At 45.3% G+C, this 475,884-nt stretch overlaps 1 protein-coding gene across 4 annotated transcripts; it reads right to left on the reverse strand.

Moving 5' to 3' along the window:
• Nucleotides 1-34,699: 34,699 nt before the first annotated feature.
• On the reverse strand, nt 34,700-463,458 carry LOC139242811 (TBC1 domain family member 1-like). 4 transcript variants are annotated; one of them, XM_070870508.1, is made up of 19 exons: nt 463,112-463,458; nt 290,567-291,094; nt 277,736-277,825; nt 274,375-274,479; nt 263,490-263,622; nt 261,817-261,908; nt 253,961-254,071; nt 253,505-253,636; nt 244,737-244,826; nt 235,926-236,188; nt 216,810-216,955; nt 154,693-154,878; nt 140,554-140,715; nt 103,268-103,426; nt 44,193-44,437; nt 43,222-43,381; nt 42,740-42,909; nt 39,173-39,349; nt 34,700-38,346 (listed from the first exon to the last, which is right to left on the reverse strand). In XM_070870508.1, exons 1-19 carry the CDS (start codon nt 463,409-463,411, stop codon nt 38,137-38,139), a joined length of 3,459 nt encoding a protein of 1,152 aa, XP_070726609.1. In that variant the 5' UTR covers nt 463,412-463,458; the 3' UTR covers nt 34,700-38,136. The 4 variants fall into 4 exon arrangements, with proteins under 4 accessions (XP_070726609.1, XP_070726612.1, XP_070726618.1 ...); XM_070870511.1 differs by lacking the exon at nt 463,112-463,458 and adding an exon at nt 337,606-337,702; XM_070870517.1 differs by lacking the exon at nt 463,112-463,458 and adding an exon at nt 315,599-315,742.
• Nucleotides 463,459-475,884: the final 12,426 nt, after the last annotated feature.

The following is a 475,884-nucleotide window of genomic DNA, read 5'->3' on the forward strand; positions in this document are numbered from 1 at the left end:
TAGACCGGTTAGCCTGACGTTGGTACTGCGGAAATTATTGGAATCAATTATTAAAGATGTAATAGCAGCGCATTTGGAAAGCAATGACAGGATCGGTCCAAGTCAGCATGGATTTATGAAAGGGAAATCATGCTTGACAAATCTTCTAGAATTTTTTGAGGATTTAACTAGTAGAGTGGACAAGGAAGCACCCGTGAATGTGGTGTATTTGGACTTTCAAAAGGCTTTTGACAAGGTCCCACACAAGAATTAGTGTGCAAAATTAAAGTACATGGTATTGGGAGTAATGTATTGACGGGGATAAAGACCTATTTGGCAGACAGGAAGCAAAGAGTAGGAATAAGCGGGGTCCTTTTCAGAATGGCAGGCAGTGACTAGTGGGGTATCACAAGGTTCAGTGCTGGGACCCCAGCAATTTACAATATACATTAATGATTTAGAAGGAATTGAATGTAATATCTCCAAGTTTGCAGATGACACGAAGCTGGGTGGCAGTGTGAGCTGTGAGGAGGATGCTAAGAGGCTGCAGGTTGACTTGGATAGGTTAGGTGAGTGGGCAAATGCAGTATAATGTGGATAAATGTGAGGTTATCCACTTTGGTGGCAAAAACAGGAAGGCAGAATATTATCTGAATGGTGACAGATTAGGAAAAGGGGAGATGCAACGAGACCTGGGTGTCATGGTACATCAGTCATTGAAAGTTGGCATGCAGGTACAGCAGGCGGTGAAGAAGGCAAATGGCATGTTGGCCTTCCTAGCGAAAGGATTTGAGTAAAGGAGCAGGGCGGTCTTACTACAGTAGTACAGCGCTTTGGTGAGGCCACACCTTGAATATTGTGTACAGATTTGGTCTCCTAATCTGAGGAAGGACATTCTTGCTATTGAGGGAATGCACCGAAGGTTCACCTGACTGATTCCCGGGATGACAGGACTGACATATGAAGAAAGACTGGATCGACTCGGCTTATATTCAATGTAATTTAGAAGAATGAGAGGGGATCTCATAGAAACATATAAAATTCGGACGGGATTGGACAGGTTAGATGCAGGAAGAATGTTCCTGATGTTGGGGATGTCTAGAACCAGGGGTCACAGTCTAAGGATAAGGTGTAAGCCATTTTGGACCGAGTTGAGGAGAAACTTCTTCACTCAGGGAATTGTGAACCTGTGAAATTCTCTACCACAGAAAGTTGTTGGGGGCAGTTCGTTAGATATATTCAAAAGGGAGTTAGATGTGGCCCTTACGGCTAAAGGAATCAAGGGGTATGGAGAGAAAGCAGGAATGGGGTACTGAAGTTGCATGATCAGTCATGATCATATTGAATGGTGGTGCAGGCTCGAATGGCCAAATGGCCTACTCCTGCACCTATTTTCTATGTTTCTATGTTTCTATGAAGCTTCTTTGGGCACTGGAGCCAGGTGGTGTGGCGACCCTGCTGGCAGTGACGGCCTCATGACATAGTCCCACATCCTTCTTTCTGGAGGGTCTCCTGGCTCCTGTGGGTAGAGGACCTCTTTTGCAATGTTGACCCCCTGCACAAAGCTGGAGTGCTGTGCGCTCTGGGTGCCCCTTCCCTGGATTGCTGAGCCATTTGTGTTTGTACTGAAGCACTTTTTCCATTTTTGTTAGGTGTGGAAGGCAATTCCGCTTTAAGAACTTAAGAATACCATTTAGGAATTATGTTTAATGTTAATTGTTTTTTCAGCAGTGAGTTGTCTATTTTTAAATGATATTTATTCTTTTCATTTTAGAAGGCAGCTCCCCTTTAAGGGACCACACTGCCTTCTAAAATGGCAGCCTTGCTTTAAGAGAAAGCTGTTCCTCCTGGCAATGACACTCTGGCTGAGATTACTGCCATGAAAACTGGTTTAGCATTGCACTAATATTAGAGAGAAAGAGAGAGAGAATGAGAATGAGAATGAGAATCCGGGGACCGTACTGGCAAGCCCTTCGGGTGGGGTTGGAGGTAAGTTGCTGCTATGTGTTTTTCAATTATTTTAATGTGCTGGGAGCTGGCTGTATGCTTCAGCTCGCATTGTATCCCTGGTTACCATGGCAGCCCGATCTTTTTGGCCCAGATCAAGGCTCCACCCCCAAAACTAAAGATCAGGTTCAGCCACGCCAAAATGAAGAAATCCAATGGGATAACTTAGAATCTTTTTGTTTTGGCATACTTAGGCCCCCAAAAATTGGGCGTAACTCTTCAAGTATGCCAAAAAAATGCTTTGGGGAAAATTGAGCCCAAAATGAGTTCTTTGTATTGTGTTCCTAACACAGATGAGACTGCACACAAGGAGGTTAAAGTAACAGTGACCTCAGTCTTTATTAAGACACTCCAGAGTGAGGAACAGGCCTTAGGGGCTGGCTTATATACAGTGCTCCCAAGGGATGCTGGGATCCCTTGGGACTTCAGGGGATGCGCTCCCTGGTGCCGGAATATGGGAGTGCATGCTTTACAGATACACAACATTTTGCATCTGTCTTTACCAAGGAAAAAGATGCTGCCAAAGTCACAGTGAAAGATGAGGTAGTTGAGATACTGGATCAGATAAAAATTGATAAAGTGGTGTTACTAGAAAGATTGGTGGTACTTAAAGTAGATAAGTCACAAGGACAGGATGGAATGCATCCTAGGATGCTGAGGGAAGTAAAGGTGGAAATCACGGAGGTACTGGCCATAATCTTCCAATCCTCCTTTGATATGGGGCTGGTGTCAGAGGACTGGAGAATTGCCAATGTTACACCCTTTTTCAAAAAAGGGTGTAAAAATAAACCCAGCAACTACAGGCCAGTCAGTTTAATCTTGGTAGTGGTGAAGCTTTTAGAAATGATAATCAGGGACAAAATTAACAGTCACTTAATTCCATACAATTATATAAAGAGGGCACAATCAAAGAAAGTAAGTGCCCAGTTTTATGTGAACATAAGAAAGACAGGAGAAGATGGGTCTGATCCAGCAACCCCTATAGTGCAGACATACCCCAGCCATGAAATTGTACACCAATAACCCATCCGATTTTTTCATCCATTTAAATGAATGGTCAGAAAATTGATTGAGCTCTGTTATTGGTGTCCTTAAGATGCTGATACATGCAGTGAGACACTGGAGGATTGACACTCAAGGGCATCCTCCCAAGAGAAAGGCCATCCAAGGTGCATGATAGGAAATAATAGACAGAGTGATTTGCTCCTTGTGACTGCAAATATGAAGACAGAAGACCAGAGGAAATATGTCAGGTGATGCTATTCCACTGTCTGAAGAGTTGTTTACTTGGCAAGCCTGAAAAAAAAAGTCATTGAAATTTTTGTCTGGCACGGCAGCTCCTTCATGCCTGTTTTTTTCTTTCAGTACAACGTAGTTTTATTTGGAGCTGGTGTACTTGGTCTCTGCCTTTGTCCCTTCCGACATGGACAGCTCCCCGGGCAGCAGCAGGTGCAGGGCGGTCTGGATCTCCCAGGAGCTGATGGTGTGGCGCTTGTTGTAATTGGCCAGGCGGGAAGCCTCACCCGTGATGCGTTCGAAAATATCGTTCACAAACGAGTTCATGATGGCCATGGCCTTGGAGGAGATGCTGGTCGGGGTGAACCTTCTTTATCAATTTGTAGATGTAAATGGAGTAACTCTTCTTCCTCAATTTTCTGCACTTTTTGCCGCCCTTCGGTGGTGTTTTCTTGATTGTTTTCTTGGCGCCTTTCTTGGCAATATCTGTTTACTTTTCCTCACCCATTGTCTGGTTCAGTCCAGCGCAGAAGCCTTTGCAGACAATGAGAGATGAGATTGGTCTTGGATGGTAGTGAAAAACAGCTGATAGTGAATCGGCAGCTCGTTTTTACAGCCTGCCTAATTTTCTTTTACCATTCAAGTCAATGGAAAGACTAATTTTACCTAATAACTTCTGTGTACAACCACAATGCAAAATTGCATACACTAACATTTCAACAACCTGAGTTATGAAGCAAACAAACATGACCTGATTAGATTCTGGTTATAAAAAACCCTCATTAACCAGAAACAGGTCACCTCCCTTTGAAACTAGCAGCTAACTATAGAAAGTATTTGAGTATTTGTTTCACTTCACTCCACACAAAGACGAAACAACCCTTTCATCAAGAGCTTCATTTTACACTCAATATTTATTCGCCTATCTAAAAGTCATTGAAAAAAGATTTTATGGTTTGAAATAAGATGAAGCTTTGCTGTGCTCCAGTCCTACAACCCTCTCCGAGATCTTTGCACTCCTCCAATTCGGGCCTCTTGTGCATCCCCGATTTTTAGCATTCCATCATTGGCAACTATGTCTTTAGTAGCCTATGCCCTAAGCTCACCCTCATTAAACCTCTCCACCTCTCTTTCCTCCTTTAAGACGCTCCTTAAAACATATCTTTTTGACCAAGCTTTTGGTCATCTGTCCTACAATCACCTTGTATGGCTTGGTGACAAATTCTGTCTGATAACACTCTTGTGAAGTGCCTTGACATTTTGCTATGTTCAAATGCAAGTTGTTGCTGTTGTTTTTTTATAAAATTCGTTCATGGGATGTGGACGTCCCTGGCAAGGCCGACCATTATTGCCCATCCTTAATTGCCCTTGAAAAGGTGGTGGTAGTGAGCTGCCTTCTTGAACCGCAGCAGTCCATGTGGTGAAGGTACTTCCACAGTGCTGTTAGGGGTCCGTAGCTGGTGCCGAGGTCGATGCCGGGTGGTCCAACCAGTTTTATTCTTATTATTGTTTTTCGTAGCGGTATTTTACAACTGAGGCCATTTCAGGAGGCAGTTAAGAGTCAACCACGTTGCTGTGGGTCTGGAGTTACATATAGACCAGACCAGGTAAGGATGGCAGATTTCCTTCCCGAAAGGACATTAGTGAATCCAATGGGTTTTTATGACAATCTGCTCGTTTCATGGTCAGCATTACTGATACTAGCTTTTAATTTCAGATTTATTTAATTAACTGAATTAAAATTCCACAGCTGCAGTGGTGGGATTTGGACTCACGTCTCTGAATCAATAGCACAGGCCTCTGGATTACTTGTCCAGTTCCATAAACACAGTTTGTTGGATCACACCCTCATTTACTTGGGGCACGTGTACTTAATGAAGCTTTCCGCTCTGTGCCAGTAAGAAATGTGGGAAATGGCAATGTGCACATTCAGGCAATAATTTGGGAACTTTACAAATAAATTATTTTTCAGTTTCTTCTCACATGATCATCATTGGGAGAACAGTTCCCACCATGCAGAATCTCCAGGTTTAGTTTTGTAATATATAAAGATATGACAAACAACACCCATGGAATCAGCACAAATTCTTGGCAAATCTAGATTTGCATAGACATCTCCATCAAGGAAGAATTAATTTTCTTTTATGTGACTTACCTGAAGCGCAATGCTAATCCTAAATACACAGTTTGTTGGCATAGCAATTTCTATGCAATAACATTATACAAAACAAGAAATTGTTGCTGACGAATACTATAAGAATTTGACTGCATGTTTATGAACACAGCAAGAAAGGAGTTCCATAATGTCAAAGCAGCTTTTAAATGCACCCCTCACCTAATGCTGATAGAATAGATAAGGGAGAACCAGTGGATGTAGTGTATTTGGATTTTCAGAAAGCCATTGATAAAGTCCCACATAAGAGGTGAGTGTGCAAAATTAAAGCACATAGGATTGGGGGTAATGTATTGGCATGGATTGAAAATTGGTTAATTGAGAGGAAACAGAGATAGAAATAAACGGGTCTTTTTTGGGGTGGCGGGCAGTGACTAGTGGGGTACCACAGGGATCAGTGCTTGGACCCCAGCTATTCACAATATATATAAATAATTTGGATGAGGGAACCAAATGTAATATTTCCAAGTTTGCTGATGACACAAAACTAGGTGGGATTGTGAGTTGTGAGGAGGATGCAAAGACGCTGCAAGACAATTTAGATAGGTTGAGTGAGTGGGCAAACACATGGCAGATGTAGTATTACGTGGATAAATGTGAAGTTATCCACTTTAGTAGGAAAAACGTCAGGACAAAGTATTATTTAAATGGTGATGGCTTGGGAAATGTCGATGTACAGAGGGACCTGGGTGTCCTTGTACACCAGTCATTGAAAGCAAACATGCAGGTGCAGCAAGCAGTTAGAAAGGCAAATGGTATGTTGGCCTTCATTGCAAGAGGATTTGAGTACAGGAGCAAGGATGTCTTACTACAGTTATACAAGGCCTTGGTGAGACCGCACCTGGAGTATTGTGTGCAGTTTTGGTCTCCTTACCTAAGAAAGGATGTACTCGCCATAGAGGAAGTGCAACGAAAGTTCACCAGACTGATTCCTGGGATGGCAGGACTGTTGAATGAGGAGAGATTGCGTCGAGAGATTGTATTCACTACAGTTTAGAAGAATGAGAGGGGATCTCATTGAAACATATAAAATTCTGACTGGGTTGGATAGACTGGATGTGGGGAGGATGTTTCTCCTGGCTGGGAAGTCTAGAACAAGGGGTCACAGTCTCAGGATACAGGGTTGGAAATTTAGGACCAAGATGAGGAGAAACTTTTTCACTCAGAAGGTGGTGAACCTGTGGAATTCTCTACCACAGAAGGCTGTGGAGGCCAATTCACTGAATATATTTAAGAGGGAGATAGATAGATTTCTAGAAACAAAAGGCATCAAGGGGTATGGGGAAAAAGTGGGAATACAGTGTTGAGCTAGAGGATCAGCCACGATCATATTGAATGGCAGTGCAGACACGAAGGGCCGAATGGCCTACTACTGCTCCTATTTTCTATGTTTCTATGTTTCACCATCAGGGGCAGACCACTTAGCCATTACAACCCTGCATTCCCTAAACCCTTTTGCCTTGCTTTTTCATTCTCTACCTTCAGAAGTCTCCTTACAATCTATTGCTTTGACCTACCTCTAACTCTTCTCTTGATTACTGTGCAGAGTCCAATTGATCTCTCTCTTGTGAAGTACCTTAGGATGTTATTGCTGTGCTAGAAGCATTATACGATTGCTCCATTTGCAGTCCGGGGGCATATCGGAACACTAGACATAAAGGATAGCATTACACAACTTGCCTGATTTATTGTCCATTTAAGTTAATGGATGGAAAATCAGATGGGCTGCATAACGGGCACAAAATCTTCCCTAGTAGGGCTGGATGTTGAGTTTTATGGATTTCGGAGCGTTAATCGTGGCAGGCCATTAAAGTTAGCACCTGTAAATACTTTCGGCACTATGTGAAGTTTTTAATGCATATGGTTCCTCTCAAGAGTCTATGGGGTGGCTTTCACAAAGATGATTTACTTCTGCACCCTTTGGCTTCTAATGATCAGGGGAAAAGTAAGTTGGAGGAGCATTGGCATTAAGGCAGGCGTTGCATGATGGGCTTTGTGCACCCGAGCCGAAACTTGTGTCATTAAAGGAGGCGGGCATTTTGCACGTGTGCAAATTGGTTTTTTTTCCTCGTTGCAAATGCTAATGCAGGGCATGGCAGCTTCCTGCGCGCATGTGCATATAAATCGCTCCACTTCAGCCACTTCAACAGAAATGGAGGAGCAGGAGGGAAGGCAGCGTGAAAAGCGCTTCACTTGTGAGGCGAGTGAGGCATCAGTGAGCGCGGTGGAGAGGAGGTGGTCCTCACTCCATCTTGCTGGGGAAGCCACCTGTTTTTAAAAGAATAAGGAGGGAAATTGCTCAGGAGGTGTCTGCTTCAGACATGGTGGCCAGAACTGGCACACAGTGTTGTAAAAAGTTTAACGACCTTACCAGAGTTGTCAGGGTGAGTACCATTTGTATTTATGTATGTCTCCATGACATCTAACATGAATCTCACACACTATGTGAAGTTTTTAAAGCATATTGTCCCTCTCAAGAGTCTGTGGAGTGGCATTCACAATGGAGGACAAAGATGAAGGCTTACTTCTGCACCCTTTGGCTTCAATCATTTACATCCTTCCTCATAACATACTCTCCCTGCTACTATGCCTTTCAGAAAGATCACCTACAGCTTCCATGTTACATCACTCTAACCCCCTAACAATTCCTCAAGAAGCACATGCAACATCCAAACAGATTACATGGAAGCTACTAGAACATTCACACAGTTTCACCTATTGTACAATGGTCAGCATATATGCCACAACAGCAGAGAATCCCTTTCTGAACCCTTCCTATTATTTTCTTTGCAGTCTAAGCACTCCCACAACAGGAGAGAGCAGCTGCGAATGGGTGGAGGGCCGTCCAATTATTGCCACTAAATGATGTCGAGGAATGGGTGTCGGCCCTTATTGGTGTACCAGCTCGGACAGTTGCCAGGGGCGATGCTGAGCCCTCTTCGGGTACTGAGGGTAGGTAAATGGATAGAGACATTGAAGAGACTGCACTGAGACATAATGAAGTGGCGACGGGCCTTCAAATGAACATGTGGAATGCCACCTTCCTTATGTCATCCTGCCCCCTCCCCTGTTGCTAACCACGCATCTGTTAGTTTCTACTTGCAGATGACCAACCATAAGCGCAGCATCCTTCAAAGGAGCCTTCTATATCTGGCCATGGTGGAGATGATGAGGGAGGGGAAGAGAGTCTTCTGCCGAAGCCACAGAGCCTGTCTGGACTCACTACATCTGGGGACGAGGCAGATTTCCCGGGGTTTGAGGAGTTGGACGCTCCTGGCCCCAGTCACGTACAGCAACGCAGTGCGAGAGGGGAATATCGGAGGCCAGCTCTCTGGAGGGGGAGTCGGCAAAGTTGGTCTGGCCAACGACAGACGGATGTGGAACTGGACTTGGTGGAAGTATCCAGGGAAACCATAGGAATGCACCATGAGCTTATGGATACATTGGGACGGATCCCAGCGAGCATCGACAAGCTCACTGTGACTGTTGCGGAGACAGCATCACAGATTGTCAGCGTGACTCGTGAGTCCAGTGAGGCCATCATTGCCCACACAAAGAGGCTGGTGGCCCCGGGCAGCGAAAGTGGCATTCCAGAGAATGTGGCGCATGCCCTTGATCACATCGCAGACTCGGGCACATCGCAGGCACAAGCTCTGCTTCAGCTTGATCAAGTGATGCAGTCGATGTCTGCTGCCATGGGGCCAAAATTTGTCCCTCTGGTTTTTCCGCGTACTTCCGAGCCCCCCGCCAATTTTCTACCTCAAAAGCTGCACCAAAAAAACTCCCTGCGATCATGGCCGATTCTCAGGCCATCTGTGGAGCTGACATGGCATACAATGAAGAGAGGGGGAGGCGGAGCTAGGCCCCGGCACTGAAAACAGAGCCGGAATCTCTGCACATGCGCACTAGAGTCTGCGCCGCATGTGCAGTAGCTCCTGGCAGGCTGTTTCGGTAAACGTGCGCTGCAGGCTGTGTGGGAGGGGCCAAAGCCGGCTGTCCCTAGCCCTGGCCGAATGGGCTCTCTTCTTGGGTGAGCATCAAATGTTCCCATTTGTTATTTCTATAAGAGTTTGACATCGGGCGATGAGTCCACAGATACGACACCTATTAGAATATTGTGACAAAAACCCTGATAACCTCTTCTTTCTCTTTATATGGTGTAAGCATCAAAATGGAGAATTCCAAATCCATGGGAGTAAAATAAACCATGGGACTGGGTGATACAGTGGATTGGCACATTGTCCTTTCATCTCTGGGACCCGAGTCAGAATCCAAATTATAGCATGAAAATTTTCCCTCTCTGCCAGCTGTCAGGAACTCTATGTGAAATGAGTTTTGCCAGCACCAATCTAGTTCCCAGTGCGGAAAATGTTACTGTTATTGGTGATTTTATGCAGTTGTGGCTAAGGTAGAGTATGAGGGAAGAATATTACTTTGGTCTTGATGCTTTAGGTGTAGGGTTCCTTCTATTTTTTTATTTGTTATTTATTGATTGCTTATTACTTTAGTCTTGGTGCTTTAGGGGCAGGGTTCCTTCTATTTTATTTGTTAATTAATTGCTTATTACTTTTGTGCTTTGTTTGGGGCTTGGTGGTGCATTAAATGCATCGATTCCTTAACTGTAAGTAAGGTCTTTCTGTGCAGATAAAAGTGGACACATACGCTGCCCTAAGTTAGTTTAGTACAACTTTTTTTCTGGCCAAATTGGCATAAATGATGTAAGTGGCTGGGACCGCCCCTTTTTGAAAAAAAAACTGACCTAACAAAAAATCTAACTAACTCACTTACACTGGCACAAATTAAATGGCCATATTTGCAATTAAAAAGATACACCAGAAAAATCAAGTTGCACCAAAAAGAAACGGTGCAACTCCGGGAGAAATTTGGGCCCATACTCCCTGCGTTCCCCACTGTACAACAGGGAAGGGACAGTGCCCAGCCTCATCGGGGCGTCAGTGGCTCCCAGGAAATGGAAGGTGCTGTCCTTCCTCAGGATGACAGCAATCCAGCTCCCACCACTGACTCGCCAACCATGCACCATATACGGTTAACACCCCAGCCCCCAGTGATGGCTCCCACCGATGATGAGGTGCAGCAGACCATAGCCAGGTCTTCCAGGCCAAGAGCTGGTCCAGGGCATCCTCAGATGCCGTCTGCATTGTCTGGCCCCCCTAACACAGCAGCCCTCCAGCAGCCTTACTGTAGGCACTGAGGCCTTATTGAGGAGCAGCAGGCTTGGGAAGGAGTTGAAGAGAAGGGGGCGGAAAAGTGTGGATAAGGACCATTAATGCCTGGCACAAGTTGGTGCTCATCGCTCTATGTAGCATTGTCAAAATTGTTCAAAGTTGTGTGATATGTTGAATATTTTGTTCACTGCACGAAGCAATTTTGTCTTTCTTTACTCTTACCTTAGACATTGTATAATTTGGGGTTTTTTTTTTGGGGGGGGGAGCATTGTTAATAATTCATGTGTATAAAAATGCTTGTTTGACTTTGCCATTGGTTTCTTGTGTCACATTGCAGAAATAAGTGTTGATGAGCCGGCATAGTGGCATACAGCAGCGAGTCGTCGCTGCAACCCCATTCAAACAAACCGGTCAATGATGAGCTGCTGACATAAGGCTCTTGCTGCAGCCACATCGCCACGCTGCCTCCCCTGTGGTTGTGGTCCAACTGCTATGACTTTCTCATCAGGCTTGTCTTCATCCTCCTGCTCCTCCTGAGGTGGTCCTGCAATCCCCACTGGCAATAGCTGGCCCCTTATGATGGCTAAGTTGTGCAGTACACAACACACCACAATGAATTTGGAGACCTGTTGAGGGGAGTATTGAAGGCTGCCTCCAGAGTGGTCCAGGCATTGGAAGTGCTGCTTGAGCACACCAATTATCTGTTCGATGATGTTGCGGGTGGCTGCATGGCTGTCATTGTAGTGCTGCTCAGCTTCTGTCTGAGGGTTCCTGAGTGCGGGGTGTCATGAGCCAGGTGGCGAGGCCGTAACCTTTGTCCCCGATCAGCCAGCTCTGCCCTTGTCTTTGTCACTGAGACACTGCTCTCACGCAAGATGAAAGCATCATGTGTGCTCCCTGGAGAGCGGGCAGTGAGGGTGCACTGTGTGTGGTCACAGACCAGCTGTACGTTTAGGGAGTGGAATCCCTTTCGATGTCTGAAGACCTCTACATTGTGTGATGGTGCTCGCAAGGCAACATGTGTACAGTCAATGGTACCTTGAACCTTGGGGAAGCCTACAAATTGTCCAATCACTAGAGCCCTCTCATTCTGGCTGTACCTGCTCATTGGTGTTGTGTCCTTACACACTACAGCAAATCAACACGAGGCACATACTGGAGACAAGGTCACTCTGTGACCTGCACCTTTATTCACAGGACCAAGAAGTAATGACCCTGCATGGGACCTCCCTTTATATACCTGGATGACCAGGTGAGGAGTGTCTCCCACAAGTTCACCCCCTGTGGTCAAGGTGTGCATTTCTCCGGTGTATATAGTGTACAGTGTTGTTACATAAAGGTTACAGTTATGTGAGGGTTACAAACATGACATCACCTCCCCCCAACGTCTTTGGGTCAAAGATTGAGTCTGTCAGGCGGTCGACACTCTCTCATGGAGCGCCGCAGTTGGGGCTCTGGTTGTTGAGCCTTGGCATGCGTCTTTGTCACCTGTGGTGATTCTGGCTCATCCGAGCTGACCGCAGGGACTGTGCTTGCTGCTGACGGTTCTTATTGCTCGTTCTCTGGCAGTGATGTGGGCAGCATCTCATGCTGTTCCTCAGGTTCCTCAGTGTCCATGCTGAACCTTTTTTTTGACTTGGTCCAGATGCTTGCAGCATATCTGCCCATTGCTGAGTCTGTCCGCTATGACCCTATTCCCCTCTTTACTGATTACAGTACCCTCAAGCCATTTGGGCCCCACAGCGTGATTAAGAACAAATGCAGGGTCATCAATTTCTATACATCTCCCCTTTGAGTTACGGTCATGGCACTCATTTTGGGACTGGCGCTTGCCCTCAACAATGTCTGACAGGACAGGATGAATGAGGGACAGCCGAGTTTTAAGTGTACGTTTCATGAGCAATTCCGCTGGCAGGACTCTCGTAAGCGACTGCGGTTGGGACCTGTAGGCCAGCAGGAGATGGGAGGGTCCTTGAATCCGGAGCATGCCTTGCTTTATGATTTGGACCGCACGTTCCGCCTGGCCATTGGAAGCCGGCTTGAACGGCGCAGACCTGACATGTTTGATGCCATTACCCGACATGAACTTCCTGAATTCATATCTAGTGAAGCACGGGCTGTTGTCGCTAACTAAGATGTCCGGCAAGCCGTGGGTCGCAAAGACCGCACGCAGACTCTCCACTGTGGTGGATGTCGTGCACGAATTCAATATGATGCACTCGATCCATTTCGAGTATGCATCAACAACAATGAGGAACATTTTTCCCATGAACGGGCCCACGTAGTCTACATGAATACGTGACCATGGCTTGGTGGGCCAGGGCCACGGGCTGAGTGGGGCCTGCCTCGGGGCATTGCCCAGCTGGGCACACGTCGTGCACCTGCGAACACAGTGTTTCAGGTCTGCATCAATTCATGGCCACCATACATGTGACCGGGCAATGGCCTTCATTAACACAATGCCTGGGTGCTTGCTGTGGAGTTCCCTGATGAATGATTCCCTTCCCTTCTGGGGCATGACTACCCGGCTGCCCCATAGTAGGCAGTTGGCTTGGATGGAGAGTTCATCCATCCATCTGTGGAACGGTCTGACCTGGTCAGGGCATGCTCCGTGTGCGGGTGCCCAATTCCCAGTCAGGACACATTTCTTAATCAGAGATAGGAAAGGATCTCTGTTTATCCATGTTTTGATCTGGTGGGCTGTGATCGGGGAGCCTCCGCTGTCAAAGGCATCGACAGCCATGACCATCTCCGCGCTTTGCTCTGCTGCCCCCTCAGTGGTGGCCAGTGGAAGCCTGCGGAGCGCGTCAGCGCAATTTTTGGTGCCTGGCCGGTGCCGTATGGTGTAGTCATACGCAGCCAGCATGAGAGCCCATCGCTGTATGCGAGCTGACGCATTGGCATTGACCGCTTTGCTGTCGGACAACAGGGATGTTAATGGCTTGTGGTCCATTTCTAACTTGAACCTTTTGCCAAAAAGGTACTGGTGCATCTATTTCACCCCGTAGACACATGCGAGTGCTTCCTTTTCAACCATCCCATACCGCCTTTCTGCTTGGGAGAGCGACCTGGAGGCATAAGCCACAGGTTGGAGTCGGCCCTCATCATTACTCTGCTGCAACATGCACCCAACCCATAGGATGATGCATCGCATGTCAAAACCAATTTCTTACAGGGGTCGTACAGGGTCAATAACTTATTAGAACAAAGCAGGTTCCGCGCCCGATTGAAAGCCCGTTCCTGACAGTCCCCCCAATCGCAACCCTTACACAGGAGCACGTGTAGCGGCTCCCGCAATGTACTTAAGTTCTGAAGAAAGTTCCCGAAATAGTTCAATAGTCCCAGAAATGAACGCAATTCCGATGTGTTGCCGGGCCTGGGCGCGCAACGGATCGCCTCAGTTTTGGATTCGGTAGGCCGGATCCCATCTGCGGCAACCCTCCTGCCCAAAACTTGACCTCTGGGGCCAAAATCACACACTTGGATTTCTTTAGTCGCAGGCCTACCCAGTCCAGTCAACGTAGCACCTCCTCCAGGTTGTGGAGGTGTTCCTTGGTGTCTCGACCCATGATAAGGATGTCGTCCTGAAATACGATTGTTTCAGGGATGGATTTGAGCAACCTTTCCATGTTCCTCTGAAAGATAGCGGCTGCTGAACGAATACCAAACGGACACCTGTTGTAGACAAACAGCCGCTTGTGCGTGGTGATGGTGGTCAGTAGCTTGGATTCTTTGGCCAGTTCCTGGGTCATGTAGGCCGAAGTGAGATCCAACTTGGTGAACAGCTTGCCGCCTGCCAGTGTGTAAAAAAGATCCTCCGCTCTCGGAAGCGGGTATTGGTCCTGAAGGGATACTCGGGTTGATGGTGGCCTTGTAGTCGCCACAGATACTGACCGAGCCATCCGTTTTTAGAACAGGGACGATGGGGCTTGCCCAGTCGCTGAATTCAACGGGCAAAATTATGCCCTCTCTTAACAACCTGTCCAACTCACTCTCAATTTTCTCCCGCATCACATACGGCACAGCTCTGGCTTTGTGGTGCACTGGTGTGGCGTCCGGGGTGATGCGGATCACTACTTTGATGCCTTTGAAAGTCCCGACGCCAGGTTGAAATAATGACTCGAACTTTTGTAGGACCTGTGAGCATGAACTTCGTTCCACAGAAGAAATGGCGTGCACATCCCCCCATGTCCAGTTCAACTCGGCTAGCCAGCTCCTCCCCAAAAGCGCGGGACCATTTCCCGGGACAATCCAGAGTGGCAGCCGGTTCTGAGATCCATTATGTGTGACCACCAACATTGCACTGCCTAGCACTGGGACGATCTCTTTGGTATACGTCTGTAATTGCGTGTCAATGCTTTCAAGTTTGGGTCTGCTAGCTCTGAGAGGCCACAGACTCTCGAATTGTTGGACACTCATGAGTGACTGGCTGGCTTCTGTGTCCAGCTCCATGCGTACTGGGATGCCGTTTAACAGTACTCTCATCATCATAGGGTGGCGTTCTTGTGTATGAGTTGTGGATGTTTGCCACCTGAACCCGCTGAACTTCAGCATCCATTGCTGTGTCTCAGGCATACCCCTGCCTTGCAGACCCCTCATGTGGTTCATCCACTTCGTAAACCAGCCTCGCTTCGGGCTTCCTGCACATCCTGGCTAAATGTCCACTCAAATTACAATTTCTGCAGATGAATTGTTGAAACCGGCAGGTCTTCGCAGCATGTTTGCCCCCGCACCTCCAGCATGAGCTGAGATTGTTGTGAACAAAAGAGCTGTTACCAGGTATTCCTCTCGGATTGTCTCTTTGATTACTCTTGAGCACTCTGTTTGTGGGTTTTAAACCCATGGGCAGTTATCCAAAAATGCCTGCATCTTAATTTATAGTAAGATTTTAAATGTTGTATAAATTGTCTTATATTTTGTATTTATTTTTCATTTTTCAAGAAGGTTTGTCCCTTGTGATGGTGTAAATGTCCATTCAACCTGCCATTGTCTCTGTTGAGGACCCACCCTAGAGTCTGTTACTGCCTGGTTGGTGTCGAATTGCCCTTGCCTGCCTGGTTCTGAGTCGAGTTTACCATGTTAACTCCCTGTGCGTGTATATAATCTTGGTTTTCTCCTCACCGGCCATGAAGGTTTGAGCCATCAATGCCGCTGCTTCCAAGGTCAAGTCCTTGATCTCAATTAGCTTCCTAAAAATCCCAGCATGACCAATGCCCTCAATGAAGAAATCCCATAACATCTCCCCCCTGCAGGCGTCTGTGAACTTACAGAGGCTGGCCAAGCGCCAAAGGTCCGCAACGAAGTCCGGTATGCTCTGCCCTTCCTGACATCAGTGCGTATAGAATCGGTGTCGGGCCATGTGTATACTACTCGCCGGTTTGAGGTGCTCACCGATCAGTTTGCTGAGTTCCTCGAAGGTCTTGTCCACCGGCTTCTCGGGTGCGAGCAGGGCTTTCATCAGCGCGTATGTCTTAGGTCCACAGCTGGTCAGTTGGTGCGCCCTCCACTTGTCAGCCGCTGCCGCTCCCAGCCAGTCCTTCATGACAAAGCTCTGCTGGAGCCTCTCAACGAAATCGTCCCAGTCCTCACCAACACAGTACCGTTCCTCTGTGCTACCGGTGGCCATTCTCTAAAGTTGTTGATTCCTGTTTCTCGTCGCCAAATGTTGTGTCCTTACACACTACAGCAAATCAACACGAGGCACATACTGGAGACAAGGTCACTCTGTGACCTGTACCTTTATTCACAGGACCAAGAAGTGATGACCCTGCGTGGGACCTCCCTTTATATACCTGGATGACCAGGTGAGGAGTGTCTCCCACAAGTTCACCCCCTGTGGTCAGGGTATGCATTTCTCCAGTGTATACAGTGTACAGTGTTGTTACATAAAGGTTACAGTTATGTGAGGGTTACAAACATGACAATTGGGAACTTATGAAGTCCATTCTGCGTGCGTACAGTGTCCTTGTTACCTGGCAAATGCAGCAATGTGCAGCGCGCTGAGACATGCTGCATATGTCCCCTGCTGCTGCCTGGAAGGAGCCAGAGGCATAGAAGGCCATCGCCACTGTCACCTTCATATCGACGGGCAGCACCTGTTGGTGCTGGTAGGCTGTAGGTCTGCCTGTAGGAGCTGGCATATCTCTGTAAGCACTTCTTTTCTGAAGTGCAGCCTTCTAATGCACTGCGCCTCTGAGATGTGGAGGTATGAGCGATGTTCCCTGTAAACCCATGGGGGGTAAGGCCTCCTCCCCACATATCTGTGACCTCTTCGAATCCGTGGGCCAACATGGCCAAGAACCCTTCTTCCAGATTGACGCCGCCTGCCAATAGCAACCAGCATGACACGCTGGCGAACTAGTATTGCCCCCATTGAAATCTCTCACTGACCTTGTAAACAAAGTGTCATGGTACATAAGAACATAAGAAACAGGAGCAGGAGTGGGCCATTTGGCATTTTAAGTCTGCTCTGCCATTCAACAAGATCATGGCTGATCTTCGACATCAACTCCACCTTCTTGCATTATCCCCATATCTCCTAATTCCCTTAGTTCCCCCAAAAATTACCCACCTCTGACTTGAATATACTCAATGACTGAGCATCCACAGCTCTCTGGGGTGGAGTATTCCAAAGATTCCCAAACTTCTGAGTGAAGAAATTTTTCCTTATCTCAATCCTAATTCCAACCCCTTATTCTGAGACGGTGACCCCAAGTTCTAGATTCCCCAGCCAAAGGAAACATTTTCATAGCATTAACCCTGTCAAGCCCCTTAAGAATTTTATATGTTTCAATTAGATCACCTCTTATTATTTTAAATAATAAAGGAATATAGTCCTAGTCTACTCAATCTCTCCTCATAGGGCAATCCCCTCAGCCCAGGAACCGGGCTAGTGAACCTTCATTGCACTCCCACTAAGTCTTTCCTTAGGTAACGAGACCACAACTGGTGTTGCTTCAGCAATGCCCTGTATAATTGTAGAAAGACTTCTTTCCACTTTGGGGGCTGAAATTGCCCCCCGCCGGAAATGCAGTGCACTTACCCTGTTGGAATTGTTTTCACCACCGCAGTGGATGTGGTGGCCTCTTATGCGAAATTCCGCTCTTTGTCTTTTTTTTCCGAGCGGCCCAGAAGTCAGTCATAATGGGGGCACAAGTGTGGCAGAAAGCGGAAGTCTGGAGGGGCGGAAGTGGGAGGCGGGCAGAGTGTATGCCACTGTCAGTCATCTGCGTAGAGCTGATGACATCATCACGCTGGCGTGTCACCACCACTCTCCCCTTCACTGGGAGCTCTGTGATTCTTTTATTGGGCCACCAGGGAGGGTTTTGGCTGAGCCAGCTGCCTGGCAGCCAAGAGGGGGTGCCAGGCTACCTGTTGGCTGCCCGGCCGAACCCAGGGGGCATAATTGTCAGGCCGAACTGGCCATCGGCCAACAAAAAAAAGTAAAGATGGCAGCTGTGGCAGTGCGCCCTCCCCTTGAATGGTGGCCACACTGCCATTTTGAACACACTGTAAGCACAGTGCACCGAAAGAAAAAGTTGTTGGTAGTACCGAGCGGCGGCAACAACATTTTCTTGGTGAAATTTTGCGTTTGGGGGGGGGTGGTGGAACATCGGCGGTGCGCACTCTGATGACGCACTTAGGACAGATCGGTGGGGCGGGGGTCACTGCCGGGATACCACAAGAGGCCAATTTTCAAAATGGCAGCCATTCCATGAAGAATCGGTGGCCATTCCATTCCGTAGGGAAGGGGCAATTTCGGCCCCTTAAACTCTAATCCCTTTGTAACAACCATTTGCTTTCCTAATTGCTTGCCGTTTTAGGCGCGAAAAACGGGCGCCCAGCTCGGAGGGGCGCCCGTTTTTTATCGTGTGGAAACTTGGGCCCATTGCTTCTATCTACCTTGTCCCATCTTTTCATAATCTTAAACATTTCGATCATATTTCCCCATAATTCATTCATTCATTTATTCATAGGCAGTCCCTTGGAATCGAGGAAGACTTGCTTCCACTCTTAAAAATGAGTCCTTAGGTGACTGAACAGTCCAATATGAGAGCCACAGTCCCTGTCACAGGTGGGACAGATAGTCGTTGAGGGAAGGGGTGGGTGGGACTGGTTTGCCACATGCTCTTTCTGCTGCCTGCGCTTGGTATCTGCATGCTCTCGGCGATGAGACTCGAGCTGCTCGGCGCCCTCCCCGATGCATTTCCTCCACTTAGGGCGGTCTTTGACCAGGGACTCCCAGGTGTCAATGGGGATGTTGCACTTTTTCAGGGAGGCTTTCAGGGTGTTCCTGTAATGTTTCCACTCCCCCCCTACCCCATAAACTGCATTGTTTTAACTACAAACCAACCTCATTTTTAAAATTTTTCTTCAGATTTTTATTTCCTCATACCTGGCAGCATCCTAGTGAAACTGCGTTGTACCCTCTCAAAAAAAACAATATTCTTCCTATAGTGTGGAGCGCAGTACTGCAAACACTACTCTAACTGAGGTCTTAAGGTTTTATATAGGCTCACCATTACCTCTTGACTTTATATTTTATACCTCGAGATAAAAATCAGAATTCCATTAGTTTATTTTTTACAGTCTCATCAACTTGAGGTGTGCCATTAACATTCTGTTAACCTGTACCCCAAGTCCTTCTACTCTTCCACAGCAGCAAGCCTACCTCCATTCAGAGTTTCATCAAAATGCACATCACACACTTACTAAAGCTCTCATCTGGTCCTTCTTGAATTTCCTAGAAGCCCTGTGCTGTTCATGGTAAGTGTTATGCTTCAGCCTCTTCATAGAATACCCTCCTCAACCAGTCACGTGGCACATGCAGCAATTTATTAGTAGTATGGAAGAGATATGTTATATTGGAGTCAAGTACAACAGATTAATCCTCACTAACTTGACTTTATCCCTTCCTTCCACATAGTGCCGCAGTGCTGCATAGTGATGGTATAGTCCTTGTGTCAGTTTGGTACCTCAACTAATTTGGAAATGTTTTGCCGAATGAGAGAAGTTACAAAGTCAATCTCCGTGTATGATTTACTTTAAAGAAAAAAAACTTTGAAATGAGGAATATGCCCACAATCTCATTTTTGACTGTCTTATAATTTCTCATCCTATTGATTTTCTTCTATTCTGACAAGGACAATGGGAGATGACACCACAATTTATTTTGAACGTGGTTTCCATGAGGTTGAGGAGCAGGCATTGGAGCAATGTGCATGGCGGTCAGTAATGATTGGTTATAAACAATGCAGAATCTAAAATCTATCGAAGAAGAAAATCAACATTATGGTATGAAAATTCACAAATGTGTAGTATCGTTAAGAAAGTTTTTCTCAGAGTTTATTATAGAACTACTGCTAATGTCAGTAGAAGTACACTGAGTTTGGTTGCACGGCATATCCTTATATAAAAGCTTTTGCTTTGTATAATCATACCCCTTTGTCATTTAATCACTCCTGCCATTTAATTTCTCCTGCCTTCCATCCCATCACAGACCTTCCCTTTTGTTCTTTCCTCCTCTCCCCACTTTCACTGCACTTGCTTAAAATCTGTTACATCTCTAAACTTTTTCCACTTCTGATGTATGGTCATCGACCTGAAACATCAACTCTGTTTCTCTCTCCACAGATGCTGCCTGACCTGCTGAGTATTTCTAGCATTTTCTGTTTTTATAGACTTATATTATGCTGAATGAGAGTCCCATAGTTTTGGCCTGATTTCTTTCCAAAACTGCAGATTTTTAAGACTTTTTTTCAACGTATGACTAGTTAGATAACCTCAGTATGCAGAATGTAACAAGTGAAGAATGGCTTCATGTTGGGATTACTTGCACTTTAACCAAATTATTGCGTCACATAATGGCGGCCCCTTCGGTTAAGGTAAAAACTTGTGGATTCTCACATTTAAAAAAAAATACTGAGCCCATTTTAAGTCTAGCCTAAAACCTAAAAACACCAACTATCAATAAACACCTGAGGAAGTTGGAACTGAGCTGTGTTTAAAAATATTTAAAAATGTGACTTTTTTTGGTTCAAACTCAACTATTCCCGGTTTTTAAAAAAATGGTTGTGCAGAAATAAACATTCCACTGTACACATCTAACGCAATGTTGCATGCCCCAACATCATGCCACCTATGACTCAAGAAACAATGAATTAATTGGAGTGGAAAAACAGTGTGCAATTATTCAATGAATCCCAGGTGATTTTAGGAGATCAAAAGGGAAAACGGAAAGCTTTTCTTGCATGTATAATGGATCCGACACCGAGGGATCTAGTTTAGGGAAGGAGACGGAACTTCAATCAAGCAACTGATCGCTACTGGGACACACGGGAAAGCACAGATTTCACATCTGTGTGACTGTCTTAAAAAGCAACCACTCATCATTTTAAGGGAATCCCCAAGAAGCCACTAGATCTGTTCTTAATGATTTAAACTAGTAGAATGCAGTTAAAAAAGGCTTTGCAAAATTACAGAGGAAATCCCCCATTTTGGGGAAGTTCCCCAAAAGTCTGCTTCTATCAATGTTTTTTTTTTCAAATAGATAAAAGCAGCTGCAAAAGTTGATCAGCTTTCCACACCTTGGAGGTGTTGGGGGTCAATTTGGTCCACACCAGTAACACGAAAGGAATAGGATATGTTGATAGGGTGAGATGAAGTAAGCTGGGAGGAGGAGCATATGGAACATAAACACCGGCATAGACCGGTTGGGCTGAATGGCCTGTTTCTGTGCTGTAAAATTATATTAATTCTCTGAAATGGGCGAATCAGCAGCTCGTTTTACACTGTGCCCCCTTTTCTCTTTCATTAAATTCAATAGCTGCTGATTTGCTGAGCTTGTTTTGCTCTCTACTGGTGTAGACCAATTTCACCCCCATTCATTTTATTGTTCAGTGGCAGTAAAGTGGACTCTCCAAAAACAAAATTCAAAAGCACCAAATAGAGATTTTACCCTAAATGTTCCTCTCCAATGGGATTGCTGTCACAAGTGTAGCAGGATAGGACTCAAGCCTGCAGGACATTGAACCCCCCACCCCCGCCCCATCCAACTGACACCACACTGACCCCAGGGAAATCTCCACAATCAACTTGTTTTAAATCTCCTAGCTGGGCTCCCTGCTGTATTACCATCTCTGATTGGAGGCTCACTATTAGGGTACAGCTGGGTACGTGGGAGGAGATAAGGTGGGGGAGGAGGTAGTCGAGGTGGGAAATGCCATGTTGCAATAGAATGCAGCATCTTAAAGGGCCAGACATCAGTAATGATTTTGAGAAGGAAAATGAAAATTGTTATGTAACATCTCAAGCCTCCTGTAGGATATTGGACCCCCAGGATTTTGAAGGTATCAATGGAAGTAGTGCTGATCCAAATTAGGTTTGGAATGGAGATTAGAAGACTGCCCAAATGAAGTGTCCTGGCACTGTGGAAAGAGGTAAGTGCCACCTCTATGACTGCGCACATACAACAACTCAGTGCTGTAATACATTTAATGACCTTAGCAGATCAGGCAGGGTAAGAGGAGCTAGCCACACATTACAACAATGTACTGTATTAAACATCCGTCATTTACCATTGATATCCAGGAGGTACTACAAGGCCCTCAATAGCTCCAGCCTTTATCTACAAGTGCCCCTCCACTTCCAGCCACACATATATGAATCCTACTAAATATCTCATAGGTGTATGAAACAAGGAATTATATACTATCATCTGCCCTTATGGTCTGCCTGCCAGTGCCGACATCTGGGTTAGACTGCATCTCATGACAACCAGAGGGCATTCTCACTCCTCTTCTTAAAGGAAGATACAGCCCAGAACATGATAGATTGGCCACAGGTGGTGCACCCACAAGCTCCGTGCTCTCACCTTTATGAAGAGTAATCATTAGAGTTCCCTCAGGAGGCAGACAGAAAGGGGACGGTGACAGGGAAGTTGCAGGTGCCAGCTATGCGTTCATTATGACATTCTGCTTTTCTTCTTTCTTATGCTATTGGACCACACATAAAAGTAAGAAAACGAAATAACAAATCCCCCGTCTCACTCATTTTACAGGGAAGGCACATATACAATCTGCTTCTCAGCAACCAATTCAAACCTATTTTTTCCCAATAGCAACAAGAAGCAAAGTAGGAAGATTATGAAGCAAGTATATCTGCTTCCAGCCCTGCTTGCACACACGGTCAATCACCCTTGCCCTGTCATAGCAGCAGCCTGGAAGGACATTGGAGAATGAGCCCATGGAGAATGCACTTGGCTGATGCACAGAGCATGAGTGAGCAGAAGCAGCTGTGGATGGAAAGTGAGGAAGAAGGCACTGAAAGATAAGAAAGGCGAGGAGACACAGCCCTTAGCTGAAGTGTCTCAGGATAGAAACATAGAAAATAGGTGCAGGAGTAGGCCATTCGGCCCTTTGAGCCTGCACCGCCATTCAATGAGTTCATGGCTGAACATGTAACTTCAGTACCCCATTCCTGCTTTCTCGCCATACCCCTTGATCCCCGAGTAGTAAGGACTACATCTAACTCCTTTTTGAATATATTTAGTGAATTGGCCTCAACAACTTTCTGTGGCAGAGAATTCCACAGGTTCACCACTCTCTGGGTGAAGGAGTTTCTCCTCATCTCGGTCCTAAATGGCTTACCCCTTATCCTTAGACTGTGACCCCTGGTTCTGGACATCCCCAACATTGGGAACATTCTTCCTGCATCTAACCTGTCTAAACCCGTCAGAATTTTAAAAGTTTCGATGAGATCCCCTCTCATTCTTCTGAACTCCAGTGAATACAAGTCCAGGTGATCCAGTCTTTCTTGAAATTTCAGTCCCGCCATCCCGGGAATCAGTCTGGTGAACCTTCGCTGCACTCCCTCAATAGCAAAAATGTCCTTCCTCAAGTTAGGAGACAAAAACTCCAGGTGTGGCCTCACCAAGGCCCTGTATAACTGTAGTAACACCTCCCTGCCCCTGTACTCAAATCCCCTCGCTATGAAGGCCAACATGCCATTTGCTTTCTTAACCACCTGCTGTACCTGCATGCCAACCTTCAATGACTGATGTACCATGACACCCAGGTCTCGTTGCACCTCCCCTTTTCCTAATCTGTCACCATTCAGATAATAGTCTGCCTCTCTGTTTTTACCACCAAAGTGGATAACCTCACATTTATCCACATTATACTTCATCTGTCATGCATTTGCTCACTCACCTAACCTATCCAAGTCACTCTGCAGCCTCATAGCATACTCCTCGCAGCTCACACTGCCACCCAACTTAGTGTCATCTGCAAATTTGGAGATACTACATTTAATCCCCCCGTCTAAATCATTAATGTACAATGTAAACAGCTAGGGCCACACAGCACAGAACTTTGTGGTACCCCACTAGTCACTACCTGCCATTCTGAAAAGTACCCATTTACTCCTACTCTTTGCTTCCTGTCTGCCAACCAGTTTTCAATCCACATCAGCACACTACCCCCAATCCCATGTGCTTTAACTTTGCACATTAATCTCTTGTGTGGGACCTTGTTGAAAGCCTTCTGTAAGTCCAAATATACCATATCAACTGGTTCTCCCTTGTCCACTCTACTGGAAACATTCTCAAAAAATTCCAGAAGATTTGTCAAGCATGATTTCCCTTTCACAAATCCATGCTGACTTGGACCTATCATGTCACATCTTTCCAAATGCACTGCTATGACATCCTTAATAATTGATTCCATCATTTTACCCACTACCGATGTCAGGTTGACCGGTCTATAATTCCGTTTTCTCTCTCCCTCCTTTTTTAAAAAGTGGGGTTACATTGGCTACCCTCCACTCCATAAGAACTGATCCAGAGTCTATGGAATGTTGGAAAATGACTGTCAATGCATCCGCTATTTCCAAGGCCACCTTCTTAAGTACTCTGGGATGCAGACCATCAGGCCTGGGGTTTTATCGGCCTTCAATCCCATCAATTTCCCCAACACAATTTCCCGACTAATAAGGATTTCCCTCAGTTCCTCCCTCCCACCAGACCCTCTGACCCCTTTTATATCCGGAAGGTTGTTTGTGTCCTCCTTAGTGAATACCGAACCAAAGTACTTGTTCAATTGGTCTACCATTTCTTTGTTCCCCGTTATGACTTCCCCTGATTCTGACTGCAGGGGACCTATATTTGTCTTTACTAACCTTTTTCTCTTTACATATCTATAGAAGCTTTTGCAGTCCGTCTTAATGTTCCCTGCAAGCTTCCTCGCGTACTCTATTTTCCCTGCCCTAATCAAACCCTTTGTCCTCTTCTGCTGAGTTCTAAATTTCTCCCAGTCCCCGGGTTCGCTGCTATTTCTGGCCAATTTGTATGCCACTTCCTTGGCTTTAATACTATCCCTGATTTCCCTTGATAGCCACGGTTGAGCCACCTTCCCTTTTTTATTTTTACGCCAGACAGGGATGTACAATTGTTGTAGTTCATCCATGCGGTCTCCAAATGTCTGCCATTACCCATCCACTGTCAACCCCTTAAGTATCATTCGCCAATTTATCCGAGCCAATTCACGCCTCATACCTTCAAAGTTACCCTTCTTTAAGTTCTGGACCATGGTCTCTGAATTAACTGTTTCATTCTCCATCCTAATGTAGAATTCCACCATATTATGGTCACTCTTCCCCAAGGGGCCTCGCACAACGAGATTGCTAATTAATCGTCTCTCATTACACAACACCCAGTCTAAGATGGCCTCCCCCCTAGTTGGTTCCTCGACATATTGGTCTAGAAAACCATCCCTTATGCACTCCAGGAAATCTTCCTCCACCGTATTGCTTCCAGTTTGGTTAGCCCAATCTATATGTATAATAAAGTCACCCATGATAACTGCTGCACCTTTATTGCATGCACCCCTAATTTCCTGTTTGATGCCCTCCCCAACATGTTTGGAGATCTGTACACAACTCCCACTAACGTTTTTTGCCCTTTGGTGTTCTGCAGCTCTATCCATATAGATTCCACATCATCCAAGCTAATGTCCTTCCTAACTATTGCATTAATCTCCTCTTTAACCAGCAATACTACCCCACCTCCTTTTCCTTTTATCCTATCCTTCCTGAATGTTGAATAGCCTTGGATGTTGAGTTCCCAGCCCTGATCATCCTGGAGCCACGTCTCTGTAATCCCAATCACATCATATCTGTTAACATCTATTTGCACAGTTAATTCATCCACCTTATTATGGATACTCGTTGCATTAAGACACAAAGCCTTCAGGCTTGCTTTTTTAAACACCCTTTGTCCTTTTAGAATTATGATGTAGTGTGGCCCTTTTTGTTTCTTGCCTTTGTTTACTCGGCCTTCCACTATTGCTTTTTACCTTTCTACCATCTGTTTCTGACTCATATTACTTCACCCTGTCTCGCTGCATAGGTTCCCATCCCCCTGCCATATTAGTTTAAACACTCCCGAACTGCATTAGCAAATGTTACCCCCAGGACATCAGTTCCAGTCCTGCCCAAGTGCAGACCATCCCTTTTGTACAGGTCCCACTTCTCCCAGAACTGGTTTCAATGTCCCAGGAATTTGAATCCCTCCCTCTTGCATCACTGCTCAAGTCACAAATTTATTCTAACTATCCTCCTCCCTCTACTCTGATTAGCACGTGGCATTGGATGCAAATCTTATGGATCCTACTTTAAAAGAAAGATGCTTACCGTGCAGCAAACTTATCTGCAGGCACTGGAAATAGTCCATCAGAATGTGTTGCAGATAACAGTTGGAGGAGTCCATTACCAGCATCTGTGGCAGCTCCAGGCCAATTTACAGCAACTGCCCGAAGGACTGTTGTACTTCCACCAGGCTTGCTGTCTGCTCACCCATATGACATCCAAGCATCACATCTTCTTCTTTCACAAACCCCCCTCAAGAAAATTCCCAGGATTTGCCCATACTGCACAGGTACCTACCAGAATTATTTAAATAGCTTAATCCTGCTATGACCCTGGACGTTCTGGTAGCATCAGGAGTATGATTCATTGTGATTGCAGTTTTCTAGCACCAGAGCTAAGATATTCCTAAATTTTAAGGGAACTTTTAAAACAAAACACGTAGCCAAGTAAGCTGTTGTGGAATGCAAATTGTGCATTTGATGGGAGCCCGGAAATGTAACTAAAAGTAAATAAATTAGGTGGAATAACTTTGGATGTGAGAAAAAGTTGAACTTTCACAGGTTCTAACAGATGACATGGAAGACGTTCAATTATTGCTCATTATGGCCTCTATTTATTCTATGAAAAATAGAATTCAGTTAAACAGTCCATTAACCTTCAAAGCAGCTCTTTCAATAACTGTTCGATGAAATTAAAAGATATGGCAATAGATAAGCAGTGGCTAGCATTTAAATAAATATTTCATAATTCTCAACAGCCTGAGGATTGGGAACGTTTCAGAAACTACCAAAGGATGACCAAAAAATTGATGAAAAGATGAAAAAATAGACAGAGAAAACTAGAAAGAAATATATAAAACAGATTGCAAGAGCTTCTACAAGTATGTAAAAGGGAAGAGTTGCAAAAGTAAACATTGATCCCTTAGAGACTGAGGCATGAGAAATTATTATGGGGAGTGTAATGTAACCAAGTTTGCTGATGATACAAAGATGGGTGGGAAAGCAAATTGTGACGAGGACATAAATAATCTGGAAAGGGATATAGACAGGCTAAGTGAGTGGACAAAAAATTAGCAGATGGAATATAATGTGGGAAATGTGAGGTTATCCACTTTGGCAGAAATAATAGAAAAGCAAATTATAATTTAAATGGAGAAAAATTGCAAAGTGCTCCAGTACAGAGGGACCTGAGGGTCCTTATGCATGAAACACAAAAATTAATGTGCAGGTACAGCAAAGAAGGCAAATGGAATGTTGGCCTTTATTGCAAGGGGGATGGAGTATAAAAGCAGAGAAGTCCTGCTACAACTGTATAGGGTATTGGCGAGGTCACACCTTGAGTACTGCACACAATTTTGGTCTCCGGATTTAAGGAAGGATATACTTGCATTGGAGGCTGTTCAGAGAACGTTCACGAGGTTGATTCTGGAGATGAGGTGGTTGACTTGTGAAGATAGGTTGGGCCTATACACATTGGAGTTCAGAAGAATGAGAAGTGATCTTACTGAAAAATATAAGATAATGAGGGTGCTCGACAAGGTGGATGCAGAGAGGATATTTCCACTCATAGGGGAAACTAAAACTAGGGGACATAGTCTCAGAATAAGGGTCTGCCCATTTAAAACTGAGATGAGGAGAAATTTCTTGAGGGTTGTAAATCTATGGAATTCTCTGCCCCAGAGAGCTGTGGAGGCTGGGTCATTGAATATATTTAAGGCGGAGATAGACAGATTTTTGAGCAATAGTGGAGTAAAGGGTTATGGAGAGCGGGCAGGGAAGTGGAGCTGAGTCCATGATCAGATCAGCCATAATCTTACTGAATGGTAGAGCAGGCTCGAGGGGCAAAATGGCCTACTCCTGCTCCTATTTCTTATGTTCTTATGAATAAGGAAATGGCAGAAATGCTAATATTTTGCATCTGTCTTCGCAGTAGAAGATGCAAAAAACATACCTAAAATGGTGGGGAACCAAGGGTCGACTGAGGGCGAGCAACTTAATATAATTAATATAAAGAGAAAAAGTACTGGAGCAACTAATGGGACTAAAAACTGACAAATCCCCTAGATCTGACAGACTGCATCCTCAGGTTCTAAAAGAGGTGGCTGCAGAGGTAGTTGATGCATTGGTTTTGATCTTTCAAATTCCCTTGATTCTGGAACAGTCCCAGTGGATTGGAAGGTAGCAAATGTAACACCGCTATTGAAGAAAGGAGGGAGAGAGAAAATAGGGAACTACAGACCAGTTAGCCTGACATCAGTTGTCAGAAAAATGCTGGAATCCATTGTTAAGGAAGTGGTATTAAGGCACATAGATAATTATAACATGGTTAGGCAGAGTCAACATGGTTTTATGAAAGGGAAATCATGTTTGATAAATTTATTCGAGCTTTTTGAGGATGTAACTAGCAGGGTAGATAAAGGGGAACCAGTGGATGCAGTGTATTTGGACTTACAAAAGGCATTCGATAAGGTGCCACATAAAAGGTTATTACACATGATAAAGGCTCATGGGATAGAAACATAGAAAATAGGTGCAGGAGTAGGCCATTCGGCCCTTCGAGCCTGCACCACCATTCAATATGATCATGGCTGATCATTTTTGCAACTTTAGTACCCCATTCCTGCTTTCTCTTCATACCCCTTGATCCCTTTAGTCGAAAGGGCCACATCTAACTCCCTTTTGAATATATCTAACGAACTGGCCTCACCAACTTTCTGTGGTAGAGAATTACACAGGTTCACAATTCTCTGAGTGAAGAAGTTTCTCCTCATCTCGGTGCTAAAGGACTTACCCCTTACCCTTAGACTGTGACCCCTGATTCTGGACGTCTCCAACATCGAGAACATTCTTCCTGCATCTAACCTGTCCAATCCCGTCAGAATTTTATATGTTTCTATGAGATCCCTTCTCATTCTTCTAAATTCCAGTGAATATAAGCCGAGTCGATCCAGTCTTTCTTCATATGTCAGTCCTACCATCTCGGGAATCAGTCTGGTGAATCTTCGCTGCACTCCCTCAATAGCAAGAATGTCCTTCCTCGGTTTAGGAGACCAAAACTGTACACAATATTCAAGGTGTGGCCTCACCAAGGCTCTGTACAACTGCAGTAAGTGCTCCCTGCTCCTATACTCAAATCCTCAAGCTATGAAGGCCAACATGCCATTTGCCTTCTTCACCGCCTGCTGTACCTGCATGCCAACTTTCAATGACTGATGTATCATGACACCCAGGTCTCGTTGCACCTCCCCTTTTCCTAATCTGTCACCATTCAGCCTTCCTGTTTTTGCCACCAAAGTGGACAAGCTCACATTTATCTACATTATACTGCATCTGCCATGCATTTACCCACTCACCTAACCTGTCCAAGTCAACCTGCAGCCGTTTAGCATCCTCCTCACAGCTCACACCACCACCCAGCTTAGGGTCATCTGCAAACTTGGAGATATTACATTCAATTCCTTTGTCTAAATCATTAATGTATATTGTAAATAGCTGGGGTCCCAGCACTGAACCTTGTGATACCGCACTAGTCACTGCCTGCCATTCTGAAAAGGAGGCGTTTATTCCTACTCTTTGCTTCCTGTCTGCCAACCAGTTCTCTATCCACGTCAATACATTACCCCCAATACCATTTGCACACTAACCACATGAGGGACCTTGTCAAAAGCCTTTTGAAAGTCCAAATACACCACATCCACTGGTTCTCCCTTGTCCACTCTACCAGTTACATCCTCAAAGAATTCTAGAAGATTTGTCAAGCATGATTTCCCTTTCATAAATCCATGCTGACTTGGACCAATCCTGTCACTGCTTTCCAAATGCGCTGCTATTACATCTTTAATAATTGATTCCAACATTTTCCCCACTACCAATGTCAGGCTAACCGGTCTATAATTCCTTGTTTTCTCTCTCCCTCCTTTTTGAAAAAGTGGGGTTACATTAGCTACCCTCCAATCCATAGGGACTGATCCAGAGTCGATAGAATGTTGGAAAATGACCACCAATGCATCCACTATTTCTAGGGCCACTTCCTTAAGTGCTCTGGGATGCAGACTATCAGGCTCTGGGGATTTATCGGTCTTCAGTCCCATCAATTTCCCTAAAACAATTTCCTGACTAATAAGGATTTCCTTCAGTTCCTCTTTCTCCCTTGACACTCGGTCCCCTAGTATTTCTGGAAGGTTATTTGTGTCTTCCTTAGTGAAGACAGAACCAAAGTAGTTGTTCGATTGGTCTGCCATTTCTTTGTTCTCCATTTTAAATTCACCTGATTCTGACTGCAAGAGATCTACATTTGTCTTCACTAATCTTTTCTCTTCACATATCTATAGAAGCTTATGCAGTCAGTTTTTATGTTCCCAGCAAGCTTACTCTCATACTCTATTTCCCCCCTCCTAATTAAACCCTTTGTCCTCCTCTGCTGAATTCTAAATTTCTCCCAGTCTCAGATTTGCTGCTTATTCTGGCCAATTTATATGCCTCTTCCTTGGATTTAACATTATCCCTAATTTCCCTTGTTAGCCACAGTTGAGCCACCTTCCCCCTTTTATTTTTACACCAGACAGGGATGTATAGTTGTTAAAGTTCATCCATGTGATCTTTAAATGTCTGCCATTGCCTATCCACCATCAACCCTTTAAGTATCATTCGCCAGTCTATCCTAGCCAATTCACGTCTCATACCATCGAAGTTACCTTTCTTAAAGTTCAGGACCCTAGTCTCTGAATTAACTGTGTCACTCTCCATCTTAATGAAGAATTCGGCCATTTTACGGTCACTCTTGCCCAAGGGGCCTCGCACAACAAGATTGCTAATTAATCGTCTCTCGTTACACAACATCCAGTCTAGGATGGCCAGCTCTCTAATTGGTTCCTCGACATATTGGTCTTGAAAACCATCCCTTATACACTCCAGAAAATCCTCCTCTACCGGATTGCTTTCAGTTTGGTTAGCCCAATCTATATGCAGATTAAAATCACCCATGATAACTGCTGTACCTTTATCGCACGCATCCTTAATTTCCTGTTTGATGCCATCCCCAACCTCACTATTACTGTTTGGTGCTCTGTACACAACTCCCACTAGCGTTTTCTGCTCTTTGGTGTTCCACAGCTCTACCCATACAGATTCCACATCATCCAAGCTAATGTCCTTCCTTACTATTGCGTTAATCTCCTCTTTAACCAGCAACGCTACCCCACCTCCTTTTCCTTTCTGCCTATCCTTCCTGAATATTGAATACCCCTGGATGTTGAGTTCCCAGCCTTGGTCACCCTGGAGCCATGTCTCCATAACCCCAATTACATCATATCCATTAACAGCTATTTGCGCAGTTAATTCATCCATCTTATTATGAATGCTCCTCGCATTGAGACACAGAGCCTTCAGGCTTGTTTTTTTTTTAAACACTCTTTGTGCTTTTAGAATTATGTAATGTGGCCCTTTTTGATTTTTGCCTTTGATTTCTCTGCCCTCCAGTTTTCCTTATCTGCTTTCTACCTTTTGCTTCTACCCCTATTTTACTTCCCTCTGTCTCCCTGCAATGATTCCCATCCCCCTGCCATATTAGTTTAAACCCTCCCCAACAGCACTAGCAACACTCCCCCAAGGACATTGGTTCCGGTCCTGCCCAGGTGCAGACCATCCGGTTTGTACTGGTCTCACCTCCCCAGAACTGATTCCAATGTCCCAGGAATTTGAATCCCTCCCTCTTGCACCATTCCTCAAGCCACGTATTCATCTCAACTATCCTATTTCTACTCTGACTAGCACGTGGCACTGGTAACAATCCTGAGATTATTACCTTTGATTACTATTTTTTAATTTAACTCCCAGTTCCCTAAATTCAGCTTGTAGAACCTCATCCCGTTTTTTTTTTACCTATATCGTTGGTACCTATATGCACCACGACAACTGGCTGTTCACCCTCCTGCTCCAGAATGCCCTGCAGCCACTCCGAGACATCCTTGACTCTTGCTCCAGGGAGGCAACATACCATCCTGGAGTCTCGTTTGCAGCTGCAGAAACATCTATCTATTCCCCTTACAATAGAATCCCCTACCACTATAGCTCTCCCACTCTTTTTCCTGCCCTCCTGTGCAGCAGAGCCACCCATGGTGCCACAAACTTGGCTGCTGCTGCCTTTCCCTGATGAGTCATCTCCCCCAACAGTACCCAAAACGGTGTATCTGTTTTGGAGGGAGATGATCGCAGGGAACCCCTGCACTACCTTCCTTCCACTGCTCTTGTGTTGGTCACCCATTCCCTATCTGCCTGTGTAACCTTTACCTGCGGTGTGACCAACTCATTAAACGATTGAGGGTAATGTATTAGCATGGATAGAGGATTGGTTAATGGACAGAAAACAGAGTAGAAATAAACGGGTCTTTCAGGTTTTAGTGGGGTACTGCAAGGATCAGTGCTGAGGCCTCAGCTATTTACAATCTATATTAATGACCTAGATGACCAAGTGCAATGTATCCAAGTTTGCTGATAATACAAAGCTAATTGGGACTGTAAGCTGTGAGAACACAAAGCATCTGCAAAGCGCCATAGATAGACAGTGAGTGGGCAATAAGGTGGCAGACGGAATGTAATGTAGGGAAATGCGAGGTTATTTATTTTGGTAGGAAGAATAGAAAAACGGAATATTTTTTAAATGGTGAGGAAACTTTTAAATGTTGGTCTTCAGAGAGATTTGGGTGTCTTTGTGCAAGAAACACAGAAAGCTAGCATGCAGGTACAGCAAGCAATAAGGAAGGCAAATGACATGTTGTCTTTTATTACAAGAGGGTTGGAGTATAAGAGTAATGAAATCTTGCTACAATTGTACAGGGCCTTGATGAGACCACACCTGGAGTACTGTGCACAGTTTTGGTCTCCTTATCTAAGGAAGGTATACTTGCCGTGGAGATGGTACAACGGAGGTTCACTCGATTGATTCCTGGGATGAGAGGGCTGTCTTATGATAAGAGATTATGTAGAATGGGCCTATACTCTCTGGAGTTTAGATGAATGAGAGGTGATCTCATTGAAACATACAAGATTCTGAAGAGGATTAACATGGTAGATGCTGACAGGTTGTTTCCCCTGGCTGAAGTGTCTAGAACTAGCGGGCACAGTCTCAGGATAAGGGGTAAGCCATTTAAGACAAAGATGAGAGGAATTTCTTCACTCAGAGGGATGTGAATCTTTGGAATTCTCTACCTAGAGGGCTGTGGATGCTGGGATCTGAATATATTCAATGCTGAGATAGATAAGATTTTTGGGGTCTAGGGGAATCGAGGGATATAAAGATTGGGCGGGAAAGTGGAGTTGAGGCTGATGATTAGCCATTATCTTATTGAACGGTGGAGCAGGCTTGAAGGGCCATAGGGCCGAGTCCTGCTCCTATTTCTTATATTCTTAAATAGTATGAATTGCCTATTTAGCAAGTAAGGAATTTAATTGAATACAACTTGTATTTATATAGCACCTTTAACATAATAAAACGTCCCAAAGCACATCACAGGAGTGTTGTAAGACAAAAAATAAATATGAAACCGAGCCAGATAAGAAGAAATTACGGCAGATGACCAAAAGCTTGGTCAAAGAAGTAAGTTTTAAGGAGTGTCTTGAAGGAGGAACGAGAGGTAGAAAGGCGGAGAGGTACAGGGAGGGAGTTCCAAAGCTTAGGGCCAAGACAGCTGAAGACACGGCCACCAATAGTTGAGCAATTATAATCAGGGATGCTCAAGTGGGCAGAATTGGAGGAGTGCAGATATCTCGAGGAGTTGTGAGGTTGAAGGAGATTACAGAGACAGGGAGGGAAATAGTGTGATTGCCAGTGATATAACTCAAACAACAAGGTTTTAAGATGATTATTACTAAAATCTAAAAAGATAGACATGAATGATCAAAGCTTTATTAAAAACCAATGCACCGAAAATCTGTGGGCCTTCTGACAGGAAGAATGGCTGCAAATTAGGCGAGGATCTATTTGTGGCTGAAATTTCTTTAAGCCTCCATCCACCCCAGATGCAGGAAGAGGCACAACCCCCTTACAAAAAAGGACCACGGGGAGCTGCTATAGCTTCTTCCTGATGTGGAAGGGATCTTCCGACACCTACCCAACTCAGCAACATCCACTGGATTTTTCAAGATCTTTCCAATGGCGGGTAGCCTAGATGAACCCCAGTAGCATAGGTGCCATCCATTGGGCAGCAAATGAGTGACCCCCCTCCTTCTCCTTGGAGCCCAGAAAGTCTGCTGGGATCAGCGGCAGAGGATCCCAGTGGATACATCCCAGTACTTGTGCTGGGATGTGCCCCACCATGTATTTTCAGAACTCAAATGATTATGGGGATCAGGCAGGATTGTGGAGTTGAGGTCGAAGATCAGGGAGCAGGAAGTTCGAGGGCCATATGGCCTACTCCTGCTCCTATTTCCTATATTTTATGACCCAAGATTTACCAATGAAATGAAAAAAACACAAAAAATTAACAGTGATTAAAATCAGTTTATTGATTAAAATTTCACACTTAACAGGAACTGTGTTCCATTATGGTTGTGCACATGCCCTTTGGTGCATTCTTTACTTTCCCTTCCTGCCCTACCCCATTGAATTTCTGAAGTTAAGCACAGAGATGCCTTTGCCACAAATTGCAGACATAATGTAACAATAATTACTACTAAAAATCAGCAGCAATATTCCATTTTTAAACACTCCGTACATACCAAAGTATTTGTTTATAAAAAGGAGCAAGTGTTGGCAAACGTGAGACAGGAGTGTAAACATTCCAAAATAATTGTCAAACTCTGCACTGCTAAATCTGAAACAGTGTAGAAATGAAGATCTATTCTCAACACTGAACTACACTAAAGTTAAACATGGCACTACAGACCCAGCAGTGGGAGAGATGCACATTCCAACCATTTTTTATTTCACAGTTGCATCGTTCGACACTGAACGTCAAAATTGTTATCAACCGATCCAAATCAGACCCAAATCCAATTTCATTCAGACAGAGGCCAGTGGGCGTCTTCATTTTAAACCTCACACTACTGTTTGTGATTTAATTGTTGTTAGTCACGAAACTGTAATAGCTCCTGACTAGTTTATGCAAATAGCTAGTGAAAAAGAAACCGGACCAAGCCACAACATGAACTCCTGTGATCCATCAACAAAGAAACCTAGTTAATGGATAACAAAAAATTCACAACTTCGCGGAAATCATTTTATTGTGCATCATTTCTTGGCACCATATAGTTTGGTTCACTCTTATTATGTAATACTACAACTGAGGTACCAGAATTATATGAAGAAGGCACATGAACATGTAAAGCACAATTAAATTACACTGGTGTTCAAATACATTGCGATCATAAAATTGGAATGCTGTCCAAAATCTACACTGCCCCTTGCTTTTAGGGAGCGGGTTGAGACGATGATAGTAATAATGCATCATACTTATCTCTGGGTTATCTCTCCAATTGGTTACATAGCCCCTCCTCAGCTACATTCTCAATGGAAAAATAAATTATGCAGCTGAGTTCTGTACCAGTTTAATTGATACAATTTAAAAACAATTCTCTTTTATTGGCTGGATTGCAAACTATTCTCCTTTTACCTGGTCTATAACCAGTTCAAAAAGAGTCTTGAAATGATCAATAGACAACAAAAAGTGACTTGTCATTTTAGCCTTTAATTTTGGAGCTCTTTAGTAAGGGATGAAAACATAATACAAGTTAAGACAAATAGGCATGGATCCATTTCAGTGTATTTAAACTGGTACAAACCAGTTTTGTTTAATGTGAGTATGTATCCCTCTCAAGGGCTGCTTATCCAAGTATTTTGTCATGTGTCTCCAAAAATACAAGTAACTTGGCTTAAATAGAAAGTAAGGGTTAAAGTATTGAAATGATGGTTTTCAATTCATAAAAGATATCAGCTGATGGTTACATCATTAATTAATCAGATTCCCGAGTCCATTGAACAAACCTTTAGCTAGTGTATTTTCGCTCTTTTCACATTCACTTGGGTTGTCCAAGGTCCATGCTCTGTGTTTACTCAATTGCCAAGCACCGTTAAACTACATCAGTATGCTTATGAACTTCACTATTAACTGAAATGCCTGAGTTAATGGCACATCAATTAAAAAAAAACATCACTTTTGCTTCATTGGTCTGAGTACTAGATTGTCACATGACTGTAAATACAAATGCAAGTTGTTGTAAGCACAGCAAAAGTAAACCAACTATAGTTTCCATGAAATTGTGGTTAACATTTTCCCCTATTTATCAAGCCACTTTCTATTCACATGAAGGTGATATATTGTCACTGGTAAAACATAGATAATAAGCCACTTTCCATAATACCACACAAGTGTACAGGTATTGTAAAAATACCACTTAATTTGAATTGCAATTTTACTTTTCCATATTCTTATTTTTGTATTAAAATTTGTAACGTCCTTTGCAGGTGCTTTGAAGTTTTTTGAAGTCGATATTAATATTGGTCATTGAATGATTTTAAATTATTAGAAATACAAAAATCAGCTAAACAGATGTATCTCACTTTTATTCAATCCCTTGGTCTCTTCACTGGTAAGCTAGAAATGTGTATTTCAATAATTTGCCTATAATACTGTTTTACCCAGAACCATATAGAGATATATATTTGGCTTTGTGGGGTGCTTCAGATGTGTGTGGGAAGAGCATAAATGCCAACAGCTTTTTTGTTTGAATGATGTCTTTTGGTCTTTTGTGTTCATGCTATACCATGTCAATTTGGGAATGACGTAAGTGAGACATGAAAAACCAACGTGATCAAAACAATTCTTTTTGGCTAGATCCTTTAAAATGATAAAAAACAGGATTTAATATTTGTCTGTGTGACACACATATTTAAAGTAAAGCCAGCATCTGTAACATGATGGGAGATATAGATGCCAGCTGTCACTGCATACATGCACATCTACATTTATATCCCAGACTCATGGGGGAAGCAGAGCTGTACAATAAAGAAAATGAACAATTTGAAGTGATCATTAAACACTAATACTGATGTAGAACTGCTGGACACACTATTATACTGGCTGTATAAGGGCCCCAGAAACAAGTTCATTTAAGTACCCTATTAGCAACAATTCGAAGACCCTGTCTCTCCCTCTTCTGAGCTGCTTTAATTTTTTTCGCAATGTAGCATTTGTATAATAGGGGAAATCAGATCTCTCCTAGCTTCTTACTTTCCTTTTGGCGTCAGGTCTACAGTAAATGAGCCAGAACAGGTTAGGACAATGGATTTTGTTATTTGTCTAAATGGTTATCAGCTTAACTTAAGCATATCGGATATAAACCAAAGTATAGAAATGCTTTCTTAAGAAAGGCAATAATGAAATACTAATTGCCTATAGAAACAACACTGCTTGTAGGAAGTGAATGAAAAAAAACAGAATGGCAAAAGGAACTTTAGAGTAGTTTCCTTATCGCATACCACCCGAAATTTTGAAATGGAGTGACCACCTAGGAAATAACCCTCCAGTTATAAAGGTTTAAATGTTAAGATGACACTGCAAGTATGTGGTTCACTCTAAACTGTGTCTGTATACAAGATATTATGGAGGACACTTCAAACACTATCCAAATCTAGTGGTTAAGAATTGGCCAATATAAACACCAGGGCTTAACCATTAGATATAAATAAATCCACACAATTTTCAGAGAAAGGAATCTCCTGTTGGTCTGCCTTTGACAGTAGGTGATGATCCAGTGATCCATACTATAACTACATTGCTGGACAAAGTGCTACTATTGTGCCTTTGAATAGACCCAGATAAAGATATTTTGCTTGGTGGTGTAATGGAACAAGAGAATCCTACTGGTTGAATTAATTTAAATGTCTTTTCTCTTTTTTTCTCCCTTTATATAAAGTGCATCAGATTTTCAAATCCTTTTCTTGTGCTTCAGAAAGTGTTCTGTCATCAGCATGCTCAGTGCTGGGAACCTGCTTTTGAAATTCTTCTACTGTAGTCAGGAGTGTTGCTCTTTCCAGCTCAAGCGTACGAATGGCTTGCTTTAACTTCCCTTCATTGGACAGCAAGGTGTTAACAGTTGCTTCCAGGCTCTCAATTTTTGTATGAGCGACCTTTATAAAGAAAATAAAGACTTGCGTTTATATATTACCTTTCAGGACTTCAAGACGTCCAAAAGTGCTTTACAGCCAAAGAATTACTTTTGAAGTATAGTCACCACTATAATCTAGGAAAACGTGACAACTCATTTACGCACGGCAAGGTCCCACAAACAACAAGATAAATGACCAGATAATCTACGAGTGATGTTAATTGAAAGATAAATGTTGATCAGGTAACCAGGAAAACCCTGCTCTTCTTTAAAATGTTGTTGTGCGATATCTTACGGGCACTGGAGAGGGAAGATGGGGCCTCAGTTTAAAATATCACGTGCTCAAGTCTCTGGCACGGGGCTTGAATATAGAAACAGGAGTAGGCATTCAGCCCCTTGAGCCTGTCGCCAATCAATCAGAACATCGCTATCTATACCTGAACTCTCTTTATTTGCCTTTGTTCCATATCCCACGATACCCTTACCCAACAAAAACCTTTTGATCGCAGTCTTGAAAGTTTCCACAGCCTTTTGATTCCTAGGATCAATCAGCATTCCCAGAGAAGGTAAGAAGTTAATCTTCTGCCAATTGCTCCTCAGCCATCCATCAGAATGTATACAATAGCAACCAGGTGCCATCTCTCAAACTATCCCTGCAGATAACTGCATCACCAGCTTGTATCTTTTCCAAATAGCACAGTTGAAACTGGGAATTCACATGTACAGGAAAATAGGCAATAAATGTATTCCTTACTAGTGCAGTCCTAAAGTGTGACTTCAATATACCACTGGACTGCCACAAGTTGACAATATTAGAATTGCATGTTTATAAAGAATTTGGTTCATACCTCAAGTTCCTCCAGTAGATCACTGTTTTGCTTACGTAAGCTATTGTTGTTTCTTTCCAATTTTTCTAATCGTTCATTTTCACTCATGGGGGGAGAAGAATCTATCAGCTCATCCTGAAGAACATGGTACTCAACCTCATAGGCCTGCAGTTGTTTGGAGAGGTCCATCTCGAACACCTGGACACATCACAAGTGGTTATTTCTAATACAGCAGATAAGATTTCTTTCCAAATGTTTTTTTATTGACCTACCTGATTAGCTATTTCATTTCTTTTGTACCTTTCACTTCTTCCTTACACAAACATATAGCTGAAATATTCATTTATTGCCCAGTTAATATTCAAAATGGCTCTTATACAAAAAAGGTTCTGGATATTTTAAGTGAGAAAAATACAAACAATCCAAAGCTAAAATAGAAAATTCTAAATAAGTACTTTTGTGTTCATTTTTAAGAAGTTTATGAAGAAATCTACAAAATGTTAAAAAAGGAAACACAGTTTGAAATGGAGTTGCCTCCTATATCTAGCAGTGTTTTGCACAAGAACTGATCTGAAGGTTGCCATCATACTAAATGCCACACCTTAATGTTCAAAAGTAAAAGCAGGCCAACCAGTACCTGCAGATCTATCAATCTACTGTCTGTGGTTCAGATGTTTTTCTTGTTTCTGCGTAAATATGTTTGTTGTATTTATTTTGGCTGAGTTTTCAACCCTGTCTAACTAGCGAACCCACATGGTTAATATTTGTTTTTTTACATTGAATGTGGGACATATTTTCCGGCATGGACATAATAGGGCTGAAATTGCTCACCGCTGGTAAAGCAGTGCGCACGTACCGTGTTTCGACTGTTTTTACCGGTGTGGTTAATTGTTCCCTAGCGGACCGGAAGTCGGTCATAATGGGGGCGGATGTGCGGCAGTGAGCGGAAGTTTGCACACTAGAGGGGCGGAAGTTGGGGGCGGGCGGAGTGTCCATTGCTGATGATGTCATCACGGTGTCGCGTCACCACGTCTCTCCCCTTCACTTAAAGGGGAGATTCTTGAAGTTCGATCCACTGGGCCACCAGGGAGGGTTTCGGCCGCACTAGCGGCCTGGCACCCAGAAGGGGGTGCCACGCTGTCTGTTGGCGGCCCGGCCAAACCTGAGGGCATAATTGTCGGCTAGACCTGGCAGTCAGTCGACAAAAAAAATGATGGCGGCGGTAGCAGAAGGTCCTCCCCTTTAATAGCAACCAAAGTACCCCAAGCACAGTGCACTTGCAGAAAAAGCTGCCTGTGGTACCGAGCGGCGGCGGCAAGATATTTCGGTTGAATTTCATCATGGGGGGGGCGCGGGGGAGGAGCAGAACAGCGGCGGTGCTATGATGACGTACTTAGGACGGATTGGCAGCAGCGGAGCGGTAGTAGGTCACCACCGGAGCGGAATTTTCAAAATGACGATCATTCCACCATAAAATGGCGGCCATTGCACTCCGCAGCGTGGCCGCCGATAACAGGCCTTAAGGAAATGGGCAATTTCCTTCTGTAATGTAAACTTCTGCAGTTCTGTAGATGTGGAAGAACAGGATGAGGTGACTTTACCTCTTCCCCTCAGGCAAAGCAGTCAACCACCACTTACTGCTTCTACACAGCAGCAAGGCTAAATTCAGGAACACGACAGATCACAGAGCTAACTCAGTTCTTTGCAGTCTATTGCTGCACTAACTAAAAGCAAAAATGATTCAATATCAACAAAATGCCTCCATCAGGAATATAGCATTGTTTCAAGAGGGCATTTCAATAGCTAGGGACTATTCAACTGAATTTACTTCCTTATTCTGAAAGTCTCCTGCTTTGTTTCTCTCCCAAACTGATACTGAATAAATGAAGATTGAGCTGCAATGTTTCTGCAGATTGCCTTAGGTTTACAGTTACATACCATCCTGACTTGGAAATATATCGCCATTCCTTCATCTTCGCTCGGTCAAAATCCTGGAACTACCTCCCTAACAGCACTGTGGGAGTACCTTCACCACAAGGACTGCAGCAGTTCAAAGCAGCGGCTCACCACCATCTTCTCAAGGGCAATTATGGATGGGCAATGAATGCTGGCCTTGCCAACAACTGACACATCCCAGAACGAATAAAAAAAAAGCATTGGTTCATACCACACAACCCGAGGAGAACTGAGGAGCAGCAGGCTCCCGAGGCGTCCTGCAACTAATTGCTGACCCGGCTCTCCAGTGGAAGTTGGGAACCTGCTTCCAGCATGTGAATGGTCCTGGGATCAGAAATTTGGCCATCTGTGTAGTGGACCACCAGAGATGCCACCCAGTCAGATAGCTGAGGCAGAATACTCTTGTCATCAGCAAAGTGAGCGGCAGATAGAGTCAGACAAAGAAAGAGATTGATTTAAGTGAGCATTTTATTCTTACGGCATCCACTACCCCTGCCAATAGTAGCTGGCCATGCTGATACTGGGTGGCCAACAACTCTGGTTGGGTGTATCATTGGAGGTTTCATCACATGACCTTCTGCCTCTAATGAACTCACTCCCTGCCCCACACTTCCACCACCGACAAGATCATCACCGCAAGGCAATGCCTTCTCACTTTAATTGGAAAGTGAACAGACGCTTCATTACCTGATTGACTGACAGTAAGAATCATCCAAATGGTCTTTCTCTCCGCCCCAATATAAACTACTCTGTGATTTTTCTCCCGGGTTGATGACACCAATGTTCTGGAGATTGCTTTTTAATTCTTGGAGACTCGGGGACAATCCTGAAGGGTTGGTAGCCCTACGCCAACACCAACTGGACTCTATGGGGTAGAAATTCACCCCCGCCAGAAACCTGGCGCACCTACCCTTTTTTAAGTGTTTTTACTGTCGCATCAGAGGAGGTGGACTCTTAATTTATTTTCAGCTCTTTGGCAATTTTTTGTGGGCTGGACCGGAAGTCGGTCATAATGGGCCCCACCGGGGCCATAATTGTCCGACCAATCGGGAAGTCAGCCGGCAAAAAAAGAAATGGTGGCCGCGGCAGTATGCCCTCTCCTTGAAGGACCGCCGTGCTGCCGTGGATCACACACAGAATACAAAGTGCACCGACAGAAAAAGCTATCAGGGGCCCCGTGCCGTGGATTTTTTCAACTAAGTTTCACGGGGGGGTTCCATGGTGGTGCGGGAAATTGGTGGTGTGTGCTTTGGACGGTCGGCAGCAGCAGGGTGGAAGTGGGGACCGCCAGAAAAATCCCCAAGGTGAATTTCGATCGTGGTGGCCATTGGACCGGAAGTCGGCGGCCGCTCGAATTCGCCGTCTGGCCGCCGCTTTCTGGTGGTAAGTGGCCTTTTTGGGAAGCTGAATTTCAGCTCCTATATTTTTAGCCCACCAGCATGACATCCTGTGAGCTTACAACTTACACAGAATTGAACTCAGCCATCTTATCAAGAAATTACTGCTGTTGACTCCTACTGGTACTCTTAATTGTACACTGCATAATCTCTCTGGGTAAAGAGAAAGAAAAACAAAATGAACAATAAAACAATAAATTCTTTCAGATTATCCAAGTAATTAAGTTATATATACCTGATTAATTGTTTTTTCCATCTGCACTAGTCCAAGGTTCGGTAGAGTGCACTTTATAAACTCAATTATTGATTCCAGACTCTCGTGCTGCAGAATTAGTGGCTTGTGGCTTCCCAGCAGACTTAGAGCTACCTTAAAGATGACCTCTGACCCTTGAAGGAAGATCATATCTACAAAACAAACATGAAAAGGTGTTCAACAAAGCAATTAAAATAGCAATTGCTGTATTATTTTATGAAATTCTACTTAAGTGAAAATAAAGAACTAAAATAGGTGTTACAAATCTATTAATCCAATGTAATGATGATGAACAAGTGTCTGCATGAAATCACTGGACTCCATTTATTGCTCAATACCTTCACACCAGCACCACTGGGCAGAATTTAATTAGTGTTGCGATCTTTTTCTTGTTTAAAATCACTTAATTCCAGAAACAACCATGTGTTTTGCCTTTTAATACAATAAGCTGCAATAACATTTACCAAAAACTCTGGCCACAAAACCCAAAGGAAACTGAGAGGCAAACACGGTGAGAAACCACGGGGCAGCATAAAGGCTGGGGCTAATTTCATTCTCCTCAAAATGGCAGTAGAGATCTCGGTGATAGTCATGGAGGAGTCGTGAAAGCTGGTACATCTGTATCTGTAAATCCAGAAGGAGGGCACTTTAATGAATGATTATACACAGTAACAAGAACACTATGTAGCTTCTGTAACTATCTATAACAGGTACAGCAAAGGTGAAGGCCCTGCAATTCTACAATAGTTCCACTGGTCTCCTGCCATAATTCTGACGGGAGATCGGCAGTGCTCCCAGGGAAATTCTGTAAATAAGCCTTTTCCGCAGTTTCTCAGGTTCCACCAGGCTCTCCCTGGGGTTCTGGCAGGAGACTGCTAGACCCGTGGAATTTCAGAGCCAAACTCTGTCAGATACCAAGTACAAACTTTGGATGAACAGGCCTGAATCTTCTCCCCCACCCCACCAATTTAATTAAGGATGAATGATCACCATTAGCCCCACCCTCCCTCTGCCCACAAACATACACTCACATAATTAGAAACATTTTGCACTGTTTACCCTCAAGATTCATGAATGTGCTGTTGCCACCCAGCTACGTGCCCATATCTCCTGTAACTCTCTGTTTGGATCTCCCTAATCCATTTCCTGCCCTTCTGATAGCACTGAAACAGCACTTATCAAAGTTACAAATGACATGCTCTGTGACTGTGGTGCATTATATTTCTTCATCCTCCATGACCTTTTCCAATTGTGTGAACTTGAAGATCTAACTAAATGTTAGAATGTAAAATGGTCAACTTTAACCAATTTATTAAAATTAAGAAAAAAAACAGCCATACAGTCAACTATGGCAGAGAGCAACTTTTAGTCTCCCAACAATTAAAATATTAATTTAGATCAGGATGCAAGAATTATTACAATATAAATTTTGTACCTGTAGAATAATCATGTCTGGTCGATATTGCCTCCTCAAGCCCATATCATACATGAGAAACTTCAGCATATGAAAAGCATCTTCTTCACTCATGTGCAGCAGCAAGATTCCTGCTACAAAGCTAAGGCCTTGGCAATAGCCCACCTCCTGATCCAGCAGAGAGTAGGCTTTCAAGAGATTATATAGAGAGAGTTGCCCAGGACCCAATTGAGTAGTAAAATAGGGATGTGTTGGAAATGTGCGACCTGCAAAACACGAGTTTTATATGTCAAAGAAAGGAATGATTTAAACCCCCAAATACCTTGCATTTACTACATTGAGCAACTATATACCTTGTTAAAAAAAACTGAAGAATAATTTTTATTTAACATGGAGTATCTGAAAAAAATCGCCAGCGAAATGGATTAAACAACAGCATGATTTACACAAATATTTCATTGCTGTTTAGCTGCATTAAGTATTAGGTTAATGGAATAATTATTCATTTGGTTAATGGAATAATTATTCATTTGGTTGATTAATTGGTGCTAAACATTTGGCATGTACAGCAAACCACAATAACTTGTGTATATATATATATATATATATAGCGCCTTTAACATAGTAAAACATCCCAAGGAGCTTCACAGGAATGTTATCAAACATAATTTGACACCGAGTCACATAAAGAGATATTAGGGCAGACGAGAGGTACATTTTCAGGAGCGTCTTAAAGGAGAAAAGAGAAGTAGAGAGGCAGAGAGGTTTAGGGCAGGAATTCCAGAGTTTAGGGCCAGGGCAAAAGAAGGCACTGCTTCAATGTAGGTCAGCAAGTGCAGGGGTGATGGGTGAGGATTTGATGAGGATTAAGACACAGGCAGCTGAGTTTTGGATGACCTCAAGTTTACGGTGGGTAGAATGTGGGAGGCCAGCCAGGAGTGTGTTGGAATAGTCAAGTCCAGAGGTAACAAAGGCAAGGATGAAAGTTTCAGCAGCAGATGAGCTGAGGCAGGGACGGAGACGGGTGATATTACAGAGGTGGAAATAGGATGTCAAAGGCGCGGATGTGTGATCGGAAGCTCATCTTGGGGTCAAATGTGACACTAAGATTGTGAACAGTCTGGTTCAGCCTCAGACAGTTGTCAGGGAGAGGGATGGAGTCAGTGACTAGGGAACAGAGTTTGTGGCAGGAGAAGAAAACAATTGCTTTGGTCTTCCCAATATTTAGTTAGAGGAAATTTCTGCTCATCCAATGCATGGCAATTTAGAGACTGTGGAGAGGTCGAGGGAGGTGGTGGTGAGGTAGAGCTGGGTCATGTGACAAGTGACGCTGTGTTTTCCGATGATGTCGCCGAGAGGCAGCATGCAGATGAGGAACAGGAGGTGGGTCTCATGGACAAGGTGAACTTGGAGATGCCATGAGGGGAGATAAGAGAGAAACCAGAGAAAGATGTGAGTGAATGAAAGGAAGTTGACAGAGGCAGCTGATCAGATAGATGACCTAGAAGAGGGGACAGAGTGTAGTGTAACAAAATTTGCAGATGACACAAAGATTAGTGGGAAAGTGGGTTGTGTAGAGGACACAGAGAGGCTGCAAAGAGATTTAGATAGGTTAAGCGAATGGGCTAAGGTTTGGCAGATGGAATACAATGTTGGAAAATGTGAGGTCATCCACCTTGGAAAAAAACACAGTAAAAGGGAATATTATTTGAATGGAGAGAAATTACAACATGCTGCGGTGCAGAGAGACCTGGGGGTCCTTGTGCATGAATCCCAAAAAGTTAGTTTGCAGGTGCAGCAGGTAATCAGGAAGGCGAATGGAATGTTGGCCTTCATTGCGAGAGGGATGGAGTACAAAAGCAGGGAGGTCCTGCTGCAACTGTACAGGGTATTGGTGAGGCCGCACCTGGAGTACTGCGTGCAGTTTTGGTCACCTTACTTAAGGAAGCCTTGGAGGGGGTACAGAGACAATTCACTCGGCTGATTCCGGAGATGAGGGGGCTACCTTATGATGATAGATTGAATAGACTGGGTCTTTACTCGTTGGAGTTCAGAAGGATGAGGGGTGATCTTATAGAAACATTTAAAATAATGAAAGGGATAGACAAGATGGAGGCAGAGAGGTTGTTTCCACTGGTCGGGGAGACTAGAACTAGGGGGCACAGCCTCAAAATACGGGGGAGTCAATTTAAAACAGAGTTGAGAAGGAATTTCTTCTCCCAGAGGGTTGTGAATCTCTGCCCAAGGAAGCAGTTGAGGCTAGCTCATTGAATGTATTCAAATCACAGATATAGATTTTTAACCAATAAGGGAATTATGGGTTATGGGGAGCGGGTGGGTAAGTGGAGCTGAGTTCACGGCCAGATCAGCCATGATCTTGTTGAATGGTGGAGCAGGCTCAAGGGGCTAGATGGCCTACTCCTGTTCCTAATTCTTATGTTCTTACGATAGATTTCTTTGTCAATAAGATTGAGACTATGAGCTCCTCACACTTCGTGTTGGAGGTGAGCATGGAGGAGGCATGATAGAGGGAGTTTAAGAGGGTTTGCAGTAGAGAAAAGCAGGGGTTATCTTTGCATTCCAGAATGATCCTGGAATAGTGAGCAGTTTTGGCAGACAAGAGCAGGACCCGAAAGTATTCTGTGATCCAGTCACATCTGGCGGTGAATGGCTAAACCAGTAGTCTGCCATATCCATTCAATTCTCTGTTCCTTGTACTTGAGCGGAGATGAAGGCCGTACCACCATTTGGTAAAAATTCTCATTCTTCTTTCCATTTAAAATTTGAGGTTGACCTCCTCATAACGTTAGGAAGGCTTCTTTAACAATTGTAGGCCCTCAGTATAGTAAATAGTTACTAGGAAAGAAAGGAACTTTTGCCCATTCAAAGCACATTGACAATTGGTACTCCTACCATTGAAAATTTATTACAGCACTGCCCAAAATAAGTCGCCTTACTTTCATGTACTTGAACAGAACAGGCCTAGGATTTTTATTGCTCTTGTGTTTTGCTGTTGGATCAACTGGCTCCTTCTCGAGGCCTTTTTTCATGTGCCGAGGCAATTTAGCGAGTCAGTGCACTCCGATTGTAACGTGATTACGCTGACATAAGTTGCCAAGTCAACAGACTGCACATTTCTGGAGCTACTGTTATTGGTATTCCAAGGATCATTTCGGCAGATGTGTTACTAGATTGGCGGCGGATATAGAAGAACTACTGGAGAAATGAAATGTTTAACAGTTTGGGGCCGATTTTCAGCAGCCCATCCCTGCTGCCGCTGACATTCCTCCTGCAGATCCGCCCAGTGCCACTTCGGAGGTGGCCTGGAGCGGGCGGGAGGGGAGAGCCGCCGGGAACCGCCCGCTGACGTCAGCGGACGGTCGGGTGGCGCAACTGAGCTCCCGCCCGCCGAGCTCCCAGATTCCTGTGGGCGGGAGTCGACGGCAGAACGGGAGTGGACCGCTGACTAGAGGCTGGTCTGTCCCCGACAGTAAGTCTGAAGAACCTGAAAAAAAGGTAAGTGAACATTTGAAAACATTTTTTCAACAGCGACTTACCTGCATGGAGTCCCCTGAAGGTCTTCTGATAGTTTTTGCATTTTTTTATTTGTGATTTTTATTTTCAGGTCTTTGACCCTCTGTGGGCCCAACTCCATCCCCGGCGGCACTTGGGCGGCAAGTGCCTCTGCCGCCGAGAATGCGACTTCCCGCCCGTTGTCGCCTAGATTGGCAGCGTACGTCTTCTATTTGTCGCCCGCCGACCTTCGAGGGACCTTCTTCATGAATATCCCGCCCAAAGTACTGCCCGTTACCTCGGCGGCCATCGGCGGCACTTTGGGCGGGCGGAGGCTTTGCTGAAAATCGGTCCCTTTATGTGTTTCCCCCTTTCTCAACTCCATACAGCAGAAAATAAATTTTGCATCATCAGCAACCACCTATCATAATGTTGATGAATTGTGATTATCAGTATGATATATGGTTGCCAAATTGGTCTTTAATAGGCAGAGAGTCTGGAACCAAGCTGCTGTGTAAAAGCACAGGTAACACACTGGTAGGTCAATTTGTTGTTGCTCTGCACCCAAGCTACAAGCTTTAAGATTATTACATGAGCTACTACAGCTCATACTGTAAACAAGGTTTCATTCTGGATTTACGCCTCTTTTCTTTGATGAAGGTGGTAACACAAGAGAATATGTTAATACAAAGATAATTATACACCCAAAAAGGTTAAACACAAAACTCTTGGCACTCCAGGTGAGAGACAAAGAGGGAGGTGTAGGAAGAAGGAAGCTTTGTTCATAATGAATTAACTATATTCAAAAGTAATTTAACATCCTTCATTTGTTCAGTCTCAAAATACAAATCAACTATATAGTAGAAGTAGGTAACAGACTCTAATTTAGGGTTACCTTCAACAGAAAGAAAGAAGATTTTTCAGCTCCATTGGAGAAGATCAAGATGCAGTGATTCAGCTATTGCACTGCAAGAGGACTGCAGTGTGTGAACACTAAGGGGCCGACTTTGATCAAAGCCTCCACTCGCCCAAGTGCCGGCGAGGTACCGGACGGTACTTTGGGTGGGATATTCATCGGCGAGGTCCCGCGAAAGTCGGCGGGAGGCAAATGGACGACGTACGCCGCCAATCTGGGCGGCAGCTGGCAGGAGGTTTCATTCTTGGCGGCAGAGGCGCTTGCCGCCCAAGTGCCACCGAGGATGGAGTCAGGCCCACGGAGGGTCGAAGACCTGAAAAAATAAAAAAACTATCGGAAGACCTTCAGGGGACCCTATCCAGGTAAGTCGTTGTGGAATTAAAAAAAAAATGTTCACTAACCTTTTTTTCAGGTTCTTCATACTTACCGTCAGGAACAGACCAGCCTCCTTGCAGCGGCCCACCCCCATTCTGCCGCCGACTCCCGCACTCATCAATATAGGAGCTCGGCGGGCGGGAGCTCAGTTGCACCACTCAGCTGTCCGTTGATGTCAATGGCCGGTTCCTGGCGGCTCTCCCCTCCCACCTACTCCAGGCCACCTCGAAAGTGGCACTGGGCAGATCTGCAAGAGCAATGTCAGCGGCAGTCGGCGGCAGCGGGTGGTGAGTTGATGAATTTCGGCCCCTAAATGTGCATAATCTGAAAGAAGTTGCTGAATGTAGTTTGTAATCATCAGCAAAGGAGTGGATAGTGTTAGATGGTGAGGGTAGAAGGTCATTAGTATGAAGGAGGAACAATGTAGAATAGAGGCCCAGATCCCAGAGAATACAAGTTAATGGAAAAACACAAAAAATGAGCCATCATCTACAGCACAGATATAGTAATTGGACAGGAAATCAAATGGCTATAACATAACTTTTGGTGCAAGACTATTAACCTATCTTCAACTTTTCAAGGACCTGGAATACATCACCATTACCTGAACTATGCGACGACTTCTCCTGTCACTGCCTTTACAAGTCTCTCTAATCTGGTTTCCAACCAACCCACCCACAGTACTCTGGTCAAAGTCACCAACTTCCTATGTGACGGTGATAGCGGCTTCTCATTCTTCTGCAACATCGCTGCTACCTTTAACACAGTTAACCACTCACATTTCCTTTACTGCCTCTCCTACCAGGTGCATCTTTATGGTACTTTGCTTTCCTGGGGCTTCATTCCTACCTGTCCAAATACAGCCACTACATTGTCCCAAATAGTTTTAAATCATATGCTCAGTGAGCTGCAAGGTTTCTCTTCCAGTACGAGATGCACAGAATCATCTCCTGACCCCCTCAAAACCCATTCACCATCTATAAAGGCACAAGTCAGGAAGGAGTATGATGAAATGCTCACCACTTGTTTGGGTGAATGCAGCTCAAGAAGCTCAATATCATCCGGTACAGAGCAGTTTGCTCAATTGGCACACTTGTCACCAGACTCGATATCCACCCTGTCCATCACCTGCACATGGTGGCTGCAGTATATACGATCTACAGGATGCCCTGCAGCAACTTGCCAAGGTTATTTCACCAGCACTCCCTCCTCTGTGGCCTCTACCACAGAGAAGGTCAAGAGCAGTAATAATGTGGGAATACAGTCACATCCAAGTCACACACCATCCTGACTTGAACATATGTTGCCTTTCTTTCATCGTCACTGGGACAATATCCCAGAATCCCTACCTAACAGCATTGCGGGAATATCATCACCACAAAGATGGCATCATTTCAGGGAGAAGGCCCATCACCACCTTCTCAAGGTAAATAGGGATGGGCAATAAATGTGCTCTTGTCAACATCACCCACATCCAGAGAACAGATATTAAAAATATATTCCTGTAATTTGGAAAAGTATGCATCATAGTATATTATGTCTGGATTGTAACTAGTAGAGTGGACAAGGGAGAACCAGTGGATGTGGTGTATTTGGACTTTCAAAAAGGCTTTTGACAAGGTCCCACACAAGAGATTGGTGTGCAAAATTAAAGCACATGGTATTGGGGGTAATGTACTGACGTGGATAAAGAACTGGTTGGCAGACAGGAAGCAGAGAGTCAGGATAAACGGGTCCTTTTCAGAATGGCAGGCAGTGACTAGTGGGGTGCCACAGGGCTCAGTGCTGGGACCCCAGCTATTTACAATATATATTAATGATTTAGATGAAGGAATTGAGTGTAATATCTCCAAGTTTGCAGATGACACTAAACTGGGTGGTGGTGTGACTGTGAGAAGGACGTTAAGAGGCTGCAGGTTGACTTGGACAGGTTAGGTGAGTGGGCAAATGCATGGCAGATGCAGTATAATGTGGATAAATGTGAGGTTATCCATTTTGGTGGCAAAAACAGGAAGGCAGAATATTATCTGAATGGTGAAAGATTAGGAAAAGGGGAGGTGCAACGAGACCTGGGTGTCATGGTATATCAGTCATTGAAAGTTGGTATGCGGGTACAGCAGATGGTGAAGGCGGCAAATGGTATGTTGGCCTTCATAGCTAGCGGATTTGAGTATAGGAGCAGGGAAGTCTTACTGCAGTTGTACAGGGCCTTGGTGAAGCCTCACCTGGAATATTGTGTTCAGTTTTGGTCTCCTAATCTGAGGAAGGACGTTCTTGCTATTGAGAGAGTGCAGCGAAGGTTCACCAGACTGATTCCCAGGATGGTTGGACTGACATATCAGGAGAGACTGGATCAACTGGGCCTATATTCACTGGAGTTTAGAAGAATGAGAGGGGATCTTATAGAAACCTGTAAAATTCTGACGGGACTGGAGAGGTTAAATGCAGGAAGAATGTTCCCGATGTTGGGGGAGAACCAGCGGTCACAGTCTAAGGATAAAGGGTAGGTCTTTTAGGACTGAGATGAGGAGAAACTTCTTCACTCAGAGAGTTGTTAACCTGTGGAATTCTCTACCGCAGACAGCTGTTGATGCCAGTTCGTTAGATATATTCAAGAGGGAGTTAGATATGGCCCTTATGGCTAAAGGGATCAAGGGATATAGAGAGAAAGCAGGAAAGGGGTACTGAGGTGAGTGATCAGCCATGATCTTATTGAATGGTGGTGCAGGCTCGAAGGGCCGAATGGCCTACTCCTGCACCTATTTTCTATGTTTCTTTGTTCCTATCATCTGTATGCTGGCCCGAGGAGCCTGAGTCACTCACCAGGGACGGCACATTACCACCACCACCAATCTGAGGGAGCTCAGGTCGGTGCTCTGGTGCCACACCAGAAGATCCCCCGTGGCCCACGGTTGACCCAGCTGCGAAAGCAACATTCTCGGGGGGCACCCAGCTAAGACTGCATGTGAGCAGCCAGAGTCTGAAAGCCACCAGATATGACAGCACTTAGATGCTCCTTCGACTCTTGCAGAGCCACAGCCATCCTCTCCAAGGCAGCACCCTTGCGCCTGTGCTGCAATGGCAGCTGCCACATCACCCTAATGATGAATTTCCTGTGGGAATAACGCCCCAATTAAGACCGCAGACTTTCATGTTTGAAGGGCTAATAAGACTGGAACACTTTTTTGGTAAAAAAGCTGAATTTGGATCCAATGGCTGCCGCAAACTTTGCGGCGCTAATCGGGGAAAAAAGGCCTCAACACCACCAGCTTTCTGGCTGCACTGAATTTTGGCCCCCTCATTCCTTAACCAGTATATGAAGTAACTCATTGCAATATAATGCATTTATCGTCAAGTTTGCAACCACTCAGTTCAAATGCATTTCATCAGCAGCTTTAAAATGAAAATAGCATCAAACTGTGGGCGCTAATTTGGAATATACCATAAACTCGACAAGTCTTTCACTCTAAAGACGTCCTTAGAAGTCAAGTAATTGTATGTGTTATTAACGAGTAATATGCATGAATATGATAGTTATATAGATAGAGATAGAGAGAGAGAGAGAGAGAGAGAGAAGAGAGAGAGAGAAAAGAGAGAGAGAGAGAGAGAGGGAGAATACATTGAACCAGCGTGGAGCAGAGGTCCAGTAGCTCAATAAAAGAGAAAGTGTTATAACTGAAACTTGACAAGGGTGGGAGCATACACACAATAGTTTGTTATTTATACTTGTGTGAACTCCACCTTAACCACAAAATACGAAGTGCAAAGAGGGTCATGAGAAACGATTTACCCAGGAGCTCTTTTAGAGCAGCAACCTAATGTGATATAAACCCAGATTTTTCAGTTCAATATTTTTCTCTCCTCTCCAAAAAGCTGTGCAGAGTATGCTGTGGTCAGACCCTGTATGCTTACTTAAACATTGGCTTACAGCTTTGGGATAATTTTGAGGGGACTCACCGGTGACTTCAGGGATAAAATGTCATTAAAAATAAAATGCAGCTATCAAATTTAAAATGTTAATTATATATTTTATACATATGTATCAAACTAGTGCTATCACCAATCTAACTGTCGCAGATGTGCATGACAGCACTGGTATAAGTGATCATCGCACAGCTGTTGTAGAGACCAATCCCATCTTCACAATGAGGACACCATCTACTGTGTCGTGTGGCACTACCACTATGCTAAGTGGGATAGATGGAACAGATCTAGCAGCTCAAAACTAGGCATCCATGAGGCATTGTGGGCCAACAGCAACAGCAGAATTGTATTCCACCACAACCTGTAACCATATGGCCCAGTATATCCCTCACTCTTCCATTATCGTCAAGCCAGATGACCAAACCTGGCTCAAAGAGGGGTGTAGAAGAGCATGCCAGGAGCAGCACCAGGTGAAAATTAGATGCCAACTCAATACAGGCAACTCTCGATTATCCGGGTCCCTGGGGGATTGGGCTACGCCGGGTAAACGATTTCTCGTTAGAGCGATTGACATTATAAAGTTAAAACCCGATGCCTTCCCAGGCCGTAAGGACTCCGAACGCACCGGCCCGATGCCTTCCCAGGCTGAAATTTTAAATCCCGTTACAATGGTTTCCCGTTGGATCCGTGTGCGGATAATTGAGAGTTGCCTGTACTACAATATGTTAAACAGCAAGAGCAGCAGAGCCCAGCATGTAAGTGCAAAAACAAGGCTGAAGGGTTTGCAACCACCTTCAACCAGAAACAACCAAGTGGATGATCCATCTCGGCCCTTGAAAAGAAAAATAGATTAAAGGAATAAAGGAACGGATACCAAACCATGGTGACAGAGTTAGGAGGGGTGATTGAAAGCTTATTGGAAAAGATGAGTTTTCAGAATGTCTTTATCAGGTGGAGAGAGAAAAGAGGCGGAGAGGTTACAGGATGGAGATCTGGACAGTAGAACTGAGATGACTTTAGTCCAATAGTAGAACAAAGGGAGGGGTGCACACTAAAGGCTAGAGTTGGTGGATCAAAAGGTGCAAAGGCAATGTAAGGCTGGAGGAGGTTACACAGATAGAGTGGGACAAGGCCATGGAAGGTTTTCAAGAAAAGGATTTTAAATTTATTGAGTTGGAAGACAAAGATTCAAGGTAGGTCAGCAATGGTGGAGCTGATGGATGAGCGAATAAGTATATAGACAGCTGAATTTTATAGAGGGAGAATGGAAGGCTGGCAAAGATGACATTGGAGACGTCAAACATAGAGGTGATAAAAGCATGGATATTGTGGAGGTGAAAGCAAGCCATCTTGGTGATGGAGTTTGAAGCTTAGCTTTAGGTTGAACAAGAGAATAATATTTCAAACAATCTGGTTTAGTCTGTGCAGATGGCCAAGGAGAGAGACAGGGTCAGGGATAATAGAATGGAGTTTATGGCTGGTTTGAAAATATGGATTTTGTTTGTGCATTTCATTTGGAGGAAATTTTGCTTCATATTAGACTAGCCATCTGACAGCAGACAGGGTTGAGGGAAATGGTGTAGAGGTGAAATTGAATGTCATCAAGTTACATGTGGAAACTGACCACGTTCCTGCAGATGGTGTCACCGAGGGGCAGCATGTATGAGGAGGAGGAGGTTTAGAGAACGATAAATCCTTAAGGATTGAAAAGGTTACAATGCAGGGTGTGATGAGAAGCAATTGCTGCAGATGCACTGGCTACATTCAGATAGGTAGGAATGGAATCACATGATACCAGTCCCATGTTGCCGGATAGAAGAGAGTCAAAGCAGAATAGCTTGAGTGGTTGGGAGACTGGTCGACCATTCTGAATGTTGCAGAGAGGTCAAGGGGGACAAGGATGGATATCACATTGCAATCATAGAGGATATCAATCATGACTTTGGGCATAGTGGTTCCAGTGCTGAACAAGGCAGAAGTCAAACTGAAAAATTCAAATAGAAGCCTGGAATTTCTGTGGGAGTTCAGTGGAACCACCAGAGAAATGGCTTAAAAGGCTAAAAGTGGATGTTTATACTATTTCTCCGGGGGTTCTGCCAATCATCCAAAGTTATGGTGGGAAATTGAGACAACCCTCAATGGAAATTCAGAGCTAGGGTGTTTTTGGAGAGATGGACACAGAGCTAGGAGATGACAAAATGTATGAAAACTTTGGAATTAGAGTATTTGTTTGACTAACACTAGAACAAGAACATGACTGCTCAGCTTAAACAACACAGAACAAAATACTTGATATTCAATATATAGGTCACTTTATTAGATTTTGACGCAGAAATTTAAATTGCCCAAGATCTCCAAATCTTTGCACGCCCAGTCGGCTAAGTTGTTACGGTGATAAAACCACAGGCTCCAGTCTAAAAGCAGCCTGAGGTCAACGTTACACCCTCTATTGCCTAACAACGAGAATGATAAACAAATACATGTTAGGGACGATCCACAACACCGTACTAAAAAATGAACAGTGTAAAGAGACTCTTGCTTCTCCCTCAGAGAAGTATGCAATTCAACTGATAAACTTTATTTGCTGATGGAGAACATTCCTCCCCTCCCCACCCCCATTAAGCATTACTGCGCTTTGTTCTCTGAAGCCAAACTGTTACCATTCCAAGGAAAATCCTAAGCTCCTTTTCTCCCACCACCACCAACCACCTCCTTAAACCCACTTCCTCCTTTCTCCATTCCCTCTATTTGCATCGCAAACATCAAACGCGACGAGCTCATGGATTTTGTTGTCACCTTGAGAGACCATCTATTCAGCTGCCTCTGTCACTTGCCACTTCTTCTCACTAAACATTTCCCAAACAATCCCCATTCTAGCTCTGAACCCCTTTTCTTCAGTTTCTACCCCATCTACCCTGCCTCCTTGCCTCCTCCAAGCTCATCTCATCCACAAGGTGCATCTCCAGCTCCCTCAAGCCCATCCTGACCACCTGACTTCCCTTCCTGGCCCACATGCTATAGTAAATGGCTCCCTCTCCTCGAAGACTGACCCCTCCTCTTCAAAACCACTGCCATTACACCCCGTTCTCAAAAAAAAACATCCTTGACCGTTCTGTCTTTGCTAACTACTGATCCATCTCCAAATCACGATTCCTTTCCATGGTCCTTGAATGTAGTCTCCTGGATCCATGTATTTTCAATCTTTACAAACAGGTTTCCACCCCTCCAAACAGCCATTGCCAAAGGCATGGAAGGGATTCTTTGTGGCTGGGACCATGATTTATTACCCCTCCTCGTTCTCTCTGCAGCCTTTAATATGTTCAACCATAGCATTCTCTTCCAATACCTCTCCTCTCTTATCTAGCTCATGGGACTGCCCTTACTTGTTTTCATTGTTATCTATCTGATTGTAGCTAAGACCAATAGTTTATTTTCCAGCCCACCATCATCATCTCTGGAGTCCCCCAAGCATCCATTCTCAACATCCTCTTCCTCATCTACATACTGCTCCTTGGTGACATCATCTACAGCAAGAAGTCCGTTTTCACATCTAAGCTGATGCCAGCAAGCTCTACCTCTCCACCACCTCTCGTCAACCCCTCAAATGCATCCGTCCTATCAGAATGTTTGTACGACATCCATTCTTGGATGTGCAATGCCTTAATGTCTTCCAATTAAACACTCAGATTCATAGCCTCATTTTATTTCTTCATCTGAACCCTTCAACTTCCTCTGGCAGTGTAATGTCCATGGCCCTTTCCCTCTCTGGCCATAGACTTGCCATTAGCGCCTTCAAGGCCAATCACCCCAATACCCCCTGCAACACCCCTCCCGATTGCCTCTGCACCAGTTCCACCTCCCCCTCCCAGTCCCCTTTGCAACCCTGCCCCCCAATCGCCTGTAGTGACCATCAGTACGGGTTCCTGGCTGCTGCCTCCTGATGCCAAATTCCCACTCTCACCTGCCAGCCAGGTAGTGCATCGGGCCAGGTTCAGGCGGCACTCTGAATCATTTATGTGAATGAGGCCCGCATGTCCCTGGACTGTCTTGGAGGTTTGGGGCTCGCACGCACCATCCCCGCTCCACTTTTAAAATCAGGGCCTATGATTGTAATGCCCTCCTGCTCCAACTCATCTAAAACTCTATCCTGCATCCCGCCTTGCTTGCCCTTCACCCCTGACCTTGCTGATCTATGCTGGCTCCCATTTCCCCTACAACTCTTGGCCTTGTGTTTAAATCCCTTCATGACCTTGCCCCTTCCCATCTCTGAATCCACCTTTATCTTGCAACCTCCCAAACACTCCTTTCCTCTGACTCAAGACTCTTGTGCTTAACTGCGCCCTTCATCCCACAATTGGCTGCCATGCCTTCAGACAACTAAACCCTACACCCTGAAATTCTCTCTCCAAAGCCATCTGTCTCCCCATCTTCCTTGCATCCTTCAAGAACTGCTTTAAAACCCATCTTCTTCACCAAGCTTTTAATCACCCCTCCAAATATCTCCTTCTTGGATGCAGTGTCCCATTTTTCCTGATGTCTCTTAAGTACCTTGGGCAAAGTATCACTGTTTCTCCATCGTATGTGGATGGTATGAACAGCAGAGGGTACCTAGTAACCCTGCAAAATTGAACCAGTCAATGCAAATTCCTCCCCCACCAAAGACAGCTTATTTATCACCACTTTCTACTTTCTTTTGCCAAGGCAATTTATCAACCCAGGTACTTTAAGAACATAAGAAATAGGAGCAGGAGTAGGCCATACGGCCCCTCGAGCCCACTCCGCCATTTAATAAGATCATGGCTGATCTGATCATGGACTCAGTTCCACTTCCCTGCCCGCTCCCCATAACCCCTTATCGTTTAAGAAACTGTCTATTTCTGTCCTAAATTTATTCAATGTCCCAGCTTCCACAACTCTCTGAGGCAGCGAATTCCACAGATTAACAACCCTCAGAGAAGAGATTTCTCCTCATCTCTGTTTTAAATGGGCGGCTCCTTATTCTAAGATCATGCCCCCTAGTTCTAGTCTCCTCCATCAGTGGAAACATCCTCTCTGCATCCGCCTTGTCAAGCACCCTTATAATCTTATACGTTTCGATAAGATCATCTCTCATTCTTCTGAATTCCAATGAGTAGAGGCCCAACCTACTCAACCTTTCCTCATAAGTCAACCCCCTCATCCCCGGAATCAACCGAGTGAACTTTCTCTGAACTGCCTCCAAAGCAAGTATATCCTTTCGTAAATATGGAAACCAAACTGCATGCAGTATTCTAGGTGTGACCTCACCAATACCTTATATAGCTGTAGTAAGACTTCCCTGCTTTTATACTCCATCCCCTTTGCAATAAAGGCCAAGATACCACTGGCCTTCCTGATCACTTGCTGTACCTGCATACTATCCTTTTGTGTTTCATGCACAAGTACCCCAAGGTCCCGCTGTACTGCAGCACTTTGCAATCATTCTCCATTTAAATAATAACTTGCTCTTTGATATTTTTCTGCCAAAGTGCATGAGCTCACACTTTCCAACATTATAATCCATCTGCCAAATTTTTGCCCACTCATGTCGATGTCCTTTTGCAGATTTTTTGTGTCCTCCTCACACATTGCTTTTCCTCCCATCTTTGTATCATCAGCAAGCTTGGCTACATTACACTCAGTCCCTTCTTCCAAGTCGTTTATATAGATTGTAAATAGTTGGGGTCCCAGCACTGATCCCTGTGGCACCCCACTAGTTACTGGTTGCCAAACAGAGAATGAACCATTTATCCCGACTCTCTGTTTTCTGTTAGTTAGCCAATCCTCTATCCATGCCCACAGCCCCATGAACTTTTCTTTTGTGCAGTAACCTTTTATGTGGCACCTTGTCAAATGCCTTCTGTAAGTCCAAATACACCACATCCACTGGTTCCCCTTGATCCACCCTGTTCATTACATCCTCAAAGAACTCCAGCAAATTTGTCAAACATGATTTCCCCTTCATAAATCCGTGCTGACTCTGCCTGACTGAATTTTGTTTTTCCAAATGTCCTACCACTGTTTCTTTAATAATGGACGCCAACATTTTCCCAACCACAGATGTTAGGCTAACTGGTCTATAGTTTCCTGCTTTTTGTCTGCCTCCTTTTTTAAATAAGGGCGTTACATTTGCAGTTTTCCAATCTGCTGGGACCTCCCCAGGATCCAGGGAATTTTGGTAAATTACAACCAATGCATCCACTATCCCTGCCGCTACTTCTCTTAAGACCCTAGAATGGAAGCCATCAGGTCCAGGGGATTTATCTGCCTTTAGTCCCATTATCTTACTGAGTACCACCTCCTTAGTGATTGTGATTGTGTTAAGTTCCTCCCCCACCCCTATAGCCCCTTGACTATCCACTGTTGGAATATTGTTTGTGTCCTCTACCGTAAAGACTGATACAAAATATTTGTTCAGAGTTTCTGCCATCTCCATGTTCCCCATTCCTAATTCCCCGGTCTCATCCTCTAAGGGGCCAACATTTACTTTAGCCACCCTTTTCCTTTTAATATACCTATAGAAACTCTTGCTATCTGTTTTTATATTTTGTGCTAGTTTACTTTCATAGTCTATCTTCCCTTTCTTAATCATTCTTTTTAGTCATTCTTTGCTGGCTTTTAAAAGCTTCCCAGTCTTCTGTCCTCCCACTAGTTTTGGACACTTTGTATGCCTTTGTTTTTAAATTGTATACCGTCCTTTATTTCTTTAGTTAGCCATGGATGGCTATCTTTTCTCTTACACCCTTTCCTCCTCACTGGAATATATTTTTCTTGAGAGTTGTGAAATATCTCCTTAAATGTACACCACTGTTCATCAACCATCCGACACTTTAATATATTTTCCCAGTCCACTTTACCCAACTCTGCCAAACTTCTTGATCATCATTCATCCTGATACATGTGGTTCCCAAAGTATCACCCCCACCGTGCCCCCCGCCCCCGGCCCACCCCCGCACCTCTCGCAATTCTAGTTTAAATGAAGTCAAATTACAGTTTTTATATTTTATGCCTCAGGTTATATATAGATCACCCCTCGTGAATAAATGACTTCCATCCACAAAATATCCCTCGTTATCGAAAAAGTCAATTCACTCCTATAAAAATTACTTAAATTAGTTAGCCCGCTTATTATTTCCATAGCCTCAGAAATCTTTGAAGTGTAATCAGACAAAACTTGACATCGATCCAAAGAAGGAGGTTTTACAAGGGATGACCTATAGCTTGGTCAAAGAGATGGGTTTTAAGGAAGGTCCTAAAGGCTAATAAGGCTATTTAAAGGCAGAGAGGTTTAGGAGAGAATCCCGGAGTTTAGGGCCTAGACGAGTGAAGGCACAGTCACCAATGGTGGGGCAAAAGAAGGGAGGGTGCACAAGAGGTCACAATTGGAAGAATGCAGAGATTTCAAAGGGGTTTTGCAGGGCTGGAGGGGTTTACAGAAACAGGGATGGACGAGGCCACGGAGGGGTTTGAACACAAGGATGAGAATTTTAAATGCGAGCTATTAGGGGATCATAGAAACATAGAAAATAGGTGCGGGAGCAGGCCATTCGGCCCTTCGAGCCTGCACCACCATTCAGTAAGATCATGGCTTATCATTCACCTCAGTACCCCTTTCCTACTTTCTCTCCATACCCCTTGATCCCTTTAGCCGCAAGGGCCATATCTAACTCCCTCTTGAAAATATCCAATGAGCTGGCATCAACAACTCTCAGCGGTAGAGAATTCCACAGGTTAACAACTCTGAGTGAAGAAGTTTCTCCTCATCTCAGTCCTAAATGGCTTACCCCTAATCCTTAGACTTTGTCCCCGGGTTCTGGACTTCGCCAACATCGGGAACATTCTTCCTGCATCTAACCTGTCCAGTCCTGTCAGAATTTTATAGGTTTCGATGAGATCCCCTCTCATCCTTCTAAACTTCAGTGAATACAGGCCCAGTCAATCCAGTCTCTCCTCATATGTCAGTCCTGCTATCCCGGGATCAGTCTGGTGAATCAATTAGAGGGCTGGTCATCCTAGACCGGGTGTTGTGTAATGAGAAAGGACTAATTAGCAATCTTGTTGTGCGAGACCCCTTGGGGAAGAGTGACCATAATATGGTAGAATTCTTTATTAAGGTGGAGAGTGACACAGTTAATTCAGAGACTAGGGTCCTGAACGTAGGGAAAGGTAACTTCGATGGAATGAGATGTGAATTGGCTGGAAAAGACTGGCGAGTGATACTTAAAGGGTTGACGGTGGATAGGCAATGGCAAACATTTAAAGATCACATGGATGAACTTCAAAATTGTACATCCCTGTCTGGAGTGAAAATAAAACGGGGAAGGTGGCTCAACCGTGGCTAACAAGGGAAATTAAGGATAGTGTTAAATCCAAGGAAGAGACATATAAATTGGCCAGAAAAAGCAGCAAACCTGAGGACTGGGAGAATTTTGTAATACAGCAGAGGGGGACAAAGGGTTTAATTAAGAGGGGAAAAATAGAATACGAGAGGAAGCTTGCTGGGAACATAAAAACTGACTGCAAAAGCTTCTATAGATATGTGAAGAGAAAAAGATGAGTGAAAACAAACATAGGTCCCTTGTAGTCAGATTCAGGTGAATTTATAATGGGGAACAAAGAAATGGCGGACCAGTTAAACAAATATTTTGGTTCTGTTTTCACGAAGGATGTCGCAAATAACCTTACCGAAATATTAGGGGACCGAGGATCTAGTGAGAAGGAGGAACTGAGGGAATCCTTATAAAGTGGGAAATTGTGTTAGGGAAATTGATGGGATTGAAGGCCGACAAAACCCCGGGGCCTGATATTCTGCATCCCACAGTATTAAAGGAAGTGGCCATAGAAATAGTGGATGCATTGGTGATTATTTTCCAACAGTCTATCGACTCTGGATCAGTTCCCATGGACTGGAGTGTAGCTAATGTAACACCACTTTTTAAAAAAGGAGGGAGAGAGAAAACGGGTAATTATAGACCGGTCAGCCTGACATCACTAGTGGGGAAAATGTTGGAATCAATTATTAAAGATGAAATAGCAGTGCATTTGGAAAGCAGTGACAGGATCGGTCCAAATCAGCATGGATTTATGAAAGGGAAATCATGCTTGACAAATCTTCTGGAATTTTTTGAGGATGTAACTAGTAGAGTGGACAAGAGAGAACCAGTGGATGTGGTGTATTTGGACTTTCAAAAGGCTTCTGACAAGGTCCCACACAAGAGATTGTTGTGCAAAATCAAAGCACATGGTACTGGGGGTGATGTACTGATGTGGATAGAGAACTGGTTCACAGACAGGAAGCAGAGAGTTGGGATAAACAGGTCCTTTTCAGAATGGCAGGCAGTGACGAGTGGAGTGCCCCAGCTCTTTACAGTATACATTAATGATTAAGATGAAGGAATTGAATGTAATATCTCCAAGTTTGCAGATGACACTAAACTGGGTGGTGGTGTGAGCTGTGAGGAGGACGCTAAAAGGCTGCAGGGTGACTTGGACAGATGAGGTGAGTGGGCAAATGCATGGCAGATGCAGTATAATGTTGATAAATGTGAGGTAATCCACTTTGGGGGCAAAAATACGAAGGCAGATTAGGAAAGGGGGAGGTGCAACGAGACCTGGGTGTCATGGTACATCAGTCATTGAAAGTTGGCATGCGGGTACAGCAGGCGGTGAAGGCGGCAAATGGTATGTTGGCCTTCATAGCGAGGGGATTTGAGTATCGGAGCAGGGAGGTCTTACTGCAGTTGTACAGGGCCTTAGTGAGGCCTCACCAGGAATATTGTGTTCAGTTTTGGTCTCCTAATCTGAGGAAGGACGTTCTTGCTATTGAGGGAGTGCAGCAAAGGTTCACCAGACTGATTTCCAAGATGGCGGGACTGATACATGAGGAGAGACTGGATCAACTCGGCCTTTATACAGTGGAGTTTAGAAGGATAAGAGAGGATCTCATTGAAACTTACAAGAATCTGACGGGACTGGACAGGTTAGATGCTGGTAGAATGTTCCCGATGATGGGGAAGTCCAGAACCAGGGGACACAGTCTTAGGATAAGGGGTAGGCCATTTAGGACTGAGATGAGGAGAAACTTCTTTACTCAGAGAGTTGTTAACCTGTGGAATTCCCGACCGCAGAGAGTTGTTGATGCCAGTTCATTGGATATATTCAAGAGAGAGTTAGATATGGCCCTTATGGCTAAGAGATCAAGGGGTATGGAGAGAAAGCAGGAAAGGAGTACTAAGGAAATGATCAGCCATCATCTTATTGAATGATGGTGCAGGCTCGAAGGACCGAATGGCCTACTCCTGCACCTATTTTCTATGTTTCGCTGCACTCCCTCAATAGCAAGAACGTCCTTCCTCAGATTGGACGACGAAAACTGAACACAATATTCCAGGTGAGGCCTCACCAAGGCCTTGTACAACTGCAGTAAGACCTCCTGCTCCCATACTCAAATCCCCTCGCTAAGCAGGCCAACATACCATTTGCCTTCTTCACTGCCTGCTGTAGCTGCATGCCAACTTTCAATGACTGATGTACCATGACTCGCAAGTCTCATTGGACCTCCCCTTTTCCTAATCTGCCGCCATTCAGATAATATTTTGCCTTCATGTTTTTGCCACCAAAGTTGATCACCTCAAATTTATCTACATCATACTGCATCTGCCATGCATTTGCCCACTCACCTAACCTGTCCAAGTCACCCTGCAGCCTCTTACCATCCTCCTCACAGCTCACACCGCCACCCAGCTTAGTGTCATCTGCAAACTTGGGATATTACACTCAATTCCTTCATCTAAATCATTGATGTATCTTGTAAATAGCTGGGGTCCCAGCACTGAGCCCTGCGGCACCCCACTAGTCACTGCCTGCCATTCCCTAAAGGACCCATTTATCCCGACTCTCTGTTTCCTGTCTGCCAACCAGTTCTTAGCCACGTCAAAACATTACCCCCAATACCACGTGCTTTAATTTTGCGCATCTCTTGTGTGGAACCTTAGCAAAAGCCTTTTGAAAGTCCAAATACACCACATCCACTGGTTCTCCCTTGTCCACTCTACTAGTTATATCCTCAAAAAATTCTAGAAGATTTGTCAAGCATGATTTCCCTTTCATAAATCTATGCTGACTTGGACCGATCTTGTCACTGCTTTCCAAATGCGCTGCTATTTCATCTTTAATAATTGATTCCAACATTTTCCCCACTATTGATGTCAGGTTAACCGGTCTATAATTACCCGTTTTCTCTCTCCCTCCTTTTTTTAAAAGTTGTGTTACATTAGCTACCCTCCAGTCCATAGGAACTGATCGAGAGTCGATAGACTGTTGGAAAATGATCACCAATGCATCCACGATTTCTCGGGCTACTTCCTTAAGTACTCTGGGATGTAGACTATCAGGCCCCGGGGATTTGTCAGCCTTCAATCCCATCAATTTCCCGAACACAATTTCCCACCTAATAAGGATTTCCTTCAGTTCCTCCTTCTCTCTAGACCCTCGGTCCCCTAATATTTCCGGAAAGTTAATTGTGTCTTCCTTCGTGAAGACAGAACCAAAGTATTTGTTCAATTGGTCTGCCATTTCTTTGTTCCCCATTATAAATTCACCTGAATCGGACTGCAAGAGATCTTGTCTTCACTAATCTTTTTCTCTTCACATATCTGTAGAAGCTTTTGCAGTCAGTTTTTATGTTCCCAGCAAGCTTCCTCTCATACTCCATTTTCCCCCTCCTAATTAAACCCTTTGCCCTCCTCTGCTGAATTCTAAATTTCTCCCAGTCCTCAGGTTTGCTGCTTTTTCTGGCCAATTTATATGCCTCTTCCTTGGATTTAACACTATCCTTAATTTCCCTTGTTAGCCACGGTTGAGCCACCTTCCCAGTTTTATTTTTACTCCAGACAGGGATGTGCAATTGTTGAAGTTCATCCATGTGATCTTTAAATGTCTGCCATTGCCTTTCCACCGTCAATCCTTCAAGTATCATTCGCCAGTCTATTCTAGCCAATTCACATCTCATACCATCGAAGTTACCTTTCCTCAAGTTCAGGACCCTAGTCTCTGAATTACCTGTGTCACTCTCCATCTTAATAAAGAATTTTACCATATTATGGTCGCTCTTCCCCAAGGGGCGTCGCACAAGATTGCTAATTAGTCCTTTCTCATTTCACTTCACCCAGTCTAGGATGGCCAGCCCTCTTGTTGGTTCCTCGACATATTTGTCTCGAAAACCATCCCTAATACACTCCAGGAAATCCTCCTCCACCGTATTGCTACCAGTTTGGTTAGCCCAATCTATATGTAGATTAAAGTCGGGCATAATAACTGCTGTACCTTTATTGCACGCATCCCTAATTTCTTCTTTGATGCTCTCCCCAACCTCACTACCATTGTTTGCTGGTCTGTACACAAGTCCCACTAGCGTTTTCTGCCCTTTGGTATTCCGCAGCTCCATCCATACAGATTCCACATCATCCAAGCTAATTTCCTTCCTTACTATTGCGTTAATTTCCTCTTTAACCAGCAACGCTACCCCACCTCCTTTTCCTTTCTGTCTATCCTTCCTGAATGTTCAATACCCCTGGATGTTGAGTTCCCAGCCTTGGTCACCCTGGAGCCATGTCTCCGTGATGCCAATTATATCATATTCGTTAACTGCTGCCTGCACAGTTGATTTGTCCACCTTATTAAGAATACTCCTCGCATTGAGGCACAGAACCTTCAGGCTTGTCTTTTTAACACACTTTGCCCCTTTAGAATTTTGCTGTAATGTGGCCCTTTTTGATTTTTGCCTTGGGTTTCTCTACCTTCCACGTTTACTTTTTTTTTCTAAATTTTGCTTCTGCCCCATTCTACTTCCCTCTGTCTCCCTGCGTAGGTTCCCTTCCCCCTGCCATATTAGTTTAACCCCTCCACAACAGCACGAGCAAACACTCCCCCCAGGACATTGGTTCCGGTCCTGCCCAGGTGCAGACCGTCCGGTTTGTACTGGTTCCACATCCCCCAGAACCGGTTCCAATATCCCAGGAATTTGAATCCCTCCCTTCTGCACCACTCCTCAAGCCACATATTCATCTTAACTATCTTGCGATTCCTACTCTGACTAGCATGTGGTACTGGTAGCAATCCTGAGATTACTACCTTTGAGGTCCTACTTTATAATATAACTCCTAGCTCGTTAAATTCAGTTTGTCGGACCTCATCCAGTTTTTTTACCTATATCGTTGGTACCTGTATGCACGACGACAACTGGTTGTTCACCCTCCCCATCCAAAATGTCCTGCAGCCGCTCAGAGACATCCTTGACCCTTGTACCAGGGAGGCAACATACCATCCTGGAGTCTCGCTTGCGGCCGCAGAAAATCCCCTGGTGACAATAGAATCCCCTACCACTAAAACTCTCCCACTCTTTCATGCCCTCCTCTGCAGCAGAGCCACGCACGGTGCCATGAACCTGGCTGCTGCTGCCCTTCCCTGGTGAGTCATCCCCCCCAACAGCAGCCAAGGCAGTGTATCTGTTTTGGAGGGGGGTGGCCACAAGGGACCCCTTCACTACCTTCCTTCCACTGCTCTTCCTGTTGGTCACCCATTCCTTATGTGCCAGTGTATCCTTTACCTGCGCTGTGACCAACTCACTAAACGTGCTATTCACAACATCCTCAGCATCGTGGATGCTCTAGAGTGAATCCACCCGCAGCTCCAGTGCCGCAATGTGGTCTGTCAGGAGCTGCAGCAGGATACACTTCATGAATCAATGTAGATCAGCAAAAACAGGGGAAATGAGAGAGTGGGACTTGGTGTGGGATAGGATTTTGGATTATTTGAAATTTATGGAGGGTGGAGGATGGGAGGCTGGACAAGAGTGTATTGATATAGTTGAATCTGGAGGTGATAAAGGCATGGATGAAGGTTTTAGCTTCAGATGAGCTGAGGCAGGGGTAGAGGCGTGCGTTGCCTGCGAAGGTTACTGCACAAGATCAAAGTTCATGGGGTTGGGGACAATATATTAGCATGGATAGACAATTGGCTAACTAACAGAGAAGAGAGAGTCGGGATAAATGGTTCATTCTCTGGTTGGCAACCAGTAACTAGTGGGTTGCCGCAGGGATCAGTGCTGAGACCCCAACTATTTACAATCTACATTAACGACTTGGAAGAAGGAACTGAGTGTAATGTAGCCAAGTTTGCTGATGATACAAAGATGGAAGGAAAAGCAATGTGTGAGAAGGACACAAAAAATCTGCAAAAGGACATATACAGGCTAAGTGAGTGGGCAAAAATTTGGCAGATGGAGTATAATGTTGGAAAGTGTGAGGTCATACACTTTGGCAGAAAAAATCAAAAAGCAAGTTATTATTTAAATGGAGAATGATTGCAAAGTGCTGCAGTACAGCTGGACCTGGGGGTACTTGTGCATGAAACACGAAAGGAGAGTATGCAGGTATAGCAAGTGATCAGGACGGCCAATGGTATCTTGGTCTTTATTACAATGGGGATGGAGTATAAAAGCAGGGAAGTCTTGCTACTGCCAGACAAGGTATTGGTGAGGCCACATCTGGAATACTGCATGCCATTTTGGTTTCCATATTTACGAAAGGATATACTTGCTTTGGAGGCAGTTCAGAGAAGGTTCACAAGGTTGATTCCGGGGATGAAGGGTTGACTTTTGAGGAAATATTGAATTGGTTGGGCCTCTACTCATTGGAATTCAGACGAATGAGAGGTGATCTTATCGAAACATATAAGATTATGAGTGGGCTTGACAAGGTGGATGCAGAGAGGATGTTTCCACTGATGGGGGAGACTGGAACTAGAGGGCATGATCTTCGAATAAGGGGCCACCCATTTAAAACAGAGAGGAGGAGAAATTTCTTCTCTGAGGGTTGTTAATCTGTGGAATTCGCTGCCTCAGAAAGCTGTGGAAGCTGGGACATTGAGTAAGTTTAAGACAGAAATAGACAGTTTCTGAAACGATAAGGGAATAAGGGGTTATGGGGAATGGGTGGGGAAGTGGAGCGGAGTCTATGATCTTATTAAATAGCGGAGCAGGCTCGTGGTGCCGTATGGCCTACTCCAGTTCCTATTTCTTATGTTCTTATGCGAAGGAGGTGGAAGTTGGCAGTCTTTGTGATGGAGAGGATATGCTCAATTGTCAGATAAAATTGTTTTGGTGGTGTTGGTTGAGGGATAAATATATGATTAAGTCTGCCAAAACAACTTTCAGGAAAATATAAGAATGTTGTTGTTCACTCCCTTTAATACAATTAAAAGAATATATTGTCCATAATTACTCTCTCACCCTGACCGCTCCCCTGTACGGCCTTCATCGTCGCTCCCTTAAGTGCAAGGGACGCAGACTTGAACGGATATGGCAGCCAACTGGTTTAGCCAATCACGGCTAGATCGGGCTGAACCACATAAAGCATCATCGGGCCCTGCTCTTGGCTGCCAAAATTGCTCACTGTTCCAGGATCATTCTGGAATGCAGAGATAAACCTCGGCTTCTATTCCCGATTGCTGACTGTCTTCTTAATACCCTCTCCCCTGTCTTCTCCACCCTCACCTCCAACAAGTGCGAGAAGCTCATGAAGTTCATTGTCTCTAAGATTGAGACCATCCTTTCAGCTGCCTCTGCCACTTCCCTTCCTTCCCTTTGCCCACCGGGTCAAACGTCCTTTAAAGTTCTCCAATGCCCTAGCCCTGAACACGCATTTTGCTTCAGGTTCTCTTCGATCTCCCCTCAGCCGTGCTCATTGTTCCCGGAATTCCATGTTTGAGTCCTCCAATTTGCTTTTCACCCCTGCCACAGTAATGAAACGACTCTCATCAGTCACAAATGACATCCTTTGTGACTGTGACAAAAGTAAACTATCCCTCCTTCTCGACTTGTCTACCGCCTTTGACACGGTTGACCACTCCATCCTTCTCCAATGCTTCTCCACCATCGTCCAGCTGGGTACTTTTATTCTTATCTATCTAATCATGGCCAGAGAATCAGCTGCAATAGCATCCCCTTCCGCTGCCGCATGGTTACCACTGGTGTCCTCCAAGCATCGACCCTTGCCCCTCCCCCTTCTTTTTCTCATCTACATGCTGCTCCTCCGTGATATCATCTGTAAACACAGCGTTAGTTTCCGCATGTACGCTGACGACACCCAGCTCAAACTCACCACCACTACTCTTGACCCCTCCGCTGTCTCTAAATTGCTGTCTGACATTCAGTAGGAGATGAGCAGAAATTTCCTCCAACTTAATATTGGGAAGATTGAAGCCATTGTTTTTGTCCCCGCCACAAATTTCGTTCCCTAGCCATGAACTCCATTCCTCTCCCTAGCATGTGTCTGAGGCTAAACCAGACTGTTTGCAGCTTTGGTGTCATATTTGACCCTGAAATGAGCTTCTGACCACATATCCACGCCATAGCTAAGACCGCTTATTTCCACTTCTGTAACATCACCCATCACCACCCTCCCATCTCAGCTCATCTGCTGTTGAAACCTTCATCCATGCCCTTGTTACCTCTAGACTTGACTACTCCAAAGCACTCATGGCTGGCCTCCCATGTTCTAACCTACGTTCTAACCTCGGCTGCCCGTGTCCTAACTCGCACCAAGTCCCATTCACCCATCACCACTGTGCTCGCTGACCTACATTGGCTCCTGGTTAAGCAATGCCTCGATTTTAAAATTTTCATCCTGGTTTTCAAATCCCTCCATGTCCTCGCCCCTCTCTATTCTGTAATCTCCTCCAGCCCCACAGCGCACCCCCCCCCCGCCCCTGCCCCCCAGATATCTGCGCTCCTCTAATTCTGTCTTCTTGACCATCCCTGATTTTAATTGCTCAATCATCGGCGGCTGTGCCTTCAGCTGCCCCGGCCCAAAGCACTGGAATTCCCTCCTTAAACCTCTCCGCCTCGCCACCTTGGTTTCCTCCTTAAAACCTGCCTCTTTGACCAAGTTTTTGGTCATCTGCCATAATTTCTCCTTATGTAGCCCGTCTCAAATTTTGTTTTATAACACTTCTGTGAAGCACTTTGGGATATTTTTCTATGTTATGGGTGCGATATAAATACAAGTTGTTGCTGTTGTATTACACTCAGTCACTTACACTGTTTTTTTAGTGAACTTAAAACTAATGAAGACCAGTGTAGTTAGCCCTGCTATGAAGTTATGCTATGGTTGCCCTGGGTATAAACAATGGTTTCCCATACAATGACAGAATACACATCAGAATTGTTGCTTCTGCTGTTGACTGGGCTGTGAATTTTGAATTCAGTTGCATAACTTGGTAAACCTTACGCAATCGGTCATGTACAGAACTTAATCCAGTAATTGGGAACAGGCCATTTCAACAACAACAACAACTTGCAATTACATAGCGCCTTGAATGCAATAAAACGTTCCGAGGGGCCTCACAGCGATTTATGGTAGGAGTACCAATATGCTAACGAGTACAAGAATAGAAGGATAGAGAGGATGAACGCGTGGCTGGAGAGTTGTTGTAGGAGGGAGGGCTTTAAATTCTTGAGGCATTGGGATCGCTTCTGGGGGAGGTGGGACCTGTACAAACGGGACATGTATCACCTCAACAGTGCCGGGACCAATATCCTCGTGGGGAGTTTTGCTAGTGTTGTTGGGGAGAGTTTAAATTAGCTTGGCAGGAGGATGGGAACCTGAGAACAAAATCAATAGGGAGGGAAGTAAAGCAGAAATTGGCTAGCAAGAATTTAGAAAGTGAATTTTTAAGACAGAGGAAACAAGGGTTAGTAAATAATAATCAAGGTCATCTTCCTGTTCTAAATGGTATATACTTTAATGCAAGGAGTATAGTGAATAAGGTGGATGAGCTAAGAGCACAGGTAGATACTTGGGAGTACGATATTATAGCCATTACAGAGACATGGCTGAAAGAGGGGCAAGTTTGGCAGCTCAATATTCCTGATTACAGGATTTTTAGACAAGTCAGAGAGGGGGGTAAAAAGGCCGGGGGAGTCGCAGTATTGATTAAAGAAACTATTACAGCAGTGAGGAGGGATGATATGTTAGAGGGATCATCAAATGAGGCCATATGGGTCGAATTGAAAAATAAAAAAGGAGCGATCACACTGCTGGGCGTGTATTATAGACCCCCAAACAGTGGGAGGGAGGTAGAGGAGCAAATATGTCGGCAAATTGCTGTGAAGTCCAAAAACCATAGGGTAGTAATAGTAGGGGATTTTAACTATCCTAATATTGGGCTCAATTTTCCCCAGTGATTTGCACCGTTTTTTTGGAGCAGGCTGCTCTTTTCGGCCTAAGTTGAAAAATCACAGTTTCCCCAATCAATTTGCACCAATGTAACTCAGCTAGTTACGATTTTTTTTCAATCAAAGGGGGCGTAACCGGCCACCTACCCCAATTCTGGGCATTTAGGGAAGTTTGGCCAGCTGAGAGTTACTCCAGCATACGTGGCGGCGTCTTCAGAAAGACCTTCCAGAGAGTTAACGAAATCGGCGCAGCAGATGCCCGAACACACTGAAAGAATTGGAAAAACACATAGCAGCAACTAGCTCCAACCCCGCCCGGAGACATACGAGAGAGAGAGAGAGAGAGAGATATCGGATGGGGTTGGAGGTAAGTTGCTGCTATGTGTTTTTCAATTATTTTAATGTGTTGGGAGCTGGCTGTATGCTTCACTTTGCAGCCTCAGCTCGCATTGTGTCCCTGGTTACCATGGCAGTCTGATCTTTTTGGTGCAGATCAAGGCTCCACCCCCAAAACTAAAGGTCAGGTTACATAAGAATATAAGAAATAGAAACAGGAGTAGCCATACGGCCCCTCGAGCCTGCTCTGCCATTCAATAAGATCATGGCTGATCTGATCACAGACTCAGCTTCACTTCCCTGCCCGCTCCCCATAACCCTTTATCCCCTTATCTTTTAAGAAACTGTCTATTTCTGTGTTAAATGTATTCAATGTCCCAACTTCCACAGCTCTGAAGCAGCGGATTCCAAAGATTTTCAATCCTGAGAGAAGAAATTTCTCTTCATCTCTGTTTTAAATGGGCGACCCCTTATTCTAAGATCATGCCCTCTAGTTCTAGTCTCATCAGTGGAAACATCCTCTCTGCATCCACCTTGTCAAGCCCCTCATAATCTTACACGTTTCGATAAGATCACCTCTCATTCTTCTGAATTCCAATGAGTAGAAGCCCAACCTACTCAACCTTTCCTCATCTCCAGAATCAACCTAGTGAACCTTCTCTGAACTGCCTCCAAAGCAAGTATAACCTTTCATAAGTATGGAAACCAAAACTGCACGCAGTATCCCAGGTGTGGCCTCACCAATACCCTGTATAACTGTAGCAAGACTTCCCTGCTTTTGTACTCCATCCCCTTTGCAAAAGGCCAAGATACCATTGGCATTCCTGATCACTTGCTGTACCTGCATACTATCCTTTTGTGTTTCATGCACAAGTACCCCCAGGACCCGCTGCACTGCAGCACTTTGCAATCTTTCTCCATTTAAATAATAACTTGCTCTTTGATTTTTTCTGCCAAAGTGCACGACCTCACACTTTCCAACATTATACTCCGTCTGCCAAATTTTTGCCCACTCACTTAGCCTGTCTATGTCCTTTTGCACATTTACGCCACGCTAAAATGAAGAAATCCAACGGGGAAACTTAGAATATTTTTTTTTGGCGTACTTAGACCCCCCAAAAAATCGGGTGCAACTCTTCAAGTACGCCAAAAAAATGCTTTGGGGAAAATTGAGCCCACTGATAGGGACAATTATAGTGGAAGGGTATAGAGGGTGCGGAATTCTTAAAAGGCATTCAAGAGAACTTTTTAGTTAGTATGTAACAAGCCCAACATGAGAGGGGGCGGTTTTGAATTTAGTTTGGGGGAATGAAGCTGGGCAGGTTGAAGGGGTATTTGTGGGAAAGCACTTGGGTGCCAGTGACCATAATTCAGTCAGATTCAGATTATTTATGGATAAGGACAAGGATAGACCTGGAATAAAAGTCCAAAATTGAGGAAAAAAGCTAACTTTGCTAAGCTGCTGTTGCGTATGCAATAACTCAATAGGCTTAGTACCGTGAGCTCAATCAGGTGCGACCTGACTCTACTTTATTAGCTCTCAAAGTGAGGATTAAACATGGGGGCTTTCTTTATATACCAGGGCTGCATGTGTGTGTCTGTGGCACAATGACCTCCGATGGTCGCTCCCCCTGGTGGCAGGTAAACCCAGGCATACATACATTACATCATTCCTCCCCCAAGATCTTGGTATCAGTCCTATTTACAAATTAAGACGGTCCAGGGCTGTCCGCTCCCTAGTTGATCGTCTCAGTTTAATTCCAGATCTGGGTGAGCTCTCCGAGTCATTCATGACTTGAGAATGGGTAACCGACCTAATGGGAGTGGCAGTGTCCATGTCGGGGATTAAAGGTCCAGATTCATTGACAACAGCAGGGTCTTCTGATGGCTGATTATGAACCAGTCGATGGTGTTTTCTTCAAGCTGTTTCTGTTCATCTGTGTGCCGCAATTTTTTCTGATCAATGTGTTCCTGCATGTTTGCCCATTAGTGAGCCTGACAATAAGCACCAGTTACTCTCCTTGACTCTAACAGTGCCAGTGACCCACTTGGGGCCTTGACCATAATTTAGCACATACACAGGATCATTAATAGAGATGTTGCATGACACGGCAGTACGATCATGATACCACTGCTGATGTTGACGTCTGTTTTCGATGTGATCGTTAAGATCAGGGTGGACAAGCAAGAGTCTGGTCTTGAGACCTCTCTTCATCAACAGTTCAGCAGGGGGGACCCCGGTAAACGTGTGGAGCCTCATCCTGTAAGCAAGTAGTATGCATGACAAGCGAGTCTGCAAAGAACCATTTCAGGCTCTGCTTGATGGTTTGGACTGTGCGCTCCGCTTGACCATTGGACACAGGTTTGAATGGTGCTCACTTTACGTGCTTGATATTATTGAATCTCAAACTCTTGAAACTCCAATCTCGTGAAGCACGATCCGTTGTTGTTCACAACGATGTCGGGCAGACCATGAGTGGTGAACATGGCACGAAGGCTCTCAATGGTGGCTGTGGATGTGCTGGATGACATGATTACACATTCTATCCATTTGGAATACGCATCCACCACCACCTAAAACATTTTGCCCAGGAAAGGACCCGCATAGTCGATGTGGATCCTCGACCATAATTTGGATGGCCATGACCACAGACTTAGCGGAGATTCCACTGGTGCATTGCTTAATTGCATGCAAGTGTTGCATTGATGCACACGACTCCAAATCAGAGTCAATGCCAGGCCACCAAACGCGAGACCTGGCAATGGCCTTCATCATCGCAATACTGGAATGGATACTGTATAAATCCCATACAAATCTCTCCCTGCCTTTCTTGGGCATAACAACACGATTACCCCATAGCAAACCATCAGAGTGAATGTACAGTTTGTCTTTGCGACGATGGTAAGGTTTGATCTCATCACACACTCCCCGGGAATGGCTGACCAATCACCACTAAGAACACAACATTTTACAACCAATAAGATCGGATCCTGGCTGGTCCAGGTCCTAACTTGTTGAGCAGTGACAGGCGACCCTTCACTCTCCAAGGCATCCATGACCAACAGTAGGTCTGCGGGCTGTGGCGTTTCCACCTCCAGTGCGGGCAACGGTAAACGGCTCAATGCATCGGCACAATTCTCGGTGCCAGGTCTGTGGCGAATGACATAATCATAAGCAGATAATGTCAACTCCCACTTCTGGATGCGGGACTATGCGTTGGTATTGTTACCTCTATGCTCTGAAAACAAAGATATGAGCGGCTTGTGATCGGTTTCAAGCTCGAAACGAAGCCCAAACATATACTGGGGTATCTTTTTAACCCCATATATGCAGGCTAAAGCTTCCTTCTCTGTATGCAACAGGTTGTAGTTTGCCCGACTCATTGGATTGTTGGAGCATGCAACCAACCCCATGTGATGAACCGCTACAGGCCAATACTAAACGCTTGCACGGGTCATAATGTACCAGCAATTTGTTGGAAAAAGCAGGTTTCTAGCCTTCTCGAAGGACCTGTCTTGAGATACACTCCAAACCCAGTTGTCTCCTTTTCTGAGCAGCATGTGCAGTGGCTCTAATAATGTGCTCAATTTAGGCAAGAAATTACCAAAGTAGTTGAGAAGGAACAAACGCAGTTCCGTCACATTCTGGGGTCTGAGTGTATTTTTGATGGCCTCTGTTTGAGTCCGTAGGCCTGATGCCGTCTGCAGCAATCTTCCTTCCCAGGATTTCAACTTCGAGTGCCATAAAGTCGCACTTTGAACGTTTCAGCCTGAGCCCCACTTTGCCAGACGACATAGAACTTCTTCCAGGTTGTGCAGGTGTTCGGCAGTGTCACGACCCGTGACCAGAATGTTGTCTTGGAACACCACGGTTCGAGGGACGGACTTCAGTAAACTCTCCATGTTTCTCTGAAATATGGCTGCAGCCGAGCGAATTCCGAAAGGACACCTGTTGTAAATGAACAGGCCTTTATGCGTATTGATGCATGTAAGTTTCTTCGATGATTTGACAAGCTCCTGTGTCACATAGGCTGACGTCAGATCCAATTTGGTGAATGACTTTCCCCCGGCTAGCACTGAAAACAGGTCATTAGTCTTTGGTAACGGGTACTGATCCTGTTTCGAAACTCAGTTGATCGTAACCTTGTAGTCTCCACAAAGCCTGACAGTGCCATCACTCTTCAGCACAGGAACAATGGGACAAGCCCATTCGTTAAATTCGACCGGTGAAATGACCCCTTCCCATTCGTGTCTGTCCAGTTCAATTTCGATCTTCTCCCTCATCATGTACGGGACCGCCCGGGCTTTGTGATGGATGGATCTTGCATCCGAGTCCACGTGGATCTGCATCTTGGCTCCTGTGAAGTTGCCAATGCCCGATTCAAACAGTGAGGGAAATTTGCTCAGCACTTGAGCACATGAAGCATCATCCACCGATGACAAAGCTTTAATATCGTTCCAGTTCCACTTTATTTTTTCGAGCCAACTCCTGCCGAACAGCGTGGACCATTGCCTGGAACGATCCACAGCGATAGATCATGAGCCGCCCCATCGTACGACACCTTGACTGCTGCACTGCTAATCACTGGTATGAGTTCTTTGGTGTAGGTACGCAATTTTGCATTTACTGGACTCAGCTTGGGTTTCATGGCCTTGGTGTCCCACAGCTTTTCGAATGTCCTCTGGCTCATAATTGACTGACTCGCACCAGTGTCTAATTCCATAGATACCGGCTTGCCATTCAATTTTACTTCAATCATTATCAGTTGGCTCTTTGTCAGGAATGAATGTACACTATACACTTCCTCCTCGGGTTGCAATTTCGGATCGGCTCCAGATCGGTCATCATCATCCACGTGGTGTGTCGCAGCACGCTTGCTGAGCTGCGGACACATCCGCTGAAGGTGCCCATTTTCGCAAAGCCTCTACAAATACTGTCTGAAACAGCACTGATGAGGCCGATGATTGCCCCCACAATGCCAATAGGGTGAAATCGTGCCCAATGGCGGACTTTGAGCAGCTACAGGTTTCGCAAACACAGTCGGATAGGCCCTGCCAGGTGCATCTCTGCCAACCGATGACACAATCTGGTGCACTGTACTTGCCGTGGAGTTCCGACTCTGCGAGGATATCTGCTTTGTACTATCGACCGTGGTCAGGCAAGCCTGGTCGATCGTGATGGCCCTGCTCAGATCCAGCGTCTCCGCAGCCAGCAGCTTCCGCAGGATCACCTCGTGGTTTATGCCTATTACAAAGACATCGCGCAGCATGTCTTCCAACCTGGTTCCAAACTTACACGGCCCAGCGAGACATCTCAGGTTGGCAACAAATTCCGCCACGTCCTGGCCCTCAGAACGAACATGCTTGTAAAAGTGATATCTCGAGATAATGATGCCTTCTTTAGGTTTGAGATGGTCCCAAATCAGAGCACACAATTCCTCATAGGTCTTTTCTGTTGGACGTGCAGGTGAGAGCAGATTCTTTATGAGGCCATAGATTTTTGGACCACAAACCGTGAGGAAAAGCGCCCTGCGCCGAACTGCATCAGGGTCTTTAGCAATCTTGTTGGCCACGAAGTACTGGTCGAGGTGATCTATAAAATCTTCCCAGTCTTCTCCCTCCACGAATCGCTCCAGGATTCCAATGCCGCTCATTTTTTTTGTGTGTGTGAGAAAGTTCGTATTGTGCTTCATCGCCAAATGTTGCGTATGCAATAACTCTTAGTACCGTGACCTGACTCTACTTTATTAGCTCTCAAAGTGAGGATTAAACATGGGGGCTTTCTTTATAGACAAGGGCTGCACATGTGTGCCTGTGGCCCAATGACCTCCGACGGTCGCTCCCCCTGGTGGCAGGTAAACCCAGGCATACATACATTACAGTTGAGGAGTGATTTGGCCACAGTGGAAACAGCTACTTGTGGGTAAATCAGCGTTGGAATAGTGGGAGGCTTTCAAGGAGGAGATCCGGAAGGCTCAGGCCAAACTTGTGCCCCTAAAGAAAAAGGGTGGAAATAACAATTCTAGAGCCCCCTAGATGTCTAGGGACTTACAGGGTAGAATAAAGCAAAAAAGGGAAACTTATGTCATATATCGACGGCTAAATACTATAGAATCTTTGGGGGACTATAGCAAGTTAAGAGTTAAAATTAAAATGGATATTAGGAATGCTTAGAGCACAAAAAATTCTTGGCTAGCAAAATTAAGGAAAACCCAAAGATTTTCTATAAATATATTAACAGCAAAAGGGTAACTAAAGAATTAGAGACCATGCGGGTAATCTTTGTGTGGAGGCGGAAGATGCTGGTATGATTCTTAATGAATACTTTGCGTCTGTATTCACAAAGGAAAGGGGCAATGCAGATACTGCTATCGAGGAGGAGTGTGAAATTCTGGATGAAATAAACATAGAGAGAGAGGAGGTATTAAGGGGTTTAGCAGCTTTGAAAGTAGATAAGTCCCCAGGCCCGGATGAAATGCATCCCAGGCTGTTGAGTGAAGTAAAAGAGGAATTAGCAGAGGCCTTGACCATCATTTTCCAGTCCTCTTTGGATTTGGGCATGGTGCCAGAGGACTGGAGGACTGCTGCTGTGATACCCTTGTTTACAAGGGAGAAAGGGATTGGCCGAGTAATTACAGGCCTGTCAACCAAACCAGTGGTAGGAAAATTATTGAAAAAAATCCTGAGGGACAGGATAAATCTACATTTGGAAAGGCAAAAATTAGGGACAGTCAGCACGGATTTATTAAGGGAAGATCGTGTTTGACTAACCGGATTGAATTTTGAGAGGAGGTAACCAAAAGGGTCGATGAGGGTAGTGCGTACGATGTAGTATATATGGAGTTTAGCAAAGCTTTTGATAAGGTCCCACATGGTAGACTGGTCAGTAAGGTTAAAGCCCATGGGATCTAGGGCAAAGTGGCAAGTTGGATCCAAAATTGGCTTAGAGGTAGGAAGCAAAGAGTAATGGTTGATGGATGTTTTTGTGACTGGAAGGATATTTCCAGTGGGGTTCCGCAGGGCTCAGTACTGGGTCCCTTGCTTTTTGTGGTATATATCAATGATTTAGATTTGAATATAGGGAGTATGATTAAGAAGTTTGCAGATGACACTAAAATTGGCTGTGTGGTTGATAATGAAGAGGAATGTCATGGACTGCAGGAGGATATCAATCTACTGGCCAGGTGGGCAGAGTAGTGGCAAATGGAATTTAATTTGGAGAAGTGTGAGGTAGTGCACTTTGGGAGGGCTAATAAGGAAAGGGTATATACATTAAGTGGTAGGCCACTTAATAGTGTAGATGAACAAAGGGACCTTGGAGTGCTTGTCCACAGATCCCTGAGATTGCAGGCCAGGTGGTTAAGAAGGCATACGGAACGCTTGCCTTTATTGGCCGAGCCATAGAATACAAGAGCAGGGAGGTTATGCTTAAATTGTATAATACTTTGGTTAGGCCACAGCTGGAGTACTGTGTGCAGTTCTGGTCGCCGTATTACAGGAAGGACACTATTGCACTAGAGAGGGTGTGAAGGAGATTTACTAGGAAGCTGCCTGGAATGGAGAATCTTAGCTATGAGGACAGATTGGATAGGCTGGGTTTGTTCTCAATGGAACAGAGGAGGTTGAGAGGAGACCTCATTGAGGTGTACAAAATTTTGAGGGGCCTAGATATAATGGAAAGCAAGGGCCTATTTCCATTGGTGGAGAGGTCAATTACGAGGGGGCATAGTTTTAAGGTGGTTGGTGGAAAGTTCAGAGGGGATTTGAGGGAGTCTTCTTCACGCAGAGGATTGCGAGGGTCTGGAACTTACTGCCTGGAAGGGTGGTGGATGCAGAAACCCTCACCACATTTAAAAGGTGCTTGGATGGGCACTTGAAGTGCCGTAACTTGCAGGGTTACGGACCTAGAGCTGGTAATTGGGATTCGACTGGATAACCTCTTGTTGGCTGGCACAGATACGATGGTAAGTACGGCAGGGAATTGAATACGGCCAGGGTGATCCCTGGACTAGTTTCGATTGCCCGGATGGGTCGGAGAGGAATTTTCCAAGATTTTTTTCACCCCAATTGGCCTGGGATTTTATCTGTTTTTTGCCTCTCCCAGGAGATCACATGGTTCCAGTTGGGTTAAAGTGTAGAATGTTTCAGTATCAGGGGTGTCGCAGTTGTGTGAGGCGGACTGGTTGGGCTGGGTGCTCACCTTTCCGCCATTGTTCATTAGTTTATATGTAACCTTCAGGGTTGCTGACCGAGGGCCGTGTGGCTCTTTGTCGGCCGGCGCGGACACAATGGGCCAAAATGGCTTTCTTCTGTGCTGTAAATTTCTATGTTTCTACCTGCTAGTTAGGTGTGTTTTGAAAAGTAGTCATGAAACAGTCACCTATGAATCTCAATCAAGCCTGACAGTTTGGCTCAAATTCGAGGTCAGGGAACTCCAGCTGTACACTCCTCCCTTTCCCTGCCCACAATATGACCCCGTTTCTATGGCAGCATGCTGTGCAGGGAAAAGCACAAATCAGCATGCAATCATATTTGACACTATCTCAGCACTGAGGGGCAAGAAGTCTAATAGAGGGTGCATTTTCCTAATTCTATTCAAATTGAACTTTAAAATAAAAACAAGTATTGACCAAGTTCACAGACAGTGCCCAACTGGTACCAAAATGCAGCAGCCTCAGCCACTACAAGAACAGCATCCAGGTCTGTCACTGAGAGTGCAGAAAGCTGGGCCAATTCTTCAAACTTCACAATCACTTTGGCTGGTGAGAGTAGAAACGGGTAACAGCATTTCTCCATAAGAGGATGTATTAAAAGAAATGATGAATTATTAGCCCTGAATTCGCGATCAGAGTACGCAGTCATAACGCCTTTGAAATTGACCGCAAGTTCATGGGCTAGACTTTCCACTTTTGTGCAGATTGCCCAAAAATGGACATTATTTCCAGCGTTGGCGGTAAATATGAGTTTTGAGATCGCCTGATTATCGCCCATTTACAAAACGGCAACTTTGCATTTTATAAGATGGGCATTACCGCAAGCGATCTGAAATGGGCGTTAGCGTTAAATCTTTTGATCTTCTGCCGTAAAGTGTCGGCGTCCATAGCAATGGCATGGAAACGGTCGTTTCGCACATTTCAGGTCAGGGGTCATCAATACATACGCAGAAGAGGAGAACGTGAGAGAGAGGGAGCAGAGAGGAACTGAAAGCATGTGTGGGTATGGAGTGTGCTTGTTTGGCGGTTGTGGGAGGTAGGAGGAAGATTTACCAGAAGCAAAAATACAGCTGATCACAAAGAAGTAGTGAGGTTGGGGATAGCATCAAACAAAAAATTAGGGATGTGTGCAATAAAGGTACAACAGTTACCATGGGTGACTTTAATCTACATAGAGATTGGGCTAACCAAACTGGTAGCAATACAGTGGAGGAGGATTTCCTGAAGTGTATTAGGGATGGTTTTCTAGACCACTATGTCGAGGAGCCAACTAGAGGGCTGGCCATCCTAGACTGGGTGAAGTGTAATGAGAAAGGACTAAATAGCAATCTTGTTGTGCAAGGCCCCTTGGTGAAGAGTGACCATAATATGGTAGAATTCCTTATTAAGATGGAGAGTGACACAGTTAATTCAGAGACTAGGGTTCTGAACTTAAGGAAAGGTAACTTCAATGGTATGAGACGTGAATTGGCTAGAATAGACTGGCAAATTATACTTAAAGGGTTGACAGTGGCTAGGCAATGGCAAGCATTTAAAGATCACATGGATGAACTTCAACAATTGTACATCCCTGTCTGGAGTAAAAATAAAATGGGAAAGGTGGCTCAACTATGGCTAACAAGGGAAATTATGGATAGTGTTAAATCCAAGAAAGAGGCATATAAATTGGCCAGAAAGAGCAGCAAACCTGAGGACTGGGAGAAATTTAGAATTCAGCAGAGGAAGACAGGGGGAAATAGGAGTATGAGAGGAAGCTTGCTGGGAACATAAAAACTGACTGCAAAAGCTTCTATAGATATGTGAAGAGAAAAAGATTAGTGAAGACAATCGTAGGTCCCTTGCAGTCAGAATCAGGTGAATTTATAATTTGGAACAAAGAAACGGCAGACCAGTTGAACAAATACTTAGGTTCTGTCTTCACGAAGGGAGACACAAATAACCTTCCGGAAATACTAGGAGACCGAGGGTCAAGCGAGAAGGAGGAACTGAAGGAAATCCTTATTAGTTAGGAAATTGTGTTCGGGAAATTGATGGGATTGAAGGCCGATAAATCCCCAGGGCCTGATAGTATGCATCCCAGAGTACTTAAGGATGTGGCCCTAGAAATAGTGGGTGCATTGGTGATCATTTTCCAACATTCTATAGACTCTGGATTAGTTCCTATGGACTGGAGGGTAGCTAATGTAACACCACTTTTTTAAAAAACGAGGGAGTGAGAAGATGGGGAATTATAGACCGGTTAGCCTGACATCGGTAGTGGGGAAAATGTTGGAATCAATTATTAAAGATGAAATACCAGCGCATTTGCAAAGCAGTGACAGGATCGGCCCAAGTCAGCATGGATTTATGAAAGGGAAATCATGCTTGACAAATCTTCTAGAATTTTTTGAGGATGTAACTAGTAGAGTGGACAAGGGAGAACCAGTGGATGTGGTGTATTTGGACTTTCAAAAGGCTTTTGCCAAGGTCCCACACAAGAGATTGGTGTGCAAAATTAAAGCACATGGTATTGGGGGTAATGTATTGACGTGGATAGAGGACTGGTTGGCAGACAGGAAGCAGAGAGTCGGGATAAACGGGTCCTTTTCAGAATGGCTAGTGGGGTGCCACAGGGCTCAGTGTTGGGACCCCAGCTATTTACAATATAAATCAATGATTTAGATGAAGGAATTGAGTGTAATATCTCCAAGTTTGCAGATGACACTAAGCTGGGTGGTGGTGTGAGCTGTGAGCTAAGAGGCTGCAGGATGACTTGGACAGGCTAGGTGAGTGGGCAAATGCATGGCAGATACAGTATAATGTGGATAAATGTGACGAAAACATGAAGGCAGAATATTATCTAAATAGCGACAGATTAGGAAAAGGGGAGGTGCAACGAGACCTGGGTGTCATGGTACATCAGTCATTTAAAGTTGGCAGGCGGGTGCAGCAGGCGGTGAAGGCAGGAAATGGTATGTTGGCCTTCATAGCGAGGGGATTGGAGTATAGGAGCAGGGAGGTCTTACTGCAGTTGTACAGGGCCTTGCTGAGACATCACCTGGAATATTGTGTTCAGTTTTGGTCTCCTAATCTGAGGAAGGACGTTCTTGCTATTGAGGGAGTGCAGCGAAGGTTCACCAGACTGATTCCCAGGATGGTAGGACTGACATATGAGGAGAGACTGGATCAACTGGGCCTGTACTCACTGGAATTTAGAAGAATGAGAGGAGATCTCATAGAAACATATAAAATTCTGACAGGACTGGACAGGTTAGATGCAGGAAGAATGTTTCCTATTTTGGGGAGTCCAGAACCAGTGGTCACAGTCTAAGGATAAGGGGTAAGCCATTTAGGATAGAGATAAGGAGAAACTTCTTCACTCAGAGAGTTGTTAACCTGTGGAATTCTCTACCGCAGAGAGTTGTTGATGCCAGTTCAAAACAAAAAGGGCCACTGAAGAAAAGGGGCTGCAGGAGGGGTCAAAACTAAAAATCATGGTTTAAAAACTAGGATTAAAACACTCTACCTAAATGCACGCAGCATTCGAAATAAAGTAAATGAGTTGACGGCACAAATCATTACAAATGGGTATGATTTGGTGGCCATTACAGAAACGTGGTTGCAGGGTGGCCAAGACTGGGAATTAAACATACAGGGGTATCTGACAATTCGGAAAGATAGACAAGAAGGGAAAGGAGGTGGGGTAGCTCTGTTAATAAAGGATGAAATCAGGGCAGTTGTGAGAGACGATATTGGCTCTAATGAACAAAATGTTGAATCATTGTGGGTGGAGATTAGAGATAGTAAGGGGAAAAGGTCACTGGTGGGCGTAGTTTATAGGCCCCCAAATAATAACTTCACGGTGGGGCGGGCAATAATCAAGGGAATAATGGAGGCATGTGAAAAAGGAACGGCAGTAGTCATGGGGGATTTTAACCTACATATCGATTGGTCAACTCAAATCGCACGGGGTAGCCTGGAGGAGGAATTCATAGAATGCATACGGGATTGTTTCTTAGAACAGTATGTAACAGAACCTACAAGGGAGCAAGCTATCTTAGATCTGGTCCTGTGTAATGAGACAGGAAAAATAAACGATCTCCTAGTAAAAGATCCTCTCGGAATGAGTGATCACAGTATGGTTGAATTTGTAACACAGATTGAGGGTGAGGAAGTTGTGTCAGAAACGAGCGTACTATGCTTAAACAACGGGGACTACAGTGGGATGAGGGCAGAATTGGCTAAAGTAGACTAGAAACACAGACTAAACGGTGGCGCAATTGAGGAACAGTGGAGGACTTTTAAGGAACTCTTTCATATTGCGCAACAAAAATATATTCCAGTGAAAAAGAAGGGCGGTAAGAGAAGGGATAACCAGCCGTGGATAACCAAGGAAATAAAGGAGAGTATCAAATCAAAGACCAATGCCTATAAGGTGGCCAAGGTTAGTGGGAAACTAGAGAATTGGGAAAATTTTAATCAACAGCAAAGAATGACTAAAAAAGCAATAAACAAAGGAAAGATAGATTACAAAGGTAAACTTGCGCAAAACGTAAAAACAGATAGTAAAAGCTTTTACAGATATATAAAACGGAAAAGAGTGACTAAAGTAAATGTTGGTCCCTTAGAAGATGAGAAGGGGGATTTAATAATGGGAAATGTGGAAATGGCTGAGACCTTAAACAATTATTTTGCTTTGGTCTTCACAGTGGAAGACACAAAAACCATGCCAAAAATTGCTGGTCACAGGAATGTGGAAAGGGAGGACCTTGAGACAATCACTATCACAAGGGGGGTAGTGCTGGACAGGCTAATGGGACTCAAGGTAGACAAGTGCCCTGGTCCTGATGAAATGCATCCCAGGGTATTAAAAGAGATGGCGGAAGTTATAGCAGATGCATTCGTTATAATCTACCAAAATTCTCTGGACTCTGGGGAGGTACCAGCGGATTGGAAAGCAGCTAATGTAACGCCTCTGTTTAAAAAAAGGGGGCAGACAAAAGGCAGGTAACTATAGGTCGGTTAGTTTAACATCTGTAGTGGGGAAAATGCTTGAAACTATCATTAAGGAAGAAATAGCGGGACATCTAGATAGGAATAGTGCAATCAAGCAGACGCAACATGGATTCATGAAGGGGAAATCATGTTTAACTAATTTACTGGAATTCTTTGAGGATATAACGAGCATGGTGGATAGAGGTGTACCGATCTCTGTGGTGTATTTAGATTTCCAAAAGGCATTCGATAAGATGCCACACAAAAGGTTACTGCAGAAGATAGGGGTAGGCGGAGTCAGAGGAAATGTATTAGCATGGATAGAGAATTGGCTGGCGAACAGAAAGCAGAGAGTCGGGATAAAAGGGTCCTTTTCGGGTTGGAAATTGGTGGTTAGTGGTGTGCCACAGGGATCGGTGCTGGGACCACAACTGTTTACAATATACATAGATGACCTGGAAGAGGGGACAGAGTGTAGTGAAACAAAATTTGCAGAGGACACGAAGATTAGTGGGAAAGCGGGTTGTGCAGAGGACTCAGAGAGGCTGCAAAGAGATTTGGATCGGTTAAGCGAATGGGCTAAGGTTTGGCAGATGGAATACAATGTCGGAAAGTGTGAGGTCATCCACCTTGGGAAAAAAAAACAGTAAAAGGGAATATTATTTGAATGGGGAGAAATTACAACATGCTGAGGTGCAGAGGGACCTGGGGGTCCTTATGCATGAATCCCAAAAAGTTAGTTTGCAGGTGCAGCAGGTAATCAGGAAGGCGAATGGAATGTTGGCCTTCATTGTGAGAGGGATGGAGTACAAAAGCAGGGAGGTCCTGCTGCAACTGTATTGGGTATTGGGGTAAGGCCACACCTGCGTGCAGTTTTGGTCACCTTACTTAAGGAAGGATATACTGGCTTTGGAGGGGGTACAGAGACGATTCACTAGGCTGATGCCGGAGATGAGGGGGTTACCTTATGATGATAGATTGAGTAGACTGGGTCTTTACTCGTTGGAGTTCAGAAGAATGAGGGGTGATCTTATAGAAACATTTAAAATCATGAAAGGGATAGACAAGATGGAGGCAGAGAGGTTGTTTCCACTGGTAGGGGAGACTAGAACCAGGGTGCACAGCCTCAAAATACGGGGGAGCCAATTTAAAACCGAGTTGAGAAGGAATTTCTTCTCCCAGAGGGTTGTAGATCTGTGGAATTCTCTAACAAAGGAAGCAGTTGAGGCTAGCTCATTGAATGTATTCAAGTCACAGATCGATTTTTAACCAATAAGGGAATTAAGGGTTACAGGGAGAGGGCGGGTAAGTGGAGCTGAGTCCACGGCCAGATCAGCCATGATCTTATTAAATGGCGGAGCAGGCTCGAGGGCTAGATGGCCTACTCCTGTTCCTAATTCTTAAGTTCTTATGTTCCGTTCATTAGATACATTCAAGAGGGAGTTAGATATGGCCCTTATGGCTTAAGGGATCAAGAGGTATGGAGAGAAAGCAGGAAAGGGGTACCAATATTTTATTGAATGGTGGTGCAGGCCCGAAGGGCCGAATGGCCTACTCCTGCACCTATTTTCTATGTTTCTATGAATGTTGTTCCCACCGAGTTTTTGTCGGAAAAAAAATATTTAAAATAGAAGGGATGGAGGGGGCAACGCAGCACACTGTGGTGACTGAGGACGCTGGCGAACGCAATGAGGTGGGCTAGGAACAATTGGGAGGACGCAAACCAGCGAGGAGATTCTCTGACGATGCAAATGCCTCCCTCCTGCAGGAGGTGGAGTCATGCTGGGGTCAATTGATCCAGTGTGGGCGTGGGAAGCCCACCCCAAAGGTCTACCAGAAGATATAGGCCACACTACATCATAATTCTAAAAGGACAAAGAGTGTTAAAAAAAACAAGCCTGAAGGCTTTGTGTCTTAATGCAAGCAGTATCCATAATAAGGTGGATGAATTAACTGTGCAAATAGATGTTAACGGATATGATGTGATTGGGATTACGGAGATGTGGCTCCAGGATGATCAGGGCTGGGAACTCAACATTTATGGGTATTCAACATTCAGGAAGGATAGAATAAAAGGAAAAGGAGGTGGGGTAGCATTGCTGGTAAAAGAGGAGATTAATGCAATAGTTAGGAAAGACATTAGCTTGGATGATGTGGAATCTATATGGGGAGAGCTGCAGAACACTAAAGGGCAAAAAACGTTAGTGGGAGTTGTGTACAGACCTCCAAACAGTAGTAGTAATGTTGGGGAGGGCATCAAACAGGAAATTAGGGGTGCATGCAATAAAGGTGCAGCAGTTATAATGGGTGACTTTAATATGCACATAGATTGGGCTAACCAAACTGGAAGCAATACGGTGGAGGAGGATTTCCTGGAGTGCATAAGGGATGGTTTTCTAGACCAATATGTCGAGGAACCAATTCGGGGGGAGGCCATCTTAGACTGGGTGTTGTGTAATGAGAGAGGATTAATTAGCAATCTCGTTGTGCGAGGCCCCTTGGGGAAGAGTGACAATAATATGGTGGAATTCTACATTAGGATGGAGAATGAAACAGTTAATTCAGAGACCATGGTCCAGAACTTAAAGAAGGGTAACTTTGAAGGTATGAGGCGTGAATTGGCTAGGATAGATTAGCGAATGGTACTTAAGGGGTTGACAGTGGATGGGCAATGGCAGACATTTAGAGACCGCATGGATGAACTACAACAATTGTACATCCCTGTCTGGCGTAAAAATAAAAAAGGGAAGGTGGCTCAACCGTGGCTATCAAGGGAAATCAGGGATAGTATTAAAGCCAAGGAAGTGGCATACAAATTGGCCAGAAATAGCAATTAACCTAGGGACTAGGAGAAATTTAGAACTCAGCAGAGGAGGACAAAGAGTTTGATTCGGGCAGGGAAAATAGAGTATGAGAGGAAGCTTGCAGGGAACATTAAGACGGACTGCAAATGTTTCTATAGATATGTAAAGAGAAAAAGGTTAGTAAAGACAAACGTAGGTCCCCTGCAGTCAGAATCAGGGGAAGTTATAATGGGGAACAAAGAAATGGCAGACCAATTGAACAAGTACTTTGGTTCGGTATTCATTAAGGAGGACACAAACAACCTTCCGGATATAAAAGGGGTCAGAGGGTCTAGTAAAAAGGAGAAACTGAGGGAAATCCTTATTAGTCGGGAAATTGTGTTGGGGAAATTGATGGTATTGAAGGCCGATAAATCTCCAGGGCCTGGTGGACTGCATCCCAGAGTACTTAAGGAGGTGGCCTTGGAAATAGCGGATACATTGACAGTCATTTTCCAACATTCCATAGACTCTGGATCAGTTCCTATTGAGTGGAGGGTAGCCAATGTAACCCCACTTTTTAAAAAAGGAGGGAGCGAAAACAGGGAATTATAGACCGGTTAGCCTGACATCAGTAGTGGGTAAAATGATGGAATCAATTATTAAGGATGTCATAGCAGCGCATTTGGAAAGAGGTGACATGATAGGTCCAAGTCAGCAGGGATTTGTGAAAGGGGAATCATGCTCGACAAATCTTCTGGAATTTTTTGAGGATGTTTCCAGTAGAGTGGACAAGGGAGAACCAGTTGATGTGGTATATTTGGACTTTCAGAAGGCTTTCGACAAGGTCCCATACAAGAGATTAATGTGCAAAGTTAAAGCACATGGGATTGGGGGTAGTGTGCTGATGTGGATTGAGAACTAGTTGGCAGACAGGAAGCAAAGAGTTGGAGTAAATGGGTACTTTTCAGAATGGCAGGTAGTGGGGTACCGCAAAGTTCTGTGCTGGGGCCCCAGCTGTTTACATTGTACATTAATGATTTAGACGAGGGGATTAAATGTAGTATCTCCAAATTTGCGGATGACACTAAGTTGGGTGGCAGTGTGAGCTGCGAGGAGGATGCTATGAGGCTGCAGAGTGACTTGGATAGGTTAGATGAGTGGGCAAATGCATGGCAGATGAAGTATAATGTGGATAAATGTGAGGTTATCCACTTTGGTGGCAAAAACAGAGATACAGACTATTATCTGAATGGTGACAGATTAGGAAAAGGGGAGGTGCAACGAGACCTGGGTGTCATGGTACATCAGTCATTGAAGGTTGGCATGCAGGTACAGCAGGCGGTTAAGAAAGCAAATGGCATGTTGGCCTTCATAGCGAGGGGATTTGAGTACAGAGGCAGGGAGGTGTTGCTACAGTTGTACAGGGCCTTGGTGAAGCCACACCTGGAGTATTGTGTACAATTTTGGTCTCCTAACTTGAGGAAGGACATTCTTGCTATTGAGGGAGTGCAGCGAAGGTTCACCAGACTGATTCCAGGGATGGCGGGACTGACATATCAAGAAAGACTGGATCAACTGGGCTTGTATTCACTGGAGTTCAGAAGAATGAGAGGGGATCTCATAGAAACGTTTAAAATTCTGACGGGTTTAGACAGGTTAGATGCAGGAAGAATGTTCCCAATGTTGGGGAAGTCCAGAACCAGGGGTCACAGTCTAAGGATAAGGGGTAAGCCATTTAGGACCGAGATGAGGAGAAACTTCTTCACCCAGAGAGTGGTGAACCTGTGGAATTCTCTACCACAGAAAGTTGTTGAGGCCAATTCACTAAATATATTCAAAAAGGAGTTAGATGTAGTCCTTACTACTAGGGGGATCAAGCGGTATGGCGAGAAAGCAGGAATGGGGTAGTGAGGTTGCATGTTCAGCCATGAACTCATTGAATGGCGGTGCAGGCTTGAAGGGCCGAATGGCCTACTCCTGCACCTATTTTCTATGTTTCTATAGCCGAGCGACCAGAGGTGTGAGACGGCAACCAGTGCTGCAAGCGCTGGAACAACCTTGTCGGATTCGCCAGAGTAAGTATTACATTTATTTGTATATATATGTACTTATATATTTATATAATTTGAATTGTAAGTGTAATGATTGATTAAAATCAGATGTGATGTCTTGCACTTAGACCGGGAATGTTTTACTGAAAGCCTGTGTTTACAGTGTACGTCTTTAGGTAAAGAATGATAATTATCAGAATAATCAGGATTACATCTGTCGGTTATGTGTTGTACCAGTCTCTGTGACAGTTCCTAGCAATGATCTCACGGAATGATCTCATGCCATGTTGTGCTGGTGTTACCTTTTACAGAAGAAGCTTTCGAAAAATAGGGCCAAGCAGAGGCGAACGGGTGGTGGGCCACCAGTCATCAGTGACCTCACCGACATCTAGGAGCGGGTGCTGGCACTAATGAGGAGCCACCCCCGGTTGGCCACGCATGCAGCTGCAGATCCTAATGTGATGCCAAGTGAGTAAAGTATACACCATTGCGTGATGTGGTCAATAGATGCCATACCCACTCATATCTGACCAATAATATATGATAGATGATTGATAAAAGTGTTATATAAATAATGATGGCCTCATGAGAATCATTGCAATGCACAATGTGTTGATGGTCATGAAATGTGATGTCTGTGATGATTTTGATAGCGGTAGTGCTTTTGTCGTGCATATACTGTGTGCAGCGTTGGAATCACCTTGTGACCCTAGCACCCCCTTCTCCTCCAATAACCTCATTTACGTTTTGTAGCTCAGCCAGCAGCGTGGTCCCATGCAACACCACCAAGCCCAGAAACATAGAAACATAGAAAATAGGTGCAGGAGTCGGCCATTCAGCCCTTCTAACCTGCACCGCCATTCAATGAGTTCATGGCTGAACATGCAACTTCAGTACCCCATTCCTGCTTTCTCGCCACACCCCTTGATCCCCATAGTAATAAGGACTTCATCTAACTCCCTTTTGAATATATTTAGTGAATTGGCCTCAACTACTTTCTGTGGTAGAGAATTCCACAGGTTCACCACTCTCTGGGTGAAGAAGTTTCTCCTCATCTCGGTCCAAAATGGCTTACCCCTTATCCTTAGACTGTGACCCCTGGTTCTGGACTTCCCCAACATTGGGAATATTCTTCCTGCATCTAACCTGTCTAAACCAGTCAGAATTTTAAACGTTTCTATGAGATCCCCTCTCATTCTTCTGAACTTAAGTGAATACAAGCCCAGTCGATCCAGTCTTTCTTGATAGGTCAGTCCCACCATCCCGGGAATCAGTCTGGTGAATCTTTGCTGCACTCCCTCAATAGCAAGAATGTCCTTCCTCAAGTTAGGAGACCAAAACTGTACACAATACTCCAGGTGTGGCCTCACCAAGGCCCTGTACAACTGTAGCAACACCTCCCTGCCCCTGTACTCAAATCCCCTCGCTATGAAGGCCAACATGCCATTTGCTTTCTTAACCGCCTGCTGTACCTGCATGCCAACCTTCAATGACAAGGTAGGGTGCAGGGCCGGACTCACTGGGCGATCTTGCATCTGCTGTTGAGGAGCCCCGATTCTCGCTCATGGAGCTACAGGGTGCCTTCTCCATGGATGAGAGTGCGGACTTCGAGGAGCCTGCATTGCCAAGCTCCATAATGCAGTTGACGCCCATAACATCTTGTGCTCCTGCGGCCATTCCCTCCTCCACCGTGGAGGTACCGGGCCCAAGCAACTTGCCGCAGGGCCCTCGAGGTGTCTCCAGGATGGCGCTGACCACGTGGAGGTTGCTTTGACGCAGCAGGTCTACTCCAAGAGTGGCAGATCTGAGCGGCGACATGGTACACTTGTCCAGGAGGAGTGTCGACATTGGTCAGCAGATCCTACAGACAATGGGGGGCATAATCCCACCAGCTGGCCAGCATATCCACCACCATGAGCAAGTACGTTCCGTGGATGGCGGATCCCTGGAGGTGATAGCCAGGCCTCCCAGAGGCCTCCCAGTGGTCCCGGAACGCGGCACTGGACCCCAAGGTGCCACACCCCCATTGCCAATGACACGAGAGCCAGGACGAAGATCTTGCTTCTGGCTCGGAGCACATTCCCACCTCAGGATCCATTCTCTCCTGTATCCGACCAACCAGTGGCTCTGCCGTCATCCCCCCCAATGAAGCAGTGCCTGAGGAGCTCCTCGGCCAGGCGGCTTGGATTCAGGAGGGGAAGTGGAAGGGGTAGAGGTCGGGAGGAGAAGTGGGGGCGGGGGGAGGAAAAGGAAAGTGAGGTGCATGGCTGCAGGTGTTGTATTGGTCACAGTATTTTTATGTTGTTGCTGCTATTTGTTGGGAGGTTTGGGGGAAGGGGGAAGAGGGGAGTACCTTGGTTTCTGCATTTATGTTCTATGTTTATGAAGTAGTGTTGAAAATGTTAAACATGTAATGAATTATATAAATGTTATAAATTTGTTGTGGGGTGGGGTGGAGTGGCGTGTTTTTTATAGTTATAATTATGATTTTATACAAATGTTCTCATTAAATGTTTTTTACTTAACATAACCTTGTTGCGCATTGTCTCAGATAGCTACACCGTTACACACTGGTGATTCCTTAACATGAAAGGAGATAATTCAACGTCACTTGAATGAACTTTAACTGTCACCATTCATGTATGAGCTGCAGACACAACAGTGTAGCAGTTTTGTAAATACGACTAACGTTATTTCATGCAAAGCGTTCATTTATGAGCTGCTGACGTAAGAGTCTTGTAGCCACCACGGGCCCTTTCCTGTGGTCTAGAGGGGGTGGGGGCATGGTTTCATCGTCAACCTGATTGTCTGGCCCGAGGTCAGCGTCCACCTCATCCTCCTCTTCCTCTCTCTCCGAGGTGGACCGGCAGTCCCTTCTGGCAATTCTTATCCCCTCCTGATCGTCAAGTTGTGCAGCATGCAGCACACCACCACAAATTGAGCTAGGTGCTCAGGGTGGTATTGTAACTCACCTCCTGAGTGGTCCAGGCATCTAAAGCGCTGCTTAAGCACTCCAATGGTATTCTCGACGATATGACGTGTGGCTCTTGTTGTATCGCTTATTGGCTTCTGTGAGAGTGTTACGCAGGGAGGTCATCAGCCAAATGTGAGGCCATATCCTTTGTCACCAAGCATCCACCATTGACCTTGTGGCTGACTGGTAAACATGTCAGATACAGCGCTCTCACACAGGATGTGAGCATCATGGATGCTGCCCAGAAATGTTGCATTTACTGCCATAATAATTTGCTGGTGGTCGACAACGAGTTGCACATTCAAGGAGTGGAATCCCTTTCGGTTCCGAAAAACCTCTGCATCCTGAAAAGGTGCCCGCATTGCGATGTGCATACAGTGTATTGCTCCCTGCACCTTGGGGAAGTTTGCAATTCTGGAGAATCCTAGAGCCATCCCTGGTCTTAGGGAAGCTGATAAAGTCCATCCTGCGTGCGTAAAGGGCTTCAGTGACCTGTCGAATGCAGCAATGTATGGCGTGCTGAGATGTAGCGCAAATGTTGCCAGCTGAGACGTGAAAGGAACCCGACGTGTAGAAGGCAAGTGCCGCAGTGACATTGACCTCAACGGACAGTGCGGTCCTGATGGTGCTGGCAGGCTGCACATCTCCCCTGAAGAGCTGGCATATCTCACTGATGACCTCTTTCTGGAAGCGCAGTGTCCTAAGGAACGTGTTAGCGGACAAGTTCAGGTGAGACCGCTTCTCCCTGTAAGTGCGTGGGGTGTACGTTCTCGTCCTCTTCAGCAGTCTGCCACCTCTTTGATTGGGCACATAATGCTCTTGAATATACCTTCTGCCATCTCTAGTCTGCAGCATGTGCGTGGTCATCAAGACAGGCTGAGAAAATACAGGCCCCATTATAATCACAATCAGTATTATACCTATTGTTCACAAACAATAAATGCACCTACTAAAACACCTAAAATAAATTCAAATCGTCCACAGTATGATAAGATGTTTGTTCAGATGTTCAAATCACCTTAAAGGATCTCCAGAGTACATCAAAACTCCCCAGTAGTTGAAACAGCTTTTTATATGAAACGACCTCCAATTCACAAAATGGCATCCATACCGCTGGGTTTAGTTCAGGTGAGGGGAACTTTTTCTCAGCGTTTTTTTCAGCGAGCGATATTTTCGCCGATATGTGGGCAAGGTGCCGAAAGTAACACTCGCCGATATTATGGGCGTTAGTTTCGCCCATTCTGAACTTTACGCCAAAAAAAAGTGGGCGGGCGTATTATTATTTCTCGGCGTTAAGTACATGCTGAAAGTAACGCTGGGCAATAAGTGAGCGATACATAGGCGTTAGTTTCCATTTGGCTGCTAAATGAGCGATATCTGGGCGTTATACCACATCTCAGCATTAAAATGGACGTTAAGTGGGCAGTATCGATGCAAAAAAAAGTGGAAAGTCTAGCCCCATGTGCTAAATCCTGAATGTGATCTGTCAATTTCTGACTGTGCATCGGCTTTGCTGCATGTTTCACCTACCCACTTAAATCAACGTGCTGGTGTAAAGTTGGGCTAATTGCCCACCTACTGTGCATTAATTACCCTGAAAATGTTTAAGTCTGGTGAAAACAGGTGCAGGAGCCAGTTGCACAGCGTAAGGGAATGGGGAGGCGGGGGGGGGGGGGGGAATGAGAAAATGTATATTATTTTATGCTACAACCCATAACAACGAGGCACTGGTTTGTTTCTGAGTGGATACAAACTTTGAAAAAAACTTTCATTTGTTTGAGTTTGAAAACAGGGCCTTTTTGTGTCACCGTCTTTACTGCCCAAAGGCCATTTGGTTTAATTCCCAACTTTCTATTTAGATAGGATTTAATTGACATTCATGATACCCTCATGGTATCAGACATTTAAACTCTCGATTTTACATTTTTTAAATTAATCAAAGTTAGTTAGTCTAATAGAGGAGAAACAAATTCAAAAAGAAAGAAAGACTTGGATTTATATAGCGCCTCTCATGACCACTGGATGTCTCAAAACGCTTTACAGCCAATGAAGTACTTTTGGAGCGTAGTCACTGTTGTAATGTGGGAAACACGGCAGCCAAATTGCGCACAAACAAGCTCCCACAAACAGCAATGTGATAATGACCAGATAAGTGATGTTGATTGAGGGATAAATATTGGCCAAGACATTGGGGTTATTCCCCTGCTCCTCTTCGAAATAGTGCAATGGGATCTTTTATGTCCACTTGAGTGCAGACGGAGCCTCGGTTTAACGTCTCATCTGAAAGATGGCACTTCCGACAGTGCAGCACTCCCTCAGCACTGCACTGGAGTGGCAGCTTTGATTTTCTGTGCTACAAGTTCCTGGAGTGGGACTTGAACCCACAAACTTCTGACTCAGAAGTCGAGAGTGTTACCCACTGAGCCACAGCTGATACTGTAATAGGACTATAAGGCTATAATTATAGGTTTGTGTATTATAATCTTGGTTGGTGTATTAAATAATATTGCAATGATCACAATATATTAATAAAATAGCATTTCTGGCTGCTAATTTATTATTTAAAATGAGTTGTGGGCATTCTTATCTGTTTTCTGATTGGCTAATAGTCAGGAAGTGAAAGGATCGCTGCCCCACATGATCCCAGGTTAGCATATGCACAATGGTGCACTCCTGGGATCCTTGAGGCACTATGCTCTGCACAATTCTGTAAGGTTTGAAAGCAACTTTTCAAAGGGGGGTTCGCACAAGGCAGTTGCGGATTTTGTTCAGATGTTGGTGGCATACTCCTTAGCTACACCGTCGACTGCAAATTCAGGGCTAATAACTGTTAGATTGACTTGCGTTTATATTTAACAGTAGGCAAATTGCCGGGGAATTAAACACTTTCCAACTTGGTAACCCAGCATCAACATTAAACACATCCAGGCTAAGGAAAGTATAGAAAATTACTGAGTAAAGCTTCCTCTATTTGACCAAACATGGGGGAGGGGGTAGAGTTAGGGGCAACTTTGCCTGTGTGTGTAGCAAGATCATAAACTCTGGCCCAGAAAATCCATGGAGGGGATGCATCCCACCATTAGTACCTGCCAAAGTGCATAGAATCGGGCGAAGGATGATGAGTTCTGACCTTTGGCAGTTTGGGTGAGGATCTGGAGCACCCCTCCTCCGTAAAGCAAAAGTTGTTCCCAGCAGGCCTTGGTGCGGGTTGGGAGGTTAGCACTTGTAATTTCCACAGCCTTATCTTCAGGGTCCAAGCTTCAACTCCAACCGCCTTGTTGGAACCCATATCTGCCCCCATTGGTGAGATATGTCTTGTGATCCATGCTGACCCTACATCAAGTCCTGACTGATGGCTGTTTGCGGGAAATCCCAACTTGGGAATTTCCTCCCCCCCCGCCATATGGACAGGCAGTAGTCATGCAGAAACTTTGGCTCACGGCTGGGACCTGACATTTTGGCGGAGATTACGGCCTTTTGGATGGAATCCCGCCACTGCGCGTTGGGAGTCCATCGGAACCCAGTGCACTTTTTTCAGACTCTTAGCAGGAGAAATTGGCCTGGTTTGCCTCTCCTGTTAGTGCTTGCAGGGGGCGGTAAGGGGTTATCGACCAGGCGCAATGCCCGTGAACTTCCCTGGCAGTTTTGCACTGGCGCTACCACTTACCGCCTCGCTCTCTTGTACCCCAGAGATCGTGATGTCATCCGGTGCTCAGCATCGCGTTACCACTCCGGATGCAATATTCGCTTCCGTCCCCTGCAACATCGCTGGGTGTCAACAATGGCAGCTGCAGGAGGTGTTGTCACCTCGGCTGGCCTCTTGGGGAGCGTTAATTAAAGGCAGTGGTGTTCAGGTAGGACAAAACTTAGTTGTGTCACCAGTCTGGTGTATTGTGCTTTTTTTGGACGCTGCACTCTCAGAGTGCTTGGGGCTGCTATGGACATAGCGCAGGTCCTGTGGTCCAACACAGACAGCAGGAAAACTTAATCACCCCAGCATTAGCCCTTCCCTTTAAGTGAGGGCAGGAGCCTCTACAGATGGCAGCGTTACACGGCACATTGTGCAACCCTCTGCCGTTACCGCCTCTCTCACTCCCTTTTGCGCTCCACTTCCCTCTTGGAACACTAAAGCAGAACTTCCTGTCAGCTGCAAATGTTTTTTGTCCGCCGATATTTTTCCGCTCCCACAAAACGGGGCGATATGCAATTTCTAGCCCCCGTCCTTATCATTTTGATACAAATTGCAAACACTTGGTGACTGTTCCTTAATCCCAAAATCACAATTTCATCTTCTCCCTATTAGACTGGCAAATCTACAAACCCTCGTTACAGATAAAAGGAGCTTCTGAAAATGCTGACGATCAAAGCACATCAAAGCTGAAGAGAAAAAAAACAGGTTAAATTTTGGGTGGGCCCTTCATCAGAGTGTGTCAAGATAAGAGAAGCCCCATGGTGAACCCACCCTTTATTTTTTCCTTCCTGTGGGGCAGCACTTGGCCTCCAATCTATGCTTCCTCATGACAGCTACAACGGAGTCTAGTATCTCACCATGGAGTGAACCCTGAGCATGAACCACATCGTACTTTTATGTGGCACAGTGCTGAAGCAATTTATTCACTGCACACCACACCAGTCATGGTATTAGTAACATTTACATTTGTATGTTTTTAAATATTAAATAGGAAAATCAACAGACTAATGAATATCACTATAGACAACTTCACTTGCATGAAACTAATATTTATCAATGCCATGGGCGATTGATTGATACAAATTTGCTTCAATGTTTATATATTCCCTTTTTTGCTACAATTTTGATCTTTCTTCCACACTGTGGACACTGGCTTTAATAACTGACAGCATGTAGGTTTGCATCAGGAGCTTTATTTAGCAATTTTACTGCAGCAAACTTTCAGCAGGTGAACCCGATGATACCGTGACAACACGATGCCAAGAGCTTAACGATTAAAACTTTTGGGTATTCTCCTCAGGTTGATAGAACAGATAATAAAATCTGAAACAAGATTTGCCAGCAAAACAAGTGTAAAACAAGCAGCTAATTATATCAACACATGAAAAAAGAATGTTCAGATTTCGATAGAAGCAACGCAATGAGTTATACAACGTGCACTTCAGAGGCTGAGCGACCCCCTGATATCTTTCTTAAAACTTTGGTAGTACTGCCTTAGGCATCACGTCGACACTGGCTCTGTCCCTGCATGCCCCCACTAATTGTTGGAGAAAGATAGATTATTTGAGCCAAAACATGAAATGTAATGCAAATATATTTGTGCTGGAATTCAAACATTAGAGAATCTTTCTCCATATTGTGATTTCATTTCAAATAACATGAGGTTTCAACTTGGTTTCAATTTCCGTTTCCTTAGGCTGCAACAGTGTAAAACATCTTCATCTTCTATTAAATTCAAGTTTTCCAACTTTATCACCATGCTTACAGTGAAGATTGAAAGCTTGTAATACTTTAGTATATATACCCAAATATCTGTCATACATTGAGTGGAATTAAATTTCGTCAGCACACAGTTTGCTACGCGTTTTCTACTACTATTATTATTATAATTGCTCTGTTTCAGGCTCTTGTGACTAACATGAGAAAATGTACTCTTGTTTCTAATGGCTCTCTTAAAGGGAGACTTAGGCCTCTGGGGAACAGAACGCTGTAAAAACTCTACCAGCAAGCTACATAAGAAATAGGAACAGGAGTAGGCCATACGGCCCCTCGAGCCTGCTCCGCCATTCAATAAGAACATGGCTGATCTAATCATGGACTCAGCTCCACTTCCTCGCCCGATTGCCTTAACCCCTTAGCATTTAAGAAACTGTCTATTTCTGTCTTAAATTTATTCAATGCTTCCACAGCTCTCTGAGTCGGCGAATTCCACAGATTTACATAGAAACATAGAAAAATAGGTGCAGGAGTAGGCCATTCGGCCCTTCGAACCTGCAGCACCATTCAATAAGATCATGGCTGATCATTCCTTCAGTACCCCTTTCCTGCTTTCTCTCCATACCCCTTGATCCCTTTAGCTGTAAGGGCCATATCCAACTCCCTCTTGAATATATCCAGTGAACTGGCATCAACAACTCTCTGCGGCAGGGAATTCCCCAGGTTAACAACTCTGAGTGAGGAAGTTTCTCCTCATCTCAGTCCTAAATGGCCTACCCCTTATCCTAAGACTATTTCCCCTGGTTCTGGACTTCCCCAACATCGGGAACATTCTTCCCGCATCTAACCTGTCCAGTCCCGTCAGGATCTTATATGTTTCTATGAGATCCCCTCTCATCCTTCTAAACTCCAGTGAATAAAGGCCCAGTTGATCCAGTCTCTCCTCATATGACAGCCCAGCCATCCCTGGAATCAGTCTGGTGAACCTTCGCTGCACTCCCTCAATAGCAAGAACATCCTTCCTCAAAACTGAGCACAATATTCCAGGTGAGGCCTCACCAAGGCCCTGTACAACTCCAGTAAGACCTCCCTGCTTCTATATTCAAATCCCCTAGCTATGAAGGCCAACATACCATTTGCCTTCTTCACTGCCTGCTGTACCTGCGCGCCCACTTTCAGTGACTGATGAACCACGACACCCAGGTCTCGTTGCACCTCCCCTTTTCCTAGTCTGCCGCCATTCAGATAATATTCTGCCTTTGTGTTTTTGCCCCAAAAATGGAAAACCTCACATTTATCCACATTATACTGCATCTGCCATGCATTTGCCCACTCACCTAACCTGCCCAAGTCATCCTGCAGCCTCTTAGCGTCCTCCTCACAGCTCACACCACCACCCAGTTTAGTGTCACCTGCAAACTTGGAGATATTACACTCTATTCCTTCATCCAAATCGTTAATGTATATTGTAAAGAGCTGGGGTCCCAGCACTGAGCCCTGCGGCACTCCACTAGTCATTGCCTGCCATTCTGAAAAGGACCCGTTTATCCCGACTCTCTGCTTCCTGTCTGCGAACCAGTTCTCTATCCACGTCAGTACATCACCCCCAATACCATGTGCTTTGATTTTGCACACCAATCTCTTGTGTGGGACCTTGTCAGAAGCCTTTTGAAAGTCCAAATACACCACATCCACTGGGTCTCCCTTGTCCACTCTACTCATTACATCCTCAAAAAATTCCAGAAGATTTGTCAAGCATGATTTCCTTTTCATAAATCCATGCTGATTTGGACCGATCCTGTCACTGCTTTCCAAATGCACTGCTATTTCATCTTTAATAATTGATTCCAACATTTTCCCCACTACTGATGTCAAGCTAACTGGTCTATAATTACCCGTTTTCTCTCTCCCTCCTTTTTTAAAAAGTGGTGTTACATTAGCTACCTTTCAGTCCATGGGAATTGATCCAGAGTCGATAGACTGTTGGAAAATGATCACCAATGCAGCCACTATTTCTAGGGCCACTTCCTTGAGCACTCTGGGATACAGACTATCAGGCCCCAGGGATTTATTGGCCTTCAATCCCATCAATTTCCCTAACACAATTTCCCGCCTAATAAGGATATCCTTCAGTTCCTCCTTCTCACTATACTAACTGTCCCTTAGTACTTTCGGAAGGTTATTTGTATCTTCCTTCGTGAAGACAGAACCGAAGTATTGGTTCAATTGATCTGTCATTTCTTTGTTCCCCATTATAATTTCACCTGAATCTGACTGCAAGGGACCTACATTTGTCTTTACTAATCTTTTTCTCTTCACATATTTATAGAAGCTTTTGCTGTCAGTTTTTATATTCCCTGCAAGCTTCCTCTCGTACTCTATTTTCTCCCTCTTAATTAAACCCTCAGTCCTCCTCTGTTGAATTCTAAATTTCTCCCAGTCCTCAGGTTTGTTGCTTTTTCTAGCCAATTTATATGCCTCTTCCTTGGCTTTAACACTATCCTTAATTTCCTTTGTTAGCCATGGTTGAGCCACCTTCCCAGTTTTATTTTTATTCCAGACAGGGATGTACATTTGCTGAAGTTCATCCATGTGATCTTTAAATGTTTGCTATTGCTTATCCACCGTCAACCCTTTTAGTATCGTTTGGCAGTCTATTCTAGCCAATTCACGCCTCATACCGTCGAAGTTACCTTTCCTTTCCACCCTCAGAAGAAATTTCTCCTCATCTTGGTTTTAAATGGGCGACCCCATATTCTAAGATCATGTCCTCTAGTTCTAGTCTCCCCCATCAGTGGAAACATCATCTCTGCATCCACCTGGTCAAGCCCCCTTATAATCTTATACGTTTCGATAAGATCACCTCTCATTCTTCTGAATTCCAATGAGTAGAGGCCCAATCTACTCAACCTTTCCTCATAAGTCAACCCCCTCATCTCTGCAATCAACCTAGTGAACCTTCTCTGAACTGCCTCCAAAGCAAGTATATCCTTTCGTAAATATGGAAACCAAAACTCTCGCAGTATTCCAGGTGTGGCCTCACCAATACCTTATACAGCTGTAGCAAGACTTCCCCGCTTTTATACTCCATTCCCTTTGCAATAAAGGCCAAGATACCTTTCTGATCACTTGCTGTACCTGCATACTATCCTTTTGCGTTTCATGCACAATTATGCCCAGGTCCCGCTGTACTGCAGCACTTTGCAATCTTTCTCCATTTAAATAATAATTTGCTCTTTGATTTTTTTTCTGCCAAAGTGCATGACCTCACACTTTCCAACATTATACTCCATCTGCCAAATTTTTGCCACTCACTTAGCCTATCTATGTCCTTTTGCAGATTTTGTGTGTCCTCCTCACACATTGCTTTTCCTCCCATCTTTGTATCATCATCAAACTTGGCTATGTTACACTCAGTCCCTTCTTCCAAGTCGTTTATATAGATTGTAAATAGTTGGGGTCCCAACACTGATTCCTGCGGCACCCAACTAGTTACTGGTTGCCAACCAGAGAATGAACCATTTATCCTGACTCTCTGTTCTCTGTTATTTAGCCAATCCTCTATTCATGCTAATATATTACCCCCAACCCCATGAACTTTTATCTTGTGCAGTAACCTTTTATGTGGCACCTTGTCAAATGTCTTCTGGAAGTCCAAATACACCACATCCACTGGTTCCCCTTGATCCACCCTTTTCGTTACATCCGCAAAGAACTCCAGCAAATTTGTCAAACATGACTTCCCCTTCATAAATCCATGCTGACTCTGCCTTTTGCTGAATTTTGCTTTTCCAAATGTCCTGCTACTGCTTCTTTAATAAGCGGCTTGTGCAATGTGTGCTGACTCTCTGCATGTCTTCAAGATGGACTCCAACATTTTCCCAACCACAGATGTTAGGCTAACTGGTCTATAGTTTCTTGCTTTTTGTCTGCCTCCTTTTTTTAAATAGGGGCGTTACATTTGCAGTTTTCCAATCTGCTGGTACCTTCCCAGAATCCAGGGAATTTTGGTAAATTACAACCAATGCATCCACTATCCCCACTGCTATTTCTCTTAAGACCCTAGAATGCAAGCCATCAGGTCCAGGGGATTTATCTGCCTTTAGTCCCGTTATCTTACTGAGTACACCTCCTTAGCGATTGTGATTGTGTTAAGTTCCTCCCCCCCTATAGCCCCTTGACTATCCACTGTCGGAATACTGTTAATGTCCTCTACTATAAAGACTGATGCAAAATATTTGTTCAGAGTTTCTGCCATCTCCATGTTGCCCATTACTAATTCCCCGGTCTCGTCCTCTAAGGGACCAATATTTACTTTTCCTTTTTATATACCTATAAAAACTCTTGCTATCTGTTTTTATATGTTGTGCTAGTTTACTTTCATAGTCTATCTTTCCTTTCTTGATCATTTTGTTAGTCGTTCTTTGGCAGTAGCTTAGTGCTATAGGGCAAACAATAGAAGGAGGCTCATCGGTTATGTGCTCGTTCTTTGCTATACCAAAACGAATCCTATTGTCTTGCTCTCTCCTCATAATTAAAGTCAATCACGAACAATAAATGCCAATAAAACATGGGCAACTCTGGTCTTCCACCCCATGGAGGTCCACATACCAAAAACACCCACCTGTCCCACCCTGTATATAATGTTAGCTATGAAAACCCCAGGATATTTTCCATGTTCCCCTTTACTGAGTATGCAAACATATGAAAATGACAGGCAGGAAAAGACCAGCTGGTCCATAAAGCCTGTTCCACAATTATGATGCCGACATAACTATACACTTTCTAACCCTCCGCAACCATGTAATCGACCGGGAAAGAAAAACACCCAGGGTCAATAAGGGAAAATAAACTGAAAAAAATCCTGTCTGACCTCCTAAGGCGATCAAAAACAGTATCGATCATATCGACCATGTGTATGTTACCTGTTATTCCACTTAGCTTCTATATATTGCGATCTCTGAACCAACCAAGAATCGGTCTAACTCCATCTTGAAGACATGCAGAGAGTCAGCACACATTGCACAAGCCGCTAAAACATTCTCGAGGCTCACTACTCTCTGGGAAAAGAACTGCCTCACATATAGCCTATTTTTACTTATGCGTCGTTTAAATGCATGACCGCTGGTCCATCTCAATCTGTCAAATTGAAATAATCTATCAACAGGCATTTATTCTAGCCCTTTTATTATCTTAATATACCCCTATCAGGTTGCTTCTAAGTCTACGCTATTCTAAAGTAAACAGACTCAGCTCTTTAAGTCCATCTGAATAACGAGAAGCAATTAGAAGCAAGAGTGAAGGTTACTTGGTACTGATTCTACCTGGCTGATTTCAGTCACTGCCTGTAGTAATGAATGAAGAGGACACTTACCAAGGTCAATGAGTATTGCGTGCTGTTGAGACGTTAACTGCTTTAACAGCTCTTCGTATGGAGTGTCCTTTGGCTGTTGTCTTACAGGTAACCGATACCTTAGCTGGTGCTGTTCTGCTAAAAGTTTCCATATTTCGCCACGATGCTGCCGAGGAACACCTGTGTATAGATGTTTAAAAGTTTCTTTATAAAAATGTTAAATCAGCCAACTACTCTTTAATTCTTTAATCAGGATTCAGGTACATGCTGAGAATATTAAATCAGTAATAAATCACTGATTTAATAAAACGTGCTGAATTTTGAAGTCTCTTCAGTGTTGGAACAATCGTCCATGCAACAGCCTTCAGTGGGGCTCAGTTTGGAGAATGCATGTTGGAGCATCAGTCAAAGTATTGTTTTTTTAAGGGATTATAAATTTATGCAGATTGCAATTTGTAAACCATTCCACAAATTAGAAGGATTTACAGTAGAGGATGCATTTTAATTGTGAGCAAACTTTATGCTTTCTTACCTGTTGGTTCATATTTCTGACTGAATTCATTAAACTTGGACATTAAGAATTATATCACGTTTGAGCTCTGCCTATCCAGTATTTTTTTTTATACTTAGTAAAACATCCCAAGGCACTTCACAGGAGCGTAATTAGACAAAAATTGACACTGAGCCAAGACGACGATATTCGGATAGGTGACCAAATGCACCTTAAAGGAGTGGAGGGACGTGGAGTGGATGAGAGGTTTAGCCAAGAAATTCCAGTATTTTGGGTGTAAATGGCTGAAGGCACGAGTTGTAAATCATGAAATATTACTGAACCAAGTGTGTCATCATAGAAGAGCAATTTCCCTCAATTTAAACTTCAGCTTGGTAATAAAGGATATTAGAAAATGGTAACACGGGGAGGGGGAGGGGGTAATTCCCAAAGTTCTTCACCATCACAGATGACAGCATCCAATTTGGCTCACTCTGCATTACATTAAGTGGCTAGGTTCACCAGGCACAGGAAAGACTTATGCTCTGACAACATTTTGGGTCTAGTGCTAGAGATTTGCACACTGGATTTGCCACTCCCTTAGCCGATCTGCATAGTTTGTAGTGTATCTATTAAATGGGCATCTACAGGACAATGTGGAAAATTGCCAAATAAATCCGCAGTATTTTGCTTTTGTATCACTGTAATTACTGTTTTGCACATGTCATAAGCTTATGTTTAAAGGTCATTTTTGAGTTATCAGTGTTTCTGGGGCTGTCAGCATTTGTGAAGCTGTTGGCCAGCCTATTACTGTACTAGGTTGGCATGTTTGTTAACCAACCAAAATAATACTATATATTAGTCAATTTAACTTTTTTCTATACAATTTCAAAATTTACATTCGTTATCCATTACATGTTTGACACACCACACTCATCTTGATTCGATATGATAATGCTGCCAACTGCATGAAAGCTGCATTGGGAATTGGAAGCACTGAAAGGCCAATATTAAAGCAGCTCGAGAGAAACTGTACAGTGGGAAAGTCATATTTCCCTACCTTAACACTTGCTCCAACTTCCCTAGTTCAGCAAGAGATGATTAATTCTACATTCAAATTCTTACACAAGAGAGTGAGCAATAACTTTAGATGTGATGATATAACTACAACAACTTGGATTTTTATCGCGCCTTTAATGTAGTAAAACATCCCACAGTGTTTCACAGGAGTATTATGACAACAATTTGGCACCGAGTCACATAAGGAGGAATTAGGGCAGGTGACCAAAAGGGAGAATGTCTAGGCCAGAGTTTTTAAACATAACAGTGCAGAGTTTTAGAAGGATCAATAGGCAATGCTTCAAAACAGAACTTGATAACTTCAGTTGTTTTGAGAAGTGCTTATGGTAATCGCACCTTTGCAGGATACATATTGTAAATTACGTTGTACACTAAACAGTCAAAGGGGAAAATAAAAACAAGGAGGCAACACAGCTAGTACGCGAGATGCCCCAGCAGCAGTATAAAACTGGCAAGTGGCCAACTCATTACTTGGGAATGAAAAAAAAATGCAAGACAAGGATCACTTGTGAAATGTTTTTGCAAAAACACAATTTAAAATAGTAGATTTGCATCTCTAACAAAACTGAAATGTAATCAAGTTTAAAGCTGAATTCCAAAGTCACAACATATTCATAAATGCAATTAACTTAAACTTGCAGTTCCCAACAAAAGAGGCAACTTTTTAAAACCAAAGTCAGAAACATTAAAAACAGAAAATGCTGGAAATACTCAGCAGGTCGGGCAGCATCTGTGGAGAGAGAAACAGAGTTAACGTTTCAGATCGATGACCCTTCATCAGAACGGGAAAAAGTTAGAGAAGCAACAGGTTTTTAAGCAAATGTAGGGGCAGGGAAAGGGGGGAGGGGAGGAAAGAATAAAAGGGAAGGTCTGTGATAGGGTGGAAGGCAGAAGATATTAAGAATCAAAAGGGGATGATGGTGCAAGGCCAAAGGAGATGGTAATGGGACAATTTAAGAAACAAAAGATGTGTCTAGATAAGGTGTAAACGGAGATGGCAAAATAATCAACAGCTGCCGTGAGAAAGAGAAAAAAAGGCAGAAAAAAACTAAGGGCAGAGGTTATGGTTTGAAATTGTTGAACTCCATGTGGCATTTGGGGCGGATAATTCGAATTAAATGACAAATCACCGCCAGTACAGATGGGGCGGGGAATAGAGGGAAATTGGGTACTTTTGACTGCAAAAATGAACAGGGCGGTGTTGGGGGCAGCAGAAAGTCGGGAGCGGGGCTGATCAGTTCTGGTTGTCATATTATAAACAGGATATAAAGGCACTAGAGAGGGCACAGAAAAGATTTACAAGGTTGATACCAGAAATGCCAGGGTATTCATATCAGAAAAAGATGAACAGGCTGGGTCCCTTTTCTCAGGCTTTAAAATGATGAAAGGTTTGATAGAGTGGATACAGAGAGATTGTTTCCACTTGTGGGGAAGAGCATAACTAGAGGCCATCAATATAAAATAGTCACCAAGAAATCCAATAGAGAATTCAGAAAAAAATTCTTTACCCCAAGAGTGGTGAGAATGTGAAACTCAGTACCACAGGGAGTGGTTGAAGCGAATAGTATAGATGCATTTAAGGGGAGGCTAGACAAGCATATAAGGGAGAAGGGAATAGAGGGTTATGCTGATAGATTTGGATGAGGAAAGACGGGAGGCGACTCAAATGCAACATAAATGTCGGCATGGACTGGTTGGGCTGAATGGCCTGTTTCTGTGCTGTATATCCTATGTAATCTACTCAGCGGAAATTCTGCTTTGCTCCTATCCCCAACACACAGTATCCTCACTGAAAGTTTGCATGGTTTTTAGCCAGCACTTTGGTTCCACAAGCTATGCATTTTGCTCTTGTGCTGACATAGAAACATAGAAAGTAGGTGCAGGAGTAGACCATTCGGCCCTTCGAGCCTGCACTGCCATTCAATGAGTTCATAGCTGAACATGCAACTTCAGTACCCCATTCCTGCTTTCTCGCCACACCCCTTGATCCCCCTAGTAGTAAGGACTACATCTAACTCCTTTTTGAATATATTTAATGAATTGGCCTCAACAACTTTCTGTGGTAGAGAATTCCACAGGTTCACCACTCTCTGGGTGAAGAAGTTTCTCCTCGTCCTTATCCTTAGACTGTGACCCCTGATTCTGGACTTCCCCAACATTGGGAACATTCTTCCTGCATCTAACCTGTCTAAACATGTTGGACCTTTAAGCGTGATCTGAATTTTCTACCCAAACAAATGCTGAAATGTAGGTATTTGTTGAACTAAAAGTCTGAAACATTGCCTCCATGGTGGCACTGAAGGAGTTAAATTAATCAGTACCATTAGCAAGACACAGACTCTCAGTCCTGATGGCCCATGCGGTGGCCAGAATCTTCCCAGCCCTGCCAGTGCGGGTTTGATGGTGGGCCTGCTGACAAAATGGTCCCGATTGACAGCGGGTCGGGATCCCGCTCTGAGCCCGCCTCCGTGTGAGTTTCTCAACTGTCAGATCGGTATTCGGATAGAAGACCTGACAGCAAGCGGTGAGCCAGTTAATTATCATTATAAGGTACTTAAATGCTAATTAGAGGATTAAAAGCAGGCACTTACAATTTTATCAAATTTTTGACGAGTTTGCTGTCCCTCGGGTTTCACAGCAGGTAAGTGGAGTCGGGTTCTCAGTGACTCTCCATTGCTTTGGTTAGTTGACAGCTGCAGAAGTGGTATAAAAGTTTCCATTTCACAGCTGTTCACTTTCCAATGTCAGAAGCTGAAGCCTTCAGGTTTTGGAAGAGACGTTTGAACTGTATGCCCTTTGGAAGTGTTGGCAGTGAACTCTCTATTCACTGTCACCTCCTTGGAGCAACCTCTCTCGCCACTGACAGGGCACTTCTGCCATCTCAACCTCACCTGCCGCCTATTCCAGCAACATCGATGCCCTTCAAAAAATATCACCTTGGTCCTTAGAATCCCATGATCAGGCCCATCACCAATCACACCAGCATCACCACCAACAACACCAACCTTCTCCGCAATCACCTGATGCTACATAGTACACAGGGCATCAGCACCCGACCACATTGCTGCCCGGGAGGCCAGTGATGGCCTCACCATGGCCACATTTACTTCACTTCATGCTGTACACCCTGACTGCCACATGATGCGCCAGGTTAGCACCACCCCACACCAGCTCCATAAAGCAACCCTGCAATGTACAACCCATTCCTTTCGCACTCATAACCATTGTGGGGGGTACCCTTATGTCTCACCATTCACTGCAATTCACAAATCTGCCCAAGAATGCAAAGTGCTGAAAATAAAGTTTTCAATGTTTGACAAGACATCAACATTAACTATACATGAGCATTGACTAAAGTGCCTACCCTTGTGTGTTGTTAATTGGTATGATTGGACAAGGATACGGGCGAGGAGTGGCTAGAAAAATGGGAAACTGATATGGGAAACTGATATTGGAGAGAGAGAGAAAGAAAGAGAGAGAAAGAAAGAAAGAAAAAGAAAGAAAGAAAGAGAGAGAGAAAGAAAGAAAGAAAGAAAGAAAGAGAGAGAGAAAGAAAGAAAGAAAGAAAGAAAGAAAGAAAGAAAGAAAGAAAGAAAGAAAGAAAGGAGAGAAAGAAAGAAAGGAGAGAAAGAAAGAAAGAAAGAAAGAAAGAAAGAAAGAAAGAAAGAAAGAAAGAAAGAAAGAAAGAAAGAAAGAAAGAAAGAAAGAAAGAAAGAAAGAAAGAAAGAAAGAAAGAAAGAAAGAAATGACAGAGAAAGAGAGAAAGTTGGTGAGAGTAAGGATGTGCAGGAGTAGGGTAGGGAAGGCAGAGCGATGGGGATGTGATGAGTGCAACAGCAGGATGAGGTTGAGTGTAGGTTTGCAGTAACACTTTGTGATCTACCGAGATCATTGAAAGGTTTGCGCCACTGCAGCCAGGTCCTCCTGACAACATCATTGCTTGTGCCCTCATGTGCAACCAGACTGCATTGGCTTCCTGGAGAGGTCTCTTCCGTCCATTGGAATGGAAGAGAACATCCCTGCATGCTATGACTCCCTCCATGCGCATCTGGAGAGAGTTATGGGAGAGCCAGGGTGCAGCCGTGCACCTTTGTGCAGTGCTTGTCAGTGTTTGCAGTAGCTCAATGCTGCAAAAGACTGACAGATGAACTGTCAAAAAAATAGTTGGGCATGGTCCCTTTAAGGAAACTGGCTGATGACGCATCAACAGATGATCATCAGACCTGCTTCCAGTTAATTGGCCGGGAAACCCGCAGGGCGGGCTTAACAAGCCCCAGCTGTGAAGATTGCTGTTAGAGGGTGGGCTGCAGCTGGGAGCGCGTTGCCCGCATACCACCGATGCCACCCGCACCTAACTTGCACCCGTTGGCGAAATCGCGGCGGGTGAGTTTCTGATCTTGGAGGGACTTTCCTCGAGCACCTGTTCTCAGTGTTGTTGGACCTTACTGAGTCCGGGAGCAAGATATAGTTAGTTTCCCCTGCAATCTGTTAAACAGAACTACAATATTCCATCTTGGCTGAGAAAGATATATGGACAGTGATCCAAAATAAGTAAGATTAAAAGCGATGAATACAATTTTAAAACTTCTGGTAGTTGTTATATCTATAATGTACTTATGAATGACTCCACAAGGCAATGTGTTGTATTCAAACTGTAGTGACCTTGGTCCTTTATTTGTAATTCCAGAGTGAGGCACAAGCATGGTGGGCAGCCTCCCACCGCAGTGCTCTCTGGTGGACGGCCTCTACCACAGGAGCAGGAAACCCCAGTCTCCACCAGTTGCATCCTCTCGTGGTGCCTGCATAGTATACACACAGTGTAAACCTTATTGATAGTACATCAGGTAACAAGTCTCCATCTTATACAGTGACTACACAGAGAGTATATCTATAGCCTGCATATCTAACAGTAGTAGTGCTCAGGTATAACATCAATATGTTTTTTATACTACTGTCTCACCCAGGGTGCAGCACCTAGGTCAGCTACATGGAAAGAAAACTTGACCATTTGTGACGAGGGTCGATATACATGATGGACAGGTTTCAATGACCAAGTAACCATAGATATGGTGTACTGTGCTGATCCAGAACCACAACTGTAGCAAAGTAACTACCAGCACTTTGCACTAAACTGTCCATCCAGGTGCTAAAAGGCCGTTTAGTGGCAGAGTATCATCACCCAGTACTGTAATCCACCATCACAGTGGTTGGTATGGACAAATCAAACTTTTCATTTCCAAATAACCATGTGCAACATGCAAAATTCTCATGACTGTTTTCCAGCCATTGAAGGAAAGAATAGCAGAGGACTTTGGCACAATTCTGCAGAGTGCTTTCAGCTTTGACTTGTGGAAAGACTTGGCTGTGGGAATCATATGTTACTGATTTGTAGTCGATTTAATGAGACTGTGGCTAACAAAGTTAGTGGATGCAAAAACAATCTCTGAGGCTCCAATTTTCCCATATCAGTAGCGCCTTTCACTCTGCTGTGGTCGCAGTTCATGCACCGGGTGTCAGCTTACTAACCATGTGTACAACAAATTTCAGCATTTCTACCGCCTAATTATATGATGCGTAGTTATCGCAGCTTCAGCACTCCCACTTTCAAAATGGAGAATTTAAGCTTCACTTAAAATTCAATTACAATCTAAGGAAAGACGTTCAATTTAGGAATAAGAAAAAGGCCTTTAACTCTTTCTTAGCTGATCTTAACCCCATCTTCTTACCACATGTGTCAGCTGTGGCTCAGTGGCACACTTACCTCTGAGTCAGAAGGTTGTGGATTCAAATCCCACTCCAGGGACTCGAGCACATAAATCCAGGCTGACACTCCAGTGCAGTGCTGAGGGAGTGCTGCACTGTCGGAGGTGCCATCTTTCGGATGAGATGTTAAACCGAGTCTGCCCTCTCAGTGGACGTAAAAGATCCGCCGGCACTATTTCGAAGAAGGGGTGGATGATGACAGCCTTCTCCCGGCCCACCCTGTTACGTGATCTTCACTCTTAGATCACAACTATTGTCATCTCAAAGAACACCGAACTTGTCGTTAATGCAACATCTCAGTGACAATAGCAAACCAACCAAATCGAACTACATGTAGGTCCAGCCATCCAAATAGGCCAATTCAACATCAAAGGCATCTATCGTTCAAAATACGAATACCTCAAAAGGTTACTCAAGGTACACAGCGTCGATGTTCTGGTGCTTCAAGAAACACACATTTCACACATCCACCAGTTTGACACAAGAGGACGGATCACAGGTTTTGACCTAATCGCATTCAATAACCATCCTAAGTATGGCCTGGCCTGCTAGGTTAAACAAGACATTGAAGGGGGCACTGAATTTGAGCATACCAGTATTGCTGGAGTTTTCACTACAGCAATAAGTGTAGGAGAGATGACAATCTCCAATGTCTACAAACACTCGTACAGTGGCCTGACCCTCCACTCCCTCCTAGTCAACATCATCCATCCATTTCCAAGACCTTAATAGCCACCACACAATGTGGGCTTCACTAGAGAATAAATTCCTCCTTTTTGATGCCAAAGATCGAGGTACAATCGATTCGTCAAGGTGGCAGAGAGATTATAACCCAGACCTATGTTTCCTCTCAAAAGACAGCAAAGGAAACCCAATCATCACCTCCAGAACTGTTCTCGGCGATGTCCCCAACAGTCAACACAGGCCCTCAATCATCAACGTTATCATAGAAATTCCTGTCATTACATCAACACCGGGACCACAATGGAACTTCAAAAAAGCAGGCTGAGAAACCTTTCAAAGGTCAGTTGACACCAACATCAGGTGGATTCCACCAACGCCTTCAACAGATTCATAGGAATTATTAAAGCTGCCGCAAAACGCAATTTACCTTGGGGGTTTAGAAGACATATATTCTTTGTTGGATAGAAGAAAGCGAGGCTCTCTACCAAGAGTATTCGCTGAAGAAACTAGCCACGGCATTTGCTATGCTGGAGTCCTTGAACTCGGCGAGATGTGAAAGGTGGAGGAGCCTTTTGGAGGACACTAACTTCACTCACTCCAGCAGGAAAGTATGGACCCTGCTCCGTCAACTTGGTGGGGCAAACTCCGCCTATAAACACAGGATGATCATCAAAGCGGACGCCATTGCATCCCACTTGATTCAAACATCAAAGGCTCAGGTGGATAAAGAATTTCGTCAGCAGGTGAAGTGGCAGCTTTCAACAAACTTGATGGCAGCACGAAGATCGTTCACCTTGGATGAACTAAACGCAGCCCTGTCGACAAATAAATGTGGAAAATCTGCTGGTCCAGATGGCTTTTATCTAGAATTCTTAAAAGCACTGGGGTCCAAAGCGAAGAGATGATTGACCTCCTTCGTCGCTGAGGTACTGGTAACTGGTAAAGTTCCACCTATTTGGAGGGAGACTAAAATAATTGCCCTTCTGAAGCAGGGGAAGAATGCTTGTGAAGCCTCCAGCTACAACCCGATCTCCTTACTTTGTACTTGTTATAAAGTGCTGGAGAGGCTATTATTCCACAGACTAGCCCCCATCAGAGTCAACTATCCCTAAGGACCAAGCGGGCTTCCGGAGCGGCCATAACGGCTGAGACCAAGTGGTAGCTTCAACAACGCAAATCGAGGCAGGTTTCTAGCGTCAGCTCAAGACTGCCGTAGCACTCAAGGACACGTCAGCAGCATATGACACAGTGTGAAAGCATGGACTGCTTTTCAATCTCTCCACCATTTTACCCTGCAGAACAGCGATCCATCTTCTCAACTTCATGCTTAGCAACCAACGCTTCAGTGTGTACTCTGGCACCCAGAAGAGCAGATATAGGACATTGAACAAAGGACTCCCACAGGGTTCTGTCTTGGCACCCATGTTATTCAACGTTTACATCAGTAATCTGCCTGAAACAGAGTCCCTCAAGTTCGTATACGCCGGTGATATTGCCTTGGCCACGCAAAACACAAATCTGTCCATGACCGAGGAGACCCTGGCCAGTGATTTATCAAGGATGTCAACTCTAGCCAAGCCTGCAAAAGACTGTCACCTCGACATTCCACCTCAACACCCATCAAGCAAACCGAGCTTTGAAAGTCTCCTTCTGCGGCACAGAGATAAACCATGCTAAAAAACCCTTCAATTTAGGAGTCACGCTTGATCACACCTTGTCATATAGACAACATCTCCAGAACCTTGGGAAAAAACTAAAGAGTAGGGTCAACTTGATGCAGAAACTCACTGGATCCACATGGGGTGCAGACACTCAAACCCTCCATATGGCAGCACTCGTCCTGGTGCACTCTACAGTGGAGTACTGCTCTCCGGCATGGCTATCAAGTCCAAATGTCAAATCCGTTGATGTCCACCTGAATTTTACTGTGAGAGTTATCACAGGTATGTTTTTATCAACACCAATACCTTAGTTCCCCGTGCTTGCAAACATCGCACCACCACACCTACACCGCCAATATGCAGTTTCCAGACAATATAACTGCTACACCAGCAAAGACATGCCAATCCAGGCCAACTTGAACAACCTACCACCCATCCATCTCAAATCTAGGAGGCCATTTTGGAATGTTGCCGAAGCCCTTCAGCAATCTCCCCTTAGCCTTGATGACTATGGCAAAATACTTGGAAAAGCTGTGACATATGGAATGGATTCCTTATAGAGGACCCACAGTATAAACTGTATGATCAAACCTTCCTTCGAAACAGTGGACAACCATCAACTGCCTCAGAACTGGTCATGGGAAATGCTGCCACCTTTTTGTAGCTGAGTGATGTGGGAGGCAGGGATTTCCCTTCATGGGGCACTGGCACCAGCACTGGGGAAAGAGGGAGCTGTTCCTTTGGGACGGGCTCCACTTAAATTGGGCTGGAACCAATGGCGTTGCGAATTGAATAATAAGGGCAGTCGATAGGGCTTTTAGCTAACAAAAGGGGTGGGAGGATTCAAAAAAGAGTAAATATAAGAGCAGCAAGAGAAATGTAAGGCTCTAGATGAGAACAGAGTTTTGGGTAAAAATAAGCAGAGTGGGTCAGGAAGGGACAGAGAGAGTAACAAAGGTAATAGGGCATCAGTGACTAAGGTGACATCGGAAAAAATAGAAAGTCAAATCTAAAGGCACTATATCTGAATGCACGAAGTATTCGCAACAAAAAAAGATGAATTAATAGCGCAGATAGAAATGAATAGGTTTGATCTAATAACCATTACGGAAACATGGTTGCAACGTTACTAAGGTTGGGAACTAAATATTCCAGGATACTTAACTTTTAGAAAAGAGATAAGCAAAATGGAAAAGGAGTAAGGGTAGCCCTGATAATAAAGGATGGGATAAAGACAGTAGAAAGAAAGGATCTTGGCTCAAAAAAAATCAAGTAGTAGAATCAGTTTGGGTGGAGCTAAGAAACAGCAAGGGGCAGAAAACATTGGTGGGAGTTGTTTATAGGCTCCCAAACAGTAGTGGTAATGTAGTGCAGAGTATAAATCAGGAAATTAGAGGTGCATGTAACAAAGGTAATACAGTAATCACGGGGGACGTTAATCTACATATAAACTGGGCTAATCAAATTAGCAGTAATGTGAAGGTAATAAATAAATAGCAGAGACATTAAGCAAATACTTTGGGGGAGAAATCCCCCAGCGTCCCGATTGGGGGCGGTAATCTGCTCGGGCCGGACTTACTACGCCCGGGACAAAAGTCCTGCCCAAGCCACAAAATTGCCCTTACCGCCCCTCAGAGGAGGCAGAATGCAATCTCGCGCGATCCACTTTCGCTTGGGGCAGGTCCAACGGCGCTACTCTGCATAGCGGAGGCGTTCAATGTTTCTCCCTTCGCTTAAAGGGGAGGGCCGCTATTCACTCAGCACAGCCTCTGATGAACTTCACTAGATGAGATGGCAGCGTGGGGCACTCCCAACCCCTCCCCGTTAACTTGTCGGCCTAGTTCACGACCTGCGAGGTTGGCATGGACACCACCAATGCCAGCCTCGCAGGGCACCGGGCAACACCCGCCGCGGGGCGGAAAGGGGTCGTCACGCACTGATCGTCGGTTGCGCTGCAGCCCAGGGCGCTACTGCGGGGCACGGCGCTACCATGGCAATGTCTCTGCTAACTCCCGCGCAATTCCGCGGGAGCCGGTGGCGCCCCCTCGGGGCGGAAAGTGCTAACGGGTGTTGCAAAAGGGGGAAGTTTTGACCCCTTTATATCTAACTTCACGGTAGAAGATACAAAAAACATTCCGGAAATAATCGGAAACCAAGGTTCTCGAGAGAATGAGGAATTTAAAAGAAATCAGTAGAAGTAAAGACATAGTGCTAGAGAAATTAATGGGACTAAGTGGTGACAAATCCTCTGGACCGGACGACCTGCTTCCTAGGGTTTTAAAGGAGGTGGCTGCAGAGATAGTGGATGCACTGGTATTAATATTCCAGAATTCCCTAAATTCTCGAACAGCCCCCGAGGATTGGAAGGTAGCAAACATAACCCTGCTATTTAAGAAAGGAGGAAGAGAAAAAAAAACAGGGAACTATAAACCAGTTAGCCTGACATCAGTAGTAGGCAAAATGCTAGAATCTATTATTAGGGACATGGTAACAGGGCAGTTAGAAAATCATAATCTGATTAATAAAACCACGTTGACTCTGTTTAAAGGGAAATCGTGTTTGACAAATCTGTTAAGGGTTTTATGAAGATGTAACTAGTTGGATGGTTAAGGAGGGCTGTACCGCAAGGATCAGCTATTTACAATCTATATTAAAAACTTAGGTGAAGGGACTGAGTGTAACATATCCAAGTTTGCTGATGATACAAAATTAGGTGGGAAAGTAAACTGTGAGGAGGACACAAAGAGTCTGCAGAGTGATATAGACAAATTGCCTGAGTGGGCAAAAACATGGCAAATGGAATACAATGTGGGGAAGTGTGAAGTTTTCCACTTCGGTAGGAAAAACAAAAGAGCAGATTATTATTTGAATGGTGAGAGACTGGCAAATGTTTATATTCAGAGGGACCTGGGTATCTTTGTACATGAATCACAGAAAGTTAAGGTGCAGGTATGGCAACCAATTAGGAAAGCAAATGGTATGTTAGCTTTTTCTACAAAGGGGTTAGAGTACAAGAGTAAAGAAGTCTTACTACAATTATACAGGGCATTGGTGAGGTCATACCTGGAGTACTGTGTACATTCCTGGTCTCCTTACCTGAGCAAAGACATACTTGACTTAGAGGGAAATGAAGGTTCACTAGACTGGTTCCTGGGATGAGGGGATTGCTCTGAGGAGAGATCGAGTAGACTAGGACTATATTACTTTATTATTTAGAATGGGCCCAAGTTTCGAAATTATAAAAAACGGGCGCCCCTCCGAGCTGGGCGCCCGTTTTTCGCGCCGAAAACAGCGCCAGAAAAAAAACGCGCGATTCTGGAGTGCCCTGCAGCTCCATGTCTGCTTGGTGCGGCGCCCAGGGGGGGCGGAGCCTACCACTCGCACCGATTTTGTAAGTGGGAGGGGGCGGGTACCATTTAAATTAGTTTTTTTCCTGCCGGCAACCCTGCGCGTGCGCGTTGGAGCGTTCGTGCACGCGCAATGTGAAGGAAACATTGGCACTCGCCATTTTTGTAGTTCTTTGTAGCTGTTTAATTTTTCAACATTTTTTAATACAAGCACATTGCCATCAGCACATCAGCACTGAGGCTTCTTGCAGCAGTGAGAAGGCTGCAGGAAGCCTCAGAAAGTTGAGGCAGCCGTTCCCCCCCACCGCAGGAACGAACGGCTGCCTCCTTCCCACCCCCCCCCCCGGGAATGAACGGCTCCCCCCCCCCGCGGGAACGAACGGCTGCCTCAACTTGTGAGGCTTCCTACACCATTCTCCCTGGCTGAAGCACTTTCACACAGGTAGGAAGATGGTTTATTTAATCTTTTCTTTGCTTATAAATTTTTATTCAGGTTGGATTTATTTGTATAATATTTGTATAAGTATAAATAAGGATTTATTATAGAATTTAATGACTTCCCTTTCCCCCCCCCCCCCCACCTCGTTCTGGACGCCTAATTTGTAACCTGCGCCTGATTTTTTAATGTGTAGAACAGGTTTTTTCAGTTCTACAAAAATCTTCACTTGCTCCATTCTAAGTTAGTTTGGAGTACGTTTTCACTGTGGAAACTTTGAAATCAGGCGTCAGTGGCCGGACACGCCCCCTTTTGAAGAAAAAATTCTGTTCCAAAGTGAAACTGTTCTAACTGACTAGAACTGCAGAAAAAAATGTGGAGAATTGCGATTTCTAAGATAGTCCATTCTCCACCAGTTGCTCCTAAAAATCAGGCGCAAATCATGTGGAAACTTGGGCCCAATAAGAGGTGATCTAATTGGAACATATACAATTCTTACAGGGCCTTGACAGGGTTCATACTGGGAAAATGTTTCCCCTGGCTGGGGAATCTAGAACACGGGGTCACAGTTACAGAATAAGGGGTCGGCCATTTAGGACTGAGAGGAGGAGAAACTTCTTCACAGAGGGTGGTGAATCTTTGGAATTCTCTACCCCAGAGAGCTGTGGATGCTCAGTCATTGAATATATTCAAGACAGAGGTCGATAATTTTTTGAGAATTAAGGGATATGGGGATAATGTGGGAAGGTGGAGTTGAGGTAGATCATCAGAAATGATCTTGTTGAATGGGGAGCAGGTTCGAAGGGCCAAATGTCCTACTCTAGCTCCCATTTCTTATGTTTTGTTTAAGACACTCCTAAAAACCTACCTCTTTGACCAAGCTTTTGGTCATTTGTCCCAATATCTCCATATGTGGCTTGACGCCAAATTTAGTTTCGTAACGCTCCTACGTTTTACTACATTGAAGACACCATATGCAAGTTGTTGTTGGTTTTTGTTGTTAAATCCATTTATAGTATCTGTTTCAATAGCCTCCCTGGTTAGAGATTCCATGCTCCTTTTGTGAAATATTTCTACATGAATTCCCCCAAATTACATCCCTTCGTTTTCTGAATCTTACCTCTATTATTACGAATGTAGATTGAAAAATTAAAATAAAATTAAAATTAAAAGCACTTCTCTATAGGAGGTCTGTATCAGATAATGAAAGTGTCCATTTGATGGTAATTCAATGGCAGTTGCTCCAAATTAAAATAAACATTAAAATAAAATGAAGCACTTAACAACTCCTTTCAAAAACTTACAACTTGTTTCACACATTATGTGCACAGGACAATAACATATTTAAGATATTGTAGATGATAAGTAGCAACCACACCAACTATAGCAGGCCGGTACTGGGTTCACACCCTGCATATGTGGAAAAATGTTGTTGAGATGGGGATGTAACAACAAATTAAACATTTTGCTCTGCTGTTGAAACCTGATCAGATTATTTGATCTTGTAACACAAGGTATTTATTATCAGATCTTGTAACACAAGGTATTTATTATCAGAGTCCTCAACCCCACGACCATATCCCCCCGCCCACATTAAACATATACTTTATATTCCCATCTACCAATAGTAATCCTGTATGCTGGAACACTGACAGAGAAGAATGTCTTCAATGGCCACCACTGGGTCCTTCCCCAGAGCACGTGTGTGTGTGTGTGTGTGAGAACAATGGAGTTCAGCTTTGTACATATATTGATAAGGAACCACAGCTTACTGTTTAAACTAGCACCAATTGTGTTTTGCAGTATTCTTGCTGGAAGGAGACTCCAGACATGAGCTGAACATATTTGCTCTTAAAACTACAATTGGTAAACTCAGTAGAACTAAGCCAGAAATGTCCGAGGTTTGTGCGTGTGTGTTACGTTTTCAGACCAGGGCAGAGCTGAGGACACATAAGTTGGATCCCAGGCTGAAAGAAGGCTACCACACGACCATAGTTCTCAAAGTGCATGCATGTAGATCTTGGAGATGACAGGATTAGATTCTGTGGTCATTTCCACATCTCCAGTTAAACAGTCTCCCAACATTCAGCTGACGGCTTTGCTAGGATACAGGAGGATTGCCAACATCTGTGGAACCACACCACTGAAAAAGTAATTGTCTTCAGCAGCTGATAAGTAAGAAGGAAAGTTAAGGTACTCCCTTGTAATGTTCACTTTGAAAATTGCACACACCTGGCTTTAGCTTCAATGAACCATTGAAATTTGATTTTTCTTCATAAATTTAAGTATTGTACATTTTATATACTCAAACGGAATGCAAACACACAAGGGGCTGGATTTTTGTTTATTTGCGTTTTTGAGCCTTTCCGGACGCAATTCGCGGCGGAGCAAAATATTTTGCATGGGATAATGTTAGCGCCAGAGCGAGGAACTTTTGCCAAATGGAAGTTCATGAGGAGCAATAGCGTTAAACCACAGACTCCGTGCACCGGAGCTGAAAGTTCCGACGTTGACGCAATCTGCTGTTTTGTGCGTGCTCTTTGTTCCCCCCCGCACTTCCACCTTCTGGTTTCCTGTCGCAAACACTAATGCAGGGCATGGCCACATCCTGCACGCGCATGCGCAGTACAAGTGGGGCTGAATCCGCCATTTCACATTTTAAATTCGATGATGGAGGAGGACGAGGGTAGACAGTGTGTCAGGCGCTTCAGCCGCGAGGCTAATGAAGCTCTAGTGGGGGCTGTGGAACAGAGATGACAGGAGTTGCAGCTTTGAGGTGGTTCTGGACCACTGCCTGCCATATTCAAGATAATTTGGAGAAACATAGTAGAGGAGGTCTCTGCCTCGGACACTGTGGTGAGGACTGGCACACAGTGCCAAAAGAAATTGAACGATCTCACCCGGGTCGTCAGAGTGAGTACCATTTTCATTCATGCACTTCTTCATTACTTGAAGGATAAATCTGACACACTATTTGTTCTGATGCTGTTGCTGTCTCTCAGCACTCTGTGGGTTGCCTCCTAACATGCATGACACATAGGTAGGCTTAGTTCGGCACCCTATTTGCCATGAATGATCTTTACACATTATTAAGATTGCTTTCTGAGATCTTATAAGATGGCTCCTGTTATGTATGTAACTATGTAATACTTGCCGCCAGAGGGCACGACTGTTGGAGTCCTAATGGTCACCTGCACACATGTGCAGGGCCAGTATAAAAGGTTGGCTGCCATTTTGTTTAGGCACTCTGGAGTTGTAATAAAGACAAAGGTCACACTAAGTTTAGCTCGCAGTACTCAGCCTCGTGGAGTTCTTTTATACACTACAATTGGTGACGAGTAACAGAATATGAACCTTCACGCAACCATGGCTGCCGTTGGAATGAGAGAGATTCGTAGAGGGTGATGATTGGGAAGCCTTCATCGAGCGTCTCGACCAGTACTTCGTGGCCAACGAGCTGGAAGGAGTCACTAATGTGGCCAAGCACAGGGCGGTTCTCCTCACCGTCTGTGGGCCTGAAATATACGGCCCCAGCAAGAATCTGCTCGCACTGACAACCAATGGAGAAGGAATATACAGAGTTGTGTGCTGGTTCGGGACCACTTCAAGCCGAAGGAGAGTATCCTCATGGCCAGATATCGTTTTTACACGCACCATAGCTCTGAGGGCAGGATGTGGCGGATTATGTCGCCGACCCGACACGCCTCGCGGGACCTTGCGATTTTGGAGCTGTGTTTGGGCAAATGCTGTGGGACTTTTTTGTGCTGGGCATCAGCCACGAAATAATTCTTCGAAAGCTGCTGGCTGCCGAAATCCTAGACCTGAGCAGGGCCATCGTGATCGCCCAGACATGCATGGCCACGGATGAAAACACCAGATAGCTTCTCAACATCGAAGCTCACCGGCAAGTACTGTGCATAAAATGATGTCACTAGCAGGCCGAACTGCATATGGCAGGGCCTTTACGTCTGTGGCTGCAAGACCTGTGATGACTCAGAGTCCGCCATCGGGGGTGAATGTGAATCCATTAGCACCGCGTTGGCGCTGTGGGGGTAATCATCGGGCCCATCAATGTCGATTCAAATACTACATGTGCAAAGGCTGTGCAACGATGGGGCACCACCAGCGAATGTGCAAACGTGCTGCGACATACCACGTGACAGAGGATGATCGATCCGGTGCGGATCATGCAGCACAGGCAACTCAACCCGAGGAAGAAGTGTATGGGGTATATACCTTCACCACCAAGAGCCCTCCTATAATGCTGAAAGTCAAATTGAATGGAGTTCCAGTATCCATGGAGTTGGACACGGGTGCGAGTCAGTCAATAATGAGCCAGAAGGCTTTCGAGAAACTGTGGGGCAATAAAGCACAAAGGCCCAAACTGAGCCCGATTAATGCAAAGCTGCATACCTACACCAAAGAGCTCATACCAGTAATTGGAAGTACAGCAGTGAAGATATCGTTATGATGGAGCCATGCACGACCTATCATTGTGGATTGTTCCAGGCAATGACCCAATGCTGTTCGGCAGAAGCTGGCTAGAAAAGATTAGATGGAATTGGAACGACATCAAAGCACTATCTTCAGTGGATGACGCCTCTTGTGCTCAAGTGCTGAGCAAGTTTCACTCGCTATTCGAACCAGGCATTGGCAACTTCACAGGCGCCAAGGTACAGATCCATCTAGGCCCCGATGCACGGCCCATCCATCACAAGGCTCGGGCGGTTCCGTACATGATGAGGGAGAAAGTCGAGATCGAACTGGACAGACTCCAATGCGAAGGAATCATATCGCCAGTCGAATTCAACGAGTGTGCGAGTCCAATTGTTCCAGTGTTGAAAAGCGATGGCTCGGTCAGAATCTGCGGAGACTACAAGGTAACGATTAACCGAGTCTCACTACAGGACCAGTACCCGCTGCCCAAGGCGGATGACCTGTTCGCAACGTTGTGGGGGGGGGGGGGTCATTCACCAAGTTGGACCTAACCTCCGCCTACATGATGCAGGAGCTGGCTGAATCTTCAGAAAGACTGACGTGCATCAATACACACAAAGGGCTGTTTATATACCACAGGTGCCCTTTCAGGATTCGCTCGGCTGCAGCCAGTTTCCAGAGAAACATGGAGAGTTTGCTAAAATCTGTTCCGTGCACCAGTGTGTTTCAAGACGACATCCTGATCACTGGTCGTGACACCATCGAACATCTACACAACCTGGAAGAGGTTCTAAGTTGCCTAGACAGAGTGGGACTCATGTTGAAACGCTCCAAGTGTGTTTTCTTGGCGCCAAAAGGGAGTCGAATGTTTGGGGAGTAAGATTGCAGCAGACAGTATCAGGCCCACGGACTCAAAGATAGAGGCCATCAAGAATGCACCCAGACCACAGAATGTGATGGAGCTGCTTTCGTTCCTGGGACTCAACTATTTTGGTAACTTTCTACCCGGGCTGAGCACGTTGTTAGAGCCTTTGCACATGTTGCTACGAAAGGGTGACGACTGGATTTGGGGCAAATCTCAAGACACAGTCTTTGGGAAGGCCAGGAACCTGCTATGTTCAAATAAGTTACTTGTACACTATGACCCATGTGAACGTTTAGTACGAACTTGTGATGCCTCATTGTACGGGGTTGGCTATGTGTTACAGCAAGCCAATGTATCGGGCAACCTCCAACCGGTTGCATATGCATCTCGAAGTCTGTCTAAGGCTGAGAGAGCCTATAGTATGGTCGAGAAAGAGGCGTTAGCATGTGTATATGGGGTTAAGACAATGCACCAACACCTATTTGGACTCCGGTTTGAGCTTGAATCTGACCATAAGACGCTCATTTCACTGTTTTCAGAGAGCAAAGGTATAAATACCAATGCTTTGTCCCGCATCCAAAGATGGGCACTAACATTATCCGCTTATGACTATGTTATCTGCCACAGACCAGGCACTGAAAACTGTGCCGATGCTCTCAGCCGGCTACCATTACCCACCACTGGGGTTGAAATGGCACAATCCGTAGACTTGCTACTGGTCATGGATGCTTTTGAGAGCAAGGGGTCACCCATCACAGCTCGCCAGATCAGGACCTGAACCAGCCAGGATCCTGTGCTATCATTACCTCGGCGGGCAGTGCAGTCCTGTTGCCGCTGGTAGATTGTATGAGCTGGCATATCTCTATCAGCACTTCTTTTCGGCCTTTTAACGCACTGTGCCTCAGGGAGCTGGAGGTATGAGCAATGTTCCCTGTAAACTTGTGGGGGTTAAGGCTTCCGCTCCATATGTCCGCTACCTCTTCGAGTATGTTGCAAATGAACAACAATAAGCCTTCTTTCAGCTTGAAGCCGTATGGCAAGAGCAGCCAGGATGAACGGCTCCCGACCTAGCATGGCCTCCATCTTTTAAAATGTCCTTTATAAAACAAACTAGAAACTCCCAAACTTCACAATCAAAAGTATGCAGTAACACAGCGTTCTTCTCCCAATCATCTTATTCACTCACAACTGTGACTTCCTCCTTCGCTTTCAACATGACGCCGTTAGCGCCTGGTGCGCCCTGGGTCCTTCTGGTTTTTCTGGGCGGGTTCTCGGGCAGACAGTAAATCGGGCGAAATGCTCGAAAGTTCCACCCGTGGTGCAAGTGCAGTGATGCACAATGATTTACGTCATCCCAACAGTCAAGACAGCGACGGGGCAGTAAGTTTTAGTGCCGCCGCAAAAGCATTGGCGAAAGTTCCGCCTGGGTGCAAAATCTTGTGCGCCTCGTTTCACATCCAAACAAAGATTGTTGCACCCTGCCGTGGCACTAAATGGGGCACAAATTAACCGAAAATCCAGCCCAAGCTATTTAGTGAACTCTGAATTAATCTAGTATCAGTTCTAAAAAAACCTTCCGTGTAAGTTTCCAGTTTTGCATCTGCTGATTAAACCACTCATTTTACTGCAGGGTCATTTCACCAAAAGAAAGGAGAAGGCTTCAGCCAAAGAATGTGGCTGCTGCCAACCCGACTACCTCAGGTCCCCTGCTCTTACACCTGAACAGCACTGCCACTCCTCCAATGGTAGAAAAGTGCGTGAATAGAAGATATTGAAACTTTGACAAAAGAAAACAGTACTTGCAGGGAATGCGAATGTATAAACAGCTCTACAAATTTTTAAATTATTTTATATTTGCCCAGTGTCATACCATTACGTCAAGGGATTGTGACACTGGTATGTGCTCCAACTGCCATGAAGGCAGGAAATGAGGGGTCAGTCAAGTTGGCAGTCACAATTATTTTGGCTACAACTGTCTTCACTTTCATTGCTGCCATTGTTCAGTGTAGCAAGAATACAAAGTAACAATCTGCTGTTAACTTTTGGAAACCTGGTGGAGTTCATTACGGACAGGCTTTTTTTAGGGGAATTGTATCATACAGCAAGTGGCAAAAGATTGTACATCTACTTAGCCTCCCGCTTGCTACAGATACGACCTCCCAAATCCGGACTACTCAGGACCGAGGCTATTCTGGATTTCAGGTATTTCTGGATTTTTTGCAATTTTTTTTGTGGTGTGTGTGTCTGTGCATGTGTGTGTGTGTGTGGCAGGGGGGGGGGGTTATTTACTGTTGTGAAAAAAATGTCCGGATTTCGAAACATTTTTACAGATTTCGGACGACCCCTCCACCATTAGGTTAGGTGAAGGGGCAAATGTATGGCAGATGCAGTATAATGTGGATAAATGTGAGGTTATCCACTTTGGGGGCAAAAACACGAAGGCAGATTATCTGAATGGTGACAGGTTAGTAAAAGGGGAGGTGCAACGAGACCTGAGTGTCATGGTACATCAGTCATTGAAGGTAGGCATGCAGGTACAGCAGGCAGTAAAGAAAGCAAATGGCATGCTGGCCTTCATAGCGAGGGGATTTGAGCATAGGAGCAGGGAGGGCTTGCTGCAGTTGTACAGGGTCTTGGTGAGACCACACCTTGAGTATTGTGTGCAGTTTTGGTCTCCTAATCTGAGGAAGGAGATGCTTGCAATTGAGGGAGTGCAGCGAACGTTCACCAGACTGATTCCCAGGATGGCAGGACTGACATATGAGGAAAGACTGGATCAGCTAGGCTTATACTCACTGGAATTTAGAAGAATGAGAGGGGATCTCTCAAATGTATAAAATTCTGACGGGACTGGACAGGTTAGATGCAGGAAGAATGTTCCCGATGTTGGGGAAGTCCAGAACCAGGGGCATAGTCTAAGGATAAGGGGTAAGCCATATAGGACTGAGATGAGGAGAAACTTTTTCACCCAGAGAGTTGTGAACCTGTGGAATTCTCTGCCACAGAAAGTTTTTGAGTCCAGTTCGTTGGACATATTCAAAAGGGAGTTAGATGTGGCCCTTATGGCTAAAGGGATCAAGGGGTATGGAGAGAAGGCTGGGGTGAGGTACTGAGATTGAATGATCATATTGAATGGTGGTGCAGGCTCGAAGGGCCAAATGGCCTGCTCCTGCACCTATTTTCAATGTTTCTATGATCTGCGCGATGTTCTCTGGATTATGGAACTCCGTATTATCAATGTTGTAACAGTGTACTATTGATCAGGAATCGTGCAGTGGATTATTTAAAAGAAAACTATAGTTTTCTCTACAAATTTGATGACAGGGTGAGTAGTATCATTATAGCACAAAAATAGGGCACCTGGCAAGGACAAGAGAAAACTCCAATCTTACGACATGGTCTTTTATGGTTTTGCTTGTATTGTTACGGCGATGACTCATTCCATTAAAAATATAATTGATGATGAGAAACAGCAAAGGGATAATTGCACCAATGCTAAACTATCCTCGCTTACAAATCCCTCCATGGACTGCCCCTCCCTATCTCTGTAATCTCCTTCAGCCTCACAACCCTCCCCCCTGCTGAGATGTCTGCATTCCTCAAACTCTGCCCTCTTGAGCATCCCTGATTATAACTGCTCAACCATTGGTGGCTGTGCCTTCAACTCCCTAGACCTCGCTACCTCTCTTTCCTCCTTTAAGGCGCTCCTTAAAACCTACCTCTTTGAATAAGCTTTTGTTCATTTGCCGTAATTTCTTCTTATGCGGCTTGGTGTCAAATGTATTTGTTTGATCTTATAACACTCCTGTGAAGCGCCTTGGGATGTTTTACTACATTAAAGGTGCTATATAATAACAAGTTGTTGTTGTTGTAGAATAGAATGCAAATCATTTTTGCACCAGTGCAGCTTTAACCACTTTTATATCTTATATCCATGTGGTTGATTTCCACCCTGCCCCACCCAATTAACTTGAAGCCAGAGAACTAGATAAGGAAACAGAACATGTGCAAACCTCCCCCTTCTTGGTGCACATTTGAGGTATTAGCAGTTTCACCAAGAGCCATATATAGTAATTCCTGCCAAGGCAGTCTTGCATGAATAATGGCAGTCTCCCCTGAAGGTGCTATTTCTTGCTTGGTACAATTCTATAAACATTGGCAGCCCTCCAGCACCACATCTATATGACCATTCTTCAACTGATGACTGCCGGCAAGCTATTTTACCACAGACACTTTTAGCAAATGGAAATCACCGATGTGATGAAGCAGGGTTAACTCCATTTCGAAATTATAACATTCGTATGCTGCACCCTTTCACGGTTGTGGTGAGACCAACGGTCTGTAAATTTTAAAACTGAAACCATAGCTACTGCTTCTGTCTTAGTGGACATTAATTGATAGTTTCAATCAGGTGCTACAGCATGGCTGGCATACAAAATGGAAAAGTGTCCCACTGATGCAGTGGGACGTGCTCCTCTGAGATTGGGGCAGAGCGGAGGGAGCTATCTTCTGCATCTGGCTGTGCTTTACTTGACCTGGGACTGGGATGCAGGTATTGTGTGTCTGAAATGGTAAAAGCTCGGCTCCCCAGCACTGGTAACCCTCACCTTGATGATCAAAACCTTTTCCATAAGACAAAAACCTACATGTTTAAGTCGCTGCAATGAGACAGTATTCCATAGTACTCGAAGGCTACTTTTAGCTCAATCCCAAACTCCATGAAAAGGACCGTTTCAAAATTTTTTTATCTTGGACTCAGAATATTTTAATGCATCAGTGAGTGTTTAGCACCATCCTGCTATCTTAAATGCTGATTTACTCTTCAGTGCAGTATTTCCTCACGATAACAACCGTTGCTCTTTGAACCTGAACTATATGGCCCATCAGTGCAGTGTTTTTCTACGTATGAAAGATATCAGAAGTGCTTGATAAGTAGAAACATAGGCCCCAAGTTTCGACATGATTTGCTCCTGATTTTTAGGAGCAACTGGTGTAGAACGGAGTATCTTAGAAATCGGAATTCTCGTCATTTAGTTTGCTCCAGTTCTAGTCAGTTAGAACAGTTTCACTTTGGAACAGAATTTTTTTTTCAAAAGGGGCGTGTCCGGCCACTTACGCCTGTTTTCAAAGTTTCGTCAGTGAAAACTTACTCCAAACTAACTTAGAATGGAGTAAGTGAAGATTTTTGTACGCTCGAAAAAACCTTGTCTACACTTTAGAAAATCAGGCGTAGGTTACAAATCAGGCGTAGGGAATGGTGGGGGGGGGGGGGTTTAAAGGGAAGTTTACAAACATTAAACACTTCAGTTTTACAAATAAAGAGCCATCATCAATAATAAATGATAAATACATCAATAAATCAACCAATAAATCAATCAAAAAAAATTAATAAGAAATAATTTTTTAAAAATCAACAAATAAAACATTTTCTACTTACCGATTGCAGCACCGGGAGCCCTCCAACAGCGTGATGGGATGCCCCCCACCCCAGTGTGTCTCTGTCAGTGTCTCTATCTCTCTGTCTGTCTGTGTGTGTCTCTCACTCTCTGTCGGTCAGTGTCTGTGTTTCTGACAGCGAGGGGAGGGGGAGGAGGGGGGTAGAGGGAGAGAGGGGGGAGCAGAGGGAGAGAGGGGGGGAGCAGAGGGAGAGAGGGGGGAGCAGGGGGAGGGACGGGGGAGAAGGGGGGAGAAGAGGGGGAGGGGGAGAAGGGGGGAAAGGAGATGGGGGGGAGGGGAAAGGAGATGGGGGGGAGGGGAAAGGAGATGGGGGGGAGGGGAAAGGAGATGGGGGGGAGGGGAAAGGAGATGGGGGGGGAGGGAAAAGGAGATGGGGGGGAGGGGAAAGGAGATGGGGGGGAGGGGAAAGGAGATGGGGGGGGGAAAGGAGATGGGGGGGAGGGGAAAGGAGATGGGGGGAGAGGAAAGGAGATGGGGGGGAGGGGAAAGGAGATGGGGGGGAGGGGAAAGGAGATGGGGGGGAGGGGAAAGGAGATGGGGGGGAGGGGAAAGGAGATGGGGGGGGAGGGGAAAGGAGATGGGGGGGAGGGGAAAGGAGATGGGGGGGAGGGGAAAGGAGATGGGGGGGGAGGGGAAAGGAGATGGGGGGGAGGGGAAAGGAGATGGGGGGGGAGGGGAAAGGAGATGGGGGGGAGGGGAAAGGAGATGGGGGGGGAGGGGAAAGGAGATGGGGGGGGAGGGGAAAGGAGATGGGGGGGAGGGGAAAGGAGATGGGGGGGAGGGGAAAGGAGATGGGGGGGAGGGGAAAGGAGATGGGGGGGAGGGGAAAGGAGATGGGGGGGGAGGGGAAAGGAGATGGGGGAGGGAGGCTGAACGGGCCGGGCCCGAGACTTCGGGCAGGGCCCGTCCCCAGTACCAGATTTACAGGTAGGTGGCGTTGGGTCGGATCGGGGGGAGCGCGGGTCGGGGGGTGTGGTGGGAGAGAGGTCGGTTCGGTTCGGTTCGGGTCGGGGGGAGGGAGGGAGAGGTCGGTCGGGTCGGGGAGAGGGAGGTCAGGTCGGATCCAGACCGGGAGGAGGGGGGGGGGGGGGTGGAAGCGGGAGTCGGGTCGGTGTCGGTGTCGGGTCCGGTCCGGAGGCCGGGGGGGGGGGGGGGGGGGGAAGTGGGAGTCGAGTCAGGTCGGATCTGGTCCGGGGGGGGGCGGGGGGAAGCGGGAGTTGGGTCGGGGTCGGGGTCGGGTCCGGTCCAGGGGCGGAAGCGGGAGTCGGGTCGGGTCCAGTCCGGTCCAGGGGCAGGGGGGCCGGAGAGGGAGTTGGTGCCGGTGTCGGGTCCGGACCGGAGGCGGGGGGCGGGAGTCGAGTCAGGTCGGGAGGAAGCAGTAGCTGCCCGTGGGAGGAGCCTTATTCACGCAGCCCCAGTGAGGCCATTGGGCCAGGGCTAGGGGTTGCGTGCTTCGGCCCCTCCCACAAAGTTATGGGCGCCTGGAGCTACTGCACATGCGCGCCCACTGTAGCGCGCATGTGCAGAGGTCCCGGCACTGTTTTCAGCGCAGGGACCTGGCTCCGCCCCCTACAGCTCGTGCTGCGCTGCGCCGAGCTGCAAACGACCTGCAGGGAGCTGGAGAATCTGGAAGTTTTTTTTAGGTGCACGTTATGGCGCGAAAAACGGGTGTCCAGGTCGGGACTGCGCCGTTCTAGGCTCGGCTCGAAACTTGGGCCCTATAAAAAATAGAAAATAGGTGCAGGAGCAGGCCATTCGGCCCTTCGAGCCTGCACCACCATTCAATATGATCACGACTGATCATGCAACTTCGGTACCCCTTTCCTGCTTTCTCTCCATACCCCTCGATCCCTTTAGCCGTAAGGGCCATATCTAACACCCTCTTGAATATATCCAATGAACTAGCATCAATAACTCTCTGCAGTAGAGAATTCCACAGGATAACAATTCTCTGAGTGAAGAAGTTTCTCCTCATCTCAGTCCTTAATGGCTTACCCCTTATCCTAAGACTGTGTCCCCTGGTTCTGAACTTCCCCAACATCGGGAACATTCTACCTGCATCTAACCTGGTCCAGCCCCGTCAAGAATTTTATATGTTTCAAGAGATCCCCTCTCATCTTTCTAAACTCCAGTGAATACAGGCCCAGTCGATCCAGTCTCTCCTCATATGTCAGTCCTGCCATCTGGGGAATCAGTCTGGTGAACTTTCACTGCATTCCCTTCAATAGCAAGAACGTCCTTCCTCATATTAGGAGACTAAACGGAACACAATATTCCAGGTGAGGCCTCACCAAGGCCCTGTACATCTGCAGTAAGACGTCCCTGCTCCTATACTCAAATCCCCTAGCTATGAAGGCCAACATACCATTTGCCTTCTTCACCGCCTGCTGTACCTGCATGCCAACTTTCAATGACTGATGTACCATGACACCCAGGTCTCGTTCCACCTCCCCTTTTCCTAATGTGTCACCATGCAGATAATATTCTGCCTTCGTGTTTTTGCCCCGAAAGTGGATAACCTCACATTTATCCACATTCTACTGCATCTGCCCATTCACCTAACCTGTCCAAGTCACCCTGCAGCCTCTTATCATCCTCCTCACAGCTCACACCGCTACCCAGCTTAGTGTCATCTGCAAACTTGGAGATATTACTCTCACTTCCTTCATCTAAATCATTGATGAATATTGCAAAGAGCTGGGGTCCCAGCACTGAGCCCTGCGGCACCCCACTAGTCACTGCCTGCCATTCTGAAAAGGACCCGTTTATCCCGACTCTCTGCTTCCTGTCTGCCAACCAATTCTCTGTCCACGTCAGTAGATTACCCCCAATACTATGTGTTTTAATTTTGCACACCAATCTCTTGTGTGGGTCCTTGTCAAAAGCCTTTTGAAAGTCCAAATACACCACATCCACTGGTTCTCCCTTGTCCACTCTACTAGTTACATCCTCAAAAAACTCCAGAAGATTTGTCAAGCATGATTTCCCCTTCATAATTCCATGCTGACTTGGACCGATCCTGTCACTGCTTTCCAAACGCGCTGCTATTTCATCTTTAATAATTGATTCCAACTCATAATACTTCCAGTATAACCCAGCAATAAGAACCTAAAGCCACTACATCTCATTCACTACAGCCTTTTGGTTCATAGGCGGAACGTATCTGCTGTTGGATGCTGCCTTGTGCGTTAAACATGAGTTGGGAGAGGGTTCATTGTCATTTGCAATGTACAGTCATTGAACCTGAGGAATTCCTGGCATCCGGTGTTGCTGTGGGTGGAATTTAAATAGTGCTTTAATCAAAAACAATGAAATCACTCTTGCCATATTCAAAGAGGAAATTTTAAGAATTGGGAAAAAATATTTTAAGCCTTTGTTCTTTACTGGCATTACTGGCCACACTGCAACAAATTCTCTGCCCCCACCTGATGCGTAAATGATCCTGATAACAGGAAATGTGCTGAGATGAGCAATGCAGGCAAGGAGTCATTGGAACTTCTTGCTCCACCAAAGATCTGAAGTTATTGTGGCAAAAAAGGAATGTCACCATCTTTATTGAATAAAATCATAGAATGGTTACAGCATAGGAGGAGATCATTCAACCCATCGAGCCCATGCCGGTTCTCTGCAAGAGCACTTCAGCTAGTCCCATTCCCCCACCCTTTCCCCATAGCCTGCAAACATTTTTCCTTCAGGTACTTATCCAATTCCCCTTTGAAAGCCACAATTGAGTCTGCTTCCACTTAATCACTCCCTGCCTAAAAACGTTTTTTCCTCACGTCACTTTTGGTTCTGGTGATATATTCTTTACTATATCACTAACACACACATACGCAAGATGGTGCTACTGGAACTTGTCATATGACCTTGTCACATGATCCTTTTATTATATACATCATTAGTTGCATTCTGGAGATGAGGGGGTTGACTTATGAGGATAGGTTGAGCCTATACACATTGGAGTTCAGAAGAATGAGAGGTGATCTCATTGAAACTTATAGGGGGAAGAAGGTGGATGCAGAGAGGATATTTCCATTCATAGGGGAAACTAAAATTCGGGGACCAAGTCTCAGAATAATGGGCCGCCCATTTAAAACTGAGATGAGGAGAAATGTCTTCTCGCAGAGGGTTGTAAATCTATGGAATTCTCTGCCCCAAAGAGCTGTGGTAGAGAATTCCACAGCTTCACAATTCTCTGAGTGAAGACGTTTCTCTTCATCTCGGTCCTAAATGGCTTACCCCTTATTCTTAGACTGTGACCCCTAGATCTGGACGTCTCCAACATCAGGAACATTCTTCCTGCATCTAACCTGTCCAGTCCCTTCAGAATTTTATATGTTTCTATCAGATCCCCTCTCATTCTTCTAAACTCCAGTGAATACAGGCCCAGTCGATCCAGTCTCTCCTCATATGTCAGCCCTGCCATCCCAGGAATCAGTTTGGTGAACCTTCGCTGCACTCCCTCAATAGCAAGAACATCCTTCCTCAGATTAGATCATCAAAACTGAACACAATATTCCAGGTGTGGCCTCACCAACTGCAATAAGACCTCCCTGCTCCTATACTCAAATCCTCTAGCTATGAAGGCCAACATGCCATTTGCCTTCTTCACAGCCTGCTGTACCTGCATGCCAAACTTCAATGACTGATGTACCATGACACCCAGGTCCCGTTGCACCTCCCCTTTTCCTAATCCGTCACCATTCAGATAATATTCTGTCTTCCTGTTTTTGCCACCAAAGTGGATAACCTCACATTTATCCACATTATACTGCATCTGCCATGCATTTGCCCAATCACCTAACCTGTCTAAGTCATACTGCAGCTTCTTAGCATCCTCCTCACAGCTCACACCGCCACGCAGCTTAGTGTCATCTGCAAACTTGGAGATATTACTCTCAATTCCTTCATCTAAATCATTGATGTATATTGTAAATAGCTGGGGTCCCAACACTGAACCCTGCCGCACCCCACTAGTCACTGCCTGCCATTCTGAAAAGGACCCGTTTATTCCGACTCTCTGCTTCCTGTCTGCCAACCTGTTCTCCATCCACGTCAATACATTACCCCCAATACCATGTGCTTTAATTTTGCACACTAATCTCTTGTGTGGGACCTTGTCAAAAGCCTTTTGAAAGTCTAAATACACCACATCCACTGGCTCCCCTTTGTCCACTCTACTAGTTACATCCTCAAAAAATTCTAGAAGATTTGTCAAGCATGATTTCCCTTTCATAAATCCATGCTGACTTGGACCGATCCTGTCACTGCTTTCCAAATGCGCTGCTATTTCATCTTTAATAATTGATTCCAACACTTTCCCCACCACCGATGTCAAGCTAACAGGTCTATAATTCCCTGTTTTCTCTCTCCCTCTTTTTTTAAAAAGTGGTGTTACATTAGCTACCCTCCAGTCCATAGGAACTGATCCAGAGTCAATAGATGTTGGAAAATGATCACCAATGCATTCACTATTTCTAGGGCCACTTCTTTAAGTACTCTGGGATGCAGCCCATCAGGCCCTGGGGATTTAGCGGCCTTCAATCCCATCAATTTCCCAAACACAATTTCCTGACTAATAAGGATTTCCTTCAGTTCCTCCTTTTCGCTAGACCTTTGAACCCCTAATATTTCCAGAAGGTTATTTAACAATAAGAACCTGGTTTGTGGCTGTCGTTTGAGAAAAAACTCTGCTGGTGTTCTACCAGGTGTTGTATGAGGAGTTTTACGATAAGTAATATCAGAAAATTTGCTAATTTGTGGTCCAACAACAACTGCCGTGTCTTTGGATTTGGATCTAACATTTGCTTAATGAGGGTACATTTTACAATTTCTACTGTGCGTTCTGCTGCACCTTTTGAAGCAGGGTGATATGCTGGAACTTTGGTATGTTTCACACCATTTCTGCTCATGACCTATGCAAATTCTTCTGAACAAAATTGAGGCCCATTATCAAACACAATTTGTCTGGGAGGCCACATGAAGAAAACAATCTTCGCAAATTGTCTAGTGTTTTGTTATTTTTGGCAAGGGAAACACCTCTACCCACTTTAATGACTATCAATCACAATGAACAATTGTTGTCCTTCTCGCTCAGCAAAATCTATATGTAACCTTTGCCACACCCTGAGAGGTCATTTCCAAGGCTGTAATGGTACTGATGGTGGTTTCTTGCTTACCGATTGACCTGTTGTACACTGACTAATGATATACTCTATATCTTTATCTAAACCTGGCCACCAAAAGTAACTGCGTGTAAAACTCTTGGTCAAGCACATTCCTAGGTGCTGGTCATAAAGAACTCCTAACAATTTGGATCTGAACTTATTTGGGATAACTACTCTTGCACCCCACATTATACAATCTTTATTCACTGATAATTCATTCTTATGAACAAAGTATGGATGAACATCTTCCTCTGATAACAAATGGCTGACTGAACCAGGTAAGTAATCAAACACTTTTGTCATAACTGGATCACATTTGGTTACTCTATCAGTCTCTTCACCTATGACTGGTAGTTCATCAATGTATGAACAATAGATCACTTCTTCCCTATTGGATGTAACAACTTATGGGGATGGTAACCTAGACCTAGCATCAGCATTACTGTGATCAGCTGATCGTCTGTACTCAATATCACATGTATATGCTGACAAAATCAAAGCCCATCTCTGCATTCGGGCTGCAGCTAAGGTTGGAACTGGGGACTTTGGATGGAGGATTGCTGTCGGGGCTTATGGTCAATAACAATGGTAAATTTATGAACATACAAGAATTTGTGGAGCTTCTTGACCCCAAAAATCAATGCCAAAGCTTCCCTTTCGATTTGTGCATGATTACGCTCACTTGCAATGAGAGTGCATGAAGCAAAAGCAATTGGTCTCTCCTCCCCACTATATAGTACATGAGAGATCACTGCCCCAACTCCATACGGAGAGGCATCACATGCAAGCTTGATCTCCTTAGATAGTGAACTAACATGGTACTCTCTACCAACTGACATTCTTCTGACCACTTCCACTGGACCTGTTTTTTCAACAGCTCATTTAGTGGATGTAACACTGTAGACAAATTTGATAGGAACTTCGCATTATAGTTCAAAAAACCCAAACATGATCTAAATTCAGTGACATTCTTGGGAGTGGGTGCATTTCAGATTGCATCCAGTTTTCCCTTGGTTTGATGTAAACCATCTTTGTCTACTGTGTGCCTTAAGTACTCCACTGAGTTTTGAAATAACTCACGCTTCTGAGTAGTCACTCGTACTTTGTGCTTCTCTAGCCGTTTGAGCACTTCATTCAACACGCTATTATGGATTTTCCTGTTTGGTGCTGAAATGAGTATGTCATTTAAATAACATATCATCCCTTCAATGCCATGCAAATTCTGGTTCATCACCCCTTAGAATATGGCAGGGGTAGAAGACACTCCAAATGATAGCCTATTAAATTGATATAGGCCTAGATGAGTATTTATAGTCAAGCATGACTTGGACTCCTCATCTAGTTCAAGTTGTAGGTAGGCATTTGTGAGATATAACTTTAAGATCTGACTACCTGTTAGCATTGTGAACAAATCCTCTACATTTGCCAATGTATTGTGTAGATTACCCTCAAGAACCTGGTTTACGATTAATTTATCACCACACAACCTTACTATCTGACTTAGGTACAACAACAATGGGTGGAGCCCAATTACTTAGATCTATCTTAGAGATAATATTCTGTTTCTAGTCTTATGAGTTCTTGCTCAACTTTCTCAAGTGCAGATGGTATGGGATATGGCTTGTAGTAAACTGGTCTACACAATCTAACACTCGCCTACAAACCTTGGATCGGACTGCCTGTTTTGCGGAACACCTTCGGATATTGCTTGATGACGCGTCATTTTTTAATGCAAATTTAGTTTCCACACAAAAAATCTCATTCCAATTCAACTTCAGTGATCCCAACCAATTTCTAACGATCAAGGCAGGCTCGTCTCCTGACACTACTAAGAGAGGCAAGCTCTGAAACTGATCCTTGTATTTCACTGGTATGGTGATATGTCCTACCACAGGGATTTTCTCTCCTGAGTAGCCTTGCAGCTCTATCTTCGATTTCTCCAGTGGAAAATCACTCAACTTGTCGAGATATAGCGATTCTGGTATTATGCTCACAGATGCACCAGTGTTGATTACATGGGTATCCTGGTTCCTGCAATGTCTACCTGGGTGACAATACTTCGCGAATCATTGTTCGATAGCCTCGTGCTCTTGATGACGTTTCTCTCCAGAATCTTCTCATTCTGTTGCTTCTCTTCAATGCAATGTAGTATCTGGCGATTTCTACTTCGAGCATTGAATATCGCTTTAATCTTCAGTCGGCATGCCTTCCCAAAATGCCCAGTTTTCTTGCAGAAGAAACACTCTGCGTTCACATATGGGCAGCTTTGAGCAATTTATTGTCCCAGGCACCGATAGCATGACTTCAATGCTCTGTTACCTTGGCCAGTTGCTGAGGCCTTGTGGCCCAACAGCCTTTTACTTTTAACCTGCAGCGATTCACCTCGGTTGTCTGATGACTGGAAATGGCACAAAATTCTCGAGAGCATTGGTCGACCATATCCATCGACATAGTTGTCTGACAAGCTAAATCAAAGGTCAAGTTAGGGGTTGTCAACAACTTTCTTCTGATTGCTTCATTTTTCATCCCACAATCAAAGCAGTCACGCAATGCTCAGTCCTGAAAGTTTCCGAAATTAGTGAATAGATAGCTTTTTTAATGCTACAATGTACTCACTGATATTTTCTTTGATTAACTGAGGTCGTATTCCAAAACGATAACTTTCAGCAATTTCCAGGGGCTCAGGCATGTAGTGCAGTTAGAATCTCCGTCAGTGCCGTGTTCTTTGGCTTGACAGGAACACACACATTTATCGGGGTCTGCTTCAGTCAGGAAAATAGCCCGTTTTCTTTCTAACACCACCTGGTTACAGTTTTCATCATTGGGGACTTCGATGATACTATTTGCGGTTGCGATGGAACTCACCCAAGAGCCCTACTATTCCCATAGACCCGGACATCTGGACTCTTCAGTTTAGCCAAGTGTGCTTGTAATTTACCTCGGATGTTTTAACTGTTCTGCAAAACAAAGAACCGCTCCAAGTCTCTTTGTTGGTTGGCTGGATTAATCACCAACAAAAATTTCAGCTAGGAAATCTAATTATCCTATCCTCTTTTGCCAATGTGATAGATTTTTTACCACATCACTAACACACACATTCACAAGATAGCTCTACAGGAACTTGTCATTTGACCTCGTCACATGATCCTTTTATTATATACATCATTAGTTGCATTACCACAGTAGTCCACCAGGTGGAGTAGTCCACTAGGGGGAGCTCTATAATTACAGTTCTTCTGCCAATCACCTTAAATCTGTACCCCTTGATTCTCGACATTTATGCTAATGGGAACAGTTTTTCTCTATCTACTCTGTCTAGACCCCTCATGAAGTTGAACACCTCTATCCAATCTCCTCTCAACCTTCTCTGCTCTAAGGAGAACAACCCCAGCTTCTCCAGTCTAATCATCATCATAGGCAGTCCCTCGGGAATCAAGGAAGACTTGCTTCCACTCTTAACATGAATTCTTAGGTGGCTGTACAGTCCAATACGAGAACCACAGTCTCGGTCACAGGTGGGACAGATAGTCGTTGAGGGAAGGGGTGGTTGGGACAGCTTTGCCGCACGCTCTTTCCGCTGCCCGCGCTTGATTTCTGCATGCTCTCGGCGACGAGACTTGAGGAGCTCTGCGCCCTCCTGGATGCACTTCCTCCACTTAGGGCGGTCTTTGGCCAGGGACTCCCAGGTGTCAGTGGGGATGTTGCACTTTATCAGGGAGGCATTGAGGGTGTTCTTGAAACGTTTCCGCTGCCCACCTTCAGCTCATTTGCCACGAAGGAGTTCCAAGTAGAGCACTTGCTTTGGGAGCCTTGTGTCTGGCATGCGAACTATGTGGCCTGCCCAGCGGAGCTGATCAAATGTGGTCAGTGCTTCAATGCTGGGGATGTTGGCCTGGTCGAGGATGCTAATGTTGGTGCATCTGTCCTCCCAGGGGATTTGTCGGATCTTGCGGAGACATCGTTCGTGGTATTTCTCCAGCTTCTTGAGGTGTCTTCTGTACATGGTCCATGTTTCTGAGCCATACAGGAGGGCGGGTATTACTACAGCCCTATAGACCATGAGCTTGGTGAAAGTTTTGAGGGCCTGGTCTTCAAACACTTTTCCTCAGGCGGCCGAAGGCCACACTAGTGCACTGGAGGCAGTGTTGGATCTCGTCGTCAATGCCTGCTCTTGTTGATGGGAGGTTCGCGAGATAAGGAAAGTGTCCACATTGTTCAGGGCCACGCCGTGGATCTTGATGACTGGGGGACAATGCTGTGCAGCGAGGACAGGCTGGTGGAGGACCTTTGTCTTACGGATGTTTAGCGTAAGGCCTATGCTTTCATGCACCTCAGTAAATACGTCGACTATGTCCTGGAGTTCAGCCTCTGTACATGCACAGACGCAGGCATCGTCCGCGTACTGTAGCTCGACAACAGAGGTTGGGGGTGGTCTTGGACCTAGCCTAAAGGTGGTGAAGGTTGAACAGGTTCCCACTGGTTCTATAGTTTAGTTCCACTCCAGCCGGGAGCTTGTCGACTGTGAGGTGGAGCATGGCAGCGAGGAAGATTGAGAAGAGGGTTGGGGTGATGACGCAACCCTGTTTGACTCCGGTCTGGACGTGGATTGGGTCTGCGATGGATCCATTGATAAGGATCAGGGCCTGCATGTCGTCGTGGAGCAGGCGGAAGATGGTACCTTTTGGGGGCATCCGAAACGGAGGAAGACGCTCCATAGACCCTCGCGGTTGACAGTGTCAAAGGCCTTTGTAAGGTTGAAGGCGGCCATGTATAAGGGCTGGCGCTGTTCCCTGCATTTTTCCTGTCATGTCCATTGTGCCTCGTGGGGGACGAAATCCGCACTGCGACTCCGGGAGGAGCTCCTCGGCCACAGGAAGAAGATGGTTGAAGAGGACTCTAGTGACGACTTTCTCAATGGCTGATAGCAGGGAGATTCCTCTGTCGCAGTCGGACTTGTCCCCCTTTTTAAGGATGCATCTCTAAGATCATCTGGCATGCTCTCCTTCCTCCAGATGAGGCCATTGAAGCAACAAGATGGTCACCTGGTGGCAGCTCTCTAGGGAGTTCCACTGCTAAACAACTCCCACCTTCTACCCTCGACAACTTTCCACCCTCAACCTCTCCCCCCCCCCCACTGTCTCCAGTCTATCCACGTAACTGAAGTCCTTCCTCCATTAAATCTTTCTTGTAAATCTTTTCTGCACCCTCTCTAAGGCCTTCATATACTTTCTAAAGTGTGGTGCCCAGAATTGAAGTCGGACCAGTGTTTTATAACGGTTCATCATAACTTTCTTATTTTTGTACTCTATGCCTCTATTTATGAAGCCTAGGATACCATATTTTTTTTTTAAAACCGTTTTCTCAACCTGCCCTGCCACCTTCAACGATTTGTGCACATATACCCCCAGGTCTCCCTGTTCATGCACCCCCTTTAGAATTGTACCCTTTAATTTATATTTCTTCTCCTCGTTTTTCCTACCAAAATGTATCACTTCACACTTTTCTCCACCCATTCCTCCAACCTGTCTATCCTTCTTATTATTCACTATACTTCCAAGTTTTGTGTCATCTGCAAATTTTGAAACTGTGCCCTGTACACCCAAGTCCAAGTCATTAACATGCATCAAGAAAAGCAGTGGTCCGAGTACCGACCCCTGGCGAACACCCCTGTATACTGTCCTCCAGTCCGATAAACAACCATTCATCACTACTCTCTGTTTCCTGCCACTCAGCCAATTTCATATCCATCCTGCCACTGTCCCTTTTATTCCATGGGGTTCAACTTTGTTGGCAAGCCTATTACATGGCACATTATCAAACGAGCAGCGGCGGGCAGTGTAGCTCATAAGGACAGGGATTGAACGTGCTATTAGTACCACACTCTAACCATGTAAGTTAACTGACCAGCACTATATTCCATATGATATTCTCTCAAATTGTATCTGAATTTAATACCATTAAATGATTCCAACAGGAACCTCATTATCTTCAGGATTATCTTCAAAATGTTCTCCAATTAAATATTGGGAAGAGCAAAGCCATTCTTTTTGGTTCCCACCACAAACTCCATTCCCTAGCCACTGACTCCATCCCTCTCCCTAACTTCTGTCTGAGGCTGAGCCAGACTGTTCGCAACCTTAGTGTCATATCTGACCCTGAAATGAGCTTCCCCCCTTCACTAAGACCACCTATTTACACCTTTGTTACATCGCCCGCCTCCACCCCTGCCTCAGCTCATTTGCTTCCGAAACCCTCATCCATGCCTTTTTTACCTCTAGACTTGATTAACCAATGCACTCCTGGCTGGCCTCCCACATTTTACCCTAAGTCAGCTTGAGGTCATCCAAAACTTGGCTACCTGTGTCCTAACTCAAACCAAGTCCGGTTCATCCATCATCCCTGTGCTCGCTGACCCACATTGGCTCCCGGTTAAGCACACTTCGATTTCCAAATTCTCATCCTTGTTTTTAAATCCCCCCACGGACTCACCCCTCACAGTTTCTAATATCCTCCAGCCCCATAAGACCCCCCACCAACCCCCCCCCCCCCACCCCAGCAAATATCTGTGCTCCTTGAATTCTGGCCTCTTGTGCATCCCTGATTATAATCACTCAACTATTGGTGGCTGTATCTTCAGCTATCTAGGCCCTAAGCTCTGAAATTCCCTCCGTAAACCTCTCCGCCTCTCTACCTCTGTTTCCTCCTTTAAGACGATCCTTAAAACGTACCTCCATCTGCTCTAATTTCTCCTTGTGTGGCTCAGTGTCAAATTTTTGTCTTACAATACTCCTGTGAAACGCCTTGGGACATTTTACTACGTTAAAGGCACGATATAAATACAAGTGGTTGTTGTTGTAAACAATTGAATTTATGATGACATGTGTTATTTAAATGCTAACTAATACATGCTGATCACTCACCTTGGTCCATGGCTGCATGAATATTCTCCATGTCAAATTTAACCGTTGACCTGACAGGCACGTTGAGCATTTTCTCCCAAACCAGAGTCACTTCTTTTAGACAGAGAGTGATTTCCTCATAATCCAGCTTCAGACGCTTATTCTGCAGGTCACTTTCTGAAGCTACAAAGTAGAAGAAAAACAATTAAAATATTGCTTTGTAAACGATTTTAAGAATACCCAACAACATTACAGGAACAATCTCTCCGCATGGACTGTAATGGTTCTTTCCAAGGAAGCTAGGGATGAGCAACAAATGCCAGCCTTGCCAGAGATTCCCACATCACAATTATAAAAATAAGGTTAGATTTTCCAAGCAGTTTCTTTTTACCTTAATGGCATTTGGTTTCACAGGCCCGAGCAGCTCCAGTGCTCACTCAAGTGGACAGTTATAACATGTAGGCCTAGACTGAGTGCCGACTGGTTATTTAGCTATGGGTGGCACCATGGCCAAGCTTCCTCATGCCCTCACCCTCACATGAATATATGCAGACATGCACACACACTTTACATAGAAACATAGAAAATAGGTGCAGGAGTAGGCCATTCGGCTCTTCGAGCCTGCACCACCATTCAATGTCATGGCTGATCATGCAACTTCAGTACCCCATTCCTGCTTTCTCTCCATATCCCTTGATCCCTTTAGCCGTAAGGGCCACATCTAACTCCCTTTTGAATATATCTAACGAACTGGCCTCAACAACTTTGTGGTAGAGAATTCCACAGGTTCACAATTCTCTAAGTGAAGAAGTTTCTCCTCATCTAGGTCCTAAATGGCTTACCTTTTATCCTTAGACTGTGACCCCTAGTTCTGGACTTCCCGAACATCGGGAACATTCTTCCTGCATCTAACCTGTCCAATCCCGTCAGAATTTTATATGTTTCTATGAGATCCCCTCTCATTCTTCTAAATTCCAGTGAATATAAGCCTAGTTGATCCAGTCTTTCTTCATATGTCAGTCCTGCCATCCCAGGAATCAGTCTGATGAACCTTCGCTGCACTCCCTCAATAGCAAGAATGTCCTTCCTCAGATTAGGAGACCAAAACTGTACACAATATTCAAGGTATGGTCTCACCAAGGCCCTGTATAACAGCAGTAAGACCTCCCTACTCCTATAATCAAATCCTCTCACTATAAAGGCCAACATGCCATTTGCCTTCTTCACCGCCTGCTATACCTGCATGCCAACTTTCAATGACTGATGTACCACGACACCCAGGTCTCGTTGCACCTCCACTTTTCCTAACTATCACCATTCAGATAATCTGTTTTCCTGTTTTTGCCACCAAAGTGGATAACCTCACATTTATCGACATTACACTGCATCTGCCATGCATTTGCCCACTCACCTAACCTGTCCAAGTCACCCTGCAGCCTCTTAGGGCCCAAGTTTCGGGCCGCGCCTAAAATGGCGCAGCCTGGACCTGGACGCCCGTTTTTCGCGCCACAAAGTGCGCCTAAAAAAAACTCATCTATTCTCCGGCTCCCTGCAGGCCCTCTGGAGCTGGGCGCGGCGCAGCACGAGCTGTGGGGGGCGGAGCCAGGCCCCTGCGCTGAAAACATGTGCAGTAGCTCCAGGCGCCCAAAACTGTGGGAGGGGCCCGAAGCACGCAGCCCCTACAGCCCTGGCCGAATGGCCTCACTGGGGCTGCGTGGATAAGGCTCACCTCCCACCTGACCGGACCGGACCCCTGCTCTTCCCCCCCCCGCCCGGCGTCCTGACCTTCCCCCCCCCCCCCCCGACGACCCGACCTCCACTCCCACCACCCCCAACCTCCACGCACCCCCCCACCCCCGCGACTCTCTCCCTGCCCACCCCCGACCTCCTCAACTCTCCCTGCCCACCCCGGACCTCCGCGACTCTTCTCCCCCCCCCCGCGACTCTTCTCCTCTCTCTCCCCCCCGCTCCCGCCCTCCGCGACCCTCTCTCCCCCCCCCGCGACTCTCTCTCACCCCCGCCCTCCGCGACTCCCCCCACGACTCCCCCCGTGACCCCAACCTCCGCGACTCTCCCCCCCCGCCCCCGCGATTCCCCCCGCCACCGCCCTCCGTGACTCTTCTAAACCCACTCCCCCCTGGACCTCCGAGACCCGACGCCACCTATCTGTAAATCCAGCCCGAAGTCTTGGGCCCAGCCATTCAGCGTCCTTCTCTCCCTCCTCTCCCTCTCTCCTCTCTCTCCTTCCCCTCCCTTCTCCCCCTCCCCCCTGTCAGAAACACAGACACTGACAGACAGAAAGTGAGAGACATACACACACAGACAGACAGAGAGATAAGAGACACTGACAGAGACACACTGGGGGGGCCGTCCCAGCACGCTGTTGGAGGACTCCCGGTGCTGCAGTCGGTAAGTAGAAAATGTTTGATTTATTGATTTTTAAAATTTTTTTATTTTTTATTAATTGTTTTTGATTGATTTATTGGTTGATTTATTGATGTATTTATCATTTATTATTGATGATGGCTCTTTATTTGTAAAACTGAAATGTTTAATGTTTGTAAACTTCCCTTTAAACCTCCCCCCACCCCATCCCTGCGTCTGATTTGGAACCTACGCCTGATTTTCTAAAGTGTAGACAAGGTTTTTTCGAACGTACAAAAATCTTCACTTACTCTATTCTAAGTTAGTTTGGAGTAAGTTTTCACTGCCTAAACTTTGAAAACATTCGTAAGTGGCCGGACACGCCCCCTTTTGAAAAAAAAATTCTGTTCCAAAGTGAAACTGTTCTAACTGACTAGAACTGGAGCAAACTAAATGCCGAGAATTCAAATTTCTAAGATACTCCGTTCTAAACCAGTTGCTCCAAAAAAACAGGAGCAACTCAGGCCGAAACTTGGCCCCTTAGTGTCCTCCTCACAGCTCACACCGTCACCCAGCTAAGTGTCATCTGCAAACTTGGAGATATTACACTCAATTCCTTCATCTAAATCATGAATCATTTACAGTACATACTACTAGAAAGCGATCAGGAGTCGAAGCTCCTGCTGATTTTTTCCTCTCCTTAAATCAGAGGCATTGAAGCCAAATGCATTGGCTTAAAAATTTTAAATAGTTTTTAACTGGCATTTTAGGAAGGGGTCAGTCAAATCTCTGAACATACTCCTCCAAAGATTTTACTCAAAATCTTACTTGCAGTACAGACTCGTCTGTCCAAAAATTTGGCATTGTTTATGTGCAAATATTTGCAATGAGTTTTATTTTACTGCTTTATTCATTTTATGTTTAATGATTTATTTCATTAAAATGATGCACAATGTGGAATGTTCCAATCATTAAAGTCTAGTATTTAAATAATATTTCAATAGAAATATAGAGATAATTGGATTTGAACAAGAACAAGAAATCCTCCTTTACTTTCTGCTGCAATCTGCATGCAATGGGACTACATAATGGGCTGGATTTCGGGTTTTTGCAATTTCGCCCGTTTCCGGGCGAAAATCGTGGTAAATTTTTTTTTAGCACCAGGTTAGCGTAAGTGTCAGAGTGGGCAACTTTTGCCAAATTAAAGTTGCCGATGACCGGTAGCGCTAACTCCGGCGTTGCACGACAGATTTTGTGCGCAGAGCCAAAGCTTCGGCCCCGAAGCATGCGCAAATTTTATTTTTTCTGTTTCTTCCTGCGCTCCTGGTCTGCTGTCCTATCACAAATGCTAATGCAAGGAGTGACCGTGTGCATGCGCAGTACACCCGGGGCTGAATCAGCCAGTTTGTATTTTGATGATGGAGCAGGCAGCATGCGAGACGATTTACATAGGAGGCTGTCATGTATCCTATATGGCTACTGTTGGTACTATCACAAGGTGTGCCACCAGAGGGCACAGCAGTGAAAGATTTGTAGATTACCTGTACAGGTGTGCCTGGCCTAGTATAAAAGGCTGGCCACCAGGTGTGAGCCTCACTCTGGAGTTAACAAATAAAGGACTAAGGTCACTACAGTTCAAGTACAACACATTGCCTCGTGGAGTCATTATTGGAGCATTCAAGGACACAACAGTTGGTGACGAGATTATAGACTTTCACACGAAAATGGCTACCCTTGGTACATTACAGCAGTTCGTTGATGGTGATGATTGGGACGCCTTTATGCAGAGGCTCGACCATTTCTTCCAAGCAAACGACCTGGCAGGAGACAACCCGGCCACTCTGGCTGGCAAGCGTAGAGCTATCCTGCTAACCAGTTGTGGGCCCACCGTCTGGCACCAGCGAAGACAATGACCAAGAAGTACAAGGAGCTCGTAACTCTGATCTATGAGCAACTCAAGCCCAAGGAGAGCATCCTCACAGCCAGACACCGGTTCTACACCCACTGACAGCCCGAAGGCCAGGAAATCGCGAAATACACCGCAGACCTCAGGAGGCTGGCGACACCATGTGATTTCGGTAACCACCTCACCGAAGCGCTGCGGGACATTTTTGTCATTGGAATCAGCCATGAGGGCCTTCTTCATCAACTACTGTTGGCGGATACCCACAATCACACTGCAGAAGGCCATCTCTGTGAGCCAGGCATTCATAACCTCGGCCTGCGGCTCTAGGCAGATGACTCACCCTCAGGACTCAAACCCAGCAGGTACTCTGCACCGAGTGGCACCATTTAGAGGCTGGACTGCAGAACACGAACCCTGTCAGGGGAGAGAGAACAGGCCTCCAAGTCCCTTAACTCAGAGTCCACCAAGGGGGGCTAACCAAGTAGCTCAATGCTGGCGTTGTGGAGGGAATCACAGGGCTCACCAGTGCTGCTTTAAAGACTATGTATGCAAAGGGCCGCTTCCAACAAATGTGTAAGAGAAATATGACTCACTGCGTCGATGAAGATGGCCATGAATCCAGTGCAGATTATGAAATGATAGGCAGAGAGGCAGCTCAGTTCCATGGTGAGGTATATAGCATGTTTACCTGCACCACCGAGTGTTCCCCTTTGAGGATGGAAGTCGAGATAGATGGCGTTCCAGTCTTCATGGAAGTGGACACGGGGGCGAGCCAGTCAGTAATGAATCAAGAAGCCTTTGAGAGGCTATGGGACAATCAAGCTGAACGACCCAAGTTGGTCCCGGTTCAGGTAAAGCTGTGCACCTACACTGATGAACTTATCCCAGTCGTTGGTAGTGCAGATGTAAAGGTACTCCATGATGGCGCGGTGCACAAGTTACCTCTGTGGATTGTTGCAGGTGATGGACCAATGCTCCACGTTCGGAGGCACAGCAAGCCCTCACTTGAGGGTGGACCCGGCACCAGAGAGCTGACCAGTACAGCACCCGAGGCACAGATCGCTCAGCACGACTGCGTGGAGATGATACAGTTGAGATGACCCGAAGCACAATCGGATGCAAAGGCGACTTCCCAACTTCGGTGGCAGAACCCGGGGAGAAGAGGATCACCACAGTCGACACCATGGATGGAGGAAAGATGGCGCCCAAACCACAAGGTGAGGCGCTGAAGAAAAAGATGGCTGCGGCCAGACCACGAGGTGCAGCACTGAAGGAGTAACACGTGGCACCAAACGGAGAAGAGGATTGGGGTAAAGCAAGCAAGGCTCTCTTAAAGGAGAGCCTGCAACCCACTACTATTAAAGGGACAGTTCCACACACTCAAGCAATGTAATAGCAACTGTAAGTTAGAGATAAAATGTGTAACTGATGATCAGAGTTGTGTACATGCAATCAGTGAGGAAAAGTCGCGCGATCGCAATTGAAGCTACAGAGTATCCACAACAAGTAATGAAAAGTTGTGCAATGTAGGATTCCAACTGCACGCAGCCAATGCAGCGGGAGACGCCCATCGGGAGCACACAGGTCCAGCGAGCTATCCAATGCTGTAGCCTGCGTCCCTGGGACCAGAGTTATGCACCATGGAGTGTGGCCACAAGCAACCAATACACATGAGCTGCAGAGCAAGCGATCTCAGGAGGGTGACAGCACCGGTATCGATATCCTGCCCCTGATTGGCTCCACCTCTCAGGCACCGATGGCACCAACCGCCACGAGCCTGAAAGAGCAAACTGTGCTAAGGCGCAGCCCCCAGACCCCATCGCCACCAAGGCCATACCCGGAAACGAAGGGTCACCCGCAACAGTCCTCCCAAAGGGGACCGGGACCAGCCAGGATTCCAAAAACAACGCCCATGCTAGTGAGTCAGCAGTTCCCTGTGCATGGCTAGACGACAGCTCCTCAGGGAGCAGCAGTGACCCAGGGTGCAAAGAAAGGACAGGGAGGTCACAGGTATCTGTGAACCTGCCCGATGCTAGGAATCACAGCAACAGCCCCAAGAACAGGCAACTCAAGCCAACTGAGTTCCCACTGCCAGCACTGGGCACAGCGTCGCCACCAGACTGCAGGGACACCACCCAGCCGTTCTGGAACTACTTTGTCCTTACGCACCGTTAATGTCTAACGTACTTGTCTCACAAAGGAATCACAAATGTAATGCAAACTTGTTCTTCTGAGTGTATATGATTGCAATGAGCCTCCGGCATAATCTATATGTGGGGGGGTGGGGGGGTGAAGAGAATGGAGTGGTCAGGGACACACACAAACAGCAACTACCAGCACTCTACTGCACCAACCGCTGACCCAAGATTGAAACAACCTGCCAAGGGTCAACCAGATAGAGCTATGCCCAGAGCACAGTCAATGCAAAGGCAATTTGCACTAAAGGCTCAGGGGAGAATGATGTCATGTATCCTACATGGCGACTGTTTGTACAATCACAATGTGTGCCACCAGAGGGCACAGCAGTGGGAGGCTTGTAGGTTACTTGTACAGGTGTGCCTGGCCTAGTATAAAAGGCAGGCCACCAGGTGTGATCCTCACTCTCGAGTTAACAAATAAAGGACTAAGGTCACTACAGTTCAAATACAACACATTGCCTTGTGGAGTCATTATTAGAGCATTCAAGGACACAACAGAGGCAAACGAATCTCTGTGGGGGCTGTGGAATGAAGATGGCCTGAATTGTACTGGAGCAGTGGATCTGGTGCCCACCCATCAATTTTTAAACAGAATCTGGAGGCAAATTGCAGAGGTGGTCTCTGCCTCCAACACTGTTGTAAGGAGTACAACACAGTGCAGAAAGAAATTGAGCGATCTTTTGAGGGTCGTTGGAGTGAGTACAATTTTTATTGATGCACTCCTTCATTACTTAAATTATAAATTGGACACACTATTTGCCATGAATGATCTTTATACATTATTAAGATTGCTTTCTAAGATCTCAAGACGTTTCCACACTTCAATGTCCTCCTGATGAACCACGTGCAACTTCCAAGGCCATTAAACAGAGGACTGTATTACATTCACACAGTATTGTATAAGTGCTTTGGTGGATATCTGTGTGTGCCACAAGAGCAGATGGACCCTCTTGTAAGCATTCCCATTTTCATCTTTACAAGGAAAGAAATCACACAATCGCCAGGACCAGCAGCAGACAAGCGGCGGTCCGCCTCAGACACTGCCACCCACCAACTTGGAGGAGCGAGTGGCAGGTCTCATCAGTGTCTCAGGTCGGGCAACTGTCCGTGGGGGTGCTGACCTCCTCTTGGAGACTGAGGGCATGTCCTGCACACTCCCTGGGCTGGGTTGGGGCAACGCGATGCAGTGTCTGTGGACTAGGGTTGGGGCAATGTTATGCAGTATTTGTGGACTAGGTTTGGGGCAATGTGATGCAGTGTCTGGACTAGGTTTGGGGCAATGTGATGCAGTGTCTGTGGACTCGGGTTGGGGCAATGTGATGCAGTGTCTGTGGACTAGGGTTGGGGCAATGTGATGCAGTGTCTGTGGACTAGGGTTGGGGCAATGTGATGCAGTGTCTGTGGACTAGGGTTGGGGCAATGTGATGCAGTGTCTGTGGACTAGGGTTGTGGCAATGTGATGCAGTGTCTGTGGACTAGAGTTGGGGCAATGTGATGCAGTGTCTGTGGACTAGAGTTGGGGCAATGTGATGCAGTGTCTGTGAACTAGGGTTGGGGCAATGTCATGCAGTGTTTGTGGACTAGGTTTGGGGCAATGTGATGCAGTGTCTGTGGACTAGAGTTGGGGCAATGTGATGCAGTGTCTGTGGACTAGAGTTGGGGCAATGTGATGCAGTGTCTGTGGACTACATATAATGGAGTACCGACGGTCCTTCAAATGAGCCGATGCTATGCGAGCTTCCTCATGTCACCCTGCCCCCTCCCCTGCTGCTAAACACTCACCTGTTGCTTTCTACTTTCAGATGACCAGTCACAGGCGCTGCATCCCTCAAGGGACCCCTCCATGTCAGGCCATCATGTGGGAGAGGAGGAGGACGAGGAAATGGAGTTCATCGATCAGCCTACTCTGGGGAAGGCAGGACAGATGCGCTCGACAACTCTTTTCCCACCGGCAAGCACCAAGTCAGAGGTTTTACATTCCCGGGCTTTGTGATTTCTGAGGCGCCTGGGACTAGGTGTGCAGCAACGCAGTTCTGAGTTTGAATCCCATAGGCCATCTTGCCAGAGGGTGAGTTTGTGGTAATAGACAATGGGGCAGGAATAATAAACTCAAACACTTGTACTGAGATTGTCCCAAGAATAATTTGGGGAATTCACAGCACAGTGCGAGAATATTCACCAAGGGTTAGTGGTGGCATTGTGGCTATGATTGCTGTCATTCAGGTACACCTTATTTTCTTATCTTACCCAAGCGTTCTGATATTTGCGCATAGATGATTCTGTTCACGTTGTTATACTCTCTTCCCACCATGGGAGCTACCCAACATGGTCAGATTGGCAACTCGCACATTCGGATATCTCTTACCCTGGCCTGCCATTTGCCTTGTAAGAGGTGGATGGAAATTCTGGCCATTATTGGGCTAGATTTTCGTCTCATTGTGCCCCGTTTAGCGCCTGGGCAGAAAGGATTGGGAGAGGACATAGTATGGCCCCCATCTTTTAAAATGTCCTCAAATGTCCTTTAAACGATCTATAAACGTACATAAAACTTCACTATGAGAAACGCAGCCTTCCTCTCCCAATCCTTTTATGCACTCAACTTCTTCTCCGTTTTAAAGATGGCGCCGTTAACGCTGAGTGCGCTCTGGGTCCGACCTGGATGCGACTGCTTTTTGCTGGCGGGTTCCCGGGCTGACGCTAAATCGGGCGCTATGTTCGAAAGTTCCGCCCGGGGCAAACGGTGAAAACATCGGGCGGGCGCCAAGTTCTAGTGCCACCGCAAAGCCACTGCTGAAAATTCCGCCCGGGTGCAAAATGTTGTGCGTCTCGTTTCGCGCCAACATAATCATTTTTGCGTTCTGCCCAGGCGTAAATGGGGCGCAATGAGACGAAAATCTAGCCCAATAATGGCCAGAATTTCCATCCACCTCTTACAAGGCAAATGACAGGCCAGGGTAAGAGATATCCGAATGTGCGAGTTGCCAATCTGACCATGTTGGGTAGCTCCCATGGTGGGAAGAGAGTATAACAACGTGAACAGAATCATCTATGCGCAAATATCAGAACGCTTGGGTAAGATAAGAAAATAAGGTGTACCTGAATGACAGCAATCATAGCCACAATGCCACCACTAACCCTTGGTGAATATTCTCGCACTGTGCTGTGAATTCCCCAAATTATTCTTGGGACAATCTCAGTACAAGTGTTTGAGTTTCTTAAACAAATGAAGATGATTTTGGATCACCTTAAGATTTATAGCTTTGTTTTGCCATTTGACTGATCTTTTGGATTTACTCTCCAGCCAGTTATTACCTTAACATTCCACCTAGCCCTGACCAGATATCTGTCATCACATAATGAAGAAACTTATTTATTGTAATTTTAACAGAGAATCCATCATTTCACAGAACTGCCTTAAAGCATTAAGCAGAACACCAACAGTGATACCTAATCCACTTGTTTTTTTAACATTTATTTTCAATTTTTCCCTCTCTCCCGAAGGTACGGCCAATGCTCAAATACTTCATTCAAGCGCACATTCTTCATGTGCAAGCCTAGATAGTGAAACATCTGGCTATTCGATAGGAATCACCACAAGGCCTGATCCTGCCTGCACCCAATATCCATAAGCTTGTACTTTCTGGCAAGGGTCACTGGATAGCAATCGCAATTTGGAACCCAGGCTGAATCTTTCCCTCCCAATCATAGCATTTCCACCACTACCCTGGTGAAGATCAGCTAACCTGATGCAGACTAGGGCTTGTACAGAGTTGTGGGGCTAGCTGCTCTCTTGGAAATCATAGGCCTCCCCTGCCATCGACATTTCCAACCGCATACCCGCCTCCCCCCCCACCGGCCACCTTCTCAAATTGGAGATCTCGCAAAGCCGATCCCGCTACCTACCTGGTGACGGGACGGCCTCTGGGCTGCACAATTTTCTGCTGCTTACCGCATGGAACAGGTGGGAAGTCGGCCGGCGGGATTTAAATGAGGCCTGAGAGTTGGGATGGGTGTGTTTCTAAGTCACACTGCTACCTACCTGGTCAATAACCACCTGGAATTAAAATCAGGGCCATTACCATTTCTTTTGACTGAGTAAACTAGTTTGGCAGTCTGGAGCTATTTGCGAAGCACAGTTTTTACTTCCATGGTCCATATATGTCAAAGTATAAACACGTGCACAAAATCAAATTGTTTGAATCGTGCCTTTTTTTTATTCATTCACGGGATGTGGACATTGCCCATTTTAATGGGCCAATTCAAATATTGGAGTTTCTTGTTTTGACTCCTGTTGTAGGAATTAATGTGATATGTGAACAACACAGATTTTATCAGCAGTATCCAGTTTTATTTTCACCTCCTCCTAAATTTCCGTCAGGATCAGCAGCTGAGATCTTGTCCTGATAAAACATGCTCCCCATCCTTCATTCCTCAAGATAATTAATTTAGCCGCACCCATCATGTTCAAGGTTTAAATAATACCCAGTTATCATCACAAGGATAAACCCAGAATCTTCCATATTTAATAGAGCATGGATTGAGTGGGATCCAGTCAATATGTGCTGCACTCAAATACCAATCCAGGTTTAAAATGTAGATGTTGGATGAGAACATTTTAGATGTGCCAAAATCATTTTCATACTTTGTGAAAGATATACCCCAGGATGACTGAAACGCAGTACAATGGACTCCAGTTAATGGGCGTGTTCCTTTACAGGAAAGTTTAAAGTTTCATTTTTTGCCGCCTTCCATGCTCGAAACAAAGAGCCATCTCCAATCAAGAGGGCAGGCAGGTGGGTTCGCTAGTACCAGCTACTAGAAGTGTGCTAAAGAACGAGGATGTGCTAGGCCTTCTCGCAACATTTCTTCAGACACAGTTGAGATGAATAACTCACCATGCGAGAGGTAGGTCCATGGAGAGACATCCTACCATTTATGTAAATTTAAAGTTTTGCATGAACTTTTGTGCTCATCTAAGAATTTTTTGCTCCCGAATAAAATTTACTTAATTCAGCCCCAATAATACAACCTAAATTAAACTCAGAAAAGTATCCCTTACCGCACTAAGGGAAAATAGTCTCCTTCCCACATTAACCAGTTTTACCTCTTCGTGATGCTCGTCACTGGAGCAGTTTGTAACCATAAAATTTCTCCATTATATAACTTTTCCCCTTCTGACTTAGTGTTACATTTTTGTAAAAACTAATGGGTATAATGGACACTATCTTTCCTTGATAGACCACAAACTGAGACTACAGTTAGAGAAAGCAAGTCAGATGCTTTCCCAACAGGGAACGGTAGTTTAGTGATTATGTTACTGGACCAGTAACCCAGAGCCGAGAATTCAAATCCCATCACCGCATCTGGAATAAAAAGCTAGTGTCAGTTGTAATTGTAATTAAAAAACCATCTGGTTCACTAATGTCTTTTTGGAAAGGAAATCTGCTGTTGGGCCTATGTGGATTAGGGGATTAAATATAGTATCTCCAAATTTGCGGATGACACTAAGTTGGGTGGCAAGTGTGAGCTGCGAGGAGGATGCTATGAGGCTGCAGAGTGACTTGGATAGGTTAGGTTAAGTGAGTGGGCAAATGCATGGCAGATGAAGTATAATGTGGATAAATGTGAGGTTATCCACTTTGGTGGTAAAAACAGAGAGACAGACTATTATCTGAATGGTGACAGATTAGGAAAAGGGGAGGTGCAACGAAACCTGGGTGTCATGGTACATCAGTCATTGAAGGTTGGCATGCAGGTACAGCAGGCGGTTAAGAAAGCAAATGGCATGTTGGCCTTCATAGCTTGAGGATTTGAGTACAGGGGCAGGGAGGTGTTACTACAGTTGTACAGGGCCTTGGTGAGGCCACACCTGGAGTATTGTGTACAGTTTTGGTCTCCTAACTTGAGGAAGGACATTCTTGCTATTGAGGGAGTGCAGTGAAGGTTCACCAGACTGATTCCCGGGATGGCAGGACTGACATATCAAGAAAGACTGGATCAACTGGGCTTGTATTCACTGGAGTTCAGAAGAATGAGAGGGGGTCTCATAGAAACGTTTAAAATTCTGACGGGTTTAGACAGGTTAGATGCAGGAAGAATGTTCACAATGTTGGGGAAGTCAGAATCAGGGGTCACAGTCTAAGGATAAGGGGTAAGCCAATTAGGACCGAGATGAGGAGAAACTTCTTCACCCAGAGAGTGGTGAACCTGTGGAATTCTCTACAGGAAGTTGTTGAGGCCAATTCACTAAATATATTCAAAATGGAGTTAGATGTAGTCCTTACTACTAGGGGGATCAAGGAGTATGGCGAGAAAGCAGGAATGGGGTACTGAAGTTGCATGTTCAGCCATGAACTCATTGAATGGCGGTGCAGGCTCAAACCGGCCGAATGGCCTACTCCTGCACCTATTTTCTATGTTTCTATGTTTTCTAAGTATGACTCCAGATCCACAACAATGTGGTTGACTCTTAACTGCCCTCTGAGATGGCCAAGCAAGCCACTCAGTTGGCAGTTCACCACCACTTTCTCATGGCCAATTAGGGACTTGACAGCGATGCCCACATCCCATGAATGAATAAAACAAAAAGATTGGGAAGTAATCAGATTATGGAGGCTGTGTTTGCAAGATGAGGCAGAATTCAGCTGTTTCTGGGTAATACAGATTGAACATAATAAAATAATAGGAGCAGGAGTAGGCCATTTGGCTGCCCGAGCCTGCTCAGCCATTTCATAAGATCATGGCTGATCTGATCGTGGGCTCAGCTCCACTTCGCTGGCCGCCTCCATAACCCTTCACTCTCTTATCGTTCAAAAATCTGTCCATCTCCACCTTAAATATATTCAATGACCCAGCCTCCACAGCTCTCTGGGGCTGAGAATTCCACAGATTTATGATCTCGAGAGAAGAAATTCCTCCTCATTTCAGTTCTAAATGGGCGACCTCTTATTCTGAAACTATGCCCCCTAGATGCCCCCATGAGGGGAAACATCCTCTCTGCATCTATCTTGTTGAGCCCCCTCAGTATCTTATATGTTTCAATAAGATCACCTCTCATTCTTCTAAACACCGATGAGCATTGGCCCAACCTGCTCAACTTTTCTTAAGGAGTTGGAGCAACACACAGAAAGGGACAATAATATGAACTATCTGCAAATTTAATTTACTGATAATCTTGACAACTATAATCCTAATTTGATATGGAAGATCTTATTTCAAGTCTTTATTTAAATAAAAGTTTCTGCAAAGATGTACATATTTTCAGTTCCGTCAAAGGAATGCAGCTCATTAGTCTATAACATTAGTCTGGTGTTCACGGCCAGAGCCAAAATTAAAATCTCAGTGCTCTCAGTCTTCTGGAGAGGTCAGGTATAAGCTTAAAAGAGTTGCAAATCTGTTGGAAGAGGCTCTCCTTGTGAGTGATAATTGATTCTGTACTCTCTATTCCATCACAACAGTTCATTCACCATGCGGGAAAGCACGAGTTTCTCCACATTTCTAGATTAGTGAACCATTTTACCAAAAGGCAGCTCCAATCTAACAGTTAAACAAGTGGAAAAAAAACCCCAGAAATATGCTATACATTCGCACTCCAACTTGAGCCCTGACCACGAGCATTCTTGGTTTCCCATACGGACGGGTAACATTGCAATGGTTCGGAGACATCAAGAATATTATCAAAGTTTCACTAACCTTGTAATTTCTGGTTTTCCTTCTCCATTCTCAGAAGCAGTATCTGCTGAAGAATAGCCTTCTTCCACAAATCTCGGAGCTCCGCTGACGTGCGCTTCCTTTCCTCTGCAACTGCCCCCAGGTAACTGTCATTATATGTTGTTGCCAAAGATGTCCTTGAGGTAACCTCACCTGCATCTGAATGGTCTGTGAAGACAGTAATTAAAGCAGAAATTCTGAGGAGGACTTCCCACAGGCAAATCAATAAAGAATAGAAATAAAATGCGCACTTACCTGAAGCTGCTGTGCCCGCTGGAACTCCCGATCCATAGGCCTCCTCTCCCTGCGACGCGCAGCACGTGCACGTTGGGACGTCCGCAGGAGTCACGTGTGCCTGGATACCCAATCACAGGTAAGTATTTTCTCATTCATTGTAATAGGAATTTCGTAAGTTACGAAACTCCTATTACAATGAATGAGAAAAACCCCAAAACTCACCCAAAATACAAAAACATTTAAAAAACACCTCACACAATAAATTAAAAATGTTACACATTTTTTAAAGAAAAAAAATTGCCGATTTAAAAAAAAAAGTTAGGGTTTAAAATAACATTATCTGAGTGGGCAGGGTTTTAACATAAATGTGCTTTTTAGTTTTTATTTTAATCATGATTTTTCTATGTTTTTAAACTCTTACACCTATGCGCCTGCTTTTTCAGGCGCAAGAGTTTTGAGGACATTTACCGTGCAAGATATGGGTAAATAGCCCAAACTTCCACATACAAATGTCCTCATTCCCGATCTGCGGATGATCCGTCAAGCTCCAGCTTGACCGATCGGAAAAGCCGATTTTCAGCGCATGCGCATTGCGTGTTGAAAACCAGATTTTCCGGTGCCTTCCAGGTTCCGCAGAAACTTCGTATGGGCCCGGGACTTCGGAAATTCTGCCCCGTTATCATCTTCCGATATCCTTATGTAATTTAGCATAACTTCCCAATAGCTTAACTAGTTAAATGTGAACAGAGTCATCTTAGACCATGAAGGTTTCAGGTGCGATCCTCTGTTTGTCCCGAGTCAGCTGATCTTAATCAGGGTGCAACAATTTGCATAGGACCCCTAGACTCGAGTGAAAAATGTTCAGCATCCTAATTCCAACTGGTATCTAGTGATTTCTGATAGAACTATATCATATCATGAATGAGCACTTTTGTAGCAGGAGGAAAATTGGAAAGATTAAAAAAACGCACTTCCTGAAACAAAAATAACTTTTTTGAAATCCAGTTAAGAATTGGTAACTTGAATGCTGACCTAATGGGTAGTCCTGAGACTTATACCCATTTCTAGGGCATTAGGCAACTGTCTCAACTACTAAGCAACCAGCTCTTGGCTTCTTTTTTTAGATCAACATTTCAAAGATAAAAGAGGGACATGCAATGAAAGGCTAGCATAATGAGTACATAATCTTCTCAAAAAAAAAGAACAGCAGCTGCGTAGATGTCCTATTAAATGAAAGTACCGGCTTGCCTACAGACTAGAAGTTCCCAGGTTTAATTCCCAGTCTGCCCATAATTGTCTGCTCTCAGCCAGGACAGCAGTCGGGTCACAATTGCCTTCAACATCCCTGGAGGAAAAGCCACAGTCTGCTGCTCCTAATTGCCATCCAGTGACCCCTGCTTGAACTATGTGTACATTAATGTCGGGAGAGCCGAGCTCAGCTGTGATAGCCTTTAGCTTCAAATAGCTGCTGACCATCACCATCTAGGATCGCATGTTGAAGAATGGCAACTTGGCTGAGGTGCAGAGGGTTGCCAATACCGTGGACCCTAGCAAGATACTACAACTGGAAGAAGCAGGGAGACACGTAAAAAACAATCACGCATTATAATCAGGATCACAGAATCATACAGGACAGAAGGAGGCCATTCAACCCACTGTGCATGTGGCTCTTTGAACGAGCTATCCAATTAGTCCCATTCCCCTGCTCTTTCCCCAGAGCCCTGCAAATGTTTCCTTTTCAAGTAATCAACCAATTCCCTTTTGAAAGTTATCAATTAATTTTCTTCCACCATCCTTTCAGGCAGTGTATTCCAGATCATGAATACTTGCTGCGTAAAGTGATTCTCATCTCCCCTTTGGTTTTTTTTATCCAATTATCTTAAATCTGTATCCTCTGGTTACCAACCTTCCTGCCAGTGAAAACAGTTTCTCCTTATTTATGCTATCAAAACCCTTCATAATTTTGAACACCTCTATTAAATGTCTCTGTAACCTTCTCTGTTCTAAGGAGAACAATCCCAGCTTCTCTAGTCTCTCCACATAATTGAAGTTTCTTATCATTCTAGTAAATTCCCACTGCACCCTCTCCAAGGCCTTGATATCCTTCCTAAAGTGTGGTGCCCAGAATTAGACAATACTCCAAATGAGGCCAAGCCAGTGATTTATAAAGGTTTAGCATAACTTCCTTGCTTCTGTGCTCTATGTCTCTATTTATAAAGTCAAGGATTCCATATGCTTTTTTAACAGCATCAACTTGTCCTACCTCCTTCAAAGATTAGTAACATGTAACCCATGAGTTGCCAGTGTGGAGATTCTCAAAATCATAGTTTCAATGGCTCTACATAGGAATCAAATCACAAATCATTTTTATAGGTCTTAAAAACGAGCTAAACCAACAATGACAACTTGCATTTATATAGCATCTTTAACATCATAAAGCATTCCAAGGCACTTCACAGGAGGCAAAATTGACACAGATCAAAAAAGAGAGAGGTGGAGAGATGGAGAGGTTTGGGGTGTGAATTCCAGAGTTTAGGATCTAGACGGCTGAAGGCGCGGCCTATGAATGGTGTAGTGAAGGAAGGGGGAGATGGACAAGAGACCAGAGTTGGAGGAATGTAGATTTCTTGAAGGGCTGTAGGGTTGGAGAAGGTTACGGAGATAGGGATGGAGGGAACTGGACATGATTGAGAATTTTAAAATGGAGGCTTTTGAGGACCAGGAGCCAATGTAGGTCAACATTTCATTTAAGAAATACAATTCAAGTCCTCAAAAGGATTGGCGCAGATGCATTCCAAAGATAAAAGTGTAATTATACTGAACTTCTGAGTTAATTCTAATTTTAAAGTGAGCTGTCAAGATGAAGCCAAACGAGTATCAAATTATACCATATGTGGGAGTTTGTGTGAGGGGTTGATGGCTTTTGCCAGGCCTCTATTGCAGAGGGATATAAACAATGGATGTTCTATCAGTCTTATAAATGGATTCTACTGTGGTTGTAGAATGGATGGTAAATGCAGAGACCAGAAAAAAAAGTTTTAAATCTCAAGTCCAATTAAAATTGGAAATCCAGGATCACACAGCCTAACTTGTTGAGTTGCATTGTTTTAAGGTTCTTGCATTTGAGAATCATTGCTATAATCCTCAAATAAAACCCAAACAACCCACATTACAGAGACTTTATTAGTGGGAACTCTCAGCTGCCAATTCTTACACGATACATTTTTAGTTGCTGTGACACAATGTTTGCTTCTGAGCAGAAAAAAGTTTATTATTTTAAATAAATAGTTTTCATATTACAGTTTGTGTACAAAGGGTTGGACTATTACAACTCTTAAAAAGGAATCAAATGATTGTATTTTTGATGTTAAATGAGTATGCCCAGTTTTATATTACAGATAGCATGCACTCTACCCCTTCTGAACCCAATTTAAATTGTTCCTGGAAGAACAGCTCTACCTTAAAAATAAGTGTGTGAATCACTGCTTCCCACGTAAACTGGTGCTGAGTGAAACTGGCAGAAGTTGCCCACAATTCACCAAGTCACTCCCAAACAGGAAAATCTAACTGTGCTGTTACGTCAGAGCAGAGATGATAAAACTATGCATAAAATCAAGTGCAAAGCGTAAAGCTACAATCTAGTGAAAATCTTAAAGATAGGAGTTGCAAGTTGAATTTAAAACAAGCACATTGGAATACGATTGTCTGACTGTAAACCAATCTTTCTTCTGTGAATAGTTATCCAGTAACATTATCCAGTCAGAATATTTTGAACAACTGACTATGGTATTTAAACATAGACCAGTTACACAACCTTATTATTCACATTCACAGGGTCAAGATGTCTATTTGATCATTTTTGTTAATTCAACATTGGACATTAGCAATATAGTCAAATGGTATATCAGCAACCCTTCAGGGGGCCACTTCCAAAGGTGCACACAGATCTGTCCAAGAACACAAAATGTTGAAAATAAAGGTTTCCATGTTTGACACCACATTAACAGAAACTCTACATGAACCTTACATAAAATACGCAAGTGTCTACCCTTGTGTTGTTAGTTGGTATGATTGGACTAGAGTGAGGGTGAGTGTGAAGGATGGCTACTGAGATGGGGAAGTGATAATGTAGAGAGAGAGGGATGGGTGGAGGTGCAAGGTAAGTTGGTGTGGGTAAGGATGTGCAGGAGCAGCTTGGGGAAGGCAGAGTGACGCGGATATGATGAATGCCACAGCAGCATGAAGTTGAGTGTGGCTTTACAGTAACATTTCGTGATCTATTGAGATCTCTGAAGGGTTTGTGCCACTGCAGCCTGGTCCTTCTGATGACATCCCTGCTTGTGTCCTCCTGTGCAATGTGCAACCAGGATGCATTGGTGTCCTGGGGAGGTCTCTTCTGTCGATTGGAAGGGAAGAGAACCTCCCTGCGTGCTGTGATTTCCTCCATAAAGCATATGGAGAGTGTTGTGTATGGAGAAAGAGTCAGACTGAACACTGTGAGCTCAAAGTAAAGTGTGACCGTAGTCTTTTATTGCAGGTTTCCAGAGTGTCTCTCCAACCTGTGAGGCCTCCTTAAATACCTGTGCTAGGGGATTCATTGGGACTCCAGGGGATGAGCCCTCTGGTGGCTGTGCAGAGTAAATACAAGTATATATATAACACTCCTCCCCCACCCACAAAGTCAATAATGTAACTATTTACAATGTGAGTCGATCTGGGGCCCTTCTTGCCCTGGTTGATCGTCTCGGTGTGAAAGCTGGTGTTGTTGAATCATTTGTTGGGCCCTCACTGGGCTGCTGTGCAGCTGGCCATGCTGGGCTGCCTGGTGTGTTGGGCCCTGCTGGGCTGCTGCGGATGATGGGTTCTGCTTCGTGGTCAACCGTGGTGCCGGTTGCCACTGGTGTGTACGTTGGGGGATCAAAAAATGTAGGGTCCAAGGTGGGTTGCTCAGGGTAGTCCGTGAATCTGAGTTTGATTTGGTCCAAGTGTTTCCGGTGAATGAGTCCATTTGAAAGTTTGACCCGAAACACCCTGCTTCCCTTTTTGGCCACGACAGTGCCAGGAGCCCTTGGGACCTTGTCCATAATTTAATACAAATAAAGGATCATTGATTTCAATCTCGCATGACACATTTGTGCTATCATGGTGTGCACTTTGTTGAATCTGCCTGCTCTCTACCTGTTCTTGTAGATCAGGGTGAACTAACAAGAGCCTTGTCTTAAATGCTCTTTTCATGAGCAGTTCAGCAGGTGGGATCCCAGTGAGTGAGTGGGGTCTCATGCGGTAGCTAAGCAGGACTCAGGATAGATGAGTCTGCAGTGAGCCTTCAGTTACCCTCTTCAAGCCTTGCTTGATGGTTTGCACTGCTCTCTCTGCCTGATCATTGGACGCTGGTTTAAACGGGGCAGATGTTACATGTTTGATCCCGTTACGGGTCATGAATTCTTTGAACTCAGCACTGGTAAAACATGGCCCATTGTCGCTCAGCAGGACATCGGACATGTGGCAAACATGGCCCGCAGGCTTTCAGTGGTGACAGCGGACGTGCTAGCCGATATTATCTCACATTCAATCCACTTGGAGTACGTGTCTACAACCACAAGGAACATTTTATCCAAGATCGGGCCTGCATAGTCGACGTGTAGTCTAGACCACGGTTTGGAGGGTCAAGACCATAACCTTAGCAGCGCCTCCCTGGGTACATTGCTCAACTGCGAGCATGTATTACATCTGTGAATGCAGGACTCTAAGTCCGCATTGATATTGGGCCACCACACGTGGGATCTGGCTATCGCTTTCATCATTATGATGCCTGGGTGGGTACTGTGGAGGTCATTGATGAAGGTGTCTCTGCCCTTCTTGGGGACCACTACTCAATTGCCCCAGAGAAGGCAGTCTGCCTGTATAGACATTTCATCTTTGCACCGCTGGAACGGCTTTATCTCTTCCGGCATTTCCACTGGGACACTGGACCAGCTCCCGTGAAGCACACAGCTTTTGACTAGAGATAATAAGGGGTCCTGGCTTGTCCAGGTTTTGATCTGCTGGGCAGTGACGGATGATTGCTCACTCTCAAATGCTTCCGTAACCATGGCTAGATCTGCGGGCTGCGCCATTTACACCCCCGTGGTGGGCAATGGCAGCCTACTGAGAGCATTGCCGCAGTTTTCTGTGCCTGGCCTGTGGCAGATGGTGTAGTTGTATGCGGACAATGTGAGCACCCATCTCTGGAGGCGGGCCAATGCGTTGGTATTTATTTCTTTACTCTCGGAGAACAGGGATATAAATGGCTTGTCAGTTTCCAATTCGAATTTTAGCCCAAACAAGTATTGATGCATGTTCTTTACCCCTTAGACACACGCTAACGCTTCTTTCTCAATCATGCTGTAGGCTCTCTCAGCCTTAGACAGACTCCTGGCTGCAGTAGCAACCGGTTGCAGTTTCCCAAAATCATTAGCTTGTTGCAATACACACCCAACGCCGCATCACATGCTAGTACCAAACGCTCACATGGATCATACAACACAAGCAATTTGTTTGAGCATAACAATTTTCTCGCTTTTACAAAGGCATTTTCTTGGCTTTTGCCCCAAACCCATTCGTCCCCTTTTCGTAATAAGACATGCAGTGGTTCTAACAGTGTGCTAAGACCCAGTAAGAAGTTAACAAAGTAGTTCAGGAGTCCCAGAAACGACCTCAGCTCCGTCACGTTCTGTGGCCTCGGTGCGTTCTCGATTGCCTCCGTCTTCACGTTGGTGGGACTGATGCCGTCCGCCGCAATCCTCCTTCCCAAGAACTCCACCTCAGGCGCCAGGAAAATGCACTTCGAGCGTTTTAACCTGAGCCCCACGTGGTTGACTCAACTAAGAACCTCCTCCAGGTTCTGCAGATGCTTGACTGTGTTCCGACCTGTGAACAAGATGTCGTCCTGGAAGACCACGGTGTGCGGGACTGACTTCAGTAAGCTTTCCATGTTTCTCTGGAATATCGCCGCCGCTGATCGGATTCCAAACGACCATCTGTTATAAACAAAAAGACCTTTGTGCATGTTGATGCAGGTGAGGGCCTTTGATGATTCCTTCAGTTCCTGCGTCATGTAGGCTGAAGTCAGATCCAGCTTCGTGAATGTCTTTCCTCCCGCCAGCGTTGCAAAGAGGTCATTGGCCTTTGGTAGTGGGTATTGGCCCTGCAGAGAGAAACGATTGATAGTTACTTTGTAATCGCCACAGATTCTGATGGTGCAGTCTCCCTTGAGGACTGGGACGATAGGACTGGCCCACTCGTTGAACTCGATGGGGGAAATGATGCCCTCATTTGCAGCCGGTCCAGCTCGATCTCTACCCTTTCTCTCATCATGTATAGTACTGCTCTTGCCTTGTGATGGATGGGTCGCGCCTCCGGAATTAGGTGGATCTGCACTTTTGCTCCTTGGAATTTCCTGATGCTGGTTCGAACAGCGAAGGAAATTTGTTTAAGACCTGGGCACTCGAAGTGTCGTCAGTGGGCGATAGTGCTTGGACATCATCCCAGTTCCAGCATATCTTTCCCAGCCAGCTCCTTCCAAGCAGCGTGGGACCATCGCCCGGTACCACCCAGAGTGGTAGCTTGTGCACCGCTCCTTTGCAGGAGACCTTGATGGTAGCACTGCCGATTACAGGAATCAGCTCTTTCGTGTAAGTTCTTAGTTTTGTGCGAACTGGAGTTAAGACTGGCCTTGAGGCCTTGTTGCACCACAACCTTTCGAAAGTCTTTTAGCCCATGATAGGCTGGCTCGCGCCTGTGTCCAGCTCCATTAACACCGGGAGTCCATTTAGTTCAACATTCAGCATTATCGGGAGACAATTCGTGGTGAATGTGTGCACCCCATGTACCTCTGCCTCCTCGATCTGAGGCTCTGGTTCGTCATGATCCTTCGTGGATCTTTCCTCCTCTGCAATATGGTGGTTTGCAGGTTTAACAGGCTTTGCAGCTTGCCTGCACACTCGTTGGAGGTGTCCCATTGTTCCACAGCCCTTGGAAACATACTCTTTGAATCGGCATGAATGGAAACGATGATCACCCCCGCAGCGTCAACAAGATGTTAATGGCCTTGCATTCATCACCCTTGATGGTGGACTCAGACATCTGCAGACGTGTAGCTGCAGTTATGTGTGACCTCCCTGTATGTTACGATTCGAAAAAATCATCACTTTCTTCACAGTACTTGTAGCAGCACTTGTGTGCTGAGAGATTTGCTTAGTATTGTCACAAGTGGCAATGAACGCCTGGGCTATCGCTATGGCCTTACTCATGGTTGGGGTCTCTACAGTCAAAAGTTTGCGAAGTATGGTTTCGTGGCCAATGCCAAGTACAAAAAAGTCTGAGCATGTGCTCCAAATGTCCTTCAAATTCACAATGTCCTGCAAGGCGTCTTAGCTCGGCGACATAACTCGCCACTTCCTGGCCTTCAGACCTTTTGTAGGTGTAGAACCGGTATCTCGCCATCAGAACGCTTTCTTTCGGGTTCAAATGCTCTCGGACCAATGTGCACAAATTGTCGTACGATTTCTCCATGGGTTTCGCTGGAGTGAGCAGATTCTTCATCGGGCCATACGTTGGTGCCCAACAGACGGTGAAGAAGATTCCCTTCGTTTGGCAGCGCTCTCTTCCCCATCTAGCTCGTTGGCCACGAAGCATTGGTCGAGTCGCTCCACAAAAGTTTCCCAATCTCCCTCCGAGAATTTCTCCACCTTGCCCACTGTTCTCTGCATCTTTGGGTTCGCTATCTGTATCTCGTCGCCAGTTGTTGTGTATGGAGGAAGAGTCAGACTGAACATGGAGAGCTGAAAGTAAAGTGTGATAGAGAACCGGTTGGCAGACAGGAGGCAGAGAGTTGGGATAAACGGGTCCTTTTCAAATCCCAAGTAGGATCACTCCAATTGTTACATAGGTTACATGATTATCTCCTTCACTTGATTATTTGTATTCAGGTAGAAGCGTAAATTAGGGATGTGTGCAATAAAGGTACAGCAGTTATCATGGGTGACATTAATCTACATATAGATTGGGCTAACCAAACTGGTAGCAATGCGGTGGAGGAGGATTTCCTGGAGTGTATTAGGAATGGTTTTCTAGACCAATATGTCGAGGAACCAACTGGAGGGCTGGCCATCCTAGACTGGGTGATGTGTAATGAGAAAGGACTAATTGGCAATCTTGTTGTGCGAGGCCCCTTGGGGAAGAGTTACCATAATATGGTAGAATTCTTTATTAAGATGGAGAGTGACACAGTTAATTCAGAGACGAGGGTCCTGAACTTAAGGAAAGGTAACTTCGATGGTATGAGACGTGAAATGGCTAGAATAGACTGGTGAGTGATACTTAAAGGCAATGGCAAACATTTAAAGATCACATGGATGAACTTCAACAAATGTACATCCCTGTCTGGAGTAAAAATAAAATGGGGAAGGTGGCTCAACCGTGGCTAACAAGGGAAATTAAGGATAGTGTTAAATCCAAGGAAGAGGCATATAAATTGACTAGAAAAAGCATCAAACCTGAGGACTGGGAGAAATTTAGAATTCAGCAGAGGAGGACAAAAGGTTTAATTAGAAGGGGGAAAATAGAATATGAGAGGAAGCTTTCTGGGAACATAAAAACGGACTGCAAAAGCTTCTATAGATATGTGAAAAGAAAAAGATTAGTGTGACAATCTTCACTAATTGCAGTCAGATTCAGGTGAACTTATAATGGGGAACAAACAAATAGCGGACAAATACTTTGGTTCTGTCTTCACGAAGGAAGACACAAATAACTTTCCGGAAATACTCGGGGACCGAGGGTCTAGTGAGAAGGAGGAACTGAAGGAAATCGTTATTAGGCGGGAAATTGTGTTAGGGAAATTGATGGGATTGAAGGCCGATAAATCCCCGAGGCCTGATAGTCTGCATCCCAGAGTATTTAAGGAAGTGGCCCGAGAAATAGTGGATGCATTTTCCAACAGTCTATCGACTCTGGATCAGTTCCTATGGACTGGAGGGTAGCTAATGTAAAACCACTTTTTAAGAAAGGAGGGAGAGAGAAAATGGGTAATGATAGACCGGTTAGCCTGACAGCAGTAGTGGGGAAAATGTTGGAATCAATTATTAAAGATGAAATAGCAGCGAATTTGGAAAGCAGTGACAGGATCGGTCTAAGTCAGCATGGATTGATGAAAGGGAAATCATGCTTGACAATTCTTCTAGAATTTTTTGAGGATGTAACTGGTAGAGTGGACAAGGGAGAACCAGTGGATGTGGTGTATTTAGACTTTCAAAAGGCTTTTGACAAGGTCCCACACAAGAGATTAGTGTGCAAAATTAAAGCACATGGTATTGCGGTAATGTACTGATGTGGATAGAGAACCGGTTGACCAATAGGAAGCAGAGAGTCAGGATAAACGGGTCCTTTTCAGAATGGAAGGCAGTGACTAGTGGGGTGCCACACGGATCAGTGCTGGGACCCCAGTTATTTACAATATACATTAATGATTTAGAAGGAATTGAGTGTAATATCTCCAAGTTTGCAGATGACACTAAGCTGGGCGGCAGTGTGAGCTGTGAGGAGGACGTTAAGAGGCTGCAGGGTGACTTGGACAGGTTAGGTGAGTGGGCAAATGCAGTATAATGTGGATAAATGTGAGGTAATCCACTTTGGGGGCAAAAACACGAAGGCAGAATATTATCTGAATGGCAGATTAGGAAAAGGGGAGGTGCAACGAGACCTGGGTGTCATGGTTCATCAGTCATTGAAAGTTGGTATGCAGGTACAGCGGTGAAGGCGGCAAATGGTATGTTGGCCTTCATAGCTAGGGGATTTGAGTATAGGAGCAGGGAGGTCTTACTGCAGTTGTACAGGGCCTTGATGAGGCCTCACCTGGACTATTGTGTTCAGTTTTGGTCTCCTAATCTGAGGAAGGACGTTCTTGCTATTGAGGGAGTACAGCGAAGGTTCACCAGACTGATTCCCGAGATGGCGGGACTGACATATGAGGAGAGACTGGATCAACTGGGCCTTTATACACTGGAGTTTAGAAGGATGAGAGGGGATCTCATAGAAACATATAAAATTCTGACGGGACTGGACAGGTTAGATGCAGGAAGAATGTTCCCGATGTTGGGGAAGTCCAGAACCAGGGGACACAGTCTAAGGATAAGGGGTAAGCCATTTAGGATCGAGATGAGGAGAAACTTCTTCACTCAGAGAATTGTTAATCTGTGGAATTCCCTACCGCAGAGAGTTGTTGATGCCAGTTCATTGGATATATTTAAGAGGTAGTTAGATATGGCCCTTACGGCTAAAGGGATCAAGGAAAAAGGAGAGAAAGCAGGAAAGGGGTACTGAGGTGAATGATCAGCCATGATCTTATTGAATGGTGGTGCAGGCTCGAAGGGCCAAATGGCCTACTCCTGCACCTATTTTCTATGTTTCTATATTTCTATGAATCAAGAACTAGCATTAAATCCCATTTTGAATATGGCTGGTTTTGGATCAATTTGCTAAAATAGCCAAAATTTTCCCAGTTCTCCCCATTACTTTGATGAAGTAATGGAAAGGATTGATGAGTGCAGTGCAATTGATGTTGTGCATATGGACTTTCAAAAGGTGCTTGGCAAATACCACATAATAGATGTTAGCAAAATTGAAGCGAATGGAATCAAAGGGATACTGACACCGTGGATACAAAATTGGCCAAGGGACAGAAAGCAGAGAGCAGTGGTGAATGGTTGTTTTTCAGACTGGGGTGAAGTATACAGTGGTGTTTCCCCAAGGTAGATATTCGGACCACTACATTTTTTGATATACATTCATCACCTGAACTTGGGTATACAAGGCAAAATTTCAAAGATTGCAGATGACATGAAACTTGGAAATGTAGTAAACAATGAGGAGGCTAGTAACAGACTTCAGGAATACATACTCAGACTGGTGAAATGGACAGACACATGGCATATGAAATTTAATGCATAAAAGCCATACATTTTGGTAGGAAGAATGAGGAGAGGCAAAATTAACTAAATTATTCAATTTTAAAGGGGCTGCAGGAACAGAGTGCCCTGGGGATGGTGGAGGTTTTATGTACACAAATCTTTGAGGGTGCAGAGACATTGAGAAGGCTGTTAAAGTATATGGGATCATTGGCTTTATTAATAGAGGCATAGAGCACAAAAGCAAGGAAGTTAAGCTAAATCTTTATGAAACACTGGCCAGGCCTCAGCTGGATTAATTTATTGAATTTTGGGCAACACACTTTAAGAACGTGAAGGCTATGGAGAGGACACAGAAGAGATTTACTAGAATGGTTCAAAGGATGAGGGACTTCAGTTATGTGGAAAGACATGAGAAGCTGAGGTTGTTCTCCTTAGAGTAGAAAAAGTTAAGATAAATTTGATAGAGGTGTTCAAAACTATGTTTTCATAAGAATAAATAATGAAAAAATGTTTCCAGTGGCAGTGGGGTCAGTAACCAAAGGCCAGAGATTTAAGGCGATTGGCAAAAGAACCAGTGATGACAAGAAGAAACATTTTGTTTTTTTACTATACAGCAAGTGGTTGTGAAATTTGGCCCTCTAACTCTGACACCGCCTCCCAGCGCTTTGGGGCGCTGTTGGAGGTGGTATCGGGGCTGGCTCGGGTCACCACGGTGGTGATGAGGTCAGCGCGATGCGGACATGTCGTTTCGCAACGTTCCTTCCCTTCACTTTAAGGGGAGGGATGCTGAGAGGCCTTCGTGGAGCCTACTGGGCCATCAGAGAGCGGTTCGGCTGGACCAATGGCCCGGCACCCAAGAGGGGGTGCCAGGCTGTTGTTGGCAGCCTGACTGAACCAGTGTGCACCACTGGTAAAAACAAAATGGCAGCCCCGGCAGTGCGCCCTCCCTTTTAAGGGCAGCCTCACCGTCCAGCCACTGGCGGCTTCCCATCGTGCAAATCTGTCGGGGGCACCAACTGGTGGCAGCAGTGCTCCCGCAGGGCAATTTCCCCCACGGGGTGGAAAAGGGGTCGCTGCGTTGTTGGCAACGGGTCGGAGCACCAGGTGGGGCGGAAACACGGGGCGTAGCAGAAACCTGTTTCCGTCGCCTCCAGCCCAGGGACAGTTGTGCTGCTGCCTGCCCCCGTTCGGAACAGCCTTATCGCCCCGTTACCGCCTCTTAGAGGCGCTAATGGCCCTTTTTCTGCAGGGCAATTTCACCCCATACCTCTTGCTATAAAACCCAGATAGCTTTTTCATCCACTTGAGGTGGTGCTTTTAAGAACCTGAATCCCCAAGTCCCTCGGTTCTTCCATATCACCTAGCTTTTCCTCAAATATAATACATTTACTGACATTAAAATTCATCTACATTTTTTTTGTCCATTCAACCATCATATCACTATCCCATTGCAGCATCCTTTAGTAGTCAGAATTATTTATTGTCCCTCCTATTTTCATATTGTCAGCACTACCTCGAGCGCGAATTTTCTACTAAACTTCCCAGTCATGATGGATAGAATACAAAAGAGCTACAGAGCCAAAACAAATGTAGAATATAACCTTTGATGATAATGATTCTATGGAATGGTGAGGTGGGGATGAAACCACATGCTCTGGCTTGTGCAGATGCCATGTCATTAACCATTCAGCAGAATTTTCATACAGCCATCCAATCCCTCATAATTTACTATGAAGGCATTTAGAAATAAAATACAGCAGACAGTTCTCAATGTTAACAAAGACACAGATCAATTAAAAGCCATTTGGAGACAATCCGAAAACCATATTTTGGAGATAATCCCAAGTGTGTATGGGGCTAAAGATCTCACATTTAGAAATAGGAAGTGTCAGGATAACAGAGTTATATTTCAAAGAATGTGCTGAATAAAATTGTCCGAAAACTAATTGCCCTATACTTCTAAATTATTTATTTATTTGAGAAAGTGGTGCCAAGAACACTAACAATTATATTATTCAAATTATGCAACTGCCACAATGTAGGACATGTGTGTATATTGGTAAAAACAAACTGAGGAAGGTGCAATATTTAACCCCAAAAAATACATTAGTCAAAATTTATTTTACAAATATTTTAAAAACATTTTGGAATGTAAAGAATAGGTCAAGATAGCAGGCCTACCTATATTTCCACTTACAGCACTGTTTGATTAGTAAAGTTTCATACCTCTTTAGTACGGTTTAAATGAAATGCGCAAGAACAATTTGTGCAAATGGGAACTTTAGCAATGTTCAAAAGCAATTCAGCCATCAACAGTTAAAAACAAGAATTTCACACTTTACTGGGAGGTTCTGTTGAATTGCAACTGGCAGGTGAAGGGGTTAACAACCACAGAAAACATCGCTCCCTCCGCTGCCATGCACGCCCTTGAACCACAACCAAGAGCGGCATTGGGTTTATACTTCACAAGAAATACTTTAACTTAAAAAGATGGCAAATGGAGACAATTTCAGGACTTGCCATAATATTGCATAATAGTTTTAGTAAAATAAAGTACCAGCCACTAGGTATACCCAGTACAGTATTTCTTTACAATGATCATTCTGATAATCCCTTTTGGAGACGACAACAGACTAGGTACATATTTGGATTGCACTAATTGTAGACCAATCAGAAAAATACAAATGTAATTACAGCAATTTGTCTTTGTACTGAAATGTTGAGCCAATTCGGCTGGAAAGACTGATCAGCTCCCAAAATGGATGACGCGCAACAACAAATATCAATTATAATTTTATTTTAATTTAATTAAGTGCATCCCATTTCATTTGTTATATTATTATACCCGGGATAACAGGACTGACATATGAAGAGTGGTTCGACTAGGCTTATATTCACTGGAATTTAGACGAATGCGAGGGGATCTCACAGAAACATATAAAATTCTGACGGGATTGGACAGGTTAGATGCAGGAAGAATGTTCCCGATGTTGGGGAAGTCCAGAACCAGGGGTCACAGTCTAAGGATAAGGAGTAAGCCATTTAGGATCGAGATGAGGAAAAACTTCACTCAGAGAATTGTGAACCTGTGGAATTCTCTACCGCAGAGAGTTGTTGAGGCCAGTTCGTTAGATATATTCAAAAGAGAGTTAGATATGGCCCTTACAGCTAAAGGGATCAAGGGGTATGGAGAAAAAGCAGGAAAGGGGTACTGAGGTGAATGATCAGCCATGATCATATTGAATGGTGGTGCAGGCTCGAAGGGCCGAATGGCCTACTCCTGTACCTATTTTCTATGTTTCTATGTAACCATTGTGGTGAATGACGAGGCTACAGTCCAACTTCCTTTGGGTTTCAGTGGGGTGGGTTAGAGAACAAAAAACACATTTTATATGAAAAATAAACATGTATAAAAAAAACTTTGTTTTTATTCTTAATTGGCATTCTTCTCATAATGTTGTCCTTTCTTTACAGTCACTAAGTTACAAATTCTATTGATTAATATTTTGCAGTTGAATTTCCATTTTGTGCTGCTTTTGCAGCACTGAATTAGTAGGTTTGCTAAATTCAGGTCTGCTATTTTAATTGTGTTAAAATAACAGACACGAATTAAACAAAAATACAGCAACCATTGTGCTACAACTGAAATTAACCTCTCCCTGGGATTAATTTATCCTATCGGAATGTATTCCTGTTGTATTTCAGAGAGGAGAATACCCCAGTTGCATTTTATAATTCCAGTTATGGTGAGGTGGACGTTTAGTGCAGTACGGTACCTATTGAGACATTGATGGAATTTGAGACAGCCCAAAAACATTCAGCTTTTTAAACATAACTGCCACAAGTTAGTGACAGAAACATCACTGTGAAGCCCAGTTCAACAATTGCCCGTTTGACTGCAACTAAGGCCAAATGATTGAACATCTTTAATTGATTTTGATACAATAGACAAAGCAGCAATTATGACTGTGTAGTAGTAGTAAGCACATTCATAAAAATAACAATTTGCATTTATATGGCACCTTTAACTTAGAAAAACAGCTCAAAGCTCTCCACAGAGGTAGAATGAAAAAAAAATAATGCTGGACCAACGTTGTTGTTAGGAAAGGCAACTAAGAGTTTGGTGAAAAAGGTGGGTTTGAAGGAGTGTCTTACAAGACAAGAGGAAGATGGTGAGGCAGAGGGCTTTAATGTGGAAACTCCAGAGCATGGAGCCTAGATGGCTGAAGGCCAACCACCAATAAGGGGTGAAGTGATGGGGAGGATGCACAAGGCCAGAATCTGAGCAACAGATTTTGGGTGTTGGGAGGGCTGGGGGATATCAAAGAGATAGGGAGGGCTGAGGCCATTTGACTACCAGCAGCCAACGTAGGTCAGCAAGGGCAGGAGTGATGGGCGAGGGGGACTCGGTGAGGCATAGGATACAAGCAGCAAGGTTTTGTTTGAACTGAAGGTTACAAAGGGTGGAGGGGATAGGGACTGGCCAGTAGTACAGTGGGATAGTGGAATCTGGAGGTGACAAAGACATGGATGAGTGTTCAGCAGCAGATGAGCTGAGGTGGGGCAGAGGCAGCTGATGTTATGGAGGTGGAAGTAGGCAGTCTTTGTGATGGAAAGGATACAGGGGTCGGAAGCTCAGCATGGAACCTGGAATAATTCTTTCCATATTACGGTTGAACTTGATCATATTGAATTATGAGCATCAGGTTGTAAGCCGAATGATAAACTGCTTTGTACAAGAGATTGCAAACCAGAGGCTATCAGCTTCTTGAAGATGAATTGGAATGGACACTTTTTAGAAATGTAAGAAATGAAGTCAGAACACTGTGATTGAGTACTCGGGTATAGGAGGAATATTATTGTTTCTTATGGGCTTAGCACTCAGATTTTCACTGGAAATATGTATTAGTTATAAATGATGCATCATTTTAACTGTTGGATTCCCCACACACACTTTAAAACCATTTTCGTCACAGCAGAGCTCATTGTGGCCCATCAGTGTTTCACTATATTTCTATAATTTGTATACTGTTGTGTTCAGAACATGTTTTTGTGATTCATTGAACAAAAATAAATCTAGCAGAATAGTTTTCTCTAAGCTGCATTCCTGTTTCTGAATATACTCTGAAGCCCACACTTCCTCACAGGCATTCAATGTCACAACACTCCCATGAAAGGATTTCTATTTAAGTCACTCAGGTGCTCAAATTACAAACTTTTATCATTTTGATGTTTCACTCAAACTTTCCAAACTCTTCCATAGAACTTCCAAAATGACAGGTGTGCAACAAAACCAACTGGGGTAAAATAACAACAAATAGTGTAAGAGCACAGAGCAGGACACCAGAGAATGGATCTTAGGCTGAAACTTGTGATTTGATGCCATTGAGATCCACACATCAAAAACTTTTAAGCCCCATGTAATGTCTGTAAGCTTGTAATGTTTGTAGCTCCACACTGTGGATGTGGACATATTGTGTACTGCAACTGCAGAGTTAATAATAAACTGAACCAGGCTGTTCCGGAGGCTTCCAACAGAGCTGCCTGCCATGTTAGGAGCTGTGTGTGCTGTGCTCTGTGAATATATCACATTTGGCGATGAGATGGGATTTTTCGGATGATTTAAAGCTTAAATTTTGTTGGTGAAGGATTCAGCCAGCCAACAAAGACTTTGGAAGTTTCTGCCTTTGGAAAAAGCTACAAAAATCCGAGATAAAATACAGCACACGGTGTGAATAGCTAGAGATTTAAATGGCAGGTGTAATGGGACATTTGGGTGAATATAGACATGACCGGGAACGTTTTAAAGCGTATGTGGATCGGCTAGAAATGTATTTCACTGCAAAGAACATAATTGAAGGTCCAGACAATGCAGTCAAGAACCGGGCTGTGTTGGAACTTAAGAGAGCGATCTTTTTATCGGAGGCAGGTCCGGCATTGTATGAAATGTTGGTAAATCTGCTTGTGCCAGATGAGCCAAAGGACACATCACTTAAAGAGATTTTAACGAAGCTGGAGCAGCACTATAACCCCAAACCGTTAGAAATTGCTGAAAGTTATCATTTCGGGATTTGGAAGCAAAAGGCTGATGGATGTATCAGTGATTACATCGTAGCATTAAAAAAAGCTATCGATGCACTGTAATTTTAGAAACTTTCAAAACCGAGCATTACGGGATCGTTTTGTTTGTGGGGTGAAAAATGATGCGATCAGAAGGAAGTTATTGACGACTGATGACTTGACTTTTGAGATTGCTTGTCAGACAGCGAGGTCGATGGGCATGGCCCTACAATATTCCTAAGAATTAAATAATAATTACGGTCGTCAGTCAACCGAGGTAAATCACCTGCAGGTTCAAAGTAAAAGACGGTGGGGGCCCAAAGTCTCAGAAACTGGAAATTCTAACAGAGCATCAAAGTCGTGCTATCGGTGCCTGGGACAACACATTGCTCAAAGTTGTTCATACGTGAAGGCAGAGTGTTTCTTCTGCAGAAAGACTGGGCATCTTGTGAAGGCATGCTGACTGAAGGGTAAATCAGCTTTTAAAGCTATGAGTCCAGCATTCAAAGTTATGAGTAGAAATCCCAAGAGACTACATAGCATGGAAGAACAACAGGACGAGGAGATGTTAGAGTTACACGTCACAGGAGCACGAGGTTAGCAGACAGCGATTCGGAAAGTATCAAAATCTATAGATGTTGCAGGATTCAAGATACCAACGGAAATCGACATGTGTGCATCCGTGAGTGTCGTACCGGATTCACTGTACCTCAACAAATTGCGTGATTTCCAACTGGAGAAATCCAAGATAGGGGTGCGAGGCTACTCGGGAGAGAAAATTCCTGTGGTAGGCCGTATCACCGTACCGGTGAAATATAAAGATCAATTTCAGAACTTGCTTCTAATAGTAGTGAAAGGAGACAAGCCTGTCTTACTAGGAAGAAATTGGTTGAGCTCACTGAAGCTGGATTGGAGTGAGATTTTCTGTGTGGAAGCGAGATTTTCATCAACAGATGAGGTTATCAAGAAGTATCCGAAGGTGTTCTACGAAATGGGCAGTCCGATCCAAGGCTTCAAGGCGAGTGTCCGGGTACAGAAGGATGTTAGATCGGTTTACTATAAGCCACGTTCCGTACCATATGCACTCAAGGAGAAAGTTGAGCAAGAACTCCAAAGACTAGAGACTGAGAACATTGTTTGCAAGATAGAGCGATGTAATTGGGCTACACCCATTGTTGTTGTATCTAAGTCCGATGGTAAGGTAAGATTGTGTGGTGATTATAAAGTAACCGTAAACCAGGTTCCAGAGGGTAATGTCCCCAATACATTGCCGAATATAGAAGATTTGTTCACAACACTGACAGATGGTCAGATCTTCTCAAAACTGGATCTTACAAATGCCTTCTTACAGCTTGAACTAGATGAGGAGTCCAAGTCATGTTTGACTATAAATACTCATCTAGGGGTCTATATCAATTTAATAAGCTACCGTTTGGAGTGTCTTCCACCCCTGCCATATTCCAAGGGGTGATGAACCAGATTTTGCAAGGTATTGAAGGGGTAGTGTGTTATTTAGATGACATACTAATTTCAGCACCAAATAGGCAAATTCATAATAACATATTGAATGAAGTCCTCAAACGGCTAGAGAAGCACAGAGTACGAGTGTCTGCTCATAAGTGTGAGTTATTTAAAAACTCAGTGGAGTACTTAGGGTACAGAGTAGACAAAGGTGGTTTACATCCGACCAAGGAAAAACTGGATGCAATCAGAAATGTATCCACTCCCAGGAATGTCACTGAACTTCGTTCATTCTTGGGTCTTTTGAAGTACAATGGGAAGTTCCTATCAAATTTGGCTACAGTATTACATCCACTGAATGAACTTTTGAAAAAACAGGTCCATTGGAAGTGGTCAAAAGAATGCGATGCAGCATTCAAGGAGTGTAAAAGCAAATTGGTAGAGAGCACCATGGTAGTTCACTATGACATATCTAAGGAGATTAAGCTAGCATGTGATGCCCCTCCATAGGGAGTTGGGGCAGTAATCTCTCATGTATCATGTAGTGGGGAGGAGAGACCAATTGCTTTTGCTTCATGCATTCTCAGTGTCAATGAGAGTAATTATGCACAAATTGAAAAGGAAGCTTTGGCATTAATTTTTGGGGTCAAGAAGTTTCACAAATACATGTATGGTTGTAAGTTTACCATCGTTACAGACCATAAGCCCCTAACAGCAATCCTCCATCCAAAGTCCCCAGTTCCAACATTAGCTGCAGCCCGAATGCAGAGATGGGCTTTAATTTTGTCAGCATATACATATGATATTGAATGTAGACAATCAGCTGATCACAGTAATGCTGATGCAATGTCTAGATTGCCTTCACTGTCACAAGTTACACCAGATAGAGAAGAAGTTTTTTATTTTTCATACATTGATGAACTGCCAGTCACAGCTGAAGAGATTGGTAGAGCAACCAAACGTGACCCAGTGATGTCAAAGGTGTATGAGTATATTGCAAATGGATGGCCAAACTAGGTAACAGACAAAGATACACATTCATTCTTCGTCGATAAAGATTGTATCATGTGGGGTGCAAGAGTGGTTATACCAAATAAATTCAGGTCCAAATTATTAAGCGACCTCCATGACCAGCGCCTGTGAATGTGTTTGACCAAGAGTTTTGCATGCAGTTATTTATGGTGGCCTGGTCTTGATAAATATATAGAGTACATCGTGAGTCAGTGTACGACATGTCAATTGGTAAGCAAGTAACCACCACCAGTACCATTACAGCCATGGAAATTGCCTCCCAGGGTGTGGCAAAGGCTACATATTGATTTTGCTGAGTTAGAAGGACAACAATTGTTCATTGTGATTGATAGCCATTCGAAGTGGGTTGAGGTGCTCCCAATGTGGAAAATAACAAGTAAAACATTGGACATTTTACAAAGATTATTTTCTTCATTTGGCCTCCCTGAAGAAATTGTTTTGGATAATGGATCACAATTTCATTAAGAAGTTGCACAGTTCACGAGCAAAAATGGTGTGAAACATACCAAGGTTCCACCATACCATCCTGCTTCGAATGGTGCAGCAGAGCACACTGTACAAATTGTAAAACGTGCCCTCATAAAACAAATGTTAGATCCAAATCCAAGGAAATGACAGTTGTCATCGGATCACAAATTGGCAAATTTTTTGATTACATATAGAAATACTCCTCATACAACTACTGGTAGAACACCAGCAGTTGTTTCTCAAACGACAGCCATGAACCAGATTCTCGTTGTTAAAACCAAATTTGGCACAGTCCGTAGAAGAGACACAATTAAGACAGAAAGAGAATCATGATAGAGGTAGAGTAAAAAAGAGAAGTGTGAAATTAAACCAGAAGGTGAGAGTGAAGAACTATCACCATAAATGATTAAAGTGGTTACTAGGAAGAGTGGTGAAGATATGTGGTCCTTGCACAAATTTTATTGATGTTTGATAATGGACAGGTTAGGTTTGTTCATATTTTACCTACAGACATGGAAGGAGTTGAAGGTGGAAATGATTCAATTATTTCTGACTCATCAGATAGTTTTGATATACCAGTAGCAAATCCTAAATCCAATGTACTGGAAACAAATCCAGGAGAGAATCAAAATGAAAGTCTGAGTCCGAGTCAGGAAAACAAAGAGCCTGAAGTTAGAGTGAGTTCAAATGAAAATCAAGTAAATTCCGTGGAGGAAAACGTTCCTCAGGATGAGCCTCGAATGAGTGTGAAATCGACACCATGTTTGGAAGGTTCTGTTCGAGTGCAAAGATATCCTCTTCGAAACAGAAAACAAGTGGTAAAGTTAAATTTGTAAATATGGAAAAAAAAGTCTATATCCTGTGTTATGTATAAAAATGAAAGTTATGTATGATGTTTGTTATAATAACTTCTTCATTAAGGAGGGAGAAGTGTAATGTCTGTAAACTTGTAATGTTTGTAACGCCACACTGTGGATGTGGACGTATTGTGTACTGCAACTGCAGAGTTAATAATAAACAGAACCAGGCTGTTCCGGAGGCTACCGACACAGCTGCCTGCCATGTTAGGAGCTGTGTGTGCTGTGCTCTGTGAATATATCACACCCTAGAATCATTTATGTTGGTTTGCTGGGCTCTTTCAGGCACATTCATTTCCTTTGTAAAGTACAGTTCCAAAATTCTAAATGTGCCCTTGCCAATCAATTCCACATTGTATGCAATGAAGTAACTGTGACAAAAAATGCAGACCACGATTTTCAACAGCTTGCTTGTCTGTTTCTTGCATGAAAATGGGTCGAGAAAACTAAGCCGACCAGAGGCAATTTTCAGGCTAGTCTGTAAATGGGTGCCCAAAACTCGCATTAGCTGTTTAAATGCACAAATCGGGATCCTTGGCCAGCTGTAGGACCCCGATTATAATTTTCAAGTACAAATGGGTGGCAGTATGTAGATAAGGAAGAGGAAGGACTCAAGGATGAATTCCTGGAGGACCCAAGAAATAGCAGAGCAGGGGAAGAAATAGAACCTATTGTTTTATTTTTCTTTGCTCACAGGATAAGAGTGACACTGATGAGGCTGTGTTTCTTGCCCATCCTTGTTTGGTGATTGCTAGAGAGTCAACCACACATTATGAACTTGAGTCGCATGCAGATCAGAATGGCTATGAGTAGGAGGTAGGAGGTTCCTTCCTTGCAGTGAACCAATTGTATTTTCGTGACAATTGTGATCATTTTTTCCTGATGCCAGCCCACAAATAACAAGATTTGTTGAATTCAAGCTCAACCTCACGATTGCCAGATCAGTACTACAACCACTACAGGATTGTATCCAAAACTGGAGATACATTGACTGTATTGTGGCAGGTAAAAAAATAACTTGCATTTATATATAATGTCCAAAAGCATTTGTCAATCACTAAATTACTTTTTTTTTTAAAAAGTGTAGCCACAGTTGCAATGTAGATGAAGTCAGAAGCCAATTTGTGCACAGCAAGGTCCCACAAACAACAAACAGTTAAGATATTTTGGCATTGTTGGCTGAGAAACAAATGTTGGCCAGGAGAAGTCCTTGACAATGATATCATCTGCAGGTATGGGGTTGGTTCCATTTATATGATAACACCCAAATTTAACATCTCTACCACTTTCCTTGGCCCCACGACCACCTCTTATGCTGACAGACTGCCTGAATAATATCAATTCATTGCTAATCCAAAATTGCCTTCAACTGTACATCTGAAGACATAATTTTCAGATTTCTTGCTTAAACTCCATGGGGCCGAAATTCGCCCCCTCCGGAAATGGGTCGCACCGACTGTTTTTTTTTGTGCTTTGGTTGCCGCAATGGATGCGGCGACTCATCTTGCAAAATTCAGCTCTTTGTCATTTTTTTTCCGAGCGGGCCGAAAGTCGGTCATATGGGGGTGGGTGGAGCGATGCTGCTGTCAGTTAGTAGCGCCGGGCTGGTGACGTCATCACGCTGGCGCGTCAACACGTCTCTCCCCTTCAGTTAAGGCGGAGAGCTGCTGCGAGCTCTGCAGCTTTTTAAGTTCGGTCCACTGGGCCACCAGGGAGGGTTTCGGCTGGGCCAGCGGCCATGCATCCAAGAGGGGATGCTAGGCTGCCTGTTGGTGGCCCAGCTGAACACTGGGCATAACTGTCGGCCGACCTGGCAGTCATTCAACAAAAAAAAATAAGATAGCGGCCGTGGCAGTTCGCCCTCCCCTTTAATGAAGGCCGCACCACCATTTTACACACACTACAAGCACAGTGCACCGACAGAAAAGACTGTCAGTGGCACCGTGCGGCGGCCGCAAGATTTTCGCAGGTGAATTTTGCTTGCGGGGTGGGACATCGGCAGTGTGCGCTTTGATGACGCAGTTAGAATGGTTCAGCAGCAGTGGGGCGGAAGTGGGGAGAGAATTTCACGAGTGGCAGCTATTTGACTACAAATCGGCGGCCATTCGACACTGCCACGGGGCCACCACTTTCCGGCGGTAAAAGGCCTTATCGGGAGGCTGAATTTCGGCCCCCATTTCTTTTGCCACTGACTCCTTCCCAAGTGAGACCCTTCAGCTGAAACAAACAATGCAAACCTTTGGCATGCTGTTTGACCCAGGGGTGAGCTTCAAACCCCACATCCTATTCATCACCAACCCCATTTACTTCCACCTCCATAAGTTTCCTCCTTCTACTCCTATTGAGCTTCAGTGAAACCCTTATCCACACTCTTTTCTAGATACAAGGGGGTAGAATATCTGCAGGAGTTCTTCTGATCTCCTGCTATAACTTTGACACAAGATTGGTGGAATCTCTGATGAAACAGCATAAACAGCTGTTTGTTATTTCTCTGGGGCTTTTGATGTCGTAACGTTTCCGACATTACAAGAGTGACAACACTTCAAAAAAGTACTTAATTGGCTATGAAGTGCTTTGTGATATCGGGTGGTCGTGAAAGACGCTATAGAAATACAAGTCTTTATTTCTTTCTGCACCAATTCCTCTAATGCCCCCTCATTCCTCACCTTCCATAAGCGCTAGACCTTCCATGACTTTGCCCCACCCTACCTTTTGCAACCTCCTCCAGTCTTACCTGCCCTCAATCCTCTGAATTTGGCTTTGACTGTCAAACCTCCTCTCTATCTGGATCTTCCTCCCTAAAGCTCGCCACCTTTAAAAGCCTTCTCAAAACAAATCTCATTAACCAAACTTTGGGTTAACTCTCCTAACTTTTGCACTTTGGCTTGGTGTCTGTTACTTTATCCCTTTTATCATTTTTTTCCTGTCCCTTCTGTAAAGCATCTTGGGGTGTTTTCTTATTAAAGGTGCTACAGAAATGCAAGTTGTTGTTATCCAGCAACAAAAGGGTTTGTAGCTCACCCTCGGGAGTAGGGGCTTGATTATGGGAGCAGATGTTTTGTGTTGGTCAAAAGAGAAAAGAATTATCTGAAGTGAGCTCAAATTGCAATCACAAAAGTTGAGACTTATAACCAACTGACACAAAGATGCACCCCAGCACTTGATTAGCAGTGTCAACAGCTTCATATTGACTGAATTCTTTAAAGCACTTATCAAGAAGTCATGCCCAAACTATTTTCAACCTTTGCCAATGTTTCATATTTCCTGTTTCAACATGCACAATTTCACTGCCTTTTTTTACAACTATTTTCTTTCACAATGGCTTTACTGTGGCTCAGAAAACACCCTGTCACCTATAATTTGGATGTTGTTCTTCTAAAATGTACCCTTGCAGAGTTTCTGAAGCCAATGATTAGCAATTCTGCTGTTTGCAGTAATCTGTTTTCTGGATTCAATGTAGTCTCATGATGAACCTTTTTAAAACACTAGTTCAGCCTCTACTGGAGTATTCTGTGCAAATCTGGGAAGGATGTGAAGGCCTCAGAGAGAGGGTGAAGAAAAGATTTACAATAATGGCTCCAGGGATGAAGGACTTCAGATATGAGGATAGACTGGAGAAGCTGGGGTTGTTCTCCTTAGAGCAGAGAAGGTTGAGCGGAGATTTGATAGAGATGTTCAAAATCATGGGGGGTCTGGACAAAGTAGATAGAGAGAAACTGTTTTCATTGGCGGAAGGGCTGACAACCAGAGGACACAGAGTTAGTGATTGGCAGAAGAACCAAAGGCAACAGGAGGAGAAACTTGTTTACGCAGCGAGTGGTCAAGATCTGGAATTCACTGCCTGAAAGGGTGGTGGTGGTGGCAGATTCAATTGTGGCTTTCAAAAGGTAATTGGATAAGTACCTGAAAGATTTTTTTTGCAGGGCTACAGGGAAAGAGTTGGGGAGTGGGATTAGCTGAAGAGCTCTTGCAGAGAGCTGGCACGGGCTTGGCGGGCTGTAACCATTCTATACACTATCCCACTCAGACAGTCAGCTGTGGCTCAGTGATACCACTCTCACCTCGGAGTCAGAAGGCTAAAGTCCAACCCCATGGACTTGAGCAGAAAAATCTAGGCTGATGCTCCAATGCATCTCTGAGGGAGCGCTGCACTGTCCAACTCAGGTTAGCCACCATTCCGATGAGATGTTAAACTGAGGCCCTGTCTGCTCTCTCAGATGGACATAAAAGATCCCATGAAAATATTTCAAAGACTAACAGGGGAGTTATCCCTCAATCAGCATCACAAAAAACAGATATCTGGTCATTATCACATTGCTGTTTGTGGCAGCTTGGTTTGGGTAAATTGGTTGCTGCATTTCCTACATTACAACAGTGACTACATTTCAAAAGTACTTCATTGGCTGTAAAGCGCTTTGGGATATCCCGAGGCTGTGAAAGGCACTATATAAATGCAAGTATTTCTTTCTAAACACTGACCAGTCTTTACAGACCAAAATAATTATTTGTTTACAATGATATAGAAACATAAAAGATTGGCAAAATACCAAGAATTATAATATAAATCAGTGAGGAAAAGTCCATAATGAATTATCATTATAAAAAACATAGAAACATAGGGGCCAAGTTTCGGCCTGAGTTGCTCCTATTTTTTTGGAGCAACTGGTTTAGAATGGAGTATCTTAGAAATTGCAATTCTCGGCATTTAGTTTGCTCCAGTTCTAGTCAGTTAGAACAGTTTCATTTTGGAACAGATTTTTTTTCCCAAAAGGGGCGAGTCCAGCCACTTACGCCTGCTTTGAAAGTTTAGGCAGTGAAAACTTACTCCAAACTAACTTAGAATGAAGTAAGTGTAGATTTTTGTATGCTCAGAAAAACCTTGTTTACACTTTACAAATCAGGCATAGGGAACGAGGTGGGGGGTGGGGGGGGAAAAGTGAGGTGGAAGGGAAGTAATTAAATTCTACAAGCATTCAACACTCATACAACTAAAGAGCCATCCTGACTAAAAAAATATAAACAAAGCAAAGACAAAATATTGAATATTCCTACCTGTGTGAAGCAGCAGCAGCCTTCGAGCTGCAAGGGTAACTGAGGCCATTCAGCCACGGGATAGGGGTCCACGAGACAAATCAACACTTTTCTTTAAGTCCCTTCAAAAATGGCCGAGTGCCGATGTTTCTGGGCTACTGCGCACACTCCAATGCGCACGCGCAGAGCCGCCAGCACGACGTTGCCTCATTTAACTTAGCCTTGCCCCCTCCACTTGCAGAATCGGCGCGACTCTGTGGCTCCGCACCCCCGCTGTTGTTTGCGCGCCGCGCCGAGCTCCCAGGGACCAGCAAGGAGCCGGAGAATTAAGAGGTATTTTTCTATCGCACTTTTAGGCGGAAAAACAGGCGTCCAGGTTGGGGCTGCGCCATTCTAGTCGCGGCCCGAAACTTGACCCCATAGAAAATAGGTGCAGGAGCAGTCCATTTGGCCCTTCGAGCCTGCACCACCATTCAATATAATCATGGCTGATCATGCAACTTCAGTACCCCATTCCTGCTTTCTCGCCATACCCCTTGATCCCTTTAGTCGTAAGGGCCACATCTAATTCCCTTTTGAATATATCTAACAAACTGGCCTCACCAACTTTCTGTGGTAGAGAATTCCACAGGTTCACAATTCTGAGTGAAGATGTTTCCCCTCATCTCGGTCCTAAATGGCTTACCCCTCATCCTTAGACTGTGACCCCTGGTTCTGGACTTCCCCAACATCGGGAACATTCTTCCTGTCATCAGTTGTAAACAAATGTCAGCAGTTGTAAACCAAAATAAATTATTTGATACTCAATAGAAAAAGTTGTGTCTCTAAATAGCTAATTTCTCCTGTTTTTATCCTGGAACCAATGTTGGTACTAGTGTAATTTTAAATGCAAATAACACACCACACCCAGGAAATAAAAGAGCTTTTATTCTGACTGAATCCAATACTTGGAAGATACAGCTAAACAGAGGAAACTCCCTCTTTTAAACAAATATTTTTGAAGTCATATTGTCAGACAAACTTATTATATTCAAATATTATACTTGACAGTTATCTATAAAAACAAATGAAAATATAGTAAGCAATGTCGAGCTCAGCAGGCAGAATGAGTACAGAACACACAACACTGATCCTTGAAGAACTGTACTAATCAGTCTTACTACACCATTTTCCATTTACTATCATTTTCTTTTTGTTGCCAAGTCAGTTATCAGACAAGTCATAGGGCCCAAGTTTCGGCCTCAGTTGCTCCTGATTTTTTGGAGCAACAGGTGTAGAACGGAGTATCTTAGAAATTTGAATTCTCGGCATTTAGTTTGCTCCAGTTCTAGTCAGTTAGAACAGTTTCACTTTGGAACAGAATTTTTTTTTCCAAAAGGGGGCATGTCCGGCCACTTACACCTGTTTTCAAAGTTTCGGCAGTGAAAACTTACTCCAAACTAACTTAGAATGGAGTAAGTGAAGATTTTTGTACGCTCGAAAAAACCTTGTCTACACTTTAGAAAATCAGGCGTAGGTTACAAATCAGGCGTAGGGAATGGTGGGGGGGGGGGGGGGGGTTTAAAGGGAAGTTTACAAACATTAAACACTTCAGTTTTACAAATAAAGAGCCATCATCAATAATAAATGATAAAAACATCAATAAATCAATCAAAAAAATTAATAAGAAATAATTTTTTTTAAAATCAATAAATAAAACATTTTCTACTTACCGACTGCAGCACCGGGAGCCCTCCAACAGCGTGCTGGGATGCCCCCCCCCCCCCCCAAGTGTGTCTCTATCTCTCTGTCTGTCTGTGTGTGTCTCTCACTCTCTGTCTGTCAGTGTCTGTGTTTCTGACAGCGAGGAGGGGGGTAGAGGGAGAGGGAGGGGGGCAGGGGGAGGGAAGGGAGGGAGGGAAGGGGGAGAAGGAAGGGAGGGGGGGAGGAGGGGAAGGGGAAAGGTGGGGGAAGAGGAGAAGGGGAAAGAGAAGTGGGGAGAAGGGGAAGAAAGGAGAAGGGGGAGGAAAGGAGAAGGGGGAGGAAAGGAGAAGGGGGGAGGGTAAAAGGAGAAGGGGGGGAAAGAAGGGGGGGAGGGGGGAGGCTGAACGGGTCGGGCCCAAGACTTCGGGCAGGGCTCGTCCCCAGCACCAGATTTACAGGTAGATGGCATTGGGTCGGGTCGGGGTCCGGGGTCCAGGGTCAGGGGGGCGGAGGGAGGTCAGTTCGGTTCGGGTCGGGGGGGGGGGGGGGGGGAAGGGAAAGAGAGGGAGAGGTCAGGGAAGAGGATGGGGAGGGGGGGGGGAGCGCGGGTCGGGTCCGGTCCAGTCCGGGGGGGTCGGGTCCGGGAGTCGGGTCGGTGTCGGGGTCGGGGGGGGGAGGGGGGGGGGAGGGGGGGGGGAAGCGGGAGTCGAGTCGGGTCGGGAGGAAGCAGGAGCTGGGCGTGGGAGGAGCCTTATGCATGCAGCCCCAGTGAGGCCATTCAGCCAGTGCTAGGCGCTGCGTGCTTCGGGCCCCTCCCACACAGTTTTGGGCGCCTGGAGCTACTGCACATGCGTGCCCACTGTAGCGCATGTGCAGAGGTCCTGGCACTGTTTTCAGCGCAGGGACCTAGCTCCGCCCCCCACAGCTCGTGCTGTGCCGCGCCCGACTCAAGAGGACCAGTAGAATCTAAGTTTTTTTTAGCGCACTTTGTGGTGCGAAAAACGGGCGTCCAGGTCGGGGCTGTGCCGTTCTAGGCGCGGCCCAAAAATGGGCCCATAATTAGGAATATAAAAACAGGTCATTCAGCCCCTCGAGCCTGTTCTGCCATTCAATGAGATCATGGCTGATCTGCAATCTAACTCCTGTTTTTGGCCCATATCCTTAATACCTTTGGTTAACAGAAAGTGATCAATCTCAGATTTAAAATGAACAATTGATTTAGCATCAATTGCCGTTTACGGAAGAGAGTTCCAAGCTTCTACCACCCATGGGGAGTCCAGTGCGGGTGGGATCGGTGGCATGTGGGAAACGCACTCCTCTCTGCAGCCAATCTGTACCCAATCTTCCGATGATTGTGCTTGTTAAGCCCGTCCTGCGGGGTTCCCGGCCAACTAACAGGAAGCTGGTCTGATGACATCATTTGATGACACATCATTAGCCGGTTTCCTAAAAGTGACCATGGCCACATTGCTTTTGACAGTTCCTTCTGTCTGTCTTCTGCAGGATTGAACTGGAAATTTGGACAACGATCCACTTACAACTTGAAAGGATTCTAGGTTTTTTTGACCGAGAAAAGTCCCTAACAGTTGCTACGAAATGAAATTGGGCCGAAAATTACGGCCTCGCCGGGTCCGTACGAAGTGCGCACGGACTCAGCTAGGCCTCGCAAAAGCCGATTCTCAGCACGCGATGCGCATGCGGCACAAAACAGTGTTTCTGATCTGTTAAAATTTCGCCATACAGATCCTCCGCATCCTCGGGAGAAGGACATACACGTGGGAGAGATTGGGCTATTTGCCCAACTCATGCCCAGCGAATGTCCTTCAAACTTTTACATCTGGTAAAAGCAGGTGCACAGCTTACTTTTACCAGCATAAGAGTTTTAAAACATTTAAAAATTAAATTTAAATACTAAATTTTATATTAAAAACCCTGTCCATCAAGTCAAGTTATTTTCATCCTATTAAAACACTTAAAAAAAAAAAATTCCAAAAGATATATTTTTTTCAAAACATTTAATTACATTTAATTTCAATAAATTTTAAATATGAGGTGTTTTATTTATTTATTATGCTGTGCTTTGGTGTTTTAGGGCGTTTTCTCATTGATAGTAATGGGAGTCCGTACAAACAGAGCTTCCATTTTTATCAATGAGAATACTGCACAGTGATTGGTGGTCCAGGCCCATGTGACTCCATCATGTACATACATACGTACAGTGCCATCAGTGTCTCGAACAGGCCAACATCCTCAGCATCGAAGCAGTGACCGCACTCGACCAGCTCTGTTGGGCAGGCCACATGTGTCCCGCATGCGGACAAAGACTCCCAAAGCAAGCGCTCTACTCGGAACTCCCACATGGCAGGCGAGCCCAAGGTGGGCAGAGGAAACATTTCAAGGACACCCTCAAAGCCTCCTTGATAAAGTGCAACATCCCCACTGACACCTGGGAGTCCCTGGCCAAAGACCGCCCAAAGTGGAGGAAGAGCATCCGGGAGGGCGCTGAGCACCTCGCGTCTCGTTGCCGAGAGCATGCAGAAAACAAGCGCAGGCAGTGGAAGGAACGTGCAGCAAACCAGACTCCCCAGCCACCCTTTCCTCCAACGACTTTCTGTCTGTCCCATGTGTGACAGAGAATGTAATTCCCGAATTGGACTGTTCAGTCACCTGAGAACTCACTTTTAAAGTGGAAGCAAGTCTTCCTCGATTTTGTGGGACGACCTATGAAAATGATGTCCTGAAAGACATCTCCCCGTGCAGTGAATCTAAGCCTCAAACCGGAATCGTACATTCCTCCAGGACCACCAGGTACCTTCGGAGATTTTTTTTAGGTCAGTATTTATTTCATTGCTTCTGATCAGAAAATATTCTAATTTCTGGCACCAAAACATAAGAAATAGGAGCAGGATTAGGCCATTTGGCCACTCGAGCCTGTTCCGCCATTTAATAAGATCATGGCTAATCTAATCTTAGCCTCAACTTCACTTCCCTGCCCGCTCCCCATAACCTTTGATTCCCATCATTCAAAAATCTGTCTATCTCCACCTTAAATATATTCAATGACCCAGCCTCCACAGCTCTCTGGGGTAGAGAATTCCAAAAATTCACAACCCAGAGAGAAGAAATTCCTCCTCATTTCCGTTTTAAATGGGCGACCCCTTAATCTGAAACTATGCCCCTAGTTCTAGACTTTCACACAAGGGGAAACATCCTCTCTGCATCTACCCTGTCAAGCCCCCTCAGAATCTTATACATTTCAATAAGATCACCTCTCATTCTTCTAAACTCCAATGAGTATAGGTCTAACCTTCTCAACCTTTCTTCATAAGACAACCCCTTCATCTCAGGAATCAACCTCGTGAACCTTCTCTAAACAGCCTCCAATGCAAGTATATTCTTCCTTAAATGAGACCAAAACTGTACGCTGTACACCAGGTGTGGCCTCACCAATACCCTGTACAGTTGCAGCAGGACTTCCCTACTTTTATACTCTATCCCCCTTGCAGTAAAGGCCAACATTCCATTTGCCTTCCTTGTAATTTCAAATTTTGTCCCCTATGGGGCACAACGGACATGATTTTTACAGCGCAACAGCTGCAGGAAAAATGCAGGGAACAGGGCCAGCCCTTATACATGGCCTTCTTCGACCTTACAAAGGCCTTTGACACTGTCAACCGCAAGGGTCTATGGAGCGTCTTCCTCCGTTTCGGATGCCCCCAAAAGTTCATCACCATCCTCCGCCTGCTCCATGACAACATGTAGGCCATGATCCTCACTAATGGATCCATCACAGACCCAATCCACATCCGGACCGGGGTCAAGCAGGGCTGAGACATCGCCCCAACCCTCTGCTCAATCTTCCTCGCTGCCATACTCCACCTCACAGTCAACGAGCTCCCTGCTGGAGTGGAACTAAACTACAGAAGCAGTGGGAATCTGTTCAACCTTCATCGTCTCCAGGCCAGGTCCAAGACCACCCCAACCTCTGACGTCGAGGTACAGTACACAGACGACGTCTGCGCACATACAGAGGCTGAACTCCCAAGTCATAGTCAACGTATTTACTGAGGTGTACGAAAGCACGGGCCTTATGCTAAACATCCATAAGACAAAGGTCCTCCATCAACCTGTCCCCGCCGCACAGCACTGTCCCCCAGTCATCAAGATCCACGGTGCGGCCCTAGACAACGTGGACCATTTCCCATACCTCGGGTGCCTCTTATCAACAAGAGCAGACATTGACGATGAGATTCAACATCGCGCCAGGGCAGCCTTTGGCCGCCTGAAGAAAAGAGTGTTCGAAGACCAGGCCCTCAAATCTGCCACCAAGCTCATGGTCTACAGGGCTGTAGTAATACCAGCCCTTCTGTATGGCTCAGAGAGATGAACCATGTACGGTAGACACCTCAAGTCCCTGGAGAAATACCACCAACAATGTCTCCGCAAGATCCTACAAATCGCCTGGGAGGACAGACCCACCAACGTTAGCGTCGTCAACCAGGCCAACATCCTCAGCATTGAAGCACTGACTGCACTTGATCAGCTCCGCTGGGCAGGTCATATTGTCCACATGCCAGACACGAGACTCCCAAAGCAAGCGCTCTACTCAGAACTCCTTCACGGCAAACGAGCCAAAGGTGGGCAGAGGAAACGTTACAAGGACACCCTCAAAGCCTCCCTGATAAAGTGCCACAACCCCACTGACACCTGGGAGTCCCTGGCCAAAGACCACCCTAAGTGGAGGAAGAGCATCCAGGAGGGCACTGAGCACCTCGAGTCTCGTCGCCAAGAACATGCAGAAATCAAGCGCAGGCAGCGGAAAGAGCGTGCGGCAAACCAGTCCCACCCACCCTTTCGCTCAACGACTATCTGTCCCACCTGTGATAGGGACCGTGGTTCTCGTATTGGACTGTTCAGTCACCCAAGGACTCTTTTTTTTTTAAAAAAGAGTGGAGTCAAGTCTTCCTCGATTTTGAGGGACTGCCTATGATGAATGACTTGCTGTACCTGCACGCTAACTTTGTGTTTCATGCACAAGGACTCCCAAGATCCCCCTGTACCTCAGCATTTTGTAATTTCTCCCCATTTAAATAATAATTAGCTTTTTTATTTTTCCTACCAAAGTGGATAAGCTCACATTTTCCCACATTATACTCCATCTGCCAAATTTTTGCCCACTCACATAGCCTGCCTATATCCCTTTGCAGATTCTTGGTAGTAAAAACAATTTACAGTTTACTCAAGATCACAGATACAATACGCAACATCAATAAAGTAGTTTTCTTTAAAAAACACCTCCCTCAAAAGAAAAATGAAAAACAAAAACATGTTGATACACACATGTGCGCGTACATAAAGATTTATTGGACCCTGCCTATTGTACAGAAACTAAACCTGTCATCTGAACAAGCAAAAGATCATTTCTGATAGCTAGAATAATTAGGCAGATATTTAAGAAGGGGAAAATACAAACAGAAAAACGAATATAGGCAAGCCTTTTCTCAACTTACATCCAACTTGCTATCTAGTTACAATTCACCAGGGTGGAGTGCACACTGTAAACCACAGAACAAACTGAGTTGAATGGAAGTAAACAGGATAGAAATAACTAGTTCAAGGAACTAGATAAGTTGTTAAATATAGGCCTTTTCACCATTACATTCCCAAAGCCTGCCCTTTAGGTTGTAGTTTTCTTTCAAGACAATGATCCCAGAATAGTGACATATTAATTTATAAATTAGCTTCAGTTATCTTTCTGCATTTCGATATTGAAAACAAACACAAAACCAGCAACATGGAGAAGACGGTACATAGCACAGTAACCATAACAAACCAAATTCTGGTAAACTATCAAACTGTTTCAGCAAGTACCTTCCTTTACAAAACATTTGTTTCGAGTACTTGATTTCTCATGGGCCTTTTGCCGCTGATCAAATTTTATTTCAACACATCATTTTCAAAGGAATGTTGGCTATTATAGGGAAACTGATTTAAGCATAAATACTCATCACTTCAGTTTTTATCTTATATATGTATGAACAGTCTGTATGAATTTAGAACACACAAACAACTTGCTATCTAGTGTTTGAAGCAGACAAACACAGAATCTTGAACTTAATTTTCTGCAAATTCCTCATACTAAATATTCAAAATACAAGTACAGAAGGAAAACAGCACATACAAGAGCACCATTGCAATTTCTGACAGGGAGTTGTGCACATCATCCCGTTCAGCAAGATATATTCTCCTTCATAACTTAAGTGATCCCAACAAGGCATATAGCACATTTATAGTATCATGTGCTGGGGGTCAATCAGCAGTTCGGAAAATATGGGGCTGGATTTTCGGCTAATTTGTGCCTCGGTTAGCCTTCCAGCGGAGCGTTAAATGCTGTTTTGGGCATGATGCTAGGCGTCCATGATTTAGGGCGCGGTCGGAAGATTTGGTTATTAGTTTGCGCAAAAACTTACCACCCCGCCCTCCGTTTTCAACGTGATTATCACGTCAATCGTCGTGCTCTGCACACACATCGCCTTGTGAGCACCATTACACAACACAGAGGTCTTCAGAAACCGAAAGGGATACCACTCCCTAAATGTACAGCTGGTATGTGACCACATGCAGCACATCCTCACAGTGATCTTGCATGAGAGCAGTGTGTCACGAATGTTTCAGCGACAAAGACAAGGGCAGAGCTGGTTGACGGGGACAAGGTTACGGCCTGGCCACCTGGCTCAAGACCCACCTCCGGAACCCCACCACAGAAGCCAAGTAGCGCTATAATGATAGCCATGCAGCCAGCCACAATATCATCGAACAGACAATTGGTGTGCTCAAGCAGCGCTTCCGATACCTGGACCGCTCATCAGGCAGCCTTCAATACTCCCCTCAACAGGTCTCCGAATTCATTGTCGTGTGCTGCATGCTGCACAAATTAGCCATCATGAGGGGCCAGCCATTGCCAGTGGGGATTGCAGGACCACCTCAGGAGAGGGGGAGGAGGAGGAGGAGGAGGAGAAGGCCGAGCCTGGCGAGGAACCCATTGTGGATCCACCACAACCACAGGGGAGGCAGCGTGGAGATGCGGCCGCAGCAAGAGCCTTACGTCGCCAGATCATCATTGACCAGTTTGCTTGAATGGGGAAGGTGCGGTTTCAGCTTTGACTCGCGACTCTGCCACCATGACGGCTCATCTACACTGAATTCTGCAATGAGACACAAGACACCAATGGCAAAGGTGCCAGAAACATTTTAATGATCAAATACGAACAATGCCCCTCCGCCCCCCCACCACACAAAACGATACAATGTTAAAACCAAAACTAAATAAACACTAAACTGTTTCCTACAGCAGGTCAATGCAAACTGCCCCATTTCTTAAAATATAACTATTTACAATGTTAGCATTTCCACATGGGGTGAAACTTGTGCCAGGCCTTAATGGCTCTTAGCCACACTCACCCCTTCCCTTCCCATCAGCCCCCTCGCAAGTCTGCTGCTCCTCCTCAATGAGGCTTTAGTGCCTACAGTAAGGCTGCTGGAGGGCTGCTGTGTTAGGGGGCAGACAATGCAGACGGCGTCTGAGGATGCCCTGGACCAGCTCTTGACCTGGAAGGCCCGGCTACGGACTGCTGTGCCTCATCATCCGCGGAAGCAGTCACTGGTGGCTGGGGTGTCAACCGTGTATGGTGCATGGTCGGTGAGTCAGTGGTGGGAGCCAGAATGCTGTCATCCTGAGGAAAGACAGCACCTTCCATTTCCTGGGAGCCACTGACTCTCCGACGGGGCTGGACCTAAGTATCCAAAGCACGATGCGTCTCCACAACTTGCTGGTCTGCTTTGGCACTGTCCCTTCCCCGTTGGACAGTGGGGAATGCAGAGAGAATGACAGCAGTCATCGACCACATCACATCACATCAAGCTGAAGCGTAGCTTGTGCCTGCGATTCGTGCGATGCTGCGATGTGCTCAAGGGCACGCGCCACACAATTTGGAATGTCACTGTCGCTGCACAAGGCCACCAGTCTCTGTGTGTGGGCAATGATGGCCTCGCTGGAATCCTGAGTTGTATTGACAATCCGTGACGCTGCCTCTGCAACAGTTGCAGTAAGCATGTCGATGCTCTCTGGGATCCGTCCCAATGCATCCATAAGCTCAGGGTGCATTCCTGTGTTTTCCCTGGACATTTCCACCAAGTCCAGTTCCATGTCTGCCTGTCGTTGAGCAGACCGACTTTGCCGACTCACCCCCCAGAGAGCTGGCCTGCGAGATCGCCCTGTCACACTGTGTTGCTGTAGGCGACTGGGGCCAGGAGCCTCCAAAGACTCAAAGATCTCATTGCCATCAGATGACGTGTGTGGAGATGGGGCAACTGGTGGGCTCTGTGGCTCAATGATGTTGGTTGTGTTCGCAGCCTCGTCATCACTGCCATGGCCAGATATCGATACATCCCAGAAAGGCTGGCGCGATTGTGACTGATCTTCTGCCAACACAAAAACATATACATGTGGTTAGCAGCAGTGGTGGGGGGGGGGGGGCAGGGTGACAAGAGGAAGGTGGCATTGCACATGTTCATTTGAAGGGCTGCCGTCACTTCATTATATGACACAATGCAGTCTCTTCAGGTGCTCTATCCATTAACGTACCCTCACTACCCGAAGGGCTCTCAGCATCGCCCCCAGCAACTGCCCGAGCTGCTACTCCAATGAGGGCTGACACCCGTTCCTCGACATCAGTAAGTGGCGGTATTTGAGGCGGCCCCCCGCCTGTACGCAGCTGCTCCCTCCTGTTGTGGGAGTGCTTCGACTGCCAAGAGTAAAATAGGAAGGGTTCAGAAAGGGTTACTTTCCTGTTGTGGCGCATATGCCTACCATAGTACAATAGGTGAGATTGTGTGAACGTTCCAGTGGCTTCCGTTCAATCTGTTTTGATGCTGCATGAGCTTTGTGAGCGATTGCTAGGAGGTTAGAGGGATGTAACATAGGGGCTTGTAGGTGATCTTTCTAAAAGCCATACTAGCAATGGGAGTGTATTGCGAGGAAGGATGTAAATGAGTGAGTTTGTGTGAGTCATGTATGTACTTTTGGGATCACTGGCCACTAGATAGCGTCACTGTTGGAGGCCATTGGACTGCATGCACGGTCACTCAATATTTATATTTCTAAGTGTCGTATTTACTCGTAGCATATCTGCAAAAGCAAGAGTATTGGGGTCATTGCTCCGAGATGCTGCCAAACTAAACTTCTTCGGGTGAGTACTTTTTTTTCAAGGCTTTCGCAAAGTCTTTTAATGCAAGGCCATACCTCTTGGAGTTAAACAGTACTCAGTCTAACAGTTATTGCATACACAACAATGACCATTAGAAGCCAATGGGTGCAGAAGTAAGCCTTCATCTTTCTTATGCATTGTGAAACCCATCCCACAGACAGCAAGACTTTTGAGAGGGACCATATGTCTGAAAAACTTCACATAATGTGTGAGATTCTAGTTAGAAGGAAAGGAGGCTTATACAAGTGTGAATGGTACTCACCCAGACGACTCTGGTAAGCTCGTTGAACTTTTTCCGACATTGAGTGCCAGTTCTGAGCACGGTGTCTACAGCAGAGACTTCCTGCGCTATGTCCTTCCAGAGACTCTTAAATACAAGTGGGAGTGGTCTGGCTCCCCAGCAAGATGTATTGGGGACCACCTCCTCTCCACTGTGTGGACTAAAGCTTCACTCGCCTCATTACTGAAGTGTCTGGCATGCTGCCTTCCCTCCTGCTCCTCCATTTCTGCAGAAGTAGCTGAAGTGGGGCGATTTATCTTCGCATGCACGCAGGAAGCTGCCGTGCCCTGTATTAGCGTTTGCAACCAGGGAAAAAAATATATTTTTTAAAAACACTGCGCATGCACAAAATGGCTGCCTCCTTTAATGACCCAAGTTACGGCTCGGGCAGACAAAGTCTGTTGTGCAATGCCCGACTTAATGGCAATACTCTTCCAATTGACTTTTCTGCCAAAACTTGCAGTCGAAGGCACAAACTATTTTCAGGCACTAACTTTAACGCTCCGCCGCGATTAATGCCCCGAAATCCAAAAGCCCAAAATCTAACCCCACGTGTCCGACCCACACTATTACTAGCCAGCTATCCAGGTGGGAAAAGACCCTATTAAATGAGTACTGGCATTTCTCAGATTTTCTCTCCAATAAGTTGTAAAACATGGCTACTTGCTTTCCTGGAAATAAAATGACGACATAAATACTCAATATGGAGAGACCAAACTGGTTTGTGACCTGTATAATAGTGACAAGATTCGGTTTTGTGTAGAGGTGGTGGGGGGGGAGGGGTGGAGAAAGAGAAGAGAGAAAACAAAAGCACGCTGAGTTTTGCAGCCTTTTCTCTCTTCCTCTCCCGTATGCAATGAGTTTTACTTGGGTAAAATCCACAGGAACTGATGGCCATCCCAACAGTTCACCACCAAGTTGCATTAGCCTAAATAGCAAATGCTGACCAACTATTCAACTGCAGAGGCATCACAGCCACACCCAATCCTGTCCGAAGATGATGTTCACATATATGCATGTTCAAGCAAGAAAAACAACACTAAATATCAACCACAAAACCAACCCTGGCAATTTTCCCTTCTCCCTCATCCAGGAGTGTGGAACCAACTAAAGAACCCTACTTATTGCTTGGCTGAGAATAGCCAATTCAACACAAATTGGGTATTAAATTAGAGACCTTCTTGTTGTTGTTGCTATACATTTCTTAAATGTAAGTTTATATTCCATAGAAATGTTTTATACATATTTCAATATTAAAACAAAATCACACACATTCCTGATGCTACGAAGCAACCTCAACAGTGAAACGGTTAAAAAGAGCAGAGTGCTGTGGGACTTTTAATCTTTCACCAAACCCATTCAAATGAACATCAACCCCTTCCGAGCAAAAAGAAAAGGAAAAATCTTCCCAGGTCCATTGAGTTTCTCAACTGTAAATTGAGACTTCTGCAGATTCATTCATTGCTCAAGACTTTCTCTTTCAACTTCAAAAGCAAATTCCTGCAATCTATGGGCCACTATAGCGACATTGTTCTACAATAAAAAGCCAAACCCAAGTTCCAGGAAATCTGCCCAACCCATGCCAGATCATTGCTCAACAAATCCCATTACTCTGAATTGGATACTGCTTGCAACAGGTTAGTTAACTCTATAAATTCTGATCCTCTTCCACTTTAACATACAAGCATACAAAAGTTTGGGACAGAAAAAAAAACTGCTCTATCTAGCCCGTCCCATTCAGTCGTGATATGCATCATGATACAGACACTCCCTACCCACCTAGAGTCATGTAATCTCCTGGGAAAGTCACTTAACCAAATTAAAATGCAGGCCAATTAGGGAAAACAAATCTGGAAAATTCATCTTTAACTCCTTTAGATGATCAAAACTAATCCAGAAGATCACACTGACCCTGTTTTATCTTACAGGGTACCCACCTCTTGTAGGAGGTGATCTTCCCTTCAACCAGAAACAGATCCAGCTCTCTCGAAGGAATACAGCGAATCAGTATTCACTGCATGAGCCAGCAACCGGTTCCACAGGTCCACTATTCTCTGGGAAAAGCAGACTAGGCTGATGTCCAACCGTCCAACCTAGTTCTGCCCTTACATAACTTGTAAGTGTGACCCCCCTGGACCTCCATAAACAATACAGTTGAAAAAATTTGGCCTCGTAAACACAACCTAGTCCTTTCATTATTTTATAAACCTCGATCAAATTGTCCCCGAGTGTACAGACCCAGTTCCTTGAACCCATCTTGGTAACTAAGGTGTTTTAAAACAGGGAATCAATTTTATGGCCATTCTCTGCACCAATTCCAAAGCCTCAATATCTTCCACCATGTGAGGGGACCAAACTGGACACAGTATTCTAAATGAGGCCAACCAAGGTCTTATACAAGGACAAAATGGTATGTTTTGTTTTATAGTGGATTGTCCTATGAACACAAACAAACCTGTTTGCTTTAGATATAGCTACATGGCACTGATTCTTTCACCACTGGCTTTAGGGTATATGTATATTTAGCATTAGACTTACCTACGTGCATAACACCATATTTTTCTAATTAATCAACATTTGCCAAACGTAGGTCCATTCCCTCATCACCTACATCTAAGACATTAATAAAGATAGTAAAAAGCAAAGATCCAAACACCAATCCCTGCAGTGCACCACTGGCAATCAGTCTCCAAGCAAATCCAGACCAATTGACAACAACCTTCTGTCCATGGGCATTCAGCCAATTCTCAATCCACCACAGCAGATTATCACTAATTTTGCAAGATTGTATATTATAGAGTAGCCTTGTGAGGTACCTTATCATAGGCTTTTGAAAGTCCAGGCAAACAATATCTATCTGGTTACTAAAAGGCCTCAATTTTGGCCGAGCCCATTTTTCAGCGCATTTACTGGAGTCGTGCCGCTTTTTTACGTTCCGAGGTGCGGCGAAAAATTTTGTTGCCACTTTGGCCGCTTTCCGGCCTCTTCACTGCAGTCACGTAGCGTGGCCAGTCAAATCGGGGGTGGAGCCAGCGTTCTGCACTGAAAAATGTGCTGGGACGTCTGCACATGTGCAGTGGAGTCCGCTGGTGATGTCCGCGTATGAGCAGTAGCGCTGAGAGTTGTCAATCGGCCATTTTTTAAGAGCTAGCTAGCTGCTTGTGTTTTGGTGCCAGAAGGAGTGCTGTGGTAGGAAAATAACTGCTGAATTCAAGAAGCAGTGCTCAGTTTGGTAAAATAAGTGCTGCATGCCAGCAGAAATGCCAGAAGGAGTGCTGTATTTGTAAACATCACTGCTGCATGCAAAATAAGAACTGTGTGTTTGGAAAAATCACTGTGTGTCTAAGAGCATTGGAAAAGTGCTGTGCCTCAGAGCAACGTACACCAAGAACAAAGAATTTCTTGCATGACAAAGTGGAGATACTAGTTAATGTCATTGAGAACAGATGGCAAGAGCTGGATACCAGCAGGGGTCGCACAAAAGTGCCACCCAAAGAAAAGAAGAAATGCTGGAACCAAGTTGCAGAAGATTTCTGCGCATTGGTGAACACCAAGAGATCTGGAAGCCAGTGTAAAAAGAAATGGCAGGACTTTGGTCAAGTAGTTAGTGTAAGTAATATTTTCATTTATTCAATGCAATTGCAAATGTGACCAGCTGTATATGTCCCACCCAGCAGAAAGACACCCTCTCTAAGAAATTGCATTTTCATCTTTGCAGAAGAAATTGTCCCTCAACAAAAGGGAAAGAACTTGAACAGGAGGAGGCCCGTCAAATCTGCAGCCACTGGCACCCTTGGAAGAAAGGGTTGCTGCTTTGATGGGTCCTGCCTGGAGAAAAACAATCAGTACTGCACAAGCTGGGCCCACACTCGAGGAAGAGGGTACGTCTTGAAAATTCATTGTGGCTCTTCAAATCAACCTGCTGCCAGGTCTGCTATGTGTGATCCTACTCATGCCACCCACCCATCCTGCCCTCTCCTCTGCTGCTAAACATTTGACCATTCTGTTATATTTTGCAGAACCTGATGCCAATCCTGAAGATCCAGAAGAAGATTCAGACGCGGACGAGCCTGAGCGCAAGAACATCTTCCAAGCCAACCCTCCAGATCAATATGGGGGTGAGGGGGAGTTGGGTCAGCTGGATGCAGCTGCTACCACTTATATTCTGAATTTCGAGCATGTGCAGTTATCGGAGGTGCAAGCCCCTTCCATGACTAGTGGTTTGAGTTCTGGCAGGACATTCCTTGGTTTCTCAGATGCAGCAAGTAACTCCCAGGGCCCCACCATCCGAGCCTGCGTCTCCCACTGGGATGCCACAAGGCAGAGCCAGGGGGAGGAGAAGGAGAAGTCAACCATGCGCTCCTGAGATGCAGGATGAACAGATGTGGTTCAGATCATGTCATTGAGTGCGGAGAGCATTGACCTCACCCGATCACTCCTGGACACCATCAGTGGGGTGGAGTGATGAAGTAATGGGACTGTCGGGAGAAATAACAGCAATGACACGGGAAATGAGAACGAGTCCAGGACCATCAATGAGGGAATAGTATCCATGAGGGAAGGAATGTCAGAGGTAGTGCAAAGCACGGCACTGGCCATGAGGGAGGGAATGTCAGAGATAGTGGAAAGGGCGACACTGGCAATGACACAGGCCATCAGGGAGGGAATATTTCAATCCACTGAGACACTGTCAGGGTGCATGAGAGAGGGCATGTGTGAGTTAGCTGCTGCAATAAGGGAACACACCCAGACCATGCGCCCTTTGAGAGAATCAACTGCCACTCCCACTGCAATCCCCACACCAGCTTCTGAAGAGACCCAAGCTGGGCCCTCCACATTAACACCTGACACCCCCCCCCTCCCCCCCTCCCCCCCCACCACCCATGAAGAAGTGCACATTCAACGAGATGTTAGAAGGAATAAGCTTGGTACCACGCCCAAAAACACTGCCACCGCCTGCGGGCAGGGGTGGTGGGCAGTCCAAGACCAAGCGCAGCGGGCGGTGTTAGACTGAGGGGGATGAGAGATGGGTGCAGCCTTTCTTTGCTGCTGTTGTTGTTGTTGATGATATTACTGTTGTAATTGGTTTCAAATTAAAAGTTTTTTGCAAGTTATGTAAATTTACAACTTTATAAGTGATCTTAAAGATTCATATTAAAGTAAAGTTTGATACAAGAATAATTTTATTCCATTAAAGTTAAGTACATTGTAAACTTATGAATAAAATATATTTTACATTAAAACTGAATCATGTTCCATTAACATAACACATTACGGAACAGCTTCAAAAAATAAACATGTCCATGCGGAATAGTTGTCACTGAGCCCTCAGGCATCAATAAAGCGTTCACGGATGAGCTGCTGGCACAAGGCTCAAGCAATCATTAAAGGAGCAAAATGGCCTGTCCTCCTGCGCCATCGTGCTCCGGCACTTGCATGATTTCCTCATCCTCGTCATCATCCTGCTCCTCCTCCTCCTCCTGTTCGTCACCTGCATCTTCCACATCATTATCATGAGCCACTCTCACCGCAGGTGGGTCTTCCACTACCAGGTGCTGCTGCCTCATGATGGCTAAGTTATGCAGCTTGTAGCACACAACAGTGAACTGACCGACAATCTCAGGGGAGTATTGCAAGTAGTCTCCGCAATAGTCCAGGCATCAGAAACGGCGTTTCAAGATGCCAATGGTCTTCTCTATGATGCTGCGCGTCGTAATGTATGACATGTTGTATTGATGGTCAGCTTCCGTCCGGGTTACGCGTAGCGGGGTCACGAGCCAGGATGCAAGGCCATATCCTTTGTCTCCCAGTAGCCAGCTCTGCCCTTCTGGCTGCAGCTCTCACGTAGGATGAACGCATCATATGTGCTGCCAGGGTATCTTGCATCGACTGACATGATGCGATGCATGTTGTCACACACAAGCTGCACGTTTATGGAGTGGAAGCCTTTTCTATTCCTGAACAGCTCGGCATTCTCCAAAGGTGCTCGCAAGGCGTTGTTGGTGCAATCAATACAGCCCTGTACCTTTGGGAAGCCAGCAATCCTTGAGAACCCCACAGCCCTGTCATGGATTGCTTGGGCGGTCATTGGGAACTTGATAAAGTCATTCCTCCGTGCATACAATGCAGCCGTGACCTGATGAATGGAGACACGAGTTGCATGTTGAGAGATGGCGCACACATCTCCAGTTGTAGCTTGAAACGATCTGGAAGCATAGAATGAAAGTGCAGCTGTAACCTTCACTTTAACTGACAAAGCAGTCCACCTGCCGCTTCTCGGCTGTAGGTCTGGTCTCATCAACTCTCAGATGTCACGGACAACTTCTCTGTGGAAACGCAGCCTTCTGACACAATCTGCATCACTCAGGTGCAGGTACGAATATCTGACTCGAAATTGCCGATGTGGGTAAGGCCTCCTGCCCAGCAGCCTACGGGCTCTGATTTTCCTGATGTGATGAGCTCTAATCAATTGTCTCCTACGGAGCACAATGATGCAGAACGCTTGCAAAAGGTATGGCATTGTCAGTATTGCCCCCATACTGTTAAACATTCAAAGATCAAAATGGCAGGAAAGCAGGCAGCACAGGTTTGCAGTTCTCTCTCACCCCCCCCCCCCACCCCCAAGATCTGTATGGCTGGACGACACCCAAAGGTCTTTTGTCCTCTCCTCTCCCCCCCCCCCCCCAACCCCCAGCCTCTCCGTTGAATTGCAGCCTCTCGCTCTCTGTCCCCCAATGCTTGCCAGCTCCCTTCCCCCCGCGCCCCCTTTGATTTGCTTGCTGCAGCCGCTCTGTGGGCCCCGATGCCAGCCAGTTCGACCGATCCTCGCCTCCAGCCTCTCCGTTTGATTGCTGCAGCCTCTCCGTATTTTTGCTTGCTGCAGCCGCTCTGTGGGTCCCGATGTTGGCCAGTTCAATCGATCCCACCCCTAGCCCAGGCAGAGTGGCTGCCCGGTGAGTTGCCTCGCCCCTAGCCTAGGCCGAGTTGCCTCCCGGTGAGTTGTCCCACCCCTAGCCCAGGCTGAGTGGCAGCCCGGTGAGTTGTCCCGCCCCTAGCCCAGGCTGAATGGCCTCCCGGTGAGTTGTCCCGCCCTTAGCCCAGGCTGAGTAGCCTCCCGGTGAGTTGTCCCACCCCTAGCCCAGGCTGAGTGACCTCTCACACCAGCCGGCCCCCTGCCTACCCGGGCCGAGTTTGAAGATGAAGACTTACTTCAATTTTTTATTTCTTATTGAATTCTTAGAACTTTTTGTTTGCAAAGTTTGGTGGTTTGTAAGGGTTGGTGATTTAGATGCTTCCCTTCCCTTCCCGCCCCGACCTCCGCTGATTTCTTTAACTCTCCGCAAGGGTTTTCTGAAGTGGCCACATACGCTGGCCTAAGTATAAATGGAATAACTATTAGCTGGCCAAAGTTGCCTAAATGGGCAGAACTGGCATAGGTAACGCCCCCATCTGAGAAAAAAAAACTAACCTAAAAAAATCGGAACTAACTCAGTTACACTGGTGCAAATTGATTGGGGAAACTGGGGATTTTTAAGTTGCCCCAGAAAAACCAAGTTACTCCAAAAAAAATGGAGCAACTCCTGGCCAAAATTGAGCCCTTAGTTAGTAACTTTTTCAAAAATGTTGATCAAATTTGTAAGACATGACGGGGCCGAAATTCAGGCATGCCAGAAAGTTGGCGCACCAACGGTGTTTTTTTGAACCTGGTTTTACTGCCAGGTGCGAAGAGGCAGCCTTCGGATCGATTCTCTGCTCTTCACATTTTTGGGCGTCAGAGCAGAAATGGAGGCAGAAATACCGCGGTAAATCCTGATGAGGGGCAGAAGTTGGGACGGGAACTGAGTCTCCGCCGCCGTCATTCAACGACAGAGCGGTGGTGACGTCACTGCACGTGTGCGTCACCACGTATCTCCCCTCATTTAAAGGGGAGAGAATCGGCGATTCTGCAGGTTCGGCCACTGGGCCACCAGGGAGGGTTTTGGCCAGGCCAGTGCCTGGCACCCAAGAGAGCGGATCGTCGATTTTTTTTTAAGGTAAATTTGGGGCGGAGTGTGCTGGAGGTGTGGGAGATCGGCGGTGCGCGCTTTGATGACGCGCTTACGCTGGTCTGAAGCAGCGGGGCGGAAGTGGGTGGGGACAAGCTGAAAAATCGCCGAGCTGAATTTGGATATTGGCGGCCAATGAACTACAACACGGCGGCCACTCGATTCCGCCATATAGCCACCGCAAAATGGCAGTAACGGGCCTTATCCGGACCCTGAATTTCGGCCCCGACCTCTTTTTTCAGAAGCTGTGTTGAGTGTCATTGATGAGGCCTCCTCTATCTAAGTGACCATATAAGGCATCTCTTCTGATATCGTCAAGCATTTCACCCATTATTGAAGCCAAACCATTGGGCCTATAGTTACCCGCCACTACCTGACCACCCTTTTTACCCTGGAACTATAATAGCATCCTTCCAGGTTGAAAGAACAGTCGCCGAGACTGGCGAGTTATTAAAGATATGGGCAGGGGGCTCACATAGCATCTGTCCCATTTCTTTAAGAACCCTTTGGGAGGTATCATATGAACTGTCAGCCTAATCTATTTTAAGGTTCCTTATTCTGTCTAAGTCGCTGTACTTATTCTGTCTAAGTTGCTGTAGCCTGATCTATTTTAATAGTCGTCCGGTGTCCCTGACGACTACGTGTGTGGAAAGTGCATCCGCCTGCAGATCCTGACGGACCGCATTGCGGAACTGGAGCTGCGGTTGGATGCACTCTGGAGCATGCACGATGCTGAGAATGATGTGAATAGCACATTTAGCGAGTTGGTCTTACCGCAGGTAAAGGGTCCACAGCCAGATAGGGAATGGAAGACCAACAGGAAGAGCAGTGCAAGGAAGGTAGTGCAGGGATCCCCTGCGGTCATCCCCCTGCAAAACAGATACTCCGCTTTGAGTACTGTTGAGGAGGATGACTCATCAGGGGAGAGCAGCAGCAGCCAAGTTCATAGCACCGTGGCTGGCTCTGCTGCACAGGCAGGCAGGAAAAAGAGTGGGAGAGCGATAGTGATAGGGGATTCAATTTCAAGGGGAATAGATAGGCGTTTCTGCGGCTGCAACCGAGACTCCACGATGGTATGTTGCCTCCCTGGTGCAAGGGTCAAGAATGTCTCGGAGCGGGTGCAGGACATTCTGAAAAGGGAGGGTGAACAGCCAGTTGTCAGGGTGCATATAGGTACCAAAGACATAGGTACAAAACGGGATGAGGTCCTACGGGACGAATTTAGGGAGCTACGAGTTAAATTAAAAAGTAGGCCCCCAAAAGTAGTAATCTCAGGATTGCTACCAGTGCCACGTGCTAGTCAGAGTAGGAATCGCAGGATAGCTCAGATGAATATGTGGCTTGAGCAGTGATGCAGAAGGGAGGGATTCAAATTCCTGGGGCATTGGAATAGGTTCTGGGGGAGGTGGGACCAGTACAAACCAGACGGTCTGCACCTGGGCAGGACCGGAACCAATGTCCTAGGGGGAGCGTTTGCCAGTGCTGTTGGGGAGAAGTTAAACTAATATGGCAGGGGAATGGGCAACCTATTCAGGGAGACAGAGGGAAATAAAATGGAGTCAGAAGCAAAAGATAGAAAGGAGAATAGTAAAAGTAGAGGGCAGAGAAACCCAAGGCAAAAAACAAAAAAGGGCCACATTACAGCAAAATTGTAAAGGGGCAAAGTATGTTAAAAGGACAAGCCTGAAGGCTCTGTGCTTCAATGCGAGGAGTATTCGGAATAAGGTGGACGAATTAACTGCGCAGATAGCAGATAACGGGTATGATGTAATTGGCATCACGGAGACATGGCTCCAGGGTGACCAAGGCTGGGAACTCAACATCCAAGGGTATTCAACATTTGGAAGGATAGACAGAAAGGAAAAGGGGCGGGGTGGCGTTGCTGGTTAAAGAGGAAATTAACGCAATAGTAAGGAAGGACATTAGCTTGGATGATGTGGAATCGGTATGGGTGCAGCTGCGGAATACCAAAGGGCAGAAAACGCTAGTGGGAGTTGTGTACAGACCACCAAACAGTAGTAGTGAGGTTGGGGACAGCATCAAACAAGAAGTAAGGTATGTGTGCAATAAAGGTACAGCAGTTATCATGGGGGACTTTAATCTATATTTTGATTGGGCTAACCAAACTGGTAGCAATGTGGTGGAGGAGGATTTCCTGGGGTGTATTCGGGACGGTTTTCTCAACCAACATGTCGAGGAACCAACTAGGGAGCTGGCCATCCTAGACTGGGTGATGTGTAATGAGAAGAGACTAATTAGCAATCTTGTTGTGCGAGGCCTCTTGGGGAAGAGTGACCATAACATGGTAGAATTCTTTATTAAGCTGGAGAGTGACACAGTTAATTCGGAAACTCGGGTCCTGAGCTTAAGGAAGGTAACTTCAACGGTATGGGGCGTGAATTGTCTAGAATAGACTAGCAAAGGATACTTAAAGGGTTAACGGTGGATAAGCAATGGCAAACATTTAAAGGCTACATGGATGAACTTCAGCAATTGTACATCCCTGTCTGGAGTAAAAATAAAACGGGGAAGGTGGCTCAACCATGGCTAACAAGGGAAATTAAGGATAGTGTTAAAGCCAAGGAAGAGGCATATAAATTGGCTAGAAAAAGCAACAAATCAGAGGACTGGGAGAAATTTAGAATTCAACAGAGGAAGATTAAGGGTTTAATTAAGAGGGGGAAAATAGAGTACGAAAGGAAGCTTGCAGGGAACATAAAAACTGACTGCAAAAGCTTCTATAAATATGTGAAGAGAAAAAGATTAGTGAAGACAATCGTAGGTCCCTTGCAGTAGGATTCAGGTGAATTTATAATGGGGAACAAAGAAATGGCAGACCAATTGAACAAATACTTCGGTTCTGTCTTCACGAAGGAAATAACCTTCCGATTGTACCAGGGGACAGTGGGTCTCGTGAGAAGGAGGAACTGAAGGATATCCTTATTAGGCGGGAAATTGTGTTAGGGAAATTGATGGGATTGAAGGCCGATAAATCCCCAGGGGCCTGATAGTCTGCATCCCAGAGTACTTAAGAAAGTGGCCCGAGAAATAGTGGGTGCATTGGTGATCATTTTCCAACAGTCTATCGACTCTGGATCAGTTCCTATGGACTGGAGGGTAGCTAATGTAACACCACTTTTTTTTTAAAAAGAGGGAAGAGAGAAAACGGATAATTATAGACTGGTTAGCCTGACATCAGTAGTGGAGAAAATGTTGGAATTAATCGTTAAGGATGAAATAGCAGTGCATTTGGAAAGCAATGACAGAATTGGACCAAGTTAGCATGGATTTATGAAAGGGAAATCATGCTTGACGAATCTTGTGGAATTTTTTGAGGATGTAACTAGCAGAGTGGACAAGGGAGAACCAGTGGATGTGGTGTATTTGGACTTTCAAAAGGCTTTTGACAAGGTCCCGCACAAGAGATTGGTGTGCAAAATCAAAGCGCATAGTATTGGGGGTAATGTACTGACGTGGATAGAGAACTGGTTGGCAGACAGGAAGCAGAGAGCCGGGATAAACTGGTTCTTTTCAGAATGGCAGGTAGTGACTAGTGGAGTGTCGCAGAGCTCAGTCCTGGGACCCCAGCTCTTTACAATATACATTAACGATTTAGATGAAGGAATTGAGTGTAATATCTCCAAGTTTGCGGATGACACTAAAATGGGTGGTGGTGTGAGCCGTTAGGAGGACGCTTCGAGGCTGCAGGGTGACTTGGACAGGTTAGGTGAGTGGGCAAATGCATGGCAGATGCAGTATAATGTGGATAAATGTGAGGTTATCCATTTTGGGGGCAAAAACACGAAGACAGATTATCTGAATGGCGGCAGATTAGGAAAAGGGGAGGTGCAACGAGACCTGGGTGTCATGGTTCATCAGTCATTGAAAATGGGCATACAGGTACAGCAGGCGGTGAAGAAGGCAAATGGTATGTTGGCCTTCATAGCTAGGGGATTTGAGTATAGGAGCAGGGAGGTCTTACTGCAGTTGTACAGGGCCTTAGTGAGGCCTCACTTGGAATATTGTGTTCAGTTTTGGTCTCCTAATCTGAGGAAGGACATTCTTGCTTTTGAGGGAGTGCAGCGAAGGTTCACCAGACTGATTCCAGGGATGGCTGGACTCTCATATGAGGAGAGACTGGATCAACTGGGCCTTTATTCACTGGAGTTTAGAAGGATGAGAGGGGATCTCATTGAAACGTGTAAGATTCTGACGGGACGGGACAGTTTAGATGCGGGAAGAATGCTCCCGATGTTGGGGAAGTCCAGAACCAGGGAACACAGTCTTAGGATAAGGAGTAGGCCATTTCGGACTGAGATGAGGAGAAACTTCTTCACTCAGAAAGTTGTTAACCGATGGAATTCCCTGCCGCAGAGAGTTGTTGATGCCAGTTCATTGGATATATTCAAGAGGGAGTTAGATATGGCCCTTACGACTAAGAGGATCAAGGGGTATGGAGAGAAAGCAGAAAAGGGGTACTGAGGGAATGATCAGCTATGATCTTATTGAATGGCGGTGCAGGCTCGAAGGGCCAAATGGCCTACTCCTGCACCTATTTTCTATGTTTCTATGTTTCTATTAACAATTTTACTATTAGCAGCACAACTAAATGCTGTTAGTTGAGCATTCATTTCAAGAGTAAAGACTGATGCAAAATACTCAATTAGTATCTCTGCCATACCCTGAGAGCAATGTTCCCTGTAAGCTGCGTGTACACGCAGCACTCCAAGGAACTCACGCAGCCAGCTTTTCAATGTAAAAAACAAAGGGGCCACGCAGGGCCAAAGAAATGACAGAAAACATTGCCCGAGTCTCTTCTCATCTTTCCTAAAGAACCTTTCAATGGCTCAACAAAGTCTGTGATAGTCTGCTGACTCTTAATGTAGCTCAAAAGCTTCTCCCGTTTGTCACAATTGTCCACTATTTCCTTCTCCAAAACATCTTAGCTGATCAAATAGAAGTGTTAGCTTCCCATAATTGCGCACAGAACCAGTCTTTGTTTTCCTGGGAATTATCTGCTTTTAATCTATGAAAATATTTTTTTAAGTCAGATTTGTTTTTGTGCATTGTACAGTAGTAAATTTTAAAAAATCACATTATTAAGCATTAATGTGAACTTCCTCATTCCTTCAACCAGACCCCTCATCGAATTAACTTGCGTTCCACAGTTGCTGGCAAATCTGTAGCATCCTACCCAAAGTGGATATTATGTCTGAAAACTCCAGACTAGACAGGATCTCTTTGACACACTGATTTGGAAAAAGACAGACTGGCTTACCTTTAAAACAGTGATGAGGGATCGACTAAAATTTAAGGAACTGTGCGGCATTTAAAAAGAACTGTCAATCAAGTACGTATTTGAACAAATCACACTGAATGTTTGTATTTGAATCGAGTAGATTGCCCTCTCCTCATCAGACAAACTGATGTATTGTTGTGACAAGGTGAGAAGCTATTTTTTAATCTGACTGTTAACAGAACAGAAAATAGATAGCCTCAAAATGACCTTGAATTAAATTGAGAGAGTAGGATAAAGAGACACAAGTTCAAACGAATAGGTCATAAATTTAGAACGGATTTTCAGAAAGTTCTTATTCAGACAAAGAGTGATCAACATATAGAATAAAATTACAGATCCAACAGTGGAGGCAAGATCTCTAATCAATTTAAGAAGCAATGGAAGTGCTGCAATGGAGGAAACTGCAGAGTCTTTCAGGATGTTTGAAAGAAGATGGGCCCAAATGGTCTGCCTCGTTTGTAATTATATTAGAATCAGTCAGTTGTGCAAGTGCCATCTTATCAAATGATGATTGTCAGTGTCCATGGAACCATAATCAGTTACTGCCTTCAAGAAAGGAGCCAGTGCCATGCAATCGAGTTTCTGGATTACACAATGTACTCTAGCTGGAGAATAGTAGAGGAACAAAGGAAATTACATTTATATAGCGCACTCCAGTTACTGTCGGTGCACAGTGAGTAAAATGGCGGTGCGGCTGCCATTAAAGGGAAGGGCACACTGTTGCGACCGACATCTTAGTTTTTTTCAGCCGATTGCTAGGTTGGCTGGACAATTATGCCCCCGGGTTCGGCCGGGGCCGCCCCCTCTTGAATCTCCTACCACTATTGCTTTCCTGACCATCCTGAGCCACCTATGATGCTATCTCAGTAAATATTTGGTGGTTTGCCTTTGTTCAGTGCTGTAATGTATGCACCTGTGAGATGGGGTCCCCGTCAGACGGTAAGGGGTCGGCGATGTGTGCACCACTGCGGGAAAACGAGCAGAGTGGTCCTGAACATCACTCCAAACCCTAGCAAGGGCAGTTAAAAAAATGATGGCCCCTCTGCGGAGACTCGACGGCCATTCCCCGCCGCTTTCCAGCGGTAAACGGCCTCATTACAAGGGGCAATTAAAAGGGTATTGGTGAGGTCACACCTGGAGTAATGCATACAGTTTTGGTCTCCGTATTTAAGGAAGGAGGCAGTTCAGAGAAGGTTCACTGGATTGATTCCGGAGATGAGGGGATTAACTTATGAAGATAGATTGAATAGGTTGGGCCTATACACATTGGAGATAAGAAGAATGAGAGGTGATCTTATCGAAACATATAAGATAATAAGGGGGCTAGAAAAGGTGGATGCAGAGAGGACATTGCCACTCATATTGGAAACTAAAACTAGGGGACATATTCTCAGAATAAGGGGCCGCCCATTTAAAACTGAGATGAGGAAGAATTTCTTCTCTCAGAAGGTTGTAAATCTATGGAATTCTCTGCCCCAGAGAGCAGTGGAGGCTGGGTCACTGAATATATTTAAGGCGGAGATAGACAGATTTTTGAGCGATGAGAGAATAAAGGGTTATGGGGAGAAGGTAGGGAAGTGGAGCCATGATCAGATCGCCATGATCTTATTAAATGGCGGAGCAAGCTCAAGGGGCCAGGTGGGCTACTCCTGCTCCTATTTCTTATGTTCTTATGTTCTTATATGTTAGAAGGATCATCAAATGAAGCCATATGGGTTCAACTGAAAAGCAGAAAAGGGGCAATCACACTACTGGGAGTATACTATAGATCTCCAAATAGTCAAGGAGATAGAACAGCAAATAAGAAAGACATTTCTGAGAAGTGCAAAAATAATTAGAGCAGTAATAGTAGGGGATTTCAACTACCCCAATATTAACTGGGATAGAATTAGTGTAAAAGGTATAGAGGGTGCAGAATTATTAAAATGCAAACAGAAGAAATTTTTAGACAGTAGGTAGCAAGCCCAACAAGTGAGGGGGCGCTTCTCGACTTGGTTTTAGGGAATGAAGCTGGGAAAGTAGAAGGGCTATCAGTGGGACAACATTTGGTGGCAGTGATCATAAATCAGTTAGATTTAGCATTGTTATGGAAAAGGACATAGATAGACCAGGAATCAAAGTTCTTAATTGGAGAAAGGCCAATTTTACTAAGCTGAGATGTGATTAAGCAAAAGTGGACTGGAAACAGCTATTTGAAGGTAAATCCATGTCACAGCAGTGGGCGGCATTCAAGAAGATAGTGAGGGTTCAAAGCAATTATGTTCCCACAAAGAAAAAAGGGTGTGACTCCCAAATCTACAATCCAGGGTAGGACAAGGCAAAAAAGGGTAGCTTTTGTCAGGTACCGAGATCTGAATACTGCAGAAAGCCTCGAGGAGTATAGAAAATGCAGGGCTGAAATTAAAAAGGAAATAAGGAAAGTAAAGAGAGGGCATAAAAAAAAAGGAAAACCCAAAGACGTTTTATAAATACAAAAAGAGCAAGAAGATAACTAAACAAACAGTAGGGCCTATTAGAGACAAAAAAGGTAACTTGTGTGTGGAGGCGGAAGATGTGGGTATGGTTCTTAATGAATACGTTGTGTCTGTTTTCACAAAAAAGAGAGGGATGATGCAGGCACTGTAGTTAAGGAGGAGGTGTGTGAAATGTTAGATGAGATAAACAAAGTGAGAGAGGAAATATTAAGGGGTTTAGCATCTTTGAAAGTAGATAAATCGCCAGGCCCGGATGAAATGTATCCCAGGCTGTTGAGAGGCAAGGGAGGAAATAGCGGAGGCCCTGACAATTATGTTCCAATCCTCTCTGGCTAAAGGTGTGATGCCAGAAGACTGGAGAACTGCTAACACTGTACCATTATTTAAAAAGGGAGAAAAGGATAGTCCGAGTAATTATAGACCAGTCAGCCTAACCTTGGTGGTGGGCAAATTATTGGAGAAAATTCTGAAGGACAGTATTAATCATCATTTAGAAAGGCACAGATCAATCAAGGACAGTCAGCATGGAATTGTTAAGGGAAGGTCGTGTCTGACTAACTTGATAGAATTTTTTGAGGAGGCAACAAGGAGGGTCGACGAGGGTGAACATTTGATGTAGTCTATCTGGAATTTAGCAAGGCTTTTGATAAGGTCACACATGACAGACTGGTCAGAAAAGTAAAAGCCCATGGGATCCAAGGGAAAGTGGCAGGTTGAATCCAAAATTGGCTCAGTGGCAGGAAGCAAAGGGTAATGGTTGACAAGTGCTTTTATGACTAGAAGATGGTTTCCAGTGGGGTTCCACAGGGTTCAGTACTAGGTCCCTTGCTTTTTTTGATATATCAATGATTTAGACTTTAATGTAAGGGGCTTGATTAAGAAGTTTGAAGATGATACAAAAATTGGCTGTGTAGTTGATAGTGAGGAAGAAAGCTGGAGATTGCAGGAAGATGTCAATGGACTGGTAGGTGGGCAGAAAAATGGCAAATGGAATTCAATCTGGAGAAGTGTGAGGTAATGCATTTGGGGAGGGCCACCATGGCAAGGGAATACACAATAAATGGTAGGATACTGGGAAATGTAGAGGAACAGAGGGACCTTGGTGTGCACATCCACAGATCCCTGAAGGTAGCAGCACAGATAGATAAGGTGGTTAAGAAAGCATACGGGATACTTTCCTTTATTAGCCAAGGCATAGAATACAAGAGCAGGGAGGTTATGCTTGAAATGTATAAGACACTAGTTAGGCCACAGCTAGAGTACTGCATGCAGTTCTGGTTACTACACTGCAGGAAAGATGGAATTGCACTAGAGAGGGTACAGAGGAGATTTATAAGGATGTTGCCAGGACTGGAGAATTTTAGCTATGAGGAAAGATTAGATAAGCTGGGGTTGTTTTCTTTGTAACAGAGGAGGCTATACTAACACATGTTGACTGGGTGTGCAACAACACAGGCTCACAGGGGCAACATAGTGCATAAAATAACATTCTGATTTTTGGTGGGCTGAAATTGTTTAAGTCACTGGGAATAGATTTGCTTTTAGAAACATAGAAACATAGAACATAGGTGCAGGAGTAGGCCATTCGGCCCTTCGAGCCTGCACCGCCATTCAATGAGTTCATGGCTGAACATGCAACTTCAGTACCCCCTTCCTGCTTTCGCGCCATACCCCTTGATCTCCCTAGTAGTAAGGACTACATCTAACTCCCTTTTGAATATATTTAGTGAATTGGCCTTAACAACTTGCTGTGGTGGAGAATTCCACAGGTTCACCACTCTCTGGGTGAAGAAGTTACTCCTCATCTCGGTCCTAAATGGCTTACCCCTTATCCTTATACTGTGACCCCTGGTTCTGGACTTCCCCAACATTGGGAACATTCTTCCTGCATCTAACCTGTCTAAACCTGTCAGAATTTTAAATATTTCTATGAGATCTCCCCTCATTCTTCTGAACTCCAGTGAATACAAGCCCAGTTGATCCAGTCTTTTTTGATATGTCACTCCCTCCATCCTGGGAATCAGTTTGATGAACCTTCGCTGCACTCCCTCAATAACAAGAATGTCCTTCCTTAAGTTAAGAGACCAAAACTGTACACAATGCTCCAGGTGTGGCCTCACCAAGGCCCTATACAACTGTAGTAACACCTCCCTGCCCCTGTACTCAAATCCCCTCGCTATGAAGGCCAACACGCCATTTGCTTTCTTATCCGCCTGCTGTACCTGCATGCCAACCTTCAATGACTGATGTACCATGACATTCAGGTCTCGTTGCACCTCCCCTTTTCCTAATCTGTCACCATTCAGATAATAGTCTGTCTCTCTGTTTATACCACCAAAGTGGATAAGCTCACATTTATCCACATTATACTTCATCTGCCATGCAGTTGCCCACTCACCTAACCTATCCAAATCACTCTGCAGCCTCATAGCACCCTCCTCGCAGCTCACGCTGCCACCAATTTAGTGTCATCCGCAAATTTGGAGATACTACATTTAATCCCCTCGTCTAAATCATAATTAATGTACAATGATATCTTCCTGCAGTCCACAGCTTTCGTCTTCAATATCAACCACACAGCCGATTTTAGTATCACCTGCAAAGTTCTTAATCTTACCCCCTATATTCAAGTCTAGATCATTGATGTATATTACAAAAAGCAAGAGACCTAGTACTGAGCCCTGCGGAACCCCACTGGAAACATCCTTCCAGTCGCAAAAACACCCCATCAACCATTACCCTTTGCTTCCTGCCTCGGAGCCAATTTTAGATCCAGCTTGCCACTTTGCCCTGGATCTCATGGGCTTTTTACTTTTGTGACCAGTCTGCCCTGTGGGACCTTATCAAAAGCGTTGCTAAAATCCATATACATTACATCATACGCTTTGCCTTCTTCGACCCTCCTGGCTACCTCCTCGAAAAATTCAATCAAGTTAGTCAGATACGACCTTCCCTTAACAAATCCGTGCTGACTGTTCTTGATTAATCCATGTCTTTCTAAGTGAAGATTTATCCTGTCCTTCAGGAATTTTTCCAAATAATTTTCCCACCACTGAGGTTAGGCTGACTGGCCTATAATTACTCGGTCTATCCATTTCTCCCTTCTTAAACAAAGGTAGCACATTCGCAGTCCTCCAGTCATCTGGCACCAAACCTGAAGCCAGAGAGGATTGGAAAATGATCGTCAAAGACTCTGCTTTTTCATCTTTTGCTTCGCTTAATAGCCTGGGATACATTTCATCTGGGCCTGGGGACTTATCCACTTTTATAGCTGCTAAATCCCTTAATACCTCCTCTCTCACTATGTTTATTTTATCTAATATTTCACACTTCTCCTCCTCGATAATAGTGTCTGCATCGCCCCTCTCTTTTGTGAAAACAGATGCAAAATGTTTATTAAGAACCATACCCACATCTTCTGCCTCCGCAAACAGATTTCCTTTATGGTCTCTAATAGGCCCTACTCGTTCCTTAGTTATCCTCTTGCTCTTAATATATTTATAAAACATTTTTGGGTTTTCCTTGATTTTATTTGCCAAGAATTTTTCATGCTCTCTCTTTGCTTTCTGAATATCCTTTTTAATTTCACCCCTGGACTTTCTATACTCCTCTAGAGATTCTGCAGTATTTAGCCATTGGTATCTGTCATAAGCCTCCCTTTTTTTCTTTATCCTAACCTGTATGTCTCTCGATATCCAGGGGGCTTGCGATTTGTTAGTCCCACCCTTTTTCCTTAAGGGCACATATTTGGCCTGAACCCTACGGATCTCCTCCTTGAATGCTTCCCACTGCTTTGACACTGATTTACCTTCAAGTAGCTTTTTACAGTCCATTATGGCCAAATCACCCCTCAGCTCAGCAAAGTTGGCTTTTCCCCAACTTAGAACTTTTAATCCTGGCCGATCCTTGTCCTTTTCCATAACTACCTTAAATCTAACTGAATTATAGTCATTAGCACCTCAATACTCTCCTACTGATACCCCTTCCACCTACCCAGCTTCATTCCCTAAAACTAAATCCATAACTGCCCCCTCCAGTGTTGGGCTTGCTATATACTGGTTTAAAAAGTTTTCTTGAATGCATTTTAAGAATTCCGCATCCTCTATACCCTTCACACTAATTTGAAATCCCCTACTATTACTGCCCTATAATTTTTGCACTTCTCAGAAATTTTCCTACATATTTTCTCTTGTATCTCCCTCTCACTGTTTGGGGTCTATAGTACACTCCCAGCAGTGTGATCGCCCTGTTTTTGTTTTTCAGTTCAACCCATATAGCCTCATTTGATGATCCATCTAACAGATCATCGCTCCTCACAGCTGTAATAGTTTATTTAATCAATACCGCAACCTACATCCCTTTTTACCCCCCTCTCTATCCCGTCTGAACATCCTGTAACCAGGAATGTTGAGCTGCCATACCTGCCCCTCTTTTAGCCATGTCTCTGCAATAGCTATAATATCCTACGTCCAAGTGTCTAGCTGTGCTCTCAGCTCATTTGCCTTATTGGCTATACTCCTTGCATTTAAGTATGTACCCTTTAGTACAGCCAGACCTTCTTGTTGACTACTTTCTCGCCCTTGTTTCCGCTGTCCTTCAAATTCACTTTCTACATTTTTTCTTATATTCTTATGATCAGATTTTTTTGAGACTGATATAACCCAAAGCTATGACTGATGGTATAAGCAACTTATAAAATGTCCATAATTATTGTCACATAGAACAATTAGCACAACAAAATGCTAACTAAGCATTTGTTTTAAAAATGTGGTGCTGTTCTCCTGCACGCGTGCATTTCTACAGTTTGTTGCAATTAGTTATGGCACAAGACATCAGTTAGACTTGTTTGTTTGCCTTGCTTTCAAGTTGATAAATTGTATTAAACGATTAAGTTAATTGGTTTACATTACAATATTTGCTGTTGCCCACACTGACAAGAGCACCAAACTGAGCATACAGCTTTCATACTACAACTTGTACATTGTCAACCAAAGAACTTCATCACTCCAACTTCAAAGCAAACAATGTGGAAAACGGCCTTTCTTTTACATACTGCATGTGATTAACTATCGTATAAGAGTTTAAATGAAAGATTCAGCAGTTCTTACATTAATTTCAACAACATGCCAACATTTTTTTTTTTTTTTAAAAAAAGAGTTGCCTTTTGCTTCCAAACAAGATCTTTACCACATCAAGAATTATGCAACTCCTGAACAGTGCTGCTGGTGTAATTTTTTACACATTTTTAGCAATAGTATTAAAATAGTTTTATGCCATAATATGAGATCTGCAATACCATCATTTTCTGCACCTGTGTTTAGAGGTTTCCACTCAGCTGCTGTGGAGGGGGCAGGAATATGAAAATAATAAGGAGCATAACAAACCCTGCTGTAGGCTGTAAAAAGAGCCAGCACAATAATTTCATCCTGATAGTCCATATGGGTTTTCATATACAGCATGTACTGTAATGGTTCATTCACATTACAACTGTAATGCTGCTGCGCAGTGATTTCGCTGTGCATTGGCACTGCAGTTACAGGAATAAATCTTGCAATGCCGCATGCTGCCGGCAGGACCTCACACTCAGCCAATGAAGATCGCAAAATCAAGAATCATGGGGGAGAAATTGGCCTCCTTTGCGCCTCCCGTTAGCACCTCCGGGGGTGATAACGGAGCACTAACGGCATACTGACCGGGCGTGGCGAAATTACCGACGCACGCAATCTTGCATGGCGGGTTACCTTACCATCTCGATCTCCTGCGCCCCGGAGATCGTGACGTCATCCGGTGTGTAGCACCCTGTTATCGCCCCGGATCTTAAATTCACTTCCGCCCCATACAGCGTCAACAACGGCAGCTGCAGGAGGCATTGTGACCTTGGCCGGCCGCTGAGGGAGCGGTAACTCTGAGACTGCATGGGTCTGCTCCTCGTGGATCGCAGGTGCCGTCACCCACTATTCCCAGCCTTGCCTGGAAATCACCTCAGCATTGGCCCTTCCCTTTAAGGGAGGGAAGGCGCCTGTGAATCTGGCAGTGCTGCACTCGACATAGCGGCAGAGCGCTGCACAACCAACCCTTTTGCTCCATTTAGCGTTCCAAAGGAAGTGGTAACGCCTGATTTAGTGTTCCACTTCCTTCCTGGAGCCCAAAACCAGAAGTTCGCATCCGGTTAAATTGTGTAGCGCCCGGCGATACTTTTGCATTCCCACAAAGATTATCGCCCCAGATGAGGTGCTACGTAATTTCTAGCTTGAAGAAGGTAGTCTCACCTGGTTGCATCACGGTGAAACTGAGCCAAATATTTTATTTGTTAGTGTAATTTAAATGTGGCAGTCCTGTACTGCACACTTTTTCTCTTTTCTATCTCTCTTTTCTCTTCACAACTTGCTTACCTGTGCTACAATCACTATTCAATGCTATTAGAAATCATTCACTGATCTAGCGCGTACTGTGGAGCGCTTCACTCGCAGGGAGAATATCTCAGGTAGGCACGCAATTCCACCATTTGCTGAGATGTAGCCCCTTCAGCATCGGTCCACACTGAGGAGACTGGATTGCGGAATCACTTTTACTTTTTATTTTTCTTGCTTGACAGCAAGAGCATGCCATGGAGACAGAGCTATGTCAGTATCCATAACACGTGAAGGTGTTCAGTTTAAACTATGAATGCTATGCTTTTAATGGCGCATTCTCACATATTATAAAAGTAGAGACAATCCTGCTTCTGTAGCATTGTTTTACTTGCTCCCTTTGGAGACTGAGCGAATGAAAGAGAAGTGTCTAATTGTAAAACAGGGAGCACAGCTCAGAAAATCACAGATGTGCTGGCTGTTAATTTCCATCAGTTAAATAATGAACATAAAATCACATGATGTCTAAGACTGCTCCCTGTGAGCATCGTTCCCCACTGTGAATGTCTAAATGTGGATTTAGCTCTTTAGTTCAAGCATGATAAGTACTTTATTCATGATTAACATCAGTGGGACACTTACAAATATGACCCCTCTATGAATGTCCTAAGCATTAAGATGGGTGCAGACAGCAGCCAAGCTGTTGTAATCTTCACTACTGCCAGATTTTACAAGGTTGCTAATTTCGAATTCAGGTGAGGTTTCACCCATAAAAGGTGGGTACAAAAAGGATTCCTAGGAACTCACCTGCTAAAGCAAAACATTTAAAGGGAGACCTAAGATTTTCCTGAAGATTTCTTGTTGGTTTCTTTTGTGGTTTCATCCCATCTTTGCTGTATTTTGTGCTGTTCATTAGTTGGTTTTGAACTTCAGGATATAGTCAACGCATTCACTGAGGCATATGAAAGCATTTGCTCTTCTTAAATACCCCATTGGATGTTTCAAGAATTACTCTTGCAGGCCTTGCTGTGGAGAAGGGGCCTGCAAGGAAATATAAACTGTTGCTGGGTGTAAGACAGAAATGACCCCCATCCACACCGAAAGCCCCAGGCCTTGGTGCCCTCATGCTTGGGAGTGGGGGAAGTGAGGCACCGGAGGGGGAGCAGAAAGAGACAGAGAACAGACACGATTCCTGCTCAATTGTTATCCCATGATGTCTGCTGGAGCATGAGTAAGGATGCCTGTTGACTCATCTGTGATGCACTCGCCTCAGCTCTAGTCAAACAATCTGCTGACACTCAAGGCTAGGTTCACCCTTGGGTGAGTTGCTGAACAGCTCCTATTCCAGGGAGTTGTACCTTGCACAAGTTACTGACTTCTTGGGAGAGGGAAGAGGACTGGATAGAGAAACAACCCCTTTGTGAGTGGTAATGATTTTTTCCACCTTTTTTCAACTGCGTGTATTGTTCAGTATTTTCTTTGCATTTTTGCCGAGGAAGAAACCTGTCTCAAATAGATCATTCTGTAAAAATGTCGTCAGCCACCTGTAACTAACTTCAGGTTACAAAGCGTGCTGCTGTACTAGCAAGTATTGACCTCATGTCTTACCATCATGTCTGCCAGAGGATTCGCAGCCTTTCTGTGGTGAAGCCACACGAAGGAAGATCTGCTGTCGCCAGGATTGCCGACGGATACGCACCAAATTCCCACCACTGTTACTCCCTCTGCCTGGGCTCGGCCTGGATTCATAGTCACTGTGGTAAGAAAATATCCAGAAAGTCAATTGTAATCCAATAATCCAGTCTGCAATATTAAAAGCTTTTAAGTCATGACTAAATTCAGTTCATTTTATTTGCTGAAAAATTAACCCAAATAAGACATTTTTGTAAGTCACAAATTAAGTTAAGAGTGAATGGTTGTTTTTGCTTAAATGAGTTAAGCCTTCTAATGAACATATATCACTTAAGGCTACCTATGTTTCAATACCAAATACTGTCACAGTACCAGCATACTTTAAAAAAAGATTCAAAAATTAGGATTAACCAATGCTTCATCCATCTGTTCCCATTTTGAGGAACATCTGTAATTAAGCAGGTTGTGTTGATGATAGCATTAGCAAACCTGCACCCTCAGAATAGTGAGCTTAGCTTTGTTAGCAAGCTGAAGTAACTATAGCAGATATACTCATTATCCCAGGCTGCTTCAAGAATCGATGAAATGCATGCACTTTAATGGATGGGATCTTAACTATTAGGCTCACTAACTATTCTAACAGAATTCCTGAATCAACTATCAACAATATTCAAGACGAGAAACTGAGGGTGGTAGAAATAAAAAGGCAAATGATGATTCTTCAACTGTCCATTATTCAGAAAGCGTAGGAGCAGTTAAGGCTCCCTGAAATTCCACCCAGGAATATAACCAGAACTCTAGAAATGAGCACACAAAAATTCAAATGCATCACTTGAATATAATCCATAAAGATGCACTTTCATTAAGAAATGATTTGATGGCCCATAGGACTAGGTATATTCCTTCAGACAAACCTAAATAAAAAGCCCAGGTGGTTTTGAAGGTAATACTCAAGAGATCTATTTTTAAAATAAGTGCCACATTTTCATCCATTTACTTTTGTGTCTTTTGTTGTGGAAGCATTAGTCATAATGATTATGAAGTTTTCAGTGAATTCTTGTCAACAAGAAACCATCAGCACTAAATCTATTATCCCCACTCTATCACATCCTGAACAGTTCTGATTGTCACAAAAGGTGAAAACAGTGCTGCATCCATGTTTATATAGAGGAACTGAATTTACTTCGCTCCTATAATGCACATTTCCCCAAAAGTAAAGGCTGCATTGGGAGGCCAACAGGCATTGATTGGGGTTAAACGAGAAAAAAATAATCAAAACCCTATTTCATCACATCTGAAAGAGAGTGAGACAGTGGGGGTGGGGAGTTTACAATAAAGTGCTTGGATGACAACAGCATAAAATGAAAATATACAAATTAAAGGTAATCTCAACACTGTACAATGGAGCATCAGTGATCTTTTAATTTCCACTCACGAGGATCCCCTCCTTTATGACCAGCAAAGTTATCTTGCACTAAAAATCGACTGCAAGGTAAATCCAGCATTAATTCTGCAGAGTACATCTCGGTACACACCAGGAGTCAAGGATCAGTACAGACTGATGCCAGAATAAAAGACAATCTAAAGAAGAACACAGCACATGACTAAGATGCAATTCTTGATCTCCCTTTACTGTTTGCAGATAATGAAGCAGCCAAAAGGACAACTGCAACCTTCAGGGTTACCCCACTGGCAGCTGTCTGACTTACAGGCTTTTCTACATCTGTACCCAAATTGATCCTTGTTTTTGCCTCCTGACCTGCTTCACTGTAAACACAATTAAAAAAAAAACAGAACTCAGATTATTGGCTGGGCTGCTTTTATCTCGATCAATGTACTCAATATGGTTGTCTTATGAACAAGTAGTCAATCTGCCTCACATAGTTCCAGAAAACAAAGGAGACAGGAGCAATCGGCAGAATACTTTACTGTATATCACCAGGTTGTAAAATCCACGAGAGAGAAATACTAAACAGAACCAGTCACAAGTACAAGGACAAATGTTGACCAACCTTCTGTGTATTTCTAGCATTTAGGGTCCAAGTTTCCAAACGATAAAAAACGGGTGCCCCTCCGAGCTAGGCGCCCGTTTTTCGCGCCTAAAACGGCACCTAAAAAAAAATTGCGATTCTGGAGCGTTCTGCAGCTCCTTGTCTGCCTAGCGTGGCGCCCAGGGGGGCGGAGCCTACACTCGCGCCGATTTTGTAAGTGGGAGGGGGCGGGTACTATTTAAATTAGTTTTTTTCCTGCCGGCAACACTGCGCGTGCGCGTTGGAGCGTTCACGCACGCGCAGTGTGAAGGAAACATTGGCACTTGGCCATTTTTGTAGTTCTTTGTAGCTGTTTAATTTTTTAACATTTTTTAAGAAAAGCACATTGCCATCAGCACTGAGGCTTCTCACTGTCTCCTTCCCCCCTCCCCTCCGCGGGAACGAACGCCTGCAGCATTCTCCGTGCCTGAAGCACTTTCACACAGGTAGGAAGATGGTTTATTTAATCTTTTCTTTGCTTATAAATGTTTATTCAGGTTGGATTTATTTGTATAATATTTGTAGAAGTATAAATAAGGATTTCTTGTAGAATTTAATGACTTCCCTTCCCCCCCTCCCCCTCCACCTCGTTCTGGACGCCTAATTTGTAACCTGCGCCTGATTTTTTAATGTGTAGAACAGGTTTTTTCAGTTCTACAAAAATCTTCACTTGCTCCATTCTAATTTAGTTTGGAGTACGTTTTCACTGTGGAAACTTTGAAATCAGGCGTCAGTGGCCGGACACGTCCCCTTTTGAAGAAAAAATTCTGTTCCAAAGTAGAACTGTTCTACCTGACTAGAACTGCAGAAAAAAAAATGTGGAGAATTGCGATTTCTAAGATAGTCCGTTCTCCACCAGTTGCTCCTAAAAATCAGGTGCAAATCATGTGGAAACTTGGGCCCTAGTGTTAGTCACAAATTGGATAATACAGTTTTAAACAGAATTTCAGCAGCTGACAGAAAAAAAGTTGGTTGTGTAGTACCCTGTATAAACCATTTACATTTATAAAGTTGCTGAATCCAGAGCAATCTCAGCTAGCAAATGAAGCTGGGATTAGTACTGTGGAGAACTTTTTTTTTGATTTAAATTAAAATCATGCTCAAGATGTGGGTGTTGCTGGCAAAGCCGGCAGTTAGTGTCCAACCTTTGTTGCCACAACTCAGCGGCTTGCTAGGCCACTTCAGCGGGCAGTTAAGAGTTAACTATATTGTGGTGGGACTGGAGTCCAACTTAGGCCAGACCAGGCAAGGACAACAGGGCTCCTTCCCTAAAGGATATTTGTGAAATTCAACAATTTGACAGGTTCATGGTCACTTCACTTTTACTAATGCCAGCTTTTATTTCCAGATTTTTTAAACTGAATTCAGATTCTCAAACTGCCATGGTGGATTTGAATTCACATTATCTGGATTATTTTGATGCGTTTCTGTGTGATCTGATATTTGCCCCAGTGAACCCCTTCTCTTTTTTCCTCGTAAGAGTTGTAAATGACAGTTTTTCTCTTTATTTCACTTTTAGTTTGTTTATTAATGTATTTAGGGTCATATATGTTTAGTCTGATCTTAAAAATGTATGTGTCCTGCTGGTCCAGCATTATTCTTTGAGGTGTTCCATTTCTGAAATGTTGATGAACACCCTCCTCTAAACCGAAATTGCCCTGTGCTGGATTTGCAGCGCAGAATTCAAATGAGTGATTTGTTCTGCGGCGTGGGAAACACCAGAGCCAGCACGGCTGTGCCCTCTTTTAGGAACAAAAATGGTGGGGGCAGTAACTGCATTCTTGCAATGCTCCTGGGATGCTTGCACAATGCTCAGCGCCGCACTACGTAGATCATCGTGGCGTTGATGATGTCAGCGCATCGTGGCCGCTGCGTCACACCATCTGTCCCCTTCTCTTAAAGGGGAGAGCCGCCGCGATCTGAACAGCAACTTCAGTGCCACCCACTGGGCCACCAGGGAGGGTGTTGGCCAGGCCAGTGGCCTGCCATCAAAGAGGAGGTGCCGGCCTGCCTGTTGGCAGCCTGGCCGAACCAGCGGCCGCCATTGTCAAGTCGGCCGACACAAAAAAGATGGCAACCCGCACAGACCTCACTCCCACGGGGCAATTTTCCCCGCGGCGTGCAAAGGTGTCGGCGCGCACGATGATGTCGTCATCGCCGAGGTGCAGCACAAATCCCTTTTTGCCCGCTGACTCCCGGGGGCAATCCTTATCGCCGGCCACCACTGCTAAGCAGCCCTGCGCAAAGGGGCAATTTCAATCCCCACGTGTTTAAATTCTTCCCTTTGAATTTGGCCCTTTTCTAATTATAATCTGCCTCCTGGCCTCCTCCTGATTTATGCTTACTCTGGATATCCTTCTAGCTTGACATGGATCCCCTTACTGGCTGTTGCATGGTCTCTTACAGCTTCACTCCTCTTCCCCCATCAACATCAATTCATTTACCAGCTGCTGTCCCTTTCTGACTGCCTCTGCAGTCCTTTTAGTAATAAAAAAAACTCTGTTTGTTGATACACCTGGGTATCATGGTACTTCAGTCATTGAAAGTGGGCACGCAGGTACAGCAGGCGGTGAAGAAGGCAAATGGTATGTTGGCCTTCATAGCGAGGGGATTTGAGTATAGGAGTAGGGAGGTCTTACTGCAGTTGTACAGGGCCTTGGTGAGGCCTCACCTGGAATAATGTGTTCAGTTTTGGTCTCCTAATCTGAGGAAGGACGTTCTTGCTATTGAGGGAGTGCAGCGAAGGTTCACCAGACTGATTTATGGGATGGCTGGACTGACATATGAGGAGAGATTGGATCAACTGGCCCTGTATTCACTGGAGTTTAGAAGGATAAGAGGGGTGCTTATAGAAACATGTAAAATTCTAACAGGACTGGACAAGTTAGATGCTGGAAGAATGTTCCCGATGTTGGGGAAGTCCAGAACCAGGGGTGATATAGTCTAAGGATAAGGGGTAAGCCATTTAGAACTGAGATGAAGAGAAACTTCTTCACTCAGAGAGTTGTTAACCTGTGGAATTCCCTACCGCAGAGAGTTGTTGATGCCAGTTCACTGGATATATTCAAGAGGGAGTTAGATATGGCCCTTACGGCTAAAGGGATCAAGGGGTATGGAGAGAAAGCAGGAAAGGGGTACTGAGGTGAATGATCAGCCATGATCTTATTGAATGGTGGTGCAGGCTCGAAGGGCCGAATGGCCGACTCCTACACCTATTTTCTATGTTTCTATGTTTACCTGTGTGTTGAACCTACAAATTGTATAGCTTCAGAAACTATGAAGTGCTCCAATACTGAAGTAATTAATTGCTTGGTCACCGGTCTCACTTTAATTTCATTCCAATATTGGTTAATCAGACTTTAGATTTGTCGATGTTTGATCCACCTTCCGCATTTGTGCATTTGGATGATTTTAGATATTTTTTTAATTCAGTCATGGGTACCCCTACAAATGTGCACACAACAGTCAGTTAGCACTCATGTTTCAATTGAAAGTCATATTCGCCCAACTGGAAGTAATGTTACAAACAGGAAGTTTGTTCATATAATCATCAACTTCTTTGTTGAAGAAATTAAATCTAAACCTTCTCCTTTATGAGTTTGTGTCTGTGCCCCATTGCTTTTGAGGGATGAAGCAAGAGGAGTTGTCTTACATTGAAATCATTTTACAAATAGAGGATCAGAAACAGGATACACTTTCTAGCACCCGATTTAAATGATAAAAGCCAGCCTTGCCAGCGATGCCCATATCCCAAGAATGAATGAAAAAGGACAGTCCAGTAATCCTTAATTAGAATCCGCAAAATAACAAAATAACAGAATACTTCAAGTCCAAACCACACAAATGCAGCTTACTAGGTTATAAATTACCCCACAAAAGTGAAGAAAGCCATCAACACATCATTCCTACCTTTTGGTGCTGTGGTTCTGAACTATAGGAACCAGAAATTTCAGAAAGTTTGGTGTTGAGGTTGAAGACGGAAGCCTTGCTCGGAGGCCGCTAAGCTGAGAAGCACTGATAGCAGTTTTGAAAACAAAAGGTTTTACTAGAGAACAGCTCTTGCAGTTTTGAAAAGGATTCAGCATCAGAAGATTTACAGAGACATCCCTTAAGAAAATACTGTACAGAAATGTTTTTGGATATAAAAAGGTATAAGTAAAGCTCAACATTAACTGGTTATCAATTTTTGCTTGTTGAAAATCCCAGAATAAAATCATTTCTACATGGAACAAATGGGTTGTTGAAATTCTGTTGGTCAAAAATCAATATAGAATGGATAGCAAAAGCCAAAGTCTCGACTTCCAGAATTCCAATGGAATTTTTTCCCTGTTAATTTTCAAATCATTTGAAGCCAAAGATTAAATATCCATCCTTACTTAGTGCTTCATGCACTTCAGTACTCGGTGCCCACAGATTGACATAATTTAGGCAGCACATCAACTGGGCCATTAAGGTGTTGTTGAACAGAAGCCAAACATTCCTCATAAGGAATAAATGACTAGTATTAAAGGCTGCTTCCCACTTTCAATCCATCAGTATGACTGGTGTAGGAACAAGCTGCCAGAAACAAACCTGGGAAATGTAATGTATGTTATGCGGGGTTGGAAAGAGAACCAAGAACAGCCAAGATTGAATTAATTATAAATGGGGCAGAAAATGGAAAAATCATTAATTGTCTGGCTTGTGCTTCATTACCAAAAATCAGGGCCTCAAAAATCCATGGCCATTCTATCAGGTGCTGGCTTGCGTGGAGTATCGGATGGTGGCCTGTTGGAGGTAGAGCCTCTGCCCACTCCAAACATGACCATTGTGGGCTCCTTGGCTCCACCAGCTATGCCTCCTTGATCACACATAGTGATCGGATCCAGCTTGGGTCCAGCCAGGGATCGAGGCCTGAAAGTGAGGGCAATTTTATTTAGGAAAAAAACATCAATGCTTCCCCTTTAACAAAGTGCGACCCAGGGCCACCCTCATCTTATTGCTGCGAAAGGAGGAGAGAAAGAGGGAACCCAGTACCCTCTGGCCCACCCACTTCTGCCAGACTTTCTGGCCTTATGCCAGTGGTGAGTGTACAGATACGCCCCAGATGCTGTGGATGCTCATCGTTGGCTTTATAATCAGAGGACTTCCTCCTGATCTTGTGAACGTAGGTGGGGCCAGCAACAGAGGTCCCAGGTGGGTGCATCTGTTACTTACAACGTGATGCGTTCCCCGTGAATTTTCAGGACCTAGGTACTAATTGAAAAACAGTTATTTTGAGCTCGTGAAGCTTTTAAAGTGCGAGGGTTAATTTAATTTTCATGACATATCAAAAACAATTTCAACACAAGATTTAATCAAAATGTACTGTATAATCTCAAGGAATTTAGAAAGTTGGCTATTTCACAAAGTCTAGTACAATACAAAGCTACTATTTATTTTTGCAAGGGATGTTTGAAGCACACAACAGAGTTCAGGTTCATGCAAGCAAAGATCACTGGCAACCAGTAACATGCAAATAGATAAAGGACAGAGACAAAGAGCACAGCAGTCATTCTTCCACATTAGTGTTCCAGACCACAATGGAGGCAAGTTGGAACAAAGCAAGAAGCTACTCATGGGTACTTGAGTAGAGCAGAAAACAAAAGTTTCAATAAACTAAACCGTAAGAACTTAAATATCTATCACTAGATAGAAAATGGAGAGGATGGAGAACATTTCTCCACAAAGCAGACTCAACTGCTTTTAAGATCTAATATCCCAAAATGAGGAGTGCATGCGTCACTCAACACAGTTATTAAGGAAAGCTTATTCTTTGGAACGGAGGCTGTACACATAGATTTCAAAAGGTAGGAGGAATAAATCCCACTATCTGATATGGAATATTCTGTACTATTTGACAGCACTTCAAACAACCGCAAAACTTCTAAAAGGTACCAAAACATTTTTTTCCAAATGTTCAAATAATGGTGCTTTGACAGAATAATATTTAGCCCATGTTTATTCGGTTATTATTTCAGCTGGTAACTGCAATTATTTTTATTGCAATAGTTGTTCCTGAAATGTCAATTATTATTGCAGTTATTTTACAATCAAATGCCTCAGAAATTTGAAATAAAGAAACACCTCTCAAAGGGTTTGAATATGTAGTTCATGTTTTTCTATTAGAAATTTAAGTTATTTAACTAATGAATCAAGTTTCATCCACCCTGGTCATGGACCATTGATGATCAAGAGTAGCACACTGTTAAATCAAACATATAGTGAAAACAGATATCTGCAAAAATACACAATCACATCCTTTCAATTATATATGATTTCAACATATGATGTGAAGGGGCAGTAACAGGTCGTAGCAAAACTGGCGGGGCACAAATTTAATGCCAACTCCACTAAGTTCCCAATCTCAGCAATGCTGTTACGAGAAATCGTGGAGCATTGGTCAGTTGGGAAAAATACTAAATCTAGGCAGACGTTTCTTATTGTGCTTTCTTATTAACATTTTTTGTATTTAATCCCATGCAATCCCAGGTCAGGTATAGCAAAGCTTCCACAACTCTGCCATAACAATGTGTCTCAACTCCAACATCACTAGTATACCTATTGAACCAGGATGAATTTCCAGAACTAACCATCCTTATAGCCTGACTGAACTTGTCGCTTGGATCAATTTGTATCTAGCTGTGCCTATTTTCCTGTTCTGGCCCTACGCTTACAGACCGAGACTGAAACTAGACCGAGACTGCCCAAATTCCTTTGAAATAGGACACTTAAAGGTAAGAGAGAGAAAACATTGCAAGTCACCAGTCTGGACTAGATTTAAAATGAGTGCGAGAGAAGACAGCAGCCTAAATTCTCTGAGTTCGTGCTGGCACCGCATCAACTGCCGTGTTTAGGAAAATGATAAAATCACAGCAAGTCCACAATTTGGTAAAATGCACTGACAACAGACAACGGCTCGTAATGGGGATGGGAACCTATGCAGGGAGACAGAGGGAAGTAGAATGGGGGCAGAAGCAAAAGTTAGAAAGAAGTAAAAGTAAAAGTGGAGGGCAGAGAAACCCAAGGCAAAATACAAAAAGGGCCACATTACAGCAAAATTCTAAAGGGGCAAAGTGTGTTAAAAAGACAAGCCTGAAGGCTCCGTGCCTCAATGCGAGGAGTATTCAAAATAAGGTAGACGAATTAACTGCGCAGATAGCTGTTAACGGACATGATGTAATTGGCATCACGGAGACATGGCTCCAGGGTGACCAAGGCTGGGAACACAACATCCAGGGATATTCAACATTCAGGAAGGATAGACAGAAAGGAAAAGGAGGTGGGGTGGCATTGCTGGTTAAAGAGGAAATTAGCTCAATAGTAAGGAAGGACATCAGCTTAAATGATGTGCAATCAGTATAGATGGAGCTACGGAATGCCAAAGGGCAGAAAACGCTAGTGGGAGTTGTGTACAAACCACCAAACAGTAGTAGTGAGGTTGGGGACAGCATCAAAGAAGAAATTAGGGATGCGTGCAATAAAGGTACAGCAGTTATCATGGGCGACTTTAATTTACATATTGATTGGGCTAACCAAACTGGTAGCAATGTGGTGGAGGAGGATTTCCTGGAGTATATTAGGGATGGTTTTCTAGACCAATATGTCGAGGAACCAACTAGAGGGCTGGCCATCCTAGACTGGGTGATGTGAAATGAGAAAGGACTAATTAGCAATCTTGTTGTATGAGGCCCCTTGGGGAAGAGTGACCATAATATGGTAAATTCTTTATTACGATAGAGAGTGACACAGTTAATTCAGAGACTAGGGTCCTGAACTTAAGGAAAGGTAACTTTGATGATATGAGACGTGAATTGGATAGAATACACTGGCGAGTGATACTTAAAGGGTTGATGGTGGATAGGCAATGGCAGACATTTAAAGATCACATGGATGAACTTCAGTAATTGTACATCCCTGTCTGGAGTAAAAATAAAACAGCAAAGGTGGCTCAACTGTGGCTAACAAGGGAAATTAGGGATCCAAGGAAGAGGCATATAAATTGGCAAGAAAAAGCAGCAAACCTGAGGACTGGAGAATTTTATAATTCAGCAGAGGAGGACAAAGGGTTTAATTAGGAGGGGGAAAATAGAGTATGAGAGGAAGCTTGCTGGGAACATAAAAACTGACTGCAAAAGCTTCTATAGATATGTGAAGAGAAAAAGATTAGTGAAGACAAACGTTGGTCCCTTGCAGTCAGATTCAGGTGAATTTATAATGGGGAACAAAGAAATGGCGGCCCAGTTAAACAAATACTTTGGTTCTGTCTTCACGAAGGAAGACACAAATAACCTTCCGGAAATACTAGGGGATCGAGGGTCTAGTGAGGAGGAACTGAAGGAAATCCTTATTAGGTGGGAAATTGTGTTAGGGAAATTGATGGGATTGAAGGCCGATAAATCCCTGGGGCCTGATAGTCTGCATCCCAAAGTACTTAACGAAGTGGCCCTAGAAATAGTTGATCATTTTCCAACAGTCTATCGACTCTGGATCAGTTCCTATGGACTGGAGGGTAGCTAATGTAACACCACTTTTTAAAAAAGGAGGGAGAGAGAAAATGGGTAATTATAGACCGGTTAGCCTGACATCAGTAATGGGGAAAATGTTGGAATCAATCATTAAGGATGAAATAGCAGCGCATTTGGAAAGCAGAGACAGGATCGGTCCAAGTCAGCATGGATTTATGAAAGGGAAATCATGCTTGACAAATCTTCGAGAATTTTTTTGAGGATGTAACTAGTAGAGTGGACAAGGGAGAACCAGTGGATGTGGTGTATTTGGACTTTCAAAAGGCTTTTGACAAGGTCCCACACAAGAGATTGGTGTGCAAAATTAAAGCACATGGTATTGGGGGTAATGTACTGACATGGATAGAGAACTGGTTGGCAGACAGGAAGCCGAGAGTCGGGATAAACGGGTCCTTTTCAGAATGGCAGGCAGTGACTAATGGGGTGCCGCAGGGATCAGTGCTGGGACCCCAGCTATTTACAATATACATTAATGATTTAGATAAAGGAATTGAGTGTAATATCTCCAAGTTTGCAGATGACACTAAACTGGGTGGTGGTGTGAGCTGTGAGGAGGACGCAGAGGCTGCAGGGTGACTTGGACAGGTTAGGTGAGTGGGCAAATGCATGGCAGATGCAGTATAATGTGGATAAATGTGAGGTTATCCACTTTGGTGGCAAAAACACAAAGGCAGAATATTATCTGAATGGCGGCAGATTAGGAAAAGCGAAGGTGCAACGAGACCTGGGTGTCATGGTACATCAGTCATTGAAAGTTGGCATGCAGGTACAGCAGGCGGTGAAGAAGGCAAATGGTATGTTAGCCTTCATAGCTAGGGGATTTGAGTATAGGAGCAGGGAGGTCTTATTGCAGTTGTACAGGGCCTTGGTGAGGCCCCACCTGGAATATTGTGTTCAGTTTTGGTCTCCTAATCTAAGGAAGGACATTCTTGCTGTTTGAGGATGTGCAGCGAAGGTTCACCAGACCGATTCCTGGGATGGCAGGACTAATATATGAGGAGAGACTGGATTGACTGGGCCTGTATTCACTGGAGTTTAGAGGGATGAGAGGGGATCTCATAGAAACATATAAAATTCTGATAGGACTGGACAGGTTAGGTGCAGGAAAAATGTTCCCGATGTTGGGGGAAGTCCAGAACCAGGGGTGATATAGTCTAAGGATAAGGGGTAGGCCATTTAGGGCTGAGATGAGGAGAAACTTCTTCACTCAGAGAGTTGTTAACCTGTGGAATTCCCTACCGCAGAGAGTTGTTGATGCCAGTTCATTGGATATATTCAAGAGGGAGTTAGATATGACCCTTACAGCTAAAGGGATCAAGGGGTATGGAGAGAAAGCAGGAAAGGGATACTGAGGTGAATGATCAGCCATGATCTTATTGAATGGTGGTGCAGGCTCGAAGGGCTGAATGGCCTACTCCTGCACCTATTTTCTATGTTTCTATGTAATTTGCGGTGAAAGGCGTTCGCCGCCAGCTCCGAAGCAAGCTTCTCTCAAAGATCTCGCGATATCTCTGGTGAGAAGTTCAGCTTTTCCGACGTGCAGTTGAAATCAGCGCAGTTTAGTGGGAATCCCCTATTGCGAGCTGCAGTGACGTCAACATGCTGTCTGAACAGCCAATCTCAATGCAGAATTCTCACAGACCAAAAACCAGCAAGTTAGTCTGCTCCTTTGATTCTAACTTTTTAAAAATGTTGGAGCAAAACAGAGATTGGGCTCTTGTGGGGGAAAGCTAATCCTGAAATAATGAACAAACATTTCAAAAAATAATCTACTTTTTAAGTTTCTTAAAATGGATAAATTTGAGTCCACAAAATTAAAATTAGTTTTTCAGGGTCATAACCTTTATTTGGCAGTCAATATGCTGTTAAAACCCCAGTTACACCTAACCCAAAAAGGTCTAATCTTTAATGGGATATTTAAAGCTGTATTACTGGGGAAGAGCCGAAGTTTGTGTCAGTTTCACTGATTGCCAGCTGTGGTGGGTGGCGCGGGATGGGGTGCACAGCCAGTGTTGGAACAGTGACTGACAGACAGCAACTTCAGGATTTCCACATTAGGGTGCGCATGCGCTAGATCCTGAAGTTGCAGTTAGTTTTAAAGGGGTAATAACAGTGAACGCTGTTTGTTCGCTTTTATTACCCACTGAAAATTCCGGGCCAATGTACCTCATCACCTGCGCAGATTCAGAACATTTACCCATGTATCACCCTCACCCTTTTTATAACTGGAGTCACCAAACAAACAGAAAAGGGGAGAAACAAACTGTCAGAAAAAGTGTCACAGTGAGGAACTGTGGTTTAATCATGTAAGATTACAGACAGAAGCAACAATCTATGGGGATTTTGTGTGTTCACTTCTTCTGTGCTAATACAGCTAAAAATAAAAACTCCTGTATTTATTCAGTAATCTCACAGCCCATATTTACCACCGCCATGAATGTGTGCTTTATGTTTACTCCATTACTGACCTACATGTTCTTGCATGCTTAGTAAGTGTATGCCAGCTAATTGTTTGGCTCTTGCAATAATTAGGTGGCACACACCAACATGCCATGTACGCAGCACAGCAGACCACACCATCACACTATGAACATGCCACAGCAGGCAATGCATCATTCAATTCATGCCTCCATATCTGGGAACAAGTTGCCTCACCTTCTTTTCAACATCAGCCCACCATCCCTTGCATTGGAACTAGTCTTCAAATACTTAAAAAAATTTGGAGTAGAGGTAGAAGATCGCAGGTGATCTGCAGTCCTGTGCAACCTGGGTTGCGGCGATTTTGTGTTAGTGTTACCAATTGATATGTTCAGGCTGCGTGTCCAGAAAACAGGAGAGACAGAGACAAGTGGACAGAATCAGAAAATAAAACTTCACATTTTGTTTAAAATGTTTAACAAACAGTAATGTCGGTGTTGTAAAATCTTTGCAGTTCTGTAAAATGTCCTCAGAATAAGGATTCAAGTAGACAAAAGTGCTAATTATAGTACATTTATTAGCATAGTTTGCTAAAAGGTACAGGAACTCTTTGCTGATACAACGGAGGCTACACAAATGGCCTGGCCTGGTAATTTGGCCATACTCATCTCTTAACAAATGCAGTGCACCAGAGGTGGCCTGAGCCTGCACAATTAGATTTGATGTGCAAGGGATACGTGTGACTGGGAAGATCCGATCTTCCACTTGGCCCCCCCCGCCCCGTCGAATGGCAGGGTCCGGGCAGCACTTTTCCACTGTAGCTGTTGAGATGAGTGAAGCCAAATTTCCAGACCAGCCCAGGCCATTGTATAGCCTGGGTGCCCTCCCACGGCTGACCTGCACCTCCATCACCCCCCTCCCCACGACCCCAGCAGGGCCTTACACTGGGAATGGGAAGGAACTTGTGTTATACATGTAAACTTGTATTCACTCGATACAGCCATCAGAGGGCTCATCCCCTGGAGTCCCAAGGGATCCCATAATCCCTTAGGAGCAAAGGTATTTAAGGAGGCCTCACAGGTTGGAGTGGCATTCTGGAGACCTGCAATAAAAGACTAAGGTCACACTTTACTTTGAGCTCACAGTGTTCGGTCCGACTTTTTCTCCACACTTAACAACTGGTGACGAGATACCTGCAACGTACAAGGCAGGCCCCACATGACTGAGCTGCACATCTGCAGATGTCTCAGAGTCCACCATCAAGGGTGATGAATGCAAGGCCATTAACACCTTGTTGGCATTGCGGGGGTGATCATTGTTTCCATTCATGCCGATTCAAAGAATACGTTTGCAAAGGCTGTGGAACAATGGGACACCTCCAACGTATGTGCAGGCGAGCTGCAAATCCTGTTAAACCTGCAAGCCACCATGTGGTGGTACATGGGGTGCACACATTCACCAAAAATTGTCCCCCCAATAATGCTGAATGTTGAACTAAATGGACTCCCGGTGTCAATGGAGCTGGACAGTCCATCATGGGCAAAAAGACTTGAGAAATTGTGGTGCAGCAAGGCCTCAAGGCCAGTCTTAACTCCAATTCGCACGAAACGAAGAACTTACACAAAGGAACTGATTCCCATAATCGGCAGTGCTACCGTAAAGGTCTCCGACAATGGAGCGGTGCACAAGCTACCACTCTGGGTGGTACTGGGCGATGGTCTCACGCTTCTCGGCAGGAGCTCAAGCGCTATCGCCCGCTGATGACACTTCGTGTGCCCAGGTCTTAAACAAGTTCCCTTCGCTGTTCAAACCAGGCATTGGAAAATTCCAAGGAGCAAAAATGCAGATTCACCTAATTCCGGGGGCGTGACCCATCCATCACAAGGCGAGAGCAGTACCGTACATGATGAGAGAAAGGGTAGAGATCAAGCTAGACCGGCTGCAAAGAGAGGGCATCATCTCACTGATCGAGTTCAACGAGCGGGCCAGTCCTATTGTCCCAGTCCTCAAGGGAGACGGCACCGTCAGAATCTGTGACGATTACGAAGTAACTATCAATCGTTTCTCCCTGCAGGACCAATACCCACTACCAAATGACGACGACCTCTTTGCAACGCTGGCGGGAGGAAAGACATTCACGAAACTGGATTTGACTTCAACCTACATGACGCAGGAGCTGGAGGAATCATCGAAAGCCCTCACCTGCATCAACACACACAAAGGTCTCTTCATTTATAATAGATGCCTGTTTGTAATTCGATCAGCGGCGGCGATATTCCAGAGAAACATGGAAAGCTTACCGAAGTCGGTCCCGCGTACCGTGGTCTTCCAGGATGACATCTTGGTTACAGGTCGGGACACAATTGAACATCTACAGAACCTGGAGGAGGTTCTTAGTCGACTCAACCGCATGGGGCTCATGTTAAAATGCTCGAAACACATTTTCCTGACGCCTGAAGTGGAGTTCCTGGGGAGGAGGATTGCGACAGACTGCATCAGGCCCACCGATTCGAAGACGGAGGCAATCGAGAACGCACCAAGGCCACAGAACGTGACGGAGCTGCGGTCGTTCCGAGGACTCCTGAACTACTTTGGTAACTTCTTATCGGGTCTCAGCACACTGTTAGAACCACTGCACGCCTTACTGCATAAAGGGGACGAATGGGTATGGGTCAAAAGCCAAGAAAATGCCTTTGTAAATGCTAGAAAATTGTTATGCTCAAACAAATTGCTTGTGTTGTATGATCCATGTAAGCGTTCGGTACTAGCATGTGATGCGTCGTCATATGGCGTCGGGTGTGTATTGCAACAAGTTAATGATTTGGGGAAATTGCAACCGGTTGCTTATGTATCCAGGAGTCTGTCTAAGGCTGAGAGAGCCTACAGCATGATTGAAAAAGAAGCGTTAGCGTGTGTCTATTGGGTAAACAAAATGATCAATATCTGTTTGAGCTAAAATTCAAATTGGAAACTGAACATAAGCCACTCATATCCCTGTTTTCCGAGAGTAAGGGGATAAATACTAATGTATTGGCCCGTATCCAGAGATGGGCGCTCACATTGTCCACATACAACTACGCCATCCGCCACAGGCCAGGCACAGAAAACTGCGCCGATGCTCTCAGTAGGCTGCCATTGCCCACCACGGGGGTGGAAATGGCGCAGCCCGCAGATCTAGCTATGGTTATGGAAGCATTTGAGAGTGAGCAATCACCCATCACTGCCCGGCAGATCAAAACCTGGACAAGCCAGGACCCCTTATTATCCCTAGTCAAAAGCTGTGTGCTTCACGGGAGCTGTTCCAGTGTCCCAGTGGAAATGCAGGAAGAGATAAAGCCGTTTCAGCGGCACAAAGATGAAATATCTACACAGGCAGACTGCCTTCCGTGGAGCAATCGAGTAGTGGTCCCCAAGAAGGGCAAAGATACCTTCATCAATGACCTCCACAGTACCCACCCAGGCATTGTAATGATGAAAGCGATAGCCAGATCTCACGTGTGGTGGTGCGGTATCGATGCGGACTTAGAGTCCTGCGTTCACAGATGTAATACATGCTTGCAGTTAAGCAATGCACCCAGGGAAGCGCCGCTAAGTTTATGGTCTTGGCCCTCCAAATCATGGTCTAGGGCACATGTCGACTATGCAGGCCAGTTCTTGGCTAAAATGTTCCTTGGGGTTGTAGATGCGTACTCCAAATGGATTGAATGTGAGATAATGTCGGCAAGCACGTCCGCTGCCACTACTGAAAGCCTGCGGGCCATGTTTGCCACGCACGGCCTACCCGATGTCCTGGTGAGCGACAACGAGCTATGTTTTACCAGTGCGGAGTTCAAAGAATTCATGACCCACAACGGGATCAAACATGTCACATCTGCCCCGTTTAAACCAGCGTCCAATGGTTAGGCAGAGAGAGCAGTGCAAACCATCAAGCAAGGCTTGAAGAGGGTAACTGAAGGCTCACTGCAGACTCGCCTATCCCGAGTCCTGCTTAGCTACCGCACGAGACCCCATTCGCTCACTGGGATCCCACCTGCTGAACTGCTCATGAAAAGAGCACTTAAGACAAGGCTCTCGTTAGTTCACCCTGATCTACATGAACAGGTAGAGGGCAGTCGGCTTCAACAAAGTACATACCATGATAGCACAAATGTGTCATGCGAGATTGAAATCAATGATCCTGTATTTGTATTGAATTATGGACAAGATCCCAAGTGGCTTCCCGGCACTGTCGTGGCCAAAGAGTGTTTCAGGAGCAGGGTGTTTCGGGTCAAACTTTCAAATGGACTCATTCACCGGAAACACTTGGACCAAATCAAATTCAGATTCACGGACTATCCTGAGCAACCCAATTTGGACCCTACCTTCTTTGACCCCCCCAACATACACACCACCAGTGGCAACCGACACTGCGATTGGCCACGAAGCAGAACCCATCACCCGCAGCAGCCCAGCAGGACTCACCACACCTGGCAGCTCAGCAAGGCCAGCTGAATCGCAGCCCAGCGAGGGCCCAACAGTTGATTCACCAGTACCAGCTTTCACACCGAGACGATCAACCAGGGTAAGAAGGGCCCCAGATCGACTCATCTTGTAGTTACACTGTTGACTTTGTGGAGGGGGTGGGGGCGGGGGTGTTGTTGTATATGTAAACTTGGATTTACTCTGTACAGCCACCAGAGGGCTCATCACCTGGAGTCCCAAGGAATCCCATAATCCCTTGGAAGCACAGGTATTTAAGGAGGCCTCACAGGTTGGAGAGGCACTCTGGAGACCTGCAATAAAAGACTAAGGTCCACTTTACTTTGAGCTCAGAGTGTTCAGTCTGACTCTTTCTCCATACACAACACCTTAATAAACAAAAGAGCTACAGTGGCTTTGAAATGATTAATCATAATAAAACTAGAACAGCCCACAAAAATAACTCTTGAGGAGCTTTTGACATTTACTTTATTCTTTTGCAACAGGCTGCTCTCCAAAACCCTCCCACTTCAGTCACAAGGAAGAAAGGATAGTCCACGCCACTTATTTATCCACAACTAGTAATAGGGAGAAACAACATAAAGCTGCGGATGGGTAAAGCTTTTTCCCCACCTCCAAAACAGAATCCTTCCTCTCTGCTTGGCATCTCACCAGACTGAAGTGGTGCAAACGGGAGGCTGCTGTGAAATGCAATGCTCTACTAACCAACTCACCAGCCGATTTCACAACTAGATTTTCAGATGGACCCTGTGGCTATTTTCATGGAAATTCACTTTTCATATCATTGCTCAATATTCCAAACTATAACTGTAACTGCAGCCAATTCCATCCAGGCTCCGTGCAATGACCCCCTGATCAATGTATTAAAGAGAAGAGAAGTCACTGCTAGAAATGTGCTGGCTGTATCATGATAGGTAGGAATGGAACATACAAGGGCAATTCCACAGAGCTGAACAACAGAGGAGGATTGTATAATCAACTGTGTCAAATACTTGAGAAAGAAAGATCACGAAGGACAGGAAGGATCAGCCACCAAACCCAATGTCACAGAGGACATCATTCATAAGTTTGTTTAGTTATTGCTACTGCCTTTAACAGATGGTTTGTCACAAAAAACTTCAATGGTTGGAAACAAAAAATGAAATTGCAGAATTTAAAAAAAAAACATCACTTTCGACTGTGTTTAAATGAATATTAATGCCTCATATCGATCAGCTATTAATAGGCCTCAGTTTGTTTAAAGGTGCAAGTGAATACAATAATATTGCCTGTCTAGTTCCTTAAAGTGTGCATCAGCATTGGAAGCAGTCCTACAGAAAACCATGAATTGGACTGCCCACTCTGTCCATCACGACTGAAGATTCCAAATGGAGGCAAGGAGCTTTGTCATGGAATACAATACTTTGAGAAGATTTCAAGATTTTGCTTGGTCAATTTTAAAATATAGTGCAGACTGGTACGTCATAGAGGGTACTTCTTATGAGGTAACAGACAACTTAAAAAAAACACAACAGTAATAGCTCTTTTAGTCAGGAATTGTTACTTGCATAAAAGGCATGATCTCAAATTAAAAAATTATAAAGATATGGATGTTGTCTGTAAAGTATCCAAAATCTTACTTTTGTTTGTGTGGTGTGTCTGTGCTTACTGAGTGATACCTCATCAGTTTTGGCTTGGGAAAGGATGGGGTCTCCTCCAGGGTCTGCTGTGGCTGTTCAACACTGGAAGGCATGTAACTGAAAGTATTGGCTCGTCGTCTAAATGCTGGTTGAGTTGGTTCAGTGCTGTTATCTAGGTCTTGCAACAAATTTCCTGTGGAACCATGAGACTTCACAGGACTAATAGAGGGTGCCTGGTCATCACTTTCATCCAAAGATGCAGTCTGTGTGGACAAAAAGTAATTAAGTTTAATTAATAAATTGCTACATCCAGCTGTCTCTTCTTTGGCACATTGCTCTTTCATTAAAAACATTTAAATATTTTTCTTTTCTTAAATGATTTTCATTACTTTTTCTTTCAGTTTCCCTTGGTGTCTCTGAACCACACATCCACCTCCAGCTGGGAGAGCACTTGTCTGGGACATAGTGCTCTCCACAATGATTAGCTAACAAAACTGAAATGTCAGAGATCACACTTTTAAAAGCCACAGAAAGGGATTTTCTTAACCAGTTCTTAATGAGAAAAAAACACTAATTTTTCTAATTTTTTAATAAAAGGAATCTTGGCTGCCTGTTTAATTGGGGAAATCTGAGTAATATCAGGTTCAGACAGAAGAATGTTGCTATTAGATGGCACTCCATCAATAGCTTAACAATAACCTGCAATAACCTAACAATAATAAGGCAAGCCAAAGAGTAAAAACACATTTGGGACTTCAGCTTCAAACTTTTGGATGAAGTGCTGATTAAAATCAGAACATTTTATTATCTGGTTCAAACATACTGGTTTGACAGTTGTCCTAGACATTCCTGCTCCTTTACTTCATCACATCAAATGACCACCATCACTGTGACAGGCTTGGGCACACCAGTATTCCATCCCAGCATTACAGTTTAAACAATCCGCCTGGTAGGACAGAATGTATATTTATGCGGCTAGGTGTTTTTCCGCAGTTCAATGGACATCTATATAAGAATATATATTTGCTATTTATGACATGCACTCCGTATTTGGGTACCATCAGTCACACAAAGTGCAGCTACAGACTTCGACCACCAGATGGAGCTTCAGAAGCTCCAGATCAGAGACCGACAGCAGCAGGATTCAAACTATCCTCACTGCCAATATCCCAAACCTTCCTCTTGGATGACGGCAAGTTTGAAAAAAAAAACTTCACCAGTTTCTTCTTCTATTGTTTCAGTTCAATTCAAAGAAGATCAGCCATGATCTCGTTAAATGGCGGAGCAGGCTCGAGGGGCCAAAAGGCCTACTCCTGCTCCTATTTCTTATGTTCCCTCTCCTTTTCAATCAGAGATGAATTCTGCAGGCTGTTTCCCAGTCTCACCACCTCCCCTCACACCTGTATATCTTGACCGCTGCTCCAGAAGCTGTATATCTCCACACCTATACATCAATGCATTGAGGAAAATCCACTTTGTTTCGACTTTCTACGGGCAACGCCATGGGAGAGTCACAAATAGTATTAAGATTTTGTCATTATACTTACTGAAAGCCAAGTGCAATCAGCACCCTAATCTAAGAAACCATTTACAAACAGTGACTCTTGGTACTGAAGATAAGAGGTCTGTAAGGTTTACATTTTAGTAGACTTTAAAACATAGTAACACAACCACGAGATAGACCACAGTGCGGTTAGCCTGATCAAAGCAGATCCCCGTCTTGCTTCCCACCACGAAATTTCAATTATGTTTTTTTCTTATGTAAGTTTAGATAGGCCAATATATTATTAATTTAAAGCAGAACTGTTAGCTGCCTTCTGAATATAATGACATTGTTGTTGTAAGGGAAAAGTGAAACAAAGATAGATTTGGGCTTTGGGGCAGGCGGATTTCACTAGGCTCACTAACAATTTACTGCACCGACAATTCTCTAATGGTTTTGTGATGTTAATGCACATGAGCCTGCAACATAATTTGATGCCAAGTTATTTGATATTTAAGTCAGTATCAAAAGCCAACAAACTCACCAGTAGGCCCGATATCCTGAATTAAAAATGTTAGATCTACCTGAATGATAAAATTGATTGCAACAGCGACAACAACTTGAATTTATATAACACCTTTAATGTAGTAAAATGTAGTCCCAAGGCGCTTCACAGGAGCATTAGCAGACAAAATTTGACACCGGGCCACATAAGGAGATATTAGGACAGGTAACAAGGAGGTAGGTTTTAAGGAGCATCTTAAAGGAAGAGAGCACGCCAGAGAGGTTTAGCGAGAGAAGCCCAGAGCTTAGCGCCTTGGCAGCTGAAGGCACAGCCACCAACGGAGGAGCAATTAAAATCGGGGATGCGCAAGAGACCAGAATTGGAGGAATGCAGAGATCATGATGGATTGTAGAGCTGGAGGAGATCACAAAGATAGGGAGGGGCGAGGTCATGTGGGTTTTGTAAACAAAGATGAGAATTTTTAAATTGTGGTGTTGCTTAAACGGGAGCCAATGTAGGTCAGGGTGATGGGTGAACGGGACTTGATGCGAGTTAGGACACAGCAACAGTTTTGGATGATCTCAAATTTACGGAGGATAGAAAACGGGAGGCCAGCCAGGAGAATATTGGAATAGTTGAGACCAGAGGTAACAAAGGCATTGATGAGCCAAAGCAGGGTCGAAGTCCAGAAGTGGAGGAAGGCAATTTTGGTGACGGAGTGGATATGTGGTTGGAAGCTCAGCTCGTGGTCAAAGAGGATGTCAAGGTTGCGAACTGCCTGGTTCAGCCTCAGACAGTGACTAGGGAGAGGGATGAAGTTAATGGCTAGGGAACGGAGTTTGAGGTGGGGACCGAAGATAATGGCTTCGGTCTTCCCATTATTTAGTTGAAGGAAATTTCTGCTCATCCAGTCGGGCAAGCAGTCTGACAAATCAGAGATGGTGAATGAGCCGCGAGAGCTGGGTGTCATCAGCGTACACATGGAACCTGATGTTGTGTTTTCGATGATGGGGCAGTATGTAGATGAGAAATAGGAAGGAGCCAATGATAGATCCTTGGGGGATGCCGGAGGTAGCAGTGTGGGAGTGGGAAGAGAAGCCATTGGAGTTGATTTGCTGGCTATGACTGGATAGTTAAGAATGAAACCAGGTGAGTGCGGTCCCAGCCAGCTGGACGACGGTGGAGAGGCGTTGCAGGAGGATGGAGTGGTCAACCGTGTCAAAGGCTGCAGACAGGTGGAGAAGGATGAGAAGAGATAGTTTACCATGGTCACAGTCCCATAGAATGTAATTTGTGACTTTGATAAGGACTATTTCAGTTGCAGGAAAGATGGGCACGAATTTGAGGCGACAACAAGTTCAAGGACTTGAGAGGAAAGGGAGGTTGGAGATGGCGCAGTAGTTTGCAAGGACAGAGGAGTCAAGCGTGGCATTTTTGAGGAGGGGGGGGGCGATGACAGCAGATTTGAAAGGGAGGGGGACAGTATATGAGGAGAGAGAAACGTTAACAAAGTCAACTAACATAGATGCTCAGAAGGGAAGTTGGGTGGTCAGCAGTTTAATGGGAATAAGATCGAGGGAGCATTAATATCATTCTCTGCAAAGTGTGAAAGGACTGTTTTGAACTGAAATGTTACAAACTGCTTTGAATAGTAAAAGGGCTGCTGGCATTTTCAGTTCCCCTGCTTGAACCAGGTGTTTCCACATCATGGTGATGAAACAAGATTCCACAGAGACAAAAGCTACCAAGGTTCATTGTTTTGTTTAAAAGATCCTGAAAAAGACTAACATTTCAGACAGTTTAAATCATTGATTACCTGCTGCTTATGTTCACCACCGCAATCCATCCCCAATCTCTCCCCTTTGGCTAGGCAGCCATTTTCCCCTCACCTCTGCGAAGCGCGTTGGAACACTTTGCTACATTAAGGGCTCTAAATAAATGCAAGTTGTTGTTGGTGCTTCGGTGCAATTATAAATAATTCTGGTAAATAAATTCACCAACTAGTTTTAGCGAAAACAACGGACAGGGTGGTGTTTACCGTCTTTCAATGTAGACAAGAGCGCACAATATATAGTCCATGCAACCCACTGGTGCAACATCTGATAGCCATTACAGAGACGTGGTTGCAAGGTGACCAAGACTGGGAACTGAATATTTGACAATTCTGAAGGATAGACAGAAAGGAAAAGGAGGTGGGTAACTTTGTTAATAAAGAATGAGATCAGTGCAGTAGTGAGGAATTATATTGGCACAGAAGATCAAAATGTAGAATCAGTTTGGGTGGAGATAAGAAATAATAAGGGGAAGACGACACTGGTGGGCGTAATCGATAGGCCCCTAACAGTAGCTACACTATTGGATGAAGTATAAATAAAGAAATAACGGTGGCTTGTAAGAAAGGTACAGCAATAATCATGGGTGATTTTAATCCTCATATTGAATGGACAAATCAAATTGGCCAAGGTAGCCTTGAGGAAGAGTTCATGGAGTGTAGCCGGGATAGTTTCTTTGAACAGTACGTTGTGAAATCAACCAGGGATCTTGGATCTGGTACTGTGTAATGAAACAGGATTAATAAATGATCTCATAGTAAAGGATCCTCTCGGAAAGAATGACCATAGCATGGTTGAATTTCAAATTCAGTTGGAGGGTAAGAAAGTTGGATCTCAAACCAGTGTCCTGATCTTAAATAAAGGCGATTACAAAGGCATGAAGGCAGATTTGGCTAAAATGAACTGGGAAAATAGATTGAAGTGTAAGACGGTTGATAATCAGTGGCAGACCTTTAAGGAGATATTTCATAACTCTCAACAAAAATATATTCCAGTGAGAAGGAAAGACTTCAAGAGAAGGGAGAACCATCCATGGCTAACAAAGGAAGTAAAGGATGGTATCAATTTTTTTTTAAATGGCATACGTAGTTGCCAAGATTAGTGGGAGGCCAGAGGATTGGAAAAGTTTTAAAAATCAGCAAAGAACGACTAAAAAAATTATAAAGAGAGGGAAGATAGAGACTGTGAGTAAACTAGCAAGAAATATAAAAACAGATAGTAAATGCTTCTACAGGTATAAAAAAAGGAAGCGAGTAGCTAAAGTAAATATTGGTCCCTTAAAGGATGAGACTGGGGAATTAATAATGGGGAACAGGGAAATGCCGGAGACTTTGAACAAATATTTTGTATCAGTCTTCATGGTAGAAGACACTAAAAACATCCCATCAACAGATAATTAAGGGGCTATAGGGAGGGAGGAACTTAAAACAATCACAACCACTAAAGAAAAAATACTCAGTAAAATAATGGGACTAAAGGTGGCCAAGTCCCCTGGACCTGATGGCCTGCATCCTAGGGTCTTAAAAGAAGTGGCTACAGAGATACTGGATGCATTGGTTGCAATCTACCAAAATTCCCTGGATTCTGGAGGTCCCAGCGGATTGGAAAACCGCAAATGTAACGCCTCTATTTAAAAAAAGAGGCAGACAGAAAGCAGGAAACTATAGACCAGTTAGCCTAACATCTGTCGTTGGGAAAATGCTGGAGTCCATTATTAAGGAAGCAGTAGCAGGACATTTGGAAAAGCATAATACAGTCAAGCAGAGTTTGCATGGTTTTATGAAAGGGAAATCATGTTTGATAAATTTGCTGGAGTTCATTGAGGATGTAATGAGCAGGGTGGATAAACGGGAACCAGTGGATGTGGTATATTTGGATTTCCAAAAGGCATTCAATAAGCTGCCACATAAAAGGTTACTGCACAAGATAAAAGCTCACAGGGTTGGCGGTAAGATATTAGCATGGATAGAGGATTGGTTAACTAGCAGAAAACAGAGAGTCAGGATAAATGGGTCATTTTCCGGTTGGTAAACGGTAACTAGTGGGGTACCACAGGGATCAGTGCTGGGGCCTCAACTATTTACAATCTATAGCAATGACTTGGATGAAGGGACCGAGTGTATTGTAGCCAAGTATGCTGATGATACAAAGATAGGTGGGAAAGCAAGTTGTGAGGAGGACACAACAAATCTTCAAAGGGCTATAGACAGGCTAAGTGAGTGGGCAAAAATTTGGCAGATGGAGTATAAGATGGGAAAGTGTGAGGTTATCCATTTTGGCAGGAAAAATAAAAAATTAAATTATTTAAATGGAGAGAGATTACAAAATGCTGCAGTTAAGAGGGACCTGGGGGTCCTTGTGCATGAAACACAAAAGGTTAGTATGCAGGTACAGCAAGTAATCAAGAAAGCAAATGGAATGTTGGCCTTTATTGCAAGGGGGATAGAGTATAAAAGCAGGGAAGTCCTGCTACAACTGTACAGGGTATTGGTGAGGCCACACCTACAGTACTGCGTACAGTTTTGATCTCCTTACTTAAGGAAGGATATACTTGCATTGGAGGCAGTTCAGAGAAAGTTCACTCGGTTGATTCCAGAGATGAGGGGGTTGACTTATGAAAAACGGATGAGTAGGTTGGGGCTATACTCATTGGAGTTTAGAAGAATGAGAGTTGATCTGATTGAAACATATAAATACTGACGGGGCTCGACAAGGTGGAGGCAGAGAGGATGTTTCCACTCATGGGGAAACCAGAATTAGGGGGCACAATTTAAGAATAAGGGGTCGCCCATTTAGTACTGAGATGAGGAGGAATTTCTTCACTCAAAGAGTCATAAATCTGTGGAATTTTGTGCCCCAGAGAGCTGTGTCATTGAATATATTTAAGATGGAGACAGACAGATTTCTGATCGATAAGGTTATGGGGAGCGGGCAAGGAAGTGTAGCTGAGCCCAAGATCAGATCAGCCATGATGTTATTAAATGGTGGCATAGGCTCGAGGGGCCTAATGGCCTACTCCTGCTCCTATTTCTTCTGTTCTTATGCTCCAACATGTTATGCTACAAGGACGATTGCTGGCCAAAGTGGTTTACATGCAACAATTACTTTAAGTGCAGTCACTGTTTTGTGTGATTATTACTGAGCTGTGTTTACACAGTGCTGATATTTATGTCAAACTATGATGTATACCATCTTCATTAGGGGCGCTGCTAGAAATTTTATTTCGAACTGAAGCTATCCTAGATTCCTTCTGCAAAATGATTGTATAAATTGTGCTATATTCTAGACTATGTTCTACAATGATGGCGAGCTACATAGATAAAGGGCCCAAGTTTCGGGCCGCGCCTAGAACAGCGCAGCCCCGACCTGGACGCCCGTTTTTCGCGCCACAAAGTGCGCCTAAAAAAAACTTCCAGATTCCAGCTCCCTGCTGGTCCTCTTGAGCCTGGCGCGGCACAGCATGAGCAGTCGGGGGCGGAGCTAGGTCCCTGCATTGAAAACAGTGCCGGGACCTCTGCACATGCGCGCTACAGTGGGCACGCATGTACAGTAGCTCCAGGCGCCCAAAACTGTGTGGGAGGGGCCCGTCGCACGCAGCCCCTAGCCCTGGCCGAATGGCCTCACTGGGGCTGCGTGCATAAGGCTCCTCCCACGCCCTGCTCCTGCTTCCTCCCGACCCGATTCCTGCTTCCCCCCACCCCGCCCCCGGACCCGACCCGACCCGCGCTCCCTCCCGACCTGACCTCCCTCTCACTCACCCCCCCCGACCCGAACCGACCTCCCTCCCACCACCCCCCCCGCCGACCCGACCCCTCCCCCGGACCGGACCCAACCTAACCTGACCTCCCTCCCCCCGACACGAACCGACCCGCGCTCCCTCCCCCCCCCCCCCCTGTCCCCGAACCAACCCGACCTCCATCCTCTCCCCCGCCCCCCGCACCGGACCTGACCCGACCCGCGATCCCGACCCCGACCCGCGCTCCCCCCGCCCCAACCCGACGCCATCTACCTGTAAATCTGGTGCTGGGGACAGGCCCTGCCCGAAGTCTTGGGCCCGGCCGGTTCAGCCTCCCCCCCCCACCTTCTCCTTTACCCCCCCTTGTCCTTCCCCCCCCCCCTCCTTTCCCCCCTTCTGCTTCCCCCCCTCTGCTTTTTTTCTCCTTTGTCCCCATCTCCTTTCCCCTTCTCCTCTCCCCCCTTCCCCTTCTCCTCTCCCCTCCCTTTCCCCTTCCCCTCTCCCCTCCCTTTCCCCTTCCCCTCTTCCCCCCCCCCCTTTCCCCTTCCCCTCCTCCCCCCTCCCCTCCCCTCGCTGTCAGAAACACAGACACTGACAGACAGAGAATGAGAGACACGCAGACAGACAGAGAGATAGAGACACTGACAGAGACACCCTGGGGGGGGGGGGGGGGGGGGGGGCATCCCAGCACGCTGTTGGAGGGCTCCCGGTGCTGCAGTCGGTAGGTAGAAAATGTTTTATTTAATGATTTAAAAAAATATATATTTCTTATTAATTTTTTTTGATTGATTTATTGGTTGATTTATTGATGTTTTTATCATTTATTATTGATGATGGCTCTTTATTTGTAAAACTGAAGTGTTTAATGTTTGTAAACTTCCCTTTAAACCCCCCCCCACCATTCCCTACGCCTGATTTGTAACCTACGCCTGATTTTCTAAAGTGTAGACAAGGTTTTTTCGAGCGTACAAAAATCTTTACTTACTCCATTCTGTTAGTTTGGAGTAAGTTTTCACTGACGAAACTTTGAAAACAGGCGTAAGTGGCCGGACACGCCCCCTTTTGAAAAAAATTCTGTTCCAAAGTGAAACTGTTCTAACTGACTAGAACTGGAGCAAACTAAATGCCGAGAATTTGAATTTCTAAGATACTCCATTCTGCACCAGTTGCTCCAAAAAATCAGTAGCAACTGAGGCCGAAACTTGGGCCCAATGTTAGTAAGTAAACTACCACGATTTATAGGCAGAAAACTCACCTTGGACAGGTTGGAACTTGATGGACTCAAAGTTGTTTTTTCTGACACAGTAGTTTCAGCACTCACTTGGCTTTTGAGCCTAGACCCTCCCTGCAGGGGGAAAATGCAAAGCAATTACAACAGAAATTCTACTTTTCTACAAATTTATGGAGAAATCTGCATCAGGTTAATCAGAACTTCTTAAAATCTGTAAGTCTGCTGAACACTCAAAATAACAGAAACATAGAAAGTAGGTGCAGGAGTAGGCCTTTCGGCCCTTCGAGCCTGCACCACCATTCAATATGATCATGGCTGATCATGCAACTTCAGTACCCCATTCCTACTTTCTCTCCATATCCCTTGATCCCTTTAGCTGTAAGGGCCACATCTAACTCCCTTTTGAATAAAGCTGACAAACTGGCCTCAACAACTTTCTGTGGTAGAGAATTCCACAGGTTCACAATTCTCTGAGTGAAGAAGTTTCCCTTCATCTCGGTCCAAAATGGCTTATTCCTTATCCTTAGACTGTGACCCCTGGTTCTGAACTTCACCAACATCGGGAACATACTTCCTGCATCTAACCTGTCCAGTCCCGTCAGAATTTGATATGTTTCTATGAGATCTCCTCTCATTCTTCCAGTGAATACAGGCCCAGTCAATCCAGTCTCTCTTCACATGTCAGTCCTGCCATCCCGGGAATCAGTCTGGTGAACCTACGCTGCACTCCCTCAATAGCAAGAATGTCCTTCCTCAGATTAGGAGACCAAAACTGTACACAATATTCAAGGTGTGGCCTCACCAAGGCCCTATACAACTGCAGTAAGACCTCACTGCTCCTATACTCAAATCCTCTCGCTATGAAGGCCAACATGCCATTTGCCTTCTTCATCGCCTGCTGTACCTGCATGCCAACTTTCAATGACTGATGTACCATGACACCCAGGTCTCGTTGCATCTTCCCTTTTCCTAATCTGTCAACATTCAGATAATATTCTGCCTTCCTGTTTTTGCCACCAAATTGAATAATCTCACATTTATCTACATTATACTGCATCTGCCCACTCACCTAACCTGTCCAAGTCACCCTGCAGCTCACACTGCCACCCAGCTAAGTGTCATCTGCAAACCTGGAGATATTACATTCAATTCCTTCGTCTAAATCATTAATGTATATTGTAAATAGCTGGGGTCCCAGCACTGAACCTTGTGGTACCCCACTAGTCACTGCCTCCCATTCTGAAAAGGACCCGTTAATTCCTACTCTTTGCTTCCTGTCTGCCAACCAATTCTCTATCCACGTCAATACATTACCCCCAATACCATGTGCTTTAATTTTGCACACTAATTTCTTGTGTGGGACCTTGTCAAAAGCCTCGTGAAAGTCCAAATGCACCACATCCACTGGTTCTCCCTTGTCCACGCTATTAGTTACACCCTCAAAAAATTCTAGAAGATTTGTCAAGCATGATTTCCCTTTCATAAATCCATGCTGACTTGGACCAATCCTGTCACCGCTTTCCAAATGCGCTGCTATTACATCTTTAATAATTGATTCCAACATTGTCCCCACTACCGATGTCAGGCTAACCGGTCTATAATTCCCCTTATTCTCTCTCCTTCCTTTTTTTAAAAAGTGGGGTTACATTAGCTACCCTCCAATCCATAGGAACTGATCCAGAGCCTATAGTATGTTGGAAAATGACCACCCATGCATCCACTATTTCGAGGGCCACTTCCTTAAGTACTCTGGGATGCAGACTATTGGGCCCTGGGGATTTATCTGCCTTCAATACCATCAATTTCCCTGACACAATTTCCTGGCTAATAAAGATTTCCTTCGGTTCCTCCTTCTCGCTAGACCCTCGGTCCCCTAGTATTTCCGGAAGGTTATTTGTGTCTTCTTTAGTGAAGACAGAACCAAAGTATTTGTTCAACTTGGCTGCCATTTCTTTGTTCCCAGTTATAAATTCACCTGATTCTGACTGCAAGAGACCTACATTTGTCTTCACTAATCTTTTTCTCCACATATCTATAGAAGGTTTTGCAGTCAGTTTTTATGTTTCCTGCAAGCTTACTCTCATACTCTATTTCCCCCCTCCTAATTAAACCCTTTGTCTTCCTCTGCTGAATTCTAAATTTCTCCCAGTCCTCAGATTTGCTACTTTTTCTGGCCAATTTATATGCTTCTTCCTTGGATTTAACACTATCCCTAATTTTCCTTGTTAGCCACGGTTGAGTCACCTTCCCCATTTTAATTTTGCGCCAGACAGGGATGTACATTGTTGAAGTCATCCATGTGATCTTTAAATATCTGCCATTGCCTATCCACCGTCAACCCTTTACGTATCATTCACCAGTCTATTCTAGCCAATTCACATCTCATACCATCGAAGTTACCTTTCTTGAAGTTCAGGACCCTAGTCTCTGAATTAACTGTGTCACTCTCCATCTTAATGAAGAATTCTACCATATTATGGTCACTCTTCCCCAAGAGGCCGCGCACAACAAGATTGCTAATTAATCCTCTCTCATTACACAAGACCCAGTCTAGGATGGCCAGCTCTCTAGTTGGTTCCTCGACATATTGGTCTCGAAAACCATCCCTTTTCGACTCCAGGAAATCCTGCTCCACCGTATTGCTACCAGTTTGGTTAACCCAATCTATATGTAGATTAAAGTCACCCATGATAACTGCTGTAGCCTTATTGCACGCATCCCTAATTTCTTGTTTGATGCCATCCCCAACCTCACTACTACTGTTTGGTGGTCTGTACACAACCCCCACTAGTGTTTTCTGCCCTTTGGTGTTCCGCAGCTCCACCCATACAGATTCCACATCATCCAAGCTAATGTCCTTCCTTACTATTGTGGTAATCTACTCTTTAACCAGGAATGCTACCCCCACCTGCTTTTCCTTTCTGTCTCTCCTTCCTGAATATTGAATATCCCTGGATGTTGAGTTCCCAGCCTTGGTCATGTTATTGGTATGTGGGGATCACTGATGGCCCATTGTGCTGCGCCTGGGAGGAGCACGTATTTTCACATTCCTGCAGTTAAGAGCTTGATTCTGGCCATCCCATCAGAAGGAATCATTGAACGGAGGCCACAAATGCCTCCACAGTTAGGGAAAATGGTAAAGTTTACACCAGACCCTCTCATACATCTCCTGCTAAGTTGCTTACGAGGGGTAATGGCCAAGGCTTTCAAATTGGATATAGGAAAGGGATCCTTATTACCATTTTACTTCCAGCAAAAGATGGCATAATTAATTAACAACCTTAGCCATCTTGGAAAACGGAATGCCCTATCCCAAACAAACAGAGTTCAAATGCTTGCCTTAACTTCCTTGTAATGTGATGCCTACCATTGTTGAGCCAGAGAGCTGAGCAGGAGGATAGCACCCTGCTGGGTGGTAGCTGCGAATGTGGGGGAGAAAAGGAAGTGAACAGCAAGGGAGATATTAGGAAGAAATCCAGAGGACAAGCCCGCCATAAGTACACCTCCTAACAGCCAATCGCAGATGGACTAATGACACCAGTAGAGAAATCCATACTATTTTTTCCTCACTGAAGATAGAAGCCAACAGAGGCAGTAAAAAGAAGAGCTGGAACAGGAGAATAAGTGGAAGGGAAATTGAAATTAGGGTTGAAAGCTTTTCGCGCCTTGTACAATCTTCACATTTTAGACAACTTTCACAGTGTAATTATTAAACAGCTTCTGCTGAAAATGCAATTCACCAGAATGATAGAATGATCAGTCAACTAGTGCCACAAAGTCACTCCCACATGAGTGTTTCATGCTCATTAACTTCACTGAATTACAATATTTACTTAAGGTGAAGCAGAAGTCACATTTTTCAAACTCTTATCGACAATACTGTAATCTTAATACTTGTTTACAAAATTACTGATTTCTTTATAAAATAATGTGTCTACCAAAAACGCAATATTTTATTGTAGAATATTTGCCAAGGAGCATTTTAAGTTTTGTTTTTGTTACCGGTGAGCACTGCCTATTATTGTGCTGAATTACTAATTCAATTCCTGTAGGTGGCACTATTCCACCATTATTGTTTAAAAGCAGTACTGGTGCAATAGGGGGTTTGGTCGATTACATTTGACTCAAAATGCAACAAAGCTGACCAATTAGGAGTTACATCTGGTCAGCTACTTTGGACCTAGCTACAGGCAGCGTATGGACCTTGCCCCTCCCACCTCAGTGGGAAAAGACCAGCAAGAATTACAAAGTCACAAGCCCATCATTATCCTGTGGTTGTCAGTCCCTTCCTGCAGTAAAAATGGAGATTCAGCATCCATCAGAACAACCTAAAATGCAAAACTTCCTGTCTGTAGCAACAGCTGCCAAGTTATTCTCCTTACTAATTTACTCCCTTCATCTCCAGAAAGGGGACATCCCACAGATCACTGAATAGAGATAAATGCCGGAATTTTCCCAGCCTTGAGAGTGCGGGTTTGAGGCAGGCCAGCTGTCAAAATGGTCCTGATTGACAGCAAGTCGGGATCCCGCTCTGAGCCCGCCTCAGTGTGAGTTTCTCAACTGTCAGATCAGCGTTCGGATAGCTGACCCGACAGCAAGAGGCGGGACAGGTCATTATCATTAAAAAGGTACTTAAATGTTAGTTAAGAGACTTAAAAATTGGCACTTACAATTTTACCAACCTTTTGACGGGTTTGTCGTGCCTCGTAGAACACACCAGGTAAGTGGAGTCGGGTTCTCAGTGACCCTCCATTGCTTTGGTTAGTTAAAGTGGTATAAAAGCTACCATTACACAGCAGTTCACTTTCCAATGTCAGGTTTTGGAAGAGACGTTTGAGCTGTATGCCCTTTGGAAATGTTTGCAGTGAACTCTCTATTCACTGTCACCTCCTTAGAGCAACCTCTCTCACCACTGACAGGACACTTCTGTCACCTCAACCTCACCTGCCATCTATTCCAGCAACATCGGTGCCCTTCAAAAAATGTCACCTTGGCCCTTAGAATCCCAGCATGATCAGGCCCATCACCAATCACACCAGCACCACCACCAACACCACCAACCTTCTCCAAATCACCTGATGCTGCACAGTACACAGGGCATCAGCACCCGACCACATTGCTGCCCGGGAGGCCAGTGATGGCCTCACCATGGCCAGATTTACTTCACTTCATGCTGTGCATCCTGACTGCCACATGATGCGCCAGGTTGGCACCAACCCACACCAACTGCATAAAGCATCCCTGTCATGTCCAACCCATTCCTTTCACACTTATAACCATTGTGGGTGGTACACTTATGTCTCAACATTCACTACAATTCACTAAGCAACTTCCAAAGGTGCTCACAAATCTGTCCAAGAATGTAAAGTGCTGAAAATAAAGTTTTCAATGTTTGACAACACATCAATATTAACTATACATGAACATTGGCTAAAGGACCCAAGTGCCTACCCTTGTGTGTTGTTAGTTGGTATGATTGGACAAGGATGGAGGGTGAGTGTGAGGGGTGGCTAGTGAGATGGGGAACTGATAATGTAGATAGAGATGGATGGGTGGAGGTGCAAGGCAAGTTGATGTGACTAAAGATGCACAGGGTTGGAGTAGGGAATGCAGAGTGATGGTGGTGTGATGAGTGGCACAGAAAGATGAGGTTGAGTGTGGCTGTGCAGTAAGGTTGTGTGATCTACTGAGATAATTGAAAGGTTTGCGCCAGTGCAGCCAGGAACTCCTGACAACATCCCTGCTTGTGCCCTCCTGTGCAATGTGCAACCAGGCTGCATTGGTGGACTGGGGAGGTCTCTTCTGTCCATTGGAAGGGAAGAGAACCTCCGTGCGTGCTGTGACTCCCTCCATAAGTATCTGCAGGGAGTCATGGGAGAGCCAGGGTGCAGCCGTGCACCTATGTGCAGTACTCGTCAGTGATTTTAGCACCTCAATGCTGTAGAAGAACTGTCAAAAGCAATGTGGGCATGGTCCCTTTAAGAAAACCGGCTGATGACGCGTCATCAACTGATGTCATCAAACCGGCTTCCTCTTAATTGGCTGGGAAGCCTGCAGGGCAGGCTTAACAGCACAATCAACGGAAGATTCAGGACAGAGGACGGCCTCGAGTTGGGAGTGGGCTTACCACAGACCACTAATCCTGGCCACATCGATCCTACCGCGTGTGGCAAAATTGTGGTCCAGGATTGGGAATCCTCATCAATCTCCCCCATTCTAATCCAGGGACATTGAGACCAATTCTAAATCTAATCCTATTACCGTTCTGGCTGGAGCCAGCGAATTTAGCACAAATCATGGATCAAACCTGGGATCTTACTGGTCTGTAAGGGCATAGGCATGACCTCCCTGTGACCCCAGGATGTAGAAGTACTTGCATATTAGAGCAGAATTAAACTTGTTGTCTGCAGGGACTGGGTTTATAGAAGCGGAAAATCCTGCCCAAGAAACCTCTTCGATTTCTTTGAGAAAGTGACATAACAAGTGGACTATGGAACGCATTATATATTGGTGCCGAGACTTCCACAATATGTGTGAAAAAGTTCAGCACAACAAGATATTAGTTGAACTCAAAGCTATGGCAACTCAGCATTATGGAAGTACAGAAAGCAATGGGTACTTGTTAAAGGAGTTACATCAGAGTGGGGGGGGGGAGGCAGGGACTGATTAAGAATACCAAAGAGCAGAAAAAGCTAGGGGCATCTGTGGTATATGAACAGTCCTCTGCGTGTTGATGCACGTCAATTTTTTCGAAGATTCAGCCAGCTCTTGTGTCATGCAAGCAGAGGTTAGATCCAGCTTGGTGAATGACTTCCCCCCTGGGTAGTGGGTACTGGTCCTGTAACGAGACTCGGTTGATCGTTACCTTGTAGTCCCCGCAGATTCTGACCGTCCCATCGCTCTTCGACACCGGAACAATTGGACTGGCCCACTCGTTGAACTCGACTGGCTATATGATCCCCTCTCGTTGAAGTCTGTCCAGCTCGATCGCCACTTCCTTTCGCATCATGTAAGGAACCGCTCGGGCCTTGTGATGAACGAGTCGTGCATCAGGAGCTAGATGGATCTGCACTTTGGCTGAAGTTGCTGATGACTGGCTCGAATAACGACGGGAATTTGTTTAGCACTTGGGCGCACGAGGCGTCATCCTCCGAAGACAGCGCTTTGATGTTGTTCCAGTTCCATCGGATCTTTCCTCGCCAGCTTCTGCTGAACAGCGCTGGGCCTCGCCTGGTACAATCCATAGTGGTAAATCATGCACAGCTCCATCGTACGATACCTTCACTGCCACACTGCCAATGATTGGTATGAGCTCTTTGGTGCAAGTGCGCAGCTTGGTGTGGATCGGGCTTAGTTTTGGTCTTGTGCCTTGTTGCCCCACAATTTCTCAAAAACCTTCTGGCTCATAATTGACTGACTCGCCCCCGTGTCCAATTCTATGGAAACTGGAATGCCATTTAATTTGACTTTTAACATTATCAGAGGGCTTTTGGTGGTGAAGGTGTGTACCCCATACACTTCCTCTTCAGCCTCGGTTGAGTTGCCTCTCTTACTTGTTCAGCGTGATCCACGCCAGATCGGTCATCTTCTGCCGACTCTGCCACGTGGTGAGTCGCAGCACATCTGCACATTTGCTGGAGGTGCCCCATTGTTCCGCAGCCTTTGTACACGTAGTGCTTGAATCGACATTGATGGGCTCGATGATTACCCCCGCAGGGCCAACACGGTGCTAATGGATTCACATTCACGCCCCACGGCGGACTCTGAGTCATCCTAGGTCTGGCCTCTGCGGGCGTGTAGGCCCTGCCATGTACAGTTCTACCTGCTGAAGGCGTTATTTTATGCACAGTACTTGCCGGCGGTGAGTTCCGATGCTGCAATGATACCTGTTTAGTGTTATCGTTCGTGGACATAAAAGCCTGGGCTATTGTGATGGCCTTGCTCAGATCTAGGGATTCGGCAGACAGCAGTTTGCGAAGAATGACCTCGTGGCCAATTCCAAGCACGAAAAAATCCCGCAACATTTCCTCCAAAAATGCTGCAGATACGCACGGTCCCGCAAGGCACCTTAGGTCGGCGACATAGCTCGCTACGTTCTGGCCCTCAGAGCGATGGTGCATATAAAAGCGATACCTAGCCATCAAGATGCTCTCCTTCGGCTTGAGCAGTTCCCGAACCAAAGTGCACAACTCTTCATATGTCTTGTCCGTTGGTTTCGTCGGTGCTAGCAGATTTTTGATGAGGCCATATAGCGTGGAACCACAAATGGTGAGGAGAATCGCCCTGCGCTTGATCGCGGTTTCTGCCTTTTACAGCTTGTTGGCCATGAAGTATGGGTCAAGACGCTCAACGAAGACTTCCCAATTATCACCCTCAACAAATCTCTCAAGAATACCAACGGCAGCCATAACTACGTGAAAGTTTGTGATCTGTTACTTGTCGCCAATTGTTACATTTAGAATAACTCCACAAGACTGTATATCTTAAGCTCAAACTGTTGTGACCTTGGTCTCTTTATTGTAACTCCAGAGTGAGGAGGTAGCGTGGTAGACTGCCTTTTATACCTGCTTGCCCAAGTGTGCAGGTGACCCTTGGGTCTCCCACAGGTGCACCCTTGGTGATAAGTCTTGCACATTGGTAATGTTTACCTATATAACAAAAATGTTTTTCTCATTCAGTGGTATCTTAATTTGGTGATTAACAGGCAAAACTGGCTTGCGCAGATGAGCTCTCCATATCATATCAACACACGGTGCAAGGAATTTTTTAGCAAGAAACAACAGAATGCTCACCATTGACAAAATATTCTCCAGTGATTCTGCCAATGATTTTTTAGCCTTGATTTTCAGGTGGTCCAGTCTGAAGCGGCCAGAGAGAGATTGTTGTTCGTTCAGAATGGAATGCTGTGGGCAGCTTAGTGCGGTCTGAAAATAAATGCAAGATCTTTGAAAATCACAAATCCTGATCCAAGGCAAACATTCCATATGGGGCAGGATACAAAATGAGTCAGCCTAACTTCTCTGCAACTGAACATGAGGCTGCCTAAAATGAACATTAGGCCACAGTGAATAGGAATAGTTTGTCCTCTTTACGTTGGGCAAACTACAGCAAAAATCAAAGCAATGATTCTGAAACCAAGCCACTGTGTTGGACAGAAAACACTTTGTTACTAAATACAAAATAACCTATCAAAGTAGTTTTAAAGAGATCCTGACACATTATTGCCCGTGACCAAGAGGACCCTGTACCTGCTTTGTGTCTGCATTGTGGACATGCAGCTTCTGTTTCTCTTCGTAGAGCTGTCGGAGCATTGAAAGAACAAGTTCATTTTCTTCCAGTTCATTTTTTGGCTTCATTTTCTATAAGCAGACATTGTTTTGATTAAATAATTTCAAATAAGCACAATCTACAACATTCTCAACAGCTCAAAAAATGATTAAGACACCAAAGGGGCAAAAACAAAGGAAGTCATTAATCATCTGGTCATTCAGGTCCATGTACAAAACCAGCTATTTATTTTGCACCTAAAACTTTGCACTGCTTTAGACATCATATCCAGCTTACTTTTGATTGGACATTAAGGGTTGGGTTTTGGGCTTGTCGCCACCTCTGTTTTCGCCCTGGAGGGGTGTCAGTGGTGGCGGTAAGCACTTGCAGGTGAGAGGCCAGCTTCCAGCACCCCGCCGGGACTTTCGATGCTGCTTTCGGTGTGGCACAGGGCATTACAGCCCAGAAGAGACCAGCCGGTGTGCCTGGTTGCGACATCAGATCGATTTTTGGCTGCCACCCAATCCATAGCGCTCTATAGAGCGCCCTGCTGGGACCGCCTGTGAAAGCTGGTGGTTCGAGCTGTAACGGCTGTAGTGAAGTAAGCAATGACCAGAGTGCGAGAGCGCATGCGCGAGTGTGAGCGAGCGAGCGAGCGGTTTTTATGATAATCTGGTGACTTTGATAATCATTTCTCCTGGTGCTAGATCTACTTAATTCAATTTCACAACTTCCCAGGGTGGAATTTGAACTCAACATCTGCATTGTTAGTCCATACTGTAATCATTACAGTACTGAACTCTCCATGACTTAAGCTGCAGGTAATGTCCAAATCCATCAGTTACATTACGGGAGGGAGGGTGGGTGAACTGAGGTATATAAAAAGAGCAACTTTTGTAGTGATGGATTTATGGGGGAAGGAAGCGAATAATGATGGTGTACAATTTATTTCACAAGGAATTTGAGAACATGACTATATCATTTGTAGACACATTTTCCCCCCGCATTTTAGAGTCAACTATAATTTAGTGAAACCAAGAATGATGGTGAATGGAGTGCACTAGATCCAGCAAGAACACAGCATCATCTGTTAATTTCAACCTCAGCATCCTATTTAACCTTGAGCTAAGATTCCAGCCCCATATTCTTTCATCATAAAGACTGCCTACTTCCATCTCTATAACATTGCCGATCTCAGCCCAAGTGCTGCTGAAACCCTCATCCATGCTGGTTACCTCCAGACTTGACTATTCCAATATTCTCCTGGCCGGCCTCTCATCTTCCACCCTCCATGAACTTTAGCTCATCCAAAACTCTGCTGCCCGTATCCTAATCCACACCAAGTCCCACTTACCTATCACCCTTGTGCTCACTGATCTACATTGGCTCCCAGTCCACCAATGTCTCCATTTTAAAATTTTTATCCTCATGTTCATAATCTCTCCATGGACATGCCCCTCCTTATCTCTGTAACTTCCTACAGCCCTACAACTCTCCCAAGAACTCTGCATTCCTGCAACTCTGGCCTCTTCTGCATCCCCCACTACCTTTGCTCCACCACTGGTGTCTGTGCTTCAGTCATCTCGGCCCCAAGCTCTGGAATTCCCTCCCTAACCCTCTCCGCCTCTCTTTCCTTAAAATCAACTTCTTTGTCTAAGCTTTTCATCAGCTGTCCAAATATCTCCTCTTCTTTGGATCGGTGTTCATTTTTGTTTGATCACACTCCTGTGAAACACCTTGGGACATTTTACTACGTTTAAAGTGTTGTATAAATGCAAGAAAGATGAAAAAAAATGTTGGTTGTTCCTTTTGGTTGTGCAGGTCTCCAAAGCACGCAGTGCCACAACATCCTGAAGAACCACTTTTAAGAGCCACTAATGTCAGCAGAACTCCATGTAAACTGGAGTAAGAAGTACCAGAGGCAATAAACGAAAAGTTGACAAGTGGACAGGACTCAGGAAATATTGATAGTTAGTGTATCTGAATAATGGTCATTTGGGTGAATCTCTGAAGAGCCTATGAAATCATTCAGCAGCAGGGATTTTCAGGATAGGCAACCAAAAACAAATTCTCTACTTCAAGCCACCAGAGGCGGTAATATGTTAAAGATTAAAAGTTAGAGGAGTTTGCTTACCAACTGGCAGCACCAACAATGGCTGCACTAAATACAACAATTATTCCCAGATGTCAGTGTTCGAAGACATCTGGTTGTAGCTATTGGAAATGGCCATTTGCCCCTTCTACTTCAAGGTAGTGAATGATGCTATCTATCCCTATTCCCCCCCTCCAACCATGCATGGTAGGACTGGAAGTCACAGAAAATAATGCCCCTAGATCTGATACTTGGAGAGAAAAACTCTACAGGGCGTGGTTTCTCGGACCCCTTTTCCGACGTTGATGTGCTCCATCCAAAAACTGGTTCACTTTTTCCAGCAAAGTTGCCAAGTTCAAGGCCAGCTCTCTGGTTCAGCACCAATGCTTTTAATAGAACTACTAGGCCACACCAAATGAAAGCAATTTAAAATCTCAAAAACCATTTGCCTTATACGAGCAACATTTATCTCAATGTAAACGGTAACATTAGTCAACTGCGCAACTTGAAGCCTGGTGATTGTTGTAGATGAAGATGAAGATGATGCTTTACAACAACTTAGGGCTCAATTTTGGCTAGGAGTTAAACATAGAAAATAGGTGCAGGAGTAGGCCATTCGGCCCTTCGAGCCTGCAACGCCATTCAATGAGTTCATGGCTGAACATGCAAGTTCAGTACCCCATTCTTGCTTTCTCGCTAGACCCCTTGATCCCCCTAGTAGTAAGGACTACATCTAACTCCTTTTTGAATATATTTAGTGAATTGGCTCCGTTTCTTTTTGGAGTAACTTGGTTTTTCTGGCGTAACTTAGAAATTCCCATTTTCCACATCAATTTGCACCAGTGTAAGTGAGTTAGTTACGATTTTTTTTAATTTTGTTTTTTTTCTCTCAAAGGGGGCGTTACCAACCATCTGCGCCAGTTCTGCCCATTTGGGCAACTTTGGTCAGCTAATAGTTACTCCAAATCGACTTAGGCCAGCATATGCGGCCACTTCAGAAAACCCTTGCGGAGAGTTAAGAAATCGGCGCAGGTAGGTACATCGGAGGCCATTCGATCTGGGATAGGGGCGGGAAGGGAAGCGGAGAGGACCTGCACCTAAAGCACCAAGCCTTACAAAGCACCAAACCTTGGAAACAAAAAATAAGAAGGATTCAATAACAAATAAAAAATTGAAGTAAGTCCGACCTTCATCTGAAAACTCAGCCCAGGAAAGCAGCAGGCCGGCCGGTGCGGGCGGCCACTCAGCCGTGGCTAGGGGCATGTGGGCAGGAGAACTGATAGAAATCATCCATGCAGGAGCACTATCAGCTCTCCTGCCTGCCCGCCGCTAGCCCTGGCCATGTGGCCGCCCGGTGCGATTTTTAAGATTGAAGTGATTAAAGCTTCAAATCAAATGGAACTAAGCAGTCCATGCAATTGCCACGCCATACCCCTACTCACAACATTTAGCCGGCATCGGGTCCCACACAGCAGCTGCAGCAAGACACAGAGAGGCTGGGGGCAAGAAGCTACTGCACATGCGCTGACACTCCACTGCGCATGTGGAGACGTCCCGGCACCGTTTTCGGCGCAGGACACTGGCTCCACCCCCGACTCGACTGGCCACGTTGCGCGACCACTTTAGCCGGACAGCGGCTAAAGTGGGAAGGAAATTTTTCAGCACAATTCTGAACAGCGAAAAACAGCGCATTTCTGGTAAGTGTGCCAAAAAAAGGGCTGGGCCAAAATTGAGCCTTTGAAGGGAGACAACCCACTCAGGGATTTATTCTATCGTGACTATCATGAATTAAGAGCCCTTGAATTGCTCCATGTCATATGCCCACACAAATATTCCTGTAATATTTTCTTGCTTGGGGAACAAGGAAATGGCAGACCAATTGAACAAATACTTTGGTTCTATCTTCACTAAGGAAGACACAAATAACGTTCTGAAAATAATAGGGGACCGAGGGTCTAGCGAGAAGGAGGCACTGAAGGAAATCCTTATTACTCAGGAAATTGTGTTCGGGAAATTGATGGGATTGAAGGCCAATAAATCCCCAGGGCCTGATAGTCTGCATCCCAGAGTACTTAAGGAAGTGGCCCTAGAAATAGTGGATGCATTGGTGCTCATTTTCCTACATTCTATCGACTCTGGATCAGTTCCTATGGATTGGAGGGTAGCTAATGTAACCCCACTTTTTAAGAAAGGAGGGAAAGAGAAAACAGGAAATTATAGACCGTTTAGCCTGACATTGGTAGTGGGGAAAATGTTGGAATCGATTATTAAAGATGTAATAGCAGTGCATTTGGAAAGCAGTGACAGGATTGGTCCAAGTCAGCATGGGTTTATGAAAGGGAAATCATGCTTGACAAATCTTCTAGAGTTTTTTGAGGATGTAACTAGTACAGTGGACAAGGGAGAACCAGTGGATGTGGTGTATTTGGACTTTCAAAAGGCTTTTGACAAGGTCCCACACAAGAGATTAGTGTGCAAAATCAAAGCACATGGTATCAGGGGTAATGTATTGACGTGGATAGAGAACTGGTTGGCAGACAGGAAGCAAAGAGTAGGAATAAACGGGTCCTTTTCAGAATGGCAGGCAGTGACTAGTGGGGTACCGCAAGGTTCAGTGCAGGGACCCCAGCTATTTACAATATATATTAATGATTTAGACGAAGGAATTGAATGTAATATCTCTAAGTTTGCAGATGACACTAAGCTGGGTGGCAGTGTGAGCTGTGAGGAGGATGCTAAGAGGCTGCAGGATGACTTGGACAGGTTAGGTGAGTGGGCAAATGCATGACAGATGCAGTATAATGTGAATAAATGTGAGGTTATCCACTTTGGGGGCAAAAACACAAAGACAAATTATCTGAATGGTGACAGATTAGGAAAAGGGGAGGTGCAACGAGACCGAGGTGTCATGGTACATCAGTCATTGAAAGTTGCCATGCAGGTACAGCAGGCGGTGAAGGCGGCAAATGGCATGTTGGTCTACATAACGAGAGGATTTGAGTATCGGAGCAGGGAGGACTTACTATAGTTGTACAGGGCCTTGGTGCCCTGGAGTATTGTGTACCGTTTTGGTCTCCTAACTTGAGGAAGGACAATCTTGCTATTGAGGGAGTGCAGCGAAGGTTCACCAGTCTGATTCCCGGGATGGCTGGTGTTTGAGAGGCGAGCGACCTATAAGAGGCCCGTCAGTGAGCAGCGGGAGTTCATGAGAGGTGGGAGTTCTGGAGGCGCTCAGCCTACAAGAGGCCCGTCAGTGAGCAGCGGGAGTTCGGGAGAGGCGGGAGTTCGGGAGGCAAGCGGCCGACAAGAGACCCGTCAGCGAGCAGCAAGAGTTCGTGGTCGGAGGCGGGAGTTCGGGAGGCGAGCGGCCTACAAGAGGCCGACCGGTGCACCTGCAGCAGAGAGGCAAAAAAGAAGTAGAAAGAAATCGAAAGGTGATGTCACAGCCAAGGGGGTAAGTGATTGGTCAGTAGTTTTTCTTTTTTCTTTATCAGTAAGTAACATTTAGCATTGTTGTTGCCAAATTAAATTTATCTAAGGGTTAAGTCATGGCAGGAGAGCTCGAACACATATTATGCTTCTCCTGTACTATGTGGGAAGTCAGGGACGCATCCGGTGTCTCTGACGACTACATGTGCGGGAAGTGTATCCGCCTGCAGCTCCTGACGGACAGCATTGCGGTCCTGGAGCTGCGGGTGATGAACTCTGGAGCATCCACGATGCTGAGAATGACGTGAATAGCACGTTTAGCGAGTTGGTCTTACCGCAGGTAAAGGGTACACAGCCAGATAGTAAATGGGTGACCAACAGGAAGAGCAGTGGAAAGAAGGTCGTGCCCCTGCGGTCATCCCCCTGCAAAACAGATGCACCACTTTGGGTACTGTTGAGGGAGATGACTCATCAGGGGAGAGCAGCAACGGCCAAGTTCATGGCACCGTGGGTGGCTTTGCTGCACAGGAGGGCAGGAAAAAGAGTGGGAGAGCTATAGTGATCGGGGATTCGATTGTAAGGGGAATAGATAGGCGTTTCTGCGGCCGCAACCGAGACTCCAGGATGGTATGTTGCCTCCCTGGTGCAAGGGTCAAGGATTTCTCGGAGCGGATGCAGGACATTCTGAAATGGGAGGGTGAACAGCCAGTTGTCGTGGTGCATATAGGTAACAACGATATAGGTAAAAAACAGGATGAGGTCCTCCAAGATGAATTTAAGGAGCTAGGAGCTGAATTAAAAAGTACGACCTCAAAAGTAGTAATCTCAGGATTGCTACCAGTGCCACGTGCTAGTCAGAGTAGGAATCGTAGGATAGCTCAGATGAATACGTGGCTTGAGTGGTGCAAAAGGGAGGGATTCAAATTTCTGGGACATTGGAACGGGTTCTGGGGGAGGTGGGACCAGTACGAACCGGACGGTCTGCACCTGGGCAGGACCGGAACCAATGTCCTCGGGGGAGTGTTTGCGAGTGCTGTTGGGGAGGAGTTAAACTAACATGGCAGGGGGATGGGAACCTATGCAGTGAGACAGAGGGAAACAAAATGGAGGCAGAAGCAAAAGATAGAAAGGAGAATAGTAAAAGTAGAGGCAGATGCAGTATAATGTGGATAAATGTGAGGTTATCCATTTTGGGGGCAAAAACACGAAAGCAGATTATCTGAATGGTGGCAGATTAGGAAAAGGGGAGGTGCAACGAGACCTGGGTGTCAAGGTTCATCAGTCATTGAAAGTTGGCATGCAAGTACAGCAGGCGGTGAAGGCGGCAAATGGTATGTTGGCCTTCATAGCTAGGGGATTTGAGTATAGGAGCAGGGAGGTCTTACTGCAGTTGTATAGGGCCTTAGTGAGGCCTCACCTGGAATATTGTGTTAGTTTGGTCTCCTAATCTGAGGAAGGACGTTCTTGCTATTGGGGAAGTGCAGCGAAGGTTCACCAGACTGATTCCAGGGATGGCTGGACTCTCATATGAGGAGAGACTGGATCAACTGGGTCTTTATTCACTGGAGTTTAGAAGGATGAGCGGGGATCTTATAGAAACGTGTAAGATTTTGACGGGACTGGACAAGTTAGATGCAGGAAGAATGTTCCCGATGTTGGGGAAGTCCAGAACCAGGGAACATAGTCTTAGGATAAGAGCTCGGCCATTTAGGACTGAGATGAGGAGAAACTTCTTCACTCAGAGAGTTGTTAACCTGTGGAATTCCCTGCCGCAGAGAGTTGTTGATGCCAGTTCATTGGATATATTCAAAAGGGTGTTAGATATGGCCTTTACGGCTAAGGGGATCAAGGGGTGTGGAGAGAAAGCAGGAAAGGGGCACTGAGGGAATGATCAGCTATGATCTTATTGAATGGCGCTGCAGGCTCAAAGGGCCGAATGGCCTACTCCTGCACCTATTTTCTATGTTTCTATGTTTATAGGCAATGGAGAAGTAGATATTAACCACCATCTGCAGATTTTGATGGACAATGTCTGAGGTGTTTCAAAGAACACAAAGTTATTATTATACTTGTAGCCAATAGGATTAGAATGATCCACAATTACTTCAGAAGTTGTAAACAAAATACTGAAATTTCATAAATTAAAAGCAAATTAAATAAATTGTAGGAATTATTGATCTTGACAGGAAGAAAGAAAGAGTTAAAAATCTAACACTAAAATACAAATCCTTTTCTTATGCATTTATCATTTCAACACTGAAAAATTCTAAAGTTTCCATTTCACATTTATGCTTAATAAATAGAACGTAAAATTACCTGAACCCCCTCGAAGATTGATCCTTGATCTTTGTTGTTAAATGTTGACAAGTGTTTTTGAATTTCCACCTTTCCTTTTGAAGGGTGTAGGCCTGGCAGAGAGTGAAAAATGAAACAGTAAATCACGAGAATGCAATTCAATAAGTTTTATTTCTAGCACTGAATTATCTCTTTTTGACACAGCAAAAAGATTTCTTTATAGTGTTACACGCCTTCTTTCAGCATGATTTTATCCTTTGAATCCAGTTCAACTTCAACTCACAAATGAATGAGCTGTCATTACAGATAGGGCAGTAAGGAGCAAGAAGAGGGCGTGGAAACATCATAACTGTTAATGGGCCAATGCATTGCAGACTTCTTACCCCTCCCTGATTTGGACCATAGCCTATTCATTAGTATGAAGTTGAACAGCAAGAAGTCAACAAAATGCACCGGAATTTGTCTTCGGCATCCTTTTTGAGAACTTCTGAAGCGTTTCCACATGAAGCTTGAAGACGACAAATATTTTGTTATTCTCCGATGTGGGTGGAATTTAATGCTGTCATCGGTGCTTGAATAACCTCATTCCAACAGTACGACTAGCACTGCTGCAAAAAATTCCCTATTCTCTTCCTACCTATCCTCTATTGATAAAAAGCCCCCATCATGGGGAGGCTGTGAAACCAATGAATCGACAACAGTTCATCTTTCTCCACTGGTACTAACAGAAGCACAAATACAAGCTTGAGGTTGCTTCTCCCACGACTATTGAAAAATCTGCCTATCATTATCATTCATACAATAGAAATTCAGAAAAGCAGGTAATATTTTCTGTTTTAAAAAGGCCAAATACTTACTATCCTCTATATATTGTCAGTGGCATCCAAATAAATAGCCTGGACATGTATTTTCATTAAGTTATTTCCAGGAGAAAGTATGAAGAAAAACTGCTGTAGGAGTAACGTCTAAACTGTCTAAAAGTGGAACATCCAGTCAAACACGTATCTACATTTTAATCTTCTACAATGTGGAGCGTTACGTTTCCCCTAATGAGCACATCTCAACCTTTGTGTGCGAAGTAGAGGCAGAAATGGAAGGGAGAGAGACAAGAAGTAGTTTGGGAGGTGTGGCTGGAAGAAATTCTAACAGCTGTGCTGCTAGAGTGAATATTTTCATTGACAGTTATAAAATGTTTCCATTATAGTTCTAAATTCTGATAATCCTGAAATAATAAGAGAACTGCTTTTAGCATTTAGTCACATACAGACATGGGGGAAACTTAGTACTAGTCTGTAACAGGCATTGACCCTTCATCAGAACTGGTTCTGACGAAGGGTCATCAACCTGAAACGTTAACTCTGTTTCTCTCCCCACAGATGCTGCCTGACCTGCTGAGTATTTGTAGCATTTTCTGTTTTTATTTCAGATGTTCAGCATCCGCGGTATTTTGCTTTTGTATAACAGGCATTGTTTGGTAAACCTGGAGGCACTGACTTAACCAAGAACAAATGAAAAAGAAACATCATTCAGAGAGCAATTGTATTTTTGAGGTGAAGTGCTTTGTAAACTAATGCAAGTGGTATGGAGTGTGTTACATGTATACACACATGCATGTGATGGAGGCAGCAAAGCAGCAGTTGCATGGGGAAAAACAGAAAATCAAAAATGGTGATAAAGGTTTTTAAACACACTACCTTCTATCTTTTCACATAATTTGTGAAGGCAATTCATTGGACAGCCCTCACACAGTTGAGCTTGGATCTTCATGTTTTGGTGGACAGCAGCTGCAGTGAACGCTTGCTTCAATGTCAACATGATTTCATCAACCTGCGGAAAAAAGAACTGTGAATGGTTTCTGTGGAAAACGGAAATGGGACAGATCCACAGTAACCTCATTCCACCCAATGTGTGACAAGATGTTATTAATGAAATATGGTGAAAATACGGTGCACTCTTCTGGAGTCTCAGATGATAAATTATTTCTCATGGATAGCCGCACCACCATAAACATTTTAATAGAGCTGGGTCTTAAAATTGGTTCTCAACAGATAGCCCATTTAAAAATTCTGGCCATCAAGGTTTCAGTAGTGAGGAATTCTCCTCTCTCTCCCATTTCATGCAGCAAACTTTAAAAAAGACTAAATAACTTTTTGTAAATACATCGGCCACAATGGTTTAGAAACACTTTGGGCTGGATTTTCGGCTTTTTGTGATTTCGCCCGTTTCTGGGCACAAATCGCAGCGAAATCAAAAATTTAGCGGCAGGCTAGCGTTAGCGCCAGATCGTGTAACTTTTGCGAAATGCAAGTTCACAAGGAGCATTAACGTTAACTCCGGCGTTGCACCACAGAATGTGTGCACCGGAGCCAAAAGTTCCGGTGCTAAAAAAAAAATCACCCGTTCTGTGCATGCGCAAATTTTTTTTTTTCCCCCCCGTGCTTCTGGTCTGCTGTCCAATTGCAAATACTAATGCAGGGAGCGACCGTGCGCATGCGCAATACACCCGGGACTCAACCAACTATTTTAAAATTGGATTTTGATCATGGAGGGGGTGGATTGTAGTCAGCGTACCAGGCGATTTAACCAAGAGGCTAACCAAGCTCTTGTGGGGGCTGCGGAGGGGAGATGGCAGGAACTACACAGGAGGGGTGGATCTAGACCCCTGCCAGCCATTTGTAACAGAATCAGGAGGGAAATTGCTAAGGAGGTGGCCAGGAGTGGAAAGCAGTGCCGGAAAAAGTTTAATGATCTTTGTAGGGTTGTTAGACTGAGTACAATTTTTATTGATGCACTCCTTTATTACTTAAATTATAAATTTGACACTCTATTTTTACTCATGCTGTTGCTGTCTCTCAGCACTCTGGGTTGCCTCCTAAAATGCATGACACATAAGTAGGCTTAGTGTGGCACCCTATTTGTCATGAATGATCTTTACACATTATTAAGATTGCTTTCTGAGATCTCACAAGACGTTTCCACACTTTGATGTCCTTCTGATGAACCACGTGAAACTTCCAAGGCCATTAAACAGAGGACTGTATTACATTCAGACAGTATGGTATAAGTGCTTTGGTGGCTATCTGTATGTGCCACAAGACAGATGGATCCTCTGGTAACCATTCCCATTTTCATCTTTGCAGGCAAAGAAGTCCCATAACTGCCATGAGCAGGTGAGGACAAGCGGTGGTCCGCCTCGGACCCTGCCACTCACTGACCTCGAGGAATGAGTGGCAGGTCTCACGGTATCTCAGGTCGGGCAACTGCCACTGAGGGTGCTGACCCCTGCTTGGATACGGAGGGCAAGTCCTACACACTCCCTGGGCTGGGTTCGGCAATGTGATGCAGTGCCTGTGGTCTAGGGTTGGGGCAATGTGATGCAGTGTCTCTGGACTACATATAATGGAGTAGCGGCGGTCCTTCAAATGAGCCTGTGCTATGTGACCTTCCTCATGTCACCCTGCCCCCTCCCCTGCTGCTAACCACTCATCTGTTGCTTTCTACATCCAGATGACCAGCCACAGCCGCAGCATCCCTCAAATCAACCCTTCACGTCAGGCCATTATGTGGAGGAGGAGGAAGAGGAAGAGGATGAGTTCCAAGATCAGCCGACTTCTGGCACATACAATCTACCCCTCTTTTTCCAGCAGCAATCACCTTGTCGGAGGACGATGATATAACTTTCTCGGGGTTTGACACCTCCGAGGCTCCTGGGACTAGTGGCGTGCAGCAATACAGTTCTGGGATTGAATCCCGTCGGCCATCTCTCCAGATGGTGAGTCGGCAAAGTCGCTCTGTTGACAGACAGGCAGACGTGGAACTGGACATGGTGGGACTGTCCGGGGAGAGCATCCAGCTCACCCATCAGCTCCTTGATGTCTTGGGTAGGATTCCCGTGACCATCGAGAATCTCACTGCGACCATTATGGAGTTAGGGTTGCATATTGTCGGTGCGAGTCGTGAAACCTGCGAGGCCATCAGTGCCCACATGAGGCTGGTGGCCTCCAGCAGCGACAGTGGTGTCCCGGAGAGTGTGGTGTGAATCCTTGCCGAATATGGTGCATCACAGGCACAAGCTCGGTTTCAGCTTGGGCAGGTGATGCAGTTCATAAAGCCTTCAGCAATACTCTCTGCGTTCCCCAGTGTCACACCCAGACCCACACCAGCTGTGATTGTCGACGCGGATGAAGAGGCTCGCCAGTCAGAAGTCGCGTCTTCCACGCCATGAGCTGGCCCAGTGCATCCCCAGACGGCATCTCCAATATCTCTCCCCGCAACACAGCTGCGCTCTAGCAACTTTGCTGCACGCCAGCCTGGTGCCACTTTGGGTAAGAGAAGCAGGCGAGAGAGGAGGATAATGGTAAGGGGGCGGGGGCCGGGGAGTGCCAGTGGTGAACGATAATGTTGTTGTTGAATAATCACACTGCTGGATGCAGATAATGTGTTATTTTATTAAAGATTCAAAGTTTCAAAATTAAGTTTACAAAGTTATAAAAGTTTACAATGTTTCATAAATTCTTTTGTTCATCTTAACCATTCCTGTGTAGTGTCTCATTTGCAGAATAAGAGGGGGAATAGTCAACATGGTGGGACAGAATGGTCAGGCAACGGTCAAATATGCCGTTCACTCTTCAAGCAAAGTATTCAATTATGAACTGCTGACGCAAGGCTTTTGCAGCGGCGAAAGCTCCACGAGGCATCCCCTGTGGTTGTGGTGGTGGTGGCATGGGTTCCTCGTCAGGCTCCTCTTCCTCCTCCTCTCCTCTCTCTTGAGGTGGTCCTGCAATCCCCATTGGAAAATCCTGTCCCCTCATGATAGCTAAGTTGTGTACCATGCAGCACATCACAATGAACTCAGAGACCTGCTGAGGGGAGTATTGCAGGCAGCCTCCAGAGTGATCCAGGCATTGGAAGCGCTGCTTCAGCACTCCAATTGTCTGTTCGACGATGTCACATGTGGCTGTATGGCTCTCATTATAGCGATGTTCGGCTTCTGTCTGAGTGTTGCAGAGGGGTTCATGAGCCAGATGGAGAGGCCGTAACCTTTGTCCCCCAGCATCCAGCTCCGGCCTTATGGTTGATACTGGAACATGTGTGAGACACTGCTCTCTCGCAAGATGAAAGCATCATGGATGTGACTGCGATGATACGCTGAGAATAGTCACAGATGATCTGTATGTTCAGGGAGTGGAATCCCTTTCGCTTTTGGTAAACCTCTGGATTGTGTAAAAATACGCACAGGGTGATGTGCATACAGTCAATAACACCCCGAACCTTGGGGAAGCCAGCAAATCATCCAAAACCTACAGCCCTCTGATTTGGGGTCTCCTTGGTCATTGGGAAGTTTATGAAGTCCATCCTGCGTGCGTACAGCGCAGTAGTCACCGAGCGAATGCAGCAATGTGTAGCATGTTGAGAGATGGAGTATATGTCCCCCGCTGATGGCTGAAAGGAGTCGGAGGCATAGAAGGCAAGTGCCGCAGTCACCTTCACCTCGACGGGCAGTGCAGTCCTGTTGCCGTTGGTAGGCTATAGGTCTTCCTTTACGAGCTGACATATCTCGGTCAGCACTTCTTTTCAGAAGTTCAGCCTTCTAACGCACTATGCCTCAAAGAGCTGCAGGTATGAGCGCTGTTCCCTGTAAACCCATGGGGGATAAGGCCTCCTCCCAACACGTCTGCGACCGATTAAGTTCAAAATGATCATCAATAAGCCTTCGTCCAGCTCGACGCTGTATACATATAGCAGCCAGGATTAATGGCGGACATAGAATGGCATTCATCTTTTAAAATGTCCCTAAATGTAGCTAAAGTAAATGTTGGTCCCTTGGAGGAGGAGACTGGGGAATTAATATTGGATAACAGGGAACAAGCAGAGACATTGAACACATATTTTGTATCAGTCTTCGTGGTAGAAGACACTAAAAACATCCCAATAGTGAATAATCAAGGGGCTACAGGGAGGAAGGAACTTAATGCAATCACTATCACTAATGAAGTAGTACTCGGTAAAATAATGGGACTGAAGGCAGACAAGTCCCCTGGACCTGATGGTTTACATCCTAGGGTCTTAAAAGAAGTGGCTGCAGATATAGTGGATGAATTGGTTATAATCTTCCAAAATTCCCTGAATTCTGGGGCGTTCCCAGCGGATTGGAAAACCGCAAATGTAACACCCCTATTTAAAAAAGGAGGCAGACAAAAAGCAGTAAACTAAAGACCAGTTAGCCTAACATCTGTCATTGGAAAAATGCTGGAATCCATTATTAAGGAAGCAGTAGCGAGACATTTGGAAAAGCATAATTCAATCAAGCAGAGTCAGCATGGTTTTATGAAAGGAAAATCATGTTTAACAAATTTGCTGGAGTACTTTGAGGATGTAATGAGCAGGGTGGATAAGGGGGAACCAGTGGATATGGTGTATTTAGATTTCCAGAAGGCATCTGATAACATGCCACATAAAAGGTTACTGCACAAGATAAAAGTTCACAGGATTGGGGGTAATATATTAGCATGGATATAAGATTGGCTAACTAACAGAAAACAGAGATTCGGGATAAATGGGTCATTTTCCAGTTGGCAAACAGTAACTAGTGGGGTGCCACACAGATCGGTGCTGGGTCCTGAATTCTTTACAATCTATGTTAATGACTTAGATGAAGGGACAGAGTGTAATGTAGCCAAGTTTGCTGATGATACAAATATGGGTGGGAAAACAAATTGTGAGGAAGATATAAAAGAATCTACAAAGGGATATAGACAGGCTAAGTGAATCTGCCAAAATTTTGCCCATGGAGTATAATGTGAGAAAATGTGAGGTTATCCACTTTGGCAGAAAAAATAGAAAAGGAAATTATAATTTAAATGGAGAAAAATTGCAAAGTGCAGCAGTACAGAGGGACCTGGGGTCCTTGTGAAACACAAAAAGTTAGTATGCAGGTACAGCAAGTAATCAGGAAGGCAAATGGAATGTTGGCCTTTATTGCAAGGGGGATGGAGTATAAAAGCAGATTAGTCCTGCTACAACTGTACAGGGTATTGGTGAGGCCACACCTAGAGTACGGTGCAAGGGGTATCGCAGTTGTGTGAGGCGGACTGGTTGGGCTGGGTGCTCTTTGTCTTTCCGTTATTGTTCATAGGTTTATATGTAACCTTCAGGGCTGCTGACCAAGAACCATGCGGCTCTTTGTCGGCCGGTGTGGACACAGTGGGCCGAAATTGCTACCTTCTGCGCTGTAAATTTCTATGTTTCTATGAGCGGGTTGACTTATGAGGATAGGTTGAGTAAGTTGGGCCTATACACATTAGCGTTCAGAAGAAGGAGAGGTGATCTTATCGAAATACAAGATAATGAGGGGGCTCGACAAGGTGAATGCAGAGAGGATATTTCCACTCATAGGGGAAACTAAAACTAGGGGACAGAGTCTCAGAATAAGGGGCCGCCCATTTAAAACTGAGATGAGGAGGAATTTCTTCTCTGAGGGTTGTAAATCTATGGAATTCTCTGCCCCAGAGAGCTGTGGAGGCTAGGTCATTGAATATATTTAAGGCGGAGATAGACAGATTTTTGAGTGATAAGGGAATAAAGGATTATTGGGAGCGGTCAGGGAAGTGGAGCCGAGTCCATGATCAGATCAGCCATGATCTTATTAAATGGCAGAGCAAGCTCGAGGGGCCAGGTGGCCTACTCCTGCTCCTATTTCTTATGTTCTTATGTTTGCGTCCAAAAGAACCAGCTTAATTTTAAAAACATGTTTATTTGCAACAACAAAAGCTCTGATTGGTCCCCTTGGATGAAAAGTCCGGATTGTTGATTGGTCCTCTTTGAGGATAAGACACACCCAGCGGTTTCTCTGGTATGTGCAATTAGATCTTCCCTGCCTATGTAATATTATTTTCAAAATATAAATGTGCCAAACAGAACAGAGCTCACTTGGAACAGACAGGGCTCACCCTCATGGGTTAAGACCATCCCCCACCCCAACCAAGGGGTCAATGGGGTCAATTTTCCCCTCGGGGCCCCCAACTGGTGCAAGAGCGAGTGTACAAGTGCCAACAGAGGTCTAAAATGGCAGAAGGAGCAGCTTTAGTGCATTTGCTCGGGAAAAGCACCAGATTTCAGAAGCTTCCGTGGATGTTCTGTTTGTGGAAATAAAGGCAAGGAGTTCAGGTTTCTCTTTTTAAAATTTATTTCAAATTGACTTCTCATGCAACAATTTAATGACATCTATGCCACAGTCTTTCATTGTTAATTTTTGACTGCCTGAGAACACCGCACCGATCCTTTAGACTCGACCTTTGGTCTTGTGCTAATGTTACCGCCGGAAAGAGCGTGTTGCATGGGAGCTTGTGCTATCCGCTCATTTACAACCAGCAGGCCGCACCAAAATACCACTGCTGCCCGTGTTCTTTTTGCGGGCGGTCGTTAACCTTGGCCCATGGTGGCACAGCCCGTTTTCAGGCTTAATTGAATTTCTAGGCCTCGATTTTTGACATACATGACAAGAAGCTCCAGAAGGTGGCAGTGCAGGCAGAATGGAGGGAGCTGGCACAGTCAGTTAGTATTGATTCATTCAAATGTAAATTAAATAAGAATTCCTTCAAATAATAGCATTTTGGGATACATTGAGAGTAATTTGGGACATGACATATAGTAAGTGTAGCATGCTTGGGAGGAACATGTGACTTGGACCTATGGTTCCCAAAGCTTTCCACCACTGGGGTTTTCCTTGACTCATGCCTGCATCTGTTGTAGACTAATAGATAGAAATTGATTGCTATGAATAGTCAACAACTCCATTATCATTGTATCATGCAACTACCAGGATGGAGGTAGATGAATTTGATGGGTGCTGCTGAAACCCTCATCCATGCCTTTGTTACCTCTAGACTGGGCTATTCCAACACACTCCTAGCTGACCTCCCACATTCTACTCAAAGTAAACTAGAGATAATCCAAAACTCAGCTGCCCGTGTCCTAAGTCGCACCAAGTCCTGCTCACCCGTCACCCCTGTGCTCGCTGACTTACATTGGCTGCCGGTTAAGCAACACCTTGATTTCAAAATTCTCATCCTTGTTTTCAAATCCCTCCATGGCCTCGCCACCTCCCTATCTCTGTAATCTCCTCCAGCCCCACAACCACCCGAAATGTCTGCGCTCCTCTAATTTTGTCCTTTTGAGCATCCCTGATTAAAATCACTCAGCCATTGGTGGTCGTGCCTTCTGTTTCACCAAGCCCTGGAATTTCCTGCCTAAATCCCCGCCTCTCTAACTCTCTTTCCTCCATCAAGATACTCCTTAAAACCCACCTCTTTGACTAAGCTTTTGGTCGCCTGCCCTAATTTCTTCTTATGCGGCTCAGATTTTCTATCTCATAATACTCCTGAAGTGCCTTGGGACGTTTCACTACGTTAAAGGCGCTATATAAATACAATTTGTTGTTGTTGTTGGTCTTTTTTTTTCTAGCAATTCCCATGACAGCAGCTTCAATGAGCAGAGTGTCATCTCATCCCTGAGGCTCCAGCAGCAATGTCCCAACCACCCAGCTCTAACTTCCTGTCAAATAGAACTTTTCATAACGCAGTGCATTGTAGCCATAAAGTTAATGAAACACAACCTTTGAGCTGATACCACAGTCCCAAAGTACAGTGTAAGTGAATGTATTTGTTTACAGAACCAGATCATATAGAATCATAGAATGTTTACAGCAAAAAAGGCAGCCATTCGGCCCATCAAGCCTGTGCAAGCTCTCTGCAAAAGCACTTCAGCTAGTCCCATTCCCCCGCCCTTTCCCCAATGCCCTGCAATTTTTATTCCTTCAGGTACTTATCTAATTCCCTTTTGAAAGTCACAATTGAATCTGCCTCCACCACCATTCCAGATCCTAACCACTCACAGCGTAAAAAACGTTTTTCCTCATGTCATCTTTGGTTTTTCTGCAAATCACCTTAAATCTGTGTACCCTGGTTCTCAACCCTTCCACCAATGGGAACAGTTTCTCTCTATCTACTCTGTCTAGAACCCTCATGATTTTGAACACCTCTATCAAATCTCCTCTCAACCTTCGCTGCTCTAAGAACAACCTCAGCTTCTCCAGTCTACTATCCCTGGAACCATTCTTATAAATCTTTTCTGCATCCTCTCGAAGGTCTTCACATCCTTCCTATAGTGTGGTGCCCAGAATTGGGCACAATACTCCAGTTGAGGTCGGACCAATATTTAATAAAGGTTCATCATAATTTTCTTGCTTTTGTATTCTATGCCTCTATTCGTGATAACTTCCATGTTGATCTGCTTGTTGACAGCATCCTCACAGTCCTGGTGGTAATTCTGACGCACTTGTGAAGCCATCTTAATATTTTATTTACGTACTCTATGTCTCTATTTATGAAGCCCAGTATCCATATGCTTTTCTAACTGCTTTCTCAACCTGCCCTACCACCTTCAACGATTTGTGCACATATACCCCCAGGTCTCTCTGTTCATGCACCCCCTTTAGAATTGTACCCTTTAGTTTATATTGCCTCTCCTAATTCCTCCCACCAAAATATATCACTTTGAACTTTTCAGCGTTAAATTTCATCTGCCACGTGTCCACCCATTCCACCAACCTGTCTATGTCCTCTTGCAGTCTATCACTATCCTCCTTACTGTTCACTATATTTCCAAGTTTTGTATCTTCTGTAAATTTTGAAATTGCGCCCTGTACGCCCAAGTCCAAGTCATTAATATATATCAAGATAAGCAGTGGTCCTAGTACCGGCCCTGGGGAACACCACTGTGTACCTTCCTCCAGTCCGAAAAACAACCGTTCACCACTACTCTCTGTTTCCTCTCACTTAGCCATGCTGCTACTGTCCATTTTATTCCAGGGGCTTCAACTTTGCTGGCAAGCCTATAGGAAATCCATGTACACCACATGAACCACATTGCCCCCATCAACCTTCTCTGTTACCTCTTCAAAAAACTCAATGAAGTTAGTTAAATACAATTTGCCTTTAACAGATCCGTGCTGGCTTTCCTTAATTAATCCACACTTGTCCAAGTGACTTAATTTTGTCTCGGATTATCGTCTCTAAAAGCTTCCCCACTATTGAGGTTAAACTGCCTGGCCAGTAGTTGCTGGGTTTATCTTCACACCCTTTTTTAAACAAGGGTGTAACATTTGCAATTCTCCATTCCTCTGGCACCACCCCTGTATCTAAGGAGGATAGGAAGATTATGACCAGTACCTCCGCAATTTCCACCTTTACTTCCCTCAGCATCCCTTCCAGCCCTGGTGACTTATCAACTTTATATACAGCCAGCCTTTCTAGTATCTCCTCTATATCAATTTGTAGCCCATCCAGCATCTCAACTATCTCCTCTTTCACTATGACTTTGGCAGCAACTTCTTCCTTGGTAACGACGGATGCAAAGTACTTCCCGATGTTGGGGAAGTCCAGAAGCAGGGCACGCAATCTAAGGATCAGGGGTAAGCCATTTAGGACCGAGATGAGGAGAAACTTCTGCACTCAGAGAATTGTGAACCTGTGGAATTCTCTACCACAGAAAGTTGTTGAGGTCAGTTCATTAGATATATTCAAAAGGGAGTTTAGATATGGCCCTTACAGCAAAAGGGATCAAGGGGTATGGAGAGAAAGCAGGAAAGGGGTACTGGAGGTGAATGATCAGCCATGATATTGAATGGTGGTCCAGCTTGAAGGGCCGAATAACCTACTCCTGCACCTATTTTCTATGTTTCTACTCATTTAGTACCTCAGCCACGACTTCTGCCTCCAATATGGTCTCCTTTTTGGTCCCACCATTTACTATTTATATGCCTGTAGAAGTCTTTTGGATTCCCTGTTATGTTAGCTGCCAATCTATTCTCGTACTCTCTCTTTGCTCCTCCTATTTACTTTTTCACTTCCTCTCTGAACTTTCTATATTCAGCCTGGTTCTCACTTATACTCTCAACCTGACATCTCTCATCCACCTTCCCCCCACCCCCCCTCCCCCTTTTCTGCTTCATCTTAATCTCCCAATATATCAAATTAGTATCTTACAATTAAAAAAGTGACTAGATTCCTTCCACTATTGAAGATAGCAACATAAAATAAAGACTAATATAAAAAAGGATACAAATCCTACTTACTCATGAGGATTGACATTGCAATGATGTGCTTTTTAATAACTTAGAAGGTGGGTTTCCCATTTAATAGAATCTGGATTACATTGCTATTTCAATTTTAAAACTCTTGAAAACTATACATTGTAAACAGCATTATTGTACATTAAAAAAACAATTTTATGCTGAAGGTAAGGAATGATGATACTCGAGAATGAGACAAGTTTTCACGTCAAGCACCTCGTTGGTGCCAATCCCAGCTAAGGTGTAGAGTGAAAGCTGGCCTGCTCTGCCAAACAATAGGCTTCAGCACCAACCTCAGAACAGTACTGTACTAGTGTGATGTTTAACCCCAGAACAAAATTTAAAATACACAAGATGGAGATTTGGATGTAACCCATGTATTAGATTAATTTATTGATTTCAGCCAATCTTTAAAGCCTGTATAAATCCAAAGATTGGTATTTACTCACCAAGGCCTCATTCGTACACTGAAACACGTAGCAGACAAAATGGCAGCTTCCACTGTCTGGACTCTCCCTGCAGATGAATCCAAAGTGATCCACATACTTAATTCCCTATTTATAGAGGGGGAGAACATTTCATAAATTAAATTATTTTTCAATACATAATTAAAAATTGACCTATCAACTCTATAGCTTGTACCTTTACACATGTTTTTACAATGTCGGAGAATTGTTGAGCAACTGAAATTTTACTCACTGATCACAAACAGGAGTATTAAGGGGTACGGGGAGTGAGAAGAATGCAATTAGATTAGGTTGTTCACATGGAAAAAATATCACTGGCGCAGTCTCGATGAGCCAAATGGCCTATTTATGTTGTGAAATATTCTATGTTAAGCTTGGATTTTATGTCTTCACGAATGCCATCAATATTGGCCTATTCCAGGGTTTATGGCTAATAAAAAATGTACAGTTCCTAACATAACTTAAGTCAAAGCTACATATTTTTGACATCTAAAAAATGGGAGAGGACAACTTATGTGAGTGCCACTGAGTCATGATACTGAATCCAACTTCTCCAAATACTGATATTGAAGTTTTGTCATGGTCAATAAGGTGTATACTGCAACCCACACATCTCCACAAATTTCACCTCTCCATGTCAATGGCTGCTGAGAGGGTGCATTCAAAAGGACAGTCTAATACACATATCCCAGTGATAGATCCAACCGTTCTGGACAGCAGTCAGGGATACCACAGGGACCACAATGGATAACATCTCCCAAACCCGCGACCTCTACCACCTAGGACAGTAGGCTCATGGGAAAACCATCAGCTCCAAGTTCCCCTCTAAGTCACACACCATTCTGACTTGGAAATATATTGCGGTTCGTTCATCGATGCTGGGTTAAAGTCCTGTAACTCCCTCTCTCCAATAGCACTGTGGGTGTACCTTGACCACACGGATTGCAGTGGTTCAAGAAGGCAGCTTACCACCACCTTCTCAAGGGCAATTATATATGGGCAATAAATGCTGGACTTGCCAGCGACGATCATATTCCAGGAACCAATAAAAAAAAGTTCTAACTCTGTGTCCTGGCCTTGCCCTCTAGAGCAGGAAGGTGTGCCTGCAGCATGCATACTAGCACAATTCTTGCTCTTAGCTGCAAAAAGGTGCATCTTCCATTGTGGCGGAGTGCAGCCCTATCCACAATAAAAAGTTGAAGTACCCGAAGGAAATATTGGGTAATGTTTAACTGGAGAAATACTATGCACGCTGAGGCCCATTCTTGAAGTCACACCAGTGCAACAGCCCTCCACTCCAGAACACCTTTTCAAGAGGAGCATGCAGACTAGCAATTGTGGCCCATCCACAGACAAAGGCATGGATCCCAACCAGAATGACAAATCTGCCAGTGAGAGACTGCAGGTGGTTATAAATTTCTGTTGCCTTCTGAAAATTCAACATGAAGACCCACCAGACCAACAAATTTGAATTAACCTGGGTGTTTGAAATTCTTGATACTTATACCAGTCAAGGATTGAAGCATCCAATTTGTGTGCCTATTTGACTACTTTGCTTCTATAAACAAGATGTAAAAGATGCCAATCTGGAACCAATAGCAGCAGAGTGCAGGTGAGCTTTCCTCTCATAGTTTGTTTAGTTGTAGCATGAACATTGGAGAATGGGAAGCTTTTTGGAATCAAGCTGAATGATGCAAAACACACAGCACAGATTATTCTGAACAGCTATTCATAAACCCAAGATTCAAAATGGCAAGGTGACTTCAGTATAGGAAGATAGATCACAAGCTTCAATATATGAATTGAACATACACTACAAGAAACAGGAAAACCGGCAAGTATCTACTGTAGAAAATAAGATCACTCTAATGTTCAAATTAAATGAAGTAAATCAACCAATACCTAAGCATCCAAAAAAAACCTAGAATTCACATTGTTTTATTTCAAGGACAAGGCAGTCCTTTCTCTACAATCACTGGTCACTCAGGACAACACAGCAATTGCAACTAAGGGAGCAGGGAGCCGGGTTCTCAGCTCCCACCATTGCAGATTTGAATTGGCCGCGACTTGCCTGTGGTAAGGAACTGCAGTACCAACCCACAATGCCCCCATTCCGGACTCTCCTCATTTTCAGTTTAATAAAAAGTTACAAAATTAAAATGCTTTTATGGTCTGTACATTTCTTTAAAAAATTCAGACCAATGCAGAGAGATTGAGTCGCATGATGTTTATGTGGCATGGCACTCGGGGATGAGAGTTTGGAGTGGGACCAGCTGAAGCGCTCATGCAAAGAGCCGGCACAGGTTCTGTGCTGTAACCATTCCATGAGACTGTGGGCCCAAGTTTCCACATGATTTGCGCCTGATTTTTAGGAGCAACTGGTGGAAAACGGACCATCTTAGAAATCGCAATTCTCCACATTTTTTTTTCTGCAGTTCGAGTCAGGTAGTACAGTTCTACTTTGGAACAGAATTTTTTCTTCAAAAGGGGGCGTGTCAGGCCACTGACACCTGATTTCAAAGTTTCCACAGTGAAAACGTACTCCAAACTAACTTAGAATGGAGCAAGTAAAGATTTTTGTAGAACTGAAAAAACCTGTTCTACACATTAAAAAATCAGGCGCAGGTTACACATTAGGCGTCCAGAACGAGGTGGGGGGGGGAGGGGGGGGGGGGAAGGGAAGTCATTAAATTCTACAATAAATCCTTATTTATACTTTTACAAATAAATCCAACCTGAATAAACATTTATAAGCAAAGAAAAGATTAAATAAACCATCTTCCTACCTGTGTGAAAGTGCTTCAGGCACGGAGAATGCTGCAGTCAGCCTGAGGCGCCCGTTCTTCCTGCGGGGGGTGGGGGGAGAGGAGATGCCCGTTCTTTCCCACGGGGGGGGTGGGGAAAGCGCCCGTTCTTCCCGCAGAGGGGGGGGGGGGGGGAGAGGAGGCGCCCGTTCTTCCCGCGGGGGAGGGGGGAAGGAGACAGTGAGAAGGCTGCAAGTGCTGATGGCAATGTGCTTTTATTAAAAAAATGTTCAAAAATTAAACAGCTACAAAGAACTACAAAAATGGCCGAGTGCCAATGTTTTTTTCACACTGCGCGTGCGCGAACGCTCCAACGCACAGCGTTGCCGGCAGGAAAAAAACTAATTTAAATAGTACCCGCCCCCTCCCACTTACAAAATCGGCGCGAGGAGCTGCAGGGCGCTCCAGAATCGCGAGTTTTCTTTTTAGGCGCCGTTTTAGGCACGAAAAACGGGCGCCCAGCTCGGAGGGGCGCCCGTTTTTTATCGTGTGGAAACTTGGGCCCTATGAATCTAAGTGATGAGTATCTTTATACGAACCTGAGAGCAGAAAGAGATTTCTTTGAAGTTTTTCTCAATTGTCACTTTCTTTGTGTCAGGACTTATGAGGTAAACTTCTGACTGGCCAATCTAAAAGAGAAAATATATTTTTGTTGAAAATGAGGGAAAAGGACAACAAATCCAGCTATATCAGTCCAGCACACTTTATGATACTAATGTGCAACATCTAATCCATCACCTTGCTTGAAGCCGGCAGATGCACAAGGCTGGAACATTCCGATACTGGATTATAATGCCATCATGCTGAATTACAGAATATGCACAGATGGCATCAGGATTAAGTTCCGTCATGCTCAACTCGCAATCAGAGACAATCTTTTGACTGCAAGCGAGAGGCTAGCTGGGCAAAGAAAGGGGCTTCAAAAAAGCAAGTAAAACAGAAGGTAATTTACCCACTTCTTCTCATCTGTTCAGATCGGCATTCATACATTTAAAATATACGCGAGGTAAAGTGGAGGCCTAAAACAATCATCACGGAGTTAAAAAAAGGAGTATACTGATATCTCCGAATTCAGTATTGGCATTAAATGTGTTAATGCATGTTACATGTATAATATATATTTAAAAAACGGAACTGGAAGCTGTTATTTCGAACAAAGATTCTAATTCAAACCACGAGTGAGTGGGTCATGGGTCTTACAGTCAGTGATTATCATCTCACATGTGATTCGATTCAATTTCCATGAAGAATATTAAGATTGTACAATTTCAACAATCCAGATGATATCCGTTTGGCTGCCTAAATGCATGATGCATTACATCAGGCCCCTTCAATAGACTAGTGACTGGCAATGCGTGCAGTGCAGCATCATAAGCAACAGATCAAAGGTCAATAAGCAGCTGGTTCAGATTTGCAATCTTTGATTTTATCTTGAGCTGACAGGCATTTGGTCAACTATGCTGTTGTAAGAATAGAAACAATATCTTAATCTTCTACACGTGAAAGGATTCCAACAAGTAGATTAAGCACCACCGGCAAAAGGCCATTTCCCAGTTCCCCAGTGAATTGTGCAGTCTTGATCATTACTGCTTAGTCATGACTGTACTTCAAAATATTTCTTTCTTAGGGAAGTTGTCTTTTTGCATTCACTTCCTCACTTAATATTAATACATGTGCTAATGTACAATGAATCGCCTTCATCCTCCTCCCTCCTACTCTTCCTCTACTCCTAGACACAGCGGATCTTCAGATCTTTTTTAATAAACTAATAGATTCAACAAATGAGTTGGACAAATTTCCCACTCTGAAAGGGTAAAAGGAAGAAAATAGATCACCAATGCAGCAAATCTGAAATAAAAACAGAAAATGTGGAAAGGTGCAACAACTAACAAATGTTATTTAAAACATTCCTCCGTGCTACAAAAAAAAAATCAGTACTTCATGGACATCTGCACTCATATTTCAATGTAATTTACACATAGATCCACATAGATTTGAAGAGGACAGATGAGAAAATAAATTGAGTTCACTAGTCCCAATTGACTGAAACCCATTTTGCTGATTGTTCTTAGGAGAATGGCTGTCACAAACTTTACATTGAAGGAAAAAAAAACTCATAGAAGTCATAGAGCTATCACATTAGTCCCACTACCTTGCTCTTTCCCTATAGCCCTACAATTCTTCCCTTCACGTATCTATCTAATTCCCTTTTGAAAGTTACTATTGATTCTGCTTCCACCATCCTGTCAAGCAGTGCATTCTAAATCACAGCAACTTGCTGCATGTATTTTTTTTCCTCAGGTCACCTCTGGTTCTTGTGTCAATTACCTTAAATCTGTGTCCTCTGGTTACCAACCCTTCTGCCACTCGAAACAGTTGCTACTTATTTACTCTGTCAAAACCCTTCATGATTTTGAACACCTCTATCAAACCTCCCCTTAGCCTTCTCTGCTCGAAGGAGAACAATCCCAACTTCTCTAATCCTGCATCCCTGGTACCATTCTAGTAAATCTCCTATGCACCCTCTCCAAGGTCTTGACATCCTTCCTAAAGCGTGATGTCCAGAATTGAACAATACTCCAGCAGAGGCCTAACCAGTGTTTATAAAGGTTTAGCATAATTTCCTTGCTTTTGTCCTCTCTGCCACTACTTATAAAGTCAAGGATCCCATATGCTTTTTTAACAGACTTCACAACTTGTCCTGGCACCTTCAAAGATTTGTTTACATACACCCCTGGGCCTCGGTTTTCCTGTACCCCTTTTAAAATTGCACCATTTAGTTTATTGGAGTAACTATTTGTACTAAGTCTCCCTTCTGCGCAAGCGTCTCCTGATGCATGTGCAGACACGAGAGTTAGGATAAATATCACCAACTCCGCCCCCCCCCCCCCCCCCGCAATTCCCACTAACCCTTTTCTGCACATGCGTCCAACACCACGTTGCCTCCACTGAGCAGCCGAACGCATCCGCTCAGCCTCCAACCACACCAAGCCCCGAACCTCCCAGAGCGCTGGGGAGAGCGAGAGGTAGGCAGGGAGAAAGGAGCGAGAGCTTGGGGGGGGGGGAAAGGTAGAGAGAGCTTGGGGGGAGGGGCAAAGAGACAGCTTGGGGATGGGGAGAGAGAAATCCTGGTGGGGTGGGGGAGGAAATTGGAGGGGAGAAAGGGAACTCAGAAGACAGATCACGTTCTTCCTACCCCCTGGTGCGTGCAAGCTTGGTGTGTGTGTTGCAAGGGACATCGTTGGGGCGGATGAAATCCAGAAGTCACGACACTGTCACTATTCACTTCATACCCAATAAACACATTAACAATCTGCACACAATGCCCCATCAATGGCGGGGGGGGGGGGTGGGTGGGTAAGGTCTTGAGCTAGCGGAGGGATGCTCTTACACTGGGGTAATGGACTTCGGCTGGAACTTGGTGGCTTTTGGGGAGATCTATCTTCCGTGGCTTCTGAAGTCAAAATGGATCGAAGTACAAATTGGAAATTCACTCAAAACTTGGGGTGGGCGGTTCCAGTTACACATTCCAAAGGAACTACAGGGTGTGGCTTATTCTCCAAGTGGACCAATCAGCAACAGGTCTGGAGAGCCAATCAGAGAAACGTCTGCATTTCAGTTAGTACAAATAGACGCATCCTTAGTTTATATTGCCTTTCCTCCTACCAAAATTATATCTCCCAACGGTTTTTGTTACAAAGTGTTTTACAGACAATTAGCCCATGCTTTTCTCACCTGTCAGCCGCTCAACCCGTCAATTTGGCTGGCTTGATGCCAGCGGGAAATGCAAGAAAAAAAATTATAATTTGTTCCTGCCATTAAATTCGGCAGGACATTCGCATCCTTGACCTCGAAGTGTTCCCCAGCTGTTTTCACCCTCCTCCGCATCCTCCTCGTGAATATCAGGGCCCGGGGCTGGGGGGGAATAGAAAAAGAAAGTGGAGAGGCAGGAGAGAAAAAGAGAGGGGGAAAGTGCTGATGGAGGCGATGAAGGGTGAGGCGAGTGCCTGAAGAGCAACAAGGATACGGGGTTGCACAGGAAGTTCATTGCGGAAGAGGTGGGGTAGTAATGAGTGTAACAGCACTGTAAAAAGGGGAAGGGGCAATTAGAAAGTGAAAGGGTAAGGGACGCCATGGGTCCAAGGAGATGAGGGGAATGGAGAAGTGATTGGGGGAGGAGATTTGTAGGCAGACACTGAGGTCTACATTTTCCCAACAACCCCCACCCTAAATGCAGCCTGCAGCTGTTGGTGGCTTCTTTTCCTGTCACATCACACCATACGATCCTCACCTCCCGTTCAAATGGAAGAAGAAAAAGACAGAGTGAGAAGCAAATGAGGCAGAGCGAAACAGAGTTAATGAGAAAGATGCAGAAGAAAGAACAAGAGCGACAGACAGAGAGATGAAGAGAGACAGAGAGAGAAGCAGCAACACAGAGACACCTTTTTCTCCAACTTACTATGTGAAGTGCCACAGGATATCAACTCATTTTATATTTATATGCACAGACATGCATGTACTCAAACACATCTGGCGATGACAGATTCAGGCTCTGCTGTGATGCCCTCCATTATCCAATAGCTTTTCGACACTTACTGGCCGGGAGTTTTTGGTACCCTCTGGGGCGCATCTCTGGCAGGAAGGTACTTCCACTCACCCAGGAGACAGGACCTTGAGGTGGGTTTTCTGGGCTCCACTAGGGACTCTCACATTGACCGGGGGGTAAGGTTCCTGCAGCCAACCTTGGAGCGTCTGCCACAACAGAAGGAAGGAAGCAGGCAGCCTCCACGCGGTCTGTAAAAATGGCAATTTGTTTATTATTTTACTCATTCCGCATCAGCCTATGCTGGCAGTGCGAGTATTTACACAGGCCTTGGCCCTGAGTTCTTCAGTGCCACTGCCCATCTGAGAGCACTGGCCTGGGCCATTCCAATCTCAAAAAGATGCAAACAACATCAACAACTTGCATTTATATAGTGCCTTTAACGTAGTAAACCAATATGCTTCACAGGGACGTTATTAAACAAAATTTGACCAAAAGCTTGGACAAAGACGTAGGTTTTAAGGAGTGTCTTAAAAGAGGAAAGTGAGGTAGAGCAATGTTCTCTCTAATTTTTGGGGGTGCTGCGCAGCCCCTTTTAGGTTTGAACATTGAAAAGGCAGCTGCATGGGTTCCTTGGAGCACTACACAGCCATGCAACTTAAAGGGAACATTGGTAGAAAGGTGTAGAGGTTTAAAGAAGGAATTCCAGAGCTTAGGACCTAGGCAGCTGAAAGCACTGCCGCCAATGACACTGATTGTCAGCTGTGGCTCAGTGGGTAAGCATATTTGCCTCGTAGTTCAGGGACTTGAGCACAAAAATCTAGGCTGACACTCCAGTGCAATGCTGAGGGAGTGCTGCGCTGTCGGAGGTGCCGTCTTTCGAATGAGACGTTAATCCGAGGCTCTATCTGCCCTCTCAGGTGGACGTAAAAGATTCCATGGCACTGTTTCGAAGAGGAGGGGGGGAGCTATCCCCGATGTCCTGGCCAATATTTATCCCTCAATCAACGAAACAGATTATCTGGTCATTATCACATTGCTGTTTGTGGGAGCTTGCTGTTCGCAAATTGGCTGCCGCGTTTCCCACATTACCACAGTGACTACAGTCCTAAAGTGAGTTTGACTACAGGTTAGTATGAAACAGTTCTTTACATTGCCAGTATAAGTTTGGAGTGTAGAGTCAAGTGTTATATCACCACCAATCTAAACAAGGTGCTGGAAAATAATCGGCTTTTATTTGGCTTCATGGTTTGAAATCTACATCATTCAATCGGAATGATTTTTTGTCAGCTTAAACCAAAGGCATTTTATCCTTGGCTCTTGCGTACAAGCTGTTCACAGCTACATTCTACTCACCACCTGACTTTGACAGCAGGGCCATAATGTGGAAAGAGGTCAGGGAGGGGCTTAGAATGAATGGGGCAACAGTGTGCTGTCCTGAACCATCAATGCAATACACAGGGGAAATACCAGCAGTGTGGACATGAAATTAAAACCTTAATCATCAAAACATATGAATACAAGTTAAAATTGTAGGAATAAAAAGCACACATCAACATTCCACAATTTCTGCACCTCTCTCCTCTGAGCATTTGACTCTCGACTTGACCTCCCAAACTCCCAACCTCAACAAAAGCATGCATAACTTCTAAAATACTACATTGCTACAGAAGTTCATTCCTAAACTCAGATGGTCACATTAGACAACAATGTCGGTTTTAGCACAAGCCACAAAGATTACAATGGTTTCTCACTAGCTGTAGCTGCTAGATTATAAGTATGCATAATACCCTTCACAAAGTTCTCAACTGAGAACAAGTTTCAAACTGTGACAGAGGAGGGGATCATGGAACAATCAAAAACTGCCCATTGGTGACAGGAATTGAGAATGACAACATCCCAACTCAAATTCCCAGATCTCTATACAGCTGCAGGGAATTAATCAAAATGAGTTTTATGCTTTCTAAAATCTTCTTGTATTCCACTTCCACGTACTATCCAGGAACCCCTTGTGTAACTGTACGTGGGTAGATGTGCGCTGAGCTCACCTGCAGCAGTTCTCTAATGGTTGGTTTTATCAGTCGATAAAGATGGTATCATGTAGGGTGCAAGAGTGGCTATAGCAAATAAATTCAGGTCCAAATTATTAGGAGACCTCCATGACCAGCACCTGGGAATGTGCTTGACCAAGAGTTTTACACGCAGTTACTTATAGTGGCCATGTCTTAATAAAGATATAGAGTACATCGTCAGTCAGTGTGCAACATGTCAATCAGTGAGCAAGCAACCACCATCAGTACCCTTACAGCCATGGAAATGGCCTCCCAGGGTGTGGCAAAGGCTACATATCAATTTTGCTGAGTTAGAAGGACAACAATTGTTCATTGTGATCGATAGTCATTTGAAGTGGGTCGAGGTATTTCCAATGTGGAAAATAACAAGTAAAACATTAGACATTTTACAAAGATTATTTTCTTCATTTGGCCTCCCAGAAGAAATTGTTTCTGATAATGGACCACAATTTCGTTCAGAAGAATTTGCATAGTTCACGAGCAAAAATGGTGTGAAACATACCAAGGTTTCACCGTACTACCCTGCTTCAAATGGTGCAGCAGAGCGCACTGTACAAATTGTAAAACGTGCCCTCATCAAACAGATATTGGATCCAAATCCAAAGAAATGACAGTTGTCATTGGACCACAATTTGGCTAATTTCCTAATTACGTATCGTAATACTCCTCATAAAACTACTGGCAGAACACTAGCAGAGTTGTTTCTCAAACGACAGCCACGAACCAGATTCTCGTTGTTAAAACCAAATTTGGCACAGTCTGTAGAAGAGACACAATTAAGACAGAAAGAGAATAGAAACATAGAAAATAGGTGCAGGAGCAGGCCATTCAGCCCTTCTAGCCTGCACCGCCATTCAATGAGTTCATGGCTGAACATGAAACTTCAGTACCCCCTTCCTGCTTTCTCGCCATAACCCTTGATCCCCCGAGTAGTAAGGACTTCATCTAACTCCCTTTTGAATATATTTAGTGAATTGGCCTCAACTACTTTCTGTGGTAGAGAATTCCACAGGTTCACCACTCTCTGGGTGAAGAAGTTTCTCCTCATCTCGGTCCTAAATGGCTTACCCCTTATCCTCAGACTGTGACCCCTGGTTATGGACTTCCCCAACATTGGGAACATTCTTTCTGCATCTAACCTGTCTAAACCCGTCAGAATTTTAAACGTAGAGTAAAAGAGAGAAGTGTGAAATTAAATCAGAACATGAGAGTGAAGAACCATCACCATAAATGGGTAAAGTGGTTACTAGGAAGAGTGGTGAAGATATGTGGTCCTCGCACATATTTGGTCAAGATGTTTGATCATGGACAGGTTAAGTTTGGTCACATTGATCATATTTTACCTACAGACGTGAAAGTAGTTGAAGGTGGGAATGATTCAATTATTTCTGACTCATCAGATAGTTTTGATACACCAGTAGCAAATCCTACATCCAATGTACTGGAAACAAATCAAAGAGAAAGTCAGAGTTTAAGTCAAAGTCCGAATCAGGCAGACAAATAGTCTGAAGTTAGAGACAGTTCAAATGGAAATCAAGGGCATCCCTTGGAGGAAAACTTTCCTTGGGATCAGCCTCGAATGAGTTTAAATTCGACACCATGTTTGGAAGGTTCTGTTCGAGAGCGAAGGTACCCTCTTCGAAACAGAAAACAAGTGGTTAAGCTTAATTTGTAAATATGGCAAAATAAGGCTATATCCTTTGTTATGTATAACTTCTGGAAGCTTCAGCCATCTTAAAAGCTGTGTGCTCTCTGAAGATATCACAACTTAGAATTCATTCATGTGGCTATTTAAAAAAAAAAGGCAAAACGTATAAGGAAGACATTTCTATCCAGCTGTGAAACTATCCCTTCGCGTGAGTCACTGTATTCTGGGAAGAAGTGTCAAGAAGAAAATCAAGGAGGAAAAAAAGAGGATTGATAAAGATGCCAATTACATTAGGAGTGTCATAACCCTCCTTGCTGGGCTGCTAGAAATGTGTTAATATGAAAGTGCAGTTTATTTTCATAGAATCAAAGAAAAATAAGTACTAAAGTGGGCTGTTTTTACCCACCATGCTTGGGCCACTACTTGCTCCAAACTGGAACGATTTAGTTGGGTCCCATCTTCTAGCCCTTTTCCCGATAACCTTTAAGTATTCCTGCCATTCCAATAGCCACAATCAAATTTCTGCCCCTTTGTGATCCATCCTTTCTTTGGCTATCTTCATGTTTTGATGTGTCTTTGTAAATCTTTATTACCACTCTATGTTGATTGTATGAAAAATGACCGGCAATCTCTTAGCCCTTCAATTCTCCCGCTTCACTTATATTTTCCTTCTGTATCATTAATCATTTTATTGTATGCCTTCTCCTCCATTTGCCCCAATCTCCTTATTTAGCCATGGAATCTTGGACTTCACTCCTGTTCAGAATATTTCCCTTTATCTGCCATCTTTTCTTTCCAATGAATCTTGGCTAGATCACATTTGTTCCTTCTAAAATTAGCTGTTTCCTAATTAGAGTTTTTGGAGCCGAAATTCAGGGTCCGGATAAGATCCGTTACCACCGTTTTGTGGCGGCATTGAGTGGCCGCCACATTGCAGTCCATTGGCAGCCACGACCCAAATTCAGCTTGGGGATTTGTTGGCCTGTCCCCACTTCCGTCCCATTGCTGCCAACCGCCACAAGCGCCTCATCAAAGCACGCACCGCCAATCTCCCACACATCCAGCACACTCCGGCCCAAATTTACTTGAAAAAATCTTTGTTCCGCTGCACAGTGCCCCCGACAGCTTTTTCTGTCAGTGCACCTTGTTGTGTGCGCGCGGCATGGCAGCACAGCGGCCCTTCAAGGGGAGAGCGCACTGCCATGGTCACCATGTTTTTATTTTTGCCAACCGACATCCCGATCGGCTGGCCAATTATTGCCCCAGATTCGTCCAGGCCACCAACAGGCAGCTTGGCACCCCCTCTTGGGTCCCAGGCTGCTGGCCCGGCCAAAACCCTCCCTAGTTGCCCAGTGGCCGAACCTACAGAATCTCTCCCCTTTAAATGAGGGGAGATACGTGGTGACGCACACACGCAGTTATATCACCACCGCTCCGCCGCTGAGTGACAGCGACGGACACTCCGCCCCCCCCCCCCCCCCCAACTTCAGACCCTCACCCGGACTTGCCACTGCACTTCCGCTCCCATTATGACCGACTTCCGGTCCGATGTGGAAAAAAGTTTAAAGTGGAGAAAATCGATCGGAAGGCTGCCTCATCACACCCGGCGGTAAAAATAAATTTTTAAAAAATCGTAGGTGCACCAGATTTCTGGCTTGCCTGAATTTCGTCTCGTTTGACTTAACAGGGTAAATTTTAACTGCAGAAAAGGCAGAGATTGGGGTTGGGTGGGAGGTTAATGAGCTTAGAAAATCCTGAAATTCAACCCAATCCACCCATTTCCGGTTTTAACAGATCTGGGGGGGGGGGGCGCAACCAACCCACTCCCAGGAGGCGTGTTGTCCATTTAAATATTATAATGAGGCTGACATGCATCATTGTGATCCACCATTACAAGTGTAACACTGGTTGGTCGGATTACCCAAGCCAGCTGAAGCAAGGCTAGGACTGCTGGATCCAGGATATAAAGTGCCTTTACACTTACCTGTTGGATCCATTGTCCCTGCCTAACCCCAAGGTTTCCAACCCCATCCCCATCCCCCCCCCCCCACCGACCACACTGAGGCCTCTGATCCTGCCCCGCCCCCCCACTTGTGCCCGCTCGCCACCCCCCCGACCACAGGCCTCTGATTCACCCCCTCCACCCACCCGTGCCCGCCCGCCCACCCCTGTGCCCACCCTCCCCCCCCAACCTGCCCACCCCTGTGCCCACCCTCCCCCCCCAACCTGCCCACCCCTGTGCCCGCACCTCCCCGATTCACCTGCAGCTCAGATTCACACCCACTGATGCTCATCCAGCCTCTGATCAACCCTCTCCTCCCACCCACATCCCCAGATCCTCCTCTGGCCCCAATTCACACCGCCCGATCCCCCTCTGGTCCTAGTTACCCCCGCCCCCATCATCCTCTAGCCCCGTTCTCAAATATTAAGCAAGTTATCCTTGACCGGCCCAACAGTCATTTTTGTTTGGCACTCATCTCCAACAGATTCAGTATTGAAATCAACATAACAATTAGAGTAAAACCTGTACAAACTGACACCCCCAAAAACACTTACTGGGGTTTGGAGGGCAGAGATGAAGGCTGGGGAATGGAAGGGGGCAGAGGTGGTGGCTGGGGAATGGAGGGCAGAGGAATGGAGGCTGGGGAATGGAGGGGCAGAGATGGAGGCTGGGGAATGGAGGGGCAGAGGAATGGAGGCTGGGGAATGGAGGGACAGAGATGGAGGCTGGGGAATGGAGGGACAGAGATGGAGGCTGGGGAATGGAAGGGCAGAGATGGAGTCTGGGGAATGGAGGGGCAGAGATGGAGGGGCAGAGGAATGGAGGCTGGGGAATGGAGGGGCAGAGATGGTGGCTGGGGAATGGAGGGACAGAGGAATGGAGGCTGGGGAATGGAGGGGCAGAGGAATGGAGGGGCAGAGGAATGGAGGGGCAGAGGAATGGAGGGGCAGAGGAATGGAGGGGCAGAGGAATGGAGGGGCAGAGGAATGGAGGGGCAGAGGAATGGAGGGCAGAGAAATGGAGGGCAGAGAAATGGAGGGCAGAGAAATGGAGGGCAGAGGAATGGAGGGCAGAGGAATGGAGGGGCAGAGGAATGGAGGGGCAGAGGAATGGAGGGGCAGAGGAATGGAGGGGCAGAGGAATGGAGGGGCAGAGGAATGGAGGGGCAGAGGAATGGAGGGGCAGAGGAATGGAGGGGCAGAGGAATGGAGGGGCAGAGGAATGGAGGGGCAGAGGAATGGAGGGGCAGAGGAATGGAGGGGCAGAGGAATGGAGGGGCAGAGGAATGGAGGGGCAGAGGAATGGAGGGGCAGAGGAATGGAGGGGCAGAGGTGGTGGCTGGGGAGTGAGATGAACATTCCCTATAAGCTGCACAGCCCCCTGCCGGTCCTGCGTGGCCCAGGACCGGCTTTTCTTATGTTAAAGTCTGCGCATGCGCGAACCTGTGCATGGGCCGCACACAGCAGCCAAAATGAAATTACGGGGAACTTTGTTGACAGTCCCAAATAGCTTACATTGTAATAGATACAATCTACACCTTGAAACCAGATACTTGCAAATTCCAAACTGTGGACAGCCTTCAATGCACCAAGACCATTTACAACTGAATACACCAGACATGCAGGTATGAGAGAGGTGGCCGGGTGGGGGGCGGGGGAAGGGGAGATGGAGAAAATAAACAGATTTTGTGTAATGGAGATCTCTTTACGCAGCACGCACAGTGGCAGAGATACCACACTCTCTCTGGGACAGAATGCTGCCAGCTCTGACTCAAGGATAGAGGGGTTTCTCTGCCACTATGGAATCTGGGTAAAGAGATCTGTGTTATGCATGCAACCTTATGTAACCAGCATTTTACCGCCACCAGAGGGCGTACCTGTTGGAGTCACAAGGGATCCCAGCATCCCTTGGGAGCACTGTATATAAGCAGGCCTCCTATGCTGTACCAGTACTCTGGAGTTAGATTAACGAGACTAAGGTTACACTTACACACGTCTACAGTACTCGATCACATTGCTTTATTCGAGACATAACAATCTCCATTACATAAAAGCCAGGAACTGCCAGTCTTGGGGTGGGGGGAGGGAGGGAGTCAGGAATCAGAGGCGCTGACATTGCTAGGAGGGCTCAAGGATTGGGCCCTCTGAGCAATGTCAAGATAGAGGGAGACTGGGGAATGGGGGGACAGAGATGGAGGCTGGGGAATGGGGGGGGGGGGCAGAGATGGAGTCTGGGGAATGGAGGGCAGAGGAATGGAAGCTGGGGAATGGGGGCCAGAGATGGAGGTTGGGGAATTGGGGGGGGGGCAGAGATGGAGGCTGGGGAATGGGGGGGGGGGAGGCCAGAGAATATGGCTGGGGAGTGAGATAGAGAGAATTATTTCCCCTTTTCGTCTGCTCTTGGATGGCCTCCTGATTCTTATAACTCTCACACAACAGCTGCTAGCACGAAACCACACATAAAGACCTTCAACTACAGGGAACCCAACCTTGATAGGCAAATCCCGTAACATTTGCAGAAATCATGTGATCCGATGTCACACGGTCAGCTGTTATGTGGGCAGAACATCACATGATCAAACCTCCAGGAATGCCTCCAAACAGAGTTGCCAACCCTATTCCACTAGTACGTCAGGTACTGATGAACTGCTAACAGCCCTATAATCACTCTCAACACTTAAACATTACCAGCTGCAAGACATGGTGGGAGGGAGATCTGGTCAGGGGTCTGCAGGACATTCATCCCCCCAATTTGGCAGGGTGCCAATGTAGCAGATCCCAGGATCATGACATCCCTCCCTCAGTGGAAGAGGATCCTAGGGTGGCAATGAACTGGGAAACCAAATGAACAGAGAATGAACTGAAATCACACCCCGCTGGCAGGGCTCCAGAATTAGGCACAATCCCAGGTGAGGGCGAAAAGAAGGAACGCTGCAGGAGATACAGCCAATCCTGAGATATTTGGCTCATCTAGTTTACTGTACATACAATGGCCATTTTGAAAATAACATCTGCAAATAAAAGGACACCCAATGCAATTTACGGGTTTCACTATAGTTTGAGGTGAAGAAGTATAGCAGAACTACATAAATCAACCAGACATTACCGTGAACAGCATGGTCCTATTTGCCTTCATATTTGTTGGCTGCACAATATTTGGTGCGCTGACAGCCCGTTTCCGAACTTCGAGTAAACCACCACTTTCTGCTACAACACAGTTTGAACCGCTGCTGATGTCAAGTGAGCCACATTTCTCCAGAATACTGTGTGACAGTGTAACTGGAGGTTCATCCTGAACATGCAGCTTCGGAGCAGATTTGTTCCTCTTCTGCATTAATGGTGTTGGGAGTTTGGAACTGAAGAGCTTGGAGTTCTCAGTCGCTGGTCTAACAGTTCCTTTCTCCTCTGCTCCTTCTTTTCTTTCATCCTTGTCGTGTTCTCTGAGGTGGTTGAATTTTTCGATACATTCATCAATTAGTGCTGGTGGAGCTTTCTTGTGTGCCACTGTCACCTTACCAACAAACAGGACCTCATACTTCTGAGCAAAAGAATCGTCATCAGGTATACGGATTTGCACCTCTTCCTGTCGTACTGTCTTCCCGGCCTGACGAATAGTACTGATGATCTCAGGAACCTGAGGAACCCAAAGAGAAGTATTCAGAACCATCATTTAAAAGCAACACAAAAGTTTATAGAACGATAACAGAGATCCAGATGTATACCAAACGGTGACATAGCATTTAAAACCCTGTACATGCCTCTATTAAACATTCTACCCACATCGGACTCTTCAAAAGCTTTCCTTTACTTCAACAATTGCAGGTTCACTGACCCCAATTATCTGCTCTTCACCGCGAATGGCAAGTTTCTCTACAACTCCATCCTTCACCAGAATGACCTCTGAAGCTGCTTGTTTCTTACTTGAACAATGCCCCAGTCTCTATCGATCATCACAATCCTCCATTTGGCTGAATTTAATTTTACTTTCAATAATTTTTTCTTTTAACTCCACTCATTTCTGTCTGATAAAAGATGTTGCTTTGGGAACACACACAATTCCCAACTGTGCCTATATTTCTGCAGGATATGTAGAACAAACTTTTCCTCTTGCTCGACCTCTCCTTCCATTACAATGTTGTTTGTGTTGGTGCTATTCCTGCTATGCTGATCTGGAGAAGTCCATTATTAGCCCTTTCTATTTCTACCTGACCCTTACCTTTGTGGACCATCTCCCACTCTTCCTTCTATGCCTTCCCTGCCTATTTCTCCCTTCCACTTTCCATTTGAGTTTACCAGAGCATTACAAGGCAAAAATATAATGGTTTGCAATCCAAATCCGACATAGATTTGTTGCATTATTTAATATTCTTACCAATACTCTATTTAGAGTAGCCAATAGGGACTGAATAAACAGATTGTTTGTCAATTTGTCACTCTAAATGGAATAAAATCCAAAAAGTCAGCCAAGGAAGTATGTGTGAAGGAGGAATGTTTGTATTGTGCATCCACAGTCATGCAACATTGATGCACAAATTTGTCCATACTCATTTTGAGAAAAAAATATTTCCTTCCCCATCCATTCCAAAGATGGTACTGTACCAGTAAGTACTAGTAAAACCATTACTGATGCAAGGACTTAATAACTGCCCCCTCTATCACCAGCTCACTGAATGTGCGATCCACAGAATGCACTGCAGCAACTCACCCAAGCTTACTCCAACAGCATTTCACTCCCCTGTGATCTCTACCACCAACAAAAATAAGATCAGCAATGTCATTGTTACATCAAGTCACACACAGTTCTTGACTTGGACATACATTGCCATTCATTCATTGTCACTAGGTCAATATCAAGCAATCCCCCACCCAATACCATTGCAGGAGCAATATCACTACCAGGAATGCAGCAGTTCAACTAGGCAATAAATGTGACCTTGCCAGTGCCACCCACATCCCAAGAATACATATTTTAATGACAGCAATTTCATGGCCTTCCCCCCAACCCCCCAGTATTAACCCACAAATTACCAGATTTACTGCCTCACTAGGATTTCAATTCACAACATAATAGCCCAATAACATAATACTCATTTGTGTACAAGAGACTATAATTGAATCATTTGCCAGTAGATTTGGAAAATCTCTGGCATCTTGCCTTCGAATTAAAGGATCATGCATTAAAGTGTGCATTACTACATTCAACTTTAATTAGTTTCTTAAGTAGACAAAAATCCAAATTAAGCAACGGTCAAGTTTATTAGAGGGGGAAAATTGGTTGCTCAGCTGCGTAAAGAATTTACAAACAGTTTCAATAGGGAATAACAGGCAGCACACAAAAGTCCAATCAGGCAAGTGCACATCATAAATGCAACAAGCTGTTTATCTTTTGTTGCTTATAGACTGAGGCACATCATTGAATGACTGCACCATAGATCTTGCACATAGCTGCTTTGATGCTACCGCCAGTGCTACAAATACACCCAGATATAAATAGGAAGAATTCAGAACATCTGGCAGCTGAACCACATTGCAGAATGGAAGTGGTTCTACAATAGAAAATAGTATAACTCAAGAAGCTAATCTTAAGTGCTGAGGACTTGATGCCACACTTTAGGACACAAATGTACTTTATCATAATAAACCTCAAGGCTTAATTTGCCTCCCTCATTTCAGCATTTCAGTGGCACACTACGACAGAGGCTACTGTGGCCCTATTAATGTGCTGGCAGAGTAGTTGCAATTTTAACACTCTGCATTTTTAGCTGCATGTGAAACTAAACCACTACTTAAGTCACCTGAAAGGAGGAAAAAAATATAGGAAGAAAAAAGCTGACTGAAGTCTAAACTTGTGCTTTTCACTAAAAAAGGGATAGCTTTATGTGAAGTAACAGAAGACAAAATAAAGTTCCCATGGTTCTAGATTTAAATTACATGGCTTGAGACCAATCTAAAATGTCCATCTGATTCACATAATGGTATTTCTGCTCTGAATAAAAACACTTTCCCCTCAAGGCTCTTGCTGGGGCAGTGTTCCAGGGTGATTGCTGATCTTCAAACTCTTATGTTCTTATAAGAAATAGGAGCAGGAGTAGGCCATTTGGCCCCTCGAGCCTGCTCTGCCATTCAATAAAATCATGGCTGATCTGATCTTGGCCTCAACTCCACTTTCCTGCCCGCTCCCCATAATACTTGACTCCCTTATCATTCAAAAAACTGTATCTCTATAAATATATTCAATGACCCAGCCTCCACAGCTCCCTGGAGTAGAGCCCCCTCAGAATCTTATACGTTTTTAATAAGATCACCTCTCATTCTTCTAAACTCCAATGCATATAGGCCAAACTTGCGCAACCTTTCTTCATAAGACAACCCCTTCATCTCAGGAATCAACCTCGTGAACCTTCTCTGAACTGCCTCCAATGCAGGTATATCCCTCCTTAAATAAAGAGACCAAAACTGTACACAGTACTCCAGGTGTGGTCTCACCAATACCCTAAACAGTTACAGCAAGACTTCCCTACTTTTATACTCCATCCCCCTGGCAATAAAGACCAATATTCCTTTTGCATTCCTAATTACTTGCTGTACCTGCATGCTAACTTCTTCTGTTTCATGTACAAGGACCCCAGATCCCTCTGTTCCTCAGCATTTTGTAATCTCTCCCCATTTAAATAATAATTTTCTTTTTTATTTTTCCTACCAAAGTGGATAACCTCACATTTTTCCCACAATTTTTGCTCACTTAGCCTATCTATATCCCTTTGCAGATTCTTTGCCACCTCCACACAACTTGTTTTCCCACTTATCTTTGTATCATCAGCAAATTTGGTTACATTACACTCGGTCTCTTCATCCAAGTCATTAATATAGATTGTAAATAGTTGAGGCCCCAACGCTGATCCCTAGTTACAGAACTAGTTACAGTTTGCCAACCTAAAAATGATCAATTTATCCCGACTCTCTGTTTTCTGTTAGTCAATCCTCTGTCCATGCTAATATATTACTCCCAACCCCATGAGCTCTTATCTTGTGCAGTAACCTTTTATGTGGCACCTTATCGAATGCCTTCTGGAAATCCAAATACATGAAATCTACTGGTTCCCCTTTGTCCACCCAACAGTTATGGACCTGTTTGTTCATTACATGGAAGCGCAGGCAGATTAGTGGACCAGGAGGGCATCATCACCAAATGCCCACATATACACACACACGCTTTCAGCAGGAGTCACTTGAAAGTAATTAGGATGTAGAACCTTTGGGATTTTATTTTTCCCCTCGCTGACCCTGGGAGAGAGGCCAATTGAAATGTCCTGAGCATCATCCCAATGAAGACCAACCAACTCGACACAGGCCAGGTTTCAAACCTGGGATTTTCCTGGTTTCCATGGCTTGGAAGTATATTTTCCAACTAAGTAATAAAGAGAGCATAAGCATAAAAGTGACCCATTATTCTATTGGTGGCACACTCAGGTCAAGTATTTTTATTTTTCCTTTATCATTACTTTGACGAGCAGGCACATGGCATATGCTACAGACAGGGAAAAACATCAGAGAGGATTGTGGTAAGAGCCAACAATAGAGAGCACTCATACTTCGGTATTGGCAAAACAAGTGTACAAATCATGCTCCAGGTTTGCAGGGCATAACTATGAGAAGGCACAATTTAGGCAGTAAGTTTTGAAATAATACCAGTTTCCTCCCAATAGCAGAAGACCATCATCTGTTTAACTATCCCAGAAATAAAAATATTGAGAAATGCAGAACTATTTTGTGCTTTACATCGATGTCAGTACCAACTCACTTATCCAAGTGATAATTTTTACTTATCTGTAGTACTGGTTACGCAATAAACTCAAGAAAGTAAATTTTTCTCAGTGAAAATGAATTTAAGTTTCATCTTGCAGCAATACAAATAACGTGTTATTTTGAGAAGTATTCCTCTCCCATTTGCGACATTTCTGAGTTATAGCAGAGGTAAAATGCAAAACCCAGCTGCCACATTCACCTAGTGATGTAATAATGGAAAATCTTTACAGAATAGAAATGAGAGAAGAAAAAAGCATTTGGCCCAAAATTAATCTCTTCAGTAAATTAAATCATCCATGTGGTGCCTAATAACTGCAACAATTTACCTTACTTGGGAGACTCTGCCAAGTTTTTAGCAGTCTGAATAAAGAATATTTTCCTGATACAAGTTTGCTTTTCACTCATTTGACTTATGTCTTCTGATCCTCCTTGCTTCGTATCTTGCGTTCACATAGTGCATATCGTATACAATATAGTTAATATTTTATTGTGGATTTACCGTATAGTAGCTCACAGTGAGTCAAATCCCCTCTAACCCTCCTACCAATTACTTTAAATCTATGCCCCCTGGTTGTTGACCTCTGCTAATGGAAACAGGTCCTTCTTATCCACTCTATCTAGGTCCCTCATAATTTTATACACCTCAATGAGGTCTCCCCTCAGCCTCCTCTGTTCCAAAGAAAACAAACTCAGCCTATCCAATCTTCCCTCATAGCTAAAATGCTCCAATCCAGACAACATCCTCGTAAATCTCCTCTGTACCCTCTCTAGTACAATCACAGATTTTCTGTGATGTGGTGATTAGAACTGCAGGAAGTACTCTAGCTGTGGTCGAACTAGTGTTTTATGCATTTCAATAAACCCTCCCTGCTCTTGTATTCTATGCCTCGGCTAATAAAGGCAAGTAAAAGAAAGACTTGGATTTCTATAGCACCTTTCACGACCACCAGACGTCTCAAAGTGCTTTATAGCCAATGAAGTGCTTTTGGAGCGTAGTCACTGTTGTAATGTGGGAAACGCGGCAGCCAATTTGCACACAGCAACAAGTATTCCATATGCCTTAACCACCTTATCTATCTGGCCTGCTACCTTCAGGGATATGTGGACATGCATTCCAAGGTGCCTTTGTTCATCTACACTTCTCAGTGTCCTACCATTTATTGTATATTCCCTTGCCTCGTTAGCTCTCCCAAATGTATTCCCTCACACTTCTCCGGATTGAATTCCATTTACCACTGTTCTACTAAACTAACCAGTTCATTGATATCTTCCTGCAGTCTACAGCTTTCTCCTGAATTATCTGAATGGCGGCAGATTAGGAAAAAGGGAGGTGCAACGAGACCTGGGTGTCATAGTTCATAGTCATTGAAGGTTGGCATGCAGGTACAGCAGGCTGTGAAGAAGGCAAATGGTATGTTGGCCTTCATAGCTAGGGGTTTTGAGTATAGGAGCAGGGTGGTCTTACTGCAGTTGTACAGGGCCTTAGTGAGGCCTCACCTGGAATATTGTGTTGAGTTTTGGTCTCCTAATCTGAGGAAGGATGTTCTTGCTATTGAGGGAGTGCAGCGAAGGTTCACCAGACTGATTCCAGGGATGGCTGGACTCTCATATGAGGAGAGACTGGATCAACTGGGCCTTTATTCACTGGAGTTTAGAAGGATGAGAGGGGATCTCATAGAAACTTATATGATTCTGACGGGACTGGACAGGTTAGATGCGTGAAGAATGTTCCCGATGTTGGGGAAGTCCAGAACCAGGGGATATAGTCTTAGGATAAGGGGTAGGCCATTTAGGACTGAGATGAGGAGAAACTTCTTCACTCAGAGAGTTGTTAACCTGTGGAATTCCCTGCCACAGAGTGTTGTTGATGCCAGTTCATTGGATATATTCAAGAGGGAGTTTGATATGGCCCTTACGGCTAAGAGGATCAAGGGGTATGGAGAGAAAGCAGGAAAGGGGTACTGAGGGAATGATGAGCCAGGATCTTATTGAATGGCGGTGCAGGCTCGAAGGGCCGAATAGCCTACTCCTGCACCTATTTTCTATGTTTCTATGTTTCTTCATTATCAATCACAGAGCCAATTTTTGTATTGTCTGCAAACTTCATAATCATACCCCCTACATTCAAGTCTAAATCATTGATATATACCACAAAAAGTAAATGCTTTTCAGTAACAGTTAAGATTTACTTTGGCAACTCAACATTTTAATGAGAACACTAATTATTGCTGTTAAACACTTTGCAGCTCTTTACGTGCCTACTTCAAAAGTCGAGATGCCCATAATTGAGAGACACGAGCTAGGATATACTTGCCATAGAGGGAGTGCAGCGAAGGTTCATCTGACGGATTCCTGGGATGGCAGGACTGTCGTGTGAGGAGAGATTGGGTCGACTAGGCCTATATTCACTGGAGTGCAGAAGAATGAGAGGGGATCTCATTGAAACGTTTAAAATTCTGACTGGGTTGGATAGACTGGATGTGGGGAGGATGTTTCCCTTGGCTAAGAAGTCTAGAACAAGAGGCTACAGTCTCAGGATATGGGGTAGGAAATTTAGGACCGAGATGAGGAGAAATGTTTTCATTCAGAGGGTGCTGAACCTGTCGAATTCTCAAGCACCGAAGGCTATGGAGGCCAAGTCACTGAATATATTTAAGAAGGAGATAGATACATTTCTCGACACAAAAGGCATCAAGTGGTATGAGGAAAAAGTGGGAATATGGTGTTGAGATAGAGGATCAGCCATGATCATATTGAATGGCGGTGCAGGCTCGAAGGGCCGAATGGCCTACTCCTGCTTCTATTTTCTATGTTTCTATGCTAGGAGCTGCTTTAAAACAATATATTATCTACACTATCTAGAGACAACTGAAGGACAAGGTCCAATAAAAAACTCGCGACCTAAAGAACAGATGGTGGGTGGAAAAAGCACAGGAGATCCAGCAACTAGCCGACAATCACGATGTGCATAGATTTTTTTAGCGCAGTCAAGACCACCTACAGCCCAAGCACTCAAGGTCCTATTCCACGGAGAGCCAGGAATGGAGAGGTGCTCATCAAGGATTGAGAGGCAGTCAGTGCCCTCTGAAAGGAGCACTTCCGAGGATCTCCTCAATCAAGACTCCCTCTTTGACGTGAGTATCCATCCCACAGCATGCTACCCACCACCACCTCGGCACAATCCCAGCCCAGCATGGGGTTGAAAAGGCCACCTGACAACTGAAAAACAACAAGGCCTCAGGGGCAGACGGAATCCCTGAAGTATTAAAGCATGGCGGAGAAGTACTCTTGGCTCGAATCCATGACATCATCTCTCTTATCTGGAAGGAGGTGAGCATGCCAGGGGATCTCAGATGCCGTCATCGTGACCATCTTCAAGAAAGGTGATAAGTCCGTTTGCTGCAATTGCAGGAGTTTCCCTGCTGTCTACCATCACAAGAATCCTCCTCAACCGTTTCCTCCCAGTGGCTGAAGAGCTGCTCCCAGAGTCACAATGCGGATTCGGCCCACTAAGGGGCACAACGGACATGATCTTCACCGCTCGACAAATCCAAGAAAAATGCAGGGAGCAGCATCAACCTCTTTACATGGCTTCCTTTGACCTCACAAAGGCCTTCGATTCTGTCAACCGTGAGGGATTATGGCTGTCCTCACAAATTTGTCACCATTCTCCGCCTGCTTCACAATGATGTGCAAGCCATGATTTTTACCAATGGGTCCACCACAGACCCAATACAAGTGCAGACCAAGGTCAAGCAAGGCTGTGTGATCGCACCAACGCTCTTCTCAATCTTCCTCACTGCAATGCTTCATCTCACCTCTAACAAGCTCCAGGCTGGAATGGTGTTAATCTACAAGACAAGCGGGAAATTGTTCAACCTCCAACGCCTCCAGTCCAGACCCAAGGTTGTTCCAATCTCGGTCATTGAATTACAATATGCAGATGATGCTTGTATTCGTGCTCACTCGGAGTCCGAACTCCAAACCATCGTCGACACCTTTACTGAAGCATACGAGTCTGGGCCTTACATTAAACATCAGTAAGACAAAGGTTCCTACCAACTTGCCCCTGCCATACAGTACTGCTCCCCGATTATCAAGATCCATGACGAGATCTTGGATAATATGGACCACTTCTCATACCTTGGGAGCCTACTATCAGCAAGGACAGACATCAATGACGAAGTCCAACACCGCCTTTAGTGTGCCAGTGCAGCCTTTGGCCACCTGAGAAGAGAGTCGAATACCAGGATCTCAAACCCAGCACCAAGCTCATGGTCCAGAGAGCAGTATTGATACCCGCCCTCCTATATGCTTCAGAGATATGGACTATGTACAGTAGACACCTTAAAGCACTGGAGAAGTATCACTGTACTTTTGCAAGTACCCTGCATTCTTCATTGACATGAAGTCTATGTCAGGTTCGTTTCACATATCTCATTTAGCTCCTATTGTCATGACAACATAAATATTTATCTCTTCAACTTTAAAAGCTTCTTAAAACCATTCTCTTCAACCAAGGTTACATATAAATCTATCAAACTATGTTCAAGTAAACTACGCAGCGATGCTGGGGTCAGTTGTGGAATCTCCAATGCGATACTGCCCTAGATGATTGAACTCCCAATGGACCAGTAATCATACCTGAAATTCCCAGAGCGATGCATTTTGTTTGCACATACAGCAGCCGACTTTCCTGTGGTCAATGTCCGGTGTGGACCAATTTCACATGGCAGTAAGGGCAGGAAAAAGGGGCAGAGAAGTGTAACATAATTTCGCTATCCATTTTGCACATGATCAGCAATTCCAGGGCACACAGAAGAAAGGAAGGCATCTCCAGCCTGAAGCTGCCCAAAGTACTTCAAAAACACTTAAATGATGTAAAAGGAACATCACAAGACCTTCTGATAATCTTTAAAGCCTAATACTGGACCGAACACTGGTTTGAAGAGCACCCATAGAAACTGGGCAATCGGCTTTGCCAGGTGCACCGTGAGTTCAGAGGATCCTGAATTGCATATAGCCAGCAACTTTCAGCTTGATGATTTATTGATTATTTGTCATTAGGGTAGTGCAGGTGCACTGAGTGGATTGAGGGGATTTTGTTGCTTAAAGAAACAGCCACCATTGGTGTAAAACTCCCTTCTTTGCATTGCTGCACACAACTTGCTGTTCCCATTTAGAGTGAGCATCGAATCGGAGGCCGTGCTCCTTCCTGACAAAAACCAACCATATTTAAAATAGCTGAACCCAGAAATATGGTGAGGTTCAGGAGACTTAAAGTCAGGGGCATGGGTGAAAATCTCGGCCAATTGGGGCACAGGGAAATTGACCCAACATTCTGCCAGAGTGACAGCAAACACTTCAGGATTTTTTTTAAAAAATGCGCATTCTAAAGCATCTCCTCAAAGTGATTTTGCTCAAATCTTCCATTAGGTTGTCTTGTACTTTGGAAAATCTCAGCACAACACCGTGTTAGTTGCTTTTAGGGAACCTTGGCATAATATTATTAGAATTAACCACAAACATGCACATCTTGCATGTAAACTTAGCAAGCCACACATCAAGTTCCAATTACATTTATCTACAACATGGCAATATTGTTCAAAGCATAAGAACATAAGAAATAGGAACAGGAGTAGGTCATACTGTCCCTCAAGCCTGCTCCGCCATTCAATAAGATCATGGCTGATCTGATCATGGACTCAGCTCCACTTCTCTGCCCACTCCCCATAACCCCTTATCATTTAAGAAACTATCTATTTCTGTCTTAAATTTATTCAATGTCCCAGCTTCCACATCTCTCTGAGGCAGCGAATTCCACAGATTTACAACCCTCAGAAGAAATTTCTCCTCATCTCTGTTTTAAATAGGTGGCCCCTTATTCCAAGATTATGCCCTCTAGTTCTAGTTTCCCCTATCAGTGGAAACATCCTCTCTGCATTCATCTTGGCAAGCCCCCTCATAATCTTATACGTTTCGATAAGATCACCTCTCATTCTTCTGAATTCTAATGAGTGGAGGCCCAACCTACTCAACCTTTCTTCATAAGTCAACCCCCTCATCCCCAGAATCAACCTAGTGAACCTTGTCTGAACTGCTTCCAAAGCAAGTATATCCTTTCGTAAATATGGAAACCAAAACTGCACGCAGTATTCCAGGTGTGGCCTCACCAATACCCTGTACAACTGTAGCAAGACTTCCCTGCTTTTATACTCCATCCCCTTTGCAATAAAGGCCAAAATTCCATTGGCCTTCCTGATCACTTGCTGTACCTGCATACTATCCTTTTGTGTTTCATGCACAAGTACCCCCAGGTCCCGCTGTACAGCGGCACTTTGCAATCTTTCTCCATTTAAATAATAACTTGCTCTTTGATTTTTTTTCTGCCAAAGTGCATAACCTCACACTTTCCAATATTATGCTCCATCTGCCAAATTTTTGCCGACTCACTTAGCCTGTCTATGTCCTTTTGCAGATTTTTTGTGTCCTCCTCACAAATTGCTTTTCCTCCCATCTTTGCATCGGCAGCAAACTTGGCTAAGTAACACTCAGTCCCTTCTTCCAAGTCATTAATATAGATTGTAAATATTTGGGGTCCCAGAACTGATCCCTGCGGCACTCCACTAGTTACTGGTTGCCAACCAGAGAATGAACCATTTATCCTGACTCTCTGTTTTCTGTTAGTTAGCCAATCCTCTATCCATGCTAATATATTACCCCCCAATCCTGTGAACTTTTATCTTGTGCAGTAACCTTTTATGTCACACCTTGTCAAATGCCTTCTGGAAGTCCAAATACACCACATCCACTGGTTTTCCCTTTATCCACCTTGTTCAGTACATCCTCAAAGAATTCCAGCAAATTTGTCAAACATGACTTCCCCTTCATAAATCCATGCTGACTCTGCCTGACCGAATTGTGCTTTTCCAAATGTCCTGCTACTGCTTCTTTAATAATGGACTCCAACATTTTCCCAACCACAGATGTTAGGCTAACTGGTCTATAGTTTCCTGCTTTTTATCTGCCACCTTTTTTTTTTTTAAAATAGGGGCGTTACATTTGCAGTTTTCCAATCTGCTGGGACCTCCCCAGAATCCAGGGAATTTTGGTAAATTATAACTAATGCATCCACTATCCCTACTGCTACTTCACTTAAGACCCTAGGATGCAAGCCATCAGGTCCAGGGGATTTATCTGCCTTTAGTCCCATTATCTTACTGAGCACCACCTCCTTACTGATTGTGATTGTGTTAAGTTCCTCCCCCGCTATAGCCCCTTGACTATCCATTGTTGGGATATTGTTAGTGTCCTCTACCTTAAAGACTTTTACAAAATATTTGTTCAGAGTTTCTGCCATCTCCATGTTCTCCATTATTAATTCATAAAGCATGAATATAATATTCCTGTACAACTTTCCCATATAAGTTAACCTTGGATCCAAGTAACAAAAAATTCCAGCCAGTTAAATCAAGAAAGCAACAAAATTAGATATGTTAGGTATTCATGACAAAAACGATGTACTGGAGACCCTAATATGTGGGTTAGATGTCAAGTCACGAGGTTGAATGCAGCCTTAAATAATGAGATCCGCAGGTTTCATTTTTGACGCAAGGTGAATTTGGACAGTCTCAATGAGTACTCATCACAAAAATGCTCATTATGTGACACTATTGCTTCGTGGCAGCAGGCTCTGTATAGGTGAACAGAAATTCCAACAGAGGTGGGTGTTCTCCGAAGGGACGGGTAGTGGTGTCCAGGCACATTTTTGAGGGGGAGAAGCTATACCCAGCATATAGCTGCGTCATTATCTGATGAAAGGAATGCTCAATAGCAACACTGGATGCAAATGTGAAAAATGTTTCATTGTACATCACTGATGAAAGTGCAAAAGATTAACATACTCTCGCCACTGAGTCAGAAGGTTTTGAATTTAACCCCACTATAGGACGAACACATATTCTAGGTTGATAATTCAGCTACAACAGGAATCCTGCAGGGCGTCAGGACTGAATCAAAGCATCCTATAACTCTAGAGACTGATTCAGGAAATCGCATCTATGTCTCTGCATACTGTTGGCAGGGTATCTGAAGGAGCTTTGCTCCTTCGATGGTGCTGCCTTATGAGACTTACTTCCCTTGAAACTACTTGCACCTTCTCCTCTTCCTCCTCCAATATATATGAAAAATAATGAGGTCCCCATTTTGGAGCTTTCTAACAATTTGACCCCAAATCAGCTTGTTCAGAATGCACTCCAAGAGGACCTGGCTTTAAGCCTTTGGATCAGCAGTGAAAGCAAAAATATACAAAAATAATTTTCTACCAAACAGCTTGTGCAGGTTGATTACAAGATTCCACTTACATTTAGCTTTTGGATTTCTGGCAAGCTTTATGCAGGCGCACTTTAAAAGGGCAGAGTTCAGAGTGAAAGTGGAAGTTACAGGATTTACATTGGGCAATGACATCCTGTCGTAAACAAGTCATTTACATGTTCAGGCTGGTTATTGGGCAGGTCCCGTCTTCACAACACCGGGCTAATTTGGGATGCATTACAATATGGGGCAGAAACCCAGCAGATCAAGTTCCTACTCCAAATCCCTGGCCCTTCTACAAAAGAAAAGACATAATTACACTTTCCCCAACCCCACAAATTTCAAGGTGTTTGAATCGAAGTAAGCAGCTGACAATACAGCTGCTAACATCAGAGATTGAACGTTAATACCAACACATACAAAATTATAGGTCCACTAACCAAATAAACTGTAATTCAGAGCTCAAGAATGAAGCAGTCTAAAAAAAAAAAGATTTTTAGTCTGCAACATTTATCTTGAGGTGCAGTTTTTAAACAAAAGTTAATGTTATACTCAACAAAGTTAAGAAAATATAATCATTTTCACTAAACATAGCGGTGACAAATGGAGAGGCTGCATGCAAATATGAAACTGTTCAAATTTCATTCTCTTCCTCCCCGAGAGAGGCACCCAGAGTTGGAGCAGAATTTCGGGCCCACTGCCCTTTGCTGGAATGTCATATTGCACAAAATCCTTCCCACAGTACACTTGGGAAAGTCACTATCTTCTGCGAAGAGCAATGATAGTATCTTGACAACAGAGAACTTGCATTTCTATAGTGCCTTCCACATCCTCAGAACGTCCCATAGCATTTTACAATGTTTGCGTGTGTACAAGACAAGGTCTCACAAACAGCAAATTAATAAATGATCAGATAATTTGTCTTTGGCGGTGTTCACCAAGATACCAGGAGAATACCCTGCTCCTTTTCAAATAGTGCCAAGGGATTTTGTATTTTCACCTGAACAAGAAAAGAGGACCTGTTTAATATTTCACCTGAAAACAGCACTTCTGACAATGTAGCACTCCAAAATGTTAGCTGAGATTATGTTAGTGCATCAGGGAGAGAGCCTGCCTTAGTTCTGACAAAGAGCTTCTACCCAAAACGTTAACCTAATTTTTCTCCGAGATGCTGCCAGACCTTGTGTGTATTTCCAGCATTTTCTGTTTGCACTAATCAGGGACAGGCTAACAAGTTCCTCACACATTAAACTATAATAACACTTCTGAAAAATAGTAAGGAAGTAGAATATAAAACCACCGCAGATGAAGGGGTTAGCTATTGTCTAACACCAGCAGCACACACAAAATACATGGAAGAGCCACAGCTACACCATCTGATACCATTTTAATGGGCTGGCTGGTGAATTTGTCTCCCTAACAGAGCTGATCTCAGGAACCCAAATAGGGCAGTACTCCAAAAATGCCATTAGCACTGGCCCTCAAATATATCCAAATGAACAAAGAAAACAATATCATACCCTGTATGTCCCTTGACATCCAGGGGGTTCTAGATTTGTTAGTCCCCCCTTTTTCTTTAAGGGAACATATTTGCTCTGAACCTTCACTATCTCCTCCTTGAATGCCTCACTGCTCTGGCACTGATTTACCTTCAAGTTGCTGTTTCCAGACCACTTTGGCTAAATCACATCTCAGCTTAATAAAATTGGCTTTTCCCCAGTTGAGAACTTTTATTCCTGGTTTATCTTTGTCCTTTTCCATAACTACCCTAAATCTGAATTATAAGTCATGACCACCAAAATGTTCTCCCACTGATTCCCCTTCCACCTGTCCAGCTTAATTCCCTAAAACCTTTCCAGAACCGCCCCCTCCCCACCTCTTGTTGGGCTTGCTATGTACTGGCTAAAAAAGTTCTCCTGAATGCATTTTAAGAATTCTGCTCCCTCTACACCTTTCACACTAATTCTATCCCAGTTAATATTAGGGTAGTTGAAATCCCCTACTATTACTGCCCTATTGTTGTTGCACTGCTCAGAAATTTGCCTACAAATTTGCTTTTCTATCTCCCTCTGACTGATTGGGGTCTATAGTACACTCTCAGCAGTGTGATTGCCCCATTTTTGTTCTTCAGTTCAGCCCATATGGCTTCATTTGATGATCCTTCTAGCATATCCCTCCTCGCAGCTGTAATTGTTTATTTACTCAATTTTGCCACGCCCTCCTTTTTTTAACCCCCTCTCTATCTCGTCTGAAAACCCGGTAACCAGGAATGTTGAGCTGCCATTTCTGTCCTTCTTTCAGCCATGTCTCAGTAATAGCTATATCATACTCCCATGTGTCTATCTGTGCCCGCAGCTCATGCTTTATTCCCTAGGCTCCTTGCATTGAAGTATAAACCATTTAGCATTGCCAGACTGCCTTTTTGACTATTTTCTAGCCTTTGTTTCCTCTGCCTTCCAAACTCGCTTACTAATTTTCTGTCTTCCATTTCCAGCTTTGCTTCTCTCCCTTCTGAATCGACTTTCAGGTTCCAATCCTTCTACCAAGCTAGTTTAAACCCTCCCTAATAACACTAGCAACAGCACCCCCCACCCACCCACAAGGATATTGGTCCCAGCTCTGTTGAGATGCAACTCCTTCGGCTTGTACAGGTCCCACCTCCCCCAGAAACGGTCCCAATGCCTCAGGAATCTAAAGCCCTCCCTCCTGCACCATCTCTCCAGCCATGAATTCATCTTCCCTATCCTCCTATTTCTGTACTCATTAGCACATGGCACCAGGAGAAATCTGAGATTACTACCTTTGAGGTCCTGCTTTTTAATCTCTTTCCGAGCTCCCTAAAATCTGCCTGCAGGACCTCACCCTTCTTTCGACCTGTGTCATTGGTACCAATATGCACTACGACCTCTGGCTGTTTACCCTCCCCCCTCAGAATGTCCTGCAGCTGCTCAGTGACATCCTTGACCCTGGCACTAGGGAGGTAACCTACTTCCTGGAGTCGTGGCTGCAGAAATGCCTGTCTGTTCCCCTAACTATTGAATCTCCTACCACTATTGCTCTTCCACTCTTTTTCTCCCACCCTGTGCAGCTGAGCCGCCGATGGTGCTGTGCACTTGGCTCTGACTGCACTCCCCAGAGGAACCATCGCCCCCACCAGTATCCAGAACTGAAAACCGGTCGGTGAGTGAGATACACGCAAAGGATTCCTGTCCTACCTGCTTGGTCCTCCTTGTCTGTCTGACAGCCACCCATTCGCTCTCTACCTGCACACTCTTTAGCTGCGGGGTGACCACTTCCTGAAACGTACTATCCACAAAGTTCTCAGCCTCGCGGATGCACTGCAGTGACACCAGCCGCTGCTCAATCTACGATTTGCATGGTGACAGCTACTGCACTGTACATGCTCCAGGGGCCACACTTCACTTTGTTCCAGACAAGAAAGTTTGAGAGAGAGAAATGAGAGAACAGTGAAATCAAACCCACTGGGGTAAATGTTATGAATGGGTGCTGCTAATATGGAGCATCACTCACCGGGGGCATCTAGTGGGAAACTGCAGCTATGCTGCCCATTTTAAAAGGGACAGAAAAATCAAGGGGAGACACGCAATCATAAAACGTACCCAAATGTCTTCTAACATCCAGCGAAGGCATTACCACCATGAGACCCAATGCGCGATTGAAAAGAAATTAAAAGTATTTCCAATAAATTCTTCTTCTTAGGCAGTCCCCCGGAGGATGACTTGCTTCCACACTAAAATGGGTTCCAAGGTGTTTGATGAGACTATTGCGGGATCTACAGTCTCTGTCGCAGGTGGGGCAGATGGTGGTCGGAGGGACGAGTGGGTGGGGTGCTTGATTTGTCATACGCTCCTTCCGTTGCTTGTATTTGGCTTCCACGTGCTCCCGATGAAGTGTTTGGTACCTTCTCGGATGTTTCTCCTCCACTTTGAGCGGTCTTGGCCAGGGATTCCCAAGAGTCGGTGGGGATGTTGCATTTTTTCCAATGAGGCTTTGAGAGTGTCCTTGAAGTGTTTTCTCTGCCCTCCTGGGACTCGCTTGCCGTGACGTAGCTCGGAATAGTGCGCTTGTTTTGGGAGTCTAGTATCGGGCATGTGAACAATGTGGCCCGTCCATCAGAGCTGGTTGAGTGTGATCAACGTCTCGATGCTGGGGATGTTGGCCGGAGTGAATGCTGATGTTGGTGTGCCTATCCTGCCAATGAATTTGCAGAGGCAGCGTTGCTGCGACTGCTTGAGTGACCAACCGCCTAATCCGTTCTGTTATCTCCAAAGTAGACTCAAAATGGTGACGGCAACAGAAATGCTGCCACAGAAAAATCAATGCTGAAGCACTCAAAGACCCTGCAAAGAAAGCCCTCTTCAGCCAATGCCTCACAGCCAACCTGACAACCTCCAATGAACCGGAGCTGCAGAGTGTCCATAGTACCTGGTCTGCCCTCAAGTCCATCATAATTAGCACCTGTGCAGAGATTCTTGGTTACTCTACCAGAAAATATCAAGACTGGTTCGATGAGAATGACCAGGAGATCCAGGAGCTAATAAACGGCAAACTCAAGGCATTTCCGAATTGGATACAACACCACAACTCAAGTGAAAGAAAGATGATCTTCAGAGGTCCAACAAAAATCTCGTGATCTAAAGAACAGATGGTGGGTGGAAAAAGTGCAGGAGATCCAGCAACTCGCCGACAATCACAACTTGCATTGATTTTTTAGTGCAGTCAAGACCACCTACGGCCCAAGCACTCAAGGTCCTATTCCACTGAGAGCCAAGAACGGAGAGGTGCTCATCAAAGACAGAGAAGCAGTCAGTGCCCAATACAAGAAGCACTTCGAAAATCTCCTTAACCAAGACTCTGTCTTTGACGTGAGTGTCCTCGACTCCATCCCACAGCATGCTACCCGCCATCACCTCGGCATAATCCCAGCCCGGCATGGGGTTGAAAAGGCCATCTGACAACTGAAAAACAACAAGGCCTCGGGGCAGATGGAATCCCCGCCGAAGTACTAAAGCATGGCAGAGAAGTACTCTTGACCCAAATCCATTACCTCATCTCTCTTATCTGGAAGAAGCAGAGCATGCCAGGGGATTCCAGAGACACCGCAATCGTGACCAACTTCAAGAAAGGTGACAAGTCCGACTGCGGTAATTAGAGAGGAGATTCTCTGCGGTTTCCAATAAATAATTGTCAAATGAACTGCCAATTTTTTGACTGGTTAACTAAAACTACAAGATTGAAACTTACTGGCGTTAGAATTGGAATTGATCGCAGCACAGGATGCGGGACAGTTGTTTCATTAAGTCAGTCAGCACAGCCCACACGTCTGTTCTGATCCACACTGATTCACCAAGCCCATGAAACTAGATTCTACAGGCACTGCCATTTCATCAACATGCATGCAGCATATGGTACAAATCATCACGCACATTTTGTACACAGTAGCTATACATATATATAATATATAATATAATATATATTATATTATATATTATATATATGTATATATAAAATGAAAGATGTCCTTGTAACTTTACACGCTGTTACATGCCACACCAGCTGGAATTTTATAATGCCTAAAATTTGATCCCGCATGTTTACTTTGGTAAACATCCAACCAAATCTAAGCTAGGTTTAGTCCCACATACTCTCGCTTAAATTCACAAACATACTGTTCAGATACAGTACCTTTTTGTTATGATCTGAAAGTTAACAGTACATAATACAAAGAACACGAGCGGACACATAGTTCTTTGTTTCTTCTACTCTCAAAAACATTTTTTAGTGAAACCCTGAGACCTCTCCTTCCTTCCCCCTCACCAACACACCACCCACCCCCACCCATCCCCTCCCAGAAAGAATATGCATGGTTTCCATGGGAGATAATTGGATGACTAAAACACTGCACTGAAAGAGCTGGACAAAATAATAAAGCACACGTCTGTTTCGCAAAACGTATTAACATTTTTGTAAGTGCCGGTAACCCTGATATAATGTGTTAAAAAGTTCAAAACTATGAAGGCAGTTATTGAAAGAGATGTGCATTATAAATAGCAGATTTAAACCCCCTACCCAACCAAATAAAAAGCGAACAGCCACCTGCTTTGTTGGAGAACTTTCCCCTAGCTAGCTCGGAGGGTGGCCTCCCTGATGATGCACTTATCTACAGTGCTGCTTCTCTGGAAGAGGTTAAAGAGCTTTCAGCAAGACCCCAGAAGCTGCAACACCTAGAAAAAGCAATGGAATACTGCCAGCCATCTTTCTGATCAGCGACTGAACATTCGGCCTGCTCTGACAAGTTAGAAATTCCATGGCCTGGGCAAAAATGAAAATCAAAAGCTGCAGCTATCTAACAAGTGCGCATGCTGCTGCTATGGAATTTGATGCTTATACAGCACTTTTAACATAGAAAAACATGCCAAAGTACTTCACAGGAGTAATAAAATAAATGGACGCAGAGTCAAAGGAGGAGATATTTGAAGAGGTGACCAAAAGCTTGATCAAAGAGTTGGGGCCCGAAATTGATGAAGTACTGCCCACGCCCGTTTCTCGGCGGCATTCCGGCAGCACAAGGTTTTCTACTGCCACATACCGCCAAGATCGAGGACCGCTAATTTGGTGATGTTTTTTTCTGGACGGTAGTGGGAGCGGTATGTAGCGGGCGGTGTCAGGCATTGTAGTCGATCGAGATCCACTTTTTTCTCGATTGTGAAAAGAACAGACTTCTGCGCATGCGCTATTTTCTTTTTTCTTTTGAGGTTGCTTTTCCCGCGATTTTTTTATAGCTAATGGTCCCTATTCCGTGGACATCCAATGATTAGATTTATGCCAGTTTTCCACGTTCAACATTGGGGTGAAGAACAAGATCCCAACAGTCAGCAAAATGACTGCAGCAACAGAGTAAAAATAACTTGAGGGGGAAATGATCAGTGTGGAATCATTTCATAAATTCAACATTGTACCAGGGAGAGTGGGGTGTGTGGAGGGAGTTGTTTAATCATCGATTTGAGTGAAAAGGCCTTGAATGATAAACTTTAAACTGGATAAAGAAAACAAAACAGGAAAAGAAATTCCAGTTTCTGAGGATGCTACATACTAATCTTAAGCAGCCTTTCATCATATGCTCGTGTTTTCAAAATGATGTCCATACTGTTCGCTTAAGATCGGGTAAGATCAGGTAAGACCTGCTTTTTCAGGGTGGTATTTAGGTCCGGCGGTAAATAGATCTTATTGATGAAATTACTATTTTGGCGGTATTTGGGCCTTAAATGATGGATGGGCAGTATCGAATACCGCTGGCGGTAAATGACTGATGAATTTTCCGCCGGCTGTATTGTGGGTGGTATATGATTTTCTTTAATTAAATTTGCATTTCTGGGCGATCAATGGACGGTAAAGTGATGAATTTCAGGCCCATGGTTTTTAAGCAGATTGTTACAGGAGGAGATAGAGGGAGAGGCAGTGGGGTTAAGAGAGGAAATTACAGAGAAGGGGCCATGGCGCCTGAAGGCACAGTTGCCAACCGTGGGGACAAAGGTGGATAATGATCAAAGGCCTGGAATCAATGTGTGTAGCGGGGGTGGGGGGGTGGGTGTCAAGGCCATGAAAGGATTTTAACATGAGGATGAAAATTTTGTATTTGAATGTTTTTTATATGGATTAAAGAGCACTGAAAGTCCCTGTGTATAACAGAGGAGATCAATGAATACACATCATTTTTTTTTCAAATATCAAAAAGAATAAGCAAAGGTTTTTCCTTAAAAAAGTGTTCAGAATTCACTGCAGCATCCACTACATCTCGTTAACTCAATTCCATGTGAAAGTGCTATTGTTTAAAACAGATCATCATATCCCTCAACCCGTTGAAAGGAAGATTTGGCCCATATTAAGCTGATTTACACCGTATGGAAAGCTCAATTCTACCACACTTGTATTAATGGTAACTTAATTAACCAACCAAAAGGCACCCTCCTTGGCCCCGCTCATATAGAGTTAACAAGACAGAGACAGGCAATTCGGCCCAACTGTTTTAGGTCGGTGCTTGTGCCCCACACGAGCCTCCTCCCACCCTACTTCATACAATCGTATTAGCATAACCTTCTACTCCTTTCTCTCTACTGTTTATTTAACTTCCCCTTAATTGCATCTATGTTATTCGCCTTAACCACTCCATAGGGTAGAAAATTCCACATTCTAACCACTCTCTTGAAAAAGAAGCTTCTCCTGAATTCATAATTGGTTTATTAGTGTCTATTCTATATTTATGACCCCTAGTTTTGGATTTCTCCACAAGCAGAAATATTTTCTTCACATCTCCTCTATCAAACCTCCTCATAATTTTAAAGACCTTTATTGGGTCACCCCTCACCCTTCTCTTTTCTACAGAAAGAGCCCAGCCTGTTTAGTCTTACCTGATAATTAAAAGCTCTCAGTTCTGGTATTTTAAAAAATTTGTTCTGGGATGTGGGCGTCGCCAGAAAGGTTAACATTTATTGCCCATCCAAAATTGCCCTTCACAAGGTGGTGGCGAGCTGCCTTCTTGAATCACTGCAGTCCATGTGATGAAGGTGCTCCCACAGTGCTGTTAAGGAACGAGTTCCAGGATTTTGACCCAGCGATGATGAAGGAAAGGCGATATATTTCCAAGTCAGGATGGTGTGTGATTTGGAGGGGAACTTGCAAGTGATGGTGCTCCCATCCGCTTGCTGCCCTTGTCCTTAGGGAGTGAATGTTGAAGGTGGTGGATGGGGTGCCAATCAAGCTGACTGCTTTGTCCTGGATGGTGTCAAGCTTCTTGAGTGCTGTTGGATCTATAATCATCCAGGCAAAAATAGAGTATTCCATCACACTCCTGACTTGTGCCTTGTAGATGGTGGAAAGGCATTGGGGAGTAAGGAGGTGTGACATTCGCCACAGAATACCCAGCCTCTGACCTGCTCTTGTAGCCATAGTATTAACATGGCTGGTCCAGTTAAGTTTCTGGTCAATGGCGAACCCCAGGATGTTGATGATGGGGGATTGGGGGATGGTAATGCCTTTGAATGTCAATGGGCAATGGTTAGACTCTCTCTTGTTGGAGATGATCATTATCTGGTATTTGTGTGGCACAAATGTAACTTGCCACTTATCATCCCAAGCCTGAATGTCGCCCAGGTCTTGCTGCATTCAGGCATGGACTGCTTCAATATCTGAGGAGTTGCGAATGGAACTGAACACTGTGCAATCATCAGTGAACATTCCCACTTCTGACCTTATGATGGAGGGAAGGTCATTGATGAAGCAGCTGAAGATGGTTGGGCCTAGGACACTGCCTTGAGGAACTCCTGCAGCGATGTTCTGGGGCTAGGATGATCCAACCACCACAACCACAGCCATCTTCCTTTGTGCTAGGTATGAATCCAGCCAGTTGAGAGTTTTCACCCTCATTCCCATTAACTTAAATTTTACTGGGGGTCCTGGATGCCACACTCGGTCAAATGCTACCTTGATGTCAAGGGCAGTCACTCTCACCTCACCTCTGGAATTCAGCTCTTTTGTCCATGTTTTCACCAAGGTTGTAATGAGGTCTGGAGCCGAGTGGTCCTGGTGGAACCCAAACTGAGCATCGGTGAGCAGATTATTGGTGAGTAAGTGCAACTTGATAGCACTGTCGATGACAGTGATGACTGAGAGCAGACTGATGGGGCGGTAATTGGCCGGATTGGATTTGTCCTGCTTTTTGTTCAGGACATATCTGGGCAGTTTTTCACATTGTCGGATAGATGCCAGTGTTGTAGCTGTACTGGAACAGCTTAGCTAGAGGCGCGGCTAGTTCTGAAGCACAAGTCTTCAGCACGACAGCCGGGATATTGTTGGTGCCCATAGCCTTTGCTGTATCCAGTGCTCTCAGCCGCTTCTTGATATCATGTGGAGTGAATTGAATTGGCTGAAGACTGGCTTCTGTGATGGTGGGAACCTCAGGAGGAGGCCGCGATGCATCATCCATTCAGTCCCGCTTCCTTCACTTGGTTAAAACTTTCATCCATCTTCAAACCATTACCCACCTGTTCCCTTAGTTATCCACTAAAACTTAATCCATGCCTTTATCATCTCAAAGCTAGATTTCTCAGTGCTCTTCTTCATGGTCTTCCTGCTTATACCTGCAATAAAGTGCAAACCATCTAGAATGTTGCAGCTTGAATACTCACTCACACCAAGGCCTGTACACCTATTGGCCTGGCTTTCACCCAATCCCAACCTCTCTCTCTCTCTCTCTCTCTCTTTCTTCCCTCCACTCAAGTACCCACTGTTCTGTAAAACAGTCTGAGCTGTGTCTCTGTATGTGGATTACTATGGAAATATATGTAATGAGAAACCATTTACACCAGTTGGAGTTTTGTTCCTAGTGCAGTCCTCATTACTTTTCTTTTAATCTTTGATGTTCAATTTTTGTTCAATTACGCTCCTGTGAAGGCGTTATATAAATGCAAGTTAGTGTTCCCATGCTGCCTTTTACCTTATATGCTTAAAATGTATTTGTAAGTTCCTGCTAATTCTCACCCTCTAGTCGGTGGTTAAATTGAGCCAGTAGTTGCATTGCATTCAGGCCAACACCATAATCTGCCATTAATGCAAAATCACAAAGATGATCCAATCTACTTTCACCTCCTGTATTGAAACAGCTAGCATTCTACATCCCTCCTTCAATTTAAATTGTTAACATAATCCAACACAGTCACATGCAAGAACATGAACACCTGTAACTGAATAGGTTTTCAAGTCGAATCATTTTTTGACCTGCACCAGCTCCATATCAATCTCAGTATCTTCTACACATCCCTCCAAGGCTTCACTCCGTCTCACTTATGCAAACACCTCTTCCCCTACATTCCAGCTTAAACCCTCTGCTCCTATCTAAGTTATTGTGCATCTCTGGTTGTCTTCCGATCTCCCTACTGTGCACAACCCCACCCCACACCATTAGTGATAATATCTTCAATCATTACCACCCTGCAGTATGGAATTCCTTTCTGATCTCCTGGTTACATTTCTCTCCACATTGAAACAGCTCCTCAGTGTTCCTCTTTAACCTCGGCTTCAGTCGCTTCCCCAAACTCTTCTCCCAATTCAAGTCCTGCGTCCAATTATTCAGACTCTCTCTCGTGACATTTTGGTTCATTTAAGGTGCGGTGCCAGTTATCGTTGCTAAAACCAAATTTTATGACATATTGTGTGTTGAGGGCACTAATCCTTCATTTGTAAGCACTTTAAGGCACAATGATTTTGTTAAAAACTGGTCTTGCACCTCAAATATTTAGAAGGAGTCCGTTTCCAGATTTGTGCCAATGCCCCAATACTGACAGTTCAGTGCCCAGCTGGCCGAGTTCAGCACAGGAACTGGGCGTAATGTAAAGATATTTAAAATTTTCAAGAAGTGTATATATTAACTTTGCAGAGTACTAAATCAGGATCAATAGCAGTATAGTAGAAATAAATAACAAAGCCTTGAATGGAATTCTTTGAAAAAAAATATAAAGTTAAACCAAAGCTAGTTTCAGCTCAAATTTAAAGACAGAACCTGAATCGAACAACTTAAAGATAATGCATTTCAATTCAAAACAAATAAAATCTTAGTTTACCTTCAAGCCTAGTTTTAGAAAGCTTATTGTAGGAAAATGTTAGAAACCAGCCCAAACAAAGCTAATTACATGCAAGTACTGCACAGGCCCAATCAGTCTAGGTCTACGGAAGTGTACCTTCTACAGCTGGTGTGTTGCTCACTCCTATTGCATCTCATGGGATTAGTATCCATCATTACTTCCATATTAGACAATACAAAATCTAGACAGACTCTGATGAAAAAGTGTAGGCCCAAGACAACAATGTGTATATTGAAAAAATAAATTTGAATAAAAGATACACAGCTCTAATACATGACAGTTCAGTATATCCAGAGCAATTTAAAAAGAGAGAAATTTGTTTAACAGCAAACAAAATAATACATGGTTTATAGGCTCCTTACCTTAGCCACCCAGCTGAACAATGGTGACATTCCACAAGCTTTCAGCTCCCTTTCCCTTGTAAAGTGTGCAGTTAAACATATACCTTTAGCTACATTGGGCCAGGCATAAGCGTGGAGCTGGCTTTCCTCTCAAACTTAAATGAAAGTGTCTGCAGCCCACGGAGCAGTTTACACAGATCCCAGCTTTCCTTATATGTGAGGTCATCATCCTGTCTCCCCACCCTCGCCTTTCACAATCAGACTTTCAGCAGCCTTTTAAGCCGCACTTTGTAAAGAGAATGTGTTTGGGCCCCGAGAGAACACACCCGCCCACAACGAACAGCCCAACCAACAGACTATTCGGCACATTAGTCAGGAAGCTTGTGAAATGTGGAAGTTCTCACTTGACAGCCTTGTGTAAATACATGACGGCAGATGTAATTCAAAAAAGTCTGCTGGTAAAGAGTGCTGCACTTTCAAAAAGTATTGAGAGTACTGTACCTGATTATCAACCTCTAAAATTCCTCCAAACAAAACAAGGGAAATTAAATCTTCGGTTTTACCGCAGAGAAATCTTTAGAAAGGCAGTTAGGAAGGACGAAACACAAAATTTTGATCATCCATAGGCACAGAATTTAAACAAACAATATGCCTGAACTTGTATCTTATTTTATCAAATTGTGGGTACTTTGTCTTCTGATTAAAAACAATTAAGAATTGAAGTACATATTATGCCCCTCCCTCGAGAGAATTTTAATAGCTTTTTTAATTGCCTGAGCAGCTCTGTGATATGGGAGCAATTGGGTTACGGTGACAGATGCAAAAAGGAACATCTGGTTTCGGCCCCAAGATCAGCACATGAAGCTCAGTCGAATTTCAGGTGGGCAGAACCATACAGCCAGGTTTCCCGCTTCTAATCACTAACCTGTGACTCTGCTAAAAAAAGTACCAAGTGCGAGTCTGTGAGCAGGATTGAGCTCAGCCATGAATTCCTCACCAGCCCCACCCATATCATTCCAATAGCCCCATGGTACTCACCATCCAGACTCACTCACAAGCTGCTCCTATACTGTGTGAGATGTGTATTGGTGCTGCTCACTCCCAATATCAGGTCTCATACAGATGGCAGTAAACCCCAAAATAAACATGTCGATATGGCTAAGGCCAGCAGGAAGACTTGGTTTGAACAAAACTGGTCTTCCTAGCCATCGGCCGTAGTAATCGCAGCAAATTCACTTAGGGAGGTTGGTGGCGGACGGATGCCTCGTGGGAAGGGGGTCTCCGATCGCTGGGAGTGGGTTAGACAGCGACTCAGGAGGTAGGCCTAAAGGCACTTACTTCCTGGATGCATCTGTCCTTGCCTTGCTGTAGCTGCCAGGTTTTACGAAGTGTGTAAAACCCGACCAGCTACAGTTAAACACAAAATGGAGGTTAAAGAAGAGGCTTCCAGCCTCATTATAATATTTAAATGGACCACCCTCCTAATGGCAGTGAGTTGGATACCCACCCCAGCTCGCACCCCCTGCCCGCCCCCATCCTGCCTCCGTTAAAACTGGAAGTAGGCGGGTTGGAGGCAGGTTCAGAATTCACATTTTTAAAACTTTAACTATCCCCACATTCCCAACCCACCTATTTTATTATTTTTTTAAGTCAAAACTTCACCCAAGAGCTCAGAGGATATCAATACAAACCACAAGGCAACAACAACAACAAAAAAAATCAGATAGAGACAAGACAAAGAGGGTTAAAAATACAAAGTTTAAGTGTGACAGAAAAATATTACAGACATGATGTAAATAACTTAACAGAGAAAAGTGTTGCGTTTACAAGAAGTATGAGCTCTACCGAAGACTTTATTAATATAGATTGTCAATTTGTTAGTGATTTGTCAATTTGCTGGAAACATATGGAGCAATAAATTACAGGATTTGTCATATAGAAGTCATTGAAGTCAGAAAGGATAAATCAAATGTCTAATACAAAGAAAGTTTGCACTTACATGATTGATACTACTTTAACATATGCAGATAACCATCAGCAAACTCGGGTCCAGTTTACCACAATATTGTCACAGCAAGTTCACTTATCAGCAATAAACTGAGCCATATTCTGCTATTGCTAAAACTATTCCAAAAAATTGCTAACTTCAAAACTAGCAACAAGCTTGCCAACAGCGAGTTTGTATCTTCAAACATTGATGTACATACTGCCACCCAGGGTCATTAAACCTACAAGATAACATTAGTGTTCTTGCTGCTCATTGAATGAGTGACCACTTAGCACCATGAAGATAAACCTCAACTTTCAAAAGGAGAACATTTTAGCACTAATATTGCTTTCAATACCATTACTTATGCTGGCCAAACTTCAAGCATGGTGCTAAAATATATCAAATCAATCTGAAAATTGTCTCTTCAAAATCTAGTCCTTTTCATCAAAATTGGGTAGAATTCATGGGCCGAAAATTGCGGCCTCTCCGGGTGCGTACGATAATCGAAGAGGCCTCGCAAATGCCAGTTCTCGGCATGCAATGCGCATGTGCCGAGAACCAGCTTTTGCAGAATGTCAACATTTCTTTTGACAGATCGCACGCATCCTGGGAGAAGGACATCCGCGGGTCGAGATCAGGCTATTTGCCCAGCGGATGTCCTTCAAACTCTTACAACTGGTAAAATCAGGCGTAGAGCCAATTTTACCAGCATAAGAGTCTTAAAATATAAAAAAGTTAAATTTAACCATTTTGATATTAAAAACCCTGTCCATTAAGGGAAGTTCATTTTAACCCTATTAATACATGTTTAAAAAAAAATGTTTTCTAAAACATTTAATTACATTCCATTTCAATTAATTTTAAATATGTGAGGTGTTTATTTATTGTGTTGTGTTTCTTGTTTTTGGGGGGTATTCTCATTGATAGTAATGGGAGCTCGTACAAAGGGAGCACCCATTATTATCAATGAGAATACTCCATCTTCATTGGCAGTCCAGGCCCACATGATGCCAGGAAACAAATACGTACCTGGAAGACATGTTCCTGTATGCTGGACAGCAAAACTAGGCCTCCAACCGCAATCCTACATTCCTCCGGGACCACCAGGTATTTTATTTAAAAAAATTCTGGTCGGAGGCGTTTGCCCGAAGGAAGCCTCTGACCGCAATTTTCCCAATAAAAAAGGCGAATAAAAATGGAGGCTAAATTTTGCAGTTTGCATAAAGTGCAGGTGACTTGCCAGCACTGCTCCAGCTCATTTTTAAAAAGAAACAGATGCTGTGGTCTGAATCCGATTTCAGAGAAAGCTATGCCAAAGAGTTATTTTAAGAAGCCTTCCCGATAAGAATCGCAGTACAATCAGTCAACAAAATTATTTTGAGAAACAGTTGCTTTGGAATAGGGTGGGAAAAAGGCAGTAACTTCCCATTGAGAATTTGTTTATGCTGATGTTTAGGAGGCCTTTTCCACAACTAGTACTACAGCAAGATGAAAAGTAATTATTTATGTTATTGTCTTTCAACAAGACAAGACATCAGTTAAAAGTTCTCTTTCGGTCTGTGGCTAATTTTAAACTAGGTGTACAGGTCTTGACTAAATATCAGAAACAGAAATTAATGGTGCGAGCAGACTGTTAAGTTTGGTCAGAAGCACGTTCTATTTTTTTAAAAATCGATCCACAAGTTGGCAACTCCAACTTTAGATTTACTGAGAACGCAGTTTTTCAAACCTTCACACACTAAGGCCCCAAGTTTCCACATGATTTGCTCCTGATTTTTAGGAGCAACTGGTGTAGAACGAAGTATCTTAGAAATCGGAATTCTCCACATTTAGTTTTCTGCAGTTCTAGTCAGATAGAACAGTTTCACTTTGGAACAGAATTTTTTTCAAAAGGGGGCATGTCCGGCCACTGACGTCTGATTTGAAAGTTTCCACAGTGAAAACATACTCCAAACTAACTTAGAATGGAGTAAGTGAAGATTTTTGTACGCTTGAAAAAACCTTGTCTACACTTTAAAAAAATCAGGCGCAGGTTACAAATTAGGCGTAGGGAACGAGGTGGGGGTGGGGGAGGGGGGGGGAAGGGAAGTCATTAAATTCTACACTCAATCCTTAGTTATACTTATACAAATATTATACAAATAAATCCAACCTGAATACTGCACTTTTTTTCCAGCACGAAAAACAGGCGTCCAGCTCTGAGGTGCACCTTTTTCGCCACGTGTGGAAACTTGGGGCCTAAAGAACTACATCTCTGTTCTAAATATAGGGGACTCAATAAAAAATTCTGAAATTAAATCATAGATGTGAGGGGGGGCGGGAGGAGGAGGAAGAGTTCACGAGCAGTGTCACAACAAACAGCTGGCACATGGGTTTTTTCAAGTCTTCTTCAAATATTCAGATGGAACATATAAATTTAATCAGTTGTTAAGTTAAACTTGCACAGAAGAGTCATGCAATTTGCAAATTAACATAACAGAAAAATGAAATCTGATCGATTGTTAGGGAAGGGAACCTGCCACTCCTATCAAGCTTGCACATAACCGGAGTCCATATTGTGAAGTTGATTCTTAATACCCTCTGAAATGGCCTCTAGGATGTACAACCAATTGCTTCAAATTGGTGGCCCACTGGGAATGCATAATAAGTGTGGTCTTATGCATTGCTTACATCCCAAGGACAAATCAAGTTCAATCAGTGGTTTATAATGAATAGGCCAACAACCAGGATAGTGGTCAAAAAGGTTGGTATGAGGAGGGTCTGAGACAAGGAGTGAGAGATGCAGGCAGGGATGGAGAGGTTTCGGGAGAGAATTCCAGAACTTTGGGCCTAGACGGGTAAAGGCACAACTGCAATGGGACTGGGGGATGCACAAGAGGCCAAATTGGTGGAATGCAGAGTTCTTACTGGGTCGTAGAGCTTTCGGAGGTTACAAAGCTAGGGAGGGGCGAGGCAATGGAGGGATTTAAACACGGGGATGAGAATTTTAAATGAAGCATTTGTGAACTGAGAGCCAGAGGTGATGGGTGACCAAGACGTGGTGCTGTTTAGGATATGGGAGGCAGAGTTTTGGATGAGCTCAAGTTTATGGAGGGTGAAGGATGGGAGGCTAGCCAGGAGAACGTTGCAAATAATCAAGTCTGGAGGTGACAAAAGCATGGATGAGGGTTGGAGCAGCAGATGGGTTGCGGCAGGGGCAGAAATGGGCAATGGAAGTAGGCGGTCTTTGTGATGGAGAAGATACGAGGTTGGAAGCTCAACTTGGGGTCAAATAGGATGTTGAGGTTCCGAACAGTGTGGTTCAGGCTGAGACAGTGGCTGGTGAGGGGGCTGGAATCAGTGGTGTGGGAACACCACCTGAAGACAATGGCATCTATCTTTCCAATGTTTAATTGGAGGAAATTATGGCTTATCCAGGACTGGATGTCAGACAAGCAAGCTGACAAGAGAGATGCATTAGAGAGGTCAAGAGAGGTGGTAGTGAGGTAGAGTTCAGTAGTCAGTGCAATTGTGGAACATCACGTCATGTCTTTGGATGATGATGCCGATGGACAGCATACAGATGAGGAATAGGAGGAGGCCAAGGTTAGATTCTTGGGAGACACCAGAGGTTACAATGTGGGGTGCGAAGAGAGGCCATTGAAAGGAAGAAAAAGAAAGAGAGAGCAAAAGAGAGCGCACGCCAGAGCAAGCACGAGAAAGAGAGAGAGCGCGAGAAAGAAATAGAGAGTGAGAAGAGAAAGAGAGAGAGTGAGAAGAGAAAGAGAGAGAGTGAGAGAAAAAAAAGAGCGAGAGAAAGAAAGACAAAGACTTGGATTTATATAGCGCCTTTCATGACCACCGGACATCTCAAAGTGCCTTGCAGCCAATGAAGTACTTTTGGAATGTAGACACTGTTGTAATGCAGGAAACGTTGCAGCCAATTTGTGCACAGCAAGCTCCCACAAACAGCCATATGATAATGACCAGATAATTTGTTCTTTTGTTTTGTGTTGATTGAGAGATAAATATTGGCCAGGACACTGAGGATAACTCCCCTGCTCTTGGAAATCGTGCCATGGGATCTGAAAGAGCCCATCTGAGAGAGCAGACAGAGCCTCGGTTTAATGTCTCATCCAAAAGACGACACCTCTGAGTGAGGAAGGATGTGATGATGGCAACTTTTAAAGTGGGAAAGGAATAGAAGGCTATGTTCTTAGAGTGAGATGAGGTAGGGTGGGAGGAGATCCATGTGGAGCATAAACACTGGCATAGACCTGTTGGGCCAAATGGTTTGTTTCTGTGCTGTAAATGCTTTGTAAAGAGCTCTTCCCGACTATTGTTGGAGGAGAGGGTGCACGGGGCAGGGGCTAAGGAGATGGTTGGCAGTGGAGAAAAGTAGTCACCAGTTATATTTACATTCCAGCATGATCCTGGAATAGTGAGCAGTTTTGGCAGAGAGTAGTGCTTGATGGGGTCCAGCCATATCTGGCAATGAATGGCTAAACCAGCTGTACTCCAAATACATTTAAGTCTGCATCCCTTGTACTTGAGAGACGAAGGTGGGGGCCGTACCAGGGCAAACGACCAGGGTGGGAGAGAGTAAGTGTTTTACTGGAGACAAGGCCATCAAAGGCAGAGATGAGGGAGTGATTGAGCAGATCGCCATCAGAAGTATCATGGAGCAATGGAGGTCCAAAGACTAGCCACTTGAAAATGCATTTTGAGTATTTCCGGATTTCGGAACGTCTTGTGCCTGGAAACACCTGGGCCAAGGTAAGGCGGGGGGGGGGGGTGGCGGGCGGCCCAGCGGGGGACGAGAGTCTGGCGGCGGCGGCGGAGGGTCCATATTTCGGAACATTTTCCGGATTCCGGACGACCTGCCACGGAAGGCCCGGTGTACAGATTCTGGAACATTCCAAATTTCGGAACTCTGGATTTCACATGCTCAAACTGTATATATTTTATAAATAACACTCTCCATCAGTTTCCATGGTGAATTAACAAATTTGAGAATTTAATAAATTACTTAAACAGGATTGTCTGCCAAACTGGTATAAATGGCATGTAATTAAGCCTTTTGAAAAAAAAGTTTACCCCATTAAAAAAAATATTTAGTTTGTGCTTCAGCTCTCGATTAAGCGACTAAAACAATTTTCCACCTAAATAATAGGCTGTTCAGATATTTTCAAGTTATTCAACAAAAATATTAAAACCTCTGGAGCCTCTACACAACACTTCACTTGTTGCAAAGCTTTTGATTTGCAGAAACAAAACTAGATTGACAACAATTTGTATTTATATAGCGCCTTTAATTTAGCAAAACTTCCCAACGCAGAAATTTGACACCGAGCCACGTAAGAAGAAATTACAACAGATGACCAAAAGCTTGGTTAAAGAGGTAGGTTTAAAAGGAGCGTCTTCAAGGAGGAAAGAGAGGTAGAGAGGTAGAGAGGTGGAGAAGTTTAGGGAGGGATTTCCAGAAATTAGGGTTGAGGCAGCTGAATGCTCGGCTACCAATGGTTGAGCGATTATAATCAGCGATGCTCAAGAGGGCAGAATTAGAGGAGTGCAGATATCTCGGGAGGTTGTGAGACTGGAGGAGATTACAGAGATAGGGAGGGGTGAGGCCATGGAGGGATTTGTAAACAAGGATGAGAATTTAGAAATCAAGGCGTTGCTTAACCGGTAGCCAATGTAGGTCAGCAAGCACAGGGGTGACGGGCGAACAGGACTTGGTGCGAGTGAAGACACGGGCAGCCATGTTTCGGATGGCCTCAAGTTTACGTAGGGTAGAAAGTGGGAGGCCAGCCAGGAGTGCACTGGAGTTGTCAAGTATAGACAAACCGGACGGTCTGCACCTGGGCAGGACCGGAACGAATGTCCGAGGGGGAGTGTTTGCTAGTGCTGTTGGGGAGGGATTAAACTAATATGGCAGGGGGATGGGAACCTATGCAGGGAGACAGAGGGAAGTAGAATGGGGGCAGAAGCAAAGGATAGAAAGAAGAAAAGTAAAAGTGGAGGGCAGAGAAACCTAAGGCAAAAATCAAAAAGGGCCACATTACAGCAAGGTTCTAAAGGGGCAATGTGTGTTAAAAAGACAAGCATGAAGGCTCTGTGCCTCAATGCGAGGAATATTCGTAATAAGGTGGACGAATTAACTGCACAGGCAGCAATGAATGAATATATCATTGGCATCACGGAGACATGGCTCCGGGGTGACCAAGGCTGGGAACTCAACGTCAAGGGGTATTCAACATTCAGGAAGGATAGACAGAAAGGAAAAGGGGGTGGGGTAGTGTTGCTGGTTAAAGAGGAAATTAATGCAATAGTAAGGAAGGACATTAGCTTGGATGATGTGGAATCTGTATGGGCAGAGCTGCGGAATACCAAAGGGCAGAACACGCTAGTGGGAGTTGTTTACAGACCACCAAACAGTAGCAGTGACGTTGGGGACAGCATCAAACAAGAAATTAGGGATGCGTGCAATAAACGTACAGCAGTTATCATGGGTGACTTTAATCTACATATAGAATGGGCTAACCAAACTGGTAGCAATACGGTGGAGGAAGATTTCCTGGAGTGTATCAGGAATGGTTTTCGAGACCAATATGTCGAGGAACCAACTAGAGGGTGGCCATCCTAGACTGGGTGAGGTGTAATGAGAAAGGACTAATTAGCAATCTTGTTGTGCGAGGCCCCTTGGGGAAGAGTGACCATAATATGGTAGAATTCTCTGTTAAGATGGAGAGTGACACAGTTAATTCAGAGACTAGGGTTCTGAACTTGGGGAAAGGTAACTTCGATGGTATGAGACGTGAATTGGCTAGAATAAACTGGCAAATGATACTTAAAGGATTGACGGTGGATAGGCAATGGCAAACATTTAAAAGATCACATGGATGAACACCAACAATTCTACATCCCTGTCTGGAGTAAATATAAAATGGGGAAGGTGGCTCAACTGTGGCTAACATGGGGAATTAAAGATAGTGTTAAATCCAAGGAAGAGGCATATAAATTGGCCAGAAAAAGCAGCAAACCCGAGGACTGGGAGAAATTTAGAATTCAGCAGAGGAGGACAATGGGTTTAAATTAGGAGGAGGAAAATAAAATATGAGAGGAAGCTTGCCGGAAACATAAAAACTGACTGCAAAAACTTCTATAGATATGTGAAGAGTAAAAGATTAGTGAAGACAAAAGTAGGTCCCTTGCAGTCAGATTCAGGTGAATTTATAATGGGGAACAAAGAAATGGCAGACCAGTTGAACAAATACTTTGGTTCTGTCTTAACGAAGGAAGACACAAATAACCTTCAAGAAATACTAGGGGACAGTGGGTCTAGTGAGAAGGAGGAACTGAAGGAAATCCTTATTAGGCGGGAAATTGTGTTCGGGAAATTGATGGGATTGAAGGCCGATAAATCCCCAGGGCCTGATAGTCTACATCCCAGAGTAATTAAGGAAGTGGCCATAGAAATAGTGGATGCATTGGTGATCATTTTCCAACAGTCTATCGACTCTGGATCAGTTCCAATGGACTGGAGGGTAGTTAATGTAACACCACTTTTGAAAAAAGGAGGGAGAGAGAAAACAGGGAATTAAAGACCGGTTAGCCCGACATCAGTAGTGGGGAAAATGTTGGAATCAATCATTAAAGATGAAATAGCAGCGCATTTGGAAAGCAGTGACAGGATCGGTCCAAGTCAACATGGAATTTATGAAAGGGAAAGCATGCTTGACAAATCTTCTAGAATTTTTTTGAGGATGTAACTAGTAGAGTGGACAAGGGAGAACCGGTGGATGTGATGTATTTGGACTTTCAAAAGGCTTTTGACAAGGTCCCGCACAAGAGATTGATGTGCAAAATTGAAGCACATGGTATTGGGGGTAATGTACTGACGTGGATAGAGAACTGGTTGGCAAACAGGAAGCAGAGAGTTGGGATAAACGGGTCATTTTCAGAATGGCAGGCAGTGACTAGTGGGGTGCCGCAGGGCTCAGTGCTGGGATCCCAGCTATTTACAATATACATTAATGATTTAGATGAAGGAATTGAGTGTAATATCTCCAAGTTTGCAGATGACACTAAGCTGGGTGGCGGTGTGAGCTGTAAGGAAGATGCTAAGAGGCTGCAGGGTGTCTTGGACAGGTTAGGTGAGTGGGCAAATGCATGGCAGATGCAGTATAATGTGGATAAATGTGAGTTTATTCACTTTGGGGGCAAAAACATAAAAAGGTAGAATTTTATCTGAATGGTGGCAGATTAGGAAAAGGGGAGGTGCAGCGAGACCTGGGTGTCATGGTTCATCAATCATTGAAAGTTGGCATGCAGATACAGCAGGCGGTGAAGGCGGAAAATGGTATGTTGGCCTTCATAGCTAGGGGATTTGAGTATAGGAGCAGGGAAGTCTTACTGCAGTTGTACAGGGCCTTGGTGAGGCCCCACCTGGAATATTGTGTTCAGTTTTGGTCTCCTAATCTGAGGACGGGCGTTCTTGCTATTGAAGGGGTGCAGCGAAGGTTCACCAGACTGATGTTGTTTTGTACTTCCAGACTCGGATGATTCAGACCACAGCGACACAGATGACAGACCCACATCTCCATCTCTGGCATCACTCAGCCCTCTCCCGACGAGGAAAACGAAGAGCCGCTGATCCTGCAGCCAGTGGACGTGGGGTGGAGACGGAGGAAATTACACTATCTCAATGTGGGATAGCTGGAACATCCTCCACCACGGAGTCTGTATTCAGGGGATTCCCCCATGGCGCCTCTGATTCTGCCGGACCAAGCCATGCGCTGCAAGGCACCCCCAGTGTTGCAGCGCCTTTGCTGCAGCGACGGAGGTTGTTGCAGGAAAGGTCGGTTGCTGTAGGCGTGTACCAGGACATGCTGCGTCTGTCACAGGCCAGAGTCGACATAGGTCAAGAGCTGCTCAAGGCCATGACTACAATAGTCACAAACATCGCGGCTCTATCAGAGCGGCAGTCGGAGGAAAGGTTGCGTATGATCGCCACGATAGAGTGAACCGCCGATGCCGTTGAAGCCATGCAGCAATCGACGGGATCGGGACATGGCACGCAAACCCCCCCCGCCGTGCCATAGTAGTCAGGTCGACAGCACCCGAGGGTGGGGAGATGACATCATCTTCCAGCCCTGAAGCTTCGCCTTCCACATTGCGAGCTTCTCCTGAGGCCCCATTTATTGCGCCTGCAATGTCTGACCCCCAACAACAGCAACAGCACTCGGGGTGCGGTGCTGCACGCCAGCTTGGTATCAACATGGAGGTCCATGCCCAGGGGCACTGGGAAAGGGAAGGGCGGGTGTAAAAGGTGGGGCGGGGGCGGGGTGCGAAATAGTCCCAAGGGTGGTGGAGCACATGAGCGTGGACGGGGCAGAGGTCATGGCCAAGGAAAGTAAAGGATCTTTTTGTTGTAATTGAATTTTGATATGTAAAAGTTTATTAAAGTTGTAAAAGTTTTTTTAAAGTAGTTATTAAAGTTATTACAGTTGTTTTATAGTTAAAGTTTTAAAATTGTTGTATATTGTTTATATTTTTGCATAAATGTTTGAATTGAATTTAAGCACTCTTGTACAGTGTCAAACTTTTGGGATAACAGTCATCAGGGTCCCAAATCACAACCCTCCACTTTCAAGCAAAGCGTTCATTTATGAGCTGATGTAGTAACAATTTTGCAGTGGCATACGCTCCGCATGCCCTCCGCTGTGGGGGGGGTGGGGGGGGGGGTGGGCGGTGGTGCCATGGGTTCATTTGCAAGCTTGTCATCCTCCTGCCCCTCATTGTCCTCTTCTTCTTCCTCCTCCGTCTCCTGCACTCTCTCCTCAGGTGGCCCCGCAGTCCCCTGTGGCAATTCTTGTCCCCGCGTGATTGCTAAATTATGTAACATGCAGCACACCACTGTGAACTGAGCAACCTGCTCAGGATGGTATTGCAGCCTGTCTCCTGAGTGGTCCAAGTATTGATAGCGCTGCTTCAGCACTCCAATTGTCTTTTCAATTATGTTACGTGTGGCTATATAGCTCTTATTATATCGTTGCTCAGGTTGTGTGTGAGGGTTCCGCAGGGGGGTCAAGAGCCAGGTGGCGAGGCTGTACCCTTTGTCCCCCAGCATCCAGCATTTACCTTGTGGTTCAGACTTGAACAGGTCAGACACAGTGCTCTCACGCAAGATGTGCGCATCATGAACACTCCCTGGAAAGTTGGCATTCACTGCCATTATGCGCTGTGTATGGTCACATACGAGCTGCACATTGAGGGAATGGAATCCCTTACGGTTTCGGTACACCTCCGCCTCCTGTAATGGTGCTCGCAGAGTAATATGGGTAGTCAATAGCACCCTGCACCTGGGGGAAGCCGGCACTGCGTGCAAATCCCAAAGCCCTGTCACTCTGTGCCTCCCTGATTATTGGGAAGTTTATAAATTCCATCCGGTGTGCATACAGTGCTTTGGTTACCTGTCGAATGCACCGATGAGTAGCGTACTGAGAAATACAGCATGTGTCCCCAGCTGATGCTTGAAAAGAGCCACATGCATAAAAGGCAAGTGCCACAGTCACTTTCATCTCCACAGAGAGTGCAGTAATGTTGGTGGTACTGCGTTACAGGTCTGCCTTAATGAGCTGGCAAATCTCAGTGATGACCTCTTTTCGGAAGCATAGCCATCAAACGCACTGTCGATCGATCAGGTCCAAGTATGTACGCTTCTCCCTGAAAATCCTTTGCAGGTAAGGCCTCCTCCTCCATTACCTTTATAACTCTGTTCAACAAGCTTTCTCACATCTGGTTCCTCCATTCGACAGGTTGTCAGCAATACAGGCCGAGATAATACAGGCCCCATTCTTTTTAAATCTCCACAATATTTTTCGATAAAACAAATATATACCTAAAATGCCTTCTATCTTAATAAGTTACTCAGTAACAATAAGAATACCTTTTCCAATCTAAATCGCATTGTAAAATCACTGTTCACCTCAGGGATACAGAGCTGCTGCTTTAGCTGACAGTTCCCGATTTCCAAAATAGCAGATCCGTGCTCTCCGCCCCATTCCCACCCACTTAACATCGCGTAAAACCATCTTTTCCAGGACGGTATGCAGCTCCAGTGGTATGCGATGAAAATCGGACTTTTTGGGCAGTATGCGGGCGGTCCTGCATGGCGGACGGTGTGCATACCGCTTAGCGGTATGTCAATGATGAATATTCCGCCGAGCGGTATGTCAGCAGTATGTAGGTGTTTTTTGACCAAAATCGCATTTTTGGGCGATACACCGGCTGTATGTCGACCAATTTCAGCCCCAGTGACTTATGCAACTCCCAACCCGACCATTTCTTTTAAATCTTAGAATACCATTTTCACCCCTCACACAGCAGCAAACTTAAATAACGACATAAAAGTTTTTATTAAATTGGAAATATAAATCAGCCACCGGGCACTTTCCCTTCTCCGTGAAGGAGAAAGACCTTCACTTCGTGCAGCTCAGAATCCTATTCATCCAAGGATCACTGTTCTGATGTTCTCAGGCTGATGCCAACATTGTTCAGGACAGATAAGCATTCCTCACGTGCTGCATGCTGTTCAGATAAATTCCAGTCAAGCACATAAATAGCAATTCATTCATATGTAACTTTTCAAAATTACCAATTTTTGAAAAAGAATAAAATTTGCCTAAAGGACGCACACATAAAAGATCCAAAACAGGTATTTCTTTTGATGCAGTGTATCATGGCAGGTCGCAGTATGATGATTTGACCAAATATACTACAACAGCTGTTTATATATCATAAATATAGATATAAAATATTAGCATCCTACGTGCATTTGTTGGTTTAGGTACTAAATCTCAAATGGTGCTGTGTCCAATCCTCACCCTTTTTCCTCCCCAATAAATATGGCTTTATCACAGCATAATACACATTTTCAGCAACGCTGCTCCATTAGTTATTAATAAAAAAAAGTTTCTCTTTGCAACAGCCTTTCATCACCATTTCTTTAGATCTAATGGTCAAAGGGTTTTGTTTTTAAAAAATGCTGCTTGTTTCCTGCTGTAGAGGAAACAATGCTTTCGCCAGCTCTTTACTGCAAATTCGATATATACAAAATGTCCGTAGGGAGTCTTTGTTGCCAAAATAACCAGAGACCTATTTCCAATCTGAAGTAACTCTTCATTCACCTTAGACATTCACCTCCATGCCTACCAATGAAATACCAAATACTCCAACAACTTGCATTTACATAGTGCTCCTCCACACATATGGAAGACAACGGAATACTCTACAATAAAGAAGGAAAGGGACAGAGGGAAACCAGAAGGCTACAAAAGGAAAACCTGATGGTATGGGTTAAGGAGGGAAGTTCTGAAAGCAGGGCGGGAGACAACAAGGTGAAGAGGCCTGGGAATCTCAGGGGCTAGAGCAATGGCTAAAAGTGGCCACCAACCCTATAGCGGAGGAAGCAAGAATCATAGAATGGTTACAGCCCATTGAGCCCGTGCCGACGCTACAGTTAGTCCCACTCCCCTGCCCTTCCCCATGGCCCTGCATTTTCCTTCAGATACTTATCCACCTCCCTTTTGAAGGATAACATTGAATCTGCCTCCACCACCCTTTCAGGCAGTGCATTCCAGATCCTAACTGTGTAAAGAAGTTCCTTCTAACGTTGCCTTTGGTTCTTTTGCCAATCACTTTAAATCTGTGTCTTCTGGTTCTCGACCCTTCTGCCAATGGGAACAGTTTCTCTCTATCTATCCTGGCCAGATCTCTTATGATTTTGAACATCTCTATCAAATCTCCTCTCAACCTTCCCTGCTCTAATGAGAACAACCCTAGCTTCTCCAGTCTATCAACGTAACCGAAATCCCTCATTGTTGGAATCATTCTCGTAAATCTCTTCGCTAAGGCCTTCGCATCCTTGCTAAAGTGTGGTGCCCAGAATTGGACATAGTACTCCTGTTGGGGCCGAACCAGTGTTTTATACAGGCTCATCATATTTTCCACGCTTTTGTACTCTATACCTCTATTCATGAAACCCGGGATCCTGTAAGTTTTTTAACTGCATTCTCAACCTACCCTGCCACCTTCAGTGATTTATGCACACATACCCCGAGGTCTCTCTGTTCATGCACACCCTTTAGTATTGTACCATTTAGTTTATATGTCCTCTCCTCATTCTTTCAAGGCAGAAGAGATGCCCACATTACATGAGCAGAGGATATATCCAGGAATGTATTCAGTCAGAGCAATTTTTGGCTCAGCCAAGTCTCGGTAACAGACAATTTCAGAATGTGTTGAGAGCCTTTGGGTGGGGCAATAGACCTGCATAAGCCAAAACATGGTCCAGCTGAATTTTGAAAAGCGAGGTGGAGCTGGGTATAATTGGAATACATGTGGAAGCTGATCCCTTGCTTCTGGATAACAGCAGTAAGAAGTAGCATGAAGAGGAGTAGTCCTGGGATACACAAGGGATGACCTTGTGATACTTATAGTACATGCTGCTCGACAATAGAGGTAGTCATTAGTTGCAACACTTAATATATACATTTAACACGTAACTTTCCATGCCACACTTCAAAGTATAACAAAACAAAAGGAACTCTTCGTAACCACAAAATCTGCAGAATCTTAAGGCCTGATTTTAATCACTATCCATTGGTGGCCGTGCCTTCAGCTGTCTTAGCCCTAGGCTCTGGAATTTCCTCCCTAAACCTCTCTAGCTCTCTCTACTTCTTTACGACACTCCTTAAAATCCATCTCTTTGACTAAGCTTTTGGTGGCTCAGTGTCAAATTTGGTTTGGTAACCCTCCTGTGAAGCATATTAAAAGGTGCTATTTAAATGCAAATTGTTGTTGTTGATTTTATCACCCACCCCTGGCGGCAACAGGGCCATGGTTAAAATGGTGGTTGGGCGCATATAGCAGCATTCCCGATGCGTTCACACTGGCAGCAATATCCCTTCTAATTGTTTTTTGGTGTGTGGTTCCTTTAAATTTGCTGCACAGCCACACAGGCTTAGTATCCTTTCCAGCGGCAGCAGCTGGCGAGCAGCCTGCGCGGGACCACACGATTGCTGTGCGGCCGCGCACCCGAGGGGGAACACTGACTGGCAGCCATTTTAACTAGCGGGTTTTCGGCAGCCTAGGGGCCACCCATCACAGCTTCATCCCAAGCAATTTCACCCCCATTCATGGAGTATGTGTGACATCTATTTTTCAGACTGGTGCCTCATTAATATTGAAATGTCGGTTGCGATGATATAATTCAGACATAATTTGAACTGCCGGCTGTGGCAGTGATGCCCAATGCTGGAGCTGCCATAGGGGCAGAGGTGGAGGAGGGATGGAGTCTCTCCCTTCACTTAAAAAGGAGAGAGCTGCTGTGAGCTCTGCCATTATTTTAGTTAGGTCCACTGGGCCACCAAGGAGGGTTTCGGCCGGGCCAGTAGCCTGACACCCGCCTGGCCGAACCCAGGGACATAATTGTCAGTCCGACTTGGCAGTTGGCCAACAAAAAAATTAAAATGGTGGCCGCGGTAGTGCGCCCTCCCCTTGAATAACCGGCGCACTGCCATGTCGCACACACTTCGAACACAGGGTACCGATAGAAAAAGCTGTCAGGGGCACCACGTGGCAGTCCAAAGATTTTTCCAGGTGAATTTCGATAGAGGTGCGGGAGATCGTTGGGAGCGCTTTGATGATGCACTTAGGAAGGGTCAGCAGCAGCGGGGCGAAAGTGGGGACCGCCGGAAAAACTACCGAGGAGAATTTCGCAAGCCATTTGACTCCGCCATGTGGCCGCCGCTTTCCGACAACAAGAGGCATCGTTTGGACGTTGAATTTCGGCCCCATGATCGATTCATTTATTTCATTACTGTTGGTGGGATCTTGCAGTGCACAAATTTGAAGCCACATTTCCCTGCACTTCATCAGTGACTACTCTTCCAAAGTACTTCAGTAGCTATGACGCACTTTGGGACATCCTGGCGTCATTGAAAGCATTTTATAAATACACGTTCTTTCTCAAATGATATTCGTGTTAAAACTGTAGGTAATGAGTTGCAGTGTATTTAGCTTCCATTTAAACTGCCTGAGGTGTGTGTGTCTGGAATGATATCATAGCCAAACCCAAACTTGATTTTAGCCAATGTTCACACATGTATCACTTCCAATAGAAATCAGTGGAGGACAATCAGGATTAGAAATCAAGGCCAAGATTTCCCTTCTTTACCACAAGGGCACCAATTGTAGCCCTCAATTACTACCCAGTTGAGTTCAGTTAACTCAGCACATGGCAGGCACTGAATGTGGTATCTTCTGGTCTGCAGCGCTTAATATGGGGTGAATGGTTTGACACGGCACACTTCCAACATAAACATCTTCAAGTAATTATCAACATCTGGAATACGCAAATTCGGGGCCATTTCTGATACTCTGATTTTCAAAATCATTTAAAATTTAGTTGCAACTTGTCTAGCTTGGTCAAGTGAAAATATAACTTTTTCTTTTAATTCAAAGAACTGTTGATCACATTTGGATAGTTCTTCAATTTTTTTGCCCTTGTAGCTCACTTAGACACAAGCAATGGAGCCCGCAGACCACATATAAAATTTAAAATTAACTGTTCCTATCAACTTTCATATATAACAAACTGTGGATACTAAAAGACCTTGGTGTTCTGAATTAGGAACCATTCATCAATGAGGTTAAAGTGCTGAGAACAGTCCTTTCCAAAACTACCAGTCCACCAACGTCAAACAGCACAAACCGATGGGCTGCTGGTCTGATTGCTGGGGCACACAGGCTGCAGTTTGACCATGCCAGGGATCTTCAAATAAAAGGGTGTAAGGATGAACCCAGCAACTACAGGCTGGTCAGTTTAACCTCGGTAGTAGGGAAGCTTTTAGGAACAATAATCAGGGAAGCTTTTAGAAACAATAATCAGCGACAAAATTAACAGTCACTTGGACAAGTGTGGATTAATTAAGGAAAGTCAGCTTGCATTTGTTAAAGGCAAATTGTGTTTAACCAACTTGATCAAATTTTTTGATGAGGTAACTGAAAGGGTTGATGAGGGCAATGCGATTGATGTAGTGTACATGGATTTCCAAAAGGCGTTCGACAAAGTGCCATCTAATAGGCTTGACAGCAAAGTTGAAGCCCATGGAATAAAAGGGACAGTGGCAGAATGAATACGAAATTGGCTAAGTGACAGGAAACAGCGAGTAGTGGTGAACGGTTGTTTAATTGGCCTGTGTACAGTCGTGTTACCCAGGGGTTGGTACTAGGACAACTGTTTTTCTTGATATATATTAATGACTTGGATGTGGGTGTGCAGGGCACAATTTCAAAATTTGAAGATGACACAAAACTTGGAAATATAGTGAACAATGAGGAGCATAGATGTTATGTATTTAAACCCTTGTAACCTGCATCACACCTGTCCACCAGAGGGCCTACCTGTTGGAGTCCCAAGGGATCCCAGCATCCCTTGGGAGCACAGTATATAGGGTGGCCTGCTTATATACTGTGGAACTTTAATAAAAGGAGCTAAGGCCACACTTGCTCATTACACACAGTACTTAGTCTGACCATTTATTATGAGTGTAACAATAGAGATAGACTTCAAGAGGACATAGTCAGGCCGGTGGAATTGGCGGACACGTGGCTGATCAAATTTAAGGTAGAAAAGTGTGAATTGATAGAATGAGAGGAAATATAAACTAAAGGGAACAATCCTAACAGGGGTGCATGAACAGAGAAACCTCGGGGTTTTTATGCACAAATTGTTGAAGGTTGAGAAAGCAGTTAAAAAAGCTTACGGGATCCTGGCTTTCATAAATAGAGGTATAGAATACAAAAGCGTGAAAATGATGATGAACACTGGTTCGGCCTCAACTGGAGTATTATGTCCAATTCTGGGCATCGCACTTTAGGAAGGATGTGAAGGTCTTAGAGAGGGTGCAGAAAAGATTTATGAGAATGATTCCAGCGATGAGGGCCTTCAGTTATGTGGATAGATTGGAGAAGTTGGGGTTGTTCTCCTTAGAGCAGAGAAGATCGAGAGGAGATTTGATAGAGGTGTTCAAAATCATGAGGGGTCTGGACACAGTAGATAGAGAGAAACTGTTTCCATTGGAAAAAGGGATGAGGACCAGAGGACACAGATTGGGGGTAATATATTAGCATGGATAGAGGATTGGCTAACTAACAGAAAACAGAGAGTCGGGATAAATGGTTCATTCTCTGGTTGGCAATCAGTAACTAGTGGGGTGCCGCAGGGATCAGTGCTGGGACCCCAACTATTTACAATCTATATTAACGACTTGGAAGAAGGGACTGAGTGTAATGTAATCAAGTTTGCTGACAAATACAAAGATGGGAGGAAAAGCAATGTGTGAGGAGGACACAAAAAATCTGCAAAAGGATATAGACAGGCTAAATGAGTGGGCAAAAATTTGGCAGATGGAGTATAATGTTGGAAAGTGTGAGGTCATGCACTTTGGCAGAAAAAAAATCAAAGAGTAAGTTGTTATTTAAATGGAGAAAGATTGCAAAGTGCCGCAGTACAGCAGGACCTGGGGGTACTTGTGCATGAAACATAAAAGGATAGCATGCAGGTACAGCAAGTGATCAGGAAGGCCAATGGAATCTTGGTCTTTATTGCAAAGGGGATGGAGTATAAAAGCAGGCAAGTCTTGCTACAGGTATTGGTGAAGCCACACCTGGAATACTGCGTGCAGTTTTGGTTTCCATATTTACGAAAGGATATACTTGCTTTGGAGGCAGTTTAGAGAAGGTTCACTCGGTTGATTCCAGGGATGAGGGGGTTGACTTATGAGGAAAGGTTGAGTAGGTTGGGCCTCTACTCTTTGGAATTCCGAAGAATGAGAGGTGATCTTATCGAAACGTATAAGATTATGAGGGGGCTTGACAAGGTGGATGCAGAGAGGATGTTTCCACTGATGGGGGAGACTAGAACTAGAGGGCATGATCTTAAAATAAGGGGCCGCCCATTTAAAACTGAGTGGAGGAGAAATTTCTTCTCTGAGGGTTGTAAATCTATGGAATTTGCTGCCTCGGAGAGTTGTGGAAGCTGGGACATTGAATAAATTTAAGACAGAAATAGACAGTTTCTTAAACGATAAGGGAATAAGGGGTTATGGGGAGCGGGCAGGGAAGTGGAGCTGAGTCCATGATCAGATCAAACAAATCTTATTGAATGGCGGAGCAGGCTTGAGGGGCCGTATGGCCTGTTCCTGTACTTATGTTCTTATGTTCTGATTTAAGGTGATTGGCAAAAGAACCAAAGGCGACATAAGAAAAAACCTTTTTTACACAGCAAATGGTTAGAATCTGCAATGCACTGCCTGAAAGGGCGGTAGAGGCAGACTCAATCGTGGCTTTCAAAAATGAGTTGGATAAGTACCTGAAAGAAAAAAACCTGCAGGGCTACAGGGAAAGGGCAGGGGAGTGGGCCTTGCCAAAGTGCTCCTGCAGAAAGCCCGCACAGGCTCGACGGACTGAATAATCTTCTTCCATGCCGTAACCATTCTATGATTCTATGATAGGCCATTCTCTACATCAGCAGCATCACTCAATTTCCTGACATCTGGACACATAAAAGTTCTTACATCACGTCATACACCCACTTGAAGAAGGACCACTTAGATGAGCTGTTACAGGGCACCAGCACAAGTCATTGCCTTTAGAAGAGAAATTAATAAAATAGTCAGGAGCAGGGGGCAAGAGAAGAAGGGTGAATAAAAAGCAGCGAAAAATCTGTTAATGCTAGAAATCAAAGAATAGAAAATTCTGGAAACATACAGGTCAGTCCACAGTACATGGAAGGAACAGACAGGTCAATGTTTTGCACGGTGCCCTTCTTCACAACAATAACTGGCATTTATATAGCTCCTTTAACATAGTGAAACATCCCAAGGTGTTTGCAGGAGCATTACCAAACAAAATTTGACACCGAGCCAGATAAGGACACATTAGGACAGGTTTGGTCAAAGAGGGTGGTTTTAAGGGGCGTCTAAAAGGAGAGAGAGGTAGAGAGGTTTAGGAGGGAATTTAGGGTCTTGGCAGCTGTAGGCAAGGCCGCCAATGGTGGGGCAATTAAAATCAGGGATGCACAAGAGGCCAGAGTTGGAGGAGCGCAGAGTTCGGAGATAGTGGTAGGGTTAGAGTTCTGAAGAAGGACTTAGTTTGAAATCTTGATCCCTTTGCTCTCTCCACATATGCTGACTGACCTGCGATGTGTTTCCAGCATTTTCTGTTTTTGAAAAAAAAGGGTGTTAAGACCCAGCATGGGAACCTGGAGCCCAATTCTGTAACTACACATAGTACAATTCTCAGCTGATCAAAAACAGATGTAATACAAACACGTCTCAAATATAAACAAAGGTGCATACATATGTGGGTAATATGTTTACACATAAAAACATGTTAATACCAGCACTCGTATATCTAACACAAACATGTCAATACCAACACCCCTATATCCCACACAAACATGGAATATATCACACAAAAATTTCAGCAAATCTAGTGACAACCAATAAAAAGGAATATAGAATTAATTGAATCTACTCAGAATTTCTGATTTACATATGGTCGACATTATTATGCTGTGATCGGTGAATCTTTCAAAACTCAGGCCACTCCATCCCAATACAAACGAAAAAATAAAATCCAACCATTTTTTTATTGCCTCCTATATAATGTGTGATAATATCACAGCACAGCATCTAGTGATGTCAGCACCAACAGCTATTGCCCTGCTCCAATTTCACTAAACCCAATGACTTAATTTACATTTTAGTCCTGGAACACAACTATTGAGGCACAGGATACCAATGTCCTTTGTTTCAGACAATGCACTGAAATTACTGCACACTACCATACTGCTTGTTGTAGTAGTCAGACGTTTTACAATAGGCAACAGTCTCAAGCAAAGTCACTTAACACTCAACTGCCTTGAACTGATAATGAACACAGTTACAGCCCCAAGTGTTAAAACAAGTTTAACAATATTTACATCTACCTTGATTTCTTTCTCGTATCCAACATCCAACTTAAGAAAGTTTAGTTTCTGCAGTCTTGCCTTCATGTCTGACCTCCAGTAAGAACAAGCAGCTCCAAGCCCCTGAATGAACTCACACTCAATGGCATCACACCCAGCAGTCTCATGCAATCAAATGACATTCTTACTGACCCCTAACCTGAGGCAATTTTCTGTTGATTCCAAGCAGCAGGATACTGAGACTGAACTGCAACTTCCTACTTGACTGTCAGATTCGGCAATCGGCTTAAACTGCCTGGCTTTCCTCTTAACTCTTTCAGTGCTGGATTTATATTTTCTTTAACTTTTCCCACATGCTTCAGAAGTGGAAAAACAGACAGGTGTGTGCAGCACACATCTACAAAGATGGTAAAAAAAAAGATCATTAAAAAGGCAAATGGGATTGGCAATAGGAGCATGGAATATAAAAGCAAAAAGAAAAGAAATGATGTTAACATTTGTACAAGACATTGGTTAGATCACAGTTTGAGTATCCATGTAGTCCTGGGCATTCATTTATGGAGAGCGTATCAGATTTAGCAGAAAGATACAGTAAAGATTCAATAGGATATTACCAGGAATTAGAGACTGTAGTTAGTAAGAAAGGCTTGAAAATACATTTTTCCCTCAGTGGAATAGAGAAGGTTAAGTTAGATCTAAGAGAAATGTCCTAAATTATGCAAAGTTTAGAGATGTTAAATAGGAAAAAAATTGTTTTGACTTGTTGGCAGACATTATTAACAAGGGGGAACAGAGTCAGGATTATCATAGAATAATGAAGAGGGAAATTAGAAGAATTATATTACACAGATCATTCTTCAGCTGTACAATGCTTCACCAAAGAGGCAGAAAATATAACATTATTCTTTGATAATAATTAAGAAAAACCATACATATTAAAAAATATATATTCTTCTTCTCCTTCTTAGTCCCCTGGAGTCGAGGATGACTTGCTTCCACAATAAAATGAGTTCTAAGGTGACTGATGAGACCAATGCGGGATCTACAGTCTCTGTCACAGGTGGGGCAGACGGAGGTTGGACGGATGGGTGGGTGGGGTGCTTGATTTGTCGTATGCTCCTTCTGCTGCTTGTGCTTGGTTTCTACGGACTCCCGGCAAAGAGACTTGAAGTGTTCGGCGCCTTGTCAGATGCCTCTCCTCCGCTTTGAGCAGTCTCAGGCCAGGGATTCCCAAGAATCGCTGGGGATGTTACATTTTTTCAAGGAGGCTTTGAGGGTGTCCTTGAAGCGTTTTCTCTGCCCTTCTGGGGATCGTCTGCTGTGACATCGCTTGGAGTTGAGTCCTTGTTTCGGGAGTCTAGTATCGGGCATGCGGACAATGTGGCTCGTCCATCGGTGGTAATTCTCCAGTGCTTTGAAACATAGAAACATAGAAAATAGGTGCATGAGCAGGCCATTCGGCCCTTCGAGCCTGCACCACCATTCAATAAGATCATAGCTAATCTTTCCCTCAGTACTCCTTTCCCACTTTCTCTCCATATCCCTTGATCCCTTTAGCCGTAAGGGCCATATCTAACTCCCTCTTGAATATATCCAATGAACTGGCATCAACAACTCTCTGCGGTAGGGAATTCCACAGGTTAACAACTCTCTAAGAGAAGAAGTTTCTCTTCATCTCAGTCCTAAATGTCCTACCCCTTATTCTAAGACTATGTCCCCTGGCTCTGGACTTCGCCATCATCGGGAACATTTTTCCCGCATCGAACCTGTCCAGTCCTGTCAGAATCTTATATGTTTCTATGAGATCCCCTCTCATCCTTCTAAACTCCAGTGTATAAAGGCCCAGTTGATCCAGTCTCTCCTCATATGTCAGTCCCGCCATCCCGGGAATCAGTCTGGTGAACCTTCGCTGCACCCCTTCAATAGCAAGAACGTCCTTCCTCAGATTAGGAGACCAAAACTGAACACAATATTCCAGGTGAGGCCTCACTAAGGCCCTGTATAACTGCAGTAAGACCTCCCTGCTCCTATACTCAAATCCCCTAGCTATGAAGGCCAACATACCATTTGCCTTCTTCACCGCCTGCTGTATCTGCATGCCAACTTTCAATGACTGATGAACCATGACACCCAGGTCTCGTTGCACCTCCCCTTTTCCTAATCTGCCGCCATTCAGATAATATTCTGCCTTTCTGTTTTTGCCCCCAAAGTGGATAACCTCACATTTATCCACATTAAACTGTATCTGCTATGCATTTGCCCACTCACCTAACCTGTCCAAGTCACCCTGCAGCCTTTTAGCAACCTCCTCACAGCTCACACCGCCACCCAGTTTAGTGTCATCTGCAAACTTGGAGATATTACACTCAATTCCTTCATCTAAATCATTAATGAATATTCAAGAGAGCTGGGGTCCCAGCACTAAGCCCTGCGGCACTACACTAGTCACTGCCTGCCATTCTGAAAAGGACCTGTTTATTCCGACTCTCTGCTTCCTGTCTGCCAACCAGTTCTCTATCCAAGTCAGTTCATTACCCCTAATACCATGTGCTATGATTTTGCACACCAATCTCTTGTGCGGGACCTTGTCAAAAGCCTTTTGAAAGTCCAAATACACCACATCCACTGGTTCTCCTTTGTCCATTCTACTAGTTACATCCTCAAAAAATTCCAGAAGGTTTGTCAAGTATGATTTCCCTTTCATAAATCCATGTTGACTTGGACCGATCCTGTCACTGCTTTCCAAATGAGCTGCTATTTCATCTTTAATTATTGATTCCAACATTTTCCCCACTACTGATGTCAGGCTAACCGGTCTATAATTACCCGTTTTCTCTCTCCCTCCTTTTTTAAAAAGTGGTGTTACATTAGCTACCCTCCAGTCCATAGGAACTGATCCCGAGTCGTTAGACTGTTGGAAAATGATCACTAATGCATCCACTATTTCTATGGCCACTTCCTTAAGTACTCTGGGATGCAGACTATCAGGCCCTGGGGATTTATCGGCCTTGAATCCCATCAATTTCCCTAAGCCAATTTCCCGCCTAATAAGGATTTCCTTCAGTTCCTCCTTCTCACTAGACCCCCGGTCCCATAGTATTTCAGGAAGGTTATTTGTGTCTTCCTTCGTGAAAACAGAACCAAAGTAATTGTTTAACTGGTCCGCCATTTCTTTGTTCCCCATTATAAATTCACCTGAATCTGACTGCAAGGGACCTACGTTTGTTTTCACTAATCTTTTTCTCTTCAAATATCTATAGAAGCTTTTGCAGTCAGTTTCTATGTTCAAAGCAAGCTTCCTCTCATACTCTATTTTCCCTCTCCTAATTAAACCCTTTGTCCTCCTCTGCTGTATTACAAAATTCTCCCAGTCCTCAGGTTTGTTGCTTTTTCTAGCCAATTTATATGCCTCTTCCTTGGATTTAACACTATCCTTAATTTCCCTTGTTAGCCACAGTTGAGCCACCTTCCCCATTTTATTTGTACTCCAGACAGGGATGTACAATTGTTGAAGTTCATCCATGTGATCTTTAAATGTATGCCATTGCCTATCCACCTTCAACCCTTTAAATATCACTCGCCAGTCTATTCTAGCCAATTCATGTCTCATACCATCGAAATTACCTTTCCCCAAGTTCAGGACACTAGTCTCTGAATTAACTGTGTCACTCTCCATCTTAATAAAGAATTCTACCATATTATGGTCACTCTTTCCCAATGGACCTCGCACAACAAGATTGTTAATTAGTCCTTTCTCATTACACATCACCCAGTCTAAGATGGCCAGCCGTATAGCTGGTTCCTTGACATATTGGTCTCGAAAACCATCCCGAATACATTCCAGGAAATCCTCCTCCACCGCATTGTTACCAGTTTGGTTAGCCCAGTCAATATGTAGATTAAAGTCGCCCATGATAACTACTGTATCTTTATTCCATGCATGCCTAATTTCTTATTTGTTGCTGTCCCCATCCTCATTACTACTGTTTGGTGGTCTGTACACAACTCCCACAGCAGTTTCTGTCCTTTGGTATTCCGTAGCTCCACTCATTGAGGTGCCTGCTGTACATAGTCCATGTCTCTGAAGCATATGGAAGGATGGGTAGCAATACAGCTCTGTAGACCATGAGTTTGTTGCCGGGTTTGAGATCCTGGTCTTCAAACACTCTTCTCCTCAGCCGGCCAAAGACTGCACTAACACACTGAAGGCGGTGTTGGACTTCGTCATCGATGTCTGTCCTTGCTGATAGTAGGCTCCCAATGTATGGGAATTGGTCCATATTGGGGGTAGTGTGCTGACGTGGATTGAGAACTGGTTGGCAGACAGGAAGCAAAGAGTAGGAGTAAATGGGTACTTTTCAGAATGGCAGGCAGTGACTAGTGGGGTGCCGCAAGGTTCTGTGCTGGGGCCCCAGCTGTTTACATTGTACATTAATGATTTAGACGAGGGGATTAAATGTAGTATCTCCAAATTTGCAGATGACACTAAGTTGGATGGCAGTGTGAGCTGTGAGGAGGAGGCTATAAGGCTGCAGAGTGACTTGGATAGGTTAGGTGAGTGGGCAAATGCATGGCAGATGAAGTATAATGTGGATAAATGTGAGGTTATCCACTTTGGTGGTAAAAACAGAAAGACAGATTGAATGGTGACAGATTAGGAAAAGGGGAGGTGCAACGAGACCTGGGTGCCATGGTACATCAGTCATTGAAGGTTGGCATGCAGGTACAGCAGGCGGTTAAGAAAGCAAATGGCATGTTGGCCTTCATAGCGAGGGGATTTGAGTACAGGGGCAGGGAGGTGTTACTACAGTTGTACAGGGCCTTGGTGAGGCCACACCTGGAGTATTGTGTACAGTTTTGGTCTCCTAACTTGAGGAAGGACATTCTTGCTATTGAGGGAGTGCAGCAAAGGTTCACCAGACTGATTCCCGGGATGGCGGGACTGACATATCAAGAAAGACTGGATCAACTGGGCTTGTATTTACTGGAGTTCAGAAGAATGAGAGGGGATCTCATAGAAACGTTTAAAATTCTGACGGGTTTAGACAGGTTAGATGCAGGAAGATTGTTCCGAATGTTGGGGAAGTCCAGAACCAGGGGTCACAGTCTAAGGATAAGGGGTAAGCCATTTAGGACCAAAATGAGGAGAAACTTCTTCACCCAGAGAGTGGTGAAGCTGTGGAATTCTCTACCACAGAAAGTTGTTGAGGCTAATTCACTAAATATATTTAAAAAGGAGTTAGATGTAGTCTTTACTACCAGGGGGATCAAGAGGTATGGCGAAAAAGCAGGAATGGGGTACTGAAGTTGCATGTTCAGCCATAAACTCATTGAATGGCGGTGCAGGCTCGAAGGGCCGAATAGCCTACTCCTGCACCTATTTTCTATGTTTCTATGTTTCTATATTGTCCAAGGTCTCGTCATGGATCTTGATAATCGGGGAGCAGTACTGTGTGGCGGGGACAGGTTGGCAGAGAACCTTTGTCTTACTGACGTTTAATCTAAGGCCCAGACTCTCATACGCTTCAGTGAAGGTGTCAAGAATGGCTTGGAGTTCGGACTCCGAATGTGCACAAATGAAAGCGTCATCTGCATATTGTAATTCAATGACAGACATTGGAATAAACTTGGATCTGGACTGGAGTTGTTAAAGGTGAGATGAAGCATTGCAGCGAGGAAGATTGAGAAGAGCCCGGTCTGCACTTGTATTGGGTCTGTGGTGGATCCATTGGTAAGAATCACGGCTTAAGTACTGCAACATAAACTGTTTTCTTCACAGAAAATGCATCTTAGCACTCATTGGGGTATAAGTTCATCTCAGGCGGTGCGCAAAACAGGCTATAGTGAATCGACAGCAATTTTATGCTGCAACCAGTGTTCTTTTCCAGTGACTAGAATGGAACAGAAAATAGGGCAGGTGGAAAACGGGCTACCAAATTGCTGTTGCCAATTTTGCGCTTCTGGAAAAACATATTTATACCCCAATGTTTCTTCAGCATCTTTCTTTCAATATCAATTATCATTGCGACGAAAGCCCATGGTCGGAGGATAGTCAAGAATCAGAGCATAAGTGACCCTGCCAAAGGTTGTGTGGTCAGGGCGGATGAGCGGCGAGTGTTTCTGGCGAGATGTGGTGAATGTTTATGGCGGAGGAGCGGTGAGAGTTCATGGCGGAGGTGCGACAGATGTGGATACGGGGCCCAGAAGAGCCGAGGGCCCAGGGGCAGCACGGGTCAGCCCACACTGTGATATGTGAGCGCACTCGATCCATGCAGCAGAGCAGGTCTCCAGTTGTCCCAGTTAGCCCTTGCCACTGGATAAAGACCTAGTTCTGTCAAGCCCGTGTGGTGGCAGGTGTGCAACGGTCAACTTACGTTAAAAAAATCCATGCACAGGCATCTTCCACTCCTTCAATTGGAGTTCAGGACCGGAACATCGGGTCCTTCATCGAAACACCCGTGAACTCGTGGAAGTAAGTCATCCTCATTCGAGGGACTGACTATGATGATGATGGGTTGGTGGTAGGTCCCTTAATTTACATGACTGCTTATGTCACTCAGGGTACATCTCGGGTCCCTGCCTTTCCCCACAGGCCGTGTATTATGGCACTATTTTCTGGTTTGGAAGGGGGGATGAATCTGCATATTAAAAAAAACTTACCTGCTTTTCTTCAGGGACCCAGGCCACAAACCCAGCCTGGACTCCTCAGTGAGGCCCACATGCACCCTTTCATAGCCTAGTACGCCCATACAGGCCGCCGATCCTGCTTCCGCTGAATCAGATGCTATGGATACTTAAGGGCCAAAATTACCCCTCTCCGTAAGCTCCATTACCGCCACGAAGAATCACCTGCAACGGTTTCTGTTCCCGCCCCCACGTCGTTACCTCTGGTGTCCCAAAGCAATTGTTTTCGGTCCCTGTCACAAACTCCGTTCACTAGCCACTGACTCCATCCCTCTCTCCAACTCCTGTCTGAGGCTGAACCAGACTGTTCGCAATCGTAATGTCATATTTGACCCTGAAATGAGCTTTCGACTACATATCCACTGCCTAACTAAGACTGCCTATTTCCACCTCCATAACAACCCCCGTCTCTGCTCTTGCCTCAGTTCATCCACTGCTGAAGCCATCATCCATGCCTTTGTTACCTCTAGACTTGACTATTCCAATACACTCCTGGCTGTCCTCCCACATTCTACCCTATGTAAGTTGAAGGTGATCCAAATCTCAGCTGCCCATGTCCTAACTTGCACCAAGTCCCACTCACGTATCACCCCTGTGCTCGCTGACCTACATTGGCTCCGTTATGCAACGCCTTGATTTCAAAATTCTCACCTTTATTTTCAAATCCCTCCTTGGCCTCGCCCCTCCCTATCTCTGTGTTGTGTATGCAATAACTGTTAGACTGAGTACTGTTTAACTCCAAGAGGTATGACCTTGGCTCTGCTTTATTAAGGCCCAAAGTGACTAATATACAAAATGGCTGGCACACACGTGCGTGCAGCCGAATGGTCTCCAACTGTGATGCCATCTAGTGGCTAGTGATCCCAAAAGTACATACAAGACAATACACCACTCTGAGATATTAACACAGTCTTTTACAAATTGAGATGCTCCGGTGTTTTACACTCCCAGGTTGACCGTCTCAGTTCAACTCCAGCCTTGGGTGAATGTTCAGAGTCTGTTGTGACTGGTGGCTGGGTGGTTGACCTGGTGGGAGTGGCAATGGCCATGTCAGGGATGACCACTGAGTCCTCTGATGACTGGGGGTAGGTTGATTGGTCGTCAGTTGTCTCTTCCTCCGACTGTTCCGGTTCGTCTGTGTGCCACAGCTTTGTCTGATCCATATGTTTCCTGCATGTTTGCCCATTTTTGAGCTTGACAATAAATACTCTGTTGCCCTCCTTGGCCATGACAGTACCAGCGATCCACTTGGGACCCTGACCATAATTCAGAACATATACAGGATCATTTACAGAAATATCGCGTGACACCGCTGCGCGATCGTGATACCCTTGCTGACTTTGTCTTCTATATTCAACATGATTATTCAAGTCAGGGTGTACAAGAGATAGTTTGGTCTTAAGACCTCTCTTCATCATTAGTTTAGCAGGCGAGACCTCGGTAAGCGTGTGTGGTCTTGTCCTGTAACTAAGCAGTATGCATGACAGGCGGGTCTGCAGTGACCCTTGGGTTACTCGCTTCATACTCTGCTTTATAATTTGGACAGCACGCTCTGCTTGCCCATTGGATGCAGGTTTGAACGGTGCTGACCTTACATGTTTGATACCATTGAGTTTCGTGAACTCTTGAAACTCCTGACTGGTGAAGCACAATCCGTTGTCGCTAACAATGATGTCAGGCAGACCATGTGTCGCGAACATGACACTGAGATTCTCAATGGTAGCTGTGGATGTGCTGGATGACATGATTATACACTCTATCCACTTCGAATATGCATCCACCACAACTAAAAACATCTTCCCCAGGAAGGGGCCTGCAAAGTCTATGTGGATCCTGGACCATAGTTTGGACGGCCACGACCACAGACTCAGCGGTGATTCCGCTGGTGCTTTGCTGAGCTGCATGGAAGTGTTGCACTGATGCACAATGATTCCAGCTCAGAATCAATTTCCGGCCACCATACATGAGACCTGGCGATGGCTTTCATCATTACAATGCCGGGATGTGTGCTATGTAGCTCACATACAAATTTCTCTCTCCCTTTCTTGGGCATAACAACACGATTGCCCCACAGTATGCAATCCGACTGAATAGACAGTTCATCTTTGCAACGAATGTAAGGTTTGGTCTCCTCGCACATTTGCTTGGGTATGGCAGACCAATCACCTTTGAGGATGCAACTCTTCACCACCGATAAAATCGGGTCCTGGCTGGCCCAGGTCTTAACTTGTTGAGCCGTGACAGGGGTTCCTTCACTCTCAAAAGCATCCATAATTAACAATAGGTCCGCCAGTTGTGGCATTTCCACCTCTGGTGTGGGCAACGGCAGACGACTCAAAGCATCGGCACAATTCTCGGTGCCAGGTCTATGGCGAATGACATAATCATAAGCGAATAATGTCAGCGCCCACCCCTGGATGCGGGATGAAGCACTGGTATTGATACCTTTGTTTTCAGAGAACAGTGAAATGAGCAGCTTGTGATCTGTCTCCAGTTCAAACCGAAGACCAAACAGGTACTGATGCATCTTTTTAACACCATACATACAGGCTAGTGCTGCTTTCTCCACCATGCTGTAGGCTCTTTCCGCTTTAGACAAATTTTTTGAAGCATACGCGACTGGTTGAAGTTTACCCGACTCATTAGTTTGTTGGAGTACGCAACCAATTCCATATGACGAAGCATCACAGGCCAATACTAAACATTTACATGGGTCATAATGTACCAGCAGCTTGTTGGACCAAAGCAGGTTAGTGGCTTTCTCAAAAGCTCTGTCTTGAGACGCACCCCACACCCAGTTGTCGCCTTTTCTTAGCAGCATGTGCAGTGGTTCTAATAAGATGCTCACTTTAGGTAGGAAGTTACCGAAGTAGTTGAGTAGACCCAGGAACAAACGCAGCTCCGTCACATTCTGCGGCTTGGGTGCATTCTTGATGGGTTTGGTTTTCGCGTCCGTGGGCCTGATACCACCAGCAGCAATTTTCCTTCCCAGGAATTCGACCTCTGGTGCTATGAAGACGCACTTCGAGCATTTCAGTCTGAGTCCCACTCTGTCCAGACAATGTAGGATCTCTTCCAGGTTGTTCAGATGTTCCTCGGAGTCACGACCTGCGATCAGGATGTCATCTTGGAACACGACGGTTCTGGGAACGGACTTCAGTAGACTCTCCATGTTCCTCTGAAATATTGCTGCAGCCGAGCGAATTCCAAAGGGGCACCTGTGATAAATAAACAGTCCTTTATGCGTTTTAATGCATGTAAGTCTCTTCGACGTCTTGACCAGCTCCTGTGTCATGTAGGCCGACATCAAGTTCAGTTTGGTGAATGACTTGCCCCCGGCTAGCGTTGCAAACAAGTCATCAGCCTTTGGTAATGGGTATTGATCCTGTTTCAAAACCCTGTTGATCGTAGCTTTATAATTTCCACAGATTCTGACTGTGCCATCACTTTTCAGCACAGGAACAATGGGGCTGGCCCATTCATTAAATTCAACCGGTGATATGATCCCTTCACACTGGAGTCTGTCCAGTTCGATTTCAATCTTCTCCCTCATCATATACAGAATTGCCCGAGCTTTATGATGGACGGGTCTTGCATCTGAGTCCACGTGGATCTGCACCTTGGCTCCCGTGAAGTTGTCGATGCCTGGTTCGAATATCGAGGGGAACTTGCTCAGTACTTGGGCACCTGTATCTTTCCCCAACGACAACGCCTTGATGTCATTCCAATCGTAACTGATTTTTTTTCAAGTCAGTTCCTGCCAAACAGTGTTGGGCCATTGCCTGGGACAATCCAAAGTGGTAACTCGTGAACCGCACCATCATACGACACTTTAATTATGGCACTATCAATTACCATTATGAGTTCTTTGGTGTACGTGCGCAACTTGGTATTGACTGGGCCTCACAGCCTTAGTATCCCACAGCTTGTCGAATGCCCTCTGGCTCATTATCGATTGATTCGCCCCCATGTCCAGTTCCATCGATACCGGCAACCCATTAAATTTCACGTTGATCATTATCGGTTTGCTCTTAGTTAGGAACGAGTACAATCCATACACTTCCTCCTCTGGTATCTCGGATTGCGTATCCGGATCCACGCTCATCTGACCATCATCCTCCATGTCGTGTGTCGCAGCGCGTTTGCTCATCTGCGGACACTTGCGCTGGAGATGCCCAACTCTCAGACAGCCTTTGCAACTATATTGCTTAAATCGGCACTGCTGGTGCCGATGATTTCCCCCACAACATCAGCACGGAGAAATCGGATGCATTCCCGCTGGCGGACTTTGGGCAGCCACAGGTTTCACTAATGCAGTCGGGTAGGCCCTGCCATGTGCCACACTGCTGAACGCCGAATCAATCATATTTACAGTACTTACCAAGTTTTGATTTTTCACTGATATCTGCTTTAGACTTCTATCCATCGTCATGCATGACTGAACGATCGTGATGGCCCTGTTCAAGTCAAATGTCTCCACTGCCAGTAGTTTACACAGGATCACCTCGTGGTTGATGCCGATTACAAAGAAGTCCAGCAGCATGTCTGCCAACACAGCCCCAAACTTACACGGTCTCGCTAGACGTCTCAGGTCGGCAATGAATTCCGCCGCATTCTGGCCCTCTGAGCGAACGTGCGTGCAAAATCTGTATCTCGAGATGATGATGCCTTCGTCTGGCTTAAGGTGGTCCTGTACCAGTGTACACGATTCTTCATACGTCTTCTGTGTTGGACTCACAGGCAGGAGTAGATTCTTTATCAGACCATAAATTTTTGGACCACAAACCGTGAGGAACACCGCCCGGCGCCGATCTGCGTCGCCAACCTCCTCCATTTTGTTGGCCACGAAGAACTGGCTCAAATGGCTCACAAAGTCTGCCCAATCTTCTCCTGCCACTCGCTCCAACAATCCAATTGTGCTCATTTTTGCATGCAAAGGTTCTTGTTGCCTCGTCGCCAAATGTTGTGTATGCAATAACTGTTAGACTGAGTACTGTTTAACTCCAAGAGGTATGACCCTGGCTCTGCTTTACTAAGGCCCAAAGTGACTAATACACAAAATGGCTGGCCTTTTATACCTGGGCTGCACACATATACATGCAGCCCAAAGGCCTCCAACAGTGATGCCATCTAGTGGCTAGTGATCCCAAAAGTACATACATGACACTCTGTAATCTTCTCCAGCCCCACAACCTCCCGAGATGCCTGCACTCCTCTAATTCTGTCCTCTTGAGCATCGCTGATTATAATCGCTCAACCATTGGTGGCCATACCTTCTGTTGCCTCGGCCCCAAGCTCTGGAATTCCCTGCCTAAACCTTTCCGCCTCTTTCCCTCTCTTTCCTCCTTCAAGACGCTGCTTAAAACACACCTCTTTGACCAAGCCGTCACCTGCGCTAATTTCTACTTATGCGGCTCGGTGTCAAATTTTTATCTCATAATACTCCTGTTAAGCACCTTGAGATGTTTCACTACGTTAAAAGTGCTATATAAATACAAGATGTTGTTGTGAGTCAGATTTCATGTAATGTGGCATTCAGGAGGACAGTGAGGAGGGTATTGAAGAAGGTTTCAGCTGCCTTCAAAGTGAGGAGGGGAGTGACAGAGGATCACAATATTATGGAAGTGGAAATAGGCTGTCCTGGTAATGAACTGGTTGTGGGGTTAGCAGCTCAGCTCAGGGTCAAATAACACACCGAGTTTCCGCACCATTGGGTTCAGTCTGAGTGAACAGCTGACAAGCAGGCAGAATCAAGGCCTAAGTGCAATGTATCTGTGAGAAACCAAACAAGATGGCTTCTGTTTTGCTATAACGTTGGACACATGTTGGACAGCATGAATGCTCACCGTGTCGATGGTGGCAGTGAGGTAAATAAAGCATGTTTACAGAAGCTGACTGCATACTAACAATAATGTTGCCAAGAAGCATCATGTAAATGAATGATGTAAAGGCCCGAGAATGAAACATTTTGAATGCGAGATTATTGTTACATGCAGGCCAATATTGGAAACTTAGTTAGAACTGGGAGTGATTCCAAAGGTCACATAATTGTATTTCTGTTTCGTGTCTAGCTGTACAATGCAGCTAAAACAGCGTATAGATTACTCATATCCTTTGAAGATTAGAAAAAAGCAAACTTGACTTATTTCATTTTTGAGGGAGTTATATAATTATGAACAGAATTTTTTTCCCGTTCTGTGTGTGTGTGAGATAGTGAATTATATGTACAAGTGAGAGTGTTTACTTGTTTAAAGGGGTTTCTGCTACATTTCCAGCAATGGAGCAGGAGCCCTTGCAGTTTTCCCTTTAAAAAACTAACTGTTTATGCAGCATCCTGTTGCATAAGGTAAATGTCTATGAGCAAGTGTGTGATAGAGTGATTGTTATGTGAATATGAGGCAAGGTCTGCTATAAATGGATAAGCTGTATTTGTTTACAGTAAGGTAAAAATCAAGAATTACAGATTAGAAAGATTAGAACTGCTGACTTCAAACGGTACAATTTATCTTTGTGTAACAATACAACACCAAATATGACTTGCTTCTCCACATTAGTGGGTTATCTTGCTTAAAGAAAACAAAATGATTTTTAACTGTTCCTCCAGCATTTCTAGCCTTAGTCTCAACAAAAGCCCTTGTAGTTTTCACTTTAAAAAAGTAACTGCTTGTTTAACAAACTGTTGCAAAAACCCCAAGCTCGCAACTTGTGTCCCAGTTTCTGTTCACAGACAAAAAATATCAACATCTTTCCAATACAATGGTGTTAATCTATTCCTGAGACAAGCTAACAATATTGTTAATATTTACACTCTTTGAGGAAACAATATCAAAGCTAGATTATTAGCATCCTAACTATTCATCGTGTCAGGCTCCTGTTTTTAATGAACACACTAGGCTTTAAAACATAACATTTAAAGTTATTCTTTTTCCAAATCCTGACTGAAAAAATGGTCAAAAAGCTCTCAAAACATGACAGCAACAAATGGCAAATGATCACTTAATTGTGTTTTAATCAGAAAAATCAAAGAATGTGTTGATAATAGTCAAAAAATTCTGACAATTCATTGACAAACTAGTTCCTAAAATTTCTGTAAAGGATACTTGTATTTTCAAATCATAGTTGTGCTTATCATGTGTGCTAAAGAGGTTGGGAAGTCTCAGATAGACAACATTATGAGATTCAGGTATTCTCTACTTGCTTTAGACTGGAGCTCTGACTTGTCATTGGCAACACTGTTGCGTGGAATGTTTATTAGTTTGCTATTTTAAGTTTACAAGATATAAATTCCTGATGATATAGTCAGCTTAAAAGAAGCTATGTAGCAGTTTATTTATAGCTATGTTTTAAGGTGAGAGTCTCCTTAAGGAAGATAAAAGGCAGAAGTAAAAAACGTATCTGTTGTTTATATTCATGTAAGGTCTTATTATTGTAACCTTATCAGAACTTCATATAGTATAAAAAGCAGAAGCAGCATGCTATAGACAGAGCTAAGTGATCCCACAATCAACGGATCAGATCAAAGCACTGCAGTCCTGCCACATCCAGTCATGAATGGTGGTGGGCCATTAAACAACTAATGGGAGGAGATGGCTCCATGAACATCCCCATCCTCAATGATGGCTGGGCCCAGCACGTGAGTGCAAAAGGCAAGGCTGAAGTGTTTGCAACCATCTTCAGCCAGAAGTGCCGAGTGGATGATTCATATTGGCTTCCTCCAGAGGTCCCCACCACTCTATGTGATATCAAGAAGCAGATGAACGCATTGGATACAGCAAAGGCTGTGGGCCCCGACAACATCCAGGCTGTCATACTGAAGACTTGTGCTCCAGAACTAGCCACGTTTCTAGCCAAGCTGTTCCAGTACAGCTACAACACGAGCATTTATCCGACAATGTTGAAAACTGCCCAGGTATGTCCTGCCCGCAAAAAGCAGAACAAATCCAATCCGGCCAATTACTGTCCCATCAGTCTATTCCCAACCAGCAGATAAGTGATGGAAGATATCGTCAAAAGGGCTATCAAGCGGCACTTACTCACCAATAACCTGATCACCGATGCTCAGTTTGGGTTCTGCCAGGACCACTCGGCTCCAGACCTCATTATGGCCTTGGTCTAAACATGGACAAAAAAGCTAAATTCCAGAAATGAGGTGAGAGTGTGTGCCCTTGACATCAAGGCAGCATTTGACTGAGTGTGGCATACATAAGAACATAAGAACATAAGCATCAAGGAGCCCTAGTAAAAGTGAAGTCAATGGGAATCAGGGAGAAAACTCTCCATTGGCTAGAGTCATACCTAGCACAAAGGAAGATGGTTATGGTAGTTGGAGGTCAATCATCACAGCCCCAGGACATCGCTGCAGGAGTTCCTCAAGACAGGTTCTTCATCAATGAACTCCATCATAAGGTCATAAGTGTGGATGTTCACTGATGACTGCAATGTTCAGTGCCATTTGCAACTCCTCAGATAATGAGGCAGTCCATGCCCACATGCAGCAAGACCTGGACGATATTTAGGCTTGGGCTGATAAGTGGCAAGTAACATTCGTGCCACACAAGTGCCAGGCAATGTCTATCTCCAACAAGCGAGAATCTAACCATCGCCCATTGACATTCAAAGGCGTTACCATCGCCCAATCCCCCACCATCACCATCCTGGGGGTCAGCATTGACCAGAAACTTAATCCGACAAGCCTCATAAATACTGTGGCTACAAGAGCAGGTCAGAGGCTGGGTATTCTGCGATGAGTGTCTCACCTCCTGACTCCCCAAAGCCTTTCCACCATATACAAGGCACAAGTCAGGCGTGTGATGGAATATTCTCGACTTGGCTGGATGAATGCAGCTCCAACAACACTCCAGAAGTTCGACACCATCCAGGACAAAGTAACCCACTTGATTGGTACCCCATTCAACATCTTAAACATTTATTCCCTCCACCACCAACATACCGTGGCTGCAGTGTGTACCCTCTATAAGATGCACTGCAGCAACTTGCCAAGGCTTCTTCAGCAGCACCTCCCAAACCCGCGACCTCTACCACCTAGCATGACAAGGGCAGCAGGCGCATGGGAATAGCATCACTTCCAAGTTCCCCTCCAAGTCACACACCATCCTGACTTGGAAATATATCGCTGTTCCTTCATCATCACTGGGTCAAAATCCTGGGACTCCCTCCCTAATAGGACTGCACATGGACTGCAGCGGTTCAAGAAGGTGGCTCACCACCACCTTCTGAAATGCAATTAGGATGGGCAATAAATGCTGACCACACCAGCAATGTCCACATCCCATGAACAAATAAAAAATAATAATAAAATGATGACCACAGTACAGTGGTGAATAGGTCAATAGTACGCTGAACTTTACATTGCAAACAACCCTTGAAGTAAAAGCTCATAAAACATTATACATTGTGCAGAAAAGTACTGTGTAGTAGAGATGGTTTTTTAAACTCAATCAATTTTTTCCACTCTTATCCCCTCGCTTCTGAAAACTACTGACTCTCTTTGAGTTATGATTCCATAGGCACCCGCACCTCTCCTGTACACCACCATAGTAGCTGCTCTTTGTTTGTTTAGCAAGACAAGGGGGTTGAAATTTCCCATTTCCTTAAGGCCGACATAAGAACATAAGAAACAGGAGCAGGATTAGGCCATTTGGCCCCTCGAGCCTGCTCTGCCATTCAACAAGATCATGGCTTGTCTGATCCTGGCCTCAACTCCACTTCCCTGCCTGCTCCCCATAACCCTTGACTCCCTTATCTTTCAAAAATCTGTCTATCTCTACCTTAAATACATTCAATGACCCAGCTTCCACAGCTCTCTGAGGTAGAGAATTCCAAGGATTTACGACCCTTCGAGAGAATAAAATCCCCCTCATTTCCATTTTAAATGGGTGACCCCTTATTCTGAAACTATGCTCCTCAGTTCTAGATTCCCCCACGAGGAAAAACATCCTCTCTGCATCTACCCTGTCAAGCCCCCTCAGAATCTTGTACGTTTCAATAAGATCAACTCTAAGTCTTCTGAACTCCAATGAGTATAGGCCTGCTCAACCTTTCTTCATATGATAACCCCGTCATCTCAAGAATCAACCTCGTGAACCTTCTCTGAACTGCCTCCAATGCAAGTATATCTCTCCATAAATAAGGAGACCAAAATTGTACGCAATACTCCAGGTGTGGTCTCACCAACGCCCTGTACAGGTGTAGCAGGTCTTCCCTACTTTTAGACTCTATCCCCTTTGCAATAAACCCCAATATTCCATTTGCCTTCCTGATTACTTGCTGTACCTACATGCTAACTTTGTGTTTCATGTACAAGGACCCCCAGATCCCTCCGTACCTCAGCATTTTGTAATCTCTCCCCACTTAAATGGTGGCCCAGTCTGTTACCACCAGAAATCAGCAGCCACTCTAGGGGCCCAAGTTTCGGCCTCAGTTGCTTCTGATTTTTTGGAGCAACTGGTGTAGAACGGAGTATCTTAGAAATTCAAATTCTTGGCATTTAGTTTGCTCCAGTTCTAGTCAGTTGGAACAGTTTCACTTTGGAACAGAATTTTTTTTTCAAAAGGGAGCGTGTCCGGCCACTTATGCCTCTTTTCAAATTTTCGGCAGTGAAAACTTACTCCAAACTAACTTAGAATGGAGTAAGTGAAGATTTTTGTACGCTCCAAAAAACCTTGTCTGCACCTTAGAAAATCAGGCGTAGGTTACAAATCAGGCATCGGGAATGGGGGGGCGGGGGGTGGGGGGGGTTTAAAGGGAAGTTTACAAACATTAAACACTTCAGTTTTACAAATAAAGAGCCATCATCGATAATAAATGATAAAAACATCAATAAATCAACCAATAAATCAATCAAAAAAAATTAATAAGAAAGAATGTTTTTTTTTAAATCAATAAATAAAACATTTTCTACTTACCGACTGCAGCACCGGGAGCCCTCCAACAGCGTGCTGGGATGCCCTCCCCCAATGTGTCTCTATCAGTGTCTCTATCTCTCTGTCTGTCTGTCTGTGTGTGTTTCTCACTCTCTGTCTGTCAGTGTCTGTGTTTCTGACAGCGAGGGGAGGGGGAGGAGAGGGGTAGAGGGCGAGGGGGGGGCAGGGGGAGGGGAGGGAGGGAGGCAGAGGGGGAGAGAGGGAAGGGGAGGGATGGGGGAGAAGGAGGAGGGAAGGGGGAGGGGGAGAGAGAAGGGGGGGAGGAGAAGGGGAAGGAGGAGGGAGGAGGAGAAGGGGAAGGTGGGGAGGAGGAGAAGGGGAAAGGGGGGGAGAGAAGGGGGGGAAAGGAGAAGGGGGGAAAGGAGAAGGGGGGGGAAAGGAGAAGCGGGGGGAAGGAGAAGGGGGAGGGAGGCTGAACGGGCCGGGCCCAAGACTTCGGGCAGGGCCCGTCCCCAGCACCAGATTTACAGGTAGGTGGCGTTGGGTCGGGTCGGGTCCAGGGTTGGGAGCACGGGTCGGGTCGGGGGGAGCGCGGGTTGGGGTCAGCGCGGGTCGGGTTGGGGGGGCGGAGGGAGGTCGGGTCAGGTCGGGTCCGGAGGGGGGGGGGGGGGTTGGGGGGGGGGAGGAGGGAGGTCAGGTTGGTTCGGGTGGGGGGGGGGGGCGGGGAGGGAGGGAGCGTGGGTCGAGTTGGTTCGGATCGAGGGGGGCAGAGGGAGGTCGGGTCCGTTCGTGTCGGGGGCGGGGGGAGGGAGGTCAGTTCGGGTCGGGTCGGGTCCGGGTGGGGGGTCGGGAGCTCGGGTCGGGTCGGGGGGTGGTGGGAGAGAGGGAGGGAGGTTCGGGTCCGGGGGGGGGGGGGGGGGAGCGCGGGTCGGGTCCAGTCCGGGGAGTCAGGTACGGTCCGGGTGTGGGAGGGGGGGGGGTCGGGAGCGCGGGTTGGGTCGGGGGTGTGGTAGGAGAGAGGTCGGTTAGGTTCGGGTCGAGTGGGGGGGGGGGGGGGAGCGCGGGTCGGGTCCAGTCCGGGGGGTCGGGTCCAGTCCGGTCTGGGGGCGGGGGGGGATGGGGAAGCGGGAGTTGGGTCGGTGTTGGGGTCGGGTCTGGTCCGGGGGCGGTGGGGGAAGCGGGAGTCGAGTCGGGTCAGGAGGAAGCAGGAGCTGGGCGTGGGAGGCAGCCTTATCCACGCAGCCCCAGTGAGGCCATTCGGCCAGGGCTAGGGGCTGCGTGCTTCGGGCCCCTCCCACACAGTTTTGGGTACCTGGAGCTACTGCACATGCGCGTCCACTGTAGCGCGCATGTGCAGAGGTCCCGGTACTGTTTTCAGCGCAGGGACCTAGCTCCGCCCCGTGCCCGGCTCAAGAGGACCAGCAAAGAGCCGGAGAATCTGTAAGTTTTTTTAGGCGCACTTTGTGGCGCGAAAAACGGGTGTCCAGGTCGGGGCTGCGCTGTTCTGGGCGCGGCCCGAAACTTGGGCTCTCGGAGTGCAATGACTTTTCATGGTATGGCCGCCGTTATCAAAATTCCACTTCTACGGTATCCTGGAGCATAACCACTCTTGGTTCGCTGTCTGTGAGAATTCTGCATTTTGATTGGGTGCTTAGTCAGTTTGTTGACATCACGGTAGCTCCCACTATACTCCGTTGATTTGAAATACGCGTCGGAAAACCCAAACTTCTCACCACAGAGATTGTAAGTGTTATGTATTTAACCCCTTGTAACCTGTATTACACGACCACCAGAGGGCCTACCTGTTGGAGTCCCAAGGGATCCCAGTATCCTTTGGGATCAAGGTATATAAGCAGGCCACCCACGAGGTACCTGCACTCTGGAGTCTTAGTAAAGGAGCTAAGGTCACACTTGCTTATTGTACACAGTTCTCAGTTTCATCCTTTATTATGAGCACAGCAATTGGCGATGAGATAACGAACAACCGCGCGAAAATGCAAAGAACAGTTGGTATCCTGGAGAAGTTCTCTGAGGGGGATGATTGGGAGGCCTTCATGGAGAGACTCGACCAATACTTCGTGGCCAACGAGCTGGAAGAGGACGAGAATGCTACCAAGCGAAGGGTGATCCTCCTAACTGTTTGTGGGGCAACAACCTATGGCCTCATGAAGAACCTCCTAGCTCCGGCAAAACCAACAGAGAAATCCTATGAAGAATTGTGTACGCTGGTCCGGGAGCACCTAAATCTTAAGGAAAGCGTTTTGATGGTGAGATATCGATTCTACACGTGTCAATGATCGGAGGGAAATGGCGAGCTATGTCACCAAACTAAGGCGCCTCGCAGGACATTGTGAGTTTGAGGGATTCCTAGAACAAATGATAGAGACTTTTTTGTACTGGGCATTGGCTATGAGACAATCCTTCACAAACTGTTAACTGTAGAAACACCGAATCTAAGTAAAGCCATAACGATAGCCCAGGCATTTATGTCCACTAGCGACAACACCAAGCAGATTTTGCAGAGTAAAGACGTTTCGGCCAGTACTGTGCATAAAATAACATTGGTTTCGAGCAGAAATGTACGTGGCAGAATGTACATGCCGGCTGCTGCTGCCCGACCTCAGTTGACCCAGAGTCCGCCATTAATCGTTAATGCGAGACAGTTAGCACCTTGTTGGCGCTGTGGAGGTGATCATCGACCCCATCAATGCCGCTTCAAGCACTTTGCATGCAACGGGACACCTCCAGTGAATGTGCAGGTGAGCTGCAAACCCTGCAAACCACCACGTTGCAGAGGAAGATCGATCCACTGTGGATCAGGCTGAATTGGAGACTCGTACCGAGGAGGCAGAATTGTACAGGGTACACACATTCACTACGAAATGTCCAACAATAATGTTGAAAGTTGAATTGAACGGTATTCCAGTATCTATGGAACTGGACATGGGTGCAAGTCAGTCCATAATGAGTAAAAAGGCCTTCGACAGGCTGTGGGGCAAAAAGGCACACAGGCCCAAGCTCAGCACCATTCACACCAAACTAAGGACTTACACCAAGGAACTAATCCCTGTAATTGGCAGTGCAGAAGTCAAAGTCTCCTATGACGGAGCAGTACACAAACTCCTGCTGTGGATTGTGCCAGGGGATGGCCCCACGTTGTTTGGCAGAAGCTGGCTGGGAAAAATCCGCTGGAACTGGGAAGACATCCAAGCACTTTTGTCCGTCGACGACGCCTCATGTATCCAGGTTCTGAGCAAGTTCCCATCATTGTTCGAGCTGGGAATCGGAAGCTCCTCGGGGGTGAAAGTGCAGATCCATTTGGTTCCGGGTACGCGAGCCATCCACCACAAAGCATGGGCGGTACCATACATGATGCGTGAAAAAGTGGAAATTGAGCTGGACAGGCTGCAGCAAGAAGGCATCATCGCGCTGGTGGAATTCAATGAGCGGGTAGTCCGATTGCCCCGGTACTTAAAGAATTTGTGGGGACTATAAAGTAATGATTAACCGTTTTTCGCCACAGGACCAGTACCCGCTACCCAAGGCAGACGATCTATTCGCAACCCTGGCTGGATAGAAGACGTTCACCAAGCTGGACCTGACCTCGGGCTACATGATGCAGGAGCTGGAGGAGTCTTCGAAAGGCCTCACCTGCATCAACACGAACAAAGGTCTGTTCATCTATAACCGGTGCCTGTTCGGGATTCGGTCGGCCGTGGCAATCTTCCAACAGAACATGGAGAGCCTGCTAAAGTCGGTTCCTCGCACCATGGTTTTCCAGGACAATATACTGGTTACAGGTCGGGACACCATTGAGCACTTGAAGAATCTGGAAGAGGTTCTTAGTCGGTTGGATCGCATGGGGCTCAAGTTGAAATATTCGAGTGTGTTTTCCGGGCACAGGACGCCGAGTTCTTGGGAAGAAGAATCACGACAGATGTCATCAGACCCACCGACGCAAAGACGGAGGCCATCACGAATGCACCGAGACCACAGAATGTGACGGTGCTGCGGTCCTTCCTGGGACTCCTTATCTATTTTGGTAATTTCCTACCTGGCTTAAGCACCCTGCTAGAACCCCTACATGCGCTACCGGGCAAGGGAGACGACTGGGTATGGGGGAATTCACAAGAAACTGCCTTTAAGAAAGCCAGAAATCTGTTGTGTTCAAACAAACTGCTTGCTCTGTATAACCCATGTAAAAGATTAGTGCTAGCTTGTGATGCGTCATCATACAGGGTCGGGTGTGTGTTACAACAGGCTAACGAATCGGGGATCTTGCAGACAGTCGTTTATGCGTCCAGGAGTTTGTCCAAGGCCAAAAGGGCCTACAGCATGATTGAAAAAGAGTCCCTGGCGTGTGTTTATGGGGTAAAAAAGATGCACCAGTACTTATTTGGCCTCAGGTCTGAGCTTGAAACTGACCACAAGCCACTCATGTCGCTGTTCTCTGAGAGCAAAGGGATTAACACCAATGCCTCTGCCCGCATCCAAAGATGGGCACTCACGCTGTCGGCACACAACTATGTAATCCGCCACAGACCGGGTACAGAGAACTGCGCAGATGCTCTCAGTTGGCTGTCATTGCCCACCATTGGGGTGGAAATGGCACAGCCAGCGGACTTGCTCATGTTCATGGAGGCATTCGAGAACGAAAAGTCCCTCGTTACGGCCCGCCAGATCAGGACTTGGACCAGCCAGGATCCTTTACTGTCCTTGGTAAAAAACTGTGTCCTCCATGGGAGCTGGTCCAGTGTCCCAGCGGAGATGCAGGAGGCGATTAAGCCGTTTCACAGGCGCAAAGGCGGTATGTCCCTGCATGCGGACTGTCTTTTGTGGGGCAATTGCATGGTCTTGCCCAAGAAAGGCAGGGATATGTTCATATGTGAACTGCACAGCACCCACCCAGGCATTGTAATGATGAAAGCCATAGCCAGATCCCATGTGTGGTGGCCAGGCATCGACTCAGATTTAGAGTCATGCATGCACCAGTGCAACACTTGCTCTCAGCTGAGCAATGCACCCAGAGAGGCACCGCTAAGTTTGTGGTCGTGGCTCTCCAAACCATGGTTGAGGATCTATGTGCTATGCGGGCCCATTTCTCGGCAAAATATTTTTGATTGTCGTGGACGCTTACTCAAAATGGATTGAATGTGCGATAATGTCTGTAAGCACGTCCACGGCCACTACTGAAAGCCTATGAGCCATGCTTACCATGCACGGCTTGCCTGATGTCCTAGTCAGCGACAATGGGTCGTGCTTCATCAGCACTGAATTCAAGGTATTCATGACCCGCAATGGGATCAAACACGTCACATCTGCCCCGTTCAAGCCTGCATCCAACGGCCAGGCAGAATGGGCAGTTCAGACCATCAAGCAAAGCTTGAAGCGTGTCGGAAAGCTCGCTGCAGATCCGGCTGTCCCGAGTGCTGCTCAGCTATCACACCAGACCCCACTCACTCACCGGGGCTCCCCCAGCCAAGCTGCTCATGAAAAGGGTGCTAAAAACAAGGCTCTCTCTTGTCCACCCTGATCTCCATGATCACGTGGAGGGCAAGCGGCATCAACAAAGTGTGTACCATGACCGCGTAAATTTGTCACGCGATATTGAGATCAATGATCCTGTGTTTGTGCTCAATTATGGACATGGTCCCAAATGGCTCACTGGCACGGTCACAGCCAAAGAGGGGAGTGAGGTGATTCAGGTCAAATTGGCCAATGGACAAACACACAGAAAACATTTGGACCAAATCAAATTGCGATTCACCAACAGCTACGAACAACCCGAAAAAGACACCACCAACTTTGACCCTCCAACACACACACAAGTGACAACTGACATCACGGTCGACCACAAAGCTGAACTTACCATCCCCAGCAGCCCGGCAAGGCCAGTGAAGAACTAACCAACTCACCCACACCCACATTTGTACCGAGACGATCAACAAGGGAGCAAAAAGCCCCAGATCGTCTCACCTTGTAAATAAGAGTACTGTTGACTTCACGGGGGAGTGATGTTATGTATTTAACCCCTTGTAACGTTGTATTACACTACCACCAGAGGGCCCACCTGTTGGAGTCCCAAGGGATCCCAGCATCCCTTGGGAGCACGGTATATAAGCAGGCCACCCAGGAGGTACCTGCACTCTGGAGTCTTATTAAAGGAGCTAAGGCCACACTTGCTCATTGTACACAGTACTCAGTTTCATCCTTTATTATGAGCAGAGCAGCAAGATCTTTGTGCGAAGCTTACTTCGGAGCCAGCCAAAGCATTTGCCGCTGACCACAAATTGCGAACCATTGACTACTTTCTCAATAGCTTACGGGACCACTTAATGAATTTGCACTCTCAAAATGGAGCTTCATGTACCAGGAGTGTATTCAAGGAATATGGGTGCACAGGCTAGCAGTGTGATTTTATGTTGCTGCTCCTATACAGCTGCCCCTCATGCAGGCACAGTAAAGAGAGCTAAGACTAACAGAACTCCTTGGGCTGGATTTTCCTTTCAAATCACCCCCGCCCGATCCTTAGCGGTGTTCCGGTGGTTGTGTCTCTTTCAACCGCCGGAATGCCGCTGGTGCACGCTCCAGCGGTTTTCGGGTGATCCATGTCAGTGGCGGCGAAGCTGTGCGGGAGCGAAGTGCAGCGGGCGGTGTGCGGCAGAGGAGACCTATCGACTCGGGAATCTTCGGCTCCCAAGTTGTGCGTATGAGGCTGTCAAACTCCGCACCCCCCCCCGCCCCCGCGCCCCCACCCCGAGAGGCACCGACGAGAGGCCAGAGACTGCAGGCCTGAGATCGCTGCGGGGGGAGGGAGAGATCGCTATGGGTGGGGAGGGGCGGGGGGGGGAAGAGTAAGATCGCTGTGGGGGGGGAGGGGGAGAGAGTGAGATCACTGTGCGGGGGGAGGGAGAGATCGCTGTGGGGGGGGAGGGGGAGAGAGTGAGATCACTGTGCGGGGGGGGGGGGAGAGATTGCTGTGAGGAGGAGGGGCAGAGAGATCGCTGTGGGGGTAGTGAGATCACTGTAGGGGATGAGACAGAGTGGGAGGTGAGCTAGACTCGGCGGGGGGGGAAGAGACTGGGGGGTGAGAGAGATAGGGAGGAGAGACAGGGGGTGGGGGGGTGAGAGACGGGGAAGGAGAGACTGGGGGATGAGAGAGATTGGGGGTGAGAGAGAATGGAGGTGAGAGAGACTGGGTGGTGAGTGAAACTGGGGGGTGAGAGTGACTGGGAGTGAGAGAGACTGGTGGGGAGAGAGATTGGGGCGGGGTGAGTGAGACTGGGGGGGAGAGGGACTAATGTGAGTGAGACTAGTGAGTGAGAGAGTAAAGGAGTAAATAAGGCTTTATTAGACCATTTATATTATTACCTAACACTAGAAAATACTACAATCCATTTAAAAATACATCAAACTGTGGAGAACTATAAAGATCTGTGTAATATCAAACAAACCTATCAGATCTGTGTCCATACCGCCCACTTAAGATCCACTTAAGATCCACTTAAGATCCAGTAAGACCTGCTTTTTCATCATTAAGATCCGGTATTAAGGTCCGGTGATAAACGGATCTTAATGATGAAACTTCCATTCCATCCTGGGCGGTATTTGGGCGGTAATATATGGGCAGACATTATCGAATACCACCCGGCGATAATGACTGAGAGGAAACTTGTACTTCTGGGCAGTAACTGGGCGATTTGAGAGGAAACTCTAGCCCCTTGTGTTTGAAGTATTTCTGTATCATGTAATACTCAAATATGCACTGTATAATCAATGGGGTATAATGTGGTAACAATGAAGTCCCAAAAGTCTGCAGCCAGGTCCTCAAAGACCAAGGGCCCGAACTTGGTCGACGTTCCACCCACAGCCACCGAGGTTGCGCTGGAAATACTTATTTTTTTTAACGATTCCTCCAGTACCGCCCGTCTGGGCGCGCCAGGAGATTCATCGCGGAGGTTTCTCTGGCGCTACTTGTTGCTGCCTGCCCATGCCGGAGGCTGGAAATCCGGGATTTTCCTCAGGCACCATGGACTAAGATCACCCTGCCACTCACCAGAAGGAGCACTGGCAAAAAGCTGGACTGAGCTGGCTGTGAGTCGGGCGGCAGGGAGAATCGCTCAGAGTGCTGCAGCGCTTCACATCCCGGGTATCGTACACATGCTGCAGCATTAACAATGGCACAGAAATAGTAAAGTGATAGACCTCAAGCTGCACAAAAAGGATTGAGATATGTAATTCCAGATTAGACCGCTGAAGGGAAGGTGTGGTTGAGGAAGCGGCAATGAATGTTGAAAGATGGTAAAACATCAATGGAGATACCCTACAAGAATCTTGAAACCATTTCAGGTGGAACATATCTAGTGACAGATTGTGACTGCGCAGATGGTATGATCTTAGGTCAGAGAAAATGGGCGAGAGTTAGAGGATGTAAAGCTCTGGCAGGACTCGGCATGTGATAGTGAGAACAGCATGACATGAGGTATGGAAGATGGAAAAATACATGTAATGGACTGCAATTTCACTGATGTGCACGTCTTCTCAGGGGTCCCACTACATGATGTTTGGCATGAGAAATAGTGGGGTGAAGTGCAAGCCTTAATGTGTGCCCTGTAAGTAGTTCAACTGACTCTAATTGAATGGAAGTCTTATTGGATTGGTGACCCTTACTTGTCGTGTCGAGATGGCCTAATGGAAGGACCCATTATACAGTAGAATCACATGTGGAAGGCAAGATATTCCTCATACATCAGAACACCTGAGAGAGAGCTGTGTTTTTCTCAGAAGGCACCACACATTATGTAAAAACGAGACACTGACCAAGAGTGGGTGAACAATGTGACTTTATTGAAAAGTGCAGCATTCCAAAAGTGACAGAACTCATAACATTCATATCCACCACACACACCCAGCCCTCGACCCGCCACCACCACCTCTCTTATCCCCCGCCTCAATGTGAGGCCCATCCTCCTCTTCTTCGCTCCTCCTTCAACACGCGTGCCGCACCTCTGCCCCTCACCGCATTTGCTTGATCAGATTGTGCAGGAGGGCAGCCGGATCTCTGCAGACCTGTCCATCTTGGCGAGAACGTAGGGGACGTGATTGATGGAACCGGCATGTCGGGCTCCTCGGGATCTATGTGCCTTGAGGGTGTGGGCTCGGGGGGCTTGCACCACCAGCCCAGAAGCCATCGCTTGCCTCATCGCCTCGACAGACTCTGTGTTGTGCTCCACCACACTAATGAGCCGCTCCATGCTGTCAGTATGGTGTTGCGATGTTGGCAGCTATCCCAGCCATGGTCTGCAGCAGATCGCAACCAAGCTCGGCATTCGTCTTCGATAGCTGGACTATCTCGTTAATTGCCGCAAGCCATCCTGCATCCTCAGGTGATTGTTGGGTCTGTGTGGGTGAATGCGGCGTGGTTGGTTTAATGCTACGGCCTCTGCACCTGCTAGCACTTGATCCTGGTTTGTCCGGTTCGAAGCCCATGAATTCAGACCCTGACACCGAGGCTGTCCCGACAGGTGGCACATGTGTCAGGAGGCTGATGTCCTCCTCTTCCAGCTCCTCGAGCTCAACTGGCTCTACCACGGGCCCTTCTCCCTCCACTCCCTCCTGGTCTTCCTGACTCAGGGTGGCGGAGGTGGGTGTGGTGGATATGGATGATCTTGGTGGGGGGAGGGCGGGGGGGATGGGTGGAAGTAGGAGCCGCTGTCTTGGGCTGGTGACAATGTCGGGGTGGGAGAAGTTGGGATCACGCTCCTCCTTTGTGTGCTACAGGAGGATAGTGTGCATTGCTCGTTGCTGTCCGACTCACCATCTGCAAGTAGAGGACAACATTTCATTCTATAGCTGGGGGGTGGGGTTGTTTAGGGTGACATATGAGCCGTGTCATCTCACATTGTGCCATCAAGGAGTCCCGCTGAGCACCTCAAGTCTCATCGCCGAGAGCATGCAGAAATCAAACGCAGGCAGTGGAAAGAGCGTGCGGCAAACCTGTCCCAACCACTCTTTCCCTCAACAACTATCTGTCCCACTTGTGACAAGGACTGTGGTTCTCGTATTGGACTGTTCAGCCACCTCAGGACTCATTTTTAGAGTGGAGTCAAGTCTTCCTCGATTCTGAGGGACTGCCTATGATGATGATGATGATGACACCAATAATGACCGACAAAGTGTGCATTAAAATGCATTTGACTTAAGATTGTATGCCCTTTCATGACATGAGCATCAAGCACACTGGAGATTAGTATAACCTTACCATGCTCTATCACGGGATCGGCATTACCCTTTGTGATTGCACGGCAGTGGTCACCCACCAATGCCAAGGCACGCTCCTCCAGGCTGCTCAACTCTATGACCTCTGCTGGGCCCCTCCCATAGCACTCAGGCTTGCTGCTTTGGATGTATTTTTTCTTCTGCAGAAACATTGCAGCCTTGACCCGTTTTGCTCATGCCCCACACACACACAGACACATCTGGCACAGTACCTTTTGGACTTGTACGGGAGGGCTCCAATGAATGGTTACTCACTCTTGCTGATGCCAACACATCGTTCCAACGTTTTCTACACTGGTCTCCATCCTGCGCAATGTTGCCCCTTGAGGACACGACCTCACCAATCCCACTCCAGATGCGTCTGTATTGGGGTGGTGAAGGCTTTCCACGACCATCCCGGGTGAGATCTTTATACCTGCGCCCCACCTCTGATACAAGCTCCTCTAGTTCATCATCATTAAGCCAGGGAGCTCTGGGCTTGGTTTTAACAGTCTTCTTTGAAGCTTTTTGTCCGCTCATTTTAATTCCCTTGATGGATGGCTGCTGATTACTTTGTAGCTCTGTATTTCCAAAACTCTCCCCTCTCCAACTGGCCAGGTGCAAGGGAGTGATCAGCATTTAAGCGCATGCGCAGATGTCCCATCAGCCTGAATCGCGGCAACACTGACGTCAGCTAGCAAATAAAACTACATCCAAAAAAATCCCCAAGTCTTGCGTATGCGCGGTGCACGGCCTCCGAAGTTTTCCGAGTGGAGAAGCCTGCACATACTGTCCACTGCTGCTACCACCTGGTCCCGCCCGCCGACTCCTGCTGCCTGCCGTTGCTGCTGCCGCCGACAGAACCGCGGCAAAACTCGCTCCCGACTGGCCCCAGCGGCAGCGGGCGGAAAAAAAGTATGTGTCGTCTCAAGTTTCCTCAGTGGAAGTTCAGCAGCCTTCCACCAGCCAAGCTGTAGCCAACAGCAACCATGGCATAGGTGCACTGGGAAAGGTAAACAAGCACACAGGACACATAGAAACAAAGCACAATAGGGCTTTGCACAAGGGTGATTTTCAGATATGTATGATTCATGTAACCATTTGTCAAATCAAGACTTTTGGAGTAGTGAAGTAAATATTTTGGTATCGCTATTGGTATTCAGAATCTTAGTGATGTAACAGGAATGCCCATGAAGTTATACATGTTGAGGCATTGATATGGTGGCTGTTAGGACTGGGTCAGAGTGAAGGAGGGACTGTTGGTGTTCTGGGGAGGGGAGTATAGCTTCGGATAATCTCTCCTCAATAACTTGTGCTGGCAGTGCGCATCACTGCTGGGCCTTACTCCTCTTTTGCATCCTGTGGTTCCTCCTTATTCATTTTCCTGCTCCAATTATTGTTCCTCAGGCAGCTCCAAGACAGCTTCCCTTTGTATAACAAGATTATGGAGCATTCAGCAAACGATTATGAGTCCTGACACTTGCTCTGGGCTGTGCTGAAACTCCTCCCAAACTGTCCAGACAACGGGGCCATTGTTTCATAGCATCAATGATTTGGTCAATCAGAACCCTTGTTGCTGCACAGCTCTCATTATATTGGTTGTCCCTGTCTGTGCCCAGGTTCCTGCATAAGGCATTTGTTGAGGGGATACCCCAGAGCCAGCCAGTTACCTGATGGGCTCTGTGGAATGGGCGTGGGGAGGGTAATCGAGGACTGGCACAATATGAAAACATCATGACAAACTGGGCACAGACCTGCATAACTTGCTGCCTGTTGTCACAAAGTTGTATGCTGAGCGAATGGAAACTCATCCTGTTGAGAAACAATGGTGGTTGCTGATGCGAGTAACACAGGGCTACATAGAAACATAGAAAATAGGTGCAGGAGCAGGCCATTCGGCCCTTCGAGCCTGCACCACCATTCAATATGATCAAGGCTGATCATGCAACTTCAGTACCCCACTCCTGTCTTCTCTCCATATCCCCTGAGCCCTTTAGCCGTAAGGGCCACATCTAACTCCCTTTTGAATATATCCAACGAACTGGACTCAACAACTTTCTGTGGTAGAGAATTCCACAGGTTCACAATTCTCTGAATGAAAAAGTTTTTCCTCATCTCGGTCCTATATGGCATAACCCATATCCTTAGACTGTGACCCCTGGTTTTGGACTTCCCCAACATCGGGAACATTCTTCCTGCATCTAACCTGTCCAATCCCATCAGAATTTTATATGCTTCTATGAGATCCCCTCTCATTCTTCCAAATTCCAGTGAATAAAGGCCCAGTTGATCCAGTCTCTCCTCATATGTCAGTCCGACCGTCCCAGGAATCAGTCAGGTGAACCTTCACTGCACTCCCTCAATAGCAAGAATGTCCTTCCTCAGATTAGGAGACCAAAACGGCACACAATATTCAAGATGTGGGCTCACCAAGGCCCTGTACAGCTGCAGTAAGACCTCCCTGTTCCTAAACTTAAATCCTCTCGCTATGAAGGCCAGCATGCCATTTGCTTTCTTTACTGCCTGCTGTATCTGCATGCCAACTTTCAATGACTGATGTAACATGACACCCAGGTCTTGTTGCACCTCACCTTTTACTAATCTGTCACCATTCAGATAAAAACCTGACTTTCTGTTTTTGCCACCAAAGTGGATAACCTCACACTTACGCACATTATACTGCATCTGCCATGCACTTGCCCAATCATCTAACCTGTCCAAGTCACCCGGCAGCCTCTCAGCATCCTCCTCACAGCTCACACTGCCACCCAGCTTAGTGTCATCTGCAAACTTGGAGATATTACATTCAATTCCTTCGTCTAAATCATTAATACATATTGTAAATAGTTGAGGTCCCAGCACTGAACCTTGCGGTACCCCACTAGTCACTGCCTGCCATCCTGAAAAGGACCTGTTTATTCCGACTCTTTGCTTCCTGTCTGCCAACCAGTTCTCTATCCACGTCAATACATTACCCCCAATCCCATATGCCTTAATTTTGCACACTAATCTCTTGTGTGGGACCTTGTCAAAGTCCAAACATACATCCACTGGTTCTCCCTTATCTACTCTACTATTTACATCCTCAAAAAATTCCAGAAGATTTGTCAAGCATGATTTCCCTTTCATAAATCCATACTGACTCGGACCGATCCTATCACTGCTTTCCAAATGCACTGCTATTACATCTTTAATAATTGATTCCAGCATTTTCCCCACTACCGATGTCAGGCTAACCGGTCTATAATTACCTGTTTTCTCTCTCCCTTCTTTTTTAAAAAGTGGGGTTACATTAGCTACCCTCCAACCCATAGGGACTGATCCAGAGTCTATAGAATGTTGGAAAATGACCACCAATGCATCCACTATTTCTAGGGCCACTTCCTTAAGTATTCTGGGATGCAGACTATCAGGCCCTGGGGATTTATCAGCCTTCAGTCCCATCAATTTCCCGAACAAAATTTCCTGACTAATAAGGATTTCCTTCAGTTCCTCCTTTTCGCTAGACCCTCGGTCCCCTATTATTTCCAGAAGGTTATTTGTGTCTTCCTTAGTGAAGACAGAACCAAAGTATTTGTTCAATTGGTCTGCCATTTCTTTGTTCGCCATTATAAATTCACCTGATTCTGACTGCAAGGGGCCTACATTTGTCTTCACTAAACCTTTTCTCTTCACATATCTATAGAAGCTTTTGCAGTCAGTTTTTATGTTCAAAGCAAGCTTACTCTCATACTCTATTTTACCCCTCCTAATTAAACCCTTTGTCCTCCTCTGCTGAATTCTAAATTTCTCCCAGTCCTCAAGTTTGCTGCTTTTTCTGGCCAATTTATATGCCTCTTCCATAGATTTAACACTCTCCCTAATTTCTCTTGTTAGCCACGGTCGAGACACCTTCCCCATTTTATTTTTATGCCAGACAGGGATTGTTGAAGTTCATCCATGTGATCTTTAAATGTCTGCCATTGCCTATCCACCGTCAACCCTTTAAGTATCGTTTGCCAGTCTATCCTAGCCAATTCATGTCTCATACCATCGAAGTTACCTTTCTTGAAGATCAGAACCCTAGTCTCTGAATTAACTGTGTCACTCTCCATCTTAATGAAGAATTCTACCATATTATGGACACTCTTCCCCAAGGGGTCTCGCACGATAAGATTGCTAATTAATCCTCATCATTACACAAGACCCAGTCTAGGATAGCCTGCTCTCTAGTTGGTTCCTCGACATATTGGTCTCAAAAACCATCCCTTATACACTCCAGGAAATCCTCCTCCACAGTATTGCTACAAGTTTGGTTCGCCCAATCTATAATTAGATTAAAGTCACCCATGATAACTGCTGTACCTTTATTGCACGCATCCCTAATTTCCTGTTTGATTCCATCCCCAACCTCACTACTACTGTTTGATGGTCTGTACACAACTCCCATTAACGTTTTCTGCCCTTTGGTGTTTCGCAGCTCTACCCATATAGATTCCACATCATCCAAGCTGATGTCCTTCCTTACTATTGTGTTAATCAGTAGCGCTACCCCACCTCCTTTTCCTTTCTGTCTATCCCTCCTGAATATTGAATATCCCTGTATGTTGAGTTCCCAGCCTTGGTTACCCTAGAGCGGTGTCTCCGTAATCCCAATTACATCATATCCATTAACAGCTATCTGCGTAGTTAATTCATCCACCTTATTACGAATGCTCCTCGTTGAGACTCAGAGCCTTCAGGCTTGTTTTTTTAAGCACTCTTTGTCCTTTTAGAATTATGTTGTAATGTGGCCCTTTTTGATTTTTGCCTTGGGTTTCTCTGCCCTCCACTCTTTTCTCCTTCCTACCTTTTGCTTCTGCCCCTTTTTTACTTCCCTCTGGCTCCCTGCATAGATTCCCATCCCCCTGCCATATTAGTTTAAACCCGCCCCAACAGCACTAGCAAACACTCTGCCTAGAACATCAGTTCCGGTCCTGCCCAGGTGTAGACCGTCCGGTTTGTACTGGTCCCACCTCTCCCAGAACTGGTTCCAATGTCCCAGGAATTTGAATCCCTCCCCCTTGCACTATTCCTCAAGCCATGTATTCATCGGAACTATCCTGCTATTCCTACTCTGACTAGCACGTGGCACTGGTAGCAATCCTGAGTTTACTACTTTTGAGGTCTTACTTTTTAATTTAACTCCTAGCTCCCTAAATTCAGCAAGTAGGACCTCATCCTGTATTTTACCTATATTGTTAGTACCTATATGCACCACCACAGCTGGCTGTTCACCCTTCCCCTCTAGAATGCTCTGCAGCCACTCTGAGACATCCTTGACCCTTGCACCAGGGAGGCAACATACCATCCTGAAGTCTCGTTTGTGGCCGCAGAAACGCCTATCTATTCCCCTTACAATAGAACCCCTATCACTATAGCTCTCCCACTCTTTTTCCTGCCCTCCTGTTCAGCAGAGTCACCCCTGATGCCATGAACTTGGCTGCTGCTGCCTTCCCCTGATGAGCCACCTCCCTCAACAGTATCCAAAATGGTATATCTGTTTTGGAGGGAGATGACCGTAGGAGACCCCTGCACTGCCTTCCTTCCCCTCCTCTTCCTGATGGTCACCCATTCCCTATCTGCCTGTGTAACCTTTACCTGCGGTGTGACCAACTCACTAAACGTGCTATCCACGCCGTCCTCAGCATTGCGGATGCTCCAGAGTGAATCCATGCGCAGCTCCAGTGCCGCAATGCGGTCTGACAGGAGCTGCAGCTGGACACACTTCCCGCACACATAGTAGCCAGGGACACTGGAAGTGTTCCTGACTTCCCACATAGCACAGGAGGAGCATGACATGGCTCTGGGCTCTCCTGCCATGACTTAACCCTTAGATTAATTTAATTTGGCAACAATGCCAAAGGTTTCCTACTGATAAGAAAAGAAAAAAAAAGAAAAAGAAAAATAATAAAACAATCAACCAGCCAATCTCTTATCCGCTTGGCTGTGATGTCACACTTTGATTTCTTTTTACTTCTATTTTGCTTTTGCTTTTTATCCCGACACCAGCTAGCTCCTCCGACTGCTGTTCCTCCCGATCTACCACTGCCCTTTTATAGGCCCCGATCCTCCCGCTCCCGCTAGCTCCTCCGTCTATGATGCCTTGCACCAACTGGAATCCAGCAATGTGGGCAAATCACAGTGTTCTTTCTTCCTGATTGTCAGCCTCTATGAGGATTTGTTGATGTCTCGCAAACAGTGCATTGGTGCCATGCCAGATTGCCGAATGTACAACAATCTGATTGATGCTGCTGATGTCACCAGAAGCAGTTTGGAATGAGTCGGGCGCCTGACTGTTTAGAGCCACAGTGAGCTTCACTGCCACAGGCAGCACAGAGCAGTGCAGGCCCTGGTGTCGGGCTTCAATTCTCACTCTAACTGGTGGCACAGGCACGTGATGCAGCCACCTTAAACACTGCTCCTCTGTGAGGATCAGGTATGATGTTCAGTTTCTAATCATCCCCATATTGTAAAATCCTGTACTCTTCCCTCCTTTGCACCCTTCTTGTAACCTGTGCAAGTCTTTGCTGTCTTCCTTACTGCTGTTCTACCCCTAGGTGAGGAGCCCCATCTAGTGACATAGTTGAAAACTCAGCAACCTTCTCACATGTGAGATGAAACAACCACTGGAGACCTCAACCTGCACATAGAGCAGTGTAAAGTCAATCGGGTAAATGTTGCGAATTGTGCCACCGGCGGGTGAGGCTCTGCGCCTTGATGTAATGGGCTATTGTCATTTAACTGAGCCTTGCAGTGACTTATTCTTATAATTCTCCCAGGTCTCTATAAATTGTCAGATTGCTTGTCCTGGATGAGCAGAAATTTTCTCCAATTAAATATTGAGAAGACCGAAGCCATTGTTTTCGGGCACCATCACAAACTCCATTCCCTCACCACTTACTCCATCTCTCTTCCCAATTTCTGTCTGAGGCTGAACCAGACTGTTCGCAATCTTCGTGTCATATTTGACCCTGAAATGAGCTTCTGACCACATATCCATGGCATAACTAAGACCACCTACTTCCACCTCTGTAACATTGCCCATCTCCATCCCTGTCTCAGCTCATCAGCTGCAAAAGCCCTCATCCATGCCTTTGTTACCTTTAGACTTGAATATTCCAATGCACTCCTGGCTGGCCTCCCACATTCTACCCTACGTAAATTTGAGGTCATCCAAAACTCAGCAGCCCAGGTGCTAACTCGTATCAAGTCCTGTTCACCCATTACCCCTGTGCTCGCTGAGCTACATTGGCTCCCGGTTAAGCAACACCTCAATTTCAAAATTCTCATCCTTGTTTTCAAATCCCTTCATGACCTCACCCTCCCTATCTCTGTAATCCCCTCCAGCCCCTCAGCCCCCCAAGATGTCTGCGTTCCTCTAATTCTGCCCTCTTGAACATCCCTGATTATAATTGCTCAACCATTGATGGCCATGCTTTCAGTTACCTAGGCCCCAAGCTCTGTGACTCCCTCCCTAAACCTCTCAGTCTCTCTTTCCTCCTTTGACACTCCTTAAAACCTACCTTTTTGACTAAGCTTTTGGTCATCTGCCCTAATTTTCTATGTGGCTCGTGTCAATTTTGTTTGCCCTATAATACTCCTGTGAAGCGTCTTGGGATGTTTTACTATGTTGTTGTTGTAATGTCCTTGTCCAGGTGCAAGGATGTACATGGCTCAGGGAGCCTGTGAGTTAATTCACAAACTTTGGGCCCAAAATTCCACATTGCCTTTTTTTGGTGCTATTTAAGATTAACGGTCGATTTTTTAAGCTGAAGTAGCGCCAAAAAAAAATCCGAAGTTTCGCCATTTTTCTGTTTGAATTTGGCGCCACGCAGAAAAACCTTAGCTTCTGTGGGTGGAGCTAATTGATAGCGCTGAAAAACTGAGGCCCTGTTCTGCGCATGCCTACGCATTTAGGTTTCCAGGGTAACGTGTAATTTTACAGCTTTACTCTGTAGCTAACCCGTGCTGATTTTTCCCAGCTGACCCGCTGAGATTTCCAGCATTTTCTGTTTTTATTCCAGAATCCAGTATTTTGCTTTTGTATCCGTGCTGTACCTGCCCTGGGCATGTTTTGATGCTGAAACTCCCCATCCCAGCTGACGGCTCGCAAATGGCCCCCCACTGCTGCCCCTATCCCTGGCCAAATGGCTCCCCGTTGCTGCCCCTCTCCTCAGCTTGGCTTCCACCACCCCCCTCCCCAGGCTTCTTTGGAAGCCGAGCGCCGAGCTCCTTTGTCCGGCCGAGGGAGCAATCCTGCCGGCCGGCACTCCGAACCTATGTGCCTCGAGCCCGGTGAGCAGCGGTTCAGTGGTGCAACTTCAACTCACAAATTACTGCAATAAATAAAGTTTCTCTTTTCCCTCTGCACAAACAACCATTTTTAATTAGTTTGGATATAATATGTCTTGTTCCCTCCCTCCAAAATCTGTAACTCAGTTCCAATAAAAAAGATGGCATCTGTAATGCCGATTTCTATCTGACTCCGATTTGGTAAGGTAAGGTTTTTCAAGGCCGTCCCCAGCACCGTTTTTGAAAAAATCCTTATTGGCGAAACTCACAAAAACGGGCAAAAATGGCGATACGGGTGGGTTTGACCCCGAGTGATGTCATAAAAATGTTAACTAAATAAATCGTCCATCACCCGTTAAGGACGGCGTTATACCCTTGGCGAAACTTGCAAAATTAAGTTAGCTCCAAAAAACATTGATACCTCCAAATATTTGGCGCTAAATGGTGCCGATTTTTGGGCCCTAGGATTGGAAAAAGGTGACCATAGGGCCCATTTAATTTTATATCTTCAGTAAACCAAAACTACCCTCTCTCTGTTACATCTTGCTGTTTCTTAAAGCACCCTTCATGGAAACCTGTTACAGCTGCTGATTTCTATTAGCATTGTTTCGTGCGATTACCAGGATGGCAGACGGCAAATTATATGGACTTTTGCAATGGAAATAAAAATCAGGAGAGATGTAAAATGGGCTACCAATTCGCTATCATTTGTTTTACACTATTACACAAAGTTGAAATTGCCCTTCCATTAGTTTGATTGAGGCACAATTCAATTAAGAAAGATTATGAAAAAGACCACGATAATGATATTGTCTGTAATGCACCTTCTTACTTTGTGAAGCTACAAAGCTGTGTTAACTGACTTTTAACAAATGCAGATGTGATCATGCTGCATAACAGCTTGTTCCCACAGCAACAGTGATGTTAACATCAAGATAGAAGAAAGGCTGCTTTTAGTAATCTGACAAATGATGCATCTTTACACATGGACTTACCTATACTTTCAATCTGTGCAATTAATTTTCTGGAATGGTCTCTTCTGCGTTTACGTACGTACCCATGTGTCCCCTGGAGATGGAGCATGCGGTGTTATTTTTTATTCATTCCTGGGATGTGGGCATCACTGGCCAGGCCAGCATTTATTGCCCATCCGTAATTGCCCTGGAGAAGGTGATGCAGAGCTGCCTTCTGGAACCATTGCAGTCTGTGTGGTGGAGGGAGTGAATGTTTAAGGTGGTGGATGGGGCTGCTTTGTCCTGGATAGTGTTGAGCTTCTTGAATGTTGTTGAAGCTGCACTCATCCAGACAGGTGGAGAATATTCCATTACACTCCTGACTTGTGCCTTGTAGATGGTGGAAAGACTTTGGGGAGACAGGAGATAAGACATTTGCCGCAGAACACCCAATCATTGCCATAGTATTTATGCGGCTGTTCCAGTTACAATTCTGGTCAATGGTGACCTCCAGGATATTGATGGTGGGGGATTCTGTGATGGTAATGCTGTTGAATATCAAGGGGAGGTGGTTAGAATCTCATTTGTTGGAGATAGTCATTGCCTGGCACTTGTGTGGCACGAATGTAACTTGCCACTTATCAGCCCAAGCCTAAATGTCGTCCAGGTCTTGCTGCATGCGGGCATGGATTGCTTCATTATCTGAGAAGTTGCGAATGGCACTGTACACTGTGCAAGCATCAGCGAACATCCTCACTTCTGACCTTATGATGGAGGGAAGGTCATTGATGAAGCAGCTAAAAATGGTTGGACCCAGGATACTGCCCTGAGGAACTCGTGCAGCGATGTCCTGGGGCTGTAATGATTGGCCTCCAAGTACCACAACCATCTTCTTTTATGCTAGGTATGAGTTCAGCCAGGGGAGAGTTTTCTCCGATTTCCATTGACTTCAATTTTACTAGGGCTCCTTGATGCCACACTCGGTCAAATGCTGCCTAGGTCAAGGGCAGTCACTCTCACCTCACCTCTGAATTAAGTCCTTTTGGCCACGTTTGGACCAAAGCAGTAATGAGATCTGGAGCCGAGTGGTCCTGGCAGAACCCAAACTGGGCATTGGTGAGCAGGTTATTGGTAAATGCCACATGATAGCACAGTCAACGACACTTCCATTACATGGCTGATGATTGAGACTAGACTGATGAGGCAGTAATTGGCCAGATTGGATTTGTTCTGCATTTTGTGGACAGGACATACCTGGGCTGCTTTCCACATTGTCGGATAGATGCTAGTGTTGGAGCTGCACAGGAACAGCTAAGTTAGAGGTCTGGCTAGTTCTGGAGCACAAGTCTTTAGCACGACAGTTGGGGTGCTGTCGGGGCCTATAGCCTTTGCTGTATCCAATGCGCTCAGCTGTTTCTTGATATCTCGTGGAGTGAATCAAATTGCCTGAAGACGAGGTTCTGTGATGGTGGGGACCTCAGGAGGAGGCTGATATGGATCATTCACTCGGCACTTCTGGCTGAAGATGGTTGCAAATGCTTCAGCCTTGTCTTTTGCACACACATGCTCGGCTCCACCATCATTGAGGATGGGGATATTCATGGAGCCTCCTCCTCCTGTTAGTTATTTAATGGACCACCACCATTCATGACTGGATGAGCAGGATTGCAGATCTTTGATCTCATCCATTGATTGTGGGATCGCTTAGCACTGTCTATAGCATGCTGCGTTCACTGTTTAGCATTCATGTAGTCCTGTGTTGCAGCTTCCCCAGGTTGGAATCTCATTTGTAGGTACACCTGGTGCTGCTCCTGGCATGCTTTTCTACACTCCTCATTGAACCAGGGTTGGTCCCCTGGCTTGATGGTAATGGTAGAGTGAGGGATATGCTGGGCCATGAGGTTACAGATTGTGGTGGAATACAGTTCTGCTGCTGCTGATGGCCCACAGCTTCTCATGGATGTCCAGTTTTGAGTTGCTAGTCTGTTCTGAATCTATCCCGTTTAGCATGATGGTAGAGCCACACAACACAATGGAGGGTGTTCTCGGTGTGAAGACGGGATTTTGTCTCCACAATGACTGTGCGGTGATCACTGCTACTAATGCTGTCATGACAGATGCATCTGCGACAGGTAGAACATAAGAACATAGGAAATAGGAGCAGGAGTAGGCAATTCGGCCCCTCGAGCCTGCTCCGACAGTCAATAAGATCATGGCAGATCTTCTACTGCAACTCCACTTTCCTGCACTATCCCCATATCCCTTGATTCCCTTAGTATCCAAAAATCTATTGATCTCTGTCTTGAATATACTCAACGACTGAGCATCCACAGCCCTCTGGGGTAGAGAATTCCAAAGATTCACAACCCTCTGATTGAAGAAATTTCTCCTCATCTCAGTCGTATATGGTCAACCCCTTATTCTACAACTGTGACCCCTGGTTCTAGACTCCCTTGCCAGAGTAAACATCCTCTCGGCATCTACGCTGTCAACCTGTCTACCCTGTAAGAGTTTTGTATGTTCCAATGAGATCACCTCTTATTCTTCAGCCTAGTCCAGTCAATCTCTCCTTATAGGACAATCCCCCCATCCCAGGAATCAGTCTGGTGAACCTTCATTGCAATCCCTCCATGGCAAATACATCCTTCCTTAGGTAAGGAGACCAAAACTGTATACAATACTCCAGGTGTGGTCTCACCAGGCCCCTATATAATTGCAGTAAAACGTATTTACTCTTATACTCAAATGCTCTTGTAATAAAGGCCAACATACAATTTCCTTTCTTAACTGCTTGCTGTACCTGCATGCTAACTTTCAATGATTCGTGTACAAGGACACCCAGGTCCCTCTGAACACCAACATTCCCCAAACTCTCACCATTTAAAAAATACAGTTTTTTTATTTTTCGTACAAAGTAGATAACTTCACATTCCTCCACATTATATTCCATCTGCCATATTCTTGCCTACTCACTTAGCCAGTCTATATCCCCTTGAAGTCTCTTTGCATCCTCTTCACAACTTATATTCCCACCTAACTTTGTATCATCAGCAAAATGTGGATATCCAAATCATCGATATAGATTATGAATAGCTGATGCCCAAGCACCGATCCTTGCAGTAGCCCACTAGTTACAGCCTGTCAACCCAAAAATGACCCGTTTATTTCTACTCTATTTTCTGCCAATTAACCAATCCTCAATCCATGTTAGTATATTATCCCAATCCCATGAGCCCTAATTGTGTTGACTCGGCCCAATCCTATTATTCTTTTCTAAGTGCCCTGTTACCACACCTTTAATCATTGATTTCAGCTTTTTCCCTACTACTGATGTCAGGCTAACTGGTCTGTAGTTCCCCATTTTCTCTCTTCCCTCCTCTCTTAAATAGTGGGGTTATATTTGCTACCTTCCAATCTGCAGGAACCGTTCGAGAATCTATGGAATTTTGGAGTATGACTACCAATGCATCCACTATCTCGATAGCCACCTCTTTCAAAACTCTAGGATAGTATAACGGATGGTTTTCTAGACCAATACGTCGAGGAACCAACTAGAGAGCTGGCCATCCTAGACTGGATGTTGTGTAACAAGAGAGGATTAATTAGCAATCTTGTTGTGCGAGGCCCCTTGGGGAAGAGTGACCATAATATGGTAGAATTCTTCATTAAGATGGAGAGTGACACAGTTAATTCAGAGACTAGGGTCCTGAACTTAAAGAAAGGTAACTTTGATGGTATGATACGTGAATTGGCTAGGATAGACTGGCGAACGATACTTAAATGGTTGATGGTGGCTAGGCAATGGCAGACATTTAAAGATCACATGGATGAACTTTAACAATTCTACATCCCTGTCTGGCGTAAAAATAAAATGGGGAAAGTGGCTCAACCATGGCTAACAAGGGAAATTAGGGATAAAATGTTAAATCCAAGGAAGAGGCATATAAATTGGCCAGAAAAAGCAGCAAATCTGAGGACTGGGAGAAATTTAGAATTCAGCAGAGGAGGACAAAGGGTTTAATTAGGAGGGGGAAAATAGAGCATGAGAGTAAGCTTGCAGGGAACACAAAAACTGATTGCAAAAGCTTCTATAGATATGTGAAGAGAAAAAGATTAGTGAAGTCAAATGTAGGTCCCTTGCAGTCAGAATCAGGTGAATTTATAATGGGGATAAAAGAAATGGCAGACCAATTGAACAAATACTTTAGTTCTGTCTTCACTAAGGAAGACACAAATAACCTTCTGGAAATACTAGGGGACCGAGGGTCTAGCGAGAAGGAGGAACTGAAGGAAATCCTTATTAGTCAGGAAATTGTGTTCAGGAGATTGATGGGACTGAAAGTCGATAAATCCCCAGGGTGTGATAGTCTGCATCCCAGAGTACTTAAGGAAGTGGCCCTAGAAATAGTGGATGCATTGGTGGTCATTTTCCAACATTCTATAGACTCTGGATCAGTCCCTATAGATTGGAGGGTAGCTAATGTAACACCACTTTTTAAAAAAGGAGAGAGAAAGACTGGTTAGCCTGACATCGGTCGTGGGAAAAATGCTGGAATCAATTATTAAAGATGTAATAGCAGCGCATTTGGAAAGCAGTGACAGGATCGGTCCAAGTCAGCATGGATTTATGAAAGGGAAATCATGCTTGACAAATCTTCTAGAATTTTTTGAGGATGTAACCAGTAGAGTGGGACACCGGAGAACCAGTGGATGTGGTGTATTTGGACTTTCAAAAGGCTTTTGACAAGGTCCCACACAAGGGATTAGTATGCAAAATTAAAGCACATGGTATTGGGGGTAATGTATTGATGTGGATAGAGAACTAGTTGGCAGATAGGAAGCAAAGAGTAGGAATAAACGGGTCCTTTTCAGAATGGCAGGCAGTGACAAGTGGGGTTCCGCAAGGTTCAGTGCTTTGACCCCAGCTATTTACAATATACATTAATGATTTAGACGAAGGAACTGAATGTAATATCTCCAAGTTTGCAGATGACACTAAGCTGGGTGGCAGTGTGAGCTTTGGGGAGGATGCTAAGAGTCTGCAGGGTGACTTGGACAGGTTAGGTGAGTGGGCAAATGCATGGCAGATGCAGTATAATGTGGATAAATGTGAGGTTATCCGCTTTGGTGGCAGAAACAGGAAGGCTGAATATTATTTGAATGGTGACAGATTAGGAGAAGGGGAGGTGCAACGAGACCTGGGTGTCATGGTACATCAGTCTTTGAAAGTGGGCATGCAGATACAGCAGGCGATGAAGAAGGAAAATGGCATGTTGGCCTTCATAGCGAGAGGATTTGAGTATAGGAGCAGGGAGGTCTTTCTTCAGTTGTACATGGCCTTGGTGAGACCACACCCTGAATATTGTGTACAGTTTTGGTCTCCTAATCTGAGGAAGGACATTCTTGCTATTGAGGGAGTGCAGCGAAGGTTTACCAGACTGATTCCCGGGATGGCAGGACTGACATATGAAGAAAGACTGGATCGACTAGGCTTATATTCACTGGAATTTAGAAGAATGAGAGGGGATCTCATAGAAACATATAAAATTCTGACGGGATTGGACAGGTTAGATGCAGGAAGAATGTTCCCGATATTGGGTGTGGGAGCACAGTCCCACATTTCTAAACTCTTTGCTTCAGCATGCGGTCTGAAGGTTGGACTAAGAAAACAGGAAGATTGAAGTTTGGATTAAAAAAGAAGATTGGAAGTTTGGATCGAAAAAAGACTGTTAGACAATGCGGTGTCTTCCAGCCATTGAGATGAGTGACTGGTCATTGTCTGGATGTTAAATATTTGAGTACCTTTTTACGGTGGGAATAATGGAAATTCATGACTAAATGATTTGATGATGTCTGTATGTTAAGTATTTGAGTGTAACTTTGTTACTATGGGAGGAAATAATTCTGTATGTTAAGTATTTGATTGTACCTTTGTTACTATTTAATGACATCTGTAGGTTAAACAAACAATGTTAAGTATTTGAGTACCAGTTACAGTGGGAATAATAGTCTGTATGTTAAACGATTCAGAAAGCAGTTAGTCATGATTGTCTAAATGGAAAGAATAAGAGTTCAAAGGCTTTTTAGAAAGAAAAGATCGAACTGGCTTTTTTATGGACTGTGGAGATTCTTATGGACTGTGGAGACACTGGACATTCGGAAGGTGTGTGTCTCAAATTTTTATATGAATAAAGTATATTTTGAAATAAAAAATAAAGGTGTGTGTCTCAAGCAGCCACAGAAATCGAAGCAAGCTGCCTTTGTGAAGTGTTCTCAGTAACTTTCATACTTGGTTTGTTTAGTGTGAATGTTGAAATAAAAGACCCGATCCTGCCTTTGCTGCGACTGTGTGTGTGCAGGTAACTCGACGTTAAAAGCAACGAAGCAAAAAAAGCAAGACACCCGTTTACAACATTTTGGTGACCCCGATGTGATGTTCAAAAGTTCGTTGGCTTATTCGAAGACCCCGACGTGAAGCAGAAAGTTGGCAGAGTTGTTCGAAGAAGTGTTTCCCACACATCAGTTCGAGGGGTGAGCATTCTCTTAGTTGTCGCGATTTAAAGAAATCTCCAGTTAGTAATGGGAGGATTAGGGAATATTCCAGATGCGGTCCGGTCATTTCTTAATGAGTGGATTGAATTTAAAGGGGGACCTTATGGGATAAGGCAGGAAACAATGACAGGAGGATGGAGAGAGACACGGCAGTCCTTAGTGGACTGCTCAGTGTCCAGTTAAAAAAGATTAAAGTGTTTGGGTTAAAAAGTGATAAAAAGAGAAAAGCATTAGTGTTACAGTGTCAAATGCTGGGGATTCAAAAGTTAGGAGAAGAGGCTGAGGCTAGAGATAGGGAAGTCTCAGAACTCAGAGAGCAGCTAACACCAGTGAGTAAAGAAGTGGAGAACTGGCGATTTCAGGCATTCGAGGCAGCGTTGCCCAGCACAGACAGCAATTGATAAAACCGGGTGGTATTTGGAGGATTCCCCAGGTCTGAGAGTTGAAAAGGTGATTAAGGGACAGGGAGAATGCCCACTGTTCCCATCCGCAACTCCTTTGTCTTCTCTGACTTTGGAGCCTCGAACCCGTGTGGTTCATGTGGCAATGTTAGATATGGAGGCAGAGCAGTTAGGTGCCTCTTTGGTTCCTCAGACGCTTCACACTCCACAACATTACACACGATCTTCCGGTAATGCGGAGAGTGGGGGAAGCACGTTCGGGCAGACAAGGCAAGAGCAGGATCATGATTCCTCTACTCCCTGTGGAGCTCATGAAGGAACACTATCTTAAGTGGTTTTGGGGATTCCTGGTATGAGCGAGGAGGGGTAAAGTTACTGGACATGAGAGCTATCCTTGGTGAAGTGGGACCTGCACCGCTTCAGGATCTTAATAAGTTTTCCCAATCGTGGTGTAATATTCTGGGATGGCGGCAGGCAGGGAACATATCAGAGAAACAGAGGGTTCACATGGTTCTGCGAGCTTTAGGGAATCACTGTGGAAAGGTAGCAGGTTTTAAAACAACTTCCAGGTCCCTACCTGATAGAATAATAGCTGTAATCTTTGGTGTTCACTCAGGGCCACAGTTAATAAAACGGCTTGCATTATTACCAGGGGAAGGATCCAGGGAAGTGGGGGAACGTATGTTCCAATTGTGTAAAAGTTTGGGAAGTAATTGGATTGATATCAATCATTACGGGATGGTACGCATATAGAGATCATTTTGACTCTCTTACCCCCTTCAGTAGTTCTGGAAGTAGATGCCTGTGGCGGGGGCGATAGTTTTGATAAATGGTTAGCAAGGGTAGAAAGCTTGTATCAGAGAGCTTCAGGAATTTCAGTCATGGAAGTGAGACAGGGGTTACAGCAATGGAAGGCAAAGAGCCTGAGTGGATGAATCCCGCGAGGAGTCACATAAAAGGAGCAGGACCAGGTGATGCCCGTCAGTTGATGGAGGACAGGGATTGACTGGCTAAAGAATTAGAAAAGTTAAAAGAAAAGCTGAAGGATCAGGAAAGAGAAGCTAGAGTTACAGACAGGAATGATACCTCGGTTCAGTTGTTGAGGTCAGGGATAGATTCCGCAGGTGAGGGAGGATTCCTATAAGGATGCCGCGCCTCAACCACACATGTTGTTTCTTTCAGATCCTTACTTCAGGATAGGGATGGCCATACCCTTCGAGACATGTGTGGAAGGGCAGCAGGTAATTGAAACAGGGTCTGCCAGACAAATGAAGGTTGAGGTGCTCCTGAAGGAAGGGGATTCCCCTCTTCAGAGACAGTACCCCAACAGATAGTAAGGGGAAAAAGTCACTGGTCGGCGTAGTTTATAGGCCCCCAAATAATAACTTCATGGTGGGGCGGGCAATAATCAAGGGAATAATGGAGGCATGTGAAAAAGGAACGGCAGTAGTTATGGGGGATTTTAACCTACATATCGATTGGTCAAATCAAATCGCAGGGGGTAGCCTGGAGGAGGAATTCATAGAATACATACGGGATTGTTTCTTAGAACAGTATGTAACAGAGCCTACAAGGGAGCAAACCATTTTGGATCTGGTCCTGTGTAACGAGACAGGAAAAATAAACAATCTCCTCGTAAAAGATCCTCTCGGAATAAGTGATCACAATATGGTTGAATTTGTAATACAGATTGAGGATGAGGAAGTTGTGTCAGAAACAAGCGTACTATGCTTAAACAAAGGGGACTACAGTGGGATGAGGGCAGAGTTGGCTAAAGTAGACTGGAAACAAGGACTAAACGGTGGCACAATTGAGGAACAGTGGAGGACTTTTAAGGAGCTCTCTCATAATGCGCAACAAAAATATATTCCAGTGAAAAAGAAGGGCGGCAAGAGAAGAGATAACCAGCTGTGGATAACCAAGGAAATAAAGGAAAGTATCAAATCAAAGACCAATGCGTATAAGGTGGCCAAGGTTAGTGGGAAACTAGAGGATTGGGAAGATTTTAAGAATGACTAAAAAAGCAACAAAGAAAGGGAAGATAGATTACGAAGGTAAACTTGCGCAAAACATAAAAACAGATAGTAAAAGCTTTTACAGATATATAAAATGGAAAAGAGTGACTAAAGTAAATGTTGGTCCCTTAGAAGATGAAAAGGGGGATTTAATAATGGGAAATGTGGAAATGGCTGAGACCTTAAACAATTATTTTGCTTCCGTCTTCACAGTGGAAGACACAAAAACCATGCCAAAAATTGCTGGTCATAGGAATGTGGGAAGGGAGGACCTTGAGATGATCACTATCACCAGGGAGGTAGTGCTGGACAGACTAATGGGACTGAAGATAGACAAGTGCCCTGGTCCTGATGAAATGCATCCCAGGGTATTAAAAGAGATGGCGGAAGTTATAGCAGATGCATTTGTTATAATCTACCAAAATTCTCTGGATTCTGGGGAGGTACCAGCGGATTGGAGAGCAGCTAATGTAACGCCTCTGTTTAAAAAAGGGGGCAGGCAAAAGGCAGGTAACTATAGGCCGGTTAGTTTAACATCTGTAGTGGGGAAAATGCTTGAAGCTATCATTAAGGAAGAAATAGCGGGACATCTGGATAGGAATAGTGTAATCAAGCAGACGCAGCATGGATTCATGAAAGGGAAATCATGTTGAACTAACTTACTGGAATTCTTTGAGGATATAACGAGCATGGTGGATAGAGGTGTACCGATGGATGTGGTGTATTTAGATTTCCAAAAGGCATTCGATAAGGTGCCACACAAAAGGTTACTGCAGAAGATAAAGGTACACGGAGTCAGAGGAAATGTATTAGCATGGATAGAGAATTGGCTGGCGAACAGAAAGCAGAGAGTCGGGATAAATGGGTCCTTTTCCGGTTGGAAATCAGTGGTTAGTGGTGTGCCACAGGGATCAGTGCTGGGACCACAACTGTTTACAATATACATAGATGACCTAGAGGAGGGGACAGAGTGTAGTGCAACAAAATTTGCAGATGACACTAAGATTAGTGGGAAAGCGGGTTGTGTAGAGGACTCAGAGAGGCTGCAAGGAGATTTGGATAGGTTAAGCGAATGGGCTAAGGTTTGGCAGATGGAATACAATGTCGGATAGTGTGAGGTCATCCACATTGGGAAAAAAAACAGTAAAAGGGAATATTATTTGAATGGGGAGAAATTACAACATGCTGTGGTGCAGAGGGACCTGGGGGTCCTTGTGCATGAAACAATCCCAAAAGGTTAGTTTGCAGGTGCAGCAGGTAATCAGGAAGGCAAATGGAATGTTGGCCTTCATTGCGAAAGGGATGGAGTACAAAAGCAGGGAGGTGTTGCTGCAACTGTCTAAGGTATTGGTAAGGCCGCACCTGGAGTACTGCGTGCAGTTTTGGTCACCTTACTTAAGGAAGGATATACTAGCTTTGGAAGGGGTACAGAGACGATTCACTAGGCTGATTCGAGAAATGAGGGGGTTACCTTATGATGATAGATTGAGTAGACTGGGTCTTTACTCGTTGGAGTTCAGAAGGATGCGGGGTGATCTTATAGAAACATTTAAAATAATGAAAGGGATAGACAAGATCGAGGCAGAGAGGTTGTTTCCATTGGTGGGGGAGACTAGAACTAGGGGGCACAGCCTCAAAATACGGAGGAGCCAATTTAAAACCGAGTTGAGAAAGAATTTCTTCTCCCAGAGGGTTGTGAATCTGTGGAATTCTCTGCCCAAGGAAGCAGTTGAGGCTGGCTCATTGAATGTTTTCAAGTCAAAGATAGATAGATTTTTAAGCAATAAGGGAATTAAGGGTTACGGGGAGCGGGCGGGTAAGTGGAGCTGAGTCCACGACCAGATCAGCCATGATCTTATTGAATGGCGGAGCAGGCTCGAGGGGCTAGATGGCCTACTCCTGTTCCTAATTCTTATGTTCTTATGTTCTTATCCCAGATGCACGAAGAGCAGTTACTGGACAGTCAGAAATGAAAGCAGTGGGAGAAGCTTGCTCAGAAGCATTTACAGTTTCTGCAGAAACGGGCTGTATCAGAACTGATGAGATATTCAGTGAAAAGCTCAAATGTGGGAATTATAATCATGATCTTAAAGGATGCGAAATAGAAGTTGGAGCATTGCAAATGTCGGGAGAGGAAATTACAGCAGTTCTGAAGGGTGAACTGAGAAAAGAACTGGAACTCTCGACTGACTATTCAGTATTTCCATCATCCTTTACTCTATGTTGTTACAACTCTCCCATAAAGCAGAGAAAATTGTTAAAAACTGTGCAGAGGGCAACAGACTTGGTCGAAGATACCGATTGCGAGTTTACATTCCTGAATGTAAACAGCATGAAATTCAGTTGAAAACATCAAAAATTGAAGTTGACTTTTAAGTGAAAATGGATCTGGTGATCACAGACCAACAGACTTTAAAATGGCACCCTAAGAATTTGAGTCTGTAGCAACCCTACTTTGAACCTAATCGTGCTGCTATTTGGAAGAAGGCAATGCGGAAATGGAGTACAAGATTTCAACAGCTACAGAGTTTGAATCAAGCAATCGTTGTGGACATTAACCATCACACTGCGGAAATCGAGAACGTTTGCACAACTTAGGACCAGATTGGACATGTAAGCTGGTGGGAGTCATTGTTTGGATGGAGCCCGATGGCAACAGGCATGATGAACACAATGATACACCCTGTCCTTATGCTGGTATTGTTTCAGCTGATCGTGCTGGTCATTTTGATTTACTGCGGATGTTGTGTTCGAAAACAAAGACTACTACTGGACCATGCTGTTGAACGAGCTCGAGTGACCATACAAATGTATGTTACCTGCAGAGAGGCGAGGAGAAGAAGTGGGGGAATGTGGGAGCACAGTCCCGCATTTCTGAACTCTTTGCTTTAGCACGCAGTCTGAAGTTTGGATTAAGAAAACAGGAAGATTGAAGTTTGGCTTAAAAACAAGAAGATTGGAAGTTTGGATCGAAAAGAGACAATTAGACAATGTGGTGCCTTCCAGCCATTGAAATGAGTGACTTGTCAATGTCTGGATGTTAAATATGGGGGAAAACAATTCTGTATGTTAAGTATTTGATTGTACCTTTGTTACTATTTAATGATATCTGTAGGTTAAACAAGCAATAATAAGTACTTAAGAACATAAGAATTAGGAACAGGAGTAGGCCATCTAGCCCCTCCAGCCTGCTCTGACATTCAACAAGATCATGGCTGATCTGGCCGTGGACTCAGTTCCACTTACCCGCCCGCTCCCCATAACCCTTAATTCCGTTATTGATTAAAAATCTATCGATCTGTGATTTGAATACATTCAATGAGCTAGCCTCAACTGCTTCCTTGGGCAGAGAATTCCACAGATTCACAACCCTCTGAGAGAAGAAATTCCTTCTCAACTCGGTTTTAAATTGGCTCCCCCGTATTTTGAGGCTGTGCCCCCTAGTTCTAGTCTCCCCGACCAGTGGAAACAACTTCTCTGCCTCTATCTTGTCTATCCCTTTCATTATTTTAAATGTTTCTATAAGATCACCCCTCATCCTTCTGAACTCCAACGAGTAAAGACCCAGTCTACTCAATCTATCATCATAAGATAACCCCCTCATCTCTGGAATCAGCCTAGTGAATCGTCTCTGTACCCCCTCCAAAGCTAGTATATCCTTCCTTAAGTAAGGTGACCAAAACTGCACGCAGTACTCCAGGTGCGGCCTCACCAATAAATACCCTGTTAAGTATTTGAGTATTTGAGTACCAGTTACGGTGGGAATAATAGTCTGTATGTTAAACGATTCAGAAAGCAATTCGTCATGATTGTCTAAATGCAAAGAATAAAAGTTCAAAGGCTTTTTAGATATAAAAGATGGAACTGGCTTTTGTCACACAGATTCTTAAGGACTGCAGAGACACTTGGACTGTAGAGACACTGGACATTCTGTGGTGCGGATGAGACTGTCTGATATGTCCTTACTGTACAGTATAAATGCACACGAGGCCCATACTTGAGAGAAGGTCACTCTGTGACCAGTTACCTTTATTACCAAGACCTCAAGTGATGAAGGTAGGTGGAGCTTCCCCTTTTATACTTGAAAGTCCAGTTTAGGAGAGTCTCCCACAAGTTCACCCCCTTGTGGTCAATGTTCTCAAGGTGTACAACTTAGGTCAGCTTATACATGGGTTACAATGATAGTTGAATACATGACATCACCTCCCCCCCACCTCCAAAGTCTTATTGGGATCATAGGTTAAGTCTCTCTGGTGGTTTACGCTCCCTTGTAGAGCGCCTGAGTTGGGGCTCTGGTTGTTGGGCACTGGCCTGAGTGTCTGCTGTTTGCAGCGCCTCAGGCCTGTCCGGACTGCCCACAGTGACTGGGCTCTCCTCCACTTGGTTCCGGTGTTCGGTCACCTGTGGTGGAGTAAACTCTACGTCGTGTTCTTCCTCTGCTTCCTTCTATGGGGTTGTTGAACCTCCATTTAGTTTGATCCACGTGTTTGTGGCAGATTTGTCCATTGGTAAGTTTAACTACCAAAACCCTATTCCCCTCTTTGGCAATCACAGTGCCTGCAAGCCATTTGGACTCTGCAGCGTAATTAAGGACAAAAATAGGGTCATTTACATCAATACATCGCGCCCTCGCATTCCTGTCATGGTAGTCACATTGTGACTGACGCTTGCTCTCAACAATTTCTTTCATAGTGGGGTGTATAAGGGATAACCTGGTTTTGAGCATACTTTTCATTAGCAGCTCTGCGGGTGGAACTCCTGTGAGCGCGTGTGGTCGGGATCTATTGGCCAACAGGAGGCGTGATAAGCGGCTTTGTAGGGAACCCCCTCGGATTCTGAGCATCCCCTGTTTGATTATCTGCACTGCTCATTCAACCTGGCCGTTTGAGGCCAGCTTGAATGGTGCCGTTCTGACATGGTTGATTCCATTGCCTGCCATGAAGTCCTGCAATTCAGTGCTTGTGAAGCACGGGCCATTGTCGCTGACCAAGACATCCGGTAGACCATGGGCGGTGAACATTGCCCGTAGACTTTCTACCATGGCAGAGGATGTGCTTGAATTTAAAATGGCACACTCAATCCAGTTGGAGTAGGCGTCTACTACAACCAAAAACATTTTTCCCATGAAACGACCTGCGTAGTCCACATGGATGTGTGACCATGGCTTGGCGGGCCAGGACCAGGGGCTAAGGGGGGCTTCCCTGGGTGCGTTGCCCAGCTGAGCACACGTGTTGCATCTGCGAACACAAAGTTCTAGGTCTGCATCTATCCCTGGCCACCAAACGTGTGACCTGGCAATTGCCTTCATCATGACAATGCCCGGGTGCTCATTGTGAAGTTCTCTGATAAACACCTCTCTGCCCCTCTGGGGCATGACTACTCAGTTTCCCCACAATAGGCAATCGGCCTGAATCGAGAGTTCATCCCTGCGCTTATGAAACGGTTTAAATTCCTCAGGGCATGCCCCGTACGTGGCTGCCCAGTCCCCATTCAGGACACATTTCTTGACTAAAGACAATAGCGGGTCTCTATTTGTCCAGACTTTAATCTGGCTGTCAGAGGTGAGTCTTCGCTTTCGAAAGCTTCAACAGCCATGACCATCTCAGTATCATGCTCGGTTGCCCCCTCAGTGGTGGCTAGTGGGAGCCTGCTGAATGCATCGGCGCAGTTTTCGGTGCCTGGTCTGTGCCGAATTGTGTAGTCATAGGCAGCTAACATGAGTGCCCACCTCTGTATGCGGGCCGATGCGTTTGCATTTATGGCCTTGTTGTCGGCCAAAAGGGACGTTGGGGGTTTGTGATCTGTCTCCAGCTCAAATTTCCTGCCAAACAGGGACTGGTGCATTTTTTTTACTGCATATACACATGCTAGCGCTTCCTTTTCTACCATCCCGTAGCCCCTTTCTGCCTGGGACAGACTTCTGGAGGCATAAGCTACCGTCTGTAACTGACCATTGGCATTTACATGCTGCAACAACACACCCGACCCCATAGGACGATGCATCGCACGTTAGAATAAGTTTCTTACACGGGTCATATAACGTTAACAGTTTGTTGAAGCATAACAAATTGCGTGCTCTATCAAAAGCCCTTTCCTAGCTGTCCCTCCCAGACCCAATCGTGACCTTTGCGTAGGAGCACGTGTAGCGGCTCTAACAGGGTGCTCAATTTGGGAAGAAAGTTACCAAAATAGTTCAGAAGTCCCAGGAACGAACACAGCTCCGTCGTATTACGGGGTCTGGGTGCTCTCTGGATCGCTTCCGTTTTGGACGCAGTAGGTCTGATCCCGTCTGCTGCTACCCTCCTCCCCAGGAATTCTACCTCTGGAGCTAAGAAGACGCACTTCGCCTTTTTCAATCGCAGCCCTACCCGGTCCAGTCTGCGTAGCACCTCCTCCAGGTTGTGGAGGTGTTCTTCAGTATCGCAACCCGTGATAAGGATGTTGTCTTGAAAAACCACCGTCCTTGGAATCGACTTGAGGAAGCGTTCCATATTTCGCTGAAAGATCACGGCGGCCGAACGAATCCCGAACGGATATCTGTTATATTCAAACAACCCCTTGTGTATCGTGATGGTGGTCAGCTTCTTCGACTCACTCGCCAGCTCCTGGGTCATGTAAGCTGAGGTCAGGTCCAATTTTGAAAAAAGTTTGCCACTGGATAACGTCGCAAAGAGGTTCTCCGCTCTCGGTAGCGGGTACTGGTCTTGGAGAGACACCCGATTGATAGTGGCCTTGTAATCGCCACATATCCTGACCGACCCATCCGCCTTGAGCACCGGCACGATTGGGCTCGCCCAGTCACTGAATTCGACTGGCGAGATTATGACTTCCCTCAGCAGGCGGTCCATTTCGCATTCTATCTTTTCCCGCATCACGTACGGCACTGTTCTGGCCTTGTGGTATACTGGCCTTACGTCCGGGTTTATCTGAATCACTACCTTGGCCCCCATGAAACTGCCGATGTCGGGTTGAAATAATGAGCCAAATTTTTCCAGGACCTGTGAGCATGATACTCACTCCACAGAAGAAATTGCATTGACATCGCCCCATTTCCAGTTCATGACAGCAAGCCAATTCCTCCCCAGTAGTGCGGGACCATCCCCCGGGACAATCCAGAGTGGCAACCTGTTCTCCGAATCTTTGTGGGTCACAACTACCGTGGCGCTGCCCAGCACCGGAATGATCTCCTTTGTATATGTCCGTAGCTGTGCGTCAATCGGCAATAATTTTGGCCTCCTGGCCTTGGACACCCACAACCTTTCGAACTGTTTGATACTCATCAGGTACTGGCTGGCCCCCGTGTCTAGCTCCATTAATACTGGGATGCCATTGAGGAGCACTTTCATCATTATCGGTAATGTCCTGGTATATGAACTGTATATGTGCTCCACATGAATTCGCTGAACTTCAGCTTCCAGCGATTTCCCCCAGTATTCATTTGGCCTCATAGGGCTTACATCAGGCCCGTCCTCCTCGTACATCAACCTGGCTGCAGGCTTCCTGTACATATGCGCCAAGTAACCACTGACGTTGCAGTTTCTGCAGGTATATTGCTGATACCTGCAAGCTCTGGCTGGGTGTCTGCCTCCATACCTCCAACATGAGTTGGAGGCCCCGTTGTTGGAAACAAAAGGTCCATTACCAGTCAATCGTCTCTGAGTCTCTGTAATTGTCCTTAAGCGCACCATTAATAGGTGTTGATGGCCCCATTACTGGCCGCATTGTCCATTGTGATGGCATGAATCGCCGTTCAGCTAACCATTGTCTCTGTTGAATTCCCCCTTTGGGTTCGACTACATGCTGGGGCATGTCCGATTGCCCTTGTCTGCCTAGAGAACTGTGTGCCGCGTTAACAATGTTGACCCCCTGGTCGTTTGCCGCATTTGAGCCAAGATTTTTGTAATACATCACTGGTCTCTTCCTCCCCTGAGATAAATGTCTGGGCTATCAGAGCCGCCATTTCCAAGGTCAAGTCTTTGGTCTTAATCAGTTTCCTGAAAACCCCAGTGTGCCCGATGCCCTCAATAAAAAAAGTCTCGCAGCATCTCCGCTCTGCATGCATCTGTGAACTTACATAGGCTCGCCAGTCGCCGGAGATGTGCCACGAAGTCTCAAACGCTTTGCCCTTCTCGCCGCCGGTGCGTGTAAAACCGGTGTCTCGCCATGTGCATGCTGCTCGCCGGTTTAAGGTGTTCCCCGATCAACTTACTGAGCTCTTCGAACGTCTTGTCTGCCGGCTTCTCTGGCGCTAAAAGGTCCTTCATCAGGGAGTACGTTCTGGATCCACAAACCATCAGGAGCTGAGCCCTGCGTTTGTCGGCCGAATCCTGTCCCAACCATTCCTTAGTCACAAAACTTTGCTGTAGCCTCTCAATAAAGTTGTCCCAATCATCACCAACACAATACCTCTTTTCTGTGCTGCTAGTGGCCATGCTCGCGTGGTTTAAATCCCAGTTTCTCGTCGCCAATGATGCGTCCTTACTATACAGTATAAATGCACACGAGGCCCATACTTGAGCGAAGGTCATTCTGTGACCAATAACCTTTATTACCAAGACCTCAAGTGATGAAGGTGGGTGGAGTTTCCCCTTTTATACTTGAAAGTCCAGGTTAGGAATGTCTCCCACAAGTTCACCCCCTTGTGGTGAATGTTCTCAAGGTGTACAACTTAGGTCAGCTTATACATGGGTTACAATGATAGTTGAATACATGACACTGTCATCGATCTCCTTCGGGATTGCCCCTTTGCAAGGCAGGTCTGGAAGGAGATGCAGTGGTTACTGTCGAGGTTCATCCCAAGCAGCTCCGTAACACAGGACTCTGTGATCTACGGGCTGTTCCTAGGGACACACACCGAGACAGACATCATCTGCTGCTGGAGGGCCATCAACTCGGTGAAAGACGCACTTTGGTCTTGCCGAAACTTGCTGGTCTTCCAAAGCAAGGGGATGTCCACGTCTGTGTGTTGCAGACTGGTTCAATCCAAGATCCAGGAGTACGTGCTGAGGGAAGCACTAAAAATTGGTGCAGTCGCCACAAAGGCACGGTGGGGAAGAACCACAGTTTAAAGCCCTCCCGCCACGGTAAACCCAGGGGCTGGAATCAGTATAAAACTCCCCTCGGGCTGTACTTGTAAACTTTTTGTATACATAGAGCACCATGATCTGAAAACACCTATGTAGTGCCATGTATAATGCAAGTTCTGTTTAGTAATGTACATTGCAAAGAAATGTAACTGTACCCTCTCTCATTCCGTGTACCGTACAGTGCCACACATAACGTAATTTGATGACTGTATTACAATGTATCCTGGATTGTACTGAATTGTACCTCGAAATGTAAAGCCAGCAAATGTATTGAACGAACTGCCGTCAGCATCCAAATGTATTGTATGGAATTGCTGACCGCATCCAAATGTACTGAACTGCTTTCCAATGTATTGTGCAAATTTTTATATGAATAAAGTATATTTTGAAATAAAAAAGACACTGGACATTCGGAAGGTGTGTGTCTCAAGCAGCCACGGAAATCGAAGCAAGCTGGCTTTTATGAAGTGTTCTCAGTAACTTTCATACTTGGTTTGTTTAGTATGAATGTTGAAATAAAAGACTCGATCCTGCCTTTACTACGACTGAGTGTGTGCGGCTAATTCGACTTTAAAAGTAACGAAGCAAAAAGAGCAAGACAGCCGTTGACAACACTGGGGAAGTCCAGAACCAGGGGTCGCAGTCTAAGGGTAAGGGATAAGCCATTTAGAACCGAGATGAGGAGAAACTTCTTCAATCAGAGAATTGTGAACCTGTGGAATTCTCTACCACAGAAAGTTGTTGAGGCCAGTTCGTTAGATATATTCAAAACGGAGTTAGATGTGGCCCTTACGGCTGAAGGGATCAAGGGGTATGGAGAGAAAGCAGGAATGGGGTACTAAAGTTGCAAAAATGACCAGCCATGACCATAATGAATGGTGGTGCAGGCTCGAAGGGCTGAATGGCCTACTCCTGCAACTATTTTCTATGTTTCTATGTTTCTATATAGGCCATCAGGGCTAGGGGATTTATTGGCTATCAGTCCTATTAATATCCTTAGTACTATTTCTTTACTGATACTGATTTCTTTCAGTTCCTCATTCTCGCTAGCTCCTTGGTTCTCCACTATTTCCAAAAGGTTTTTTGTGTGTTCTTCTGTGAAGACAGACACTAATTATTTGTTTAATTTCTCTGCCATTTACTTATTCCCCATTATAATTTCTCCCGTCTCAGCCTGCAAGGGATCCACATTTACTTTCGCTAATCTTTCCTTTTTTACATACCTACAGAATCTTTTACAGTCTGTTTTTATGTCTCTTGCTAGTTTACTCTTCTGTTTTATTTTCCCTTTCTTTATCCATTCTTGGTCCTCCTTTGCTGAATTCTAAAATCATTCCAATCCTCAGGCATTACTGCTCTTTTTGACAACATTATAAGCTTCTACCTTTGATCTAATACTATCTTTAACTTTTCATTAGCCAAGGTTGGACCACTTTTCCTGTGGGGATCTTGTGCCTCAAATGTATGTTTGTTGTAAAATATGTATTAATCCTTTAAATGCTAGTCATTGCTTGCCTACCATCATACCTTTTAATGTAATTTCCCAATCTACCTTAACCAACTCGCCCATTATAGCTATATAGGTTGCTTTGTTTAGATTTAAGACCCTAGTTTTGGATTTAACTAAATCACTTTCAAACTTAATGTAACATTCTATTATATTATGGTCATTCTTCCCTAAAAGCCCTTTTACTACAAGGTTATTAATTAACCATTTCTCATTGCACAATACTAGATCTAAAATAGCCTGTTGCTTAATTGGTTCCTCAACATATTGATCCAGAAATCTATCTTGTATACATTCCATGAATTTGTCCATACACTATTACTGAAAATTTAGTTTGCCCAGTATACATATAGATTAAAGACCCCATGATTCCAAGACCCTAGTTTTGGATTTAACTAAATCACTTTCAAACTTAATGTAACATTCTATTATATTATATTACTGTGGCTTGGATGTAACCCCGGAAGAGAGGCAGACAGTCGGACTGAACTACCCCCTCGACTGCTCGCTACCTGGATCGGTTGATGGCCCCCTTGGCCATGCCCAGGAGCAGTCCTACGAGGAGGCCTTCCGACCTGCCCACTCCCCCCACACAGGTTGCCCAACAATCAGGACTGTGGGACCGAAGTGCAACCAGAATTTGAGGAGCAGCCCCATCAGATATTGGAACAGGTGCTGCAATCTCGCACACTCAGTAAAAACGTGGAACACGGACTCCTCTAGACCGCAGAAATTACAGGCGGCCTGGGAGCCTGTGAACCGACTTAAAAACTTATTGCACGGGACTGCTCCGTGCAACACCCTCCAGGCCAAGTCCCCAATGAATAGAGGGAGGACTCCCGCATAGAGTGCATTCCATTGGGGACCCCCGCCTCCTCCAGATGACAAGATGGTGCGCCATGGCATGTCCGGACAGCAGACAAGGATGGCAATGTGGAAAGTGTGCAAGAGCAGCCTGTACAGGAATCCCCTCCATGCAGAACTGAAAGGCACGGAGGGGATTTCCCGGAGGAGGCTTAAGTTGTGAGGTGCCGGCTCCCAAGGGAGGTTTCGGGGCTTGGCGCTGATGAGGAATTGCGTTCGAATGGGGGTCAGTTCGGATGGGATCTTCAACAGCTCTACAACTATTTTAGTTGCATCAGTAATCAAGTGCCCCCTTGTTTTATTTTGAGGGCACTAAAACCACAAATTATACAAGTGCCCCCTGGCTAAAAGTGGCGGGTGGGGGCACTAAAATCGACAGTGTAAACAAATTAAAGATCAAATTAAAATTTGGTTGCTGGGGATGATGATGCACTCCAGTCCCTCCGGCGCCCACCTCTCACGGAAAGCCGCAAGCGTACCAGTGGACACCGCGTGCTCCATCTCCAGGGACACCCTGGCTCGGATGTAACTACGGAAGAGAGGCAGGCAGTCAGGCTGAACGACCCCCTCAACCGCCCGCTGCCTGGACCGACTGATGGCCCCCTTGACCATGCCCAGGAGCAGTCCTACGAGAAGGCCTACGGACCTCCCCTCCGCACAGGGTGCCCAAAGATCAGGAGTGTGGGACTGAAGTACAACCAGAATTTGAGGAGCAGCTCTTTCAAATATTGGAACAGGGGCTGCAACCCTCAATATTCATTCAATAAAAACATGGAACACGGACTCTTCCAGACCGCAGAAATTGCAAGCGGCCTGGCAGCCCGTGAACCGACTTAAAAACTTATTGTATGGGACTGCTCCGTGCACCACCCTCCAGGCCAAGTCCCCAATAAATAGTGGGAGGACTCCCGCGTAGAGAGCATTCCATTGGGGACCCCTGCCTCCTCCGGACGGCAAGATGGTGCGCCATGATGTGTTCGGATGGCAGACAAGGATGGCAACGTGGAGAGTGTGTAAGAGCAGCCCGTACAGGAATCCCCTCCGCGCGGAACTGAAAGGCACGGAGGGGATTTCCCTGAGGAGGCTCAAGTTGTGAGGTGCCAGCTCCCGAGGGAGGTTTCGTGGCTTGGCGCTAATGAGGAATTCCGTCCGGACAGAGTTCAGTTCAGACGGGATCTTCAAGAGCTCTGCAAACCTGTGAGCATACTCACAGGTGCATACATTACACTCTTGTTACATGCACCTCTAATTTCCTGATTTATATTGTGCCCTATATTACCACTACTGTTTGGGGGCCTATAAACCACTCCCACCAATGTTTTCTGCCCCTTGCTGTTTCTTAACCGCACTCAAACTGATTCTACTTCTTGAATTTCCGAGCTAAGATCCTTTTTCTCCACTGTCTTTTTCCCAATCCTTTATTATCAGGGCTACCCCTCCTCTGTTTACATTATGCTTCTCTCTTCTAAAAGTTAAGTATTCTGGAATATATAGTTCCCAACCGTGGTCACTTTGCAACCACCTCTCTGTAATGGCTATTAAATCAAACCTATTAATTTCTATCTGCGCTATTAATTCATCGATGTTGTTGTGAATGCTTTGCGCATTCAGATATAATATCTTTAGCTTTGACTTTTTTCTATTTTCCCCTGATGTCACCTTAGTCAATGATGCCCTATTACCTTTGTTACTCTCTGTCCCTTCCTGACCCACACTGCTTACTTTTACCTAAAATGTTGCTCTGCTCAAGAGCCTTGACATTTCTCTTGCTGCTTTTAAACTTACTCTTTGCTGAATCCTCCCATCCCCTCACCCCCATTCATTAGTATCATCATATCATAGGTGGTCCCTCGAACGAGGATGACTTGCTTGCACATGAGTTCACAGATGTTTCAATGAAGGTCCCAATTTTCCAGACCTGAACTCCAATTGAAGGGGTGGAAGATGCCTGTGCATGGATTTTTTTAACGTGTGGTGACCGTTGCACATCAGCCACCACACGGGCTTAACAGCTAGGCCTTTATCCAGTGGCAAGGGTTAACCAGGATGACTGGAGACCTGCTCTGCTGCACGGACGTAGTGCGCACACATATGCAGTGTGGGCTGGCCCGTGCTGCCCCTGGGCCCTCGGCTCTTCTGAGTTCTGTACCCTCATTTGCCGCACCTCCGCCACGATATCTTGCCATCAACATTCGCCAGACCTTCGCCACGATCACCCACCGAATCTTAGCCACGATCCCTCATCGCTGCTCTGTCTCGGGGTCTCGATCACTCGCCGCACCTCTGCCACATCCTTCCCGCTCCTCTGCTTTATCAGGGCCCCGCTGATGCTCCTGCCCATGCTCCAAATGGCGACCTGGGTCCTGATGATGTCACCCAGTCGCCCGCATCGAAGCCAAGGCACACTTGGAGCAGTTCGCACTGGAAGTTGTAATGGAATGCTCTTTTATCCTCCCGACCTGCGGAGGTGTTCTCACGCAGGTCAGGGTGGCTCACGATGTTCCAGGGCCTGCCGCTCCAGCTCTTTGTGTAGCCCTGACCTGCGGAGGGTGGCCCAATATACATGGTCCCTTTTTAGCTGACAACCATCTCGGGACCACTTCCACAACTCTAATGTATCCCTCGCCATCTGCTAAATATCTGAGATATGGGGGACTTCAATGTCCATCACCAAGAGTGGCTCGGTAGCATCATTACTGACCGAGCTGGCTGAGTCCTGAAGGACTCCATCTACCACCTACTGCCATCCATCAGCTGATGACTCAGTACTCCTCCATGTTGATCACTGCTTGGAAGAAGCACTGAGAAAAATGTAATGTTCTAACGAAGGATCATCAACCTGAAAGGTTAACTCTGTTTGTCTATCCACAGATGTTGCCTGACCTGCTGAGTATTTGTAGCATTTTCTGTTTTTATTTCTGATTCCAGCATCCGCAGTATTTTGCTTTTGATCTGGGTGGGAGACTTCAATGTCCACCACCAAGACTGGCTCAGTGTCACCACTAACTGACCGAGCTGGCCAAATCCTGAAGGACATAGCTGCCAGACTGAATCTGCAGCAGGTGGTGAGAGAACCAACACATGCAAAACTTAATCTCGTCCTCACCAATTTACCTGTCACAAATGCATCTGTCTGTGACAGTATTGGTAGCAGTGACCACCACATAGCCCTTGTGGAGACAAAGTCACACTCTTCATCGTGTTGTGTGGCACAACCACCGTGCTAAATGGGATAAATTCAGAAGAGATCTAGCAGCTCAAAACTGGGCATCAATGAGGCGCAATCCCACAACCAACAGATCAGATCAAAGCACTGCAGTCCTGCCACATCCAGTCGTGAACAGCAGTGAACCATTAAATAATTGACAAGAGAAGGAGGGTCCATTAACATCCCCTTCTTCAATGATGGCGGAGCCCAGCACACAAGTGCCAGGACAAGGCTGAAGTGTTGCAACCATCTTCAGCCAAAAGTGCCAAGTGGATGATCCATCTTGGCCTCCTTAAGTCCTCACCATCTGCCAGTACTCAGCCAATTCGATTCACTCCATGTGATATCACGAAACAGCTGAGCATGCTGGATACAACAAAGGCTATGTATGGGCTGTCATGCTGAAGGCTTCTGCTCCAGAACCAGCTGCGTCTCTAGCCAAGCTGTTCCAGTACAGCTACAACACTAGCATCAACCCGACAATGTGTAAAACTGCCCAGGTATGTCCTGTCCGCAAAAAACAGGGCAAATCCGATCCGGCCAATTATCGCCCCGTTTACTCTCAATCAACAGCAAACTGATGGAAGGTGTTGCCAACAGTGCTATCAAACAGCACTTACTCACCAATAACCCGCTCACTGATGCCCAATTTGGGTTCCACCAGGACCACTCGGTTCTCGACCTCATTACAGCCTTGGTCCAAACATGGACAAAAGAGCTGAATTCCAAAGGTGTGTGACTGCCCTTGATATTAAGACAGCATTTGACCAAGTGTGGCATCAAGGAGTCCTAGTAAAATTGAAATCAATGGGAATCAGGGGAAAAACACTGCACTGGCTGCCGTCATACCTAGCACAAGAGAAAATGGTTATGGTTGTTGGAGGTCAATCATCTCAGCCCCAGGACATCGCTGTAGGAGTTCTATCTTCAGCTGCTTCATCAATGACCATCCCTCCATCATAAGGTCAGGAGTGGGTATGTTCGCTGATGATTGCACAGTGTTCAGTTCCATTCACAATACCTCAGATAATGAAGCAGTCTATGCCTGCATGCAGCAAGAACAGAACAACATTCAAGCTTCAGCTGATAAGGGAGAAGTAACATTTGCATCACACAAATGCCAGGCAATGACTATCTCCAACAAGCGAGAGTCTAACCACCACCCCTTGACATTCAACAGCATTACCATCGCCAAATCCCCCACCATCAATATCCTGGGGGTCACCATTGACCAAAAACTTAACTGGACCAGTCACTTAAATACTGTAGCAACAAGAGCGGGTCAGAGAGTGGTTATTCTGCAGCAAGTTACTTACCTCCTGACTCTCCAAAGTCTTTCCACCATCTATAAGGCATAAGTCAGGATTGTGATGGAATACTCTCCACTTGCCTGGATGAGTGCAGCTCCAACAATACTGAAGAGGCTTAACACCATCCAGGGCAAAGCAGCCCAATTGATTGGCACTCCATCTACCACCTTAAACATTCACTCCCTCCACCACCGACGCAACATGGCTGCAGTGTGTACCATCTACAAGATGCACTGCAGCAATTCACCAAGGCTTCTTCGACAGCACCTCCCAAACCCATGACCTCTACCACCTAGAAGGACAAGGGCAGCAGGCTCAAGGGAACACCATCACCTCCACGTTCCCCTCCAAGTAACACACCATCCTGACTTGGAAATATATCACTGTTCCTTCATCGTCTCTGGGTCAAAATGCTGGAACTCCCTTCCTAACAGCATTGTGGCAGTACATTCACCACACGGACTGCAGCGGTTCAAGAAGGCGCCTCATCACCACCTTCTCAAGAGCAATTAGGGATGGGCAACAAATGCTGGCTTGCCAGCAGCGTCATCATCCCAGGAACCAATAATTAAAAAACTGCTGCTCTTCAATTCACTAACAAGAGACACAATGCAAACATTCTGTCAATTTCCCTCCTCCAAAAGTATAATTTTACTCTACCACGAGCTGTTGTGAGCTCACAATATTCACACTGGCAAGGCCATCCAAACCCGATATTGAAACTCGGGATCTTCTCGATATACCTCTATCCCAATTAAAACAGAAAGAGCAACAACTATTTTTGGCTTACATGCACCTTAATAGAAAGGTGGGGATTATAGACAACAGGGCTCTATCTTTAACCTCTATTATTATCACGACAGGCACATACATGTAAATACGAACATGGCTAAATGCCAAGAATGTTGACACTCTACTCACACCCAAAAAAATAGTTGGTGTTTCTAATTTTGCAATAATATGCTGCTGTCTGCCACTCGACACCAAGGTCAAATCTCAGTTGGAGCTGTAATGATTGTTTGGCAGCCAAGGGCAGAGAACGGACAACAATAAGCTGACAGAAAGTTGCCAATATTTTCGTCTGCAACTGAACGAACTCCCTAGGTTTTTGTGGTATAACCCAACTGAAAATGCAACCAATTGACACTGTTTAGATTTTCTTTGTTAAACATGATCTCAACTGCTCCCTATTTCTCTAGTTTTTCTCATTCAATTTTTCTTCCCTCATCCTCAGGGTGGTGAGTGTTAAAATTTCTAAAATCTAGACCCGACCTCAACCAACCATGAACACGTCCACTTTTGACGTTTTAACAAGGGCAACTTGGGGAGCAGGTGGGTCAGTCATTTAAATATGTTAATATGGCTGCATGTCTCAATTTTTTATAGACTTTCAGATTTAACTGCTGTGGACTGGGTTTCTCAGGGCTCGAGAAATTCAGCAGCTGAAAGGCTGGATCCAGCAGCTAAGTGCCTTTCCAGCACTGCTAGGAGGCCAGAAGGAGCAGGAGTGCTTCCCCGCCCACACTACCAGTCTACCAAGCTAACCTGCCTCCCATCCTGCGATCTGCCGACCCATACCCATGATCTGCCTCCCTCCCCCAGATCTCCCAGCCCGACCTCCACGATCTCCCCCTCCCCTGACCAACACAATCACCCCCGCCCCAACCTCTAAGCTCACCTTCCCCCCCCACCCCCCACCCCCCCCGACCTCCAGGACTTCTTACCCCAGACCTCCGATTTTCACACCCCCCAACCTCTACGATGTCACCCCACCAACACAATCTGCACCCCATCACGCCCCACCCCCGACCTCTAAGATTGCCTCCCCCATGCCCCTCCCTGCCCCCCAGGCCTCCACAATCTCCCCCCCCCACCCCGACCAACACGATCTCCTACCACCGCTCCCTCCCTCCCCCCCCTTAACGATCTCTCTCTCTCTCCCCTCCGTTCCCCAGCTGCAGCCTACGAGCACAGGCCATTCCACCTGACCATTAGCCAGCTAGGAAACAGAGGGGGAAAAAATCTAAATTAGATCCTGCCGTTAAATTTAGGACCTCTGCTTTACAGACATTTCCAGGCCACTGCGAACCCCGTTAGCCCCACCACCACCGTAAATATCGAAGTCTTTGGGCTGGATTTTTGGGGTTTTGCAATTTTGCCTGTTTCCAGGCGTAAATTGCAGTGTAATTTTTTTTTAACGGTGGGTTAGCTTTAGCGCCAGAGTGCGCAACTTTTGCCAAATTAAAGTTCACAACGGGCGTTAGCGCTAACTTCGGCATTGTACGACACAACTTATGCACCGGAGCCAAAAGTTCTGACCAAAAAGAAAAATCGGCTGTTCAGCGAATGCGCAAATTTTTTTTCCCCACGTTTCTGGTCTGCTGTCTGATCACAAACGCTAATGCAGAGTGCGGCCACACACATATGCGGTACATCCGGGGCTGAATCAGCCATTTTACTTTTTGACTTTCATCATGGAGGAGGAGGACAACAGGCAGTGTCAGCAGAATCAGCCCCGAGGCAAATGAGGTTCTAGTGGGGACAGTGGAGCGTTGATGGCCTGAGTTCCACAGGAGGGGTGGAACTAAACCCCTCCCATCAGTATTTAAAAAGATATGGTAGCAGATTGCAGAGGAGATCTTTGCCTCCAACACTGTGCAAAGGACTGGAACACAGTGCCGGAAAAGATTTAACGATCATTCGAGGGTTGTTGCAGTACATTTTTTATTAATGCACTCCTTCATAACTTAAAATATAAATCTGACACACTATTTGTTCTCATGTTATTGCTGTCTGTGAGCATTGTGTGGGTTGCCTCATAAAATGCATGACACATAGGTAGGTTTAGTGTGGCACCCTATTTGCCATGAATGATCTTTACATATTATTAAGATTGCTTTCTGAGATCTCACAAGATGTTTCTGCACTTCGATGTCCTCCTGATGAACCACGTACAACTTCCAAGGCCATTTAACAGAGGACTGTATTACATTCACACAGTATGGTATAAGTGATTTGGTAGCTATCTGTGTGTGCCACAAGAGCAGATGGACCCTCTTGTAAGCATTCCCATTTTCATCTTTGCAGGGAAAGAAATCACACAATCGCCGGGGGCAGCAACGGACAGGCAGCGGTCCGCCTCAGACACTGCCACTCACTGAACTGGAGGAGCGAGTGGTAGGTCTCATCGGTGTCTCAGGTCGGGCAACTGCCCGTGTGGGTGCTGACCCCCTCTTGGATACTGACGGTAAGTCCTGCACACTCCCTGGGCTAGGTTGGGGCAATGAGATGCAGTGCCTGTGGACTAGGGTTGGGGCAATGTGATGCAGTGCCTGTGGACTAGGGTTGTGGCAATGTTCTGCAGTGTCTCTGGACTAGAGTTGGGGCAATGTTCTGCAGTGTCTCTGGACTACATATAATGGAGTAGCGACTGTCCTTCAAATGAGCCGATGCTATGTGACCTTCCTCATGTCACCCTGCCCCCTCCCCTGCTGCTAACCACTCGTCTGTTGCTTTTTACCTGCAGATGAGGAGTCGCAGGCGCTGAATCCATCAGAGCAAACCTCCACCTCGGGCCGTTATGTGGGGGAGGAGGATGAATTTGAGGACGAGGAGGAGCTGCTGGTGCAGCCTACTCCAGAGTTGGTGGGAGGAGGGCAGATGCACTCGACACCTCTTTTTCCACCGGTAAATCGCAGCAAAAGCGAGGCCATGTTCTTTGGAAGCTGGTCCGACCGATCCTTTATTCCCTTCACCGTGAAGTCAGATTACCTGAAGGTTTTGGGAACATGGTTCGGAGCGGACGGGGCATGCGTCAAAAACTGCAAGGAGCGTATCGCTAAAGCGAAACATAAACTGGGATGGTGGAAGCTGCGCTCAATCTCCATTGCAGGAAAGAACCTGGTCATAAGGAGTGAGGTACTCTCGCTGTTGTTGTACATGGCGCAGGTCTGGCCCATACCCTGCTCCTGTGCCGTGATAGTCACCCGAGCCGTCTTCCATTTCGTCTGGAGATCGAAAATGGACCGTGTCCGCAGAAACACGATGTACAAATCTCTGGACAAGGGGGGAAAGGACATTCTGAACGTGGCCCTCATCCTGATGGCCACCTTTGTGTGCGGCTGCATCAAGCTGTGCATAGACCCTTTGTACGCAAACACCAAGTGTCAGTACGTGCTGAGATTCTATATGTCCCCAGTGTTGCGAAGGATGGGTCTGGCCAGGCTGCCGCGGAACACTCCAACCAATTGGACCATGCCTCAGCACCTGTCCTTCGTGGAAAAGTTTTTCAAGAAAAACACCTTTGACCACAAGGCCATAAAGCAGTGGTCGGCACGCAAGGTCCTGGACGCCCTACAAAAGGCGGCGATGATGGATCCTGTCGGATGGTTCCCCGAGCAGACTGTCGAACTCGTTTGGCAGAATGTCTCATTGCCGGAGCTTTCACACAAGCACCAAGATGTAGCTTGGTTGGCGGTGAGCAGGGCCCTACCCGTCAGATCCTTCATGCACAGCCGGGGTTTCAGAGACACGGCACTCTGCCCCCGAGTTGGCTGTGGTGCGGACAAGACTGTCATCCATCTCCTTTGGGACTGCCCCTTTGCAAGGCAGGTCTGGAAGGAGATGCTGTGGTTGCTGTCGAGGTTCATCCCAAGCAGCTCCGTAACACAGGACTCTGTGCTCTGCGGACTGTTCCCTGGGACGCACACCGAGATAGACATCATCTGCTGCTGGAGAGCCATCAACTCGGTGAAAGATGCACTTTGGTTGTCCCAAAACTTGTTGGTCTTCCAGAGCAAGGAGATATCCACAGCTGAGTGTTTCAGACTAGCGCAATCCAAGGTCCAGGACTCCGTGCTGAGGGATGCACTAAAGATTGGTGCAGTCGCCGCAAAGGCACGATGGGGAAGAGCCACAGTTTAAGGCCCTTCCGCCACGGTAAACCCAGGGGATGGAATCAGACCCCCATCGGGCTGTACTTGTTAATCTGCTTGTATACATAGAGCACCATGTACTGAAAAACACCTGTGTTGTCTCTGCACGGTTTAGTAACTTGTAAAGAAATATAAATGTATTCCCATCCGTTCCGTGCACTGCTTTCGCTACATGTAATGTGATTCGTGATCAGTATTGAAATGTATCCTGGAATGTAATGTAAACCTGTTCTCATCTGCTCCATGTAATACCCTTATTTGCACAGTACTACATGTAACGTGATTTATGGATTGTACTAAACTGTACCTTGAAATGAAATGCACGCTAGTGCATTGTATGGAACTGCTGTCAGCATCCAAACGAATTGTATGGAATTGCTGACCACAAGGTACTGAGCTATTTTCCAATGTATTGCGAAAATTTTATATGAATAAAGTATATTTTTGGGGAAAAAACCCTCTTTTGCTACCGGCAAATGCGTCGTCCGAGGACGATCAAACATTCCCGGGCTTTGACATCTTTGAGGCTGCAGGGACTAGTGGCGTGCAGCAATGCAGTTCTGGGGTTGAGTCCGTGTGCCATCTCTCCGGGAAGTGAGTCGGCAAACTCGGAAACTCGGTCTGCTGACAGACAGGCAGACGCAGAACTGGACATCATAGTACTGTCCAGGGAGAGCAGCCAGCTCATCATCAGCTCCTTGATGTCTTGGGTAGGATTCCCGCGAGCATCGACAGTCTGAAAGCGACCATTACAGAGGCAGGGTCGCAGACTGTCGGTGCGAAGCCATCAATGCCCACGCGTTACTGATGGCCTCAACCACTCACAATGCAGTCCCCAGTATGACACCCAGACATGCCCCAGACCACTTGCCAATTAAGAGGCTCACCAGTCAGAAGCCGCGCCTTCCACACCTCGAGCAGATCCAGTGGGTTCCCAGATGGCGTTTCCAATGAAACTCTCCCCCCAATTCAGCAGGACTCTGGCCACCTTTTTGCACGAATGCTTGGTGCCAATCGGGTAGGGGCAGCAGGCAAGGGAGGGGGCTAGGGGTAAGGTGGGGAAGAGCTGGTGGTAAAAGAGAGTTGGGGCAGGGGTTGTTATTGTTGTTATTTTATAAAAGTTGGCAAAGTTTCACAATTCTGTTAAGTTATAAAAGTTCACAATAATGTTTAATAAATTTTATTCCAGTTTCTCAATTACGTTTACAATGTTTAATAAATATTTTTTGTTCACCTTAACCATTCCTGTGTAGTGTCTCATTTACAGAATAAGAGGGGGAATAGTCAACATGGTGGGATAGAGTGGTAGGGCAGGCAAAGGTGAAACGTGCCGTTGACTAATCAAGCAAAGCAATGAATTATGAGCGGTTCACATAAGGCTTTTGCAGTGGCGAAAGCTCCATGAGGCCTCCCCTGTGGTTGTGGTGGGGGTGGTGGTGGCATGGGTTCTTCGCCAGGCTCCTCATCCTCGTCTTCCTCCTCCTACTCCTCCTCGTCCTCATCCTCCTCCTCCCCTCTCTCCTGAGCTGGCCCTGCAATCCCCAGTAGCAAATCCTGTCTCCTCATGATGGCTAAGTTGTGTAGCATGTAGCACACCTCAGTGAACTCAGAGATCTGCTGAGGGGAGTATTGCAGGGAGCCTCCAGAATGGTCCAGGCATCGGAAGCGCTGCTTGAGCACTCCAATTGTCTGTTTGATTATGTTGCGTGTGGCTACATGGCTCTCATTATAACGATGCTCGGCTTCTGTCTGAGGGTTCTGGAGGGGGGGTCATGAGTCAGGTAGCGAGGCCATAATCTTTGTCCCCCAACATCCAGCTCTGGCCTTGTGGTTGACGCTCGAACAGGCCTGAGACAGTGCTCTCACGCAAGATGAAAGCATCATGGATGCTCCCTGGATATTGGGCATTGACTGCCATAATGTGCCGAGTATGGTCGCAGACGACCTGTACATTCATCAAGTGGAATCCCTTTCGGTTTCAGTAAACCTCTGGACTGTGTAAAAGTGCTCACAGGATGATGTGCGTACAGTTAATAGCACCCTGAACCTTGGGGAAGCCAACAAATTATCCAAAACCTGCAGCCCTCTCATTCTGGGCCTCTTTGGTCATTGGTAAATTTATGAAGTCTATCCTGTGTGCGTACAGTGCAGTAGTCACCAGGCAAACGCTGCAATGTGTAGCGTGCTGCAAGATGGAGCATATGCCCCCTGCTGATGCCTGAAAGGAGCCAGAGACACAGAAGGCAAGCGCCGCAGTGACCTTCACCTCGACGGGCAGTGCAGTCCTGTTGCTGCTATTAAGCTGCAGGTCTGTCTTTATGAGCTGGCATATCCTTGTCAGCACTTCTTTTCGGAAGCACAGCCTTCTAACGCACTATGCCTCAGAGAGCTGCAGGTATGAGCGATGTTGCCTGTAAACACATTGGGGATAAGGCCTCCTCCCCATATGTCTGCGACCTCTTTGATTACGTTCAAAATGATCATCAATAAGCGTTCTTGCAGCTCAACACCGTATAAGTATGGCAGCCAGGAATAATGGCTGACATAGTATAGCCCCCATCTTTTAAAATGTCTTTTAAAACAAATTATAAACTCACATAAAACTTCAGTATGAAAAACCTTCTTCTCCCAATCCTTTTATGCACTCAACTTCTCCTCCATTTTAAAAATGGTGGTGTTAGCACCGGGTGCGCTCTGGGGCTGACCTGGGTGTGACTGCTTTTTGCTGGCGGGTTCCCGGGCTGACGCTAAATCGGGCGATATGTTCGAAAGTTCCGCCCGGGGCGCTAGCGCAGCATTGCACGCCAATTGACATCATCCAAACGGTGAAAATATCGGGCGGGCACTAAGTTCTAGTGCCGCCGCAAAACCACTGCCGAAAGTTCTGCCTGGGCGCAAAATGTTGTGCGCCTCGTTTCGCACCAAAAAAAACTTTTTTGCACCGCGCCCAGGCACTAAACTGGTCGCAAACTCCTTCGAAAATCAGGCCCTTTGGCGCCAAACATTTTTGTCCAAATCAGCGTAATGAAGCCATATTTGCAGAATGAGCAGTGCGGGACCTAAGCTGAGAGGTGATTTGGCCATAGTGGACTGGAAACAGCCACTTGAAGGTAAATCAGTGTCAGAGCAGTGGGAGGCATTCACGGAGGAGATCCGCAGGACTCAGGCCATATATGTGCCCTTAAAGAAAAAGGGTGGAACAGAGCCCCCTGGATGTCTACGGACATACAGGCTAGGATAAAGAAAAAAAGCAAAGTTTATGACAGATACCGAGAGCTAAATACTGCAGAACCTCTCGAGCTAAGTATAGAAAGTCCAGAGGTGAAATTAAAAGGGATATTAAGAAAGTAAAGAGAGAGCATGAAAAATTCTTGGCAAGTAAAATCAAAGAAAACCCAAAGATGTTTCATGAATATATTACGAGCAAGAGGATTGTCATGTATTCAACCAGCATTGTAACTCATATATAAACTGACCTAAGTTGTACACCGTGAGAACACTGACCACTAGGCGGGAGACACTCCTAACCTGGACCTTCAGGTATAAAAGGGGAAGCTCCACCCACCTTCATCACTTGAGTGCTAAGGAATAAAGGACAGGTCACAGACTGACCTTCTCTCAAGCATGGGCCTCGTGTGCATTTATACTGTGTAGTAAGGACGTATCAATGGCGACAAGAAACTGGGATTTAAACCACGCGAGCATGGCCACTAGCAGAACAGACGAGAGGTACTATGTTAAGGAATGGTTGGGACAGAGATTCAACATTGTTAAAGCAGCACAGTTCTCCAGGCAGACAAGGGCAGTCAGGCATGCCCCAACATGTAGTCGAACCCAGAGGGGGAGTTCGACAGAGACAATGGCAAGCTGAACAGCGATTCACGCCATTGCAAGGGACAATGCGGCCAGTAATGGGGCCATCAACACCTGTTAATGGTGCACTCAAGGACAATAACAGGGGCAGTCAGGGACGATCGACTGGCAAGGGACCTTTTGTTTCAAACCGCAACTCATGCTGGAGGCGTGGAGGCATACATTCAGCCGGAGTTTACAGAGATGAGCAAAATACCGCAGAAATTGCAGAAATGGACACTGGGGGAAATCGCTGGAAACTGATGTTCAGCGAGTTCATGTAGAGCACGTATACAGTTCATACACCAGGACACCACCGATAATGATGAAAGTGCTCCTCAATGGCATCCCAGTATCAATGGAGTTAGACACGGGTGCCAGCCAGTCCCTGATGGGTATCAAACAGTTCGAAAAGTTGTGGGCATCCAAGGCCAGGAGGCCAAAATTATTGCCGATTGACGCACAGCTACGGACTTACACAAAGCAGATCATTCCGGTGCTAGGCAACGCCACGGTAGTCGTGACCCACAAAGATTTGGAGAACAGGTTGCCACTCTGGATTGTCCCAGGGGACGGTCCCGCACTACTGGGGAGGAGTTGTCACGAACTGGAAATGGGGCGATGTCAATGCAATTTCCTCTGTGGAGCGAGTATCATGCTCACAGGTCCTGGACAAATTTGACTCATATTTCAACCTGGCATTCCATGGGGGCCAAGGTAGTGATTCACATAAACCCGGACACCAGACCAGTACACCACAAGGCCAGAGCGGTGCCGTACGTGATGCGGGAAAAGATAGAAGGCGAATTGGACCGCCTGTTGAGATAACGCATCATCTCGCCAGTCGAATTCAGTGACTGGGCGAGCCCGATTGTGCCGGTGCTCAAGGCAGATGGGTCGGTCAGGATATGTGGCGATTACAAGGCCACCATCAATCGGGTGTCACTCCAAGACCAGTACCCGCCAACGAGAGCGGAGGACCTCTTTGCGACGCTATCCGGTGGCAAACTTTTTTCAAAATTGGACCTAACCTCAGCTTACATGACCCAGGAGCTGGCGAGTGAGTCGAAGAAGCTGACCACCATCACGACACACAAGGGGTTGTTTGAATGAAACAGATGTCCCGGGATTCGCTCAGTCGCCGTGATCTTCCAACGAAATATGGAAAGCCTCCTCAAGTCGATTCCAGGGACGGTGGTTTTTCAGGACGACATCCTCATTACGGGTTACGATACTGAAGAACACCTCCACAACCTGGAGGAGGTGCTACGCAGACTGGACCGGGTAGGTCTGCGACTGAAAAAGGCGAAGTGCATCTTCCTAGCTCCAGAGGTAGAATTCCTGGGGATGAGGGTAGCAGCAGACGGGATCAGCCCTACTGCATCCAAGACGGAAGCGATCCAGAGAGCACCCAGACCCTGTAACACGACGGAGCTGCGTTCGTTCCTGGGGCTTCTGAACTATTTTGGTAACTTTCTTCCCAAATTGAGCACGCTGCTAGAGCCGCTACACGTGCTCCTACGCAAAGGTCGCGAATGGGTCTGGGGGGGACAGCCAGGAAAGGGCTTTTAATAGAGCACGCAATTTGTTATATTCCAACAATCTGTTAACGCTATATGACCCATGTAAGAAACTTGTGTTAACGTGCGATGCGTCGTCCTATGGTGTCGGGTGTGTGTTGCAGCATGTCAATGCCAATGGTCAGTTACAGCCGGTAGCTTATGCCTCCAGGAGTCTGACCCAGGCAGAAAGGGGCTACGGGATGGTAGAAAAGGAGGCGCTCGCATGTGTATATGCGGTAAAGAAAATGCACCAGTACCTGTTTGGCAGGAAATTTGAGCTGGAGACAGATCACAAACCCCTAACGTCCCTTTTGGCCGACAACAAGGCCATAAATGCAAACGCATCGGCCCGCATACAGAGGTGGGCACTCACGTTAGCTGCCTATGACTACACAATTTGGCACAGACCGGGCACCGAAAACTGCGCCGATGCACTCAGCAGGCTCCCACTAGCCACCACTGAGAGGGCTACCGAGCATGGTGCTGAGATGGTCATGGCTGTTGAAGCTTTCAGAAGCGAAGGCTCACCCGTGACAGCCCGTCAGATTAAAGTCTGGACAAATAGAGACCCGCTATTGTCTCTGGTCAAGAAATGTGTCCTGAATGGGGACTGGGCAGCCACGTACAGGGCATGCCTTGAGAAATTTAAACCATTTCACAGGCGCAAGGATGAACTCTCGATTCAGGCCGATTGCCTACTGTGGGGAAACCGCGTAGTCATGCCCCAGATGGGCAGAGAGGTGTTCACAGAGAACTCCACAATTGACATCCAGGCATTGTCACGATGAAGGCAATTGCCAGGTCACACATTTGGTGGCCAGGGATAGACGCAGATCTGGAACTTTATGTTTGCAGGTGCAACACGTGTGCCCAGCTGGGCCATGCGCCCAGGGAAGCCCCCCTTAGCCCATGGCCCGCCAAGCCTTGGTCACGCATCCATGTGGACTACGCAGGTCCTTTCATGGGGAAAATGTTTTTGGTTGTAGTCGACGCCTACTCCAAATGGATCGAGTGTGACATTTTAAATTCAAGCACATCCTCTGCCACAGTAGAAAGTCTACGGGCAATGTTCGCCGCCCACGGTCTACCGGACATCTTGGTCAGCGACAATGGCCCGTGCTTCACAAGCACTGAATTCCAGGACTTCATGGCAGGCAATGGAATTAATCATGTTAGAACGGCACCGTTCAAGCCGGCCTCAAACGGCCAGGCAGAACGAGCAGTGCAGATAATCAAACAGGGGATGCTCAGATTCCAAGGGGGTTCCCTACAAACCCGCTTATCACGCCTCCTGTTGGCCTATAGATCCCGACCACACTCGCTCACAGGGGTTCCACCCGCAGAGCTACTAATGAAAAGGATGCTCAAAACCCGATTATCCCTTATACACCTCACCATGAAAGAAATTGTCGAGAGCAGGCGCCAGTCACAATATCACTACCATGACAGGAATGCGAGGGCGCGATGTATTGATGTAAATGATACTGTTTTTGTCCTCAACTATGCTGCAGGGCCCAAATGGCTCGCAGGCACTGTGGTTGCCAAAGAGGGAAATAGGATTCTGGTAGTTAAACTTACCAATGGACAAATCTGCCGCAAACATGTGGATCAAACAAAAAGGAGGTTCAGCAACCCCATAGAAGAAGCAGAGGAAGAACACAATATAGAGTTCACTCCGCCACAGGTGACTGAACACCGGAACCAAAGGGAGGAGAGCCCAGTCACTGTGGGCAGTCCGGACAGGCCTGCGGCACTGCAAACAGCAGACACTCAGGCCAGCGCCCAACAACCGGAGCCCCAACTCAGGCGCTCTACAAAGGAGCGTAAACCATCAGAGAGACTCAACCTGTGATCCCAATAAGACTTTGGGGGGGAGGTGATGTCATGTATTCAACCAGCATTGTAACTCATGTATAAACTGACCTAAGTTGTACACCGTGAGAACACTGACCACTAGGTGGGAGACACTCCTAACCTGGACCTTCAGGTATAAAAGGGGAAGCTCCACCCACCTTCATCACTTGAGTGCTGAGGAATAAAGGACAGGTCACAGATTGACCTTCTCTCAAGCATGGGCCTCGTGTGCATTTATACTGTGTCGTAAGGACGTATCAAGGATAACTGAAGAAAGTGCAAGGGCTATTAGAGACCATGAGGGTAATCTGTGTGTGGAGGCGGACGGTGTGGGTATGGTTCTTAATGAATAATTTGTGTCTGTTTTCACAAAAGAGAGGGGTAATGCAGACACTGCTATCGAGGAGGAGGAGGATGAAATATTAGATGAAATAAACATAGTGAGAGAGGAGATATTGAGGGGTTTAACAACTTTGAAAGTGGATAAGTCCCCAGGCCCGGATGAAATGTATCACAGGCTGTTAAGCGAAGCAAAAGAGGAAATAGCAGAGGCTTTGACCACCATTTTCCAATCCTCTCTGGTTTCGGGTGTGGTGCCAGAGGACTGGAGGATTGCTAATGTGGTACTTTTGTTTAAGAAGGGAAAAAGGGATAGATCGAGTAATTACACACCAGTCAGCCTAACCTCAGTAGTGGGAAAATTATCGGAAAAGTACTGAAGGACAGGATAAATCTACATTTAGAAAGACACGGATTAATCAGGGACAGTCAGCATGGATTTGTTAAGGGAAGGCCCTGTCTGACTAACTTGAGTGAATTTTTCGAGGCAGTATATGGATTTTAGCAAAGCTTTTGATATGGTCCCACATGGCAGGCTGGTCACAAAAGTAAAAACCGATGGGATCCAGGGCAAAGTGGCAAGTTGGATCCAAAATTGGCTCAGAGGCAGGAAGCAAAACGTAATGGTTGATGGGTGTTTATGGGCCCAAGTTTCGAGCCGCGCCTAGAACGGCGCAGTCCCGACCTGGACGCCCGTTTTTCGCGCCACAAAGTGCGCCTAAAAAAAACCTCCGTGTTCTCCACCTCCCTGCAGGTCCTCTGGCCCTCGGCGCAGCGCAGCAGGAGCTGTAGGGGGCGGAGCCAGGTCCCTGCGCTGAAAACAGTGCCGGGACCTCTGCACATGCGCGCTACAGTGGGCACGCAAGTTCAGTAGCTCCAGGCGCCCGAATCTGTATGGGAGGGGCCGAAGCACGTAGCCCCTAGCCCTGGCCCAATGGCCTCACTGGGGCTGCGTGAATAAGGCTCCTCCCACGGCCAGCTCCTGCTTCCTCCCGACCCGACTCGACTCCCGCTTGCCGCCCCCTGCCTCCAGACTGGACCTGACCATCCCGACTCCCGCTTCCCCCGCCCCCGGACCCGACCCGACTCCCGCTCCGCCCGCCCCCCCCTCGACCGGACCCGACTCGACTCCCGCTCCCGCTCCTCCTCCCACCCCCCCTCCCCCCGACCGGACCCGACCCGACTCCCGCTCCCCCCCCCCGACTGGACCCTCCCTGACCTCCCTCTCCCCGACCTGACCTCCCTCTCCCTCCCTCCCTCCCCCCAACCCGAACCGAACCGAACTCCCTCCCACCACCCCCCCGACCCGACCCAACGCCACCTACCTGTAAATCTGGTGCTGGGGACGGGCCCTGCCCGAAGTCTCGGGCCCGGCCCGTTCAGCCTCCCTCCCCCTTCTCCTTCCCCCCCCCACAATCTCCTTCCCCCCCCATCTCCTTCCCCCCATCTCCTTCTCCCCCCCTTCCCCCCCCACCATCTCCTTCCCCCCATCTCCTTCCCCCCATCTCCTTTCCCCCCTTTATCCCCTTCTCCCCCCCTCCCCCCTTCTCCCCCCCTCCCCCATCCCTCCCCCTTCTCCCCCATCCCTCCCCCTTCCCTCCCTCTGCTCCCCCCCTCTCTCCCTCTACCCCCCCCTCCCCCTCCCCTCGCTGTTAGAAACACAGACACTGACAGACAGAGACTGAGAGACACACACAGACAGACAGAGAGATAGAGACACTGACAGAGACACACTGGGGGGGGGGGGGGGCATCCCAGCACGCTGTTGGAGGGCTCCCGGTGCTGCAGTCGGTAAGTAGAAAATGTTTTATTTATTGATTTAAAAAAAAATTATTTCTTATTAATTTTTTTTGATTGATTTATTGGTTGATTTATTGATGTATTTATCATTTATTATTGATGATGGCTCTTTATTTGTAAAACTGAAGTGTTTAATGTTTGTAAACTTCCCTTTAAACCCCCCCCCCACCCACCATTCTCTACGCCTGATTTGTAACCTACGCCTGATTTTCTAAAGTGTAGACGAGGTTTTTTCGAGCGTACAAAAATCTTCACTTACTCCATTCTAAGTTAGTTTGGAGTAAGTTTTCACTGACGAAACTTTGAAAACAGGCGTAAGTGGCCGGACACGCCCCCTTTTGAAAAAAAAATTCTGTTCCAAAGTGAAACTGTTCTAACTGACTAGAACTGGAGCAAACTAAATGACGAGAATTCCAATTTCTAAGATACTCCATTCTACACCAGTTGCTCCTAAAAATCAGGAGCAAATCATGTGGAAACTTGGGGCCTTTGTGACTGGAAGGATGTTTCCAGTGGGGTTCCGCAGGGCTCAGTACTAGGTAACTTGCTTTTTGTGGCATACATCAATGATCTAGACTTGAATATAGGGGGTATGATTAAGAAGTTTGCAGGATAGCGCAGATGAATACGTGGCTTGAGCAGTGGTGCAGCAGGGAGGGATTCAAATTCCTGGGGCATTGGAACCGGTTCTGGGGGAGGTGGGACCAGTACAAACCGGACGGTCTGCACCTGGGCAGGACCGGAACCAATGTCCTAGGGGGAGTGTTTGCTAGTGCTGTTGGGGAGGATTTAAACTAATATGGCAGGGGGATGGGAACCAATGCAGGGAGACAGAGGGAAACAAAAAGGAGACAAAAGCAAAAGACAGAAAGGAGATGAGGAAAAGTGGAGGGCAGAGAAACCCAAGGCAAAGAACAAAAAGGGCCACTGTACAGCAAAATTCTAAAAGGACAAAGGGTGTTAATAAAACAAGCCTGAAGGCTTTGTGTCTTAATGCAAGGAGCATCCGCAATAAGGTGGATGAATTAATTGTGCAAATAGATGTTAACAAATATGATGTGATTGGGATTACGGAGACGTGGCTCCAGGATGATCAGGGCTGGGAACTCAACATTCAGGGGTATTCAACATTCAGGAAGGATAGAATAAAAGGAAAAGGAGGTGGGGTAGCATTGCTGGTTAAAGAGGAGATTAATGCAATAGTTAGGAAAGACATTAGCTTGGATGATGTGGAATCTATATGGGTAGAGCTGCAGAACACCAAAGGGCAAAAACGTTAGTAGGAGTTGTGTACAGACCTCCAAACAGTAATAGGGATGTTGGGGAGGGCATCAAACAGGAAATTAGGGGTGCATGCAATAAAGGTGTAGCAGTTATAATGGGTGACTTTAATATGCACATAGATTGGGCTAGCCAAACTGGAAGCAATACGGTGGAGGAGGATTTCCTGGAGTGCATAAGGGATGGTTTTCTAGACCAATATGTTGAGGAACCAACTAGGGGGGAGGCCATCTTAGACTGGGTGTTGTGTAATGAGAGAGGATTAATTAGCAATCTCATTGTGCGAGGCCCCTTGGGGAAGAGTGACCATAATATGGTGGAATTCTGCATTAGGATGGAGAATGAAACAGTAATTTCAGAGACCATGGTCCAGAACTTAAAGAAGGGTAACTTTGAAGGTATGAGGCGTGAATTGGCTAGGATAGATTGGCGAATGATACTTAGGGGGTTGACTGTGGATGGGCAATGGCAGACATTTAGAGACCGCATGGATGAACTACAACAATTGTACATTCCTGTCTGGCGTAAAAATAAAAAAGGGAAGGTGGCTCAACCGTGGCTATCTAGGGAAATCAGGGATAGTATTAAAGCCAAGGAAGTGGCATACAAATTGGCCAGAAATAGCAGCGAACCTGGGGACTGGGAGAAATTTAGAACTCAGCAGAGGAGGACAAAGGGTTTGATTAGGGCAGGGAAAATGGAGTACGAGAAGAAGCTTGCAGGGAACATTAAGGCGGATTGCAAAAGTTTCTATAGGTATGTAAAGAGAAAAAGGTTGGTGAAGACAAACGTAGGTCCCCTGCAGTCAGAATCAGGGGAAGTCATAACGGGGAACAAGGAAATGGCAGACCAATTGAACAAGTACTTTGGTTCGGTATTCACTAAGGAGGATACAAACAACCTTCCGGATATAAAAGGGGTCAGAGGGTCTAGTAAGGAGGGGGAACTGAGGGAAATCTTTATTAGTCGGGAAATTGTGTTGGGGAAATTGATGGGATCGAAGGCCGATAAATCCCCAGGGCCTGATGGACTGCATCCTAGAGTACTTAAGGAGGTGGCCTTGGAAATAGCGGATGCATTGACAGTCATTTTCCAACATTCCATTGACTCTGGATCAGTTCCTATGGAGTGGAGGGTAGCCAATGTAACCCCACTTTTTAAAAAGGAGGGAGAGAGAAAACAGGGAATTATAGACCGGTCAGCCTGACCTCAGTCGTGGGTAAAATGATGGAATCAATTATTAAGGATGTCATAGCAGTGCATCTGGAAAATGGTGACATGATAGGTCCAAGTCAGCATGGATTTGTGAAAGGGAAATCATGCTTGACAAATCTTCTGGAATTTTTTGAGGATGTTTCCAGTAGAGTGGACAAGGGAGAACCAGTTGATGTGGTATATTTGGACTTTCAGAAGGCTTTCGACAAGGTCCCACACAAGAGATTAATGTGCAAAGTTAAAGCACATGGGATTGGGGGTAGTGTGCTGACGTGGATTGAGAACTGGTTGTCAGACAGGAAGCAAAGAGTAGGAGTAAACGGGTACTTTTCAGAATGGCAGGCAGTGACTAGTGGAGTGCCGCAAGGTTCTGTGCTGGGGCCCCAGCTGTTTACATTGTACATTAATGATTTAGACGAGGGGATTAAATGCAGTATCTCCAAATTTGCGGATGATACTAAGTTGGGTGGCAGTGTGAGCTGCGAGGAGGATGCTATTAGGCTGCAGAGTGACTTGGATAGGTTAGGTGAGTGGGCAAATGCATGGCAGATGAAGTATAATGTGGATAAATGTGAGGTTATCCACTTTGGTGGTAAAAACAGAGAGACAGACTATTATCTGAATGGTGACAGATTAGGAAAAGGGAAGGTGCAACGAGACCTGGGTGTCATGGTGCATCAGTCATTGAAGGTTAGCATGCAGGTACAGCAGGCGGTTAAGAAAGCAAATGGCATGTTGGCCTTCATAGCGAGGGGATTTGAATACAGGGGCAGGGAGGTGTTGCTACAGTTGTACAGGGCCTTGGTGAGGCCACACCTGGAGTATTGTGTACAGTTTTGGTCTCCTAACTTGAGGAAGGACATTCTTGCTATTGAGGGAGTGCAGCGAAGGTTCACCAGACTGATTCCCGGGATGGCGGGACTGACCTATCAAGAAAGATTGGATCAACTGGGCTTGTATTCACTGGAGTTCAGAAGAATGAGAGGGGACCTCATAGAAACGTTTAAAATTCTGACGGGTTTAGAAAGGTTAGATGCAGAAAGAATGTTCCCAATGTTGGGGAAGTCCAGAACCAGGGGTCACAGTCTGAGGATAAGGGGTAAGCCATTTAGGACCGAGATGAGGAGAAACTTCTTCACCCAGAGAGTGGTGAACCTGTGGAATTCTCTACCACAGAAAGTAGTTGAGGCCAATTCACTAAATATATTCAAAAGGGAGTTAGATGAAGTCCTTACTACTCGGGGGATCAAGGGTTATGGCGAGAAAGCAGGAAGGGGGTACTGAAGTTTCATGTTCAGCCATGAACTCATTGAATGGCGGTGCAGGCTAGAAGGGCTGAATGGCCTGCTCCTGCACCTATTTTCTATGTTTCTATGTTTCTATGTTTCTATGATACAAATATTGGCTGTGTGGTTGAAAATGAAGAAAAAAGCTGCAGACTGCAGGAAGATATCAATCAACTGGTCAGGTGCGCAGAACAGTGGCAAATGGCATTTAATCCGGAGAAGTGTGAGGTAATGCATTTGGGGAGGGCTAACAAGGAAAGGGAATACACATTAAATGGTAGGACACTGAGAAGTGTAGAGGAACAAAAGGACCTCGGACCTAAGAGTGCATTTCCACAGATCCCTGAAGTAGCAGGCCAGGTGGTTAAGAAGGCATATGGAATGCTTGCCTTTATAGCCGAGGCATAGAATACAAGAGCAGGGGGGTTATGCTTGAACTGTATAAAACACTGGTTAGGCCACAGCTGGAGTACTGCATGCAGTTCTGATCACTGCATTACAGGAAGGACGTGATTGCACTGGAGAGGGTACAGAGGAGATTTACGAGGATGTTGCCGGGAGTGGAGAATCTTAGCTATGAGGACAGATTAGATAGGCTGGGTTTGTTTTCCTTGGAACAGAGGAGGCTGAGGGGAGACCTCATTGAGGTGTATAAAATTATGAAGGGCCTAGATATAGATAGACAGGGCCTATTTCCCTTAGCAGAGGGGTCAACAACCAGGGGGCATACATTTCAAGTAATTCGTAGAAGGTTTAGAGGGGATTTGAGGGGAAATTTATTCACGCAGAGGGTTGTGGGAGTCTGGAACTCACTGCCTGAAAGGGTGGTTAGGCCACAGCTGGAGTACTGCATGCAGTTCTGGTCACTGCATTACAGGAAGGACGTGATTGCACTGGAGAGGGTACAGAGGAGATTGACAAGGATATTGCCGGGAATGGAGAATCTTCGCAGAAATCCTCACCACATTTAAAAAGTACTTGGATGTGCACCTGAAATGCCGTAACGAAAGTGGAATTAGGGTGGATAGTCTCTTGTTGGCCGGCGCGGACACAATGGGCCGAAATGGCCTCCTTCCGTGCTGTAAACTTCTATGATTCTATGATCTAGTTCCTTCAAAACATACCAGAACCTCATCTTGATAGAAGTGAGGCCCACAACATTTTGAAAGGCAGTTCTCTTATGACCATTGGCTGTGACTTTTTTGGAAATGGACTACTCTGTAGTTGATCGTCTTGCTCCGATACCACCAGCATTTCCGGCTTCACTGCTAATTTCCATCCTCTACCCAGTGGGGATCCCAGCTCCACCACAACTGGCACAAACAGCTGGTTCATGCCCATGCTCCTGAGCCAAAAATTTAGATGATTGCAGGGACACAACTGGCTTGTGGGAGGAAGTCCCTCGCTGGCATTTTCACGGCAACGGAGCGGAGCTCACAAATAGTTGAGACCTGAGTGACAGTGGGATATTCAACAATGGAAACTATTACAGCCAAGATTGAACCTCTCCTCATCCGACACTGACATATGCACCACCAGTAAAGGTCACTGGATAGTGATCAGAAGCGGGAACCATGATTGATCTTTCCCCTTCTGAGCCTGCTGCCTCTGTGCTTAGACTGGGTTGCTTAGCACAGTTTCTGAATTGGTCCTGTGATACCCCACTGTGTGTTTGCCAGTGCGTCATCAGGAGAGGATACACTTGTAATGTTGACATTACAGTTACCAACACACTGTACAGGAAGGTGCAACTAATTCAACGTGATAAGGTTAATTTTCTTCTATAATTTTTGTACCATAAGGATAGTTGGTGCTTAAACTAAATGTGATCTTAAAAGACATGCTGATAAGAAAGGTATTTTAGAGAAAAATAACTTTATCTGGGTTATTTTGAAGTGCTCATGGGCTGAAAGGCTTCCTTCTGTGGTGTAAAATTCCATGGGGTAGAATTTCCGTATCGGTTGTTCTGAACTCCCGCTGTAACTTTGGTGGAAAAACGGTAGAAACCCTGTAGAAATGGTGTCAACAGCTGTTTATGCCATTTCTCCGCATTTCCTGCTGCAGTTAGGGCGGAAGATTGGGAGAATCCCCACGGAAATTATTGGTATATGATTTTATGTGCCACAGAAGTGGAACTACCGTGCCCTAGAGGATCATTTTGGCAGAGCAATTAAACAGATCATTGAATGGTTACAGCACAGAAGGAGGCCATTGGGCCCGTTGAGCCCGTGCCAGCTCTCTCCAAGAGCACTTCAGCTAGTCCCACACCCCTGCCCTTTCCCCGTAGCCCTGCAATTTTTTTTCCTTCAGGCACTTATCCAATTCACTTTTGAAAGCCACAATTGAATTTGCCTTCTCCACGCTTTCAGGCAGTGAATTCCAGATCCTAACTACTAGCTGCATAAAAAGTTTTTTCCCATGTCGCTTTTGGTTCTTCTGCCAATCACCTTAAATCGGTGTCCTCCGGTTCTCAACCTTTCCGCCAATGGGAAGAGTTTCTCTCTATTTACTCTGTCCAGACCCCTCATGATTTTGAACACCTCTATCAAATCTCCTCTCAACCTTCTCTGCTCTCAGGAGAACAACCCCAGCTTCTCCAGTCTATCCACATAGCTGAAATCCCTCAGTGAATGTCAAAAGAGATTTAGGGGTCCGTGTACACAGATCACTAAAAAGTAGTAGTCAGATACAAACGTAATCAAAAAGGCTAATACAAAAGCAAAATATAGCAGATGCTGGAATCTGAAATAAAAACAGAAAATGCTGGAAATCTCAGCAGGCCAGGCAGTATCTGTGGAGAGAGAAGCAGAGTTAACTTTTCAGGCCGATGACCCTTCGTCAGAACTAGCAATAGTTTGAAATGTAACAGATTCTTAAGGGAGTGCTGGGGCCCTGAAAGGGGGAGGGGGTGGGGGTGGAAAGAACAAAAGGGAAGGTCTGCGATAGGGTGAAAGCAGAAGAGATTTGAGAAACAAAGGGGATGATGGGCAATAAGGCTAATGGAGTGTTAAGCTTTTATTACTGCAGTGCAGCACAGATTCACCAGAATATTACATGGCCTCCAAGGGTTAGATTATGAGGAGAGATTACATAAACTAGGCTTGTATTCCCTGGAATATAGAAGGTGATTTGAGTGAGATTGTTTGTATTTTGAAAAGAATTGAGAGGGTAGAAAGAGAAATCTTTTTTCGATGGTGGGGGAGTCTAGGGCAATGGGACATAACCTTAAAATCAGAGCCAGGCCATTCCCGAGAGAAGTTAGGAAACACTTCTGCACACAAAAGGTGGTAGAAGTCTGGAATGCACTCCCACAAAAAACAGTAGATGCTAACTCAATTAATAATTTTAAATCTGAGATCAATAGAATTTTTGCTCGTCAATGGTATAAAGGGATATGGGGGCCAATTTTAATCAAGGCCTCTGCCCACCCAAGAACCAGCCAAAGTGCCGTCGATGGTCGGACGGTACTTTGGGCAAGATATTCATTGCCGAGGTCCCTCGAAGGTCGGTGAGCGCCAAATGATGTACGCCGCCAATCTGACGGCAGCGGGCGGGAGGTCTCATTCTCGGCGGCAGAGGCGCTTGCCGCCCAAGTGCCGCCGAGGACGGAGTCGGGCGCACGGAGGGTCGAACAGCTGAAAAAAAAATCATCAGTAAAAAATAAAAAAACTATCGGAAGACCTTCAGGGGACCCCCATCCAGGTAAATCACTGTGGAAAAAAATATATAAAATGTTCACTAACCTTTTTTTCAGGATCTTCACACTTACTGTCGGGGACAGACCAGCCTCCAGCTACCGGTCCACCCCCATTCTGGCGCCAACTACCGCCAGCTCCCGTCCGCATAAATAAGGGAGCTCGGCGGACGGGAGATCAGTTACGTCACTCGGCCGTCCGCTGACGTCAGCGGGCGGTTCCCGGCGGCTCTCCCCACCCGCCCGCTCCAGGCCACCTCGAAAGTGGCACTGGGCGGATCTTGCCGAGGAATGCCAGCGGCAGTGGGCGGCAGTCGATGGCAGTGGGCAGTGAGTTGATCAATTTTGGCCCCCAGGAGCCAAGGCAGGTGGATGGAGCTAAGATATAGATCAGCTATGATCTCACTGATTGGCGGAACAGATTCGAGGGGCTGAATTGCCAACTCCTATGCCTATGTTCCACAGAATTAAGCAGGAAGCATACAGCTGTTATAAGAAGCCCTAGATTAGATAAACGGAAGATTGGCTTGGGTTCCCACTCCTGATCACCACCCAGTGCTCCCTGATGGACAGCCTCTCTGAGACTGTCAGGCAGGGACAGCATCAGGCTCAGCTGTTACTGCTCAAAAGTTCATATAGCCTGACAATATTCATGGTCAATGTTCACACAGGAAGCAGGCCCATATGGGAGAGGTATCAGAGGATGATATTGCCTGTGGAATGAAACCCCAACTAGGAGTCAATGCTTTTATGAGAGGAACAGATGGGAGGGAATTGGTAAAAAAAAATATTTCATGTCATCAGTCTGGGCTGGATTTTGGTGGTTTAAAAACAATCTGCTCACCCACTATGCCACCTAGTCCCTCAGTAATTCGGTTTTAATTATACACCTGATATGTTAGAAATGTATGTTTTCATTGCAAATACTCATTCAGCTTTAAACACAAGCTATAATTATGATTAATAATGTACTGTAGGTCCCTAAAGTATAAAAATGTATTTATCATATCATGTTATTCAATAATGTCAGACCTGACTTAATTGGATTATGATTAAAACTATAGGGGAGCTTGCAATTTGCAATTGTTTACTTCATAGGGATTTTATAACACATAACAATGCCAAGATAGACCACTTGTGGCAGCAAGTACCTCACATTCAGTGGGAATACTCATGTAAACACAATACCTGTAAATTATTTTATAAACTAACATTAATTTATTGAAAAAAAGCCAACATTTATAAAACACACAGTTGATCAAGATAGATTTGTATTTAATCCATTACCTTGCTAGGTTTGAGCAGAAACAGACCTCCAATTAAAGCAGTTATTAGAGAATTGAGAAGAAAACGCACTCCTCAAGTTATATCAGATTTGATATATTACATTTCAAACTCCAAATTAAACATTTTCAGGCCAGAAGTTTTATAGTTTGTCTGTTTCTTACCCACTACCAAACAGAAAGTACAAATGGGGTTATTTTGATTTTTGGCCGATATTGTAAAATGGGCAACATCGATTCAGCCGTCCATTATACATCTCTCACAAATTTTTGAAAGTCAGTAGAGGCTGAATTGATATTGCCCATTTTAGACTATCACCTAAAGTCACAATCACACCCAAGGATTCTTGCTAACTATGAAACAACTGTGATATAAGTCTTAACAACAATTGTGTGACACTCCTCTGAGAAAATGTCTGGCTGCTTCAGTATTTTGCAAGGTCAGATAAAGTGGAATTGTGTAAGATGCATTTAGCACTTGCCTGCTGCTAATTTTCCAGCACAGCAGGCCTTTATTTCAGTTCTACATATTGCCTGGCAGTGCTGCAGCACTAGAAGAGTCGGTTGGACAGTTAAAGGGGCAGAATCTCCTTCAAGATCAGCATCCGGGTAGGCCTCAGCAGATATCAAATGGAGGGAGAAGAGGCCACTTCAAGGCCCTTTCCCTCCATTCTGAGAACCTAGGATCTTAACTGCCTATTTTTAGGGCCTATTGCCACCTTCCCCAAGAAGTGGTGGTAAGTTGAGACAGATAGAAGGAAAATGCTCTGGGGACTTGGGCCACAACCCCTGCTACTATTTGCATAAAGAGGCAGTGGTCAGTGGCGGGCTCAGTCGGGATGGGGGTAAGGGAGCCCTGGTTGGGGCAGTAGGCCTCACCACCCAACAAAAGTCCTGGCTATGATCTCCTGCAGAATTTGTGTTTGAGGCAGAAACTATTTGGAGCCCTGCCCATTTCAAAATGATCTGTTTGACTGGGCACGTAACATCATACATCACAGCTTACTTGAGACATTCTACCGGGTTCAGGAATGTACCCAGTTGGTCCCGTTTGCCTGAGACTACAAGGTTTCAGAGTTGAATTGAGTACCAATGAATCTCCTCACATGTACGGTTAGAAATTTGAGTGCCTTACATCTCAAACGTATGGCTAACAGCTATCTAAGCATTTTCTAAAATAATTAAAATGCTGACCTTTTAAATCAAAAAGTCAGTGACAAATAGCATTAGGACAGTTAATGGGGAAAATCTACCATTTGTAGTATTTTCCTCAAACACAGGTTTTTAAGAGTCATTTCACAGACTCCAGGACTTTTGGCAATAGTTACATCAGCAAAGTCCTCCTTGAATTCTAGTATGTTCCAGTTTGGATGGTGAATGTAATTTTCACTTTTCTTGTTAGGCATATGAGTCAATCAGAGGATCTTTATGCAAATCCTTTCCATAGATCTAATCCTGGAAATGTTGAAATAATTCACACTATATGTCACACATAGCTATACTGGATTAGTCACTGAGTGTCGAAGCAATGATCTGGTGCATTACTCTAAAATACTGTTTAATATACTGTTATATCAAAGAGGGAATAATAGTCATTTGGAATGTTGTGGTGGGTTTGATGTATGGGTAACCAAAAGAAAATTATTTATATGCTGCATTATCACATCAAATCATCTCAAAACTCTTCACACAATGAGTTGCATGTCAAGGGTAGTGAATGACAGACAGGTAAATATGGCAGTCATTTCGTAACAGCCACAACCCATACACAGAAATGATCAGTTCATCGATTTTTGGTAATACTGATTGAGGGAAAAGCTGGATACCCAGACAACTTCCTGCACCTCTTCAAATAATGCCCATGGATTGTTAATGTACAGCTGGCAAATCAGACGGTGCCTCAGTTTAATGCTTCATTCTAAAGGTGACACATCAGTGCTGTGCTCGAGAAGCAGCCGATATAAAAAAGTGGAATTTTGAAGGGCCATTATAATAGCCGACACTAAAATTAACAAACCAGCAAGTTAAAAATAAGGTTTATTTTGTACTTTAAAGCAATTTAAGTGGGATACAAGCAGTTGGGAGGTGCGTCGCTGAGGCGTGAGTCCGGGGTCAGCGAGAGGCCTATAGAGGCCACGAGTTCAGCAGTTGGGAGGTGCGTCGCTGAGACGTGAGTCCGGGGTCGGAGAGAGGCCTATAACGGCCGCAAGTTCAGTAGTCGGGAGGTGTGTCGCTGAGGCGTGAGTCCGGGGTCGGCGAGAGGCCTATAAAGGCTGCAAGTTCAGCAGTCGGGAGGTGCGTCGCTGAGACGTGAGTCCGGGGTCGGAGAGAGGCCTATAACGGCCGCAAGTTCAGCAGTCGGGAGGTGCGTCGCTGAGGCGTGAGTCCGGGGTCGGCGAGAGGCCTATAAAGGCCCAGCTTGTGCAGCTACAGGGAGAAGGCAAAAAAGAAGTAGAAAGAAACAGAAAAGTGACATCACAGCCAAGGGGGTAAGTGACTGGCTGGTGATTGGTGAGTAGTTTTTCTTTTTTCTCTTCTGTAACAGTGATTAAACTTTAGCACTGTTGTTGCAAATTTAAGTGTATCTAAGGGTTAAGTCATGGCGGGAGAGCTCGGTCATGTGATATGCTCCTCCTGTAGCATGTGGGAACTCCAACTATGTGTGCGGGAAGTGTATCCGCCTCCAGCTCCTGACGGTCCGCGTTGCGGAATTGGAGCTGAGGGTGGATTCACTCTGGAGCATCCACGATGCTGAGAATGACGTGAGTAGCACGTGTAGCAAGTTGGTCTGACCGCAGGTGAAGGGTCCACAGCCAGATAGGGATTGGAAGACCAGCAGGAAGAGCAGTGTAAGGAAGGTAGTGCAGGGGTCCCCTGCGGTTATCCCCCTGCAAAACAGATACACCGCTTTGAATACTGTTGAGGGGGATGAATCATCAGGGGAGGGCAGCAGCAGCCAAGTTCATGGCACGGTGGCTGGCTCTGCTGCACAGGAGGGCAGGAAAAAGAATGGGACAGCGATAGTGATAGGGGATTCAATGGTAAGGGGAATAGATAGGCGTTTCTGCGGCCGCAACCGAGACTCCAGGATGGTATGTTGCCTCCCTGGTGCAAGGGTCAAGGATGTCTCGGAGCAGGTGCAGGACATTCTGAAAAGGGTGGGTGAACAGTCAGCTGTCGTGGTGCACATTGGTATCAACGATATAGGTAAAAAAAGGCATGAGGTCCTACGAGACGAATTTAAGGAGCTAGGAGCTAAATTAACATGTAGGACCTCAAAAGTAGTAATCTCGGGATTGCTACCAGTGCCATGAGCTAGTCAGAGTAGGAATCGCAGGATAGCTCAGATGAATACGTGGCTTGAGCAATGGTGCAGCAGGGAGGGATTCAAATTCCTGGGGCATTGGAACCTGTTCTGGGGGAGGTGGGACCAGTACAAACCGGACGGTCTGCACCTGGGCAGGACCGGAACCAATGTCCAAGGGGGAGTGTTTGCCAGTGCTTTTGGGGAGGAGTTAAACTAATATGGCAGGGGGATGGGAACCAATGCAGGGAGACAGAGGGAAACAAAATGGAGACAGAAGCAAAAGACAGAAAGGAGATGAGTAAAAGTGGAAGGCAGAGAAACCCAAGGCAAAAACAAAAAGGGCCACTGTACAGCAAAATTCTAAAGGGTCAAAGTGTAATAAAAAGGCAAGCATGAAAGCTTGGTGCCTCAATGCAAGGAGTATTCAGAACCCAGGAGAGGGCTCTCAGCTAGTTCGAGTGGGTGAGAGCTCAGATGAACAGGAGCCCAAGAAAGAATGCAAAAGGCAGGAGGCAACATAGCAAAGTAGCACTGGGGTAAGTGTAAACCACAAGGTGATAGGAAGGGACAATATTTATGAATATAAAGGGGCTGCAGAAGGGGGTCAAATTTAAAAATCATGGTTTAAAAACTAGTATTAAAACACTCTACCTAAATGCACGCAGCATTCGAAATAAAGTAAATGAGTTGACGGCACAAATCATTACAAATGGGTATGATTTGGTGGTCATTACAGAAACGTGGTTGCAGGGGGGCCAAGACTGGGAATTAAACATACAGGGGTATCTCACAATTCGGAAAGATAGACAAGAAGGGAAAGGAGATGGGGTAGCTCCGTTAATAAAGGATGATATCAGGGCAGTTGTGAGAGACGATATTGGCTCTAATGAACAAAATGTTGAATCATTGTGGGTGGAGATTAGAGATAGTAAGGGGAAAAAGTCACTGGTGGGCGTAGTTTATAGGACCCCAAATAATAACATCACGGTGGGGCGGGCAATAATCAAGGGAACAATGGAGGCATGTGAAAAAGGAACGGCAGTAATCATGGGGGATTTTAACCTACATATCGATTGGTCAAATCAAACCGCACGGGGTAGCCTTGAGGAGGAATTCATAGAATGCATACGGGATTGTTTCTTAGAGCAGTATGTTACAGAACCTACAAGGAAGAAAGCTATCTTAGATCTGGTCCTGTGTAATGAGTCAGGAATAATAAACGATCTCCTCGTAAAAGATCCTCTCGGAATGAGTGATCACAGTATGGTTGAATTTGTAATACAGATTGAGGGTGAGGAAGTAGTGTCTCAAACGAGCGTACTATGCTTAAACAAAGCGGGACTACAGTGGAATGAGGGCAGAGTTGGCTAAAGTAAACTGGAAACACAGACTAAACGGTGGCACAATTGAGGAACGGTGGAGGACTTTTAAGGAGCTCTTTCATAGTGCTCAACAAAAATATATTCCAGTGAAAAAGAAGGGCGGTAAGAGAAGGGATAACCAGCCGTGGATAACCAAGGAAATAAAGGAGTGTATCAAATTAAAAACCAATGAGTATAAGCTGACCAAGGTTAGTGGGAAACTAGAAGATTGGGAAAATTTTAAAGGACAGCAAAGAATGACTAAGAAAGCAATAAAGAAAGGAAAGATAGATTATGAAAGTAAACTTGCGCAAAACATAAAAACAGATAGTAAAAGATTTTACCGATATATAAAACGGAAAAGAGTGACTAAAGTAAATGTTGGTCCCTTAGAAGATGAGAAGGGGTTTTAATAATGGGAAATGTGGAAATGGCTGAGACCTTAAACAATTATTTTGCTTCGATCTTCACAGTGGAGGACACAAAAACCATGCCAAAAATTGCTGGTCACAGGAATGTGGGAAGGGAGAACCTTGAGATAATCATTATCACTAGGTGGGTAGTGCTGGACAGGCTAATGGGACTCAAGGTAGACAAGTCCCCTGGTCCTGATGAAATGCATCCCAGGGTATTAAAAGAGATGACGGAAGTTATAGCAAATGCATTCGTTATAATCTACCAAAATTCTCTGGACTCTGGGGAGGTACCAGCGGATTGGAAAGCAGCTAATGTAACGCCTCTGTTTAAAAAAGGGGGCAGACAAAAGGCAGGTAACTATAGGCCAGTTAGTTTAACATCTGTAGTGGGGAAAATGCTTGAAGCTATCATTAAGGAAGAAATAGCGGGACATCTAGATAGGAATAGTGCAATCAAGCAGGCGCAACATGGATTCATGAAAGGGAAATCATGGTTAATTAATTTACTGGAATTCTTTGAGGATATAACGAGCATGGTGGATAGAGGTGTATCGATGAATGTGGTGTATTTAGATTTCCCAAAGGCATTCGATAAGGTGCCACACAAAAGGTTACTGCAGAAGATAAAGGTAGGCGGAGTCAGAGGAAATTGTTTAGCATGGATCGAGAATTGGCTGGCTAACAGAAAGCAGAGAGTCGGGATAAATGGGTCCTTTTCGGGTTGGAAATCGGTGGTTAGTGGTGTGCCACAGGGATCGGTGCTGGGACCACAACAAAATACATAGATGACCTGGAAGAGGGGACAGAGTGTAGTGTTACAAAATTTGCAAATGACACAAAAATTAGTGGGAAAGCCAATTGTGTAGAGGACACAGAGAGGCTGCAAAGAGATTTAGATAGGTTAAGCGAATGAGCTAAGGTTTGGCAGATGGAATACAATGTCGGAAAATGTGAGGTCATCCACCTTGGAAAAAAAACAGTAAAAGGGAATATTATTTGAATGGGGAGAAATTGCAACATGCTGCGGTATAGAGGGACCTGGGGGTCCTTGTGCATGAATCCCAAAAAGTTAGTTTGCAGGTGCAGCAGGTAATCAGGAAGGCGAATAGAATGTTGGCCTTCATTGCGAGAGGGATGGAGTACAAAAGCAGGAAGGTCCTGCTGCAACTCTATAGGGTATTGGTGAGGCCGCACCTGGAGTACTGTGTGCAGTTTTGGTCACCTTACTTAAGGAAGGATATACTAGCTTTGGAGCGGGTACAGAGACGATTCACTCGGCTGATTCCGGAGATGAGAGGGTTACCTTATGATGATAGATTGAGTAGACTGGGTCTTTACTCATTGGAGTTCAGAAGGATGAGGGATGATCTTATAGAAACATTTAAAATAATGAAAGGGATAGACAAGATAGAGGCAGAGAGGTTGTTTCCACTGGTCAGGGAGACTAGAACTAGGGGGCACAGCCTCAAAATACGGGGGAGCCAATTTAAAACAGAGTTGAGAAGGAATTTCTTCTCCCAGAGGGTTGTGAATCTGTGGAATTCTCTGCCCAAGGAAGCAGTTGAGGCTAGCTCATTGAATGTATTCAAATCACAGATAGATAGATTTTTAACCAATAAGGGAATTAAGGGTTACGGGAAGCGGGCGGGTAAGTGGAGCTGAGTCCACGGCCAGATCAGCCATGATCTTGTTGAATGGCGGAGCAGGCTCGAGGGGCTAGATGGCCTACACCTGTTCCTAATTCTTATGTTCTTATGTAGAATAATGTATGTTTTTCAGTCACTTCGGCAGGTGGTGCCGGAGTGGATCAGGCACTGGGGGACTAGAAAATCTGGCTCAGGTCCATACTGTTAGACCTACATCACTTAAGTGCCAAGAGCAATTATCTGACAGGCCTCTTAAACTGATATAAAGTGGTCTTATAAGAACATAAGAACATAAGAAATAGGAGCAAGAGTAGGCCATACTCCGCCATTTAATACGATCGTGGCTGATCCGATCATGGACTCAGGTCCACTTCCCTGCCCACTCTCCATAACCCCTTCTTCCCTGATCGTTTAAGAAACTGTCTATTTCTGTCTTACATTTATTCAGTGTCCCAGCTTCCACAGCTCTCTGAGGCAGCGAATTCCACAGATTCACAACTCTCTGAGAGAAGAAATTTCTCCTCATCTCAGTTTTAAATGGGTGGCCCCTTATTCTAAGATTATACCCTCTAGTTCTAGCCTTCCCCAACAGGTGGAAACATGCTCTCTGCATCCACCTTGTCAAGCCCCCTCATAATCTTATACGTTTCGATAAGATCTGCTCTCATTCTTCTGAATTCCAATGAGTAGAGGCCTAACCTACTCAACCTTTCCTCATAAGTCAACCCCCTCATCTCCGGAATCAACCTAGTGAACCTTCTCTGAACTGCCTCCAAAGCAAGTATATCCTTTCGTAAATATGGAAACCAAAACTGCACGCAGTATTCCAGGTGTGGAATTCCTTATTGAAAAGGAGATGCAGCTTCCTCTATTATGTGTGCTGGCTGCATTGGCTGCAGCCCAATTTCCAGGCACACCAGCAGCTTATACCTGTTTTACACAGGATTTACGCAAATCACTATTCTGATGGCAATACAAAGGAGCCGACCCAGGAAACATTTATATATACCTCTACTGACCACCAGTGGGCGCAAATCTTTTTGCATTGGCATAACAGCGGTGCAATTATCCGCGTGGAAATTTTCCCCCAATGTGCATGGGATGCATCCAGAAACAAAGCGGGAGACAGAAAGATAAAGAGCATGAGACAGAAAGAATTAACAACCAGGAGACAAACAGAGACTGAATTACAGCAGAAGTTAACAAATTAGGGTCCACAGATCCCAGCGTCCATAAGAGGCTCGCAGGTGATCTTCAACATTGTCAGTTTCTATCCAACTGTCATCAGGTTTCTGTATTGGTTGACTTACTAGCATGCTATTTCTATTGCTCTATACTAATGAAAATGCTTTTGCCAATGACAGTGCTATTTCCTTTTGGGTAAATGACACAGTCTTTTGGTAGGGAGCAGAGTGTTGTAATCTGTTCGCAGACTGTTAATAATTCCCGGAAGGCCCTGAGGATGTGAATACTTGCTGGAGGCTTCCCCTTACAAAGAGAAGCTTGAAAACCACTAAGTTACAGGAAGAGAAACCGTTTGTTTAAAAATTGCTGTCTGTGAAAAATGCCACATTAGATCGACCATCGTTATAACAATAAAGGGTGCATGAGTGCTGATTTAAGGCAGTAACCTTATCAGATTTAATTAATGGTTAGAAATTACTCAAGCTTTGCTCTTACAGTTTGGTGTTATTTGAACCCTATGATCAGATTACTATGTAGTTACACTAAAGTTGACCAAACCTAAATGATTTATTACAATCAGACATCATTTAGGTGTATACACTTTACCATTTCATAAAGCAACTTAACTGGTTTCAATTGTTCAAGGTTCTCACTAAAGTGTTGGTATATTTATTATTAAATAAACACTGTAAACAGCTGGATTAAGAAATCTTGGGGCCCTGGGTATCAAGAACAGTTGGTGCCCCTTCGCAACCTCCCCCACCCCCGCTCCATTCAATTCCACATCCATGATCCATTAAAAAACAAGCCTGTAGTAAAATGCATGAAGGAGTAGGCCCATAAAATGTTTACACACTGCAATGAATCAAATCATATCACATTTTAATAAACTTAAATTCATCTGCTTAATTTTACCAGGAGCCCCATACTTGCATGGGGTCCCGTTATTTGGCTGGAGCCCTGGTCACGGGCCACTTGGACCTGTGCGTTAATCCACCCGTAACTGTAACTAAAATAAAAAGTATCTGTTGTGTGCTCTTTTTTCTCCAATCCTGACAATTTGTTTAATATGCTGAAGTATTTAGTAAAACACAATGTGTAGCCAATCACAAGTGTTGATTGGCTAAGTGCTTGGCCTCCCAACTTGACAGCATGTAATCCTGCATTCTAGCAGTCAGTGCATGATGCAGATTCTTCGGCACCAACATGCTGTGCCACTGTAAAAATATGAACTAATTGTCTGCACAAACATTTCCGTGTCCTTCTGCACAAGTGAGCTGGCACCGAGTTCCGGCCACACGTGCACAGTATCCCACAATGCAGCGCAGCGTGGCCCGCACTTTGTTCGGCTCCATGGATCAAGGCCCCGGAGAAGCTTGGATTAAAAGGAGAGAGACGGGGAGAGAGAGGGGGAGAGACGGAGGAAATGGGGAGAGAGAGAAGGGGAGAGAAAGGGAGAAAGAGAGGGGGAGACAGAGAGGGGAGGGAGAGGGGGAAAGAGAGAGTCAAAGAGAGAGAGGGAGGGGGAGACAAAGAGGGAGATGGGAAAGAGGATCGGGGGGAGGGGGAGATGGTGAGAGAGGGGGGGTGATGGAGAAAGAGGATCGGAGGGAGAGAGAGAGGGGGAGACAGAGAGATAGAGACTCAGAGAGAGAGAGAGAGAGTGGGAGAGACTGAGGGAGAGAAAGACTGGGGGAGAGAAGAGAGAGGGGGAGATCAGACTGAGGAAGAGAGAGGGGGAGTGATCGGGGGAATCAGAAGGGGTGGAGAGAACAGGTCAGGAACTCGGTCGGGGGTGGGGGGGGTGGTAAAGAGTACAGCGAACACAGTTGGGATGGTGGAAGAACGTGATCCAATTTTAAAAGGGGGGATTGAGAGCGAGAACATGATCCAAATGGTAAGACTGGACGAAATCCGGAAGTCATGACACTGTCACTATTCACTTCATACCCAATAAACCTGTTAACAATTCGTGACCCACACACAATGCCCCATCTATGGCAGGGGGCAGTGAGGGTGGGTGGAGGAGGTCAAGAACTTGTTGGGAGGAGAAGGTCATGAATCCATGGGGGAGGAACTTGGGCAGGGGGAGAAGGTCAGGAACCTGGTTGGCGGGGGGGGGGGGGGAGGGTGCGGTGAGGTACGAATGTCAAGAACTTGGGTTGGGGGAGGAGGTCAGGAACTTGGGCGGTGAGGTGGGGGGGGGGGCGGGGCTGGAACTTCTGGTGCAGGCTCGAAGGGCTGAATGGCCGACTCCTGCACCTATTTTCTATGTTTTTCTATGTTTCTTTGGGAGTGGGAGAAGGTCTTAACCCATGAAATTGTGTCCTGTTTGTTCCAAATGAGTTCTGTTCTATCTGGACTCGGCAGCTAGAATGGCTCAAATTACACTTTGCAAAGAGAAACTGCTGGGTGTGTCCTATCCTCCAAGGGGACCAATCAACAATCAGAACTTGTCATCAAGGGGCCCAATCAAAGCTTTGGATGTTACAAATAAATGTGTCCGTAAAAATATTTTGTTAAAATAAACCCTCCAGAGCAATGAGAACAAATAGCAAGTTCTAGCTGAAATATATGAAGCATGAGCTCGATGAGCCAAATGGCCTTCCTCATCTGTAGTAATCTTGGTGATCTTGCATAAATGGAGAGATAAATAGAGCTCATTCTGAGTATTAAGTACGTCTATTATTTACCACCAATATAATGTGCTTAAAAGATATTATATAGAGGATTAGTTGCTCTTTCATATGTATGGACCTCTTAATATGATTTTGGCTGAGTACTGCTATTGTACTGCTGGTTTACATACAGCAGACAGCTTTTAACTCTTGCTCAGATGACTTCTAGTAGCCGCTACAATCTGATTTTTGTGCTTTTTGGTGTCCTTTAAATATCTCTGTAAAAAGTTTCAACAGCCATCCCTGAGGTTCCTGCTTTTGCACATTGGCAATGCATGAAAAGGAGTAGAGTTCAGCTGACAGTCAGAAGAATATAAAGAAAGTAACACTGCTGACATTTTCTCTCAAAATTTTTTCTGGTCATGCTTTGGTTTTGAGTTTCCTGCCTAGGGCACATTCAATACAAACTGTTTTTACAGTGTCGAGCAACAGATGTATAATTGGAAGTCTGATATCACACCATTACATATGATTAACTCGCTCTCAGACAATTCAGTAAATGTGCAGCCATTTGCAAGTTATTACAGCAAGAACACAGTCGCAAGTTTGCAGTTATGAAACTGTAGAATAATACACCGACAGTATTCAATTCAACCACACGTGACAAGATCAAATAATCACTGCTAGCTCTTTGTCATTTGCCCTTTTGGTCGTTTTGCAGACCCTTTCAATTTCCATTCCCTTGGTTGTAACCTTAATGCTGCAACAAATTACAAGTTGTAATCTTACAATAATTTCATTGCATATTCTAGAAGAGCTGCATTAGTTCTCTCTGAGCATTTTTTTAGGCCTGGCTCTACTGAAATTGTTAAGCACATGCATGAAAGTTCTGATGAGAATGTGTTTATTTTTTCAGTTCCAATTTGTCTTCAGTAAACAGAGTCAAACCTAATACACAGCAAATAGGTCGCAGTTATCGGAGGTCAGTCAATACAATCCCAGACATCACTGCCCGAGCTCCTCATGGTAGCGTCCCAAGGCCAACCAACTTCCGCTGCTTCATCAATGACCTTCCCATCATCATAAGTTTAAGAGTGAGGCTGTTTGCAGATGATTCTACAGTATTCCGCTCCATTCACAACGCCTCCAATATTGAAGCAGCTCATGCCAGGCAACAGCAGGACCTGGGTAACATCCAGGCTTGGGCTAACAAATGGCGGGCAACATTTGAACCACGTAAGTGCCAGGTAATGACCATCTGTTATAAGAGAAGGTCCAACCATTCCCATGACCTTCAACAGAACATCCATTGCCGAGTCCCTTATGGGTCATCACTGACCAGAAGCTCAACTGAACCAGCTATATGAATATCATAGGTACAAGAGCAGGAAAGAGGTAATAAATGATTCACTTCCTGACCACTCAAAGCATCTCAAAGGAAGTTGAATACAAAAAAGTGAAGATGTGATGCTTCAGTTGTACACAGCCTAGGTCAGACCCCATCTGGAGTACTGCATCAATTCTGGACACCAAACCTCAGGAAAGATATAAGGGAGCACAGTGCAGTTTCACCATATCCCCTAACTCACAAAAATCTAACCATCTCAGTCTTGAAAATGTTAGTTAACTCACCATTCACAGCCTTTTGGAGAGAGAGTTACAGATTTCCATTACCCTTCTTGCAAAAAAAATTTCCAAATGTTACTCCTAAATGGCCTAGCTCTAATTTTAAGATTATGCCCTTTGTTCTGAACTCCCCCCACCAGAGGAAAGTTTCTCTGTATCCACTCTCTCGAATCTCTTGTTTAGATCAACCTTCGGCTGGCCAATGGTGTATTTTTTCTGGCCCACCAACACTGTATATGGTTCTGAAGCCAGACCTTTTTCTTCCTAATATTTTACAAGCTGCATATTCATTGGAAATGATAAAGTTGATGAAAAAGAGCCTGTTTCTGCACAGCATAACTCCCACGCCGTATATTTTACAAAACTTAGTTTTTTAGTGGCAGCTGGCAATGGTCCCTTTAAGTTGTTGGGTATATTCAAGACATAGATCGATAGATTTTTCAATGCTAAGGGAATCAAGGGTTATGGGGATAAAGCGGGAAAGATCATCCATGATCTTATTGAATGGCGGAGCAGGCACGAAGGGCCGAATGGCCTACTCCTGCTCCTATTTCTTATGTTGTTCTGTTTTACTGAACACAGCCTGCCCGGCCTTACCTGTGTTCAGGGCAAACCAGTTTCGTAAGGGGGCAACAAACAGCCGTTAGGCCCATTTTTTATATGTAATGGGCTTAATGCCTGTTTCAGGCACAGGTCCCAGACGTCTCTTTTCATGCCGATACCAATATTGAACATATTTTATGCCTGTACATAAGTGCAGTGTCACAGAATTTATAGGCCACTGTATTTAACTCATTCGTCAATGTGCATTTCAACAGTAAGGCATCTGCATCTTAAAGTAATCTCAAATATCAGTCAAACGGAACACCATTACCCTGTGATGTGAAAGCACAAAGATTGTTGCCTGCAGATAAGGCTCTCGTAATGACTGATAGGAAGGGTTGCTTTTATGAACCTGTGAAAACTGCAACCATAGCGGAACTTAAATAAACTTACAACTTTGAAAAGAATAAAAATCATTAAAGCAGCATTGTACACTAAACCATAAAAAATATCTGCTTATTGCAGACCACATCCTGCTAAGTGACGTGTGGCTTCTCCTATACGATGACTCAAACTCTTCAAGGTTGCTATTAAAAAAATGGAGCAAGGTCCACATATGTTTGTTCCTCGCAAGTGGTCCTAATCCCATGGCTAGACAATGATCATTAAGTTACAAACTCTGGCTCACACAGATGATAGAGATGCCTCATTGAGCATGCATGGAAAATCAATGGATTAATCAAGATCTGCCACAGGAGCAGTGTGAACACATGTATCCTGAGCAGCCAGGTATGAGGTTGTACTGTTTAAGTGAACTGGATACATAAATAGCGTTTGCATCTTGAGTGCAGACAAGAGCAAATCAAGGAGGACAGAAGGGCTGCTTGAAGGATGTTATGCTCTCGAAGCAAGAGATACATAACATCACTGTAAATTGTCCAGTAGATTGGGCTAGAAATTCCATATCGCCCCAGTTGGAGCATTAACTTTTGAAAAGTTGTAAGTTTGGTGCCAGGCGCTAATCAATCTCCACGCCCACGGAATTGAGTCTCTGTGCTGAAAGAATGTAGGGGAGCGCTAAATTAGGTGCTAAAGGCATAGGTGAGTGGCGTTAGGCTCCAAGCGGTAACGAAAATGAGTTGTTGTGTAATTTAGAATTAGCATTGGCAAAGGCGCCTTCCAGCCATTAACGGGGAGGGTCACTGGAATCTGCACACCAGCCCCCGATGATTCGGGGAGCGCAGAATGGCGCCATGATGTGGGATGAAATGCAAAAGCCTTTGACGGCCCACAACAGTCCGGGTACTAAGCAGCATTTATCTGCCTGTAGATACATCATAAACTCTCTGACGTGCTTAAAGGACCTTTGGAACAGAAGTGCCGGGATGCCTCCCTTTAAGTAGCACCCCGCGAGCCGGCTTATTCATGCTTCCGCTCCCTGGAGCTGTCAGCCCAAAGTGATAAAGCAGGGGGCGCTACTGAAGTTTGCAGATTGGGCGATCTGCATGGTGAAAGGAGTGGAGGCGCTAACAGTTATCGCCAGTGCTATGAGGCCGGCGAATGTGATGTACAGCCCAGAATTCTCCCCGCCGCGCGTTAATGCCTGAGTGCCCCGTTAGTAACCCCCGCCAGGTGCTAACTGGGGGCACTAACATGCCGAATTTCTCCCCCATTGACTTTATCCAAATAGTTAAATAGTAGATAGAGGCAATGTTGATGTTAACACTTAGAGGTGATTTTAACTCTCCCACCCGGTGGAAACCAGACAGGTGGACCATTAAAATCGCCCTGGTTACTTATGTGCCCTGGAGATGCCATGAGCTAACCGTTCCAAATTTCAACTGAACAGGCGATAAGCACACCCGCCCAAATCCAGAAGGGGCTTTTTACATATACATGTCGGATCCTGGTGATGTTATCAGATCTCGACTGAAATTTGTATTTGGTGGCCTGAGCGGGAAATGGCAGTGAGTTTCCTATCAGGCCAACCCAACTGGGAAGAGGTGGGTTTTTTAATTTCCTTGTGGGGCCAGGAGCAGGAGTGAACTCTGCCATGGATTTAAACCCCCCTCTTCCCAATCGCAAGATTCCCGAGGGTCAACCACATCAACCAATGCCGCTGCCTAACTGGTCTCGACGGTCGGCCTCCTGTGCAACCGACGAGAAGTCAGTCAGAGGGATTTAAATAAAGCCAGGGAGTTAAAATACCCCAGGCTTCATTTCTGGCACAGCGAGTGAGTTTCTAACTCTCACTACTACTCACCTACCGAAAACAACCATTAACAATAAAAAACATGGCAATATTTGAACCATTTTTGATAACCAAAATATTTTTCTCAGATTGCTCAGTAATAATTGGTACATTACAATCCATTTGCTGTTTTTAATTCTTCTCATCGTTGTACAGTGGTTGACCAGATTTTCCTCCTTACCCAGTTCACTGCCAAAATAGGGCTGGGACGCCATTTCTGCTGACTGCAGAGAATCAGCAGAATGATTTGGAAGAAGGTGGGAGGCTGCCTGTGGGAAGGACTAGCAATGTGGTTTCCAATGTGGTTGTGAGGCAGAGCTACACATAAGCATGCTAAGTCGAGTGCATTGTCAAAGGGGGAATGATGAGGCCAGGCCTCATCTGGCAGTGGGCATGGGCATGGGCTGAAACGTCCTATTCTGAGCTCTGTCTGCAGCTATCCAGCACTTGGCACAATTCAGTTATTGCTTCATGAGGAAACTGCAGCCTTTTCAAGCACTGCCGAGTCCTGAGGGTCAAATAGGGTCTGTACGCACAGAGGTGCGGGTACCAGCTGGTAACAGCCAGAGGACGCCCATGTGCCCTATTAGCCTGACCACTCTGTGTTGAGCGTCCTTATGCTTCTCTTCTTCATCTAACAGAGGAACAGTAAGATGACTAAGGGAAACCCCATTGTTTCCTGGGTACACAATTCTCTCCAAATCCACCCGCAAGAAATTAAAATCAGTGCACCTTCTGTAGTTGTCAGGGGAAGATTCTTCCACCTGTGACCGACCACAGACAACCCCCAACACCTCTTTCCAACGGGCATATTTTTCAGAGGCTGGCGGCAGGCAGTAGGGGAGGTCAGCAAACCATGTCTTCTCAGCATAATTTGAAACAAGTGGCAGGTGGTGCAGCCAAACCCATATCAAGGGTGGAGGAAAATTGTCCTGGGATGGGAATTAAGCATTAGGTCTACTCACCACACTTTCCTCTATTGCTTGCTCTGGGACTGCGTGGAAAACCAGAAGAAAATCTAGTCCCAGGTCATTCTTTCTTTGAAAATATAATTACTGTGTATTATGATACCAAACAAAAGAATGCAAAAGTATTCTTGTTTGCACTTTGCTTTCTTTCCTAAAGGTCCTGTTACAGTTCCCCAGGTGCTGGCTGCCCCACAGTACCTCCTCCAAGTGAACGTTCAATCATATGTAAGTGTCAGCCAGAAAGCTGACTACGGGGTTCATCAAAATCTCGGCCGATCCTGTTTGCACCTGCATATACCAGCAGGAGTTACTGAAGAGCAGTCTAGACCCAGAACCCTGGCCAATGTTTGCAGCATAGCAGCACTCCGGAACCAGTAGTAGCACACCTGAGGCTGGGAATCAAATCAACCCGACATCGTTCATGGTATCCATGGTTCAGTTCTGTAGTGGGCAGTGTGTGATTAGGGCAATGCAAAAGTGTTCAAAGACTTTTGAAACAATATTGGTCACACATAATCCCATATTTGCACATCATAAACTACTAGGTAACAAGTGTTTGTAATGCTGAGAATTTATGATTGGAGGTGCTAAATGTATCTACAATACTCTTAAAAGAGTTTCTGAAACATTCTGCTCAGGGTAAACGTACATAACAGTGTTGACAAAAATAGACTGAGAATGTGGGACTCATCATCGCATAATTAAATATCAGAATATTAGCATCATTGACCACAGAAACATAGAAAATAGGTGCAGGAGTAGGTCATTCAGCCCTTCGAGTCTGCACCACCATTCATGGCTGAACATGCAACTCCAGTACCCCATTCCTGCTTTCTCGCCATACTCCTTGATCCCCCTAGTAGTAAGGACTACATCTAACTCCTTTTTGAATATATTTAGTGAATTGGCCTCAACAACTTCCTGTGGTAGAGAATTCCACAGGTTCACCACTCTCTGGGTGAAGAAGTTTCTCCTCATCTCGGTCCTAAATGGCTTACCCCTTATCCTTAGACTGTGACCCCTGGTTCTGAACTTCCCCAACATTGGGAACATTCTTCCTGCATCTAACCTGTCCAAACCCGTCAGAATTTTAAATGTTTCTGTGAGATCCCCTCTCATTCTTCTGAACTTCAGTGAATACAAGCCCAGTTGATCCAGTCTTTCTTGATATGTCAGTCCCGCCATTCCGGGAATCAGTCTGGTGAACCCTCGCTGCACTCCCTCAATAGCAAGAATGTCCTTCCTCGAGTTAGGAGACCAAAACTGTACACAATACTCCAGGTGTGGCCTCACCAAGGCCCTGTACAACTGTAGTAACACCTCCCTGCCCCTGTACTCAAATTCCCTCGCTATGAAGGCCAACATGCCATTTGCTTTCTTAACCGCCTGCTGTACCTGCATGCCAACCTTCAATGACTGATGTACCATGACACCCAGGTCTCGTTGCATCTCCCCTTTTCCTAATCTGTCACCATTCAGATAATAGTCTGTCTCTCTGTTTTTACCACCAAAGTGGATAACCTCACATTTATCCACATTATACTTCATCTGCCATGCATTTGCCCACTCACCTAACCTATCCAAGTCACTCTGCAGCCTCATAGCATCCTCCTCGCAGCTCACACTGCCACCGCCTATTTATCGGCATTCCTTTTGACACTGAGTTGAGCTTTGAATCCAATGTCCTATCCATCACCAAGACCACCTATTTCTACTATCACCATCACCCACCTCTGACCCTACATCTACTTGAATCCTCCTCATTCATGTCATCATCACCTCCAAGGTCCTCTTCTCTAACGTTCACCCCGCTGGCCTCCTGCGCTCCACCCTACATAAATGCCAACTTGTCCAAAACCTCAACCAAAATCCTGTCCCACTCTAAGCTCCATTTCCCTATTATTGTTGTCTTTGCCAAAGCCCAAGTCCAAGTCCTCTAATGCCCTGAATTCGAAACTCTTGTCTTCATCTACAATTCCTCTGTGGCCCTGTGCTTCCAACTTCTCCAACCTCCTCCAGCTCTATGTACCAGTTCGCACTCTCTTCTCTTCCAACTCTGGCCTTCTTTGCATTCCTCATCCCTCTCCTCCACCATGACTCAACATTCTGTAACTGTGTCCCCTAAACTCCTTTCGACATTACTTCTCTCCTTCAAAAGTCTCCTCAATACCTATCCCTTTAACCATGCTTTCAGTAACTTCTTCTTTCTCTTCTGCTGCTACTTGGTTCCTGTTTTTTCACCTCCCTGAAGTGCCTTAGGTCATTTCACTACATAAATGCAAGTTGTTATTATTGCTGTTAAAGCTAAATTGCTCTAGCCAGTCAGTTCAATTTGTCAGTTTTCTCCAGTTCAAAGTTTCAACAATCCAAACTGCCTCTTGCAGTTTCATAAATATTGCTCTATTTGGCTCCGGGCGAGGGATCAATACATCTTCCGTCACATGACTTCCTACGTGACAAGTAAGTCTGAATGCCCAGAAAACTCAGGCACTAGATTTAAGTTGTTTGGTTGACCTACACCATGTGGCATTAGGGATTTGGACTGTTAGAGAATTCACTTATTTCTAACTAACCCGAGTTTCTACCAGAATTTCCTCAGTAAAATAATTTATACTGGGACTGAAATGGATTTAAAAAGTGAAAATCCTAGCTTAAAATCTAAGTCACAAAGGTTTATGGGTTCTATTTCCAGTACAATCCTGTTTCAAACAACATTTTTAGTGCAAATGCGACATTAAACAAATATTAACTGCAATGAAAGGCGAAAGGGATAAATTATTGGCCCTGAAATTCCGATGTCCTGGGTCCGTACGAAGTTCCTACGGAACCAGGAAGGCATTGGAAAAGCCGGGTTTAAGCGCGCAATACGCATGCGCTGAAAACCGGCTTTTCCGATCTGTCAAATTTCTGGCTTAACAGATCACACACATATCGGGAGCGGGGACACTTGCAGGGCAAGATTTTACAGGCACAAGTATTTAAAAATACATAAAAACATTAAAATTAAATTAAATAAACACATATGAAAACATACTTTATTGTTAAAAACCCTACCCACTACGGTAAGTTTATTTTAAGGCATCTTTAAAAAATGTGGCACTGGAAAGTCGTGTTCAGTGGAAGTCGGCAGGACTGGCTAAAAAATATTGCCTCTTTTAGCAAAGGTCAATTTAAATTCCGCAGGGATCAATCTTCTTAGGTGTTCCAGGCTAAGTCTATCCTGTGAATTTAAAACCTGTTGTATATGCAGACTATGGATGTACTCTCTGTGTAGTCACTGTGTGGTTGCATAAGATGGAGACTTGTTTACCTGATGTACCATCAATCAGGTTTACACTGTATCTTTACATGCTGGCACCACTAGAGGGTGCAACTGATGGAGACCGGGGGTTTCCTGCCCTGGTGGCAGGGTCCAGTATAAAAAGGCTGCACACTATGCTTGTGCCTCACTTTGGAGTTTGGAATAAAGGACCAAGGTCACTACAGTTTGAGTGCCTCATGGAATCATTCATAAGTACATCACAGACATAATAACTGGCGACAAGAATAAGGACTTTCACGCGATCATGGCTACCTTTGGCACACTAAAAGACTTCACAGAGGGTGATGATTGGGATGCCTTCACGGAAAAACTCGAGCAATATTTTGTGGCAAACGACCTGGCAGGGGAGACGGACACATTGGTGGAGAAGCGCAAGGCTATACTCCTGACCAATTGTGGGCCCGAGGTCTACCGCCTCGTCAGGGACTTGCTGGCACCCACGAAGGCCAAGGATGAGACATACGATGAGCTGACTGAACTAATTTGCGACCAACTAAAACCAAAAGAGAGCATCCTCACGGCCAGGTACAGATTCTACACTCACCGCAGACCTGAGGGCCAGGAGATTGCAAAATATGCTGCCGACCTCAGGAGACTTACGGCACCATGTGATTTTGGCACGCACCTCAACGAAGCATTGCGAGACATCTTCGTTATAGGAATTGGCCATGAGGGCCTCCTTCACAAGCTATTATCTGCCGGCACCACAGTCAACCTGCAGAAGGCCATCAGCATCAGTCAGGCGTTCATGACCTCGACCTGCAGCACCAAGCAAATCATTCATCCTGTGGACTCAAACCCAGCAAGTACTGTACACAGAATGGTGTCTTTCACAGGCAAGACTGTAGAACGTGGCTCTGCCCAGGGCAGAGAGCACAGACCTCATGGTTCCAGAACTCAAGAGTCCGCCGAGGGGTGCTAATCGAGTAGCACCATGCTGGCGTTGCGGAGGAAACCATAGGGCTCACCAGTGTCGGTTTGCTGAGTACGTATGCAAAGCCTGTAACATGAAGGGCCACCTCCAGTGTATGTGTAAAAGAAATACAACTCACCGTCCAGCAGAGGAGTCGGTAGATGGCTTTGAATCTGGCGGGGAGTATGATGATTTGGCCAGAGAGGCAGCTCAGCCCCAAGAAGAAGTGTATGGTGTGTATACCTGCACCACCGATTGTCCTCCAGTAAAGATGGAAGTCGAGATAAACGGCGGTTCCAGTCTTCATGGAATTGGACACGGGAGCGAGCCAGTCAGTGATGAACCAGGATGCCTTCGAGAAGCTATGGAATGAAAAATGACCCGAGCTAGTTCCAGTACAGGAAAAGTTGCGCACCTACACCAAGGAGCTGATCCCAGTCCTTGGTAGTGCGGATGTAAGTGTAATCCATAATGGCGTGGTGCACAAGTTACCTCTGTGGATTGTTGCAGGTGATGGTCCAATGCTACTCAAAAGAAGGTGGATGGGGAAGATCCAGTGGAAATGGGAAGACCTCTTCACTCCAGCAATTGATGTCCCCCGTGCTCAGAGGCAGAGCAAAACTTCACCTTCACTTGGGCCAGACACCAGAGAACAGAGCAGTGCAGACACCTGAGGCACAGACCATCCATCACGACTGCGTGGCAATGGTCCGACCGGAACGACCCAAAAGTACTTTCCCGGCTCCAGTGGCAGAACTCCTGGGGAGGAAGATCGAATTCACAGGCACTCTTCCAGCTTTTGTGGCAGAATCGCGGGAGAGAAGGATCAAGGCATTCAACCTCGAGGACAGAGGCAAGATGATGTCCCTGCTGCAGCGAGGGGCAGCGTGGCTGAAAAAAAAGACGCCGTGGCAATATCACGAGGTGCAACGCTGAGGGACCAACACGTGGTGTCTAACGAAGGATTTGATTGGGGTAAAGCCAGCAGGGTTTTCTTAAAGGAGACCTGCAACCAACTGAGCTTAAAGAGACATTGTATGCATGGCAATCAATGTAACGAACCGATTACGATTGTGAACAAAGTGTTGTTGCGAATTGTCAGTACTATTCCTAATGTAAAGAACAAAATGTTGTTGCGAGATGTCGGGAATAGAGTGTTCCCAAAAGTAGCTGGCGATCGACCTCAGGAGGGTGAAGGCACTGATCCTGATACCCTGCTCCAGGTCTATCCCACGCTGCAGGCACCCGTTGGCACTATTCGCCATGGACCCGGAAACGAAAACGGTGGCAATATGTGCAGTCGGGTGGAGACGGCACAGCCCCCCGACCCAGTCGCTACCTCGGTCATGTCCGGAAGCAAAAGGTCAGAACCAACGAGTTCCCCAAATGGATCCTGGAACAGCCAGGTTCCCAACAACGTTAGAGAGCAGGCAGAAGACTCTGCAGCCCTCAAAGGAGGACAGGGAGGCCACACACATCTGTGGCTCTGCCCACCACTAGGCAATGGCAAAGGCCCTGAATCCTGGCTAGATGAGCGAACCAAGCCCACCTCGCTTGCAGGGGGTGCAACGCCGCCATCAGACGATTGGGACCCGGTTGTTCTGGAACTAGTGTCCTTGCAAACCTGTACTGCTACCTCAGTACTGACCATGACTGACCCATGAATACAATCTACCCAATCCTGGCGCACGACTGTAAAAGGTAACAAATGTAAGTCACTGAACCAAGGTGTCACGATACAACTGTAAAAAAAATGTTTCTTCCTTTATTTGTACTTGCACTGTGTCTGATCCTGTATGTTAATATAACGGGCCTGCTGCATGATCTTGTTGTGGGGTGGAGGGGGGTGGGAGGCAGGAAGTGGATGTAAGGGCTTGGGTGGTTAACAGGGAGAGAGCCAAGCCAAAGCACAGCCAAGGTGCAAGGGCTATTGGCACTTAAGTCTGGGGAGAGCTAAGCCAGAGCAGATAGTGCAAAGGTAATTGGCACAAAGGACTTGGGGGAGAGTGATGTTGTATATGCAGACTATGGATGTACTCTCTGTGTAGTCACTGTGTGTTTGCATAACATGGAGACTTGTTTACCTGATGTACCATCAATAAGGTTTAGACTGTACATATACACGCTGGCACCACTAGAGGGTACAACTGGTGGAGACCGGGGGTTCCCTGCCCTGGTGGCAGGGTCCAGTATAAAAAGCTTCACACCATGCTTGTGCCTCACTCTGGAGTTTGGAATAAAGGACCAAGGTGACTACAGTTTGAGTACAACACATTGCCTCGTAGAGTCATTCATAAGTACATCACAGACATAATAAAACCTACCTCTTTGACCAAGCTTTTGGACATCTGTCCTAATGTCTCCTTTTTTGGCTCAGTGTCATTCTTTGTCTGATAAAGCTCCTAAGAAGCATCTTGAACATTTTATTACGTTAAAGGCACTATAAAAATTCAAGTTGTTGTTCTGTATTTGATAGATTGGTTGAATCATGCACATATTATTTTTGTTCCTTTAAACTAATAGTAAATATTTGCTGGAAATGATAGTACTGTTGTCCCTGAGATAGCTGGCAATATCTGTAATTTGGAAGTGGGGATCGGGAATTCCTGGGAATGTGTCAAAATTGGCAGGGCTTCATTTGTACAGTAAAGTTTGAAAATCACCTCTGCACGGTTAACTGAGTGATAGAACAATATTTCAGTTCATGTTACAAGGTGCAGTCATGGAGGCTCTCTGTCTGTCGAAGTCCACCGTGATACTCTGCTGACAGATAAAATCTTGGGAAAACAGAAAAGAAACATTGATTGCATATATACTGTAAACAATAATAAAGAGTAAAGTATGTCTCAAAGACATATCACATTATGGTGTTCAAACTGCACCTGATTGTGTCAGAGGGAATTGATCATCGCATTTAAGGTTAGTACCCCTAACTGCTTGTATAATGTTTTGTTATATATAATTAATATTAGTTAATATTTTGGAGGAAGACGTACACAGGGAACCAATATTAAACTTTTATTAGTTTTGTAGACTACATACAAGTTGCTGACTATCCTGGTTAAACATATCTTGTTCTACTGCACTCAGCAATCTCGAGTCAGATACGTTTACATCATGACCCCTGTTAATCTCCTATTAACCACGGGACAGACCAAATATGACAACAATAGAAGACATGGATGTCGATATTGGCATAGAAATGGCCCTCTTTGGGGACTCAGCCAAAGGCGGCATTCAAATCTGATGGGATTCTCTGCAGAGAAGGTTGACATTCTATCTGGCCTGAAAGCAGACACCATGTGCTTGCAAGAGAGACAACAGCACAAAACATCCCTGGCATGCACATTGCTGTGAACATCAAAAGCGACATCTATGGCAGCACAATACTTGTATATGACAAAAGACTGTTGAAAAACACGGCTCTGAAACACCATGCTACAATAGAACTTACCATGGTAATCTCAACCAAATAATGGTAGTTTCTATTTACAAACTACTAGGTGAACAGTTTGCACAGCCAACCGACTTGCCCTGCCTGAAAAGCCATGCCTTATCATAGGCGACTTCAAAAGTCACAACACCATCTGGGGATATGCTAACAGCGACTACGATGGGGAAGAAGTTGAGAAGTGAGCGGCAACGAATAACCCTATCTTGCTGTATGTTCCCAAGGATAAATGTACCTTCCAAAGTGCACGTGGAACAGGGAATACAATCCAAATCTAGGTTTCGTCACCTCTGATAATGCAGGCAACTTCAAAAAGGAGGTAATGACATAAATCCCAAAATCACAGCAAAGACCAGTGCAAATGACAAGAGAGGCTACAGTTCAACCCAAGAAATAAGGGGTAAGCCATCTAAGGATAAGGGACCGAGATGAGGAGAAACTTAGGACCGAGATAAGGAGAAACTTCTTCACCCAGAGAATGGTGAACCTGTGGAATTCTCTACCACAGAAAGTTGTTGAGGCCAATTCACTAAATATATTCAAAAGGAGTTAGATGTAGTCCTTACTACTAGAGGGATCAAGGGGTATGGCGAGAAAGCAGGAATGGGGTACTGAAGTTGCATGTTTAGCCATGAACTCATTGAATGGTGGTGCAGGCTCGAAGGGCCGAATGGCCTACTCCTGCACCTATTTTCTATGTTTCTATGTTTCTAACTGCCGAGATTTAACTTCAGGAAGGCTGATATGGAAGGCTTTACTTCTGAATTCGATGAGCCCACCTGTAGTATTTTTCTGACACATGAGCACCATAGAGAATTTGTCTCCCTGTAAGGAAGACTCCTCAAAAGCACATCCCTAGGGGTGTCAGACACTACTAGGAGGATTTTAACACACCCACCCTCCCAGACTGGCAGGAATGATGGCGCCGGGTTTGTGTTATATTCCCTGCGTGTTTCCAGCCCCCAGCAATTTGACTTGCTGAATTCAGGCATGGAAAGGCCACCCACCCTCGAGGAGCATAGACCTAATTTAAATAGCAGAGTCATCATTGGGACACATGCCATTTTAAACACGGGTCTGATTAAGGCCCACATAGTTTTAAGGATCCAGGCCACAAGAGGCCCAGGTAAGTGTTTTAAAAAAATGTTTTAAGGTTCCTTATGGGCCTGAAGGAAGAGTCCTGCTCCGGCTGGCCCAAGAAGGATATCTTGGGCCTTACCTGCTCCGAGCTTCCCTTCCCTCCCCTCTCCCAATCACAGACTTGTCGACCCCCTCCCCACTCCAATCCGTAGTTGCCTCACTGGAGACTGTTTCTGTGGGACCTCGGCAGAGGTCTGACCTCCCAAACCCCCACCAATTTTTACTCTCCTCGCCAGCAGTGACATCATTTCCGCTGGCTTCGGGGAGGATTCAGTGGCAGGGCATGTAAATCAGGCCGGAAATTAAAATCTCCCAGGCCTCACACTGCGGGGCCAGAAGGTATGCACCACAGATTCCCACCCTAAGTTAAAATCGGTCCTCATATATACCTGGGCTTTCAGAACATAGAAGCAAACAATATAAGCAATATGCAGAGCTGTTTGATTGGATCACTTTGGTGAATAAACCATTAGGCTTAGGGAAATGCTCATGAGAAAGATCGGAAAGGAGCGACACGACTGCTGGAGGGAACTGATTGAAACAACAGATCTGTGCCACGATAGCAAAAAAGCATTGGGCCACCATTCACAAGTTGAGCCCTGATGGACAAGAACAAAACCTCAGTGGCACAGTCTCTCCCAACCAACTCATTCTACATGGCAAACCGGCCTACAAAGCACAGTGCAAAATGAAACAAGTCACGGAGGAAGGCCACTCACTCCTCATGAGACAGGAAAGTCCACAAGGAGCAATTCAATATGGAGGAGCTGTAAACCCGAAAATGTGGAAGGGCAGTTGGACATGATGGTGTGTCTAGAAACATAGAAACATAGAAACATAGAAAATAGGTGCAGGAGTAGGCCATTTGGCCCACTCGAGCCTGCACCACCATTCAATATGATCATGGCTGATCATGCAACTTCAGTACCACATTCCTGCTTTCTCTCCATATCCCTTGATCCCTTTAGCCGTAAGGGCCACATCCAACTCCCTTTTGAATATATCTAATGCACTGGCCTCAATAACTTTCTATGGTAGAGAATTCCACAGGTTCACAACTCTCTGAGTGAAGAAGTTTCTCCTCATCTCGATCCTAAATGGTTTACCCCTTATCCTAGTGAACTATTCCTTTTGTTTCGCGATGTGACCACTGAAGTGGCCACTCTTGCAAGGTGACAAAGCAGATACCAAAAGCAGACTGTGACTTCAGTGAAAATGAGAGACAGTAACAGGTGTATGATCCTAGACTCCCACTGCACAGTCGCATTTCATCACCTTAGAAGCTGAATTCAAAAAAACACTTTTCCTCTAAAATTCCCTTACCCCAAATTACCACTGTGCTACAAAATGGCAGGAAATGCTTCTTGAACAAAAGTGCTGGTATATCCTAAATCCAGTGAGAGCTAGTGTGGCAAAGTCTGGAGACAATGTGGACAAGAGGAAGCTGAGAATTGACCCCAGATGTGAAAGTGGAGAGTCGGGTCAAACACTTGAACACTGGCTAATGCAGTGCCCCCTGTCATCATCCCGTACTCCCGAGTAACTAGTTGAGATAATTGACAACACTAGATCTTGGCTGTGGTTTTGGAGCGACAAGCCATGATGATGATGCTAGTGGGAATGCACAGCAAAACTCACTGTTCATAATGAGCAAAAAGCAAAAAACTGCGGATGCTGGAAATCTGAAACAAAAACGTGAAATATATTTTAGGCCTGAAGAAGAGTTCAAAACCCAAAACAGCGACTGATTTGTGATCTCTCGCCAGATGTTGCCTGACCTGCTGCGTGTCTCCAGCATTTTCTGTTTTGTTTCACTGGTCAGAATGTTGGAAAATAAGATAATGAAATTACAAACTCAAATGAGAAATCTTTTGCTTCTCAATTAAGTTCATAAGTTCCATTGACCCATCAATCACCATTCGGTCTATTTATATATATTATATATATATATATGCTTGAAACATATTTTATATCTTATATGTAGTGCGCACTTCCTGTTGCCACACTTTCACCATCACAATTTGCTGATTGGATTGAAGTAATATAGCAGCAAATCAAAACTGGAGAGATAGAAATCAAGAATTAAAAGCAAGGGAGTGGCTAAAAAACACTAACCATAAATACCTAGAGATTTATGAAAACAAGCAATCCTGAATGACCAGTCAGAGAAAATACCAATAAAAAAATTAAACTGAATCACTCAGTTATTTTTGAAAAAAAAATGGCTGAAATTTCTAATAGCCAAAATAAGGTTTCAAACAAAATAAAAACATCAAAAATTACATATTTGACACTTTGCAAGAAGTTTACCTCTGGAGTTGTCTTTTTTGATGTTTTTATTCTCCCAAAATCCTAGGCTTGGACTTTGTCACCAGTAACTTCCTCTCCTGATGTCCCACCATTGTTTCTTTGGAGGTTCATCCATTTGCGTAATTTCTCTGGGGTTTCCACCAATCTTCCACCAAAGTTACACCAGGAGATCGGGAAAACCCATGCAGAAATTCTATCCCAACAATGTTGCTGTAAAGCTGTATCTCTGTTAGCAGATCCGACAGTCTGGGCAGGAGCAGTGCGCCCAATGCTTCTCTTCAGCACCTAACAATATCTTTTCAGTTATTTTTCAGAATTATTTGAAGAAAAGCCTTTCAAAACTTTACTCAGGTCAAGTTCACTTAAATGTTTTTTTAACGGAGAGACTGCAAATGTATGTAAGTGAGAGAAAATCAAAGTTAAAACAAAGATCTATTTCAAATATGATAGTCTGTACTGATTACATGTCCACTGGAGCTTTTGCTTGTGCTCAAATTATAAACAGTGTATAAACTTCAGAAAGCATATCAAGCTGAGAGACAGAGTGAATGGCAGACAGAAAGATAAGAGTCAAGCAGAAGTAAAATGTCCTCCTTTGAGCGCAAAACCGGCAATGAGGCTGCGACATGCACCTGAACTAAGTGGCTCAAGGCCAGTCTAAACTGGGCCTTGGGTCTCATCTAAATAATCTGGGTGGGCTGCCAGCGCTTGTTGAGACTCCACAGGCTCGCCCTTTTGCAGCAACAATTTTCAGGCCGCCTGCCTTTCTGGCAGTATCCTCAGGTTAAGCGGAAGGGAGCCTGTTGTGGCCGGCAGCAGCTGCCAGAAATGCTATGAAGCTGGAAGGACCACTGAAATGTCCTGAGCAGGACAGGTCCGACGCCGGCCCAGCTCTTCGCAGATCAATTTCGATGAGGGGACCTAATACAGGCATTAAGCACCTCATTAATATATGTAAAAGGCCTTCTGCCTATTTTAGGTGGCCGCCAGGAAAAATAACCAATTTCAGGTCAGACATTTCTCAGGCTTCCTTGTGCCGTAGGACGTTGGTCCCCAAAATGAGGCCGAGTTGCGCCCATTTTATGCCTGTAAAATGGGTGCAACGTGGTCCAATTTCTACACCGCAGAGTGTGTCCCCAGCTAATTTGAATTCTTAAAAAACAAGTTAAATTCTGAAACTTTCTCAGGCAAACAGAAGGGCTTTTATTATCTTCACATGTGTTCGGGAGTCGGGAGAGTCGGTCGGTCAAGAGAGTCGGGGTAAATGGTTCATTCTCGGATTGGCATTCATTAACTAGTGGTGTGCCGCAGGGATCAATGCTGGGACCCCAACTATTTACAATCTATATTAACGACTTGGAAGAAGGGACTGAGTGTAACGTAGCCAAGTTTGCTGATGATACAAAGATGGGAGGAAAAGCAATGTGTGAGGAGGACACAAAAAATCTGCAGAAGAACATAGGCAGGCTAAGTGAGTGGGCAAAAATTTGGCAGATGGAGCATAATGTTGGAAAGTGTGAGGTCATGTACTTTGGCAGAAAAAAATCAAAGAGCAAGTTATTATTTAAATGGACAGCGATTGCAAAGTGCTGCAGTACCACGGGACCTGGGGGTACTTGTGCATGAAACACAAAAGATTAGTATGCAGGTACAGCAAGTGATCAGGAAGGCCAATAGAATCTTAGCCTTTATCGCAAAAGGGATGGAGTATAAAAACAGGGAAGTCTTGCTACAATTGTACAGGTTATTGGTGAGGCCACACCTGGAATACTGCGTGCAGTTTTGGTTTCCATATTTACGAAAGGATATACTGGCTTTGGAGGCAGTTCAGAGAAGGTTCACTAGATTTATTCCGGAGATGAGGGGGTTGTCTTATGAGGAAAGGTTGAGTAGGTTGGGCCTCTACTCATTGGAAATCAGAAGAATGAGAGGTGATCTTATCGAAACGTATAAGATTATGAGGGGGTTTGACAAGGTGGATGTAAAGAGGATGTTTCCACTGATGGGGGAGACTAGAACTAGAGGGCAAAATCTTAGAATAAGGGGCCGCCCATGTAAAACTGAGATGAGGAGAAATTTCTTCTCTCAGAGGGTTGTGGATCTGTGGAATTCGCTGCCTCAGAGAGCTGTGGAAGCTGGGACATTGAATAAATGTAAGACAGAATAGACAGTTTCTTAAAAGATAAGGGAATAGGGGGTTATGGGGAGCGGGTGGGGAAGTGGACCTGAGTCCATGATCGGATCAGCCATGATCGTATTAAATGCCGGAGCAGGCTCGAGGGGCCTGCTCCTATTTCTTATGTTCTTATGTTCTGTTAAGAGCTAGAACATATTCCAATCAGTAACAAGAGTGAGACAGAGAGAGAAAAGACAGACAGAGATACAGACACAGAGAAAATCAGCCATCCAGGAACCAATCACAAAACATTGAATTCAAAGTTTGCAGAGAATTCTTAGAAACTTACAAACCAACACTAACAGACCTGGAACCCTATCCACCCTAGCAATCCTACCAGGCCTGGGACCCTCCCCACTTGTGCTGTTAGTGCCCCTGCCCCTCCCCATTCTCTCCAGTGCTGCCAGACCCATGCCTCCCCCTCCCATCACTGCTCACAGATAGTTAGAATTCACTAAACTCCACAGTTCACCCTTCCCCATTGCAATTAAACTTCAGGCTCCCCTTCCACAATTCTGTCCGACCCCAGGCTCCTACCTTTACAATGATGCCAAACTAAAGGATGTGCCAATCCCCAGCAACCCCACCACAGTACTGCCAAACTCCAGGAACCCCACTACAGTTTTGCCAAGTCCAAGGACCATCTCCCAGTGCTGCTAAGTCCCGCCCTTTTCTTCACTACTTCTGATTACCAGGTACTACCTCAAAATGGTACATTTTGCATATCTGTATAACCTCAACTTTTAAAATAGTAAGGATTAAAAATTAAATACATGGGTAAAGTATTTTATAAAAATACGACACACCAATTGCACTAATTAATTGTTTTCAGAGTCATGGAGTTCAATCCTCAAAGTACCAATAAAACTCTTCGAATGAAAACGGAATTGGCTTTTCGGGTACAGTGAATCAGTGACCTTGATATTTTGCCGTACATGTTTATAATACTCCTCTTGTTATAAAACTGTACCCTGCAAATCGCCTTGAGTAATGCCACAGACGATCCCCTAATCTATATATAAGTCTTGTCTCTAGCTCACATCTGTCACACTTTAGACATCACAGTTCAAATATCGCACTTAACACATCATACTTCAAGTGTCAACGGTATAAAAATACTTAGTCATTTCCTACTGCTTTTTTTTAACACTGATAACCTGCCCTCTTACCAAGAGCTGATACAGGAACTTAAAAACATCCTCAAACAATTAACCCCTAATTGACCTCAGGTTTGTACCTATTTCGACTACTTGTCCACATGGAATACTTGCACAGTAGTCTTAAAGAGAGACATTAAACACAACTAGATTATTGAATTATATTGCCAAAACAGTAGAGTCTGATAAAATCATGTGCACACTGTACAGTGCTCTGTTCAGTCCACATCCTGTGTATTATCGAGTTCTGGTCCACCAAGCACTGGAGATACCACAGAGAAGAGTCACAGATTGAGCCCTAGTGTCAGTGGACTGAGGGTATGAGGAATGTCAAGAGAAACTTGGGTCTCGACTTTCCACTTCGATCGCTAGGGCCTAAAAAATAGACGATGTTCCAGCCAAAGTGATGTTTCAGCTCTCAGGATCGCTGGAAGATCGCCCATTTTTCGGATCGCAACTTTCGGCATTTTTTTTCCAGCGATAGCTCAGCGATGTGGATTGGACCTTAGCGATGCAAAATGGGCCCCAGCGATGTAGAAGGCAAGACATCCCTAGCAATGGCCCTTCTGCGCATGTGTTTTTTTTTTGATTCTTTGCAAAGAAGATTTCCTGCGATTCAGGAGGTCAGGGGTCATCATGGCATGCGCAGAAGGTAAGGGGAGGGAGAGAGAGAGAGAAAGAGAGAAGAGAGGAGAGTCTTGAGAGGAGGAGAAAAGAAAGAGAGAATAAAGAGTAATATCACAATAATACAATTACAATAGCGAAATGTCTGAAATAGACTCCGAGCATAGTATCTGCGATGTGGAGGGGAGGAGGAGAGCCAAGCCTTTTCAGATGAAGCAAACGAGGCGTTGGTCAGTGAGGTGCACTCGCGGTGGGCCCAATTAATCCGGGGTGGACGTGGGAAATTTCCACCCCGAGCATACCGGAAGATTTGGGGCGAGATCGCTGACGTGGTCTCGTCGGCATCCCACAAGGCGAGGGGGTCGGACCAGTGCCACAAGTGTTGGAACAGCCTGGTTGCTTCGGCAAGAGTAAGGATTAAATATATTTAAATTGTAATGATCCGAATAATATGTAAATCTCCCGGATTGAAATTAAGCTGGTTATTCTTGCATATAATCCCTGCTAAGATCTGGGCAGGGCTCGGAACCTGAGCCCTTTCTAAGTCTTTTTAAGTCTAAATTTGGCACCGTCTCCTTTTGGGTTACGTTGATGGATGGGGCACGACTGAGCAATGAGGGGTCCGGTGACCTTTATCCAGACTGTGTCAGTCTCTCTGGCTGCTGTCACTTACACAGTGAGCCAGCCTGGACTGGGGGAGAGCTGCCCTGGCTCACTGTCTGCCCTGGGACACTTTCGGACATTCGCTCCTGTCATTCCCGAGCGGTCCTGATTACCTCCCCACGCCCCCCGGGGACCCTCATGGAGATTGTAGTGATCCTAAACACGATCTTATGAAATATTTTATCTGAACGTAGATGTTATAACCATGCATCAATTGTGGATACAAACTATATGAGCATATGACGTTGGAACCTGCTGTCTTTCCATGATAGTACCTCGTCAATTAGCTTATGCCATGCTCTTGTCACGTTTGCAGAGGACGAAATCTAAGAATAGATCGGAGTAGAGGTGCACCGGAGGAGGCCCTGCTCAGCTACAGCTGCTCACCGACCTTGAGGAATGTGCGGCAGCACTTGTGGGCACCCACAGTCGCCCGGCCACCACCCGTGGTGATACAGATCCCTCCCTTACATCACGTAATATGTAAAGCATGTTAATTCAAAGTAATGTAACGTCATTTTATTCATATTATGCATGCAGCTTCTGTACTACTCTCAGGTTAACAACATAAGAACACAAGAAATAGGAGCAGGAGCAAGCCATCTGGCTCCTTAACCCTGCTCCGACATTTTATAAGATCATTGCTGATCTGATGTAGGGCTCAGCTCCACTTCCCTGTCTGCTCCCCATAAACCTTCACTCACTTATCATTCAGAAGTCTGTCTATCTGCGACTCAAATATAATCACTGATCCAGCCTCCACAGCTCCATGGGGCAGTGAATTCCACATAGATGTACTACCATATGTACTACCACATGATGCATTAATAAATAACGTCTCTCGGTCACATTTATTGTAGTAGTGCTGCTCCTCCTACGTATGCCAGCGCAGCACAAAAATCATGTGTATCCTTCTGTTCTAATAAGCTCAATAAACTCAATTGTGTTTTGCAGGTCACCCAGCTCCAGAGGCAATAAGGGAGGCCACACCTGCAACTGCCCCATTGCAGGTGGTCATCACCACAGATGGTGAAGAGGAGGAAGAGGAGGAGACCACCAAGCTAAAGGAGAAAGGAGATGTTATTATAGAAACAGAGGAGGATGCCCCTTGCATCCCTGTCAATGTTGTACCTGTGGCCACTTTGTCGTCTTCGACAGAATAAGTAGCGGGCCCAAGCGGCTTGTAGTAGGCAACTCCAACGCGTACAGTGCCCACACCGACCCCGCGGAGGTTGAGTCAGCGAGGTCGGCACACGCTAAGACAGGCAGATCGCTACGAGGACATGTACAGTCTGTGCATGGAGTGCGTCGCCATAAGTCGCGAGCTCCACCAGACGTTTGGTGGGTTGACGGGGAACATTGGCAGGATGTCCGCTCGCATATCCGAGGGTATGGAGCGTATGATTATGGAAATGCGTCAACAGACTGCCGCTGTCCATGCCTTGCGGCATGCGATACTGTCGGGAGATGGCACTACACTCCAAGGTGCCGTCCCACCAATCGCCAGCACAGATGCGAGTCAGGAGGAAGAACTGCCTTCTAGCTCAGAAGTCGTTTCATCCGAAATGTCTTTTCCTCCTCCATCCCTAAAAGGATCCTGCCACCATCATCGCCCCCCCTCAGCCCCCGCCTCCTCCCCCCCATCACAGCAGCATGCCTTGAGGTCACCTACTGCAAGTCATCCTGGTCCCATTATCCTGTTACAATGCGGGGGGGGTATATTAGGATCTGGAGGGAGGCGTGGCCGCAGGTGGGGGGGGGGGTAATGTTCTCATTGTTCGTACTGTTGTTGTTGTTGTATTTTAAATTTATTGTTGGGTGACTGTTGGGGGTTGGGGGGGGGGGGGTATTAGAGTTTAAAAAAAATTAAATTGTTCAATAATTAAAATTTTTTTTGCATTTTACAATTGTTGTGCAGTGTCTTATAATAACGTAAGGAAAGGTAAAATATGAATACAATTGTTGGAAAACAATGGCCAGGCCAGACGAGGCAAGGATGAAACGTAACACAACTGCAACTGTTGTCTTTCTGTAACTGTAACTGTAACTGTCACCAATGTAAGTTCATGCAAAGCATTCATTTATGAGCTGCTGACGCAAGAGTTTTGCAGCTGCGTAACTCGCATGGGGCTTTTCCAGTCTTGCAGGGGGAGGTCGTGGGGGCATGGGTTCATCGCCAGGCTGATTGTCCTCCCCGAGGTCCTCGTCATCCTCCTCTGCCTTGTCTTCCTCTTGTCCCCTCTCCTGAGGTGGACCGGCGGCCCCATCTGGCAATTCTTGTCCTCTCTTTATAGCTCTCCTTATAGGTTATGCAACATGCAGCACACCACAATAAACTCAGCGACCTGCTTAAGGTGGTATTGTAGGCTGTCTCCAGAGTGGTCCAGGCATCTGAAGCACTGCTTCAGCACTCCAATTGTCTTTTAGACAATATTGCATGTAACTATATAGCTTTCGTTGTAGCGCTTCTCAGCTTCCATCTGGGGATTACGCAGGTCATGAGCCAGCTGGCAAGGCCATATCCTTTATTCCCCAGCATCCAACCGTGACCTTGTGACTGACTGTCAGAGACAGGTCAGAGACAGCGCTCTCACACAAGATGTGCGCATCATGGATGCTGCCTGGAAAATTAACATTTACTGCCATGATTATTTGGTTGTGGTCGACAACGAGCTGCACATTCAGGGAGTGGAATCACTTTTGGTTATGAAACACCTCCACATCCTGTAAAGGTGCTCTCAGGGCGATGTGCGTACAGTCTATTGCTCCCTGCACCTTGGGGAAGTTTGCTATTCTCGAGAAACCCAAAGCCCTCCCGGAGTGTGCCTCCCTGGTCATAGGGAAGTTTATAAAGTCCATCCTGCAAGCGTAAAGGGCTTTACTCACCTGTGGAATAGAGCAATGTGTGGCGTGCTGAGAGATACCACAAATGTCGCTAACTGAGGCCTGAAAGGAGCCCAATGCGTAGAAGGAAAGTGCTGCAGTAACCTTTACCTCAATGGGCAGTACGGTCCTGATGGTGCTGGCAGGCTGCAGATCTCTCTTAATTAGCTGGCATATCTCAGCGATGAACTCCTTTCGGAAGCGCAGCCTCCTAAGGCATGTGTTATCAGACAAGTTCAGGTATGAATCTTTTCCCTTTAAGTTCGTCGGGTGTAAGGTCTTCTCCTCCGCATCTGTCTGCCATCTCTTTGATTGGGCACCTGCTCTTCAATAAACCCATCTTCAGTCTGCAGCATGTGATTATTCACCAATAATGGTGGAGAAGTTACAGACCCCACCACTATTGATAAATTTTGTTCTCAATAAATAGAAATGTGAGCAAATGATTGCCAAAGAGTCAATAAAGCTCTTAAAATAACTCACAAATTAATTCTCCTCATAAGCTCCTTCTTCAAGCAGCCTCTAACTTCCTCCGACGTTCAAAATGGCGTCGGTAGTGCCGAGTCCTACTGAACAGTGCCAGTCGGGAGCAGCTTTTCTCCAGCGATCTCCAGCGATCTTCTTGGCGAGCAATCAGCCCGGCGATGTGTGGGCGATGTGGCGAAAGTTGCGGTGGGCGATCACCTCAAAGATGTGAAATTCTTATGTGCCGAAAGTTGGGCCATCGATCTTTGGGCGATGTTCCGGCCCAACTTTCCACATTTAAGGTAAAATGGGCGATAGCCTGCCTATTTGGGCGATAGATGGGCGATAGCCCAGCGATCATCAGAGGAAAGTCCAGTCCTTTCCAATTTCAAAAGAGACGACTGAGAGGTGATAGTAAAATTAATGGAAAAGGAAGATCCAGAAAATTACATCAAACTAAATTACAACATTGCGATAAAGGGACACAAGTTCTAACCAGTAAAAGGCAAAATTCAGACTGTTTTCAGGAAATGTTGTTTCATACAAAATTGATCGATGCACGGAATGGACTCTCGGATAGAGTAGTGGAGAGAACCCCTAGAATTATTTAAGAAGCAATTAGATACTACAATGGGAGGATGTCTGTGTCTTTCTCAATACATTCACTAAAGAGAGCCGAATGGCTTACTTTTTCCTTATTTATCTGGTGATTTTGCGATTACAAGCATGCTCCAGACCTCAGGCTAATGTTGAGCAATGCCACAGGACGTTAGCTAAGAATATCCCAGTAGTAAGGTCCCAGCCGATTGGACAACCACAAATGTAACACCCCTATTTAAGAAGGAGGGAGACAGAAAGCAGGAAACTATAGACCAGTCAGCCTAACATCTGTCATTGGGAAAATGCTGGAGTCCATTATTAAGGAAGTAATAGCAGGACATTTAGAAAATCATAATAGAGTCAAGCAGAATCAGCATAGTTTTAGGAAAGGGAAATCATGTTTGACAAATTTGCTGGAATTCTTTGAGGATGTAACGAGCAGGGTGGATAAAAGAGAATCAGTCGATGTCGTCTATTTGGATTTCCAGAAGTCATTTGATAAGGTACCACATAAAAGGTTAGTGCACAAGATAAGAGCTCACAGGGTTGGGGGTAATATATTGGCATGAATAAAGGATTGGCTAACTAACAGAAAACAGAGCGTCGGGAAAAATGGGTCATTTTCAGGTTAGCAAACTGTAACTAGTGGGGTGCCACAGGGATCAGTGCTGCATCCTCAACTATTTACGATCTATATTAATGACTTGGATGAAGGGACCGAGTATAATGTAGCCTAATTTGCTGAAAGCAAATTGTGACGAGGTTGCAAAGAATCTGCAAAGGGATATAGATAGGTTAAGTGAGTGGGCAAAAATTTGGCAGATGGAGTATAAAATGGGAAAATGTGAGGTTATCCACTTTGGTAGGAAAAAGAAAAAGAAAATTATTATTTAAAGGCTGCATCTATTTGTGCTAACTAAAAGGCAGTCGTTTCTCTGATTGGCTCTCTATTTTCACATGACCTATTGCTGATTGGTCCACTTGGAGGATAAGCCATACCCTGAAGTTCCTCTGGAATGTGTAACTGAAACCGCCCAGCCCAAGTTCTGAGTGACTTTCCAATTTGTAATTCGATCCATTTTGACTTCAGAAGCCACAGAGGATTGATCTCCCCAAAGCCACCAAGTTCCAGCCGAAGTCCATTACCCCAGTGCAAGTGCAACCCTCCTCCAGCCAAATCCCTTACCCAAGCGCCAGACCTTACCCCATCCCCCCCCCCCCCCCCATAGATGGGGCATTGTGTGAGGATTGTTAACATGTTTATTAGGTATGAAGTGAATAGTGACAGAGTCGTGACTTCTGGATTTCATCCACCCCAACGATGTCCCTTGTAACACACACACCAGGGACCAGGGGGTTGGAAGAACGTGATCCATCTTCTCTGAATTCCCTCTCTTCCCTCCAATCCCCCACCCCACCTGTGTCTCTCTCTTCCTGCCCCCCCATGCTCTCTCTCCTCCGCAAGCTCTCTTCCCCCCCCCCCAAGCTCTCTATCTCCCCCTTCCCCACAAGCTCACTTTTTCTCTCCCCCCCAAACTCGTTCTCTCCCCCCCCACCCCGCAAGCTCGCTCTCTCTCACTCCCCCCCCCAAGCTTGCTCTCTCTCTCTCCCCTCCCAAGCTCGCTCTCTCTCCCACCCCAAGCTCGCTCTCTCTCTCTCCCCCTCAAGCTCTCTCTCTCTCTCCCCCGCCCAAAGCTCGCTCTCTCTCTCTCCTCCCCCAAGCTCTCTCTCTCTCTCTACCCCCCTCCCCCAAGCTCACTCTCTCTCTCTCCGCCCCCCAAGCTCTCTCTCTGCCCTCCCTAAGCTCTCTCTCTCCCCCCCGCAAGCTCTCTTTCCCCTCCATCCCGTTCTCCCCGCCCCGCTTCTCACTCTCCCCGCTGGCCCACTCTCCCCACCGGCCCACTGCTCTCTATCCTCGCCGTCCCACTCTCTCCACTTCTCTCTCTCCCCGCCGCGCGCACTCTTCACTCAAACTCCCGCTCGAACTGGTCCTGGCCGCCCGCTGCCTGATCGGAGGCTCTGGGCTGTTGGCGCCTCGGGGATGCTAATGGATCGGAGGCAGTGGAGGCAACGTGTGGGGCCGGTTCCAGATGGTTTCCGGTGAGAGCTGAGGGAGAGGAGGACGCATGCGCAGAATAAGGTTAGTGGGAATTGCGCTGGGGGGGTGGGGGAGGGGGGTGTGGCGGACGGTGTTGGTGATATTTGTCCTAATTCTCGCTTCTGCGCATGTGTCGGGAGACGCATGCGCAGAAAGGAAACTTAGTCCAAATAGTTACTGCATTATTTAAATGGAGAGAGATTACAAATTGCTGCAGTACAGAGGGATCTGGGGGTCCTTGTACATGAAACAAAAAGTTAGCATGCAGGTACAGCATGTAATTAGGACGACAAATGGAAGTTTGGCCTTTATTGCAAGGGGGATGGAGTATAATAGTAGGGAAGTCCTACTACAACTGTACAGGGTATTGGTGAGACCACACCTGGAGTTTTGCGTACAGTTTTGGTCTCCTTATTTAAGGAGGGATATACTTGCATTGGAGGCAGTTCAGAGAAGATTAATTAGATTGATTCCTGAGATGAAAGGGTTGGCTTATGAAGAAAGGTTGAGCAGGTTGGGCCTATATTCATTGGAGTTTAGAAAAATGAAAGGTGATCTTATTGAAATGTATAAGATTAAGAGGGGGCTTGACAGGGAAGATGCAGAGAGGATGTTTCCCTTCATGAGGGAATCTAGAACTAGGATGCATTGTTTTAGAAAAAGGGGTTGCCCATTTAAAACAGAGATGAGGAGGAATTTCTTCTCTCAGAGTTTGTGAATCTTTGATATTCTCTATTCCAGAGAGTTGTGGAAGCTGGGTCATTGAATATATTTAAGGTGGAGATAGACAGATTTTTGAATGATAAGGGAATTAAGGGTTATGGGGAGTGGGCAGGGAAGTGGATTTGAGGCCAAGATCAGATAAGCCATTATCTTACTGAATGGCGGAGCAGGCTCGAGGGGCCAAATGGCCTACTCCTGCTCCTATTTTTTGGACCGGATTTTCGGCTTTTGGGGTTTTTCAGCGAAAACAGTAGCAATACGTGAAAATTACCATTTTCGTTGCGCTACCATTTTTAGGCCGAGCTTTCGGCCTTTGATATCTGCGCCAGGTAAGGGAGGCGTTGCACAATTATACCCCGCGCAAAATGCAAGTTTTCGCAACTTTAGTCTGGGGTCGTTTGCGCTGCGAGAGAGATCTTGAGGGGGGAAGAAAATCGAAAAAAATTACAAAAACATTTAGAAGACCCTTAACTAATCGCTGTAAAAGAATTAAAAAATAAAAACTTTAACTTACCTTTTTTTCAGGTTTTCGTACTTCTCGCTGCTGGCAGGGCTGCACCAACAGATTTGACCTGTCGCTGTTCTGTGCGCAGCAAACGGGTCGGGGAGAGTGCCAAAACTCGATCGCAAATGCAATTGGAGTCGTTGCACATCGCGCACCTCTCCCCGGCGGTACCTAGAAGCGCCGTCGCAAACAGATACCCGATGATCCCACACGGGCTCTGCGACCGGGTTACCGCCGCAGAGTGTCAAATCGCGCCGAAAACCCAGTCGCAAACCTCTCGAAAATCCAGTCCCTCCTTATGGTCTGATGTTTATCAAAAAATACAAGACAGAGTGTTTAACAAAATCTCATCCTGAAAGTTATTTGCACTTTGCTGCCATGGTTAATGGCTGTCCTACATGCCTTATATTAAATTCCTAAGCATCTTCTCTCAATGCAAACTGTTGCGGCCACTCCTATTTGTTGTAATTATATAATAAACAATTAATAACCATAATTGTCGGGCTAAATGCACCAAAATAATCATACATTATTTGTCTACCAGAGATAGAAAGCTCATATAATGTTTCACTGATTGTGTTGTAGTATTCCTGCTATCATGCCAAGGCCAGCACTCTGTGAATAGGCAAATCACAGAATTTCTGACCCTGGACTTGACCCTATTTCCCAGGTATGGAATAGTGCAATGATGAAAGATGATACGTTCACTATTGTACGGATCCATATATCATTATTTGAAAATAATTAGTTTTAAAAGACTCAAATAAGGTACATTATACTTAGCATAACACAGTCCTTTGAAGGGTCACAAGCACTGGATCAAATATTAAGCAAGACACTTAAGTGAATCGAATCAGATCTCTCTACCAATGTTTCTAAACTGATGAAGCATTTCGGTAACTTCAAACAATTTAAAAGTAATTACATTAAAGAAACGGTCTCGTCTGCAGTGCAACTGTAACTGCAGCAGCCAAAAACGCAATGGACCTTCAGTTGAGTTTTGTGGAGCGAGCTATTATTGACTGGCCCAGCCAGTCCAAGTGCCCTCCAAAAAAAAAGAGCAACACATATTGAATGTCCCCCGTCCTTTGGCAACATTATTCTCTTTTGTGACCTTCACTGAAATGTATTTCACACTCACACATATACAGCAAGCAGTGGCACCTGTATAAATGGGAACTTATGAAGGAAACAAAACCACCACATTGTGAAATAGTCGTCATTAAACTAACGGAAAATCCAAGCTACTCGTTAAAATACTGCACACTCTTAAAGGAAGTTTTCCATGATGACAAATATTTACAATATCAATTACTCAATGTGTCAATTAAAAGTTACACATTTTATTGCACTTTGGGGATACATTTCGATATGTTTCTGCTATTACAAGTAGGTAAAGCCCGGAATATGCAATAGAGAAATGCAATAGAGCGGAAGTCTTACCAGAGTGTGATCAGAAGCCCTGAAGACGAAGCAGAGGTTGTGCTCCTGCTGGCCCGCAGCCCTGCTCCTGGTCAGATAGGCGAAGTAGCTGAGCTCGCTGCTGTTGTGCAGCAGCTTGTGGATATGCTGTGCGCGGTGTTGGAACACGGTGCTGCTGGCAGAGCCCTGGTCTGGGCTGGAGCTGGCGGCGGCCACACAGCTCACCCAGCCCTGCCACACCTGTAAGCGGACCCGCAGGCTCCCCGAGCCCCGGGCGCTCCGCCTGCGCACCTCAGCCACCACCCAGGGCAGCATGGGCATGGTGGTGAGCTGGTGAACCGGCACCGAACCCACCAGCTGCAGGCTGAAACGCCGCCCGGCTGCCGGCGAGAGCTTGTGATCGCGGCCGTCCCGCTGGCCGCGGCTGGGACTGGCGGCTCCCAGCCTTCTACTGCCCAGCAACCTCTCCCCTTCCATCCTCGCCCAATGCCGCTCCAACTCAGAGCGATGCCAGTCTGCCCCGGCTCAGCCCCCGAGGATAGGCACAGGGCATTGCTTGGCTTTGCAGCCAGCCCGGTCTCACTGTGGCTGCAGAGACAGAGGGCGCAGGATCTCCGACTGACATCCGCCCACAGCGTGCAGCTAGCTCACCTTCCAAATGTACCCGAATAAGCTCAATCCCCAGCACAGTGCCGCTGAAGCCTCGCCGCAATCTCCCCTTCACAAGTTGCAAATTCATCTGCATTCTCTTTGTTTTGCATTCAGTAAATGCCTGTCTTCATGTCTGCAGGTGGGTGGTTACACTGTAGGAAACTTTCATCTGGTGATGAAGCAGGTACAACCAAGTCAACAGTTACAGAATATATTCAGTCAGAGCCCGGCAGGAAGAAGGGATGAGAGACTTTCCGGACGAATCATTGGTTGGGCCACATTTGGGTCCAGTTTTGGGTGCCCTACTTTAGGAAGTATGTCAAGGCCATGAAGAGGGTGCAGATGGATTTACTAAGATGATGGGGATGAAAGCAATTAGCTAATAGGAGAGACCGCAGGAACTGCAGCTTCTTCATTGGAACAGAAGGTTTAGAGGAGCTCAAATAGAGCTGATCAAAATTGTGAAAGGTCCTGATAAGAGAGATCCAGACGGAAAAATATGTTCTACTGGTCAGTGGGTTGGTGACTAGAGCACAAACTTAAGATCAACATCAAAAGAATGAAGGGAGAGGCTAGGAGTTTCTTTACACTGTTTTTAGAGCATAGAATACCCTATCAGAACCAACAAAACTTGCATTTTTATAGCACCTTTTAGTGAGTAAAATGGCTCAAGGCGCTTCGCAGCAACATGATCAGACAAAAATTGACACCGAGCAACAGAAGGAGACATTAGGATACAGTCTGGCCAAAGAGATAGATTTTAAGGAGGGTCTTAAAGGACGAGGGATAGGTGGGGAGGCAAAAGGTTCAGGGAGAGAATTCCAGAGCTTAGGGCCTTTAAATGGCATCAGCAATGCACAATATTGATGCCCCCTCCCGTTAGGCAAGCTGCCAATGGGCAGCGCAAATAGCGCTGGCTTCCGCCAATTCTATTTAAATTTAGTTCTGGCCACGCAATTGGGCGCAAGAGTCCATTCTGTGCCTGAAAATGGGCTTAAATCAATTTTTGTCCTGTGAACGTTCAGCGATATCATGTCGGCTGCTCATTATACACACCACCCAATACACACTGACTTTAATGGAAAGGTAAGTCGAGTGGGGTGTATAATGAACAGCTGGTCAGATATTGCCCATTTTGCACCATCATTGAAAATTAAAATGACCCCTGAACTCAGTTCAATCCCAAACTTCTTGTGCAGTCGAAGTCTCCACAGTTTTCTTGATGCTTTCTGTAGTATTTTATGCTCCTTGTTTTATTTTCTATAACAGCAAAGCATGTATTTTGCTATCAGAGCCCATGACAGAGTGGATAAATATCAGATCCTTAATGAACATCACAAATTAAAACAGCATGGGAACCCAATTGTAAAAGGAAGAAGCTTTTGTAGATGTGTGTAAAGAAAGAATGAAGACAGTATGACTGTCATTGTCCAAGTCTGACAGGCTGTTTACACAAGGCATAAGGCATGAACCAAGGAGAATTATCAACGTGATTAATGTCTTTTGTAACAAACAGAATGTAGAGGAAAGATCCCGAAGTCTGGAAAATCCAGTGCTCTTTGACATACTGCCAACTTAGATCACTCTATAATGGCACATTTTGAATCAGTAATTCATCATCACAAATCCAAATGAACCAATTAACGTAATAGAAAGATTCATCAGATAATTTCATGGAGATGCAGAATTCGTCAGTTTGACGGCTGATCACTACAGATGTTGATAGAAATTACACTTGCCCATGCGTTATGTACACGAGGGAAAGAGGCAGGCAGAAATGTGAAAATACATTGTTAAATTTGCAGAAGCTTTTAATAGAACTTTCGCTGATAGCATGGGCAACTGACAAAGAATGATGACCATAGATTCATACAGCACAAAACGAGGCCATTTGGCCCATTATGCCTGTGCCGGCTCTTTGAAAGAATTATCCATTTAGTCCCACTCCCCGGCTATTACCTCATAGCCCTGCAGTTTTTTTTCTTGCTAGAGGCAGTAATATTTTCCTAAATAAAAGCAGAGAATGCTGAAAATTTCAGCGGGTCAGGCAGCATCTGTGGAGAACCCACAAGGCTACGGACCAAGATCCAATCTACATCACTGGTTCCCCCTTACCTACCCTGCTAGGTACATCCTCAAAAAACTCTAAATTTGTCAAACATGATTTCCCTTTCATAAAACCATGTTGACTCTGCCTAATTATATTATGATTTTCTAAATGCCCTGTTACCACTTCCTTAATAATGGATTCCAGCATTTTCCCGACAGGCTAACTGGCCTGTAGTTCCCTGTTTTTTCCTCCCTCCTTTCTTGAATAAAGTGGTTACATTTGCTATCTTCCAATCCACTGGGGGTTGTTCTAGAATCCAGGGAATTTTGGAAGATCACAACCAATGCATCCACTATTTCTGCAGCCACCTCTTGTAGAATCCTAGGGGGAAAAATTCCCCAGCATCCCCATTGGGGGCAGTAACTGCCTTGGGGTGGGACTTCCTGCGCCTGGCACAGAAGTCCTGACCTGGCCTCGAAATTGCGGTTACTCCCCCTCGCAGGAAGTGGAGCGCAATCTCACGTGTACCACTTCCTGATGGGGCGGGTTCCGGGGTGATACTAAGGCACGATTGCGGCTGCTCCGCGTAGTGTTGACGCGGTTCAACGCCCCTCCCCTTCATTTAAAGGGGAGGGCTGCTGCGCACTCTGCCTGGCCTCTGTTCGCCTCCACTGGGCCATGAGGGCGGCGTGGTGCCGAAGCAGCAGCCGGCACTCAAAATGGAATGCCGGACTGCATGATGGTGGTTTGCAGAACGCCAGAGAGGAAGGGGCGGCAAGTCGGCCAAACAGGTAAAATGGCGGCACAGGGCGCTTCCGACCTCCCCTTTAACTTCTGCCCCGTGAGCAGAGGTCGGCCCGGTTTACGACTCGCGAGGCTGGTACTGACATCACTCGCGGCAGCCTCGCAGGGCTCTGTCCTTGTTTATAAACTGTTAAATCTCTAACTTCTTCCAGTTCTGATGAAAGGTCAACAATCTGAAATGTTAACTGTTTCTCTGTCCACAGATGCTGCCTCACTTACTGAATGTTTCCAGTGTTTCTGTCTTTATTTCAGCGCTCTTATTATCAACAGCTCTGTTGTGGATCTTAGATTAGATCAGAATTTTCAAGGTGATCAATACTTTGAATTACTGGCTCACCCCTTCTACCATAGCATGATTGTTTGTTGCACCTTTTTGGGGTCAGCTGGGTGTCCGTTACACATAGATGGTTGAGGAGAACTCTAGTGACGACTTTCCCAGTAGCTGATAGCAGGGAGATTCCTCTGTAATTGCTGCAGTCAGACTTGTGTGTGCGTGGAGAGGCGGGAGTTCCGGGTCGGAGCATCGGCAAGCCTACAAAAGACCCAGAGTGCAAGCAGAGTTGGAGGTGCGTGGAGAGGCGGGAGTTCCAGGGTCGGAGCGTTGGCAGGCCTACAAAAGGCCCAGAGTGCAAGCAGAGTCGGAGGTGCGTGGAGAGGCCCAGCTTGTGCAGCTGCAGCGTGGAGACAAAAAAGAAGTAGAAAGAAATCGAAAGGTGACGTCACAGCTAAGGGGGTAAGTGATTGGCTGGTGATTGGTAAGTAGCTTTTCTTTTTCTTTTCTATTTCAGTAAGTAACCTTTAGCGTTGTTGATGCGAAATTAAGTTCATCTAGGGGTTAAGTCATGGCAGGAGAGCTAGGACACGTGTTATGCTCCTCCTGTACTATGTGGGAAATCAGGGACGCCTCTGGTGTCCCTGATGACTACGTGTGCAGGAAGTGTATCCGCCTCCAGCTCCTGACCAACCGCGTTGCGGAACTGGAGCTGCGGGTGGTTTCACTCTGGAGCATGCACGATGCTGAGAATGATGTGAATAGCACATTTAGTGAGTTGGTCTTACCGCAGGTAAAGGGTACACAGCCAGATAGGGAATGGAAGACCAACAGGAAGAACAGTGCAAGGAAGGTAGTGCAGGGGTCCCCTGTGGTCATCCCCCTGCAAAACAGATACACCACTTTGAGTACTGTTGAGGGGGATGACTCATCAGGGGAGAGCAGCAGCAGGCAAGTTCATGGCACCATGGCTGGCTCTGCTGCACAGGAGGGCAGGAAAAAGAGTGAGAGAGCAATAGTGATAGGGGATTCAATTGTAAAGGGAATAGATAGGCATTTCTGCGGCCTCAACCGAGACTCCAGGATGGTATGTTGCCTCCCTGGTGCAAGGGTCAAGGATGTCTCGGAGCGGGTGCAGGACATTCTGAAAAGGGAGGGTGAACAGCCAGTTGTCGTGGTGCATATAGGTACCAACGATATAGGTAAAAAAACGGGATGAGGTCCTACGAGACGAATTTAGGGAGCTAGGAGTTAAATTAAAAAGTAGGACCTCAAAAGTAGTAATCTCAGGATCGCTACTAGTGCCATGTGCTAGTCAGAGTAGGAATCGCAGGATAGCTCAGATGAATACGTGGCTTGAGCAGTGGTGCAGAGGGGAGGGATTCAAATTCCTGGGACATTAGAACCAGTTCTGGGGGAGGTGGGACCAGTACAAACTGGACGGTCTGCACCTGGGCAGGACCGGAACTAATGTCCCAGGGGGAGTGTTTGCTAGTGCTGTTTGGAAGGAGTTAATCTGATATGGCAGGGGATGGGAACCTTTGCAGGGAGACAGAGGGGAATAAAATGGAGACAGAAGCAAAAGATAGAAAGGAGAATAGTAAAAGTGGAGGGCAGAGAAACCCAAGGCAAAAAACAAAAAGAGCCATTTTACAGCAGAATTCTAAAGGGTCAAAATGTATTAAAAAGACAAGCCTGAAGGCTCTGTCCCTCAATGTTAGGAGTATTCGGAATAAGGAGGACAAATTAACTGCGCAGATAGCAGTTAACGGGTATGATGTAATTGGCATCACGGAGACATGGCTCCAGGGTGACCAAGGCTGGGAACTTAACATCCAGGGGTATTCAGCATTTAGGAAGGATAGACAGAAAGGAAAAGGAGGCGGGGTGGCGTTGCTGGTTAAAGAAGAAATTAATGCAATTGTAAGGAGGGACATTAGCTTGGATGATGTGGAATCGATATGGGTGGAGCTATGGAATACCAAAGGGCAGAAAACACTAGTGGGAGTTGTGTACAGGCCACCTCATAGTAGTAGTGAGGTTGGGGACAGCATTAAACAACAAATAAGGGATGTGTGCAATAAAGGTACAGCAGTAATCATGGGTGACTTTAATCTACATATTGATTGGGCGAACCTAACTGGTAGCAATGCGGTGGAGGAGGATTTCCTGGAGTGTATTAGGGATGGACTTCTGGACCAATATGTCAAGGAACCAACCAGAGAGCTAGCCATCCTCGACTGGGTGATGTGTAATGAGAAGGGACTAATTAGCAATCTTGTTGTGCGAGGCCCCTTGGGGAAGAGTGACCATAATATGGTAGAATTCTTTATTAAAATGGAGAGTAACAAAGTTAATTCAGAAACTAGGGTCCTGAACTTAAGGAAAGGCAACTTTGATGGTATGAGGTGCGAATTGGCTAGATTAGACTGGCAAATGATACTTAAAGGGTTGAAGGTTATAGGCAATGGCAAACCTTTAAAGATCATATGGACGAACTTCAACAATTGTACAACCTTGTCTGGAGTAAAAATAAAACGGGGAAGGTGGCTCAACTGTGGCTAACAAGGGAAATTAAGGATAGTGTTAAATCCAAGGAAGAAGCATACAAATTTGCCAGAAAAAGTAGCAAACCGGAGGACTGGGAGAAATTTAGAATACAGCAGAGGAGGACAAAGGGTTTAATTAAGAGGGGGAAAATAGAGTACGAGAGGAAGCTTGCCGGAAACATAAAAAATGACTGCAAAAGCTTCTATAGGTATGTGAAGAGAAAAAAATTAGTGAAGACCAGCGTTGGTCCCTTGCAGTCGGATTCGGGTGAATTTATAATGGGGAACAAAGAAATGGCAGACCAATTGAACAAGTACTTTGATTCTGTCTTCACAAAGGAAGACACAAATAACCTTCCCGATGTACTAGGGGTCCGAAGGACTAGTGAGAAGGAGGAACTGAAGGATATCCTTATTAGGCGGGAAATTGTGTTAGGGAAATTGACGGGGTTGAAGGCTGATAAATCCCCAGGGCCTGATAGTCTACATCCCAGAGTACTTAAGGAAGTGGCCCTAGAAATAGTGGATGCATTGGTGATAATTTTTCAACAGTCTATCGACTCTGGATCAGTTCCTATGGACTGGAGGGTTGCTAATGTAACACCACTTTTTAAAAAAGGAGGGAGAGAGAAAACGGGTAATTATAGACCGGTTAGCCTGACATCGGTGGTGGGGAAAATGTTGGAATCGATCATTAAGGATGAAATAGCAGCTCATTTGGAGAGCAGTGATAGGATTGGTCCAAGTCAGCATGGATTTATGAAAGGGAAATCATGCTTGACAAATCTTCTGGAATTTTTTGAGGATGTAACTAGTAGGGTGGACAAGGGAGAACCAGTGGATGTGGTGTATTTGGACTTTCAAAAGGCTTTTGACAAGGTCTCACACAAGAGATTGGTGTGCAAAATCAAATCACATGGTATTGGGGGTAATGTACTGTCGTGGATAGCGAACTGGTTGGCAGACAGGAAGCAGAGAGTAGGCATTAACAGGTCCTTTTCAGAATGGCAGGCAGTGACTAGTGGGGTGCCGCAGGGCTCAGTGCTGGGACTCCAGCACTTTACAATATATATTAATGATTTAGATGATGGAATTGAGTGTAATATCTCCAAGTTTGCAGATGACACTAAACTTGGTGGCGGTGTGATCTGTGCGGAGGACACTAAGAGGCTGCAGGGTGACTTGGACAGGTTAGGCGAGTGGGCAAATGCATGGCAGATGCAGTATAATGTGGATAAATGTGAGGTTATCCACTTTGGGGGCAAAAACACGAAGGCAGAATATTATCTGAATGGCGGAAGATTAGGAAAAGGGGGGGTGCAGCGAGACCTGGGTGTCATGGTTCATCAGTCATTGAAAGTTGGCATGCAGGTACAGCAGGCGGTGAAGAAGGCAAATGGTATGTTGGCCTTCATAGCAAGGGGATTTGAGTATAGGAGCAGGGAAATCTTGCTGCAGTTTTACAGGGCCTTGGTGAGGCCCCACCTGGAATATTGTGTTCAGTTTTGGTCTCCTAATCTGAGGAAGGACGTTCTGGCTATTGAGGGAGTGCAGCGAAGGTTCACCAGACTGATTCCAGGGATTGCTGGGCTGTCATATGAGGAGAGACTGGATCAACTGGGCCTTTATTCACTGGAGTTTAGAAGGATGAGAGGGAATCTCATAGAAACATATAAGATTCTGACTGGACTAGACAGGCTAGATGCGGGAAGAATGTTCCTGATGTTGGGGAAGTCCAGAACCAGGGGACATAGTCTTAGGATAAGGGGCAGGCCGTTTAGGACTGAGATGAGGAGAAACTTCTTCACTCAGAGAGTTGTTAACCTGTGGAATTCCCTGCCGAACTGGATATATTCAAGAGGGAGTTAGATATGGCCCTTATGGTTAAAGGGATCAAGGGGTATGGAGAGAAAGCAGGAAAGGGGGACTGAAGGAATAATCAGCCATGATCTTATTGAATGGCAGTGCAGGCTCGAAGGGCCGAATGGCCTACTCCTGCACCTATTTTCCATGTTTCTGTGTTTCTATGTTTGTCCCCTTTTTTAAAGATGGTCACGATCACTGTATCTCTAAGATCTCCCGGCATACTGTCCTCCCTCCAGATGAGAGAGATGAGGTCATGTATTCGCGGCAGCAGTGCCATACTTTAGTGCCTCAGCAGGAATTCCATCTGCTCCCGTAGCCTTGTTGTTATTAAGCTGTCTTATGGATTTTTCTACCTCGTGCAGTGTTGGGGTCTCACTGAGGTGGTGGCAGGTAGCATGATGCGGAATGGGGTCGAGAACATTCAAGTCAAAGGCAGAGTCTCGATTGAGGAGATGTTTGAAGTGCTCCTTCCAGCGGGCCTTGACTGCCTTGGGGTTCTTGAGGAGTGTTTCCCCGTTCTTGGCCAGCAGCGGGGTGGAGCAGGGGAAACGTTACAAGGACACCCTCAAAGCCTCCCTGATAAAGTGTAACATCCGCACTGACAGCTGGGAGTCCCTGGCCAAAGACCGCCCAAAGTGGGGGAAGTGCATCCGGGAGGGCGCTGAGCTCCTCGAGTCTCATCGCCGAGAGCATTCAGAAATCAAACGCAGACAGCGGAAAGAGGGTGCGGCAAACCTGTCCCACCCACCCCTTCCCTCAACGACTACCTGTGACAGACACTGTGGTTCTCGTATTGGACTGTACAGCCACCTAAGAACTCATGTTAAGAGTGGAAGCAAGTCTTTCTCAATTCCGAGGGAAGACTGCCTATGATGATGATGATGATGACACATAGAAATCTATCTTCATGTTTAAGTCTCCAAATAAATTGCAGAGCAATCCACACATGTATTTATTCACCTGAAGGAGCGCAAACTCCCACTGTAAGGATACACCTCATTTACCCAAGTCCAACAAGCTTCGCTGCAGATTGGCAAGAGCAAAGTCTTTGGGACTTCCCATCCCCCAACAGTAGTGGTACGACAGTATTAGAATGTAACCAATTACACACTTCACTGCTGTGCAGAGCACTGGCAATCTTCTAACTGCTTATCCAGCTAGGACCAATGCACTCCTTAGTATAGTATTAGACAGTCCCTCGTATCGAGGATGACCCGCTTCCACACCAAAAAGGATGAGCTAACGAGTGTTTCAAAGAGGTACCTGACATTCCAGGTTCCGAACTACATATTGAAGGATGGAAGATGCCTGTGCGTGGATTTTTTTAACGTGTGGTGGACATTGCACACCAACCACCACACGGGCTTGACAGAGCTAGGTCTTGATCCAGTGGCAAGGGTTAACTAAGACGACTGGAGACCAAGCTCGGCGGCACGGACCTAGTGTGCACACATACTCCTACTGTCCATAGATCGCAGTGTAAGCTGGCTCGTGCTGCCCCTGGGCCCTTGCCTCTTCTGGGCCCCGAACCCTCGCCTCTCTGTTATTGCTGCTGTTATTCACATCCTGACTGTATCATGTTCATTCTGTTAGTTGTCGTTTGTTTCTGCTGATGTTAATAACCCTTTAACTGGACTGCTCTTGTTATGTATTTAACCCCTTGTAACCTGTATGACACCTAACCACCAGAGAGCCCACCTGTTGGAGTCCCAAGGGATCCCAGCATCCCTTGGGCGCACGGTATATAAGCAGGCCACCCACGAGGTGCCTGCACTCGAGTCTTATTAAAGGAACAAAGGTCACACTTGCTCATAGTACACAGTACTCAGTTTCCTCCTTTAATATAAGTGTACCAATTGGCGACGAGGTAATGAACAACGGCGTGAAAATGCAAAGAACAGTTGGTATCCTGGAGAAGTTCTCAGAAGGGGACGATTGGGAGGCCTTCGTGGAGAGACTCGACCAATACTTCGTAGCCAATGAGCTGGAAGGGGACGAGAACGCTACCAAACGAAGGCCGATCCTCCTAACTGTTTGTGGGGCAACAATCTATGGCCTAATGAAGAATCTCCTGGCTCCGGCAAAACCAACAGAGAAACTCTACGAAGAATTGTCTGGGAGCACCTAAATCCTAAAGAAAGTGTTTTGATGGCGAGATATCGGTTCTATACATGTCAATGATCGGAGGGCCAGGAAGTGGCGAGCTATGTCGCCGAACTAAGGCGCCTCGCAGGACATTGTGAGTTTGAGGAATTCCTAGAACAAATGCTCAGAGACTTTTTTGTACTGGGCATTGGACATGAGACAATCCTTCGCAAACTGTTGACTGTAGAAACTCCGAATCTAAGTGTTATGTATGTAAACTTGTATATACCTTGTACAACCACCAGAGGGCTCATCCCCTGGAGTCCCAAGGGTTCCCACAATCCCTTGGGAGCACAGGTACTTAAGGAGGCCTCACAGGCTGGAGAGGCACTCTGGAGACCTGCAATAAAAGACTACGGTCACACTTTACTTTGAGTTCACGGTATCCAGTCAGACTCTTTATTCATATATAACACGAAGTAAAGCCATAACGATAGCCCAGGCATTTATGTCCACCAGCGACAACACCAAACAGATTTCGCAGAGTAAAGAAGTTTCGGCCAGTACTGTGCATAAAGTAACGTCGTTTTCGAGCAGAAATGTACATGGCAGAACGCACACGCCGGCTACTGCTGCCCTACCTCAGTTGACCCAGAGTCCACCATCAATTGTTAATACGAGGCAGTTAACACCTTGTTGGTGTTGTGGAGGTGATCATTGGCCCCATCAATGTTGTTTCAAGCACTATGCGTGCACGGTTGCAGAACAATGGAATACCTCCAGTGAATGTGCAGGCGAGCTGCAAATCCTGCAAACTACCACATTGCAGAGGAAGATCGATCCACTGTGGATCATGTTGAATTGGAGACTCATACCGAGGCAGAAGTGTATGGGGTACACACGTTCGCTACGAAATTTCCACCAATAATGTTGAAAGTTGAACTGAACGGTATTCCAGTATCTATGGAACTGGACACGGGTGCAATTCAGTCCATAATAAGTAAAACGGCCTTCGACAGGCTGTGGGGCAAAAAGACACACAATTGTAATTGCACTGCCAATTACAGGGATTAGTTCCTTGGTGTAAGTCCTTGGAGTAACTAAGGAACTAATCCCTGTAATTGGCAGTGCAGAAATCAAAGTCTCCTATGACGGAGCAGTACACGAACTCCCGCTGTGGATTGTGCCAGGGGATGGCCCCATGTTGTTTGGCAGAAGCTGGCTGGGAAAAATCTGCTGGAACTGGGACGACAGCCGAGCACTTTCGTCTGTCGACGACGCCTCATGTGCCCTGATCTGAGCAAGTTCCCATTGTTGTTCGAGCCAGTCATTGGAAGCTTCTCGGGAGCGAAAGTGCAGATCCATTTGGTTCCGGGACGTGACCCATCCACCACAAGGCACAGGCGGTACCGTATATGATGCATGAAAAAGTGGAAATTGAGCTGGACAGGCTGCAGCGAGAAGGCATCATCGCGCTGGTGGAATTCAACGATTGTCCCGGTACTTAAAGAGGATGGCACGGTTAGAATTTGTGGGGACTATAAAGTAACGATTAACCGTTTTTCGCTGCAGGACCAGTACCCGCTACCTAAGGCAGACGACCGATTTGCAACCCTGGAAGGGAAGACGTTCACCAAGCTGGACCTGACCTCGACCTACATGACGCAGGAGCTGGAGGAGTCTTCGAAAGGCCTCAGCTGCATCAACACGCAGAAAGGTTCGGGATTCGGTCGGTCGCGGCTATCTTCCAGCGGAACATGGAAAGCCTGCTAAAGTCGGTTCCTCGCACCATGGTTTTCCAGGACGACATACTGGTTACAGGTCGGGACACGATTGAGCACTTGAAGAATCTGGAAGAGGTTCTTAGTCGGTTGGATCGCGTGGGGCTCATGTTGAAACGCTCGAAGTGTGTTTTCCTGGCGTAGGATGTCGAGTTCTTGGGAAGAAGAATCGCAGCAGATGACATCAGACCCACCGACACCAAGACGGAGGCCATCAAGAATACGCCGAGACCACAGAACGTGACGGAGCTGCGGTCGTTCCTGGAACGCCTTAACTATTTCGGTAATTTCCTACCTGAGTTAAGCACCCTGCTAGAACCCCTACATGCGCTCTGCACAAGGGAGATGACTGGGAATGGGGTAATTCACAAGAGGCTGCCTTTAAGAAAGCCAGAAATCTGTTGTCTTCAAACAAACTGCTTGTCCTGTATAACCCTTGTAAACGATTAGTGCTAGCTTGCGATGCGTCGTCATATGGGGTCGAGTGTGTGTTACAACAGGTTAACAAATCGGGGATTTTGCAACCGGTCGCTTATGCGTCCAGGAGTTTGTCCAAGGCCGAAAGGGCCTACAGCATGATTGAAAAAAAGGCTCTGGTGTGTGTTTACGGGGTGAAAAAAATGCACCAGTACTCAGTTGGCCTCAGGTTTGAGCTTGAAACTGACCACAAGTCACGCATATCGCTGATCTCTGAGAGCAAAGGGATTAATACCAATGCCTCTGCCCGCATCCAAAGA

The sequence above is a fragment of the Pristiophorus japonicus genome, chromosome 2 (assembly GCF_044704955.1).
Source record: "Pristiophorus japonicus isolate sPriJap1 chromosome 2, sPriJap1.hap1, whole genome shotgun sequence".
Lineage (NCBI taxonomy): Eukaryota > Metazoa > Chordata > Chondrichthyes > Pristiophoridae > Pristiophorus > Pristiophorus japonicus.

What these genes read in the sequence shown, in the direction of transcription:
- LOC139242811 (XM_070870508.1), bottom strand. Translation starts at nt 463,411, where the DNA reads ATGCCCATGCTGCCCTGGGTGGTGGCTGAGGTGCGCAGGCGGAGCGCC. An exon ending in AAATCTCTTTCTGCTCTCAG is followed by an intron (nt 274,480 to 277,735) that starts GTTCGTATAAAG and finishes CTCTATAAATAG; the next exon opens with GGAATTAAGTATGTGGATCA. An exon ending in TGGAGAATATTTTGTCAATG is followed by an intron (nt 244,827 to 253,504) that starts GTGAGCATTCTG and finishes TTCCCCCTGCAG; the next exon opens with GGAGGGTCTAGGCTCAAAAG.